The 517041-nt window shown below is 38.0% G+C and overlaps 1 protein-coding gene, 2 long non-coding RNA genes and 1 pseudogene across 22 annotated transcripts; 3 read left to right on the plus strand and 1 right to left on the minus strand.

The window, feature by feature from the left end:
* The first annotated feature begins 4219 nt into the window (after positions 1-4219).
* Positions 4220-5546, plus strand: LOC307155886. Its single transcript, XR_013820602.1, has 3 exons — positions 4220-4307; positions 4999-5129; positions 5360-5546. It is a non-coding gene; the product is annotated as an uncharacterized lncRNA (long non-coding RNA).
* A 12146-nt stretch (positions 5547-17692) lies between these two features.
* On the plus strand, positions 17693-19075 carry LOC307156115 (annotated as a pseudogene). Its single transcript has one exon. The product of its transcript is annotated as an uncharacterized misc_RNA (transcript).
* A 117863-nt stretch (positions 19076-136938) lies between these two features.
* Positions 136939-461475, minus strand: LOC307155720 (adhesion G protein-coupled receptor L3). 19 transcript variants are annotated; one of them, XM_079866604.1, is made up of 26 exons: positions 460988-461475; positions 412127-412163; positions 376251-376434; positions 342004-342217; positions 297607-297716; positions 281847-281861; positions 267578-268378; positions 245763-246101; positions 240748-240851; positions 239715-239900; positions 231540-231578; positions 215319-215502; positions 208535-208657; positions 204290-204495; positions 201634-201807; positions 188112-188321; positions 186830-187050; positions 186514-186580; positions 186305-186396; positions 160299-160467; positions 158116-158241; positions 157894-157944; positions 152997-153093; positions 144362-144490; positions 140128-140145; positions 136945-139190 (listed from the first exon to the last, which is right to left on the minus strand). In XM_079866604.1, the coding sequence occupies exons 3-26, from the start codon at positions 376318-376320 to the stop codon at positions 138352-138354; spliced, it is 4584 nt and encodes a 1527-aa protein (XP_079722730.1). In that variant the 5' UTR covers positions 376321-376434; positions 412127-412163; positions 460988-461475; the 3' UTR covers positions 136945-138351. The 19 variants fall into 19 exon arrangements, with proteins under 19 accessions (XP_079722719.1, XP_079722730.1, XP_079722718.1 ...); XM_079866592.1 differs by having other exon boundaries at positions 201634-201810; XM_079866596.1 differs by having other exon boundaries at positions 136971-139190; positions 140094-140145; positions 201634-201810.
* Positions 274979-278715, plus strand: LOC307155723. The gene is made up of 3 exons (XR_013820558.1): positions 274979-275240; positions 276168-276260; positions 277813-278715. It is a non-coding gene; the product is annotated as an uncharacterized lncRNA (long non-coding RNA).
* Positions 461476-517041: the final 55566 nt, after the last annotated feature.

Raw genomic sequence — 517041 nt, forward strand, 5'->3', positions numbered from 1 at the left:
ATCGATTGATGTATGAAACGTGTTTGTAATATCAAAGTCAACAGAGCAAAATTAATTTCTTTTGAACTGATAAGAAAAAAAGCGAGCTGGTATCGCCAGCGATACCGCCGACCTCAGGGGGTTAAAATGGGTTCCCATAGCGTTGCAACGCAGTACGAGAGAACCGTTCTCGTAAGGGAACGTACTTGGTTACTCACGTAACCTCGGTTCCCTTAGAGATAAGAGTACTGCGTTGCCATCCGTGCTATTTCGCTCATATCAGGTGCTTCGCTTCAGTCGATTTAACCTATCCTATGGCGAATTTTCTCTGAATTTATACCCTTCAGCCACGCCCATATTGGCGCGCTCGAGGCTAGAAAGGCGGCAAGCGCTCTGATTGGATCGCGCGTCTTTGCTGATTCGCCATAGGTTCGTGCAGTTGCCGCAGCACAGCCAATCAGCATGCTTCAGCCAGCTATGATGTGCTCGCTGTGCAGCTGCACTGCGTTTTAAAATAAAGGCTTCAATATTCTCGAGAAAAGGAGTTTTCCTATAGCGTTTGCAACGCAGTACTCGTTCCCTTATCTCTAAAGGAACCGAGGTTATGTGAGTAACCAAGTACGTTTAACGTTGTAGTGTGGACTGTAAAACCAGTGGTATTTAAAAACGATGACGTAAATTTAGTCATGTGACGCATATTGTACCAATAGATATTCATGTTTATACCAGTATTGTGCCTGTTATGTGCTATTCACACTGTTGCTAAAAATATTCTACATTGCACACTCATCACAGTCCTGCAAAGATGACAGAATTTACTCACATTTGCTGTCCTGCGGCGATACATGAGAGCAGTTGCGTTTTAAACCAAACATATGGTGACTGCGTGCGACCTGGACCGCATCAGTGAATGGTGAGATATTTTACTAAATAAAATTATCCTGTCAGAAGAATAATTGCGCGATAACTTCATTATTTATTTTTCCATCTGAATCATATCAGTGATCTTTTGTGGGGTTTTACGCATGCGCAGTAAGGTGAATTTAGCGTTTTCAGACGTTTTTCAAAAGTTTCTCATCCACACTGAAACGTTCGAAAACGCATGAAAACGCTAGTGTGGACGGAGAGCGTTTATAAACGAAAACTGTATATTTGGTGTGGTTAGTGCCACAATAGTGCTATCCGAGCCTGCTAACTGTGGACTGAAGGGCCCGAGTCATCACAGGTGCACTGCTGCATTTTTCCAGTCGCCAAAAATATAATTATTACTTTCATTCCATTTCATTGCTATAAAAGTTCTTAAAGGTAAGTTACAAAAAGAATTCCTTGATGATTAAACTTTTTTATTGTTTGTTCAACTCCGTCATCATTTAACTCCAATACATCATATTTTCGTTGAAAAGTGTGTGGCCGTGTCCTCTCTGCTGCCATCTTGTTACTCCTAACTATAGTGGAGCGGCTAAGTGATATAATCGTTCAGTTTATGATACAAGCGTGAAAATTGGCATGAACAGTCTCCATGGGTCACTTGACAAGAAAATTGTCCGAGCCACTTGAAATTTCAAGATTTTTCATTTTTTAAGATGGCCGACACCTTAGTGGAGCAGTTAAGTGATATAGTGGTTTATTTGGTGATACAAGCATGAAAATTGGCATGAGCAGTCTCTGATGGTCACTAGACAATAAGCCACCCACAGCTACTTGAAATTTCAAGATGGTGGCCATTTTTCAAGATGGCTGACACCTTAGTGGAGCAGTTAAGTGATATAGTGGTTTATTTGGTGATACAAACATGAAAATTGGCATGAGCAGTCTCTGATGGTCACTAGACAATAAGCCACCCACAGCTACTTGAAATTTCAAGATGGCGGCCATTTTTCAAGATGGCCACCACCTTAGTGGAGCAATTAGGTTCATGGCAATTTTCATGCTTGTATCACCAACTAAATGATTTCTTAAGCCTAATTGCTCCACTAAGGTGAAATTTCAAGTAGCTGTAGGTGGCTTATTGTCAAGTGACCCACAGAGACTGCTCATGCCAATTTTCATGCTTGTATCACCAAAAAAACCACTATATCACTTAACTGCTCCACTAAGGTGTCGGCCATCTTGAAAAATTGCCGCCATCTTGAAATTTCAAGTGGCTCGGACAATTTTCTTGTCAAGTGACCCATGGAGACTGCTCATGCCAATTTTCACGCTTGTATCATAAACTGAACGATTCTGCCAAACATAAGCACTTGGCCGCTCCACTACTAGGTTAGACAGCTCTTTTAAATAATTTACGAGCTGAGACAAAGTCTTAACACTTAGGAACCTTTATGAATCACACTTATTCTTAAGTTTAGGAAAAAGAGTAAAATTACATTCTTAGAATTTTGACAGACTTGAGACTAAAATTTTACTCTTAGTGGCTTTATAGATACGGCCCCAGATCTTCTTCCTTCGCATGAACGCGGTCGTTGTCCTGACAACGAGTCTCGAGAGCAGCTGATACTCGTTATGGACGGTCAGTCAGCGTCTTTTCCGTAGTGTCTACTCCATAAAATACGTTTAGATTTATTTCTAAACTGACAACATCGTTCATATACGTTGTGAACAATCACAATTAAAACACAAAGACATGACAGCATTACAACCCGTGGTCATTCACAAGTGGGATGGAAGAGCGTTTTCTAGAAGAAAAGTTCAACTAGGTGAGGTGTATGGAGTTTCCTTTGTGTCTTTTTTATTCAATCAAACATATTGTGTTTGAGAATAAAACAAATTATTTTGTAATAAAAAAAAAATAATATTGCAAAAAAGTCTTCTTAAGGCTTAAAAATAAAGAAGTTGATAACAGAATTATGTGCAGTGCGTGTAAATCTTTGAAAACCTTTATTTTTCTTTGTGCATTCAAAAACTTTTAATCACAAACCCATACATTTTGCTCTCTTTTCTGCTGTCTTTTTTGCGGGTCTAAATATTTTGCTTGTGAGTTGAAAAGTTTTGCAGTTGAAAAGTTTTGCTTGGCATGAAGCTGTACCTCAGTGGGCGGTCTCTACCAACCAGGATGAAAGGCCTTTTTCTATTGGTCACCCTCGATTGAAGTGACAGGTTGGCCACGCCCACTACGTTTTCCCACCGCTGCTTCTGTCACCGCCAGTCTGTCTGAGAGAAGAGAAGCGAAGTGAACTTGTAGAATGGCGAGCAACAGGTCGTTTACTGGGTAAGATAACTAATTTAATATCATAAACTCAGTGACAAGTGAACTGAATGATTCTCTCTTCTTATGCTGTCCCATTTAAATACTTAACTTTGGCTAGACCAGTCTGTAGTTAGTGTTACCGCTGACTAGATTTTATTAGCCAACACTAGCAGCCAGAGCCACTAATAGTAACGTTTGCTGTGTGATCGATGTCCAATGTTGCTAGCTGAGCAGACATTCATAATCACATTGGATTTTCTCAGCGTAAGGGTTAAGAGGCACTATTTTCGATGTAGAGTTAGGCCTAGTTTCTGGAGTAAAAATATAGGCTATATTCTGTATTTACACAACTTTTTTAACACAACTACTGCTGGTAGTTCCTATAGTGCTGGTTTAGACCCTACTCTTCTGCCATTAGTTCAAGGAACAATGAAAAGATTCCTCTGGTGCACCAGCCCCTTAAAGTCATAGGCACGTTAGTATTTTCACCCCCCCAAAAAAATATAGTTTTAAGCCAGTTATTTATATATTTTGCTGTAGTGTGTCAGAAGGAAATATCAGTTTACTTTTCCAAACGTTAATTTTGCCATTAATTGTAATAATCCATTGAGATCGGGGGTTTAAAAGTAAAAAAAATATCACTTTAACCAGTAGATTACTGCAGAGCTTCACTATTTGCTATTTGACTAACTGAAGTTTTTGCAGTTGGATTCACATCTACATATTATGAAATCATAATTATAACAATAAAAATTACTTTTTGTCAAAGTTTAGCATTTTTTGTACTGAAATCCTCAAAATCAGAAAAAAATGCAGAACACACGGAGACAGAAATGAAGTGGCACACTTTAAATTTGTAGAATTATATGAAAAACAGATGTTTGAAATAAATGATAAACTCGAAAGCAGGGGTGCCAAACCCTGCTCCTGCCGATCGACTGTCCTGTACAGTTCAACTCCAACCCTAATCAAACACACCTGCCTTTAATTTTAAGTGATCCTGAAGACCTTAATTGGTTGCTTCAGGTGTGTTTGATTAGGGTTGGAGATGAACTGTGCAGGACAGTCGATCGGCAGGATCAGGATTGGGCACCCCTGCTCGAAAGACTCCCAACTTTTATCTTTGTAACATCTTGTTCAGGTTTGATTCTAATCATAATGTAACATTATTGAAAAACTTTTTTTTTTTTTTCAGTACAAAAAACGCCAAACTGACAAAGTCATTTTTATTGTTGTAATTGTGATTTCATAATATGTAGATTCTTAATATGTAGAGTCCAACTGGAAAAACTTGTGAAAAGATGTCTTTCAGTTAGTCAAATAGCAAATAGTTGAACCTCTGCAGCAATCTACTGGTTAAAGTGATACTTTTTTATTATTATTAAAGCAAACGTCATTTGGGGTCAAAAAGACCCCGAACAGCGTTAAGGACAGTTTAACTTAACTTTTTATCCAAGCTTTAATAGCTAGGTGTGTATTACACAGTTTTAATGCACTTCACAGTGCTAACCCGCTTCATGTCCGGTGGTTCTTTGCTTCCACTTTGTTCATTAAAATCATGTTGCACACCTAGCCATCGATTTGCCCTTACTTATGTGAAAGGGTTATAGGTTACACAGAGTATTAAATGAACGGGGACAATAACTATAGAACACATAGGCCTATATTTCATATACTGTATTTCAATAATATTTAATTTTTTCATAATTCCAATTTTTTTTTTTTTAAGGTTAGAATTTTGAAGGAAAGACCGAGAGGATAAAGAGGGCCAATATTTGTGGAGGGCACTGTACAGCATTTAAAAATGATCGTGTCTTTCTGCTTTTTCCCAGAAATGCATGTTATTGGGCAAATTGTATTAACTGTCGATGGAGTGACAGAAAGTTCTCAGATTTCATCAAAAAGATCTTCAATTGTGTTCCGAAGATGAACGAAAGTCTTGCAGGTTTGGAACGACATGAGGGTGAGTAATTTAACTTCTTTTATCTGGAGTGTTCAAAGCCATTATTAATGCTGAAAAATAAACCATAAATTAACTGGAAATTGTATAAATACTTTCCACAAACACTTGCTGACACCAAGTTAAATTAAGAGATTAATTTGCAGATTCATTTTAAGCATAATATATGCCTGTAGTGAAGAGTGTAACTGAAAAGAGTTTCTCTGATTCTTTTTGTTTGTGTGTTTTTTCAGACTACATCTAACATAGTATTTCCACATCTGAGATGAAGGCAGCTAAAAGAACCAAGTGGAATAATGAGGATAAGCTGTTCAAAAAACACAACCTCTCTGAATAATGTGGGGGGGGAAGATATATGCATGATTTGTAAATGAACACTTTAAATACATTGTCTAACTCTCAGCCTGTTATTTGAAGTTATAAAAAAAGAAAAGGAAAATCAAATTATTTGTTGCATTACAGTTGTTTTGTACTTTAATTCATTATATTGCAGTTATTTTCACTTGATGTGTGAAAATAAAACTTAATCTGGATATTCTGGTTGTATTTCAATGGTATTGTACAGCATTTTATTAGTATTGCATTTTGGTAGTATTGTAATTGTACTTTAGTTGTATTATGTATTGCAGTACTACCACAGTTATATTGCAGTATTATTGTAGTATTCTTCATTGCAGTAATTCGCTCCGTGCACAATATGGCGACCGTTGACGTTCGAACTTGAGTGTTTGGGCCAGTACTTCCGGTGAAGACTTCCGGTGATCTGACAGCGAGAGCGGGAGACAACGAGACAACAGCGACCGAGTCCATTACCACAGAGATTTTTCAGAATGAGTGTTTTTAGTATTCAAAAGAGGTGACTTGCCTTTCAGAGGGTGACAGCCTCAACACTACATTGTTGTGTACCATTATGTACCGTTTTGTCGAGTTACAACAAAGAAGTCAGCTTTCATGCATTCCCCGTTGACGCTGCAGTACTGGCTGAGTGGATGCAGAAGATCCGGAGGGATGACTTCAGCCCGACCAAAAACACCCAGGTATGTAGTCGGCATTTTAAGCAGACTGATTTTAATGTGACTACCGGGGGGTTGAGGAGGCTGAAGAAGGGAGCCGTACCGGTTTACTTTTCATTGAATGGGTACAAACTACCTGTGCCTAGACCAAGCATCTGGGAACGGCGTCCACGGGCCGAGAGCTCACCTGCCACCTGAGTTTGCAGCTTTTTCTGATACACAGGTGGTCCTTGATTGTACAGAGATATTCTGTCAGACGCCATCCTCTCTGCTCCTTCAGAGTGAGGTTTTCTCAACCTACAAATCACACACTACATTCAAGGCCATGTTTGGCATGGCACCCCATGGTGCTGTCACCTTTGTGTCCAGACTGTATGCAGGCTTTATGAGTGATCGCGAGATCTTCAAGCAGTCCGGGATTGTAAAGCTTTTGAAGCCAGGTATGGCGATCATGGTGGACAAAGGGTTTGTTGTGGACAACCTTGCTCCTTGTAAGGTGTACCGGCCAGCCTTTCTCAGCAACAAACGACAGATGAGTCGAGAGGATGTCAGACAGACACAGTCAATTGCACGTCTGAGAGTGCATGTGGAGAGGTGCATAAGGAGAGTGAAAGAGAACAAACTGTTCGACAAGGACATACCACTGTCTATATGCGGGAACATTGATGAATTGTTCAGTGTGGCCTGCTTCCTGGTCAATTATCAGAATGGGCCATTAGTGAAGGCATGGGCAACTCAGCAATGAATTAAAGATCCATCTTGCTTCTTAAAAACATTTGTTGTGTCAATGTCATCATTACATTAGCTTTGTGTTTTTACTGACTTGCAATGAAAATAAAAACGCACCAGAGATGACATTAGAACATGTAGAATTTAATAAGGAAATATTGAACAACAGTTATTCAATGATCCAATATCAACAATCCACATAGCTTTTTACACTCGGGCTCTCATTTCAGTCAGTACAAAAGGTATGGTCTCAGGTCAATTGTAGGCCTGCATTATTGACATTATATCTAGTTTTATAGAGATTTGTTAAACTGAACAATGATATCTCAACACTGATTGAACAATTATCACTTCAGGTTTTGTATAGATTTGTAAAGAACAATAAAACCTAATATTTAGTTCAGGCTTTGTATAGATTTGTAAAGATGAACAATAAAACCTAATATTAGTTCAGGCTTTGTATAGATTTGTAAAGATGAACAATAAAACCTAATATTAGTTCAGGCTTTGTATAGATATGTAAAGATGAACAATAAAACCTAATATTAGTTCAGGCTTTGTATAGATTTGTAAAGATGAACAATAAAACCAGAACAAGAACATTTATCAACTGATTGAAACAGAACTGATTGAATGAACCATTGATTTTTAAAAGATCAGATCAAGTAATGATAGAAAAAGAAATAATCCCCCCTCTCCCTTATAACCCTAGTGACCTCCGCATACTAGTAAATTCTTTGTACAAGAAGGTCCTCCTCTGCAAAAAACACAAAATCGCACCACTGCATTCCGGTGATAAGCAGCTGGTCTTGCACCTGCCAATAGTAGCTGTGGCCTGGCTTCAGGCGCAAGGCGCCACTCTGCATGTGCAGGTACCTGCAGTCCACATAGCTCTTCACGTTGGGGCACTTCACCCCCACCAACCCGAATGGTGGTGCCTCCGTCGGATCAAAAACGACACCATCTGGAGAGGATCCGAGCCAGGGAGCATCTGGATGGATGACAAATCCTGATGGCCAGTAGTTGACATTTTTAATGTGGGAATATTCCTGAATAGCTACTGGCTCCAATGCCCAGCCCCCTCTTCATCAAGGCTGTCTGAACCCCACCTTTGCGGATGCGTTCTGCAAGGTTCTCTGCAGAGCTGTGACCTCGGACATGGCACACCTCCCGGAACCTGGAGGAGGAGAGCCTCATCTTCCTCAGGCTGTGCCACTCTGTTCCCTCGTGGACATCTCGATGGATCTTGCCATGTCGAAGGTGATGTTAAGCGACATTTCATTTAGGTGTTGTTGGTGAGTGCACACAAAGGAACATGTGGTTGGGTCCAGCCTGTGACCATCTAACGGCAGGGGTGGTGGAGGGGGTGCGTCAGGGTGGTGGATGATTATCCTACTCTACTCACTGGCACTGGGTGCTGGTATGAAATAGGGCTGCCATCTTGAATGGTCCCAAAGGCTGAATCGACGAGGGGGACATCACTACTTATGGAGAGTGTGGTAATTAGCGGAGCAAGGTCTGCCGTGAAGTCCTGGTATGCCTCGTCGACCTTCAGGACATCTGGGTCTGGCAAGTCCCCCCGCACTGCTTTGTAGCGCTTGCTCCTTTGAAAACAGTTAAGTCATAATTAGAAAAAAAAGAAACAATAACTCTCAAAACAAAAAGAATCTGACAATGACTGCAGTGCACATTATTACTTGACAGTAGGGCTTGGCGATATGTAAAAAAATATTTTATCGATAATCGCATTAAATAATTAATCCGATTATATCGTCTACCCAAGCCCCGCCCCAACACGCCCCGCCGGACACATCACTGCCGACATACACCGTTAACACAAGTTATGTTGAGTTTGGCTGCACTTTATCTAATGATAGCCTGTGATTTAGTTATTACTGCTATTATTATATTTGGGTATTTTGTGTTTTGTTTTGTTTATTTATTTATTTTTTATCTAAAGCAAAGTATAACGCTCCCAATATAGCCTACCTTAACGGAGCTGCCAACATTGTAAACTCCGAACGCGTGCATGAGATATTCAAAGCAACACAATTTCTTCATCCGATTTTCTTTGCCCACTTTGTGAGTGCAAAGACAATAGCGTGCATGCAGACGTGTCCTCTTGCGCTTAAAGAATGCTATCAAGAAGAATCGATTTTCTTTTCCTAATCCTACTAACTAGCCTATAAAAAATATTTCATTCATGTTATTGCATGTGAATGAAATGTCTATAACTATAGGGCTATGTGAGAAATATGTCATTTTAATATTGACGATTATCATCTGGAAACAGACTGTTATAATCGACATTGCGATATTGGTGAGACAACATCGATATACGATATATCGCCCAGCCCTACTTGACAGTGAATATTACCTTACACCATCAGCAGCTGTGTACTGTCTTGACTTGGGTTTTGTTGAGATGAATACCATGTTACCCACTCTGCCTGGTTTCACACCCTATCAAGTAAACAAATAAACAAACAAACAAACAAAACTTAAGGACAGAAGTTGGTTAGCCTCCATAACATACCATCACAAACTAACCACACTAATACACCAGACAGGCTTCACAAGTTTCTCCAATCCCCTCTTAATGCGATTGGCAGAGCTACCATAGCTAACTGTAATAGATGTGGTAATGATCAGTGGTGTAGTGGTAAAAAAAGAGGTGGGTAAACTATAAATTCTGGTGGACCACGACGTGGTCACCCGGTAAGGTGGACCACTGCCTACCGGTGTATGTGTGTCCTGATGACATCGCTATAGGCTATCATTTGATGGTACTACCAAGGGTATCACTGGTTGTTTCCTCATCATAGGTCACACAATCACTTTTTCAATTCATACATTAATCTAAGTTCTTGTTAAAGAGACTCAAAAAGGAATAATATGGTTGAAATCTATAAAGTTTACTAAATGAAAAAACAGAGAAAACAAAAATATTTAAGAGAGATCGAGAGGGAGGCTTATATCCAGGGCTTCCAATGCAATGCACTTGTGCATAATGATTAGGGACTTGGGATTATTTTCATAGTCGATTAATCTGTTGAATATTTCCTCAATTAATTGATTAGTTGTTTGGTCTATCAGAAAAATGTGGATCAGTGTTTCCCTGTAGAGGGAAAAGTCTTTAAAGGGATAGTTCACCCAAAAATGAAAATTCTGTCATCATTTACTCTCCCTCAAGTTGTTCCAAACCTGTATGATTTCCTTTCTTCTGCTAAACACAAAAGAAGATATTTTAAAGAAGGTTGGTAATTAAACAGTTGCTGGTCCCCATTGACATCCATAGTATTTTTTTTTTTTCCTACTATGGAAGTCAATGGAGTCCATCAGTCGTTTGGTTACTGACTTTCTTCAAAATATCTTCTTTTGTGTTCAGCAGAAGAAAGAAACTCATACAGGTTTGGAACAACTTGAGGGAGAGTAAATGATGACAGAATTTTCATTTTTGGGTGAACTATCCCTTTAACCTGGTGTAGGCTTGATTCCCTCTGAATATCTTGTACAGTTGGGTTTCGACATGCTCCCTACATTAAACCAGCTGCCTGTAATGAATAAAAAAAAATTAAAAAAATTTTTTGCATCGTTTTAATGATTTCCTGTTGCGGCTGCGATCAAGTTTCATTCTCGCGCAGCTTGTTTAGTAACTTCACGAGCGTGTGTTTTCTGCTACGTGTGTGCGCCGTTCTCTTTGTTCCGCGCGCGCGCGCGTGTGTGTGTGTGTCGGCGCGCTGCGCTCTCTGCTCAATGTTCTGCTCCGTGTTTGCGCTGCACGTTCTGCTCTGTCGTTAACGGCCCAAATGCTCGAATCATGTACCGATCGGCGATCACGCACTGGAAAAGCAAAGTCCGCTCAAATAACATGCAATTTAGAGGTGGATAAACGCAATGTAGAGGTGGATAAACGCACTTTGGAGGTGGGCAAACGCTATTTCCGAATTTTGGGAGGTGCGTAAACGGCGTTTACGTGCGTTTAGCCTCCACTACATCCCTGGTAATGATGCGCTTGTTTTGTCTTCATTGTGCTTTTTAAACAAGGTGGGTAGAGTTTATATCCAATTTCAAAAATAAATGAAACATCAACAATTTGTGATTAGCCTAAGTTCTTAATACTTACTAGTCTTCGTGGTTTATGCCATCGCTGCTCAGTTTCTCTGCAGCTGAGGACTGGCGGTACTGCTTTCAGTTGCACCGTAGAGTATTTCGTAGTCAAGTCAAGTCACCTTTATTTATATAGCGCTTTTTCCAATACAGATTGTATCAAAGCAGCTTCACAGTGATAACATGAAAATAATACAACAAAGTTTGTTTCTAGAAGAAAATTGTGTCATCGTCCAGCCTAAGTGAGGCAGATCAATAATATTGATGAATATTAAATGTCCCCAACTAAGCAAGCCAAAAGCGAAGGCAACAGTTGCAAGGAACCAAAACTCCATTAGGTGACAGAATGGAGAAAAAAACCTTGGGAGAACCCAGGCTCAGTCGGGGGGCCAGTTCTCCTCTGGCCAATGAGCGAATAGTGTATGATTATGATCCAGGCAGCATTACAGGTCAGAAGTCAGATTGGTCGTGTCGATGAGGCCTTCACAGGGCTGATGAGGCTGGCACTTCAGGGATGCGTCATGGATGGGTCCAGGTGCAGGTCCACCATCTGATCTGGATATGGCCAGGGTCCAGCTGACTTCAGTAAACAGGGAGGGACTGGTTGACACTTCAGGACTGCATTGTCATCATGTCCAGGCGCAGGTCCTTCATCGGATCTGGATACGGCCTGGATCCGGCGGACTGCGGTAAACCTTGGATAAACAGAGAGACTAATATTAGCACAGACACCATCCTTCTTATGATGTAACAAGTACATCAGGATTTATGGAGAGTGTTCCCGGTTCCGGCTGACCTAAACTATGCAGCCTAACATTGAATTATAAAAGTCTATAATGTGTTATGTGTATGCTAGGTCAAAGAATGTGTTTTTAGTCTAGATTTGAACTGACAGAGTGTGTCTGCTTCTCGGACAATGTTAGGAAGACTGTTCCAAAGTTTGGGTGCTAAATAGGAAAAGGATCTACCGCCTGCAGTCGATTTTGATATTCTAGGTATTATCAACTGGCCGGAATTTTGAGATCCCAATAGACGTGAAGGACTATAATGTGTTAAGAGCTCGCTCAAGTACTGTGGAGATAAACCATTTAGTGCTTTGTAAGTGATCAGCAATATTTTTAAATGTATACAATGTTTAATAGGGAGCCAATGCAGTGTTGACAGAACCGGGCTAATATGGTCATACTTCCTGGTTCTAGTAAGAACTCGAGCTGCTGCATTTTGGACCAGCTGTAGTTTGTTTATTAAGCGTGCAATGCAACCACCCATAATAGCATTACAATAATCTAGCCTTCATGAACGCATGGACTAATTGTTCTGCATTTTTCATTGAGGGCATATGACATAATTTAGATATATTTTTAAGATGGAAGAATGCGGTTTTACAGATGGTAGACATGTGACTTTCAAATGAAAGATTGGTATCAAAGAGCACACCCAGGTTCCTAACCGACGACGAAGGTTTGACAGAGCAGCCATCAAGTGTTAGACAGTATTCTAGATTATTACGTGAGGAAGTTTTTTGTCCAATAATTAGAATCTCTGTTTTTTTTCAGAATTAAGTAGTAGGAAGTTGCTAGTCATCCAGTTTTTTATATCAGCTATGCATTCCGTTAATTTTGTGAATTGGTAAGTTTTGTCAGGGTGTGAAGAAATATAGAGCTGCGTATCATCAGCATAACAGTGAAAACTAATGCCATGCTTCCTAATGATATCTCCCAAGGGTAGCATGTACAGAGTGAACAGCAATGGTCCTAGTACTGAGCCTTGTGGTACACCATTCTGAACTTGTGATCGATAAGACATCTCTTCATTTACTGCTACAAACTGATAACGGTCAGATAAGTATGATTTTAACCATGCTAATGCAATTCCACTAATGCCAACATCATTTTCGAGTCTATTTAAAAGAATGTTGTGGTCGATAGTGTCAAATGCAGCACTAAGATCGAGTAACACTAATAGCGAGATACAACCACGATCAGATGATAAGAGCAAATCATTTGTGACTCTAATGAGAGCTGTCTCAGTACTATGGTATGGTCTAAATCCTGATTGAAAATCCTTGCAGTTATCATTTCTTTCTAAAAAGGAAAATAGTTGTGAGGATACTGCCTTTTCTAGTATCTTTGACAGAAAAGGTAGATTCGAGATCGGCCTGTAATTGACTAATTCTGTAGGATCAAGTTGTGTTTTTTTAAAAAGCGGTTTATTCATAGCCAGCTTAAAAGTTTTTGGTACGTTTCCTAATGACAAAGATGAATTAATGATATTAAGAAGAGGATCTATGACCTCTGGAAGCATCTCTTTCAGTAGCTTAGTCGGTATAGGGTCTAACATACATGTTGTCGATTTAGATGATTTAACGAGTTTAGAAAATTCTTCCTCTCCTATAGCAATGACTGAATCGAATTTTTCCTTAGGGAGACTACAATGCACTCCCTGATGCGACACTGTAGTAGATGGTTGCATAGTTATAATTTTCTCCCTGATATTATCAATCTTATAAGTGAAGAAGTTCATAAAGTCATTACTGCTGTGCTGTTTGGAAACTTCTGGGCTTTATTTTTCGTTAGTTTAGCCACTGTTTCAAATAAATACCTTGGGTTTTGTTTATTTTCTTCTAATAGGGTTGAAAAATAAGCAGATCTATCAGCTTTTAAGGCCTCTCTATATGCAATCAAGCTCTCCTTACATTAAATGCGAAATACCTCTAGTTTTGTTTTCTTCCAGTTGCGCTCCATTTTTCTGGCTACTCTTTAAGGGCCTGAGTGTGCTCGTTGTACCACAGCGTTGGACTATATTCTTTAATCTTCTTTAAGCGCAACGGAACAACTGTGTCTAAAGTGCTGGAAAAGAGAGAGTTAAAAGTTTCTGTCGCAATATCGAGTTCTTCTAAGCTATCTGGGATGCTGAGATGATGAAACTGATCAGGAAGATTATTAATTAAGTAATCTTTACTGGCAGAAGTGATAGGTCTAACATATTTGTTACACGGAGTCGGCTTTGCAGCCTTGGCTAAATGAAGTTTACACAAGACTAGATAATGATCTGAGATGTCATCGCTCTGCTGCAGAATTTCAACGGCATCAACATTTATTCCGTGTGATAATATTAGATCTAGAGTATGATTACAACAATGAGTAGGTCCTGACACGTGTTGTCTGACTCCAATAGAATTAAGAATGTCTTTACTGCCAATCCCAATGCATATTTTTCGTTATCTACATGCATATTAAAATCACCAACAATTAGGACTTTATCTGCAGCCAGTACTAACTATGATAGAAAATCAGCAAATTCTTTGATAAAGTTTGTATGGTGCCCTGGTGGCCTGTTTACAGTAGCCAGTACAAATCTCAAACGTGATTTATCATTTACAATATATATTGTTACATTAAGCACCAACACTTCAAAATAATTATATTTGAAACTAGACTTCTTAGTAATTCTGAAAATATTACTATAAATTACAGCAACACCTGTTTATAACCGTAATCTTGCGCGGTGAACTCATTTAAAGTAATGTAATCGTTTGGTTTTAGCCAGGTTTCTGTCAAACACAGCACATCTAGGTTATAGTCTGTAATCATATCATTAACAATAAGTGCTTTTGAAGTAAGGGATCAAATATTCAGCAACTCAAGCTTTATCATTTGCTCATTTGTATTATATCTGGGTTTTTGTTTTTGTTATACATCAATTACATTTTTACCCTTAGATGGGTTTGGAAGTTTTTTGTATGTCCTAATTCGGGGAACAGACACAGTCTCTATATGATGAGACAGTATCTAGAGCCGCTTTCCGACCAAGTAGTTACAGGAACTTAGTTCTAGGAACTGTCCACTTCTAAACAGTTCTAAGAACTACTCTCCCCCAAACTCAGTTTTGCTGTTTGCGTTCGCACTGGCCAAGTGGCCATAGGAACTGGTAGGAGGGGTAAGGGAGTGACGCAAGCACGGTGACTTTTATTTTGACGGCGCAACGGACCTTTATTTTGGCGGCGCTGAGAACGCCAGAGCAAACAATGCTCGCATTCTCTGTGTTTATTAGTTAGCGATCTGTCAAACAGTACTGTTTAATATGTGTAGGATTGAGTGTGAATCAAACACAAATGAATCTTCCAGGTGAATTGTGCAAACATAATTTCTCACAGAACTGAACATTCCAGACACCAAATCACCAACCCCAGAGCCATAAAAGAAGGCTCCAGCCAGCCAGTCTCCACTGACCAACGAAAACCCCCAGCTAAGAACTTTATGGCCATGCAAGCTTCAAAGAAGATGAGCCCAACTAAAGGAAGAACTGGTCAATGTGAGATAGCTTGGAAAAGAATGATTGGCTCAGAGATGGAACAATTCAGCCCGATCAAGATAACAGCGGAAGCTGCTCGAGCCCACAACATTCCAGACCCCCTCCTCCTTAAGGACCTCTGATAGACCTCAGGGTGTAAAATCGTTTCAAACCACAGAACTGAGATTTTACCTATAACATACATAAAATCATTCAAGAACAATTTTCAATGGACTTATAGATCAAGCATCATGCAACGACATGATTCTATATTGTTCCTACAATAGATGGGTGCATCTGATATGCTTAGATGCCATACAATTCATGTAATTGTTATAACTGTTAGCCTAGATGTTTGAATGAAAGTGTGTTGTGTTTCATATCAATATGATCGTATGCTCATGATTCAAAAGATGACTTGATTGAAATCTGTGTAAAATGTTCGTATTCTTATTATAGTAATAATGTCTTACTGTAGCCTCTGTTCTCTCTGCTAGTAAGGAGAGCACAGATAAGCTTGACTTATGATAAGAAGTGAAGAGAACGCCACCTCCTAAATAAAGACAGTTTCTAATTGGTCCAATCTCTTCAGGAGGTAGGACAAACTTTGAGTTTAAAAATCTTAGACAGAAACAAAGCTCTCTCTGCTCTCGCTCTCTCAGACTAGGAACCATGTAAACGCGCAGACGAAATAACCCAAATCAAGATCTGAAGAACATGGGTTAAACAGCTTCATTCAAGCCACCATCTACTCCTCTCAATTTCCTTTCTTTTCTTAGTTTCCTTTCTTTTCCGTTGTGAGTCTCGGTTCTAAGTTAAGTTTTGCGACAAGATTTCGAGCCACGTTTCTTCTGCAAAGCCAGCTTCAAACAAAGACTTTCATTCCGCCAGCACGCCACGTGACTGACCACGTGACCCAGACATCAGGCACGAGGAGACCAGCCAAGAACGACCGGGAAAACCCCTTTCACGCAACAAAAGGGAATCCCCAAAAGCAAAGACAAGCAAGTACTGCCTCCAGACTCTTAAGCTGAACTGGTGTATTTGATACAGATTTAATAACCTAGGAAACGATAGGTTAAACTAATGATTGATGGTTCATTCAGGTTGTGTCTTATAAGTGCATAGAAACTTGGGATTACATCATCTCACTCTTAAACTCACTCTTAAAACTTAATCTTTCCTTACTCTTTTCTTTCTGCAACGCGTATGAATGTGTATGTGTGTGTTTGTGTTAGATATTAGTTTTATGTGTTAGAATAATCAATAAAGTCTTGTTTGTATTCTAAAGAGAAATATTACTTGTGTTATTTTGCTTACAAATTTAATGTCTTAAACTTCTGATCTAAGTTACCTTGCTAACTATATAGTGTTTCACTATAGTTCGGATATTTATATCCGTTGCAGAGTTGATAGTTACAGCCAGTTCAAATGAACCGCGAACGAGTCATTTGCTCGGTTGTAATAAGTGACTCTTTTGAATTCCCTATAAATTAATTAATAATTCCTTTGAGCTAAATTGTAATCACTACAAATTACAAATATCCTACATATGTTATTAGATAGAACTGTTATAGAAAGTAGACAGTATATGAAAAAAAAAGGTTATTAGCCTATGCCGTGTGGTTGATGTCCAGTGTTGCTAGCTGGGCAGATAAACATAATCATGTTTGGCTTGGTCCCCTCAAAGTTGCGTTGGATTTTCTCTTTGGCATAAAGGTTTAGAGACCTATCTATCACTGTTTTCCATGTTTGTATAGTTAGTTTATGGAGTAAATATATAGGCTATAATCTGTGTGTTTACATTCTAGCTGTTTTAAAAATTCATTCGGTCAATCAGCGTACACTAACGTCACGGGTAGTTCCTATAGTGCTGGTTTAGACCCTACTCTGAAGTAGGACCTAAATTAGTTCCTCCAAATGGAGTTCCTAGAACTAAAATCGTTCCTAGTTCCTGCGGTGCGAACACGCCAACATCCGGGTACTTTAGCCAATAGTTCTAGGAACTGTGAAAAGGTCGGAAAGCGGCTTAGGTGAAAGAGTCTCTATGTGATGGGATTTATCTGACCTTGGTGACGTGAGACAGCTGGCAGACGGTCGGTTTAGCCAGTCTGTCTGCTTCCTGACCTGAGCCCCAATTCATGTTTGAGCTCTAAGACTATGTGCCATATTACTAGAGAGAAGAGCAGCACCATCTCAGGAGGGATGAATACCATCTCTTTTCAACAGGTCAGGTCTGCCCCAAAAACTTTTCCAATTGTCTAGGAATTCTACATTATTTTGCGGACACCACTTAGACAACCAGCCATTGAGTGAGGACAATCTATCTCATCACTCCTGCGAACAGGAAGGGGGCCAGAGCAGATCGCATGTAACAAAAAATGCAGTATTACTTCTAAAAAACTGCAGTAATTTTACAACATTTCCAACATACTTTCTGCTTATACAAAACATTGTGATGTTAATGATGAATCATATGCATGGCTGCAGTCACGAATCGATGATTTAATTTCTGATTACAAAGACAGACTTGCTGTCCAAATTCCACCTGCTCGCTCAAATGAGACCTGCTCAGTAGAATGCCAGGCTTATTCGGATAAATTATTTCAGCAGCTAACACCTACAAAATAGCCAAACAATCTCAATTCTTCACATGGTTGACAGATCAGATGGCCACTGGTTTCCAACACATCACCAATAGCAATAATAACATTATCCAAGCGGTTAGATCCGAAGCGCAGGCGCTTCTAACCAATCACACATTGTTCAATCAGACCTGTACCATCGAATGTGACTTAGCCTGCAGATCACAAGATTTATTCACTGCAACAAGACAGGAAATTGTAGACCTTCGTCTTCACAAGACCCCGAGACATGTTTTGAATGATTTAATTGAGATCTTAGACCTGCATAGATGGTTCTCTTCAGAGAAAATGAAAAATTTGAAATATTCAGAACTGTTATCCACAATCATGATGTATACTTGAAACAAATGTACTGGTTGCATTGCGTTTTTTTTTTGCCACCTTTCCTTTAATCCAACCAGGCCAAGTTTATCCAAAGTCCTCTACTATTCGCTCCTTTGGCAAGGTAGTTAAAGATTAGGTAATTAAATGTGATCACCTCACTGGATATATGACTTTGAAGGGTACTGAGACCTTGTTTACCAGTCACACTTGTTGTCATGAAACTCACAATTATGTTGTCTGTACATGTAACACATTGCAGCCTTTCTCTCCCAATGATAGCAAACTAATAAATGTTTAATCATTGCATGGCCATTCAATTGCTGTTAAAGTGTCTGCATCATCAGTGAGATTAATTCTTTCACATATGGTGGACTGACCTGCCCCGCCAATCACTCCTTTTACTTGGAAGTGACAGAGGACTTTTCCATGGGCCAGATCGACATACTCGGAAGGATTCCAAAGGACGCCAAGGTCTCTCCATGATGGAACGACACCTATGAACATGGAACACAAGCTTTGGTCGACACGATGGACTTGGTACAGAAAGTCCTCCTCCAAACAGAATACTACCTCACGCAAGTGCAAATGGAGGCAAACTTAGAGCGAAAGACTGCACAGATTGTCTAGCTCATCTACTCGATCGGCACAGACTGCATACACTTGGTGGGACTGTATATTTCGAGGTTGTGCTGTTCATCTTCTTCACTCATCTTCTCCTTCACGCTATTCCAATGTTGCAACTTCAGACTCCTCATCGGATCAGTAAAATCATCCACCAACACTATCATAACTCTCAGCCCCCTAACAGCTACCCACCTTACAAAGACTGAAGTGACACCACAGGAATCCTTGTGAATGGCCCACGTTGCCAAAGAGGAAAAAACTGTAAGGTGGATGTCAGAAAGTCTGGACTACTCCTCGATAAATCAAAAGAATCTCCTGAGAATTAATATTTGAACTCTCTCTTGCATATGTAACAGCAACATCTGAGACGCACCACACAGAGCAGCTCACACCTCACCTTTACAGCCTCCTCATCTCCCTCTGCTCCCCCCCTGCAACTTGGCTAAATCGGTTTGCTGCACAGTTGAGAGGTGATTTCACCCAGGGACCAGAGCGAGCGGATTGGTTTTGGCAGCTGCTTCTGACCTGAGATCTTCCTCTGCCGAAACGGCCGCTGCTAACTCAACCAATGACACCTCATTCCAGCATTTTAAAAGATTGAGATGATAAATTTGACATGAATCACCCCTGTACGTTCTCACCCGATGTAAATTGCCGCTCTTGCGTACCCCTGTTGTACAGCTGACTTCGTCTGTCCTGTGTCTGGAGCAAATTCTCCATAGAGAGCCACCCCAATGTGTGGAGTTTTGCTCTGAGGTCCAAGACATACTGAATTTCACTACCGCTGTTTGAAGGCCCCTCCTCCCAAGCCTCTCTAATGACATCAAGCACCCAACAGGGCTAAAGACCATAGAGAAGCTTGAATGGGGAAAACCCAGTGGAAGCTTGGAACCTCCCACACTGCGAACAACAGGGGCTCGAGCCATTTATCCCAATTTTTGGCATCTTCTTTTACGAATTTACGAACCATGGCCGTTGGGCGCACGCCCAGCAACACGCCTCCGCTGTTTTTTCAAAGAGGTCCACAAACACCTCCAGGTCATCCTGCGGACCCATCTTGACCAGCGGAATGTGGGCAACGGTGGGGCTGCGTCCAGGGCGACCTCCCGGCTGAGCAAGCTCCGGATGACCCGTCGGTCTTCTTCCTACACCTGGACCAACAGGCGGAAGCGATCCTCCTGCTCCAACCTGAGGTCCATCAGCACCTGATGCTGTGTCTGATGAAGACCAGTGAGCAACATGACAAGCTCTGCAAGTGGCGTTGGCTGTGCTATCTGCATGGCGGTGTGCTGACTTCTTCGCCCCAATTTTCAGTATCAGTGTAAAATGTTCAAAGATATCAATGACGATGAAGTCGTGGTGGTAAGCAGTCCAAGTCTTTATTGATAATAAACAAAAATAGAAAATAAACTCCCTCGTAAAACAAAAACAACAGTCCAAAAGGTAGCACATAGGTCTCTCTCTCTCCAGTCCCAGGTGTGCGGGCCGCTTAAATCCGTCTCTCCGCCAATCACTAGAATTAGAGTCAGGTGTTAGTCATCATTAACTTGACCTCCTTATCTCCGCACTCATTCCCCCGCTGTAGACTTCATTTCACCATGCCCCCCCCCCCCCCCCCCCCCCGCCACAAAAACATTTCTTGGTTTTATGTTGGTTTTTTATTACCTTGTGAATTGAAAAATTAGCTTTTCCACACTATTTTCAGTACTGAAAAATACTTTCTCCGACACGAATGGTAAAAATGTGCTATCGTTTTTATTTTCACGCTATCTGAAATAATATTTAACCTATGATTTTTTTCTTGACATTTTGTCATTTTTTTCTAATTTAGGGTCATGAACATGCATGCAAAGTGAGGATGATGTGTTTTGAATTGGACCCACATAATTTTTTATATGATTTTGATGTTTGTGGCTCAATTTGACCCGCATAGGCCACAGTTCAAGGGCAGCTGCTCAGACTCAAAATAAAACTATTTATTTGATGCATATCAGGGCTCTTCAACTCCAGTCCTCAAGGGCTAGTGTCTTGCTGAGTTTAGCTCTAACCCTCACCAAACACCCCCACATTTTCAGTAATGAAAAAAACTTTGTCATACACAGATTGCAAAAATAACAATTGTTAATAATAAGATTTTTTAAGGTTTTTTGACAACCATGAAGATATCAAATTGTTAACTGGCAGATTATTGTAGAAGAAAAAAAGAAAGAAAGAAAGAAAGAAAGAAAGAAAGAAAGAAAGAAAAGTGAAAGAAAAAGGGGTAACACTTTTCAATAAGGTTTAATTTGTTAACATTAGTTAATGTATTTACTAACATGAATTAACTGTGATCAATACATGTGTTACAGTATTTATTAATCTTTGTTAACGATAGTTAATAAAATACAGCTGTTCATTGTTTATTCATGTTAGTTCACACTTCACAGTGCATTAACTAATGTTAACAAATACAACTTTTGATTTTAATAATGTATTAGTAAATGTAAAAATTACACTAACAAAGATGAATGAAGTACAGTTCATTATTAGTTCATGTAGTTTACTAATGTTTGCTAATGAAACCTTATTCTAAAGTGTTACCGAAAAAGATATTTTTTTTAGGTTCATGAAAATGTAATATATAGGGTCATGATGTATATATATATATATATATATATAACAACACAAAATTTTCATTACGATTTTGTTTGGGTGCAGTACCAAACTAATAACTTTTATGAAAAAACTTTTCAAACTAAATTTTCATTTTCACGGAAATTGAACCAGATCACCTTTAGACCATGGCAAAAATTTATGGAATTCAAGTTAATTTTCCAACAGTTCTCGAATAAAAAAACTACTGTCGGGATTTACTAAAGACACCCAATGAGAGAGTTGCGCTGAAAAGGCGTGGACACAGATATTTTTGGGGCTGACCTTATTGCATTTGTAGGAGTTTCCCTTTCAGACACAAAATTTATTGGAGGAGAGTATTTAAATGAATCATGCAAGGTCATTTAATAAGGTTTGCACTCGTCTATTTAATAGTATTTGCACCATTATTTACCAGAAAAAAAACATAACCAGATCAGTCTTAAACCAGATGTTAATTTGTGCAGCTCTTGGCAGACTGCGTTGGTCATTATGGAAATGATCCGGCTGCATCTGTGTTCTTTAATTTGCGTGACGTCAGTAGATCACGCGCAGAACTTTCCACTCCAATCTGAGTTTTTTATGGAATTGTGCTCTAACGCTAATTTGTCCTGTCCAGTAAATCTGGCCCTATATCTCCCCAAGGTATTAACATATTCTCACCAAACTTTTTTGTGTTATGACACCCATGACCTGAGGGTACCTGCACACAAACGGTGCACTGCCACCTAGTGTTCAGGATATTTGAAAAATGGCTATTTTTGCTTATTAACTTATAAATGGTTTGGACAAAAATAACAAAACTGCTCTCTTTAGATTTGGTGCAGCATGTCGAGTTGGACGATACTCAATGTTCCCATAGCAGCCATTTTGGGTGTCAGCCATTGTGGTAAAATGCTATATTTCATAGACGCATTGGCGTATCATTACGAAACTCGGTAAGTGTCACTGGCACAATGCCTTGAAGGTACACAAAAGACTGAGACAGGGTCACCTTCTGGTCTAAAATAAAAATTGAATTTCAAAATAATACAAATAGCTTTTGATACATTTTGCCTAATGTAATGAAACTGTACTTAATAGATTATTTGGGTCATGCCGAGAACATAGATACCGATTTTGCCATAGTTGGCTGAACTTCCTGACTGTCATTTTGATTTTCTATATAAAAAAAATATATACTTTTTCCAACTCGGAAAGCTCAGACCAGGGGTGTCCAAATTCGGTCCTGGTAGGCCACTGTCCTGCAGAGTTTAGCTCCAACTTGCCTCAACAGACCTGCCTGGAAGTTTCTAGTATGCTGTTCAGGTGAGTTTAATTGGGGTTGGAAAAGAACTCAGCAGGATAGTGACCCTCCAGGAGCAGGATTGGACACCCTGTCCTTGACCGTTTGTCTGATTTTCAACAAATTTGAGTCAGATCATCTTCAGACCATACCAGCAAAAATTTTGGATTTTGAATATGAGCTTTCAACCATTTTGCTTAAAATCATCTTTACTTATTTTTGCAGTTGGTCTAATGTTTGCTGCCTTGATTTTTAGCTCATCATTCTGCCACTGTGGTGCTTGGCCCCTTAATTGCGGCTTGAAGCTATATTTTTCATAATATTTATGATCATAATCAGAAGTAGTTTGGGTAGTATGGTCAAATTTTACTTGAATGCAACCTATAACAAACGGTGTACAACAAACACACAAAAGACATGCAGAAAGAAACTGCGCATGTGTTATAGTTCAGCACTGCATCACATATTGAGATCCTAGGGAGTTTTAAAAATAGTGAGTAAAAACACTTTTATAAATCATAAATTCTGATATTTATTTTTTGTGACGTGTTAAACATATTGATATTAAAACTGTAATATCGCTGTACTGAACGTCCTACATTGTTGAATTACCACTGTGTATGAATTGTGCTATAAATAAACTTGCCTTGCCTTATAAGTATTTTTTTAAAGTATACTAAAGAGTGCTTATTTTTTTACAAAGGGTTTGGGAATTGCACAGTGCAAAACAGGTGCTACAGCTTACTTTACATAATCATTTCACTAACAATTCACTCCCTGACCCAACACTGACTAAACAAACTGCTGTTCTCTATACACTGACCCAAAGCAACACTTTTATGACTGCACAGACCAGATTCATGTCTACACACAGTATAAAATCACCCGAACACCATTTTTATACCCCACTTTTTAACTCTTAACCATTTACAGCCATAAAGAGACCATTATTGGACTGTGAAAGACAGACATGCCCTAATACGGTGAACTCTAATATAGTAGATGTGAGGTTGATTGAATGTTCTCTCAGATGTGCCACTAACAGGGTTTAGTTCAGCTGAACCAATACCATGACAACCGGCTTAATGAAGAATGATGGGAATGTATTGTTTGACGACGACACACTCTGTGTCACTGAATCAGAACTCTTTATGAATGCTTATACATGGATGAGACACACTAGCATAACAATAACCAAAAAGAACAAATTGAATATTGGAGGGACAGGGGTATGTCTGCTGTTTGATTTATGGCTTTCCAAATATAATCCTGAGTCTGAACTCAGTGTGTGTGTGTGTGTGTGTGTGTGTGTGTGTGTGTGTGTGTGTGTGTGTGTGTGTGCGTGTGCGCGCGTGTGTGTGTGTGTCACTGTACTGAGAAATCTGTCAGGCCGGTCAGTGAGCTGTAGGTGCAGCAAGATGATTGCGGCATTATTCCTTTTTCTAATGCCCACACACCTCAGCGTTCATTCATTACCCTCAGAACGCACATTGATGGGTCGAGGACTGTTCTTTCTCTAGTTCTTTGTTAGTGTCGTCTGTTACCACATCACACTGTCAGGTACGTCGCAGAACCGGGTGTAAAACACATATGCACACACTCTCTCGGCTCTGATAATGAGGTGGTTTCACATACTGCTGACTATGCTGCTTAAACACAAGGTTACTAAAATAACAAAATCTATCAAAACCATACATACTATCTTAAAAATAAAGGGTCTTTATTGGCATATATAGTTCCATGAAAAACCTTTAACATCCAAAGAACCTTTCCATTGCAAAAAAAAAAAGAAAAAAAAAAAAGATCTTTATTTTATTAAAATGTTCTTTACATTACGAAAAAAAATATATATTATGAACTGTTCACTGAAAGTATCTTTGGGGAAAGCAAAAATGGTTCTTCTATGGCATCACTGTGAAAGCCCCCTTTTGGGACCTTTATTTTTATGAGTGACCTAGTGACATCAACGAATAATGTTATATTTTTAAAATATAAACATGAAGAATGTCACATAACCTATAGATTATGAACCCAATTGAACCTTTGGTGACACTTTATGTCCGTCTACAAGGCCTATGCGCTCAGCACACACCTCAATAACAGTGAGGCATGGACCACTCACGCGAGGCATAAGAAGAAACTCAACTGCTTTCACTTGAGGTGCCTGCAGTGTATTTTGCGCATCCAGTGGCAGGACAAAGTACCTAACACAGAGGTTCTGGAATGCGCCGGCATGAGAAGTATATCTGCCATACTTAGCGAGAAGCGCCTTCGTTGACTTGGCCACGTCAGGAGAATGGGCCCAGGTTGCATTCCCAAGGACCTACTGACTAGACGTCCACTGCTGCGCAACAAATATATCTGCAAGAAAGACATGAAGCTGTCCGAAACCTTGCTGCAAAGAGAGTCAAGAGGAAGGAAAAGGAACTGCAGCCTCAGCAGGCATCATCTTTTACCTGCAGAAAATGCAGTAGAGTTTGCCATTCTAGAGTCGGGCTCTACAGCCACTCGCAAAGGTGCAGATATAAAATCACTAAATAAAGAAAAAAAGGAGAAAGGAAAAATGGAAGCTACACCATAGTCTCCTGTAGACAGAAGGATGCCGGAGATGGACATGTCAGCTAACTCTCATTATAGTATTAGTAGACAGTTGTCTAGATATCACAAGCACAGTCTACTAATACTTTAATGAGAGTTAGATGACTTGTAGTTGCAAAGATACTTTTAGTTAAAAGAATGTCTTTAATGGACCTTCAAAATAAAGTGTTATCAAACTTTTTTTCTAAGTGTAAGACATGAATTTCTTTTACACTTACGCTATGTTCTTGCTCCATCCATACAATAAATTTATTTTCTTGAATGAGCAGGATTTGACTGTGTATTTACTTCAACTGCTCAGGGAATGTCCATGGTGCACTCTTAAAAACTATCTATGGTTCCATGAAGAACTTTTAATGTCCAAGGAACATTTTCATTGAACAAAAGTTTCTTTATAGTGAATAAAAAGGTTCTTTAGATGTTTTTAATGTTCTTCAAGAAATTATAGGGTTATAGGGTCTTTAACAATCTAGAGTGAATGGGAGCATCTCACTTATAATACATTTTATACATATCTAATTTTTTTACATGAAGCGCCACAACTATTTGAGGCTGTTCACACAGGACACATTAAATGAAACTTTATAAACTGGAACATTGGTCTTTCTGAATGAGTGCATGATGATGCTGTACTGAAGCCTTCATTGTAGCGCATTGCAATGCAATGTCCCATTTGCTCTGACGTTCATCACCTATTTAATCTTTATCTTACATACTTCACCTTTAAGTCATGGGCGTTTATAGTGCCGCGCAGGGACCAGTCCGTCAATTTTTTTTTCTTCCAAATTAAGCCGGTTGAAAAACATGGGGTGATGCAAATTATTCCGGCACAACCATACTTTTGGAGGCCCCACCCATCATCCACTTTCTTTTGTATTTTAACAAAAAAATATTCTTTAATTTTGACAATATTTTGTCAAATAATTATATCATTATAATTTAGTCCTTTTTCGTCTAGATGAAATTTAAAATTTAAATTGAAAAGTTTACGTCAATTGGAATGGGGCATGTGTGGACATAAATGTCAAGTTAGATAAATAGGTAAATACTTACAGAGAGAAATAGAGAGATAGAGTGAGAGATGGAAATGTTATTATTTATAATTTTTTAATGTGTTATTTGATGTTATCTTCATCAACAGCTGCAGAGGTGTCATAAACACACCTGACTCCTGCTCCCTCATTAAACTATCCTATTTATACAGTAATGCAACTGAACTGCAACAACTTAATCTGAGGGTGGAGGGAGTTATTTACAGTAGTACTTCATAAACAAATGAATCCTTAGAACTCAGATAAATACCCTTTAGAAATATATGAAGATCTGAGGATGTACTCAGTTGAAACAATATATATTGGTAACTTTATTTTACAGTGTCCTTGTTAAATGTTACATGATATTTTTGTAAAGTAATAATAACTATACATTCTGCATAATTAAGAGCAACTAACCTTAAACCAAACCCAGTCCTAACCCTAACACTATAGTAAATACATAGTTAATTATTATTACCCAGTACTTAAATGTATAATTACACAGTAACACAGACATCTTAAAATAAGGTGTTCCCTGTGTATAACATACACAAACCCAAGATCTGATTTGATGACTTATGCATCTTCCATGAGTAAGAACGCACAAATAAGTTATTGAATAAAATATGTTTAAAAATAGTTGGTAGTGCTTTTACAGATTGAAATAATCAATAGGCTTAAAATGTTTGTCAGATCATAGTCAAGTCAAATCAAGTCTTTGAAAGATAATATTTTTTTGAGGTACTTTTTTTGTAAACTAGATATCTATGTGCAGCTAGCTTTCTGAACTGATTTTTAAAATATGATTTTTTAATTTTATTTGCACATTTTGCATCATTTTCTTTACAATCATGCAATGAGGCTGAAAGGTGAAAAATACATTACTAATATTTTTAGTTCACGTTAGTTAATGCATTAAGTTGTGTTAATAAATTAGACCTTTTTTTTAAAGTGTGTTTTTCGACAGCAGTCTACTATAGCATTCTTTTTTTCTTCAACAAACATGCATGTTTGACAGCATGAAGGCTTCCTGTCCAAGTGGGCACTTATTGGGTAGGATAAGCTGCCAAGTGTGGTTACATGAGACTGGTGTGTTAGAGGCCATAAATGTGCAATCATACAGCAAAAGCAACATGCTTGAGGATAGAGAGATGATACTTAAATGAAAAAAAAGAGGAAGAGAAATCCAGAGGGATTAGAAAGAGAATGAGAGAGAGAGAGAGAGAGAGAGAGAGAGAGAGAGAGAGAGAGAGAGAGAGAGAGAGAGAGAGAGAGAGAGAGAGCTGGATGAAGGTATACTGTCTCTTTTAGAATTGAGGGCAAAAGCAACAGGAGACCATCAATTGATTACAAATGAGTTACGCACACACACAGAGAGAGAGAGAGAGAGAGAGAGAGAGAGAGAGAGAGAGAGAGAGAGAGAGAGAGAGAGAGTTCAGGTTATGGAGAGGTCAGGTATTGCTCCACAAGCGAACCCAGCGAAGCTGAACAAAGTTGTAGCCCTCAGAGTCCGCAGACTGTCTCCCACGATTACAGGCTTGCTAAAACTTTGAGCAAAATAACTACTGCTGCTTTTCTGCAAACATAACAGCTCTGTACCTAAGATGTTATTGAAGCCACTTTTTTAAAACTCTTCAGAATACAGTCTGCATTACCAACATGAATCTTGGCCAAACAGTTAATCAAAATTAATTTAGATCAGCAAAACACTTCATATATGTCTCAAAATAAGCTTGTTCCACCATAACACTGGCAATCATTCTCGTTCAGAAAACATGCATTGTCATCCTAAAACACTGACCAAAAAAAACCACAAACAACAGACAGGGAGCATAAATGATGAACTTGTAGATTGAATGATTTTTCACATAAATCAGTAGGCCTATTTCATTATATGATAAGGAATAATATATTTTTTTACATTGACAAGATTACAGCATAAAGAATGAATGAGAAATGCAGCAATTTGTTTTGTTTTTTTCCCAATATTTTTACACATAGTACAGATTTTCTCATTTGCACACATCAACACACATGAAAATGGGATCCACTTGATCTTCATCGTCACCTTCTTAGCACAGCAGAAGTCTTCTATTGCAAATGTCTTAACACTTTTTCATTTATTTCACACATTTTTCACACCCTTTGTCAAAACAGTTACCACACAGATCTCATCCAGGCCAGGCATCTCTCGATCTTCACTGTCGTCGCTCCTCCTTTATGGTTCCGCTCCTTAGCCAGCCTTAATCAGCCTAATGGTGTACAGCTTATTAAGCAATCATGATTTATTTTTTTATTTTTTTATTTAAAGCTGGGGTAGGTAGGAATGGTCTAAAAAACTTATTTTTCAAATTTGTTTAAACTTTATGTATATATCAATACATAATTAAAATGTAAGTATTCTGAAAAAGAAAGTATAAAAATCGAGTGTATGTAGACCTCTAACGACTGTTTTAAAGACAGCTCATTATTTCCATTCAGTCCACCCTCTCCCTTCTGGGCTCCTTCCAAAGCCACGCCCCCAAAACGCATGAACGCGCGACTCCGATAGCTGAGCTGGAAGACTATTATATTATATTATTTAGGCTACCTGAGACGAGCGGAGAGGAAGGAGCGCAGTGCATGTAGCATCATGTCAGAATCACATGTAATAAAAAAATCTAACTTTATCATTATGAATATAAACAAATAAGATGTATTTTAGTAGCCTACTCACTATCAAGCTAGCATATCGATATTGGTCAAGTTTAAAATATATATTTTTTGATTCGCTAACGAGCTAGTTATAGGCTAACTATAAGGCAAAGCTAAAAACAGGTTGCATTGATACACGTTTTTCCATTTCCATTAGTTGCACTGTGATGAAGATGAATTTCGTGTAAGATTCATAACATATAACGTTAGGCCTACTAGCTGTTAAACATGTATGAGTTATAAATAGCTAGTAAGATAATATAACGGTAACTAACGTTGCAGTAGGCTATGTAAATAATTATTCTAGCGATATGTAATGCTAAATAAGGTTTGCTAGTACATTATTTTCAGCAACATGACAAGCCAGTGAATTAGCAGGTTTCAATTGTTGCTTTGCACAGTGCGTGACATTTTATCTGTATGTTATGCGGCTAGAGTTTTGACACTGAGTCAATGGGCTCCGACGGGCTTGTTTATCGTCATCGGTCTTTTTCCGTTTACCTGTCTTTGTTGTATGAGCAGGTTCCACTCGAGAAATTGGCAGTTTTGGTTGTTTGTCCGCCATTAGCACAGCTGCTCGGCACACCGGCAATCTTGATTTTGAATGACGTATGCGCTGTGCAAGAGAGGGGTGATCAGCGCGTAAGCAAACTTGATTGACACTGCTAAGACACTCCTCCTGGCTCTGATTGGTTGTTTCTGACCGGGAGCGGTGTATTTCTGCAAATGGCAATAGGACCACAGGGAAGAGCCAGATGAGCTTGATTTTATCACAGATTATCTGTCTCATATTCTACTGTCAGGACATAATGACAGTTTTAACAAATATGTAAAAAATAAATTTTTACAAAAGTTACCTACCCCAGCTTTAACTCGTATGTGTGCATTAAAAGTACCATTTCGACAACGAGAACTTTCTGAGCCAAATGTAGACTAAGATGTGTTCTGGTGACTGGCGTGTTTGTTGAACCAATCAGATAAGAGTAAATTGAGAGCCAGCGAGAAGCTCATTTGATTGGCTACATGAAGGTGGACCCGCCCTCCTCTTCACGCTTGCAAAACTCAATGAGTGAGAGAATCGTGCCAAAACTGGAAGTGCAGGTAAAAGAAAGACGCAACTGTACAAATCGGGTTATTTCGGGAACCTTTTTGCCCCATGCACACAACAAGTCATTTAGACATTTGCAACAGTTTATTTTTTTACACAAAGTTTGATTTTACGCAATTAATCTGTTTTGCAGTTCCTGATTCTGTTGTTTTCGGTTGCAAATTGCTGTTCACAGGCCTGCAGTGCTTTTTGCCGTATTTGCGCAAAAAACGCGGAAAAATGGAAGTCAGAAGAATACAGATCCTATTTATTTTGCGTTAGCATGAAGCTGCAGTTTCACAATACATGCATTACACTTACGAATAACAGTAAAATGCTACAAATATTTTTTTCTTACACTTGAAAGTCGATTTACACCTTTACAAATCTTCTTTTGCACATGCAAATTTAATTTACGCTTGCAATCTTATGTAAACTTTCACAAATCTTACCCTGTGCATGCCATTCTTTATGACATCATGTACCTTCATAGGAAACGACTTGCTGACGACACAGCTTAATGTTCATTGGTTTAAACAACCGTGTTATATTGTTCTCTTTTAAACTGTTTGATTTTAAAACTCTGATCTCATGTTTTTATGTGTATAAATTATGTGTTAGTAACTCTCTGACAGTGTGATCTATGGGTTATTTGATTGTTGTCATATTTATAAAAATATAAATATAAAACATGGTCTGTAATTAAAGTAAAAATGATTGATAAACACGTCTTTGGTATGTAATTAAATGGGTGTCTTGTTCATTATAATTATTTTCAAATAAAAGCAACAGAACTTAAATTACACCCAGTTTATTAGCAACACTGTGCACGAGCGTGAATCGCGTGAATCCCGTGAATCCCGCAATATCCATCTTTGATCTCACAGGTGTCAGATCCACTGCGATAAGAAAGAACTGTCACTGCAGCCGCCTACTTTCGCATACATTTCAGGCGAGGCTAGGCGCATCTCAAACAAGCCTATAGACACAGGACTCAACATGATTCACTCTCCATTCATCTCTGAAAGTCTTCATGAAGCTAAGCTACGTTCCTTTATAATGTTCATTGGTAAAATCTATCAGGGTCAATACAATTGCCAATGCAACATGCTTGTTGCTAATGCTATCCGTGTGCTTGGGCTTATCTAGTCCTTTTCATTAAAATGCTCTTGCTAGGCTTATGTGATCATATTGGCAATGTGCATTACTTATCTGTTGTCATTGGCAACTGCTCGCGTTGCACATGTTGTGCTTTATCACTGTTCATCACAGATTCAAGCAGCTTGCAGTGATAGTTAGGAAATAACAATTCATTGTGCAAACGGAATCATTTCTGCTGTAAAAGCAAACAGTCACTTTTCAGACTTAGGTAAAGTTGGTTTTATATTCGCACATTCGTGGACTTCCGCGTTCAATAACTCGTGAACTAAACGTTGTTACTACACAAATAACACATAACTACACATATAAAACCAGCAGCTACACCCTAATTTTCCTCAAAACGAGCTTTCCTTGGCAGTGGACAAAATACATTGATCTCTATATGCTGAGAAGGGACCGTCTGCAAAGTGCAAAACCCGCAAAGTGTTCCTACAAAATATTCAAAAACACTGTAATTCTCTGTATTGTTGCCAAAAGACACATCACTGCTGTCCTGCTGGTTATATAACAAAACTTTGTTTTGGATAAATGCAATACAATTGTAGAATTGTATAACAGTGTGTGATCTGAATTTGGCAAAAATACAGATAATTACAGATAATTAAAAAATAATTAGAAGTTTTTGAATATTTTTCATAATAACAAATCATGAAAATAATGCAAAAAGACATTTTTTCCCAAAATAAGTGTTGTAGTGTAACCATCAGGACAGCAGTTATGTGTGAACTGAATTTAGTGACAATATAGTGTGTGTTTTTGGCTGTTACTGACTGGTCCCTTCGGACCTGTCTCTCAGCTGCCTGTGCATATACAGATCAATGTATTTTGTCCACTGTGAAGGAAAGCTCGTTTTGAGAAAAAATATTAAACATTATTAAAAAATGTTATTTGTGTAGTAACAATGATTAGCTCACGAGTTATTGGCCTGTGAAGTTCGAATCTGTCAATTTATTGCCAACTTTACTCAACTAGCACAGCGGGGTAAAGTTAGTTTTAGGTTTGATATTTGCTGCATAGCTGCTTTAGGGACCGTCTGTACATACAGTACACAAATATTTTTATGTAAAACTTACAGTAATTTACCAAAGGGATGTTCCACAGGTTGTAGAATGTTCCTAGTGATCAGACTGACTTTGACTGAGATTTTGACAATACCACCCTTACTGTATTTACAGTAAAAAAATTTTTTTTTCAATGAAAATTTAAAGGAATTTACCAAAAGGGGGTTTCCTTCTTCCAAATGTTTTTAATATGTTCATAGTGACCAGACTGACTTATTACAGGTGAAATTTTGCCAATACCTGGCTTACTGTACGTTAGTACACAAATATTCATGTGAAAAAATGACTGTAATTCACCTAAAGTATCTTTTCAAGTTCCAAATGGTGTAGTACTTTCCTAGTGACCAGACCGACTCACTACACGTGAGATTTTGACAATACCTCCCTTACTGTACGTACAATAATCAAATATGTTTATGAAAAAAAAATACTGTAATCCCCCTATAGTATTTTTTCATGTTCCAAAGGCTGTAGTACTTTCCTAGTGACCTGACTGACTTACTACATGTGAAAATTTGACAATACCTCCCTTACTGTACATACAGTACACAAAAAAATCATATGGAAAAATTACAGTAATTCACCTAAAGTGTTTTTTCATGTTCCAAAGGTTGTAGTACTCTCACAGTGACCAGACTGACTTACTACCATAGCTTACTACAGGTGAAATTTTTACAATACCTAATAATACTGTATTACATAATAATATAATACTGTAATTCACTAAAAGGGGTTTTGTTTAAGGTTGTAGTACATTAATAGGGGCTACATTATTAATAACAGTAGTGAGTGAACCTGTTCGCATTGGTGCAGCAAATCTGACGGATAATGAACAGCAAGATCATGAAGGCATTCAATATACTGTACAGTGCAGAATTTTATGACCAACATGTAATTTTTGCGTCTTGTACAGCAGGAATGATGGGTCTGATTGGAGAAGACAATACATAGGTCCGGTACAACTTTGTATGCAAGGTTATCCAAAATAATGATTTGTTGAGAGGATGCTGCAAGTTGGCTGTTGGCATCATCTTTTCTGACACTGACTCTCCTATCAATCTGTATGTAGTGTAGTTGTCCTTCATGGTCAATATTTTCACATATTTTAAGTCACATGCTGATATAGCCACCAGGCAACATAGTATGTCTCCACCACTTTTATGGTCTTTCTCCCCCCCTCCAAATTCAACTTCAAATCTAAACAATTATCTTTCTAATTATGACCGCCGCTAGCGTAGCTAGTGAAAGCGGTCATATAGGGATTGTCAAAGTTTTTTTTTTTTTTTTTTTTTCGTCATCTACTGAATTTTTCGTCAACGATACCAGGGACACCGAAACACCGGGGAACGTGAAATTTAGTGGGCATGTAGCCCCACTAGACTTTTACGGAAAAATTTCGTTTGGTCCCCGGGGGCCACTCCCCCCCCCCCCCCCGCGCTGGGCCCCCCCAAACCCAAAAAATGCAGTTTTTCCTAAATAACTACCTGAACCGAGGCACCGAGGATGAAGAAATTTTTATGGTATGTTGGTCTTAAGGGCCCACATCAACCTAGCCCATAATCGATTGTCAAAGTTTTGTTTTTTTTTGTCATCTACTGAAATTTTTCGTCAACGATACCAGGGACACCGAAACACCGGGGAACATGCAATTTGGTGGGCATGTAGCCCCACTAGACTTTTACGGAAAAATTTCGTTTGGTCCCCGGGGGCCACTCCCTCCCCCGCGCTGGGCCCCCCCAAACCCAAAAAATGCAGTTTTTCCTAAATAACTACCTGAACCGTGGCACCGAGGATGAAGAAATTTTTATGGTATGTTGCTCTTAAGGGCCCACATCAACCTAGCCCATAATCACTCATTTGTGATTTGCGCCCCTCCCATAAAAAATGAAAATGCAATATTATTCTGCTTTAATCGCCCCTATCTTCAGTTGAGATGTTCAGAACTGCACCATATTTCATGTGTATGATTAACTTGACATCCTCTGGGGGTATGCTAAGTTTCGTAGAATTTCATCCATGGGGGGGTATAAAATAAATTCATTTATGTGCACATTTAGTGACTGTACACTCATCGGCCTGTAGATGGTGCTGTTGAGTGAAGGGTTGCTGGTTTAGGATGATACTGTCACACACACACATGCAGGAATACAAACAAACGCAAGCATGCACACACACTGACATCCACACGCACAGACACACACACACAAACACACACGCGCACACACATGTACGCACGCACACATACACACACAGACACACACACACACAGACACACACATACAAAAACACACACACATACACACACACACACACACAGACAGACATGCACATACTACTAATTTTTTTAGGTATCAGCCATATACCCGATTTACCAATACCCAATGTGTTATGCTTGGGCAGTATACTAATGACGTGGGTGGGACATGTTTCATGCCATGTTAGATCACATCCTGAGAGTCTACGCTTTCAGAAAATATATAGTTTATATAGTTGAATCAGTTTTCTCTTCATGGTACAGACCAAAATGTATTATGTGTACACTTTCTTCACCTAAATCCATAAAATCCCATAAATTTCAATGGGACATTTACTTAAGTGTTCTACTAGGTACAGTGGGAATGAGTTTAATTTTGTTAACATTGTTTTTTTACAACTCTGGGACCAGGGCTACAAGATAAAACCACTTTTTTGGGGAAAAAAATGTTTTTTATTTCAGTAAAACACAACAAACCCATGCCAAAGTCAGATAACTGACTTTTACCATCAACAGGTACCTCAACTGTTTGGTAGAGGTTTGTAGAAATTGAATGGGAGGGTCCTTTGAAAAAAAAATCACAGATTTTTCATACTTAGTATGTATAAGTATATTTTTTGTGGAAAGCCAGTGCAGGCCTGAGCGGCGGTCATATTTTGTACCGCCATGCGGTACATCTAGTTGTTCATGGAATACCACTGGGATTATACATAAAAGTTGTAATTAATTCCTTGTGGTTAGAGTAATATTTCAATATCACCTCTTCATAATTTTGCTGTTGTTGATCCTCTCTTGGTTTAAGTTGTTCTTAGGCTATATTATCATAAACCCTTTAACTGATTGTTTAGTCAAGTACTTTTTACTTTACTATATAGTGAAGTGACGGAAAAGTTGAAGTAAAACAAATGTGTGTGTTTGAATAAAAATATTTTTTTCAGCACAGTTTTTTCAAATGTTTTCAGTCAGGACTACTTTGGGTAAACAAAAATATGTAAGCAATTGAGCATGTTAAAATGATTTAATATTTATTCATTGCATAATGGTTAACACACATAACTGTTAGTGGTTTGTTACATAATTAATCCTTGTCATGTTTACCAATGTGAACAGTGCCAAAGATGTAGACACGCTGCCTTGGACTATCACCAGACAAGCTACTTGGAAAAGATGCCCAATAGTTGTGCTCACTGTGTATTAAACAGTGGAACCAAACACCACTTTTAAAATTGTAATGTCTTATTTTAGGAATCCTTGATAAGTTGGCTAAACTTTGTGTCATTAAAGAATATCTGCAGAAATTTCTGCTTTATTGTCCTTGTTGCAATATGGATTACCACTGTATATTTGTATTATGGGACTACCCAAGGATCAGATACGATAAATTAAGACCAGGAGTTAGTCAGTCAATTTAAGACAAGAGTCAGAATTATAATAAATTAAAGAAAGTTTTACTGAAGACAGTTTGTAGTTTCATCATGCAGAAGTCAGCTTCAAGACTCACAAGGAGTTTGTAGGCCACTCTGTTACAGTTACAAAGATCACAGCAATTATACCCTTCACCAAGTCTAAGCTACGTCCTTGCTTCAGGTTGAATGACTCTGATTGGCTAATAAATAGATAAACAAACATTTTCTACACATAGATAGACTGAAGCATATCTCCATCGATTATGCAGCTGACACTCGGACCCTGAATTTAGGCACGTCGTGACCTTCCAGATCACAGATCTGGGTTGCTGGGCGCCAACATGTCGAAGAAAACTAGTCAGTCGATCTCCAATAATTCCACTTGTTCCTTAACCTGCAACCAAAATACTAACACACACACACACACACACACACACACACACACACACACACACACACACACAGACACACAGCTTCTTCAAGATTGGATTTGGCCAGGCTCTAACAATAAACATGAGAGTCTTCTCAAAACATCAAGTTAGCATGCATTCTCTCAAGGAGTGGACACTTTTATCTACCTGTAAAGTAAAGACTTTAACTAAGAAATGTTCTCTCAACTATAGACTTCAATGACCCCTGAGACCATTATCAAGGTACCCTAGAAAATCAGATTGATGTAGTGACACCTGTTAAAGACTTCATTTCTGGAAGCCGGGCTAAATGAGCAAGCACTGTTACTGCATTCCTGGCATGGGCCAGAACCTTCAGTCACACTGTAAAACCTAACAGTTATATGTACTAAATAAAATTGAGTTCACTGCACTTAAATATTACTGAAAGTTATGTGGACACATTGACTGAAACATAACTGAAACTGAATGAGTTATAGAACATTTCTAGATCCCAGAATGATAACTGGATAATAATTGGATAATTAAGTGATGACTGAGCATTATTGATGAACACCTGCTGTTAACAAGCAGAATCACTGAATAAAAGAGAAACACAAGAACTACAATTGACTTCCAGCCACAGCCTTAGATGAAAATAACTGAAGATAAAAGAAGTTATTAAATCTCTGAATATCTCAGCAGAGGAGGATTAAACAACTCAAACAGTATTACCAGCTTCACTTATTACTAACCAAATTGACTGGTTAACTATTTCTGTCAGACTTCTACAGAAGTTCTTAAGATAATTAACAGAGGTTTAGAATTTGATGATTTATTGAGTTTCGTTTTAAGGTCACCATGATGGAGCTTAATGTTTGCTTTAGCTAGGCACTTGACTTTTGCACATAAGCTATTCTCTGGTTGCTATAACCCATGTGTTTACAAAGCACATTTGTTATGGCATGAAAGTCAAGAGAAAATATAATCAGATGTTTATGGTTAAGTATGGATGATATGACAGTCATCATGTAGTGACCTGATTTACTGATCTCATTCAGAGTCTAATATCTGATTAAATGGGCGACATACTATTAGTTTTATTCAAAACTGTGATTTTACAGCAAAAGTGCCAGCAGTGTTCTGACATCAGATAAAATGAAGGATTCTACAAACGGTGTGTGCACAAAATGTTCCCTTTCGTCAGCAGGGAACTCCGACGCCTCGTCGGGGGAGTTCCCCTGACGAATTGGGATCACGCTACGGAGAATTAAAACGAGGGAATTAAAACGAGCCAATGAAAATTGGCATGCAGGATTTGCATTCCGCAGCCCGCCCACCAGCGCGGGTATAAAACAGCACAAACAAACGCATGCATAGTGCTTTTAGCTTCGGAGCCGACCGGTTGTGTCCTCTCTGAGTGAATGAGCTTTAAGATTGTATCTTTCCTACGCTCTACGAGTCTGCTGTTTCGGGAGGGGATCTCTCTGTGTTGGTGAGACGGCGTTTCAGCGACCGCACGATTTCCTGTCTGCCGGCTACACTCTGTTAATTCAAAAGCTGTTTTCACAGCTGGTAAACGGTTGAGTGCGCACAGCGGGCTTGCAGTTTCCCAGCTGTGTTGCCACGTTGGGTCCCTGTGTGCTTCAGCATAATAAAGAGAGTACTTTCTTCCTGAAAGAGCAACACGAGTGAAGATCGCGTCCTTTTCAGGATGACGTTTCACTCGTGTGTTTCTGGATGCGATCGTTTCCTGTCCTCATTTGACGGCCACGATCGCTGTTTCACATGCCTAATCAGTGTGTTGAAGCTTCGTTCGTGGGTGGTTCATGTTCTCTCATGAGTGCATGACCACGTCGGCACGTTGTTCGTCTCTCCTTTTTCGTAAGGGCTTGAGCCGCTCAGCGTGCCGTGTGACGTCGAGCTGCCGATTGACAGCGCGGGTTGTCACAGCAACCCAGCGCGCGTCATTCGGCGCTCAAAATGCGCGGTCAAGATCAAGACTCGCGTGCCTCTATGAGGTGAGTCCCTTTGCTTATTTCCCGATCTAGTTTCTCTTCTGGTGCACCAAAGGAGGGCTACTTTGGCGAATAACATTGGTGATCTGAGGGTTACAGTGAGCACGAACCACTCACTCCTCTAGCGCATCGCAAACATGCTGAGACGGTGTTCGTGGGTGGTTTGTGCTGTCTACATGAGAGCATGACCACGTCGCCACGTTGTTCCTCCTGCCTGAGGGCTTGAACGCTCAGCATGCCGTGTCATCGAGGCGATGGCCACGTTCACTGTCTTGCATGCCTGGTTGATGGCCATGATCGCTGTTTCACATGCCTAATCAGTGTGTTGAGACTGCGTTCGTGGGTGGTTCATGTTCTCTCATGAGTGCATGACCACATCTGCGCGTTGTTCGTCTCCCCTTTCTCGTAAAGGCTTGAGCCGCTCAGCGTGCCGTGTGCCGTCAATGCTTTGAATGGGATTCTGGTCCTTCTCATGAGGGACCTAGCATTTCATTCGGGGCTCCGGGGGAGGACAGATGTCGATTGCTACATCGGAGAGAGGGCTGTTATACTCTGAAAATGTAGATGATGCTGAGTTCCCACTATAATGGTGTGTTCTCATGCTGATTCAGGTTCAGACTTGACAGCCACACTTCCTGGGCTATTCAAAAATGCCTGGATGCGTGTGAAAAATTTTGGTAGTATGGAAGCATTTTGGTGCCAAAATGGCAAGCCAAACATGCCTAAATCTGCAGAAGTTTTTCCTCTCTCACTACCCCTGCACATTCAGTGCACGTGGGTAGTTCTGATTTGGGGTGGAGCTGCGCTTAGTGACTGACCGTGATTAGTCACAGCACTGGCCCTCGGTCAGACGATGTCCACACTGGTGGCCCAGAAGTGCCTCAAAACCAGCCCGCTCGGAGTTCGTTTCCCCCCAGCAAAGGGAAGGGAAACGACCCTGAGAGGAGCGACCCAGAGTATGTGATGTCTGCTCTTCAGAGTGCGTGTCATCACCACTCCTTCCCCCGGGGGAGGGCCGGGTGGAGAATTTCATTTTTGTTCTGCCGCTGGTCATCCAGTCAGCGGTACCCAAAGTTTGAGCAGTCCACTTCCTCTGAGTCACTCACGGGCCCCAGCGCTCAGATGACAGTGAAGGGTACGGCCTTGTCACTCTCGTCTCTCGCTGGGCGAGGAGGCGGAAACCAGGACTCGATGCCCCCGGGCCTCGCTCGTTTCCCCTCACGGTCGAGGCTGGCAGACCAGTAAGACCAGTCTCCTCCGTCCGAGAGGGTCAGAATGGCAGTGTGCGCCGCCCCCAAACGGCGCCACTCCCGTTCCCCTCTCCCCAGCTCGCAGATAGCAGTGACGCAGCACTCTGGTCTGCAGCTGGACCCGGAGGCGCAGAGACCAGGACACGAGGAGTCAGGGCCTCGTTCCTCGTCTCTCCCCCTCCCCTCGCCACCGGGCAGCCCGCAGCAGAATGCCCAAGGGCCTTCTCTGCCGTCTGCCCCCCGGTGGAAGCAGGTTGGTGTCAAGTTAAAACGCCCAGACCCCGCTCTCAGTCGCTACAAAGCCACCAGAGCCAGGTCCCTGTCTTCCACCTCGCTGCCCCTCCACGGGTACGCCGGTGGTTCGGGTAGGCTCGGTGGGACGGTCTCTAGAAGCCTGGCTAGCGCTTCCGAGTCAGTCCCGATGGCTCATCCGCGCCATCCGGTTCGGCTATGCAATTCAGTTTGCACGCCGGCCTCCCAAGTTCAGAGGCATCCACTTCACCCGTGTGCGGTCAGTGGATGCCCCTGTCTTGCGGAAAGAGATCGATGTCCTGCTGGCGAAGGACGCGATCGAGCCGGTCCCTCCTGCCGAGATGAGGTCCGGGTTTTACAGCCCCTACTTCATTGTACCCAAGAAAGGCGGTGGGTTACGGCCAATCCTGGACCTGCGAGTTTTGAATCGGGCCCTGCACAAACTCCCGTTCAAAATGCTCACGCAGAAGCGCATTTTCGAATGCATCCGTCCCCAGGATTGGGTTGCAGTGATCGACCTGAAGGACGCGTACTTTCACGTCTCGATTCTTCCTCGACACAGACCGTTTCTAAGGTTTGCGTTCGAGGGTCGAGCGTATCAGTACAAAGTCCTTCCCTTCGGGCTGGCCCTGTTGCCCCGCGTCTTCACAAAAGTCGCGGAGGCGGCCATTGTTCCCATGAGAGAACAAGGCGGTCGCATCCTCAACTATCTCGACGACTGGCTCGTTCTAGCTCACTCGCGAGATGTGTTGTGCGATCACAGGGACTTGGTGATTCGGCACCTCAGCCGGTTGGGGCTTCAGGTCAACTGGGACAAGAGCAAACTCTGCCCCATGCAGAGGATCTCTTATCTCGGTATGGAACTGGACTCGGTCGCCCGGACTGCGCGCCTCACGGAGGTACGTGTCCAGTCAGTGCTCACCTGCCTCAGGTCCTCTCGAGGCAGGACAGCGGTTCCACTGAAACAGTTTCAGAGGCTCCTGGGGCATATGGCAGCCGCAGCCGCAGTAACACTGCTCGGCCTGTTACATATGAGACCGCTTCAGCGCTGGCTTCACGATCGAGTCCCGAGGTGGGCGTGGCAGAGCGGCACGTTCCGGGTCAAAGTAACCCGCACTGTCGCCAAACCTTCTCCCCATGGTTGGATCCTGCATTTCTTCGGGCCGGAGTGCCCTTAGTCCAGGTTTCCAGGCATGCTGTGGTTTTCACAGATGCCTCTGCCATGGGGTGGGGGGCCACGTACAAAGGGCATGCAGTCTCGGGTCTGTGGACGGGGCCCAGCTGCATTGGCACATCAACTGCCTAGAGTTGCAAGCAGTACGCCTAGCCTTTTGTCGCCTCAAGGGGTTTCTCAGACACAAGCACGTACTGGTCCATACGGACAGCACTGCGACCGTTGCGTACATCAACCATCAAGGTGGTCTACGCTCCCGTCGTATGTTGCGACTCGCCTCCCACCTCCTCCTATGGAGTCAGAAGCATCTGAGGTCGCTTCGTGCCGTTCATGTTCCAGGGGAGCTCAACCGTGTGGCAGACGAGCTCTCACGGCTGCCTCCCCTGCCAGGAGAATGGCGACTCCATCCCCAGGCGGTACAGCTGATTTGGAGTGTCTTCGGAGTCGCACAGGTAGACCTGTTTGCCTCTCCAGACACGACCCATTGCCAGTTGTTTTACTCCCTGACCGAGGGGACCCTCGGCACGGATGCCCTGGCTCACAGCTGGCCCCGGGACCTACGCAAGTATGCGTTTCCCCCAGTGAGCCTTCTTGCATCTTGAGGATGAGGAGCAGGTCCTTCTAGTGGCGCCATATTGGCCCACCAGGACTTGGTTCACGGAACTCATGCTCCTCGCGACAGCCCCTCCTTGGCCGATTCCTCTGAGGAAGGACCTACTTTCTCAGAGAAGGGGCACCCTAGTGCACTCGCGTCCAGATCTCTGGAAACTCCATGTCTGGTCCCTGGATGGGACGCGGAGGTTCTAGATGGCCTGCCACAGGCAGTGGTAGATCTCATCTCTTCAGCTAGAGCCCCCCCCCCCCAGCCAACATGTCCATGTGGGCCCCATGTGGGCTTTTGATGGGCTGTAACTTGGGCCCTGCATGGGCCACCCAAACGGGGCCCAGATAAATTTGTCCATCGGCTCCACATGGGCCCCATGTGTGTTAACCCATATGGGTTAATGATGGGTACACAGTGGGCTCCAAGTTGGGCCCATGTTGGAGTTCATTTTATGGGCCCACTTGGGTCCCAAATTATATAATATTAATGGGCTGAAAGTGGGTCCCATACATCACCCTTATGGGGCCCTTATGGGTGATCTCACTGGACCACAGTGGGCCCCATTTATTAAGTAAACCTGATTCCCGTGGTTCAAGTAAATGTGCTATACTACAAAATTAACTTTCAAATCACTCCAACTTTGTTACTGTTTTGTTAACCAGTACCTGCCCAAACCAAAAATGCATCAATTTGTGTTACTTTAACATTTTAATATCTAAGAAATTACAAAATATTTGAATTGCAGCGAAAAAAAATGACTTAAATTCAGAATGTGTAAATCAAGGTTTCTTTTATTGAAGTTAATGTCTTCAAGATAAAACCTCAAATAAATGTTATCAGTCCTGTGCCTGTACAGAATCCTCAGCTTCAAACCTAAAGAGTAAAGAAAGAAAAGACAAATAAATACTTTAAAAATCCTAGCCTAACTTCAAAAAATCAGTTTTACATGAACATTTATTAAATAAATGCATGAGTATAATCTAAATTATAATCATGCTTCACGCTCATACCCCCCAAAATAATCTGAGCAAATACAATAGATATTCTAGATTTTGGTGCTTGAACCCCTAATAAGAAAATTGTAATATAATAAAGATCACTAATAACAATAAGAACACTACCAAAATTAATAGGTGCCTATGCACCCTCAATGATTGGCCCCTAACAAATACAATAAGGGTCTTCCTTTGCAGTTTGACCCCTAAAAATCAGTGCAATTTATTATACTTTAAATCAGGGTTCACCAATCTCGGTCCTGGAGGGCCGCTGTCCTGCAGAGTTTAGCTCCAACCAGCTCTAACACACCTGTTTGAAAGTTTCTAGTATGCCTAGTGAGACCTTGATTAGCTGGTTCAGGTGTGTTTAATTGGGGTTGGAGCTAAACTCTGCAGGACAGCGGCCCTCCAGGACCGAGATTGGTGAACACTGCTTTAAATTATCATTTATTTCTGTGATGCAAAGCTGAATTTTCAGGATCATTACTCCAGTCTATCACATGATCCTTTAGAAATCATTCTAATATGATGATTCATTATCAAAGTTGGAAACAGATCTGCTGCTTAATATTTTTTCATAACCTGTGATACTTTTTTAGGATACTTTCATGAATAAAAAGTATAAAATAAAGAAAAAAGAAGCAAAGGTTTTAAAAATAGAAATCTTTTGTAACAATATACACTACTGGTCAGTAATTTGGGGTCAGTAATTTTTTTTCTTTCTTTTTTGAAATATATCAATACTTTTATTCAGCAAGGATGTGTTAAATTGATAAAAAGTGATAGTAAAGAAGATTTATATTATTAGAAAATATGTATTTGTATCTTATTTGAATAAATGCAGTTCATTTGAACCTTTTATTCATCAAATATATTAGGCAGCAGAACTGTTTCCAACACTCATAATAAATCAGAATATTAGAATGATTTCTAAAGGATCATGTGATAGACTGGATGTCACATGTGACACTGAAGACTGGAGTAATGATGGTGAAAATTCAGCTTTGCATCACAGGAATAAATGATTTTTTAAAGAATATCCAAATAAAAAATAGAAAACTATTACTTTAAGTTGTAATAATATTTCACAATATTACTGTTATTTTTTACTGTATTTTTGATCAAATAAACGCAGCCTTGATAAGCATTAGAGACTTATCAAAAATATATTTATTCAAAAATATAAAAAAATCATAATGTTTCAAAACTTTTGACCTGTACTGTACATCAGTGTAATGTTTCTTCATGCATGACCATTGTTAATAATGTACAAAAATGAAAAGATTAAAATAAATTACTTATCTCTTTTTACCTGATTAACCTAAAGGCACAACTATGACATTAGTTTAGGATAATTTTAAAACGATCAATACTGACATAGGCGGCAGGCCTACTGATTAATTGAGATAACATAATTAAGATAACTTACATCTATCAATCCATTCTGTATGTGGAGACATCGCATTAGGAACTGCTTGACCGGATCACTTAATCAGCGAGTCAATTGATTGACTTCAAATGAGTCATTCTGACAGTTTTGTGATTTTATTCAACAGGTTCACTAAAAATAATCGATTCAAAAAACGAATCATTCATAAATGGGCACAAATTATTAATGTTTCTTGAACTACGACGAACAATTTCGATCTGTCCCTCAAATAAAACTTTCCTGAATACTTAAACTGAGTGTGCGGGTAGTATGCATTATTTTATGGGACTTTAAGCCGGGTTTTCACCGGCTGCGAAGCACAGAAAGGCCTAACGTTAACGTTAGAAGCGCAATGACGCATTCTTGCGTACTGCCTCTGTCATTTATGAGACCGAACGATTATGAAAAATACGGTAAGCGTGTAAAAGGGTGAAAAGTCGGTGTGAACACTTTATTATATAAAATTTGCTGGATAACCAACTTCATTTTAGTTATGTAGTTGTTTGAGCTCGGCTGGCTAACTTAAATGGCCACAGATCTATGTCTCAGGGCCACTAAGGAAACCACCAGAGCAATAGGACGGTCTATGGCAGCCTTGGTGGCCACTGAGCGACATTTATGGCTCAGTCTAGCAGAAATAAAGGACAAAGAAAGAGCTTTTTAGTTGAATGCCCCACTAACGCCTCCTGGTCTCTTCTGCAACTCCATAAATACAGTCATTGAGAGGTTCCAGGAGGCCAAGAGATAAACAGAGACGTTCAAAAAATATCTCCCTCGCCGCTCCCAAACCCATGGGGCTGTCTAGCTCCTCATCCCGGGTGCAACAGAAGGAGAGTATCGCGTCTCGTGCTCCTCCACAAAAATCATGGGGGCCGGGCCGACACTCTCAGCCGAAGCCTTCGAAGCAGAAGCCGAATCTGAGGACCGTTCTTCAGGCTGAGAAGGCTTCGGCTCAGAAAAGGTCCTGACGCCATTTGGGTCAGACCTCTGAGGGCAGCCTCAACCGGGTTGGAGTGGTGTACACCTCAGTATATGGTGCCCACTCCCCCACGGTGCCCTCAGGAGGCCGTTCTGGCAACCCCGCCACCCTCAGTGCTTCGGGGTGCAGCGGTCTCCAGCGAGCACACAGCGCAGTGTCAACTTGACGCTGTGTCAAACTCATACCCTGTGACGGGGGTTCAAAATCAGTCACTTCGGGTTGTTTCCTGCCAGTATGCTTCAGGTCACCGAAGTAGCTGTTCCAGTTACACCAGAGGCCAGTCTCGAGAGGCTGGTACCCTTAGCAGATTATCTGACAGAATGGAAGAATCTACAGAATATATCTCAGTGGGTCCTGCAGATGATAGAAAAAGGCTACAGAATCCAGTTGGGTTCTCGTCCGCCACGCTACAATGGGGTGTTGTTCATGTTAGTGCATCCCGAGCAGGAGCAAGAAGTAAAAACTCTGTTATCGAAGGAGGCTATAGAACAGGTGTATTCACCCGACAAAGAATCGTGTTTTGACAGCCGTTACTTCATTGTTCCGAAAAAAGATGAGGGGTTGCGTCTTATACTAGATCTTCGTCAGTTGAATCGTACAGTCAAGAAACTCAAGTTCAAAATGCTGACACTCAAACAGATCGTGACTCAAATCAGATCCGAGGACTGGTTTGTCACGATAGATCTAAAAGACGCATACTTCCATGTCTCCATCCTCCCTCAGCACAGGAAGTTCCTCAGGTTTTCTTTTGGGGGAAAATAATACCAATATCGGGTGCTTCCATTTGGTCTAGCTCTATCACCTCGCATGTTCACGAAGTGCATAGATGCAGCTCTGGCCCCACTCAGGCTGCAGGGCATACAGATTCTGAACTATATTGACGACTGGCTGATTCTAGCGGAGTCAGAGTAGTTGGCGGTCTCAGCATCGAGATGTCGTCCTCGCCACATACAAAAATTGGGGTTGAGACTCAATGTCAAAAAGAGTGTGCTTACTCCAGTGCAGAGAATCACTTTCCTTGGTGTGGTTTGGGATTCAGTCATGATGCGAGCCGTCCTGTCGCCTGCTCGTGTAGATGCTATCCTCACAGCCATGAAGGAGTTAAAGCTAGGCCAGTCACGCACTGTGAAACCGTTTCAGAGACTGTTGGGCCTCATGGAAGTGGTGTCCAATGTGATACCCTTTGACCTGCTCTATATGAGACCCTTGCAGTGGTGGCTCAGGACCAAAGGGTTCTCCCCGAGGGGAAACCCACTTCGTATGATCAAGATCACGCAGCGGTGTCTCCGCGCCTTGGTTATATGGAGGAAGCCTTGGTTCATATCCCAGGGTCCAGTGTTAGGATCTCTTTGCCATCGAGTTGCACTCTCGACAGATGCTTCCCTCACTGCCTGGGGAGCGGTAATGGAAGGCCGCTCAGCTCAGGGTCTGTGGAGGAGTCATCATCTCTCTTGGCACATCAACTGCCTGGAGATGATGGCGGTCTTCAATGCGTTGAGACACTTCCTTCCAGATCTGAGGGGCCATCATGTGCTTGTCTGGTCAGACAACACATCGGTGGTCTCTTACATAAATCACCAGGGGGGTCTGCGCTCGGGTCTACTATGCAAACTGGCGCACCAGATCCTCCTGTGGTCCCTAGAGAAGATACTCTCGCTGAGGGCAGTGTATATTCCGGGGTACCAAAATATAGGAGCAGACATTCTGTCGAGGCAGGGGCTGAGGCCAGGGGATTGGAGACACCACCCCGAGGAGTATATATGGGAAGTTTACGGCCAAGTGGAAGTGGATCTGTTTGCGTCTCAGGACACGACGCACTGTCCACTTTGGTTTTCCCTCCCGATGGCCAGCCATCACCTTTGGTGGTCAGAGCTAATTCTACTAAGAATATGGCGGCCTCCAAAGCCTTAATATCAGGGGTTTCCCTACAGAAGGTGTGTGATGTGGTGGGCTGGTTTTCCCCGCTCACATTTGTGAGGTTTTATAGCCTGGACCTGGACGCTGCCTCAGGGTCTTAGGTGCTTATGACTTAGTTGCCACAGTTTCACATATAGGCAATTGTAAGTACAGCGTTTGGGTATTGTCGTTCCCAAAGCGTCGTTGACGCAGCACGAGTTCCCTCAAAAGGGAACGTCTCAGTTTTCGACTGTAACCCTAGATCCCTGAGAAGGGAACGAGACAATGCGTCGCCCTGCCATACTTCCTGCATCCCTCTGATCAACTTGCTTCGGCTAAATTGATGCTAATCGATGCTTTTATCCTTTCCTGGTCGTGACATCACCTGTCCGTGACTCTCGCCATTGGACTAGTTGACATACGTTCTTCAGACGCAATCACTCGGGGGCGTTCCCAAAGTGTCATTGACTCACTCCATTCTCAGGGATCTAGGGTTACAGTCGAAGTATATCGGGAGCCTTCTGTGTTGCTATTTGCAAGCACGGATCAAAGAGGGCAAAGGCACAAAAGGAGAGTAAAAAGCCATGGCAGAGGGGCCAGAGGATGGTGGAGGAGCCACTGCAAGAGGAGAAAATAGAGCTCAAGTTTCAAATGAAATGCGGGCAACAATAATTGACCATGTCATCAGTCATGGCTTGTCCTTAAGAGAGGCTGGACAAAGGGCCAATTCTGAGTCAGAGCACTGTGGCATCTATTTTCCAGGGTTTTTTTGGAATGAGAAGAGGTAAGTCACAATGATACTGTATACCACTTTGTATTTCAGCTTTACTATATTGCCCTGTTCGCAGAACAAACTATGTCTATAGTATATGCTTTTTGCTTTTACTTTATAGAATTCACACACTACCACACACTGGTTGCAGAGGAAAGATATTTAGTGTTGAACAGGAGCCTGCCATTGTATAAATGGTCATGGCAAACAATGTGATCAGACTACGTTAAATCCAGACAGCAGCAGATCAGGGAGCATTTAGAAAATCAACAGTGTGAATTTGGCTACTATTGATAAAGTCCTTAAATGAAATCATGTCAGAATGAACCAACTGTACAGAGTTCCATTCCAAAGAAACTCTGACATTGTGAAGGAGGCAAGATTCCAGTATGCGCAGGTACGGATTTGCTATTGTAATGCCTTGTTATACCATACAGTTATATGCAACTGGAATAATTTGCTTTATGAATTTGCTTTTTTTTCTTAGAGAATAATGGAGCAGGATGATGGTTGCCTGGCAATAGGTGCAGAGGACTGCCAGGGATGGATACTGCATGCAAGGAGATATTTCCCTCGATGCATTGCAAGGGAAAACATTCAATGCGATGCTGATGAGAACTTGGACTAAATGTGAAATTCTGAGTATTTCAACTCTTTATTTATTTTTTTATATATAAAAAAATTATATTTCCATTCATACAGTATTCAGAAGTCAGAAAAGTATCATATATTTCAAATTGATAGCTGTATTTTGTATTTTGTTGTTCATTGTGAAAGGATTAATATATTAATTTGACCAATAATTGTGTTGTTTGATATATATATATATATATATATATATATATATATATATATATATATATACTTGTATTGTAATTATGTACAATACAAGTATGTAAAATCAAAATAATGTAAAATTAAAAATAATTATATATATAATTATTTTTAATGTTAATGTTTATTATGTTTTTTAACCCCCTGAGGTCGACAATCACGCCGGCGTGATCTGCTCGTTTTTTTTTTATATCAGTGCAAAATACTCTGTTGATTTTGATTTTACATACTTGTATTGTACATAATTCAAAACTGTTAAATGTCTTCTTTTATTTGTGTACACTCATAATAAAAACAAAATGTTGTGTTTTTCGTAAAACAAAGAAAATAAACATGATGCGCGTTCTGCCGTCTCTCTCAATGTGAAACTCATTCTGAAACGCGACAGAAAATGACCTGTAACTCAGCGAATGTTTGTCACACAGACTTGAAACGCATGTCTATACAACGCTTGTGTGATGATGCAGGGTTGAATCAATGGAGGAAGCAGGATCCAAAAGCAACAGATTTATTAATTAAACTAGAAACAAGACAGACTCAGATAAAGGAACAAAACTAGGGAACAGAACAACCAGACTAAAACAACATCACAAATAACAAGAACCCACAAACACTGAACCAAGACACAGGGTATAAATACAGTGACTAACCAGCTAAACAAGATAACAAGGGGGGCGTGACTAAGAGAAAACACCTGGGGATACTAATAAACTAGAAAAACTACAAAGGACTACAAAACATGACACAGAACAGGAAATAACTAAAGTCCACACAAGACGAGGGAAACACAAGACAGGAATCATTACATAGCCCCCCACTTAAGGAGTGGATTCCAGACACTCCTCAAAAAACAATAGTCCAGGAGGGTGGTGGATCGGAGGCGGAACTGGGGGCGGGATGGAGGGCCAGGCCCATGGAACGGAAGGGGGCCTGGAGACTGCGACAGGACGAGAGACCAGGGTGGAGCAGGCGGTGCAGGCGACCCGGGCGGAGACGACCCTTCTGGCGGCCACGGCGGAGACGACCCTTCAGGCGGCCACGGCGGAGACGACCCTTCAGGCGGCCAGGGCGGAGACGACCCTTCAGGCGGCCAGGGCAGAGACGACCCTTCAGGCGGCCACGGCGGAGACGACCCTTCTGGCGGCCACGGCGGAGACGACCCTTCTGGCGGCCACGGCGGAGACGACCCTTCTGGCGGCCACGGCGGAGACGACCCTTCTGGCGGCCACGGCGGAGACGACCCTTCTGGCTGCCACGGCGGAGACGACCCTTCTGGCGGCCACGGCGGAGACGACCCTTCAGGCGGCCACGGCGGAGACGACCCTTCAGGCGGCCAGGGCGGAGACGACCCTTCAGGCGGCCACGGCGGAGACGACCCTTCAGGCGGCCAGGGCGGAACAGGAGACCACCCCTCTGGCCGTCCTGGCGGATCGGGCTGGTCCAGAGGTGTATTGCCCCCCCCAAAAAATTTCTTGGGGAAGCTCCTCGGTAAAGAGTCCTGGACCAGCGATGAAGAGGGCTTTGAGCTGGGCAGGACCAGCGGCGAAGAGGGCTCTGAGCTGGGCAGGACCAGCGGCGAAGAGGGCTCTGAGCTGGGCAGGAGCATTGGCGAAGAGGGCTCTGAGCTGGGCAGGACCAGCGGCGAAGAGGGCTCTGAGCTGGGCAGGACCAGCGGCGAAGAGGGCTCTGAGCTGGGCAGGACCAGCGGCGAAGAGGGCTCTGAGCTGGGCAGGACCAGCGGCGAAGAGGGCTCTGAGCTGGGCAGGACCAGCGGCGAAGAGGGCTCTGAGCTGGGCAGGACCAGCGGCGAAGAGGGCTCTGAGCTGGGCAGGACCAGCAGCGAAGAAGACTCTGGGCTGGCGTGAAGTGCAGGCTCGGCTGGACTGGCGTGAAGCTCTGGATCGGCGGAAGTGATGTGAACAGTCTCTGGATCAGCAGAAGCGACGTGAACAGTCTCTGGATCAGCAGAAGCGACGTGAACAGTCTCTGGATCAGCAAAAGTGACGTGAACAGTCTCTGGATCAGCAAAAGCGACATGAACAGTCTCTGGATCAGCAGAAGTGACATGAACAGTCTCTGGCTCGGCAGAAGTGACGTGAACAGTCTCTGGATCAGCAGAAGCGACGTGAACAGTCTCTGGATCAGCGGAAGCGACGTGAACAGTCTCTGGAATGAGAGCTAATGTGGGAGTACCACGTTTCTCTTCCGTGATCCCCACAGCATATCCCGAATCACTCAGCTGCAGGGCCAAGTTAATATAAAGTTCTAAAGTGCCGTGGGGAGAATGCAGTGGCATGGTTGACCCAAGTGGCTCTGATAGCCCTCCTCTAAAAAATATCATGAGGCACATAGGGTCAATAGGGGTAACATTTGCCAGATTGATAAACTCCTGTACGTACTCCTCAATTTTCCGGTCTCCTTGACGGAGACACATAATCCGTGCTACAGGATTCCTGGGAATCATTGTTGCTGGATCCTTGTTGTTTGGTGGGTTCTTCTGTGATGATGCAGGGTTGAATCAATGGAGGAAGCAGGATCCAAAAGCAACAGATTTATTAATTAAACTAGAAACAAGACAGACTCAGATAAAGGAACAAAACTAGGGAACAGAACAACCAGACTAAAACAACATCACAAATAACAAGAACCCACAAACACTGAACCAAGACACAGGGTATAAATACAGTGACTAACCAGCTAAACAAGATAACAAGGGGGGCGTGACTAAGAGAAAACACCTGGGGATACTAATAAACTAGAAAAACTACAAAGGACTACAAAACATGACACAGAACAGGAAATAACTAAAATCCACACAAGACGAGGGAAACACAAGACAGGAATCATTACAGCTTGGAATCTCTATTTTTAAAGTATGTAAATTATATAAAAAACAAATATTCTATTTTTAAGTAATCCATACGAAAGCAGCGGCATGTACAGTTTCTCAAACGCGTCCTCATTAAATTTAATTTGAACACGCCCACGCGCGCACGAGCGATTGACATGCAAATGATCCATGCGGAGAAACGCAGACCTGTAAACGCCCTCATCACCTCAAAACAAAGAAGCAGAGACTTCGTAACTTACTCCTCTCTGCTTTTCATCGAGTTTGGACGACTGTAAGCTGTGCTGTGCTGTTTACCTTGAATTTACCTCGGATTTACCTCAGAAGAACGCGATTTGAAGATGAGAAGATTTTTAAGGTAAGACATGTTAAATTGGTCGTGCCAGATTAAAATGTATGTTATGAAATGAGTTTGGAGTAAAAACATGAACTAAGGCTAATGTCATATATGTACATGTATATATAGACAGAAACATGAAATGTGAAATGTGAACTAGAATGGTAGGCAACCTTTCAGTGCTTGTATAGGCCTACATGTTCAACACGAGGATGTTTTTTATATTCTATAATAAAACACAGCATGGTAAAAGTAGGCTAGTATATATATATATATATATATATATATATATATATATATATATATATATATATATATACGTGTGTGTGTGTGTGTGTGTGTGTATGTATTCTGTACATTTTAAAAAGCTATTTTAACCTGAAAAATCTAAAATGTATTCCCCAAATTGTGCAGCATAGTTTCTCTTGATATCAGCATGTTCACAGCTGTTTTGTTTTTGTTGTTGTTTTTAGAGGAACAAGATGCCACTGATAAGTCCTGCTGACTTCAACATTCACATAAGTCTCCATACATGAACATGCTAAAGTGAAAAATCAAACACCATGGAAATGAAAGGTATGTACTATGTTTCAGGAATGGCACGAAGGTGTGTGACAGTTCAAGTCTCTGTCTTTAGTTCAGTGTGTTAAATAATGTGTTTTTTTGTCATTATGTTGTGTTGTAAATAAATCCAAACAATCAAAAAGCCATTCTGTTTTAAATCTCCTCATTCTTTGTGCAAGGTTGCTCAGAATGATAGGGCCTGATAGCTCCTAATAGGGCCATTAGGGAGTGTCTTTGTCTTTCTCAGGTGTGAAAAGCTTACATATTAATGAGATGTCTACGCCTCTTGCATAAAGCTTTATCACACAAAACACGTCGTAAAAATTTTAAATCAATATATTGTCTTCTCTGAATGAGCAGTCAGGATGATTTTCAACACGCAGTTATGTTTTCTCACTAAGGAGCCGAGACTGAACTCCGGTGGTCCAATGGTACAGGGGAAGTGGCAGGGAGACGTAACGTCTCTGTTCCCTACTCAATGAACGAGGGTTACATACGTAACCGAGACGTTCCCTTTCGTGGTCACTACGAGTTACGTTGTGATGATGAATGGGGTTCCCAGTCTAATCACAGCTGTCTTCCAGTGCCCTGCGTAAGTCTGAGATCCCTGTCGTGAGACTAGCACGGACGAAGGACTCCTACTTAACACAGGAATACCAATGTACACTGGGAAGCCATATCTCAGTGGAACTATGCAATCAGTGCCTGCCCGAAGGTGGGGGGACTTACAAAATACACATATGACCCGGGAAGGGGCTGCATATGGAAAAGCACTGGGGTGTCCAGCCTGCAGGGTGGAATGTTTCAACCGCAGGGGTGGCAAGGTGACTTGCCAAGGGAAAGACACATGCTCAGAGAGGATTACAGTGGAAATACACATGTGGGGGTCGCCCAGAGGGGGAACCATGCACATGGAGGCATCTAGCCAACGTGAAAGCTGCCGGTGGCATAACTCTGGCGTTGACGTCAACAGTGCTGGAGGAACTCAAGGCTTCTCGGGGAGGCTCATCTGAGGAGAATATCGCACCTATACAGTCCGCAGAGTGGAATGGCGAGCAAGCGAAGACACCTGAGCAGATCCTAGTACCGGCTGGTTGAAGCGAGTACATGAGGGGACACTGGCTCCACTCTGAGATTGTAGAATCTCGTGAATGTGTTAGGTTTTGCCCAGCCTCCAGCTCTGCAGATGTCTGTTAGCGAGGCGCCATGCACTAGAGCCCAAGAGGAAGCCACACTCCAGGTGGAGTGAGCCTTCACACCAAGGGGGCACGGTCGTCATTGATGCTGGTATGCCAAAGCAATGGCGTCCACTATCCAGTGAGACAACCTTTGCTTGGAGAGAGCCTTTCCCTTCAGCTTCCCACCTTAACAGACAAAGAGCTGGTCTGAGGTCCTGAAACACTGCGTTCCGTCTACATAAGCACAGAGGGCGCGTACTGAACAGAGCAGTGCCCAGGCTGGGTCTGCCTCGTCCAAGGGCAGCGCTTGCAGGTTCACCACCTGGTCTCGAAAGGGAGTGGTGGGAACCTTGGCACGTATCCAGGCCGGGGTCTCAGGATCATGTGAGAGTGGGCCGGCCCGAATTCCAGGCATGTTTCGTCAACCGAAAATGCCTGCAGGTCCCTTACCCTCTTGATGGAGGCCAATGCAACCAGGAGCACTGTCTTCATTGACAGGAACTTAAGCTCCACTGGTTGCAGAGGCTCGAAGGAAGCACTCTGCAGGGCAGTTAAAACCACTGAGAGGACCCAAGAGGGTACGAGAGGAGGGCAAGGAGGATTCAGTCTCCTTGCTCCTCTCAAGAACCTGATGACCAGGTCATGCTTTCCCATGGACTTACCTTCGACTGCGTCGTGATGTGCGGCGATAGCGGCAACATACACTTTCAGGGTGGAGGGAGACAGCCTTCGCTCCAACCCTTCTTGCAGGGAGGAAAGTATGACACTGATCGGGCATTTTCTGGAGTCTTCTCGGCAAGAAGAGCACCAGGTGACGAAGAGGTTCCACTTCAACGCGTAGGTTCCAAAGATCGGGACGAGGGTGTGCATAAAGGCGGCGCACACTGTCATCCGGGACCTCTTGGGGCTCGGAGGAAGGGGCATCAGTTCTTAAAAACAAAAGATTCTCCCCCGGCCCTCCACCGGGGGAAGGAGTGGCCCTGCTACTAGCTCCTGAGAAGAACTGAGCCCTAACTCCAAGCTGCCCGTCTCAGGAGTGCTGCTTAGCCTGGCGTTTTAGCTGGCTAAGGGGTGGAGACGGGCGGTGCCGCCCTCCTGCGACTTCCTCCTGCCCGGGGCCTGTGAAGGCTGCGGAGCAGGAGGGGAGGAGCTGCAAGGAGGCGGCCTCAGCGGGAAGCAGACTAAGGAGACCACACGGATGGATGGCCGTTGGTGCAGAAGGGCCTCAGTCTACTTCTGGGCGGTTGAAAACTGTTGGGCTCAGTTCTCAACCACACCGCCGAAGAGCCCAGCCTGGGATATGGGGGAGCTGAGAAAACGAGTTCCCAGACACCCTCACATCAACCTTGCTGAGCCCATTCCTTGACCACACTTGTGGACATCACCTGGCCCAGAGATCACGTAGGTACCGATGTCGCCCATAGAGCGAGGTCAGTAGTGTGCATGGCGGATCGACCAGCCCGGACATGGGAGGCATAGCGTCCCTGTGTGGGGGCGTGGTCGAGTTTCCACGCTCTGTCAGTGTTGGCCAGGGAAGGACCAGCGCTCCACAGCGGCCAGGTTTGACAGAACTCCCGGGTCAGTACTGCCTCGAAGACGACACACAGCACTGCATGCCTGTGCCACAATAGTGGCAGAGAACATACAGACCATGATCGCCGCGACAATGAGTGCAGTGAAGGTGGAGGACGCCCGTGAGCTGCGATAAGTCACAGGAACTCTCGAAACCCAGAGGCGTCCTGATGCACGGCCGGGAAGAAAGGCAGTGCAGTGCACTGGTAGTGCAGCAGGTGCCGCGCCAAGGAAACCAGTTGTCCAGCCTACAGCGCTCAGATCACTGCACAGATCAGCAGCAGGCAATGCAATCTTGCTGAAACGCACCAACACACTGAAGAGCCGCTCGTCTCGTAGAGTGAAGATGATTCAGAATGGCTTGTGGGAGTGAAGAGAACTCTTGGCTCCGAAGCGAAAACATATCTGCATGTTGCCAGAGTACTTCCTTATATACCCACGAGGTAAGGCGGAGTTACACAATGCAAATTCCGCAGACCCATGGCATTTCTTTGCCATTGGCTCGTTTTATTTCTCGAAGATGAGAGGCTTTCTAAGCGAAGCCCCATTCGTCGTCACGACATAACTCGTAGTGACCACGAAAGGGAACTGTAATTTACTAGCGAAGGAATACTTACAAAACATAAAATAAAATAAAAAAATAAAATAAAACATCAAAAAACATATAGTATAATTCTGTATGTGCAGTATTGGAGTCCCAGCTGTGCCAGTAGTCCTTTCCGTGTTTGTATATTCTCTCCGTGTTAACATTGGTTTCTTCTGGGTTTAACACACAATCAAAGACATGCAGGACAGGTGAATTGGAGATCATTGTCTGCATGTGTGAGTGTGAATATGAATGTGTGTGAGTGTGTCATCCCTGTGATGGACTGGCCATCTGTTCAGGGTGTTTTCTACAATCCGAGGTGCTGGGCAAGGCTCCCCACGACCCTACATAGGACAAGTGCTATGGATGGATGGATGGATGGATATTGTGAGCGTTCTAGTCCTTTCTCTCTCTACCGTTTCTTCTTTCCCCACGTGTATTCCTTGATCCCTGTTTCCAAACATCATTCTGAATCCATGCTGAATTACCAAAAAATGACTGAAAAAAAAAGTTACCACTGTAATACAGAATAATATAATAAAATATAGGACACAAGGTAGGCTTTCAGCTGAAATTGCAATTAGTAGTGTTTGTAATACATATTTAATTTCACTGTTAATATTCTGCTAAGAATTTATATTTCAATATGAAATGCACAGAGTTTGCCATCATTCTGATTTGAATGTGCTTTAATCAGTTTTGAAAGCAGTGTGTCAGCATTTGAAAAATGTGCTGCATATATATATATATATATATATATATATATATGCAGCACATTTGGTGAATTATGAGTGACAAAGGTGTTTTGGATTTTGTGTGAAAGCAATGAAAAATCATTCACAGTTTGGTCTGCATAGACTTTTGTTTCACTGAATGTGTGAAGAGTTTTGAATATGTGGCTTCATGACCGATGCGTGTTAGCAATTGAAAAAAAAAAAACTGTAATATGAAATATGCACTGCGTCCGAAATCTATATTATTAAACTATATTGCATGCATAGTTTAGACTACCATACTATATACATAGTTAAAATATACTAAATTTGAAAATGATAAATGTTGCCTTGGCAACAAGCTGCTGTTGTTGTTGTTTTTTTTTTTGTTTTTTTTTGTTTTTTTTCTTAGTTGTGTTTATCATGTTGCTATGGAGATGCTATGTGGTTGCCAAGTGATATTTCGGATGTGAAAGCCAGGTGACGAAGAGGTTCCACTTCAACGCGTAGGTTCCAAAGATCGGGACGAGGGTGTGCATAAGGGCGGAAGCATCAGTTCTACCAGAAAGACTCGGGAGATAAAATGATGTAACGAAGCATACATTTTTTGACAGCTCAGCAAGCATTATTATAAAGTTCTTTGGCGTAGGCCCCGTCCATAGTTCGTAATCCGAGGGTAGCGGATCTGCATCTCCTGCCTGAAGACGAAGGCAGGGGCGCAGCCGACCCCCCCTGGGAGGTAAGGACAGGACCATCCTGGTGGTGGTGGGGAGGGTGGAGGTTGTTGTCGCATCGGCATCTGCGAACTCAAACATGTGTAAGTACCGATCTTTTATACGAAAAGTATAAAGACGTGATTGGATAGTAATGAAGGTAATAAGTGATGGAGTAATTAAGTCTTCCTGGCAGAACTTAAGCTAAAGCTTTCATTTTTGGCGGGACTTCAGCTGACGGATGGTCTACTTTTGATGTGCTGTAAATCAAAACAGCTGCATTATTTTCTCTGTTTAAAATAAAAATTATTTTACTTATTAATCTTAAACAAGATGTGTTAATTTATTTAGTTAAAAGTTTGATTTGCTATATATTTAAATATAGCTGTTGAAAAAATGCCAGCTTGTGTTATTTCTGGTTATTTCTTAAAAGTAATAATAATATATATTATTATACATTATTATTAAACAATAATAATAATCTTTTACTTCTAAATATGCATGCAAAATGGTACAAATACTAACGTTGATTATGATGATAATAATGATAATTATTATTAGGGCCCAAGCCCTGAAAGGGCATTATAACTTCTGCATACATTAACTGATCTTGATGAAACTTCAGCTGTGTGTTCGTTGTAAGTGGCCGATCACATGGATGTGACTATTGTGAGTCAAAGTTATAGCGCCACCAACTGGCAGCAGGAAGTGTGTCACTTTCAAAATGCTTTGAAATCACCCTATTATTTTTACCCGATTTGCTTCAGACTTTCTCAGAACAATGGCAAGACATGACAGATTTAGACATGCATAAAGAAAAATTGATATCTTAAATAATGTTGCCATGGCAACGTATCAAACTTTAATATTCTTTTTGGATGCTTTTGACACTCTTAGCATGCTTTGAATTGCATGAAACTCAACATGCACATTATAGATGTCAGCTAGTAGACGTGTGCTCAGAAACGGGCATGGTGGAAGGGCTCAGTTGCGCCACCTTTTGACAAAGTTTTACCTACAGTCACAAAACTCGGTACGTATATTTTTCTCATCGAGCCAGATAATCTTTCTAATTTACAGTTGCTCTGACCAACAGGAAGTCAGATATTTTGGTTTGAATGTGGATTTTTTGCAAAATGTTTGCAAAATAAGTGATTTATTTTATTCACACTGAAACTTTTCAACATGATGAAAATACATTGAAGATGCTAAATTGTGAACGCATATTAAATATCTCAAACGGTTTTTCTATGGCGAGGGATTAAAGTAATGTAAAAAAAGGAAACAGGAAAAGACTCATATCTTCTAAAAATTTAATTATACTCAATTTATTTATATATACAATTATTATAAATATATATTTCTTTTCAATTCAAGAAGTATTTAGCAGTATGTATAAGATCCCTGCTGATGATGCGGAAGGGTTCCAACAATGTGGATGCTCCAAGGAATACCATCTTGGAGGAAGATCTGCATCACCATAGTTAGTGTAGTTCCTACAGTGGCAGAAGCAGCTTGTGGCAAAGCATCTTTGATGTTTATTTCACCTTTATTGTCGAGACCATGGGGAGAGGCCCATTGGCGGTGGAGGAAGACCCACGGACATCCGTGAAAGAACGGATGACAGCTCGGAAAGACAGCACGCAATAGTGTTAGGGCTAGCACCCCGAAACACTGCACAAAAAGCTACGAGTTCTGAACAAAGAGAATACCCCCAGGCAGACCGAGGAGGGGGGGAGGATAATCTGTCATCGGACGGATCAATGGTTAAAGACCCGGACAATGGAAAAAGGACTACGAGATTGGATGCGGAAAGACAGAAGGCTGAAGTAAAAAGAAGATGCAACATCTGTGGAGGGCTGTTCAAGAACGAGCGTGGTGTAAAAATCCACCAAGGCAAGTCCAAGTGCAAAGAGCAGAGTCAGCAACGCAGAGCACCTAAGCTTACGCAGAGTAACATCTCCAAGTTTGTTAAGGGTGTTCATCAGTCGGTGGAAGAGGACAAGGGCCAGGAGGCAAACCACAGTGCCCCAGACCTCCCTGCTCAACCTACTCAGAGCACAGGAAGAGTCGGTGAACCCGAAAGTCCAAAAGACTTCGAGAGGAAACCACGGTTGAACTTACCACCAGCAGCAGACTGCAGATGGGCCCAACTGGATGATGATCTAAATACCATCCTGGAAAACACTCTGAAAGGAGATGCAGCCAAGAAGATCAAGATCATGGTTGACATTGTGTACCAGGCGTGCCATGACACATTTGGCGAAAAAGAAGGCAAGACTCCCAGGCCACCAGCAGGGCCTAGCAGGAGACAACGGCAGATCAAAGAACTGCGAGAAGAGTTAAAGACACTAAAAAGAAGGTGGCGGGAAGCAAGTGATGAGGAAAGAGCGGCCATGAATGAGATTAGCAGAGAGATGCAAAAAAGGCTAATCCAGCTTCGGAGTGCTGAGACCACACGGGAGAAGCAGAGGGAGAAGCGCCGAAAAAGGAAAGCCTTTTTTAACAACCCTTTCCAATTCACAGCGGACCTACTAGGAAAGCCGAAGGGCGGGACCCTGTCATGTGCAAAGGAGGAAATAGAAGACAGTGTGGCGGCTGCACATGGAGACTCCTCTAGAAGTATTCCTTTGGATGAATGCCCATTCCAACTGCCGATTCTTACACCACACACCTCTTTTAACATGGCAGACTTCACCATGGATGAAGTGAGAGCAGTGGTTAAAAAAGCACGGGCGGGATCAGTCCCAGGACCATCAGGAACCACCTACAAAATCTATAAATGCTGCCCACTGCTGCTGAAAAGGCTCTCAAAGCTCCTACGGACACTGTGGAAGAAGAAGCTGGAACCCGGGCTTTGGACTCTCGCTGAGGGCTGCTTTGTGCCAAAAGAGCTAAATTCCACCAGACTCGATCAGTTCCGGGAGATTTCCCTGCTGGACGTAGAGGGGAAAATATTCTGGTCTATCATCGCCAAAAGGCTAACAACATACCTGCTCGCCAACGAATTCATTGACCCCAGTGTCCAAAAAGGAGGAGTACCGGGATATTCAGGCTGCTTGGAGCACACGGCAGTGATTAGCCAGCTGATCAACGAAGCCAGGAGTAGCAACAACACCCTCTCCGTTGTGTGGCTGGACCTCGCCAAAGCCTACCCAAGCGTCCCACATCAGCTGATCCGAAAGGCATTGGATCACTACCGAGTTCCTTCAGAGGTAATTGAGCTTGTAATGGCACATATGGATGCGCTGCAGATGAGGTTCACCGTAGGAAGCGTCACCACCAAATGGCAAAGGCTCGAGAAGGGCATCATGGCAGGATGCACGATTTCCGTGGCCCTGTTCATAGCGGCTATGAATCTGTTACTAAAGGCAGGAGAAATGCAGTGCAGAGGCCCGCAAGCAGTCGACGGCACGAGACATCCCGCTTGCCGAGCTTTCATGGACGATGTGACTGTGATGACTCCATCTGTTCAGGGGACACAGTGGATCCTGAGCGCACTGGAAAAAATGGCAACATGGTCACGCCTGCAGTTCAAACCAGAAAAGTCAAGGAGCCTCAGTATCTTGAAGGGGAAGCTAACAGGAAATATCTTCAACATCCAAGGCTCTGAGATCCCAACAATCCAAGATCAAAGGATCCGATGCCTTGGCAAGCAGTACGACAGCTCTCTAAAGGACAGCGGCAATCTCACTAATACCAAGGCCCAGCTGAACACCTGGCTCAAGGCAGTCGAGCACAGCCAGCTGCTCGGGAGGTTTAAAGTCTGGTGCTTCCAGTATGGCATCATACCCCGGCTAAAATGGCCCTTCCTACTCTACGACTTTCCCATGTCCCAGGTGGAAGGAATGGAAAGACTGTGCAGCAAGTACTTGCGGAAATGGTTGGGAGTCCCCCCATCATTCAGCGCAGTCAACCTGTACAGCAAGACCTCCAAGCTTCCCTTGCCAGTCTCATCGGTGGTTGAGGAGTTTAAAGCCACCAAAGCAAGGGCAGTCAGTACGCTGCTCTCGTCTAAAGATGGGAAAGTAAGACATGCAAGCAAGACCATCAAATGCGGCAGAAAGTGGAAACCCCAGCAAGCTGTAATAGAAGCAGAATCCTACTGGAAACACCAAGAAATTGTAGGCGTGGTATGCCAGGGACGCCTGGGCCTTGGACACTATAGTGATAAGAGGTGGAGCAGGGCTGATACCAGAGCTAGAAGAGGCCTAGTGGTGCAAAGAGTCCGCGAGGCAGCAGAGGAGGAACGTCAGGTGAAAGCGATTGGACTTGCTTCTCAGGGTCGATGGACGCAGTGGGACCAGGCACAGGAGCGACCATTGTCTTGGAAGGAACTGTGGCAGACTGACCAGGGGAAGCTAAGCTTTCTCTTGCGCTCAGTGACTGACCTGCTGCCAACACCAAGAAATATAAAGATCTGGGGCGGAGAGGAAGACCCATCTTGCAACCAATGTGGAGCAGCATTCTGTACACTAAACCACATTCTGGCCGGTTGTCCAAGGGCATTGGCAGAAGGCCGCTACAGATGGAGGCACGACAAGGTCCTCACGGAAATTGCCAAATGGGTGGAACAGCAGCGAGTCAAAGCCAACAACAAGCAGGCCTACCCGCCCCAGTCCACAACCTTTGTGAGGGAAGGAGACAAGGCTCATAAGACCGGCATGGGGGCCAAGAACCCACCCTCTACCTTGCAGCGAGCCTCTGATTGGGAGTTGAGAGTGGACCTGAAGAAGAAGCTTGTCTTCCCTCAGGACGTGGCAGCGACATCCCTCCGACCAGACATGGTCCTGCTATCCAGGAGCACGAAATCCATCATAATTGCTGAACTTACGGTGCCCTGGGAAGAGAGGCTAGCCACATCACACCAATTGAAAAAAGCCAAGTACCAAGACCTGGTCGACGAAGCCACTTTAAAGGGGTGGCATGCAATTAGCTACCCCATTGAAGTCGGGTGCTGCGGGTTCCCAGCAAAATCGGTGCGCTACTTCCTCCAGAAGTTGGGCCTGGAGCCGAAACAGCTGAAGAAAGCCACCAGGGACATAGCTGCAGCAGCCGAGTCCAGCTCAAGATGGCTGTGGCTGAAGAGAGCCCACAGTTGGAATCCTTCTGCAGGTGAAGGCTAGGCAGTCTTCATGGCCCCACTCAGGCGAGGTGTTCAGGTTAAGGGGCGAAACACCTGAGACCCTGAGATCCCTGCTGATGATGCGGAAGGGTTCCAACAATGTGGATGCTCCAAGGAATACCATCTTGGAGGAAGATCTGCATCACCATAGTTAGTGTAGTTCCTACAGTGGCAGAAGCAGCTTGTGGCAAAGCATCTTTGATGTTTATTTCACCTTTCAAAAACAGTCAGAATAGTGCTATTTGGTTAAATAAAAAATGCTCTCTAGTGATGTATGACTGAGAAAACTTACAAATGATATCAAAATAGTACATAAAACTTTTATCAGGTAGGCCTATTGTGTTTATATATAAATGTATTATTAGGGATGTGACTGTAAGGATATTTTCCCACCGGTTAATCGACGTGTGACACCGGCAGGGGCTTTTAAATCGCTAAATTAAAAGCGAAAGTAAATATGCTCGTCCGCACGGACATTGATAATGGTGTGGAGCAGAGTGAGTGTTTTCAATTAATTCCTATGGAAGAAGGAATGAACTAAAAAACGTTCACTCTGTTTTGTTCGCTCCTCACCGTGGACTTGAACCGTTATCAATGCCCATGCAGCTGTTCACTTTCAAAGTTTCACTTTCAGTTCGGTGGTGGATTGTTTGAATTGTTAGTTCAGTAGCTTATTATTCTTAATGGAAAACACAAAAACAAAACAGCAATGACAAATTTGCTTAAAAAAGCGCTTTTACACAAAATATTCCGTCATCATCTTTTCAGTCAGTGCACGTGAAATCTGACTCCTGTTGCTGATCTTTGCTGCGACTCTCGTTCAACTCACGATCTATTAAGCAGATACGTTCAGGTTTTAATTGTAGAGTCTGTTTTCTTACTGAACTAAATGATTGTATTACACACAAACACAAATCAAATCAATGGTGGGGAGCGGTGATGTATTTAAATCTGCATATTGAAATATCTGCACCTTTAAAGGGCACCCCCTTATTAAATGTATGCTTCATCTATACTTTTTAATTTCTAAAATTGATCAATAAATTCAATTATTTAGAATAATAAGACACTATAGGGCTGTTACCCTAAGAAGGGCTGATCAAATTAAATCGTTTACACTGAAAAATAACAATTGCATTAAATAATGTTATGAGATTGTTTTAAAATTAAGTTAATTAATAATTGTAATATACTTTTAAACATGACCCTAATCCGCCAGTAGATGGTGCCAGGCGACTGTCTTAATGAGCGAGTCATTGATTCATTCATTCAAACGATTCGTTCAAATGACTAATTCATTCATGAATGAGACAGATGTTTTTGAATTGATAATTGAATCTTTGACTCAACCGATTCGTTCAATATGCTGAATCATTCAGTAATGAGAAAACACGGTTAAGTGTTGCTGTGAGATGCGTGATGGTTCTGCTGTGATCTTTGTTTGAAATTTCGTTGCTGAAACAGAGCAAAAACAGTCAATATTGCATATAAAATGTAACTGACAGTTCACCAAATCGAACTGAATCATTCAAAACAGAGTCAGTGCTGATCCAGTTTTCTAAAGTTACTCGCTTTCGGACATGCCTGACAGTCACTCCGACTCGAAATAAACAATATCCCGGAGTATATGTTACTCCAGTTATTTCGACTGTTAACTGATGGAACTGATGAGCATGAGCAGCTGACACTGAGCATGCGTTTACTGCCAAACATACAGTCAGGTACAGCAACGGTCACTTTGGCCAGGTGGTATTTATAGCATAGGTGGCGGGATGCTTCAGATTCTAGAGAGCATTTGATTGGACAGAAGATGTGATGAGAAGCTGAAGTTCGTGGTGATGTCATAAAAATCCATGATCCATTTTAGCGGAAGAGACTAAGTTTTGAATGCTTATATCTCCTAAATGAGAATTTTGTCATTGTTTTGGAACACACCAGCTTATTTATAACATTAAGGCTAACATATTCATCCTAAGAGCTAAAATTATTTATCTTCAAATGCTAGAAGTTAGAAACGTGTGTACCAATGTCATATATGTAACTTTAGAGACGGTCCCTAAATGTGTGAATATCGAATATCCAGTGTCAAGCCAACTTTATGCCAGTATTTCACTGGGAATCGCTCAGCGTGAAACTATACTATATAGCCTACATCCCCAATAAGGTGTGAGTTTTGGTGTTTTTTATTACTGTATTAGTCCATTAAGCGTTAAGTGTCCTGACCGCAGGGGAATCCTGGAGAATGATGTATTGAGGGAATCCCCAGTTCTGCAGAACATCACTGCAATATAAAGTTAATAAAACTAAACAACCGAGAGAAATATATGTCTTCTACTACCTCAGATGTAACGTTTTATCTGTACATCAGCATTGGGGAATAACTTTATAATCTCGTTCACGGTAGAGAAAGCTGCTTACATGTGCAAAAATAACTGTGAAAACTTAAATGTTAACAGCTTTTGTGTCTTTATCAGCTTTTCCATATATATACTGGCCCTGATAATCATCACAAAAACTTACCGCTTGCTCCATTTCTGTAAATCCGTTTTTATGAATGAATGACTCTCTCACCCGATGCTCTATAGTTTTCTTCGTCAACAGCCGCTTGCACCCCCTGCTGGTGAGGTCGACTAACAGCTATGGAGATTATCAATCGGCGATCTACTGAAATTCCTGCCATTCCAGGAAGTCAAATGTTGAATTTTCTGTTCACTGAATTTGTTGAAGCGAATTTGTAAAGCGAAATATAATGGACCGAAAATTGCCTGTCGAATATTATAGGTTGTACTTTTAAACAGAATGAATATTTTGGAAGTGAAATCTGAAAGGTGAATATGGATTATTGAATTTGTATTAATGAAAACGTGTGTGAAATGTTTTGAATTGAATAGTCACAGCTTAAATATACAACCATGTTGAATTTCAGCCCATAAAAATGCAAGCCATAAAAATACAATGCATTAAAATGCAAGCAGGGTTAATGCAATGCATATTTTTTCAAGTATTGCAATTCAACAAGCTTTTTTGTTTCACAAACATTTGTCTTTATTTTAATTCCATAAAAGTGGAATTCATTGAGGGAGCTGTAGAAGCCTTTCTGTGTTGTTTGGCCCCAAGACAGCGTTGTGTGCCACAACACCAGTCGATTGCAGTAGCCTACTTGTTGTCCAGGGAAATTGACTGTGTCACAATGTTTATATTGGACTGAACTCTCCAGCTTATTAAGGAAAAAACATAATTTATGACATGGTCAATTATGGTGGCTCTGGTTACATTTGAAACCTGTCTGTACCATAGACTGTAAAAAATATGGACAAAGCGTCTGTGACATCACCCATAGACTTTCTGAAGAACGGGTTTGAAGCCGTTTATGGGGGGTATGGGCGGCGCCATCTTGGAAAATCTTGGGAAATCCTAACCCCGCCCACCTTCTGATGCAGCGTGCGTCACTCAGCTCGCTCTGCTACTTCGGTTATCTCTGTGTATATTTTAGGCAACGAAATATGTTATAAAACACCACACTAACTCTTTTCGTTTTCATTTAAAGAAATCTTAAACATTATAGCCACACAAATGTGGTTCAGGCAACGCGTATTGATTATATTTGTCACAGGTCGGGGGGATCAAGCCAGACTGCAACCACCCCTAGAACCCAGGACCACCTCGAGGAGCGTACCAAAGACCAGACAGACAAGTGGATAAAAGTTTAACAGGTTTTATTGAATAAAATTAATTTGAAAGTCCTAATGAAGCTTCTGGGTCCCCCAACAGGTGCGGAGACCGAACCTCTGACCCCAAGAAAGGCGTGGACTTCAAGGCAACCTGTGCCGGGACGTAATGACTAGGGGAGGAGGAGGTCGGCCACCGGCCCGACGAACAGGTGAGTATCCAGGTAAGTGGACCTTCTCGAACCGTCGAACAATCAGGGCGTAGCCGGTACGGGAGCTGATGGCCAGAAGGAGAATCTTCTACCAGACAGGTGAATATCCAGGTACGTATACCTTCTCAAGGCGCGGAGCGGGGCGAGGGTGGGGGGAACGAGCCTCTGCCAAGCAAATAACGTGAATGCTTCCAATGTGAGTCTCTACTTCAAGCAGACATCCACCAGAAGGGCTGTGGTGGAGGGATTCTTCTGCTAAACAGACAAATAAGTAAGTGCGTGCGTGCGTGCTTTTCTTCAATACAGAGACAAAGCTTACGGCTGGGGTGTGCTTCCGTCAGACAGATGAGGGAGTATTTCCAATATGAGTCTCTCCTTCAGGCAGACATCCACCGGAGGGGCTGTGGTGGAGGGATTCTTCTGCTAAACAGACAAATAAGTAACTCAAGTGCGTGTGTGCTTTTCTTCAATACAGAGACAAAGCTTACGGCTGAGGTGTGCTTCCGTCAGACAGATGAGGGGGTATTTCCAATGTGAGTCTCTCCTTCAAGCAGGCATCACGTACGGAACATCAGCGGGGGAATGCTTCTGCTAAACAGACAGAGTGAGTAATTCAGCTACGTGTGTGTTTCTCTTCAGTGCAGAGACAAGAGCTTACAGCTGGAGTGTGCTTCTGTAAAGCAGACGGAGGTATGTCCAACGTGTGTCTCTCCTTCAGGCAGGCATCACATAAAGGAGCATTGGCAGAGGAATTCTCTATTGAACAGACAGAGTAAGTGATACAAATACATGCATACTTTCCTCAGTGCAGAGACAAGAGCTTACAACTGGAGTGTACTTCTGTAAAGCAGACGGAGGTATGTCCAACGTGTGTCTCTCCTTCAGGCAGGCATCACATAAAGGGACATTGGCAGAGGAATTCTCTATTTAAGCAGACAGAGTAAGTGATACAAATACGCACATTCTTCCCACACATGCAAAGATGACGTATTCACATTCAACACCTGAAGTCCCTCTTCAGTGACAGCGAATGAAAATAGAAATGGGGAGTACACGGCAGTCAATATATATATAATCCCCACACACTGCAACCTCACTTCAAGCCATTACTGTGTGACACATCAATTCAGGCACTGCATATCCTCTCTCTCTCTCAGTGCAATAAGGCCAGCACTCACCCGTTGATCGATCCTTTCACTGTCGTACTGAATCAGTTCTCATCGAATAGCGAGGGGATTTGGGTGCCTCCTCACTGGCACGGTGGACAAAGCTTCCTCAACACTCGCTCACACTCAGAAGAAGAGAAACAGGAGTTCAATGATAACTCAGTCCAACCACTCTCAAATGACAATTACGCTCGTGATCAATACACTTCACAACTTCATATCCAACTCGGTGCAGATGCATGCATTCAATAAGATCCAATATCATACTACTTATCTCCCTTCTAATGATGATGGCGTTCTCCAGTCTCCATAACTCACTCGCATTCCAGCCTTTGACGTCTTCAGATCGTGTTCACACAATCGCCGCTTCACCCTCAATACAGCCGAGCCCTCACAACACTCTCCAGATGCCTCCGCAAATCAGCAACACCACCAAAGAAACGACTTCTCTCGGGGGAGAACCACACCAACTGTCTCCTCACTTTCCTTTTATGCACTCCATTTGTCTACGCGGCCCCACCGCAGATCCCAGCGTAAATCCCCCACACCTGATGGTTATCTGTCATTAGCCGCCGTTGTTATGGTGACAGGTACACAGCCGGAACTGGCCCGGTGTTACAATGGCACCGTCCCGGGGGGAACATAACTTCAGCGGGACTTAGTTCCGCCTCAACTTTGTCACCTCGTGACAAACCCCCCGCTAAAACGTTCTAGTCCCTAGAACGGGATCCGGTAACCCAGTCTCCATACCTCGCTGGGGGCTGGCCTCGGTTATCCCGCTGGGACCGTCTCGGCGGAGAGATAGGGTCTGCTTGACGGGGCTCCATGTCCAGTCCCCTTGGGACCACTGCCCATCCTACCAACGAGGGCATCAACGTCGTTTCAACCGGGGGATTTCCTGCTGCTGGTTTAGGGTGGTTAGGACAAGGGCGAATCAGATTTCGGTGTAACACCCGCTCTGGACCAGCTCTCCCTTCAGGACGAATAGCATATACAGGTTGATCTGGGTGTGGCTGCCGTTGAATCACATATGGCTGAGGCTCCCACCGATCGCTCAGTTTTCCCTTCCCCTGGCGACGGTTATCCCTTACCAGAACCCTCTCTCCTGGCAGTAGCGGTGCCTCCCGAGCCGTCCGGTCATACAACCTCTTACTCTTCACAGCCGCTTGGTTTATCCGGTCCGAGACCCGTTCATAAGCGACATGAAGACGCTGATGGTGCCCTGTCACCCACTCCGTTAAACTGCCCCCCTCCTCTGCTATAGTAGCCCCCAATAGCAGATCGATAGGTAGTCTCACATGTCTCCCGAACATCAGATAGGTCGGGGCATACCCGGTGGTGCTATGCACACTGTTGTTGTACGCCTGGACCAACACCGGAAGTTTATCTACCCAATGGCCCTGCTGCTCCCCCTCCAGGGTCCCCAATAAGCTCAACAACGTCTGATTAAACCTCTCACACCCTCCATTCCCTTGGGGGTGATATGGGTCGTACAGCTGACACAGCTTGTGGATCACCCGGGACTCGAAATTAGGTCCTTGATCCGAATGGAATATTTCGGGACACCCGAATGGCTGAATTACGGACTTCCACAAGGCATTAGCAGTGGTGGTAGCGGTTTGATCCAAAGTTGGGATGGCCCAAGCGTACTTCGTGAATAGGTCGGTTACCACAACGATATTCTGTATACGATCTACCGGCCGACCCAGCGTCAGATAGTCCATGGCTATAATATGCAGTGGTGCCTTGGCTCGGATCGGAACCAACGGGGCCCGCACCTCCTTCCTTGCCTTGAAAAGCATGCAACGTGGGCACCCCTGGAGGTAAGCCCTCGTGGTTCCCTCCATCCCAGGCCAGTAAAAGTGTCGCCGTAACAGAGATATCGTCCTCTCTTGCCCTTGATGCCCCAGTTTGGTGTGATAAGCCTGCAACAGGGGATGACATTTCCCCTCGGGTACCACCACTTGGCAGGTCTTATCGCCCAGAGTTGGGTCCTGGAGGGACCTACAAATCACCCCCTCTTTCAGGAAGAGCCTCTCTCTCTGTCCCAGCAGCCCTCGCACCGTCCGTGGCTGGGCCCGGCGTTCCCCGCCCTCGGGCCAAGTTCCTTGCCTCAGCCAAGTTCGCACCAACATCAAATCCTCGTCCTCCCCCTGCCACATCCTCCAACGCTGCGGGTCCCATCCCCAATTTGCGGGGGGCTCGACCGGCGGTTGACCCGGTGCCTCCACAACACCCACCATCAGTCCCTCCTCGCACCCCTCACTCAGTGTTGGTGTTCGACCCACTGGTCTCACTTCAGGGAGTCTAGACAGTACATCGGCGTTAGTGTGTTCTTTCCCTGGCCGATACTGAAGCTGGTAATCAAAGTTAGCCAGTTGTGCCACCCACCTCTGCTCAACCGCCCCCAGCTTGGCGGTCTGTAGATGTACCAACGGATTGTTATCAGTCACGACGAGTACCTTCGCTCCCCACAAGTAGTCCTTGAACTTCTCACTCAATGCCCATTTCATAGCCAGCAACTCAAGCTTGAAGGAACTGTAATTGGCATCATTTTTCTCAGTCGGATGTAAACTTCGGCTGGCATATGCGATGACTCTCTCCCTCCCCTGCTGCTTCTGAGCCAGTACAGCTCCCAGATCCAGATTGCTGGCGTCGGTGTAAAGAATAAATGGCTGAGTGAAGTCGGCGTAGGCTAAAATCGGGGCTTGTAGAAACTCCTGTTTGAGTTGCTGGAAGGCAATCTCGCATGCTGAATCCCACTGGATTGGAGGAGACCCCCGGCCCCGGAACCGTCCAGTGCCTCCCAGCAGCTGGTTTATGGGCTTGGCGATTTTGGAAAAATCTTTTATGAACCGCCTGTAGTACCCTACAAAGCCCAGAAAGGATCTGACCTGGCGTACGGTCTTAGGCGCGGTCCACTCCTGGACGACTAATACCTTTTCCGGGTCGACAGAGATCCCCGCAGCACTTACGATGTGGCCCAAGATCTTTACCTCCTTCCGGAAGAGTTGGCATTTGTCCGGCTGGAGCTTCAATCCATATTTCTCCAAGGAGCGGAAGACTTGCTCTAGGTGTTGAAGGTGGGACCCGAAATCAGGGGAGTAGACAATTACGTCATCCAAGTAGACTAGAGTGGTCTCCATCAGCTGGCCGCCCAAGCAACGCTGCATCAGCCGTTGGAAAGTGGTGGGAGCGTTGCAAAGGCCGAACGGCATCCGGTCCCACTCATAGAGCCCGAAGGGGGTGGTAAACGCAGTCTTCTCCCTGTCTTGCTCCTCCACCTGCACCTGCCAATACCCACTGGCCAGATCAAGAGTAGAATACCAGGCCGCCTGTGTAAGGCTAGTGAGGGAGTCCTCCACTCGGGGTAATGGGAAAGCATCCCTCTTAGTCACTTGATTTAACTTCCGATAATCCACACAAAATCTCCACGAGCCGGTCTTCTTCCGCACCAGAACAATTGGTGCGGCCCAGGGGCTACTGCTCTCGTGGATAATCCCCTTATCCAGCATCCCCCGCAAGAGGGTGCGGACCTCGGAATATAAGGTCGGGGGTACTGGCCGGTAACGTTCTCTACTGGGTGCGGCATCTCCGGTCGGGATCTGATGTTTGACTACATCCGTGCGACCGTAGTCTTCATCATGAGTGGAGAACAAGTGCTGCCATCTCGACAAGAAAACCCGGAGCTGTTTAGTCTGTTCATCTTCTAGTCCCTCTCCCCATAGAGACTCTCCCCCAAGATGGGCCGGCATTTCCTCCCCGGTTTCCTCCACGTACTGATCCGTCTGTACCAGGGCCACCTCTACCACTGTCGAGCTCGCCAGACTAAATTTGACTTCTCCTTGCTCTCGAACTTGCTGTGAATTCACCGAGGTAACTCGGGCTAGACGCTGGTGACGGTATAGGTGGACAGGGAAGGGATTCATGTTCCTTACTTTTACGGAGACCCAGCCTCTCCGGGCAGACGCCAACCCCCGAGCGACTTCCACCTTCGAACAATCCGAATGGGGTTCCACCAAAACCCACTCCTCCGGGCTATAGAGTCGAGGAGGCAGCCTGGCCCGGACCACAGCCTCACTCCGAGCTGGAATAGACAAGGCATAGTGACAAGCCACCCTCCCGGTGATTTCGCGGTTCCCCTGTGACTCAGCCAGGCATACCCGACGACAATCGGCTTCAACACGATCCCACTCCCGGCCTTCCGATGTCAAGGCTGCTCGAACTGGCCTGTTCCGGAATAGCTCCTCCCAACACTCCGAGATGACATTCATGCCCAGCAGGGCACGATGAGACCCCAGGCACACGTCCCGTACAATCACCACTCCTTTCTGGGGTACGACGATCCCATGTATCTCCAGGTCGGTTACCAGGTATCCCACATACGGGATGTCGAGTCCGTTGGCCCCACGCAAGGTCAGCCAGGGGGCTTCTGTCGTCGGCCGACCCTGGGCGCCAATCAACTCCTGAGACAAACTTTCCGAAAATAGAGTGACTTGCGACCCCGTGTCTAGGAGGCATTGTACTTTCAGGCCGTTTACCTGGACCATCACCACGGGGCAACGCCCCACCAGACACTCTTTGGAAGTCCTAGATGATGAAGGGTCTAACAAGGGGGTCCCGACCACTTGACCCACAGTGGCCGGAAGCTCTAAAAAACCCCTTGCGAGGCACGGCGGGAGTTACACTGACGAAGATAATGTCCTGGCTCTCCACAACCGTTACAGATAGGACGCCCCTGCTCATCCCACTGGAATCGGGGCCCAGCTGTTCGGAGTGGATGGCGCTCTGGAGGTCGACTCCCATCCGAATAGGCCCGCTCCCGCGGTAAAGACAACGAATGGAGGCGTTCTCGGCGAAGCTCTTCCATAAAAGACTTAGACAACTCGGACATTTGTTCACGTACATCCCTCTTCAATTCTTCACGGAAGGCATGCTTCCAATCAGACGCAACAGGGGGCGGAGGACCACTGACAACATTCGTGGCCATGCAGTGGGGAGGGTCCATACCCTCCATATGGTCTCGCTCAAGTGCTAGGGCTTCTCTCCGCAGGTCCTCAAAAGTGAGGTCCGGCTCTCGTCTGAGCTGTACCCGCAGACTCTGACACACGGGACCCTCCCGTAATCCTAGTAGAAACTGATCTCGCAGCAAGACTTCCTCACCTCCCAGGCCGTGATCCTGTCTCCCTTTTAATCTGGAAAACTGCTCCCTCAGTTGTAACGCAAATGCCCGGATGGTTTGTCGAGGTCCCTGCTTACAATTGAAGAACTGCGTTCGGAGGACAGCTACCGGGGTGGTGTCACCATATTGTCCCGTAAGAAAGTCGAAGATGGTTTGAACCGTAGTTTGGGTTGCTTCCGGTGTGCCTGTACCTCTCTTCTCGCTTCTCCCTCCAATGAATTCAGAACAAACTGCACCCTCTGAGGGGCACTTAACCCTTGGAGTCCTGCCAGGTATTCAACCTGGGTTTTCCACATTGACAGGCTCACTTCCGACCCCGGACCTCCATACTTCTGGGCCCACAGGGCCCCCATAAAAATCGGCATGACTGGTTGTCGCACCACTGGTGCCTCTTCCTCTGCCATCTAGGCCTCTGGTCGCTCAACTCAAGGTGGTACCCTGCCAACTTACGCCAAATCTGTCACAGGTCAGGGGGGTCAAGCCAGACTGCACCCACCCCTAGAACCCAGGACCACCTCAAGGAGCGTACCAAAGACCAGACAGACAAGTGGATAAAAGTTTAACAGGTTTTATTGAATACAATTAATTTGAAAGTCCTAATGAAGCTTCTGGGTCCCCCAACAGGTGCGGAGACCGAACCTCTGACCCCAAGAAAGGCGTGGACTTCTTCAAGGCAACCTGTGCCGGGACGTAATGACTAGGGGAGGAGGAGGTCGGCCACCGGCCCGACGAACAGGTGAGTATCCAGGTCAGTAGACCTTCTTGAGGCGTAGAGCGGGACAGGGTCTCGTGATCGAGGAGGATCTTTCCTTGGGCAGACAGGTGAGTATCCAGGTAAGTAAACCTTCTCGAACCGTCAAACAATCAGGGCGTAGCCGGTACGGGAGCTGATGGCCAGAAGGAGAATCTTTCTACCAGACAGGTGAATATCCAGGTACGTATACCTTCTTAAGACGCAGAGCGGGACAAAGTCTCGTGATCGAGGAGGATCCTTCCTTGGGCCGACAGGTGGGTATCCAGGTAAATAGAACTTCTCGAACTGAACAATCAGGGCGTGGCCGGTGCAGGAGCTGGTAACCAGAAGAAGAATCTTCTACCAGGCAGGTGAATATCCAGGTACGTATACCTTCTCAAGACGCGAAGCGGGACAGGGTCTCGTGATCGAGGAGGATCCTTCTTTGGGCAGACAGGTGAGTATCCAGGTAAGTGGACCTTCTCGAACCGTCGAACAATCAGGGCGTAGCCGGTACGGGAGCTGATGGCCAGAAAGAGAATCTTCTACCAGACAGGTGAATATCCAGGTACGTATACCTTCTCAAGGCGCGGAGCGGGGCGAGGGTGGGGGGAACGAGCCTCTGCCAAGCAAATAACGTGAATGCTTCCAATGTGAGTCTCTTCTTCAAGCAGACATCCACCAGAAGGGCTGTGGTGGAGGGATTCTTCTGCTAAACAGACAAATAAGTAACTCAAGTGCGTGCGTGCTTTTCTTCAATACAGAGACAAAGCTTACGGCTGGGGTGTGCTTCCGTCAGACAGGTGAGGGAGTATTTCCAATATGAGTCTCTCCTTCAGGCAGACATCCTCCGGAGGGGCTGTGGTGGAGGGATTATTCTGCTAAACAGACAAATAAGTAACTCAAGTGCGTGCGTGCTTTTCTTCAATACAGAGACAAAGCTTACGGCTGAGGTGTGCTTCCGTCAGACAGATGAGGGGGTATTTCCAATGTGAGTCTCTCCTTCAAGCAGGCATCACGTACGGAACATCAGCGGGGGAATGCTTCTGCTAAACAGACAGAGTGAGTAATTCAGCTACGTGTGTGTTTCTCTTCAGTGCAGAGACAAGAGCTTACAGCTGGAGTGTGCTTCTGTAAAGCAGACGGAGGTATGTCCAACGTGTGTCTCTCCTTCAGGCAGGCATCACATAAAGGAGCATTGGCAGAGGAATTCTCTATTGAACAGACAGAGTAAGTGATACAAATACATGCATACTTTCCTCAGTGCAGAGACAAGAGCTTACAACTGGAGTGGACTTCTGTAAAGCAGACGGAGGTATGTCCAACGTGTGTCTCTCCTTCAGGCAGGCATCACATAAAGGGACATTGGCAGAGGAATTCTCTATTGAACAGACAGAGTAAGTGATACAAATACATGCATACTTTCCTCAGTGCAGAGACAAGAGCTTACAGCTGGAGTGTATTTCAGTAAAGCAGACGGAGGTATGTCCAACGTGTGTCTCTCCTTCAGGCAGGCATCACATAAGGGGACATTGGCAGAGGAATTCTCTATTTAAGCAGACAGAGTAAGTGATACAAATACGCACATTCTTCCCACACATGCAAAGATGAAGTATTCACATTCAACACCTGAAGTCCCTCTTCAGTGACAGCGAATGAAAATAGAAATGGGGAGTACACGGCAGTCAATATATATAATCCCCACACACTGCAACCTCACTTCAAGCCATTACTGTGTGACACATCAATTCAGGCACTGCATATCCTCTCTCTCTCTCAGTGCAATAAGGCCAGCACTCACCCGTTGATCGATCCTTTCACTGTCGTACTGAATCAGTTCTCATCGAATAGCGAGGGGATTTGGGTGCCTCCTCACTGGCACGGTGGACAAAGCTTCCTCAACACTCGCTCACACTCAGAAGAAGAGAAACAGGAGTTCAATGATAACTCAGTCCAACCACTCTCAAATGACAATTACGCTCGTGATCAATACACTTCACAACTTCATATCCAACTCGGTGCAGATGCATGCATTCAATAAGATCCGATATCATACTACTTATCTCCCTTCTAATGATGATGGCGTTCTCCAGTCTTCACTCAATCTCCATAACTCACTCGCATTCCAGCCTTTGACGTCTTCAGATCGTGTTCACACAATCGCCGCTTCACCCTCAATACAGCCGAGCCCTCACAACACTCTCCAGATGCCTCTGCAAATCAGCAACACCACCAAAGAAACGACTTATCTCGGGGGAGAACCACACCAACTGTCTCCTCACTTTCCTTTTATGCACTCCATTTGTCTACGCGGCCCCACCGCAGATCCCAGCGTAAATCCCCCACACCTGATGGTTATCTGTCATTAGCCGCCGTTGTTATGGTGACAGGTACACAGCCGGAACCGGCCCGGTGTTACAATGGCACCGTCCTGGGGGGAACATAACTTCAGCGGGACTTAGTTCCGCCTCAACTTTGTCACCTCGTGACATATTCACTGCACATAACGTTTGCCTATTTATAAAAATATATATATATATATAAAACACAAACCTGCCTCTTTTCGTTTTAAATATAATATAAAAATATTAAACATTTTAATATGGTCCAGGCAATATGTGCATTTGTACTAAACAACAGATGTTGCAGTAAACAACATTACAGATCATATTCGTTGTATTAAAATTTAAAATGACAAAACTCAACCCAGTCTCTTTTTGTTAAAGTTCAGTTTTATCAATATTAGCTATCATAAAAGTATAAGTAAAAGGTAAAGTTACAAGAAGCTATACAAATAAAGCAAACAATTCAGTCAAACATACAAAGTCAGCGCTCGATCTAGTCTAACCATACAATGGTAAAGTTAAATAGCTTATAAAGTTATGAAACTTCCCCTCAGCCAAACCGATTGCCCAGGAAACAAATTATAGATTTACGAGACCAAAAATCGCCCGTTAGATATAAGTTACACAAGACGAATTATATCTCATGTTTAACCACTACAGAGACACCAGAATCAGCGGCAAACCTCAGAACGACCAGCCGAGGAAAGGCTGTTCCAGGCGGGGTACATGAGCGCCGTGCGCCCGGTCATCACTGGATCTCACAACTGGATACAATTTTCATAAATCTTTATAAATAAACACAGATTTGAGCTTTAAACAACTACATTCTCGCCTGAAAAACTCTTAAAACTACATTTCATGATACAGAAACAGTAGTATTATATTTCAACTGTGTAAAAAAATGGCGCTTCTTATGTTGTTATTCTCCGTGGCGCTGCCTTGTCAGCTGTCAATCAAGCTGTCAATCAAAGTTAACCACGCCCTTATTGTCATACCTTTTATATCTAAATACGATCTAAACTAACGAGTTAGAAAAAAATTCACAGCCCTCATGGTTGTCAGGCACTCGGAACCTATAGAAAAATACAATAAAAGTCCATGGGACCAACCTGTAAAAACATGAATTTATGCTGTGAAAACGGACATTTTAACATGGGGGCTATGGACATTTGCTCCCTTTTGGGACCTCGCCCTAGCGGATTTTCGATGTATTGCAGTTTTTCGCACTTCCGGGTAGGCTTCATTTTTCAGATCAGAATGTTGCCGCTTGGTCTGTACTTTATCTTTCTACCTCTCCTCCCTCCTCTAACACCTTGCTCTTCCCTTCTCCTCAGTCCATAGCTGTGTCCCAATGTGAAGGCTGCATCCTCCGAAGGCCGTATTTGAAGGCCGATTGGCCATATTTGAAGACAGATTGCGTCACAGCGGCGCAACGACGAATGTCCCAATTCAAAGGCTGCACACTTCGGAGATCGCATTTGAAGGCCGATTGCGTCACCGTGGCGCGATGAAGGCTGTCCCAATTCAATTCTGCATCTTCCGAAGGCCGTATTCGAAGGCCGGTTGCGTCATCGCGGCGCGACAAAGGCTAAAGCGACGCCAAATGCACCCTTCGTTTCCCCGTGAAAGGAAGGATACATAAATGGACACTTAGCGGACTATCTTACCCTATTCTACCACATAAGTCATCGCGACAGCATTTTTATTTAAAAAAAAATGACGGCCGAGAGTTCGGTGGTGGCAAATTCAGATTTAAATGTAAGCTATGTGTTTTTAACCAAATTTGAGTATACAGAAATATGATTTCTGAATATGAATATGATTTTAAAAATACAAAGTAAGAAAGTTGAGATCACATCTTTGCTGAAATGTATTGTGCTGTTGTTGTTAACAAGCCATGGTTAATTTGCTCTGCCTTAGGATTGCACGTGTCCTGGGACAGGTGAGGGTGTGAGTGGGAACCCACTGCTGAAACTTGGCCCTGGTTTGTCCTCATGGATGAGGTGTTGGGACAGAGGCATTGCACCACCCCCCATCCTCATTGCCTCAATCCCTGAGGACACACCAGGGCCGAGTTCAGCAGTGGGTGCCCACGGTGAGGAGGAGCCAGGGGCAGCAGCAGCACCAGCAACAGCACCAGCACCCACACCACGAAGAAGGCGAGACAGAGAGGACGAGTTTTTGGACTTGATTAGAGAAGACATGTGACTGCAGAGGCGAGGAGAGCACTGGAGAGTAGGGAGAGGATGGACAGGCTATTTTCTCTTCTTGAAAGAATGATTGAGAAATATGTATATCCCTCTGATGGTCTTCGTTTAGCAGTCACACTGGGGGCCTTCCCGGTCATAAATGACTGGACACCTAAAAATGAAACTTCCTCCATCCCAGTAAAAACCAATGCAATTTATTTTTGTTCTATAATATTTATTCTTTTTAATTTAGAATTTTGAGACAATTTTATTGAACTTATTAATATTTATGCAATATTTATAGTCCATTTTTTGCCATTGAAAATAATGATTTTTTTTTTTTTTTTTTTTTTTATTTAAAAAAAAAAAAATTCTATGCAGTATTTTCGGGTAAAATAGAGACTAGGCTTTCAGAAAAAAAAAAATTCATCAATTTATTAATCATAAAATTAAATAAAACATGATATTGCATGGGTTTATCACTAGATGCCTGTATAGCTCTAAATGGAGATGTTTGTGAATTCTAGTTGTTTTTGGACCAAATTACTTACTTTTAAGATGTGGATTGAATGTATTTTTTTAGAAATTCTCAAATAATACTTTTTGCCAAGGTTTATAACATTTTATTTATTTATTATTTATTTATAAATATGACTTTTTGGGTTTTATATTCAAATAGGATTGAAAACCTGTGTAAATATATTTACCATGGTCCATTTATGTGCATAATAAAAAGAATACACTAGCCTACAAAAATCGCATCAAGGTAAGATATAAATGAACATTTGAATCTTCGGCTAAGCCGAAAGTACATGACCTGAAACATCCTTGCCATGTCCTCCAGTAAAATATAAAACATAAAAATGACAATAGCCAATTCTGGCTCCATAGCTGTTTACTCAATTATATCAATTGAATTATCAGGATGGCAGCATACTCTCGCACCGTTGCATGGCGCCTGGAGCGGTAATCGGAAACACCTGGCTGCACAATTAGGAAATCCTACGGAGGCTACACGGTGCGTCCTTCGGAGGACGCAGGCTGCATCGTTTGAAGTCCGCGGCCTTTGGAGGATGCAGCCTTCACATTGGGACACAGCTCAAGTCTTCTTATATTCTCTTCTCTTGCTCTTTCCACTAATACTGATGCCTTCCCATCTTTTCTCCCTCTACTCCTCCCTCTTCTCCTCTTCTTACATTCTCAACTCTTCTTCCTCCATTTCATCTTCCTTTACCATCTGTTAATTTCCCCTCATATCTTTATACCTCTTCCACTGTTCATCTCCTTCTCAATGTTGCCTTTCCTCTATCCTCTCCCAAACCTCTCATTCTTACACATTCCTTTCATCTTTTTTTTTCTTTCCCTTTTATAGTTTTTGTAATTGAGATAGCTGAAACAATTAGGAAAGTTGCATTTCCTGTGTTGAGTGTATTATTAACTCAGCTGATATATTTGGAGCTAATTGAGAAAATTCCAAGTGCAACTGAGAATTTAACAAATAACAGACTTTTGTTTGTTGTGTTTGGAAAGAGTTTACAAATAGTTTTTTCCCCTAATATATTAAAGTTTTGGTTGGCTGTACAAACTACTGTAATAGCCCTGTATATTTGAGAATTTTGTGCACAGTGTTTTGAGAAAATGATGCATGTGATTTGTAATTTGCATGAAATAAAGGTAAATTTACAACCTGTTTAGGACATTTACAAAGTGTTCAGATCACTGTGTTAACTGGTTTGAGAACAGTGACCCGAGTGTGGAGAAATGTGTCAAATCGATTTAGAGAAACTGTAAATGTGAAAAAACAAAACAAAATAATAATACTTTTCCTGTATCACACTCCAATAATACTTTTTCTTTTACTTTTTTTATTTACATCTTTGAAAAATCTTTTTTTACAGTGAGTTCAGATCAGATCTAATTTATGCAGAAATCCATATTTTGTTTCACTAAATCCATATAAGTTAGTTGCGTGTTGATAGCATTTGTCTCTGATAATTACTGCCAGTAATTAGTGACTAATATTCATGATCTCACTGAGGTTCTGTTCTCCTGGATTTGACCTCCTCAGATCTGTGAACTCTCTTTATTCCCCGAGCCACATTACGTCCCAAACGCATACTCACATGACAGCGAAGTAGTGAATTATGGGAAGTTACAAACTCAGGGGAGCATAAGAGATTGCTAACTGACTCAGCCTGAACACCAGAACACCAGTTGTCGTGGTTGTCACACCAAGAAATACATAAGCAAGCATGTTGTTATGCAGTCAAATCAAGTTATGGCAGCTTTACATCATTCATTCACACAAACACACACACACGCGCACACACACACACACACACACACACACACACACACACACACACACACACAGTCTACATATCCAGACTGTGTTTATGGGACTGTACATAAGGCTTGTCCTCACTGCACTGGATTCAATTTATTTTTGAAGCGCTTAACTGAATCTTGTATTGTTTCCCACTCTGTTTGTAGTCCTAAAACTTTGTATTGCTGCACTTCTCATGTTATGCCTCCTGAAAATTATTCCTCAGAAATGTCACTTGCTTTGGATAAAAGCATCTGCTATGTATAAACGTAAAAGGATTCTATAAGGCTGACTGTCTGCATTGTCATTTTGTAAGTAATGAAATCAGACTAGTATGTTCAGAGAGAGTGTACCTCATTTTCAGTATATACATTTATCTGCAAGGGTACACAATTAATGTCAGGATGACATGTGAATGTGAAACTTGAAGTTTCACAGTGAAGACAAAAAACGTCTCAGGTTACGACTGTAACCTATGTTCCCTGAGAACAGGGAACTCGACACTACGTCATTGACGCTTTGGGGAATGCCTCAGGCGTGACAGGTGTCTGAAATCAAATATCAACTCACAGCAATCATGTTGACCGGCGACAGCACGTGAATCATCAGCTTGATTGATTAACGCGTGACCTGGATGTATAAAATGGAGCCTTGCACACATGACAACATCCTATCGTCTGAAGGGACTGTTGCAGGCAGGCCCCGAGGCATGGCAGGGAGACGTAGTGTCTCGTTCCCTGTTCTCAGGGAACATAGGTTACAGTCGTAACCTGAGACGTTCCCTTTCGAAGGGAACTCGACACTACGTCATTGACGCTTTGGGGAACGAAATACCCACTCCGCCATGCTGAGGGGAGTGCATGCCCAAAGACAGTGACAACTGTCAGAACCAGTAATTCAGAAAACACTGGAACCACTCACCCTTAGGTCACATCGGGCTGTCAGTGACAGCACTCCCTACCGGTCATAGCCCAAGCTAATGAACCAAGAAACCGCCAGAACATAGTTAATGGGGGGTATATCTGGGCCAGCTCAAAGGCTTAGGACCACAACTTCCAAAAGAAGGGGTCCCTTCTAGGGAATGTGGCTAGGGAACCCGAGGGACCCCCAGCCAGTCACTATTCAGGGGAGCATGCCTCCTGAAATACCACCAGGCTGGCCTGGTGATCTATACTAAGACACACAGTCTGGCCATTGCCTGTCTGTCCGAGACAGAGCCTCTGGAAGTTGCCTTGGATAAGGCATCCAGAAACCGAAGGCCAGAAACCGAAGGCCTGAAACCTGGCGACCACAGTAAGTGGGAGCTTGTTTTCAGGAAGGCCGGAGAGGCCTGTAACCTGACAGCCACACAATGTGGGGCTACCTTCAGAAAGGCCTAACGAGGCCTGTAACCACAGAATGTGGGAGATAGCTTAAAAGGGAGGCGTCTGTTGTAAAACATTGTGACAACAAGACGCCTCTAGAGTGGAACTCGAGGTGAAGAACCGGAGTCTGAGCCACATAAAAAAGGGAACGAAGCGTACAGCGCATAACCCTTACCATAAATATGGATTTTAGAAAGTACACGAAACGAAAGTGCGCGTACTTAGCCATTCCGAATCCAGAAAGGCCTGGAAAGGGCTATAACCTGGCGACCACAATATGTGGGAGCTCATACTCAGGAAGGCCTGTGAGGCCTGAAACCTGGCGACCACAGTAAGTGGGAGCTCATTTTCAGGAAGGCCGGGGAGGCCTGTAACCTGACAGCCACACAATGTGGGGCTACCTTCAGAAAGGCCTTAACGAGGCCTGTAACCACAGAATGTGGGAGATAGCTTAACCCCCTGAGGTCGACAATCGCGCCGGCGCGATAGGCTCGCTTTTTTTCAGTTCAGTTCAAAAAAAATTTATTTTGCTCTGTTGACTTTGATATTACAAGCAAGTTTCATACATCAATCGATTCTGTTAAATGTGTATTATTTTTGTGTATACTCACAATAAAAACGAAGTGTTGTGCTTTTTGCCAAATAAAGAAAAATAAACGTGATGCGAGTTCTGCCTTCTCTCTGTCAGTGAAGACCATTGTGAAACGCGTCCGAAAATGAACTGTAACTCAGCGAATACTCAGTCAAACAGGCATACAGACACACAGGCATGAAGCTTGAATTATCTTCTTTTAAATGAGGTAATTAATATAAAAAACAAATATTCTCATCTTGTGAAATCTTTATTAAAAGAGAGCAATTCCAGTCGAGCTAATTAGAGCTCATTCAAATGTAATGTGAACACGCCCACGGAGAGCGCGGCTATTCAAACGCAAATTACTGAGGCAATCCAAGCAAACCTGTGAACGCCCCCATATCAGCTCGAGAAAACACAAGTTTAATCATTGTAGCCTACGTGTTTACACCATCTGGCAGCGCTGTGAGGAATAATAATTATGGAAAATCTACCTCAGAGTGCGGGTATTGCAGGAGAGAGGATCCGAATATGTAGTAAGTTTTTTTTTCCTTCTCAAGTTAATCGCGTTTCTGTGAATGAATGAACGGCAGCCGCAGAGATGCGCGCTGTTTACCACAGCTCGCAAAAAGACAGTTTAAATTTAAATTGCGTCTCTGTGTGAATGAATGATGATGTTTTAGCAAACTGTATTGCTATACTGAGTTGAGTAAAAATCGACTGAAATATGTTGAAATAAAATGTAGGCTATTTGTAAGCAACGTATTAAACTGAAAATTAACATTTATATGCCCTAATATTTCATAAAAACAACGTTACAGTCAGGCGTTTCTGTTTGTGAATGAATGTTTCGGTTTTTGCAAACTGTATTGCTATACTGAGTAAAAATCGACTGAAATATGTTGAAATAAAATGTATTTGTATAAGCAACGTATTAAACTGCAAATTAACATTTATATTTCTTATAATAAAAATGAAAGACCTATGTTACAGACATATGAAAGACAACATTTCGTTGATTAGTTTTGGATAGATTATACATTTTTACTGTAAAATATCTGCCACCTCAAATAAGCTTTTGTTTGCCAATATTTGCTCATTTTAAATATAGTATGTTTTGTCAAAAATAAAGTAATCAAATAATCAATCAAATCCTTAACTTTGAAATATGTATGATAAAATGTATACTTTAGTTTTTACAAAGAAAGATTACACTTGAATTGTTGTTGTAATTGTAACCTTTTTAATAAAAAAATATATTTACAAGGTAGATGTAAACAAACTATTAAAAGGTAAATATAAGCCTTTTATTTAAATAATTTTTATTGTGTTTTATTAGTGACAAATTTGGGGAGAGGATAAATATTCCAAAACTGAAAATACAGTATGAGAATTAACTGCACAATTACTAGACATGTTTTCCTTGGATATTATAGGCCAAATTGCAAGCACAATATGTGGAAAAATAAAAAAGAATTGAGATGCTTCCAACTGTTGCTCTTGCATTCTTGTGGCTCAGTGACTCACCTGAATGAATGGCTAATTAAGTATGCAGGCCCCATTGTCTCCTCAGGTGTGAACCACTAAATATGCATGATCGTTGACGCCCACTCCGCATATTGCCTTTCCAAACAGAAAGTGCTTTGCAAAATTCAAATCAATGTATTGTGTTATGTGAATGATAAGGCAGGGTGATTTTCACATCATTTTGAAGAAAAAACACTAGGTGATGACATCCATTAGACAAAAGTCTTATTGGCACATATTTAGAATGTGTTTTATGGCCTTATTTCAGAAACTTTAGTTTTTAGTTTTTTCAATAACCACGCATAAACATTATTCTCTCAAAAATGCAGACATGTACATTATTGTTGCTCACATATTCTGGTAGCCCTGTTTGTGCTAAATAGTGTGTAATTTTTTTTTTTGCCAATAATATGTTTATAAGCAACTGAAAAAAGCACAAATGTCAGGGCATGTCAGAACATCTCAAGGACCCCAAAAACACCTTAGACCCCAGAGGGTTAAAAGGGAGGCGCCTGTCGTAATACATTTTGACAGAAACGCATCTAGAGTGGGACTCGAGGTGAAGAACCGGAGTCTGAGCCACGTAAAAAAGGGAACGAAGCGTACAGCGCATAACCCTTGCCATAAATATGGATTTTAGAAAGTACACGAAACGAAAGTGCATGTACTTAGCCATTCCGAATCCAGAAAGGCCTGGTGAGGCCTGTAACCTGGCGAACACAATATGTGGGAGCTCATACTCAGGAAGACCTGTGAGGCCTGAAACCTGGTGACCACAGTATGTGGGAACTCACATTCAGGAAGGCCGGAAGAGGCCTGTAACCTGACATGTGGAAGCTCATAACCAGGAAGGCCTGGCGACCACGGTGTGTGGGAACTCATACTCAGGAAGGCCAGGGGAGGCCTGTAACCTGGCGACCACAGTATGTGGGAGCTCATACTCAGGAAGGCCGGTGAGGCCTATAACCTGGCATCCACAGTATGTGGGAGCTCATATTCAACCACAGAGTATGTGGGAGCTCATACTCAACCACCGTATGTGGGAGCTCATACTCAGGAAGGCCTAGTGAGGCCTATGACCTGATAACCACAGTATGTGGGAGCTCATATTCCACCACTGTATGTGGGAGCTCATATTCAGGAAGGCCTAGTGAGGCCTATGACCTGATAACCACAGTATGTGGGAGCTCATATTCAGGAAGGCCTGGTAAGGCCTATCACCTGGTAATAAGCCACAATATGTGGGAGCTCACCTTCAGGAAGGTCTAGTGAGGCCTCTGACCTGATAACCACAGTATGTGGGAGCTCATATTCAGGAAGGCCTGGTGAGGCCTATAACCTGATAACCACAGTAAGTGGGAGCTCATACTCGACCACAATATGTGTGAGCTCATACTCAGGAAGGCCTAGTGAGGCCTCTGACCTGATAACCACAGTATGTGGGAGCTCATATTCAGGAAGGCCTAGTGAGGCCTATGACCTGATAACCACAGTATGTGGGAGCTCATAATCAGGAAGGCCTGGTGAGGCCTATAACCCGATAACCACTGTATATGGGAGCTCATACTCAGGAAGGTCTAGTGAAGCCACTGACCTGATAAGCCACAGTATATGGGAGCTCATACTCAGGAAGGCCTAGTGAAGCCTCTGACCTGATAAGCCACAGTATATGGGAGCTCATATTCAGGAAGGCCTGGTGAAGCCTATTACCTGAACACCACATATGTTTTTTTTGTTGTTGTTTTTTAATTCCTCAGAATTAAATGCAGTCTTTTTTTTTCTATTTTTTAAACACTGGATAAGTGAAACACGGTCTGGATGGTAGGCTGAATTAAAATATCTAACTTATTAAAGTCAGATAATATTCCATCATTTTAATTCCATAGAATTAAATGCAGCCATAATCACCAGACAATACTGTTTTGATATTTATCTATACGTTCTCGTAATCTACACACTGCCTCGGCAAACGCGAGATTCGAGTCGTTTAAAATATATTTGGCTTTCATCCCTCGAGAAGAAAGTCAACAGGTGCGAGGTTGAAACATCCGACAGCGCACAGATGCACGCGCACCGAGATATTTCTCAATGAACAGTGCCAGCACCCTCAGGAGCTGACTGTGAATGCCTCGCACCCAAACAGTATTATTTCACAGATCGCGTGCACCACGGGGCTCAGATGCTGAACCCTCCTCCCTCAAGAAAAGGGTCAGACGAGAGCGGAGCGTCTTCAAATGAAAAAACGCTCACAGTTTGCACAAGAGGCTCTCTCGAGAGCCTCTCGTGCGTGCTCTTCTCCCAAGCAAAAAACGCACAGATCGTGTGTGTTTCACCCGATGTCAAATATCTTGGGCATGGGTCTGCACACTTGCGAAAATTCTCCTTCTTCTCTGCGCGTTTCAGCGATATTCTCCAAACAGACAAACAGTCCCTAAAGACGAAAAGAATGTTGTCATGTGTGCAAGGCTCCCTTTTATACATCCAGGTCGCGCGTTAATCGGCTGTCGCCGGTCAACATGATTGCTGTGAGTTGATATTTGATTTCAGACACCTGTCACGCCTGAGGCGTTCCCCAAAGCGTCAATGACGTAGTGTCGAGTTCCCTTCGAAAGGGAACTCATTTCAAAATATTGACTATTGAGTATAACTAGTCAGTAATAATAGTTTGTAGCCTGAACAGCCCAAGAAAGTCAATCAAATACAAATAAAAATGGTAAAACTTTACAATAAGGTACATTAGTTAACATGAACTAATAATGAACTGCACTTATACAGCATTTATTAATCTTTTTTAATGTTAATTTCAACATTTACTAATACTTTATTAAAATCTTGTTAATATTAGTTAATGCACCGTGAACTAACATGAACAAACATTGAACAGCTGTATTTTTATTAATTAACGTTAACAAAGATGAACAAATAGAGTAACAAATGTATTGCTCATGGTTAGTTCATGTTAGTTAATACATTAACTATTGTTAATTAATGAACCTTATTGTAAAGTGTTACCATAAAAAATGTGGTAAAGCATTTCAACATGAACGTGAGATCAGATTTCAAGTAGTTCTTTCACCATGAATTCTCTGAAAACTTTCTCAATTTTGAAATTTATCCTCAGGTAAATGTATTTGGTTCTGCCAATATTAAGAAACATTTACTGGAAATCAAGAAAAATACTGAATAAAAGATGATATTTTGCTGTGAAATTTTAGACACCATGTAGATTTCTTCTTTCCACAAGAAGCATACAGTCAAATGTGCGTTGATGTGCACTGAATTCTGTGCTCAGTAGTTATAAGAGTCTTTAACCTGTTGTCATGCTCATGACTCAGTTAATTATGAGCCTGTGAGGTGGCTTCATTTGTTCTCCGGTGATTGGAAACTGAGAGGACGTCTCACCTGTGACACCCGCAGGGGAAATTCATGAATAATAGATTGAGGTGATCTCAGCTTCCATTTAGAGCAACGCGGCCGCTCACCTGCTGAGAAGGCAACGACTCGAATTTAAAGGCCGAAAAACAAGGCCATCAATACACGACAGGACATCGGCCGAGTGCACGGTTAACTTCCATTTCTTCTGTGTTATATAAAACAAACTTTAGACTGTGTCTCAAATGAGTTTTATTACAAAGGAAATTTCATTTCAGGGCTCTCAGCTGACTCATTGCATATTTATACAATGCAGCCAACATCATTTGCTAAATACAGGTATTAAACACATCATCATGCACATATGAGATCATCAACTGAAGTTAGATGCAGAGGGAAATGGCTCATATTGATCTGGAACACCCACAGACCAACTCAGATAATCAGTGTGAAGATTTACTGCATTTCAAGTCGATCTGCTGAAACATCCACTTTAGGCTGTTTGTGCGACTGAGTGATGAAATTAACACAAACTCACACATATACACTCTTCTGTCTGTATGTAAACAACAACAACAACAACAACAAAAACGTATGAAAGCCAAAATACTAAAATGCTATTTAAACTTAAAGTCCCCCTGTGGTGAAAATCAAGCTTTTAATGTTGTTTATATGTCTATCTATATGGTGTTTTTAATATGCTTTAAAACAAACCATGTGCAAATCCATAAGTCAACACCATTGTATTGAGTATGTTCTCTTTAAAAGTGCATGCAGTGAACCAAAGACAGTCTCAAAAATGTGGTTTGAAATCGCTGGTGTTTCTGACGTCACGAACGATTCATTGATTTTGACTCGGGACTACCGAATCGTCTCAGAGAGTGATTCGTTCATTTTGTGTTGACCGCGCATGCGCACAACATCCCATAGGTTCAATACATGAAACAGAAATAATTAGTGCGAGTCTTCGGGAGTTCGGGTTCGGCTCGGCCGGGTCCTCCGAGTCTTTCGTTCTTCCTGTCAGTCCCATAGAGATGCTGTCAGTACCGGAAAGAGAAATGATTAGTTCATCTAGTCTTCGTGTTCGGCCGCGTCTGAGTCTTTCGTTCTTCCCTGTCAGTCCCATAGAGACTATGATTAATTCATCGAGTCTGTCGGGTCTGAGTCCTTCGTTCTTTTGTCACGTGACCGCTGGTATTCGCTACAAATACAACATTAGAGTTGTATTATTGACTGTGTCTGAATGTATATTGTTTTAGATTTAGGAATTAACATACAATTATCAAAATATATGTGCAATAAACTTTATATAATCTCATAATAACAATAATTATATATATATATATATATATATATATATATATATATATATATATACAGTCAGTGGTTAAATTGGGCTGGGGCTCTCCAGGGCTCAGCCCCGGCACATAAGCCTGCTTGTTTGTGTCCTAATGTGCCTGTTTGCAGTCAGTTGCCTACTGGAAATTATGTGATGTCACATAAAATTTGATGAAAGTGATGCTTTTGAAAACATATTTCTGATTATAAATGAAAGATTTTTGAAATGACATGTCTATTTTGTCTCGGCGGAGCTGAGATGAGAACAATCGGAACACGGCCGTATTCTTGTTCAGCTGCTTAATCTCGTTGTCAGTCGACAATGATCGCGCACCGCTCGCGCATGCCATGCGCATCTAGGTAGGCTACTACTCAGAACTCCGACACGGATAAATGTACGCAGCAATATATAATGAATGTTCCTGGGAGATCCGTTGTTGCGCGGGATGTGGAAGCGCCGCAAAAGTTCCAGAACCTTCTACTGCCTTGAAAAAAAAAAAAAAAAAAAACCTCACGAGCTGCTGATCAATTTTGTCAAGTTCAGCACAACGTTGGTTGTACAAAAAGTGCCCTGGCCTTGAATGACAAAGGTAAGGAAAATATGTTTGGCACATTGTATGGGTCACTAGCCTATATCATAACAAGGTAATACAATGTGTAATCAAGTGATGTCAATTACAGCGTTATGGACGTGACATTTGATTTGCAGTAAAAACTTGAAATATAAATTCTCAGAAAATGCATTTAATACCAATATATTGAAACTGTTTATATATACTCCCTTAATAAAGGAGTCCAGACATTAGAAAAATATCAGTCTACACATGCGTTTTATATTTAATATGAGGGAAATAGGCTACACATGCCGAGGACGTGACACAAAAAATCTTTAACTTTTAGGTGGCTTTATTGGCAGCGCCACCCTTACATGAACGTGTCACCACCACATCAGCACCAAAAACATGAGATTTTTTTCAATCCCTGTTTTGGCAGGGGGAAAAACTGATCAGAAAATGTAACGAAAATGTAACGAAACGTTGTAGAAATGTAGTGGAGTAGAAAGTATAACAATTGCTGCTAAATGTAACGAAGTAAAAGTCAAAAGTAGGCTATGCACTATTGATTCTACTTAAGTAAAGTACAGATACATGAAAAATGTACTTAAGTAAAGTAACGTATTTGTATTTGTACTTCGTTACATTCCACCACTGCTGATTAACAGTAATGTAAATGCTAAATGTCTTAATACCTGTTGATACTACAACAATGCAAAGTATATTCTCTTAACCTTGCAGTTTTTCACATATCATGTAAGACTCAATTTCTCCATTTCTTTGCACAAAACTCTACAGAAAATGCCATTTAATGGTTTATTTAAAAAAAAAAATTCCCGGGGGGGCATACCCCCGGACCCCCATAGGGAGAGCACCCCCACATAATAAATCCAATTTAACCTCTGTATATATATATATATATATATATATATATATATATATATATATATATATATATATATATATATATTAGGGAATCGATTAAAAAAAATAGATTAAAAAGAATAAAAAAAAATAACTAATTAATTGCACAATTTGCTGTAATTAATTGTAATTAATTGCATTTCCTCCAAGCTTGTAATCATCAATATTTAAACTTAGAATAACCTAATTAAACAACACAGGAAAAAAAAAAAGAAAACGAACAGAAAATAGCCCTATATTAAAATAATATTAAACATCAATATATCAATATATTATTCTTGTTCAATAATCAATCAACATAATCAATTTAACAGATTATTATTATTTTATTTTTTTGACTAATTATCAAAATAAAATATAGTCCTACAAGGACTTTTATTACAGCTATTATTACAAGAGCATGTGATCAGAGGCAGAGCAGGTCATTTTACCATTGTTGCCCAGCATGACTATACCAGATACCAGCTCAGTATAGGGCTATTGCAAACAGAAGTCGACTACTGAGAAATTTCACGTTATTTGAGCGGACTTTGCTTTTCCAGTGTGTGATCGGTACATGATTGTAGCGTTTGGGCCGTTAACGACAGAGCAGAACGCGCAGCGCAAACACAGCGGAACATTGAGCAGAGAGCACAGTAGCGCGCCCACACACACACACACACACACACACACACATACGGAACGAAGAGCGCGGCGCGGAAAAGACGCGCTCATGAAAGCTGCGTGAGAATGAAACCTGATCGCCGAACACGGAGGGGCGGGACGGTATCTTTTAGGCCTTTTCAATAGCAGCCGCAACAGGAAGTCATTAAAACGAGGCAAAAAAAAAGTGTGTTAATTGCGTTATTATTTTTTTAACGCGTTAAGCATCTCAAATTAATCGCGTAGATTAACGCGTTAATTCCCCCAGCCCTAATATATATATCAGTGATGCGCGGGTCAATGTACCCGCACCCGACCGACGTTTTCAACTAACCCGCCCACAACTCGGACCGCAAAAAAAAAGTAGAAAATATTGTACCCGACCCGCTTCCTGACCCGGACGGAGTGTTAAAAGGACGGAGCGTCGACCTATTTCCTGCTCCAATTTCGCTCCGCGCACACCACGATTCTAAAGCATGCTCAGTCAAGCCTGACTCAGTCTACTGTTGATGACTGCAATATGGATTCTATTTTCAGTCAAAACTCGGCTCAATAATGGAGTTCAAAATGTAGGCTACTTCAAAAAGGGAAATAAGAAGTCACAGGTGTAGGCTATAATGTGGTAGAAGAAAACGAATGTGGAGACATCATTCCAGTCAGTAAAGATTCATTTTGGAATCTAAAAAGACACATCTCTCTAAACATGCAGTGTGATGTGAACACGCTGGGAAGAAAGCAAAAGGTTAGCAAATTGAATACGGTAACCTGTAACAAAGTGTAAATTAAATATAGCATAATATTCAAACAATTGATACAAGCCCATTTAAATTTTAATCCTGCGCGCTGCGCAAAAGTTCAGTTATAAGAATGTTGGCCTAATAGTTAGGCTAATTTAGCCTACTTTTTATGTTTATGTATATATTTTTTTATATTTTTGTTTATATAAATTTTATTTAGCCTATATTATTAGGCCCATTTATTCATTTTATTTTACAGCAGTTTGTGTGTACAATGGATATACGCCCATTTAAATTGTAATCCTGCGCGTTGTGCAAAAGTTCACTTATCAAAATTCTGGCCTAATAAATTTACTTTTAAAATTTTTATGTAGGCTATATTTTTGTTTATATAATTGTTATTTATATTATTAGGCCCATTTATTCGTTTAATTTTACAGGACTTTGTGTACGTAGGCTATATTCCTTCTTACATAGGTCTAATTTGTAATTTGAAATAAAACATTTCTATTTGAAAAATGTTGTTGTTGCTCATTAATTCTTTAGGAGGTAAGGCTGTGGTCTAAGCTAAAAGTGATATACATGTAGATTTTTTTTTTCCTTTTTTGGAGCGAGCGGGGGGCGATTTGAGTGGAGCGCGGAGCAAACTACGTTGAGCGCTGAGCGATGATGAGCGGAGCGGCCTGATCTAGCTTTGAGCGGGGGAGCGAACATTTATATATATGTATTAGGGCTGTCAAAAGATTAATCGCGATTAATCACATCCAAAATAAAAGTTTGTGTTTACATAATATATGTGTACTGTGTATAATTATTTTGTATATATAAATACACACACATGCATGTATATATTTAAGAAATATTTGCATACATATACTGTATATATATTTATATAGTTTATATTATATATAAATATAATTTTTTTTATATATAAATAACACATTTTTCTTAAATATATACATGCATGTGTGTGTATTTATATATACAAATTTAATTATACACAGTACACACACATATATTATTAAAACAAACTTTTATTTTGGATGCGATTAATCGCGATTAATCTTTTGACAGCCCTAATATATATATATATATATATCAAGATGGAACTTTTTTTCAGATACAGTTTATTGCACATATATTTTGATAATTGTATGTCTTCTGTTTTTTTATACTTTTTTTTATAAAACTGTGTAAATTATTTTAAAAAAGTGTTTTATACTATAATATTTGGATTTTAAACACTTTTTCTCAATTTTTGCACAGAATATAGCATGCATATATTTCTGTTTGCTTTTGAAATTTTGTAATTAATTTTTATTCATTAAAGCTACCCTTTGTTTACATGTTCAATAATACTTTTTTACAGAGTTCACTTCAGTATAAAATTTTACTGTGTAAAACATTCAAAAAAACGTTTTGCCCACGGATAAATTATTTTGCCATATACAAAACAATGAAACACAACAGTCGCATGGCATAGTTCTATGGACAGTAGTTCAATGTAACTGATAAATGGAATGATTACATTTAAAGTTCTAAATTGCAACTTTGTCATTTCAAATGTGTAATTACAAATATATTTAAATATGACATAATATAAATGGCATTATGACATTAAGTGACATTGAGTGTAATTTAGTTTACCATAAATGCTTGTCAGTGCATTCACTTTAACCAAATTTCGACAATAAAGTGTGACAAAAAAACACTATAAAGTTCAGCTAATTCCATTTAATATAAATTTAAACTATAATAAATTTCAATCACATGTAAATGTGCAATTAAGTGCCAAAAAAACATTACATTCACACTAGTATATTCTTTTGAAGCATATTAATTTGTAATAAATACTAAAGTGCACTTGTTTGGGGTATGCTGATGTGTAATGATGCTTAATAAAGTGAATATATTCACACACCAGCACAGCCTCTAGTTCTTTAATGCTTTTTATTAAATGCTCAATAATTATAATAAACTATTACAAACATAAATTCTCATGAAAACATATTACTTATTTCAAATTCATTAAGTGGCATCCTTCTGCAAAAAAGGTTCATCTGTGATTTATACACACTGGTCAAGTGTGTCATGTCATAGCCATATCCTGCATAGGCCAATCAGCATCCACAACTGTATAACAGCATTTGAAGCATGTTTTAGCTTTAAAACCTTTCACAGATCCAGAACAGCATCACCCTGCATGCGTCATCCGGAAGGTCTTATTGACAATGTTATTTGTGTCTGGCTTTTTATTAATCTCAGTATTGACTGTGTGTGTTCATTTAAATGGAGTTTGTCCATTTTAACATGTTGTCATATTTATCAGTGTGGTTGTGTTGGTGGGACTGACCGCATATCAATATTACTGTTCAGGCATAACTGCTCCTGGCTCATTTGCAGAGGAGAATGAATTCCCCCCAACCAATGGGATGTTGGGTGAACCTGCAAGAACTTGTCCAGCTCATATCTCACCCTAGAATAAAAAGAAAGAAATAAGGAATCATATTTTGCACATAGAATACAAAGCCTACACTGTAGAAAATAACCCTGGACAATATCTATTTCTGATTCACCCATTAATCCAGTTAAGCATGTCAAGTTTCCATGATCTGTGTTTGTGTGTGTGCATGTGTGTGTGTGTGTGTGTGTGTGGTTCACGTATACTCTACGTTATGTAAAAATACAGGAAAAAACTGAAAAACACAACGTGTGTGTGTGTGTCAAGTTAAGTCACCTTTATTTATAGAGCGCTTTTTACAATACAGATTGCATCAAAGCAGCTTCACAGTGACAACATGAAAATAATACAACAAAGTTTGTTTCTAGAAGAAAATTGCGTCACTGTCTACCTTAAGTAAGGCAGATCAATAATATTGTTGAATATTAAATGTCCCCAACTAAGCAAGCCAAAAGCCAAGGCAACAGTGGCAAGGAACCAAAACTCCATCAGGTGACCGAATGGAGAAAAAAACCTTGGGAGAACTCTGGCCAGTTCATCTCTGGCCAACGAGAGAACAGTGTATGATTATGATCCAGGCAGCATTACAGGTCAGAAGTCAGATTGGATTAGAACATTCAGAATATTTATCCAGTTATTGGAAGTCGGAGTCATCACGCCGGTATGGAGACTAGTTTGTTGAAGATCAGTGCCGATGGCTGTCATGTCGATGAGGCCTTCACAGGGCTGATGAGGCTGGCACCTCATAGTGCAGCAGATTAGTAAAAAAATCGTTCACTTTGGTATAAAAGCATGAAATTTGGCACAGATACTCTCTAAGGGCCACTATTTTGGAAAAAGGTGTTGACCACTCAAAAATTCAATATGGCGGCCATTTTTCAAGATGGCCACCATTGCTATTCAATGCTTATTATATCAATTATTCAAACAGTGATCCAAGCATAAAATTTGATACAAATACTCTCTAAAGGACATGTTAATGGAAAAAGATGCTTGTCCCTCAAAAATTCAAGATGGCCGCCATTTTTCAAGATGGCCGCCATTGCTAATCAATGCTTATTATATCAATTATTCAAACAGTGATCCAAGCATAAAATTTGATACAAATACTCTCTAAAGGACATGTTAATGGAAAAAGATGCTTGTCCCTAAAAAATTCAAGATGGTCGCCATTTTCAAGATGGCCGCCATTGCTATTCAATGCTTATTATATCAATTATTCAAACAGTGATCCAAGCATAAAATTTGATACAAATTCTCTCTAAAGGTCATGTTAATGGAAAAAGATGCTTGTCCCTCAAAAATTCAAGATGGTCGCCATTTTTCAAGATGGCCGCCATTGCTATTCAATGCTTATTATATCAATTATTCAAACAGTGATCCAAGCATAACATTTGATACAAATACTCTCTAAAGGACATGTTAACCCCCTGAGGTCGGCAATCACGCCGGCGTGATCTGCTCGCTTTTTTCCTTATCAGTGCAAAAGAGAGTCAAAATACTATTTTGATTTTGACATACTTGTGTTCTACATCAATCGATCCTGTTAAGTGTGTATTTTTTTGTGTATACTCACAATAAAAACAAAGTGTTGTGCTTTTTGCCAAATAAAGAAAAATAAACATGAAGCGAGTTCTGCCTTCTCTCTGTCAGTGAAGTCAATTCTGAAACGCGTCCGAAAATTAACTGTAACTCAGCGAATTCTCAGTCAAACAGTCACACAGGCACGAAGCTTGAATTCTCTTCTTTTAAATGAAGTAATTTTTATAAAAAACAAATATTCTCAGTTTATGTAATTTGTATGAAAAGAGAGAGATGTCAGTCGTTCTCATCTCAGCTCATTATGTTTTAATGTGTCCCCGCCCACGGAGAGCGCGCGCTATTCAAACGCAAATGTGAGGCGATCCATGCAAACCTTTGAGCCCACTTCAGCTGGATAACACACACCGCGAGTTCACTTTCAGACTCATGTACTTTAAGACGCTGTGAGGAATAATACTATCTTGATAATAATCCTGGAAAATTTACCTCAGAAGTGCTGGAAGTTTCATTTCGAGGAGTAACAGATCCAGCTGAGGAAGAGGTCAGTTATTTGCTTTGTTCTAATCGCAAGTGTCTGTACACGCAAAAATACTGTTTAAATATGAATCGCATTTCTGTGTGTGAATGAATGAACAGCTTTTAGCAAACTCTATTGCTATACTGAGATGAGTAAAAATCGACTACAAAAATTGGATAGATTATAAAGTTTTTACTGTAAAATACTGCCACATCAAATAAGCTTATAATGTTGCCAATTTCTGCTCATGTGTTAAATATATATGTTTTGTCAAAAATAATCAACTAAGATTGTATAACCTTTTTAATAAAATAGCAAAAATATATACAAGGATAGATGTAAACAAAATCTTAAAAGGTCAATATAAACCTTCTCTTTAAATAATTTTTATTGTGTTTTAATAGTGACACATTTGGGTAGAGAATATATTCCAAAACTTTCTGAAAATACAGTATGAGAATTAACTGCACAATTAGTAGAAATGTTTATCTTGGATATACAATTTGCAAGCACAATTTGTGAAAAAAACCAACAACAACTGTGTTTCCAACTGTGAACCAATTTATATATATAGTCCTTGCATCCTTTCCTGTGGCTCAGTGACACACCTGAATGAAAGGCTCATTATGTATGCGGGCCCCATTGTCTCCTCAGGTGTGAACTACTCTATATTCATGATGGTGTAGGATCATTGACGCCCCTGCGCATATTGCCTTTCCAAACAAAAAGTGTTTTACAAAATGTAAATCAATATATTGTTTTATGTGAATGATTAGGCAGGATGATTTTCACATCATTTTGAAGAAAAAACTCTAGGCGACGACATCCATTAGTCTTGTTGACACATGTTTAGTATGTGTTTTGTGGCCTTATTTCAGAAACTTTCATTGTTAGTTTTTTCAATAACCATGCATAAACATTATTCTCTCAAAAATACAAACATGTACATACATTTTGCTCACATATTATGGTAGCCCTGTTTGTGCTAAATAGAGTGTAATTATACCTTTGCCATTAATATGTTTATAAGCAACTGAAAAAAGCACAAATGTCAGGGCATGTCAGAACATCTCAAGGACCCCAAAAACACCTTAGACCCCAGAGAGTTAATGGAAAAAGATGCTTGTCCCTCAAAAATTCAAAATGGTCGCCATTTTTAAAGATGGCCACCGTTCCTTTCGAATATGAATTATTTCAATTGTTCAAATGGTGATCCAAGCATAAAATTAGGGAGAAATACTCTTCAAGGAACACTCTTTTGGAAAAAGGTATGTGCCACTCAAAAATTCAGGATGGCGACCATTTTCAAGATGGCCACAATTTTTTATTCACATTTGCAATTGCACAGTTCTGTGCAAGTGAAACCCAATCTAAAACATTTGCATCTTCCACGGCAATCTGATTTGCAGCCACACTTGGCTAGTTGTTCACAACTTTGTGCAACTGGTGCATTTGCTGTCCAGAAGATCCCCCATTGTTCACCAAGCTTTTTCCATCCCCAGTCAGCAGGACTCTCTGCTTCTGGCTGACACTGGGTTGCTTGACCCCATATGCAGCTTGCCTGGTATGCAGCACGTTTAGTGTGTTGAAGCAGAGCTGCTCTTGTTGGAGGAATGGCTTCATATGGCCTCTGCTTTCGGGCAAACATGTCAAGTCTAGCCTCATCTACACTAACAGCTGTGCTTGATCAATCATACAGCAGGACCACAAACTTCTAAAGGATCTCCAGGTCACTACAGGAGGGTATTGACTTAGTTTGCTGAAGATGAGAGAGGCCTCAGGGAAAATGTCCCAGGTTTGCCAGGCAGTCTTTTTGCCTTTGTTGCGAAATGCTGATACAGTATCACAACCTGTAAAGGCGTGAAAGAATAGAATGCCTTTGGTCTTAACCGGCCCAATAACATGGTACAGGTCATGAACACCAATCCAACGTAGGCTCACACCATGCCCAAATGCAACACACAGCTGCTGGAGACCAAGATCCTGGAGGGATGGGAAGATGCTCAGTGCTATAACAAGAATATCAGTGTCATTGGCTTTGATCATTATGCATTTGCTGCCCTCCTCTGTGGCATGTTTGGCATGTACAAAGATGCGGCTATCAGCTTCCTCATGGAAACATTTGTCTAGACCAGGGGGTTTCAACCGGTGGTCCGCGGCCCCCTGGTGGTCCGCGGCGGCATTGCATGTGGTCCGTGACATGCATTCCACCCTACGTAATTTCACTATAAAAAAAAGTTTGTCTTAAAAAAAAAGGCAAGTCAGTCAGTAATAAATACATAGGCATTCAGTAAAGTGTCGAACCCATAAAAAGTAGAACCATTGTCCGCTTACATAAAACAAATCACAACATGACCTTGTGTGATTGAGTGAGTGGCGTTCACACCAAACACGAATAGAGCGTCTTGCGCAAGTGATTGTCATGTCAAGTCAACGTAAAGACGTGTTTACGCGCGTCTGGAGGTCCTGCGAATGAGGCGTTTAGCGCGGCGCGGAAGCGTGAATGAGGCGAATTGAGCATCTGGCGCGATATGCGCGAGTGATTTGAGGTTGAGAGAGCGAGAGAGAGAGAGAGAGAGAGAGAATTCTGATTAGTCGAGAGGATATATCGCGTTTAGGCTAAAAATAGGTTTGGCGCTTATCGCGGTTTGGAAAGAAACTGCATCTTGCTTTACATTTTAAACAAGGAAATATAGCGATTTGGCATGAAACGCTGATGGAGCAGTGAATAGGTTCAGTACACAGCAAAATGACATGACAAACTCTTTTTTTTTTTTTTTTAAATGCCATTTCCTCAATTCGACGTCCGACTGTGCTATCTGACAAAGGAATCCACACACTACACACACACACAATAGTGGTCCGCCGATTTTGTTAGTCAGAATGGTGGTCCCTGGCACAGAACCAGTTGAAAACCCCTGGTCTAGATGATCGAGACAGGTTTCAGATGTACTCAAGACATCAGGTCCCTTGGTTACAACAACTATGTTTGGCACAGTCATTTGAGCAATCTTGTCAGCCAGAAAGTGGAAGAGGTCTGTTTTGTTATCATTATGTCTCAGGAAATTGCGCCAATTTGATGGAACTTTATTCTTGTTTGTCACTTGCCGTCGACCTCCCTGGCCTCGTTTAGATCTTGTTTCCATTTTGAGGCTTGATGGATTGTACACATCAAACACAATATGTGTGCTCTTGTACTTCATGGCATAAGCATATATACTGGGTAGAACATCCAGTGCTGCATAGTCCTCAAATGTCTTCGATGTTTTTGGTGGTAGTGTATGGACCAAAGCTGAACCATCTATGATGATGACTTCAGTGTCTGGTTCTTTTTCTGGGGATGCGATGTAGGTTTCAAGGATGGAGACCAGCTGCGATTTCTGGCAAGCATAAAGTTTTCCACCATCACTCAGTGCAGTGGGGTAGGGCTGATTCTCATGTTGGAAGAACTCCTGCAGGTCACATTCTCTGCTCTGACAGGAGATAAAGAGTTTGGAGAATAGTTGGCAATCCTCCTTCACAGACTTTTGCTTTGATTGCTCAACAGTAGTGGTTTCTTGGCTGAAGAAGTCGAATCTATTTCTCTTTATTGGATCATAGAAAGTGGTTGGGTTCTCTTGCAGACCTTGTGCAAAGTCCTGGGCTTTTGTCTGTCCCTTCTTAAGGTGTGTCTGTAGGAGTTCAGCAGAGCTGGGATTCGCAATATCTCTTGTGTCTATAGAATACAGATCACGACTCTCTTCTTCAAATGGGTTGCCTAGGTGTTGCAGACGGTTAGACAGTTTCTTGACCCTCTCCAGGAATGCCTCTCTTGGCAGTAATCAGTGTATGCTGCCTTCAAGAGCTTGTAGAGACTACATGCTGTTACCTGATGCATTTGACGTGTTCTGGTGACACTGGCAACTGACAGAAATGAATCTGCAGTGCCAGAAGAAGCCACTCCAGCTTCAACTAAGGCACCTGTCCATCCACTACCCCGAAGAAGAGTGCCAATGGACTTGAGTGCTGCCATTTCAATATGTAGACCCCCAAACATGACAAGATACTTGTCTTCTCCATATTGCTCTGGCCAGTGCCACTGCACTTGCTTTGCAAGAGCATATATTGGCTGGTCAGCTGTGATGACGGGTACTTGACCTGGGTTAAGATATGCCACTATATCCTGCACTTTCTCCATCATGTGCTTGACGGTAACAACAGAGTGGGCTTGGTCTCTGAGGAGTGGCAACAGTGATGTGATGCTTACATTAAATTATGGGCTCCTCTTTAATGAAGCATGATGTGCTGACCATGTAAGGTTCACTGCATCATCGATTTCTTCCACAACTGTTACTTTCTCTAGCCACTCATACTCAAGGGCAAGTTGTGGCCTGAAAACATTGGTGTCAGGGTTTGGCATTGGGGTATTTGGTGGTAAAGGATTATTTTTCTTGAAAAAAGCAGGGTGGATTTTGGTGAAAGAGTCAGGAAGTTCTGGAACAGACTTGACTTTTTCTGGACCAAACCTAAGCTGCTGACGCTCCTCACCACTGCTGTCCTTTGTCGGATGCTGAAATACAGAGACACTGGTGCCATGGAATGATGTTGTAGCAGTTGTTGCAGAAGGATTGTGGTCAATGTTGTCCATGACAGCAGTGGTGAACAGCCCTTTCCGGAGCACCGGTGGACAGACCACACCCTCCTCAACATACTTGCTTACTGTGGCATCTCCCAGTTGAGCTGATATCTCCAGCACCCGGTCATATGAGATACTCATACCATGTTCATGCAGCATTGCAGCGTTTTGATTGATTCGCTTCCGTCGCAACAATCATTTGTTATTAAATTAGCGTGGCGTAGCGTGCCTGGAATTTCGAGATCAGGTGGTGAACCTGCAAGCGCTGCCCTTGGAGGGGGCAGACCCAGCCTTGGCACTGCTCTGTCCAGTACGCGCCCTCCGTGTTTACATAGACAGAATGCAGAGTTCAGGACCTCAGACCAGCCCTTTGTCTGTTATGGTGGGAAGCTGAAGGGAAAGGCTCTCTCCAAGCAAAGATTGTCTCACTGGATAGTGGACGCCATTGCTTTGGCATACCAGCAGCAAGGTCAACCGTGCCCCCCTTGGAGTGACAGCACACTCCACCCAGAGTGTGGCTTCCTCTTGGGCTCTAGCGCATGGTGCCTTGCTAACAAACATCTGCAGAGCTGCAGGCTGGGCGACACCCAACACATTCGCGAGATTCTACAATCTCCGAGTGGAACCAGTGTCCTCTCATGTACTCGCTTCAACCAGCCGTTGAAGGATCTGCTCAGGTGTCTTCACTTGCTCGCCATTCCACTCCACGGACTGGATACATGTGATATTCTCCTCAGGTGAGCCTCCCCGAAAAGCCCTGAGTTCCTCCAGCACTGTTGACGTCAACGCCAGAGTTATGCCACCGGCAGCTTTCGCTATTGGCTAGGTGCCACCATGTGCATGGTTCCCCCTCTGGGCGACCCCCACATGTTTATTTCCACTGTAAGCCTCTCCGAGCATGTGTCTTTCCCTTGGCAAGCCACCTTGCCCCCCTGGGGTTAAAACATTCCACCCTGCGGGCTGGCACCCCAGTATTTCTCCATATGCAGTCCCCTCTCAGGTCATATGTGTATTCTTAAGTCCCCCCCCCCCCCCCCCTTCGGGCAGGCAATAATTGCATATTTCCACTGAGATATGCTTCCCAGTGTACCTTGGTATTCCTGTGTTAAGTAGGAGTCCCCTGCCAGTGCCAGTATCACGACAGGGAGCTCAGACTTACGCAGGACACTGGAAGACAGCCGAGGTGGCGTGATTAGACTGGGAACCCCATTTGTCGTCACAACGTAACTCGTAGTGACTATGAAAGGGAACGTCTCAATTACATATGTAACCCTTGTTCCCTGAGTAGGGAACGGAAACGTTACGTCTCCCTGCCAATTGGCCCAAGCGCCAGGGAGGAGGGAAATTTCTGTACCCTAGAAAAGCGGTTACACTCTGCGTTCTGGCCAGTTCTGTTCTGTATTTCTTTCGTTCTGTTTTGTTCCTGCTTTTTCGTTATTTTCCTTTCTCGTACGAGTCTCTTTATTTTATTTTACTTAAACTTTGTTTTGTTTTAGTCGTAACTCCGACTTCTTGTTTTAATAGTCTAGTGTTCATTCACTTACACCTCAAAGTGAAACGAACTTAAATCAAGTCTTAGCAGCTCACACGTGAACCGTTTTGGAACTCCCGCTACGACGCGCACTCAGGAAGAGCCAAAGAACGTTTCAAACGGACACGCAGGCATCGGCTACTCGCCGTCCCCCTTCAACCACAAGGTTTTCAATGCAAGTATTTTTGATCTCTTACCAAGATTTAAATGCGTATTACATTTCCCTGTTTAAGGTGATTTTGATACTTTGCTGGTTCTCAAAGGCACACTGTGATTTGTTTACTATTCTGTAATCTGTTGTTTTTCCTTTCTGTTTATTTTACTTTCATTTTACTGTCCCATATATATATATTCTTTGTTAGATGTAGTTGTAACGTTACTTTCATAATCGCATTTTATTAAAAACTATTATACTCTTGATCGTCTCTGTCTGCTGCTCACAGAACAAAGCCTCTTAAATGTGTTCGATCTTATAGCTACAAGCTCGATAAATTCGTGAGTGACCTACCAGTTAATAATCTTGTAAACAAGACAATTATTCTCTGTGGCCAAGGGAATACATTTTCCTGAGAATTTATAAGAATATCTCTCATTGAGAGTTGATAATAACATCGCATGATTCGTCTGGTGGACAGACGGATTATCTGATACAATTTGATTTGGTAGGCATTCACAAGATTTGATATAGGCCCTCTGTGCATTTATAATTAATTGTAATTCGTTGTGATTGATTGTTTATATACAGAGATTCAACTATATGGGCTGTGTATTACCTTTTGGGTAATTTTAAATTGTGTAAGTGATAGCCAGTGAGATTAGTTGTTGATTTATTAATAATTCATAAATGAAAATTAGTAAATCAATAACTGTACATTCCCCTCACTTGGGCTAGTGTCCTTACAGGGTCTAACATACATCTTGTCGATTTAGATGATTTAACGAGTTTAGAAAATTCTTTCTCTCCTATAGTAATGAATGAATCGATTTTTTCCTTATGGAGACTACAATGCACTCCCTGATGCGATACTGTGGTAGACGGTTGCATAGTTATAATTTTCTCCCTGATAATATCAATCTTATAAGTGAAGAAGTTCATAAAGTCATTACTGTTGTGCTGCTTGTGTGCGTGTGTGCATTCATTTAGGGAAGAAGAGAGTGATATCTGATGTGTGTGTCCGTCTTTATTTTTAGACAGTTCATGTAGTGTACAATGTGTGAGTCTCTAAGAAGTCGAATAGCATCATCAAAACTTATAAAGTCAAGACAGACATTTAAGAACTGCTGTCACTCTGAAACCTTTTTTTCTAGGCATTTTTAGACCCACAGAAAAGCCATCACAGGTGTAAAAAAAAGACTTACCTGTACAACTTTTTTTCTCTGATGCTCTGACAAAGCAAAACTGACAACCTGAGACATTTTCAGAAATTTTCAGAAATAAGTTGCCATAAAACCTGCTGCTAAATATGCATCAAAACTTTCTGTGGTCTCTTGGGAAGATTGAAATCCTGCTGGAGTCTTTGAGTCGTGACAGACAAACGTCTGAGAGAAGTGCTGCTTCATCAAGAGAAACTTTCTGTTCTTCTACAAACGTCATCAGGTGCGAAGTACATTAGTAGACATGAAACTGAAAAGAAAAAAAAAAAAAAAGAAAAAATGCTGGATACAAAAACAAATAAGTCCAAAAATATAAAATGGGAGGATTTTAAGATAATTTGATCTCAGATAAAATATTAATGCCATTTAATTTAATGTAATCATCAGAAGCAAGTGTCCCACTGCAAACCTCAGTGCGTGATTATTTTGAGACAACTGCAGTGTTCTGAAGACAGTGTTGTCAATAAATGGGTTCTCACTTGGGAACCCCAATCACCTCTGAGTTTTAGAAAAACGGCCAATGGAATTGGCTAGTGGAATTTGCATGCCAAGCCACTATCCCGTACAACAGGTATATAAGATGTCGGCACACATCAACTCATTCAGGTTTACACTGAGGAGGTGAGATGAGGGCCCAGGCCATTCAGTGTTGGTTCATGGTGGTGGCAGGTGGGACATAACGTCTCCTCTCCCTCCATCAGGGAACGAGGGTTACATCAGTAACCAAGACCATCCCTATCTATCAGTCACTACAACGTTATGTTGACTGACAGTTTTGGTTCCTATGTAAAGTGCCACAACCACTGAACTTTGTTACGAGTGATGGAGATGCAGATGCTGGCAAGATGTAGCCTACCCTTTTGGCAACTGCTCCCGTTGAGTCGTAACCTACCCAGTGCCCCACGTAAGCCCAGCATGTTAGTCCTCCATGCCAACAGGATGGAAGTGACAGGGCTCACCATAGAGACAGTCGTAGTTGCTGTTTCTTTTACATTTATTTCATGGGAAGACTGCTTCGATTCTCAAGTTTTCAGCCATGACTAGTGTTATTAATGCTGGGGAAGCATACCTAGTCCAACGGAGATGGACGCTAAGGATGCCACATCCTACCTGTAGGCAGTGCTACATTTGGAAAGGCCTCTATGGTAGGTTCTACCTAGACAGGGATGGAACTGCTACAGACACAGCACTTGACAGTAGCAGTTCACAGCAGTTCACATGGGACAGAGCAAATTTGTTTAAGTTTAAGTTTATTGTCATATACATATCGTACAGAGTACCACAGCAATGAAATACAATGTGCCTTTGCACTCTCTCAACACCAGTCAATAATAAGATAACATAGAAAAAATAAGTTAAATTAAAACATACGCTCAAACCTCAACCCTCCTTCCTCTTGCACTATCGTTGCCCAGGGAAAGACAAAGGTTTACCGATAGGGAAACTGTACTGTGGAAGAATACACATATAGAATTACCAAGGGGGAATCACAACACATGGGGCATCTGGCATGCACTTGAGTACTGGGCCTGGATTCAGATGCCTCCATTGCATCTGACTGCCAAAGGATGCACAACATTTTGAACTGGAGCTTGTAATGGGCTCTGTTCAAAACTCGCAGATCCAAGATCAGCCATAACCCACAGCCTTTCTTGGGCATGATGAAGTAAGGACTGTGGTGAATGTGGAAGCAGGGCTGGGAATGAGGAAGCATTGCGTCACTTACTGCCAGACCTGTATGGCCCAGAGATTGAGAAAAATGTTGTTTTATAAACAAAGTTCGGGAGGAGCACGTTCAAATAATCAGTCCAATCTACTTGTCATCAAACAATTACTATGTCTACCCTATCAGCATGAGAAGAAGCATATACAGTGAGGAAAATAAGTATTTGAACACCCTGCTATTTTGCAAGTTCTCCCACTTGGAAATCATGGAGGGGTCTGAAATTGTCATCGTAAGTGTATGTCCACTGTGAGAGACATAATCTAAATAAAAAATATCCAGAAATCACAATATATGATTTTTTAACTATTTATTTGTATGATACAGCTGCAAATAAGTATTTGAACACCTGTCTATCAGCTAGAATTCTGACCCTCAAAGACCTGTTAGTCTGCCTTTAAAATGTCCACCTCCACTCCATTTATTATCCTAAATTAGATGCACCTGTTTGAGGTCGTTAGCTGCATAAAGAACCCTGTCCACCCCATACAATCAGTAAGAATCCAACTACTAACATGGCCAAGACCAAAGAGCTGTCCAAAGACACTAGAGACAAAATTGTACACCTCCACAAGGCTGGAAAGGGCTACGGGGAAATTGCCAAGCAGCTTGGTGAAAAAAGGTCCACTGTTGGAGCAATCATTAGAAAATGGAAGAAGCTAAACATGACTGTCAATCTCTCTCGGACTGGGGCTCCATGCAAGATCTCACCTCGTGGGGTCTCAATGATCCTAAGAAAGGTGAGAAATCAGCCCAGAACTACACGGGAGAAGCTGGTCAATGACCTGAAAAGAGCTGAGACCACCGTTTCCAAGGTTACTGTTGGTAATACACTAAGACGTCATGGTTTGAAATCATGCATGGCACGGAAGGTTCCTCTGCTTAAACCAGCACATATCAAGGCCCGTCTTAAGTTTGCCAATGACCATTTGGATGATCCAGAGGAGTCATGGGAGAAAGTCATGTGGTCAGATAGACCAAAATAGAACTTTTTGGTCATAATTCCACTAAACGTGTTTGGAGGAAGAAGAATGATGAGTACCATCCCAAGAACACCATCCCTACTGTGAAGCATGGGGGTGGTAGCATCATGCTTTGGGGGTGTTTTTCTGCACATGGGACAGGGCGACTGCACTGTATTAAGGAGAGGATGACCGGGGCCATGTATTGCGAGATTTTGGGGAACAACCTCCTTCCCTCAGTTAGAGCATTGAAGATGGGTCGAGGATGGGTCTTCCAACATGACAATGACCCGAAGCACACAGCCAGGATAACCAAGGAGTGGCTCTGTAAGAAGCATATCAAGGTTCTGGCGTGGCCTAGCCAGTCTCCAGGCCTAAACCCAATAGAGAATCTTTGGAGGGAGCTCAAACTCTGTGTTTCTCAGCGACAGCCCAGAAACCTGACTGATCTAGAGAAGATCTGTGTGGAGGAGTGGGCCAAAATCCCTCCTGCAGTGTGTGCAAACCTGGTGAAAAACTACAGGAAACGTTTGACCTCTGTAATTGCAAAAAAAGGCTACTGTACCAAATATTAACATTGATTTTCTCAGGTGTTCAAATACTTATTTGCAGCTGTATCATACAAATAAATAGTTAAAAAATCATACATTGTGATTTCTGGATTTTTTTTTTTTAGATTATGTCTCTCACAGTGGACATGCACCTACGATGACAATTTCAGACCCCTCCATGATTTCTAAGTGGGACAACTTGCAAAATAGCAGGGTGTTCAAATACTTATTTTCCTCACTGTATATATTCACTCTGTCAACTCACCTAACATTCCTTGACAGTCTTTCAGCATCCCTCCACCACCCTGACTCCTCACTCTTGGCTCATTCTTTTACAGCCAGGAATACGGGGGGAGTACTCTGGGTTCGGGCTGAATACCGAGCCCGGAGCCCTCTCCTCAGACAGCATGCCTAATACGCTTTTATTCTATCTGACTTATTTGTAATTGTGAACTCGTGAACTGCTCTTTTATTGAAAATGTGCACCATCCTTTTTTTCCCCCATCATCCTTTAGCTAGTGTTACACTATTACCACCCTCTTATTCATGCAAATGATTTTAAACTATTCAAGTGCAATAATACACAAAAGAGAAAGCAGTGCAGTACTGGCGTGCGTCTGTATCTCCTGTCTGTGTGACACACACACTCGTACACTGTAGACTTGGAATTAAGACTTTCCCCCGTTATTATTTGATTCACGGGACTGGACACCAATTATCTTACCAAGAAAAATCTTTATTCTTATATGTCAGGAGAGAAACTTGAGAACATGTTGTATTCATGACAAGTCTATGCGTTTCTTTGTCATAGTACAGTAAGATCGAACTTATATACATAACTGAGGGACTTTAAAACTTCCTTGTAAGGTAGAAAAGCATGTTGCTTGAGCTTGTATGGAAAATAGAACATATATGTCATGCTTACACATGGCACATTCCTTCCTCCCAGTCCCCCTGCCTGTCTGACATGTGATTCTCACACATGGATCCTTGTTATCTATAGTCTAATTCATGCATTCAAACACATGCATTTAAACGCCATAAGATAATACAACTGTTTATGAATATTAATAATACAGATACATAATATTAAATAATGAAATTATATTAAAAGATGAAATTTTAGTCTTCATACACACAGAAAGCCACTTCAGACAGTGCTTGAACAGACAAAAACACTCACAATTATGCCAAAATGAGGCATACTCTGCAAATCTTAAATGAGTTAAATGAAGACTTAAATGAACATAAAGTGTTGTGAGAAAATGGGATGTTTGTCAGATACGAGTGATGTGCAGCATTATATATATTATTATGTATTAAAATCAATCAATTATTAAATAAATAATTAAATTATTAACAATATGACTAAACTTTCGTCGTGGCAATGTAAATAGTTATGATGTGAACTGGAAAAATGAAATTCTTGTATTTGTTGCCACAGTAATTGTGACCATGTCAGTCTGCATGCAAAAATCACGGGCTAGATCTGATACACTCTTAAAAAATAAAAATAAATAAAGGACGTACCGACTGATTGGGATCACGCTTAGGGAGCCTGTCATGTTCCCATATACTGAAAGAGCAACACGGGTGCGTTTGCGTCTTTTTCAAGATGCCATTCCATCCATGCGTTTCTGGGTGCGGTAGGGCTCTGGCGGTCACGATAGGTGCATCACGTGTTTGGGCTTACAGCACACTGAGGCAGCTCTCGTGTAAAGCCTTGCACCCCTCAGCCACCTCTTGTATCACCAGCCGGCAGTTGGGTGCGGTTCGAGGACTCGGTCTCGCCTTCTCACGCACTCTCTGCCATTATGTAGAGACAGGTAAGTGTTGCACCACACACTCAGACCCCGCTTCGGGCCGCCTCCGGGCCTTCCGAGCCGGGTCCCTGTCCTCTACCTCGCTGCCTCACCCCGAGTATGTCTAGTCAAGTCATCTTCATTTATATAGCGCTTTTAACAATGTAGATTGTTCCAAAGCGACTTTACAGTGATAATAGGAAATTAAAGTAACAGAGATTGTTTTGGCTTTATAGCAGCTCTAGAATAGAGTTATTGTCCAGCTAAAGTTAGTTTTGATTGATTCACTTCCGTCACAACGATCATTAGTTATTAACTTAGGGGCCGCTAACACGACACTGTTTTAACAGAAAACTCTTAAGTTCTCTCTGCGCAAACTTTAAAAATGCGAACCTGTGAGAACGCTGATGGTGTGCACATGCATATTACGAGTTCAGTCTATGGGTATATGCGTTTGAATAAATGTGCGCAGGCATGTAGTGCGTAGGCCAGTAGTCCTTCCCTACAAACCAACCTGGTATATTCCTAGTAAGAAGGATTGAAAAGCATTCTTGAATATGGAATTCTTTAATGAACAATAGTAGTAGCCAAAAACAGAACAGCGCAGATAGCAGCTGATGCAACACTTCAGACTCTCTTATTCTTCTGTCCTCAATATCACATATTACAAACCTCTACCTCCACCTACTGGCCAATATGCACAGAAGAACACAACATATTCCCCCATCACAAACTGTCTACCCAGATATTTAAGAACAAAAGGAAACACAATAACAAAGTTACAAAATTACCAAAGCATTCACTTGGTTATGTAACATAATTACTTATCTCAATCAGACTAAAGAACAAAATAAGTTTCACGATAATCACAAGAATGTAGTATTCATATTAAAATCAACAACAAGGTGACTTAATGAATTACTCATCCTTTATATTCTCGCAATGCAAGTGACTAAGTAACACAATCTTCCAGCCAACGAGGAGGTCGTCTCACACGGGTAGAACATCTTTGAAAAGCTTCAGGAGCTTGAGGAGCTTGAGGCGCTTGAGGCGCCGGAGGAGGAGGAGGCCGAAACTGAAATGACAAGTCCACAGCATCCATATCGGTAGTCTCCGAAACAGGTGCAACAGAACGAGCCAGGTGAGAAGCATGCCAGTTTTTCCCGTCTGATAACAGGTAAGTACACGCACCCAGTTTACGCACAATTTGACGTGGATTGGTAAATCTTGGATGCGCTTTCGGAACGTGAGTTGGAATGCGCACACGCACCCAATCTCCCACTTTGAAATCAGGAGTGCGAGCCACACGTCTGGAGTCAGTGTATGCTTTCATTTTCTGTTGTTTCAAAGAAACTCGCTGAAGAAGCGCAGGAGCATCCTGACGTGTGGTGAGAAGAGGAAGAACATTAAGACGCGTTCGCATCCTTCTGCCATGAAGCAACTCAAGCGGGGATAGTCCTGTGGCAGAATGCAGTGTAGCACGATACACTTGGAGAAATTCCATGACTGTAGGTTTCCACGGCTTTGTTTCCAGAACAGCAGACTGAATGCAGCTTTTCAGCACGCGATGAAAACGTTCCACAGCTCCATTCGCGGCTGGATGGTAGACAGAAGTACGTATGTGTTGAATGTTTCTCTCTTTTAGGAATGTAGCAAATTCTGCTGACGTGAATTGGGTTCCATTATCAGACACGATAGAACATGGATTGCCGTATCTACTAAACACAGATGACAAGAAGGCGATAACATTTTGAGTAGTGATGGAAGCGGTGAAAGCGACTTCAGGCCACTTACTGTGATAATCAACTAATGTCAGCGCATAACGACAGTCCCACACAGCGGTTTCAAATGGACCCACCACATCTATAGCTACCTTGTCCCACGGTACAGACGGAAAAGGCACTGGCTGCAGCGGCGCAGCAGAGGTGTTGGCAGTTTTGTCAGAGGACAGACACATTTGACAGGTCAGTATGTGCTCTTTAACCAGACAATCTATGCCTGGCCACCAGTACAGTTCACGAAGGCGTTGTTTTGTGCGCACAATTCCCTGGTGGCCTTCATGAGCTAACTTCACCAACGTGTGCCTTAGCGCGACAGGCACAACCAGACGTGATCCTCTGAACACATAATCGTGCTGCACACTCAATTCGTCACGTAGTTTGAAGTATGGACGTAGAATATTATTCACAGAAGTTGAAGAGGAAGGCCAACCACGAGCTATTTGTGTGCGTAATGCACTCAGTTCAGAGCACGTCGCAGAGGCAGAAGCAAACTCAGCAGGTGACAGAGCTGACATTGCAGGAGACATAAACGCCACAAACTCAGGTTCAGCGTCCATGCAGTCTTCATCCGAAGCAGGCAACGGCAGACGAGAAAGACAGTCGGCAGTGCAATTTTGAACCCCAGGCCGGTAAATCACATCATAGTTAAAGCACAGTAACCGTGCTGCCCAGCGCGCAATGCGCATTCCGGCGCGATCAGTACCTTTGGATGAGAGGAGCACAGTTAATGCCTGGTGGTCCGTCCGCAGGAGGAATTTACGACCCCACAAGTAGGTTCGCCACTTTTCAACTGCCCAGACACACGCAAGTGCTTCCTTTTCAATGGTTGAGTACTTGCGCTCAGCAGGCGACAATGTCCGGGATGCAAAAGCGACGACGCGCTCAGTCTTATTCTCATGAACTTGAGAAAGAACAGCGCCCAGACCATAATCAGAGGCATCTGTAGATACCACCGTAGGCAAATCGGGGTCGAACAATGAAAGTGCAGGACTGTCAATGAGCAACTTTTTTACAGCATCAAAGCATTGGTGAGCTTCCTCCGACCAGACGAAATCTGAGCCCTGCCTGATGCACGCACGCAGAGGTTCAACTACCGTGGCAAAGTTGGGAATAAACTTATTGTACCACGATAGTAGCCCGATGAAAGAGCGGAGTTGAGGTGCATCTTTTGGAGCGGGTGCATGAAGAATGGCAGAAAGGTGATCCTCATCAGGTTGAATTCCTTGCGCATTCACCAGATGGCCCAGGAAGCGCAGACTGGTTTTGTTGAACTGACATTTCGATTGATTCAGCTTCAGTCCAGCATCCTGTAAGCGCTGAACAACGACTTTGAGCGTGTGATCATGTTCAGTTTGCGTACGTCCCCAGAGAATGATATCATCAAGGTAATTGGCAACATTCGGAAGTCCCTGCAAAACTGTTACCAACATTCTCTGAAAAGCAGAAGGTGCTGAAGCAAGTCCGTACGGTACGCGGCAAAATCTGAAAAGTCCTTCGTGAGTAATGAAGGCGGTCAGATCGCGGCTCTCCTCATGTAAGGGCAACTGAAAATAAGCACTCTCCAAATCGATAGTGGAAAATACAGTCGCTCCCCTTAACAAAGACAAAAGTTCCTCAATATGTGGTAGTGGGTAGCTATCCGTAACTACAGCCTTGTTGGGTTCTCGCAGATCCACGCACATTCGAATGGCACCCGACTTTTTCTGTACTACTACTATCGGGGAGACCCACGGCGAAGCGTCCACTCTCTCTATAATGTCAGACTCGAGAAGGCGATGAATTTCCTCACTGACTGCGGCTCTAACAGACAACGGTAAGTGGCGGAGTTTCCTTTTAGAGAATAATCGCACAACCTATTCGATATTCTATAATTAAATAAACTAATTGAATATTCAAAAATCGTGACTCATCCTTGTATGGAATCTCTTGTTTCTTTTCCCAAATCGTCACTCACGTCTCACCCATTTTCTAAGGGGATTCTAAACGTTTCCTCCTTGGTTCGCTTTTAATTAGACCTATTATATTCATATTCTTTTCTGTGGTAAAGTAGAAAAACGCTATAGGACAGATAGACTACATTTTTACTTGCACGTCAAATTCTTTTTAACACCGTTTGTGCTTGTTATTAGACATCGTAAGGCGCATCAAGTTTATTTATAAACCGCGTTTCACACACGCAGGTGATTTTAGTTTCACTTTATTTGGCAGCGCAAAATCAAACAAAGCCTAAATGTCTTGCCCTTGTGGAGGATAAAATTCGCTCTTCAGACCATTTACAACAAGGAGAAAACATGAAGATATCAGAAAAAAGATCTATTGTCTCTTTCCTGGTAGGCTATAGCTATGACGCGTCTTTGTGTGGAAATATAAAACGAAAGTTTTTATATTTTAAATAGTTTTTACGTTTTTTAAATAGATTTAACTATATTATATTATTATAGAAACAGACTATCTGGTGACAAAGCAAAAGCGAAGAAAAACTTGCCATTGATGTACAAGAGATTGCAATAGGCCTGTGTGTGTGTTTTGAGAAATATCTTTATACTGCAAGGCTATATTTATTTTATATTTATTTGTTATTTATATATTATTTTATTGCCATTACCTGTTTTCCCTGTTTTCATAGAGAAATTCATACATATCACATTTTGTTAGTTGGATATTGGATGTGAAAAAAAGGAAATGGTTCTTCCATAACACTGCACTTTAGATGTGTGTGAATTTCCCACACCAGGAGTAATTTATATAGTTCTATTTTATAGCGATTATCTGGTTAGAAAAAATGAAATCGGAAATCGGCTAAAATTGGTATCGTCAGGTCAAACTCAATGAAAAATCGGAAATCGGAATCGGCCTAGAAAATTGTAATCGGTGCATCTCTACTTGTAACCAATCAGGTTAACATGTAATCGTCAACGAGTGGTTTTATGGGATACAATTATTGACTACAGGGGGACTTTTAAAGCTTTTTGTGTCCACACAAATATGCATACATAATAAGACATTTGTTGGGGAAAAGCAGTTTTGTTTGTTTTTTTGTTTGTTTTTTTTGCAAATATTAATATTATTAGAAACTTAATAACTAAGTGGCCCTACAACACATCTCACCCTTTTCAGAGAACTAAAATGCATTATAGCTTGATGTGGGACACATTCTGTGCAATACGGGAGCCCTAAATGTATTTTAAGAATTGTACACTTTGTGTTACTTAAAGGAGAAGTTCACTTTTAAAATGAAAATTCTGTCATCATATACTCACCCTCATGTTGTTTCAAAGCTGTATGAATTTCTTTCTTCTGCTGAACAGAAAGGAAGATATTTAGAAGAATATCAGTAACCAGACAGTTTTTGGGTCCCATTGACTTCCATAGTATATTTTTTTCCTACTATGGAAGTCAATGGGACCCAAAAACTGTCTGGTTACTGACATTCTTCTAAATATCTTCCTTTCTGTTCAGCAGAAGAAAGAAATTCATACAGCTTTGAAACAACATGAGGGTGAGTATATGATGACAGAATTTTCATTTTAAAAGTGAACTTCTCCTTTAAAGATCTTGCTGCACAGGTGAGAGAAAGAGAGATTGTGCAGAATGCCCTAATATTGAGATGGATTGGGCGTGTTTAATGCAAATCACTCTAGCTGCAGGCACGCGCTCACTCATTTCGAATCATCTGTTTTCATCAACATTAGAACAAGGGAAAGAACAAATTGATGTGTGTTACGTAGCCTACCTGCTGTGAATCCGGCGGGCTTGTACTTTAACATGCGAAGTTCTTCTGCACACATGAATGTTTTAATTTGTACATAATTTAAAAAATTGTACATAGTTATTAGTGAATGAGAGCAATGACTTATTCATCAGCCTTTCTCGGGTGTCTGGAAACTTCTTTAGGTTTTCCTCTTAGTTAATAAATGATGAGCTGAAGTTTTGTGAAGCGCCCCGCAGGGTCTGTGTGATGTTGTGGCCTCAGGATCTCTAACTATTGCACTAGCAAGACAGAATGTTCCTAAAGGTATATGTTGTGCTGCATTGTAAGATGCCTCATGCTACATGTTTCTATTTGTTGTGCTTATCACACTGTTTGCTCTGCAAATTTGCTAGTTCTAAATTGTGAATCAGGTCTCCCATAGTTCACACATTTTTTTATGCAGACTTTTAATTTAATAAAAATAAAAATTCATGCACAACAAAAAGCAATTTATAAGCTTAAAGTCAGTATGAAACAGAAACTGAGATTGAGAAACAAGATGTACACTGATTGCCGTGACAACAACACAGAACCATATATATATATATATATATATATATATATATATATATATATATATATATATATATATTTTTTTTTTTTTTTTTTTTTTTTTTTTTTTAATGCACATTTAACTTAGTCACAATCTGTCACTAAATGATAGGCACATACATGTATTCAACAAAATTTAACTTGCATGCATACATCGATGTTTTTAAGTCAGGCTCTGTAACCTGACTCATTACTGTGCTATTTATGCTGATTAAATTCCTGCATGTATCATTCCCGAGCTGACATAAACACTCTTATTAATACACATATTTCCACACAGTAGACCAGCGATCTGGGAAATCAGAGGGAAATGAAGAGAAAGCTGAAGCTGAAATTAAGGGTCTTGATAGTGTAAAAAATCATGAAATTAGACCGTTATGACTATGAGCACTTAAAGCATATCTTAATTGGTAGTGTGACACTTAGAGTGGGGAGATTTGGACATTTAATTAATGGTGTTTTATGATTATGATTATTGTTAGGCATATTATATTATTATTATTATTATTATTATTATTATTATTATTATCTTCATCATTATTATTATGTTTTACAATGGATTTTCCCCATTTGGTTAAATGTTAGCCCTACAGTTTTATATAGTTAAATGAATATTTAAGTAAACAATGTTTGTAACATTTTTAGTTATTTATTTTCTTTAAAAGAGTATGCATTATGTATGCATTACAACTTGATGTACTAATATTAACAACAGTAAAAATTCAGCACTTAAAAAAAAAAAAAAAACTTCTATACCGTAAGTTCCTATGAAAGTTGTTGGGATCAAGGCACCAGACTTCTCATTAACCAGACATTGTGTGTGTTTATTTAGAGTTTTTTTTTTATTGAAACTCTCTAATTAGCATTTGTAGATGCACCTTTACATCGCATTATGCATTTGTAGGTTCACTTATTTTTGTGAATGATTACTTAGTCTTTTTGAACATCTTAAGAGTAATCATTGCAGAAATACAGGTAATGACCTGTACTATAACTGTACTCTTGAATGGCTCCATTATCCAGTAACTTCCTCTTGCAAAGCTGCATTGCATTATGACAGATTCATAAAGAAATCAGAGCTAAAATGTGCTCCTCAAACTAGTCAGACTGAAATGATCAGGGAATTTTGCAAAAAATAAACGTAGCAGCTTGGTTCAACAGATGTGCAGAGCGGCAGCACAAGCTTTCACAGATCTTCCCTAACTCTCTTTTTTATTATTAATTATATAGAATATATACAAATATATACAACTCACAACAAAAACATTTCCTAACTCTACTGTTATAGTTTAGAGAGTTGCAGAATTTTGTACATGCATTACTCGCCCATGTGTCTCGCCATGTCCGTAAATAGAAAAAAAAGTTTTTACTTTTACACATGTATGGTGTAGGAGTGGCAGAGGTTAGTTGTCACAATGAGCGAGAAAGGTTAACACGGTGCATGCTAAATCTTGAATCTCCGGGATCACCTGAGACAAAAAAAAAAGGAGTCTGCTGGCAAAAAGAGAACGTGACAGGGCTTGTCATAAAAAAATAAAAAATAATAATAATTGGGAATCAACATGGCTTTTTGGAGATGACGAGAACTGAGGTTTTTGAAATGTTGTAAAAGTGATGCGGAGATGGTGTTTTTATTATTAAACAGGTGAGTAATGTATTTTATTGAACAGATAAATTGCCATATAGCTCTCTAACAGAGTTCATTGTAGAGCATAATCTATTGCGAAGAGTCGTTTAATTATGGATGTTGTAGCGCTGTGTTGGAATTTAAGTTCAAGGAAGTACAGTGTCTACTAATGGGTATAGCTACTGTCTTCAGCTAGTCAGTTTGAGATCATTTCCATCTAAACTAGTCATAACTCTTAAGCCTAATAGTGAATTTTTTAAAAGCAGTAGGATGACCATATTTATCAGTACCGTCACACAGAGCCGAAGCACAACCAAAACAATGTTCTTCCACAAAATGCATGCAATTTTGTTTGTTTTTTAACCACTAGATGGCCAAAATGTACATAGTGTGCCTTTAAAGGCATTACTATAACAATGAATACACATTTTATAATAAAAAAAAATCTCTTTCTTTTTCACATTACAGCAATGATATTTCTTTTTAGAATTTGGCTGTTAAATGTTCTTAATCATTATGAATAAAAAAATGTCATAAAATGTCTGACAACCAAAACAAATAAGTATGTGTACTATCATTGTTAACAATGGTAAATTACACCACAGATACACTACCATTAAAATGTTTGGGGTCAGTAAGATAAAAAAAAAAAAAAAAAAAAAATATATATATATATATATATATATATATATATATATATATATATATATATATATATATATATATTAATTATGAAACAATGTATTAAATTAATCAAAAGTGACAAAAACATTAATAATGTTACAATGTAAATGCTGTTCTTTTGAAATTTCTATTAATTGAAGAAAATTTAAAAAAAAAAAAAAATGTATGAGTCACCCTTCAAATAAATAATGCAAATAATTATAATTCTGGGTTTCTGCTTTCTTCTGATTTTTGAGTGAAATACTCACACGTTCACCTGAGATTCATCTTTTGACATGTTAATGAATAACATTCCGGTTATGTGTGCTTTTAAAGATTAAATAATTATTTTTAAAATATTTAAAAATATCTGCAAAAACCAACAGTACAATCTCCGCTTCTATGTACAACATGTGCTGAACTAGACCGACACCGACAATGAGTGTGAGTGTGTGAGAGTGTGTGTGTGATGAGGGTCTGTCCTTCAGGTCTGTAGAGCTTCTGTGATGATTAGATGATGTTATCAGTGTTTGGTCTTCAACTGCAGTTCAGGGCATGTTCATATATTTAATTAAAATGCCATCGGCCAGTAGAAAGGGCAGTTATCTAACACAGACGCCTCTCTGCCCTCTAATTTAAAGATTATCTGCTGTGATTGGCATCTGAATGTTGAGATGGAGCGAGTGGAGAAAAGGAACATGTGGTGAAATGACCCGTCTGCTCCGAGCGCTGTCACCTGACCGCTCCATTTCCATGGCAACTATCAGGCATACAGCATCACTGATGTGGCGGCGAACAGCTGTGAGTTTCTGTGCTGATCACTGGAATGTGCAATGTAAATGTCTGAAGATACATGCATGCAACGCTTACTACTAATACTGTAGTGTGCATTATCCATACTGTGTGCAAATTCCCAGATGACTTGCAGTATTTTCCAAAATGTGCAGACATGTGCAACATATCCCACAATGAAAATGGACTCGACGTGACCTTGAATGTTTATTCCAATGTCTAATGCTGCTTTAAAGTGGAAGATTGTCATATGCACATGAATGAAAGTACGTTGCTGAGGTGAGTATCATGACATGATTGATTTTATATAAAGATAATGCAGTTTATCATATGTAACTTTATGGATGCAAAGCAAATCTAACAGCACTTGGAGTGCACAGAGATGGCACAGATCAGATGCTTTAAATATAGTCCAAAAGTAAACTAAAAATGGTCATAAATGTGAATGTACATGTAGAATGTGGTTTCGTAAGGGATTAACAGCATAAAATATCAGAATATGTCTGACATCATAAAACAAACTAAATACAGTGCCTTGCTAGGGATTTGTAACCTTAACTCAGTAGTTGAAGCACCTTTAGAGCCTCAAGTCTTTTGGGCATGATTCGACAAGCTTTGCACATCTGCATTTGGCGATTTTCTGCTATTCTTCTCTGTAGATTCTCTCAGGCTCTATCAGGTTGGATGGGGACCATTAGTGGACAGCCATTTTCAGGTTTCTGAAAACCTGCTGATCACGTGATGCACTGAACGTTCTAATCACACCAGGACCAGCCAAGACTGTGAAATTGTACACGTCAAAAGGTTAAGAATATCTCTATATGTTGCTGCAGTGAGCTTTCCTTCTACTCTGAAGAGACCCCCAGTCCATGCCACTGAAAAACATGCCCACAGCATGATGCTGCCACCACCATGCTTTATTGCTGGGATGGTATTGTGGTGGTGGTGATGTGCCTGGTTTCCTCCAGGCATGATGCTTGGAATTGGGTCATGTTTACACCTGGTATTAAAATGCGTTTTAGTCAATCGGATGACAAGTATTAGAGGGAGACACATTCCCTTTTACACCTGGTGTTTTAATCCGTCTCTTTTGTCCACTTTCGACCACTTCTGTCCTAATTCCTAAAAAAATAAGCTCACGCAGTTTATATATGAATGCGACTAGAGACGACGGAAAAACATACGGAGAGCGTCAGCTTTCATTTCTGCTCTGATAGCCGCAAGACCACACCGAACACGAAATGGCCCATGCTTCTCATAATGTTTCCACAATAGGCCAGTATTCAAACGCATTTGACCACATGACCATCTACTACACTAGACTTTTTGATTATCTCTGGAAGTGGTCGATCACAAGTGGACAAAGCTAAATACAGGTGTAAACAGGGTCAAAAACGCTTTGAGCTTGTCCAGTTTCGACCAGCTGAGAGTTTGCTTTTTTCCCAGTTGACCCAAAGTGTCTCCCAAAGTGTTGAGTAGACGCGGTTGTGCTTTTACACACAAGCAGCGGCTGGACAACAGCAGAGGGTCTACTCAACACTTTGGGAGACACTTTGGGTCAACTGGGAAAAGAGCAAACTCTCAGCTGGCCCTGAGGCCTATGCAAATATGTGTTTTCCCCAGTGAGCCTGCTCGCACAGAAATTGTGCAGGCGGTGTATAGACCCCCGTAAATGCCCGATCAGAGTCATCCTTTCCTTACTGCAAGAAAGGCTGGAGCAAAAGCCATCTCCGTTCACCCTGAAAGTGTATATTGCCGCTATTGCACGCACATCATGATGCAGTAGAAGGTAAGTATTTGGGAAAGCACAACCTGATCATCAGGTTCCTGACGGGCGAGAGGAGGTTGAATCCTCCTCGACCTCACCTCATCACCTCTTGGGACCTCTCCCTGGTCTTCAGAGTGCTCCCTTTGAGTCTTTGCAGTCAGTTGAGATAAGGATCCTGTCTCTTAAGACAGCGCTCCTGACCACTCACTTCCATTAAGAGGGTTGATCACTCCACTTGGAGTGTTGCCTCCTCCTGGGTGTTGGTGCACAGCGCCTTGCTAGCAGACATCTATAGTGCTGCGGGCTGGGCAACACCTAACACATTTGCAAGATTTTACAATCTCAGAGTAGAGCCTGTTTCTTCCTGTATTTTGGCTACAAACAGGTAAAATATGGGGACTCTATTTCGCTTACCAGGTGAGATTTCCGGCTGGCGAACCCTAGTTAGTGTTCCTTCAGCACCTTTCGGCAATTAGATGAGACGGAGGCGTCTGATGCCAGATCTAGCACTCATGTGCATTCCCTGTTGGTCAGCCCCTGTGCTAGACTAGGTACCCATATGTTGTGATTCCCCTCTGGGTGATCCCATATGTGTATTCTTACCCTGTGTCTTTCCCTTGGCAGAGCCTGCTCTACCGTCTCTGATTGGTATTGAGTCCACCTATTTGGCAGGATTTACCACAGAGAACTTCCGTTTATAGCACTGCCCATATGGTAAGTCCATATGTTTAACTCCACGTTACCTCCCTATGGGCAGGATGTGGCCTCCATAGTGCCCCTTTTCGTTATAGGCACGCTTTCCCGACATTCTATGTGTAAGCCCTGTCCTTTTTTCGCCCCAACAGGTGTGGGGGGATTAGGCAGCTTACACAGGATTGTGACATTTTCTTTGGGATCCCAATACGTCAGTCACTGACGTAACGTCAGACATGACTGACTTATAGGGAACATCTAGGTTACTAATGTAACCCCCATTCCTTAAGGAGGGAACGGAGATGTTACATCCCCCCGCAACAATACCTGTGCCCACTGCTGAGTGACCGGGCACTGGCTCAGCTCCTCAGCGAAAACTTAATGATTGAGTCCTGCACGCCTCCTTAGATACCAGCAGCGTAGGGAGTGGTTTGCAATGCAAATCTCACTCGCCAATGTTCATTGGCTTGTTCTGTACCACTTGAAGGTGATTGAGCTCTCAGGTGAGATCCCAATACGTTAGTCACTGATGTAATGTTACATTAGTAGCCTAGACTTTGTGTGTCATACTGTAAGTTTATTCCATCTCCATATATGATCATGGAGCTCAACCAGAGTGACCATCAGCTTCTTGGTCACCACTCTAACTCAGGCCCTTTTCCAGTGATAGCTCAGTTTGGCCATAAAGCCAACTCTAGGAAGATTCCAGGTTGTTCCAAACTTCATCCATTAAGGATTATGGAGGTCACATGCTTCTGTGAACCTTCAATGCAGAATAATTTATTTTTAGTCTTCCCCAGATCTGTCTCTGGACACAATCCTGTCTCTAAGCTCTACAGGCAATTATTTTGACCATGGCTTTGTTTTCTGATATGCATTTTCAGCTGTTAGATCTTTTATTGAGAGGTGTATGACTTTCCAAATCTTGTCCATTCAATTCCAATTGAAGTGTAGAAATATCTCAAAGGTGTCCCAGCAAAATTGGAATGCTCCTAAGCTAAATTGTGTGTAAAAAAAAAATTGCAAAGTTATCACAAATTTTTTTTTTTTTTTTTTTTTTTTTTTTTTGCTGCATAATTATGGTGTATGGAGTGAAGATTGATGTGAAAAAGTAATTTAAAGCAGTTTTCTATAAGGCTGCAACATAAAATATGAAAACAAAAAAAATGAATGGGTAAAAATACTTTCTCAAGGCACTGTATGCATACTATCATTGACTGTAATCAAACGGTTAATTATTGAAGTAATCAAATTACTTTTATTCAGGAAAGATTAATTAAAAATGAAGACATTTACAATGTTGCAAAAGATTTGTTTCAAATAAATGCTGTTCTTTTGATTGTTATTCATATAGAACCCTGAAATAAATCTATCATGGTTTCCACAAAAATATGAAGCAGCACAATGGTTTTTAACATTGATAAGAACAAGAAATGCTTATATAGCAAACCAGCGAATGAATTCAGAGGCATCATGTGATACTGGAGACTGGAGTAATGATGCTGAAAATTCAGCTTTGTATCACAGGAATAAATTATGTAATATTATATAATTATGTAATGTTTCACAATATTACTGTTTTTACTGTATTTTTGATCAAACAATGGCAGCCTTGGGGAGCAGAAGTCATCTTTCAAAAACATGAAACAGTCTTACCTCACCTTTGAACAGTAGGCTAGTTCCATTCACTTTAGAAAGTCAGAATTTTCAACTTCCTACTTGTAAAAGTGTAACAGAACACCATTTGAAGTCAGACAAAGACACATATTTATGATGATGCATGAATATGAGCAAATAAAATACATCAAGTTTACATTACTACATAAAAATTGGTTGGCATACGTTTGCTCTCACACAAATGCTAGCACTGTATAGCATAATGTATTGTTCATCTTGGTTGTTATGAGCCTTTCCTTGTTGACAGTAGTGTTGCCAATGTGTTACTTCATATGCCATCTTACAAGAATCAATCATCAACAAGGCGAGACAAATGTGATGTGGAAGGTGACTGCTTTTATAGGGAGGTGCTGATCGTAACCGCAGACAGGTGTGGTGATTGTGTGAACTGGTGTGAGCCAAGAGGAATTATGGGAAACGTAGTGCTGAGTTAGTATTCCGGTGATTGAGAACGGATTGGTGGAGCTGAGTGATCTGTGGCCCTATCAGACATTTGGCACAATGCGGCGCCAGGCGTGACACGAGTGTCTTTTGCCCGTTTCAGCCCGACGCAGTTATCATTTTCATATCCTACACCACATTGTTTAAATAGCAAATGTATATAGCACCTATCTGTTCGCCTATGGTCTGAAAACGAGGTGTGTTCAGGCGCATTATTGGCGCGTTGCTATTTTGAGGCAACTGAAATAGACTGTCATTGGCAGCCATTAACCAACTGAAACCTGGTCTAAAGTGGCGCAGTATTTTTATTTTTTTGTTATTTAAAGGGTACATTAGTAATATGCACCTATAGGCAGGTGCACAACACACATTCTCTGCTTATTACACACACACGGCAGCACACAACCCTGCCAAATATTAAAAATAAAAGGATTATAATGTAAAATATTATTATTGTGTACATAAAGATATGGGGGAATCCGGCTAGTCCTGTAGATGGTCTGCTTGGGCGCTTTAACCTCACACACGAGCTTATCCGTGTCCTCGCTAGAGAAGCATTCAGTCTTTCCGCTTACAAATTCCGCCATGTAAATAGCAATCCGCCATGGCGCGAGCGCAGCTGGCTTTTAAAAGGAATGGAAGATGAGACTTTAGTTGGTTTATTGCACGTTATGCCCAAAACACACCCATTACTCATTAAGAGAATAGGGACAACCCTTTTAGACCATGTGCCGGGCACGCCAACAATTTTTCCTGTCGTTAAACTAGCAAAAGTGGATTCGGACACAACCTAAGTGTACTTGCGCCGTGCGATTTAGACCATGCGCTTAGATCGTTAAAATAGAGCCCCTGGTGTTGAGGGTGTGATGGATGGTGTTGTTGATCCTGTGACAGTATCAGGTAATGGATCGCCTCAATGGTTGAAGTCTGAGGGTTGTTGTTTTGTTAATTACAACTAAAACTGGAATAATGCTGAAATAATATAAATATAAATACTAGATAAAAAAATGTAACTTATTTTATTGCCAAGGCAGAATTTCAGAATATATATCTTATATTTTTAAGACATAACACTGATTTCAAAAAGGAATATCCTCATTTACAGACTCTCTGCTATTGTCATTTGATTTCTTTGGATGACTGCCTGCGGCGGCCCTTGAGGGTCCTAACGAGTGTGAGTCTGGAGCTATTGAGTCTGTCAGAGCAGAGCTGTCATTACCAGCACACACTGATGACCATTACTGCAGCCTTGTCAGCATGTGCACACTGATACAGCAGTGCAGAGAACAGAGACAGAGTAACGTATTCTGAATACTTGGATTACTTCCACATTGAATTGCATTTTATAAGTGTCGGACATCAAATCCTGCTTAATAAACAGGCCTATTCTTGTGGGGTGCGGTGAATGCAGTGGTGACGCGTATGCCAATAAAGCACCTAAAAGCTGTCACAAAGAACTGGCAAAAGTAATAATTATAAATATGTCAAATATAGAAAGGAGATATTTTAATTGTTTATTAATAAACAAGTGTTTTCTTTGTCAGTGTCGGCTACAAAGATGAAGTTGACGATACTGACTCGCGATCTTCGCAGTAGCCTAGTGAACGCGCCTGAGAGAAATGCACATTTCATACGGATGCGCTGCGTGTTGCGGTGCGTATGTGGTACAGGAGAGCAGCACGCGCTATAGTGCTTTCACATATGAAGCATTTGGAGTGCGTAACTGATCCACTGATACCACAAACGCATACACAATATTTGTATTTCAAATCCAGAAGTTTTCAGCAACTTTTATTTAAAATAAGTTTTGTCACCGGTGCAATTTTCTTTGTAGCCTACACATATACACTCTTTAATAGACATATTCAAGTTTAAACAATTTAAACAACGTATTAATCAATGCATTACTTCTATATAGATTAAGTTGTGCAAGCAAGTGGTAACATATTTAACATGTAGGCTATTAAAATCGCAAACATTTTTAATTAAAACTTAAAATTGACAAAAACAACCGACTGTCATGCCTTTTCTTTTGCATTTAAATTTTAATACAATAGGCTAAATCTTGCATGCCACAAATAACTTGTTTTTCAACCTCCACGAATCAGACGAGTGTTGTTCATTATTTCGCCTTGTTAAAGTAAACTGTAGGCCTAGTTTTCATTGTTTTACCCCGGTCTTAAAGTAAAAAGATGACTGTGAAAAAAAAGCAGTAGGCCTATTTAATTAAATACATTTATGATGGTATTACTACATTTTATTTAATTAAATGCATTTATGGTGAAATTACTACATTTTCAGCTCAATCTGTGTTTATTTTGACCACGAACCATGCGCTGTCACTTTAATTCAGCGTTTGCGGCACAGCAGAAATACACTCGGTGCGGAAACGATCTCTGCACTGCTGTATACACACCGCTCCTGGGACGGATAAACGGACCGCAGTGTGAAAGCTCTAACCTGTTAACATGGGTACGAAAAAAAATACGCACTGCAAACAGAGTATGTGTGAAACGGGTGTTCATTTATGAGACCAGCTCCAGTTTACGCGCTGGCGCCTCCGTGTCCTGATTATTGTCTGCTATATTTACTTAAATCCAGGCAATTGGTTGATGAAACATTGATTAAAATTAAGATACAGTTAATACAAAACGAAATTCACTTTAAAGAAAGGCTTTGTGCTTTCTGTTTGAGGTCTCTGTGAAAGTTTTAAAGCAATCTTTTAGTGCCGCTTTCAGAGCGCTCACGTCCGTAACGGAGAACTGTCACGACCGTAACATTGTTTTTGTTTTTTTCTCATAAATGCGAATACGAAAAATAAAATAAAATAAATATTTTATGTTCTGTGGAGAGCCAACCCTTCTTCATCCGGTGAGTAGTATTACTTTTGGTTTGTGCAGTGTAATTCACAGATTGGCACCTAAAAGTTAAAGATTGTTTGTGTCATGCATGTTTTATTTCCCTCATATTAAATATAAAACACATGTAGACCGATATTTTTCTAATGACTGAACTCCTTTATTAAAGGGGGGGTACAATGGTGTTTCATGTATTCAGAGTTGTTTACAGTGTTAAAGAGATAGATTCTCATGCTAAACATGGGCAAAGTTTTAAAAAAATATTTTGGACGAATAACGGAGAATTTCTATGCTGAAAATCTTACTTCCGGGTTGGTACAAGTTTCGGCTGTTTTTTTTTAGATTGTGGATCTAATGACGTAGATCAGAGTGCAACTCCTTATATGAGCATTTCTCTCGGAAAAGCTCGCCCGCGAGCACGTCGACTAGAGGAGAGCGAGACCGCGCACATCAACGCGCTTCAACAGGAAATCATCGGCAGCGCTGCATAGGATTTGTTCAAGAATGTCTCCAAAAAAGTGTGTATTTGGATGTGAGGGAAAGCTTACCGTGTTCAGTTTTCCAAAGAACCCAGTGTTACAGGAACAGTGGATGCAGTTTGTTTTTCCGGGGCAGCAACGGAGTGTAGGAAGTGCGGTTGTGTGTTCTGGTCGTTTCAGTGACGAATGTTTTATTAACAAGGCTCAGGTCGACGCTGGATTTGCAAATCGTTTGCTATTAAAACGTGGAGCGGTCCCAGTGATAAAAGACCCCATTCATGTAAGTACAACTGGATCAGATTTCTGTCTTCTGCTGGAAATCAAGCACTACCGCTTGACTCTATAGCTCCGCCTCCAGGACTTCGGCTTTTTCCGGAGAGAATCGGAAAGCTGTATTTTTCTATTATAAATATAATAAAACTAAACACTTTTTTGAGATATTAAGGATGCACTACTACTCTATAGGTACTCAAGATTAACATGAGATTAGGTGAAACTGTGCATGTTATGTACCCTTTAAGGGAGTATGGATATATACAGACGTTTCACTATTGGTATTAATGCATTATCTGAGAATTTATATTTCAAGTTTTGACTGCACGTATTTGAAAAAAAAACAAAAAAAAACCCGTAGGCCTACTTTAAGATGCTTCTTCAGGTTGAAGGTGGAGTTGGACGCTGAAAGGAGGTTGGTTGCTGGCAAGCAGAGGTTGCACTGCACAGTTATATTTCGTGCTCCCTTCTCTTTCTTTAATGTGAAATGCTGTTTGAATTTCCAAGATAGAAACGCATTCTTGCCCTGGCTCTGTTGTTCCGGCTCCATCTCTACCTCTAGCTCCAGCTGCTCCTCTTCCGACTCCATTGTGACTGATCATGCAAACCGCGCATTTTTTTGTTTTCATATTGGGGCTTCTGGGAAATGCATGGAGTTGCCTTAATTTATTTAGAGAGTGAATAAACTTGTGAAACAGAGAAGTATCGTCATGTAATCCATTGATTTCAACAATGTAACTGTATTCTAAATACCAACTATTTAAATGGTAACTGTAACGGAATACAGTTACTCATAATTTGTATTCTGAATACGTAACGCCGGTACATGTATTCTGTTACTCCCCAACACTGTATATATATATATATATATATATATATATTTTTTTTTTTTTTTTTTTTTTTTTACATTACATTTACATGCATGCATTTGGAAGACACTTTTATCCAAAGCAACTTACATTGTATTTAAGTTTAATTTAAGTTATCCATTCCCTAGAAATCTAAGCTACAGGAATGTATTGAAAAATAATGAAGCTTTAATGATTTTAATGTAATGGATTATGAGGTAATACCATCCCTGTAGGTTAGGGGTGGAAATTGGCAAAAATTTTATGATTCGACAGTATTGCGATATTTGGGCCACAAATCAATATTATTCTGATTATTAACATATTGCGATACAGCAAGTATTGCGATTCGATTCTGCGATATATTGCGATTCATGTCCCCCATATTATTCAAAGACATTACAAAAAATGAGGAAAATAAGACTGCTCAACTCACTTCAAATGTCACATTAAATCTGTGAACATCTTCTACACATTTACTGAAGTGCAACTTTGGAGGGTAGTGCAAAAACGTTGTCCTTGAACATTCAGGACACAGGACCTTATTACAGAACGTAATTATATGAACGCGTCACCACCGCATTAGCACCAAAAACATGGAGATTTTATTTTAGAGAATAATTACACAACCTATTCGATATTCTATAATTCTATAATTAAATAAACTAATAGAATATTCAAAAATCGTGACTCATCCCTGCATGTAATCTCTTGTTTTTCCCCAAAAATCTTCACTCACGTCTCGATTTTCGTTTCACACGCGCGGGTGATTTTTAGTTTCGCTCTCACTGGCAGCGCAATTTCAAATATAGCTTAAATGTCTTGCCCTTGTGGAAGATTAAATTCGCTCTTCATACCTTTTACAACAAGTAGAAAACATGAACATATCAGAAAATAGATCGATGGTCTCTTTCCTCCTCGTGTCCCACATCCCTCTCAAAGCGCAGAGCGGTATGGCTTCACGTGGAATCACGCGTCTTTGTGTGGAAGTATTAAACAAAAGTTTTTTATTTTTTAATTTTTTTTTTATAGATTTAACTTTTCTATTATTTAAGTTTCTAATATTTACTGATATTTATTTCAATGCTTTACAGGCTTTGTGTTTTGCTCAAATAAAGGATTTTTTGCTCGAATAAACACTACATTTTTTTATTTAAATTTTCAAAACAACCCCCCAACTACCGCAGGTAGTTGGTCCATTACCACCGCAGTGGTAAAAAAACTGCCACCGTCACAGCCCTATAACCTGAAAGTAAAACAGATCATTTTATAATTAAATATTGCAATACTTTGCGCTACTGTATCAATATAATTGCATACGCAAAATATCGCGATACTGAACAGAATCGATTTTTTTCCCGCACCACTACTGTAGGTGGATTCAGAATCAGATGTAGTGCTTTTATTAACATCAAAGTACATGCAGAATCAAGTTTGAGAGTTAGGGAAAATTCTGCCAACACCGGTCTGAAAAAATTATATATTTTTCCCTGCTTGTGCTTGCAGGTTCATTCTGAGAATCAACCTTGATGGCACCAAACACCAAAGGCACAGATCAGATGGAAATATGGAAAGGTCCAAAGAAAAGCATCAGCTTGAAACCCTCAGTGTTTCTCATCAGAGAGCTTGTCAACTTTGACTGGCAAAATTACTGAAATGTAACAACACAAACTGACTTTGACTGTATTTTATTGTTTTAAGGCCTGTTTTGCTTTTCAGTGTGTGTACGTTTTTGCCATGCTACAGATACAAATGGTCACCAGGAGATTAATTCTATGGACTTTGGAGATGTTGCTTTTTTTTTCTTCAGCTAGTGGCTCCTAAAGGTCAAGATTTGTAATTTGTACTTCTAAAACAAAATGTTCAACGATTAAAAAGAATATTATAAGGACAAATGTTTGTGAGTTATTGTGATTTTTTTGGGGGTGGGGTAAACATACATTTAAAAAAAAAAATTAAAATGACAAAAAAACAAAAAACAAAACAAAACAATACTGTAAATGAAAATACGGTAATAATACTGTAAATGCAAGTACAGTAAATGATACAGTATACTGTAAGTGAAAATACAGTAACAATACTGTAAATATTTTATTGTAAATTACTGGCATCCAGCTGCCAGTAAGTTACTGTAAAATTTACAGCAACCTCTTTTCAGTGTATATATAAATATACACACATATACATACATTTTAGCCTGGCACCAGTTTAACTAGTAGCAACAATGTAAAGTTTATGCAACAATAACATGCTTACTATTATGAGTGGAAATTTCTTACCTTCTTAAAAATCTTTCTCATCTTCAAATCGCATTCTTCTAATTCTTCTGAGGTAAATCCAAGGTAAACAGCACAGCACAAACACAACGTGTCTTTCAAACTTGATGAAAAGAAGAGGAGTACTGAAGTCTCTGATTCTTTGTTTTTGAGGTAATGAGGGTGCACATGGATGATTTGCATGTGAACAGCTCGTGCGCATGTGGGTGTGGTCACATTAGAGCTAATGAGCACGCGCTTGAGAAACTACCTCTCGTTGCTTTCATATGGATTACTTAAACAGAATATTTGTTTTTGATATGATTTACATCATTTAAAAATAGAGACTTCAAGCTTTGTAAAGACATATGTCTCATATGTCAGCGTGGCAAGCATTCGCTGAGTTACAGATACAGTTGGCAAGATTTTTTTTTTATCATATTCACTGAAACCGACACTATGCTCCGACAGAACAACATAAATCAGCCGGTTTTAGAAAAAAAACCCCTGCTCTTCTACCTCCACCTGGAGCCTGTTATTTGTTTTGCAAAAATCCCGCTCCCGGTTCTTCTGCTCCAATCAGGGTTGTGTGAGATCTGACTGTCAATCACAGGTCGTGCACACACCACAGATCCCCCCTCCCCCCTCCCCCCTCGCGCACGTTACAATATCACATGCACACGCCTGAAGTTCGCAGGTGTGTTGGATTGTACGAAGCGTGATGGCGGAGAGAAAATCTACTAACAAGCTTCCAATTCCTTGGTTAACAACCAGAGCTAGGAGGTCCAAAACAATCAAGGAAAAGAAAACACCTGTAAAAAAGAAGGAAACAAAGAAAGAAAGTGACTGCGACCGTAATAAAACCAGAATCAACATCAGACCGGCATTTGAAAGGTGGAGGGATCTAAGTTACGGGATTTCAAATGGTTCAAGCAGGATGCAGAACTTGCCACATTTCTTCTCGACAGGTAATTGTGCTTTATCAACCATTGACTTTATTTCTGAGTGTTATGTAAGTAATCTAAGTATGCTTGGAGTTGATCGATGCTGAAGAGATGGGCACGTTCACAGAAAATCTGGTGCACACGCATTGACGAGCACAAACTCGATGGAAGAGTGCTCGGTGGTAGTGGGGGAGGGGCACGAGAGTTGTAAACATTAACATTTTTGGCTTAGTCCCCTCAATCTGCCAGACTTGCCGACAGCAGCTTTAACAGTTTTGAATGATGTATAACACTTATATGTAAGATCAAAATCAACCAAGTATTTTGAGTCCCTTTTGCACTGATAAGAAAAAAAGCGAGCTGGTCTAGCCAGCACGACCGACGACCCCAGAGGGTTTAAAGCTGTTGTAAAATTAGCCAATGTGACATGTTCTATACCGTATCCTTGAGTGTGTGATGGTAAAATCAAATTGTAAGACCAATTCTCTCTTTTGTCCTCACGCTCTCTACACCAAGTGGAAACACATTCCACTTTAGGCCATACAATCTCCTCGTGGAAAGAGCTCTGGAACTGAGTATGGTCTTAAACACTCCAGCTGACAGGTCAGCCTCTAGGGTACTGAGCCCCCTCAGGGGCCATGATCCACAGAGGGATCTGCCAAGGCTGGCCTGCCAGGAGTGTTATGATGTCTAAAAACCATACCCGGGCCGGCCAGTACAGAGCCACTAGAAGTAGGCTGATCCCGTCTCGACGGATCTTCTCCAGAAAAAAAGCATACAGACGTAGCCTCGGCCACGTCTGTACCATGGCATCCAACACAAATGGGGCTGGATGAGTGAGAGAAAACCACAGTGGACAATGGGATGTCCCTCGAGACACGAACAAATCCACTTCCACTGGGCCGAACCTCTCACATTTCGACTTCACCACCTCGGTGGGAAGTCTCCATAGCCCGAGCCTCAGTCCCTGCCACAACAGGATGTCTGCCCTCTGATTTTGGTCCCCTGGGACGTGCATTGCTCTGAGAGATAACAGTTTCCCCTGGGACCACAGGAGGATCTGATGCATCAATCTGCATAGAGGGCACAATCTCAGAACCCCCTGATGAATCAAGTAGGAGACCACCGACACATTGTCTATGTGGTGACCCCTGAGGTCTGGGAGGAAGCTCCTCAGAGCCCTGCCATCCATGACCGCGCCCCAGCCCGTGAGGGAGGTGTCTGTTGAAGCGGCCTTCCGGCGACATGACGCTCCCAGCATGGGGCCTTTGGACAGAAACCAAGCTTTTTTCCACAGTTATAGGGAACGAAGGCATCTGCGCGTAACCCTGATCATGCAGAACGGGTTCCCTTCGGGGAGAACCCCTTGTTTTTCAACCACTACTGCAGGGCCCTCATGTGCAGCAGGCCGAATGGAATGATGTTGGACGCTGCTGCCATGAGCCCTAACACTACTGAAAATGTTTTACAGTGATGGCTTGGCCTAGCTTTACACTGGTCACCATGGCCAGGATGGACTCGATCCATGCAGGAGACAATTGTGCCTGCATGGTGACCGAGTCCCACACCACTCCCAGGAACGTGGTTCTCTAGGCTGGTGCCAACACGCTTTTTTCATGTTGAGTCTTAACCCCAGGCTCTGGATGTGGGCAAGGACAACATCTCGATGCCGAACCGCCAGCTCTTGTGACTTGGCCATAATAAGTCAGTCGTCGATATAATTTAGCACCCTGATACGCTGAAGCCTCAGCGGAGCTAGAGCTGCATCCATGCATTTGGTAAACGTAGTGAGCATCTTGAACCTGAATCTCCTCAGAGACTGATTCAAATGCCTTTGATCTAAAATTAGCGCAACCCTACATCCTTTTTGGGAACTCTGGGTCGACTGCAGTCCACACCAACCTGTTGAATTTCGGTGGGTGGAATCGAACTGCAGCCTGTAACCCTTCTCTATTGTGCGCAGGACCCAAGGAGAAATATTTGGCAGGTCTTGCCATGCTTTGAAATATTCTACTAAGGGAACCAGCCCCTCGAGACTGATTTCGGGTATTATTCGAGATTCGATCTCGATCCCCTGAAGTGGCTCTCCGGCAGGGTGTGGTCGAAACGATTCTTGATGTGCGGACATGAGCGCTGCCTGACCATAAGTCTGTGGGGCAGACAGAGCAGCGTGCGTTCGCTGAAAACCGATGTGTCCCAAAGCGCACTTAACGGCGGGATACAGACATCGATTTCCTGAGGGCTCCCCAGAGGGGAGGCTCTTTTGGTTTCGTTCTCAACACTCTGAAGTGGAGGACCGGCAGTGATTAATTGAAAACAGTTTCTGATATGCGGACACTAACACTGCCTGGCCGCAAGCCTTTGGGACGGACACTGCACCGTGTATTCGCTGTAAACCGATGTGTCCCGAAGCATACTTGATGCTGGATACAAACATCGATTTCCTGAGGGGGGGCAGCCCTGCTATTTTCGTCTCGTTTTCGATTCCCTGAAGCGGAGGACCAGCAGGGAAAAAATATATAATTTTTTGCATATATTGCAATCATTTTTTTTCTTTTTTAAATGTTTTTGAAAGAAGTCTCCTCGGCTCACCAAGGCTTCATTTATTTGATCAAAAATACCCCCAAAACAGTAATGTTGTGAAATTGTATTACAATTTAAAACAACTGTTTTCTATGTGAACATATTGTGAAATGTAATTTATTCCTGTGATGCAAAGCTGAATTTTCATTACTCTAATCTCACATGACCCTTCAGAAATCATTATAATATGCTGATTTGCTACTCAAGAAACATTAGTATTATCATCAATAATTGCAACTGTTCAATAGTTGGTCATTCCTGCCAAAATCAAAAGATTACCAAGGAAACAGAAGCATCAGTTAAGAGCTTGAGATGAAATATGATGTATGTGATGGGTGAAATATATATATATATATATATAGTGCCCTCCACAATTAATGGCACCCCTGGTAAATATGATCAAAACTGGCTGTAAAAAATGAATCTGCATCGTTTATCCTTTTGATCTTTCATTCAAAAAATGTGCAAAAATCTAACCTTTCATTGAAGTAAAAGAATTGAAAGTGGGGGGAAATCACATTATGAAATAAATGTTTTTCTCCAAAACACGTTGGCCACAATTATTGGCACCCCTAGAATTTTTTACGAGTAAAATATCTCTGAAGTATATTCCCATTAATATTTACCTTTTTTAGCACACCAGGGTGACTAGGAACATTAAACTGTTCAGCTATGACTTTGTGTTTCACAGGAGTTTAAATATGAGGAAACACAAAGGCCAAATCCCCTTAATCATCCATCACAATGAGTAAAACCAAAGAATATAGTTCTGATGCGCAGCAAAAGATTGTTGACCATCACAAAATAGAAAGTGGCTGTAAGACAATAGCTAAAGAATTGAAAATCCCCATTTTGACCATTAGGGCAATAATTAAGAAGTTCCAATCAACTAAAGATGTTACGAATCTGCCAGGAAGAGGACGTGTGTCTATACTGTCTTAATGCATAGCGAGGATGAAAGTTTGAGTGGCCAAAGACTCTTCAAGGATCACAGATGGAGAATTGCATAGATTAGTTGAGTCTTGGGGTCAGAAAGCCAAAAAAAAAAAACCTAAAAAAAACCTACATCCCCACATGTTGTTTGGGAGGGTTTCAAGAAAAATCCTCCTCGCTCCTCCAAAAACAAACTCCAGCAAATTTAATTGTCAGACATGACTGGAACTTCAAACGGCACAGGGTTCTGTGGTCAGATGAGACTAAAAAAAGAGCTTTTTGCCAGCAAACACGCTAGATGGGTTTGGTGCACACAAGGATAAAAAGTACCCCATGTGTACAATTTAATATACCGTTGGATCTTTAATGTTGTGGGCATATTTTTCTGCTGGAGGTCCTGGACTTCTTGTTCAGATACATGGCATCGTGGATTCTATCAAATATCAACAGATAAAAAATCAAAACATGACGCCTTCTGCTAGACATCTTATAATGGGCCGAGGTTGGATCTTCCATCAGGACAACGATCCAAAACAAACATCAAAATCAACACAAAAATTTGTTGCGGAGCACAAAATGAAGCTTCTGTCATGACCGTCCCAGTTCCCTGACCTGATTAGTGGGCTGAACTGAAGAGAAGCAGCACAAACATGGATCTGGGAATCTGAAGGATCTGGAGAGATTCTGTATGGAGGAATGGTCTCTGATCTCTTGTCAGGTGTTCTCCAAACTCATCAGGCATTATAGGAGGAGACTCAGAGCTGGTATCTTGTCAAAAGGAGATTGCAAAAAGTATTTAATAAAAGGGTGCCAATAATTGTGGCCAACGTGTTTTGGAGAAAAACATTTATTTCATAATGTGATTTCCCCCCCACATTCAATTCTTTTACTTAAATGAAAGGTTAGAATTTTGCAATTTTTTTGAATGAAAGATCAAAAGGATAAACAATGCAGATTTATTTTTTACAGCCAGTTTTGATCATATTTACCAGGGGTGCCATTAATTGTGGAGGGCACTGTATATATATATATATATATATATATACACACAAGGACAAGGACAAACATTTAGTACTGATATTTTGTAAGAAGTGCTCAGTAAATACGAGCTCCTCCAGACTTCCAAATCCGATTTCCATAAATTGTGCAGTGTGTCTGTGTCTGTTTGCGTGACCTGGACTGCTGTGTAGGCATGTTGGCATTTCGCCTGTTATGAGCTGCTGTTATGACTCATTAATAATATGGAGTGTGTGAGAGAGTAAGCGAGAGTGTGTGTAGTGTGTAGCGTGTTACAGTGCAAAATTTCAAACACTTCAAAAGCACCAGCCAAACATACATGATTGTCATAACTGAAACTTTTTAAAATTAAATGAGCATACATTCAAAAACATCCTTATGAAAAATTATTATTATTATTATTATTATTATTTGCAAGCAACAATTATGTGTTACACATAACATAAGGGTGAGTAAATGACAAATTTATATTACAGTATTTCATTTTCGATGTATTGTTCCTGACAATTTTTATGCAGTGGTTGGGCTTATTTTTCTCAAGTAATCCATCAAATATTACGATTTCAGAGTGGATGTACCGACTCTATGGCCACAAGAACGAATGAATCAAATGTTCCTGAAAGATGTTTTAATGTTCATTGTACCTCAAGTATTTCAAGGACTCATCTATAACTCAATAAAAAAATTGTTCTGTCTAGAGCTGAGAAAGAATTCTGTATCCATGGCAACTTGCCATCCTAGTTTCTAGCATCTTATATTTTCCTTAAAGAGCAACAAATTTCAAAACGTGTTTTCTCTTTTTGCTTATCCAACATATCCGATTTATATTTAAAGCTACACTGTGTGACTTTTACCCCCATCTAGCGGTGAAATTGTATATGACTACCCAGTGAAAATTAGTTTCTGTTCCTCTCAATTCCGAGAGCGTTTTAACTCCTACGGTGGCCGTATTATTCCAAGATTAACATGGCTTCCAGTTATCGACTTCGTCCATGACAATAATAAACAATATGTCTAAAATGAATAAAACTACAGGACAGATGTCAGGAGGTAAACGTCACCCTTGGAATCGGCTATCCCAGCATAATCAGATTAGGCTAATGTTACAATGTGTGCAAAGTAAAAGCAATTAAAAATAACTAAAATTTACAGTGTCCTTTTTTTATATAGCTTAAAAAATTGCACCTTTAAAACTATTCATTACCTGTGATCTGTCGCAGCACAGATTTATGTTACAAGGTAAACAATACTTTTTCACCATTGACGCAAGGATGAAGTTATACTAGAGGTCGTTCTGGCGTTATGCACAACCATGCTATGGTTAGACAAGCAACTATAAAACTTCGAATTTACACAAATGAATTACAACAGGCTGAATTACCTGTCGAGAAGAAAGCAGGCAACCTCGGCGTCCGTTTTAAAATCTTTTCTCCTCATGAGCTCTTTCCATCTGGGAAAAGTTACTCCAATATTGACTATGGTCTTGCTGATTTGTCTGTCGCGTTGACGTTTTAATTCTCTCTTTCAAATGTGAGTACGCACGCACGCACACACACACACCACACTATCTTTCAAATCTGCCGGAGCTCGCGAGTAATCTCCCCCTCGCATTCGTCAGGTGTCACTGAGTGAAAAACGCAAAAGGCGAAGCTTGAATTTACAGGCATGTCCCTCTTTGGCTAATGTAGTTTCAAGATGGAGGGGCAACATGGCGACCGGCATACGAACCCCTCACCCGTATGTACTTTCAATGGCAGATTATAAACTTAAGAGAATACTTTATTACTTGAAAGAAGTAAATATACATTAATGAGCACATATATTTTTGAAAGAACTAAGTGTTTTTTGCTAAGAATCAACTAAAAAAGTTACACAGTGTAGCTTTAAATACCATCATCATGAAGGAGAATGAATCTTATTTAGCAGCTTGGCAGACTGGCGTGCATTAAAAGTTGACTAGCTTAAAGGCACACGGTTTATAGACTCCATACACACTTTAATGGCAGGAAGGTTGTCATGGATTGGGACATGAGCTCATTGTCATTGTTGGTTTGCTTAACATACAGTTGCATGGATGAGAAACTCATTCTAGTTTTAAAGCATAGTCTGTAAAGATAATTTAAAACTTTAAAATGTTTTTCTTTACTCATTCTTAAGAGTGTAGATGTTGAATTTACAAGACTTTCTGTATTTTTGGGTTGTCCCCTACCCAGACTTTTTAACTTTCCCTCTTTAAAAATGATATACAAATGGTTAGAATAAGGGAACTTCTACTCTCCCCTTGGAAATCGTATTTTCATTAGATTTTTTTTAAAGTTTGTATTTTTTGCGCCCCCAATACTGCTGTCATTACCATCACACCAAGTGTTTTGGTGAGTTTTTCCATAAAATTTGTTTGGTTATGACTGAAATGGAGACGAGACCACAGCAGTCATTAATCTGACTCATTTACATGACTGATTTACATGACACAACGCTTCTGGGAGCATTTGACTAACCAACTGCTCTAACATTAATTTAGTACAGTATTTATGGAAATTCAGGTTGGTAATACGACTCCCTTATATTAATTGCTTCTGCTAGTAATATTATGAATTGTCCTTGAATAAATGTAAATGCAAATGTAAATCATGACCTCAAAGTGCCTTTATAAGGAACTATTACCAAATGAGTTACTATTGGAGAATTTAATTATAAAGCAATATTATTTTTCAAGGTTTTATGTCAAAAGAGCCCCTAACTGAAGAAAGCCATCAGAGACGTGTTGTTGCAGAAAACGTACACAGCCAGCAACTCTCGGCTTCACTCTGTCAGTCATTTATTTGTTGGCAAACAAGTTTCACTGTTACAACAAATATTAGTGAGAGGTCATTCAACCACAGGAGAAACAAAAAATGGATAAACAAAAGAATAAATAAAATGAATAATCATATTTGTGATAAAACATTTAATGTGCCGCAATCATTTCACCTCTAGCAGTTTTGCAGAATAGTTTGTACTCCCCCCCCCCCCCCCTCAGTTTAATAAATAAACATTCATTCTACACCAGAAAAAAAAAGCCAAAAGAAGATTTTTTTGAAGTTTCTCTCATTCTAAATGTGGATCTCTGAAATCAAAAAAAGTGTCTTGTGTGAATCTCTGTCAAAGTCTCACTCTCTCTGAATGAAAAAGGCTTCTGTTGATCATATACTGTGATTTTCATTTCTATACCACAAAATGCCAACATATTTTCAATGTTGGGCACCTTTCTTCATCTACAAACTGGTGTCTATAAATCAAACAGAATGAGGAAAAATGTAATTTTTTTTGTCTATTCTGTGTTTTTTATTTCTACTTGCCATTATTCATACTGAAATGAAGACATGAATGTAAAAGATATAATTAAAAAAAGAGTGAGGGATCAAAACCTGTCGTGTTGAGGACAAGACCATCAAGAGAGAAAGGAAATGGTCTGAAATCACCATGGTTACGGAAGCGGAAGGCGTAGGAACAGAATAAGCACTATCCTGTGTAACACTAGTGTCTGTACATTTACATAGAAATATTGTAGAATTCTCCAGTATTAGTTCTTCCCACGCTTTTCAATATTTGTTATTAATACAGCAAAGAACAGAAATGGTGGAGTCGTCCTTCTTCGGCATTGTTCTCTGTTGCAGCAAAATGTGCTGCTTTTTTACCACATGAGAAGAAGAAACATATTTAAAAAGCAAATATGGATACAGAAGGTATTAAAATAGTTTCCGAGTCACATTGTTTCAGACTTGATTGGTGTTGACTGGATGCACTGAGCTACTAACAATGTTTTTGGCAGTTATTTGTATTCCTTCGGGGCCGCTGAGAGTGAAAAACCCTTCAAAGTCTCGTACTCCCTGCAAGGTTATACATCAAATCCAGTTTTGGGTCCGTTTTCCCTTCAAGTAGATGTGCACGACCAATAGAATCGAAACAATGCCAACTTTCGTTCCTCAACAAGCAAGAGTACCCATAATCCTTTCCTGAACAGAATACAAAATCGCCTCCCAAGGTTTGTTGGTGCAGTTCATTTTTCTGCAGACACGTAGAAGCAAAAGTGAACAACTGTGGACGACAGAACGGTACGGAAACGTAGAAGAGCACGTAGAGCTCGAGATGTTATTGGGCAATGAGGATGAGCACAGCAGAATGCATGATGTTCGGCACCCTCTATAGGCTGGTGACCATGTGTGCGGGCTCCTGCGGCATTTCTTCGGGCGAAAGCTCATCTTTGGGCGGGATGATAAAGCCGTCGCTGCTGCCGCGGCCCAGCTGGTAGTAGCTATGAAGCTGGTGCAGATGGTTGCGTGAGCCCAAGTTGGGCATGCTCTTATAGTACACTTCGTCTGGCTCCCCGGTCCTGGGAAGCGTGTGTGTGTCGCCACCGTGGGGCAGCGAATGCGTGTCGGTGCGCTCTGGGTCAGGCAGCGTGGGCATGCTGGTGTAGAGTGAGTCTCTCTGCGGGGAAGGAGTCTCTTCCGTTTGCTCCTCTGTCAGCAGAGGGAAGAAACTCTCGCTGTTTTCTTGCGGAAGGCGCCGTCGTAATGAAGAGGCTGAGCTGAACGTGGTGGGGAGAGGCTGGACGTGGCGTGGCGGCGGAAGCAAAGGTGCATTGGACTCCTCCCTGATCAGCTCTAGCCCTAGACTGTCCTCGGGTGGGAAAGATGGCGAGTCGCCCAAGCCCAACGCAAGGTTAACGGGCAGCATGGGCGAGTCTTTCACCCCGCCTCCATTGCTGACTTCGTTCACCAACTTGTTCATGAGGTTGCGTCCGTGCTCGGCCGTGCGGTCATGGTTGTTCAGGTAGGTGGGCAGGTAGTTGGAGGTGAGCTCTTTCAGGATCCGTTTCTCCAGCGTGGTCTCTTTGTGTACATTGTACGTGCGGTCGATGATTTGCACGCAGTCGCTCATGTAATCGGCGCTGGCCAAGCTGTAGCTGTTGCCATGGTTACCATTCAGTGGTAGAGTATCCATGGCACTTGTATCCCGGGCATTGTTCAGGATTCCCTCTGCAAGACGGAGAGTCAAGGAGAAGAGTAATTAAAAACACTTGCGCCTGGCGCACATAATAAGACCAACATGCAGAACCGCTCGCAGAAACAAACTGAAAAACCTTGAAACTCTTCGTCCCTGGGGCGAATATTAATTGAGCTTCCAAATGAATGGTATCTTGATTGGATTCGTCATGGGTTCAAGGCTGATGTGAGGTTTAAAACTCTAAAACTTGCCAGCTAATCCTGTGAAAATGGACTTACCAGTCAAACACGTCTTTGGCTATAAATTAACATTCCTCAATTTTCCCACATATCAAAGAACACTCAAACCAATTGCAAAGCCAGCAAACACAACAAAAACACAATGCACAAACACACAACAATACACAACAGCTAAAGCAGACGCTTGGCATGTAAAAGCTTTTGACAAACCAAATCATGCTGGCCTTTATATAACACTCATATATCATCAGGTACAGAGAGAGAGCAGCTTCTCCGCCTATAGATTTCTACATTAATTAAATTTAGCATATTATCAGCATCTTGACGTTAAATTTAACACTCTCCCACACTCTAAAAAACAAAATGTGGGAGCACTTTCTTGTTTGCCAATTTTTAGATTTTTAGATTAGACCATTTGAACATAAAATAACATTTGTTTTACTTATCAGTGGCTTCGACAAATATGCAACTTTTAATTGGGGGAAAAAGACCTGGGTTGCAAAACACCAAATTGTCCACTCAGCTTCTATTTTAACAAAAGCATCACTTTACGTTGATGAAGGGACGAGAAAATTAGGTTTTCATTTTAATGAGGTTGAGAGTGCTCTCTGATTAGAATATTGACTTAAACATCTCTTAGCAGAATGTCGCTTACTATAGTTTTAAGAAAAGAGTAATAACGTTAAGGGAAATTACATTTGGTAAGCAATGTTTAGTTTGACTCCCATACTTGTCTCTCTGTAGGGCTCTTAAAGGACAGCATGGAAAAAAGAAAGAGAAAAAGGTACAGGTAAGCATTCACAGTGACCGCTCAAATAGAACATGCACACAGATTAATGAAGCGCAGGTAAATGGTTACGCTCAACCCCATCGTTTCACCTCTCAAATACAGACACACACCCCCTCGTCTCCTCGCAATCCCAGGATGCACATGTAAATGCCATAAAATTGTGCTTTAAAGACCCTGAATGTCTGGAGGGCGCCGAAATGGGCTTCTGTCTCCATTAGCGGTGCGCTTCGCTCCGAACGTGGTTCCACAGTCAGACTTGTATTCGGTAAGAGAGTTATTGATCGGGCTAAAGAGGAACATTAAAAGTGGCCTGGGATCTATTCGTAATTTCAGGGCTTTTATTGATATTAGATTTCAAGGTCGCTACAATGTTGTCAACGTAGATGAAGAGGTTGTTATCCTGCGCTCGCCCCTCCCCACTGACGTTGCCCAGAAACGCGTCTGTCTCTCTGTCTCTAGAGCCTTTTGAATTCTTTCTGATCTCTGCATTAGTGAAGGTGGCACTAACAGGTGGTGACGGGGGGAAAACAGATCACCAGTGCAACAGAGGGACAGGAAGAGACAAGAGTGAGACAGCTGCGTGCAGGGATGCGTTATTGCTAACAGGAGAAGCCAGGCCTCCTGTGAGCATCTCAGCATGAGAGTGCAGTAAATTCCTCTACTAAAAGAACGTGCTGGACGTATGAAGTCTTGCTATGAAAACTGACGTTTTTGCATGCAGCCCTACAGAAGCATATTCTTATGTGCTGTGAAATGCCACAAAAAAATCTAGTGTCACAGTCCAGACCCTTCTGAATGAGACGCATTATACTGCCTTTGCTGATTTCATCTTGTGATTTGGCATTAATGCATGTGTAAAGTTGCATTCGTATTTCTTCTACATGAAAGGGCCTGTTTACACCTGGACACTTCATGCGTTTTTAATGATTGGATAAATATCCGATTTGTTAAATCTGTTCCATTCACACTTGGCCATATACATTTGTCTCTGCAAAACTAATATGAATTCCTGCACTATTTTCAAATTTAATGGAGTTCACATCAACGAAAGCAACAGAAATGAGCTGTATTTTATTTATCATCAGCTAATTTCAAGATTAAAGGACGCAATAGGAGAGAAATCGGTATCAGCACTGGTAAGACCATTAGTCTCACTATTTTTAATGAAGATTATTATGTGTTGAGCTTCAGGAAGCGACGCCCAGCTTAGTTTGTAATATCTGGCTACTGAAGCTGGTATATATGGAAGCTTGTTTCCGCCACAGAATAAAAAATAAAAAAGGTAATTGCGACTTCTTATCTCACAATTCTGACTTTTTTTCTCACAATTGCGAGAGCAGCTTACCTGATATAAAGTCAGAATTGCGTGATATATTTTCCTCTTTATAAATGAAGACAAGACTGAGGTCATTGTTTTCGGCCCAAATGAAAATTCTCAGTGTATAAGCCTTGATTAAGAGTCATTCAGCTTTTACCCAGGGGTGCGGAACTTAGGTGTTCTTTTTGACCAGCCAAACACATTTAATCCGTTATCAGTTCCAGTTTCTACCATCTTCATCTACTGTCTAAAATCAAAGGCTTTCTCACTCCGAAAACTCTGGAAATGGCTGTTCATGCATCACGTCTCAGCTAGATTACTGCAATTCCTTATATTGCGGTATATAAAGTTCTCAAATTGCTCGTCTTCAGTTAGTCCAAAATGCTGCGGCCAGACTTGTTCATAAGTGTCGCAAATATGACCACATCTCTCCAATTCTCAAATCTCTACACTGGCTGCCAGTTCGACAGAGAACAGATTTTAAAATTCTACTTTTTGTTTTTAAATCTCTATATAACTTAGCTCCTGCCTATCTATCTGAACTTGTTCATCCTTACACTCCGTCCAGAAGCCTAAGATCCTACGACCAGGCTCTGCTGGTAGTCCCTCTCAAGTAGTTAGACTCAAGCGTAGAGGGGAGCGTGCATTTGCGGTGACAGGGCCGCGACTCTGGAACACCCTGCCCCTTGAGATTAGAACGGCCCCTACTATGTCTGGTTTCAAGTCTCTGTTAAAAACCTACCTGTTTTCTTTAGTATATTGATCTCTTCTCTAATGGTTCGTTCTACTATTTTATATTTGAGTCTGATACTGTTTTGCCACTGCTGTTATTCCATTCTATATTTGAGTCTGATACTGCTTTGCCACTTCTGTTTGACTATTTTATATTTGAGTCTGACACTGCTTTGCCACTTCTGTTTCACTATTTTATATTTGAGTCTGATACTGTTTTGCTGGTTCTTCTGTAAAGCACTTTGGTCATCCTAAGGCTGTTGTAAATGTGCTATATAAATAAAGTGAACTTGAACTTGAACTTAAAGTTGGAATTGCGAGTTATAAAGTCAGAATTGCGTGATATAAAGTCAGAATTGCATGATATAAAGTAGAAATTGTGTGTTATAAAGACAGAATTGCATGATATAAAGTCGCAATTGTGTTATAAAGTCAGAATTGCGTGATATAAAGTCGCGATTTGGACTTTTTTTCTCGCAATTCTGACTATATGACTCGCATTTGTGAGTATGTATCTCGCAATTCTGACTTTATATCACGCAATTCTGACTTTTATATCTCGCAATTCTGAGAAATAAAGTCAGAATTGCGAAATGTAAACTTGCAATTGTGAGCTAAAAAGTCGCAATTATCTTTTAAAATGTTTTGCACAAACAAGCTTCCATAGGTATAACACGCTCTCACACTTTAATTTTTTTTTTTATCATTTTGGGAGGAGTACATTTTACATGTGGCTTCAGCAACCAGATGCATTTACAGTTGCCCAGTTCCATCTTGAATGCTTCTCAGACCAACTCCTGAAGTGGTTTGAGTGATCAGATTTCAATTTGTCAGAGTTTCCGAGGGCATTTACACCTGGTCTTTTTACGATCGGGTAGCTATCCAATCGGAGAAAAGGCATTAAAGGTTGTATTGGCGATTTCAGGCCCAAACATAAATGATCACATTCATCTAATCTTTCCTAACGATCCGCTAGCTGCCCGCCCCATAAGCATGCCGTCAAAAAAACGCGTCTCTGTAGGCAGCCTAGGCTCTGAGATCTACACACAAAAACAGTTGGTTTCACCAACACTCAAAACCAAAATAAATAGTGTTCCAACCAATCACCGACAGGGGTGGGTGTTGTGAGGTTTTCGCGTGCAGCCGTCATAGGCAGCCGTGCACGAGCGACACCCACCCCTGTGGGTGATCTCAGAGCCTAGGCTGCCTACAGAGACGCGTTTTTTTGACGGCATGCTTATGGGGCGGGCAGCTAGCGGATCGTTGGGAAAGATTAGATGAATGTGATCATTTATGTTTGGGCCTGAAATCGCTGATACAACCTTTAAGTGACCAGGTGTAAACAGGCCCAAAAAGTCATTATCCCATACTCGTCCTGAACTAGGCCTCCTGAGAGCATTGCAGCATGAGTGCATGGTAGATTTCTAGTCTTTAGGTGTATGAATTCTTACTGAGTGTTTTGTATGCAAGGAGCGCATTTTTTGTTTTCAGTTGCATCAGTGCTGTGACAGGTAATAGAAACGTCATGCATTACTGTCCAAACCCTTTTTCCTGAGAAACATTAGACTGAAATGTTTTTAAAAGAGTGGATGGTTTTGTCTTGTGATTCAGCACTCATGCATGATTAAAGTTTGGATTCGCATTTCTGTCTAGAAGAAGTCGTTATCCCATGCTTGTTCTGAAATGCCCGCCCTCTTGCGAGCGTTGCAGGATGAAGGCATGGTAGATTTCTGGACTGTGGATGAGTGAAGTCTTACTGACTGTGCATTCATTGTTTTTAGTTGCATCAAGTCTAGTGTAGCTGTCAAAACCAATCTGCATGAGACACATTAGTGCGATATGTCTTCAAGAGTGGGCGATTTGATTTTATTCTACGATTAGGCACTAATGAGTCGCATTTCGTAGTGCCGCAAAATGTAGCCATTAGTTACTATGATTATTTCAGCTTTATGAACTCATTTTTCATTGGGAACCTTGTTACTACAGACCATACAAGACAGAAGACAAAGATGATCGCAGACACGTTCAGCTTGAAGCCACATAGCGGAGCCCTTTCCTCCCAAACACACACACCCACAAAGTTAGTGCACAGGAAGATAAAAGCAACGGAAGAATGCAGCACACCTTGAGCGTTGTACATGCTGAGAGTGGGGTTGTTATAGACTGATGATTCGCCCAGTAAGGTGTTATAGGGGTTGTTAGAGGCGTGTGAGCGCAGCAGAGAGTTTGGGATGAGGTGATTGGCCATGGCACCTGATGCAGCCACACAGATGGAGAGAAGAACACACAGAGAAGATCAAACGAATGCAGCAACAATGTTAGCATTGTTATTATACAGGCGTCTCATCAGCAGCCACATAAAAAAGCAAGAACATTCAACCAATGTTAGCATTCTTATCTCATCAGAGCCAATGCAAATCTGGGGAAGAGACCTGTTCCTGGATAAAATGGACCATATCTTAGTGGGGTTAAATATAGTCGGCCACTGAGTTTATCACTTTTATTTTTCCTCCTTTTTGCTGTTAAATTAAAAGTTGTCAAAACAGTACTTTAGCAGAGATACATATTTACTATTTTACTGCTACAACGACCAAAACATGTTGAAGACTCATCTTGTACTTTGGGTGTATAGATTTTATTTCAAATGTATGAAGCCCATTTCCACCACATAGCATAGCAAGAAAGAAAAATCATGATTTGGTATGTATGACCCAAGTCATAATAACTATGACATAGAAAGACACAATTATGAGATAACAAGTAGAAATTAAGACACAAGTCAATGCTATGAGATTAAAAGTCAATCAAGACAAAAACATAGTTTTTATTTAATAATTATCTCACAATTTTGATTTTATCTCATAATTATAACTTAAAATACATACACTTACGATTTTGAATTAGCATGTCATAATTTTGACTAAGTATCTAAATTTTTACTTTTCACGTTATAAATCTCATAATGACTATTGATCTCATAATGACACATCTCATAATGTGGTGAGCAGGACGAGGCGGAGGGCCCTCCGTCTCGTCCTGCTCGCCACAACTATATCTCATATTTGTGATTTTACCAAAGCATGATTTTTTTTCTTATGTGGCAGAAATAGACTTCCATAAGACTGAGATTGTCCCTCATCCTAATATAACCAACTGAACACCTGACTAGCAAAAAAGGTTATGATGAAAATAAAAGGATAGTGGCTATTTAAAAAAGGGACACCTCCTTTGTTATATCCCACCCAAACTTCCTGTAACACATAAAATAAAACTGTGCTCATCAAAACATTTCATAGGGTGTTTATAATTTGTAGCATGAATGAATTTTGGGAATGAATTTAGAGACAGACCCAATCTGAAAGGCTGTTAACACACATTAGGATGCTGACAAGTTGTATCTCTCCAAGAAGTTCGTTCTCAAAATTCATCCCCTTTAAAGAACAGCTTTTGTAACAAATTCTCCTCCATCTTCTTCACTTTCAAGACAATTACTGTTGGATTGAAATTGCCTGCGGTGAGCGGTGTTCCTATTATTATGCATAATCTCTCGGCAGGCTAACACAGAACCTGTGCGCACCGATTTCCACAAAATTGGATTACCCGATTTTCACCTGAGTTCTACATCTTCCGCCTCTTGAATGTTTGTTTAATAAATATTTAGCTAATTTGATGATGCTTTTATTTAACAATAAGAGTCTAAGAGTCCAGCTCTCAGTTTTTAACCCACTCAGTAAGACTTTCTGTTTGATTCTCCATTTAAAATCATGTACAATATGAGCTCATTTATTAAACAGAGGCTTGGTTGCGATTATCAGTGTAGGCACGTTTATTATACTGCCGGCTAATTATACACCTCTGAAAATCATATGCTGAACATTGAGATAAGCACCTTCAGATATATGAGAGAGAGAGAGAGAGAGAGAGAGAGAGAGAGAGAGAGAGAGAGAGAGAGAGAGAGAGAGAGAGAGAGAGAGAGAGAGAGGGAGGTTGAGGTTTAAAGGTTTAAATGCATCTTTTGTTTTGCAGTGGAAATGGTTACACAAGTTGACAATTGACCTGCACAGTGTTTGTGCAAAAGGTCCTGACCTTTTATTGAAAATATGTAATGATATTCATTTTTAAATGCAGTTAAAAATTTGTTAAATAATATTACACAGAAACGTGAAAAATCAGCGGAAGATATCTTGTATGATTACAATCAAAGTATTATGGTAGCACTTCACGGTTTTGCATATACATTTAATGAACTATTATAATTTTAATTTTAATACTGGGCAATAACTAATAATATCCCTATTGCTACCTTATATTACTTCCTTAACCCATGTTGTTACTTTATATTACTCTGTTCTTTCTGCTGTAAGTCTAAGTTCTGTAAATGCACATACTGTAAATGGAAGTGCAACCAGAATTTACATTTTCATCAAGTGTTTCTTTAAAGGTGCCGTAGAATGGATTATTTTATTATTTTATAATGTTTCCTGGGGTGCCCTTATAATGTTAGTATGTTTTTTAGATCAAAATTTGTTATAATTTAGAAATAAAAGGCATATTTCCTAGCCTGATTTCATTCCCTGGTTTGAACACTCTGTTTGAAGGGGCGTGTCTGCTGTGAGACTTCAGTGTTGTTGCCCTCTGCTGTGATTGGCTGACATGCTTGCATATGAAATATCTGGCATTACATGTAGAGCTATCTGGAAAACTTTTACTATTACAGCTTTTATACGTTTTTACTATTACAGCTATCGGGATTAACGAATCATGAGAAGTTTTTTAAGTATTTAGATCTATTCCCATCACATAAAAGGTTGCAGTGATGAGCATTGAGCAGATGACAGCCTGTTGATCGCGTGAATGAAGATCTTATCACTGCAACGCGATTTACTGATGCATAAACAGTGTTGAACGACTTTGAGAGAAAGATTATCTGTCTGAACTTGAACAATTACACATCAGAAATTCACATAACCCACTGGTTCTTCAGAGGCTCGGATGAAGGAGCTAAAAAAATACTTTTGTGTTCATTTGTACATCCAAACACTGAGCAACTGCCTTGCTTCGTTCGCTCGTTTGCAAGCCACGATGTCTCTCGAGGAAAAAACAATATCGCGCTGGATCTAGATAACACAGTGTAAATTATCGTTAATAAAATCACTACTTACCGCTTGCGGGAATATAACGTTAGTTGAAATTGCCCCCTTCGTCAGTATGAGACGCCGAGAGATGCCTGGCTGCTTGATATTGTTCCAGGTTAGAAAAACAGTCCGTGGTGAAATGGACAGAGCAACTAACAACTTCGAATTAAACTGTAGCGGTATCCGATTATAGATAGATTATAGATAGATCTGCCATTTTCCCTATGATCCTCCTCCTGCTTGTTTCTTCACCTGCAGAACTTCTAATGATTCGGCTGTGCAGTTTCGCCTGGCACTGAGCATGGGCTGGCATATGCACATTTTTGGAGGCGTACATATTAATGATCCCGACTGTTGCGTCACAGTCGGTGTTATGTGGAGATTCGCCTGTTTTTCAGGGGTGTTTTTCAAAAACGAGATTTAAATAAGAAAGAGAAAACTATGGTGTTTGAGACTCACTGTATGTCATGTCCATGTACTGAACTCTTGTTATTTAACTATGCCAAGATAAATTCAATTTCACATTCTAGGGCACCTTTAAGCATTTGGATGCATTTTAAAGAATAGAAAATGTAGTAAAGATCAGCAACTTAAAAAGTGTCCTACAAGCATATATTCTGTGAGTGGCTTTCACACAAATTACCAAACACAACTGTTGCATTTATTTCTTGTTTTTCTTTTCCTTTAAAAAAGTAGATTATATAACTTAATTATTTATTTCTATGAGATATTTAAATAGGCAGTCCTAAAACACCTAAGGTTTTAAAAAGTGTTGGGTGTACTTAATTGCTAAGTAATCCAACTGTAATTTAATTATGTTTCCCTTAAAAAAGTAAAGTAAGGGATTACACTTAATTTTTTCTATAATTTTATTACAGTTACTTCTGATGTAATTAAATTAAATACTATATAGACTATAGAACAAGTCTGTATAAAACAATAGTGGATTTGAAATCAACATGTATAAAAAAAACATTAAAATGTATATTTTTAATGTAACCTTCTCCCTTTAAACACTTTTGTCAGTTTAAGAATAATTTATGCAACTGTACATTGTTTATCTGAAAAAATCAAAAGTGCAGTTTCATGTCTATTCTTGTATTTTTCAACTGGTCGAAGTTGATATCGGATTTAGAAAGAAATAAGTAATACTGTAAGTTATCCAGTACTTTTTTAGAGAGAGTAATTAGTATAGTACTCTAATCACACTGTTGAAGCTGTAGATAGTAATTAATAACTTTTTTTTTTTAGAGTAACTTGCCCAACACTGGTTTTAAAATGTTAACTTTTAACTCCTGCCATTGACAAGTTTTTTCAGCAATACATGTTTTCACTGTTATATAGGGGGCGCTGTTACACATCTTCTCAAATACTACAGAATCTCTGGATCCAAAAACAAGCGAAGAAAACGACATGCATAAACCAGAAGGAGTGGATAGAATGCACAAGTAAGCTAACATGATCATGAAACAATCAACAGCATGTAAATCAAAACTGCCTAACATTACTGAATGAAATGAAAAGAGGTATACGACTGTGCAAGCTTTGGGGTGTTGATGGACTCAATCTACTCCATCTACCTTTTAACTTGCCCACATTCAAGTGTTGATAAAAAAAAATAAAAAAAAATTAAACTAGATTTTTTTTCTTCTTCTTTTTTTTTTTAAAGCAGAGGCTCTGTTATTTTTTTTTGCTTACATATTCACACATCAAAATATTCTGAATATGATAAAAATGCTGGCAATGGCTTACAAAATGCTGGTGTGGAAAGAGTTAAAGGTAGAGTTAGTCTGTGGTTATTATAATTAGCTTCATGTATTTAATTGAATAGTCTAGTGTCTCTCAGACTGTAATCTGTCCTATGACAGGCGGGTGACCCAAACGCTTGTGTATCTTGATGAGTGTTGTGGTTTCTCTGTATGTCCCTCACACACTCTTCCTCGTCTTTGTTTAATACATCTGTCAGCTCTGAGCAGCATGAGTGATGGGGTGTCACACACACACACACACACACACACACACACACACACACACACACACACACACACACACACACACACACACACACACACACACACACACATCTGGGTTAAGTGCCTAATTATTTCCATTGTGACACTTCCTCTCTCTAGAGAGGGTCAATCCATCATCATAACAGAACATTAGCGTCTCACAGGAACAGGGACTGAGACAGACAGAGGGAAATCAACTTTATAGAGGCATCTGAAATTCAAAACGACTCAGAGCAGATCTTCATTCTAGTTCTCACAGGTGTGTGTGAGTTTAAGAACAAAATTGCTCTCATAAGTGAGCTAAATCTGACAAATTATCATTCGACTGGAAAACCAGGTCATGCATTGTCATTTTTCAAAAATAAAACTTAAGTCTGTGAGCATCTATTGACATTTTTCAAATGGTTTGAAGACACTTTCCAGAAATTCAGGTGTTATTTAAACATCAAATACAGCTTCTTGAGTTTATCCTACAATAAATTTATAGAACATAATTTATAGAATTTGTTTAACGTAATTAATTGTAGAAAAGTTGCCAAAGCTTGTTGCCAAAAGCAACATTTATCATTTTCATTTAGTTTATTTGTACTAAATAAAAAAACGACTACAACTAAAACTGAAATAAAAAAATGTGTGCAATAAAAACTATAGACATATTGAAAAACCAACTAATAAAAATGACACAACAAAATGACTAAAATTAATAATAATAATAATAATAATAATTAAACTATAATAGTATCTCAATAATACTAAAATGACACTGACATTGACAACCTCATTCCGGTTACCTATTTTTGACTTGAGTGCATTTGTCAAGCTCAACAATTCACTGACCCTTTGTTGAGAAAAAAAAAAAAAAAAAGGGACATTTTATGTCCCTATTCTTTATGCTATTTGTGGAAAGTGCCTCATTTCCTTCCACTAAAAGCAGCGTGGTTCTGCAGTTTCCTGCTCTCCAGTGTCTTTTATGTCTCTTGACTGGATGGTGTGAATTAGCCTGAGATGTTTGAAAGCATCTGCTGTTCTGTCCTCTCCAATCGCAGTGCTTTCACTGAGGGAATGAACTGTCTGAGCTCTGACAGCTCGACGCTCTGCATTATTGAGGCCTGCAGCTTATTGCTGTCATTTCACTCAAATGGAAATGTTTCGTTTTAAGATACGCCGTACTCCACACTAATTAAATCCTCATCCACCTGTTTACCTCTCATTTACACAATATACAAAGACTTTAAAGGAACATAAATGTAATCTAAATGTAAATGAAAAGAGATTCATTACATTATGCTAACAATTATTAAAACAGTTTTAAGTTTAACTTGAAGGACTTGTTTTTCCTTTCTATTCTCTCATTATCTCAACACACAGTCATTTACTTAAAAAAGTTGGTAAAGTTTAATTACCTCATTTCTTTTTAACCTTTTACTTTACTGGCCATAAACATAGACTTATTTTCATTTTCTGTTTTTTTTTTTTTTTTCTGAACTATTCTCGCTGAATTAAATTAGCATTGCAGATTTATGGAATGAGAAACTCAGAGACTAAATTTACTTTTAAATGTTTAATGTATTGAATGTCAGGATTAGAAAGATCTGCATTAAAGAAACATAACCGCAGTTTTAAGTTTCATCTGTAGACACGAAATCTTTTGAAATATTTTCTGCGCTGATTTCAAACATGCAATTATATTATATATATATATATATATATTAATATATAATTCTGCAGGCGCTGGTTAAATTCTGCTTGATGCCAGAAGGTTCAGACCTTCGTTCAGATTTTATGACCTGATTTTGAGTTCTGGAATTCTGTGGAATGAATACAAATATGCTGAAACAGAGCTGAGAGCACTAAACTTAGTTGGTGGCTGAAAGCACAATCAAATTAGCCAAAATGTGTGAAAATTTTGTACATGACAGAACTTCAGAGGAAATCTATGGAAATGTCTGCAGAATTCTCCAATGCAGATTTAAAGTGTGCATGGTTTAATGCTCTTAAGAAAAAGAAGTACACTTAAGCATACTTTTAAAAAAATAGTACTTATTGCTTAATATACTTAATACAATTAAGTGTGAACTGGATGTAATGTTTTTTGACCCACTTCAGTAGGACTTTAGTGCATCTTTATGTGTAAATTTATAATTACTTCTATTGTCTTTAAAATATGGTTAAAGTTAAAGCTTTGACAAACATTTATAGTAAACTAAAATACACTTTAATTTAATTTCTATTGAAAATTCTGTCATGTACTTAAATATATTTGTAATTACATATTGTGATGTAACGATTAATGTGCAATTTAGAACATTTAAAATACATTAACTGTAAATGTAATATTGAATAACACACTACAGTTATTATAATCAAGTACTTTACTTTACTTGTGCTTTAGTATGTTAGTCACCACATCAAAACAAGTGTACTTCTTTAAAGCACTACAAAATATTAAAATAGTGATTCAAAGTTTACTTTAAAGTAAAACTTTAAATTTGCACTTATTTAAAAGTTATTATTTAAAAATTAAAAGTATTTTAAGATCATAGTAACTGAAGTATTTTCTCTTTAAGCACATTTAAATTCAATTTTATTTCAGTAACATTATATTATCTGTTTTAAAAATATACTTTTAAGGTCCCCCTCTGGTGAAAATCAAGTTTTTAATGTTGTTTATATGTCTATGTGGTGTTTTTAATATGCTTTAAAACAAACCATGTGCAAATTCATGTCAACACCATTGCTGAGTATTTTCTCCTTAAAACTGCTGTGAAACAAAGACACTCTCAAAAACATGGTTTGAAATCGCTGGTGTTTCTGACGTCACAAACTACCTTGTAACCAATCACGTCAACATGTGATCATCAACGAGTGGATCACTGAGCTGGTGTGAGTGAGTGGAGGCGGGGCTAATTTGCATATTCATAGAACTGCGTATACTAAATGAGGCAAGGGTGTAGAGTTGCATTCAAGCTATTTTAAGGCATGAAGAATATTTTTTAAGGAAAAAACTTTGAAATATGTCATTTTGGTGATCAAATATGAGCTTTAGGGGATACAATTATTGACTAGAGGGGGACTACAGGGCACATTCAAAACAATTATATACACTTTTTTATATACAAGGGTGGCAATACCCTGCAATCGTATAATATCCATGCATGCGTGTGTGTGTGTGTGTGTGTGTGTGTGTGTGTGTGTGTGTGTGTGTGTGTGTGTGTGTGTGTGTGTGTGTGTGTGTGTGTGTGTGTGTGTGTGTGTGAGTGTGTGTGTGAATTAGGTTATCGGAGCCGACTACTTGTGTTCATATTTGGTAGCTTATATAGGACACACACACAGGCTGGTTGTAAGAGGGCTTCAAAAACTAGGGATGCCCAAAAAGAGGGCTAAACGGCTAGCAAAGTACTGTGCTCTGTCTGCTATTATAGGCAGCCATCATATCTGGCGGAGACGGTGCTACTTGTATCCATAACAACTGAGTGACGCTAAATATTGTAAAGATCTGCTGTATGCCACTGGTCCATGATTATGTGCATGCATTTGACTGCATCTATAGTATTTATGTCCCTGTAAATCATTTATTTTAAGTGGACTTAAATACATAGTTAAAATGTGTACCTCTGTTGAGTGTTGCTGAACTGTTGATGTCTCCAGCCATGAATGAAGACTCTGACTGCTTCCTCACCGTATCATTCCACATCCGGCGGATTCGGCTCTGTGAAGAACAACAGAGTTTCACACACGATATGATCAAGTCAAGTCAAGTCACCTTTATTTATATAGCACTTTTTACAATACAGATTGTTTCAAAGCAGCTTTACAGTGATAACAGGAAAATAATGCAACAGTTTGTTTCTACTTTACAGCTGATCTATAAGAAAATAGTGTCATTGCCCAGCTTAGTGTTGATTCATTTCTGTTATAAAAAAGTTATTAATTTAGTTAATTTATCTATACAGCCGCTCTGGAGAAAACCGTGATGTCATCGTCCAGCTCAGTTCAGTTCTCATATAATGGTGTCAAATAATGCAGGCAGATCAATATTATTGTTGAATATTAAGTGTCCCCAACCAGAGCCATAGAGAGAAAGAGTTGCGACACTCCCATAGGCTGCCATAGGAACTTTGGAATGCGGAAGTAACGCGTGTCGTGGAGCAGCCGATAGTTCCAAACACTGATAGTTCCAGCGCTGAACCCCATTCATTTTCAGTGTTTCCGAAGTACGCTCGCTGGTAAGTTGAAGAAATTACTGTATTTTTGACATTTGAACGCATTAGCCGTCCTCTCACGAATTTAGTTGCAATTTATGCAGCCAACTTTAGTTAATGTTTATTGGAAGATAATAGTTAATTGCAGCTAGCTTACATGACCAACACTTCATTAACGTTAGCTACCAGTCAGAAATGTGTAAATTCAATACTGAGGTCATAGTTAAATGTGATGTTGCACTATATTGTATTCAGAGTTTTTTTGTCAACCCTATTTACATATTATGGTCAGAATATTAGAAATACATCTGGATATAAAGCAAATAAGTACAGCAGCTGCACCCCCACAAATAAGACATCATTGCTAAAACGTGTAAATGACTATGACAGTATAAAAAAATCTGAACATTATAGAAAAGCAGAATTTATGGCTGAGCTTTGTATATACGGTATCATAATGCAATAAAAATATAAAATGATATTTTCCCTAATTTGCAGAATTTGTTGGATGAGCAAAATAATCTTCCATAATGTTAATGTGTAAGAATAACAATTTGGATAACAATAGTGGTTTGTATATATATATATTTGTTCTCATTTAATTTCAAATTATGTAACGTTACAGGAGTACGGAGTCAAAATAACAGAAATCATGACAAATGTCCAGATGTATAGACCTAACTCACTTCTGTAATCTCAACCTCATGAAAATGTTTAGGAAACATAGGCTTTCAATGTGTATTTACTCTGTCCTTCAGTGTATTAACTTTAACACCGTTTCCTCTTTCTTTACCACTACCAGTTCTCTCCAACAGCAACAGGCTTGTTTCAGGACCCGGTCTCCTCTGGGGCCTATGACACGCTCTGCTGGCAGGGCAATGCTCTCACCCAAAAATCCAAGTAACTATAGCATTACTTATAGTGTGGAGTTTGAATGCATGCAGACTCCACACAGAACAGCTATATTACCATATCAAACTCTCATGAACTGTTTATACACAGTATACAATGAGCCAACCATTTAAATCTGCATGATTAATCTTTAATAGATTACAATTTTTGTTATCAATCTTTTGTTATCAATATATGGCTAAGCATTTGACTGATTCTCGATTCATCAGCAGGTCTCCAGATTATCCTACAGCGTCGGTGGCAGAATGTAATGGCTACTGTGAACACTTGTATTCCTTTTCTGGCCTGCTTTCTGCCATCTTTCTCTCCCTGTAGGAAGTCGAACGAGTTTCTTTGAAGACAGAACATTCAAGGAAAACTTACCTACCCTCTTCCCTAGATATAATATATAATTGGGGCAATGAAGTGTATTTCTTTCATTCATTCATTCATTCATTCAATTAAATGTTTTGTTGAATGCAATTGGTTGCCTTGTATATTTTTTTTACTGTTGAACAAACTTCTTTCTGAAACTGAGCAGCTTTAATTGATATTCACTTGTTGTGCAGGTTTATGTGAATGTATTTTAACATAGCATTAGGATGTTAGTAATTATGACCATAGAAGCACGAGAAAAATATATACAGTAAATACTGTAAATGTATTATACCTTATGGGAGCAGTCCCCCTTCCCTCCAAAATTAAACACAAAAAAATGTATTCAATTCAAAGAGCTTTATTGACATAAATGTTTCAAGAACAATGTGTGTGTGTGTGTATGTGTATATACACTACCAGTCAAATAAATGCAACCTTCGTGAGCAGAAGAGACTTCTTTTAAAAACATTAAAAATCTTACTGATCCAAAACTTTTGACTGGTAGAGTATGCATGTATGTATATATGTATGTGTATATATATATATATATATATATATATATATATATATATATATGTATACTTACTCTTAGCCTACTCTGTACACTAACAGAGTTAGTGAAAAATCTTCGCTCTGCACTTATCTATAGACCCAAACATAAAAGCGTAAATTCGTTTTTATTCTGTAATAGTTTTGATAATATGTGTATGGCTTAATCTTAAAATTATATTCTTAGTCTTAACATGATCATGTTTCACGTTGTGGTCCTATCAGAAGAAGTGAGCTAGGTTCTAGGCAAATACTGAACGGACCGCCACGGCAGACCTCTTTGCGTGATCACGAAGGTAGGCTAATGGCTGAATCGGAATTTATAAGCAAAATCACGGGAATCAATAGCCTAATACAGCCCAGTTGTGCTAAAATAAATATCATAAGACGTCCATCATCAGATGAATAATATGGAAAAGTTAAGTTAGAGCCGCTAAAGCCAGTGCTACTACCCATGCGAACATGAATACTAAGCTTTTCCCTCCAAAAATATAGCCTAAAACTTATCTAAGTAATATACAGTTTTTCGTTGTCACCCTGCCTCTCCAAATGCAAAACTGATATTAACAAAATGCAATAAAGCAATAACAGCTGAACCAATACTCCATCAGGTGACAAAATGGAGAAAATGAGGCTCAGCCAGGGGGCCAGTTCTCCTCTGGTCATAAAAATTGACACTTGTCTGATCACAGACACATATCTCATATGATCAGAACCAGTGTTACACTGAGGCTTCAAAGAATCGTTCACCCAAAAATGAAATTCCATCATTAAATCGCACAAACCTAAATGATTTACTCTCGAGTTTGTGAGAGAGTAACTGTGTCCAATTTGTCAACGAACTGTTTGTTTGAGTTGGATCTTTGCAATGATTTAGTTAATCTGCTACACAAAACTTATCTGAATGATTCATTCATAAATCAAACTGAATAGGTTTTCAAACTCTTAAAAATAAAGGTTCAAAAGAGTGGTGCCATAGAAGAACCATTTTTTTGCTACCCCAAAGAATCTTTCAGTCAACAGTTCTTAAAGTAACCTTTTTTTTTCTTCTTAGTGTAAAGAACATTTTAATAATCTAAAGAACCTTTTTTCCCCACAATAAAGTACCCTTTAAGGAGTGGAAAGGTTCCATGGATGTTAAAGTTCTTCATGGAACTATCAATGCCAATAAATATCCTTTGTTTTAGAGAGTGTACATTCTTCAAAATATCATTCAGGTTTGGTATGGCATGAGTGTGAGTAAATGACGACATAATTTTCATTTTTGCATGAACTATCCATTTCAGGTTATCCGTTATGAACTGTTTATTCTGCCTAAAATGCTTACAATGTATTGCAGCACATAAAAAAAAAATAAAAAAAAAAAATAGCTTAAATAAGTATAAAACAAAAATCCTCTGGACGTGAAATGTTGAGCTGTTTAAAGCACATTACTCATCTGGCTGACATTTACACGCACACACACACGGGTCACGGGTCGGCGAAGTGTGTTTCTGGTGCATGTCAGATTCTTGTTACATGTTTGCTGATATCAGAGCCGATGACCTCTAAAAGGCTAAAGGTCGAATTGGAAACCTTGTCTCCATGGAGATAATATAACCAGACAAATCGTTACCATGGAAATGAGATATTAAAGCACAGATATGTAAAGCCAAAGATTTGTATGAGACAAGGACAGCATACAATGGAAATCCTCCCTTCACTGCTCTCTTCAAAGCAAACTATGTTAAGGTAAAGGACAGAATTGGAAATGTGAAATTGTGAATTTTTCTCTTTATATTATCAAATTATTTGAGTTGGGTTTAAGTTCATTTTAAAAACCTTTTTTTCAGGATGCAATATATACTGTGCATAAATATATCAATATAGAATCTGCCAAAATGTGTAGCGAAATACTGTATTGGAACAGACTGTATTGTAAAAAGTATATACGAATAAACGAATGGTGCTTCTTATTATGCTATGTGCTTGACGACTTGGAAGTAATATCTGTTACAAAATTTTACTTGATCTATTTTCATAAGACATTTTAGACCAAATTGGATTAAAATGGCAAAATATCCATATTCTGAATGAAACATATAAAACATGCTTAATTGTATTTTGCAATTAAATGAAAATGTTTATAGTTTAAATTCATATTAAATGCAATTAGTTTTGAGTTGTTGTTTTTTTTACCCACTTAAGTAGGTCATATTTATAAGTAATTTCATAATTACTAGAATATGCTGAATGAAATAAAATAAGGAGGTAATATGACAACGATATACAGTAGAATATTCCTGTTAGAAAATATTATTATTGCATACTGCATACTGTTTTACATGTTTTTTTTTTTTAATAATAATAAGTAGTATAGTGTATTCCATTCCTAACAATCACTCATTCACACTGCTAAACATGCAAAAATATCTACAAAATGTTGCTTCTAACACAGCATATCACTAAGATGAGTGTGTAGTGTGAAAAATTATAGGGCTGATAGTTACTTGTTCATACTGTAACTGTGAGGAGTTTGTCATACAAGGCGGGTGGTGAACCTTGTGATGAAAGAAGAAGGAAAACAAGAAACAAGAAAAAGAGACAAAGAGAGAGAGTGAGAGAATACACACACATGGACACTCACAAAATTGCATTTTGGCTTTGTGTTGCTGTACGTGTGTGTGTGTGTGTGTGTGTGTGTGTGTGTATACTGTATGTTACTCGTCTACCTGTGATGCTGAGGAATATCGTCCAGGTCCGCGCGACGAGGAGCTTTTCACCGAACCCATAGACGACTCCACACTCTTCCCAGTGTAGCAGTGAGTCCGAAGGCACTTCCCGTACTCTTTGCGTACCTTAACACACACACACACACACGTTGTATTTTCATGTTTTATGGAGACATTCCATAGAAATAATGATTTTTATATTGTACAAACTGTATATTCTATCCTCTAAACTTACATATCACAGTAAATTTTCTGCATGTTTACATTTTCAAAAAGCATAACTTATTATTATGATTTACAAGCTGTTTTCCTAATGGGGACCAAAAAATGACCCCACAAGAACAAGGATTTTGGAAATTGCCATCTATGTTGGGACATTTTGTCCCCATAACGTAGGGTTTATCAGGACCACACACACACACACTATGGCCATTAAACTATGCAACTGCTGCCATTTATTGTGTTTTCATTGTTTCATCGTTTGTATCAGGACCGTCACCAGTGCCGCCCCAAGTGATATAAGGTGTAAAAGTTGTGTAATTTTTGGATGAAGTATGTATTACATGGCAGCATTTGAAAAGAGTTCTGAAAAGTTACATCCAATTCTGAATCAATATATGAGCTAAAAAAAACTGATCTGCACTGCACTGATCTCAAATTTATCAATATGTAGTGCACAGGCCTCTATGTAATTATAAAACATTATAGCTAATCCATTTTAGGGTTGGAATGACAAAACTCTAGAGCAGATGCTAATGACTAGTATTCAGTGCTGGACTCACAACCGCATTCAGTGACAGTATCGAAAATGGTGATGTCCATAACATTGGGAAGATTTATCATAATTGAGCGAGTTATGAAATAAACAAGTCTAATCGAGGCGTGAGTTCATCCATCAGATATTTAAAAAAATCAACAAGGACTTTAAATGCTTAGTAACCGAGTGCAGAGAGTACGTTTGAGAGTACGCCTCACAGCTCGCACCCACTACAGCTCCGGTGGATCTGAGGATGAACGCAAATCATTTCTCCGTCTCCGTGAGTAAACTAAACCCATCATGATTATCCAGTTCACCGTGGCTCTCACATTATATGACGAGGCAGACAACTAGTTGTCCATTGCAGTTCCATTAATTCTGCGCGGGTTTGTCGAGAATGCGGTTGTGAGTCCTGAAAATGTGCAGGTGCCAGTTCGCATATAGAATGGGGTTGTCACGCTAAAAAAACCCCGCAAAAAACGCCGCTCTCGTACTAGCCATTAGCATCTGCTCTAGAGTTTTGTTTTGTGAGAAACGTAACGGGATTAGGGATGAACATAAACGTTTGAAGTGTTGTTTTAAATAGGCTTTTTAAAAATTGTTTATTTACTATTACACTGTTTATTATTATTTCAAATTAGATTTTATTTTTATATTTTGAGTTTTCATTATAATGTTAGTTTAAGTTTTAGTAGTTTGTTTAGTGTGTTTTGGTCATTTTTATTAGTTTTTTAATATTTCTATTCAGCTTTAATTTATATCCAGACTCCAAACACATCTGTTTAGCGGTGCATTTACTGAAATGAGCACTGTTAAATACGATTGTTATTTTTATTTCTTATGCATGCTATTTTTATTTCTTATGCATATATAGTGGTTATTTTATAATTACAGTATTTTAATACCTTTTCTATGTAAAGCAATTTGAATTACCTTTGTGTATGAAATGTGCTATATAAATAAACTTGCCTTGCCTTGTCTATATTTCAATTATAGTACTTTTTACTTTAGTTAGTTGCCAAGGCAGCTTGTTAGGGGTCAAGATCAGGAAATCTCTTTTTTGTAACGTGCTTAAAATAAAATAAAATAAAATAAAATAAAATAAAATAAAATAAAATAAAATAAAATAAAATAAAATAAAATAAAATAAAATAAAATAAAATAAAATAAAATAAAATAAAATAAAATAAAATAGTAAAGACATTATTTACTAAATAACAGTGTTTGTATGCTTGGCATATTTTGGGATGATTACTGCTTTGTAAAGTATCCATAGCCATAGTGTTTCAGATTATATATCTGAAATAAACAAACAAACAAAACAAAACAAAACAAAACAGAACCGCCCTACTTTCCACGTTCAGGCGACGGCCCTGGTTTGTATCATATGTGTATCATATGTGTATGTGAATATGTTTTTCCAAACCTTCTTCTGCAAGACGCAGTGAAATATGAAGATGAACATGCCCTGCAGGGAGTTAAAGATGGTGAAGAGGTACGCCATGATCACTGTACTCTCGTTAACATACATCAACCCGAATGCCCAGGTCAGGCCCAGTAAACAGAGCAGTGCTATGGCTCCGATTACCCACGATCTGAAACACACACACACACACAAGCAAACAGCAAATTAGCCTTGAAATTAAATGAGAAAAATGCGGTCAGAAATCATTACTCGCAATATAAGACATAAGTGCTAGATCAGTGCCTAAATTGGTAAATTTCTATCCAGCTCTCCACATAAATTAAATACGACTTCAGTTAAAGTGAACTCCATTTTCTCAATTTTCTTCCCCACGTATGCTGTTTTATATATCTGTGACTTCAGAAGACTTCAAATAAAACGCACAAATCACTTTTATACCACTTTAACGGTTATTATTAGGTCCTTTTTGGAGTTTAATTGGTCATATTGTGTTTTGAAAACCAGAAAAGAGCTCAGACATTTATTTACAGAAGAAAGTCATACAGGTTTGGAGTGACATGAGGGGAGTAAATGATGACAGAACTGCCATTTGTAGGTGAACTGTCCCTTTAAATACCCTCCTGCATCTCTTCCTGACATTCAGCACACGTCGCCTCATTTCGTGAGAGCTGAACAGATCACGTGTTGTGTCTGTAATGTGTTGTTTTACCCGCGGGGCTGCAGATCCACCCCACTGACTCCAGCTCAATTTAACATAAAATTACATGCATTTACATATGGATAACATCCAATATACCACTAATGGGACAAACAAACTTCACACTGTTGTCATTAACTATAATTTCAAAAAATAAATAAATACAGTGAGATTGTATTTCAGAACAAATATTTCCACTAATAAAAGGAACATCAAATTATCCGTTCACCAAGATTACGATTAAATTTCATATTTGAAATCACCAATGAAACCTGACAACAACAGTGAGTCCCATGAATATTGTTTCTTAAAAAGAAAGCATATTTTTTCAGACTAGATCTGCCAATGCACATGTGCAGTCAAAAGCATGTGTCTCAGAACACTGACTGTTTCTACAGACCTTCACTGCATCAGAAATCGAATACTTCCATACAATACAGTATGCAAAAAACAGTACGCCAACAGAGTAGGATGTCCAAATACATAGTATTCGAAAAACAGTAGGCGAGATTCTGAAGTGCGCATTCGATGGACACTTTACAATCCCATGATGCCACAGGAGAGGATTTATGAGTGGAGGTGAAACGCTGTTAGGTCACGTGATAAGGGCAACATGGCGGATGTAGTACATCCAGATTACATTCATACACACATTCCTTCTATATAGAAATTTTTTTTTTAATGGTCACAAAGTAAGTTCAGATTCAAATGTACTGTAGTACCTATATTAGTGATTCCAGACGCACTGCTTAGGTAGCCCCGCCCCTTTTCTGTGCTGTGAGGTCTGTCTTCCGGTTTGTATTTCCACAGCCTCAAGGAAAGATCTTACGGATTTATCAATGAACCACTCATTTTAAAATCTTCCCTGTCTGATGAAATCTGTTTTGGCATCCGCTTCAAAAATGAATGCTCATGATAACTTTTGTAAACTCTACAATAAGTAAATCCACTTCACCAGTCAATTACTCTTTGACAGTGATGCCATAGAAATATATAGAGCTACCCCAAAAACAGAAGAATTCTAAAGATTGCTCCATGCTTGTTTCTCTGGCGCAAGGTCTATAGCAACTGGTTCTTCTAAAAGCAGCTGCAGTGATGCGATGACTTTAGCAATCAGCGATTGGCTCTGCTATTTAGAAGGCGGGACTATTCTGCCATATTGAGTGTTGCGTCTTTGTATATCTAAAGTCTTTGGTGGTTTTCAGTGTGTTACTACACTACTGTTCAAAAGTTTGGGGTCAGTGAAATTTGTTTTTGAAACAAATGAATACTTTTATTTAGCAAGTAAGCATTCAAATAATAAAACAAAATGACAGTTATAATTTTACACAAGATTTCCTATTTAAATAAATGATGTTCTTTAGAATGTTCTATTCATCAAAGAATCCTGAAAAAAAAGTATCAAGGTGGTTTCCACAAAAATATGAAGCAGCACAACTGTTTTTTTTCAACATTGATAATAATAAGATTATTATTATTTTATTTTTTTGCAGAAAATCAGCATATTATAATTATTTCTGAAGAATCATGTGACTCTAAAGAATGGAGTAATGATGCTGAAAATTCAGTTTTGTTATTTTAATTGTAACAATATTCCACAATATTACTGTTTTTACTGTTTTTTTTGTTGTTGTTTTTTTGGAACAAATAAATGCAGCCTCAACTTTTCAAAAACATTTAAAAAAAATCTTACCGACTCCAAACTTTTGAACATTATGGTGTATGGTAGCCAAGGTGTTTGAAGAGGATGTCTTTATGATATTCTTGTTTCCAGATAAGACAGAGTAGTCTATATATTTTTAACCATTTTACTGTCTAATATTAAGTCTGATTGCTCAGAAACCAATCAATCTAAAATCAGCACACCTCTACTTAACAAGACTCATGAATTGAGGAATTGTTCATTTAATAATGACTCAAAGGCATTATGAAAGATGTTTGTTTTCTCCATCACACTGAGACGCTGACATTTTCAGATGAATGTTAAAATGACCATGTCCTGAATTCCAATGCCTCCGCTTAAGTCATAAAACGGACCTTAGGATGAGCTGCACAATACAGAAGGGAAACTTTAAGGGCACTGAGAAGGTGACGAGCAGAGAATGAGAAACACACACACACACACGCACACGCTGTTTGAATGATTGACAGCACTTCATATTGTGCCGCGAACGAGAACGTAAAAACAGGAAGTGAGTGAAGAGGGTTTATTTGCAGTTATGAAGCCAAGCCGAGAGAGAAATATGAGCTGGAGGGAAGGAAAGACGGATCTGCTTACTTAATCTCTGGATCATAATCCTCATAACTGAAGAATGAAATGCGGAAAAAAGAAAAGCAACAGAAAATTAGAATAAATAAATTGACACTTGAGAGCAAAATAGAAGGGAATTGAACCAGATGGGCTTTGATGAGTCCATATGCGTCATACAACTCATCAGAACAGCAACTAGGGCTGTGTGATATTAAATCATTTCATTTATATTTCACTAATAAAACAGTACAGTAAGAAATATACTACATATTTTTACTAAAACAAATGTAATATATGAAATGTTGAGATTGAACAACTGGAAATGAGTTATGAAATCATACTGACTTTAACAACATTTAAAATCATATACATTTCTGTCTTTACGCTCTCATACTTGTATGAACAGAAGGATTGTGGAAATAGGTGCTCTTTAGGACCAAACTCTTTATGAACAAATAAAAAGGGCATTAAAATCATTGAGATATTCAAGATGTTAGACAATTATATATCACAAGCACAATCATTTATCAGAAATATTCCATATTAGGGCTGCACAATGTGGGGAGAAAATCGATTTTTTTTTTACATTACATATTATGTAAGATTCCAATACTAATATTTATGGAGGGCATAATTTCATTTTCAAACATTAAACTATCAAATTTTTATTTTGGTGTAAAAAAAAGTGCATCTCATGTTTGGGAAGATGGTTGGTGCATGTTTCATTCTTAAATACACATTAAAGCAACTCAAACTGTAGATAGATACAGATGGAGTTCAAGTGGAACAGCATTTACTGTGAATTGAGCTGCTCTGAGACACTGAAAAAACACCAGTGGTTAATAAGCTGTTCGCGTGTAAATGAACACAGTGCCGCGCTTCACTCTAAAACACACAACGGATATATTAACTGAATTAAATGACAGACTTTTTTAATTTGATAATCACATTAAGCAATATTGCTATTTCGGTTTTATTACTATTAATTGTGCAGCCCTATTCTATATATCACCCAGCTCTAACAGTGACAAGAACATAATTTCTGCAAAAAACAATGACAAAACCAACCACAAGTCTTAAACAAGATCAACCAATAGCAAACAAACACACACAGGCTGTTACAGAGATGCACAGGTGTCGGGGGTAATTACCACACACACACAGAGACACTGAGTTTGGGTCTAATAACCACACCAGGTGCACAGCAAAATAAATGATTGATGGAATTAAAGTGGAGACTATTAAACATCATTTTGCAATGTCCATCTTAATGACAGGGGCATTAATGGACATGATAAACACTCATAAACACTCGACTTGATGCCTGAATGAAGAGTGTTCATATATAGTCAAGTTAAATAATTATTATAATCCAGTATATCCTTTTTACTGTGTTGTTACTTTTTCATTCAAACTATTGCAAATGTTAACATTTTAAGTTTTTGTTAATTGAAATAATGCTGAAATAAAGGTAACCCTTTACAATAAGGTCTCATACATTAATATTAACAACAGGTAATATATGTGTTAGCATTTATTAATCTTTGTTAATGTTAGATAATAAAAATGCAACTGTTCAATGTTAGTTCACGGTAACTTAGGTCCATTTAATAATATTAACAGGTGCAACTTTAAATTGTAATAATTAATTATATTAATAAATGCTTTAAAAGTAGTTTTCATTGTTTGTTCATGCTATGTAGTTAACTAATGTTGTTAATAAATGGAGCCTTATTGAAAAGTGTTACCAAATTAAACTTAAATTAGAAGTGTTGAAGTCCACAAATGACTAAAACTGAAAAATAAATTAAAGCTAAATAGAAATGAAAAGCTAATTGAAATGACAAAGCAAATGACTAAAATTACTAAAACTTAAAAGATTAGAAATCAAAAATGAAACTAAAAATAAAAGGTAATTCAAAATAGTAATAAATGCTGTAATAGCAGCTAAAGACGATAAACACAAATTTAAATTTGAATCCATATAACGCAAGTGAGTGGCTGTTGCTCGGTTGACGCTTGAAAAATCACACAGATAAATCGTGACGTAATGGTTTATAGTTAAAAATATTCATATTTTTCTTACACACACATATCGGTTGGCTTTAGAAGACATCGTGCATCATACACGGGGGTCGTGTATGAATTACCAGCACAATTGCTATGTGGTTTTTCAAGCGTCAGCCATTCACTTACATTATATGGACTCACAGAGATTGATTATTTTCCCAAAAATCGTTGTTTTTGTTTATCTGAAGAAAGAAAGTCATATGCATCGGGTATGACATGAGGGTGAGTACATGATGAGATAATTCTTATTTTGTTGTGATCTTTTAACAGACTATGGTTAAATACATTTACAGAAATGTAACTTTACAAGAACATGCAACTGATAAAGTACATTATATCACTTTTCACAAATAGGATATAAAAATAAATAATTATGTTCTTTTTCAACAAACGAGTCAGTGCAAGACAGTGTTTAACCTTAAGAATGTACAGTAGGCTATGCACATACAGAAATGTTACCAACTCAGTCAATAATTGAGAGTGACTGGAAAACATGATTGTGACATTTCTGTGTGATATTTATGTGAAGATCAAGAGCAAATTTCAAAATGTATTTTAAAGGGCACTGCAGAAACTTGTTGCATAGGGAAATTCATTGAATTTACAGAACGACTAACTGGACGCAAGAAGGCAATATTGGATGTACAGTCAAACCAAAAATTATTCAGACACCAGATATAATTTTTGATATTTTTTTACTAGTGGGTGCAGGACACTATAGCTCATTTATGTAAGAGAGGATAGCAAAATAAAGTAAACTGTGACATATTATACCCAAAAATTCTTCATAGAGTGGACTACCAGTAAAATCTATAAATATTTGGTACCAAAAATTATTCAGACACTTTGACCTGACCATGTTTTGCTTAAGTGTTTTTTCTTTAATTGCTAATACGACCTTTTTAAACCACAGACTGAACAAAATTAAGCATTGCTTGGTAATCGGTTGACCTAAATTGGTATTATCTGATTATTACCTGATTCATTTGTGAGACTCACAGAGTGAAATATCAACTGAATTGATAACTCTGAGTTCTTGTCATATTGCATGACCATTTTCTAAACCATAACGAATCAACTGTGATAATGTGAAAAATGTTGAAGTTGTCTGAATACATTTTGGTTTGACTATAGTTTTATTTGTATCAACAATAACAAAAAAGGAAACAACAAATTTTTTTTTTAAATGTATTGCTGATTATAGGGTGTATTAAACACACCCAAATGAGTTTAGGCCAAACTAAACAATGTAATTCTCTGCACATTATGCAGGAATTTGTTGAATTTGCATTAATGCTTAAAAAAAAAAAAAAAAAAGTCATGGGGAGGCGTAATAAATTTGTGGAAAGTGCTAACTAAATGGATATTAAAAAACCCTTAATAGCTCACGCTCATGTCCAAGTCTCTTCACTAGTGTCACCGTTTTTCACTCTTGTCTTGCGGGAATAATAACCCGTATTTCTTACACTCATATGAGAATACAGCTCTCTTTTCCAGAAACCTCATCCTTATGCTTGTGCTTTAACTTTTATTTTCCTGAAGCTACACTATGCAGATTCTCGTGCACCTTCGTTCACCCTCTCTAAAACACACTCGTGCTGAAAACCCCAGGCGCATTAGAAGTTTAATTGAAGCAGATAGCGGCGACTGGTTGCGTTAAAGACGTCCTGCTGGTAGTTTAACAAACACAAGACTGCGATTGAACATCTCTCCTCCCTCAGGTAGCCTGCTGCTGATCGCCCGGGTTAAACATGAAAAATTAACGTGAATTATGATAAAGAGACTGCTTTTAAAACCGTTTAAGAGAATTAGCAGCAATTTGTCATATCGTCTCACTCTATCTCCAACAGCGAATCTGCATCCCAATGGCAGCTGTAATTGAGTTAGTTGGAGGCAGAAAGTCTTGACGGAAATGTGAATAATGTCCTCAAGGTGCTGAGTGATAACTTCACCGAGAGACACGTCTGTCTTGAGTGGGTTTAATTGAGTCATAGATTAATGAATAAAAGGAATTGCTCATGACACAAGGATCAAACTCAGACCGCCCACGTCAATCCAGAGCTGTTCCTGTATCGCACATTAAATGAGGATTATGACATATTGGTGCGAGACAAGTCGACCAAAACGACTGCTGCAAATCGACACTGGAAATACTAGTCGTTAATTATTATTTATTTTTTTTCACATTTATGTTTGGCTTTATATTTCTGCAAAGGCTATGTTTCAAATTACTGTCATGTTAATGTTACATTTTAAAAATGAGACATTATTTTGAAAAGTGTATATCTGGAGCAGAAAACAAAATTGTTTATTATAACCCAGACCTTGCCTGCGTTCGTTTTCTCCATTGAATAGAAACATCAGTAGCAGTTAGTGGTAATGGTATCAGTCATACTGGCCTTCATTCATACACTCTTAAGCCGGCCGCACACCGGACGCGCAGCTCAGCGCCGCGCAGCGCCACGTCTAGGACAACTGTCACCTGAAAATCCGTTAGCATCAGCAATTTTCTGATTTCTGTAAATAAATATAAAACTAAATGTATATTGCAGCACGGGGTTAAGTCCGTATATACATTAACTACGATTTGAGACACATAAATGTAAATTTAATATAAAACTATGTAAATGGCGCTGTGTGGCGCGGCAGGGTTTTGAACACGGTCCTGAGCCGTTGCTGGGCGCCGCGGACAGACGCCGCCGGTGTGTGTACTCTCATAGAGAATAATGTGTTCGAATTTAAAAGACGTGGCGCTGCGCTGCGCGGCGCTGAGCTGCGCGTCCGGTGTGCGGCCGGCTTTAGGGTGTATTCACACCTGCCTTGTTTGGTTCGATTGAATCAAACTCTAGTTCGTTTCCCCCCTTGGTGCGGACCTTTTGGGTAGGTGTGAATACAGCAATCGAACTCGGGTGCGGACCAAACAATCGAACCGAGACCCAGCTGAAGAGGTGGTCTCGGTACGGTTCCAAACGAACTCTGGTACGGTTCGTTTACGGTGTGAACATGAACCGACCCAATTGCAGAAAACTGCACCTTTTTTATTTGACTGCTCTTATGAGGATACTTAACAAAACGGACATTTTGGCATCATTGTTTGTTCAAGCGTGAAAGAGAAAGAGAATTACGGCGCGCTGTCTGTGCACACGATACTGTTGCGCGTCTTTCTGTGCGTCGTGTGTGCATCAGGACATTCACAGACAGAGCGTTCTCTTTTGTCTTATCGCGCTTAAATGGTTTAAAAGCTTGTTCTCTCCGCCGGAACCGTCTTGCAGCACATAGTCGTCTTCTCTAAATCCTAATTACAACATCGTATAGATGACATTGTATCATATGATGCTCATTAGTTTCTTCATATTGCGTTTGTAGAGAATAACACCAAATCAGTAAAATAACAAATATTACATAACGAAATATCTCCATGCTGAGCCTGTTTTTGCACTTCCTGCTTTTCCCTGCTTGAGAATTCCTGTCCAATGAATGGACGACCTTAACACACGTGTGGTTTTGTTTACACATTTTGGTTCACTTGCAAAGAGAGCAGTGTGAAAGCATACCGTACCAAACAAAAAAAAAATCAACATTCTATTTGGTCCGGACCAAAGCAAGTGAACTATCGGACTTTCCTGGTGTGAATACACCCTTAGAAAAAAAGGTATAGTATATAGAACCTTTCAGATGTTCCCTTTAAAGCAGGGTTCACCAATCTCGGTCCTGGAGGGCCGCTGTCCTGCAGAGTTTAGCTCCAACCAGCTCCAACACACCTGTTTGAAAGTTTCTAGTATGCCTAGTGAGACCTTGATTAGCTGGTTCAGGTGTGTTTAATTGGGGTTGGAGCTAAACTCTGCAGGACAGTGGCCCTCCAGGACCGAGATTGGTGAATCCTGCTTTAAAGGATCATTTTTTGGAGTTTTACTTAATTATTTTTTTAAATACATTTTTTACTTGGAATAAATTTTATAAATGACACATCTCTTAAACATAAAATTGAAGTAACCCGTTAAACATGAATGTATTATGCAATCATTTATGACATTTCTCTTTATATAGAACTTTTTTTTAGCATAAAGGGTTCTTCAAAATTGAGTCAAGAACCCTTGGGTTCTATATGAAACCATTGTGAACTTAGTAAAAAGATGCAATTAAACAAATATTTAAAATATACCATCTCTATGTTGTTTCTACATGAATTTGGAGATTCAATGTGACATCATGTACTACAACATAAAAATATACTACAAATTTTAACGTTTAATGGGTTTTCCAATTTCTTTTTTTTAAAAGTGCGATTAATCTCTTTTTAATCAACTGACAACTCTACAATGAATTCATGAAACTGATCCAAAACCAGGTAAAAGCCATATAGACACTGGTTAATAAGTTCACAGATAATCGCCCCTATAGCAGTGAACCAGTGAAATTTTCGCAACAGCTATGACATAACGAAACTTTGTTTACGGAAATCACGTGACTGGCAGTTTGAAACATGACCTGAATCACTAGCACCAAACAATGATTCAAAAGGATTTTTAAAGCTTCATGAAGCAGTCTTTCAAAAGCACCCATCACTAATTTTACTTTAGTTTCTTAAGTGTTTTTTTTTTACTGAACTCAAGCAAAAAGCAAAAATTGCAAAAATTGAGCTAAAATTAAAAAAAAAAAAAGGCAAAAATTGGTCCCATGCACATAATATTAAAGCAGGTTAGGCAATTTGTTCCAGAATTTAATTTTTTTATGCCAGTTGAAAGTCTCTTCGCATCCTGATAGCAATCACTAAGTTAAGTGGTCTAAATGTATGTATATATACACTGCTCAAAAAAATAAAGGGAACACTTTTTAATCAGAGAATAGCATCAAGTCAGATAAACTCCTGGGATATTGATCTGGTCAGTTAAGTAACAGAGGGGGTTGGTAATCAGTTTCAGCAGCTTTAGTGTTAATGAAATTAACAGCAGGTGCACTAGATGGGCAACAGTGAGACAACCCCCAAAACAGGAATGGTTTTACAGGTGGAGGCCACTGACATTTTTTCCCTACTCATCTTTTTGGACTGTTTTTCACCAGTTTTGCATTTGGCTAGGGTCAGTGTCACTACTGGTAGCATGAGGCGATACCTGGACCCTACAGAGGTTGCGCAGGCAGTCCAGCTCCTTCAGGATGGCTCATCAATACGTGCCATTGCCAGAAGGTTTGCTGTGTCTCCCAGCACAGTCTCAAGAGCATGGAGGAGATTCCAGGAAGACAGACAGCTACTCTAGGAGAGCTGGACAGGGCCGTAGAAGATCCTTAACCCATCAGCAGGACCGGTATCTGCTCCTTTGTGCGAGGAGGAACATGATGAGCACTGCCAGAGCCCTACAAAATGACCTCCAGCAGGCCACTGGTGTGAATGTCTCTGACCAAACAATCAGAAACAGACTTCATGAGGGTGGCCTGAGGGCCCGACGTCCTCTAGTGGGCCCTGTGCTCACTGCCCAGCACCAGGGAGCTCGATTGGCATTTCCCATTGAACACCAGAATTGGCAGGTCCGCCACTGGTGCCCTGTGGTTTTCACAAATGAGAGCAGGTTCACCCTGAGCACGTGACAGACAGGAAAGGGTCTGGAGAAGCCGTGGAGAATGTTATGCTGCCTGTAACATCGTTCAGCATGACCGGTTTGGTGGTGGGTCAGTGATGGTCTGGGGAGGCATATCCATGGAGGGACGCACAGACCTCTGCAGGCTAGACAATGGCACCCTGACTGCCATTAGGTATCGGGATGAAATCCTTGGATCCATTGTCAGACCCTATGCTGGTGCAGTGGGTCCTGGGTTCCTCCTGGTGCACAACAATGCCCGGCCTCATGTGGCGAGAGCATGCAGGCAGTTCCTGGAGGATGAAGGAATGATACCATTGAAGGGCCACCACGCTCACCTGACCTACGTCCAATAGAACACCTATGGGACATTGTGTTTCGGTCCATCTGACATCACCTGGTTGCACCTCAGACAGTCCAGGAGCTCAGTGATGCGCTGGTCCAGATCTGGGAGGAAATACCGCAGGACACCATCCGTCGTCTCATTAGGAGCATGCCCTGACGTTGTCAGGCATGCATACAAGCACGTGGGGGCCATACAAACTACTGAGTACCATTTTGAGTTGCTGCAATGAAATTTCAGCAAAATTGACAAGCCTGCTGCATCATTTTTTCACTTAGATTTCCGGGGTGTTTTTGAATTCAGTCCTCTGTAGGTTGATAATTTTCATTTCCATCAAACGATGTGGCATCCTTTCGTTCATAACACATTACCCAGTCCATATTAGTATAGATATCCAGCATGATATTTTTCCCCATTGAGATCTGATGTGTTTTCAAAGTGTTCCTTTAATTTTTTTGAGCAGTATATATATAAATATATATTAGAGGTGGGCATAGATTAGTTTTTTTAATCTAGATTAATCTAGATTAATTTGGAAATTAATCTAGATTAATCTAGATTAAAATGGCTCATTTGAATTCTGCCGAAGGCATTCAGAATATGTGTGCTACCCAAATAATGACTATAAAAGTAAGTCTTTGAGAACGGGTTTCTCAAGCCAGGTGGCGCATTAGACCAGGGGCTCATCTCCTGTTTCCAAAATGCATCACAAACTGCTTGAGAAAGCTGTTCTACTCATAGACTGTAAAAGGTTACTACTGTACTGTTACCGTACGTAGGCAACATTAGGTAGGCCTATGTTATTATCAACTACTATAGGCTATCAATTAGGGATGGGCGATATGGCCTAAAATCCATATTGTGATATACATTGCAGCCTCTTGCGATAACGATATATATTATAATAAAACCATTTCAGAACAGGTTACACAGACCCTGCTAAACAACTGCTAAATGTTTTTTTTTTTTTTTTTTTTGAAAGGGTGTATGTAGTTTTGAGAACATATTGTGCAAAACTGTAAGTATACAACATCATTTTGCAGATAAATACAATTTAAGTACACTAGCTGCAGAGACTTAAGTAGGTCTAATGTTTATTATGGCTTGGAGCTTATGAAACCCCAAATTTAAAATTAGAATATTGTCTAACTGATGTCTTTTCAGTTAAATAGAAACACAACAACGATTCTTAAAATCGGGCGCTTTTAATAAAAAGAGATTATGTGCTACACCACTAAGATATATTGGGAATAATACGCGCGCGCTGGTATTCAGTGATATCATGTTTCGTTTTGAATTTGAGGTGGTAGAACGGATTAGTCGTGTGTTAACTTACCGAACTGTTACACCACACAGTCTACGTCGGACGGCTTAAATCCGAACCAAGTCCAAATAATGGATGTTGCACCGATCTTTTACACCAGCTTTCACTTTCAGCCGTGTTTACTTAAGATGACGATGAATAGGATGCGTTGCAGCCGGGTGTTCCTCGCGGCCGCGGGTAGATTGCGTCATCATAGCTTGTGTAGCTTGAGCCAGCTCCCAACCCAACTTGGAGAATAGATTAACGGCGATATTTTTTTTATCGCGCGATAAGAGTCTCGCGTTAACGCAGCGCGTTAACGCCGATAACGGCCCACCACTAATATATATATATATATATATATATATATATATATATATATACACATTTACATTGTATATATATATATATATATATATATATATATATATACAATCCTGCAAAAATAAAATAAAAATCCTGCGAAACCTTCCTGCAAAGCTACCTGAAAAACTATGCACAAGTGTACCTGGACAAAAGCCGTTTTAAACGCAAAGGGTTGTTACACCATATATTGATTTGAATTAGTTAATAGAAGTTAAATCATAAATAAATTCAATTTATGATTTTATTTTTGAAAGAACACAAGTGCCAGTACTTTTCACAGTACTGTAGCTTTGCTGATAGGTTTCTTCAAACATCTTGGAGACGTTCCCGCAGTTCTTCTGGATTTAGTTTGTCTCAGTTTTTTCTGTTTCTTCATGTAATCACAGACGGACTCGATGATGGTGACATCAGATCATACCGGCTGTTGTCAGATTCCTTGTGAATACACAAATCTCACTGGATTATTACAATTAATGGCAAAAAGAATGTTTGGAAATGTAAACTGATATTTCCTACTGACACACTACGTAACAGCAAAAGATATAAATAACTGACTTAAAACCATTTTTCAGCAGAAGAAAGAAATTCATACAGGTTTGAAACAATTTGAGGGTGAGTAAATGATGACAGAATTTAAATTTTTAGGTGGACTATTCCTTTAAATCTTAACCCAACCTTAAACCTAACCATACCACTAAACCTGTCTCTAACCTTACCCGTTTCCCACCTCAATAGCAGCACAAGTGTTTTGCAACACAACATGAACACAATAAGTACATTGTACCTAACCATTATTATTTTATTGTAGTTAAAGACACCTAATATAAAGTGTGACTCAAAAATTTGCAAACCAAAAATTCCGATTTATTTTTTTTTACAATGTAGATCATCGGTAAAACAATCTGTAAAAGGAGAGAGATGAGTGTGGAACTATGGACGCACACATGTATGCACAAACACACACAAAAAACGTCAAACACAGGAGGAAGTGGGCAGGAGCAGATGACCTCCAGAGGGACACATGACCGGTGGAGAAACAGGTTGATCTTACCAGTGCCACTCCACTATGACACAGCCGTCATGAAAGCGATAGCTGTGCGAACGTCAGCAGACACGCACACAACAAAAAACAAGAACAAATAAATGAATAAGACAGAGAGACAGAAAATAATTCCTTCGAAAAGTGCAACAGCAACTAAACAAATGACAAGCAACTTAAAAAGAAGCAGCAACAACCCCCTTCACAGCTGTTATACAACACTCGCACAATTTAGGTCTTAAGAATTTAATTTAATTTAGGATGCAAGAAATAGTATGACGAGTATGACCTACAGACGCATGACATTGAGGCAGGACATATTAAAAGGATTTAACTTTTATAGCCAAGAGCCTTTAGTTAGAAATTATACAAATATTTTGCAACATTATAAATGCTGTTCTGTCATTTTTGGTCAATTTAATTAATCCCTGCTGAATAAAAGTATTAATTTCTTTAAAAAAAGAAAAACCTCACTGATCAGGTAAGTTCAGGCTTTTGATAATGATGGAAATGTAGTCTTAACCTTGAGAATGAAATAATAATAAATGTATTATTAAGTACATTTATTACTGGCCCACATGTAACTACATTAAATCACACCAATAATTTCATGCTAATACACATTCTTAAAAGTCTTTCAAATTTGGGGTCAATAAGATTTTTTAATGCTTTTGAAAGTAGACTCTTCAGCTCAACAAGGCTGCATTTATTTAATCAAAAATACAGTAAAAACAGTAATATTGTGAAATATTATTACAGTGCTATGCATAAGTTTAGACACCCATGCTAAAGTTGAATAAAAAGAGGAATAAATAATCATCTTTTGGAAATTGAACTTAATGCCTTAATTAAAAAAATTAGGAAAAATCCAACCTTTAACGACACCAATTTTCTTTGTGAATGAATAATGTATCGTAAATAAATAAATGTTCTTCCTTAAAATACAGGGTGCATAAGTTTGGACACCCCTATGTTAAATTCCCATAGAGGCAGGCAGATTTTTATTTTTAAAGGCCAGTTACTTCATGGATCCAGGATACTATGCATCCTGATAAAGTTCCCTTGGCCTTTGGAATTAAAATAGCCCCACATCATCACATAGCCTTCACCATACCTAGAGATTGGCATGGTTTTATTTCAGTTAGCCTAATAGCTGGTTTGATTTGCATTGAGAGATGATCTTATGGAAAGTACTCCATGCCAATCTCTAGGTATGGTGAAGGCTATGTGATGATGTGGGGCTATTTTAATTCCAAAGGCCAAGGGAACTTTATCAGGATGCATAGTATCCTGGATCCATGAAGTAACTGGCCTTTAAAAATAAAAATCTGCCTGCCTCTATGGGAATTTAACATAGGGGTGTCCAGACTTATGCACCCTGTATTTTAAGGAAGAACATTTATTTATTTATGATACATTATTCATTCACAAAGAAAATTGGTGTCCTTAAAGGTTGGATTTGTCCTCATTTTTTAAATTAAGGCATTAAGTTCAATTTCCAAAAGATGATTTTTTATTCCTCCTTTTAGTCAACTTTAGCATGGGTGTCTAAACTTATGCATAGCACTGTATAATGTAAAACAACTGTTTTCTATGTGACTATATTTTCAAATGTAATTTAATCTGTGATGCAAAGCTGAATTTTCAGCATCATTAATGCAGTCTTCAGTGTCACATGATCCTTCAGAAATCATTTGGATATGCTAATTTGCTGCTCAAGAAACATTTCTTATTATTATCAACGTTTAAATCAGTTGTACTGCTTTATATTTTTGTTGAAACTGTGATTTTTTTTTTCAGGATTCTTTAATGAATAGAAAATTCTAAAGAACATTATTTATTTAAAACAAAATATTTTGCAACAACCTACATGGCTTTACTTTTGATCATTTTAATGCATCCTTGCCGAATAAAGGGGGAAAAAATGTACTGTCTTTTGAAACTTTTGAACGGTATTGTACAAGTATGTTTGTTTTTATAGCTTTAAATCAAGTGGTCTAATAGGATTTGATGTGCCAAATGAATGTTGCAGTTGGTATTTATAATTAAGGGGGTGAAAAATGTCCTTCTATGGACATTTTATTGGTCAAACATTTAAAAACAGCCCTTTGAATCAGATGACGCCATACATTTATTCGTCTACTTTCCAAGATGAGATCATAAATGTAAATCATAAATGCAAATATGTGCTGTTTCTTCACCATTTGGAGTGCAATAGCAGAATGAACGCACAAAACTGTTGAGTGTTGTGGCCGGTGGTCTCACACATAAATGAAGGCATATATCTGGATTTGTTGTGTGACAGAACTGAGGCGTTGAAGTTGTGACCTCTGTGAGCGGAGCAGGGTGGACGTAGGTTGGTTTGCGGTTAATAACTCGACCTTCCAAATAGCCTTATAAATCACATCACACGCTTTTAAATCTTTTTTTATTTCTTAGAGCCCACTGTTATAAATCAGACAATGAACAACAGCAGCAGCACTGATGTTCACACAAACCTAAACAAACCGAAATAAAGTGGATACCATGTGATGAATAGTTGACAAAAATAAAAATTCAGACTTTCTTTCATCTGTAACTACAAAATAAGATATTCTGAAAAATTGTTTCAACTATTTTTGTCCATGCAGTAAAAGTCGGGTGTCCAAAACAACCCTGGACTCCACTAACTTTTACTGTATGGACAAAAAACACCAAGACATTTTTCAAAGTATTTTCTTTTGGGTTCCACAATAGAAAGAACGTCATACAAGTTTGGGATGACATGAAGGTGAGTAAATGGAGACCTAAAGCTATGAAGCGCAAACTCAGTCTTAATTTTGGAGTAACTTTGAAACATTTATCTATTTTACAATAGATTTGAAAGTCACTCATCTGATCAGAACTGTTTAATAATATTAGGTTTACGTTTATAAGTATTACAAAATGTGAAGCCTCGTCTGCAGCATTTTTGATGTCAGATTTATCCTTCATTTGTATTTTTCATCTCTAACAAAATAGACATTATAACATGGTTATCTAAGTCAGTAAGTTAAAAACTAAATTAATACTTATTGAGCAAGGATGCATTAAATTGATCAAAAGTGACAGTAAAGACATTTATGATGTTACAAAAGATCTCAATTTCAAATTAATGCTTTTCTTTCTATTGATCAAAGCATCCTGAAAAAAAAAATGCATCACAGTTTCCACAAAACTATGAAGCAGCACAACGGTATTCAACATTGATAATAATAAGCAATGTTTCTTGAGTAGCAAATCAGCATATTAGAATGATTTCTGAAGGATCATGTGACACTGAAGACTGGAGTAATGATGCTGAAAATTCATTTTTGTATCACAGGAATAAATCACATTTTACAATATATTCAAATAGAAAACAGTTAAATAGTACAAATACTGTATTTCACAATATTTACTGTATTTTGGATCAAATACATGCAGCCTTGGTAAGAGTTTCAAAAACTTTAGAAATCTTACCGATCCCAAACATTTGAAAAGCAGTGTATATTGTGATACCGTTACTGTTATATATGTGTTGCTAACACACCCCAAAAAATAAATGAACTCACAGTTTTTTAAGTGTTTCTGTTCAGTCTCTCATTAGAGCAAGTAATCAACCATCTACAGATCAAACTAATACACCCCAGTATGAAAACTGCTAACAAGAGACTGTCATTATCTCATTATTAGCGTGAATAGAACGTCTGATTACAAGAATTATCCCATTTAATCTGAGACCCCATGGAGGGAGGAGATGTGTGGCTGTAATAAGACCCTCGCTCATGAATTAATCAAACCCATCACCTCTGCTGTTGTGATTCTGTTTTATGTGGTCCCCTTCAAAATGAATATGACGAAGCATTCCTAACAAACCCTTCAGAATAAGGCGCACCAGCAGGGTTCTGGCAGTAAAAATCCTATTTGTTTCTTCCACAGTAAAATTGAGCGTCATAAACCTCTCGAAACAGAGATCAGATGAGGTCCTAAACTTGAGAACTACATAATCCTGAATTGACTATTCATACCCTGTTTTTGGACACTTAAATACACATTAATTGCAATTAAATTTAAATGTATTATGTGTTACATTTATATTAAATGCAATTAATTGAACTTAAGAGACACTTTTGACCCACTACATCTTTATATGTAATTTCACAATCAGTTCTATTGTTATTGAAGTGTAATGCCAAATGTACTTGCAAGCATTTGTGGTAAACTAAAATATACTTTTTTTTTTTCTTTTTTTTTTTTATTGAAACATGTATGTAATGTGTGACAATTTTGTGACGAACCCGCACCTTTTAATTATATTTAAATATATTTGTAATCACACATTTGTAATGATGAAGTTGCAATTAGAAAAAATTAAATATATCAACAAACTACAGTTTATAATCAGTATTTTACATGTGCTTTAGTACTGTATGTGAGTCAACATCAAAATAAGTGTACTTCTTTAAATCACAACAAAAGATAATTAAAACAAGGATTTAACATGTAAAAGTAAAAGCTTTTAATTTGGCATTATTACAAAGAGCACTTCTTAAAAGTGTACTCATGTACTACAAGTACACTTTAAGTGGCCTTTCTTTATTCAACATATTATCTGCAAGTACACTGCACTACAACTGCCCATTTAAGTGCATATTCCATTAAGCACACTTTTATGCATTTTAATATCTTGTAATCAGTGTCAAATATATTGTATTTTATACTTTAATGAGATGCAATCAATCGTTTTATGGTGTATGGTTATTCTTGCTTTGATTGATATTCCATTTCTCCTAAAGTCGGTCTACATCGAGTTTACAGTCTTGTTCCTTTGTCTCTCTTTGCCAGTTTTCTTAAAATCAATGTTTGTAATACTGTGATTCATCTCCGAGCAGGTTGATTTGGTTCAAGGCTTTGAACTCTATAGAGAACATGTTTCTGAAAAGCCTGTAGTGAAAATGAATGTGAAAAATACTTCAGGAATGAATCCCAAGGCCACTGCAAATGTGGGTGATCACTGTTGAGCTCTACACATGAATGCATATGTACATGTGTCATAGTCAGGATTTATGCACTTCAATCAGGTGTTCATCAGAATTCTCTAGCTGTGATAGACAAAGGAACATATTAGTCCAGTTTGGCCCTTTAACACACACAAATGCGGTGAACCACTGTGAAATATCATCCCATCTATAGAAATGATACTGCAAGATCACTGACTCAAACGGTCTGATTAGTATGCATCACATCGACATAAGCACACACATGAACAACTGAGCACACACACATCATTTCACTGTCCTGCTCACTATGCTGGATCTAAGGGGACAGCCATAAATTAGCATATTTATAGTCCTTTCAGCGCTCTGCTCTCCTGAGTGGCTGTGTGGCTCCGGTGATGAATATTCATGTGCGTGCGGAGGTTAATTTGGGCAGAATGTCTGCTGCTCTTTCCTGTGAAACAACACAGATCTTCAGGTAACGACAACCTCCCCACAGAATACACAGACACACACACGCACGCTGTGGGATACCTGTGCCAGTTTCACTTTTACCTCAACCTACGACAATAATATGATAAATGAGCCATACGAGTTCCTCAGTAGATGGTCAATGGGCCAATGTTTCTTCCGTCCATAAACTTGAAGAGTGTCATTTCTGCACAATTAGTGCCATGAAACAAGACGTAATGGTTGTTTCCAAACAGGTTTCTCAAACACAACACTCCTATTATCTTTCTGTCCTTTACCTGACAACTGCTGTTTGGACTAACAGTGATGCAAAATTCACAACATTGCTCGAGTCTGAATTTGACATGCTGTTGTCAAGCTGCTCAAACAAACTGAGCAATATTTTGACATCTGCTGAGACCTGGTATTAAAATTCATCTCAAGTGATCTGAGCAAATATAAGGGGCTTTCACACCGGGTAGTTCTAGGAACTTAGTTCTAGAAACTAGCCACCAGGGTGGTTCCCCGAGAACTAATGGTTCCCTTAGGAACATTTTCCTGGTTGCATTGCCAGTAGGAACTCTGAAGTGATGTAAGCCGCGCTTGTTGTTGTGACTTTTATTTTAATGGTATGGCAAACCTTTATTTTGCTCACATTCTCTGGGTTATACAGGCTATATTCATTTGGTGCGTCCCAATTCGCATACTATCCGTCCTAAATAGTATTCGAAAATAGAATTAGTACATCCCAAATCATAGTATGTTCAAATGAGTGTTCCAAAGATACCCGGATGGTCTACTATTTCCGGTAAGAATCTGAAGTGCAGATCGATGCGCACTCTAACGGCTAATATTGCCCACAACCCATCGCGTGTTGGACGAGGATTCGGTTAGAACTACAAACACGAGTGAAAAGTGTTAAAAAACTACAGACATGGAGGACGCGCGAGTCTGGCGGTTATGTAGAGAGGTTTAGATAAAGGGGTTTGAGTGATTAATTATCAGTATCTAACCTGACGAAAATGTATTTATTCAATGTTGTCTACATTATATTGCATCTGCAGATGCATTGTGAACTTTTGTAAAGATACGTTTAGCCATTTTAAATGCATCATTATATTCAAATTGCAAACACATGAGGAGAGTCTCCGCATGAAAGACCCGTGACAAGATGATTGACAGGGCAGTTTGCGGTGACAGGATGCACGCGACAGATCTGTCTTTTAAGTAGCATGTCCCAAAGCTTGCCTACTCTTTTGCTACACACTCAAAAGTATGTACTTTTTCTTCACAAAGAGAATGAGTGGCAAACTTTTAGGGCGTAGTATAAGTAGGCGAATTGGGACGCAGCATGTGTGTTTACACAGCTTTTTTTTAAATGGCGAGTGCTGGTGTTTCGCGTGCGTTAGGCCAATCAGCATACACTAACGTCACGGATAGTTGCAATAGTGCAGTATAGTGCTGGTTTAGACTAGGGATGTCCCGATCCGATCACGTGATCGGAAATCGGGCCCGATCACGTGTTTTCAGACTCGATCGGAATCGGACGTTACCTCCCGATCAGGACTCGGATATATATGTATATATATTCTCATTATTTTTTAACACATCTATAGTTATGCGGTGGCACAGAGTTACGCCGGTTTCACACTGCACGCGTTAGCAGAGCGTAAGCAGCGCAGGAGCAGTGCGTATGGTGAGCAGGGCAGGGGCAGAACACGCGCGTTTTGCTTTCACACTGGCAGTGTTTGTCACGCGCGGCTGAACCGCGTGTTGTGTAGGGCAGGTTACAGACAGAGTAGGCTACTCTATAATGGATAAGTTGGCATTGCTTTTTTCGTTTTCAAATACATTTAAGAATAAAGACTTGTCAAGAAGCTTATTTTATTAATAATTTCATATAACTTTTTGTTCATCTTTGTTTTTATTGTTATGGCAACAAGTTTGTTTTTGGACATTTGTTTTCTTTTTAAATTGCTGTTGGTCATTTGATTGACTGTTTAAAACACAATAGATATCATCAATGCACTTTTTGGATAAAACTGCGGTGTATTTTGGCCATGATCAATGTATTGTCACTTTAATTCAGCAAAAGCGGCGCAGCAAAAATAGACTCGGCGCCGAAACGATCGCGGCACTCCTGCTCTGCTCTGTCCTGCCCTGCCGCGCCGCCTCTGCGTGCGGTGTGAATGCTCTAAAGCCTGGTTTAATCTGGTAACATGGGCGGCGAAAAAAATACGCACTGCACGCTCTGCTAACAGTGCAGTGTGAAACCGGTGTAAGAGTTAGGAGTGCAGTTCCTAAAAGCACATTACTGGCTTTGCAAACACTGTGACACTTTTATTTTTTATTTGTTTACATGCCTGCCGGGTATTTTAAGTTGAGGCGCTATTTGTTTATATATTAGACTTTTTTATATTTACTGTTGCACTAAAGTCCAAAAGTGAAGAATTTATTTATTACTTGATTGTTCAAGCTACCTCACAGAAGTGCTCTGTTTGTTAACAGAGTTGTTGAATGTTAAAATAAGGTGAATTAAATAAAAAATAAGGAACATCCTGGATCTGTTTTTTCGCTCTTCTTTATTCTTTTTTTATGTATTAAGTATCGGATCGGGACTCGGTATCGGCAGATACTCAAAATCAAATGACTCGGACTCGGACTCGAGGGCAAAAAAACCTGATCGGGACATCCCTAGTTTAGACCCTACTCTGAAGTAGGAGCTAAATTAGTTCCTCCAAAAGGAGTTCCTATAACTAAAATCATTCCTAGTTCCTACGGTGCGAACACGCCAAAATCCGGGTACTTCCGCCAATAGTTCTAGGAACTATGAAAAGGTTCATCCGGTGCGAAAGCCCCTACAGGTTAATATTAACGTTAATAATAACGCCAATGCCTAGGCCCATAGCCCTGCTTTTCAGGCTCCTTTTCAAACAGTCCTACTGCTGGCTCCATCCCTCATCAAGTCCACCCACAAACTCGACCTCTCTTATAATTTCAACTCTCTAGAGGTCCGAAATTTGTGAATGCGCTTTTTTGTATTCGTCATTCGGTGGCTCTGAATTGTCAAAACACCTCTCAATCTAACCCGGGGCCTGTACCATGAAGGTAGTTGAACAAACTCGGGGTTACAGGATAAGTTTTGAGTTGACAAAACCAAACCGATGCAATCAGGCTTTATTGGTACCATGATGCAGCTCATCAACTTTCTCTGTCAACTCAGGCTTTGATCCTCAAGCTATGATTACTCCACGCGCGCGTGCACATAAAAGAGTGACGTCGACACTGAACAACCAATCGCGGGTCGCGATTTTTCCGCGGAGGAGTAAGAGATAATCATTCATAATTACGATGAATTTAAATATGTATTTCAAGCTCGAAACAATACGGTCTCTGCGGCCAAAGCAAGAGAAGACTGTTGGAGAAAGATTGCTTATTGTTAATGTGTAAGTTAAACAAACGTTCTATATTTATGTAAAATTATGTATGTATGTGTAGCCTATACGTGTAATATAGCCTATAGCCTATTTTTATAATATATAAAAATGTGCATGTACCGGTACTAAGAAAAATTAATATTCATTGATTTTTAGATGCAACCCCAACTCCAAATGTTCTTGGCAGCAGATAAAGACAAAATATAAAAATATAATTCAAAGTGGTGAGTATTTACCACAACCTTTTATTACTTTTGTGAACATTTTATCACAAACACTTGTTTGCAGAAAACAGAAATAAAGAATTAAATTCAGAAAACCAGAATACACTGGCGGAGGAGTTGGCTCTGAGTAGCAATAAGGGACGGACGATTATGGATGGGATTACAGGTGCTGTACAATCTGACCCTGGTGCTGGCTCCTCTAAGCAAGTAACACTGGGTACGTGTGCAATACATTACTACTTTTTTAAGTTGTAAATATGGCTGACTGTATGTTCTGCAGTAGAGGGAAATACAGTGTCCCTGTTGAAGCCAGCACACATACACACAGTCTCCCACACAGAGGTCAGTATGCAGCAGACAGAATTACCAAACATAACCTGCTTTTCAACAGTTATGCTTTACATTGGCCTATTTTTATTTATTAGGGTGGAGGAAATGAAGACACTGTGTCTGTGTGTTCTCAGACAGTTGCTGAGGTGAATGCACTGGGCTTTTTATTGTGGCAAACATTTGAATGTGTGGCATAAAAAAGGGACTGGCCCTTACACATCTCTTTTATTGTAGGATTTTTCACAACCTGCCCCAGAAACTGAGGCCTCTACCTCAATGGGCTCCAGAAAAAATGTGTAAGGATTTAAAATCCTTGACATAAATTACAGTCAGTCCTGTGTTTGTAGGAAGTCAAGGAACTTTTTGTGATTTTGATGAGCCTCCAGAAAACTTGTAATGATCATGTTTGTGGTGGAATTATGTTTCAGGAAACAGACTCAGTCAGGGCCCTGTACAAAAGGAGACTCGAACTAGACTGCACACTAAAGGAGTCTTGAACTAGACTGTCCACTAAAGGAGTCTCGAACTAGACTGCACACTAAAGGAGTCTCGAACTAGACTGCACACTAAAGGAGACTTGAACTAGACTGCACACTAAAGGAGCTGACTGTGAGCTGAGGAGGCTCCAAACAAAATCAAACAGCTAGATAAAACTGATCTCAGTATGTATATAGTTTTATATATATATATATATATATATATATATATATATATATATATATATATATATATATATAGTATAACTTATTTAACCAAGTAACACTTTAGTATGAATATTTATTAATGCAACTTTCTCTTGCTCTCTTTCTCCCTCCCATCCCACAAAACCAATAAAACAGTTTGAGACCTATCTGCAGTTTCAATGTGCTTTTATTAAGTGTAATATTGTATGGTGATTGCATCTACATCTGCACCAGCTGGGTGGTAAAGTGTGATCGGGTCAGTTTCATCGGGGAGAAGCTGGTTTTGTGGTGTTTCTCGCTCCTTTCTACTGGTGGCTATATTGTGCAGAATGGCACATGCAGCCACTATCTGTGATGCCCGCTCTGGTGACTCTTAAGGGCCGAACACCATTGAAACGTGCATTTAGGATGCCAAAGGTCATCTCTATCTTCACTCTGGTTTTACTGAGGGCCACATTGAAGCGGTGCTGTGGCCCTGTCTGAGGGTCATGATAGGGGGTTATTGTGTAGGTTTTTCTATCTCAGTTCAAATTAACAGTGTTTTTTACTGTACCAAATTTAACTTGCTTTCCTCAAAGTGCTGACACAACACAGACTCACGGAAAATTTGAGACAAGCACTGCATGGAGCCAGGCCATTTGGCATCCAAACTTGATCATATATGTTCATGACCACAAGTCGTCTGCAGATGAAATGTTTATTAAATCATTGTTATATTTGTTAATGTTACTATTAATTTAAAGATTCATCTCACAGAAAATAATCATCTCACATATTCACATCATCTCTACCTGAACATTATGGTTGTGATAGGACTTCCTATTAACATAATCTGCCTCATGTTCCCCTAGAGCAGTGGAGATTGGAGCAATAGACTGCATACATGTTGCAATGACTTGGGAATCCTATCATAAGATTAACAGAAGAATAATAAAAAAAAAAGATTCAAAATAATTCTTAACATGTATTATATTGTATAGTACACTTGTGAAATTTGCTTAAAAAAAGTGTTCATGTGATGTCACCCTATCAATATATCTTACTGGCAATTTTATAAAAGCCCTCTTTTATGGACATGGTCGATAAATGTCCGGGGAACACTATTAATGAAACTTTTCACTCCTGCAGAGCGAGGACCACCTTGCGAATGGTTTGACAAACCGTGTTTCCCCCTAGCTTCTGTGCGTCACCCACCGTGCAAGAATGTAGCACTACCACTTGCAAAAAAAAAAAAAAAAAAAAAAACCGCAACGCAATACAATTTGCGGTACAGTAAGTGCATGAATTCGACGTGTTAAATTCTTTATGTGCGGCTCAAGAAGTTCGCAAAGATAAGAATTTCCTTCCGCGGAAAATCTGTATCTTCCATACAAGTAACTATCAGTTAAGGCAAGGGGATTTTGTCAGGCTATAAACTCTTTCTCTACGAAGTGCTCGTCAAACAATTTGCGCTGAAATGTCCACCGGATTTGGAAGAAAAGGTGAAGCCATTGCAACAGACACTTGGAATAAGTTACGTCACCTATATGTTTCTTTGCTCACAGCTGATTGGTCGAACTTCAGTCTGAAATCTTGAATCCAGAACATAACCTGCCCCGGAGCAGGTTAGCCGTGCAGCGTAAGATACCATGGCAACGAACACCGATTAAAGCCGAGCTACTTTCATAGTACCTAAAACCCAGGGTTGGCGGAAACTAAGCTGAAACATAGCTGGCTAGCCACCTAATCCGGCTTCATGGTACAGGCCCCCGATCCGATTTTTTTTATGACAGACGAAAGTTTGTAAACGTAATTGACACAACATGAGGTCGTATTTTTTTTTAACGTGCATGAACTTCGGACTCAGTGTGCAAGGACTTCACGCACAACAGGCCCCACCTTTAAAAGACTCCTCCCTTCAAAGAGCCCGTCCCTCAGGCTCCACCCCTCACCTCTCAAAGATTTCACCCACCGCAGGCCTTACCTTTTAAAGGTCCCTTCCCAAAGACCACACCTACCACAAGCTCCACCCTTCATATACTGTACATTCATCTCACAGACTCCACCAACCACAGGCCTACCCTTTCAAAGGCTCATCCCCAAAGAACCAGATGCCACTCCCCTCATAGACCAAATCTACGACTAGCTCCACCCCTCTGCAAGATCGACCTTTCAGACTCCACGCACCACAGGCCCCACCCATCAAAGGCTCCTCCCTCCAAAGAGCCAATCCCACAGGCTCAACGCCTCACTGTCAGGCTTACTTGATGTTGTCAAGACAACCAGAATCTGGCTTCAGGATGGCAGTGTGGTGGAACATCTTGTACAGAGCGATTCCCAGGAAGATTACATTCAGCTAGGAAGAACAGAAGCACAGGATTGGTTGAGGGTTTACACGTGAGAGCACTAGAGTGTGCAACATTGAACATGAATGTTTTGAATGTAGTTTTTAGAGAGCATAAGAGCTGGTTACCATGATGATGAGTGTGGCGGGGCCTATAAAACTCCAGATGAAATAAGTATCCAACCGCAACCAGCACCTGAAAATGCGAGAAAGAGACGTCACTCAAGTTTCAAAGTTACACACACACACACACACACACACACAAAAAGTAGTCCCGCAGATTGTCTCAGAGGTTCTTGTGTCTTTTGGCTGATACATGAGAGTTCTTTCAATTATTCAGACTTTAATTTCCGCATCATTAGACTAAACTTAAACCCTCCTGTGACCACCCACACACTCATTCAGACTCATTCAGATCATTTGAGTGTGTGTGTGTGAGACTCACACTCTGTCTGTCCCGTAACTGCGGTAATCCACTGCAGCAGAAACGGCCACAATGAGGGCAGGAATGCCATATCCGGCCAGGTAAAAATATCTCCTGCGTGAATGCTCGCTCTCAAACACCTCCACCAGCATGATGTAGAGCTGAACGCCTTCCAGAAACATCCACGTGAACGCAGACAGGAAGAAGAAATGCAGTAGTGCCGCAAAGACAGCACAGACAATCTGAAATGCACACAAAAGGTCTTGTGAGGGTGTGTGTCGTGGATATTGATGGATACTGTTCAATGACCTCGCAAACCTGCTCAGATATTTGAAAAATGTTAAATAATAGGGTTTAAAGATTATGAATCATGTATGATGTTACTGCATTCGAGTCACACACACTGAACACTCTCACATTAAATCTTTATGACACACACGCTTGTGCTATTTCACCATCTCATGAACTAATAAAAACATGGAGTCAGCCAATTTAAACATCCCGGGCCCTATCATACACCCGGCACAAAAGTGCTTTTTGCTAGTTTCAGCCCGACGCAGTTATCATTTTCACGTCTTGCGCCACGTTGTTTAAATAGCAAATGGATTTGGGCCCATCTGTTCGCCCATGGGCGTGCTGGTCTGAAAACGAGGTGTGTTCAGGCGCATTGTTAGCGCGTTGCTACTTTGAGGAAACTTAAATAGACTGCGCCATTGACCAACGGAAACCTGGTCTAAAGTCAATGGCGCAATATTTTTTTGGTTATTTAAAGAGCGCATTAGTAATATGCGTCTATAGGCGGGTCTACAACGCACGTACAGTTTGTCTCGTAGATGGTCTGCTTGCACGCTTTAACCTTGTGCACAAGCAGATCCGTTTCCTCGCCAGAGAAGCGTTCAGTTTTTTCGCTTGCAAATTCCGCCATGTAAATAGCGAATCCATTTTTAAAGCAAATGGAAGATGAGACTCTGATTGGTTTATTGCACGTTACGCCCAAAACACACCCATTACTCATTAAGAGTATAGAGACAACCCTTTAGACCATGTGCTGGGTGCGCCGACCATTTTTCCCGACGTTAAACTAGCAAAAGTGGATTCGGACTAGGTGCACTTGCACTGTGCGCTATAGACCATGCGCTTAGATCATTAAAATAGGGCCTCCCATGTCCAAATATGCGATCTTCCCAGTTACACGGTACAGAGAGAACAGTACTTAAAAAAGTAGGATTTTTACGTGATTAAAATAAATAAATAATACAAATACAATGAAAAGATGATTTATGTGTTTGTATGTTTGTCATACAGGCTGGTCTGCGCGGTTGATGCCGGTGAGGAAGAGCGTTTCAGCGATGAAGAGCGAGATGCAGAGGTTCTTGTGAATGGTGTTCCTGTCGCTCTGGAGGCCACGGAAGAAGCAGAAGGTGAAGATGCAGACGAGCAGACAGACCAGAGACAGCAGGATGCCCACCCACGTGATGACGTCCAGCAACAGATCATGCACAGGGTCTGTCGTCTACAGGGAGAGACAGAGATTAGAATGTTTTCACATTCCTTTGAACATGAACATTACAACTGAATATAAAAATATCGCTGCAAGCAGCAATTACAGGACTCAAGCACAGCAGCAGATACACAGTGACACCATCAAAGTGTCTGATACAAAGTATGAGAGCACATCAGAGCAATGATTTCAGACATTTACACCAGGATGGGCAGTTCATAATTTTGCACAAAAAAAAAAAAAAAGTATATTATCTGCAGAACATTTACTAAAACTAACTAAAACTGTAACTTAAACTATTACAAATTATGGTAACACCTTACAATAAGCTTAACATTAGTTAACTATTTTAGTTAACATGAACTAAGAATTAACATCATTTATTAATCTTAATTCATGTTAATTTCAACATTTACTAATACATTATTAACATCAAATGTACTAATTTGAATCAATGAACAGCTGGATTTTTATTAACCTGTTAGCCAGGTGAAAAATGCCCAGAAATGGCATACCCTAACTAAAACAGATACAGTTCATCAACCCTTTGCACTAAAAGCACAACTATGGTCTCATTTGAAAGCTGACACTTGGCATTTTATTGTAAATTTAGAATTAATTATTGTCATAATGAACAAAATTGTTATAAATAGCTTCAAAATTTTGTAAAGTTATTAGACATTTATTTTTATGAAATATCTTCATGAAAATAATTTTGAAGTTGGCACTGTATCAATCTAGAAATGCACTGCAGCTAAAGCCACATGACCATGTTATGTTTAAAATCTGAAGATGATAAGTCTAAAACTCTGTATTTAATTAAATGTTTCTAAAGATCGTGTCATATGACTTTATTTTGATTAGACTCTAAAATGCAACTGATGTTTGTCATCATCTTCTAAGCATCTATTCAGTCTATTGTCTCTATTGTTTTGTGGTGCAAACTAGCCCCATTCAGTCTCAGTCTCTCCTACACACATTCACACCTCTCCAGCCTGGTTATGGCTCTAAATATGCTTTTCTTTTGTCTGCATTATAATTACTAACGACTGGCTATTCACACTGTTTCAATCCCTAATTTCTTTTATCAAAGTTCTCACTTCACATCTGAAACTGTATCAAATGCCCTTCTTGAAAAAAGAAACATTTCAGTAAGCATTCCTATTTAAAAATTTTCATAAAAATAACAGCTAGGTGGCAGGTGCATCTTTGAGCAAGGTAGCATGTTAGCTTAGCATTGTCTCCAAAACATCTTTATCTGCAATTTACAGCAATCTCTGTTTATGTCAGGGAGTTCCTGGAATGTTACATGACTTGGCTCTTCTTCATGTGTTCCATATATGTGACCCTGGATCACAAAACCAGTCTTATGTTGCACGGGTATATTTGTGGCAATAGCCAACAAAACATTGTATGGGTCAAAATTATAGATTTTTCTTTTATGCTAAAAATCATTAGGATATTAAGTAAAGATCATGTTCCATGAAGATATTTAGTAAATTTCCCACCTTAAATATATAAAACATTTATTTTTGTGAATGGATGCAGCACTATCGCCAATAGAAATGGACAACTTTAAAGGCGGTTTTCTCAATATTTCGATTTTTCTGTACCCTCAGATTCCAGATTTTCAAATAGTTGTATCTTGACCAAATATTGTCCTATCCTAACAAACCATACGTCAATGGAAAGATTATGTATTCAGCTTTCAGATGGTGTATAAATCTCAATTTAAAAAAATTTACACATAAGACTGGTTTTGTGGTCCAGGGTCACATATGGACTAAATGTGCATAGGGCGCCCTCAGGCTGCCAGTGTGTATTGAAAACACAGGCATAACTGTCACTATAAGTTTCTCAGAATAAAATAGTGGTCAAATACTGAAACATGAATCTTATATCTTTTTAATGATGTCTAGTTTGTCAAGGTAGTAACATTAAATCTAATAGTAACTTTGAACTATTTAAACACAGAACAATTCAGTGCGTCGGCGCGCTGGTGAAGCTTAACAGAAACAAAGATTAATAAATACTGTAACAAATGTATTGCTCATTGATAGTTACTTTTTGTGTGTGTGTATGTTAGGGGTGTGAACCTACACTGGTCTCACGGTTCGGTTCGATTACGATTATCATGTCATCGATTCAGTTCAATTCGATATCACAATGCATCGCGATGCACCGCATCCTCAATTTTAAATTTCTCTTCAAAAGTGATGTGTGCGCGCGTGTGTGTGTGCTTGGGAAGTCGCAGTGACAGAAACAGTGACATTCCAGTTAAAGTTTCAAGGGAGTAAAGCTTGTTTATGCCATTAAGAAAAGGAAAACCTGTCAAATAAATTTTGTTTAAAAAAAAAAATTCATTTAAAAGCAGCGCTCATTAATCAGAGTAGGCTATTCTGTTACCATTAAAGATGCGCGCATCAACCGTCGCCGAGTCCGCTGTTGAAGGTGACGATCATCCATTTATAATCACGCGTAACAACACAGAATAATTGTAATTTGACCATCGGGTGCGGATACTTAAATCAGAGAATATTATTGGGACTGTTTATTTTTGGCTGCGGATTCGGCGTTGGAGCTCATCCGCGCATCTCTCTGACTCTGCCAGGCGTTAACAGCTCGGGGTGAAAACGGCTAACGTGGTTTATGAAGTTAGTGGTATTAGGCTACCTCCTGCATATTCTATTTGTGTGTGACATGAGCGCACACAGCGCGTGTCTTCTGCAGGTCGTGCTTACCAGGTTGAAACGTGCCCAGATGTCGGCTTTTAAAGTAGTTGGAGCATTTTTAATATTCTCGCACTCGCGTCTCGCCTCCCTCTGCCATGCTTCCGCCACAATGCACGTACGCGACAAATGACGTCAGAAAAGTCCGTACATTATAATCTATTATGGTTATGGTCTATTACTGAACCGATACCGAATCGTCCTCGTCTGCAACGCGATGCATCGTAGAAACGATCAATTTTGACACCCCTAGTGTATGTATGTGTGTGTGTGGGGGGGGGGGATTACTTGTTTGCTCATAATTTTCATAATAAGTTTATTTTATCATAAGATACTGTTTAGATGTTATTAATGGAAAACAAGACAAAATTCTAAACGCATTTAGACTCCTAAACGCGAGCGTGTAGTTTTGCCGCCTGCAACGCGTTTGACGCTTGCCTTGTGCAGAGAGAGAAGACGCAGTACCGCTGAACACTCACGCTATTTGTAAAATTGCGTCTCGCAGATAGTTTTAAAAAAAACTCATTTGATTTTATAATCTGTGTGGATTAATTTACTAATACAACCTACATGCTAAAGTGAATCAATGTTTGCGGGAATTGCCCGCATTATAAGTGGGAGACCTGCGGGAATGATTAAAATTATGCGCAATACCCGCAATCATGCACCAAAATTCAAACCCTGGTATGTTCTAGGAACCCATCTATTCATTCAGCCATCGATCCATCCACACGCATCCATCCATCCATCCATACATATAGGGCCATCTAGCTCATTACACTGACCGTGAACCTTTTCCAACAGACAAATGTAATTAGCTACTTTATCTTAATAACTAACTACCTTTAAAAACAAACAACAACAACAACAAAACATAAGTATCTCCACACAGTTGCAAAGTAGCTTCTAACACTGTTAATAACCCTGCACAAACCACATCTATTGTGTATTTTTATCTGTTGTTCTTTAAGGCAGTAACCGTGTGACAGTAAGTTTGATTTATTAGCGTGCCACAGTTAAAGCTCTCAGATCCTGCAGACGGCCGTCATTGATTCCCCACTGTACTCCCTCTGTAGGGTCCCTACGGAGGCCGCACAGGCAGGGGAAAAGAGCACAGCTGATATGGGACGCATCCCAGAAGACTTTGAGTCTGGAAGACCGGATGTCAGCACTTCTGAAGAACACAGCACATTAATATTTATGAGCGCTGCATAGGTAACAGTACATAGCTTAAATGTGCCTGTGTGTGTGTGTGTCTCTGTGTGTGCCCCAGAGGACCGTTGAGCACATAACACATCACTCTTCCTGAGGCCCACTCACCCTTGAGCGCTATATCTCCTCTACATTCAACACACAGTATGTGTGTGTGTGTGTGTGTGTGTCAGTGTTGTAAGTAAATCAACAGCTCAAGCCTGCTCAGCAGAATCCACAGTGAGGCCTCAGACTTTATAGAGTCAACGCTGAGCTAAAGTAAATCTATGTGTCTATAAACACACACATACACACTCACACACATGCACATGTAAAGAGTAAGACTTCATATGTATAATGAATCATTATGAAAACTGAAAATTTTAAAATGAGGAAGACAAATGTAGTTCGCTATTTTTTGAGGTATAAAAAAAGTATAAAAATAATACTAAAATAACATTGCAGCAGAAAGTCGTTTATATTAAAGGTGCTCTAAGCGATGCCACGCGTTTTTTAGGCCAAAACATTTTTTGTCAAATACAGCAGACATCTCCTCACTATCCGCTAGCTGCCTGTCCCCTGAACACACTGTAAAAAAACGCGGCCTCTCTAGACACCACAGGCTCCACAAACGGCAACAAAAACAAACTGGGCTCACCCGCACCACGAAACATAATAAACAGTGTTACAGCCAATAACCAATAAGAAGAATTTGAGGGTGGGGTTTGGGGGGTTAGTGCGCGTACACATGAAGGGGGTGTGGAGGAGAGAGAAGCATGAAGAGGGAAGTTTGAATTATGGCCGACACACGACCAAAGAGACGACGTTCCGATGAACAAATTGCAAAGAAGAGGGACAAGGATAAAGAACGCGCGAAGTACCGAATTTACATCGGAAAAACCTTTGAAAGGTGGCGAGAACTCCGCCGGCAGAAGGGATCCCAATCCAACATTCAGTTGCTCTGTTTTTGCAGAACAGGTGGGTAAATCCATTTTTATTTCTAAAGAGACGTTCATGTTCACCAAACCAACACAAGAATGTAATTAGCTAGAACTATGCAGTCAGCGTTAACTTTGGTGAATACAACATAGCGTTATGTTTCTAGCAGCTAGCGATCAATCTCTATTGTACATGGTCAAGCAAATTCACAGTAGGGCGACAATGTGTGTGAACGATTGTTTTCACCCACTGTTTGTTATGAATTTGAATGTTCATTTATAGGCTATTGACAACTTTGACTAAATTTGTTTACGACGCCGCCGTTGTTTATGCTCACTGGGAAACGCGAAGCTAACATTATCATGCTATTATTGCGTCCTTGTATGGAAGCTATAGTTATAACCTCAGGTGGCGAAACGATTTTAAGATAATGTTTCTCTTTTTCTGCATTCTGTTCTGCAATATATAAAAGCATATCTAACTTGGCGACATTACACATTGAATGAAGTATCAGTAAAACTTAACTTTTGGAGACGGGATGAGGAGGAGGGAGGGTCTAGCTAGCCTCCGTTTTGTTTGACAACAATTCGAATGTCAACAAGAAGTTACGTCTCCCGGCATCGCTTAGAGCACCTTTAAGATTATTTTTTCTCACTATTTTAGCCATTTTTATCTGTTTGGGATAAGCCTAAACAGAACATTTTGTTTATAAATCTCAATTTCTATGTTTTTGCTCTGAAATGGCTTAAAAACTTACAATGAAAGTATTAAAATGAAACCTATATCAAAATATTAATAAATAATATAAAAGTATACAAATAATACTAAAGTAATATTGCTGTAGATTATTGTACACTAAGTTTATTTTTCCTACTTCTTTAGCATTTTTTGTTTGAGGCCAAGACTAAACCTTACAAATATTTGTTATATACATCTAAATGTCTTAATTTTTCTGCTCTGAAATGCCTTAAAATGTTGTTGTTGTTGTTGTTGTTTTCAAAAAAGAAACCATTGTCAAGTACATACTGAATATAGTTACAAATATTCAAGCAAAGCTTTCTGTTCTGTTTTTCAATAAACAAAGGACTCACAATATGCACAACATTAACAATATATTTAGTAGTAATCAAGTTTTTACTTAAACCATTTATATATCAGAAAATGCCACATGGAGAGTTCCATGAACATTTCGGAGAGATTATTCTGATCAGAGTTTTGAATTGATTCAAATAAATGGGCAGTATGCATTAAACTGACTTGTGAACAACAACAAAAATTTTTTTTTCAAATTTCAATCATCAGAAATGATAATAAAAGAAGGAGCAAGAAGAGGTATACTGTTGCGATCTTCACCAAGCTTAAAAGCAATTAAAAAGCACATTTTTCATCACAATATTGATTAAGTTTATTGTCAACAAAATAATAACAGATATATCACCCAGCTCTAGCACAGAGACACAGATGAACAATCATGAAATACACACACACATACACACACACACACACACACAGAGAGAGAGAGAGAGGTGATGGAGCAGGTGTGTGATTAATTGCGCTCTGGTCTCCATCAAACACACCAGTACAAAATGGAAAAGAGATCAGTGAATGTGTGTGTGTGTGTGTGTACTTCCAGATTCAAGATCTGGTAGATTTATATCCCGTCAGCATCAGTTCACGTCGGTCAGAAAACACACCAGTTCAACAACAGAGCTGTTATGTCTAGTGCTGAGAAGTTTCCACAAATCGGTGAATCAATTAACCAGTTAAAACATTATTAACAACCCCCAGCAATTCACTGGTTCCATCACACAATCACGTGTCCCTATGTATTGACATGTTAAACAGTTTAAACATGTTCCGATGGTGTACTCATTTGCCAATTTAAAAAAAAAAATATATATACACAGAGAAATAATGATAAAATAATAATAAAACACTTATATAAATTTAATTAAAATTAGATAACTTCAGTCATCTAGAAAAACATGTTAGGTTATACTTTATTTGGCAACACTTTATTTTACAGTGTCCTTGTTACATAATGTTGGATGTACTTACCATAATAATAACAGTAAATTAACTAATCCTCAACCAAATCCTAATCCTACCCTAACCCTATAGTAAGTACATGTTATTAATTCATATTACTCAGTACTTAAATATATAATTATACTGTAACAATGACACCCTTTTTTTTAAGGTGTCCTTGTTACAGTGTAATTATACATTTAAGTACTGAGCAATATCAATTAACAACATATACTTTCCATAGGGTTAGGATTGGGGTTTGTTTTAGGGTTAGTTGCACGTAATTAGGCATGATATAGTTATTGTTGTGATGGATTTTTTAATTAATCATAACTAACATTTGTTTTTCTTGCAGGAACAACATTCATATAATTTTAAATGTTTCCCCTTTTTGGCGAAAACTTGTGACTTTGGATGTGTGAGTGTAAAAATAACAAATATGGGAAATGAAACTAGACAGATGTCTAAACTTGAAACTTGTCTTTGAAGAACCAATCAAACTGTGGGGAAATTAGGTAATGTTTCATGTCATTTTTGCCATACCCCTTATTCTATAAAAACTGTTGTATTTGTGTTCGCTGGTGGGATTCTCAATGGGATTTGTCTGAGATCCTCCGGCCGTGCTTCTTCTTGGGGGAGATCCCCCAGGTGTGATTAAAGCATCAATAAAGGACATTTGCTGAAGTCTGTTTGTTTAGTATTGCTGCGCAGCAAGTAGTTTAGGAAAGAAAGCTAGTTAGGGGAACAAGTTAGGGTAAGGAACTCGGCCAGTTGTCGACTGTAGACGCAAGAGCTAGAGTTTAAAGATTATTGGGTGTCGATTGTAGACGCCCCAGATATATTTATTAAGTGTCGACTGTAGACGCAGGTAATAAGGTTCCAGGTACATAGTTAGGTTTAGGGAGAAATCTACCACATGCTATAGTAACTATTTGTAACGTGAAACAAGAACACTGTAAAAGTGTTGCCACATTTTATTGTACATGAAGAAAGTCGTCCATGTTGAGATCACATGACCTGCTGTGTCGTTAGTGTAAAGATTACTAATACGAACTAATATTAACAAATTGACTCGATATAATGTTTTAGCCAGTGTTCAAAGTGCGATAAAGTACGAATTTTTCTTAAAGAAATTAATGTATTTATTCAGCAAGGATGCATTAAATTGATCCAAAGTGTCAGTAAAGGCATTTATAATGTTACAAAATAGTTTTATTATCAAAGAATCCTGAAAAAAAGCACGCAAATATGAAGCGGCACAACTGTTAGAAATGTTTCTTGAGCAGCAAATCATCATATTAGAATGATTTCTGAAGGATCATGTGACACTGAAGACTGGTGTAATGATGCTGAAAATTCAGCTTTGCATCACAGGAATAAATTACATTTTACAATATATTCAAATAAAAACAGTTATTATAGAATGCAATAATATTTCCCAATATTACTGATTTTACTGTACTTTTGATCAAATACATAATGCCTTGGTGAACATATAAGAGACTTCTTTCAAAAACATTAACATATCTTACCGCCCCCATACTTCTCAAACTCTGGAGCTATAGTCATGTAAAAAGTAGTAGGAGGAAGAATTTCATCTGTCGACAGCTGTACATCTGGAGGAATGTTACTTTTGCTTTAGATTCGGAGCAGAATGAATGAGTTGAATGCATCAGTGACACGCGGCCTTTCATAAAAGGCCTTCAGAACAGTAAACACGAGCACACATCTGTGCAAAGCCTCATTAAGAACACATTCACGCACGCATTTCAGCTATGCAGCAGTCAGTGTCAGAATTCGAACAGTTCTCGTTTTCTCAATCCAATGAGTCATAATTCTGTCATATTCCACACACACCTCTGTGATGAGAGCATGAGATATCCATGACGACCAGCGGCCCTCCTTTAAGATTGAAGGTTGGATGACAATTGCCTGACATTGTCCCCAGACTCAGCATCACTGCATCACTATGCCACTCCAGTGGTCTCAATGTGTCCATTACTACACCACTCGCTATCACTGGCACTGCTGCAGCCATGGCAACAACAAAACACTCACCTGTGAGGATTTACACACAAAATCTCTCTCTCGTTCACCAACAATAAGAGGGTGAAACGGAGGGGACAGATGGATAAATGCATGACTGAATGAAACCCATTTATAAGGTTATACTGAATACGATTTTGTGAGTGTGTCTACGCCTGCTGTGGCTTAAAAGTTATGCTGTAGAATAAAGTCTTTTTGAAAATTTTGGTGCTTGATCTGGACAACAGTCCTGTGCAATGCCGTTTGGCAGTTCAGGCGGTGAGACAAAAAGTACAACATTTTTATAAAATATGTTTAGTATTTTTTTGTTGTAAGTTTTTGTTTATTTGAAATACAATTTCTATTTAGCTTTAATTTATTTTCATTTCAGACTTAGTTTTAGTAATTTTTGTACTTCAACCTAAATTAATTTGAATTCAGTTAACAGTCAACGCAACATTAATGTATTTGTTTATTTATTATTTTTTCTCTGAAAAAATGCAGTATGGCAGTTTAGGCAGTGTGACAAATTGCAGATTTATTTTTACAAGATTAGTTAATTTTAATATTTAATTATGCGTTTTTGTCATTTTTTAGGTTTTGTTTATTTTAATTATTTCTATTGAGTTTATTTTCATTTTAGCTTTAGTGATTTTAGTACTTCAACTTAAATTAATTTCAGTTAGTTGCTGAGGCAACATTTTTAATTATTATTATTTTATTTTTTTTTTTGTTTTTTCCTGACAGTTCAGGCAGTGTGACATTTTTATCTGTCAATACAAAAGCACTGGAGGGTTATTTACCCTAGTTAATTATGTATTTATAAATAAATCCATAAATCTATCCACTACACAGAACAGGCTCTGAACTAAAAGAAGACACGCCCACAAAACAAATATGTACAGTGGGTGTGGCTAAGCAAAATATAGGTGTGTTCAAGACTGTAGTGAATGTAACTAACCCCTGATGTGACCATGGCTACATTTACTTTATTAATGTTTTAAGTTTTTCATTTAACATTCATATTTTATTTCAGCTTTATTCATTATTCCATGATCAAAAAAGATATTATTAGGTGTGTTCAACTTCATGCGCCGCTGCGCAGACCAATCGTCGAGAGTCGCCGCTTGCAGTCGGGGGCGAAATTGAAAATGGACACTTTCTGCTTTCTATAGTGATGCTCACACAGTGTTTGCGTACTTTATCACAGATGAAGTGGATTAGATGGAATATTTGTTAAATACACAGACGTTTCAGACGTTTTCATGAAGCAACAGAAACACTTTTCATGTACAGCTAAATACAGTGCCATCTGTACAGTAATAAAGTTTAATAGAAGCCTATACTATTTAAATACCAATAGAGTGGGTTTTATTTTGATAAACATGACACAATATAATATTATGGTTACATGAAAAGAGCTTTTACTGTTATAAATACACAGATTTGTGAGCATTAGGGTAACTGAAGATTTTAGAATAAACACGAAACACACGTCATCATTGTCATTATTGAATCCGGCCAATCGCAGAACAACTGTATCGTCATCAGAACTTGTGCAACCGTGCGCCGGCTGGGGTCAGTCGTATACTCTCGAATCACTCTCACAGTACTTTGAATCCATACGTCACAGTGACAGGTTGTCGGCGTTGTCTCACGTTGGACAAAATTTCTAACCGGCATGCACTGCTTCAAGTTAGACGCCGATCGGTCTGCACAGCACTGCATGAAGTTGAACACACCTAATAGTTTTATTTATCATGTCCAATATGACTGCTCATGCACAAGTGTGGGTGTGTTTAAGCCAGGAGGGGGTGTGTCCATTTCTGCTGTGGGCGTGTCACTGCCCTAAATGGGTGTCTCGAATTGCACCATTCATTGACGGCTACTTCCTGATGTGACTCACACAATGTAAATGAGTCGGTAGACTTTATTCTAAACAGCAGGACCTGAAGTAGGCCTGCAGTTTTCCCTTCTCACATTCTAATCAAAACGTCTGTCAGCGATCTACTCCCCTCTCGAGAGAGTCGTTACTGACGACGGTGCCCCACAGGGCCACTGAGCGAGGCCATTGTTTCATCTGTCAAAATGTATTTTTTTCCCCTCATTTTCACTCTTTTTTTCAATCCTGTCAATTGTTCTTCTCTTGCTTTTCGGTTTCACTCCAGGTAAAGCCGAACTTCGGCTGTGAATGGAAAATGTAAATGAAGCTTTTAGACTAAATGCACCTGGCTGAGGCTCCGTCCCATGCGACCCCACGCCTGGCAGACGGAGGAAAAAAACCCTGCAGCCAAATTGTGTTCTCGACAACACAGAGAACAAGACTTCAATGGAGAAACAACAAAATGAAAACAGTCAAATGTGTACACTAATATGTAATCATTTTGAAAATAATGCATGGCAGCAACTTACAAAAACTCAGAAGGCGTCAAGCTGTATGTCAGACGTATCATGTTGGCCTTTTAAAAAATGCTCAAAACGAACAAAAAGCAACAATAACAATGCATTCCTAAAAAAAACACCAGTGTATGTGTGTGTTTGTTCAGCGAGTATTGAGTCGCTCAGCTGGGAATCGTCGTTGATCATGGATCATATGGAGAGATAAAGACCGCCCACCCGCTGATCTCCCACAATGCACCTCACAGCCTAAAGTCATCAACAAACAATAAACAGTCTCCACAGAGATCTGCTCCACATCCACCAGCTTCAAACAAACACACCTCACGTCTTTCTTCTGAATTTTCAGAGCAAAATCCATTCAGCACCTCTAAACATCCCAGGAAGTTGAATGTCTTCAGACTGCCAGCAAAAATCGGACTTTTTGCATATTCAGATTTTATCCAGATGGGTTTTTGAAAGTCTGGAAAGCAAAAAATCTGGTCTCCAGATGCGTCTCAGTCTGAACGCTCTGGCTGTTCAAGTCGGATTTCAAATTGTCTTTTGGGTCACTCTTAAGGCGACACAGCGACAACGTCAAAATAGGTAACGGAAATGCGTGAAGTATTCATACATCTACCAGTTTCCTCCATTGCTGAGTTTTTCTTGTGCAATGGAGGAGCTCTGCACCACGATTCGACAGGCCACTTATTTAGAGAGCGAGATGATGCAACTTTTCCCTGCATCTGTTTTGAAAGCCTCATCGCATACTTGGGTATGCCTAAGTCATTACCAAAACAACCCATGCAGATATGTAGGGTATGTCTGGACACACACATCTTATTTGATCACTTGCATAGTACAGATAGTCTGCCTGAAAAGATCTGTTCTGAGAAAAAATCAGATTTGCCTGCAGTCTAAAAATAGCCTTAGATCATACCGTTTTCATTTTCTTAGAGAGGATCGCTGTTTCCACTACACGAAAATGACTATTATTTCCCTTTCCCCCCATCACATATTTTAGCAGTCATCTTAAATTAGGTATCATTCAAAAGCTTTAACACTTATCCTGTGAAAACCGTTTGTAAATTGGACATTGCCTTACCATGGAAACGGTACTTAAATACCTTTTATAGGGCTCAATTTTTGTTTTATCAACTTCAAATTTGGAACGCAAAAAAACATTTTGTATAAAATAGAAAATGTTTAGTACATTTGCTTTACAGAAGGAACTTAAACTTCTATAACTGTTTTACACTTTCACTTCTCTAATAATCTGCTGAGTGTCTTCTTTAAAAGAGACCAAGGTGGGGGGTGAGAACCTTAAAGCACCTTTTTTGAATTTACATGTGCTTACTATGAGCCTATGATTGAATCTGGACATAAAGCAAAATAACTGAGAAAAAAAGGGAATTAGTCCTCAGATGCCATGTCCTTAATTTATGGCAAAAATCTAGTTTTAATTTGATCTCAAATGGATTCATTATAAGAAGTTATTACTCCACCACCTGTGTGACATAATTAACCAACGTGGTTGAACTACAAATTTGCAACAATAAGGATTCAGGAAACAGTCGTGAGTGGTAGTTAAGCAGCGAGTTATGTTGTTGTATGGGAAACACACCCCTGATCATCTGTGCTGCATCACTGCTTCAAACAAACACACTTCACATATTTCTTCTGATTTCTTCCGAGCAAAATCCACTCAGCACCTCTGTAAACATCTCGGGATGATTTAGATCATATCATTTACAGTTTCTTAGACTGGATTGCTAGCTTCCTCCACGTAAAATGGCAAGAAAAAACACTTGAACAATATATATTTACATATTTTGGGGGTGTTCATAATAGTGTTATTCATTTGTAAAACCTCATTGTTGCAATGTGTAAATTGTTGCTTTGAAAACAATCTGATGGGCTGTGCTACATCATGCAATGTTTTCATGTGTGGACAGATAAATTGTTGCTGGAAACGTCTTAGCTTAGAACAAGTCTGATGTTTATATATCAGACAGATGTGTTTAAAGTGCCACTACCTTCACGTCCACATGAGCCATGAGCACAGCAAAGTTGGTCAGGTGTGTGCAGGAGCAGGTGGTGTGTGTTCGGTTAGTTCCGAGCAGCCGGCAGTCCTGCGTGGACCAGAAGCCCATCATACTGCGCTTTGAGTAGCTCCAGAATGAACAGTTGGGGTTGAAATTCTCCTCGGACTGCTGAAGAAGGAAGAACAGCAAACTGCATTAGAGAGCAGAACACACAACATGGGCAATAACAAGAGTTACACTCAGGAGCCAAAATGAACCTTTTTTGCAACAAAGAATTTCATCAACAGAACTACTGCTTTACTGATCATGAAACTGCAGGATGGATGATGATGAAATTAATAGGAGAAATTAATGCAAGGATGCATAAAATTGACCAAAAACATCAGTAAAGGGATTTATAATGTTACAACAGAATTATATTTCAAATAAATGTTGAACTTTTGAACTTTATATTTATCAAAGAAAAAGTATCAAGGTTGCCACAAAAATATGAAGCAGCACAACTGTTGATAATAATGGTTTCTGAAAGATCATGTGACACTGAAGATTGTGAATAATGATGCTGAAAATTCAGCTATGTATATATATATATATATATATATATATATATATATATATATATATATATATATATATATATATATATATATACTGTATTTACAGTTTTACTTTATTTTTATCAAACAAATTCAACATTCTGTTGAATCAATTATAATGCATTTAATTTGACTATGTACATTTTCAAATTGCAAAACATACAAATTCTAATTTTACACTGAGATAAGTTAAAGGACATCCGGCAGATGTTAATTTGATCTGGGCAATTAGCACATGTTAAATGATTATTGTGTTTTATGCAATTCATGAAAAAATGACCAGGTAGAATGCTATTTATTTGCAGATTCTAGTTGCATTTGGTGCATGACGGGCATTGAATTTGGACACTGGAAATGACTATCTCATAGATCTGGTCAGATACGTTCAAACACTTCATTTGCTTCTTTTGTGCAATTTTGATGCCAGTTCCAGACATCCTTCAGACCAGAGGCTCTGGGTAAAATGGATGTTTCTTCATTGAGGATATGAGCTCGCTGTTCTTCACCCACGCTGAAATTATACTAATCTAGATGTGGGCCATCAGGCGCTCAGTGGAAGGAAGACTTTAATATCACAAAGCCATTCACACACACACACATACACACACACACACACACACACACACACACACACACACACACACACACACACACACACCAGGAGAACCTTGATTAAACAGATCAAAACCATAGGCAGACTGATGTGAGTTTGCAGTCGATTGTGTAGAGAACTAATGGTTAACAAGGGTTTGGTCATTTGTTTTAGAGGTGGGGCAAGACATTATATTTTGATAAGACTATAGTGACGATTGTTGTTTTTATCTTTCTTTTGGAATAACATGAATCAATGTGTGCTTAATTGTACTGAATGTGCACTTGTAGTGTTGTTCAAATCTTAAATGTATATTTAAAAAAATAAAGATTGCACTTGCAGATAATATCCTATTAATGAAATTAAAGGATGCTTAAGTGTACTTAAAGAGAATACACTTTCATGACTGTTTCTTAACACACTTAAGCCTTAAACACATACCTCAGGCCATTAGTGACCCGGGACGTCATTCACTACCCTCCCCCTCATTAATTTTTTTTTAAAGTTAGACATCAACCTTCTTAGTATTCCTCAATGAGTTAATTATAAACAACAATGAAACAACAAGAAAAAATTATATAAAAAACAATGCCTGTTTTCCCATAAATTTTTTGTAAAAATTGTATAGGGTCGCTAACATCCTGAAGTGCGTAACAGTGTAGCTTTTTTTTTTTTTTTTTCTGCACAACAATAAGTTAATCTTTGATGATTGAATAAGTGCAATTCACATTTATACCACAAGGTGGTAAAGGCTGATGAACAATGATCAAAAAGCCCTCTAAAGTTCAGCTAATTCCATATAATATAAATTTAAATTTCAGCATTTTGGGGAAAAATCTATGCAATGGATTTAAACTTTGTAAAATGTATTAAAAGGAGCAAAAAGTGAATCGCTCTTAATGGAAGCTGAAAGCATGATCAAATATGCCAAAATCTATAATAAACAGAGATACAGGCCGTTGGGACATGCAGAGATCCAGACGTTTTGATTCTGTGGAAATCTGCAGAGTTCTGCGGATATCGCTCTCCCGTGAACGTCCTCCCACACACACAAACAGGAAACCAAGTTCCCTGGTCTCTCAACCTGTTTAATCATAGCTGGAGGCAGAGTATCTGTGTGTGTAATTTTTTGGGTACGTTTCAATAAAGTGGTTGGATGAAAAATTATTCAGGCATAAATGCTGGTGGTGTGACTGAGGGACCTGCTGTTAAAGCAACCATTCATTCATCACCTCTTCATCTGAGTTACCCAACCAGTCACACACACACACACACACACACACACACACACAGTCCAGCACTCTTGGAATTTCTTGGATGTTTCTTTTCTGACACACACACACATACACACACACACACACACACAGTCCAGCACTCTTGTAATTTCTTGGATGTTTCTATTCTGACAACAAATCTCACAGTGAACACAACACAAACCGCATGTCTTACAGCCTTGTACCTGAATATGTCGGACTGTGAATATGACAGGGTCGGACAGGTAAACTTTGTTACTGTCTTTGTTGATGGCCGCTGTTATAATGGGAGAGTTGACGATGACAGAGTAGTTGGTGTTTAATGTCTCGCTGCTGAACTTCATGCTGGCGTTTTCTGTGGAAAGGTATGAACCCAGATGCTTATACAGGACAAACGCCATCCGGATTTCACCTGAGAGAGACAGACAGAAAGAGAGTGGCTGTTCATTTTAGTACAAATTTTTTCATTACAATGACAAAGTTCACATGAGTCGTTTCAGTGATTCAGTGAAATCAGAAGTATTATTTCGCTACTCAAAATAATTGGTAAAAAGACTCACATTTGAGGGACTCAAATAAATTGGTCAATCACACACACACACACACATATATATATAGGGGTGTAACGATACACATATTTGTATTCAACTGTTCGGTACTAGGCTTTCGGTTTGGAACGCATTACAAATTGAATGATTCGTTGGACCATTTTTCCTGCCGACCAAAATTTTGTTAGCTGGCGCACTGGCACGACCACCACAGCGTTGCCCAACATCAAATGGCAAACATAATGAAAGCGTAACGAAACTGTGCTAGTCATTTTGTGCTTAACGGACCATTTATCAGTTTGGACCATACACTGTAAAAAAAATGGTGTTCAGCACAAGCCGATCTTGATCATGAGACACTGTTACTACACAGCGCTAAGAGATCCAGTAAAGAAAGCATTTGAATACACCACATAAGTAATAACATCGCTGTGAGTTTCAAGATGTAGGAAAACTTATACATATTTAAAAATTTAAAAAAAGACATTAAATTACCATTGTAACCAGTAAGTGGCTGCCTTTTCCAGTCCCAAATATTTATTTTTTAATCGTTTTGCTTTTGATTCATTATTTTGACATTATGAATAAAATTGCTGCCCTCAGATGTTAATCTGGAGCCTTGCAAACTTAAAATAAAACTGAAATAAACCTTTGTTTATAACTACAACAATATTAAATATTTTTTTTTATAAGCAGCTGTTTTTGTTTTATATGCTGCTAAGAAGAGTCAAGTATAGCTCCATCATTGTTCAAAGTAAAAAAAGATCATACTTTATGATGCTAGTTTTAATAAATATATATATTTTTTTTAAATCAAGGAAATTTCTCTGGCATTTCTTTCTTTTTTGCTGTTGAAAACGTATCGAACCGTGTCACCACTGTAGCGTATCGAACAGAACCGAACCATGAATTTTGTAAACCGTTACACCCCTAATATTTATATATACTTCATTTAAAATGTATAACATATCATACAAGCAAGAGTGCTGTTTTTCTATTGGCACAATTGTTCAGTATTCACTTTAATAAACAAGACATGAAAATGAAGTATCTTAATATTTTAGACACAACACTGTCTTTGAATATTTGGAAAACAAAAACAGTTCCAAGCCACAGCAGAACCGTTGCGCATCTCCGAGCAACATGAAGTGTTTTCATTACTGAATGAATCTGCATTTTTGAACAAACTGGCTGAGTCAATGATGCATTGACCCATTCATAAAGAAAGCTTTGTTTCTGAACAGTCAGCTGTTTTAAATGAATCGGTTGAATGAATGACTCAATAAAGCACTCATTAAGTCACTTGTTTCATATTTAAAAGTACAATTTCATATTTCTGTTATTCTTAAAACATGAATCTCATTACATTATGTAATTGTAATTACAGTGTAATAGTCAAAATTTTCAACCTTCAAAATTTTGGGGTCTGTAAAAATTGTATAATGTTTTTGAAAGAAGTCTTTTATGTTCGACAAGTCTGCATTTATCTGTTCATAAATTCTGTAAAAAATGTGGGAAAATATATTCTATTGTATTAATTCTATTGTAATACATTTTAAAATGTAATTTATTCCTGTGATACAATGCTGAACTTTCAGCATCATTACACCAGTTTCCAGTGTCACATGATCCTTCAGAAATCAAGATCTAAAAAAAAGATCAAGAAACACGTCGAAAAAAGTTGTGCTGCTTCATATTTTTGTGGAAACCGAAATAGAAATCTTTTGAAACAATGTAAATGTCTTAACTTTCACTTTTGATCAATTTAAACTGATTTCATTTAATTGGTAGAAATGCCCTTGGAAATCAATTCAAGTGGGCAAATATGAGCCCTTATTGGAAAAGTTCATTTCTTTCACTGCGTGAGAGATTCGAGGGGAGCTCGTTTAGAAGATAAAGCTTTAAAAAGCCAAAGCTGCGGCATAACAAAGCAAAACTTGCTAAATCTGCTGTTGAACACGTCCTGATGGGGCGTTGGGGTTCTGCAGCACGTTTCTTTAGAGGTCAAAAAACGTCTTCATTACCACATCATGGAGAGCAAGAAGACACTGTCTCAAGTTGATCGAAATACTGTTTTAGTCGTTATAAGCAATGAAGTGAAATAATTTGAGTTTTGATTAGATGGGTTTCAGTTGATCATGTAATGAATACATAACAACCATAATGCTTTTTTTCTTTCGGCAGCCTTTACTGAAAGCCACAAAGGTTTCGAGTGAGCGAGAAAAAAAAAGTGAGGAAAAAAAATCTAACCACAGAGTCGATTTGATTCTGCTTTATTGAAATGTTATTAGCGCTTTACTGCCTCCTTTGACAGAGCTACAGTTCTGCTCGTTATTTTCGTGTCACTCACTTGCTTTTTCATGAAAAGAAATGAAAAAAAAAATGAAAAAAATGAAAAAACCCACCGCCTCCCCGCAGAGTCTGGGATCACTGACTCACAATAACAGACAACAATTTTTCCCCATTCCTGTTGATGGGCCGTTCAGTAACAAGCGTTTGGTGATGAAAGGAAAACCTCTGATGAAGGAAACCAGTTTTATGGCAACTTGTTCATAAAAAGGGAATGAGCACTGAGGATCTAAACTTATTAGCCCCCTATTGTATTTTGGCAAGAAGGATATTGTAAATTCAGAGTTTCAGAGAATGGAAGTGGCACTAGTGTTCAGTTCAGTTTTAGAATCATTTAAATACTATTATGGTTTTTTTTTTTTTTTTTTTCATTTTCTCTCTTTTCATTTTAGTTAAAGTTTTGTTGTGTCTTTTTGTCATTTTCAAATGTCTATATAGTTTTTATTAAGTTTTGCTCATTCACTTTTAGTTATTTTAGAACTTCAACTTAAACTAAACGAAAATGAGATTTTTTTTTTATGGTCACAATTTAATTTAGGGTCCAGTGAACTTTTGCCCCAATAAACTCAAATAATAGTTAGTAGGTAGTTTTTAAATTTAGGTATGGGGTAGGATTAAGGGATGTAGAATATGATCATGCAGAATAAGGCATTAATAAGTGCTTTATAAGTACTAATAAACAGCCATTATCCTAGTAATATCATGCTAATAAGCAACTAGTTAATAGTGAGAATTGGACCCCTAAACTAAAGTGTTACCATTTTGACTTAGCCACTAGTTAAAATAAAATATATATATTTTTTAACTTTATTTTATTTCAGTTAATTCTAATGGGTTTTTTTTTTTTACAGTAACAAAAATGTATTATTAGCCACCCATCCAAATTTGAATGATAAAAAAGCCGCCAAGTAAATAAAATAAGCTATCAAAATCTTGAAAAATTAGCAGTATTCTCTGCTCTCAAACGCTGGGGGCGTGTCCGCTGGCTGCGCTGAAACCACGCCCACTCGTGGGAAATCTGCCGCCGCCTCTCAACTGTCACCGCTACAGCCGGTATGGATGCTCGAGGATGGATGAAGGCCGAGGTGGGAGATAGTCGGTTCGGCCCCATTCACCAGTAATAGCGGATTATCAGTTTATAAAAACTGAAAGTTTATAAAACTATGTGTAAAATGATCACTACAGAGGCGGGTGTTGGTGGTGATCCTCAGCTCTCCATCAAGGTGGCTCTTCACTAATGAATCCACCTCTTCTTGATATGTTCGCTTTTCAGAAATATAAATAAGGACACCGATCTGTTTTGTAAGTGATCGCATCCAGGTAATACGCATTTCCGTGACGAAGGCATAGCTAGCTAGCAAACTGTAGGCTGTAGTAACTAATAGTACTGACAGTAACTCGCGATTGAGCGGTGAACTGATGCGAATGTGCTCTAGTTATATCGTTAGGGGAGGGGCCAGCCTCAGTGGCTCCAGTGCATCATCGACAGTAGGGGTTAAATATAATAACCCTGTTAGCGTTACATATGACCACCCCATAATGTTGTGAGCGTACCGTTTCTGCCGTGTTGTTTGAGAGTGTTGGCTGACAGGTGGATGGCGTTCCCTTGGCCTCCAGTCTGTGGAAACTTCAGATCGGGCAGATTTCCATCTGTGCTCATCCTCGCCACCTCCAGCTCTGAACAAAAACACACACATGACAGAAAGTGAATGAGGACTGGGGAAAGAAACATCAACGTGTTTAATATACTTGGTCCATCCCACTTGTGTGCTATTTTCGAAGTCTTTTGATGTCATACACTCACTGATGAATAGGTTGAAATTAAAAATCACTGATAATCTTGACATCCGCTCAAGATCTCTATTGGGAGTTTATAAGAACTGTAGCAATTTCAAATAAATGAATTAAATGTAGTCACTTTAAAGGGCACCTATCATGCAAAATTCACTTTTACATGGTGTTCGAACATAAATGTGTGTTGGCAGTGTGTGAGCAAAACCACCCTAGAATGATAAAAATCCACCCAGTGTTTTTTTTACAATCTCAATAAATCATAAGCACTGTCTCAGAATGAGCTGTTCTAAGATTCGGTGCAATGTGACGTAGAATTGCGCAAGCCCCACCGACGTGGTTTGATTGACACTGTGGTTACCCCGCCCTCGGTGATCTGTACACCATCGCCATTGTTTCAACGACAGCCGGTAATGTCTCCTAAGAAATGTACGTGTTCTGTTGTGGGATGTAAGAATGGATATAGTAGTCTTCACTGACATCAGAGTCACTGAAAACGCAGCGGATGGATTTTATTTATGAAGAAAAGGCGCCACTTAAACTTCCTAAATACGTTTATGTTTGCGAGAATCATTTTCTGACTGACTGTTTAGTGAACGAGGGTCAAAGTTAATCCTCAAGTGTGGATCGTTGCCTACTGTTCGCGATCCAACGTCACCTCCAGAAGAAGTAAGTGTATTTTATGATTTTTGAGCAAATAGTCATTTCAATCGATGTCAGCCAGTTCAACAACAAATGCGTCTAAAGCTATTTATTGTCGTCGTCATAGGATGTCTCAACAAACAACGTCAGACAGTTTTATGTCACGTATAATTTTTTGCAGCAATTACAAATGTAAATAAATTAATACATGCTCTATCTCCATAGACAGTATATAAACGTCTATCTCCCTGCAGCATATGTTTTCTGGTTCTGTAGCCATCTTCTCACATTTGCCACATAAGCACCTGGCTGTACGACAAGTAATGCCAACATGACACAACAGCACCCCTCGCATAAATATAATTTCGTTTGTACTTAAAAAAAAATATAAAAAAAATTGTTTGTACTTAGCAAACGTTATCACAGTATTTGTGTGTATGTAGTTTCAAAAAATTGCACGAACGTTATCACAATTTGTGTGTGTGTGTGTGTGTGTGTGTGTGTGTGTGTTGCACATCCATAATTGCAAAGGGGACGCGATTAAAACTTTGTAAGTACATAAATGTATCAAATAACCATTCCGAGACGTCTTGGTCCATTCTCATTCGCGTTTCTTCTGCCGGAGTCTCTTCATCATCTGGGTCCGGCAGGGCGGGGATATGCAGCTCATTTACATTTAAGGTGGTACACACCAAAACAGCTCTTTTTAAAACAGGCCCCAAAAATGACATTTTCAAATGGTTATAATAAATTAACAGTGGGGTATTTTTTGTGCTAAAACTTAAATACATTCTGGGGACACCCAAGACCAATATTACATTTTGTAAAAAGGGGCATAATAGGTGCCCTTTAAATAAATAAATGAACATGATAACACCCAAATTCTTTTAAAATATGCCCAATTTAAATGTGCCATTATTTGTTTTGGGCGATTAAAAATATTTAAAACAAATGCATCTCTCTATCTATAAATTTGTTTATATGATGTTCTTTTTTAATTATATGATTTTCTTGATGCCAGCCAATTGCTGCACTGCAATTTTGAGTATCAATATATCCGCCTTTTCCAAAAAACACAAGAACGTGTCTCACTGCGAGCCTTGGTAATCAATTTCGATTTATTGATCAGATCCGATTTTGTGTATAGCTGTTCACAAATTGTTGTTTTAAATGTGGCCAATATCAGATTCCAGTGTGAACAGATCAAGGTCCTGAACTGACTCGCATGTGCAAAAGAACGATAAAAAGACGTCATGCGGAAGTAAACATGGAGAACACTAAAGTAAGTGATTCCACGTTTATTTATTGTGTGATCTGCCATGGAAGCCAGTAAATTGATGCCCAGGCAATATAAAATACAAAGATGAGGATGTGAAAAAAGAGCAGAGTTTTTAAATATTTATGTTTTGCTTGTATATAGAGCTGTCACTGTAATACTTATGAGTTCTGACACATTACTGTCCTTCCACTGACTAACTTTCACAACTGTATTGATAACTTCGGGTGTGTAAAATCTTTCAAGTGACTGCTATGAGTGCAACATTGGGACGAATGTTGATCTTGAGTGATATAAAAGTCGCACAAATTCTGTTTGACTGTTCAGACTGAGGTCGCATTGCAAAACTGTATTAGATTTAGTACCACATATGGAAGTGGCCCAAATCTGAATCAAAAAGATCGGTTTGGTGTTCACACTGTCATGACAAAAACAGATCTAAGTCACATGTGAGCAAAAAAACAAACACAAGAAAATTCGGATTTGGGCCACATTTACCTGCAGTCTGAGCGTAGCCCAAGACAACTAAATCCAGATATTTGAATCAAATCTGTAAATGCCTTTAAAGAACCACTTTAACTAGACATGAATGATCACTGTTATCACCTCGCTTACATTTTGATCAGTATCAACTCACTTTTATACTTTTACTTTTATACAGCAGTAGTTGACAATGAATGCAGTGTTATGAATTGTGTTCTTACACATTTTAAAAGGCAACGCATATGACATCGAGCTTGCGTAGAAGCAATCGGCGTCACAAACTTGCGTAGAGTCGGCACTTATAAAACAAGTTCAAATGGAGAACTCATGCTGTGCTGTTTGAACAAATTAAAGCATCATGTGCTGTTTGAGATTCCAACTCTGATCCAGCACAGCTCTCTAATTAAAGTATGAATACACTGACTCGCTGCCTGATTTTTGCAGCTGCCTTTTTGGGCATTCGTAAACATCCTTTCACAGAACCTGAAAAGAAGTCAGCCACAAAATCCCAGAGCATTTACACAAACACTTATCGCACCAAAATTAACATTAAAAATCCCAACGGAGACGTGGATTCGGTGGCGGGGTGGTGCTTACCACCGCTTCAGGTATTTGCCGCCAACAGGACAAAAGAGATAAAGAGCTGTGGGCAGAAAGAGATGACTATTGCAGGCCGGAAACACTTTTTCATTCCTCCACCGTCGCTGTGAAAAGCTTAAGACAGCAAACAGCGGGCTGAGACGCTGTTGTGCCTCAAGAGAAATCAAAAGCCGGTTTAAATAACGTTAATCACACAAAATCTGCTCGCCAGATTATGAGCATGAGGACAGACACTCCAACAAACAAACAAACAAACACACTCTCCATCAAAAAGGAAAATCTAAATAGAATGGTGCACTGTTTTTTAAAGCGCATTATATTAAACCGAAAGAGGAGGATAACAACCACTTCAGGGTAAGTTGGCAAAAGATGAGCATCCATTCTCACTCACAAACAGGCTTTTATTTCCCTGAACAACTGTGTCATCAACACTAACATCAGATGGCAACGCCGCTAATCTTCTCCCGATTCTCCACATGGCACGACGCTGGCGCTCTGTGTTGCCTTAAAGGGATAGTTCGCTCAATGAAAATGTTGTCATCGTTCTCACTATCATGTTATTTGTGAGATGCAAACAATAAAATCCATTAGTTTACAAATCATGCACTATGGTAAAAGTGTTTTGAGGTCATAACAGAGTATTGAACAAGAAACCACACAAAAATAAACCTTTATTTATCTATATCTTCACATTTAGACTAATCATAATTTGTGTGAAAAGTGATGCAAGTTGTTTTACTGACACTTGTGTTCATTTCAACTGCAGTCAAATGTATATACAGTATATATAGGTAGATTTTTTTGTTAAGTAGAGGCACGTTTTTCCAGTAAGCCTGGGTTGCAAACATAACACATTTAGACACATTGTGCCAGGTTTAATGTCAAACATTATTGGTTTTTGCACGTTTCGGATGAATAAATCTTACATTTGAGTATATTCCTCACACAACATACTACTAAATGTCTTCAGAAGGCTTGGAAAAGAGTGCAAAACTTGCATGGACAACACATTGGAGAATATACGACTGCTTTTTGGAGCTTGACTGCACACTTGTGTAAATATCTAATAAAACAAAGATTACTGGATTACGTTTTACAAGAGAATACTATTTCAGTTTTTCTACTTTCAAATTCAATGTGTTAGGCCTGCTTGTAGGGGTGTAACGATACCCTCATGTCACGATACAATATTATTGCGATACTCCAAGACATATGATAAAAGTTTAACAAATAAATTTACTGTTGATTAAAATGCAAAATTTGGTATTACATTGGGGGTTGGGTGCTGAGAACCCAATGCACAGCACAATGGTGACACCAGAATAAAAATATGCATGATTCTGAAGCTGAAAATATAGAATTATTTTAGACGAATGTGCTTGCACTCTGTCACTGACTAGATATATTTAAAATAATGTAGGCCACTTTTTACACAAATAAGCCCCCATTGCATTATTATACATTATATTCAACATTATAGTAGTTTAATGTAGTACTGACACTAAAACTGAAAACTTCTCACACAGTATTTTTTATTTTGGGTGAACTATCCACGATACACATTTTCACTATCCACAACAGCCTACATATTGTTGCAGTTTTGTATTGTGATATATTGTGACATGATATATTGTTACACCCCTTGTTACTTGCTGTTTCTTTGTAATTAATTGTGAAAATAGCTTTTTCTGAGTGAAAACTGATTCTACACCAAATTTAGTTTTTTTTTTCAATGTATGGAAAACAGCATCTCCTTGTGTGTTCCACCAAATGAAGTGACATGAGAGTGCGTAAAAGACTGAATTTTCAATTCCGGGTGATCAATTCCTTTAACTTAAGGCTGCTATTCAGCCCTGCAGAGCCAGTGACGGACTCAACGGCCCCGTGGGCCAAACAAACCTTATAACGCCGCAAACTAACCCCATCAAACAGGGCCTGAAGGTCTGCTAAAGGTGTCACAGCCCGCAGATTAATCTCCGTGCAGCTCGAAGGATATAAAATAACCCTCATAAAAAGTTTGTCGGGAGAGACTCTCTCGCCCCACAGAGCCAAGCTCCGGATCCCTTAATATCAGGATAAATCACATGCCAGACACGATAAATTCTGTTTTATTAATTCCCAAAATGCGACCATCTCCACAGAGAGGCGGCAGACCTAAATTCTGGAGTTTCCATGGCAGCCAGATTGTCTTAAATCCCCGTCTTTAGGAACGGAAGATACATCCGCTTTTATCCCGGAGGAATATACGCACGCACACAACACCATGATCTGGGGAATGCTGACATTCACACTGTGATATTCACAAACAGATGCAAGCGGCACAGGAAAACGTGGGCGTCCTCAAAACGTCTCGTCCGATTCCTCCCCGGGCTGAGAAACGCATCGTAAACGACACTAAATTATCACTCGTGGCATATGCTCACTCAGCCTTTCATTTAAAAATGCTTAATTATGCCTCCCAGTAAAGAAAATGAAACGATTTACAAACGTAAAGTAGTCAAATCCATCTGTTAATGGTGCATTCAGAGAGTGGTATGAGATTATCTCTGAGGAAAACAGGTTTATCGGTGTGTATCAGGGCTGACGGGGTCCATGGACACAGCTGATAGCTGGGCTGTGATGATTTCTGGTACTGGCAACCTCGATCACAATCAAAAACAGACGCTCTGACATGTTCCATGGATAATGCCTGCTTTGGTGTCACGTTGCTTCTTTTTTTTTTTTTTTTACACATTAGAGGTACAAATCCTATGTTTTTTTTGTTGCAACAGCCTGCAAGTGACCATTTCAAAGCTCAACCATTTAAACCTGTTACAAGGTTGACAATAATGATAAAATGATTAGGACGTTTTTTTTTAAATAGTTTGAGACATATAAATGACAAAATCATCAAGGAAATGCATTTCCTCATAATGTATGAGAAATATAAATGACAAAAACCAAGCAAATATAATTTCTGTAATGTATAAGGAATATAATTGACAAAATGATCAATATTTCCCTTCTCTGTAATTTATGAGAAACAAATGACAAAATGATCAAGCAAATATTTTTTTCTGTAATTTATGAGAGATATAAATGACAAAATGTTCAGGCAAATATTTTTTTTCTGTAATTTATGTGAAATATAAATGACAAAATGACTTCTGTAATTTATGGGAAATGTATAAAAGAGCGCTTATAATCTTTAGTTTGACCTACTGATGTTGACAATTAACATGTTCTAAAGGTTAAAATAAAAACAAAACCAGTCTCAGACCTTTCTTTGTACCCTTCTCTTGCAAAGCGCCACCTACACACCACAAAACATCCTCGCTCCAACAGAATAATAAAAGAGATAAGTCTGTCATTTTTATGTATGATTATGGTATTCTAGAGATACTGAATCCTGACTTACATTCCTGTAGCTCAAACAGCAAAGCATGACATTAGCAATGGCAAGGTCATATGTTGGATTTCCAGTGAATGCATGAACCGATAAAATGCAAACCCTGAATGCACTATAAGTAGAATCATCTGCCAAATGCATAAACGTAAATGACTTACGGATGTTTTCTGTGTTTTCCTGCACAACGTCAGTTTTGAGCAGGTTGTCAGCGAGCACAAAAGCGCCCTGCTCTACGGTGTCCAGGAGCATGGTGGCGGCCCGGAGCTGTTCGCCGGTCGAGAGACCCATCCATGCCACCCGCGCCTGCGGCTGCAGAAGGTTGTTCACTGTTTCCACCATTGCCTGCAGTGGCAAAACAACATTAGCAGTCAGATGCAGCTAGCACATTGTTAAACCTGTCAACATCCTAAAAACTACTCACAAAATTAACATTTAGAAAGGTCTTTTGCTGGCTATTCAGCATTATTCAGCTAGCCAATTCAATATGAGGTCTGTCAGGACCAGTGTTGGGGGTAACACATTACAAGTAACATGAGTTATGCAATCAGATTACTTAGGGAAGTAATGCATTACTTTTAAATTTACAATAAAATATCTGAGTTACTTTTTCAAACAAGTAACACAAGTTACTTTGTTTTCACATTTATTGACTGCTTGGTCTCCTGTCCACATGTTGAGAGAAATCAGGAGAAAGTTCAGAGGTGATGTGTGTGGTGTGTGAACATGATGTTGTAGTTCTAGACTAAATGTGAACATGCATTTACTCATCTCACATGCACAAAACAGATTCACTATTCTTCAAAAGGAATAAAAACAGTAAAATGCGAACTCTGAATATAACACAACCTACAACACATTAATGATAAATTGCACAAATATACGTTATGCATTTAATCTCACTTTATTAACCAATGTCTTTGCTGCTGACCTTCGATGGTCCAATTCAACCATACTAATAAGCAAAATTACTTTAGATAAACATCCCATTTGTCTTTTATTTATTTATTTATTTATTTATTTTTGTTTGTTTTGTTTTAATTGCTGAAGATTGTTGTACTTTTTTCTCCTGCGTCCAATTCTTCTGCAATCCAGAATGGCAGAACAGCTAAAAAGCTTTGTTTGAGCTGCGCCTTCTACTGTAGAGAAGTGAATTTGCATTTCCTTCAGCCTGAGGCTTATTAATTTCACTTTGGTATGAAAGTGAAGATGCAGACTGTCACCAGATTACAGTAAGTTACTTCTCAGACATTCCAAGACCCAACATGTTCAGAAGGTAAAAACAAGAGATGACCTATGCCGACAGATGCCAACAAGGGGAACATAGGCCTACTGCTCCAACAAAACCCAACAAAGTGTCTGTTGTCGTATGTGGGTGCAGTGTGCATTGGCCTTTAAATATGCACTCAATTAACAGAAAAAAACATGCACTCAACTGTCACAGCTTTAATTACATCAGAGTGGGAGGGGCTATCAGGCTTCAATGTTGAATGACAAAATAACCTTACACCACATAGTGCATAGTATAAGTTCACAGTGTATAGGATGGTATTGGGACACAACTAATATACTTTTTGTCATCTGACACATAACAATGTTAATGAGATAAATCTTCCTGAACAATAAATGTACAGCAAAAAAAAAAAAAAAAACACTTCGGTAATGATTGGTCATGTCATTGAGATAAATGAGAATGTTAACAGACAACTTTCTCCAGGTATTATGTAGTAGATTTCCTTGGTTTTTGGAAAACCATTTGGTATTGCTTACAGTGGGTTTCATTCACTAATAATTACATGGATTATAAGCATTTCTCATGAAAAATGTCCGCCTAATTCACAACACAGGCATACACTCATGAATTTGTTCTTAACCTTGTTGTAATGTTAATGAATTTGGAGCATTCAAAACGAACAACCACATGGCCGAGGTTAGTAATTTGCATAAACATACCCCATCATCTCCATATAAGGGCTTTCCGCACAAACTTTTACAGACCCAACAGATTACAGACCAGCTGTACATATGCTTATCTGCATTTTTACGCAGAGGAACCTCACAGCTTGATCTATAATGCAGATTGTGTTACTATTTTCCTGTATATGATGGCATACAGTACAATATAAAGATGAAATATCTCAGTATAAAATTTCATCTTAACACGTTTATAACGCCACCCTGAGTATGTGGTTTTGTGAATGTCTGGTTTCTGTAGTTCCTAAATCTTTCCATAAATTCAGAACTAAATTTAATATGAAATGTATAGATGAATCATGTAGTGCATATGCACAATTAGTGAATGACTTGAAAAAATTAATTGATCAAAAGATGTGAACCTTCATTCCCATTGTACCATGTCCAAAACACTGGTAATAACATGACAGATGGTACAAAACACACACACACACACACACAGTCATTTAACACCTGCCTCTGGCTTTCTGCAATGCCGGATATCAAGTTGTTGAAAACACTAACCAATCCGACACTTCAACAACTGCTGCCTGTGAGTTTCGCAAGAAGTGGACGCTCTACAGAGAAAGAGCTCTTCACTAAAAGCTACAAATTCGGATGAGAAGACGGCACTACAGCTGTGGTCGATCATTCAGCCCTTTAATAATATTTAACCTCCATCATCAAAACCTCATCACTCGGCTTAACACCACTACCGCCAATTAAACATTTAAAATGCTACGGGCGAAAACTGCAACTGGAATGCTAATAAGGCAAAGCCTAAACATGTGCAGCGAATGACAGCTGGGAAACTTCAGTTTTGTCAGAATGACTGAAATCTATTGAAGGGGAAGGACAGAAAAGATGAAACAGAAGTTGAGGTTCAGGGAACCACTCGCAAACTTTCAAGAGATGCTGATTTGTGCTCACTTCAAAGAAGCTCCACGGCCAAGGCTAAAAGTCGACATCTGTGGAATTTTCAAGACATTTCATTTTCAATGCACTCGACTCGAGTGAACAGATAAGACAAAGCTCTTTATGGGAGGAGAGGTCCGGTATAATGCAGTTTACCGCACAAGGACCGAGTGAACCCTTCGGCTCTCAGGGCTTTTGATCAATAAAGTATGAAAGAGAATATTCCGATGCAGAGAAGGTAAACTTACAGGCAGAGCAGAAGGTGAATCGAGGCTTTTGTACGGGAATTGAGTGTGCATACTGTATGTGTGTTTATGTAATCAAGACATCAATGTCACACTCCGGAGAGTCAACACTCACACATAATAGTGCTAATGCTGAGAGAATGTCACCCAAACAACATGACACTTGTTGTTTTCTCACTCCAAACCTGAATCATCTTTCTCCCCTCACACAAAAGATGTTTTGAAGAATGTTTATGCTTAAATTGAATGCATTATTCACTGAAAATGTTGTGCTATGCTGCAGCTCTCAAATTGTTGTCACAATAGAGTGGTGCAGGTATTACATCAGTTTGTAGGCCAAAATGCAGAAGCGAGTTAGCATTTTAGCACTTCCGGTTCCATCGTCCTGATGTCAATGGGTTTTTTGAATGGAGTTTTGGTTAAATGGATGAAATAAGGTCTGTGGTGAACACAAGCTCAAGACACTTTCACGTTTCTTTCTACGACTTAAAACACATCATTATTACCCCACTTGTGATTTTTTGAAGCTGTTACGTGTCTTGAAAAAGGTGGTTGCTAACAAGTGGCTAAATGGGACTACAGAGGCTGTCGGGGAGATTAAACGTCATCACGGCGAAAAGGTAAACTCAGTCCACTTTTACAGCTTTGTTATGGTTATAATTGTGCTCTTATAAACTATTCTAACTCAAATGTTCTGGGAAAATGTTTTTAGATAAATAGTGAGGTAGTGGTCGGAATTCTAGTGGCGGTGACGTTGATGCCGAGCGACCGTGGTGTTTCGTTTATAGTCTACCTTTAGCTTTTTGCTTCTGGCGACTGTATTTAGGCTTCAAAATTTATTAAATATCTTGATGGACAAAAAGAGCAAGTATCATAAACTTTTGTTGATCAAAGAGCTTGTTTTTAGCAATGATCTAAAAGCCTATGGGAAAATCCTATTGGGTTTTTGTCGAGGGAACCAGCGTGATGCTAACTGCCGGTTGGCCTACAAAGTGTCGTCATACCTGCACCGCTCTATACCAAAATTTCAGTAGTCGGTACCAATTCAAACCCACCCCCTTTAACTATTTCAGTATTTTATCGACTTTTGACAACACTATAAACATTGGTGTTTGGTGTCATTAATGTACTGGTGCAAACGTCTCATTACGTTCTTCAAGCTTTTGCGTTGCTCGGAAGAAAAAAGTTCTGGGTCTTTTATTTTTTTCTTCTGAAAGTTGGCATTATGTGATGGAAATGACAAAATTCTTATTTTAGTATCATTTATATACTATTGTAGTTTTATTAATATTTTGAATTAGCATTTTTTAATTTTAGTTAATTCTTTTGTAATTTTGTCATTATTTGTCATTATTATTTTTTATATTACTATTTAGCTTTCTGTCATGTTTATGGACTTTCAGTTTGTCGTCATCGGTATTCTTTGTTCTCAGTTTGTCTGTCTTGACCTAATTTCTCAGTTCTTTTGATTAGTCATTTCGTTCACCTGTTGTCATAGCTTAGCTAATTGTTTGGTTCAGTTCAATGTCGATCATCGTAAATGTTAGTTGTGTTTATGTTACCTGCTACCTTCGAGTATTCGGGTGTCCTATTAAATTACTATTTTGTGAGATTTCTTGTTTCAAGACTCTTTGGATTCTAACCCGTGACAGTTTCATTTATTTTTATTTCATTTTAAGTTTTTATTTATTTTTATTTCCAGTTAGTAATTTAACTTGAACTAAAACGAAAATTTGAAATTTAATAATTATTATTTTTGTAATTTTTTTTTTTTTTCATCCAATTAATCTGAGAAATAATCGACAGATTAATCGATTATTTAAATAATCACTAGTTGCAGCCCTACAAAAATGTTTGGTAACAATTTGTTTTACAGTGTCCTTGTTACACATTGTTACGCACTTAATTACTGTTGTAATTATTAAAAATGTTCATAATTACAAGCAACTAATCCCAAACCAAATCCTATTCATAACCCTATAGTAAGTACATAGTTAATTTATATTACTCAGCACTTAAATGTACACTGTAACACGGACACCTTAAAATAAAGTGTAACCAAATGTTTTAATAGTTCTAGTTAACAACAATGACCTTGCGACAGAAATAACATCTTAAAGATTTCTGGGGGGAAATGGACAATGGTTAATTGCTAGCATTATATGTATCATAAAGACACGATTAAATCAGAATTTTCACACTTTTTATGACAAAGTCACAGCTTCATTGAGTAAAAGAAGACAGAATGTTCATTGGCTGAACTAATCCCGCAGAGTCACATGTTTCGGTGGCATGGAGAAGTTTGAGCCTTAAACGCATCTTTGTCATTACCGCACTAATCTACTGTTGCTCTCTGGGTATAAAGTAAAAAAAATGTCCTGTCAGTGCACCAGTGCTGATCTCTGTAATCCGTCGCAGCGCTGAACCGGCTCAGGCTATGAGTTTGGGCCGAACTGAACCACTCTATCTCATGGCTTACACAGGTTGGACCAGCCAATGTGAGCAGCTTACCACCTGACCCCAGATCATCAACAAACCCCCGGCGAGAACACAAGCAGATTACTCAATGATCCCAGGTCAGGCTGTCTGAGCTCAGGGGGAACGTAATCGCGCCAAGACACAAACTGCCAAATGCTCTCTAATTCCAATTTATGAATCATCATGAATCACATTGTGCACAACACAATAAATATTCATATAGCAAACATTTGGTGCTGATTGCAGGCTCACAATTAACTTAAACGTCTCAACTTCGAGAGCTCTATGCTAATGAGATGAATACATACGGATTGAGAGGAGTGAGAGAGATGCATTTGTGATGCAGATTAGCCTTTTAAAGGATTCTGGGAGGTAAATGTGTTAGCAGAACATTAGAAACAACTGTTAAACTGAGAACTTGATCTAACACAACAGATCGTTTGAATGAAAACGTCTTTTCTATGAGCTGCCAACATAATCTTTTTTTTTTTTAAAGCAGATTAACACAGAGAAAACAAAAACCATACCTATTAAAAAAAAAAAAAAAATGAATCACATTACAGTAACTATGTTTTTCACATTCTGAGAACTTAAAGGGGAAATATGCTTAAGTGTCATGAAAATAATGTGACAATATAAGAAATCTAAATGGTCCTAAAAATAAGCTGGATATAGGATCTTTAGTTCATTTTGACATTTCTTGACAGTTTTCCTGACAGGTTCACCCTTTTTCAGCAGCACACGTGTTTCTAAGGTCAGACATACTGAATCATCTCAGCAGCAGAGCAGAAGAAACCCTGCAAACTCCAACAACTCCTGTGTGTGTGTGTGTGTGTGTGTGTGTGTGTGTGTGTGTGTGTGTGTGTGTGTGTGTGTGTGTGTGTGTGTGTGTGTGTGTGTGTGTGTGTGTTTCAAAATCTGCTTGTGCTAATCTGGTGATTCTTCTCATACATACGAATGACTTCCAGACTGCATTATAACTGCATGTGTGTGTGGCTGATCACTCTGATAGTCATTAAAGGAAGAAAACTCATATTGTGTAATACAAGTTCTAATTTTAAAACAAATATTGCATGCTGCTTTGTGCATATAGATACCAGCTAGACTCATACTGCATTGTTTAAAAAAAAAAGAAAAAAAGAAGGAAATTGTGTGTGTGCGTAGCCTTTACAAGAAAATTCATATAGTGTTTTTTAATACATGTTCTTTATTTTATGCAGCTTTTATGTTGTGCATATAGACACTAGACCGACCCATAATGCCCCTTTTAAATGCCTTAGGAAATAAACTCCTTTAGTTTATGCAGTGTGTGTCTGTATGCATTTGCAATTGATCCTGGCAGACAGACAACACCGATCTTAGTAGCCTATAAAACAAGTGTGTCTGTCTCTCATACAGCATCACATTGGGATCAAGTAAGGTCACATTCATCTTTAAAACATCACATGCTGTTAAACACTGATTCTCCATTAAAGTCCATTTAATAACGACCGTGTGTCAAACCACAGCAGTAGGTTAAGTTGGATTTTCCAAGACACTGCAAAAAAAAGTGACTTTCCTTCTTAGTGTTTTTTGTCTTGTCTTCAAGCACAAAAACGTAAACATTACTAAATCATGGTACATTTACATGAGAAGCAAAATTACTTAAGATATTAAGGGCCCTATCTTACACCCGGCGCAATGCAGTGCCAAGCACGATGCAAGTGTTTTTTGCTAGTTTCAGCCTGACACAGTTATCATTTTCACGTCCTGCGCCACATTGTTTAAATAGCAAATGCATTTGCACCCACCTGTGCGGCCATGGGCGTGCTGGTCTGAAAAGAGGTGTGTTCTGGCACATTGTTGGCACATTGCTATTTTGAGGCAACAGAAATAGACTGTGCCATTGACCAACTGAAACCTGGTCTAAAGTCAATGGCGCAATGTTTTTTTTTGTTATTTAAAGAGTGTGTTAGTAATGTGCGCCTATAGGCGGGTCCACAACGGGCGTACACTCTGCTTATTACACACACAGGGATGCGCAGCAGCACACAAACATGCCAAATATTAAAAAATAAAAGGATTACAATGTAAAAGATTATTTTTGTGTACATAAATATATGGTGGAATCCGTAGATGGTCTGCTCGCTCGATTTAACCTTGCGCACGAGCAAATCCGTTTCTGCTCTGGAGACGCGTTCGGTCTTTCCACTATCTAATTCCTCCATGTAAATAGCGAATCCGCCATGGCGTCAGCGCAACTGGCATTTAAAGGGAATGGGAGATGAGACTCTTTATTGCACGTAAAGCCCAAAGCACACCCATTACTCATTAAGAGAATAGAGACAACCCTTTAGACTATGCACCGGGCGCGCCAGCCATTTTTCCCGTCGTTAAACTAGCAAACTTTTCGGACACGACCTAAGTGAACTTGTGCCATGCGCTTTAGACCATGCGTTTAGATCGTTAAAATAGGGCCAGAATTGAATTTGACTTAAAAAATCTGAATTGCGAGATGTAAACTCGCAATTGTGAGAAAAAAAAGTCCGAATTGTGAGATAAAAAGTCCCACCTACCTTTTTAATTTTATTTTTCTGTGGCGGAACTCAGATTCAGAGTCAGATTGTTGAGCGAGTGAAAATATATCTATGCTAAACTTATACCAAAGACTACTGGCTAATTAAATCTAAGAATTTACTAGCCAATGGCTAATGATGATAGACATTATTTAGTCGCCCAAAGTGAAGATTTAGTCGCATATATGCGAGTGATTTACTCGCATTGTAGAGGGTTGCCTTTTTTTAACCTTTTAATTATTGATGGAAATTGAATTCAAGTTTTGTTCAAGCATGCAAACCAAGTATGAAAACATCACACAAGCATGAATTCTGCACAATACATAGTACATGTTATTTATGTCAGAAAACATTGTACATACAAATCAGAAAGGCTTTTGTCTAAGTACTATAACAGATTCTAAGAATTTAATGAGTAAATCAAGAAGAATAGAGACAACCCTTTGCCTGATGATTCGGACACGACCTAAGCGTACTTGTGTCATGCGCTTTAGACCATGCGCTTAGATCGTTAAAATAGGGCCCTAAGTCTTGTTTTCTGAAAAAAAAATTATCAAAATTATGCAATGTTTATGTTTAAAACAAGAAATAAATTTAACAATTAAAAGTGAAAAGATAATTTTTCTGACCCCATTGGCAGATATTTTTCTTGTTTAACTTAAGCATAAATTTGCTTAATTGTGCGAATTTTGTGAATCAATGAATTAGCCGAGCACTTTTTTTTTTTCATATGCCCTCATAATCTTTAAATAAAACACTAAATGCCCTTCCTCCTTCAAACGACATCTGTTCTATTCGGAGGGTGGGACTAAATACCCTCCACATTTGAGTGCAAACTCCATTTAGCTAACAATGCCCAACTTTCTACGATCCAATCAATTCCCTAGGACGAAATCAAGTCCTGCCCTACATTTTTTCTCATTCCTGGAGCCGTTTCACTCAGATTTACGATGCAATAGAGGAAAAAAGCCTATCGCGACTTCCATTTCATGCCGATTTTAACACCTAACAGCAAGCTGTTGGGGCTCATGAATATTAATCACGTTATCGCATTCATCCACGATGATTTGCTGAAACGCAAACAATGAAAGGCGGACACTAGCAATAGGATTAGAGCTTGTGCATTAGTATCAGTCTAAGGTTTTAATGATATAAGCGCATAGTCTAAAGCGCACGGCGCAAGTGCACTTAGGTCGTGTCTGAATCCACTTTTGCTAGTTTAAAGACAGGAAAAATTATCAGCGCACCAAGCATATGGTCTAAAATGGTTGTCCCTATTTTCTTAATGAGTAATGGGTGTGTTTTGGGTGCAAAGTGCACAAAACCAATCCGAGTCTCATCTCCCATTCCCTTTAAAAGCCAGTTGCGCTCGAGCCACGGCGGATTCGCTATTTACATGGCGGAATTTGCAAGCGAAAAAGCTGAATGCTTCTCTAGCGAGGAAACGGATCTGTTCGTGCGCGAGGTTAAAGCGAGCATGCATACCATCTACGGGATAAACCGGATTCCACCATATCTTCAAGTACACAATAATAATCTCTTACATTGTAATCCTTTTATTTATTTTTTTATATTTGGCATGTTTGTGTGCTGCTGCGCATCCCTGTGTGTGTAATAAGCAGTGTGCGCGCGTTGTGTACCCGCCTATAGGCGCATATAACTAATGCGCTTTTTAAATAACAAAAAAATATTTATAAAAATGGCGCAGTCGATTTCAGTATCCTCAAAATAGCAACGCGCGAACAATGCGCCTGAACACACCCATGGGCGCACAGATTGGCGCAAATACATTTGCAATTTAAACAACGTGGCGCAGGACGTGAAAAATATAACTATGACGGGCTGAAACTAGCAGAAAACACTAACGTTGCGCATGTGTATGATAGGGGCCCAAAATCTTCTGCATGCATATGTGACCTGAATCACACATGTGAATGGATGCATACATTTATTGAAGTTTTGGATGCTGCTTTAATTATTTTCATTTTGATGAGAGCTTTAATCATGTTGTGCATGAGATCTGAAAAAAAAAAAAAAAAAAAAAAAAAAAAAATTATATATATATATATATATATATATATATATATATATATATATTTTTTTTTTTTTTTTTTTTTTTTTTTTTTTCTGACCATTGCAACAGAGGTGGCCAACAGGCTGGTCAGGGTTCAGTCCATCAATGTCAGGCATACATGAGAGCCTACAGACACTTCACATGTTCACATCATGGTTAAATCCCTCTCTGCACTGACGGTTACGTGTCTAAAATATAAGAGCTGTGTTAGGATGTATTTTTGATAATGTTTTTTCAGCACAGTCTAACACAGACATTCACTCATTCCAACAGGGTAAGGAATGACTTTATTAATGGCAGCAGAGAAAAGCACCTGCTTTGATACAGGTATGGCCAATTTCTTATTATAGCACATATACACAATGGCAATTCAAAGTGCTTTACTGGCAAATTGAAAAGTCGTGAAGAAAAAAGTCATCTCACACAATAATGCCAACATGATACATTGTCACTGATAAAAAAAAACAAAAAAAAACAAACAAAAAAAAACATTAAGAATCTGTGTGCATCTCTTTTTTTTCTCCCTACAATGACTACTCCAAAATTTTGATTACTTTACATTTTAATTGCAAAAGGAGAAATTGGTCTCCTTATAATTGCTTGGGAAAACATTATTCAACATTTCTCCTTTTGCAATCCTTATCATATGTGTATCATAATATGAGTATCATATCATAAAATCATATGGGTTTAGAACACAGTTTCTATATGATGGAACTTTCCATTTGAGTAGCTATTTAAGTGCAACAGAAAATAGTTGCTATGTACATATAAAATATATTTAGCAGATGCTTTTATCCAAAGCATAAGCAATTCATCAAATGGTCAACAATATTCACAGCATACAATTCCACATTTATTAGAAAGCTAAATAATGGTGAAAAAATTGAGAAATCTGTTCAGAACTACATTTTTATATTATAATAATAATCCCATATTCTAAATAGTAATTGAAATTGAAAAAGAAGGCTGTTGTTTGTGAACATACACACTGAGAAATATATAGAATAACCTTTAATACAATTTTCATCTTGACAGGCGGCAGTGCCTGCAAGAGCTTTCCAAGTGTATAAACATCTCTTTCCATCAGAACAACATCTGATGCAGCTCAGTTTGTTGTGGGTCGTTTATTGATCGTGAAAGGGCATCAATAGTTTAAACATCAAACTCATTTCCCCTTAGAAAAACACACTCTGTACTCGTGATATACACCGAGCTCGGTGAAGGGCTTTGGTTTCTGAACACCGCGCAAGAAATCTATTCTTAACTTCGGATCAGGTCGGTTATTGATCCATCACTGTTATTAATAAGTCAAACATTGCGCTGGTGCACGAAACAAATATAATAAAGAAAAAATAAATCTCTGCACTTCTCAGCTCTCAGTGGAAATACACTGGTCTTCTTGTCCAGAATTACTGTACTTTCTCTTCTACTGAGCAGTGAAAGCAAATCCATTGATTTACTCATTAAATTCTTAGAATCTGTTATAGTACTTAGACAAAAGCCTTTCTGATTTGTATGTACGATGTTTTCTGACATAAATAACATGTACTATGTATTGTGCAGAATTCATGCTTGTGTGATGTTTTCATACTTGGTTTGCTTGCTTGAACAAAACTTGAATTCAATTTCCATCAATAATTAAAAGGTTAAAAAAAGGCAACCCTCTACAATGCGAGTAAATCACTCGCATATATGCGACTAAATCTTCACTTTGGGCGACTAAATAATGTCTATCATCATTAGCCATTGGCTAGTAAATTCTTAGATTTAACTAGCCAGTAGTCTTTGGTATAAGTTTAGCATAGATATATTTTCACTCGCTCAACAATCTGACTCTGAATCTGAGTTCCGCCACAGAAAAATAAAATTAAAAAGGTAGGTGGGACTTTTTATCTCACAATTCAGACTTTTTTTTCTCACAATTGCGAGTTTACATCTCGCAATTCAGATTTTTTAAGTCAAATTCAATTCTGGCCCTATTTTAACGATCTAAGCACATGGTCTAAAGCGCATGGCACAAGTTCACTTAGGTCGTGTCCGAAAAGTTTGCTAGTTTAACGACGGGAAAAATGGCTGGCGCGCCCGGTGCATAGTCTAAAGGGTTGTCTCTATTCTCTTAATGAGTAATGGGTGTGCTTTGGGCTTTACGTGCAATAAAGAGTCTCATCTCCCATTCCCTTTAAATGCCAGTTGCGCTGACGCCATGGCGGATTCGCTATTTACATGGAGGAATTAGATAGTGGAAAGACCGAACGCGTCTCCAGAGCAGAAACGGATTTGCTCGTGCGCAAGGTTAAATCGAGCGAGGAGACCATCTACGGATTCCACCATATATTTATGTACACAAAAATAATCTTTTACATTGTAATCCTTTTATTTTTTAATATTTGGCATGTTTGTGTGCTGCTGCGCATCCCTGTGTGTGTAATAAGCAGAGTGTACGCCCGTTGTGGACCCGCCTATAGGCGCACATTACTAACACACTCTTTAAATAACAAAAAAAAAACATTGCGCCATTGACTTTAGACCAGGTTTCAGTTGGTCAATGGCACAGTCTATTTCTGTTGCCTCAAAATAGCAATGTGCCAACAATGTGCCAGAACACACCTCTTTTCAGACCAGCACGCCCATGGCCGCACAGATGGGCGCAAATGCATTTGCTATTTAAACAATGTGGCGCAGGACGTGAAAATGATAACTGTGTCAGGCTGAAACTAGCAAAAAACATGTGTGTCACGCCTTGCACTGCATTGCACCTGGTGTATGATAGGGCCCAAAATCTTCTGCATGCATATGTGACCTGAATCACACATGTGAATGGATGCATACATTTATTGAAGTTTTGGATGCAGCTTTAATTATTTTCATTATGATGAGAGCTTTAATCATGTTGTGCATGAGATCTGAAAAAAAAATAATAATAAAAAAAAATATATATATATATATATATATATATATATATATATATATATATTCTGACCACTGCAATTACGAGAAAAAACACACAATTAAGTTAAACAGAAATTTCAAAAGTTTTGTTTATTTGAAATAGAAATATTTTGTAACATAATAAATGACTTTGATCAATTTAATGTGTCCATGCTGAATAAAAGTATTAATTTCTTCTTATTACTCTCCACAAACTTTTGGACAGCATATGTGCAACTAAACATTGCAGTAGATGTGGCTTTTTGTCACTTTTTTTGCCAATTACTTTACAAAACAAACTGAATTCAAGATAAATAATCCTCACAGAGTGCCATGGCATACTGACTTTGCTAAAAACATTGTATATTTCGAGGTCACGCTTGCACACACATTGGCAAATGAGATTGGAGTGGTCTTACCTGCACATCATTGGCTTGAAAATGCTTGAAAATAACTACATTCTACAATCCCCCCAGTTATCAGTGAATTATATATGGGACACCACTAAATTTTACACCATCACTTCCACAAGTAATACTTAGAGTCCACCATACAGATTCGGATTTAAAATACAAGCTCTAATGTGAACGCAGCATTACTAAGTCATAAAGAAGAAGTAAGCAAGCAGCATCTTCAATAGCATCATGATCTTTGACATCTGAACTAACACGCAAAAAAACATCGCCTGCACTCGCCTCACACGTCACATTCAGGGTAAACTTCATCAATGTCATATGCTGAAGGCAGAAACCGCCACCTCTGATGGGTCAAGATAGTGGCTCAACAATCGTCAAGTGCATGCTGAGAAAGTTGACAATCACATGACCTGACGGGGGTGCAGGCAGCCCAAGCAAAAAGCTGCAGGCGACTTGATCTGAGACCAGCTGTGCTTTCTGAAACCTTCATGTCAATACAATATAAAATAACTTTTTTTTCTATATTGTAATATATTTACAAATTTAATTTATTCCTGTGATGTTAAAGCTGAATTTTCAGCATCATTACTCCAGTCTTCAGCGTCACATGATCCTTCAGAAATCATTATAATAGATGATTAGCTGCTCTAAAAACATTTATAATTATTATTATTATTATTATTATTAATGTTAAAAACAGTTCATTCTAACCTATAGCTTAAAAAAGTGACCTAGAGCTAAAACTAATTTACTTTAAAAGACAGTAAGTACAGCTGCTCTCGTTGATGCAAAAAAATAAATAAAAATGAAACCCACAAAACTATGGGTAATAATGAGGCCGTGAACAAAAGTACATTTTACTACAGCATTAGGTTAGTAATTGACTGATAACTGTTGATTAAGTTTGCTTAATTGTATTGAATGTGCACTTGTAGTGTACTTCAAATCTTAAAAGTACATTAAAAACTGTACTTGCAGATAATATAATATTAATTAAATAAAAGGCCACTTAAGTGTACTTGAAGAGACTGTTTTTAACACTTAAAGGGATAGTCCACCCAAAAATGAAAGATTGAAGTGTACTATTTTATAAACAACTAATTTTGTACTATGTATATTTTAGTTGTAATTCAATTGTAGTAAAGCATAACTTTAAGTGTACTAAATTGGACCAACTTCAAGTATACTTAGTATACTTTAAGTAAATGCCTGTGTAGGGACTCATTACATGCTTGATTAGAGATATTAAAGTGTACTTTATTTGTGTTACAAGTATACGAGTGTCTTCGAAACATACAAGCAATACACCATAAGTGTATTTATATATATATTTTCATTTTTTTCCAACTTTTATTAGGATAGGACAGTAACTAGACAGGAAGTGAGGTGGGAGAGCGAGAGGAGGGACATGATCAGGAAAGGTCCACAAGGCACATGTCGGCGCACATGCCCACGAGGCTATCATAGAGCGATATATCTGGGTAATAAGTATAGGCTCATTAATACATTTGGCTTATTCCAAATACTGCAAATTACATACTTTGTCTTCAATAACAAATGTACATTATTAGATAAATAAAACTTAGCTATACTTTGAACAAAATACTATTGTATACTATAATGTACTTTGAAAGTATACTTTCAATGCATTGTTACAATGATCATTTCCAGCACACAGTTAAAATATACCTAAAATATATTTTTTTATAAAGTGCAAATAAATACACTTTTAAAAAATAAACTGAATTTCCATTTCAAGTATATTTTTCTAAAATATATTTTTAGAAAATATACTAAAGTATTATTTTTAAATTATTTTATTATTAAATACAATTATTTTAAAGTGTTAAAAGTTTGGTATATTTAAAAGTATTGTGAAAATAGGTGGAATCATAATGCTAATATACTTTTAATATAATTAAAGATAGTACATTTTTTGCTAGTATATTTGCAATGTACTACTGAAAAAGGGAATATATTTCAAATACAATAAAGTATATTTTTTTCTCAATAGGGTACACTTTTAAAAAGTGCACTTTGCACTTAAAAAGTGCACTTTTACTTTAAAGTACATTTTAAATCATTATGTTTTAATCTTTTGTGGTGCTTTAAACAAGTACACTTATTTTGATGTGTTGATTAACATACTAAAGCACATTTAAAGTACTGATTATAATCATTTTAACTGTAGTGTGCATATTTTAAATGCACTGAACTGTAACTTCATCTTCAAAATTGTGTACTTAAAATATAGGCTATATTTAAATACATGACATACATGTTTCAGTAGAAAGTACATTAAAATATATTTTAGGTTACCATCAATGCTGTATATTCTACTGTACACTAATCATATTTCAAAGAAAATAGAATTATAAATTTACATATATAGATGTAATTTAAGTCCTAATTAAATGGGTCACAAAATCACTCTAAATGTCAATAACTGCATTTAATATAAATTTAAACTAAAATACATTTTCATTTATTTGCAATTAACATGCAATTATGTGTCAGAGTGTTAAGTATATTCATTTAAAGTATACGATTACCATAATAATTAATTGCATGCTACAGTGTACTTCTTTTTTTCAAATAGAAGTGTTTAAGAGTGTGTGGATTATTATGGGTAATTTGCAGAGGTGAAGTTGAAAATATGTCAAGGCCTCATTTGACAACAATATGACCTTACAAAAACATGGGGAACATGGCTTAAGTGCAAATGAAGAGAAATGCATGAGCTCAAACACACACAGTGGGATGGAAGCCACAGCAGATGTGATGAAAGTGGTATAAATATAAAGAGGAAAAATACCTGGACAAAATAGCGACATGAACGCTCCCTTTTCTGCAGCTGAAAACCCAAAGAAGACGAGTTGCTTTAGTATCAAGCAGAAAATTTGACACTCTCAAGGACTTTCACACCAAACACAACAAAGCATCTTCAAGCAAATAATCACTGGGTTGAACAAAAGCAAATTCTGTCCCATACTTGATGCAATCGAATGCACCTTTCTGTATTATTGAATGTGTTAAATGAATACAGAATCTGTGTTGATGTGCAAGTGAATTGTACAAAGTGAATGTTCACCCCCATTATGAATGGCTCCATGGGAATCTATAGTTTCTATCCTGTTCTATTTAAAGTGTCATTTGCGTTTGGTGTGAGAGAGGCTTTGAAAGCGCATCATTTACATAAATCACATCCTACTGAACCCAGAGGAAAAGATTAATCCACTTTTGCATGTATGAGACAGATCCAAAAACTTCAACATGTCAGAAATGGCCTGCTCAAAAGAGTGTCGTACACTGTAAGAAAAAAAATTAGTAGAAACATCTGTAGAGAAATTTACAGGAAAAACACTGTGAAAAATCAATACGGAAACCGCCTTCATAGTAATACTGAACACTGAACCCTATTTTTACAGACTTTTGGGCTGGTTACTGCTGTTTTGTTGGAGTATGTGACATTTTCGTTTTGATCAATTCTATATACATTATGCATTATAAATACGGTGCAACCGGACGTTTACAGTTCTCAACTATATTTTTATCAACTATATCTATTTATGCAACATAGCGGCTGACAGATCAAACACATCTTCCTTACATCTTCAGAACGTTCACATTTTTAACAAATAAGCGTATTGCATGACAAAGATTGCATCAGTCACCCCATTTGATTATGTACTTGTCCATACGAGTCAGTTGTGCGCTTTCAGAAAGAGCCCGCCCACACTCTCTTCTGATTGGCTGAGATTTGTGATTGATTTGTGATTTTGACACGTCTTGTTGTCATGTTGCGTCTGCCGCGGACAAACAAATCGCTTGTCATTAAAATCGTAACGCAACGTTTTTTTTTGCCCTGGTTGTCATTGATTTATTATAAATAATTCTATCTTCAGCAAGTTCTAAAAGAAAGAAAGAAAAAATAAATGATCTCCAATTGAATTACCTTTTATAACATTTCATTACATTTATAAATATTTATTTCAATAGATTATCAAAAATACATATTACTCTAAGGTTATGTAACATTTCCGTTCAAAAGTCTGGAGTCCTTTTTATTCATGCATTAAATTGATCAAAAGTGACAGTAAAGAAACTTATTAATAATTATTTTAATAAAATTACTTATTAATAAAATAATCCTTATAAAAAAGTATTACAGTTTACACAGAACTATGAAGCAGTACAACTGCTGAACAACATTGATAATAATCCATTTCTTGAGCAGCCAATCAGTATATTAGAATGATTTCTGACACTGAAGACTGTAGAGAGTAATGATGCAAAAAAATCACAGGAATAAATTACATTTTAAAATATATTCATATAGAAAACAGTTAATTTAAATTACCCCAAACTTTTGAACGGAAGTGAATAAAAAAAATTGGGACGAATTTCCAGCAAAATAATAATAATTATTATTATTTTTATCATTATTATTATGAAATACTGACATAATATATTTCACTCATGCCATGACACCCCTTCTGTCACCAATGAGAGCAAGACTCAAGGAAACCAAGCTCATTCCCAATCCCAGCATTCCATGTTTTTACATTTAGACAGGGTAAAAGGTTTTTAATCTGGTTTAGGCCGTCTTGAAGAACCGGGCCTTCAGTTTGACAGCTTCTGATTGTAGTTGTGATTGCGCACAAACTCTTCTCGTCCCCACATGAGTAAAGAGCAGCGAGGCCTGTGTGTGTGTGTGTTTGTAGTCCATTAATTATTGAGTCTCACAGAGGAAGAGCGAGGGATGGGAACAGATAAAAATAAATAGCAGGCAGGTTTGTCGTCCCATCTCTGCTGGTGCCCGAATGTTAATGCGGGATGATTCTGTGTGACGGCAGCCATCTTTAGCAGCACCTGTCTGAGATCACAAGTCTCCTGCAGATCAGCACATTACTTTCAGTCTTTAGCAGCTCCTGTTAGCGCATCCTCAGGTTCCCTACTCTGTAAAAGTATCTTGATCTTGCCTTTAGTGTTTCAAAGCTCTTTGGCTCGGCCCAATGTCGCAAAATCAAGGGATTTTCGACTGACAGTGTTTTAAAACATTTCGGCGCAGAGTTGCTGACTGTACGTCTGTAGCCTATCTTTACAATCTGAAAAGCACATGAAAGTAATGGATACCTGCCTGCCATGTTCTCATATGATAATTACAGTCATCCAGAGTGACATCCAGTTAGCATTTTGGAAATAACTATGTTTATATTTGGCAGGACAAACAAATAACGAGTCAAGAAGGAGATGCGTGTCGCATGAAAAGGTCAAGTCAAAAGCATTGCATTGTGCAATAATATTTTCAGCACAGTTTCTTTCGCTAATTTAGTAGTTAAACAAAGATTTGGCATAATTTGAATCGCTTACATATACTGCAGAAATAGCAAGAGTAGTATGTTAGTATGCCATTTTGAACATGGAGAATGATTATAAATACATGTCATTTGAATCCGTGTTGTTATTGTTAACTCAAACTATGAAAAATCATTTTGAAATAAATCTGAAATAAATATTAGATGAAAAAAATACAATTGCCTTGGTAACTAACTTAAATTAAATAAACTGAAATACTACAATTACTAAAACTGAAACTGAAATAAAAATAAGTTAACTAAATAAAAATAATAATACAACTGACAAAATCATGTAACAAAATTACTAAAAACAAACTAAAATTAAAATGAAAACTTAAAATACAAAAATATAATTCAAAATTTTAATAAACACCATATTAGTATATAAATAATACTAAAATATCACTAATTTCAACATTGAATAGTCAAAAAAAAAAAAAAAAACATTTTAATGAAATTCCATGCAATTAAAACTTAAAGTTTAAGTAAAATTACTAAAACTGAAATAAAATAAATAAATGCTAAATGACAATATATATATAAAAAAAATGACAATCATACAACAAAAATGATCAAAACAAAAATTAAAATTGAAAATATTAAAATAAAAGCTAATTAAAAATATGAATAAACACTATAATAGTATATGAAAAATACAAATTTAACACTGAATTCAACACTGAAAAGGATCAATAAGAATAGATGCATGTCATTAAAATGGCACAATTTAATATTTGTTTGTATCATATTGTTAGCTAAGTCTCAGAGTCTCTAATGTGCTTTTGTTCAATATTTTTGCACAAACCGCTGCTAGTGTTGTTAAGACGTAGTGGCAATAGATGGCTCACTAGATTCTGAACAGAGCTGATATTTAAATCAGTGATCTATGTATTGAAGCAGATGTTGGTTGAGTCTGAAGCTCTACCTCTGCGTTCACAGCAGCTTAAATCAACCAGCTGTGAAATTCAAAGGCAGATTGGGTTTAAAATTACCGCTTAGATTAATTAGCATGAAGGCGAGGGGAGTGTAACGGCCTCCGTCAAAAGGTGTGAGTGTGACGCACACTGATCACTGCTGCTGTGGAAAGTGAAGTTTGCAGAAATGTGGGTGGAAAGAAAGTGTGAATTTCACAGAAGATGCGTTAAAACAGGTGTCTGTGTTCCATGGTTGGGCTTCCCAATCTGAAAATTACAGCCAAGTTAATTAATTTTGAGCGTTCCTTTAGCGCAGACACTAGAGCCTGCCGCTAGAAGCACCAAGGTCTTGGGTTTGATTCCCAGGAAATGCATGAACTGATCAATGCATTTAGTGCATTGTAGTCACTTTGGATAAAAGTGTTTGCAAAACGCAAACAATTTAATTATAATTGTGTTATTTTACAGAAAACAATGGCAGTTCTGAGGATAGGGGCCTGGTCACTTCATGTGTTTTAAGACCAGGGGCCCTATCATACACTCGGCACAATGCGGGGCAACGCAAGTGTTTTTTGCTAGTTTTAGCCCGACGCAGTTATCATTTTCACGTCCTGCACCACGTTGTTTAAGGGGAGACACGGCAGGCAAAAGCATCGTTTTTTTTTTCACTGGTCAATTTTGAGATTTAGGACTATTTGTCTTCAATAACATGTCTTCTTTCAGACTTGTGGTGAAAAAAAGTCCAAAATACACATTTAGGTCTTTATTTTACTACACTTTGTCTATTTGCGCCTGTAGATTTCTCCTAAATTCAACAAAAGTTGGCGTTCTAAATCATCCCGCTGCTCCGCGATCGCTGTCTGCACCCTGTCATCACATATACCGTTGGAAAGCTCTCTCTCTCTCCTGTACAATGTTGTCGGATCCAAATATGGTAATTTCCTTTTTATCACCAACCAATCGTGAAAGTACAATGGGGCATTTAACTCTAAAAGCGAAATCTCATTGGCTGATGTCAATTTCTGACAACGTGATTGGTTCAGATGCATCACGTGATGTGCTCTGGCATTTCCAGAGTGTGTTTTTGACTGTTTTTTACTGGGGTTCAGTTCAGTTGAAGGCCATAAATGTTGTGTTATAAGTTTTTATGTGTTTTAGTTTGTATTGTTGATTGCTAATGATTTGATAAGATATTTTGTCTGTAAATAGTTGTTTCCACTAAAAAAGTATGAATTTTTACAATACAAATCTTTAAAGGCCGTTTTCACAAAATGGGTTTTTTCTCATACTCTGAGCCAGAAATCTCCACTTCAGCAGCACTTACATACACCAAACTTTCCAGTTGTATTCCTGTGCACTTGCGCAGTGCGCTTTATACCATGCGCTTAGATCGTTAAAATAGGGTCCCAGGTGTAAATGCCATCTGAAACGCTTTCAAGACGGATTTAAATCCGATCACTCAAACCACTTCAGGAGTTGGTCTGAGAAACATTCCAGATGAAACTGGACAAATGTAAATGCATCTGGTTGTTGAAACCACATGTAAACATACTCCTCCCAAAATTGAACTTTTTTGTAACTTGAGCACTTGCTTGCATAAAGGGTCTTTAAAGTTTGTCTTAATATAATATGTATAGGGTTGGAACATTTTAATTTATTGCATGGTTTGTGAATGTTGCAATTCCTAAAGTTATCGCCTTATATTTCATTTTCTCACTGAAGCCAAATTTTATTGGCAATTGGCAATTAGGACCCTGTGTAATATTAGTACACACCTACACTCGCACACAATGTCTAAATAAATCGTCTTTGTTCGCTGAGTGTCTGATCAAGACGTCAGCGTGTGACGACAAACAACACGCAGGTCTGGAGAAAATAACGTCAAAGCGAACCTCTTTAACTCCACAGAAACTTTAATAACGGCGGTGATTATTCATGCCGCATACTGTCCTCAGAGCGATAGGAGGCTCAGGATGGTGAGAGTTTTTCTTCGCCCGAGTGAAACCTATTTTTAAACGGACGGCTGACTGTGAGGAGAAACACAGGGGATCATTCATCCTGACAAACATGGACATCATTAAAAAAACACCCACTGCTCTCCTCCTCCTGCTCTCCATACTGACTGCATCAAAGAGGAAGTTTCTCATTCACGCTTTATCTTGCTCACTCTTTTTGTTTTTTTCTCTTTTGTCTTTGTCTTCTGGTAAAGTAAAAAATGATAACAATAAGTTATGATTAGCTTTTCCAAACCATTGTCACGTATCACGTCTAAACTGGTCTAGACTATGTGTCATGACGTCCAATGGAGTCCGGATACATCAAACTAGTTTGATTTTCAGCCTCAGGCGGCACGTCTATTTTGCATGTAAAATTCACAAACTCCACCAGCTCTAATCTGATTGGCTGGCCTTTACCCATTTTATTTAAGGTTAAATTTTTTATGTCCACCTGGACGCAATATACAAGTTGCCATGTTGAATTCAATGTACATTTCTGAGGAAGAGAAATGTACTGCATTTGGCAATGCTTGTGAGATTCATGGCATTGAGTCTTTGAAAGACATTCAAATGCACTTAATGGCAAGTTTTCAAGGATATTTTGCTAAATTAGCAGCACTTTGGCAGGATATGCTAGAGAACACCTGGATTTTTATTAATAGTTCAGAATTGTATAAACTCGCAATTGCAAGTTATAAAGTCCAAGTCAGAACTGTGACATAAAAATGTTATTAAATGTTGGGGCTTATACATTATGTCCCATATGAACTGCATCTGTGAATTATGTAGACCTATTGTTTACATCAAATTAATGCTTTAATAGTAGACTAATCGTCACAGGTTCCATCATGCTGTGGCTTGCAACCATACACGTCTGTTTAGCTTCACAGAGCGTCTTCCATGACGCTTATGAGATTCATAAGCTAGTTATTTTAGCTTATAAAGTTTTAAATATGGATATGTTCCTTATACAAACGTATTACTTCAATTCAGAAGGCCTTTATTAACCTACTGGAGTCGTGTGGAGTACTTTTATGATGGATGGGTATGCTTTTGCGGGCTTCAAAATCTCATCCTCCATTCACTGCCATTATAAAGCTTGGAAGAGCCAAGACATTTTTTTTAATATATCTCCGATTGTATTCTTCTGAAAGAAGAAAGTCACCATATACATCATACACAGATCGGATATGACCCACAAACGTGTAAGCAGGAAAAAAACACATGGATTCCGATATTCTCAGATCAGTTTCAGGCCTCATTCATATGTGGAAATAAATCTGATATGAACCAGACACATGCATTTGCGTCTGCTATGTAAGAGGACAGATCGGATTGCCCTGTTAATGCGAGTTTATACGTCATTGAAAAAGCGACGTCATTGAAATGACGTCAACTCAGGTGGACACTAACAGCCATCACATGACTCTTTTCAATGGCGCAATGAAGGACGAAGGCTCAACCAAGTGGATTTATGCTTAAGTTTTATCTTTTGAGCCTTTGGGGCGAAGAGACAGTGACCTTTAAAGATGGTGAGGAAAGGAAAAACTTTTCATCCTTATTATCATTTCATCCGCGTCCATTGTAGATCACGCCGTTTTACTTCCTTTTCGGCCTAAGCTTATCTGGGTCAGACGACTACCTTCGTTTTTTTCGACAAGTGTAAAGTGTAAATGCAGATAACGGATATGGATCACTTTGAAAAGAAGATGTAAGCAGGTCTTCAAAAAAATCGGATATAGTCAAAACAAATCGGAATTGGGCATCTGCAGTGTAAATACAGCCTTAGAGTTTTGCATGTTTTCACTGTTTTACAAATAAGAGAACCAAAGTTGCTTCCTTCACTAATGAGAAAAAAATGTCTGAGTGCACCTTTAAGTAGCCGTGTAATAAGCAGGATAATACTAGTCAGACGGTCATTATCACAAGATAAATACTGACAGATTGATCAGGACTCCAACATGAAGCAGAGATTTTATTCATTGCTACTGTACACTCTGTGCTCTCTTTCGTCTCACATAACAAAATAATTTCAACTCAGATCAATATTTCATGTCCCTTTATTTATGCATCTGGTAAGTAGATGTGTAATGAGCCTTGCACCAGGGTCTCGATCACCCAGTCGGGGTTTATATTTGTAATAATGACCGGCTAACTGTACATCCATTACTATTCTGCTTTGTTTGCTTCTGATTGCTTTTAGAGGGAAAAGCTGCCCATAACTGCTGGTCTAGGATCGGTTTTCTCCGTAATAATATCTTATTGGCTAAACAAATTTGCCAAACAATGTAGTGCATATCGTGTTTGCGCTTTGGAGAGCGTCACAGGTTTCTATTTACAGCATGTTTTGCAGTGTTAAGAAATGTAGCCAATCACAAGCATATCTGTTGATTTCTTGAATGCAATGGCCAATCAGAGGTGTTTAAGTTAGTACTGAAGGGGGTTCTGCATGATAGCAAATCCTCTCATTATAACAAAGTTTATATTTGTTATATATAACGACGCTTCGCGCCGGTGTCCTCATCACCCTGTCGGGGGTTTATTCTGAGATAACAACCGTCTGGATGTACATTATCCCTTACATCAACATCACCAAGATTTTCTGTAAAGCTGCTTTGGAACAATGTGTATTGTGAAAAGCGTAATAGAAATAAATTTGACAGATAAATGTTGAATTTATTTGATATTTTATTGTTGTACTGTATGATACACACAGTACCTTGTTGAGGCTCCGGGCGGCGCTGTCTTTTCCCCCAGGGGTGAGATTCCGGAGCTGGATGTCCAGCAGGTCGATGAGGTGACCCATAGCCCGTACAGTGTAGGTGATGTCCCCCGCATGCATGTGGCCCTTGGTCTGTTCCGAAAGCTCACGGGAGATTATGGCAGCAGGTTCACCAGCTCTGATCTACAACACACACACAGTGAACACTGAGTCAAAACTCATCACACAAACTGGAGTGAATGTGAGTTCACAAGTGTGTGAGTGTGTGTGTGTGTGTGTGTGTGTGTGTGTGTGTGTGTGTTACACTGTAATACTTTTCAGGGGGTTCAACCAACAATTTGCTTAGTCACCGCTGTCTTTGCGTATTAAGCTGGCATAAGAGAATGTGTTTAACATAGCACAAACTGCACACATCACCTTTAACAAAACATTTCACTTAAAAAAAAAAATATTTTGAATGTTTGTTTTTTATCAGAATGAACTGATCTACTAAAAATGATTATGCTGCATGAAAATGTAGCTTTCTGGCAGTCAGCAAAACTGAAGGTGTTAGAATAGGTGTTAGTGTTCCTGTAGCTCAAACAGTAGAGCGTGACGATAAACAATACCAAGGTCATGGGTCACTTGATTCCCAGTAAATCCATGAGTGTTTGATTAGGGTTGGAGATGAACTGTGCAGGACAGTCGATCGGCAGGAGCAGGATTGGGCACCCCTGATGTACAGTATACCATGAAAGTCATTTTAGATAAAAGCTTCTCAGGGATGTAACCATCAAGGCTATAAGCTTAAAAAGTGTATTTACAGTCAATTTAACCATAAGGATATTGGGATGCAGTTTTAGGGATACAAAATCACTAAGATAAAAACTCTAGCCCCGATATAGCTTAAAAAAATATAAATAATACTAACAGTTATCTATAATAATATTACTAATAATTGTTATTATTATATTGTTTGTGTGTGTGTGTGTGTGTGTGTGTGTGTGTGTGTGTGTGTGTGTGTGTGTGTGTGCTTGTGTGCTTCTTAAACCTTCTGGTTGACGATGTTGACCCATGTGGAGGTGCAGTTGCTGAGGTCGGGCCCCTGCTGGTCCCACAGTCCCTCGGGCCCCTGGCAGGCAAACATGGCCGTCCCTGCACAGAGAAATGAGTCATTTCTGCCTTTCACTGTTGTGTGTTCATATCATGCTTTGTTATAGGAACATAAACACATAAATATTAACATTAAAAGAGTCCCGTCCTTCACTGCTTTATCCAGAGATGACAAGAAACACTGTGATCAAACGTCTGTGATCATAAAAGAATGTGTAATTACTTCCTCTGATGGAGATAAAATCACTGCAGTGTGTGTTTGTGTGTGTGTGTGTGTGTGTGTGTGTGTGTGTGTGTGTGTGTGTGTGTGTGTGTGTGTGTGTGTGTTCCCTGAAGTGCAGTGGTAAAGGTCAATTAATGCTCGTGGAGGGAGACATCTCATTCTCAGCTCTAATTAGAAGGACAGAACGGGGGGGAAAAAATGTCATATTCTTCCACTCGGGTGACTCTATCAGCACTCAGGTGTGATCACTCACAGACACACACATTCACACACTCCAGATGTCCTACTGCTGCCAGACCCAACAAAAACACTGACAACAGAAATTTGATTAAAGACACCAATGTTCAATAAAGAAATACATGCATAAAGCTGCAAGCAGCATTTAGCAGGTTTCAAGCATTTAAGGCCTTTAAGGCCTACACACATGCGTAAAAAGACATTAAGTTTTATTTAGCAAGCATTTAACCACAGACATCATAGATGGAAAAGTCCATTTACAGCCAATACAGGCAATTTAACATAGTAAATATATGGTTTTCATAGCTTTTTGAAAGTTATAGCACCACCTATGATCCGATCTCCATTAAATTTTGCATGCTTCTTTAGAATTTTCGTTTAGGATTTATAGGCTTTTGAGTGTATTTTGCCACGCCCATTTTCTAAATGACCCTTTTATAGCCAACCAAATGCAAAATTTCTAATTATTATTGATCTAGAGAGTCCAGAAAATTGTAGTGCACTGGTTTGGTTCCGATTGGGCGAAAAACCTAGGACTAGTTCGCAAAAGTAGGTTTTTAATATATTCGCAAATATTTAATGAACTGTTTGATTGACAGCAGTGGTTCTTGAGACAAAGTTGTTCAGTATGAGGAGATCTATCAAATGATATGAATATTGTGTGGATGTGTAACACCACGTGATTATAGAGCCGTAAAACTCGTTAGCTCCAACTAGTGGCCGATTTCTTTCAAAATTCTTACAGACCTCTAGGGCCATTAGTCGAACATGTCCATCGAGTTTCGTTCCGATCGGCCTCCGAAAACCTTGTCTAATAGGTGCTCAAAATTCATTGGCTGATGGCGGCCATGTTTTTCGAGATACGCCAATGTCCTCAAATACATACATGGCACCTTGGACCAAGACACTGCATACCAATTTTCAAGTCAATCGGACTAACGTGGTTAGTCAAGTGGTCATAGCCCTTTTTATGTTTTTTTCATGTTATAGCGCCACCTAGTGATTTTTTTTTACTGTGACCTCAGACTGAACTCATACATATGTGTACCGTGTTTGGTGAAGATATCTCATTTACTTCTCCAGTTATAGCCATTTTAGTAAAATAGGCTCCTCCCACAACGTTCGTTTTGCCGCCCCTTAGCGACCGTGAATCGAAATTTCAACTTTATTTCGATAATTATTGATATTCAGACTCCATAGAACCTTTCTGCACTGGTTTGGTTTCGATCGGGCAAAAAACCTAGGACTAGTTCGCAAAAGTAGGTTTTTGACAAAATTCAAAATGGCGGAAACATTTGCGGAGATGTACGTTTTGTTCATCAGGAGTCCAGCTTTCCAATGATACAAGACACTTGAGTCTACGACATACGGCCTAGGAGTTATGAGCAGTTTTGCGCTTTCGATCGCTGTAGCGCCACCTATTGGCCAATCTGGGTCATACTCTCTGAACATCTCCTCGATTTTTGGGCTCCATTTGGCCAAGTTTCAAGTCTCTAGCACTTACGGTTTGGTCAGCACGATTCGTTTTACAGAAGAAGAAAAATAAAAATCAGGACAATTACAATAGGGTTTCAGCACTTCGTGCTTGAACCCCCAAAAATAGCTCTGCCAAATCATGAAGCCCATTAGTCTACATATAGGGGAATGTTTATAATAAAAGTAACATTGCATCAATGTATTAATCCTTGTAAAAATAGCTAATTATTTTACATAACTTTTTTGCTTTTAATTTTATTATAATCGTAATGAATTAATTTACATTTATGCATTAAACATCAATTTAAGCGAATTGTTTTACATTACTTTTTAATTTATTTTACTATTTATTTATTTATTTTAGAATGTTTTTTTTTTACATTTACATTTATTGATTTTTTTACATAACATTTTTGCTTTTGATTTTATTACAATATATGAATGTATTTATTTATTTATTTACATTTATGCATATACTTTTAGATTTATGCAATATACAGTAATTTATGCAAATTGTGTTACATAATTTTTGTTTTTGCTTTTATTTATTTTATTTATTTATTTGTAAAAAAAAAAAAAAAAAAAATTTTCACATTTACATTTATGGATTTGCTTTTACAATTACAATAATTTAGTAGAAGCTTTTATCCAAAGAGACTTACAAGAGAGGAACAAAAGCAAATTAAATGTTTAAAGGACAAGTTCGGTATTTTACACTTAAAGCCCTGTTTACAGATCGTTTCTGATGAAATAGAATGGTTGAGATAAAAATGTGGACACATGCGGCTGTCCCGAGAATTTTAGGTTTATTTCCCTTCTCCCCCCCCCACCTACAGAATGGCAGCCTATGGGCACTGGAACAATCCTTCCTAAAACGCATTAAACTTTCGATTACAAAGACGTGAAACTCACCGAGTGGTCAGGGGTGTTCACTGATATGCTCACACAAAAATCGCTGCAAAAGATGCTTTCCAACAGGTTTTATCGTAGTTTTTGTCCAACTCCATTGACTTGAATTGGATGGGCTGTGTGCAGTACGGTATTACTCCGCCGCTTCTTCTTCTGCTTCTGTGTATTCAATTAAATGCCAGTGGTTTGCTTGCAATTGGCAAAGGTGCATTATCGCCACCAACTGGGCTGGAGTGTTTATTATTCAAGCTCTCAACGGAAGAATCTACGGGTGTGAGACGTTTGGAAAAATAGGTCCACAGTTTTACAACGAATGGTAAAACACCTGTTGGAAAGCATCTTTTGCAGCGATTTTTGTGTGAGCATATCAGTGGACACCCCTGACCACTCGGTGAGTTTCATGTCTTTGTAAACGAAAGTTTCATGCGTTTTATGAAGGATTGTTCCAGTGCCCATAGACTGCCATTCTGTAGGTGGGGGGGAAAGCGAAATAAACCTAAAATTCTCGGGACAGCAGCATGTGACCAAATTTTAATCTTAACCGTTCTATTTCATCAGAAACGATCTGTAAACAGGGCTTTAAGTGTAAAATACCGAACTTGTCCTTTAAAATAAAAGTTTTTACTCTCACTTTTGATCAATTTAAATCATCCTTGCTGAATAAAAGTATTAATTTCACAAACTTTTGAATGGTAGTGTATATATTGGGTATTTAAAAAAAAATATATATATATATTTTTTTGCTGCAGTTGTTTTGACTAATGAGTTTAGGAATACGTGAATGTGACACGTGTTACTCTGAGAAATGTCCAGAGGACAAATCCTCCAACTGCAGCTCCAGTCTGGCGCTTTGAAAACTTCAAGAACAAACAACTAAACATGAAGAAACTGCCAATCACCCGAAACCATGGAAACCAGCCAGTCTGCAGTCGGGAGGACGGGAAATGTTTTGATGTGAGCAGAATGCAGCAAGAGCAATGAGGGGAAATATAATTTAGGGAAAGAAAACCAGAGGAAACAGAGTGACAGACAGAGGTGAAAGAAGATGACAAAAAGAAAGAGAACGAGAGAGAGTGAAGGGAGGATGTTTCTCAGCGAGCTGTGGCGTGTTTGATGCATGTGCTGCGTTTGTGTTATTTGTGCTCACGCTGTGCGTCTGCTGCACATCCAGAGATAGACTAATAACCATGGAGAGAAAAAAATACAATCCAAACAACACACCCGGGTTACCAAAACAAGGTGTTAAACATGTAGTAACATGGGTTTATTTGCTTTGTAAAAACTGGTCAAGGAGTCACTATATGATTGCTAGCATGTTCTAGGTTAAGGTGACGAGATTTCTGAAATCGAAACCTAGTTCAGAGGTCAAAATATTATTGAAATCTCATGTGTTATTATCTATGATGGTGCAGGGCCGGTCCTAGTTGAGGGAGGACGGGTTGGCGGGGGGATTGAGTCAAATATTTAGTGATGGTGTGGCGTGGCGAGAGATTTGTTTTTTGTAGCTTTGATTCTGATCAGGAACAAGTGTAACAAGAAAAAAAATCCCAAAAATGTATACAAATTACCCTAAAAGTAGGGTAAAAGCTGTTTTAGAAGTCAATAAGTCTTAGTCCATTGCAATAATATTAACTAACATTTTCGGGGAAAAGAAAATCCTCTCCAGATCAAAATGACCTGAACACAACATAAGGGTTAAAAATAAATACATACATAAATAAAAATCTTGCAAAATGTACTGTGCTACTGTTGTTCCCCTATTGTTGGTTTGATTGCCTCTGTTGTTCTCATCATTAGTAATTCGCTTTGGATAAAAGCATCTGCTAAATGATTAAATGTAAATGCATATCTATGAATAAAAAAAAAAACAGGGACAATATAGAGTGTTTTGTGAAATAATAATAACAACAATTATCATTAATTATTACAAATGCACTATCATTATAAATAATAATCATGATGATGTTTGCAGGTCAAACACCCCCTGACGGTTTTAAATGCAATTCACCAAACCTAACACTAAATATAATGTAGAAAACAGCAACCATTACAAAAAGTAAACAGATCAAAGCAGTTGTTGACAGGTGATTCCTTGAAAAGCAACTTACCGATGGTTCCAGGCGGGCACGGCTGCTTGGCAACCTGACCCTGTCGTGTTTTGGGCCAGGTGAGGGTGGAGTCGGTGATGGGACTGCAGAACTCCACAGCGATATTGGGCAGGACAGAGGAAGGGACGGAGCGCATAGAGGCCTCGGGAAGAGGCTGGCGGTCTGTCGTTGTGCTCCGCGTGACCGGTGTCGTCGTCGTCGTTGTGCCCGGTGATTTGGTTGTGGTGGTGGTTGTGGTGGTGGTGGAGGTGGAAGTGGTCGTCATGGTGACGGTAGCAGGGCGAGTTGTGGTGCGTGTTGTTGTTGTGTCCATTAAGACGTTTCCCGAGGAGGAAGATTCTGGAATCAGGAAAAATTTGAGTGAGAACACAACAAATGAGATTTAAATCAGAAAACGTAGTTACATTTATCAAGCAGCAAACTGTTTAAATGAAAATCAAGCAAGCAGTGTCCCACAGATACAAAATCACAGTTATATTCTGCTGCAGACATTTATTTGTATCAGATGGTGACACACGTTTTAGTATAACCTTAGAGACTGCAAAGAAACCTTCTCCAGAAGCATTATTAGAAATTCAAACATGAAGCCTTAATGTTTTTGTCAGTATTATTAGGGCTTCGATGAATATTTTTGTTATTCTTATTATTAGCAGTCTAAGAAGTGCAAGAAACCCTATTGTTTTGTCAGTTATTATTATTATTGTCAGGGTTTATCTGTGTTTTTTTGTATGTTTGGGTGGGTTTGCACTACTTTAGTTCAGTTTCTTGTGTTTTCACTGAGGGTACGTTTACACAAAAAACGATATGCTTAAAACTGAGAAGTTTTTCCTTTGAGTTTTCCGCGTACAGATGACACCATTGTCAAAACGATCCCCATTCACAAGGATCCGCGAAAACGACTAAAAACGCTGTATTCTGCTGCTTGGCCATTAGATGCCGATGAAACACTATAGACTGAACACGTAATACGCATGTGCATGACATCATCGTCTTCAGAGATTCGTGTTTTTGTTGTTTACACAGAGACCGTTTTCAAATACTTACACTTACAGGGGTGGGAGATATTGACAAAAATGAATATCTCGATATTTGTTTTCAATATCTCGATATCGATATTCAGACGATATTTTTGCCATCCTTCAAAGAAATGTGTGCAAACTGGCAAAGAAGGTCCAGTTGGTCTTTTGACTTGCTGCATTTGACCTATTATTGTAGGCTATAGAAAAAACAAAGGAGATAACTAAACAGAATCTGAGGTAGCCCCTACTTTTCCACTTACAAAAAAAAAAAAAAACGAACTAGGCACCTCTTGCAACAGTGATTATTAAATCAAACAACAATATTGTTGATGATAAATTCAAAGTAAAACATTTTCTTTTCAAAACGCTATAAATCCATCCATTTTTTCCCCAAAACGCAATAAATCCATCCATTTTTCCCCCAAAAAATTGATGGTTTGTCTTTTTAAAAAAGTATTTTGTCTTTTAATTTTTCGTGTTTGCATTTATGAGGAAAAAACAATATTACGTGACAGTTCTCCAGACGCGAGTGCTCTGAAAGCGGCAAAGACTTTCAAACTTTCACAGAGACCTCAAAACAGAAAGCACAAAGCCTTTCTATAAAACGAATTTCGTTTTGTATTAATTGTATCTTAATTTTAATACATTTTTCTTTAACCAATTTCCTGGATTTAATACATAAAAAGTAAATAGTCTAGCAATCACAACATAGCCTAAGGTGCTTGAACTGGAGATTATTTCATCATGAACCGAACCGTAGCCTACTCGCCTCACAGGCCTAAAAAATGTGAAATATATTTACAGAAAGCTGGTTCTAAACAAAACCATCCAAAACAAAATAAAACTATGTAGCCTAATAAATGTGCATTTCTCCGGTGCGTTCACTAGCCTACTGAGAAGATCGCGAGTCAATAGCCTATCGTCAACTTCATCTTTGCAGCCGACACAGAAATTAATAAACAATTAAAATGTCTTATTGCAATATTTTACATATTCATAATCATTACTTTTTCTGGTTCTTTGAGGCAGCTTTTTAGGTTTATGGCGTTTTGAAAAGAGCTCTTCACGTACAAACACCGTTTCACCAAGGCACAGCGGCCCTTCAGCACATAAGAAAAAAAAAAGAGAAAAAGCACGGACTTACTAATTACGAAACTTTGATGTGGTTGAACAGGTGAAACAGTCACAAATTCCTCTGCAACTCAAACCTTCTCAGTACGAGTTATGAAGGAAGAGAACAGCATTACAGTTTTCAGCGCGTCCTCCTCTGATTGCTGTGTTGTGACTGAAAAAGTGCGTGCAGGAGCACATGCGCAAAATGTAGGCTAGGTTTGTAAAATGGCATATGATAAAATAAAAATAATTCATATATCATTTTACAAAACGGTTTTGCGCATGTGCTTCTGCGCGCACTATTTCGAATTTACGTATGAATGTGCGTTTTCGACGACACGGGACCATGGGCTGAGCCACTCGGAGGTTGCCTCCGGGAATAGTACTGCCCTACAGTATTAAAAATCGCTACATATAATTGTTTAGAAGGTTATAGTGTGCGTTATTTGTTTTCTCTTTAACTTCTTTCAGCTCTTTTCATGTTTGGGGGGTCGGATTGTACAAATTATGAAATATTCGATATCCCAATTTTGCATATCGTCCAGACAACAATTTGGATATTATCGTCTAAACGATATATCGCCCACCTCTACTTTGAACCCCATTTTCAAAACTTTGCATTTTCAGGCACCCAAATTACACGTTGTCGTGTAAACGAACGGCCAAAACGCACAAAAAGTTTTTAGTTGAATACTGTGTCGTGTAAACAGCCCCTTAGTTATCTTGGTTATTCATTGTTTGATTGTCTAACCGGATGTATGACGTAGGATGTTGCTCCTCGTCTCTTATATCAAAATCCTCCACAATTTTCTTGATAATGTCTAGTTTTAGACTTCTAATTTGTCTTAACCCAATGGAGTCGTATGGATTACTTTTATGATGGATGGATGCGCTTTTCAGAGCTTCAAAAACTCAGGCACTATTCAATGTTATTACAAAGATGGGAAGAGCCAGATTATTATTCAGTATAACTCTGATTGTGTTCATCTGAAAGAAGAAAGTCATATACACCTAGCATGGCTTGAGGGTGAGTAAATTATGGGAAAATTTCATTTTTGGGTGAACTATTCCTTTAAACTTTGTGTTTTATTCAGTTCATGGTCAGTTCTCATTGCGTTATACCCGGTTGTTTTGTTCTTGTTTGATAGTGAAGAGTGTTTTGTTTCTAGTTCTTTCTAAATAATCCCTTAAACGGCTGCAAATAGATCCTTTTTTCACCTACTGTAGATTGCTATGGGTTGTGACAATTATTATTAGAGGTTCAAGTGCAAAAAAATATGATCTCACTGCCTACTGCTATTATATCAGACATGTTTCTATGGTAACCACACCTTCCAATCTACATCAGTGAAAGAAATAAACAACCACAAATGTCTATAGTAACAACAACCTACACTTTGCTTACATACAATATGCAGAAACATCCACACTAGAGTTATTTTAGAATCACTGAGTTAATATTATATTTTGTATTAATATTTAGAATTATTTTGTTGTGTGCTTTAAAATATTTAAATTAATTTTTGTTTAGCCTAAGTTTTAGTTTGTTATTAAAAAAATTGAATTTAGTAACTAAATTAGTTACTAAATTCAATTTTTTTCCTTTTTTTTCTTTCTTTTTTTCTGACGTATATTCTTTTTAAGTAACGGAAGTGTTTTTTTTGTATTAGTTTACCAGAGTTTACCATGAAAAATAGAAACATCTGACAAATATGCATATTAAATATATATATTTCCATTTAGTCTCTATGAAGCCCCTCCCTCCTTGCTCTGATTGGCCGGTGGATCAGTGTGTTGTGTTAGCAGAACGTTTTCATCGTCATACAGCAACATTAAACACTAAAGAAAGTTGAAAATGTAAAAAAAAACAACAAAAAAAACAGCATAATAGATCCTCTTTAAAATGCGGAAATGGAAGGTTTGCTTTATAAAGTACAGATCCACATCATCCCGAGGAAAACAAGAAACATCACTACACCAAACTGTTTTCATTCCAGTAATTGCGCATCCATAAATCCAGAAACAGAATTGGTTTACATAGTGCAATTATCAAAGATGAAAGCAAGCAAATAAATAAATAAATAAATAAATACATTTTGATTTTACGAAGTAGAGCTGCCGCACAATCAATAAAATCAAAAACTGTATTCAACTGCAAAAAGTTGCAATTAAATTACATACATATACCACCTGCATGCATGATAGGCTCCTAAGTGCATGCATACTCAATATAGCTGTATACGCATGAAGTCAGTAAACAGACAGAATGATCTGCCGATGCAACTGCTGTCAGTCCTCCAAACACAAATAAAGGGCTAAAATGATCTGACTGGGCTGTGGGACTCTGTGATACACAGAGCCTCCAAGGGAGATTATGTGCTAATAAACACAGAAACGAGAGGGGGACTAAGCAATAAGCAAACAGAAGAGACACTGGAGAAATTATGGGTAAGGCCCACGACCCAGGAAATAACACACACACACACACACACACACACGCACGCGCACATGCTCTTGTTCTGCAGGGTGATGTGATCCTAATGGCTCTGTGTTTGGGTGGGCAGAACATCTACAACAATCTATAATTGTTTACATTACAGATAATTACATTTCCTGCCGTTTTCAAGAACTGACCGCGTAAAGTGACAATTCTGGCAAAGAACTGCCCAATTAGTTAATTAATGAACTAATTAAAGAAAGTATATACTATGCACGCATATAATCATGCATAAAAAGTATATATATATATATATATATATATATATATATATATATATATATATATATATAGGGCTGTCAAACGATTAATCGCGATCAATCGCATCCAAAATAAAAGTTTGTGTTTACATAATATATATGTGTGTGTATGGAGTATAATTATTTTCTATATATAAATACACACACATGCATATATATTTAAGAAAAATGTGTTATTTATATATAAAATATTTATATATAATATAAATTATATATAATATAAATATATATAGACAGTATATACATGCAAATATTTCTTAAATATATACATGCATGTGTGTGTATTTATATATAGAAAATAATTATATACCGTACACACATATATTATGTAAAAACAAACTTTTATTTTGGATGTGATTAAACGCAATTAATCGTTTGACAGCCCTAATATATATATATATATATATATATATATATATATATATATATATATATATATATATATATATATATATATATATACTTTTTATGCATGATTATATGCGTGCATAGTATATACTTTCTTTAATTAGTTCATTAATTAACTAATTGGGCAGTTCTTTGCCAGAATTGTCACTTTACGCGGTCAGTTTTTATTTATCGTTTTTTTTTATTGACCATCACTTTCTATTCAGTAGATATGACTGAATCCAGATTGATATTTCAGCAGTTAATACCTACACTTTTGAGTTAATATTGAAACATTACATTCATGTTGATAATTGTTTGAGTGTCTGGTAGCATGAACATCAGATCTACATGTAAAAATTCAGTCCAGAGTTTTATAACGTGCTCCAATATCAATGAATTATTTCAGTAACTAATATTGTTTATTAATTTAAAAAACCCTGCACTTGCCCACTGTTATGAGCAATTAAAAGTTCAGCATTACCTGCTGCATGAGTTAATTCGGTTTTAAAACTTTAATAAGTCATGCCCAGAGGGCTGCTATACTTCAAAAAGAGCAAATTAACCTGATTATTAATTTTTCTTTCTATGTTTGGCCTTTGCTAGTTTATATATAAGGATAGCGATGACAGTGAGAAGAGAGGCTAATGGGATCAGCTAACGTCACACACTGTCCGTCAGCCCACATCACTGATTTTTTAAACTAAATCCACACACATTATGCATGACATCTCATACCTGTTTTTATCTGACAATTTGTATTTTCTGAGGAGAATCTATTAGTTAACACACTTCTGCATTGCCAATATTTTTATTAATAATAATAAATAAAATATTATAAGGATATATTAATACATAAGAAATGATAATAAAAAAACAAACATTAAATGCCTTTGTTATGACCTACCATATGGCAACAACCACACATGCAAACACACTGATCTTGTGACTCCATAATAAACATCCGCAGCTTGTGAATCAATGACAGCCATGAGCGCAGCTTCCAGCATCTCTGCATCATTAAACACGAACGCATAGAGACGCATCATCAGGCACTGTGGGTGGAAAACGCTTACTCCAGCATCTCAACATAAACTCTCCCTCCACACACACACACACTCAGCAGCTCTGGATGACAGAGAGACTAGATGCCGCCCGATTCCTCCCAAAACCGCCTGACCATGACTAGATAAAACCTCCAAAACACTTCAGCACATCAACACGTTTGATCTGATATCTGTGATGTCTAAAGATGATTACATACATTGCAAGTTAATGGCTTTTGTTAAATTTCAATCATATTAATTTGTCACATTTCAAATGATTATCATTTTAACAAGCAGCTTAAAATGAATATATTATAATGGTACAAACTGCTGTTAGGCTAAAAGTCTTCTTTTAATTTAAATCATTTCAAATTTACTGCACTGGAGTGACATTCCATTATGGCTCCAGCACTACTCATTAAGTCTTTCACAAAAATATGTTTTCCCCTAGACAATTAAATGTCTGTCTGTCTATCTATCTATCTATCTATCTATCTGCAAAATCATGCAACTGCCAAGAACACTCCGGCAACTTGAAACTTTAAACTTTGAATTTTTCTGGTTAGGCTTTTTTCCAGCCAACTTTATTATATATTTTTTATTTGAAGTGTGTAACTCTTCTAGTATATGTTTTTTTGTGATGTCAAATGCAGTCAAGCAGAGCATTTCTGGAAGCTTGCTTCCGCCACAGAATGAAAAATGTAATTGCTACTTTTTATCTCACAACTCGCAATTGCGACTTTATATCTTGCAATTCTGAGAAATAAAGTCAGAATTGCAAGATGTAAACTCGCAATTGTGAGATAAAAAGTCACAATTATTAATATACAACTTTTTAAATGTTTTATTCTCTGGCTGAAACAAGCTTCCATACATTTCCACTCTGTTATGGGCAGATTTATAGATTTCGATTTTTAAATTAGGAAATTATGCTTATACAGTAAGTGGTGGATCCAGAGGGGTGGCCCAAAATTTTGTTCGCTACTTCCATTTCACCTCCTGATAAGAGAAGCATTTATTTTGACGTGCGGTGCCGCGGCACATTGTTGATGTATTAACATTGAATATTAAGAGAATTTGAGTATTACAGAAAACAAAAGTTTGGTGTCAGTAAGATTTTGTTTTAAAAAATAAATAATACATTTATTCAGCAAGGATGCATTGAATTGATCAAAACCGACAGTAGAGACATTTCTAATGTTACAAAAGATTGTGTTGAACTTTCAATTCATCAAAGAATCCTGAAAAAAAGAAAATAATAATGGTTACACTTTAATCGATGGTCCATTCTACAAACTAAGGACCTCTTTTAACTACATGTCAACTAAACCTCATTAGAGTATTAGTAGACGGTTAGGTTAGGGTTAGGGTTAGGGTTCGGGCTAGTAGAATAAGTTGACATGTAGTTGACATTAATGAGAGCTAGTTGACATGTAGTTGCAAAATTTCTTATAATTAGTTGAATGTCTAAAGTGGACCATCGAAATAGAAGTGTTTACAAATGAATCATAATTTCCACAAAACTATTAAGCAGCTGTTTTCAACATTGATAATAATAAGAAATTCGGTAACACTTTATAATAACGTTCAGTTGTAAGTCATTAATAAGTGGTTAGTTAATGATGAACTAATCATTTACAAAACATTCATAAATTATTAGCAAGTGATATACTAACATTTTATGTATGTTTAGTCAATTTCGTTACAAGTCATTTACAAGTGATTAGTAAATGATTAACTAATCATTTATGAAACATGACTATGCATTCATAAATGATTAATAAGTGATGTGTTCATTATTTTATGTATGTTTTGTATATTCAGTTATGTCATTTACAATTGATTAGTTAATGATTAACTAATCATTTACAAAACATGACCATGCGTTTCATAAATGTTTAATAAATAATGTTACATATTTTTGTATGTTTTGCTCACATCAGGTGCACAGTGGTTAGACTCCATGTGTTTCAGAGAAGACAGCTGTCTATACCCTCACCAGTCAGCACTTACACTGCAGTACACACTACAGTGTTCAACACCTGTTATAGATGTGTAAACACATTAATACATCATTTACAACACTTTCTGCATCCCCTAATCTAAAGTGTAACCTATTAATCACTTGTAAATGTCTTACACTTCATTCATAGATTACCACTTCAAGAATCAAAAAGGCATAAGATCTACGAATGTATATGTAACACATTTACAAGTGGTGAATAGTTTACACTTTAGATTAGGGGATGCAGAAAGTGTTATAAATCATTTACAACACTTTCTGCAACCCCTAATTGCTACATACACAAAAAAAAACATTATTTATTTAACATTTATGAAACGCATATTCATGTTTTGTATATGATTAGTTAATCATTTACTAATCAATTGTAAAGGACTTGTAACAGAATTTACAAAACATCCATAAAATATTAGTACATCACTTGCTAATCATTTATGAATGTTCTGTAAATCATTAGTTCATCATTAACTAACCACTTATAAATGACTTACAACTGAACGTTATTATAGTGTTACCAGAAATGCCCTAACTTCTCATTTTACAAAAATTTGCTAATGGGTCATGATTAATTGCAATTTTATTACTTTATTATTTTTTATCGCATTTTTATGAAATAAATGCGTTAAATTTGGTAACCTATTTGCTAGTGATTATTTGTTTTTCAGAAGTGTTCATTGTATCTTGTGGAGCAGTTAAACAGAGAGGCTGCACACTGCAGAGCCAATGGGGTGGAGCTTGACACAATGGTGAAGCTAGATTGTCCAATCACACCCATAACCCTACCATTAACACTATAAAGGGTATGCGCGTGACATCACCGTCGGCCGGAGTGACTGTGGTTACGCCCACTGAGTGGCAGAAAAACTGAGCATTGGTTTTCAGCGTGAATGCCGCGTAAAACACACAAAACACAACTAAAACGGGAATGGGCAAACGGGCAAATGGATCGCTGCAATAGAAACAACTGGACTCCAGGCAGCGAAAGGTGGATTTGTGTCAATACACTGATTTTAGGGGTAAAATCATACCCTATATATTGTTTTGTTATATATTGTATTGACAACTCATCAATTAAATATTTACCATCGTATATTCTGCATAATTGGATGTTTTTAAATAAACACTGACAAGTTTACAATATGAATAAATATGACATTGATATAAGTGATCACCCGGATTTAGACCTACCTATATTGTATTTATATACAGCGTTCACAGGCAAATTTGCTTTATGTAGGCTATTTCCCCGGCGTCGAAATCAGGCACATATAAATGTCAGGAAAAATTATTCCTGACTGCATATCAATATCCATGGATCACTGGATCTTTGGTAAGTTGGAGTCCAACCTTTAGTTTAAATGCGTTTTCACAGTTTCCCCTATTAAATCCAGTCACAGAGCAGGCTCTTTTGCCATTCAGTTCTGGCGGGAAAGTGACGTCAATGCATACCCTCTATTCCTAAACATAACTCCACCCATTAGGTCCACAGAGTTGGAGCTGGACTACATCAAGCTCCACCCATTACGTCCAGAGAAGGGGAGCTGGACGTCATTTGACTCTGCAGTGAGCACCACTTGGATGAACACCTGACTGCCCAAAACTGCGTCTTAATCAGGAAATCTAATCAGAGCTTGTGATTTTCACAAGTTTTTTTTATTTATTTTTTTAGCTGAGTGTGCAATATGCTTTAGACGGTCAGTGGGCTCGAGACTAGACAAGAATGAATCATTTTATACCTCACAGGAAACTCAATTAAATGGTCAATCTGTAAATCTGTCTCGTTCCGCCTCTCAGTAATTTCCTATCCATGCAAGAAACATTTTTAAAACATTCGGTCCATTATCTGGATTGACGGCAGATGCAACGCGTTCCGCGGCAACGATTCGCGTTTTAGCCGATGTGCTATTACACTTAATTTGAAGTGCTCTTCTTGTCATAATTATCTCTCGTTCCTCTTCTCAGCACCAAAGAAAATGAAGAGAAGTTTCTCTCCCTGTCAGAAATAGCTCATTACTTTGAATTGTCTCTCTATTCTGGTGTCTTATCAGTGTGAGTGAGAACTGGCTCGGCTCATTCACGTCTGGCAGAAAGATGAAGCATCTCTATCATTGCTCAGTCACAGCCATTTTTTTAATTAACATTTGGACCGTTTTCACAGTTCCCATCATGGTTGGTTATGGTATTGCAGGGTAAGGTGCAGACACACACACAGACACACACACTTTGCTTTGTTTTATACTCTCTGATTCCCAACACATGGGACAAAAACTCTCACTTTTTACCTGCTGTTTCCAACATTTACACTTTGGTATTAAAATAATAATACATTTAATATTAAATGAAAATGTCTCTGATCTATTAAAACTGTTACTAGAACATCATAGGTCAAAGAACATCCAGTCAGTGCCAAAACCTTCAGCAAACGCTGAAGAACACACTTCATTAACAATCAAAATACATTTATTGAATACAGAATACACTCTGAAAGCATGCGCAAGGTTCGACATTTGTTTGGGATATTTAGATAGTCTGCCTCATTTTTAGATCATAAAATTTAAGTAGATCATATTAGTAGCTAGCAACACCAGAAGAAGAAAAAAAGACTATTGCATTCAATGCAATTCTCATTAAAGTCAACGTTAAATCAAAATTAATGATATTTTTTTCTTAATGCATGTTACTGGTCTTATTGTGAAAGATTCATCCTTGCATGTATTTATTTTATTCTTTATCTTTCTTTCTGTCTGTCTGTCTGTCTGTCTATCAGCAAAATCCTAGCAATCACCCAGAACAGCCTTGCAACCACCTAGCAACACACTCACGACCACATATAACACCCTAGCAACCAAATAACAACCACTCAGAACACCCTAGCAACCTCCTCAGAAAGAGTTGCATCTTCTGTGTCATGCCAACTTTAAACAGAACAGGAGATTGGTCAACACATATTATGTTTAGTAGATTAAAGGCCCACTGAAGTGCCTTGGAATGTGCAGCTTTGTATGATGCGTTGACGTAATTTCCCCTGAAACCAGAAGTTAAGGTGGGACATATTGAATGGCCCCTCCCCCTCTTAAAATAGCCTTTAGTTTAGTTTACCTCTTCATCTTTTAAAATAGCGTTTAGTTTACCTCTCAGACAGCAAGTCGTACTTGACAGCACAATGGAAGCGAATCGGAGGGCTGATGATACGTTGGATTCAATAGTAGGGGTGTAAATAAATTCTAGCCATTTCATTCTTAACCAACATACAGTTGGAATACGGAATAAAACTCAAGAGTTTGAACAACCGAACACACATCTCCAACCCATATTGCTCCGTTACGTGTCAACGGTCGCTTTGGCCAGGTGGTATTTATAGCATAGGGGGCGGGACGCTTTAGATTCTAGAGAGAATTTGATTGGACAGAAGATGTGATGAGAAGCTGAAGTCCGTGGTGACGTCATAAAAATCCATTATCCATTTTAGTGGAAGTGAGGGACTGTAAGTTTTGAATGCTTATATCTCCTAATTGTGAATTTTGTCATTGTTTTGGAACACACCAGCTTATTCATAACCTTAAGCCTAACATATTCATACTAAAAGCTAAAAAAACAAAGATTTCAGGGGGCCTTTAAATACAAAGTACTCTGTATGTATACTTTTATTTTTCCACTTCTGAGGCCTGTTTTATGAGTGAGCTATAGTTCAACTCATCTGCCGAGGAGTCTGCAGGTCTTGACTCCGCATCGAACAATGTATTATATTATACCGAATGCCGGTTCGAGTCAAAATATTTTGAGTAGTCATGGCACAATGCAGCACTCCTCTGAGGTCACGGCTTAACATATTCCACTCTGCATATGGGCCAGATTAGGTCAATTACCGTCTGCCTGAAGGGCCCTGCAGAGCAGAGCATTTCGGTGAGGCTAGGCAACACTTCAGCTCCCATACCAGCTCCAAACATCACTGCGTTTGACGTTCCCTCACATGGTCTGAATATCATCAGATGGGGCATGCGAAAGCTATAAGGAAGAGAGCTGCTTTTCCACACAGCGGGTCAAAACGGGAGATCGGTATCTCACACGGCACTGTCCATCACAACAGTTCAAGAAGGACGCCTCAGACATGTCAGGTTTCAAAGAAAAACAAGGTCATGTTCAATGGCATTCACTATTTTGAGACTGGATAACTAAAGCGTAATGCGCTTTAGTAAAAAGGAGCGTGCCACAAAAATAAACAGTTATTTTGAGGGAAATTTCATTTCACGTTCATATTGGTATGAAACTGTCATCTGGAACAAATAAAGACCAAAGAAAATGTTCTGCACCTCGTGGGGTTCTCTGTATGTTTTTGTGTTATGAATTGTGTTATCTAATGCGGATTCGAGATTATGGTGATTCTGAAATGTGGTGCTTATTTTGGATTTTATCATCTGAATTTGTTGTCCTCTGATTCTCATTTAGTAGATTATATTCCAGTTTTGTGTTCTGAATCCCAAACGCAGATCTGATGATGATTTCATGATTAGACACCGATTTAATGACCCTGTGCTGATTCTTTGCTGATTTTGGAAAAATCAGTGTGATTTTGGAAATTTTTATTGTTCATGTTATCTGATACAGATTTTGGAGTGGTCATGCTAATTATTTTATCCTATGTTTTATTTATTTTTTTGTAAAAAAAAAAAAAAAAAGATTCCATGCTGATTCTGCAATATGAAGTTGAGTTCAGAGATTTAATCCAGACTGTTAACTGATGCTTATATTGAATATTAATAGAGAAGCTATATAATAGAGAAGTTGTTGTTGTCTGATGGTATTGGAAGATTCCTGATTATATTCCAATTTTGTCATTTGAGGTGTCAAATGACATTTGTCAGTTTTGGCAAATGATTTTGCATTCTAAAGCCGAGTTCCGGATCTGAAGATGATTTCATAATTAGACACTGATTTCATGACTCTGTGCTTACTTTGGTCTCTGATGCTGATTTTGCAGATTCCAAATTAATTATGATATCATGCTAAATTCAGTGTGATTCTGTCTGATGCTCATTTTGAATATGCATAATATTCATGTTATCTGATGCAGATTTTGATGCGCTCATGTGAAGTCTTCTATCTGATGCTGATTCTTCGAGATTCCATGGTGAATCTGTTAATTGATGCTGAATTTGAAAACTATTTGTACGAGTGAGTAAGAGGTGGCTAACTGGTACGAATTCGTACGACCTCACTCGTTATACAGATTTTTGAAGATTACACAGAAACATATGAGACAGGAATAAACACACATACACAAACAAAGACATACACAAGGCCACAGGAGCAGGGCAATGAGGACAGATGTTGTAAGCACAGTGTTCATCTCTCTCTTGACTGCCTCTATAGAGGAACTAAAGCTGGAGAGGGAACGCGGGGAGGAGGGGGGTGATAAAGTGCGACACACTTGTGCCCGTGAGCCAGGGGATTTTCAACAGTGAGTAATGGAGCTGTGTGCAGTGATAAAACCAGCCTCCAGCCAAATGCTCCCTGAAACCTAAAACATATAGAGGAGCTAAAGATAAACGTACAATACTGTATGAATTAAATAGGCGAGGCGAGATCTTGTCCAAGTCATATTTCACCCGAAAATCAACAGAATGTCACGGTTCAGGAGCCTCATTTATAACCTTGCGTACGCACAAAACAAGCCCTGAAAGAGGTGTGCGCCACTTCCGAAGCATAAATTGTGATTTATAAAAACAAACTTGATGGGAAAATTTGCGCACCTGCATGCAAACTCTGACCCATGCGTACAAACGTTTTGGAGACGGAGCAGTTTGGCGACACCGATTGTGAGCTGAGGGACTGACGGCAAATGAAGGAAAACCACTTTAAAGATGCTGTAGGACATCTGGGAAAATGCTAACTTTAGCCTGATAGCACTAAAAGTGTACATCCCACCCTCCCTGCAAATCGCCATCCAAAGCCACGCCTCCTGAAAGCATGAACGCACGACAAAAGCATGAACCGGCTCTCGACAAAACTCGGACAGACAGTCACATGGTCAGATACACGTTTTCCACCGTGACGGTTCTGTTGCAGTTACCGCTTGTGTCCATTCTCAAACCGTATGGTGCTGCGCGGATTGCGGATAATCCGCGGGTCGGGCGGGCCAAGTAATAAAAACATTCCATTCCAATTAATCGAGGGTGGATGACAGATAAATCATTATAATGTGTTGAGTTTAATAAAGACACGGAACTCTCATCACGGTAAAACGCAATGAATGTGCGTCACTCTTTTACTTTCGTTTTCAACAACGTAATTCTCTTCAGGGAAAACCAATCAAGGAAAACATATCAGGGCTCGACAATAACGTTTGTCCGGGACCATAGACTGTCCGAGACGTGTGTGTATTTTTCTTTTTTTGAAGGGAAAAGTGAGAGAGAATTGTACTACTTGCCCAAATGGACAAATGGAAAAGATTAAGAAAAACTTTCTCAGAAATGTATTTTATACTATTTGATTTATTTAGTCAAAAACAAGGCAAGGATAGGCTACTAAATTATTTTTAGCAATGTAATGTGACGGCACATCCGAATCTCATATTTTCCTAATGTCTTGTACCGTTAAACATGGTATTACGTGGATGAATATGCATATGCAAATGATATGCAGATGATGATATGCATAGTAAAACTAGGAGTTGTAAGCTCTATATATGGTTATTTCGGGGAGGAGAAGGGGTGGAGATGCATGTGCGCACAATCTTTCGCTGACTGGGATTTATGAAGGGAATTTAGCTCAGGTTCTGGCTAAGCACGGTTTTATAAGTCTAAATATTTTTTGGCCTACACCATTTTTGGCTTTCAGGCGCACGAACACTTTTAGTAGGGATCAGTTTTATAAATGAGACCCCAGGTCTGTATTTTCACTTCTGTTGTCTTCCTATCGTGTCTTTCAGATTTGGGAGTGACTTACTCATTCGGCAGCCAAAGCAACTGATCAGATGATGAGGTTAATCAAGCCTGTTCTCACCTGTTGATGATTTGGTTCCCCTATATATACCTCAGTGTTTGCGTCATTCCCTGTCAGATCGTTTTTCTTGTCTGACCGTGTTGTTTTTCTCATCTAGAATTTATATTTGTTCTTCCCTTCTCTTTGTGATTCGATTCACTCCACGTTGGATGTCCAGTCATTCACTACCTGCATGAATACAGATTGGACTGTTTGACTGATTCTCCCTGCTCAAGTTCATCTGTCATTTGGAAATGTCTTCATCCTCCAGGCCTTTGTGAATTATTTCTCAGTGGACTAAATAACTATTTTATTGCGCACTGCGTTTGGGTTCTGTCAGTTTACGGGTATGACACAGAAGCTTTTTCAGGACCATTAAGATTTTCTGCATTGTGGCATTATTTTCTAAACATTTAAGCACATTTCCCCCAAAATTTCATCATTTTTTTTTTTTTTTTTTTTTTTCTCAATGATGATACCCATTTGATTCTCATGACTTTGATTCAGTTTTTAACAATAGCTTTCAATGTTTCATAAAAAAATAGACATTTATTTATAGGCCTTTTACTAAATGGCACACTTGCTATGTACTTGTGGTCCTGTGATGATTCTAAAGGTGACTTACGGGCAACCTCTTTCTGGCTGCTATGTGCCAGCATTGAGACTTTTCATTGTTTGTGAGATCTGTTTGTCAGTCTGTGCATTGCTGGTGAATTGTTTACTCAACCAGTTCCATTTAAAGTTGGTATTAAAAGGAAGCTGTGATAGACTTTTCTTCCTATTGTGACGTATATTCGAGTGAAATGGCTTCTTGAACAAGACAAAATATAGGATAGGATTTGATTTTTTCCATGGGGAAGTGATTGGATGGTTGGGTGGTAGTGGTTTGCTATTGGTTAATCCCATGTCAGTAACTGTGAGGGGAAGTTATTTTCCTTAAATATTACGAGGCACATGAATAAAAAAAAATTTAAAAAAATGTTCACAGATAAATCATTTATAATAAATACTTCAATATTCCATACATTTTTTTTTTTTGAAAATACAGGAATGTTGCTCAGAGATACAATGTTTGATCTTTGTTTGCAACTATTTTCACTGCAGCACTTTGTCAATTTTTTTTACTTTTTGTTTAATGTTGTTCTACAGCAATATTATAATTGCAAGTGTGTTGTTTTGAATATCAGCATTGCTGTGCTGATATTTAGAACAGTAACACTGTTGCTTGTATTTTGATTAATTATGTCACTAAGGCTAAAACCTTAAATATCTTATACCTAAAAACATTATAAAGAAATGCATCTTATAATTCAGTTTCTGGAACATCTTTGCATTTGGGGAGCATCTATGCATACAGTATGTTCACTAGGTCTTGAAACAGTAATAGTGAACAGAAGTACATCAAAAGAGTCACCTTCAGATGAAGGTTTCAATGTTAATCATGCCACAGAGGTTTTGTGTGTTCATAGGAGAGAGCGCACACATACGTGCACACACACACACACACACTGCACACACTGCTGCTCTCTCTGCATGTGTAATTGAGAATGTTCTGCGTGTCTGACTGCTTGTAAGAGCGTCTCATATCACACAATCATTTAATAAGATCAACACAAGCCTTCCACAGCAAAACACACACCACAGCCACGCACACAACAAAATCTATGCAAGGGTTCGAACGAATGCACTGCAAGCATGTCTGTGCCATTAAACTGAATGTGTTATTATTCAAAAGTAAACAGTTTCTAAACTTGGTCAGCAAGAATCTCTTCAAGCTATGAAAGCTTATTTCCACCATGGAATAAAAAATAAAAAAGGTAATTGCAACTTTTGTACAATTATGTACAATATAAACTATATTCTGTCTAGTGTCTAATATTATAAAAAAACAAGTAGCACATGTACCGGTGTGAAAGTGAAGACAATCTCTTTCTGAAAGCAGTCAGTAAAGAGCAGAAGCTTGAGTGATGACGGTTCATGACAGGCTGAGAGTGTAAATGTGATGTGGCCGCAACAGCTTCCTCACTGTCAAAAACACTTTCATTCAACTGTGTCTGATATTTTGGCATACAGATCAAATGCAACAAGGACATAAAATTCAATGCATGCCCTCCAAACCTCTGCTGTCGTCAGGGAAACATAATTGTGACTTTGGACATGGATTTGTCTGTCACTGAAAATGAAGGCTTTCATTAAGAAAATAATCTTCTTGTTAGAGCTTAGTGGCTAAGAGAATATCACTACTACTATTTCTCACAATAAATGCTGTTCTTTTGATATATATATACATATATCTTACTGACCCCAAACTTCATTTAAAAACTTCATTTGATTTTACAAAACAGTAAAATATTTGTAAAATAAATAAATAAAAAATGTGCGACCTAATGCATCTTCTGCATATTACTGTGCAGAAGTCAATGTGTTTCCCACGGTCTTAGTGAAGATGTTTATGAAAGTTTTCTTTCTTTAAAAAGCTTTTAATTAAATGGCGAAAGGAATCTCACACATTGAGTACCATTCGCTCTATAATTACCACCAGCCCAGGCGACTACATTCTGACATTCAGTAAGAAGCCACGAACTTCCCCTCTCCACTAACTTCGCTAGATGCTTTCCAATTAAAGAGTACATTCCAAACTTTCTGGTCTAACCAATAACTCAAGCAAACACCATTGAAGCTCATTCTATCTGTGTGCCGTCCGCAGACACTAAACAACTCATTTAACTAAATCAAAGGCAATGTTTCCAACTGCAGCACTAAAATGTCATTAGTAACTGTGCTAGTTTAAAGAAGGAGGGGTGAATCTCATGAAAACATGTCCTATATTTCACCCTAAGAAATAAAGTATCATATTTAGCATTACAGAAATAAATACATTTATTGTTTTGCATTGTGACATTATGCTACATTTAAACTGTATACAGTACATTCCCAAACATGTTGATTCTCATTTTTGTTCCTATAATTTGTATAGTTAGGCTACATTTTAATTGAAATAAAGTATATATTAAAGGGGTCATATAATGCCATTTTTGTACAAGCTAATATGATTCTTTAGGGTCTAAATTAAAAGTTTGTAATATACTTTAATAAAAAATTCTCATTAGTATTGTAAGAAAACACTCATTTTACCTGGTCAAAAACAGCTCTGTTTTCAGCATGCCGTTTCAGTGCATGTGTCTTTAAATGATAATGAGCTTTGCTCACCCCGCCCCTCTGTTCTGTGGGTACACCGTTTGAAATAAAAACACAATATCCATAACGCCTTAAAGGGGTCATATAATGCCATTTTTGTACAAGCTAATATGATTCTTTAGGGTCTAAATTAAAAGTTTGTAATATACTTTAATAAAAAATTCTCATTAGTATTGTAAGAAAACACTCATTTTACCTGGTCAAAAACAGCTCTGTTTTCAGCACGCCGTTTCAGTGCATGTGTCTTTAAATGATAATGAGCTTTGCTCACCCCGCCCCTCTGTTCTGTGCGTACATCGTTTGAAATAATAATGCAATAACCATAACGCGTTGTTCATTATAAACGTGGGATTATGAATTATATTGAGAACGTCATACATAGAAAACATGCTGTAATGTACCCTGAGTGTAAACCTTAGATGCATTCATCGTGAAGCGTGCAGCAAGGTTTGCAAATTTGCAAAGATTAATACAAATATTAATATAAAGGTTAATAAAACATTACACTCACTTCTTCTGGAGGTTCAGCAGGAACACGTTGGTACCGATCCGTTTTTATTCGTTTGTAAAGCTGTCTGGTGTGAAATGATTTGTGCAAACATGAATGCATGTTGATCGTGGGGAATCCCCGCGTCAATCCTTTGGGCATAGCCCTTCAAAAACAAAACTCAGCCACTGCGTCAACGGTTCGGATTTTGGAACATCAAAATGACTGCTGTGTTCCTTATTACGCCGAAGAACAGAACACCACAATCGCAGACGCCATTCTGCTCATAGACAGTGCTCCAGTGAGGGTATCAACAATGACGTGCGGACTATGATGACAGACAGCTCGCTCATGAGCGAGGGCGGGTCTGTGTTGAAACGCTGCTGTCAATCACCAATCGTGGGAGGGGCGTCGATTTTGTGACGTCACAAAATCGAACGGCTTGATTTCAGAGGGGGTCAAACATAAGGAGATTTTAAAAAAAACACTGGATGGATTTTTATCATTTTATGATGGTTGTGTACTAGGGCTGTCACTTTTGAGAAAAATAAAATTCGAACGGATATCGAATATCAAGAAATGTATTCGAATATATTCGAATATCTACGAGTAAAATGTAAAATTAAGTTAACGAACAACCTCGATCCATCAGGAAACGCCACATGGTCGCTGAATTTCACTGCGCTTCATGGAGAGTTTTTCTTTTGCGTGAAAAAGCTGTTCGCCGGAGATGTGTTAAAAGATAGCGGAGTGCATTCATGATTAGGCTACTGGTATAATAATCCTCCTGGCGCCGGGTCTGAGTGAGTAATGTACTCTCTTACCTTTGTTATTTGATTAACATTAATGACACTTTTAAGACCAGCCGCTGCAGACAGAGACGCGATCTGACACGCATCGCATTTTCTCACATCTCTACGTTCATTTAAGACTTTATTTAAATAATTTAAGACTGCTCTTATGAGGACACTCGACAAAACGGACATTTGGCATAATTTGTGTGTTGTGGTTTGTTCAAGCCCAAAAGAGAACTCGATACTGACACGCGTCTTTTCTGTGGGTCGTGTGTGTGTGTGTGTGTGTGTGTGTAATAGGCAGGAATTACAGCGCGGTCTCTTTAGTTTTGTCGTTATCTTCCATTTTCAAAACAAGCGGGCTATTGGCTGCTATTATTTGCTTGATTTGGTCATGGGCCTACGCTACAATACGTTTAGAGCGGCCGCTACTGGATGAGATGGCAAACAATAAAATAAAAAGCAAACGATCTAATCATAGACTGTAAAAAAATGCGCAAAACATGGCACTTTAAAAACCGGATAGTTTATTTATAGTTCGGTTTCGGATATTTCACGTCATGTTCGAATGCATATTCGAATATCGAATAAAAAGTGACAGCCCTATTGTGTACAGGCACTGCCAACACACATTTCAGTACAATCAACTTGTAAAAGTGCATGTACCATTATATGACCCCTTTAAAGCTACAGTCCATCGTTTTTCCTCTTTGTCGCCATCTCTGTTCGAAATCTGCAATTGCAGTTATTCGCGAATTATCAACTTTTTCGTGGATTGTGCCTCGGCACGGCACAGCGCGGATGAATCCAATGTTTTGAGGAGAATGTGCGGCTGTCAGTCACCGTGCCGGTGTGGATACTATCATTCGGAATCAAAGATTCTACTTTTTGGAAGTATGACCAACATAAGAATTTTCACCGGAAAATGTCATGTGAACAAGTAAGTAACATCCACTTTTGTTCTGAGCAACTAAGGGGAAAAAAGCATTGCAGTAAATCGCGCTGATTAAATCTAACGATCACTTATCATATCACGTCAAACCGGGCAAATTATACTTTGTTCTCAAATTGTTAATGTTAACAACATTAGCATTGCGTGACTACATTTAATGCCCTTCCGATATTTATCCTTTCTGGGCCCACCATCAAATTGATAAGTTTAATTATATCAAGTCCTGTGAGAATAGGCTATAAATCTCCACCTCCAACATCCTCACACGCAATATAGCCTACTAGCCGAGACTCCTTCTTTATGGGTACAGATGTGACGTAATGACGCAAAGACATGCTCGAATTTCCCACGGAAATCCACCAGTACCACTGGACATTAAAAACATTATGATGTACAAAATAAATACTTTACAATTGACTTGATATCTACTCTAGAATTGAGCAAATATGTAAAAATGTTATTCCTTAACATAATATAGTAATGACAGTTTTTACATTATGGAAATGAAATGTCACAATGCAAAACAATCTTTGTCCTAAAAATAGGCTTAATTTCCTTTAAAGGCCTCATTAATACAGTGATGAGTTCATCACTGCTCTGGCACATTTCCTGTAGAAACTGGAAGTTGGGGCAGAACATATACATGTATGAAAGGGTTTTATTCCTTTATATACTGTACATGGAAGGGTTTCATAACATTTTGTTAACGTTAAAGCTGTGATGACCATGAATTTGTCAACTTCTAGGAGTACGTTAGCAAGTTGAACATAATAATTGAACTACAAGCCACAGCACGTAAACAACCCCAGACAGCAACATAGTGTCGGCCCAGATCCGGCCCACATCTGGGCCGTGTGGAATCCATGTGTACCAGATGTGGGCCGGATCTCAGCCGACACCATGTTGCTGTCTGGGACATTGATTCCATAGGGTCTTTCTGGTTATTTTCTTTTCATGTTGCTCTGCAATAAAACATTTTTGCAATTCATTCAGAGAAAAAGAAAATAAAATGTTTCAAAATAAATAACAAAAATTCATGCAAACATTCCAGCTCTTACCTAGCCTGTTGTCCAGTACTCCAAAATCCAGGGAATATTTGACCACGTGGTAGTTATTCCACACATAAAGCAGATTATCTCTGGGATTATAATCCACGGCGGCGATGTACTGGTACGAGTTTGGGAAAAAGATGTCCAGATAGCCATCTTTGCTCAGCTCCGTGTTGTAGATGTAGTCGATTTTATTCCCAGTGGATTCGCTATCGTCGTCTTCATAGACGCTCTTGACCACGTACAAGATTCCACAGATCATGAAAGCGTTGGAAGCGGAGCGTTTGTCGTAGGCCGTATCCCATGTTCCCTCCACCCTAAGCGTGTACGGGTTCAGCTGGCTGATCACAATCCGTCCGTTGTTTTGTTCCGTGGCATAAATCACCCAAAGTCCGTTCTCGTCCACTGCCAAATCGATATCCGACTTGCCGCCCCAACGGTATGGAGACGTATCGTGGTAGTTCGCGCTGGCAATGATGGCCTCACCGCTCTTGATGCGAGTGCGCAGATCGAACTTGACGATATTCCGCGTGCGCTCCTTGTTGAAGAACAGCGCGCCGTCGTAGACGACAAACCCGGTGCCGTCCACCCGATGGGGAAGTTTGTAGGTGGTCGTGGGTCGGCCTGCAACAAAGTCCTCTTTGCTTGAGTATTCGGTGAGGGTGTCTGTGCGATACGGCGTCCAGGGCATGTAATAGATCTTATCTGAGGCCTGAAGGGGGTCTTTACACCAAGCTCCCGACTGGTGGTCCGATTCAAACAGATGCTCGCTCTGATAAACGCCACGCAAGAGCCCTGGGCACAAGAAAACTACAAACAAACAGAGAGAGAAAGACAAGTGAGCGTGGGTTTGAAAGCATCAAGCCTCTTCACTTCATGACCATTTTCATTTATCTGTATGGAAAAGATGGATAACATCTCACTGCCGTGTACACAATGACATGATAAGTTAGAAATGTGTTGTTAAGGAGACACATTTGGGCTGCTTTCAATGATCCATTACATTATATAAAAGGAACCCGATAAACAGATTATGCCAAGTTACGAGAATGACAATCCTTCACAGTTCTTAAACATAAACGCAGCTCTCATAAACCGCTGATACTCTCTTGTATTTCTGCTCGACTAGATTGTGCCATATCACTTTCACTAGGCAATGAATGGTACTCTCACAATGTGACACATTACATCTGCTGCATATTGTATTATTGTATCTTATTCTAGCCAAGAAGGGTTCGTTTAGATATGATGTTGGATGACTGCCTGACTGATGTTAAAATAACAGTTATGGGTTATAGACTTTGAAGAGAGCAGTATCATATTTGTTGCTATTTGAATTTGAATTTGTAACATGATTAGTAACATGCTTTTTAGTTAAATTTAGATTCTGCTAATATATCCCAGGGGTTGATTTTTAGTAAAACAATAAAAATCACACTAAATCGGTCTCGTTATGATTTACCGTTACAAATGTCTTTTATGTAGATTTTATTGCTTTGCCCTTTATTTTTTGAATGCTAAACTATATAAAAAAAAATATGTAAAAAAAAAAAACACCATAAAGATACAATAAATGTGTCAATAAATGTGTGAATAAACAGAGAAAAATATTCAATTTTAATAGTTATTGGTTGGAGATAATTCCTAATTTATTCCCTAATAAAGCTTTATCTTTTTTCTTTTTTTTTAACCAAATTATGCAAGAAGGGTGAGAATATATTTTAAATATAAAGTATAACATATGAACTAAATTGTGTAAAATTAACTATTGCAATATGTAAAATGTTCTATGAGATGATAATGTATTATAATTATAATGAAATATATATCTAACAATTATTTAAAATTGTAATAATATCTCACAATATTTCTGGTTTTACTGTATTTCTGATCAAGTAAAGGGATCCTTGGTGATCGGATATGACTTATTTCTATATATATAATGTAAACTTTAAGAAATTCAAGTAATGGATGAAAAGCTGCTATATGAAGACTTGGAATACAGCCTCATATTGACGATATTTTGTTATATATTATTTTATTTTATTTTTCTGTTATTTTTGAAGCTTGCTACCTTTAGTGACAATACACTGTAAAAAAAAAAAAAAAGGTTGTTTCAACTCAAATAAATAAGTGTTTGTGCTGCCTTAAAACTTTAAAATAATATCAAATATCCAAGTTGTCACTTAGTACAGATTTAAATTTGACTAAACTTAATATTTTAAGGGAGCACTTTTTTTTTTTTAAGTTGAAACAATTTTTTTTTTTTTTTTTTTTTACAGTGTATTAGAGCTGTGTGATCATTCTTCAGAATTTCTTCTTTTTGTTCCACAGGAAGCAAGAATTTCACAAGGGTTTGAAAATGATTTTCCTTTATTGGTGAACTAGTAAACTTGGGGTACGTTTACATGACAACGATGTACTAAAAAAGGAAACATTTTTACCATTTATTTCTTTTAACGTTGTCTAACAAAAACGATCCCCATTCACACAGATCCACGAAAACTATTAAAAGTGATGTATTCTGCATGCCAAACCATAGTATGAGCCTATAGACTAAACACGTAATACGCATGTGCATGACATCAAAGGTTTTACAAATTCGCGTTTTTGTAGTTTACACGACAACAATAACGGTATCGTTTTCAAAAACATACACTTTGAAACCTGTTTTCAAAAGTTTGCATTTTCAGGCCCCCAAAACACCATTGTCATGTAAATAAACGGCCAAAATGCATAAGACGTTTTCCGTTTTTAGTTGAAAACTGTGTCGTGTAAACGGCCCCTTGCTCTTGGAGGTCCACTATCCCGGAGAGTTTAGCTCTAGATCTAATTAAACACACCTGAAGCAGCTAATCAAGGTCTTCAGGGTTACTAGAATCTTCCAGACAGGTTGGCTCTAAACTCTCTCCCTCGTGCAGCAGGATTGTGCACATGCAGAAAGATTGCATTTAAACTTGAAGTTGGCATTTCAAATTTTGATAAATAAGAGCGAGCTCATTAATGACAGCTGGTCAAAGGGGCCAGAGGCCACTGAGACATAATAATGAGCTTATTCTTATTACAATCTGAACGGATTCCATCCCGATGCTAAGATATTATCAATTTGTGTCATCTTGATTTATTGCGTCTGTGCGCACAAAACTAATAATAAGAGTATTTTCTTCCATTTGGGTCCGCTCTAACCAGCCATGCAGCATCAGAACAGAAAGATTGTGTTTCTTTCCAGGGCTTTAGCCCCGGAGAAATTGATTAAACCCAAGGCCTGACTGCGGCAATCCATACACTTAACCAGATTAGGTTAGAAATATATAAACTCATTCCAATTAATTTCCTGTGAGGGGTCAAATCTGTTGATACCAAAGACAGTGTAATCTACAGAGACAGCGGTAACTGAGCAGCAGGTTCGGGCCGTGTGCGTCTGTGATTGCATTACTAAATCTATGATATTTACGATAGCAGAAAAGCTCAGAACGGTCAATAAATTAAAGCTAAACTGCGCTCTGTCCACAGATTGAAGCTCTCGCCATGTGTGGGTGTTTCTATGGGCACTTTCATGTCCCAGGGGTTGATTTTTATGAAAACAATAAAAATGACTTGTTAAATGTTTTACCTTTAGTTTTCATTGTTTTACTTCAAATGCCTTTCATGCTGATTTTATTGCTTCACCTTTACTTTCAAAGCTAAACTACGAAAATTTATCATGAAAAAATAATACATGTGTGAGAAAAAAAAGACATAGTAAAGTAAACCATTTCGATATTTATAGCATGAAGATAATTAGTATTTTATTATAATTAAAAACATAATTTCCCTTTATAAAGTTTATATAAAGTTACTTTTTACATTTTTTTTATACCAAATCATGCAAGACGAGTGAAAATGTATTTAAAATATATAAGATTTAAACAAAACATAGAACCAGAGTAATATTTATTGAATGAAAATGATTTGTGAAGATAATTAATTTCTTGTAATAATTTATTCCTTAATAAAGCTTTCCAAGTTACTTCTTACTGTTTGTTTAAAAAATATATATATACTAAATTGAGTCAAATAAACCTTTTCTTTTCATCATTTATGGTGTGAAAATTATTTGTGTGCAGATAAGTCATAATTAATTAATTAAATTAAGTCATAATTTTTAATTATTATTATTATTAACATTAATTCCCAAATAAAGCTATATCTAAAGTAAGATCTTACCCTTTTTAAACCAAATTATGCAAGAAAAGTGCATATATTCTTAAGTACATTAAAGAAACTAGTGAGTTTGGAAAAAGTTTTGTTAAGAAATGTATTTACCAAACGTCCAAAGGGCCAAAATTGGCCATAGTTGAGGAAACCTCATTTTGTTCCTTGTTAGTGTGAAAAATAAACCTTCTTTTGCCTCTGCGATTGAGTCCATCAGCTCCACTAGGAAGTCTGAGCATCTCTGAGCGAGAAAATGATACAGCGCTGAACGCTTACACAGGTATTATAAAAGTTAATGAAGTGGGTCGTTCAACTCTAGCGTCAGCCCCATTATAAGTCTGCTAAAACCTGTATCGTATCTGAAACCTACCACACACACAAACCATGCGGCACTGAAAAACACATACACAACTCTCTGATTGTCCATCTAGAGGATTACAGTGATATACAGTGAACGGCTATATCAGAAAACAAGTGCGCTAGTCTGTTTCTTAAACCTGCATTTAAAGTCAAGCCCCACTGTTATCATTATCAACATCACATCACTCTATTGATGCTGACCAGAGCACAGCTACACACAGATTTAAGTTTTTCTAGAAAGTGTTAAAGCGACAGACGCTGCACCAGATGGGCTGCAGGAGCAGGAGACCAAGGATTCTGAATGGGTGAAAAAAGGTTTTCAAGGAATAGTTATATATTATAATAATTCCAAAAATAAACAGCCCATTTGAATTTACTCACTGAAAATAACATTTTAAAACCGCAGTGTCTTTTTTAATCAGTGGAACACTAAATGAGATTTTTCAACAGAATGTTTTTTTTCTTTCCCCATTGTAATTGTTTTTAGATTGATGTAAAAAAAAAAAAAAAAAAAAAAAAAAAAAAAGACAGTGAGGTAAGATAAATAAAGGAATTTAAAAGTTTAAATTTAAAAGGAACATAAGTTTACCTTGTTTTAATGATGTTTAGATACATTTGTCTGAATTTTTTTTTTTTTTTTTATGATTTCTACTTATTAGTCTTTTAGGTCTGCCACTACTGCAAAAAAAAAAAAAAAAAAAAAAAGGTATATAATATATTTTCATAAATATTTTGGTCATATTTTTCCGGCAAAATATTCCATATCAACTTTTCTTCCCCCACTGCATTTATTGTTTCAGATTTATGAAAACGAGCTTTAGTATATTGTGAAAATGTGCTTAAATAAATGTATCTTTAAATTTATGTATCTATTTAAATTTGTACTTTTTCTAAACAATTTTTTTGTTTTGTTGTTGTTGTTGTGTTTTTTCTTTTCTTTTTTTTTTTCAGCTTTGGACTTCCCAGAAACAACAGAGATTGTTGGAACTGCATGGCATATTGAAGCCTTTCTGGATGACTAGTCAAGTAACAGCAAGTAGACATACAAGCTCCAATTCACAGTGGCCTTATCAGTAAAGCTTAAAAATGACAAAGAATGACGGCTATACATGTCTTCTGAAGTCATACGACAGCTTTGAGTGACAAAAATTGAAGTCGGCAGTAACTGGTGAGACTCTTAAATATCAGTCTGTTACTTATGCAAAGCTTCCGTTTGGCTTGTGTACAATAATGTGTATAATTCATATGGACCCCTTGTATGAAGTTTTGTTGTTTTTGGAGCTTGACAACCCTTGCATTTTAGGGGAAAGCACAATATGCATATTCTGCAAAATGTGTTTCACGGAAGAAAAGTCATTTGGGGAGTAAAAGAGGCTTTATTATTTGGTGAACTATTGCTTTTAATACGAATACAGGCTGAGTAGGCTAGAGGAAAACATCAGAGAGAGATGAGGAGGAAGAGAAAAAGAAAGGAGGTGTAGGACAAGAGGAACATACACCATCAACCGAGTTGCTCAGTGTTTTAATGCTCATCTCTGCTGCTCATCTCTCGTCTCCACGTCATGTCAATCTATCCTGAACCTCTGATCTCAGACCAGCTTCCCATTACAGTCCCTGATCTGATGAACTATACAGCATCGTTAGCCAACTATGGTCACAAGTTCTGTCGTTATCAACAGTTCAACGAGTTGGTGTTTTCATAGTTCCAACGAACATTCGCAAACCATTGCAAAGTTGTGTGGTTGGAAAGACAGCTCTCGACTTGTGGTTACAAGCATAGTTTCTTGTTTGCATGACATGGACTTAATAAATATTTATCTTGAGCAAAATAAGCAAGCTGACATTCAGTATAATATATTTCTTTTATTTAGAATATATATATTATGTCATGTACTGTACGTCTTTTAGTTTGTCAAGAGATTTAAAGTGTCGTTTTTGAACAGTGTGCATGTGCGTACGTGTTCTACTACGTAAAAAAAGAATCTATGAATAAAGCAAAATATTTGAGAAAAAAAATGAGAATTAGTCCTCAGATGCCATGTCCGTAATTTATAGCAAAACAATTTGGCATTAATTCGGTTTCAAACGGATTAGTTCAAATAAGTTATTACTCCACCACCTGTGTGACATCACACTGTAAATAATTATATGATCAATAAGTTATGACAACATATGTTTTTAGATTGCTTGAACTCATCAAAATAAGTTCAGCAATTTTCAACTTTTTTATGTTGTACAAGATTCAACTCATTTATTAAAAGTTAGTTTAATGTCATTTTAGTTGAAATGACTTAAACATCCAAGTTGATTGTACTTAAAAGCTAAAGACAGCAACTTGCATCAATACGGTCGTGACCAGCTAGTTGATTTATTGAACGTTGCATCGTACTATGGTAGTTAAGCAGCGAGTTACGTGGCTGTACGGGAAACGCCGCACACCTTGATTGATCGACCTCCAGTAGTGGATCATGTTTCTGATAGCAGGGAAAACAAAATCAAAAGCTAAATCAAAATAATATGCAACTAATCACATAATCATGCAGTTACGATAATAAATAGTCAAATAACAACTTTTAAAAGGGAGGAGAAAACACTTCCCATTTATTGTGGTGTCAATTTCAAATGTCTTTACTCAAATTTTTTATCAATTTAAAGGTACACTATGTAATTGTTCTCCACTAGAGGTCGTTTATTCAAAACAAAGGCGTAGCTTGATGACGCCTTAATTTCGCAGAATCATGGGAGTTGTTGTCTTCACCTCTACAGCCGGTGGAGAATACGATGGGCAGAAATCCTATTCATGGATGACCAGTACTGTATCAAAGATGTATTAACGCTACGAAAGCCATTGCACTGTAAAAAAGGATTTGAGGCTTTTGCTACCTCAACTCATTTTCATAAGTCAGTTCAACTAAAATGTTGAGTGTACTTAAGATATCAAGTTTCCCTGTGCCCAACTACTCCGTTTAATCAGAGTAGTTCAGGCAACATATATTTCTTAGTTGTATGAGCGGCCCCTGCATAAATATGTGGGAAACCCCACAGAGCGCCCCCCTACAACGCGTGCGACGGCGACCTACGAGAAACTTCCATTTTGGATGGATCAAGAGTTCCTGAGGTAAGCTTGAACTTCTATCTTACTTGTGTTAATAAAAATACTTGTTAAATTAAGTGTAAACTAGATACATGTTACACAGGGTTGTCAGTGGCCATGATAAAAATATTTTTGTCCGCATTCCATGTGCGGGTGTTCATAAAACACTGCTGCTGCACCTGCACATGACATGCGGTCAAAAATATATTTATCGTGGCCACTGACAACAACCCTGTGTAATATGTATATTGTAATGTCATTTATCGTGGCCACAAATTTGTTCCTTGTTTTACGAATTCGTTCCCTCTTTATAGTTAAGTCTTGACGACGAATTATAAGGATTCATTAACTTCGCGCGCGGCGGACTGGGTTTTTGCTCTGGCACTTTTTAAACTGCGTCTGACGAAGGAATTCATATTTCTGAAGCGAGTCTTACACTTCACAACGAATAAATAGCTTTTATAAAAATGTATAAAACAAAGTATTTAAGTTACTTGAACTCTGGAAAGAGGCTAAAACCTTTTTTTTTTATTATGTAGGCTATAATGCTGGTGGCTGACCGTTGAGTTGCCATGGTAACGTTAACCGGGAACATATTCAAGCTGCTGAAGAGGACGTCGTAACGTTATTTTACAATAAATCATGGATATTTTGAGAATTATGTATGGTATAATTATTCTTAATAGACATTTGGATAACAATTTAGATAATTTAATATTGAACTATACAGTAAATAAGTTAGACAGCACAAATCCCTAATTAGAACTCATCCTGCCCTATTGTAAGTGGGAACAAAAACATTTAATTAATAAAACCATCACAAAGTTTTGTGATTGTAACGTTAAGTGACATATCAGCAGCCCCAGTGTTATCAGAAATAAGTATTATAAGCATGCTTGGTCCTACAGTTGTCACAGTTTCTCTAAAGTTCCTGTTTTTTTGTGTGTTGAGACTTCAAACCAGAAGAGAAGAGCAGCTGCTTTGCTCGGACTTCCATATTACCTAAAGGAGCAGGATCCAAACAGTTCCATCCGTGTCTGTGAGGTGAGTTGATTTCAATATGTCATGGGTAACTGTTGTCACAGTAAAAAACATTTATTAAAGGTATAGTTCATCCAAAAATAAAAATTTGCTGTTAATTTACTCACCCTCAGGCCATCCAATATGTAGTTTTTTTTTTAACAGTGGTCAATATATTATTTGTTGTAAATATACTGACAAATATATGAAATAATATATTGCGTTAACATATTGTAAGTACACTCAACTAATTACATTTTACAGTGTAGCCTAAATATATTGTAAATACAATTTTCAATATATGAAAAGCGGCAATTCCTTATGTACATTGTAATATATAACACAATATATTAATGCAATATATTATTTCATATATTTTTCAGTGCATTTACACCATATATTGGTCATAAATATATGGAAATATATATATGGAAATATATTTCGTTCCGTAAGGGTTATCACGCCCCCGTCGCCACACTGTTCTACTGAAGGATAAGTCACCTACATCTTAGATGGCCTGAGGGTGTGTAAAATAACAGCAAATTTTAATTTTGGGGTGAACTATCCCTTTAATGTAAGACAAAGCTAAATGACTGTCTTTGTTTTAAACATGTTTTTTGTATGTCAGTGTAAGTGCACTATAAATACTGCCCACTAAATTCACATAGTCACTGCAATAATTTATGGCCATAATTACAGTTTTATCCTTTATAGCTTAGTACAAAACCAGGCACGTTTTTCATTGCATATTCTGGTTTTGGGAAAATGGATACATTCTAGTGCTAGACAAACTAAAAACTACATTGAAATATCTATTGTGTAATTACTACGTAGTTTTTTTTTTATTTTTTTTTTACATAGGGTAGTACATTAAAGGGTTAGTTCACCCATAAATGAAAATTCTTTCATTAATTACTCACCTTAATGTCGTTCCTAACCCGTAAGACCGTTATTCATCTTTGGAACACAAATGAAGATATTTTTTATGAAATCTGAGAGCTTTCTGACCCCTCCATAGACAGCAACGTTATTACCACTTTTCAAGGCCCAGAATGGCAGTAAAAGACATCGTTAAAATAATCCATGTGACTCATGTGGTTCAACCTTAATGTTATGAAGCCACGAGAATACTTTTGTGTGTAAAAAAAAATAAAAATAACGAACTTATTCAACAATGTCTTCTCAGCGTCGGAGAGTGACACGGAAGAGAAGAAATTGTTGAATAAAATCGTTATTTTGGGGGTTTTTTTGTGCATAAAGTATTCTCATGATGCTTCATAACATTAAGGTTGAACCACATGAGTCACATGGACTATTTTAACAATGTCTTTACTGCCTTTCTGGGCCTTGAAAAGTGGTAATAACGTTGCTGTCTATGGAGGGGTCAGAAAGCTCTCGGATTTCATCAAAAATATCTTCATTTGTGTTCCAAAGATGAACGAAGGTCTTACGGGTTTGTAACGAAACGAGTGAGAAATTAATGACTGAATTTTCATTTTTGGGTGAACTAACCCTTTCAAGTTTGGTATTGTAACAGTACATGCTTAATTACTAAATACTTCATTATGTTCTTTAGACTACCAGTTCCAAACAAGAGGCTACAAAAGAAGTTGACGTTGGCCTTGGCTTCTCATTGTAATACTGAAGACGGCGGAAGGAGCCAAGCACTTCTAGCAAAGGAGATAGTCGTTATTGCAGTTGTGCTGGAAGAGAACATCATCATACGTGAGCTAGGAGATGTTGGAAATGCCTTTTCCTCACTCATGGGTCTTCTTTACTGTCTTGACATAGACTATCCCAAGTGACTGAACTTGTACACATTCGCGATGATACAAAAAGTTTTCATGGACATCGGCAGTGGTATCGGCATCGATTTTATTTCTATATTTACAGTTTTATGTACCAGAGTTTACATTTTTTTAGATAAATGTTTATGTTTACAGAAACATTAATATGAAATGTCAATGTTTAGCTATGTGTTTTAATGGTAAGGTGTTTTAACATTAAGTACATTAAAAGATGTTGTCTGTTTTGAAATCAAATAAAATAGCATTCTGTATGTTCTTCTTTGCAAATGAATCATTTTTATGTAGTACTATTAGAAAACAGAAACTTAAGTTGTGTGGGCAAATTACGCAGTTCAGTTTGTTGAATGAACTTAACATTCCAACTAAAATGAACTATTCTTGAAAAAGTAACCTGGCTGCCTTAAAAAAATACGTTAATTCAACAAAATTAATAGTTGAGACAATTTTTATTTTGTTTGCACAACTAATAATTATAAATTGACTCAACAAGATGCTTAGTGTAAACAACTCAAGATAGCAGAAAAGTTTGTTGGTGTCACTCATTTTATGTTGTCTCAACTGGGATTCAGGTTTACACAACTTTTAATGTCTTGTTGGTGTAACTAAAAAACTAGTTCATTAAACTTAAATTAAAGTTGATCAGACTATTTTGTTGCCTTTACCTTTGTTACCCCAACGATTAATTCTAGGTTTAAGGAACTCCAATATATGTACAAACAACTGAATTTTCTTAGCTTACTTAACACAACATTTTAAGGCAGCCAGGTTACAAATTATTTTAAGTTGAATGAACTTGTTCGTTTTTACAGTGTGGAGCGGAACGATTTCTAATGAGAAACAAGCACGACACTCAGCTCGAGAGCAGTGGAGCTTTTATTACGCTGTAGATGCCGCTTCCGCTTCTTCCGGTCATGCGTATGTGGGGTAACGCAGCGCTGTTTTATCATATTATATACATTTGAGTGTGATGAAAGTTGTTATAATGCTACTCTGTGCGTTCGCTCGGCAGCTGCTACAGTATATGAGACTATGATGCTATATGATATGAGCTAGATCGATATTAGGCATGGTAAATATGGTACTTGCGGTAAATCAAGAAAACAAAAAGACTAATTGTGTTGAGCTGTATAACAACGATTAGTTTTCTGTCGATGAATGTATCAAAACAGTTGCTCACCTGTCTAATACACAATATATTAAATCGTCTTTGGTGTTTCCATGGTTTCTACAGAATAAAAACCGGAAATCGAGAGTAACACGAGTATGATGTCATTGATAGGCGACCTGGTGTCCTGGTTAAAACTGCTTATTTCTCTGGATTTAAACATTCGTAGAAACATCTGGGGATAATGTAAGTACACAAATCAACAAAATATAGAATATTGTTCTAGTGGTTTTTGGATATTTTGAACTAAAAATCTTACATAGTGTGCCTTTAATGTGAATGATATACCAATTTCTTTAAAAGTGTGTGGTTGTGTGTGTAAATAAAAATATTTTGGTTCATATTCATCTGCCACTTGGTATAAGCTGGTCAAATTAGACAGTTGCCAACATGGATGGGATGTGTGATGTGCTACAAAAATAATCATGACCCAGTGTGTTGTGTGTGATGATTCAACGGCTGCTGAGAACACGAAACGATCAAAATTCAAGAGGCCGTTGGAAACCAAAATGGTCTCATTTCCTATTCAGCCTGCCAAGTTAATGTTTTGGAATATTTCATGTGCAGTTCATGGTGATATTAATACGTTTGTTTTTAAGGGCTTTTTTTTTTTTTTTTTTTTTTTTGTATTGGCACTTGATTTTTGAGTCCTGAAGCAGAACCAGTTGTGAAACACTGAATCAGACCAAATGCAAAACTGCCTGAGATCTACACATCTGGAAATGTGTAACTCTGTGTGTGTGCGTGTGTGTGTGTGTGAGAGAGAGAGAGAGAGAGAGAGAGAGAGAGAGAGAGAGAGAGAGAGAGAGAGAGAGAGAGAGAGAGTGTGTGTGTGTGTGTTATAGCAGTTCTTATGTTCTGTTTCTCATCTGATGGTGTCACCCTGAAGGTTAGCAGCACTATCATCATAATGATGTCATTTAAAATGCTGTCAGCTCATTGGCTGGGTTATTGATTGGGCTTCACTGGATGTTTTAAATGGGAATTAGATTATGAATATCATTACTGTTAAAGTGCTAACGGGGGTTTGCGAGCACTTAGCCGATACACTGATGCTATAAGATCTAATTACCTGGCAGATGAAAAAGGATTCATAATATGTATAGGCCTGAACAGACAAACTCAATGTACGCGTGAAGCGTGTTTGAATGCCGAGGCAAATTCAACAACAAATGCTGCCGTTTGTCATAAATTCAGGATGAAACTAATAAATATTAATTAAATGTTTTTTAGACATTCTCTGTCTTGCATTATTGCATAATCAGCAAACCTGCATATCAGTGAGTGTGCTTTGATGCTCAATCTTAATGTGATTATGATTAAGGTTTACAAAATGGACATAAAGGTTGCAAGTTGTTTAAACAAAAATGTATTGATTGTTCTCTGCTTGTAAACAAAATGTTCATTTCAAACAACATTTTTTTTTTTCTTGTGTTTTCTCTTTTTTTTTACCAGATAGGACTTTTTAAAAAAAAATCTTAATCAGTATTTCTATACTGAGTATAAACATTAGTTTTGTTGTGCTTGACACCTCACTAATAATAATTTACTAATAATTGACTACATTTTCAATTGTGTGACAGTAACGAAGCACTTTTCAAAAAATTGATGCGTTCCCAGTAATAATACTTTTTTCAATGGATATTGCACATTATCGCAATCTGAAGCAATAATGAAACCTCTCTCTCTCTCAAGTCACATTGAGAAGTCTGATTCATTTTAATGAGTTCCCTTGGACTGTTCATTTAAATTGCTTTTAAATGGTTTCAAAAACGAGTCATCTCTAGTTTCCCAAGAGGTCCCTTCAAAACATTTTATGATTTTTTTTTTAGCTAAATACAATTTTAATGAAATAAACATGCTGATCATTTCTAATTTCCATTCAGTTATGTAAATTAGGGTGTTTGTTTGTTTTATTACTATTTACTATCATTTCAAGTGTTAGCTCATTTGCATGTGTTTGCAAGTTTGATGCTGTCTGCCTAATTGAGTTTTTGCGTGCCTGATAAATGCAGCTTTGAATTTTTTTATTATTTTATTGTATATACATGTAGATATAATGCTAGTGCAAGCAAACAAACAAACAAATAAAATAAATAAATTAATAAAAAAATAAATGAATAATGAAATAAAAATAAATAAAAATAAAAAAAAAGAATTAAAAAAGAATTAAAAAAATAATTAAAAAAATAAACCTCTCCTTTAAAAACACAAACATTAATTCATGGCATCCCGTTGCACTCATATTCATCCAATAAAATGATTTGTAAAATATAAATGTCACATGATGACACAAGGTTTTTTTTTCTTTTTTTTTTTTTTCTACATTTTCAGCAGCACCAGAAGAAGAGCATTATAACACACATGAACTGAAATGAGGGTGAACACTACGAGGAAACATGAGCCCACCACAGCACCATCTCCGCCACATACATAACATTTCCTCCAATAACATATAATACTACCAAACACACAGTGTGTTTGACTTTTAAATATCACTGTAACATAGAGCCAGTGTCAGAAATAATCTCTCTAGTAATGAATAAATGTATGATGGTTTACTTGAGAAAATGTTAAACATGTTGCGAGGGAACCAACATACAGATGCTATACGGGGTGAAAGAAACACGTCTTTACCTTTCTGTTCCACCTCTATTTTTAGGCATGGAGGAGAAAAAACAGAGACAAAGAGAGAATATCAGAGCAATAAAATAATGCTTGGACTTTTTCTTCTTTTCCAGAACAACCTGAGAATAAAAGAAACCAAAAGCATCCGTTCTTGTGTTACAATGAAGTCGGGTGCAAACTGTGTGATTTTTGCTTGTCCTTTATGATTGTTGCTTGTCAGATTGTGTGACATCAGACTGTCAGACTCTATGATACACATCTTTGTCATGATTGACAGTGTCAGACTCAAGCAAGATTCCCAAAATTTGCCTCAGATTTGTCTCAGAATTCACATTTTGTGCACCCGACTAAACACAAGAAATAAAACATATTTGCGTACCAGCAAACCATTCAGCAGAGTCCTGTGGAGAAACAGAAAAACTCAAATTATAGTGTGTGTGTGTGTGTGTGTGTGTGTGTGTGTGTGTGTGTGTGTGTGTGTGTGTGTGTGTGTGTGTGTGTGTGTGTGTGTGTGTGTGTGTGTGTGTGTGTCTAAGGAAGGAGTACTGTAAATGAATAAAACAGTGAGTTATGAAAGAGAATTCAGCATTGAAATCAAACAATGAGACACACACTGACATGTCACATCATTAATCACATAAATCTGTTTATGAAACAACATTCATACAGTCATTTGTTAATGTGTATGTGAGGTTTACTTAACTAAAGTTCAAGGACAAACAACAGCTTGGAAGTAAGAGAAATCTCACAAAACCTCTTGTTTTGAACCTCTGTTTCTATTTCAAATAAAAGCTTATCATTTAAACCTTCTGTTCATCAAAGAATCCTGAATGTATCAGTATCAGTTTCCACACAACGAAGCAGCACAACTGTTTTCAACATTAATAATAATAAGAGATGTTTATTGAGAAGCAATTAGGATGATATTAGGATGATTTCTGAAGGATCGTGTGAAAATTCCGTATGCATCACAGGGAAAAAAATACATTTTACAATATATTCAAATATAAAACAGTTATTTTACATTTTAATGATACAAATACAGTTAAAATACAAATAACATTATATTATAATTTTTTTTTAATAAAAACATCGTTCAGTATGTTTTGGTTTACGAGGACACATGAAGGACAGAGGAGGACAGGGGAAGGACAACCACCTTAACGTTGTAATCACATATGCCAGATCACACACACACACACACACACACGCACACACACAATGGCTAAACGTGTGTTTATGTGCATGCATGATCTGTTCTATAATCATTTATTTTGATAAAACAGGATTAACCAGATTACCACCCAAACAGTAAAAAAAATAAAAAAGCCAGCTAGAGAGAACTCTTTTATAAATCCTTATGAGCTGCCTTGTTGTTCACATTTGTAGACACCTTTTAATGGTTTCCATAAGAACCCTAGCATTCTTGACTCAATTTTAATGGAAATGATTGCATAATAGTTTCATGTTATTGGGTTATTTGATTTTTTTTTTCTGTTTAACGAGCTGTTTAATTCAGAAAATGTATTTTAAAGTCCCCCTGTGGTGAAAATCAAGTTTTTAATGTTGTTTATATGTATATGTGGTGTTTTTAATATGCTTTAAGACAAACCATGTGCAAATTCATAAATCAACACGATTGCTGAGTATTTTCTCCTTAAAACTGCAGTAAAAGAAAAACGGTGTGAAATCACCAGAATTCCTTCCGTCACAAACAACCTTGTAACCAATCACGTCACGAGGGGGGCGGGCTTTAGCATATAATTAACTACAGTATGACCTCTCTGAAGCAGTGGAGTCTCAAGAGAAGCCAGGATATCCTGGTATATTTTTCTGTTGATATGAAAAATTGGGTACTTTTAGCAATATAGCAGGTGAATTATGTATGTATATTATGATGTTATGATGAACTATATGCCTGACATTGTATGATGTTCAAAGCATTTCAAAGGATGCTGATGTTTAAATGGTAGACTGAGATGGCGAACGGGAACATGGTTTGTGTAACATTAGCAAAACATTATTAGCTGCTTGATAACGTAGTCAAGCAAAAGGCTAATCATATATATATATCCATAGATCCGCGTATACCTCAATGAAGCAAGGGTGTCAATCTGAATTAATCTGAAAGAAAAAAAAAACATTTAAATATGTCATTCTGGTGATCAAAGATGAGATTTAAGGGATACAATTATTGACTACAGGGGGACTTTAAATAAAAAAAAATGAAATAAAACAAATTTAGTTAATTAAAACTAAATCCATTAAATGATCCCATGGTGGAACCCCTAAAAGAGGGGTATCCAAAATTGGACCTGGAGTAAGATCTTGATCAGCTGATTCAGGTGTGTTTAGTTGGGGTTGGAGCTGAACTCTGCAGGACAGTGGCCCTCAATGAACTGAGTTGTGCACCCCTGTTCTATATAGACGCTTTATATGATGAACAGATTGAATTTAGGCTTTTATTCACATTTAAACTTTCAGCGAAAATAAACAGAAGCTCAACCGAACCTGCTTGACGCACAAGAAAAAACCTCATTGGTTCTTGCTGAAGCTCAAACGTGCTGCGTAACACACAAGAAAAAACCTCAATGGTTCTCGCACGTTTGAGCTTCAGTTTACCACAACTGATGTGTGAGTTGATGAATATTTATATGTGAATAAAAGCCTAAATTAAATCTGTTCATCATATAAAGCGATCAAGTCTCTTCAGAAAATTCAGATTAAACCCCTCAATTCATATGGATTAGTTTTACGATATCTTTATGAACTTTTTGAAGCATCAAAGTGTCAGCTGCGTAGCTGTCTATGGAGAGACAGAAAGCTCTCAGATTTCATAAAAAATATCTTCATTTATGTTCTGAAGATGAACAAAAGTCTTACGGGTTTGGGACGACACAAGGGTGAGTAAATGATGACAGAAACTTCATATTTGAGTGAACCAAAATGGTAAGTGGTTAAGTAAATTGATTCACAATCTAATTAGAAATTATAGAACAAACACGGATAAATGTAACCATTTAAAAGAAAAAAAAAAGATGTACTAAATAATGTTAACTTTACTGACTGCTTAATTTTCCACTAGACAGGCACCTTACCAGATTGTGGAACTGAGCTTCTATTTCTGATTCATTCATAAATGTGCTCATGTTGGCATGAGGCAATGTGGGCGGGGCTTATTGACATAAGGTGTCAGAAGACCCCTAAAATCAAGGTCACCATAGCGAGGACCAGCAAGTTGCCATGGACACCACTCTGCTGCCATGGGTACCAGCTGGGTTTCATTGTCCAAGAGAAATCATGTAATTGTGAGACAAGGTCATTTCTCTAACACGCACATGCGCACACACACACACACACACACCTCAAGCCAGAGGGAAGCAAAGTGATTAGAGATTCAAAGACTGAGATTATTTTTAGAGCTGTGTCTGTAGCACAACAGCTCAAAATCACACTACACAAATTCAACATGAAAAGGAACGTGAGACGAGGCCCCGCCCACAAGCTGTGATGTCATACACAAGCCTATTGCACCTTTAAGTGTGAACTGAAAGTAATGTTTTTGGAAACGTAATTGAATGTTAATTGCAATAACATGAACATGTATTATAGTTAATTTTTTTATTAAATGTATATTTAAATGCATCTTTAGTGTAATTTCATAATTGCACTGTTGTACCTGCAGTTCAGTGGTAATCACACTAAAATATGTCTATATAAATTTGAAAAAAGGTTGGAATTTAAAATATATTAACTTTAAAGAAAATAGTGCATGAAATATAAAATTAGAATAGTGTACTCAAAATTATAATTAAATTGTACTGTCGAGCTTATTAATAAGCATTTATAGTAAACTAAAAGACAGTATTGAAATATTTTTGTAATTACACATTTAAAGTTATAATATCATATTATTATGATAATATATAAAATTATAAAAATATAATCAAGTACTTGACGTGCTTTAGCATGTTAGTCAACACATCAAAAAAAAGTTCACTAAAATATGACGAAAGATTATTAGTTAAGAAACTGTTAAATACTCTCTTTAAATGGCCTTTTATTTCATTAATATTATTATCTGCAAGAAGTTTTTTTTTTTTTTTTCTTTTACTTTTAAAAGTGTACATTCAGTAAAGTTATGTGCACTAGTTTTTCACAAGGGACGAGACTGACAGCAAAGTTATTTTAGGTAATACTATTTTATTTAGCACATTCTGGGCTGAAATATTCTCGGCTCGCGAGTGACGCTCCTACTGTCATCCTTTCCCACCACCTGTCATAGAAACTTTTCATCATCCAATCAATTCCAGATGGATCCATCTCATATTTTATCTTTGAATATGCTGCTTCCCTCTGAAATTTATCACATTACGTAAGTAAAATGTGAATGGCATTTCACACTGACTTTAAAAGGGACATATCATGCTAAATCCACTTTTTTACCCCTTAAATGCATTTTGTTGTATATTTGGAGTGTTTAGAAGTACAGAAAAGTTTAAATTATTCTCTTCAGGCGCTTCGTTGATATCTTTATATTCTGTTTTGGTCATATTTGGCAACCTGTTCCGATTTTTCTATTCTCTATTACGTTTTTTGAACTATTACGTCACAGTATTTGCAGCGGAACTGCCAAATAAGGACATCGACTCCCGGCCCAACACTTCGAGCAATCCTCCATCTTTATTTCTCGCTGTGATTTTGTAGTCTAAGCTCAAGGATGCAGAAGTTACGAGAGAGTAAGTCAAAATGTTCGGTTGTTGGATGTAGTAACCCACACGCTTCATTACACCGTCTCCCAGCATCAGAACCTCTTCGAAGTGCCTGGTTGAGTTTTATTTTTAACGTAAATGTACCCATAAAGTCATTTTTGTGTGCGCGAACGCGAAGCACTTCAAGGATAACTAATGTTACTTCAGCAACAACAGGGTTTATCTAGCGGCACAGAAACTTTTGGACATCCAAGATTTGTGTCAACACAGAAAACATTTCATCATTGGATAGTTTTTTCGTTTTATTAAAGTGTTGTTTTATGTCAGCTTAATGCCCGGAACGCTTTTCAGAATTGATAAGGCAACTTATTTAGCACAATTCACACGGTAATTCAGGAAAAAAATATCTCCGAATGCTCCACATGAAAGTTTGGTCTTCTGACCTTTTACCACCGTGTCGATTTATTTTGATTAATATGTGCGGGGGAGAGAGAGCAAGACAGCGCCTCTTGTTTACACTTTCGCCTGGCTCCGAAGAGAGAGAGAGCGCGCGCGCGCGTGCGCGCGACCGGGTCTCTCTCTCTCTGCTCGTTCTTTCAGTTAAACATGCGCCCTGTCACAAGCGCGGCAGTTCATCTACATTACTCACCGATCAAATAAGACTTTGGCGGGGCAAAAAAATCGCTTTGGCGGGCGCTAAAACAAGTTCAATACAGGAAAATCGTATCTCTGCTATCAAACTACAAAAATGGCCGAACGGGGTGGAGTTGAACCGAGTGTCACCTCTGCAACCTGGAGAGGGAGCGGGGTATGAAGTGTCTAATTTGCATTTAAAGAGACCGCACCAAAACGACTTGCTCTCAGACGCACATCAGAAAAGGGGCCTGCGGAGCTATAATAATGAGGAATTCAGACCCAAGAATTGCAGTTCCGCTTTATATAGACCACAAATGTATGATTTATATGTAAAAAGGAACGATTTAAAAGCATGATATGTCTCCTTTAAGTCTTTGCTAAACGGCTGATTAGAAACGTGTTTTGTCTCCTGATTTCAGTGAAATGCTTCATTAAGAGCAAGAAAACAGGTGTATTAAGAGCCATTTTCAAGTTGTCAGATAAAGTCCAAACTAGCAACAGCCTTAAAGTCGGATTAAACCGTTTCCTATTTGACCTCTAAGGTGGCGGGGCAAGTGTTGCTGTGGCCTGTCTATGCAGTGAATTATGAATGAATCAAAATGTGTGTGTAGCTGATAAGAGTAAACATATTAGAGCATGTCAGCACAGATGATTTAGCGACTACAGGCTACAGGTTTTTCACTGGCTGAGCTGAGCACACACACACACACACACACACACACACACACACACACACACACACACACACACACACACACACACACACACACACGTCAGAGTGAATCCAGCACATTTCCTCAAGTGTCCAGGTGTCTTCCATCACTACAGGCAACTACATCACTTGAACCATGTCAATGCATCAATCACCAAGGCAACCGTGTTACAACTAGCATGTCAATACATGACAATCATTTTGACTCGCAGAGAGAGAGACAGAGTGGGGTCATGACAGCTGTCAACAGCATGTCCGGGATAAGAAATACAGTCAAATCAAAGAAATACGTTTTTATACCTTTGTTTAGAGTCAATAAAGTCTTTTTATTTATTTCACATTATTACTAATACGTACTACTACTGTTTGCATGCAGACATTGTCCTCATGACAATTAAGCAAATATCTCATCAAGTAAAAATGCATTTATTACATATTATTATTATTATTATTAATAATTACTAATGGTTACTAATTATTATCATTATTATTTATTTATATATAATTATTATATATTTAATAATGATGATAATAATAATATTGTTATTATTGTTGTTATTATTATTATTATTGTAATAATAATAATACTACTAATAATAATAATAATAATAGCTATTATTATTATTAATTTAAAGGGATATTTCACCCACCTCTAGAGTTGTTTCAAATGTGTATGTATTTCTTTCTTCTGCTGAACAAAAAATAAGATATTTTGAGGAATTGACGGGCCCCATTGTACGGAGCCCATAAGGGGACATGGGGGTGGAAAAAATATGCGATGCGAGGAAAAATAATAACTCAATGGTTTTGCGTTCACTCGCAAATGTTTAGTGTTCCCCATTTGCTTGCAAAACCTTTGTGTTCTTTGCGAGTGAACGCAAAGTTTCTCGGGGGAACCAGAACATATGTGAGAGAAAGCAAAACATTAAAAAATTATTCCTCCCATCTTTTTTTTTTTTTTCTTCACCATGTCCTTTTAGGGGCTTCATACCATTGACTTCCAGTATGAAAAAAAAAAGACTATGGAAGTCAATGAGGCCCTTCAAAATAGTCTTTTGTTTTCAGTAGAAGAAAGAAATTCATACAGGTTTGGAACAACTTGAGGGTGAGTAAATGAAGAGAATTAAAAATTTTGGGTGAACTATCCCTTTAAATTGTAAAGTCTTTATTTACAGTATGCTGATTTACAGTAAATAAAAATGCATTTTTGCACTTTAATTGTAATACATCTAAGGACAGTCATCACTGAAAAAAAAAAAAATGAAAAAAAGAACAAACTCATAAGCATTTGACCACATTATGTTATGTAGGGGTCTTTTTCATTCTTCTGTTCCTGAATTTTCATTCCTGAAGCTCAATGGAAAAACATGACGCTAGTGACACCAAGGTCAAGCTTTGTTTCCACAAACACAAACTGAAAAAGGACCTTGAATAACGGTATACATCGCTTCAGATAAAGCGTAAGCCTAATGCAAAATGCCATTTCTTTTTTATTTTGTGCTGAAATGCCACTCAGACATTTGGTCAGATTCACCCGTCTCAGACACAGGAGACCCTGACAGCACTTAAAAATCTAAAAATGAATGGATGTTGTGATGGTGGTGATTGTGCTTGATTGCTGTAGTGCGTCTGGAGGGTTTGTGAGTGTGAGAGTTAAAGGGAAATTAAGTGCTTTGGGACTGTGATTTCCACCGAACTGCAGGATCAACAATTAACGCTTGACACCAGCTCTTTACAAAGTCAAACACACAAACACGGACTATGGAGAACGACTACAATGACAAATGCAAATGCTAATATTGTTGCATCTTATTGGCAGGAACTTCCCGTTGGAACCGTTTGCAATTAAATGAAAATGCATTATAGTTTATGTTTATATTAAATGCAATTAGTTGAACTTGGGAGAGTTTTTTGACACTTTTAAGTACATCTGTATGTAATTTCATAATTACTTCAATTGTCTTTGAAATATGGTTAAAATGTACCGTGGAATGTCCTGACAAGCATTTACAGTAAACTAAAATATACCTATTGATTGATTAATTGACTGATTGGTTGATTGGTTGCAGTTACACATTTGTAATGAAGTTGCTGTTTAGTGCATTTAAAATATATTCACTTCAAATTCAATATCGAATAACACACTGCTGTTACAAATACTATCATATTAAAGTTATTTACATGTGCTTTAGTATGTTAGTCAAGACATTAAAATAAGCGTACTTTAAAGCACCATCTTAATGAGACTTGACTGGAATTTGTTTCAATATTTTCAATAACTTACAGACATAATGGTTCACTGGAAATCAAAATATGTTTGTAGTCCATATGTAAATCATATGGCTGACTGTGGATTAGGCTGATTGTGTTTCACAGTGAAAGACTGTCTGCCGTCTTTAAAATACTTTTTTTAGTTTTTAGTTAAGGTGGTTAAAACTAGGCTACTTATTTTGTGCACAGTTTAAATGCACAAATATATCTAGCTGCTCTCTGAACTGAAGAGAGAGAGTCCAGTTGTCACGAAACATAACCGGTCAATCTCACTCTTCACACTTGATCAAAACCACACAGAAATACCAGTCAGGTGTATGAAATCCCCTCACACACACACACACACAGGCAGAACATGTTCAACAGCAGGTGTGAGTGTTGAGGTGTTGATGCGTGAATAATCCTTCTGAATTAAAATCAAAAATGGCCAGCTAATAACGAAAACTAGATTAACAAGGTTAAAAGCGTTACCATGCTACAGCAGTGATTTGACTTAGACACATAACCATGCCTTTCCGTTAAAGTGAACAAAATAGGGTCTGAAACTTTTTCCCCTCTTCTTTTCCTACAAAAGATCAGTGCTTAATGTCAGTCATCAACCTCAGGATATCAAATGAAATACCATATGAGCAGTTTTATTTTATATTCACTCATTTTGTTATGAGGTCTGCAGTTTTTGCTATTAAAGTTCCTAAAATGTGGGATATGTCTAAAGATTGATATGACTTGACATGACATTATATGATATCCTATCCCATCCCATCCTATATCCAATATCCTATATCCTATATCCTATATCCTATCCTATCCTATCCTATCATGTCCTATATCCTATCCTATCCTATCATATCCTGTCCTGTCATATATCCTATCCTATTCAGACTAAGAATCACCATTTTAAAGGGGGGCAGGATAATTTGATGTGTTTAAAACTACTGACTTTTCATGCGCAGTTAATTTTATACTAGCTAATAATTTTAGAATGCATATCTAATAGTTCTCACAACAACAGCAGGATTGATGTCTCTACTGCTTTCAAGTAATTGGACCCAAATTGCACCATATTCCTGAAGAAAAAAAATTGTTGTGCGATCTGTGCCCGAGTTATTGTGTCGAAACGCAGACTCGACTTCTGTTCTGGCCACATGTCCTCTTCAGGGTCAAAATTCAGACAAGCAGATGAAACATGGGACTCATTATGGGTCTCGTTGATTCAATTACTGACCTAAAAACAACCTAAATTAATAAACCCACAAGGCTATCGTTTCAGTCTCTGTATATCCATAATCTGATACTGATTTTATCCGCATCCTCTGTGGACAGTTGGATCGAAAAGCTTCAAGAAGAGCCAAGCCGTTTGGAAAGGAGATTTAGATTATTTCCGCGAGCTGCTTGTGGGCGCAATCTGTTTTCCAGCGCGGCGGCGGTCTTCAGCGCTGTCCACATTGATTATATTCTGTGATTTTGGGGCGAAAGCCCAGCAGACGCTTATTTGGATGCTCTGATCTTTCCAAATCTCCTTTGAACCTCTCAGCGCAGCTTGCCGGGTCACAGGAGGGGCGCGTGAACACGTCCAGAAACAAGCCGATGTCTTGGCTCCGGTTTTAATCGGATTCAGACCCAACCGATACCTGTAATCACCTGCGTATGATAAACACCTGATGGCATCCAGATACTGCCAAGACCAATTAACTGGCGTTCAGAATCAGGGTAATTAACTGCTGATTGGTTGCACATCACACAGCTGCATTCGAGCAAAAGGTCGGCAGACGCCAATATGACCAGCCTACTGGTTTCCACGCTCGGATCGCATGCTCTGATTGGACGACACTCAACGAGGCGGTGTTGTGCAAACAGCGAGTCGTCCTGGTAACTCTGCGACAGGTAAAGGAGCATGTGCTCACAGATTGAGCACAGGTGTTGTTTGTTAAAAGGCCGATGATGGCGAATCGTCTGGCAAGACTACAGAACATTGAATGCGAACTGCACAGAGTGATATCAGCTTATGCACGGAAGATTGATTACAGCGAGAGAAAGACGCAGGTGCAAAAAAACCTGCCAAAACAATCAGCTCTCATTCTATTGCCCTCATAAAGGCCAGAATCCATAAAGCGATTCTCTCTATGCAGACACACAAAAGACAAAGGGCCGCATCTGAACACACACAGGCACAATGCATGCTGGGCCAGCCATTCTCTTCAGTCCTGCTGAAACGGCATTATTGGGAACTGGATTTAAGGCGAAAGTAATTAAGCGCTAATTAAATATCTGTGGTACACCTGGTAAAGAGTCTGAACAGACCATTGGCTAGATATCGGCAGTCAATATGAAGACAGCCGTTATTTGTCCCTCGCTCACTGTGGAACAGCTTCCATTTTTTAGATTTTAATTAGTTTGCAACTGCTTGGAAACACACTAAAACAGAAGCTGACGTCAGAATACACATTAAACTGGCAAACAAGTATTTTAAAATCAGAACGATTACACGGTTGAATTGATGATAGATGATGGTGAGAGTGTGCTTGTGTGTGTGTGTGTGCGCTTCAAAAACTCTTCAGGAGAATTGAAGGTCAAACTTGAAGTACATAATAATGCCCCAGACACCAACAGCAGTGTCCATCACTCAGGGTCAGCATGAACACAAAATCACCTTCACTGTCCCGGTGCGTTTTGTATTTGATGTGTAATGGGAGAGACGCTGGCTGTCAGTCAGACACTCACTGGTGGTCTTTCTCAATGAATACTAACACACATCAAACTCTCTTATCAAACGCCTTCCCTACAGCAAAAACATGATACCTACCACCATCTTCCACAGCAAAACACCAAAAGGGTTTCATATTTGTCCCCCTGACCAAATATCCTTCCCTGACTTCCCTATTTCTTTTCTCTTTCTTCGATCAAACCAAGACCTGATTACAGACATCACTTTCACCTGACCTCAGATGCCCCGCCCACTAGGTTTCAAGAGCCCCGCCCATCTGTTCTCTCTGTGGATTTCAAAAGCTCCACACACTTCTCTTATCTGTTTGGAGTTCAAAAGCTATTCGTCGCTTTCCCTTATCTCTGACTCAGAATGCAAGTTCAGAATGCATGTTCAGTATACAGCATACTACCTACTATATATTTTTTAAATATGCTAAAAGAGTAGGCTACAGATTATGAATCAATAAATATTTCCAACTTCAGCATGCTACATTGTTGTCACATGCCTAGCATGTTTAATTCTGAAAGTTTTGTCCACCTATTTTCTCAGAGATTGTTTTTTTTAAGTTATCTTACATTTTACTAAAATTGAGAAAAATGTATTGCAACAACAAATCAAATTTGGTATTGCTTATAAATGTTGATAAAAAACACTTAGATAGCTGTATATGGCACATTTTAGTAAATGTTATTCTCGTATGCACAGTGTTGTGCACACTGCATACTGAATACAACGATTCTCAGAATAGTGTGTGAAACAGTATGCATTATGCAGCACTGTTTGCACTGTTATGACGTGACCTCATTACATGTGTCACACATTACATGTTTAATTGAGTGAGTTTCATCTCACAAATAAAAATAGTTATTTTTGCAATTATTGTATTGCATGTACACTATCGTTGAAAAGTTCAGGATCAGTACTTTTATTTTTAACGAAATGCATTAAAGGGTTAGTTGGTTCACCCATAAATGAAAATTCTGTCATTAATTACTTGCCCTCATGTCGTTCCAAACCCGTAAGACTTTTGTTCATATTCGGAAAACAAATGTGACCCTGGACCACAAAACCAGTCACATGTCGCACGGGTATATTTGTGGCAATACCCAACAATACATCGTATGGGTCAACATTATCGATTTTTCTTTTATGGCAAAAATTATTAGGATATTAAGTAAAGATCATGTCCCATGAAGATATTTTGTAAATTTCCTACCGTAAATATATAAAACATTTATTTTTGTGAGTGAATGCAGAACAATCATGAACATAAATGGACAACTTTAAAGGTGATTTTCTCAATGTTGCGATTTTGTTGCACCCACAGATTCCAGATTTTCAAATAGTTGTATCTCGGGCAAATATTGTCCTATCCCAACAAACCACACATCAATGGAAAGCTTATTTATTCAGCTTTCAGATGATGTATAAATCTCAATTTTTTTAAAAAAATGGCTCATGTGACTGGTTTTGTGGTCTAGAGTCAAATATAAATATATTTTTAATGAAATCTGAGAGTTTTCTGTCCCTCCATTGACAGCTAGGCAACTACCATTTTGACACTTCAAAAAGTTCATAAAGAGATCATAAAACTAATCCATATAAATTGAGTGGTTCAGTCCAAATTTTCCTAAGAGACTCGATCGCTTTATATGATGAACAGGCCTTTATTCACATATAAACACTGATCAGCGGACATAAACAGAAGCTCAACCGTACATGCTTGACACGCTAGAACAAACCTCTTGCTGAAGCTCAAATGTGCTGCGTAACACCAGAAAAAAACTCATTGGTTCTCGCATGTCAAGCGAACATGCTTTACCTTCAGTTTACCACAACTGATGTGTGAGTTGATGAACAGATTGAATTTAGGGTTTTATTCACATTTAAACATTCATCATATAAAGTGACCGTATCTCTTACAAAAAAGTGGACTAAACCACTCAATTCATAAGGATTAGTTTTATGATATTTTTATGAACTTTTTAAAGCGCCAAAGGGTCAGTTGCGTAGCTGTCTATGGAGGGACAGAAAGTTCTCAGATTTCATCAAAAAGATCTTCTCAATGGCGTAATGAGCAGAAGAGACTTCTATTAAAACCATTATAATATCTCATCAACTCCAACATTTTGAGAGTATAATGCAGTAGATTTTCCCAGGTATTTTCCAGGTAAACTTGCTGTTTTCCGCCTTGCTCTGCAATTCCAAGCTCCGCCCTTTTCTACCTCTTCATTACTGAGTTCATTCATCTAGCCTTCCTCCACTATCTGATCCTCTCTTCATCAAGCCTTTCAAGCCTTCTTCACTCTCCTTTCATGCAGCAGCAGAATGACAGATTTAATATGCGCTGAGGTGCATTTGTCACTGATAATATTATTATAAACAGGCGACATGTCTCTGGCACAAACACACGTGAATGAGCTCTGACAGTGACAAATAAAAGCTATCTCAAACATCCTCTGGATAACTCAGATTAAATTACACATGCGAGACTTTGAGGATTCAAGCCATCAGACGAGTTGTTCCGTTTGTGTTGTGTTAATTGACAATTTGATATTCATATTCAAGGAATCATTCACCCAAAAGTGAACATTCTGCCATTTTGAATTACTGGCATGACATTTAAAATGTTTTAAATTAAAAAATCCAAAATTTGTTGAAGGGTTACAAATTTTAAGAATCTATTTCAGATATGCTTCCTTACATAACATCACGGTGAAGAATACTGATTTTAGAATTTGAGGTTTTAATTTAGATTCCAATATAGATTGAGAAAGTTTAGCAGCAGTTATGATGATTATATCAAGAGATTCCTGCCAGTCCTGTTCTCTAAATGAGTCAATTCCTGAGACTCTCACCCTCACCCTTTGTCTTTATGCATTTCCTGACCAGTAAGCTCAATGTACAGCTGTGCTTTTGTCTCTGTGATCATGTGAAGGTATGGGTGATACCGTCAGGCTGATTGGATCATTTGAATGATAGTGTTATGCTGATTGGTTCTGTCTCTCTTGAGCAAGCCGGATAACCTGCCAAACTGGTTTTGACTTGATTGAATCAAATCATGCCTATGCTTTGTCTTGATTTGTCTCCGCCTCTATGTAATCCCTCCCCCTTGGAATGTATATAACTACAAAGCATACTGTATTAGAGTTAGATTGTTGGACTGCAGCCACGCTCAATAAAGAAGAACTTCTGTTTGAACGTGATACCAACATCTCCTGGTTTTGCTTCGATGAAGGAATAAAAAGTTTACAACATTGTCTAATTTCCATGTAACAAAAGTTAAGAATAGCATCCATCAAACTCCAAAAAAGTTGTTAAATTTTATGCTTTCTGAAGTCATGGTTGTTTTATATAAGGAAAAAAATACTTGAAATATAGTGCATATATAGTGCATGAGTCATACAGAGTAGTGCTATTATGTTTTCTCTTCTTTTTTTTCTTTTTTTTTAAAGAGTTAAATGAAGATTCTTCAAGATTCTACTTTTGTGTTGAACAGAAACAGTTTTGTTGACAAAGTAAATTATTTACTGAACTGATTATTTAAAAATCTACATTTTTTACATGAGTGTAATATTTCACCCCAAATATTTTTGAGGTAATTATTTATTTATTTCAGAACATACACTATCATTCAAAAGTTTGGGGTCAGCACGATTATTTAATGTTTTTTGAAAGAAGTCTCTTATGCTCACCAAGGCTGCATTTGTTTGATACAAATACAGTAAAAACAGTGAAATAATATTACAATTTAAAATAACAATTTTCTATTTGAATATATTTTAAAATGCAATTTATTTCTGTGATGCAAAGCAGAATTTTCAGTATCATTACTCCTGTCTTCAGTGTCACATGATCCTTCAGAAATCATTCTGATATGCTGATTTTCTGCTCAAGAAGTGTTTCAGATTATTATCAATGTTGAAAAGAGTTGTGCTGCTTCATATTTTTGTGGAAACCGTGGTACATTTTTTCAGGATTATTTGATGAAGAGAAAAAGAAAACTTTTGCAACATTTTAATGTCTTTACTGTCACTTTTGATCAATTTAATGCACCCTTGCTGACTAAAAGTATTAATTAATAAAATAAAATAAAAAACATCTTACTGAATCCAAACGTGTGAATGGCTGTGTAAAGCCTCGCATTTGTGCAAATAGCTAGCATAAAACTTCCTTGTTTCCTCAAGTAGCTTTATCTGCAACAATTAAACTCAATTCACTGAACAGTGAAGCTAGTGCGGCTTTCATTTATCAGAAAAGACGAACACAGGCGTAAGGAAAAGCTAACAGAGTAAATACCACAGCTTGCGCACAGGTATTCCTGCAGGTAGATGGATGCGACACATCGGTCTCATAACTAAAGATACAGAAGAGCGAATCTATCATGGCCAAACGCTATCATTAGCTATCTGGCAACTTACTCATTTTGACAAAGTGCAGCGCTTACATAGTTTATCACAGAGCTCACAGTAACCAAAGTCATCACACAAACTTTCACACACACACACACACACACACACACACACACACAGCAGATAGGAATGGATGAGTTCAAATGAAGGAGAGACTTTTAACTGCGGGAAAAAGAAGGGAATAAATCAGTTATTACGTTGACGTTTCCCACTGAGCTGCAAGAAAAAGATTTTGTAATATTTAGGGTGACGTGATCTCTGAAAAAAAAAAGAAAAAAAAAGAGAGATGCAGAGACGTTAATGTTTTTCTGATACATACTGTATGGGACGCACTCATACTGGACTTCCAGGTATTTGTATGTTCCAGGGCAGGGATCCGGAAACGCATCTGGTCCAGCCACGACAGCGCACTGCGTCCGGTTATTACACCTGAAAACACACAAACAGATGGAACAATGATCATTAGTGGGATCATTACTATTGCTGACACTTGATGACATTTATAACCTTTAGTAATGCACTTGTGGACGTGCTGTAACTCATCCTGCACTGTTTGAGAAGAAAAACAAAAATCTGATTTCGGAGGGATTGAACCACAAAACCAGAATATAGACTTGAGGATGGACTCTTTTGACTTGGGCCAGTCACTGTCCAGAACCTTTCACAGTATCCATCAAACATCCAGAAGTATGCTAAAAACTTTAACGAGCATTTTTGCAAGAAGCAACACATGCATTTTCTTTCAAAATCTAGCTACATCTTCAATATGGCACTTACAGTTTTTGTCAATTGCTTACACACTAAAATGAAAACTTTCCCACAATTAGCAAAACCATACACTCATGGAGCAAAACACCGGCCTAGATTTGCACAACTGTAAGCACATTGTCAGCTTCACACTTTTTGCAAAACATTACACACAGTGATCTGCAAAACACTAAACACACTTGTATGCATTTGACACAGAAATTTATCATGGTGTCATTTCCTTGCAATTTCAAAGCAAATGCTTTCAAAGGAACACACCTATGAACCAATTGGTTTAACACAGCGACCAGGTGTGCACACACACTGGTGCTTAATTGTAGACACACCAATCAGTTTTAAGCACTATAAAAAGGCAACAGGTAAGTTCACCTGTCTTCAACAAAAATGAACGATGTCAGGGGAAGAGGGAGAGTGCGGATGAGAGGGGGAATCCAGAGAGTACCAGGTAGAGGAAGAGGTAGAGGAAGAGGAAGAGGGAGAGGAAGACCTGGAGGAGGGGTAGGACATGCACAAAGAAGAAGACAACCTAATCTGTGTAACAAAATTTGTGCTACAATTGTGGACCATGTAATAAACCACGGACTAACACTGAGGGAGGCTGGACTGAGAGTACAGCCTAACCTAAGCAGTTACACGATGGCATCAATAGTTCGGACATTTCGTCAAGAGCACAGGTGAGAAACTTATCTTCTGTCAACAGAAAATCCATAGCTTACTGCATGTATCAACAGTTTTAGTATCTATTCCTGTATCAATTTACAGTAAGCTAAATGTATTTTGTTTGGCCAACATAGGATTGAACGTCGAGAACACCAAGGAGGGAGGGGCCTCATGTTCACACAGGAGCAAGAAAGAGAGATCATAAACCTCGTTTTGGCCAATAATGCAATCAGACTTAGAGAAATTCAAGCCCTTATTGTCAATGATCACCCAATTTTCAATAATGACCAACAGGACTCTCTGTCAACAATAGCCCGTATCCTTAAAAAACATGAAACAACTGTATAAAGTGTCATTTGAAAGAAATTCAGACAGGGTGAAAGTCCTGCGGTGTGAATATGTGGTGGTACGTTTCGTTCACTGACTGTGACACATCACCTTTTTACTGTACATGTAATTTTACTGTATAGCAGACCTACAGTATATTGATCTACACAATGTGATCTTTTGCTGTATTTCAGAGAGTTTGCAAATGGATTTAATGGATGCGGAGGAAGTCCCACATGAGTTTATATAAATTGATGATGCTGGATTTAACCTGACAAGAGTGAGAAGAAGGGAAAGAAACATCATTGGCCACAGGGCTATTGTCAATGTACAAGGGCAACATGGGGGTAACAATACCCTTTGTGCTGCCATTACACAGAATGGGGTCCTCCACCACCATGCCAACTTGGGTCCTTACTACACTGACCTCATTCTTACATTTTTAGACAGATTTAGACACAATATTATCACAGCAGCAAACCAAAGGGACCAGATGCAATACATTGTCGTTTGGGACAATGTAGCTTTCCATCGTTCTGCTCTGGCCTAAAACTGGTTTCATCAACACCCACAATTTACAGTTCAATACCTTCCACCATACTGCCCCTTCCTAAAAACACCATCGAGGAGTTCTTCTCAACATGGCGGTGGAAGTTTTATGATCTCCGGCCCTATGTCCAGATGGCCCTCATTCAAGCTATGGAGGAAGCATGCGATAAAATTGAACCAGCATCCATACAAGGGTGGATTTGTCACTCCAAAAGATTCTTCCCACGTTGCCTTGCAAATGAAAATATAGCCTGTGATGCTGACGAGGCCCTGGGGGGTTGGAACTGAACTGGATATGTAATTTATGTTACAGTAGTTCAGTAATACTGTATGAAAACTGGAAAATGTTTTGTTATGAATGTTTTGTTGAAATGTTCAGTATTGACTGATTATTGACTGATATTTTCAGTGATCTGGTGTTGGTGAATTTATTTTTACACTTTCTCTGTAAAATGCTAAAAGTGTTTTAGGTTGAGCACAGGAGTGTTTAACTGATTCAAACAGAATCAGCCCATATGATGATTGTGTTTATGTTATGATAACAAAATAAGGTTTTTATAAGACATTGTATAGTTTTGACAAAAGTGTTCAATTTTGAAAATTATCTGAGCTGTTGTGCTGTAGTGTTGTGCTAATTGTGTGAAGGGGTTTGAAAAACCGGGCCCTGTTTTCAAAATTGTGCTTAAGCAGTTGAAAAAAACTGTAAAGGGACAGTTCACCCTAAAATGAAAATTCTGTCATCATTTACTTACCCTCAAGTTGTTCCAAACCTGTATGAATTTCTTTCTTCTGCTGAACACAAAAGAAGATATTTTGAAGATTGTCGGTAACCAAACAGTTGATGGGCCCCATTGACTTCAATAGTATACAGAAAAAAATACTACTAAGTCAATGGGGCCCAACAAATGTTTGGCTACCAACATTATCCAAAATATCTAATTTGAGTAAATGAAGACAAGAATTTTCATTTACTTTTTTATATTGTATTCATACAATTAAGACTTCATCAATTCAAATCAAAATTGACATTATTTACTTAATAAATGTCTCTGCTTTTAGTGTGGTTCATTAGTGCACACTATTCATAATTTTTCAGCAAAATATACTGTAATAACTTTATAACGCACAACACTGACATTTGACATCATGATGCTACAATTCTGTCTATTTAGAAGCTTTAATGTCTTTCATTTTCTTTCACACACATGTGCATGCACCTTCATGAAAGCACCACGGCATGTGTGTTGTGTGAACCTGCGTTGCAAATTAAAATTAATATTTTTTTGCACAAACAAAGCACTTGTGTCGCTTCATAAAATTCAGGTTAAACTACTGGTGACATGGATTACAAAAATGATGGCTTTACTACCTTTCTGGGGCTTGAAATCATTAAAAAAGACCTTCATTTGTGTTCCAAAGATAAATGAATGTCTTACGGGTTTGGAACGACATGAGGACGAGTAATTAATGACAGAATTTTCACTTTTGGGTGAACTAGTCCTTGAAATATATTCTTTTAAAGTATATTATTTCCATAATCTTTTTAAAAGTCTGCTAAAGTGTACTTCTTTTTCCACAAGGGTGAGTAAATTATGATTTTTTTTTGTTGATAAATTAATTTTGGCCAGTGTTAGTTTGGGATATACTCATCTTAGCATGTTTCTTTGTTTATGTTGTGTAAATAACTATGCCATAGCTATGTATATATTTCCGCAAAAGAGTGCAGCAAAATCTGTACTGGATGACACATTTGTACGGTTAAATTTAACCATATCATAGATTATTAGTTATGATCCGCCCCATACATTATTTTCTGCTGATTATTCAGTTTTCCGCGAAAATGTGCCACGCTAAAGATTCAAATCGAGTTTTGCAAGAATCATGGCGATCATTTAAAGATGAAATCTTCCATGAGGCTCAATGTCAGAATAATGTCAGCAGATCAGCGTGAGATGAAAGTCCAACACCTGAGACACTCGTGGCTGATTCATTGAACAGTTAGCATGTGGCTAATGAGGGGGAACAAATGGTTTTTGAGTGGCGGGGTGTATGTGTGTGTGGCAAAGAACTTGAGTGTGTATTTCTGTGCAAAGTGCATCAGAGTCTGTGGATCAGTGTGTATGTGAAACTGTGACTAATATTTAGAGGACAAAAGCACCCATGTGCAAAATCAGACTGAAGGTATTTACTGCCATTTCATTATGCAAATACACCTTTACTTTGCTATCTAAATGAGGAATCCCAACACACCTTTTAAAGCTCATTATAACTTAACAGGGATACCTTGCATTGTTAGAATGAAAATGTGTAACAATAGTAAATGTAAAAATGATATCACATTTTTATTAGTTAAAAGATAAAAGAAAATGTAAATATGTATGCATATCACATAAAATATACATACACCACCAGTTTGGAATAATTAAGATTTTAAATGTGTTTAAAATAAGTCTCTTATGCTCATCAAGGCTGTGTTTGTTTGATTAAAAAAAAAAAAAACAGTAAAAACAGTAATATTTTGAAATATTATTTTAAAAAAAAGGCTTTTATTTGAATAAATTGTAAAATAAAATGTATTCTTGTGATGAAAAAAAGCTGCATTTTCAGCATCATTACTCCAGTCTTCAGTGTCACATTATCCTTCAGAAATCATTCTAATATGCTGACTTGCTGCTCAAGAAGCATTTCTTAATATTATCAATGTTGAAAAGAGCTGTGCTGCTTCATATTTTTGTGGAAACTGTAATAATAATAAAAAAATAATAGTAATAAAAATTACTAAAACGCATAACAAAATTACTAAAACTTAAACTTAAATTAAAATGAGAACTGAAAAAAAAATTGTTTTTGTTGTAAAATCATTGTTTTTAAAAACAGTCAAAATATAGTGAGTTATGGTGGGTATTTTTATGATGCCAGTTGGAGCACGTTATGAGGAAGGATTGTGGCAAAAAACGATACATTTCTCAACTCAAATTTTTAAATTCAACATGGATAAATATTCATCAGAGTTTAAGAGGATCGAAGCAAATCCGCTCAGAATTCATCCATCCTCAGAGAATTTGCCAACATGACATGCGTCCGCTCTGTCCGACACAAACAAACACTACCTGTTTATGTGGCCGGGCCGGGTCAGGTGAGGTCGAGCTCAGAATTTAATCAGGTTTCAGCACGGGATCGAGAGGATTTGTTTTAGATTAGAGTAAATTATGCAGCACAATGAGGATTACACTGCAAATCCTGGATTCCAGACCTCTGATTGCGCACGGACAACTGCATTTCTCCGCCGCTGATGGGATATTTTCCAAACCGATGCTCTGGAGAACACACAGCCATGTGAAGGCCAAATGCAAACACCTCCGAGACAAAAACGTGCACCGTGAGGAAATCAGAATGACACAAATCAATGCAAAGACGCTTCAGTATCGATTAAAGCCACAAACGGTTCAACATCTAGCCATGTGTCGGCAAACATCCTAATTATCAAACCACCATAAAGCAGATCAAACTCTTTACCTTCCAACTAACTGCTTTCCACTCCTGAAAACACACAGTCTGTATGGCGGACTGGTTTTCAAAACACACCAATCGATAAACCAGTATAGATTTGGAAAGGGAATAGTAATGTTCTGCTTTAGCTTTGTCCACTAATGTCTTCACCTATCGACTGAATCACTAAGACAAATCTATAAATGGATATCCAATATACCTTTAAGAACACCTGGACACAGGGTCCAAAATGAACACCGCCAACTCAGGGTAAAATTGTCTTTGGTGATTCAATAAAATTTAGTTAAATGCCACTTGGCTGGTGACTATATTAGGAATGGCAACAATATGGTTTAAATCAAATTCTACGAATGATAATATACACTCACCTAAAGGATTATTAGGAACACCTGTTCAATTTCTCATTAATGCAATTATCTAATCAACCAATCACATGGCAGTTGCTTCAATGCATTTAGGGGTGTGGTCCTGGTCAAGACAATCTCCTGAACTCCAAACTGAATGTCAGAATGGGAAAGAAAGGTGATTTAAGCAATTTTGAGCGTGGCATGGTTGTTGGTGCCAGACGGGCCGGTCTGAGTATTTCACAATCTGCTCAGTTACTGGGATTTTCACGCACAACCATTTCTAGGGTTTACAAAGAATGGTGTGAAAAGGGAAAAACATCCAGTATGCGGCAGTCCTGTGGGCGAAAATGCCTTGTTGATGCTAGAGGTCAGAGGAGAATGGGCCGACTGATTCAAGCTGATAGAAGAGCAACTTTGACTGAAATAACCACTCGTTACAACCGAGGTATGCAGCAAAGTATTTGTGAAGCCACAACACGCACAACCTTGAGGCGGATGGGCTACAACAGCAGAAGACCCCACCGGGTACCACTCATCTCCACTACAAATAGGAAAAAGAGGCTACAATTTGCACGAGCTCACCAAAATTGGACAGTTGAAGAGTGGAAAAATGTTGCCTGGTCTGATGAGTCTCGATTTCTGTTGAGACATTCAGATGGTAGAGTCAGAATTTGGCGTAAACAGAATGAGAACATGGATCCATCATGCCTTGTTACCACTGTGCAGGCTGGTGGTGGTGGTGTAATGGTGTGGGGGATGTTTTCTTGGCACACTTTAGGCCCCTTAGTGCCAACAGGGCATCGTTTAAATGCCACGGCCTACCTGAGCATTGTTTCTGACCATGTCCATCCCTTTATGACCACCATGTACCCATCCTCTGATGGCTACTTCCAGCAGGATAATGCACCATGTCACAAAGCTCGAATCATTTCAAATTGGTTTCTTGAACATTACAATGAGTTCACTGTACTAAAATGGCCCCCACAGTCACCAGATCTCAACCCAATAGAGCATCTTTGGGATGTGGTGGAACGGGAGCTTCGTGCACTGGATGTGCATCCCACAAATCTCCATCAACTGCAAGATGCTATCCTATCAATATGGGCCAACATTTCTAAAGAATGCTTTCAGCACCTTGTTGAATCAATGCCACGTAGAATTAAGGCAGTTCTGAAGGCGAAAGGGGGTCAAACACAGTATTAGTATGGTGTTCCTAATAATCCTTTAGGTGAGTGTATGTGTGTCGTTAATTCAATGATGCAGTGATGTTGTTAAAATGAAACCAAAACTATACTAAAACTGTTGAAAAATAATTTTCATTAAATCAAATAAAGCTGAAATAAAAGAAAATATAAATATTCTATTTGCATTTATTCATTTAGTGGATGCTTTTATCCATCGTTCAGAACAAGATGAAAAATGTAAAGTTAAAGAAAATGGTTGTATTGTAGTGTTGTCAAAAATGTTGCTATGTATCGATACTGAAATATCTGAAACGGTTCCAATACTTAATTTCTGTAGTATCAATGTACAGATACCAGCTGCACGTTCTCGCTCTCCCTTCTCTCTGACAGTGAATTGGCACACACTCACTCATCTCATTCAATCCTTGTATTGTCATAATTTTAGTCATTCATGCAGTTTTGAACTCACACCCAAAGTGCGTGCTCTTTTTGCTGCCTGCTCTATATAAGTAGCACACATATAAAGCTGTCTCTCAAACAGCTTGCGAGTCCCAAATTGACTTATTTTTTGTGGCTTATTGTGCTTAAATGGTAAAATACATACAAAGTTATGTCAAAATGCATATTACAGTCAGTATATAAATACAGTCAGTTTTGGAACATAAATTTACAATTGCGCATTTGGCAGACGCTTTTATCTAAAGCGACTTACATTGCATTTCAAGGTACACATTTACATTCTTATCAGGTCTTGCTTTCCCTGAGAATCGAACCCATGACCTTGGCATTGCAAGCGCCAACACTCTACTGTTTGAGCTACAGGAAATAGTTGGGAGAAAACATGTGTTGTGTATCAGTATATTGGATCCCTGCATAAGCTCTTAAAGTGACAGCAGCCTAATAAACCCGCTGCTGTCTGTCATTAATGTTAATCAAAGAACAAATGACAAAGAGAAAATCACTTGCTGCTCTTAATTGAATAACTTTTGTAACTTTAATTTTTAAGCATTAATCTCTTTTTAATTTTTGCAATGAAAACAATCCAGTGTTATTTTTTATTTGATTACTTTCCTTTCTGTAGTGTTTCTTACCTGAATATACTGTTAGATCCACCTGAAAAAAAACTTAAAGACATTTAATTTGTCTCTTTATTCTATTGTATTTATTTGTGTTATCGTTTGCAATTTGTTTAGTTATTTTATTACTGACTATTTTTTTTTGTAGATCAACAATTCAAATAAATCCTCCCTTGTTCTGTGTGTAAGCTATTACAACAAAATTACTCAAATTATAGAAACATTTTGAGATATGGCGGTATATATGTGAAGAATTCTCCGTGGTATTGAATATCGATATTTTTCAAGGTACCATATCGAAGTTGGAAATTCCAGTATTGTGACAACACTATTGCATTGTCAACTAAACTAAATAAATAATGTTAAGTTGTACTAATACAATTACTAAAACTAAAACTGAAAAAGCTAAATAGAAAAAAAGAAAATGCATAACAAGATTACTAAAACTTGAACTAATATTAAGATTAACCTAAACATATAACCTAATTTTTAGCACACTTGAAAAAAAAAACTACAAGCAGCAAAAAAGATTTATGTTTGTAAGTATTTATTAATTTATTATTATTATTTGGTGATACGTGTGAAATATTCTCAAAAGCAAAAAATGACAAACAAAACAAAAAAATCCCTTTATAATTCCCATAAATTATAAAAATCTTATAAAATCCCTTTATAAGCTGCAGGGCTGGTACATTTGATCAGTTCACCAAATTCAATGCAATTTTCTGAATTGATTAAATAAAACTATGAATTTGTTTTTCTTTGGATATAGTATAGCATCCATGAAATTGTGTTGGTTTTATTTTTCTCCGCAGGCACACAAAAACAATCCGCTCAATAATCAACATTCAAAAAGCAAACGTTCAAGTCAAATAGCTGCTAGTGCTGCCATCACAGGTCCGTCACAGGCTGACATTTAAATAAGGGCCAGTTAGTGTTTCCATCTGCCGGCTCGCTCATAGCTGCTGGCTATAACAGCACACTTGATAATGTTTAGGAAAAATATGAGTGTTGATATGTCAGCTGCCAGGATTGTTGACGTTAAGAGCAGTTTATTCATGTCGGAGTGGAAATCCATTGCTTGTAATTTTTCAATTTGGGAAAGAGGACAGACGGAACAGACACATTACAAGACAAATATACGAGTGTGTTTGTGGGTGCGTGTGTGTGTGTGTGTGTGTGCTGGCCTTTTGCTACAAAACCACTATACTTACAGTTTCCAACGCTCTCATGAGACCGAGAGAAAAGAAAAAGTGAGGATATTGATGTTTGTGTTGGCTTGTGATCCAAATAACACCCTACTGTTGAACCACTGCTAAACCTAGAAGCCTAACCACTAAATAAACACAATAACCCCATGTCTTAACCCCTACGAGAATAAAAATAACAAACATTTTTCACCTAAATTTGATTGCAATATAATTTTTTTCTGAACTTGTACAAATCAACTAGCACTCCTCTATATTAATGCCTAACCCTAAACTTTACCCTTGTGAAAAAGAAGTATGCTTTAGCATACTTTTTAAAAATATTACTTTTTTATAAGAACATACTTAAGTGTGAAATTAATGTAACGTTTTTGGCCACTAATTTGCATGTTTATTGCAAATAAATGAAAATATATTAGTGTAAACAGCTTTTTTGGCCCACATAAGTAGAACTTTAGCACGTTTATGTGTAATTTCATTACTTGTCTTTGAAATATGGTTAATGTGTGATGCCAAATGAACTGACAAGCATTTATGGCAAACTAAAATAGGCTATACTTTAATGCATTTCTATTAAAACTTGCATGTCATGCATTTAAATACATTTGTATTTGCACATTTGTAATACAGTTGCAATTTAGCGCATTTAAAATATACTTTAACTTTATGTCGAACAACACACTAAAGTTAAAATAATTTTTGAAAAATACTGGCATGTGCCTAAGTATGTTAGTCAACAAATCAAAATTAGTGTACTTCTTAACAGCATGACAAAAGATTATGAAAACAATAATTGTAAAAATTGTGTTTAAGAAGCATAATCATGAAAGTATAATCTCTGTAAGTGCACTTAAGTGGTCTTTTATTTCATTAGTAATATTATCTACAAGTACAGTTTTTAAACTATACTTTTTTTCATAAGATTTGAAGTACACTATAAGTGCACATTGATACAATTAAGTTTGCTTCTTTTTAACAAGGGTATGCTTACACAATAATGCCAGCAACACCTTCAATCCAAAACTATAACCACAACACGGATCCAAAAATAAGCATAAAACCTACATAATAAACCCAATCCCAAGACAATGACCCTACAACATGAAGTTTAAATCTTAATCCTACACAATACACCCTAAAACACAGTGTTTGTTGACTTTATCTATTTTCATTCATCATATTTCCCTGCTGAGTGACTGATCACCATCTCCTGCCTTCCAACCGTCTGACTGCCAAACACCTCCAAACCTCAGCCAAAGACACACACACACACACACACACACACACACACACATCAGCGAGATCTTGTGTGTCTGCACATGCATATATGTGCACTTTTGTGTGTAATGCATCTCTGGCCATGGTAGACTAGACTCGTGCTGCGATATGCTCCAAAAATAATAAAGCAAGCTTCTGTTGTGCAAACACACACCTACACACACACACACACAAATAAATAGGCACAGTGTTGCATAAAATGAAAACATATTACAAGACCATTTCTCTAAAAATGGTAGTAATGCTCAAAAACACCACACCAACTATTTGCACAACATTACAGCAATTTGTGCCACATATTTTTTCCAGATATCATTTCGACAAGCCCAAACATTCCGAGAGCGCTAATTTGTGTTCTGCATTGGACAAGACAGAAATTCACCAGCTTCTCTATATTTTGAGACACACAGTGTTGAAATGATGCTGTGTTGTGAGGCAGCACGTGTGTGTGTGTGTGTGTGTGTGTGTGTGTGTGTGTGTGTGTGTGTGTGTGTGTGTGTGTGTGTGTGTGTGTGTGTGTGTGTGTGTGTGTGTGTGTGTGTGTGTGTGTGTGTGTGTGTGTGTGTTTGTGTTTGTTTTCTCTCTGGGAGCTTGGCAAAATGAACCTTGTGGGCTTTAGGGGTCCTTTAATTCATTCTCAATGTGGCGCTGGTCCAGTCCTGAGGGTCTGGATGATAAACATGCGCATTTATTGGTGCTGTCTGTGAGACACACACACAGATGGACAAATATAGAACGAGCTGAGCCCTCAACAATAAGACTGAACGTCCTTCGCTTCACTTTTTAGAGATTAGAAAATATTCTAGGCCTTGGCGACATTTTTTCTTTTGCAGGGCTGGTACACGTTTACAGTTCACCAAATTCAATATCAATTGATTGAATAAAAATATGAATGTGTTTTTCTTTGTATATAGTTGTTACTTCCAAGAAATTGCATTGGTTTTATTTTTTCTGCAGGCACAAATATAAACAATTTTAGTATCATTTATATACCATTATAGTCTTTGGTAATATTTTGAATTAGATTTTAATGTTAGTTAAAATTTTAGTAATTTTGTTAGGGTGTTTGTCATTTTCTTCTTTTACTTTTTTAAAGACATCGATATTGTTTTAGTTTTAGTTTATTTAGTTCGACTTTTTTCAGTACTTTGTGTAGTACTTCAGTACTATTTTAGTACACTTGTCTTTTGTGGTTTTACAGTAGTTCTAGTTAAATGAAGCTTGTGACCTGCTTTATTTCAGGACTGTAGGCAGGGCTAAAAAAACGAAATAGATTTTTTTAACTTAAATATTCCCAAAATTCGAATTATATTTGATTTCTAATAACTTTCCTTCAGTTAAAACATTACTACCAACATCATTTCAGTATTTCATGACTTAAGCACATTTGCCCTCAAATTTTCATTGAAATAATGTGCACAAAGGTTTCATTTTTAACAAAGGTTAAAGGCAAGTCCCATTACATTTGCAATGCTGTAATTTATGCAGTTTTTATACATACACATAAGCACAAATTATAAGCAGATTATAATTTGTGACTGCAAAAAGAGAGGGTTTGCAATTCAAACACACATTCTCATTAAACAAACATGGTGCTCTGTGCGGGAAGAGCAAGCTCAGGGAGATTTGATTTGAAAATAAAGAGATGTTCCTCTTTGTTTAGAAGAGTGGAGAGTGAATGGAATGGTAATGCACGAGAAAGAAATGTTTTACATTTAAATAAGACTCTCTATCAAACGCAGGTGTGGCTGCCTTCATTGGATAAAAATGTCTGCCATCTTTACTAAACCTCAGCATTTAGAGAAACACACTTACACAGCTTCTCAAAACTCTCGTTCACACACACCGCACAAATTCTAATTTGAACTTGGTTGTTTCTGAATCGAAAAATCTCAAATACTGATAATGACAAATCATCAAGCCATACTGACCTTATGCTGTCCAGGCAGAGATGTGCTCACCTCTCACGCCACATTTCCATGATACGTAATCTGTCAATTTCTTTTTTATTATTATTATTATTCAAATTTGATATAAAATGTGTGATGATGGCAGTATTGGGGAGATCAATTTTGTGTTAAATCATATACATAATAAAAGTATGCACAAAAATACTGCACAAAAATAGCATTCCACATACATACCAAATTAACTGGAAATATGATTTATTAAAGGTATAGCGGAGGATTTTCTTTTTCCGGGTGGATCATCAAGACTATTGGTCCTCCTAAGTGTCAATCATTCTGGTGATATGTTTACGTAAGGCCATCGTACGTGCTCGTGCACACGATTCACACGATGACGTGCGCTCAAAACACAGGTTGGGCTTCCCACTGATGCCTCAGTCGCGAAGTTTCTACTTGACAGGTAAAGTTTGGCATGCTATTTGGAGAAATCCATTTAAAATCACTGCTAGTAAAAGTTAATGTAAGCTACGTGCATACGTTTAATAGGCGTTCCCTCTCGGGAGCAGGTAGAGTGTTGCGCATGTACATTTTTTCAAAAAGTGGAGAGTGCGGTTCTTTTCTAAAATTCGGGAAAATCCTCCGCTATACCTTTAAAGTACTTATGAAAAAAGATCAATGCAGAATTTCCCTGATTTGACTGTTTTTAAATGGAATAGCTATAGTTATATTATAGTCTGGGTAGCAACAGGGAATAGGGAATTCTAACCAATTTAAAATAAGATTTTAAAATAAGAATGCACTTTATGCCGTGTAATATGCACGTACCCCACACCATAATCTTACCAAAGGGGTTTACAGTGCGTCTCATATGCACGTAAAAACTCGCTTTTGCTTATAAATTGCACGATACATACAATGCGTGCTATAGAGACGCATTTCATGAGATAGAGTTGGTTATTATAGATGCCTTGTCAGATTTGAGATGAACTGTCATGGAATAAATCTGTCATGGAAACAAGTTATTACAGTTGTCATATAAACATTTATATTTCACCAACAAACTGAAACAGAAACAATTATGTTATTAAAAAGTTCATATAAAACTGCCTGAAATTTAAATGTTTGTTTATATACAGTACCTCAGTTTTAGCTATTATAGCGTTTATTATTAAATAAATTTGATTATTAAAGTGATTATTAATTTATTATTTGGTTTGGGGTTTGGGTTTCCTGAATTTTTGGTTTCGACACAGTTTTTTTTTTCCATTTTGGTGCATCCCTAAAAATGAGTGTACATAACCAAATACTGCACACTTTGAGTGACGCCATGCTGTGCTGCAAATGGTGGGGAAAAAGTTCAGTTCAGACTGAGATACATTTTGAAAAATCTGATTGTAAACTGACAGATCTCCTCAGAATGTGAAGAAGAACCAGCATATTGTTTGGACTGGACTGGAAAGAAAAATTTAAACCGGACAAAAGGCCAGAGCAGGACGATTACAAAGGAGTAACAACAAAACGTTAATATCTCTCCAACACTGCTAACACACATATGTACATATTCCTCAAAACATGCACAGAAATAAGCCTTATTAAGTGACTTGAATCACAAAGTCACAGCGGCATAAATTACCATATGCGCTTGTCAAACCAAGTCCAATTAAAGGAGAGGCAGCAACAGACACAGAGAATGCAAATTCCCAGGGGTTGAGCCTGAAAAATCTGTGAATTTCTCCACAAGAGACTTACACACACACACACACACACACACACACACGCATGCCACCAGAGCTGATAATAACCTGTCAGTCAGCATTCAAAATTTTTGTTCAGAACAGCATACGAACATACTACTTTTTGCATTTTTGCAATTTACAGTGTGTAAATTTATGCATGTATGTATACTGCACAGTATGACTATTCTGAATGATCTACTACATCATGTACGTAAATGTGCAGTCAAGTCACATGTATTTACAGTATACAGCACTTTATACAATACAGATTGTTTCAAAGCAGCTCTAAAGTAAAAAACAAGAAAATAATTTTGTTAAATTCTTTATTGTTTATTAAAATTTTAGTTCAAATGTTGCAAAGTTCACTACAGAAAATTGAGCACATACACAACATACTGCATCCCATAATGCAAAACGTTCAAATCTACATTCTATTTTCACTGTGACAAATGAACCGGGAGTAATCATAGCCACATTTTTAATTAAAGTCCCCCAGTAGTCAATAATTGTATCTCTTAAACTCATCTTTGATCACCAAAATGACATATTTAAGTGTTTTTTCCTTGAAAAAAAATTGTTCATGCCTTAAAAATGCTACTTTATGGTTTCCCAAAACGTTCTTATCGCTAAGTAGTTCTTAACCTATTCCTTAACCTCTCTCTTAACGTTATGGCACGATTCCCGACACGTTCGTACGCTAAGTATATCTTCTGTAAGTCACACTTTCGTAAGGTTGGTCTGGACCACTCTTAGCTTTACCTTATCACTGTTGCAGGTCTATACGAATATAATTCTGAAGTTTTAATACACCAAGACAGTATTCAATTAGGCTAATTCAAGTGTTTTCATGCAAAGAATAAAATTGTCATTACACTGATTGTTGTTAGATTTTTAATTATATTATTATACAATATTATTAATTTAACTAAAAAGCGCTTTTAAAAGGCCAGTGAAAGCATAGGCTACTGTCAGTTAAGTCCTATTCAGACGCTAATATTGTTTCCCATGGGCTTGTATGGTATTTTAAACATTTATAGGGGTAAGTCGGTGATTTTAGTGCTGCCCAAATCCATAATATCAGTGTTTTTCTCACCCAACCCGCGTAAAAATCCCTGTCCAAATTAGTACCTACTGTTTTTTGACAAACAGGTCGTGTGGTAATTTAATTGCCGTCTGAATCCACATCTCTGAGTTTAGAAGAAGAGATTCAAAATTCACAGTTTAAATCCTTTTTGATCACTGCCGAGCACCGTACGTAAGATGTAAACTTTTATTACTGAAATGCTGGAAAGTATTTACAAGAACAATATTTCATCGCAGCTCCACCTCAGTGAACAAAACTGGGAAAGAGAAGAAAGCACGTAAAATTTTTGAAAAGGTTATTGTGGCAGCAATATATGTTACAATTTTTAAAATATGTAGGCTTGGCTAATATAGGCTATTATAGTTTGGATTATTTTTTATAATATCCAATAGTCCTAATAAATGTAATTTCAACTATTTCTGAAGTGCTTCTTTAATAAAGAACACCGCTTTCTCACATAAACAGCCCCTGCACGAGAGAATAATTGATTCTCGAGCAATCGATATCGACCAATTCAGCACCATCGCCACGGACAGCACCCGGTAACGTCGCACGTAAGAAGGTATATCTTAAGCAGCTTTCTAAGGTATAGTTCGGGGAACACAATTAGGAACATAAACAACTTTGGTAAGATATATCTTTCAAGTCTTCTTAGCGCGCTAAGAGTGAGAGTTATCGGGGAACCGGGCCCAGACCGTTAAAAGAACGCAAAAAATAACTATATTTATTTCCAAGTGATGCTACTCCCATGAATGGCATCGAGGGCATCTGACAACAATGCAACAAACTACAGTCTGAAATATTTATTGTTTGTTTAAATTATTATATTTAGCATATACTGTGCAGAATTCATTTAAAGGGTTAGTTCACCCAAAAATTTTAATTTTGTCAGTAATTACTCACCCTCATGTTGTTCCAACCCCGTAAGACCTTCGTTCATCTTCGGAACACAAATTAAGATATTTTTTATTAAATCTGAGAGCTGGATCACTCCTCCATAGGCTTCTAAGGCATTATAACTTGCTGGCCCAGAAAATGCCTTGAGTTTTTTCACGTAGTATAACTGCGTAGCGCTTCTGTGTTGTACATTACACGCATCACACACATGACCAGCGTCGGCCAATAGTGAGCCTACATGTGACGTACAACACAGATGCGCTGCGCAGTTATACTACGCGAAAAAACTCGAGGCCCAGAGAGAAAGAAATTAATAGTGGAATAAAGTCGTTATTTTTGGTGTTTTTTGCGCACAAAAAGTATTTTCGTCGCTTTATAAACTTAAGATTGAGCCACTGTAGTCACTTGGACTATATTAACGATCTCTTTAATACATTTTCTGGGCCAGCAAGTTATAATGCCTTAGAAGCCTATGGAGGAGTGATCCAGCTCTCAGATTTAATCAAAAATATTTTAATTTGTGTTCCGAAGATGAACGAAGGTCTTACAAGGTTGGAACAACATGAGGGTGAGTAATTACTGACAGAATTTTCAGCTCTTTTGTACTGGTTTAAGAGCACCATGTGCCAGAGGTCACGATCAGCTCTTACAACATGCTGAAGCTCAGTCGGTTTACCGGAGCGTGAGAGAAGCAGGAACGACTGTACGAGTCTGCCAGACGACTGCAATGAATTAAACCGGCACAGCAACCCACCAGGGACCCATTTAGCAGACGTACAGTACCTGACAGGATCGCTTAAAATTTAGAGTGAGAGCGTGATGGCCGAGGAATAAACCCCCATCAAATTCAATTACGCTGTAGCAATTTTCCCACTGCCCCTAAAATTGATATTTTTGAACACGCAATGAGACTAAACATCGAGGTTTGTGCTCCGCAGATATTACTGTGACACTAAGGTAAAACCATTTACGCTCATCATCTCTGGAGGATTGCTAGCAATTAAGATCCAAAAACATGCAATGCTGCTTAGTTACATTATATTAGGGTCAAACTGTGCGATATTTATTTATCAGATGTGTCATTTATCACTTATTAAGGTAAAATATGCACTAAAGATTAAGAACTATGTTGTGTGTTTTTACACTATTTTGTAAATGGCAATAACAAATACAAATATTTTTTGTAGCTTTCAGGGGGGACAAAAAATGTCCTATTGTCTAATTAATAAGACGCTTTGGTGGATCATAAACAGCAAATTAGTAACTTTTATTGGCAAAAATAGCTAATTTCACCAAGAGTGTAGAAACATGTAGTAACATGTAGAAAATAGCCAACAGATTATTTATCGATAGATAGATAGATAGATAGATAGATAGATAGATAGATAGATAGATAGATAGATAGATAGATAGATAGATAGATAGATAGATAGATAGACTGATAGACAGATAGATAGATAGATAGATAGATAGATAGATAGATAGATAGATAGATAGATAGATAGATAGATAGATAGATAGATAGATAGATAGATAGATAGATAGATAGATAGATATAGACATATTTGCACATTATTTGCTTTTAATGACATTTCAGGTAAACAATCAAAATATGAGGAGTATGTTATATTGGGAAGAAGAATACACTAAACTTGGTTGGGTTTTATTGTATTATACAAAAAAAAGGCATCTGAAAACAAAAAGCTCACAGGAAATAAAACATATATATTGACTACAATGTAAATTATTAATATTTTGTTGGTTCTCCCTTGTTTTTGATTACAGCAGCCATTCTGCAGGGCACTGACTCAATAAACTTCACAAGTGTCATTCTTAACTTCTTTCCAATCCTCCTTAAGCTCTTCCCAAAGTTGAGCTTCATTGGAAGACCTTATACAATTCAGTTTTATAATTTCCCAAAGGTTTTCAAGGGCTTTAAGGTCAGGGGGATTGAGGAGGCCACTTGAAAGCTTCAAAATGCTGAGCATGAAAACTTTCATTGCATTTTATTTGTATTAAAACACTCCATACGTCTCCTACGAACTTACCCGACACCATCCAATGCTAGGTTGTTAAATTTTGACTTGTCAGGCTGCAGAACACAGGTCCAATCTTCCTTATGTTCTTTGGCAAATGCAAGGTGTGTTTTTTTTTTTTTTTTTGCAGTAGATAAATCTAATAAATAGTTTCTTTACTGGCAAACAACCTCTCAATCCAGCCTCTTATAGCCAATGGCTTACAGTTCAAGATGAAATTGGAGGTTGGAGATCTCATCCAGGGTTGTGTTTCCCAAAAGCATCGTGAACATTTCAACAATACCTTCTTGGTTGCAGTGGACAGCTCTTTCCATCTTACCATTTTCAATAAAACCCACAAGATAACATCTAGTACTATAGCTTATACATACATAGTGATTTATTGAATTATAGGCTAGGAATAATGAGTCCAAGCTTGGTATGACCACCTGGCCAAAAAGGACACAATTTGGTGTGTTTCATTGCGTCATGACAAATGATGCAATTGAAACATGGAACACGTAAGTTTTACACTCCAGGCAAAACTTCACAACATGCATACAAAATGAAATAATAAATATTTAATGAAAAGTTTGAGCAAAGTGCGAAGAAGCTAATTTCCCTCCATGTAGGTCGGACATCACTTATGGCCACTCACGTACACACACACACAATACTATACACACTGCATAATAATTTGTGCTGTACGACTTGTCTTGATGGCTTTACTAATTGTATTGACAGAACTGGATTCAATTTACAAAAACATGTTTGATCCTATATTAAAAAATAGCTGTCAAAATCAATGATGTAATCACATTGGACTCATTAAATTGACTGTGTGTAATGTCTCTTAATTGCAATTGAGTAAGTTCTTCCTTCTCATTCAAAATTCTGTGGGATGTGGCTGATTCATATTCAAATTCCAAGTCATGAATTGAAAGGGAAACCATTCTTAATTTACACTCCAAAAAAGTGCTTTTTATATTACAATCTCATAAATGGAATCAATATTAAGACTGTTGTTTAAGTATGGCACAGTGCTCTGCTGTAGGGATCAGAATGCATTAGTATCAGCTACACCTGCGTTCATTTCCCTCCAGCGCCCTCCATTTAATGTCCTGCTGATCTTCCGTCCGTTTCCCGACAGAGTGAGATTTTACAGCACTGCATAGAGCGGCTGTTTGCTTTGACTGATATTTACAATTTCAATAACCTCTAAATAAATGTTTCACATCCAAATGTCAACTTCAATTGATATTTGTAGTTTCCATTTGCGTCAAGACTTACGGACCACCTGTGTGCTACCTGTCACATTTCAGGTTTGACACGCGGCTGCTGATCGATTGCTCCTGTCTGCCTTGCTGCTGGTTTGCGTCTGTAAGCTCAGCTTTCAGTTTTGAATCTCTATTTACTATCATTCCTTTTTGTTTATATTGTTAAATATAACTTACTCATCAACATATATTAGATAGTCTAATATTGCCTATCACATTAATCTGACATCGCTAGCTTTTATCTAAATCGTTATCGCTAGCACAACACGCTAGTATCTCGCTAGCCTGTTAACCTGCCATCCATGCTTGCCATCTTTTTTTTTTAACAATTAGTTCATTCGTTCATGACATCAAGGCTAGATTATTGTAATGATCTTATGGGTGGTTACCCTGCACGCTTAATTAACAAACTCCAGCTGGTACAAAACGCAGCAGCCAACGAGTTCTTACCAGATCCAGGAAGTATGACCATATTAGCCCGGTTCTGTCAACACTGCATTGGCTAAATTTTAAAATATTGCTGATTACTTACAAAGCACTAAATGGTTTAGCTCCGCAGTACTTGAGCGAGCTCTTAACGCATTATAGTCCTTCACGTCTATTTATTGCGATCTCAAAAAAATTCTGGTCAGGATACAATACCTAGAATATCAAAATCGACTGCTGGCGGTAGATCCTTTTCCTATTTAGCACCAAAACTCTGGAACAGCCTTCCTAACATTGTCCGGGAAGCAGACACAGTCTGTCAGTTTAAATCTAGACTAAGAATATCTTTGACCTAGCATACACATAACACATTAGAAACTTCTATAATTCAATGTTAGGATGCATAGATTAGGTCAGCCGGAACCGGAAACACTCCCCATAAATCCTGATGTACCCGTTACATCATAAGAAGGATGGCGTCTACGCTAATATTAGTCTTTTTATCCCAAGGTTTACCACAGTCTGCCCGGATCCAGGCCGTATCTAGATCTGATGAAGGACCTGCGCCTGGACACGACGACAACGCAGTCCTGAATTGTCAACTAGTCTCTCCCCTGTGAAGGCCTCCTTCTCCTTCCCTTTACCTCTGTACAGATAAAACGTTGTCAAAATAGTTCCGGTTCACATGGCTATGCGGAAGCAATAAATAATTTTATTTTATACATAAAATTAAAGACCAGACTTTTTTTTTTTTTTTTTTTCAAGGCTTGCACCTTGGAACCTATTTCATGGTTTGCGTTCTGGAGCCACCAGGCACTGTTGTTGTGCGAATGAGTGGCCGGAGCGCATTAAGGGTTTTCTGTTAGAACAGTGTCGTGTAAGCAGCCCCTAAGTTAATAACAAATGATTTTTGCAACGGAAATGAATCAATCAAAACTAACTTTAGCTGGACAATAACTTTATTCTAGAGCTGCTGTAAAGCCAAAACAATCTCTGTTATTTTAATTTCCTATCACGGTAAAGCTGCTTTGAAACAGTCCATATTGTTAAAAGCGCTATATAAATGAAGGTGACTTGACTTGACATTTCGAAAAAGTTTGATTCTCATTGGACCGCAGTTGCCATGGAAACACATTATGACATAATTCATGTATAACCCTGCGGGAGAGCAGCAAAAAAAAAAAAAAAAAAAAAAACCGATTGTGTGATGTCAGAGCTGAATGATTAGGTTCTGAAAGAGTTGCTGGGATGTTCTCTAACTGTCTACTCATCCAGCCTAATACCTTCTTAATATGTTTCTATGTAAAGGTTTCCAGCCACAGCCAGCCCCTTTGGATCATAAAAGAGTGGGCTGATTAAAAAGAACAAAACCAACAAAAAAAACACACACACACACACACAAAATATCCCTTAAATCGATTCATATAAACACATTGGGTCAGGGGGGCCTAGTTGAAAAATGATTTATGGAGATCAGGAGGAATTTCTTTGCTTCTTGCCAATAAACAATGTCTGCAGAGAAACACAATTCAAGACCCTTTGGGCAAATTGAACAGTAATGTTTAGATTTTCATGTGCATACTTTACCAGTGTGTGAATATGAATTTTATGGCTGAATGTGCAAAACAGGTCATAAAAGGTTCAGCGTTGCCTTGCTAAACTGCTGTATCTTGTGTATTTATTTGATATATACATCTGCTTACCTGCTGAGCTGAAGACAAACACACACGCGTTGATTCACACAATGTGGGCAGTATGACTTTATATACTGTGCAGTGGTAGAAATGTGTCAGGTTTTTAATTTGTGAGCCAGACTGGTTTATGTTGCTTAAACGGTCAACAAAGAAATGTGAGAATATAGAGCTGAATGTGTCTCAAACTTGTTATCAAGGTGAGCTGAGCTCTTTACAACTGCAATGCAACACTGCAATGAGTCGCATAGTGAAACCACTGTAATAAGTCTCTTTTGACTTATTATTTAATTTTACAAAGCCTTTGAATGTGGTTCATCCAATCTATTCATTTAGTCTAAACTATCTATTTTAGTATTTTATTATTTAACTCATGTGATTTAGCATTCATTTGCTATGAATAATGATCATTTTTGCATCTCTCAAGTTCCAAATGAAAAGAAAGAAATAATCCAATCAGAAAATATGTATATATTAGATAATAACATATTAATAATTTACACACACACACAAAAAAAAAGAAGCAGAAAAAAGTTTCAACATTGATAATAAAATAATAATAATAATAATAATAATAAATGTTTCTTGAACATATTAGAATGATTTCTGAAGGATCATGTGACACTGAAGACTGGAGTAATGATGCTGAAAATTCAGCTTTGCATCACAGGAATAAATTACATTTTACACTATATACTCATTGGGAAATCAATTAAATTGTAATAATATTTCACAATAATACATTTTTTTCTGTATTTTTGATTCAATAAATGCAGCCTTGGTGAGCATAAGAGACCCCAAACTTTTGAACAGTAGTGTATATCAAATAACTGTATACTATATAGTACATCATATAGTATATACATATTTACGTATTATCGTTTAAGTATTATCCCAAAATATTTATCCCACTATTTAATTTAAATCTTTTATTTTATTAACCTTCAACAAAAAATAACTATGCTGTAAATTATACCGTAATATAAAATCTCATACCATGACAACACATTTGCTAAGCTACACACACACACACCCACACACACACATGCTCAAGGCAGCTTTTTCATGTTGTTCTGTAATTGCTTGACTCTGTGTGCAAGTATGATCACCTCAGCAGGTGTGTTTGTGTGTGTGCATGTGCGTGTGTGTGTGGTCTGGTAAACCCTACAATTATGGGGACAAAACACAAATTTATGTCCAGACAAAGATGGCAATATCCGAAATCCTTGAGGGGACATTTTTTGGTACCCATGAGGATAATAACTTATAATTAAATCATACTAAGTGATGTTTTTTAAAAATGTAAAAATGCAGAAAGTGTTCTGTGACATGTCGGTTTAGGGGTAGGGTTAGTGTAAGGGGATAGAATATACAGTTTTTACAGTATAAAAATCATTACGTCTATATAAAGTCCTCATAAAACATGAAAAGACAACGTGTGTGTGTGTGTGTGTGTGTGTGTGTGTGTGTGTGTGTGTGTGTGTGTGTGTGTGTGTGTGTGTGTGTGTGGATACTGAAGGCCCTGTTTAGACTCAGAGCTCAGCTTTTGAGGAGGCCCTATGTCACGACGCCAAGCATAGCAACCACAAAGAGAGTTTAATCCCTTTCATACAAAGCCTCTCTCTTACCACAGCACACATACACACACATACACAACCATCCATGCAGAGGCGCACAGACACACACGGGTCTTAAAGCATTACATTTCCATTCTGAGTAACCATAGCAACCTTAATGTCCAACTCCAAAGAGGGCTTTTTTCTACGTCTGTCTGTCTCTCGCTCTTTCCAACAACATTCCTGTGCAATAGTAAGCAGCTCGGAGACTCTGTGCAGTTCTAAAGGCAGAACTGGCTTTGTCGGGGTTTCAAACATCAGGCAAAGAATAAAAGAGAGTGAGAATAAAGATTAACAACTTCATCCGACTCTGAAACTCATTTATGAACAGGACATTTATTGCAGATGAAGTATATGTTTGCTTAAAAGAAGACTGAAAAAACATCTTCTATTGTTCGTACAGACAGATTTCGCTCAAATCTCATGCCTCCGTTGAGCCAATGTTGATTCGTCCAGAAAAGCTGGGTTGTTCAAAACAAATGGTGAGAGTTTGGCTGCTTGGTTTGACCCAGATAGTATAACTACACCATCTGGGTACAAAATGCATCTTTGAACATTGACAGCAATTCATAGCCCTGTATTCACTCTTACAAAATGTAATTAGCCGCACATTTTGCTGTGATTAATCACAGTTAATCATGTTAGGTGCATTATTAATTTTGATATGATTAATACACTACCGTTATGTAGTTTTGGGTTGGTAAGATTTTTTTATGGTTTAGTCTTTTATGCTCACAAATGCTGCATTTATTTGATAAAAAATCCAATGCAATGAACATAATCAAATGCAATCTGATGAATACCACATAAGAGAGTAGTATATACTTTCATTTCCGTACAGCACACTTTACAATGTCTACTGTACATCTATTTAGCAGATTGTCCTCTAATACCTGAACAGAAAATGCAACAAAAAAAAGAGTCAGTAGTCACTATATGGACTAAAAATTCCCCTTTTGGGCCTGGTTATGAATAATGTTTCACAATATATAAAAGAGAAGATCCAAAGTAGCCACTGTACTGTATCTATGTATCTGAAATTGTACAGCCCTCAGGGCCAAACAGCGATTTAGTGCTTGAGTTCACAACAGCAGGAAAACGGCACTGACATGGTCATCAGGATGGACTCTTGAAATCCGCTCTCAGAGAAACCACATTCGCTCCCCTGGGAAAACAGGAGCGTTAAAGTAACACAGGCTCACTGTGCATTGTGGACAGAAGCAGGCCAGCTCTTGAAGTTCCCCGACTGACAGCCCCCGAGGTACCGTGTACACCGCAGCACACACACGTTATGAAGGTGACAAAGCTCTCCACAGTTTGGCCCTCCCGCAGCTCTGCTGTCCAGCACTATTTGTGAGTGTGACGGGGACGTTTGACTAGCTTTTAACTTCCACATTCCAAAGCTGCTCCCTCAAGACATACACTGCATGGTCTCATCCAATAAAGACCTTGAGCTTGAGCGCTCATATATTTATTACCTTGTCTGTATTGGAAACACAACAGACTTTCAAAAGAGTCCAGGGCTTCTGTGTATTGAAGACTGAATCCATTCCAAAATCTAGTGCGCTGTCAGAATAGACTGCATTTAAAGGCATTGTAAGCACAGTACTGATGCAAAGCTGTTCCAAATGTGGACAGAATTGCGGAATCCAGTCTGGAATTGACTGAAGTAGAGCTGTACACTTAATCAAAATGCAATACGGAGTGGTGTATGTAATTAATAAATGGCAAAAAGAAAATTCAAACATGAAGTCTGCATGTTCTGTGTCTCAGTGTCTCATTATATGAGGACATGAACACATGAACTTCTCCAGAGCTGCTCTGAGTCACTTCATTTCACCATTTCATTTGGGAAAACTGTTGTCAGATCAACCCGATCTCACGGCAATTCGTACGAATTTTACGAGGTGGCTAATTCGTATGAATTCATACGACCTCACTCATAAGAATTCGTAAGATTTTTGCTAAATCGTACATATTTTACGAGTTGTCCAATTCGTATGAATTTGGTACAAATGACCTACACCTGACCCCGCCCCTAAACCTACCCATCACGTGTTTTTAGACAAATCGTACAAATTCGTACGAGTAAGGTCGTACAAATTTGTACGAATTAGCCACCTTTTACTCACTCGTACGAATTGGTTGTGAGATAGCGTTGATCAGATACACACAGAAACTCAAAGCTCTTCACTACAACATGGCAAAATAAAAGTTTGGTTTAAATATATTACTATTGTACAGTAGAATGCACTTCTCAAAAGGTATGATAACAATAAGGGAGTTTATTGAAACATTATTTTTAAAGAGAGTACACTTTCATGACTATCTTTTCTAACATACTTAAGAACACATTTTAAAAAGTGAACTTTGTATTAAAGGGCACCTATTATGCCCCTTTTTAGAAGATGTAATATTGGTCTTGGGTGTCCCCAGAATGCATTTGTGAAGTTTCAGCTAAAAATACCCCACAGTTAATTTATTATAACCATTTGAAAATGTCATTTTTGGGGCCTGTTTTAAAAAGAGCTGTTCTGTGTGTACCACTTTAAATGTAAATGAGCTGCATATCCCCGCCCTGCTGCTGGACCTAGATGATGAAGAGAGTCTGGCACAGAATAAACGCGAATGAGAATAGACTAAACGTCTCGGAATGGTTATTTGATACATTTATGTAACGTTACTTACAAAGTTTTAATCGCGTCCCCTTTGCCATTATGGATGTGCAACACACACACACACACACACACACACACACACACACACGAACTGTGATAACGTTCGCGCAATTTTTTGAAACTACACACACACACACTACTGTGATAACGTTTGCTAAGTACAAACGATTTATTTATTTATTTCTTAAGGGGAGGGAGATAGACGTTTATATAGCCTACTGTCTATGGAGATAGAGCAGACCTTAATTTATTTACATTTGTAATTGCTGCAAAAAAAATGCCTACGTGACATAAAACTGTCTGACGTTGTTTGTTGAGACATCCTATGACGACGACAATAAATAGCTTTAGACGCATTTGTTGTTGAACTGGCTGACATCGATTGAAATGACTATTTGCTCAAAAATCATAAAATACACTTACTTCTTCTGGAGGTGACGTTGGATCGCGAACTGTAGGCAACGATCCACACTTGAGGATTAACTTTGACCCTCGTTCACTAAACAGTCAGTCAGAACATGATTCTTGTATTTAGGAAGTTTAAGTGGCGCCTTTTCTTCATAAATAAAATCCATCCGCTGCGTTTTCAGTGGCTCTGATGTCAGTGAAGACTAGTATGTCCATTCTTACATCCCACAACAGAACACCTACACTTCTTAGGAGACATTACCGGCTGTCGTTGAAACAATGGAGGATGCAGATCACCGAGGGCGGGGTCTATGCCAAAACCAGATGTCAATCAAATCACGTCGGCGGGGCTTAGCTCATTTCTACGTCACAATGAGGGAAATCTAGAACAGGGTGTTCTGAGAGAGTGCTTATGATTTATTGAGATAGTAAAAAAACTACTGGGTGGATTTTTATCATTCTAGGGTGGTTTTGCTCACACACTGCCAACACACATTTATGTTCAAACACCATGTAAAAGTGAATTTTGCATAATAGGTGCCCTTTAATGTTAAATTAAAACTTGAATTTTAAAGTACGTTTAAATAATTTTGTTCTAATAATATTATGCTTTAAAGAAGGTCTTATTTTGATGTTGACTAACATACTAAAGCACATGTAAAGTTCATGATTATAATTTTAACTAGTAAGTCAATTTAAATTTCATTACAAAATTATATTCAAAACATAACATCCACGTTTCAATATAAATATTTTAGTTTACCATAAATGCTTCTCAGTACATTCAGTAGTACACTTTAACCATATTTCAAAGACAATGGAAGTGATTATGAAATTACATGTATGTGTTTAAGTCCTACTTAAGTCAGATAAAAAACATGCTAAAATATTTGCAATTGATATCAATTTAAACTATAACAAATTTTCTTTTAAATGCAATTAATTGTTACATTAATTTCACACTCAAGAATATTCTTTTAAAGTATATTATTTAAGTATAGCATTACTCTTTTAAAAAGTATGCTAAAATGTACTTCCTTTTCTCAAGGGACAGCAATGCAGGATTTTCATACTAAAGAACAGATGGCATTAAACAATATTAAACAACATAAAACAAAGAGATATCTTCTGCATAAGCAGAATAATGCAGGTATAAACATGTTTGCCAATCTTTCGTTGAATGAAAACTCCTCTCTGGCCTCCATATTTATTTTCTAACTTGCCCTAAAAGGCGGTCACAGCGTTTCTGACGCCTTTTATTCGGAGAGCTCTTTGATTGAATTAGACTCATGAATACGAATGGCGCCGTCAAAGCTTCCAGCAGTGAGCTATTGACAGCCGTGGAGCACGAGGGAATCGTTCAAAGAGCGCAGCACACTTCCACACACGCATCTCGCTCAAAGAGCTAGTGTCACACCGGCATGACTTCAGAGACGGTCAGCACTGGACACCAGCGTCACACATCACTGGTATCACAACGCCTCACAGCTTGTGGAAGATCTGGGCATCAAACCAGCCAACAGCCTGAGGAAGAAAACGGCCATTTCATCCGAATAGTAGCGAACTTAACGGCCGTAGCAAAACGGCTTTTCGACAAAACTGCATGGAAGAATACCACAAGATCCTTCAGAACATTTGAATCATTTCAAAGAGCTTTTTGGAGCGTGAAAAGCTGAGCGGTGGCGTTTATTCTAAGTGTGTGATGACTAAATTGCCCGGTCAGACTGAAATATCAGAAACAGCGAAAGGCTGATTGCTCATCAGAACACGCATTTAGAGGTTGTGTAGAGGAATAAAAAGGGCAAATAAGAAAGTCGTAATTGTCTCATGAGTTCCAATATCACATTATCATTATGTTGTCTAGATGAGGACAACATGCTGTTATAGTTCGAACCTTGTGAGGGTTTTGTCAAAAGAGTTTAACTCCTACTAGAGCATGCAATTAAATCTGCATAGTCCTTCAGGCTATTCTGACTGTATCAGCCACCTAGAAAACCCTAAAGACAATGCAGCAACGCTTTAACAACCAGACAGGATAGGCAAAAAGTCAAAACACTCTAGCAATGCCCTATAGCAACTAGCCAGAGACTAAAAGATAGTTAACTTCACAACAGCTACATAAATTTGTCAACTAACCATTCAGAAATGTCCTGTTGCATTCTACATGTTGTCACTTCTTCATGTTGTCTCTCCATCTTTGTCCGACTCCGGTTTGAACATAAAAGGCTAAAAGTTTTTGGTGGGTTTTTGCTCACACTCAAAAAGTGACAATTTTAACATGCTTTAAAAAAATATCTGTGGGGTATTTTGAGCTAAAACTTCACATACACACTCTGGGGGCATCAGAGACTTATTTTACATCTTGTGAAAAGGGCATTATAGGACCCCTTTAAAGAGCCCTGAGCCAAGCCAACCAGCTACGAAATGAATCACAACATTAAAAAACTTTGAAGCAAAAAATATTTAAAACTGTATATATATTTTTTTTTCTTCATTGTTGTTTAATGTTAAGTGTTCTTATTGTAAAGAGTTACCAAAATAATAGATATGAGAAACGTGCAAACCAACAAATAACAAAACAAACATTATGACAGAAAAAGTGAACACACTAACTGCTTAACTTCACAGGACAACACAATCTCACAAGCCATCAATCCTCATCGACCAATGAAACGCTTCGACACCAGCCAGCTGTTTCCTGTTCCTGCAGGAGGTACAGCGTGGTACCAGCCGCATTCCATCCACACAAATGTGAAAACAGTTAAATAAATCATGTCAACTTCATTGGAGTTAAATTCCTCCTGTGCCCTCCTGACCAGAGCGATGATATAATCACAGTATCCCTAGAGAGACGGACGCAGGGAGATGAAGGACGCTATACTGAGGGCTTTGTGGGAGGAAGTGGTGCCCACTTGATTCTCCTGAAGGGAGACACAAGCAACGGAAGGGAAAATGTGGAGAACATCAAACACGTTTCTGTTTTTTTACTCCCACAGCCAATTAAAAACAAGGGTAGAAGGATAAAAGGCAGAGAGAATAAGATTGTGTTAGTGATGTGAAACATATGTCTTGATCAGAGAGATTGAAATAGATTTTGTGCTTCCACTTTATGAAATTGCTCATGGACTGTATATCATAAACAGAAAGTTTTCATACACAGTAGTAGCTATTATGACGAGTTGATTTGGAGTGAAAAGAGACCATCTGCTGAATGATTTACTGTTAGATCAGACTAGACCAATGGCCTGGCTGCAACATCCGACAGTGGCAGATGAAGAAGGAATGATGTCATTTGTTCATTTGAACTTTTAAATGACTCCCGGTGAAAAACACCATGGAAATGCTCCTGTTGATATGCAATAAATTACAATTAGGCCTACTTGATTTAAAATTAGCCAGCATATCATGTAATTAATTTTGTAATCGTTTGACAGATTTTGTTTGTATCATGCAAATGTAATAGAATATTATTGTGAAGTGTTACCACAATATTTTATAATCAATTATTTTATTTTTTTCATCAAAAATGTATATTAACTATTTCCCCGCCATTGACAAAAATTTCCGGCTTTCCATGTTTCCAATGTTATACACTAGGGGGCGCTATTAGGCATCTTCTGAAAGAGTACATAATCTCCTGATCAAAACACAGGCAAAGAAGCAGCAGAAACAAGCAATATCATAATCATATGCATATGTAAAATCATGCGATCTTCAACATTTAACAGCATATAAATTAAAACTGCCTAATGTTACTGAATAAAATTTCGACCGAGGACGAGCTACAGGACTGTGAAGCATTAGGGGAGCTGCTGGACTCGATCTACTTCATCTATGTTTTGATCATTGTCCTGAATCCCATCCAGATGTACTCTTTGACAAAAACAGGATTTTCTTTTTGTTCAAAATGTTGCTTTTTTTATGAAACTTACTCACATTCAAGTGTTGATAAAAAAGGAATGCATGAAGCTAGAATCAAACATTTTGTTGGTGTTGTTTAAAAGCAGAGGGTCTTTTCTTTCTTTTGATATATTGCATATTCAGATATTTATACAACAAAATATTCTGGTGGCCATGAAACTTTTATGAAAATGATTAAAAAAAAAATGATGGTGGTGGCTGGCAACTTTTTTCAAAAATGCTGACGGGGAAAAAGTTAATTGTGAGTATTTGATTAATTAATCAGTGTATCATGTAATTAACTTTTCAATCAATAAACAGATCAATTATACAGAACACCCATGCAAATATAGACACACAAGCATGCACTCAATAAGATAACTGCTAATGTATGTGTAGCACAATTTCTAAATGACTTGTACAGTTATTTAACGAGTAAATTAGACTTGAAATAAATGAAAAATAGATGAAGAGAGAGATCTAGTTTGTAATGAGGCCTGAAGTTTGGGTTTGAGCAGCACTACCATCAATGTTTAGAGTCTGGTGAAACATTGCTGTAATTGGAAGACTGAGCCTTGACTCATTTTGTGTGTGTGTGTGTGTGTGTGTGTGTGTGTGTGTGTGTGTGTGTGTGTGTGTGTGTGTGTGTGTGTGTGTGTGTGTGTGTGTGTGTGTGTGTGTGTGTGTGTGAGATAGAGAGAGCGAGCTCTGATTCTGTCCATCAGACTTCAGCTTTTTTTCATAATTCTTTAATGAATAGAAAGTTCAAAAGAACAGCATTTTTTTTAAATAGAAATGTTCTGTAACATTATAAATGTGTTCCTGTCATTTCCGATCAATTTAAAGGGTCATGAAACTATATTTTCTTGTTTATTCTAACAGTTACAGTATGCGTGTCACACGTCATAGAAGAATATGTTACCATCCGCTTCAAACAGTGAGATCGCATATACAGCAAGTGAGAGATGCATTAATGGATCAAAAATTAGTGTTTGTTTTCGCTTTGCAAGAGTTTCTGCATTGCATAAGTTGTCTTCCATAGATCCTGAGTCTTCGACACAAATGTGATTCATCCACACTGTAACCAGTCTTTACAGCCCATAACCATCAAAGAGCTTATAAAAAACAGAAAATAAGCCTCAAAAGTTTTTAAAGATGCAACAGTGTGTTTCAAACAGCTGTGCTTTTATTTGTGATTTAAATTGTAGCTGTCACAGGATATATATTTGAGTTCATTTATGGTGAGCTTACAAAACCATGCATAATGTTTGTTCATTTTGCTGCATGTAATGGTGAACTGCAGTGTGAATTTGAGGGAAGATTTGATGCTTCCACTCAATGAGAGTGAAATAAAATAGTCTTAATCAGAAGCCGTTGTTGTGTTGTCTCCCCTCTTCCCCCTCCACCTCTACTCCGCTACGCCCACTTTTGTAGAATTTATAAAAATATGGTGAGAAATAACTGGTGCTAAAATGGGTTTTCATGACCCTTAAATGCATCCTTGCTGAACAAAAGTTGGCTTAAATTTTCACCCTGTGGTGAAAATTAAGCTTTTAATGGTGTTTATATGTATATGTGGTGTTTTTAATATGCTTTAAGACAAACCATGTGCAAATTCATAAGTCAAAACAATTGCTGAGTATTTTCTCCTTAAAACTGCTGTGAACCAAAGACAGTCTCAAAAACACGGTTTGAAATCGCTGGTGTTTCTGACGTCACAAACTACCTTTTAACCAATCACGTCAACGTGTGATCATCAACGAGTGGATCTCTGAGCCGGTGTGAGTGAGTGGAGGCGGGGCTAATTCACATATTCATAGAACCACTAAATTAGGCAAGGCTGCAGAGTTACATTCAAGCTATTTTAAGGCATGAAGAATTTTTTTCAAGGAATAAACGAGGAATGAGGAAAAAATAATTTTGGTCATCAAAGATGAGTTTTAAGGGATACAATTATTGACTACAGGGGGACTTTAAATAATGGCTAATCATAAGTAGCTAGCCTATTGGTTGTCCAGTCATCTGTGCAGACTAAGTGACATCAGCAAAAAAAAAAAAAATTAAAAGAAGAAGGTTACAAAGATTACAATCTAGCTAGTGAGCTCCAAACCAATGACAACATTTGCGTTTAGAAGATATATGCATTCAAAACTTTCTCTGTACCACCAATTTTCAGTCCAATTAAATGCTCTCTAGAATCTGAAGTATTTTAAAGCACTATGGAGGAGATGAAACGTCGTACACATTTAGACAGACTCAACATCATAAACGGCACTGATGAGTAGAAGAGGCATCTGTAACATAAATTACAAGCTTTTCAAACTACACATCATAAGCATTGCAGCAAATCAAGCCAATTCACTGGGACTTTAGACAGTAAAAAAGGAGTCAATTTTGATTTTTGATGTTGACGGTACAACTTGCAGTTCAGTAAGAATGGATTAAATGGTGTTGCATGAACTACTGTGTTCTCCTGACTATTAAGAGTTCTTAATTGAGATCACTGTATATGCATATAATGCGTAAGAGCATGCGATTGAAAAGCATTTGGCTTTCAACTGCTCTCGCCGACTGACATCATAGTGAAACATACTTTTACACAGAGAGGAAGTCAATTTTGATGAGAAGCCTCTCCACTGGTATAAAGCAGTTTTACTGCTTTCGAGGGCATTTCATCTACTTTGATATTGTGTTTATACTGAGAGTTCTTGAGTGAGAGCACTTTGTGCTGCATATGATGAATGACAGCATGCGTTATATCCCACTGAATAATCTTTCACTCGGAAATATGTTACATTATAGAAATTAAATGCGCTGTGAATGTTGTTTTGTGTTGTCATTAACCTGCAGTAGGTGACAACATGTTTGGAACTGACTGTTAAAGACAAGCCAAATCTTCATGACAGACAGATATTTCTGCATAAATAAGGTCTTGGTTTAATGCTTCTTAAAGTTTCCCAAACTCACATTATTAATTGTGGTCGTGTCGAGATGCTCAAACAAATAAAGCATGAAGATTTTGCAGTGTTTCACTTTTCAGGAAAATACACATACACATTAATGTCTCGGCATCATATCAGTAATAATGAAAAAATTGGTTACACTTTACTTAAAGCCTTTGGGCCCTATTTTAATGATCTAAGCGCATAGTCTAAAGCTCACAGCACAAGTGCACTTAGGTCGTGTCCGAATCCACTTTTGCTAGTTTAACGATGGGAATAATGGTCTTAAAGTGTTGTCCCTATTCTCTTAATGAGTAATGGGTTTGTTTTGGGCATAACGTGCAATAAACCAATCAGAGTCTCATCTCCCATTCCCTTTAAAAGCCAGCTGCACTCGTGCCATGGCGGATTCGCTATTTACATGGCAGATTCGCTATTTACATGGCAGAATTTTCAAGCAGAAAGACTAAACGCGTCTCCAGAGAGGAAACGGATCTGACCATCTACGGGACAAGCCGGATTCCCCCATATCTTTATGTACACAATAATAATCTTTTACATTGTAATCCTTTTATTTTTAATATATGGCATGTTTGTGTGCTGCTGCGCATCCCTGTGTGTTTAATAAGCAGAGTGTACCCACGTTGTGGACCCGCATATAGGCTCACATTACTAACGCGCCCTTTATTATATTGCAAAAAATATTGCGGTCTATTTCAGTTGCCTCAAAATAGCAACGCGCCAACAATGCGCCTGAACACTACTCGTTTTCAGACCAGCACACCCATGGGCGAACAGATGGGTGCAAATGCCTTTGCTATTTAAACAACGTGGCGCAGGATGTGAAAATGAAAACTGTGTCGGGCTGAAACTAGCAATTAACACTTGCCTTGCGCGTGGCGCCGCATTGTGTCGGGTGATAGGGCCTTTTATGTGTAATGCATTATTAAGGTATTCATAATGTACATTATGATGCAATACATATTTTCATAAATTGGTGTAACCAAGTTAAAATGCATTATAATATTTGCCTTGTTTAAGTGTTACCAAAAGTTTTACTGCATATTGCACATTTATCGAGAATTGTCCACAGCCAAAAGTTTGGTTTCTGTAAGAATTTTTTATGTTTTAAAAAAAAGATTTAAAAAATCTTATCTTTAAGAAGGCTGCATTTATTTCATCATTAGTCCAGTCTTCAGTGTCACTTGATAATTCGGAAATCATTCTAGTATGCAAATATATGCAATATTTGGTGCTCAAAACATTTCTTTTTGGTTGAAAACTTCTTGTTCAGGATTTTTTGTAGAACAGAAATATTAAATGGGTCATGACATAAGAAATCAAATTGGCCTTGATCTTTCGACATATAAGAGATCTTTCTACTAAGGGTGTAACGATTCATCAACTACATCAATGTATCGATTTATATTCCTATGATCCAACTACATCGATCTGTGCTCGGCAAGTTGGCCTTCCGGACGACATATATCGATCTAACATCGTTTTAAAAGGTAATGAATCGATTGTATCGATACAGGGAAATAAAGCATTGGATTTAAGCACGTCAGACTTTATATGGATGTTTTTTCTTAGCACTTTTAATGATAAAGGCGTTGAACGTTACTCGATTCAGTCTGCCTATCTGTGACGTCGCCGCCATGCGTGACACGCCAGCAGCAGCGCTAAGACAACAAGCAGCGCAAAGTCTCTCACCTCAGAAAAACGGACTTTCCTGTCCTCTCAGCCGCTATACTGCAGTAGTGCGCACTCTTCAATTGCACGCGCAAATGCGCCGGCGCGCGCTGTATCAGTAGGCTATTTGACATATTCTTACAATTTTTTTTGTATGTTAAGTAAAGGGGGACAGAACTTGTGTGTCAACAATTTTTGTGTAAACAAATGTATTATAATAGGCCTATATCATTCCTAAAAAGGTGGGTCGCGGCTTGATGACCATGGGGAAATGTGGGTCCCATGGCCAAACTATTCAAAACATCATTCAATGTTGTGATAATCGTAATTAATAATCACAATTACAATTTCAAGGGAATAATCAACAATTATAATTTTTGTCATAATCGTGCAGTCCTACTTTATTCAAATAAAATGGGAATGCATTTGACATTAATTGTTGTTTACTTGTTTGTTTATATCCATAATTAATTGATACCTGATTCCCTTATAAGAATTTTTGGCTATAAGTCAGTGAATCGATTTCAAGTCACTGAATCGTTTCGGATCGTATCGTTCTAAATGAACCAATATCGTCCTTGAATCATATCGACAACCACGAATCGCGATATGAATCGAATCGTTGTTAAAACGAATCGTTACACCCCTACTTTCTACCAAAAACATCATGCAAGTTTCATAGCTTACAAAGCATTTATATATAATCAAGCTCTGAAAACAGCTTGTTTTGATATTGCAGGATCTGTGGCATCACACTGGCAAATACATTTGCATATGACTCATATGGCCCAGTGAACTGATCTGAACTCACTTGTCAGTGAAAAAAAAAAGCTCTGTGTATATATATGTATATATATGTATATATGTATATATGTATATACTGTATGTGTGTGTATATATATATATATATATATATATATATATATATATATATATATATATATATATATATATATATATATATCTATCCATTATCCAGGTCCCTTTTTTGTCACATGACGTGCTGTGCACTTGCGGCATTCTGAAAAGTTGATGTTTTGTTTTCAACCGACTTCTATTATGAGTGAGCTTGCCGCATGCCTACATTTGACATAATGAATTTGTACGCACATTAAACGCTATATGTGAACGGCCCCTGACTGGTTCGAGTCAGCACTCGGCACCACTGTGGAGTAGCACAGTACCTGCACAGTACCAAGACGCCTGCAATTTTGTTTATTTACCACTAGAGCGCCAAAGGTTACAGACTGCAGCTTTCATAATTAAAAAGCATGTCACTAAAAGCCAAATAACAGATTTGATTTGACTGAACAGTGGGAATATTATTATCATAGTTTCCCAGAGAGCAAAAATGTAATCTGAAGTAGATATTAGCCTATATATCAGTGTATATCAGTGTCAACAAAATTACAAATGTGACATTCAAAATGTAATTATGTGGCTTATTGCAAATAGCAGCCAATCAGCAAGGAGCAGCCAAAAAATGCAACGGTTACAAATTTGACACTAAAATTTTAATTAACAGCAGCTGTACCACGAATAGCCAGTCAGCAAACAAGAAGCATTCTTATAAATTATTTTATAATGAGCAAATGTAAAAATGTAAAAGTTTTACCTAATAAATAGAATTTAGTTTAATTCATTTTAAAATATGTCGCCGGAGGGAACATGATTTATTGAAAATATTTGAAAATATATAAGTGGTTCTTAAGTCAATACTTTATTAATGGCTTGTCAACTTTCCATTCCTCTGTTGCGTGTAGATTAAAAAGTTTGTCAAGACAAATTTTAAGTTGTCTTGAGAAAGCCGAACCACATCGTTTGTAGAAGTTTGAAGAAGTGATTCTAGTCAGCGCTGGATTGTTGTCAGCGCGAAAAACACATTTTTGAGCATGTGAATGCTGATTCTTGTCAGCGCTGGATTCTAGTCAGTGCTTGAGTGCTGGTCTATGACTGGAAAAATAATAGAGTCGTTGCAAAAGAAACGATACATAGCTTACATGTTGCATTAAACTGGCCGATTTTAGAATGTTGTAGGCAATTATTTTGCAAGTAATTACATGTTTAATCTTGTCTTGCCTGGATATTTGGTGTAAACTTGTGAACGCCCCCCATGAACATCCCCCATTAACATCTGAACACCCCCCTTTCAAAAATCTTGCTTCCAACGATTCCCCTGGGGGGCGGTACCGCCCCAGTTGAGAACCACTACTTTAGAGTGTGATTTTACATGCATTTATCAAATGTCATTCAAATTAATTATTCTATTCTCAAATTACATCTGTTTTATTAAAATAGGCCAAGTCCTACATTATTGGCCTCTGGCAGTTATGTTAAATTCAAACTTCAACATGTTTTTAATGATTATTGACAGGGACACTTCACACAGTGTGCATACCAAATGTTGTACAGATATAGCAAAATTCTAACAAACAAATAAATATTAGTTTGCAAAAGTAGGTAGGATTAAGCAGGATAAAACATTAATATGTGCTTTATAAGTTCTAGAAAACAGCCAATATCCTAGTAATAAGCAAGTTAATCGTGAGACTTGGACCCTAAAATTTTTACCCTTTGTTTTACGTATTTCAACATTCATTTTCACACTGTAGTGCACTGTGGAGAAAGTCCCCATGGAACGCAGCTTTTACAGCCACTACCTTGTCTCAAGAAAAATGGCGATCTCAGACCCATTCTCAATCTGAGATGTCTGAATCATGCCCTCATGAGACGCCATTCAGAATGTTAACTTTGAAACAAATCCTTGTGCAGATTTGCACCGGGTATTGGTTTATATCAGTAAAACACGCTTACTTTCACATCCAGATAGTCCCCCATTACAGACCGTTCTTGAGATTCGCATTCGAGGGGGTGGCTTACCAATCTACAGTCCTTCCATTCGGACTCTCTCAGGCTCCGCGTACCTTTACGAAGCGTGTAGACGATGCTATTTTCCACTCTGAGACAGATGGGAATCCTACCTCAACGATTGGCTAGTTTTAGCCCAGTCGAGACAGGAGCTATGTGCCCACAGATGCCTACTCCTCAGCCATCTGGAGAACTTGGGTTTCAGGGTCAATTTTGGCAAGAGCATGCTGCTCCCCAGCCAATGCATCTCATTCCTGGGGGCGTTATTTTACTAAGCTCTAATGCAGGCTTGGCTCTCTCAAGAGTGCGCCTTGAAAATCAGGAGCATGGCAGCCTCATTCAGGGAAGGGTCCCTTCTTCCCCTCAAGAGGTTTCAAAGCATACTGGGCCTCATTACCTCATTAGGCTCCACCCCCAGGTGGTCGATTACATAGCGCACCTTCAGTCAAGCAGATGTGGATCTCTTCGCGATGAAAGAGAATTCCCACTGCCAGACAGTCTTCTCGAAAGACCTTATTAATCAGGTCAGGGAGGAGAAATGTTCAGTTCTTCTGGTGGCACCACGCTGGCAGAACCAGCTTTAGTTCCCAGAACTGATCCAGCTGCTGTCAGCACCCCCATGGCCAATACTGCTGAGAAGGGACCTTCTCTCTCAGGCTCAGGGGATGTTTCGGTACCCCCAAACAGAGTTGTAAGAACTGCATGTTTGGCCACTCAACGGGAGCCGTCAGACGTTCCCCGTGGGGCCATGAGAACGATCTCAGAGGCAAGGGCCCCGTCCATGTGGCGCCTTTACACTCAGAAATGGTCCGTTATTCTCTAGCAGGTGCCCAAATGGTCTGTTATTCTCTAGCTGGTGCCTAGCTCGGAAATCAGCCCCTGCTAAATACGAGCAGTTTCTTCGGTCCCTCTTGTTGGCTCTAGCGTCAGTCAAGTGAGTTGGTGACTTGCAGGCTCTATCTGTGGAACCTTCCTGCATTGACTTCAGCCCAAACGACAGTAAGATGGTCCTTAGGCCAAAAAAAGGCCATACAACGTAGGTGAAATGAACCTCATCCACTCTGTCCCATAAGGGCCTTGAGAGTGTATATCGAGCACTCTGGCTAGTTTCGGCAATCAGAGCATCTGTTTGTTTGCTTCGGAGGCTGCAGAAAAGGACTTCCGGTCTCGAAGCAGGGACCATCCAGATGGATTGTGGACGCAATAGCGCTGGCTTATAAGGCAGTGGACTTGTCATATCCACTGGGAGTTAGGAATCTCTATCGGAGATATCTGTGTAGCGGTCCGGTGGTCCTCGCCGTCCACTTTTATCAGATTTTATAACCTGGACATCCCTGCTCTTCAAGCATGGGTGTTGTCAGTTTGAGACACTTATGTATCGTGTAGCAGGCTCCGTCCGTGTCCGAGCCTCTCCTTATACTGGCACTAGTTCCCCATAAGCTTCAACTAAAAGCAGACGCAATGCGAGTGAACTGTATTGAAAGAGAACGTTATGGTCACTCACATAACCCTGGTTCCCGGAGATAACGTGTACGAGTCATGCTACCCACTTCTCAGTCGAAAGATTTGAAATAGCGCCGTTGCTATGTGACTTTAAAGGCAGTCAACCCCACCCATTCTGGTGGGCTGAAACGCCATTTGTCTGTTCAACTGCACAGACGTGAACCAATCAGGCTTCAGAATTCTGAGAAAACAGGAGTTTTCCCCATAAGCGTCAGCTAAAAGCAGTCGCAATGCTTGTTCCCATTATCTCAGGGAACCAGGGTTACATGAGTAACCATAATGTTTTTTATACTGTACAAACTGTATATTCTATCCACCTACACTAACCCTACCCCTAAATCTACCCATCATAGCATACCCAGCTATTGTAGATTTTTTAAAAAGATCATTATGTGTGATTTATAAGCATGTTTCCTTATGGGGACCAAAACAATTTTCAAAAGTTCAAAATTTACTAGTATTACTATACTCGTGGGGACATTTGGTCCCCATAACATAGAGAATACCAGTACCCTACACACACACACACGCGCGCACACACACACACACACACAGCTTCTAAACTGTGAAAAATCACTCAATGATATATCTGTCACAAACTGCTCCGAGACAAGAAGGTTGAGGATCCAAATGCAGTATTTATTGAACAGGGTAATCCAAAGACGTAATCTAAAGTACAGGCAAGGTCAAACACAGGCAGGCAGTCCATTCAAACAAACACAACAAGGCAGGGAACAGGGGCAAAAGAGTAATCCACAGAACAGGCAAGAAATCCAAAACCAAGAGACATGAAACCAAGGAGAATGCTCGGAATTGCAGTGTAACACTAAACAAGACTTTGCAGATAATGAATGAGAGAACCAGGCTCATATGGGGTGAGCTAAACAAGATAATGAGACACAGGTGAATGTGATAATGGATGAAGAGTCCGGGCAGTGAGTTATGGGAGATGTAGTTTGTGAGGGAATGACAATAGTCTGATGTGGAGTACCCTCTGGTGGCTCTAAAGGGCACTCCAGCTGGTGACCGTTACAATATCAAACACATGACTAAATGTATGTATATATATATATATATATATATATATATATATATATATATATATATATATATATATATATATATAAACATAATAGAAACAATGAGTTTAAGCCACTTTAAATGGCTGTTGCCTCTGGATAGTAGCTGTGTGTGCATGTCTGTGTGAGATGACTGAAGCTGCACCAGCGAGCAGACAGGTGGCTTGCGGCCCGGAAAAGCAGATCTATTCCCACGAGGGCAAAATTCCACACAACGAAGAGTAGTGCTTCCGAATTGAGCTATCAGGTTACTCGCGCAAGAACCTTGTGCGTTCAGAACCCAAGGACCTCTGCCAGTCACAGAGCACACAACGACAGACAAAGGGAAAATTCAGCCCACAAGCAAGGATAATATGACACAGATGTGGGCAAAAGCAAATCTTATTTGCTATTTAAAAAAAATAAAAAAATCAGATGGATAACGCTGCCCTCAGAATGCGGTTTGTTACGTAAAATCTGATCTTAAGCGCTTGACAATAACCAGACAAACAGAAAGACAAAAGCACAAAAGCAGCACTATAGAGGATACCAGAACTGACTGCCATATGAGTATGTCTAGTCTGAGAAACATTTTCCAACAGTTAAAATCAGTTCAATTCTATTCCATTAAACTCAATTTTATTAAATTATATTCATTATACCTGCATGACAACATTCAGAATTGTGAAAGCAATAACAGAAAATATAGAAAACAATCAAATATATGACAAATTTTAGTATTGTGGATAGAAATTATAGAAATCAATAAAATGCATTGTTTATTTTTTGATAATACTTGTTTCTAATTGTTTGGCCATTAAAATCCCACTATTACTGAGCACAGTAAGCAAACAGTAAAATGTTCCTTATTTAAAAGAGATTTTGCCATTCAAACTCAGCCAAGATTTTCCGGGAACATTTGTGTCGTTGCCTGATCTGCATAATAGTATTTTCTTTAGTGAATCAGATACCTAATCATGCGCAAATAAAGCATGTGCAAATAAAGGCCACTGTCCATAGGTGTAGTTCATTCTTTGTAATTGACCCCTTGAATATTTTCTGTGCTGTTTTTGATTTTTCCCTGCTTACTGATTACACCATCTTAATTTTTAGGGTATTCTTGTATGTAACATGAAATAGTGAAAGATTTTATGTTCTATAGCAACCTAACCTTACTTACTCACTCACTCTAAAATCTCTCTCTCTCTCTCTCTCTCTCTCTCTCTCTCTCTCTCTCTCTCTCTCTCTCTCTCTCTCTCTCTCTCTCTCACTCTCTCTCTCTCTCTCTCTCTCTCTCTCTCTCTCTCACTCACTGGGTAAGTGGATCCAAGGGTTTGAGTTTGTTTCCTCTCTGGAGGTGAGCTTTACCTCCTCTCATCTCTTTGCATGTTAATGAGGCTGGAAGACACAGAAGAACAGCTCACGCTACAGGATTCCTCAAAACAATCCCTAACAACAACTCAACACACATACACTGTTCACTAGGGATAGGGATCACTAGTGATTCACAATATTGATTCCTCAGTATTAATTGATCTTCATTTTGATGAACCTATATTGATTCTTAAATCCCAAGACTGATCTTTTTAGTTTTTTTTCACCTGTTGATGCGTAAACGAAACTTCACTAAACGTTATTTGTAACATACCATCCAATAATCGTAACAAGCTTTGTGCTTTGGTACTTCTGATATGAAAAAAATTCCAGCTTTCAAATTATCAAACAATTAATGTCCTTTTCACGCTCTTTAATGTGGTGTGACAGGACAACACATTCTGCTGAAACTCTACATGACACACTCTACTGAAACTAGGTGAAATTCTACTCTACGTGACACATTTTGCTGAAACTCTGTGATATTCTGCTGAAACTGTGACATTCTATGTAAATACATGACATCCTATTGAAATTCTATGTGGAATTCTAATGAAACGCTATGTGACACATTCCGCTGAAACGCCACGTAACAGTATACTGAAATTTTACAACATACTCTAAAACTCTACATAACACATTCTGCTAAAACTCTATGTAAAAACACTGTAATACATTCCACTGAAACTCTATGTAACATACTATACAGAAACTATACAGAAACATATTCTTAAACTTTACATAACACATTCTGCTGAAACACTGCATGACACATTCCACTGAAACCCTATGTGATACATTTCACTAAAACTCTGATACTTTCCACTGAAATGGACATCTACAATATACTCTGAAACTCTACTCGATACATTCCACTGAAACTCTACATGATAAATTTCAATAAATGTGATAGGCTACATTCCACTGATACTGTTTGAATGAAACTACTCTAAAATTCTACAACACACATTCTCTAAAACCTTACATAACACATTATACTGAAACTCTATATGTCACCCTAATGAAACTCTGCTTGCCACATTCTAGTGAAATTCTACAACATACTCTACAAAAATTCTAAGTCACACACTGTACTAAAACACTGCAACATACTATACTAAAACTGTACATGACACCATCTAGTAAATCTCTACGTAACTCTATTAAATCTTTACGACTTTACTATAATTCTATGATACCTTAATCAAACTCTGTACAACATCCATTGTAACTCTATCAGACCCTCTACTTAAAAATTCTCTATTCAAATTCCCCACACTTAACATGATTATGTGCGCGAGGTCAGAGGTTCGGTGTGGAGAAGAATACCATTGTTCTGCACTAGATGGACAGTTACTGTTTGTTATCTTGCTGTGTTGCTGAGCAGCTGCTTTAATTTATTTCAGCAACAGAACTGAGGATACACAGAGGAACAATTACAGACACACCACGCTCTGATCTCGGTCTGTCTGACTCTTCCACTCTGCCGAGGTGTGATGAGCGTCAAGCCGCGTGAAATGTTGAGGAAAATGATAGGGAAGACCGGGAAAAAGAGAGAGCAGCACAGCAGGATTTAATAAGCCAAATCTGCATCAGTGTATCACACACACAGTGGTGCAGCAGAAGCTAATCCAAAGGTTTCAGGTTCAAACCCCTGAAGGCTTGATCATGGACCTGAGGATTTCTAAGGTATCCGATATCTAATTACCAACATCACTGCGTTCTTGAGTGGAGCGCTTAAACCCAGATTGCTCCAAGGGGATGTTCCCTGTTCTAATTGTACCATGATACATTACTGGGTAAGAAACTAAACAACTAGCACATAGAAACAAAAGAGCCTTAATGCACACACACTAGGCCCAAAAGATTTGACACAATATACAGAAGTGCAAAAGTGGTTTCAGCTCCGCAACCCCAATTTCACACATTTGCAAAATGTGTCAGTGGACAATTCATAACTTAAGGCAAAAACCTACACAACACACATCTAAAATTCAGCACAACCTATACTTTTAAAACTCTACATTGCAAAAACTCATCATAGCTGTGTTTGTGTACTTTGTTGATGTTTTTGAAAGAAGTTTCTTATGTTCACAAAGGCTGCATTTATTTGATCAAAAATACAGTAAAAAAAAACTTAAAAATGTGAAATATTACCATTAAAAAAACTATGTAATTTATTTATGTGGTAATGCAAAGCTGAATTTTCAACAGCAGTTTATTTGATGAAAAAAAAATACAGTAAATTCAGTAATATTATGAAATATTATTACAATTTAAAGGAACTGCTTTGTATGTGAATATACTGTAAAATGTCATTTATTCCTGTGATGCAAAGCTGAATTTTCAGCATCATTACTCCAGTCTTCAGTGTCATATGCTCCTTCAAAAATCATTATAATATGATGATTTGCTGCTCAATAAACATTTCTCATTATTGCCAATGTTTCTTGCTGCTTAATGTTTTTGTGGAAACTGTGATACACTACAATTTACAAGTTTGGGGTAAGATATAGATATATAATATAAATCATTAAAACTATATTCAGCAAAGACACATTCAATTGATCAAAAGTGACACATTTATAATGTAATGTATTGTATAATGTAAGCTCACAAATCCTTTGTGAGCTTAAGATACTTCTTTCAAAACCATTAAAACATCTTAATTATTATAAACTTCTGATCTGTAATATATAATGCATGATTCTGGCCTAATTGTGTTTGTGTGTCTCACCTCTGGCTCATGATCTTGTACGCATCAGGCAAATAACAGCGGGTGTTCTCCATCTGCGCAGGGTCGGCATCGCAGATTTTGTCATCAGTTCGACCATAATTTGCACTCTCAATCATGATGACGTCTGTGCCAGGACAGCGCAGCTCGATTGGGTAACTTTCACAAGACAACTCCCGCCGAACAACTGCCATGGGCACCGGAGCACGACTGAATGCTGCAAAAAGTGAGAAGAGACTTTCAGTCAAATAAGAATTACAAGGTTATATGACAATTAATGCTTATTAAACTCAGAGATGAAATAAATACAAAAAAAAAAAAAAAAACCCTGAGCAAAAATTAACTGAGAAATCATTGCTGCAAGAGATACAAACAAAAATAATAATTGGTGTTTCACAACAAGTCACGAGACATAAGAATCAGTGACATTTGTCATCGTTGACATCAAACCTTGAGATATGAGCTCTCAAATGAGATATGAAAGCTGTGTCAAAGAAGATCATTGGTCAAAAAGGACTTCTCATCACACAAAGCTACCGTATGACTTGCAAAGACTTGGAATATAGCGCAAGTCGTATAGACTACTTTTATGGAGTAATTTTAAAATCATGACAGTCCCGGGTCACCATTCACTTTCAGTGTATGAAAAAGAGACATTCTACTAAAATTATCATTTTGCATTACAAAAAAAAAAAAAAAAAAAAAAGTAAAACCATTACTATTCCTTAAACTGTTTGACAATAAAAAAGATTTTTGTGAGGCAAAAAATATTCAAACGGAATCCTTGATATGCATGCATTTATTTACACCCCTAAATATTGACATCACACAATGTTCAGATTAGTGGTAGATCGATATGGGTTTTAAAATAATTGATTTATAAATGATAGCATTTGCACCAGGCAAGTAACATTCATTTATGTGAATAAGTCACATTCTAAGGTAAACTGAATGTGGTTCAAATGGATTGCGGATAATTTAGTTGATAAGATGTAGGTGTTTGTGTGGAAATCCTATAGCGCACAAGAGTTTACTAGTTTAGTGAATTCGTCCTAGAGTCTTTTCTGATATTTCTGGATCGAGTGGCAGAACACATACAACAGGATCAGAGATCATTTCTCTGCCCTAAATCTTTCCAGATCAGAGTCTTTAGTCCCGGCTGATGGAGTAAAGCTGAGCTTGTCTTCAGCTCAACCCCATGGGTTTATCTTTGGGACAGTAAAACCTGGATTGTGTGGTCACTGAAGTATTTCGGTGTGGATTTGCTCTGGACGACTGTCACGATGGAAGAGCTGTGAGACTCCTGGCAGAGACAGCAACATTTTGATTTAAAGTCTTACGACATTTGATGGATTCCTCAAGTATGTCTGATATACCCTGAATCTAAGTGAGAGAACCAAAAAAATGATAAAAATACTAATAAATCACCACCTTATCTCATAGTGGTCACCATATACTGTAAATAAAAGTTTTTATATGTCTGTATTTTTACAATTCACCAACATGAATAAGAATAGACTGGATTCGAAAACTTTGTGAACAAGAAGCTTGTTAAAGAGGTTTCCTCACCTCTTCATCTCATTATTTGATAACATGAAAGAACTGTGGAAATGAGTCAGATTCTTGGTCCAGATGCAAACACCAGTTATAAACCAGGGTGGCATGAAAACCTGATCTCCACAATTAAGGCTCTGACACACACAGATCCACAATTCACTGCCCACCGTGCGTCATTGGGTTTGATTTTAATTGGCTTCCAGCTTCCGTACTGCACCTTTTGTGTGAATCTCTGCATTTAAGTGGAGTGTGATTGTTGTCACACTCATGTGAACAAACACTCGCCCGCTGATAACAGATCATTAACCATGAGACGGGACGCAGCGGAGCACACACACACACTCACGCTTCTCCTATCCTGTTTACTTTCACTTCATACGACATACCGCTGGAGAGACAGACAGACAGAGACAGTGTTCGATCTGATGATAAAACAGACAAAAGAAACCCAGACTTATACAGAAGGAGTAACCCAAGTAATAAACTGAATAGAGGTTAGAATATGTAGGTTAAACCACCCAGAACAAACTAGCAATTACCCTATAACCTTACTTTCGCTCTCTCCCTCTCTCTCTCACTATATATATATACAGTATATATACAGTCATGGTCAAAATTGATGGCACCCCTGATAAATATGATAAAAAATGGCTGTAAAAAATAAATCTGCATTGTTTATCCTTTTGATCTTTCCTTAAAAAAATTCGCACAAATCGAACCTTTCATTGAAGTAAAATAATTGAAATTTGGGGTAAATCACATTATGAAATAAATGTTTTTCTCCAAAACACGCTGGCCATAATTGTTGGCACCCCTAGAATTTTTTATGAGAAAAATATCTCTGAAGTATATTCCCATTAATATTTACCTTTTTTAGCACACCAGGGTGACTAGGAACATGAAATTGTCCAGCTATGACTTCTTGTTTCACAGGAGTTTATATATGAGGAAACACAAAGGCCAAATCCCCTTAATCATCCATCACAATGAGTAAAACCAAAGAATATAGTTCTGATGTGCAGCAAAAGATTGTTGATCACAAAATAGAAAGTGGCTGTAAGAAAATATCTAAAGAATTGAAAATCCCCATTTTGACCATCAGGGCAATAATTAAGAAGTTCCAATCAACTAAAGATGTTACGAATCTGCCAGGAAGAGGACGTGTGTCTATATTGTCTTAATGGATGGTGAGGAGGAAAGTTTGAGTGGCCAAAGACTCTCCAAGGATCATAGATGGAGAACTGCAGGGTTGTTTGGGAGGGTTTCAAGAAAAATCATCCTCACTCCTCCAAAAGTAAACTCTAGCATATTCAGTTGTCAGACACGACTGGATCTTCAAAAGGGACCGGATTCTGTTGTCAGATGAAACAAAAAAAGGGATTTTTGGCAGCAAACCCAGCTGATGTGTTTGGTGCAAACAGGGATGAAGAGTACCCCATGCCTACGGTTAAATATACTGCTGGATCTTATATGTTGTGGGCCTATTTATTTGCTGGAGGTCCTGGACATCTTGTTCAGATACATGGTATTATGGATTCTAGCAAATACAAACAGATAAAAAATCAAAACCTGACAGCCTCTGCTAGAAATCTTATAATGGGCCTGGTTGGATCTTCCATCAGGACATCGGTCCAAAACAAACATCAAAATCAACACAAAAATGGGTAACTGAGCACAAAATGAAGCTTCTGCCATGACCGTCCCAGTCCCCTAAACTGAACCATATAGAAAATGAGTGGAGTGAACTGAAGAGAAGAAGCACCAACATGAACTTGTGAATCTGAAGGATCTGGAGAGATTCTGTATGGAGGAATGGTCTCTGATCTCTTGTCAGTTATTCTCCAAACTCATCAGGCATTATATGAGAAGACTCAGAGCAGTTATCTTGGCAAAAGGAGGTTGCAGAAAGTGTTTAATAACAGGGTGCCAACAATGAAAGGTTAGATTTTTGTGAATTTTTTCAAGGAAAGATGAAAAGGATAAACAATGCAGATTTATTTTTTACAGCCATTTTTTATCATATTTATCAGGGGTGCCATCAATTTGGGCCATGACTAGGGCTGGGCAAAAAAATCGATTTTTCGATTAATCGTTTTTTAAAATGTGGTCGATTCAAAATCGATTCTCAAACGCCAAGAATCGATTTTTTTCCATCGTTATTTATCTGTTACCCAAGTATTAGTTTTCCTCCACTATTCAGGCTTGCAAACTCCATTTTATAGCTAATGCTGTGATTTTATGTTAGTTTGATCTAAATCATAAAATAACCTAAACTAGTACTGCACGTTTAATCATATCGCAATCGCGATGTCAGATACGCAATTAGGCTATATGACGCAAAATGCTGCGATTTTATATGAAATAAACAAATTTGGGCTTTTAACGCAATTAATGCAGCATCTGTTAATTTTTTGTCATCCTTTGGCTAGTGTTACACGATCCCGCTCTTATTCATGCTAATGTTTTTAAACCATTCATGCGAGACAAGACAAAAAAGAGCTCGCTGCTTTGAATGTTCTGACTGTGACACAGAAAAACTTGCGATGATATCGTGCGTGCGCACAAGACAGCCCAGAATAGTTATCTTTCGCGCTTGAACGAACAATAACACACACAATTATGCCAAAATGTATTTTTGTCGAGTATTTTCATAACATAAGAGCAGTCTTATGATGAACGTGAAGAGTTGTGACTCGTGAGAGAATGAAGCGCGTGTCAGATCCGCGTCTCTGTCAACAGCGGCTGGTCTTAAAGGGACAGTACACAGTAGCCACTAATTATCTCTGTCGTTAAAGTTAATCAAAGAACAAAGGGAACAGAGAAAAACACTCACTGCTCTTGACTAAAGAACTTTTGTAACTTTGATAAGTCTATATATAATTTATAATTAATGCTGCGCAGACTGTTTGATAACTTTATTCAATTTCTGTATATGGCGTTGCTGTTAAGGGCACAGATAAAAATGATATGCAATGTTTATATATGGGTTTATGTGAGGATTGTTAACCTGTTTGATCAAGACATGGGACTGTTCTGACTTGTCCAATTTTCAGCATAAATTTTTCATCTTGCATCAAAATCCTGTCTATTCATTGTATGCATTTGAAATATAGAGTTGGGTTCTGTTTTAATGTACCTAAAATAAAAAGAGTTTAATATACAGGTTTGTAGCTCTTAATTTCTTTTTATTAATTAAACGCTTGAAAACTTATGGTCACTTTTTTCTTTTCTTTTTCTTTTTTTAATAAATATAGGATTTGTATTAAATATTCATTGAGTCGAATCGAAATCTAATTTAGAATCGAAATCGAAAAATCGAATCGAGAATCGAAATCGAAAATCGAATCGAGAATCGAAATCGAATCGAATTGAGAGCTTGCGAATCGAAATCGAATCGAATTGTAACATCTGAATCGATACCCAGCCCTAGCCATGACTGTATATATATATATATATATGTGTGTGTGTGTGTGTGTGTGTGTGTGTGTGTGTGTGTGTGTGTGTGTGTGTGATACAGCAGTACAAAATGTATAGACAAGTAACAACAACACAGTAAACAAGTGAAAATGGACTAAAGTAATAGCAAATTAATTAAAATATTAAATAAAATACAATAACACACGTGTGTGTGTGTGTGTGTGTGTGTGTGTGTGTGTGTGTGTGTGTGTGTGTGTGTGTGTGTGTGTGTGTTATGAAAGGATTGTGTGTTTGTGGTACTTTTCTCTCCTCTTCCACACCCTGACACCTGGACTGCTCTGACATTTAAAAGTCATCATTAACATCAAAACACAAGCCCATGGGGCTCACACACACACACACACACACACACACACACACACACACACACACACTCCAAGGAGCCTGGTCAGTGTAATCTCACAAAAGAGAGAAAATCTGCCTAAACACACAGGTCAGAAACATCAGGGTGACTGATTAACCATGCTGAGCGTGTGTGTGTGTGCGTGCCTGTGTGTGTGTGTGTGTGTGTGTGTGTGTGTGTGTGTGTGTGTGTGTGTGTGTGTGTGTGTGTGTGTGTGTGTGTGTGTGTGTGTGTGTGTGTGTGTGTGTGTTGACAGATGGTCATCAGCAGTCTGATAACACTGTTTAAAGAGTTTCTCTTCATTGTCTTATGAGTGACAGACAAAGACAATTAAGTTCTTACCTTTTTTATACCTTTACACACAATAACAAATGAAGAACTCAACCTGACATTACACAACGCAACAAAACAAACCTTTCATCCTTTTACATTATGTTAAGTTTAGTGGGAAGGTCACATGGCTCCATATAAAAACAATACAGAATCATAGTATAATATTAAAACAATATCACACAAGCAAGAGTGTAACAGAATGTGACTGGGCCAAACAAGTGGAACTTCTGTATGAAACTACTTTCTAACGATTTTCTCACGAGTTCAAAAGATGCCTCCATTAAATATACAAAAATGCCATGTTAGAAATAGCAACGAGGGTTGTTTCAGTTTGATAAACATAAACGTAATATTGAGTAAATTACATTTCAGACATACTATTGTTTGTTTCTTGTGTTGCTATGCTAAAGAGAGTAGTTCCAAACAAAGTCATATCTGAGCCAGTGTGTTTTGATCTTGAATAGATTGAATAGATAGTTTATCAAAGTGTTTTTGAACAAATCGTGAATGATTCAATGACTCATTCGTAAAGAGAGTCACGTTTCATTCCAGAAAGAATCTGCATTTTCAAACAAATGGGTTGAATGAATGGTTCATTGACTCGTGGTTCAAAGACATTTGTTTGCCACCACGTCACCATAAAAACTGCAGAAAAGAGTATTATATTATATTATATTATCAATGTTCTATTTAATCTCTTTCATTCATAATATTTTTTGTATTGCAACATTCTGTTTATATTGGGGATGGTTATTTCTCCTAGTGGAAAGATGCCACTTAATGAATTAATCTTAATAAAATAATGATTTCACTAAAATAGTGTAAAACTTGCATTAAATTCCCATGAGATTTGTCATTGACTTTCAGTTGTTTATGATAACTGTATGCTTGTTTGTGTAAACGTCTCCGAAAAGACAAAGAACGGCCTTGAGATTTGAATGTGGCTCAATGGAGGATTCGGCTTTCTGAGCCTCCATGCAGTGCATAACCGGAGAAATGTATATTTACAATAGAAATTTCCATGACTTAACATTTTGTAGCATTACATAGTACTCCATGACTTTTTAGACCTTTAAAAATTTGAAAACATTCCTCTGTGTGTGTTCATGCTTTTCTCGATTGTTCTCAAAGTAGCTTATGTTGAGCAGTGAAGCCAGACACTAATTACCGTTGTTTGGATTTCTTTCTCTTTCTTGCAATTGATTCTTTTACTGAAGCACGAAATAAGCATTGACAGAAAGAGCAAATTAATGCCATAACTTGGACACAGCGCGTGTCTGTGTGTGAGTGTGCATGTGCGTGTGTGCGTGTGTGCAGAACATCTGAGGTTGTCAGTTTGTGTTTGCTTGTTTGCAGGTGGCAAACACACAGTCCTGTGAGTCTTGAGCGATGGCGTCGGATGGTTTGACCAGCTCAGTCAATTAGCATCAGTCTGCATGATGAACGTCTCCACCTGTGTGCATATGCACTGTTTCCCTTTTACTCTGCAGTTACACACTGTTTCCCACAAACACTCTGTAAATGTAACAGCTTTGATCTATCAAAGATGTGTGAGCACAATTCTGTTTTGCATTTTCAAAACTTCTGAATAAAAAATCACTATATATATATATATTACAGTAGAGATAGCCACGAGATTCAAATGAATAAACACCGAGATGATGCGCTTAGTAAAAGGAGAGATTTCTGTCTGATGAAATGGTGTGTAACCTGCTGAAAGGATCGCTTCACCGGCAGAAGATTCTCTTAAATATGATTCCACATAAATGAGCCGGGTACATGTGTAAGTGAAAATCAGGCTGTAAATCCATCAAGCAAGACTAGGTTCTTTGAAGATGTGAGTGTTTCTTGCCTGTGCAAAACTCCGCCATGATGATCCAGTGTGTTGAAAGGCTGCCAGGGTGTTGCTATGCATTCAGAGGGGGTTCTGGGTAGTTGCTAGGGCGTCTCTAAGGTGTTCTGGGCAGTAATGGCACACTTTGATATTCTTGTGCGGGGCAAATTACATTTAATTTTGCCAACCGCTTGACCACCCTTAAATCTCATTGGTCCAAAATCCCTCTCCTTGTAATTGTATTGTTTAGATGCCTTTCAATGAAGATTCTCATAATACAATGTGGTTCTTTTACCGAATCACTGTAAAACGATACTGTTATAAATAGAAAAGTTTGGGGTCAGTTTTTTAAACTAAATTAATACTTATATAAATGTAGTGTAAATTCAGCCTTAAATAGTTCAAAAGGGACAGTAAAGACATTTATAATGTTACAAAAAGTATATTTCAACTTGGAACTTATGAACTTTCTATTCAATAAAAAATCCTGAAAATGCTCCAGGTTTTGACAAAAATATGAAGCAGCACAACGATTTTCAAGATTGATAATAATAAGAAATGTTTCTTGAGCAGAAAAACATCACATTAGAATGATTTCTGAAGGATCATGTGACACTGAAGACGAGTAATAATGCTGAAAATTTAGCTTTGCATCACAGGAATAAATAGAATTGTATGATATAACAACAGAAAATAGTTATTTTAAATTGCAATAACATTTCACTGTTTTGCTGGTTTTTTTTATCAAATAAATGCAGCCTTGATGAGCAGAAGAGACTTTCAAAAACAGTGGTTAAACAGTGGTGTTTATTTCTGTGATTTTGGAGGAAAGACTAATCCTGAATTTTCCCAGTTTCACCCAATACTGATGCTCGGCACGCAGTAATAATCTCATATGTGCGGCACATAGCATTACAGCAACATTGTTCAACAGTGTGTGCGATCTCTGAACGCTCAGGGCTCATATCTGCCAATGCACTGTTTAGCAATTTCCCCTTCTTTCTTCCTGTGCAGTTGCCCTTACATCCTCCCTCTCTTTCTCCCTCTCCCTCTCCCTCTCCCTCTCTCTGCCCTTTGCAAATCCCTTTTGCCACCATATTACTGCAGGAATGCTGTCAACTAAAACACACAGACACACTCATGTAATGCTCTGAGGCTGTTGTGATTTTAACGGCTCTTGACAAAACATAGGGTTTAATTGAGGTCAAACAAACAACAGGAAAAGATATGGGTTTTTTTCTTCCTTTTTCCAAGAGCTGCCGGACAAAAAGAAAGAAAGTGAGAGTGAGCTTCATTCTGTACACGCAGACAACGGAAGCGCCATAAGTGAGTCAAATTAAGCCTCAGACACTAATTACGCCACACTGAAGCATATTGGCTAACCACAAAACCCACTAAAGCTTAGACACTTGCATATAATAGTGTTTAGCAGTAAGAGCACTGATTCCTCAGGCCGCACACACATATGATTGTTTTGTCTGAAAACGGCATGACTTATTAATAAATCACACACCCACACACACACACAGTCTATTGTGCCATGTTTGCTGTCTGAACAAAAACATATATTGCGATCAATGTTGTCCAATTCACAAACATGTCTCGGCTTACATACACATACATACATACATACATACATACATACATACATTTATTAATTAAAGTTGAGGTACTTACTTTTATAAAAGTAAACTGAAAGCTAAATAGATAACTAAAGGACAGAACACACACACACACACACACACACAAATTGCCCTTCCACAATTTCTTAATACATGTGGTCAGAAAAGTATCATATAAATCAAAAAATTGTTTACTGCAAGAAGTCAGTCCATTTTGCAGACTTTCAGCTAGAGTAGCTGCCAGCGTGATTGATCATGTGAGCTCAACTGCCTTCACTTCAGATTTGCATGAAGTCAAACTGTTCTCAAGTGTGTGTGTGGAGTCACTGGCCACGCCCACATCCTGATGTCAACAGTCGCTGTCACTAACATCACACGGATACATTCAGGTCAGTTTGTTGTTGCTGGTGATGTGACTGCAGCTTGACTTTGTGATATGCTCATGTCATGTTTACTTTAACCTCCACTTTGATGGATGATTAAGTTGTCACAAGAAAAAAAAATTAAGGCAAGTAATTTTTTTCAAGGCCACAGCTGTTATTTTAGCATCACTGGGATACTAATTATAGTTTTGTTAAGATTTTGAACCAGCCTTTATTTCTACATTTTCTGTTATTTCTAAATTAAAGTGTTTTTTATAAGCCATTTTATTTGTTTTAGGTTTTAGATTCGTTTTAGTTATTTTAGTACTTCAACTTAAATGGTAACTCTCGCCAAAATGCAACTTAGGGTCTTTTTGTTAATCTACCCGAGGCGAACTTTCGTTTAAAAGCATAATTAGAATTATGCTAATTACGCGCACTCGCTATCGTACTAGAGGTGACCGATCTTTTCAGGCTGTTGCTTCTAGGTTGTGGAATGACCTCCCACCTTCTATGCGCTCTATTGACTCTGTTGATGCCTTCAAATGCAGACTAAAGACTCATCTATTTGTTCAGGCTTTTAATTAGCTGCTTGTGGGTTGATATGATCATGTTCTGTCTATGCTTTTATTGTGTGTATTTTATGATATAAATGTTTTTGTTGTGAAGCACTTTGTGGCCTTATACCTGTGAAAGGTGCTATATAAATAAAACTTACTTACTTACTAGAATGGAAAAGCCACTTTTAAGTTTGACCGTATTTTCGTTTTCGGTCAAATTGCCTTTTGAATGGGAGTGCTTGGGGCACTTCTATGACAGCATCAAAAATCACTATTTTTAAAACACTAAGAAGGCTCGACACAACATGAAACTATGATGAAAGTATCACCAGGGGCTCTACACATGAACTCGAGCATTGAGAACATTGTTTGTGTACACAGAGTTTACTAAAAAGAAAGATTTTGAACAACTGTAGCTGTGTCCGCCAGCATTTTGACAGTCAAAAATAGTCGATCTCCGAATGCAACGTAACAGGGAAGAGAGTAAAGATGGAAAGCTCCTAAAGCTTAGTTCCATATAAATTCACGGATAATTTGTTGTTTTGTCGTTATTGAAAATCAATATTGACCTTGTATTTGAAAAAGGATGCTCATATAAGAAGCAATACTAAAATTCAGAGTCAGTTCATTCACATTCGGAGATCGACTATTTTTGACTGACAAAATGCCGGCGGACACAGCGACAGTGAGTTGTTCAAAATCTTTCTTTTTAGTAAACTCTGTGTACACAAACAATGTTCTCAAAGCTCGAGTTCATTTGTAGAGCCCCGGTGATACTTCCAGCAAAGTTTCATGTTGTGTCGAGCCTTCTTAGTGTTTTAAAAATAGCGATTTTTGATGCTATCATACGTGCCCCAAGCACTCCCATTCAAAAGGCAATTTGACCGAAACGAAAATACGGTCAAACTTAAAAGTGGCTTTTCCATTCTAATTATGCTTTTAAACGAAAGTTTGCCTCGGGTCGATTAACAAAAAGACCCTAGGTTGCATTTTGGCGAGAGTTACCCTTTAAATGACAATGAGCAATGCTACCTAACTAACTAAAATAAAATATATTATTATTATTTATTTATTTCAATTATTTTTCCTTTTATTCAAATAATGAAAATATATATTTTTAAGGTTTTAGTTTTAGTTAAAGGTAGGCAATGTTTTTTTCATACACACTTTTTGTTATACTCATTGAAACTCTCGTTATACTGATAGCAATCAATAATATAAGGGGTCTAAATATATATATTAAAAATGTACATACTGTATATCTTATGTGAAAGTCTCAACATTTTGAAGCATAAGGTGATTTAACGGCATTTCGTGACACTTTGCAGACTCAGCTGTGTGCGTTCATGTGTTTTGAAGGAGTGGCATTGGATACACTCTGAAGGGAGGGAGGGATCGTATGCTTTCAAAGCTAGCTTGCAATTGCTAGCCTCTCCGAAATTGCCCACCCTACCTTTAATGATAATAACCCTGGGCCACAGGTCTACAAATTCTCCATTGTACCAACATCAACATTTCGTTTTCTTTCATTTTAAACACACACACACACACACACACACACACAAACACACACAGAATAAAAGTAACTATAACCTGATGTAAACTTCAATAGTTGGGCAGAAGATAAAAATTATAATTGCATGTGTGATGTGGGATTTCTGAGAAACATCTTTGCCCTGTTTGTTCTGGCTGGCTGATCACGCCGCTGGTATTTTTACCCTTCCTCACATCCCTGCTGCTACAAAGACATGAATTAATACAAATTACATCTCAAAGCCCCTGTATTTACTTACATAATGAAGAGCAGAAATTATTCCGACACGTAAATTAAAAATGATTTCATGCGTACATGCATCTCTTTTCTCTCAACTCTTGAGCTGCTAACGGGCTGATTTAACGGCTGCTGTTTAAAATCTCCCCAGCACGTCAGAGTGCCACTGACAAGCCAATCTGACCCATTTAGAAAACAAAGACAGATAAATATAAATCGCTCTGTGTATTTCCTGTAGAGATGAGAGAAAGCGAATCCCCGGAGAAAGCGAAAGATGAAGGCTTGAGGAGAGAAATAGGGCTGGTTTGGTGGGGGTTGACTACTAGCTATATCCCACCTGATAAAAAAAAAAGACAAATGAAAGAAGAACAAAAAGCCAAGGCAAAAAAAAACAAAAAAAACACATGGTAGTCGTTTCCCTGTAGATTTCCAAATGAAAAGAAAAATGCATGCCGTCCAGAGACAAAACAAAAATAACACTCCACTGAGCCAATGAAACCGTAGAATGCTTGGGTGTTTTAGGCTGGGTGTCAGTTGTGGGTCACCTATTTTCAATCACTTAGTTGCAAGGGGTTTTAATTAGGGCTGTCAAAAGATTAATCGCGATTAATCGCATCCAAAATAAAAGTTTGTGTTTGCATAATATATGTGTGTGTACTGTGTATAATTATTTTGTATATATAAATACACAGAAATATTTGCATACATATACTGTATATATTTATATATAATTTATATTATATATAAATATACATTTTTTATATATAAATTATACAAAAATCAACATTTTTCTTAAATATATACAACATGCATGTGTGTGTATTTATATATACAAAATAATTATACACAGTACACACACATATATTATGTAAACAAACTTTTATTTTGGATGCGATTAATCGCGATTAATCTTTTGACAGCCCTAGTTTTAATCTGCCTTGCGTTCCCATCTTCACCTTAGGTGGATGGAAGTGCTGTTCTTTAAAGGAATAGCTTGGTACATGTGGCGACTATCAAATGTAATCACATGAAACTTTTAGTGTTCATTAGAAAATCATGTACCCACATTGTTTTCAAAAACGCACCAATGCATACAATTCACTGCAGTTTACATCTGAAATTAACACTAGTGGTAGAAATTATGATTACGGGTCAGATTATTGATTAATTAAGACTTAATTGCTTGTGGTATCTTAAACTATACTATGTAATGACCTCAAAACACATTTACCATAGTAAAAGTTTTGTAAACCGATACATTTTGATGTTTGCATCACATAACCAGCTCAATATGTTTGGTTTTTACTTAATTATGTAACTTGCTCGGCAGCTCACCTGGTACAGCATTTGCGATACATGAAACACAAGTCACGATAAAAGAGATCAAAGAAGCAGCTAAAATTGCAAGGTTACATCAGCAAATGAATTTTTATCTCATGTTTGCTTTTGTTAATGCTATCAGTTTGGTTTAATATAGATTCTACGTTATTTTCAAAAGCGATAAAGTACTAACCTTTTGGCACCGCTCGCCGGACATTTCGTTTCCAAACTGCGGCGATACGTAAAACAGCCAGCATAATAAAAAGTTTACAGATTCACCTTAATCTGCTTCAGGCTACATCTGCATTAATCCGGATACATTTGGGTTTTCGTTTAAAAGCACTCTCCGTCCACACTAGCGTTTTCAGGCGTTTTCCGACGTTTCAGTGTGGATGAAAAACTTTTGGAAAACGTCTGAAAACCTGACAAAAGCTCACTGAGAAGATACAGATGGAAAAAAATAAATAATAAAGTTATCACACAATTCTTCTGACAGGATCATTTTATTTAGCAAATTATCTCACCATTCACTGATGCGTCCAGGTCGCACCCAGTCACCATATGTTTGCTCTAAAACGCAACTCTGCTCTCGTATTGCCGCAGGATCAGCAAATGTGAGTAAATTTTCTGTCATCTTTGCAGAACTGTGATATGAAGAGTGTGCAGAGTAACATATTTTAGCAACAGTGTGATAGTAAATAGCACATAACAGGCACAATACCGGTTTAAACATAAATATCTATTGGTACAAAATGCGTCACATGACTAAACTTACGTGATAATTTTTAAATACCTCCATTTTGACAGTCCACACTACAACGCGGAAACGGCGTTGTCAAATTTATCAACTTTGGAGAGCGTTTTCAAAAAGCTTCGTTTTCATTCAGAAAAATGCCGTCTCAGTGTGGACGGAAGGCCAAAACGGAGAGAAAAAGATGCATTTTCAAATGAAACCGTATTAGTGTGGACAAGGCCTCAGGTAAAACCGAACATGTTTTTATCTTAACTCACTGGACAATTTATTTTGAAAGTGTTGCGGAATGTGCAAGAAGCAACGTTTTCCAAGAGCCTGGGTTGTTTAGTGTTCTGTGCAAGAAACACTAAAGTCATACGGGTTTGGAGTAAGTCTGGATAGAATTTTAATATCTGGCCGAACATACCTTCAAGTTAACTTCCCATGGTGCCATGTGACCGTGCCAGAGCATGAGGCGTTTCCTGTTGCATTATGAGACTGGAGCAGCATGACCAATAACTTTGACAACACTGTATGACTGAAACATCTGGATCTGTTCTCCATCGCCAGGCATGTATAATCAAATATAAGCATTGAGTAATCAAATATACCGCAACTAGTCACGGTCACGCAACACTGATAAATGACCAACTGACCCTTCCTAATGAAGCCTCACATCCCATACAAACATTCACCAAGGAAATACACAGTTTGTGAAAAAAAAAAAAAAAAAAAAAACGTGCCATTATTGTTGAGAATCATTTGATAAAAAATGACTGTAAAATTGTAATTTGTGTGATGTTAAAGCTTTTTCAGCATCATTATTCCAGTCTTCAGTGTCACATGATCCTTCATAAATCAACCTAATACACTGATTTGCTGCTCAAGAAACATTTCTAATGATTATTATTAATGTCGAAAACGGTTGTGCTGCATAAAAAAAACATGATATATTTTTCAGGATTTTTTGGTGAATACAAAGTTCATATGAAAACCAATTATTTGAAATAGAAATGGCAGTTTTACTGTGAAACCACCAGTTCTTAACACTGAAGTGTTTAAGGAGTAAAAACAAGTGTATTTACAGCTATTTTGATGGCACTTTGGCGTGTAGAGATGTCATATAATCTCCAAAATGCAGCCAACCATTAGCTTATGAATGTAAATTTATCACAGCACACTGGATATTAATCATACACTTGAAATATTTTGTCAGTCAATGTAAAATTTACTTTATGTTGTGCCATGTCTATATCAACGAGTATTGATCAAATCAAAGCAATTATTCCAAATGACTGAATAAACCTAACTGAGTTACACCAATGAAAAGAATTTAAGCCTCTGAGCATGTAGAACTTTATACATTTACTTTATTAACATGTTCCTGGTCTTTGAGCAAAATTTCTTTGTAATCTGTCATCATAATGCAGTAAACATTTCAGATCCGGGATGACGGAGTGAAGCTGCGTCTTCACATTCAGAAGCGATGATTGATTTTTTTCAGGGGCTTGAATTCACAAATACGAATGACTCACAATGGAAATGAAGCATTATCTAGCGAAACAAACAAAAGAGCAGCTCGACTCTCTCCGGTTTCGCTGGGAATGAGATGGCAGAACTAAGCAAATTGCCGCTGAAAGGAACTCTGGGAGGGGCGGCGGAGATGCACACCTGTGGTTTCTCCACACAGGAACGCTTTTGTAGCGAGTATCTCAAGGAAGATCTTGAGTGATCTTCAAACACACTGCCAACAGTGCTGGAGGTCCATTCTTCACATTTCAACACGTTACTAAAATACCCCAGCCTGTGAACTACACTTAATTTACCAACAATACAAAGAACAACACAAGAGAATCAAACTAGGTTCAGCCACGCAGTTACCCATACAAATTTGTCATGAATGAGTGATGGTGTGCATTTCTTCCCTAGACGTCCAAACATCTCTCTGTTGTTGTTTGGAATGCGGTAAGTGATGTTCTCTTCGGTCTGGTATGTAAAAGCGTTCGGGTGGCTTTGTGTGGATGTGTGCTTGTTTAGTACTGAAGACTCCTAATGGCTCTTTGCTTTGCCTGTGGCTCCAATGCAAGTCTTCAGAGCCTCATCTATCAACAGGTCAATTGACAAGCCCTTTCCTGTCTCTACGACTCAGAAGAACAAGTAAAAGAGGCAATGAAATACAAAGTTAGGTTTCCCTGTGACATGAGAGGAAGAAACAGAGGAAACAGAAGGAATGTGAATTGTAACATTACATGCCTTGTTCAAGATTCTAAATCTGTTCTGAAAACTGTTGTTATTGCAAAATAAAACGAAACCTAAAATGATTAAGAATCGTTTTTATAAACTGAAATAGATCTGAAATAAAATAAAATAGCATATACAATTTTTTTTTATTAAGTCTTGGCATCTGAATTTGTACGAGTGAGTAAAAGGTGGCTAATTCATACGAATTAGTACAACCTCACTCGCGCAAATTCGTACAATTTGTCTAAATCCCAGTGATGGGTAGGTTTAGGCGGGGTCAGGTGTAGGTCATTCAAACGAATTCGTACGAATTGGGCAACTCGTAAAATATGTACGATTTAGCAAAAATCTTACAAATTCATACGAGTGAGGTCGTATGAATTTGTAAGAATTAGCCACCTCATAAAATACGTACGAATTGCTGTGAGATCGTGTTGGACATTCTAAATATTGCACATCTAACCGCAACCATACATCTCATCTAACTCATAATTACAAAAAAATGCAATTAGCCACAAACCCTTAACAAAGGCAAAGTGTGGTGGGTTTCCACCATAGGGATAAAAAGTTATAGCTGTTCTATTGTGCAAATATGATAACAATAACAGTCCAGAGGGGCAACAGCAGTGCAGCTTCTGCATTACTAAAGGCTCACCTGCAGACTGCTGGGTAACAAGCCACTTTTGTTAGATGCCATATTGAATTCCAAGCAAAAGCAACAAGGCCGTGCTTCAGGAGCGGATCAAATAACTGCAACCCCTTCATACATTCTCTCTCTCTCTCTCTCTCTCTCTCTCTCTCTCTCTCTCTCTCTCTCTCTCTCTCTCTCGCTCTGGAAAGTGTCGGGAAGCTGATAAATTCTTGATCCTCTCTTCACTATATGCACCTATTGTTCTTTCTCATAAAGGGTTTCTGTTTGCAAGAGCACATGCAATCCTGTTTGTATTGTTCTGTAAAGTGTCAGATGGCCTGCGTGTGTGTGTGTGAGTGTATGGTTGTGCACAATGAGCTTAAGGAACACACTGATTATCAGAGGGTCACATGTTAGGGTCATATGGTACAAGAGGAAATGTTCATTTCCAAAGGGTGTTAAAGGATTGTTTGCTGGAGATGGGCTGTGCTTCTGTGCATATTTGTGGACATTTATGTATTATGTGGAACCTATAATGAGTTCCAGTGCATTTATGGTATACACTTTATCAGTATGTGTGTTCCTCTACAATCAAGTGCAACAAAAGTAAACTTAAGTAAGCATACTTTAAGTAGAGAACTTATTACAGAATTAATACTTTAAAAGAATAAACCTAAGTGAAAACTGAATGTAATGTTTTCAGACACTTAATTGCATGTTACTTGTTATTAAATTAAAATGTATTATAGTTTAAATTTATATTAAATGCAATTAGATGAACTCTAGAGTGCTTTATTGACTTATATATATACTCTTTTAATAAGCACATTCAGTACAATTATGTGCACTTCTTTTTTATCAAAACAGACCAGCTTAGTGGCAAGTTAAGACCAGCAAACCACCATAGGCTAGTTTAACACTTGTGCGTCAATTAAAAAAAGTTACACATAGGTCCATAGAGGACAAAAAAGTCTATGTAAAAAAAAAAAAAAAAAATTTAAATCATTAAAATTTGAAGCTTGGGGAAACAGACTTAAGTTTGGTCTCATTTTAAAGAAGACCTTTGGCAGATTATTATTGAAGTGAAAGTTTAAAACATGAAACCAAAAAAAAAATTATGAAAATGATTTATGAACATTATTTTATATAACAAATATATTTTTTGAAACATGTCAAACTCTAAAACTGCTAGAAAATCAAATCCATAAATCTAAACAAGTTGTGTTCGAAATTTGAGGTTGATGTCTCAAAAAATGAGCTTCCAGTGAGCTTTCAGCATAATTTATCTAATTGGCTCTATAATATGCATAAGCAGAAAACAGGAATAAAGCAAGTTTATAGCTTTATTTATAGCTTTATAGGCCAAACCAGAGAAAATGGCACCATCTGGTGGTAAAAAAAAAAAAAAAAAACGGTAAAAATGTAACTTTTGAAGCCTTGCCAACAGAATGAAAGCAAAAGATTTCATCATTTTAAAGTTAAATTGCCCTGGGATTAAAAATTGCAATGTTTCAATGGGGACACGTTTAACCTTAAGGTCCTGAATGGAACTATTTTGTGTACTTAGTGCAAAATTAAATGAAATGGGGGTGAAATAGTAAAATTCCAATAAAAATACATGTGTGCCAAAATGTATGCAGTTGGTATTAACACAGGCAAAATGATAAATAAATAAAAACATGGACATAAGGTCGCACAAGGGTTGAGCAAATCTGTCCTCAAAAATATCAATATTATACAGCATCTGGGCATTTTAGTGTTGTTTTTGTCAATTGCATTATTAGGTGATTTGTCATTATTGTAATACTGAACTATTGCAGATGTGCTTAAGCTCTTTTTTCTTTAGCAGGAGAGTCTCTTAAGACGTTCTGCTCCACTGCTTTCAGACTGAACTGAAAAAGTACCAATCTGTCAGGCAGGGCTAGCTAAACGCAAACGACAGCACGCTAGTCTACTGGTCCTCAGAGTGTGAGTTGTACTCACACACACACACGCAAACAAAACAAAACCAGGTTCGGTCTACCTGGATATGTATTGTATTGTATGTGTTGATTGTGGCAGCTGGGGATGATTTGTATTCTATGTAAATCTCACAGGTTGTGTCCTACTAGCATGAAAAGAGCAGGCATACAGAAATGGATGTAATCCTTATGATTATGAAAAGCTTATGGTTACAGTGTGTATTTGTGTGTAGACCACAGCCCCATTCAATTACGATGCTGTATATACTCCAGAAGAATGGTCTTAAGACAACCAGCGACACAAGGATATCGAAACAAGAGCGCCACAAGGCAAAAAGCTTAGCATCAATACACACAATCACACTGCATCCATGAATGTATATGACAGGAGCTTTGCATTGCTGCGTATCCTGTCACACATGTTTATACGCACGTCTTTGTGTTGCGGGATTTTACCGTGCGTGTGTCATCCGATAAGCAGTTGAATTGGGTCAGACTCTCTAACACAAAACATGCAGTTGTTTCTTCCCAGAATCTCCACTAAAGATTTTATAGTCTTTCATCTCTAATATTTTCCATCCGTTTATTTCTCTTTTAATCTACGTATCTTCTGTGCTAAAAACTACAGATAAAATTAGCTAAAGGTATCCAACTACGATAAGTAAACCACCAATTTTCTATTCAAGCTATAGTTCTTGCTGGTCTTAAATCTCCAAACTCGTTTTGGTAGTCAGACTGTGCTTGCTTATTTTACAGGGCATCAGCAAAACTGTGATTAGATATTGAGCCGCAGTCTTTTTTGTCATGATAATATGTATTAGGCATGGCAGATTATTAAAATATTGAGTGCATGGATGGTTGTAAATCTTACTAACATCATATGTCTCACTGATAAGCATCAGTTCACCAAACATCCTCTAGTTCGACAGATATGTGTGTTTATGTGTTTGTGAAATTGCTTAGGTTTTCTGTCCAGTTTTCCCTTCTGAAATAAAAAGTGAGCTTGATTGTAGTGATTGTGCACATGTAAGAACTGTACTGGCAGACAATATAATATAAACAGGAGTGGGGTTTTTTTAAGTGTGGTGTAAAAGTTTTTCTGACCGTTATATTTTCAATTATGATTTTGAAGTCCTACTAAGTGGCTCAAAAAAGCACTCTAAATTTCACATAATTGCATAACTTCATTTAGATTTAAACTATAATATTTTCATTTAATTGATGACATTACTTTTTTACATTCTTTTTTTGTATATATATATATATGAAATATATATATGGAAATGTATCTATATTATTTTAGCTGTATCTTCCAGTCTCAGTAAATATGTGCACTTTTTGGGTATGTGGGTAATGTGTGTATATGTGTTTGTGTGTGGGTAATATATATTTCCTTACACTCTTCTTCAGTAATGCCTCAGGCACCTAAACACAACTGTCAGTTTGACACTGTCACACACACTGAGTTTGTCCTTCTCCTTTATCTTCATGTGCTCAAATACACACATGCGCACACACACACGTGTATATATATATATATATATATATATATTATATTTTATATATATATTTATTATGAATATATATATATATATATATATATATATATATATATATATATATATATATATGAAATATAATATATTATGAAATATAGATAGATAGATAGATAGATAGATAGATAGATAGATAGATAGATAGATAGATAGATAGATAGATAGATAGATAGATAGATAGATAGATAGATAGATAGATAGATATTTCATAATAAGTACTCTAAAGTGTACTTCTTTTTTTACAAGGGTTGATTAATTTCCTATTGAAACCGGAAGTTTGGTGGGACACACTGAAGGGCTCTTAATTTTATTTTTTTTCTCTTTTATAAATAGCCAATAAGATGAAACAATGAGAGTCCATATTTTCAACAGCCTAGTATTTTTGCCCCTCATTTTCTCCATATGCATTTCAAAAATGTATTTGACGCAAACAAATTAGACAAAATGACTTTTTATGTCGTTTTATGAGGGACATAACTACTGTGAAAAGCAGTTTAAAGTACATGTTTAAATCTAGGGATACTTTTAACTAAGAACCTGAAATCTGTACCAAAGGTAAAATTCCTCATCGCAGCATTCATGATTGTAGGCCTGGTTTCACAAACAGGGTTTAGATTAAGCCAGGATTAGGCCTTAGTTCAATTAGGACATTAAAGTAGCTTTTATAAACATGCCTTAGAAAATAGATAAGATACAAAATAGATAAGATACAAAACAATGGCACTGACATATTTTAAGATATTTATAAAAGTTGCTTTCAGTTACAGTTTTTCTCGATTGCTTAAACACTATAACCAGGCTTTTGAACTAAAATTTCAAAACCATAACGCCATTTATCAAAAAGCACACCCATTTCACTAAACTATAAACACTATTCCCTGTTTTGACACATGAGTCAGATTTGTTGAACTGTCACTGCAAAACTCTACACACAATTCCCTTCATTTCTCATTGCTTAGACCATGTTGTCATTTAGAAAGCACTAGCATTCAAAATTGTTCACTCAAGTCAGCACAGCTTCAGCTCAGTTAGCACACAATTACCCAAGTGGAAACACTAAGAGTCAAAATTTAACACACATCAATCAGAACCTTCAATAGATACTGTATATAAAAGGGCCCAAATCAGTTTATTGCGTTTTGGAACAATGGATCCAGAAAGACATGAAGGAAGAGGGATAAGAATGAGGAGGAGGAAGGGAAAGGACAAGAAGACAAGCAGTCTCAGATGAAATTCAAGCCACTCTAGTTGCCCATGTCTTTATCAATGGTATGACTATGAGGGAGGCTGGGCTACGAGTAAGGCCATATTTGAGTCGCTTTACCGTCGCCTCGAGAACCTTCAGGGAGGAGTGGTGGCAAACAAAATTCTATCACTGAATAAGAGACAAACATTTCCAATAGTCTTTGATGAGGTTTATTTTCTTGCAAGAAAAGGCCAGCAGTCATACAGTCAGACAGTGTGGCTGCAGAGTGTGACAGTGAAGGGAGGGCATCCTTTCTCCTTTATAGTCTTGACTCCCAGAATGTTATCTTTCTAGGCAAATGATGGTATTTCAACCATATGTGGAACATTTTTAGACGTGTCCATCATATTGTATCCTTGAGTGGAGGCCCTCCTGTTACGACCAACACTCTTTACCATTCCAATACAATTCGAATTCCATATTAGAATATGGTTTGTGTGTGCTCTTTTACTGTCATATGTTGGTCACACACATCTTACTGTAAGTAAATATAAAAAAAAAAAAGAGTAAAACAGGAAAAAAAAAAAATGTGTGTGTGTGTTTTCTGTGTATGAATAAAAATGTGCCAATGTATCCACTGGTTGTGTCTTTTGTGTTCATCATGTGAAAAGGTTTGTGATGGGGGAACCACAAGCAACATAACTTACCAGTTTTGGAAATGTTGTTTTGAATTTATTGCACCAGTGTCTTAGACTATGTTGTAGTGTGTGTGATTTTGAGGGCTTGTGTGTCCTGTCTGAGGGCAAAGTTGGGTTTTTCAGCAAGAGTGAATGGTTTTGAGTGTAGAGCTTCATTTTGACCTGAAAATAGGATGTTTGGGGAATTGGGTGAGATGTTATGCATTTGTGTTTATAGTTTTGAGAATACGAGGCATAGTTTCAAGAAATGTGTTTAAGCAATCGAGAAAAACTGTAAGACAACTCAAACATGAATTTGAGTCTGACTGGAACTAAGCTTAAGCCTTGTCTGTGAAACCTAATGGGTCTCTTCAACTTTTAATGTCATTTTTTAATGGCTGTTTTGACTCAGAAGCTTTAAATCACAGACTAAGTTATAGGCGTGTAATGTTTTTCATGGTTTAATAAAATAATAAAAAGTAAAGCACAGCCGTTTTGGAGTTGATTTTATTAAATACAGAAACATGTGTGTGTGTGTGTGTGTGTGTGTGTGTGTGTGTGTGTGTGTGTGTGTGTGTGTGTGTGTGTGTGTGTGTGTGTGTGTGTGTGTGTGTGTGTGTGTGTGTGTGTAAGAGTGTAAGGAAATATACCTACACACAAACACATATACACACATTACCCACATGCAAACAAAAATCACACGCAAGTGCACATATTTACTGAGACTGGAAGATACAGCTAAAATAATATAGATACATTTCCATCTCCTTAAAAATCAACAAACTCTTACACAATAGAACACTTCTATGCAAACAGTTAGACATTATTTGAACACAAAGACACACGCGAACAAATATTATCCATTCTATACAGGTACATGCACATACATACATATACATATGCTAAATATGCTAACACAGCCAAGACTCTAGACACTATGTCTGTTTCACATGTTTTAGTGCTTTTCCAGGGGGGGGAAATATATTAGCCTTTCTCACATAAGTAACTAGGGTTGGGTATTTATTTATTTTTTTTACGATACCAGTGCTAAATCGATACTTTTAAAACTGTACCGGTGCGTAAATGTTGCCTGAACCGAAACTTTAAAAAAAAGAGCCACAAAACAATGGGGAATGACATTCAAAAATAAAATGAAAAATTCCTAAAATGTAACAATATATTCAATTTTTTAAGTATATTTAAATATATAAATAAGTAAATACAATTCACAATAAAACCTAAGCCACCAAACCCAACTACAATAATTTAACACCAAATAACACTGTTACAGTACTAATAACAGCAAAGTAATCTGTATTCTTGGTATGCTACAAACCAACTTTAAATTTCAGCAATTATTTTGCAAAAATATGACCACATTTGCCTTCTCTGGCAAAATACAACACCTCTCCTGACTTATTGCATGTCCTGCACAAGGTGAGCGTTATTTTAGAACGCATCACCTTAAATGGCGTGACGCGAAACCTCTCGTGGAAGAAGAACGCCGTCATGTTTACGACTGTGACAATGAGCGCTCATCAGGATCAACTGAAGGCTGGATTTTCAAAAGTTCGCGGCTCTGTTGTTGCAGTTAACGTGCACAACGCTCTTGAATGAATAATTTATTGTAGGCCGGTACTCAACCCTATATGTAACCCCCCAGGTCCTACTCGCCCCGCTCTCTGCAAGCCTCGAACCCGGGTCTCCGGCATGGGAGGTAGGTGCTCTAACAAGGAGGCTTAAGACTGCAGCCTCTCACATCAGTCCCTATCGCGTCTCTTGAGATCAGGGGAGTGAGGTTTTACCTGCACAGCTCTTTCTAGCTGGCCTCCGTTACACATATAATACACATATATACACTGTTTTTTTTTTTTTTTTTTAATGTGCTATATAAATAAATAAACATGGAATATAACAAAAGAGTCAAAATATGCTAAAGGGTCATTAAAAGTAACAAATCATGTAAAAAATTATCATCGCTGGAAAATGACACATTATATCAAACTTGTATAATTGCCTTAATGTTTTAAACAATTGAGAATATAATCAAACTACATTTTATGAAAATCACCTGTCAAGATTATAATTACATCAGCATATGAGAGTCAAATTGGACAGCTGCAGGGACTCATCTCAAGATCACTTTAACAGTTTATCTATTGCCAAAATTAGGGGAAAAAAAGATCAGTCAAGAATAGAAAATTCCCTTTCTGTCTATTACACTCAAATGGCCATTTCCATTCAGAACACTTGAATGTAAATAACGCACAAATAATGCACAGAGGACATAATTCACTGGAAAACTCAAAATGCATCTCTCCAGAGACTCTAATATCCGGATTTTTGGTGAACATTGATTAGCTCAATGATATAATCAAACATGACAGCGTGTTTGTAACCCATCCAGCATCTCAGAGACTAATAAAGTCGTTTAAAACACAAGCAGCCGCCGGCCTGCTAACACAATCACAGCTTCATTTAGCCACTGCAACTGAAAGAAATTTCCAGGGAAAACGACACCCAGATCCGTGCCAGTAAATGATAGACAGAAGTAGACAGAAAAACAAGGAAATTGTCTGTGTGTGAATGTGTGACAGCTGTCGCTTTTCTTTGCATAAGGAAAAACGTTCCTGCAATCACTTGACAAGTATGACAACCCTAAGTGTGTGTGTGTCCACGAGAAAGACGTGATGGAGATGTCACACAAACAAGCTGATATTTCCCACATCCGAAGTAGATTTAAAGTGCTAAAAAAAAGTTTTGAAATGCAAATAAAGATTCAAGTGTAATTTAATCGCGCACACTTCTCTACACAAAACGTGTCTGTTCGCACATATTCACGCAGGAAGCTGAATAAACGTCCTGCTTTCACAGTTTGTTCAGATGCATTGTGACTGGAGTTACTTAAGATTCAAAGATCCAAATGAGAGTCGCCGAGCAGGATGCACAAAACAAACAAAACACTCACATTCAAATGCATGAAAATATGTTACACGAGCAGAAAACTATCATGAGCTAGTTTCCTTTCTACTAACGCAAAAAAACGTGGTTCGTAGCTTGTAGTGTTCTTTTAAATGGGTCCCTTACGAAAAACAAGTATACTTCAAGTTCATTTTATGAAGTATACTTAAGTAATGTTCAAGTATATTTTTAAGTATACTTTAGTAGTAAGTATATTAATATCAATGTGTACTTGTAGTGAACTTGTAAGTGTACTATTTTAATACTGCTTGGGACTAAATTGGCCCACTTTCAGTATATAAAAGTATACATTTAAGTGTACTATAAGTGTAAGATTAGTAAACATTAAGTACACAACTAGGTTTCTCATTTGTAATGCATCTGTACTACAAGTAAACTTATAAGTATACTAGTAGTTTACTATTTTAATACAAGTAGCACATTTTTTTAGTTTATGAAAGTACACACTGAAGTGTACTCTCAGTAAACTACTAGTTTAGTAGTTTATACTGCAAGTATACTTGTAAGTTTTCTTTAAGTGAACATAACATTATACTTATAGTTGACTATTTATATATTATTTTTGCACTTGCACTATACTATGTTCAAATGTAGATATTATTTTTTATACTTGAAAAATACCTTGAACAGTCCTTTAAATTTAAAAACATTTTATTAGCTTCATGCATCCTTTTTTAGCAACACTTGAATGTATGTAAGTTTCATAAAGATTTAAAAAAAAATCACATATAAAATCACAAATGTGATTTTAAAGAAAATTGATTAGATTGAGAACGATGATCAAAACACAGATGGAGTAGATCGAGTCCAACACCCCCAAAGCTTCACAGTCGTTTTCTCTTCATGGGTTACGCTTCATTTCATTTGGTAATATTAAACAGTTTTGATTTATACGCTGTTTAATGTTTGATGATCACGTTATTTTACATTGAGTGAGCAATCTTCTATCACTTGTTTCAGCTTCTTCTTCTCCTGTGTTTTGTTCTGGAGATTCTGTACTAGTAGATGTGTCATATAGCGCCCCCTACCGTATAACAGTGAAAACATGGATAGCTGGAAAATTCAGTCACTGGTGGGGAAAGTAGAATTAGAGTAAATTCCTATGTACACTACCAGTGGACTAGCCAACACAAAAATTCAGATACGCAGAATTAGAAACATATCTGTTTTATATCAATATTCTAATCAATATTTTCAAACAATGTAAGTTTCATAAGACTGTATATGAAAAACTATGTAAAAAAAAAAGTATATTCAATAGGCTACTCGATCAAAAGAGTTAACACAATTACAAGCCAAATATACTTTGAATACTTAATTATACTTTTAAGTATATCTCAATCAAAAGATTGAGTACAAGTACAGGCCAATTATACTTGGACTTTTATCTCAGTATAAGTCAAGTACACTTAAGTGCAATTTTAAGTATATTTCTGAGAAGTACATAATAGGATATTTTTTAGAAGTATATAAAATGTAGACTGAAAGTATACTTTCTTATTTTTAGTTTAAAAGAAGCATACTAATAGAACACTTGAATAAACTTCTTTTTCATAAGGGGTGTAGCTTGATTGCATTTTTAACAACTTTAAATGACAAGCTTCCTCAACCCAGGAAAAGACTGATTTCAGCATGCATTGTTCAGATGTGCACAAACAAACAAAAAAAATTGACTGCGGAAACAATTTTCACAAGCAACAAATGTAATTTTTTTAAGAAGAAAGACTGAAATGGTATAAAAGCAAAATAAAATAAAGTGCTTTTACTGAGAAAAAAGGCAAACGTTTCTCAATGCCAAACTCTATATTATTATAGGAAATAAATATAAATAGGCCTGTCACGATCATGAATTTTATGCTGATGATCAATTGCCGTATATAATTGTGAATAACGATTTAATTATGTTTTGTTCATGACACTAGGAATCGTATATAATAGAATAAAATTATATATAATACAATTTATTTTAAAAATATGTATAATATTCATAATATAATGTAGCATAAAAGAATATAATATGTATATACTGTATATATATATATATATATATATATATATATATATATATATATATATATATATATATATACATATATATATAATTAATTAATATGATATAGTCTAATATAATATGATATAGCCTAATATAAACTAATATAATATAATATAACTCAGTCTGATTAAACAAACAGACCTTGTATGTGAATGTACTTTATAACTGTTTTTATTCTTTATCCCCGGCCAGATTGTAACGTCCCTGCTTTTACCAGAAAAGAAAACAAGATATTGTGCAGTTGATGGAATTTCTTTAAGCACATACATATTTTAAGGCAAAATGTGATTGAAATTTAAACTGCACAGTTATTGTGGTTATCTCAAATACATGAGATTAGATCGAATAACCACGATCAGATGATTAATCAATAAATCACGACAAGCCAAAATACATGCTCTGTCTGGTTTATTCAAAGCCCATTTATTTATGATGCTTGCTAGGAAACCTTTATTCCAATTACACGGCTGGGTCAAATCTAAACACCAGCGATCAAAGCAAGCAAACTGATCAAAAGCAAGAAGTTTCCCTTTTTCCTGAGGCTTTTCTAATGCTGAAACTGCTGCTCGTGCAGTTTACAAGAAAATGTGGCTAAATGAGCTCTTGACATCCTCAATATTCCCCACATGCGCGTGCAAGCTGGCGAGTGAGTCTCCAGGTTACATGCCGAACGAGTCTCCTGCGAGTTACAGATGAACAGAATGTTCTCGGTTTAAGTACCCGGCCAGTTAGACTCTGTTTCTAACAGTTAATCTTATTAAGCGAATGCTATTATAGCCACAAATCCCTGCAGTCAAAATAACTTTAAAATGCACTAATTAACAGAAGAAGTGGGAGAAAGCTTCAGTGAAATTAATTAGACACTTTTAGCGAGCTCATGCCCGAATGCTATTAGCAACTGTCCCTGAACAAAAAGAAATTAAGAACGTCCAAAATATCCTGACTGACACAAAACTATTCTTGATCATTTCTCTTGGTATATTCGTGCGAGATGGATCTTTCGTCTGGAGACCACTGCTAATGTGCATGTAGTAAACCACTGCGCTACATATGAGGGAGAATGTTGTTGCTCATATAATGAAAGTGAATGGGGTCCAAAACCTTCTACACTTCTTCTTCTTCTGTATTCTATGTAGAACCCTAGGGTTCTTGACTCAGATTTAAAGAGCCCTTTCTGTCAAAACGGTTCTATATAAGGAGAAATGCCTTAAATCATTACAAAATTACATTTAACAAGTTATTTCTTTTTTTAGTTTGGGGTCGACAAGATTCCTCATAAGAAGTTTCTTTTGCCCACTAAGGCTGCATTTATATGATCAAAAATACAGTAAAAACAGCAAAATTGTTAAATATTATTACAATTTAAAGTAACTGTTTTCTATTGCACTATATTTTGAAAATTTGTATTTATTCCTGTGATCAAAGCTGAATTTTCAGCATCATTACTCCAGTCTTCAGTGTCACATGATCCTTCAGAAATCATTCTAATATGCTGATTTGCTGCTCAAGAAACATTTATTATTACTATCAATGTTGAAAACAGTCGTACTGCTTCATATTTTTATGGAAACTGGGATTTTCTTGGGATTCTTTGATGAACAGAAAGTTCAAAAGAAAACAGAAATGTTTTGAAACAGAAATCTTTTGATCAATTTAATGCATCATTGCCCCCAATATTTTGAACCTTAGTGTATAACAATCTTTGAGACACACTATAATGCAATAAGTAAAGGATTATTTTACTCATTGTACATTAACTTGCTTATTACACACCTACTAGAAAATAAACAAATGTACCGAAATTATCTGATGAGAAAAGACGAGAAACTTGCACGGTACGGTAACTCAGTTGCCTGAAACAGCAGTCAATTACACAATCAGTCAAGTATTCCTGAGAGTTGTGTAGTGAAAATTACCAAAATTAAAATGCTATGAAATCATAGACACACAACGGAACATTTTCTGCTATGGCGGAACATCAGAATGCAACTGGAGTGAAGACGAGGAAACCGCAGACACACAAAAACACACTGCTTCAGACGGCACAGAGTTTCCTCAGGGTTGCATCATGGCGTAGATGAAGAAGCTCAGGTTATTTATTCAATGTGCATGTGAGAGGGAGTGTAGGTATGTGTCAAACATACAGATACACACAGACATAATAAGGTAGGGCATTTTAATCCTTTGTCTTCTTGAGTCCTCAACAGTCCACCTGACTTACACATACTGTTTAATTGTCGACCTGTGTATAAATGCGTCAGATGGATGTTTTTGCCAGTTAAACATGTCATCCTGTCCTGTGTTTGCCCCACTTTAAACCTTTTCAGTATGAATGCTGCTATTGCAGTGAATGTTGAGTGTTTAGTACTGACACTGATCTACAGTGAAAATGCTGTAAATACAAAACTAAAAAAAGTACCATTTGATCTCTTGATTTCGACTGTGTGAAATGTTTGGAAGTTCAAAACAAAATCATCCATATGATATCCTCCATCCAGATGTAATACACTCTAAATGTGTGTAGAGATATTTGATGAGTTTAAAACATACAGACCCTCTGTGTGTCTGGCCCAGTGATTACATTTTTTATATTCTATTTTAATTTCATTCGAGTAGAAGCACAAAAGTACTTGATTTTTAGTACTGTTTAAAGGGTTATTTTATTACCAAAACTTGTTACACAATATCAGAACATAAATTTTTTATATATATATATATATTTGAAAGATGCTCACACTTATGCTCACCAAGGTTTCATTTATTTGATCAAAAATACAGTAAAAAGTATTACACAGTAATATTGTAAAATATTATTATATTTTCAAATATAATTTATTCCTGTGATACAAAGCTGAATTTTCAGCATCTTTACTCCAGTCTTCAGGTCACATGATCCTTTAGAAAGCATTCTAATATGCTGATTTGGAGCATGAGAGACTTCTTTCAAAAATATTTTTGACCTAGTTTGCTAAAATATCAAAAACATAATTATCAATGAAAATGACAAAACACGATGAAAAAATAAATGTGTGCTGGCAAATAGTATAAACATAAAACATAAAAGAATTCTTTGTAAACAGTTTCTTTGCAAACTAGTTTAATATTATGGGCATTTCATTTGGTTATTTTTACGTTATTTATAGTTTATAGTTTTTACGTAAAGCAGCCTAGCTCGTACAGATGTGTTTAAAGCATTAAGTCACTTAATTCTGAGGAGGAAAAAAAAATCAGAAAACTTTGTCATGTAATTTGCTTCTCAAGTAAATGTATCTTGATTTAGGAATATTTTGACTTTAACGGAGTCCCTGAAGGGACATGGTGATGGAAAAAATATGAGATGGCAGGGGGAATTCAATGCTTTTGCATTCGCTCGCAAAACCTTTGCATTCCCTCGCAAAAACTTTGCGTTCGCTCGCAAAGAACTTATAAGGTTTGCGAGCAAACGCAAAGTTACTCAGGGAATGCAAACATTTTGCAAGCAAATGCAACGTTTCTTGTGGGAACGTAAAACATTTGAAAGAAAACGCAAAATAGACATATCATTTTTTCCCATCACCATGTCCCTTTAGGGAATCTGCAGACATTTGTACAGGAAAACAAGACAAAAAACGGAATTTTTTTTTTTTTTTTTTTTCAGTGAAACAGGATTTGCGATCCGCTTAAAGTAGGTTAGTAGGTGAAAGCCCGAGAGAGATGTTAGGTTGTTTGGGATTAGCCTTTGATATTAAGTGACGTCTTTATTTTCTTGTAAACTCAAACTTGACTTTAATCTGTTGTTAAATACATCGAAATTATGATTAAGATCCACATGTGGGAGGACTGTCACAGGCTAGAGACTCATCTAATGTATTCTGAGCTGCGATACGTGAGGATGAATGAATATGATTAATTTGCTAGTTTCTCTGCTGAAATTTTACTTCAGTGGAGGTTTTCTTGAAGTCAACTCAGTATCAAATATACCATCTGTAGAAACAGGTACAGTCACCATGTACTATAGGCCACATTTACTAAACAGGGCAACTTAGCATGAGAATACAATTCCAAATAAGCCCTGATGGGAGTGGAAAGTTCTGCGCGCAAATTAGCGTCTGGTGTAAAACATGCTTTTATTGGCGGCAAATAATGGCGCAAATACCAGTAGATTGACTTGCGCAAACCTCAGTAAATCACCTTGCATGATTCATTTAAATACACTCCTCCCATAAATTTTGCGTCTGTAAGTGAAACTCCTTCAGCCGCAATAATAGCTGTTTCCACACCTTTTCAGTGCTAATTTTTCGCGTGTCTTTTGTGAATTCTGACAGTAGTTTTTTTTTGTAACGCCAAAAGAGGGTTTGCGCAAGCTGTTGGTAAATCTGGTCCTATGTGTCCTATATCGTAAGGTAGATTACGGAAACTAAATTCCAAATTCAGAGTACGTTGAAAATCCCAACTGTGCATGTGAGGGTTTTTCAAAGTATGCATCTGTGAATGGACTTGAAGCCAAAGCTGTCTCAGAAGTAAACCTCATGACACACGATCAGAACAAATTTCTGCATAAACTGTCCATAAAACCATATGTTATATATTGTTGCTTTCATTTCAATGCAACAATTAAATTAATTTAGATGCTAATGTTTACATGTATACTACAGGTCAGAAGTTAGGAATACTTAGGATGTTGTATGTCTTTTTAAATAAGTCTCTTTTCAGCAACATGATGGACTGCACTGAAAAAAAAAAAAGTGTTTCAATTAAAAATACAGTAAAAACAGAAAAATTATGAAAGATTATTGCAATTTAAAAGAACTGTTTTCTATGTGAATATATCCTCAAATGTAATTTATTCCTGTGATGCAAAGCTGAATTTTCAGCATCATTACTCCAGTGTTCAGTGTCACATGATCCTTCAGAAATCATTTTAATATGCTGATTTGCTGCTCAAGAAACATTTCTTAATGTTGAAAACAGCTGTTCTGCTTCATACTTTTGTGGAAACGTCTTTCAAAAACAAATCGTAATTATTCCCATTTTGACCGGTATTATCCTACAGAATTTTTATTATGAACTGTGAACACTGGGATTTAGCGAGTTTGATTATCAGTATACAGACATTTGAACTTTTTTGGATGGATGACATTATACGAATAGAAGGCATTTTTCGTTGAAATAACATCTACTGACGACGCATTCACCCTATAAAACCAGGAACACGTGGTAAGACAATAAACAGGATTGATTTTAATTTTGTGTAAATTTTTTTGAAATTTTTACTTAATTGGAATGGTACGAAACTTGGCAAAGGTTTTTGGCACTTGCAATGTGAACATGAAAAAAACAACAACAACAACAACAAAAAAATTCATGGACATGATTAGAAAATAGTCACAAGTGTGTAATCACACTTTCCTCGTGTGATTACTGGGATGACGAATGATTACTGAGTGATGAATGGGAGACAAATTTTATATAGTGGAAGCTTTTGGTACTGCGGCCAAACAAAATCTTACTGAAAGCTCATTTTTTGAGATATCAAGCTCAAATTTGGATCACAGCTTGTTTAGATTTATGGCTTTGATTTTCTTGCAGTTTTATAGTAAAACGTGATTTTGAAAATATATATTTCATATAAAAATTTTAAATAGTTTTTTTTTATGCATTTTTCATTACAATACACGTAAAATTATGTTACTTTTTTCACTTTAGCAATATTCTGCCAAGTGTCGTCTATGAAAAGAGATCAAACTTAAGTCTGTGCTCTAAAGCATTCAAGATTGACAACAGTTTAAATTGGAAATTTAATTTTCAGGTCTATGCTCAAAAAGTGAATGAATGGATTATAAATACAGTGTACAGTAAATATAATTTAGTATAAAAAATCCCCTAAAAATATATTACAAAATATATACAAAATGTTACATAAAAAACATTAGCAAACTAAAATATAGCACATTAATTTTGTTGACAAAAAAAGAAAGAAAATGCTGTCATTTTTGACTGACATGCACCATCCACAATTTAGAATGTTATCAATGGAGACACAATGAGTAATCTAAATGTTAATACATCAGAGAGTACAAAAAAATTCACATGATATGTTATCCTTTGTGATCAGGCAACCTTCTAAAGAGAAACTTTCAGTCACGAAGCACACAGTGTCCTTAAAATTTCACATGAAAATATAAATTTTGTAGACAACAATATCTCAGCTTGAATAGTGATTTATTCTTTCCTCTATGAAGGACAAAAACAATCCTTCAGGTAATTTAATTACAGCAGAAAGATTCAGTATCTTCAGAGGAATGGCTGCCTTCAATGCATGAGTGCTGTTTCCTTTTTTCTTTATAGCAATTCAGAGTCAGAGACTATAAAATCAGTGTATAAGTGTGTGCTTTTAAAAGCTCCGAGGCTTTAGGCCTGTGCAAGTCTATTTGTCAAAGCATATTGGGGAATTTGTGTGCTTTTCTGTTGTTTGTGTACTTAGACTGTTGTGTATTGAGTGGAAAACAGAACAATGTAGAACATTAGCTTTTCTAATTAGACGAGCGAGCAGAAATGCATGGTTACCTACAAAGAAATGGTAAATAAATAATTACCGACCTCATGCTATTAGACATCTTTATGTCTAATTTTCTCCCACTGCCTGAATCCTACTTCTACTGTGCTCTTTTATTTTTCCCTAATCTATAATTACATTACTCTCTGTAAGACCTTCTGTGGCCAAATATCCTCTAAAATGATGGCAGCACCTCTAATCGCCCATTATGGTCATTTTCTGTTCAAGGAAGAGGTACACTGGTTTTGCTGAATCAAATTTTTCTCCATTCCAAAAACCTAGTGAGCTATATATATACAGTATATACAGTAATGGCCAAAAGTGATGTCCGGAAGGGATTTTTTTTAATGACCCTTCAAGTTTGATTGAACGATCCAAATATGAGAAAAATATTGTATGTTATTTAATGAAGCACAAATCTCTAAACTTGGTTTATATCTTTAAGAAAAATGCATAAAAAAAAAAAGAAATTGACTACATCAGTTATTAATATTTCAGTGGAAGTATAAGACTCACCTAGAGTTGCAGGCTCCAGCAGACTGGCCAATAACAGCACTTGTAAAACCCCCATGGCCCCACCCCTCATTCTGGATTGGCCGGTTTGTGTGTAGCTCCTCCCCTTCCAGCAGATTGGTTAGGTGACTATGTAGTTCACTCAAGATTCAGAGTAGTTCTTTTTGTTCAACAACTATAAAACCACCTATGAACACAAAAAGAAGACAACACTTTTATTAATGGTCAACCGGCATGGATTTCTCAATAGTACAGATACACTGAAAACTTTGTTTACATAATATTTTTGCAATTTAAGCATTGCCCTCAAAATTGAAAACAGAAATATTTTATAATAAAATGAAAGGCTGTCAGCAGATTTTGCAACTGGCACAAGGAACAAATAACACTTCATAGGCCAAAGCCAATCGTACAATCAAAATCATTTGTAAGTTTTCCATCTAATATGTATTTTTGGTTTTATTTAACAATTTGTAATCATTTTTGTTTTAGCTTTAGTTACCATTAACAACTGATTCAAATTAGCCAAGCATCAGCTGATTTATCACTTTAACATTACAGGTTATCAGTTATTTATTATGGTGAGCACATCAAGGCTTAAACATCTCAAATTAAACCACCATCAAGTAGCTGCTAAGTAAAAAGTACTGTACCATAATATATCATGGTACTGCCATTGTTTGATTTTGGACAAACACCAATACATTATGTTAATCATTAAAGCAATAAAGTGTCATAAAGAACATGGCAATAATTCAGTGTTACATCATAGTACCACAGTATTATTGTTTGATACCCTGATACCAGCACATAGTATGTTAATGTCTTAATGTGTTAGTGTGATCTGATCTACGACAACACAGTGTTTGACTGTTTTTCCCTGAAGAAGAGGGAGCAATTTCTCCGGATGGCTGATGACAGTGATGGAATGTCCAGGGTCAAAGGTCACCTGACAAGGAAATTTTCACTCATCAAAAAAAAAAAAAAAACTCTGCGCAATATTCTCCTGCAGGCAGTAAAAGAATAAATAACTCCACATGTCAATGTGGTAACTGATACTTGGGGTCCCATGATGCTTTGCAGCACTGCTTTAGTGTTAATTAGGAAATAACACCATAATGATCATAACAGGCATAACCCATATAAAGCACAAACATCAAGCCTTTTACAGATTCAAAGCCGTGAGAAGGTGGATTGCGAGCCACATAACGTTAGTTAAACCCCTGGTAACAAACAAGCTTCTCAACACCTCACTCTCCCTTTCTCACTCACTCCTTTCCTTCCTGTGGAATCCCGTTGTTTTGTGGCTCTTGGGATCTGGCCGATAAAGGATCCTGTGGAATGCCGGAGCGCTCGGCTCGCTGCACTGGATATGAATAGGTGCTGATGTTTACAGATTCTTCAGGCCTGAAATCTCCAAAGCACTTCAGACTGGGCAAAACCAAACACTGGAACACAGAGTTTCTACTGGACAACACACTACCATGGCAGATATGACCCACAGAAAGACTGCTCAGCTTACTTGCCAATACACACTGCCCAGCTAAAAAAAAGAAAGAAAAACAAAGGTTGCTTAAATAGGCAAATGCTTAAGAGTCTATACTGGATCATTATTTCAGTGATTATTATGTTTCTAGCATGTTATATGTTTAGTAACAGTTCTTCTAACCCTATCTGATGGAGTGTATAGCTTTTCATTTCTTAAACAACCATGTAGGAAGACACGATTATGGCCATATTCCAGGATGACAATGTCAAGATTCATCAGGCTCAAATTGTGAAAGAATGGTTTGGAGGGAGCATGAAGAATCATTTGAATTGAGTCCAGACCTTAAATTCAGTGAAAGTGTTTGGGATGTGCTGGAGGAGACTTTACAGAGTGCTGGACTCTTGCATTGACAATACAAGATCTTGACCAAAAATTGATGCACCTCTTGATGGAAATAAATGTGCTGCTTTAAGTCATTATGTGTCTTCTTCAAGCGATTATTATTATTTTTTTATTATTATTATTGGCCGGGTAGTGTATACCCATTTATATAATATTATACATTTATTTTTTATATATAATATACATATTTTATTTCAGTTTATTTAAATTACCAAAAAAATAATTGTAATAGTTATAGATTTAACAATATAGAGTTATAGTTATAAATAAAAGTTTAACAAAAAGTTTTAAATGTAATGTCATTTACTGTAACTATCAAGTAAAATATATTTTGAATACATGTAATTGTACAAATATTTGTTCTGCATGACTTGTTGCACTACATTACCTCCACAGTTTTTTTTTTATTATTAAATAAATAATAGATGAAGGTTTTTTTTTAATAAATAATATTTTAACAAAACCACTTCAGACTTTTTCAAATAAAAAAATGACTAAACCTTAAATTAAAAATTAAAATGAAAGCTGAAATTCGATGTAATAATAAATAATATAAAAGTATATAACACTACAATAACACTGGTTTAAAGTCACCATTAAAAATCAAAATGGATGGAATATTGCTGTATTTATTATAAATGAATTATCTATATATCTTATATATCTTATTAAATAAATTATTTTATTTTTTTAAATCTGTTATCTGTGCATTATCTTGTAGCGACATCTCTTCTCTTCTCTGATGAGGTGTATACTTGCGTGAGGGCGGAGCAACCCGTCACTCACATGAGATCCACCAATAGCAAACCACAACCATCCAATCAATTTCTCATTAACAAAATCAAGTACCGCCCAACATTTGTTCTTGTTCTAGAAGCCATTTCACTCTGATATACATCACAATAGCGAATAAAAGACGATCACAACCTCCATTTCAGAAAGAGTTCACAACAAAAAATAAAAAGTGAGTGATCATTTACTCACCCTCATAACACTGTCACCTTTATGGTTTACTCACGCTTTTGTTGTCAGGGAAACAGTAGCATGCCCCATTCAAAATGTTGTGTTCACTGTTTTCTAAGTCATATGTGTTTGGAACAACATGAGAATTTAAAATTTTTGTATGATTTCACTTTCACCCATGACGCTGAATAAACTTGTCTGGTTGTTTTATGTGTGTGTGTAAAAAAGTCGCTGTGTGTGCGCATCTTCTCAGTAATGTGTGCAGAATGTGAGGAATCAGCCAATCAGAGCAGAGAAGGGCATCCTGGGAGAAGCAGGGGAGCAGGCAAGCAGGCGAGGGCTGAATCCCCAGAGTCAGCGCAATCGCTGGGCTTTTTTGAACCATGATTCCCTGTCGTCAGCGAGTGCATTTGGCTTGTTGCTCACCGACTCAACCACAACTGTCATGCACTTCCAGAAAGAAACAGGTCTGAATAGAGACACACGCACACCATTATCATGTGCATATGTGACAGAGGGAGTTGTGAAGTCACATAGAGTATGTGAAAAACATGACACGTTTTAAACACCCATGCACACACAAACAAGTGGCAGCACATAGTCAGCTGTGGCTATGGGATCTGAAATGTGTTTCTCTACATCTATAAATGAGGGTGAGATTTTTCAGAAATTACCACGTGCTGTTACACCTTTCATGCAATTTTACCAAACTAAGTCGTTCTCACTCTCTCTCTCTCTTTCTCCAAAACAAAATCTCCACGTTTAACCAAATGGAATTTCCTTCCTTTGAGGATCAACGCAAATCTGGCGAAGGTATCAGGCCAGAAATTCACTCATTAGCTCAAACTAGTTTTGGATCTTTTTCAAATTAAAATTACCACAGGAAACATTTTAAGGTCACACACTCGCCAGTGTTAACATATGCTCTAACACTCACAGACGCAAACAAACTCTGGAGAGAGAACCGACTGCTGTGAATACGACCTCTTGGCACGCGCTACAGCTCCATTAGGCGCTAAACACACACTAAACTAAACTACTAATTCACTGTAAAGAAAAAAAAGGGAAAAAAAAGTTGACCTAACTTAATAAAAATAAGGCAATCTATCACATTTAACTTAAGTTAACTCAAATAATTTACTCCAATTAAAGTCAACTTAAATACGTTTGAACTTAAAAATGATTGTCAAGGCAACTAAAGATTGTTTAGCATTTAGCAATGCAAGGGGTTACAATCCTTGTTCTTTCCTCTTCTTACATGATGCGAACAGTATTTGCCTCTTAAAACAAGAGGCAAACATTTTCCCCTGCTAGGCAAATAAACTGCGTACAAAAGTTGCAGTGAGAAGCACATATACCTCAGCACAACACAACACAAATCTCAAAAATGGTGGTGATCAACAAATGTTAATTCAGTAAAAATATGAACTCTGAACCATATGACAGCTAAATAACAGTGACAACAACAGCTGCAGCATGAATTTAGCCAGTAAATGTATGATTTTATTCAAGCTGCAATGCATGCTGGGAACTGCCACAACATTGTTCAATGATAACTCAATTTGGAAAGTTGGGACAACATTTGGATAAGCTTTAGACAAATACTTGAGAATCTAAAAAAGGCCAACAAACAACATATTCTTGTTTAGTTCACTCAGGATAATAAACTGACTCAGTTCAAGCTACCTTGTTATATATTTTAAATATTTCTGATTAGCTTTAATTAATAGCTTTAATGAATTGTTTTATATTGTTTAATTATATATAATATATATTATATATATACTGTGAAACAGTAGCATGTCATGTCAGAAAAGTAAGCGGTTCTTGAACAGAAGCAGACTGTAAGCTGCTTGTTAAAAGCCTAAATGCAACCACTCAAAATAACACTCATTCTCAGAGCTCTCATAGTGTGGTTGGGAAATTATCAAATGTCCAATAAATGGCACAAATAGAAGTTTTTTCTCACCCACACATCTTTAAATGTGTGTTATCTGACCATCTATGTGTGTGTTTGTGTGTATGTAGGACAGAGTCCATATCATGATAATGATCAGGGTGTGTGTTGGTTTCCTCTTAGTGAGCCGTGTGGAGCGACAAGAGCTTTCATTAGGATGATCTTCACTCACACAAACACACACTGAGAAACACAATCCTGCGACACAAACGTTATCTGATGGGAGTTGAATGTAATGCTTCCACCGCAATGAATAACCTGAATACCTCTCAATCCTTACAGTGTTTCAAAGGCAGCACACTATTGATAGGCTACTCCTCAAGCAGGCTGGTTAGCACATATAGTGATTTGAACACCAGTAAGCCCTAAGCATTAAAGGGATTGTTCACACAAAAATGAAAGTTGTCATCATTTACTAATCCTTATGACTTTCTTACTCAACACACACACACGCATGCACGCACGCAAAATAATATTGAATATCGTTGGTAACCAAACACTTTTGGTTTGGTCTGAATTGTGTTGTGTTTTGCAAGTGCAAAAACATCTGCAGAAAAAGTAAAAAATACAAAAAAGTTAAAAAAGTTAAAAATTGCATTACTTAGTTACTTTTTATGGAAAGTAATTTGTTAGTATACTTTTGCGTTGCAGGTTTTTTTTTTTTGTAAAATTTTTGGCAAATATAGGCTAAAGGCCTTTTCACACCAAAAGTGAAATTAATAATCCTCAGACTGAAGGAAATGCAAATTCACTCCTGTACAGTAGAAGACGCAGCTCAAACAAAGCTTTTCCGCTGTGCTGCCATTCTGGATTGAAGTTCAACACTATAAATAATATAACCTAACCCTTACATACATTTTCTGCATTTTTACTATTACATTTTGTAAATGTTATAATTTATTTTCATTCCATTTTTACAAATGATGAGTTTTTGTCAGATTTATCTCACTTCTAGGTACAAATCTGTACACAAAGTATTAAGCCCCTCTTTCTTGATATGACTAACACAAGCAATGTATTAAAGCTTACTGTGATTGTGTGTGTGTGTGTGTGTGTGTGTGTGTGTATGTGTGTGTGTGTGTGTGTGTGTGTGTGTGTGTGTGTGTGTGTGTGTGTGTGTGTGTGTGTGTGTGTGTGTGTGTGTGTGTGTGTGTGTGTGTGTGTGTGTGTGTGTGTGTACCCTGATTTGAATGGCAGTGTGTGTCTAGAGGAATTGTTTTGACTTTTTATCCACAATGGAAAATCATGCAAAGTGAGGGAACACAATGCAAATCTGATGTGTGTGTGTTTGTGTGTGTGTGTGTGTGTGTGTGTGTGTGTGTGTGTGTGTGTGTGTGTGTGTGTGTGTGTGTGTGTGTGTGTGTGTGTGTGTGTGTGTGTGTGTATTTCCTGAATGAAACAGCAGTGCTTTATACAGAAGCTCTTTATATAAAGTTGGATTATATGAATTGGAATGGATTTATATAAAGTATGCCCAGTTTTATCCGCATAAATACAGTATACTCGTTTTTCATGTTTTTCATCTCACTTTATTAACCAATGTCTTTGCTTCTGACTTTCGATGGTTTTCAAATACTTTTTGTGCGCAAAAAAAAAAAAAAAAAAAAATGACTTTATTCAACTACACATTTTCTTCCATGTGGGCCTCTGACGTGAGTTCACGAGAGCCACGACACATGCGCGAGAACTATGGAAGAACGCAGATGAGTCTCGGTGTAGTGTTTAAAATGGTTCTAAAGTGTGCATTTCCTGGATGTCCGAATCGTGAGAAACCAACGAGAAAACGTAAAAGTGCCTTACCAATGCTGCAAAATGAATGGTGTACCTTTCACACTTTCCCATCAAATGATCGTGAGCGTCATCTTCTCAGTTCTCGTGCATGAGTCGTGGCGCTCTCGTGAACTCACGTCAGAGGCCCAAAAGGAAGCAAATGAATAGTTGAATAAAGTCGGTTTTTTTTTTTTTTTTTTGCACACAAAAAGTATTCTAGTTGCTTCATAAACTTAAGGTTGAGCCACAGTAGTCACTTGGACTATTTTAACAATGTCTTTATTAACTTTTCTGGGCCGGCAGATGCAATTCCCTTGCAGTGATTTGCAGAGAGTGAGACAGCTCTCAGATTTAATCAAAAATATCTTAATTTGTGTTCTGAAGATGAACGAAAGTCTTAAGGTGTTGGAACAACATGAGGGTGAGTAATTACTGACAGAATTTTCATTTTTGGGTGAACTAACCCTTTAAGTAGCTGTATATAAAACCATTTGAAGTCTGTGGAATGTGTGTTTGTGTGCAAGTGTATGTGCGTGTTAATATTTGTCTTGAGTGTCCAAAATGTCCATGACTGCCAGTGCATGTGTGTGTGTGTGTTAATTTTTGTCTTGAGTGTCCAAAATGTCCACTATCAACAAAATGTCCAGAGTCCCATTCCATAATTACACATTCTGAAAATATCAGTGCAGTGGCTAATTGGTGCGGCCAAAGTCATTCAGCCTGTGTGTGTGTACAAGCGTGTGTGTGTGTGTGTGTGAGTGTGTGTGTGTGTGGGTGGGTGTGTGTGTGTGTGTGTGTGTGTGTGTTCTGAGCAATCAGTGATGTTAATTTGTCTAGTTTTGGATGCGGTTCCCTTGCAGGCTGTGTCCGAAACGTGAAAAAACTGCCATACTTCTCAGGCAGTCTACAGGGATGTTAAGGCATCAGGGCTGAATCCAATGTTTGTGTAACATTCTGCCTTAGGAAATGGCTTCAAACTGGTCAGTTTTTGAAGGCAAATTTGCAGCTTCCATCTAGATGTGGTTGGATGAATTAAAAAAAAAAACGTATTTTACAGAATTACTTTGAAAAGTATACATATTGTATGCCTTGGTGAGCAGAAGAGACCTCAGAGACCCATTTATTGCTCTTGTAAACTATACTATGTATTAGATGACGTGATTTTTTATATACTCAAATATGTTAGCAGTTCTTTCTCAGTTTTCTTACTTTGTAGGAACATCCCTAAAATGATAAAATGATCATTATATTTTTATATTACAGTCAAGTTTTAAAACCCTGTATGTTATTTGGCATGACATGATGTTTGTGCTCTCCAGCCAGACCTTTTCTGGACCTTGCCAAACTTTAATAACCGTAATCACAGTATAAAGGGTGTTTATTTTTATTTTTCATGTTAGCATGTTACTTGCAATAAAAAGTGCTCAAATCGAATAATTACTCAAAAAAAAAAAAAAAAAAGCACCCCTGCATGATTGTTTTGGTTATCTGGGCCATTCGCGGTTGAATACTCCAGCCATAGAATGCATAAACAACTACTTAAGAAAATGTTTTGTAGTCTGACAGTAGTTCAGCTATTTTCATAAAGCCACCGCTTTTCCAGTAACAAGATACTTTCTTGACCAAACAGACCAAACATCGAGTCACGTTTTAACCTTGTAAAGCCTGACATATGAAATAGCAGTCAGAAAAATACATGCAGTAAAAATATAACATTTTATTGAACCTTAAAAATCCAAAAAAAGTTTTATTTCTGACATACTTCAAGCACTCGCACTACTTCTGACACGAAGAACATTGTTGCTTTGCCAAGTCCAGTGTAGACCTAGTGTCATACAGTAGGCTTTATAGGATTAATATTGCACAATATACAGATGTAATAAACATACTTTCCTAAATGTTCTCTCTCAAATGACAATGTAAATTCAGATTCATTTTAGTGAATTGGTTCATTTGGACAGTCACCAGGGGTTACATCCCATTGTGTAACCCACTGACCCTGACATTTAAACCTCGCAGTGGTGGACATTTGGTGTCCTTCGTCCCGACACACATCTTTCTAGGACCGGATTTGTCCTCGGGGGGGCCAAAGCAATATCACCTTGTCCTGATGGACAGATTGAGCAATAAACTCTCCACCCTATGATTCATACAAGCACCGAACAACAGAATGAGCTCTGGGATGCAGCCACCGAGACGAGATGAACAGATGGAGGAAGAGAGGTGTGTTGAATGAACAGCAGCTGATCCCGTATCACATGATCAGAGCTCGCACCATTGGATGCTGGCAGTGATTGAAGGACCCAGTGGCCAATCAGACGTCCCACATGGAGGACCATATTGTGCCCTCAGCGGGAGGAATGCAGCTAGATTAACTGTGCCCAGATCAACAGTGTGTGTGTGTAGAACTGTAAAACTCTGCATGGATTTGTCTTTCGGTCCCTCAGCACGCGTCTTTTGTCCGAATATATGCACAGAGATCAAACAACAACAAAATCCATTGTGTGTGCAGAGCGTGTGTGTATCAATCAGTTTTCCTTTCGATTTCAACTGAGGCAGATTCATTAGAGAAGATTCATTCAAATCAAATTATAGTGTATTGCTACCATTTATATGGTGTTCTGGACAAACCCATCATTCATACGAATTCATACGAATTGGGAAACTCGCAAAATATGTACGGTTTAACGAAAATCTTACGAATTCGTACGAGTGAGGTTGCCTCATAAAATTCGTACGAACTGCCGTGAGATCACTGGGATTTAGACAAATTGCACGAATTCGTACGAGTGAGTTGGTTGTGAGTTAGCGTTGTCTGGACAGTGCTATTATTGTTTAGTTATTATTATTAAATCTAAAACTCAACACAATTCAACTCAGCTCAACATTATTTATTTAGCACCATTAAAAACAAAAACAAAATGTAGGTGCTGTACATATCAAGTACCATCAAAATTAGCCCCATGTACAACATAATTTACAACACAGAACAAATCAGACACAGCACAAAAGTTGAGTTCAACTCAACTCAAGTTAAGTTGAAGCGGAAGTAAATAAAAGTGTAGAAATACAAAATCTTGATTGATCAAGAAATCAAGAATTTCAGTAACACTTGTCATTAATGACACTCTGTCATTAATGAATTAATGTCCACAACAATATTTTCAGTAATTACTAGGGAGTTATCATGCTTTTCACTTTAGAATACTGATACAAATATTTAGTTATTCCTCCAGAAGGATTTGGTAATACTTGAGTCATTACTAGTGGGTTACCATGACCTTCACTTTAGAATTAATTATACATTATGCATTATTCATGTTAATTATGAACCTGTAAATAGTTGTTCTTAGTAGTCCTCTGGGAGGTATAAAAAAAGTAGTTATTGATTAGCTAATAGTGAACATTCGACTAAGTGCTATCACTTACTAATTCATTAATCAGAGTTTCTTGTTAGTAAATGGTAGTTACTAGACTGTTAATAATGCGTTACTCATTTGTTCCCGTGTAGTTACAGTATTCATTAATGATGGAATAGTATTCTAAAGTGTTACCAGAATTTCTAATAATACAAAATTTCTAGAAAGAAAGAAAGAAAGAAAGAAAGAAAGAAAGAAAGAAAGAAAGAAAAAAAGGAAAAGATGAATGTATGAGTATAGTCGAATGTAGGATGCACAAAGTAAGAGGCAGAAAAAAAAAATTTCTCCAGTAAAGAAACTCGTTTAAAACCATTTGCAAACTCGCAGGGTGTGAGTGCCTCATATTTCGTCTTTGTTATAACATGTCGCTAGAGTATCAACAACAGATTATTTTGCTTGATTTTCTTTCTGTATGTGTGTGTGTGTGTGTGTGTGTGTGTGTGTGTGTGTGTGTGTGTGTGTGTGGGTGGGTGGGTGGGTGGGTGGGTGCGCTCAGGTCTGTGTGAGTGTTCACAGCATTTATACTAATTGGAAGTTGGATTGTTTTTGATAATGTTATTACAGGAATCTACATTTGTCGGAATTACCTTTCTTGTGGAGACCATTAAAACCTCACTTATTTTAAGATCATATTCACCCAAACACTCAGACACACACACACACAAACACACACACACATTGGGTTTTCATGTTTTGTGGGGACTTTACATGGACATAATGATTTTTATACTGTACAAACTGTATATTCAACCACCTAAACCTACCCATCACAGAAAATGTTCTGCATTTTTACATTTTCAAAAAAATGTCATTCTGTATGATTTATGAGCTTGTTTCCTCATGGGGATCAAAAATTGTCCACACAAGGAACAGGATTTTGCATATTGCCATCTTTGTGGGGACATTTTGTCCCCATAACAGGGTTTACCAGGACACACACACACACACACACACACACACACACACACACACACACACACACACAGAGAGAGATTGAGTTTCCATGTTTACGGGGAAATTCAATAGACATAATGGTTTTTATACTGTACAAACTGTATATTCTCTCCCCTTACACTAACCCTATCCCTAAACGTACACATTTTAGAAACTTTCTGCTATTTTAGATTTTCAAAAAGATCATTCTGTATGATTTATAAGATTGTTTCCTCATGCGGACCAAAAAAGCAACTGGAATGAACTAATTTAACGAATGCAATTAACTAAGCATAACTATTAATAGGCGCTTGTTTGTTTACTGAAGTCGACATGAAACGGCATTTGAAACTCATTTTTATTTCCAGATCATGATGCATTTCACACTTAAACAGGATGATTAACAAGAAGAAAATGTAGGGTGGGACTTGATTTCACAAATTTCATGCCAGACTGCGATTATGTCACGGCAAGTTTTCAGAAACACTGCATTGCACTTACAACAGTAGCCTAAAATAGTGCTTAAATTGATATTTGCCCACTGGTTAACCTTTCTCTACGTCCACAGAAAGGAAATTTGTTTCAGAGGGAGAGCAAGTGATTATATTTTGATGAAAGATTACCGAGACAACATCTTTTTATACCGTAACATGCAATGATGAATCATGTGCAATAAGACCAGCAAAATACTAATAATGTACATTTGGCAAATATTAGATTTAACATGGGCTTAGATTTATTTCTGTATTTATTGTTTTATCAATATGCAAATTAACACTTTACAATTTGGGTGCACTAATAATAACGCACAGACTAATGCACAGGTAATTATGGGTTAATGTATGACTCATGAAGAACTAAACAATTAATTAATGATTGCTGCATCAGCGACTAGTAAAGAGTCTATCTCATTACTAGATTAAGTACTATATGAATTGCTATTCATTAAATGTGCCATCATGTATTAATTCCTAACAACATACAGTATTCACTAATAGTGTAATTGAATGTGTTAATTACCACAATGGGTCTAAGCCGTGCATTTGAACTTAGTGGTCTGCTTTAATTATTCATTGTTATGACTTTACTTGTTGAGTCACATGACTATTAACTCATTATTAAGTAATATATTATCTTTGTTTATATATAAAATGATTAGTGAGTGTTGTGCATTTGGTTTGGGGTTTTAACATGAACAAACAGGCAACACAAATACTTCCCGGCTTTTTGTAAAATCGCAGAATTATGAGGCAACAATACAATCAATTCTTTGAATCACCAACTGATGAGATCATGAAGTTAGTTTGTCACTGTGCTGCCGTGCAACGGTTTTCAACCATTGTGATTCCATCTAAAGGGAAAAATATTCTGTGGACAATGACTGAAGAAAGTACAGCCATTAATCACAGCGACAGAGAGAGAGAATGGAGAGGGAGTGAAATTCATAACGAAGGAACACATTGTCTATTGTTCTGTATATTCAAGAGCCAATGAGATGCTTTCTAATTGCAAATGCATCAAATTAATAATGAAAATGAAACATTTTTAGTAAATAGTCTCAAAACTAACCAGCAACATTTACATTTCTGTTTAGTAAAGAAATCATGTGTTTCACATTTAAATCCAGGCAGCACGTATTAAACTGAGAAATACTCTACAATAATCTACAAATAACAACTGAAGTAATAGAATTACAGAAGCTCATTTCCGTCATGGAATAATAAATAATAAAAAAAATGGTAATTGCAACTCTCACAATTCTGACTTTTTACCTCGCAATTGACCGTTCGCAAAAGTCACGCCCCCTAGTTATTGTTACTACGCCCATCAAACAATTGAGAACCAGACACATGGCTGGGTTGAGCTCCATACCTATTGGTATAAGTGATTGGTTTTGGAGTAATGCAGCAGACATATCCTCCAGGGCACGACAGAATAAAGGGCTGCAATCTAGTTTAGGTTACAAAGATTCAGTTTCTACCTGTTCTATCAGAGGTATGGCAGGTTAGCTATGCTAGCTAAGCTAAAGATGACGACCAGCCTAAACATGTAACGTTAACGTTAGCCTACAGTTTCCCCACCTCTCAAGTTTAACCTTTCATCATCGCATATGTTCTACGTGTCTTTAAACATTTCATACTGCACTCGCTCGCTCGCGTCCTATTCGCTTTGGATGCGCGAATGGATTCAAAATGTTCAAGCGTCGAACTAAGTTAGACGCGATACACGCGAATGTGACGCTCTATTCGCGTTTGGTGTGAACGCAGCATAATGAACAGGCTCCGATGTCAAGATTGCAATGCTGGAATGTGTGTGTGTGTGTGTGTGTGTGTGTGTGTGTGTGTGTGTGTGTGTGTGTGTGTGTGTGTGTGTGTCAGAGAGAGAGAGAGGCACGGGCGCGATCGAACAGTGGAAACATAAAAATAAATACTCCGTCATTTTATTCATACAGGACATCATTAAAACTGCAAAGTGTTGTAAGAGTACTTAAACTACTTATTGATTATTGATATGCTAAGTTAGCTCACTAGCTGTACTTACCTTAGAGCAGACATATGTATGCTTATTAATCTTCGAGGCATTTAGCTGTGAGTGAGGTCTCCCACACTGCTTAATCCATTGTCGGCATCTTTCCGCTTGGGTCTTGGGTTTTGGAAAGGCAAAAAAAACGACCCCTCCCTCTAAATTTTTGGGGTACCTGGTGTCAGACTTGCAGGTGCCATAGGCGCATCGTTTCACCTTCTTGCTGAAATCGCAATGTTTGACGAAGGTCCTTCTCCTTAGTTACAGTTGCTGAGCTAGGATTGGACGAGGACCGTTCGAGGGCGGGGTTTTGCGAACGGTCAATTGCAAGTTTATATCTCACAATTCTGAGAAAAAAGTCACAATTGTGAGATAAAAAGTCACAATTGAAAGAATGTGAGAACTCGCAATTCAGACTTTTCCTTTTGTTAATATATATTGCGATTATTGCAAACTTTTTTTCTCAAAATTGTGAGATTTAAACTCGCAATTCTGAGAAGAATTGTCAAGTGATCCTTCAAAATTCATGCTGATTTGCTGCTCAAGAAACATTTCTTATTAATATCAATGTTGAAAACAGTTGTGCTGCTTCATATTTTTGTTGAAAACCAAAACATTTATAATTCGATAGAGCCACAGAGCCACTAGTTGACAGCATATTAAATTGGAATAAGAAAAGTACTTTTAATAAAAAAAGGACACTGATCGCTCCCATTTCAAATCAACAAAACTACATGGATTACAATGGGACTGCTCTGGATTTGTTGCATCATTGTATGCCATTTGCTTCCAGTCTAGACACGGTTTACAATATGAGAAGATCTGTGATTGGTCCGTGACAAATTACAGCCAATCAGAGTTATCGTGCCGTGAAAAATTCCGGAAGTCATGGAAACTGAAAGTTGGTCTTGAACGATGCAGGACTCGGAAAAGGCGATAGATAACAGTACAAGGAGGAGAGCCGTACTTCAGAAGGAGTTATTTTACCTGCATATATCCACAAACAAACACAAACACACACTAACAGAAAAGCACCATATCTCCTATTCGATTTCTTTCTCTCTTATCTCTCCTCTCTCTCTCTCGCTCTCTCCGTCTGTCCTTTGATGGTCTGTTGGGAATGCGGCCCTCTGCCTGAATAACTTCTCCTCCATTCAAATTCAAAGCGATCCGTGGCTGAATGCGGCTCCCTTTTCACAGGGGCTTTTTATTGAGTAATATTTTCATCTTTTCATCTATGGGAAGATTGTAAATCTCACGCCTTCAGAGTGAGAAGAGAGACGGGCAACAGCGTATAAACCCTCTATCCTGTTCACGCTCACGCACGGCAGATGCATAATAAGACATGCAGAAATGCTCATAAACTTATAAACAACTTTTCTCTCAGTCGGATCTCTAGAGAGATGTGTGTGTGTACATGTTTATGCTAAAATTTGAAATGGCCAGGGCCGTTTTTCAAAAATTGATGACAGTCATGCATAAATTATGCAAAACTTTGTCCTTGTGCCAAGTAACACATCTATGGAATAATGATCGAACTGATTTTGGTGGACCAGAAGAAACGGAAACAGTGGAAAAGATCCCAGCATCCTTTTCTCTCGCCGAACATTTTGGACAGGTGAACAAAATAGCGGATGTTGATTGAAACCATGAAGCGCCACCTTAAAAGTAGTGTATTGTCCTTTATTTTAGTATTTTTTTTTTACCTTGACAGTAGGGCTGCATGACTAATCAAAATAAAACTGAAATCGCAATATGGCTTAGTGCGATTTAGGATGCTCTGAGTTTGGGTCGCTATAACATGAATTTGTGAACGCAACATGCATCATCCATCTTCCCAAACTTGTAATAAGAAGCGCTTATCAACAAAAAGAGAAGCTATAAGCTTTATTCTCTCAAAATAAAAGTTCAATGGTTTAAAGTTTGAAAATGAAGAAATTAAGATAAATAATAGTATTGTAATCTTGCGGTTGTAATGTAAAATACAAATTATTAATATTATTATTATATATTATTAATATATTATATTATGATTATATATTTTTTATTCAAAAATATATATATATTTAATAGTAATATTTCTTATTTTGTTTATATTTAATATTGTTTATATATTATTATTAGTGTTGTAAAATCGATTAATAATGATTAATCACATCGGACATAAAAGTTTGTGTATATATATTCTTAGATGGAAAAACCAGCTAAGTCCATGTGTGCTTTTCTACAAAAACCTTCAAGTCCACCTCATAAGTGGAAGTGGCATTTAGAGGTTACTGCCAACGAACCGGTATTTCTGAATGGGCTGAGGCTGGGATTTAGCAGGTTTGAAGTGAAAGTATTTGATGAACGTATATTATGTGCGGAGAGCATTCGTTCAAAGTCGTTATCTCATTTTTGACTGAGGTTGCGTCTAAAGTCTTCATATACACACACACACACACACACACAGTATATGACATGTTTACACACTTTTATGTTAGATGTGATTAATCGCGATGAATCTATTTGACAGCACTCATTATTATTATTATTATTATTATTATTATTACTTATATAGTAATATATATATAGCCATTTTGATCAATAAAAATCTAAATTTTGGCCCCAAAAACAATCACAGCTAATTTTTGTTTGTTTGTAAGTCGCAATTTAAAAGTCGCAATAACAAATTTTTTATCAGAAATTCACAATAAGATTTTTACCCCTAATTCATGCAGCCCTCCAAGACAATATAAATCACCTTTGCTTTTATTGAATTAAAAATAACAGCTCAAAATGTCCTCCTTATGTGTTCCACAAATGAAAGTCATACATGTTTGTAGTGGCGTGAGAGTAACAATTTACATTTTTAGGTGAACTATTCCTTTAAAAGCTTTGAGGAACTCCAATAAGAAAGATTTTCTCATCTTTTCTGAACTGCTTGAGTAAAATCAGCCCAATTAAAACGTACCCACAGCGCCATTCTCAACCTCCATCCAGCAACCTAATCGAGACCATTCCTGCCTTGTTCCTGCTGATGTTGGCAGCTCATTAAACCCGTGGCCTGAACACATCACTGTGCACCAGATTGTTACAGATGTGTGTTTCCTAGCAGGGTAATATTATTCTACGAGACATGTTAACAACCAGACGGAGCCGTTCTACTGTATTTCCGCTTTATGCTAAACAGTGAAGGCTAAAGTTCAGAGAGCAAAGCGTCACTTAGTAGAGTTTGGTTAAACAGAGACTGTTCAACACCATAAAACCGCGCATATTTAACTCTCAGTCTCAGTTGACATTTTAAACAAAATCATGAGGTAACCTTTATGTGTCTTTCGAGGTGAATGCGTTTATCGTTTCTGAGAAGAACTGGTCAGTGATTCACTAACATTGAAGCAAATAGCTCAAATTACTCATTTTTCAGAGTCAACACTTCTGCCATGCATTTCAAAACATTTGCATCAAATATGACATTTCGAAAGATGCATTAAAGCTGCATAATTTATACTATGTTAAAACAACTTCTCCTATCCCTGCTTAATGTGCGAGGAAAGATATAAGTATAGCTGTGAGTTTGGTTGACTTTCTGAACTCAGAACATATCTTTTTGTGATAAGACGTACTTTAGCATACTTTTACAAAAACAAATAGTACATTTTAGCATTTAACAGAATATACTTGCGTGCAAACTGATTGTAATGTTGATGGACACTTAATTGCATGTTACTTACAAGTAAATGAAAATAGTTCAAATGTAATAAAATGCAATTAGCTAAACTTTTGAATGCTTTTTGACCCACTCAAGTAGGACTTAAAGGGGTCATGAACTGCATTTGATATTATTTTATAATGTTTCCTGAGGTATACTTATAACGTTATGATTTTAACATAAAAAGTTGTCATCATTTAGAAATAAAATACATTTTCTACCCTGATTTTAGCCCTCTGATTTGACTGCTGTTGGAAGGGGCGTGTCTGCTGTGAGACTTCAATGTAAACACCCATTGCTGTGATTAACTCACATCTTTGCATATGAAATAATTATTACATGTGAAACTCTCTTTTAAACTTTACAAGTTTTCACAATTGCAGCTGTCAAGATTAATTAGTCATAAAAAGTGTTGATTATAGCATTAGATTTAGATCTACTCCCGTTAGCCAATGACAGGCATGAATGCAGTGATCTCTTCATTGCAACTATATTTCTGCACTCTCATGAATGCTTTCATCATAACTAACAATGAAAACACCATGTAAATAAGAGATCCATTGTGCAGTGTAGACAGTGTTATTGATTATAACTCAGTCACTGATAAACTCGTGCTGTGTGATTGACAACTCCACCGATTGTAAAGGGAGCGTTCTTTAATCGCTTTCTATATATAATTTAATCACAGTTTAAATGACAGATTATTTTCATGCTAAAAAGAGAAGCAAAGTCAATGGCTTGATTTACAGATGCATGCAGTAATAAACGATTTTGAAACAAAGAACGTCTGACTGTACATGAATCATTACATATCAGAAATCACTGACCAGAGATTAGGCATTCAAATTAACATAGCCATCTTACAGTAAAAGTCTGTTTGCAAATCCTGCGCCGAAATTGCGACTGATTTACACAGAATATACAGTGAAATGTACCGAACAAATAACGCTCTACTGAGACATAAAAATTGTTGAAAATAAATAACCACTTTCCTAGCATAATAGGATCCTTTGAAAGGTAATGTTAATTTTAGTCTCTCCTCATCTCACTAATGCGCCAGAGGGCGGGGCCAAAGATGCGATGAGGTAGAAGTAGGCATTGGTTTTCTTCTGTAGAGATGAGAGTACTGCAGAATGTACTGTATTTATGCTAAACTAAAACATACTTTAATGTCATTTCTATTGAAACGTGTATGTCATGTATTTAAATATATTTGTTATTACACATTTGTAATAATGCAATTTAGTAAAATAGATTAACTGAAAATACAATATTGATTAACACACTATAGTTATAAATTATAAATCAAGTACTTTACATGTGCTTTAGAATGTTAGTAAACACATCAAAATAAGTACTTTTTAAAAGGTTGACGAAAAATGATTAAAACAGTACAAAGTACTTAATTACACTTAAGTGGCCTTTCATGTTATTAATATTATATGATCTGCTAGTACAGTTTTTATTATTATTATTTATTTAAGATTTGACATGCAAATTTAATAGAATTAAGCAGACTTCTTTTTTTACAAGAGACCCTAGCAACCACATGGCAACATGCCAAAATCTCAACATCCCAGAATTAAAATGTTGGTAATTAAACCCAATGCTGTAAGGAGAAATTGGGCAGGGAAGTCATTTTTCCATGCCGTTCATTTGAAGTTTATTATCTCACATGATCTGAGTCTAACTGCCCAAACACACACACACACACACACACACACACACCACCTGCCAAAGACAGTCAGTCTTCTCAGGTTGATTTGCCATGCAAATATAATCTCTTTAGTATTAAGAGCGCTTGAGGAGACACGGGCCAACCAACAGGCTGGTCTGATTGTGTCCTTATGAACATGTTATTTCTTCTTCAAGGCTCATGAGATCTCAGTCATGTTTGTATGATACCAGGATAAATAAAATATGTTTATTGTACATTTTACAAAAAAATAATATTAATAATAATAATAATAATAATAAAATAAAATATATAAATAATATTTCAGTCTTTCTACTTGAATATTTCACATTTAATGCAATTTGTTACTTGCTGTTTCTTGTAATTATTTGTGAAATTTACAAGCAATTTCTAAGTGTGATTTGTCTTTCTTATGTGTGTGTGAGGGGAAAGAGTGGGCGTTAATCTCGTTAAGGTGATCAGATCCTTGTTTAAAAGATCTAGGCTAATTGAATTGAAACAAAACTCATCACTATGGAAACTCCGTGGAGACTCCATTGAGGTGCTATGAGATCTGAGAGACAAGATCCACTTTCATGAGACGAGAACGAGAGAGACTCGTGGTCTCTAGTGTGAGCAGATGCTGCAGCTCAATTAAACTCTCTCAATCACTCACACCACTAACATCAACAAAACAATGAACAAGACAAGGCCACGTTCTGTTGCCCGTCTTTCTATCGGTCTCTCTCTCTCTCTCTCTCTCTCTCTCTCTCTCTCTCTCTCTCTCTCTCTCTCTCTCTCTCTCTCTCTCTCTCTCTCTCTCTCTCTCTCTCTCTCTCTCTCTCTCTCTCTCTCTCTCTCTCTCTCTCTCTCTCTCTCTAGCAGGTGTAAATGAGAGCCATGTGTGAAATCTGCAGGTGTAAAACATCTGAATCTTCCAGGAGATTGTTGACATTAATTAACCATTGGAAAACAATTAACATCACAGGTATACAGTCGCTCACTCCATCCATCTTTCAATGCTTTCTTCTCGCTCTCTCTTAAATGAAATGATGGGTTGAACTCAGCGGAACCCGATCTGGCTGTTGGTGCCCCGTAACAAAGGGCTGAAACTGATCTTACTCTCACACACGCACAGATTAAGCTCATCTGGTGTGTGTTACACAGGCGTGTCTCATTACAGCAAACAGTTAAATAAGGATAAAGTTAAGTCAGCTACTGACAGACATCTCTGCAACTGACATACAATCTCTGTACCAAAACCTAGTGAGCTTCCTTCAGCGAGTCTTCAGCAATACTCACCTTTCAATCAAAAAACGCCAAAGCCTGTCAAAAAAAACTCTACTTAAGTTCTTAAGGAAGAATTTTTCAAGAATTGCATTTAGGAACATTCTTACGAGTTTCTTAGAATTTATTTTTTAAATTTGCTTGGCTTCTTTCTTAAGAAGATTTTTGTGAATCCGGTCCTTGGTTACTTAGATCAATATAGAAAACTGAGAAATTATTATTATATTAGTGTTTTATCCCATTTTACTATGAAGTTTAAATGACATTCAAAAGTAGAAACCTTAAGTAGAAACCTATTCTTAACTTCATACATGTGGTTGACATTTCTTGCACTTTAAGATCGCTTAAAGAAAACTTACAGGTACACTTGCACTATAAAAGGTAGTGTACTTCAAAGAGTGTACTTCAAAGTTCACTTTAATAAACTAAAAAGTGGGCTAGAAGTATATAACAGTATACCTTTAAGACCATTTGTAGTATAGTGTACAGTGTAGTTGCAATACAAAAGAAAAAAAATTTAATGTTGCAAAATAGTGTAAACTAGTACTCAAAGTTTACTACTGTTACACTTAAAAGTATACATTTGTAAACTAATAATAATAATAATAATAATAATAATAATAATAATAATTCATCACATTTATTACGCTTTTTCTTTGGCACTCAAAGCGCTTTACATAGAAGGGGGGAATCTCCTCAACCACGCCAATGTACAGCATCCACCTGGACGATGCGACGGCAGTCATATTGCGCCAGAACGCCCAGCACACACCAGCTTATTGGTGGAGAGGAGACAGAGTGATGAAGCCATGATTAGGAGGCCAATTTGGCCAGAATGCCGAGGTTAAACTCCTACTCTTTCAAAGGACATGCTGGGATTTTTAATGACCACAGAGAGGCAAGACCTTGGTTTAACATCTCATCCGTAGTAACAAGTAGTAACTAGTAACAAGTAACAAAACTAGTAGCAAGTGGGCCAGTTTAGTGCCAATTTGTATTGAAATAGTACTACTGAAGTATATATTGAGATATATATATATATATATATATATATATACAGTGCTATGCATAAGTTTAGACACCCATACTAAAGTCTAAAAAGAGGAATAAAAAATCATCTTTTGGAAACTGAACTTAATGCCTTAATTTAAAAAATTAGGAAAAATCCAACCTTTAAGGACACCAATTTTCTTTGTGAATGAATAATGTATCATAAATAAATAAATGTTCTTCCTTAAAATACAGGGTGCATAAGTTTGGACACCCCTATGTTAAATTCCCATAGAGGCAGGCAGATTTTTATTTTTAAAGGCCAGTTACTTCATGGATCCAGGATATTATGCATCCTGATAAAGTTCCCTTGGCCTCTGGAATTAAAATAGCCCCACATCATCACATAGCCTTCACCATACCTAGAGATTGGCATGGAGTACTTTCCATAAGATCATGTCTCAATGCAAATCAAACTAGCTATTAGGCTAACTGAAATAAAACCATGCCAATCTCTAGGTATGGTGAAGGCTATGTGATGATGTGGGGCTATTTTAATTCCAGAGGCCAAGGGAACTTTATCAGGATGCATAGTATCCTGGATCCATGAAGTAACTGGCCTTTAAAAATAAAAATCTGCCTGCCTCTATGGGAATTTAACATACTGTAGGGGTGTCCAAACTTATGCACCCTGTATTTTAAGGAAGAACATTTATTTATTTATGATACATTATTCATTCACAAAGAAAATTGGTGTCCTTAAAGGTTGGATTTTTCCTAATTTTTTAAATTAAGGCATTAAGTTCAGTTTCCAAAAGATGATTTTTTATTCCTCTTTTTAGACTTTAGTATGGGTGTCTAAACTTATGCATAGCACTGTATATATATATATATATATATAAAGGCCCAATTTAGTACAAATAATTGAAATAGTACACATAAAAGTATACTTTTGTAAACTAAAACGTGGCCCAATTTAGTAACAATGATTATTTAAATAGTACACTTACAAGTAGAGTCGTCAAAAAGTACAGACTATCAGCGGACCGGTCCTACTTTCAAATGCTCCCTTCTGTATCTGTGTAAGCGCTCGGTGAAGAGCGTCATTGATATATATTTACAACATGTATTTGAAGCGCTTATCATCATTGTAGCCAATCACAGACATATTCGATGAGCACGTGAGTACAATGGGCAATCAGGTGTTTATGATTCCGCTCAACAGTGCTCAAAGCGTCACATTTTTTAAATTTCCGTACCGACTTGGTACCGAAGTTGGTACTTTTGGACAACTCTACTTACACGTAGCCTATACTTTTGTAAACTAAAAAGTGGGCCAATTTAGTCCCAAGTATTGAAATAGTACATTTACAAGTATACTTTTGTAAACTAAATAATGGCCCAATTTAGGCTCAATAAGTATTGAAATAATACACTGACAAGTATATTTTTGTAAAGCAAAAAGTGGGTCAATTTAGTCCCAATTAGTATTATTAGTATAATAGAATACCACTAGTAGGCTACATTTAAGTATACTTACTACATAAAGTATACTTGGAAAATATACAACACTGAACATTTTTAAGCTTATTTAAATAAAATTTTCTAAGGGATTAATACTAGAATTTTAAGGATAAAAAATTTGTCACATTTGTGAAAAAAAAATTAAAATGAGATGATTTTAAATGTCAAAACAAGTCATTGTGGACGTCAGTCGGGAAAGATTTGTGTACATCCATATGTAAGTGTGACAAACATAGCGGGGCTGTGATGTCCGATTTGCCAAAAGAACGACTGAACAAAATATATATAAACAAACTATGGTGATATACTGTATACCTCATCATCACATATCATCTGATTTGTCACATGACAATGTGCAATTAGATATACATATTCACAACAGAGTTTGAAGTGTGAATGAATAATGGCATTCTAAAAACATTGAAAAACATTATTAGTTATTGTTTAACATAGAATGCATAACTGTAGGGTTGAATCAATTAAGGGAACATTTGTTTGTAGGGAACCTAAGGAATTATGCTCTCAATAAACTAAGGTACTTCTGAACAGAATGGTTGTTCTACAATACTGAAATTTGTCAACTAAAAAATGTAATTTGGCTCCTCAAAGTTGAATTTTATGTGACTTTTTTTAATGTCTAGAGCCCTGATTCAGCCACAGACAGTTATTTTGGGAGAGAGCAACAATCTCTGCCTTCTCTGCTTCAAGACAGTATCAAAATGTTATCACACTGTTATTATAAAGCAGGAAGTCTGAGGATTGTGGGTTGTAAGTCTGTTTTTCTCAAGGTAACACACAGGCCTCACATCTAATCCTATCGAAAGCACTCATGGATTTTACAAACATGTTCAAGATTATCTGTGTGTGTGCTGAACAACACCCTTTGAGTACACTAAACAAATCTCCCATGTGACTACATCTGTGTGTGTGTGTGTGTGTGTGTGTGTGTGTGTGTGTGTGTGTGTGTGTGTGTGTGTGTGTGTGTGTGTGTGTGTGTGTGTGTGTTTAAACTATTGCAACACTCTCCACCTGCAAGACCAAATGCCCAGACATGACTAACATGGTGTAAATCTTCTGACCTCAGTCCAATCTCACACACCTCAAACAAGAGCAAACCCTTATCAGAGTTTGTCTGGCTATGTGTTTGAGAAACGATTCAGGGTGAGACAAGGACAAGAATAAGGCTTCAGGGTCGGGTTATGATCTATTACATCTGGATTACACTTATTCTGAGTTGAACCTTGAACCTTTGATCTGCCATTCAGACCTTTAACCATTAAACTAGCAGCAGAGAAACATTAACAGAGTTCAGAAAAGACTAACACACGATTTAAGCAATGAGTTCCTGTGTGGACGTGGAGTATTGTGAATGTAGTCATATCTAAAGGTCGTTGATGTGCAATAGAGCGACTATATAGCACAGACTCAAGTGCCTGAAAAAGAAGTGCACTTAATTGTATTGAATGTGAACTTCAAATCTTAAAAAATATATTTTTTAAGTAACTGTATAGATAATAATGATAAAATGAAGGCCACCTGAGTGTACATAAAGAGACTATAATTTCATTCCTGTGTTTCTTCACACTTTATTAAAGTCAAGTTAAACGTTTTACTTTAAAAGTACATTTTAAATATGTTTTAATAATCTTTTGATGTGCTTTAAAAGAAGTACACTTATTTTGATGTTGACTAACATACTAAATGTAACCTACATGTTAAGTACATCAAAATAAAAAGTGACTTTATTCCTTTCTAGTAATTACTTTTTTCCGTTCTGAAATGGGCTTCTGTACAATTTCATTAATTGCTATTCTTGCAAATCTAGTCCCTGACATATGTTGTCTTGTTGTGGTTCAACAAAAATAACGATTTGTTTCACATAGCTGTCACTATGGCGTACTTTGAGCATTTAGTTTCATACATGATTCTTCACACACACAGGCCTGCAATTCTGATACTACAATGGCCTTCATTCAACCACTGTGAGAAACAAATGTAGGAGTGACACAAGCGAATGAGTGTGTGTGTGGGGGGGTCGTGGTCAGGGTGTGTGATTATGTGACATTCAAGGGTCAGGAAACCATAAAACACATTTTTTAGATGGTAACAGATATGTTATCTGTTGCACATTATTAAAACAACATGACAGTATTTTAAATATTATGGGGAAATTGTTAAATAATTCTACTTTAAGTTATTCCGTTCTTACAGCAGAAAAGCTGAAGCAACATCACAAAAAGGCAAGTTTCTTTCCGTTAATAATCATTCATCTGGAAATTGAAAAAACAAACCAAGGTGTTCTTTTCTTGTGGCGTCGCCACTGACCATGAGTTTGAGTAACTACCCATAATATCATTATCACATGAAGAGACGGTATCCTTCAACAACATTATTCATAATCATGAATATTCATGAAAGTTCAACATGGTTGTTTCAGAGAAACGGATCGTTCACCTTCACAGTCTGACTGAAGTCATGTGACTACATGAAACACATGAACACACATCATCATTTATCACACATACAGTCATGGTTTTGTCAAAAGGGAACTGAAGGACAGAAATCATGAATGCACATGCTTGAACGAGAGGCCATGAAATGTTTCCTTTGTTGGCTGAAGTGCCACAATCCCCTGTTTCATGTGTGAATACATTAAACACAGAATTTAAAAGAATAGCTCAGTGCAACGCTGTTATCAGGGTTCAAAAATTAGTATGGCTTGAGAGATTTATGTATGATAGCATATAAAATTTCCATCCATTTGGATTACACAGTTTTAACACCCTAATAAACTTAATGTGATGCATATTTGTCAGTCATGCATATATGAAACAAATAAGAAACAGGTATGATTTCTGGCAAATCAATCTTTATTAATAAGTGTTATAAGTGCATGTATTTTATTTAAAAATCATTTTCAACTCAGAATCAAAATCAGCATAAATCAGTTAATTGTGAAAACAAAACAATTAAATGTATTTAGTTAAAAAGTACAAGCGGTTAAAATGTATGAGATTTTAAAAAAATTGGATTAATTGGTGATAAATATATAAACCTGGTTATTATGCATTTAAAACACATTGCATTTATTAGTATAATTACAGAAATCTTACCAATTTCATTAATACATAACTGACGAATATGCATCACATTAAGTTTATTAGTTTATGTTAAAACTGTGTAAACCAATGGATGTATTTTTAGACGCAATTCAAATACATAGAGTATATTAAATGTAGGCCTTAATAATTTTGGAGTATTGTGCTTCTTATTTTAAAATGGAATAAAATTGAATAAAATGTACTTGAACATCTATTTGACTGGTTTGTATAATCTGGTTTCCGATTCACCTGATCAGATTTGTTTCTAGGCACTGACAGAAGGTGTGTTTTTGTGTTCCACAACACAGGCCGCAATAAAATGAAACTTTAAATTTTTACAAAAAGAAAAAAAAAAAAAACAGCACAAGACATGACACAACGACCAAACCCATCTGTCTGAATGAGCACTGAAAAAAATAGTAAGATCTAAATTACTGTAACTGGTTTTATTCATGTTTATTCATGTTAATATGTTAATTTATACCAACAAATCATGTTTGATATGGTTTATATTTGGTAGAAATAGCACTTTAAGGTAACAATGTTTGTGTGTGGCCTGGTAAATCCTACATTATGGGGACAGAATGTCCCCACAAAGATGGCGATATCAGAAATCCCATTTTTTGGTCCCCATGAGGAAAACAGCTTATAATAAAATCAAACTAAGTGATGTTTTTTGAAAATGTAAACGTGCTGAAAGTTTTCAGTGACGGGTAGGTTTAGGGGTAGCATGTAAGGGGAAGGGGATAGAATATACAGTTTGTACAGTATAACAATCATGTCTATGGAAAATCCCCATAACACATGAATGACACAATGTGAATGTGTGTGTGTGTGTGTGTGTGTGTGTGTGTGTGTGTGTGTGTGTGTGTGTGTGTGTGTGTGTGTGTGTGTGTGTGTGTGTGTGTGTGTGTGTGTGTGTGTGTGTGTTTTAGTGTGTGTGGGGACAAAATGTTCCCACAACAAAGATAGCAATATCCAAAACCCTTGTCCTTATGGGGACATAAGGACAAAATGTTCCCACAAAGATGGCAATACCAGAAATTTTTGCCATTGTGGGGACATGTTTTGGTTGAAGAAGATTTGCCTGAAGAAGACCCAGTAGGGTCGAAACGTTGCCTTTTTTATTAAATATGGGAGAAATAAGCAGTGTTGCGGACATTACATTTTTTTCACTTTATTAGTTCCTTTTGTCCTGCACCTGCCAGAAGGTGGGATGCGCACACAATTACTTTTTTAATTATATTGACATGTTTTGGTCCCCATGAGGAAAACAACTCACAATTCATACTAAGTGACGTTAACTCCCTGAGACCCAATAATGCATTGTGTGTGTGTAAAAAGAATATTAATTTAGAAACAAATGTCTTATTTTGCTTCAAGTTCTTTAACCCTCTGTTTAATCACAGAATTTCCTTTTAAGCAATGTGACATATATAGTTCTTTTTTTCAGTTTGGGGTCCATTACACCCTGTCAAAAATACATTGTAAGAATACGGTAATAATTGAAAAAATACAACAAAAGAAACCTAATTAGACAGTTTACTACTAGTGTGTAGGCTACAGTAGAAAATATCAGATTTACATGGGATTTGAGAGACCATTAACCAGACTAATGAAATCATTTTCATGGAGGACATTTAAAGCGTTCTTCTAGTGCTTCATCTTTTTCTTCACAGCGCGCTGTCACTTCTCCCTAACGTTAAACCCAAACAGCACTGAGCACAATCAGTGATTGTTGTAATGCAGTGTCTGCTGATTCTAAATTGCGGGAGGTGTTTGATTGTAAAAAGAGCTATTATAAGCACAATGATCCGTGCAAAAGACGTACGTTGACCCTGTTCCCATGGCGGCGCGCGTTCGGAAACGGACTGAAACTAGACAAGCAAACTATACTTTAGGTTTCATGTGCGCGTCTAAACGATTAAATACAGACAAAAATATGGCTAAATGACCGGTTTGGAGATTCACTTTAACACAGTTTATGTCTTAAATGGGAGTTAGTTGTGGAATAGTTGAATAGTGAAAAATGTGTATTATTAGATCTGCATTCGGTCTTAAAGTGGCAGCGTCTACATTTTCTGAATGAAAATAGTAGTAGACACGTCGACGCTGCGCGTGACGTAGTGAGGTTTGCCGTACTAATTTGCATATAGTGGTGTCCCATTTCATAGGGAAAGATCTTCAACTCCACTTCCCTCGTTGAGGGGCCTTTACTTTCAAGGGCACTCAAAACCAAGTGGAAGTTTTAAGGGGGGAGAAATGGGACAGGGCCTTAACAATGACTATATTAACTAGTTCAGCCATAAGAGGTGGTTATATGTGAGGTGGATCATTAGATTATCTTGTATTCTTCAAGCTTTTGTTGTTTGTGGCCTGAGGATGTGTGCATAATCTGAGAGATTGTGTATGTGATTATATCATTGATTTATTGCTCAAACACTTCCTGTTTGAAGATCATGTGATGTTGTCTTATAGGAAGTACAAAGCTCAAATCACATCAGCAGTGTGTTAAGAAACATTGTCATGAAAGTTTAGTCGCTTTAAGTACACTTAAGTGGCCTTTTAATTTACGGTTAAGAGTGCACATTCAATACAATTAAGAGCACTTCTTGTTCTCAAGAGAATGTAGCACTAACTTTGTCTTATTGCAATATTTTATTTGTGTTAAATAGTAGGCATACTGTGCATACTTATGCAGTGTTCAGTAGTTAATACACTTGTATCTTAACACAACCCATGATCTGAAGGGTCAGTATCATTCTACAGAGATTTTTATTGGACAAAAATCAATATATGCCTCAGGATACACAAGAAATTATACCATCAATATTTATGTTTCCAAGAAGAGAAAGACTATAATATTTACATGTATTTTCTCTGCTAGAATATATTTTGTCTCCTTTTGGAGTACTAGAGAGAAAGAGAGAGAGAGAGAAGGTGTGTTATTTTTTGCACGGCTGCTCAAAGAAATCATTTGAACGCTGAAGTAGGATGTAAACGCTTGCACAGCCTGTAGATAACGTGCAAATACATCTTGTCACGTTTATGAAGCAAAATGAAGCGAGAAGTGTTTCATGAGGAGTGGAGACTGTAATCTCACAGGCAAATTCCCAACATTTGCATACGGTCATCAACACCTGTCACGTAAACGCATATAGCTGACAGGAACAAGTAAAAATCAAATCAATAACGGACTCATTTGCATACTGCATTGAAGGTGACAGCGTTACCTTAATTATATGCATGCATATTCATGAGGAAGATTAAACTTTAGATTACTTTAGCTCTGCTGTTTACTTTGTGTTTTTCAAAAGCTATGATGTCACATTCTTCACCTCTCTCACTGACATTTTTTTTTTTACTAATCTCAGCCTCATGATCTGGCAAGCTCTAATCTGATTGGCTGAAGTCAGGCGTACACAGTTTATCTGGAAACGGTCATGTTTACAAGGCTGCTACAGTGAGGAGGAACTAATTATGGATTTGTCAAGCGGTAGTGCCGTCAAATCTCAGATATATGAGAAGTTCAGCCATGAAACTCTATTCGCTGTAACTCTGATGTAGCCAATCAATTTCACGTATCCATTACTACTTCCCTATAACCACACTGCATCTAAACAAAACATTAACTCTAGCGCTATGCAACTTCTTTTTCTAGTCACCACCTCCCCAGCACCACCTGCCTAGATCTGCATCCCTCGCTCTAGCAGCAGCAGCGTGTTTACATTCATTCACAATATGTATACAATTTCATGTTCTGAGCATTTAGCAGAAGCAAGTCACACTTGTTCAGCAGTAGCAGCAGCGTATCAGATCTAGTCCGCCAAGACCAAACCTATGTACATTCCATTTACAAATGTTTTATAAACTATCCCGAGAGTTGACATGACTTAACTGGAATCATGTAGTAGGGACACCTTTTCCCGATTAATTTATTCAAACACATTCAAAATGCAGCTCGTACATACAGTGACTATGAATAATACTTTATTGAATGACTCTTTATTACAATTATTTAGAATATTTTTGGGTGCATAAAGTAAAACATGTCAAGGTGATACAACAGTCCTGATATATCCTCATTAAAAATAAAATTCTTGAAAAGAAATGCTAAAGTATTTTGGCATAATATTCTATTTTCATTTATCAGGGGGGAAAAATAAGTCTACAATTTCAGATAAACCTGCCTCTAAAAACAAAACGTACCAGTCTAAGGTGAGTCTTGGTTAGAATAACCAAGGTAGTTGTTAGACGTACAAAGAGATATTCAAAAGAAGTCTATTCGATTTTTAAAGTCATGGTACAGATAAAGTACATGGGTTGTTGTTGTTTGTTGCAGTGCTCGATCTTTCACTCTCTATCAGACTGAATGCTTCTCTATACATGATAAGGTTGACTTTAATTGCAGTTAGATTAATGAGACCTTTACCTTTACCGAGTGGACCATTTCTTTATAATTAATTCTTCTGAAGCAAAAATAATTAAAAACAATGATTGTACAGTATTTATGACAGAAACTCACAGAGGTTAATCTACACTGTCCATTCGCACAACTGGCCGTGTGACCATAACTGTGAAATTCATTTGCTAGTGATTATCTCAATGTAATATCAACCCTTTTAAACATGAACCACAAACCTTTCAGAAAGTAATAAATAAATAAATAAATAACAAGAAACTAAATGCATAGTATTTTATTCAAACATGATCCTCACAAATACAACCATTTTTATTCCAGACTGACCAGAAAAATGATTACGATAGTTTAGCGTTTTGAGATCTTCTTGTTTTGAAAACTGTACTTGAGGAAATCAGTTAGTGCTTGTGCAGGAAAGTTACTGGACATTAGAGACCACAGGGTGTCTAGATGATTTAGAGATGATTTTACCAGCCAAAAATTGTTCTAATGCACAGAATGACTCCAGAATGAGCACCATACCTGGTCGGTGGAAAAGTGGAGCGAGCGAGCGAGCTGGAGGCAGTTATCCTAGTTACGATTTATAAGGCAGATCTCAGCTGATGTAACATTACAGTAATATTCTTTCTCTCAAGAACGGATGGAAAAACACATATGACGACAAATGATATTCCATCTCTTCTTATGAAAAACTCAAGTTCTCATAGAAGCAAACAATTGAACACAAATTACTTCTTTCATATAAATTGTTCTTTTGTGCCATCTCATATCATGCACTGTGATGAAACATCAGGATGAGGATCTGTAGGAGCGCTTATGCCTAGTTGATCCAATTCGTTTGGAATTCATCAATAAAACGCTATCACATTACCCAGCATGCACTCCAAACCGCTCATTTGTAAAAGAAATCAACACACACACACACACACACACACACACACACACTCCTCATTGAGCACACATTCATCAATTAGGCTAATGTAGTGTTTGCGCCGTATGTGTTTGTCTGTGCACACATTCAGGTTGTTTACTAATCGAGACAGAAGGACCATGTTTAGGGTGTAAGTGGACACGCTCTGAGACCGCTGGTTCTGCAAAGCTCATTCTGTCCACCATGGGATGGGATGTGCGTTTGTTTTTGTTTTTTCAGTTTTATTTTCCCTCAAATCCTGTTTTCCGTTTTGATTTTTCTGGATTCCGTTTTAATGGTTAAGTTAAATTTTAGTATCAAAAAGCATGTCTTATTTAAAATCATGAAACGTATACAACCGAACAACAATATTACAACAATATTAGGCCTACAACATTTCAATTTTTAGGGCCCTATGAAATCAGTTTGTTTTTTTCATTTCCCATTTAAATTTTTCTGGAAATTGTATTAATCCATAAACATGCATAATCATAATAAAAAGTTACACTTAACAAAAAAAATATATATTAATAGTTTTCCACACAAAAAAAAAAAATGTAGGGCCCTATGAAATCCGTTTTTATTTTTCTCCACTCTGTTTTATTTTTTCCCACATTTCCCACTGTGTTTTCTGTTTTAATCCAAATTCCTTTCTAATAGTTACATTTAATTTTAATAATCAAAAAGCATGTTTAATCATTTGAAATAATGAAAATGTACCAAAATGTATTAAAACTTTAACAATAATTGTGCCCAATAATTTTTTTTTTTTTTTTTTCTCTAAAATTCTGCATCATCAGTTACAATTTTTCTGGATTCTATATTTTATGATTTATTATAAATGTATTATCAAAAATGATGGTAATCAAATGAATACATCGACAATACTAACAATTTAAATAATTTAGTAAAATGTAATTCCTTTCATTTTTTCCTTTCCTTTTTTCAATTCCTTTCATTTTTTTGGCAAACAAGGTGCGGCATAACAGATGTTTACTGTTTAAAGTGTGCAATATGTCTTAAATAATGTTTTAAATAATGTAAAGTCCTATTGTTTTTATTACTTTGAGAAAAACATTCTACTATATATTTCTGTCATAATTTCTTCAAGTCAGACCGAACTTTTATTTGGGTGTGTTATCGTGAAGACCTTTGAGTTCCAGTGTGTATCTGACAATATTTTTCTCAAATGAAAAGGTGAAATGCTGGTGAATTGACTCTCAGAGAAACTCTGGAGATGAAGTTCATGCGTTCATGTCCTCATACAGTATAGTGAGACGGAGGACAATGAAAAAACCACAATCATCACACGGTGCATGAGTATGTGAGCTAGACCAAACTGAGACACGCTCAACAAGCAGACTTAAGATTTTTAATAGCAGTCGTTTTGCCCTTTAATATTCACAGAGACAAGTCAATATCACCATTTGATTAAGTGTGCAGGCCTACTTTTGATTTATTTATCTAAAATTCTGCAACATTCCAAGTTATTCCGTGATTCTGTCCATATTCTGAAATAGGCCATATTCTGAAAACAGGTCAGGACCCCGGCACCACCCTGAGCACCAGCCCGAAAATAGGCAACGGTTCAATAATGCAGATGTGAGTCCATTTACCGTACAGCTAAGCCAAATCTCCATTTGAGAAAATCAAGTCCATCCAGTTTAGCTTCCAGCCAAATTGATTAAAGATCACTACCAGTCCAAAAGGGAACGCCAAGCTCCAAACTTTTGACTTTTACGGTAACAACTCCTTATTAGCCGTCTGGAGAGTGTGTTTTTTGTGCCTCCTTCTTGTTTTCATTTAACTTAATCAATTTTAGCCAATGAGACGACTGACTGAAAGCACTTGAAAGACTGCAGAATTGAGCCAAACTCAAAAGGCTGCCAAGCAGCAGATATATAATAGAGGAACAGGTCAGATTGAGTTGAAGACATATTAGCACACAATAGAGCCAAGATGGCAGAAATAGGAGAGGTTAATTACTATCTAGCTACAGTGTCACAAAAATTGAACTTTATGTGCCAAGAGACTGGCTCACATCTTCACATTAGCAACACTGCAGAAGCAGCGGGCAGAGAGAGACTGACCACATGACTCACAGGTCGATCTCCATTGACACCAGCTCACTGCAACCACTGTAGACAGATGAATTAATGATGACTACAGGGTGGTTTTTAAACTTAACTTCAGCTCCATTTTCATTTATCTGACAGAAAATCTGATGGTGTTGACTAAAACAACTATATTTAATTCAGAACAGCGTAGTGTTGGCAGCATGGTGATGTTTTCCCTCAAGACTATTTTTTTCAGACTTATTTTTAAGTCAATACACAGTCCTGCGAAGTGAATGCACTTGTAATGTACACTTCAAATCTTAAAAATGTATTAAAAAGACTGTACTTGCAGATAATGTAATATTAGTGAAATAAAAGGCCACTTAAGTGCACTTAAAGAGAGTACGCTTTCATGTTAACACTTAAGTACACTTTTAAGTGCATTATGTAATAATATCAAATTAATAAATCAAAAGTTTTAATTTAAAGTGCATTTTAAACTATTATGTTTTAATAATATTTTGTTGTGCTTTACTTTTGATGTGGTGACTATAGCACACATAAAGTAACTTTAAATGTAATATCAAATAACACTACCGTTAAACTTAAGATATTTTAAATGTACTAAATTGTAACTTTATCATTGCAAATGTGTAATTACAATTATGTTTAAATACATGACATACAAGTTTCAATTGAATGCAGTTCTTTTAGCAAAGAAAACCACTGATCACTAAAAATCCTCCAAATTCAACTGAGAGAGAAGAGTCTGTGAAGATATTAGGGGAGATAGACGTCTCAACTTAGAAAAAATAAGATAAAAGTAAACAGCATGGGCCCAAACAAGTTTTGTAGCTTGAATCAAACTGGACCAGATCCTGAAATTTATCTACTTTTTTCTGCACCTATTATGCAAAATTCACTTTAACATGGTGTTTGAACATAAATGTGTGTTGGCAGTGTGTGTACACAACCACCCTATAATGATAAAAATCCACCCAGTGCTTTTTTTATAATCTCCATAAATCATAAGCACTGTCTCAGAACAAGCTGGGGCAGCTCCGGGGCAATGTGACGTCACTTTGCACAGGCCCCTCCCACGACGTTTGATTGACACTACAGTTTGAGCATAGGCCCACCATGAGTGAGCTGAACACAGAGTCTGCCATTGTTCGACGCTTGAGCAGCTGTAGACAAGAATGTCACCTAAGCGATTGAGGTGTGTTTTTGTTGGATGTAAGAATGAACAAAGCAGTCTTCATTTGCTCTTGTTGTTACTCGAGGATGGATCAGTAGTGATCCAGTTTACGGTCTCCGGAGCGACAGGACTAACGTTACTGTTCACGGCAGAAATGAAAGTGAGAGCGCGCACTTTATGACAGCTCATCGAGTCATTTTACGGATATAAGGTTTACCAGTTTATTAAGCACCCACTGAAAAGGTGTGTATATATATTTGTTTACTGTTAGTTGTAACGAGTGTTTTGTGTACTTCGCTGTGTATGTTGTTGATAATGAAAGGGAGAGAGAGAGAGAGAGTTTATGGATAAGACTTTAATGCTCACTTCTTATACTATGTTTATTCAGCTCTTACTGTGATTCTCTGGAGTAAAACTAACACTTCATCTTTTGTGTGATGTACAATAAACTTCATTGAACTCATCAGTATATTTTGGTCATCATTCGGACGGGGTCTGCTACAGTAGGCTTGTATTAATAGTAGATAAAAGCAGATGACAAATAAGTTATAACCATAATTAAACTAAACTATACCTGTTCTATCTCCATACAGCATATATTCTCTGGCTCTGTAGGCATTATTGTCCGACTCCGAGTCGAAATGAACACCGCAACTGAGAGTTTCTATTCTGATATTATCAGATGAGATTGTCCTGGCTCTGAGCCGAGCTCGTGAGGCTCCGCCCCCTGTGTCGGCAGCAGCAGTTTGCTCATTTGCATTTAAAGGGATACACACTAAAACAGCGTGTTTTTCTGAGCCCCCAAAAATGACAATTTAAACATGCTGTAAAAAATTATCTGTTGGGTATTTTGAGCTAAAACTTCATATACACACTTCTGGGGACATCAGAGACTTATTTTACATCTTGTGATAAGAGTCATAATAGGTGCCCTTTAAGCCTTGATATGAACAAGCTAATTATTTAGGAAGTGGAATTAAAGTAAATCTCTTTTCATAATAAATTCATGACCCAAAACTTCCTTTCTTGCATCCCTCATGTGAAATATCTGTTTGTTTGTTTTTCTGGAGGCAAAGAAGCATGCTTGATACTGCTATAAGATTGATGCTAAGAAACTCAATTGAATCTGTAAGGCATATAGATCTCTACTAAGAGAGACAAACCGCAAATTACTAAAAGAATCCAATGCAAAACTCAGGATTACAATTTGGATAATTGAGTAATTTAACAAGTAGAGCACTATGGGCAGATTAAAAGAATCCAAGAAAGCACTTTTGATCAGCTATCAGAGATACACAAGTTGCTAAACTGTCCAAACATGAGTAGAATGGAGAAAATCATTTTGATCAACTTTGATCAACCAAACACCCCTTCCAACTGTTTTTAATTAACTGAACAGTTATCTATAGATACATAGAGAGAGAAAATGATTAAACTGTACTTGCATATAATTTTAATATAATAAAATCATATTAAGTGTACTTAAAGAGAGTAACATTCATAATAGTTTCTTAACACACTTAAAGGGATAGTTCACCCAAAAATGAAAATTCTGTCATTAATTACTCACCCTCATGTCGTTCCAACCCCGTAAGACTTTCGTTCATCTGTGAAACACAAATGAACATCTTTTAGATGAAATCTGAGAGCTTTATGTCCCTCCATTGACAGCTACACAACTGAAACTCTGACACTTCTAAAAGTTCATAAAGATATAGGCTATAGACTGAACAAAATAATATAATTTTGTTCAGCCTATAGCCTATATATATATATATATATATACATAGGGGATTTAAAGCTGTATTTTGAAATGAGAATACTATTTCTGGTTCCAATTCTCTATTAAATATAATGCATATATATTGTACAGTATGCATTAGGCTATATTTAATATTATATTTAATTGCATATATATTGCACAGTATTATATATATATATATATATATATATATATATATATATATATATATATATATATATATATAATACTGTACTATATATATGCATTATATTTAATAGAGAATTGGAACCAGAAATAGTATTCTCATTTCAAAATACAGCTTTAAATCCCCTTGTGGCCATGTAATATGAAGACTCAAATAGAGGTGACAGCTTGAAGTAGCTTGCAGCAGAGAGAATGAGTGAATGGAGAATTTAAAAAGACTGCTGTAATGTGTCTGAAATGTAATGGTAGACATCATAAATCAGCCGCGCCATCAGCTGATGCGTGACTGGCATTGTATTCCTGATTTTACATTATCACACAATTTTTAAGATAATTTTTAAGGAAACTTTTGTACAATTTCAGTTTGCACTTAAGTAATGGTTAAGTGTACTGATGAATGTACTGACAAGCATTTATGGTAAACTAAAAGAGATTTTAATGTAATTACATCTGCTTTAGTATGTTAGTCAACACTTAAAAAAAGTGTACTTATTTAAAGAACAACAAAACATTATTAAATCATAAAGATTTAAAATGTACTTTAAAGTAACACTTTATTTTACAGTGCCCTTGTTACACATACTACATGTAGTTACAATAGTAACTATAAATTATGTGAAATACATGCAACTAACCCTAAACCCAACCCTAATCTTAATCCTAACCCAATAGTAAGTACATGCAGTTAAATAATATTACTTAGTTCTTAAATGTAAAATTACACTGTAACAAGGGCACCTTAAATGTGTAACCAAAACGTTTAATATGACATTAATACAAGCTATAAGTACACTTTTTAACTGTTAAGAAACATAGTCATGAAAGTGAACTCTCTTCAAGTACGCTTAAGTGGGATTTTATTTCATTAGTATTCTATTATCTGCAAGTATCTGCAAGTTTTTGAAGATATGAAGTACATTACAAGTGCAGATTGTGTAGCTCATTCTTTCTTGTGTTCTTGTGTTTTTGAAGCACCCATGCGTTTTTGAGCTTAAATTTAATTTTACAGTAATTAATTCAGCTAGATGCTAATGCTAACATGCAAACAATATGTGACAATGGGGTATGTGGTATCAAAACACAATTTTAAGGTCAGACAATGTGGTTCATGACTTGAACGATTCCACGATCCCGATTCCAATTTTTGGCATAAGAATAAAACTATAATTAATTGAAAAAAAAATCCCTGTTATGATTTGCACTATGCTTTATAACAAAATAAATAAATAAAGGTTTCACTTTCCAATAAACAATAATAGCTGAACACAAACATGTGTCCATTTTCAGTTACTAGAAGCAAAATCGATTTTCCACTAATTGGAAAATGGAGCATTTGAAACTTATTTGGAGACTAAATCAAAGTGGAATGTGGCTCGACCCATTCGCCATGAACCACTAGCCAAGATATTACAAGCACAGCAAACATTAAATCTGTTTTCCAGTATGGAAAAGCAGGTATTTTCCCATCAACAGTGAAGTAGGCCATTCTAGTGCCCAGTAGAAGTACAGTAATCGGGATGCAGCCACTCATCTCGTCCATTTGACGCACACACACGCATTACTGCGCTTCTAATGTATGGAGATTGGCGTCTGGGTGACTCAAAGGGTGATGTATGAGAGACGTCTCTGCCGCGCTCACGGCTTAGAGCTCCAAATCGATGTGTTAGCGCCCATATCACACATACGTAGCATTTAACACCAAGTTTAACAATCTTTAGTGGCTGCCAAGAGCTCACCAGCCACTGACCTCGACTCACAGCGGGTGATGAATAACTCGCCGGCAGTCAGTCACATCCGAGATACACACAGATGCCTGCTGCTGTCCGATACAACTCAACGCACATGTGTCTATTAGTGGAAAAATCAGAAAAATATCACGCTTATGCAAAAGATTCACCATTAAATGGCTTGCTTTTGAACTCTGTAACTTGAGTTGAATATGTTTGAAAGTATTTCTATAAAAAGATATATTAGACTTACAGATATATGCTCTGGTCAAGTTGAGGGCTCATTATTAATTGTAACCTCATTTTCTTCCTATTATGTAAATGATCGACAGGATACCAGATAGGATGGAGATAAACCAAAACTAAAGTTAGCTATTTTAACTGAATTACATTTCTTATTAAAGCCATATGGGATGCAGTCAATCATGTATATATTAGTATACAACAGCTCAGAATGCTTAGATGTATCATTTTGTTTATAATAGATTAAATCACATATATTTTTAACATTATTTCTCCTTCAAAAGTTACACTCTTTTTTGTGTGTGTGTGTGTGTGTGTGTGTGTGTGTGTTATTCTCTAGTCTGATTTGGTCACAATATAAAAGTTCTTGTGTGTATGAATATACTGTAGAATAACTTTTAAAGCAGTGCAAATGAAGGCTGAGGCCGAACAAAATCACAGAGGAGAATCAAGCCGACATCCGCCATAAATGTTTATTTTAAAGAGTGGATCAAGGATAGATTTTAAACTAATCTTCTGTTTACCTACAGATGTTGTTATTCATTCAAAAGTGTCTCTTTGGGGTTAGCAGTTTATTATAATAGGCCTGTGTGTTTCCCATATCAACTTGTTTGTCTGGCTTGCTGTGTGTTTACATTTCAATTAGAGAAGGGGAAAAAAATATGAAGAAACACCTGGAATATTTCTCAGTAAAATTGCCAGTTTAGATGCAAATACAGCACCACGGGAAATGACAAAAGTGACAACATCAACTAAAAGTAGTGAAACGATTTTCAAATAAATTCACATTGTGTTCATTTAATTGTGAACATATGAACAAAGAAATGTAACTATTATGATGTTTTTTTTATAAATAAGAATATATATATATATTTATTACACACATACATAGGCCTACATATACACACACTGCCTGGCCAAAAAAAAGTCACTGTTTGGAATTAAATAGGCAAATGCTTATTGGAGCATTATTGCAGTGATTATTCTAGGATGTTATATGTATATATGTATATATATATATACATATATTATAGAGCCCAAAAAAAGTCACTGTTTGGATTGAAATAGTCAATTGATTAAGAGTCTATAACTATAATTGGATCATTATATATTGTAAAAATATATAGGCCTATTTATTAGGATTGTAAAAATTCTAAATAAACTAAAATGCGTTCTAAAAGGTGAATTTTCTGTGACTAAATAAAATACAGTGAGAACAAAAGCAAATAAAAGAACTTAATAAAAACGTTTTATTTAAAAATGGGTGAAATTTAATCATGAATCGTTGCCATTTGGCATAACAAGAAAAAAAGTTTAAATCAATTAATTAATAAACATTGATAATAATTTGATCAATATCAATGTTTTTTTAAATAAAACCTGTAATTAAAAGCCTGCTATAATCATAACACTGGCTAAACAGCAACATGAGTAAAATGCCAGTGATTTAATAAAAGAACACGGGAATTAATCAAAACGGAATGTGGCGTCGTTTTTTTTTCTTCTACGGAACAGTGACATAAACATTTGAAACATTCAGCATTAAAAAAGCTAGTGAATTTATTCCCAGCATAGCACACACTAAATCTGTAATGCCCTTCATCAATGAAGACCCACCAGATTTTTGGAGTTCTGACTATGTCTTATAGCATCTACCCATGAGCCCCAAACGCACCGACCCAGAGCGCTTCAGTGCCTCTTTCCAGTTGGACGGGGCAATTTAAAAGGTTCCCATGGGTTTTGGGCCTAAATAAAAACAGCAGGCTCAGGTTATTTGGGCTGAATGTTCCTTGTTTTCAGAGGAGCGTGACAGAAAATATTACCGGTCAGTGTTATGTCTATATGACAGGTTTGCCAGGTCAACTAACAAAAGCACATTTATAGGTGATAAATTACAGCGACCTGTTTTAAATATGAACCATTGGTAGTTTGTGTACTCAGATCCTCAAACCATGGGTTAAAACCAATCTGTTTGTTTGTTTGTATGTTTCTGTCGGCTGTGCACAAGAATCATAACACGACACTGTCTTTAAAGGTAAAGGTGACTATATATACTGTAGACATCAGAATGTAATCAGTGGGACTGATGTCACTGTAATAACTGCATATTAAATTTGTATCATGTACACAATGATTTTTACAGTATCTATATATTATGACATCCTTAACTGTTATTAAAAACAAAGTTTACAAAATATTCCACTTTATAAATATCAATATGGCTACCATACAAATACCATATTGATATTTATAAAATATATATATTTTTAAATTTAGTTTTCTTGTCATGCAAAAAGTTGTTTTATTCACAATCATTAATATACTGCAGGGTAAAATTTTACCCATTCTTAATTTTAAAGTGTTTTTTTTTTTAATTGCTTTAATTTCCTTTCATTTCCAACGAAATGTTACGAAATATTTAACGATTTTCAGTCACAGTATATTCAGCTCTCAGATCATATATTACCATTATTTTCAGTTGCAACGCAGCTATTACAGTAACTTTCTGATGGATGAACATTCTACCAAGTCAGTTTTTTTATGAATAATAACATTTTACATTTCTTCAGTATAAGGTTTAGAAATAAAAAAAAGATAGAGCACTAAAATGATCAATAAAAAGCTTGAAGTGATGAATGGAGTCAATATGTTAAGCAGTTCAAGGTGATTTAATTACAGAAATTTCTGTGGGGGAAATAAGTATGAGGAATTTTAATGAAGTGTTGCCTTGCAAACACAGTTATGACGGCAAGGAAGACAGACAGATCCAGTCCTGCATGCCGATTAGTCAAAGAATGTGTGAAGATAGGATGATAGAGATGTTCCGTTTATGCTTGAATACACTGATTAAGATAATAAGCCACAAAGCAGAATCTGTAGGGACCAGGACACACACACACACACAGAGAGAGAGACACAGCTGTAACGTTCTCTTTGCTTCGGCTGCTAGATCGATTCACTGGCACATTCAGTCCTCCATGAACATTGCATTGTCTGTTTATTCATTGTGTTTTTCATTGTCGATTTAGAACACAATTCCAAGCAAAATTATCGTGAGCCAAAAAATTCTTAGTGTCATTATAAGCCATACAATATTGAGGAAAAACTCCAGAATCAGCACATCCTCAATATTTCCATTGTATGCCTTTATTGTATTACTTATTCATTGAGTTGTATAGGATGAAGGTGTATTGAACCTTTAGACAAAACATCTAACAAATATACAAGAAAATTACATCCCCAAGTCAAAAATTTCTAGTGACTGATCACATCTAAATTTTTCAATTAGTCTGACGTATTATTTCTCATTGACAGGGACGGACTGACAATCTGTGCATTCTGGAAAAGTCCAGAACGGCCGTCCAACCGAGGGCCGTCAGCAAAAAAAAAAAAAAAAAAAAGTCTAATAAAGCAATATGAACAGCCAACAGCAGGGGCACTAATACGATCACTTATATGCTACGTGTAAAAAACAACAACTGAGGAAGAAGAGTCGGCCTACCAGCCACTGCACTTTTAAATTTGCTTACATTATATTTGAATAGTTAAGTTATAGTATATAGCAGTGGTCTCCAACGTGGTGCCTGTGAGTTGCCCGCTAAACACATTATATTAATAGCCCCAACTGGCCAATAGCGATCCACTGTAATTCAGGGCTCCAGACTTAGACTAAATGGTATCATTTTGCAAACTTTTTTCGTGCCGGTGCAACTGAACATTTGCACTTTTGCCTCTACAAAATAATCCAACTCTCTTTGATTATACGCTGTTATTTGCGTTGCGTTGAGAAACATCAAATGGCAAACGCTCAAAAAGCGGAAAAAAACTTGTTTGATCTGAGCAGCGCAGAGCATTATCAGCTCGGCCCAATAAACAGCGATCGCGGCCAAAACAGCTGTGCGGGCTGATCTCGATCACGCGAACATTTTTACACAGAGCTGCACGATCCACTGAGAAGCATTTCAATTCAGCGCAGAATTCTCTATCTCTATTATAAACACACAGTTGACTATGTGATTTAAGCTTGTTAAAAGCCAGATGAAACAGCGCTGATATAATATTCTCAACATATTGACGCAAAAAACAAACAAAACAAAAAACAGGCGAAACATTGTTCCAAGAACAAACCAGTTAGAAGACATTTCACTCCACAACTTATGAATTAACTGTAGTAAAACAAAAGGCAGAAATGTGCCTGTATATATTCATATGAAAAATGCTGTTATATAGTCATGTATAAATGTATTAAATGTAATGCAGTAGGTTTAGAAGTTATGGCAGTTTATTTATTTCTTTATTTTTGCATTTATAAATACTAAATGTTTGGTCTACTGTTTTTGATAACACATACAATTATAGAAAATTAAAAAAAAAAGATCAATAAATATTTTCATTATTTTTCAGGAATTGTTGATTTTTTTTTTTAAACGCTTGTAAGTCTGAACCAGAATATCAAGATATTTTATTATTTTGCATATGATGGTGAAATGTAAAAAAGCACCACCATGTTATATGTAATACATATTTTTGAGTATACACACGCACACAAAAAGGTTGGAGACCCCTGGTATATAGTAACTATATGTTTTATAATTACAAGTTTGTGTAATTTGGGGTTTCTGTAGCCTGCAGTGACACTTCGTTATTTGTATTTTATGGCATTGCACATTTTTTGTTTTTATTTGAAGGCTGAGGCTTCATTAATAAACACAACCCCAAAATTATCATCATTGGTTCTGAGATGTTACTTGCTGTGAATACCTTGTATGATAGGCTACAGTATGTGGAATATATCAGGACATCCTGGCTAGTGTCTGTCGCACACGGCTAGAGGCGAATGGCCGGATGATGGGCCTATTTGGGAGAAAGTCCAGGGCTGTTTTTTAGCCCCAGTCCGTCCCTGCTCATTGAGCCAATGTTAACAGACTATTGCAACAAGAATTGCACTTGGGCCAATTAAAAAATTTAGATGTGACCAGTCACTAGAAAATTTTGACTTGGAGAGGTTAGAATTTTTTTACAGTGTATATATTTAAAAAAAAGTTTGCATATGTGTTTTTGTTGAGCATCATATTTGATAAATCGGGTGTGTATGATATTGTGAGTATATGGTGCTCATACTTGAGGAGAAAAAGAAAAAAAAAAAAAACTTTTAGGTGCATATTTAAGCGGCCAAAAACTAAGATGCAATTCTAATAGCTTGCAATGTAAATCAAAAAGATGACATTATAATAGACTACTTACATAAAATGCATATACATATACATTTTCACTCTATAACTGCCAATAATGTCAGAGTAAGATGACATTTAAATGCTTAGTCAAATTTGATACTCATATTTTAATGTGATTAAAAAAAAAAAAAAAAAAAAGGATATATGGATAATCAGGTAAACCCAAGATGCTTCAGTAAGTGTTCATGTTGAAATACAACTAACAATATAAAATATCTTCTTATGTTTAAAATAAAAATCTGTGAAGATTTCACATCTAAAAGACATGGGGAAACTGGAAGTTTTTACAATTATTCTAAAAGGCCTTTTACTTGCTAAACAATAAAACTGTCAATCAGACGATAGGAGGCATGTAGTGGATTTTTCAACAAAGTTTTGATCATATTGGTCATTTAGAGGCCTTAGAATTTTGCATTTCAAATGATACAATAGGCTTTGTAGGATTAATATTATTTATAACTCCTGAAAGATTGCATCTGATTTGAGTGTTCAACTCCACATGATGAGATTAGATTTAGTCTAAATGTGGTGAATTATAAAATGATATGGAAACATTCAGTCAACTGGAGTCGCTAATTAGGTGTGCACACATTTATCTCATTTATTATTTTTTTTTTTTATGAAAACTAATTTGTGTAGTAAATGGTGTGCATGCTTTTCCAAACCTATTTTCTTTGTCTACAGAATGTTCATGCATCAGTCACCGAATCCTTCAGTATGTCAAACCAAACTCGTAATGCACCAATCATTCCCTCTGCGAATTGTAGGTGTGTTGAAATATGATTATGGTAATGACACTTTCCTGTGAAGCGTTCAATGATTACACACACATACACACTGCAGTTCCACATAAAAGCCAACAGAGGGGAAAATTGTATGGGCCGATGTCGCCAGATCCAATGAGGACAAAACGGCATTGGCATGTACAATCAGACTCCTCTTTTTTTACCCGTCATGCTCCAAACAGCCCACAAACACACACATCTGCAGTCAAGGAAGGTCGCGTTTCGTCCGAACAATAGGCAGAGAATTGAAATAAGACTGTGGCAGCACTGAAGGACCAAGACCCTACAAAGAAACCTTGAAGCCAAACCACGTCTGATTTTTCCCTTCCCTCCGGCTCTTTCAAACTCTTGTTATGATGAAAGAACATCACCGGCAAAGAGTCACTTAAAAACGTTCATCGAAAAGGCCTTGATGGGCAGGAGAGACTGAATAATACAAATGTGGAGAAAAGGAATGTCACGAGAAAAAAAAAAAACTCAAGAGCAGAAGTGAATTGGCCGATCGTGTTTCCACTGACGTTCCCTTCAATCTGCTCCTGATGTGGAATTCGACCCTCAGTCTCTGCCGTTCCCGTGTTTGTGTGTGTGTTTCCAATAAACTCCAGGGGGTTCTGGTGAATGTATGGACTGATGCTCGGGCAGACAGAGTTTGACAGGTGTGTGTGGACCCCTCAAGAGGGCCGAGGGGGTCAAAGGGGGGTGGACGGGGGACGTAACAATGCATGCATTCAGCGCTGCAAGGGAACGTGACTTACACATAGTTATCAAGCCCAGAAACACTGAAAGAATTAGAAGGTCAGTGTGTGAGAGAGTTGGAGTTTGAGCTCGTTTGGATGCTAATAGGTAATTTAAGATCTCCATTATGCCGATGACCGCAGGCAAACACTAACGCAAACAAATTAGCTGAAATTCTCTTCTTTTTTTTCAGCCTTTTTACAATATTTAATATGCACTAGTACTAGTTTGGAGTCGGTAAGATGTTTTAATGTTTTTGAAACATGTATCGCAATAGATTGTAAAATGTGATTTGTTCCCATGATGTAAAGCTAAATTTTCAGCATCAGTGTCACATGATCCTTCAGAATTCATTCTAATATGCTGATTTGCTGCTCTTATTATTATTATCAATGTCGGTCACTTTTGTTCAATTTAATGCATTCTTGCTGAATAAAATGTTTAATTCCTTTAAAAAAAAAATCTTACTCTAAACTTTTGAACAGTAGGATATTTGTATATGCTCATCTATGTATTCACGTAACCATCATTTTAAAAAACAGCCAAGTGATAGCACACGTACATCACGGAGACGTCTATTTGATGTGCATGTTTACATCTGAAAGACTATTTTTTAGAGTAGGCTATTTTTTAGAGTGTTTGCTCATCTGCAATACGTCTATGGGACATTTCCTGTCAGATGTCAAATAGACGTTTAGAAAATGTCTTTAAGATGTTTATGCTTTGAATGTATGTAAAACTGACATCTTGAAAACGTCTATCAGATGTTGGTAAACAGCAGATGCTTTAGACGAAGTGATCCTTAACAGATATCTTGCAGACGTACGTGTGCAATATGATCAAGTCATATTTTTCGCTAAATGAACATTATGATTATATAATGCATTAATATAACATTAAAGAAATATTTACCTATAAGTTTTTGTTTCATGAAAACATGTTTAATATGTTTAAAGTTCACATTTTGGGAGTGCCGCAGATTCAGAGTTTTGAAACAATTCAATAAATTGTACAGTTTGATCTGATTCACAGATAAGAACTGAACTTACTGTATCAACACTAAAAGGGGAATTTTGCTACTGAACACATCAATATTGGCTCAACTAATACTGTGAGTTTAAAGTAGGATTGTCTTTTTTAGTATTTTAGAAAGCAATCATTATTTGTGCATTTCTGTTTGGTGACCCTAGTCAATCAATTAACAAGGATTACAGAGATACAATGTTTTTAAAAAGTAGGGTAATAAAGATAAAACAGGTTTTATTTGGCTGCTGATATGATCTTATGTGAGTGCAAATTATGTAAAAAATGTTTAACAGTACTATTTATTATATGTGGGAAACTTTTTTAATGAGAAGGAAGTTATTGAGTGCACATTCATGGGCCACATTTAAAGTTGATTAAAATAGCAGAAATATATAGAGTGTTAAGTGACATTATATTTTCCGTTGAAATGTCACAAATATAATTTGATCTCACCCAGCTCTACGTCACACTAAGTGAGCAAGACTTATCAAGTGCTGGGCGATTCACACAAACAAGCTTAAAAACAAAGATCTCTCGCTCGTGTCTCATTTCCACTCAGGCGCCAAAAGCCCATCTGAAGAAGCTTTTAGAAAGCGCCGGACGCAACACGCAAACAGTAGAAGAGTAGCCAGCCGTAAAATTGGACAGCCATCCCACCCATCCAAGCGAAAGGCTCAAAGCGGTGAAGAGAGAGAAGGATGACAGACGAGTAGGGATGAAACAACCTGAGAGTAATGGAAGACGGCTGAATGTAGATTGACGCAGATCAGATGAGCCGCAGATCTGAGGAAGGTGAAATTGCTAACAAACTTTCTGTTGGAATACATCAGCCTGAGACAAAGCGATTCAATTATCAGCATAAAAGAAATGTTTGAAAAAAGTGGAAAGAGGAATAAATACTAATTAAATTATCGCTCTACCCACGCTTTTTGCCGACTGCCAAAAAACACTTGAAAAATAATACCAAGAAATATGGGGAAAATATGGAGCCACTCATTTGTGACTGAAACACATTCTATCAGATCTGCGAGAACTTTGATCTCCAGCAATAGAGCAAAAATTTTGAAAAGCAATGTGATTATTGATTTCAAAGGTTGAACTTTTCTGTACGGCCTCATTTTAATGGGAGGCACCGTTATTGGACATGACGAGCCCTTTCAACTAAGATTTGGGTCAAGCTGTGTTTTATCAACACTTCATCTCCCGTCAGAGCAGCGCTGAATATCAAGCACCGAGATCTGGACTTGGTTTCGGGAGTCATGCTTGGACGGATGAAGAACAGGCTCACCAAAGTCAGGGGTCTGATCGGATAAGAATGTGACTCAATCAGGTCCTGTTCTCCAAAATGACGGACGAGCAAACTTGTATTTGTTATGACCACAAACTAAACAGACATTTCCACAGCACATTAGAGTAGGGTAATTCATCATTGGCAAGATTTAATTTGGCTTTTAATAAAACATGGCTGTCTATGCAATGGAAAGGGGAATTCTTTATAAAACAGTTCTACGCGACTATAATAAATGAGGCAAAAGGTCTGTGGTGTTACCTTTTGCCTCGACACCCATAATGCATAATCCAACACAAACACGTGGCAATTCGTATCTATTGTACATTTTCACATCAAACAAATTCATACAAAATCACCACCTCATAAAATAGTTCAATTTTACTGTGAGATCAGGTTCTATCTGAAGTCAGTTACCAAAATAAGCATTCATGGCTTTTTATTGTACATTTTGGGTTTACTTTGTGTTTCTCATGTGTTTGTTGTTGTTATGTACTTTAACAACAACAAACACAAATATTGGGTGAAATAATTCTTTTTCTATCATATTTAAAGTTCAACTTTTCTGTCTGTTTCGCAATGCATTCTGGTATTGCCTTATCTGTGAAATATACATGCAATACTGCCTTAGAATGAGATAACAATGATCTTATGAGGCAGAATAACCATACTTGGTTTCTGCAAAATAAGATTGAGGGTAACACACTGATAGGCGATAGTAAGCTAGATCGATATTAGAATATCATATTAATAAATGCTGGATGGCTTCTGTTGCTAAATAGACATTCATTTTAAATTAACATTACTAATTTAGCATTGCTGTTACTGAAAATAAAGATGTGTCTGATTATGTTATGTAAGCCACTTGACAAAATAGTTTTTTTTTCTCTGAGGCATGGTAAAAACATGGTACTCGCGGAAAATCAAGAAAACAAGCGATTCAAACAATAAGACTAACAGATAGGCCTATATAACAACGAGTCGTTTTCGGTCTATAAATGTATCCAAACAGTTGTTTTTTTGTCTAATAAAACATAATATATTAAAGAGTCTTTGGTGTTTCCATGGTTTCTGCAAAATAAATCGAGGGTAGCGCAGGTATGGCGTCACTGATAGTCGACGCAATGACACGGTCCGTTGTCCTGATTAAAATTGCTCATTTCTCTGGATTTAAACATTCTTGGAAACATCTGGGATAATGTAAGTACACAAATCAACAAAATATATAACACTGTTCTAGTGGTTTTTGGATATTTTAATCCAAAAATCGTACATATTGTGCCTGTAACGTTTTGGTCAATCAACCTTCCTCAGGCACACAAAACATACAAAAGAGAGAAATGATAAGGAAAACAATTAAGAAAATCCCAATGTACACACGCACAGGTTACTACAGAAAACTTAAATTAGATCCTTAGATCCTTCATCGATGCATCTCAGTTAAACCTGCACCCTTTGGAATGCAGCAGGCTGAGCCTGCGCTGAAGATTTCAATAGACGTCCTCTGTCAGGATAAACAAGAGAAAGAGGAAAATGTCAAAAACAATAAAACTTTATCTACAACCTGCCATCCGGCATTGTGTTCGATAAGAATCGCCGTCTCTCGCCATCCACTGAGTGCTGTGTGCTTTCTCTGTTTGTGCTCTTGGACGAAACAGCAGCTGAATAACAATCATCCTGCTGTTTTCCGAGGCCGAATCAGCCTCCTGGCTCTTACAGCGTACAGCCTGTGAAATTAGGAGCAAACACAGACTCCTCTTCTCACTTCCATCCGCCCATCACTCTAACTCATTCTCGGCCAGTCGCTCCTCTAGTCGCTAAAAGGGTCAGAACTCTTTTGCTGTCAGACTGAAGGATGCCGCATTACATTTTTCCGCTGTGCAGATGTGTGGGGAAAGAGAAAAACGGTGATTGTGAGCGAATGTATGAAAGGTTATTTATCTCGGACGCAGGGCTACATTTTACGAGAGGGCGTTTAAATAACGCTTTTGCTTTCAGAGACTCTTGTTTTGTTGTTTGAATGTTGTATGAGCTGGTCTATTGTGATCTAAAGGGGTTTCGAGGCAGATGGTTGTCAGGAAATGGCACCGGGATCCGACACGTGTGCCAGGGGAACCGGCGGGCACCGGTGGGGGGGTCTTCATCCTCCTCCTCATCGTCACAGGAGACAGTGCGAAGGCGGACGTGTTTCCTTGACATCACTCATCGCTATGGAAACAGATACTTTTCTGCCTCGGGCTTGGCGACTCCCGTCAATCACGAACAAGTAACCACGGGAACACCCAGGTGCACCGACGTATCACCTGAAGAATGTGGTAGGAAAACTAGGGATATTTAAATCTTCCCCTTACTTAACCTTAGACTCCAGTCTTCAGTGTTACACGATACTTCAGAAATCATTCTAAGATGCTGATTTGATGCTCAAGGAACATTTCTTCTTATTCTCAATGTTGAAAACAGTTGTGCTGCTTCATATATTTGTGGAAACTGTGATACATTTTATTTTTCAGGATTTTTCAACGCTATCTAACGACCAATTCATACGAATTCGCACGAGTAAGTAAAAGGTGGTGAATTTGAAAGAATTTGTCTAAACCCCAGTGATGGATAGGTTTAGGGGTGGGGTCAGGGGTAGGTCATTCGTACAAATTCACACGAATTGGGCAACTCGTAAAATATGTACCATTTTGCAAAAATTTTACAAATTCGCACGAGTGAGGTCATATGAATTCGTACGAATTGCTGTGAGATTGGGCTGGGATTATTTGATGAAAAAATAGTTCAAAAAGAGCATTTTTTTTTTTTTTTTTTTTAACTTACTGACGCCAAAGTCTGAATGGTTTTATACATTTGGATGTATAATACATACTGTACATGCAATTTACAATGTCATGATACTGGAAATCTGTAAACTGCACAAATGAAGTGCTGTATGCGGTGAATGATATTGAAGGCATTACAAATGGACATCTTTGTGCATTGAAATGAAAACTGTGAAATGATAAATTCTCAGTCTCAAAATCAATCGCTCAAAAAAGAAAAAGCACACCTTTCCTCAAGCGGCAAGATTCCAGGTATCATTCAAGTCTGTAACACAAACAGGACTCTGGAAGAACTAGAGGTTTGTTCAAAAACTAATAAAGATGCTAATCTTAGCAAACACCACTAATTAACTGAGATCACAAAAAATAAACAGCCTGGACATTCTTCCTCATATAAAGAAGTCTTTGAAAAGGAGCAGTCATTTTGCAAAATGGGCTGCTTGACTAATAAAGGATTACTGATTTCGACCATTCGTTTTTGTCTTTGACGTTTTGTTTCTCTTTGAATAAGGCTTGTTGCACTAAAAGCATATTCTGCCATTACAGCTTGATAATAGCATTAAAGAAACGAGTGCTCGCTTTCCAGTAGGATACCATTTGGGCTTTCAGATTTCCGACAGCATGCTTCATTGCCGCGTGGCAGATTGATACAAACATGCAGGGCAATTGAGATCAATGCTTTGAAAGCACTCCTGCTCAGTTTGGTTCTTTAGTTTAGACGCAATTAAAAGTGCTTTTTTCCATCCAAAACTTCAGTCAGTGTGTCAGGCGGCTCAGAGATGCGACTAAACAAAAGCCAGGCGTCTGTCTGCTGACCTTCCTGCGCCCAGACTCTCTCTCTGATTAAACGGCTGGATGGGTTATTGACCATTACCGAATGCCGAATCGACGGCCTATTTGCCATGCTGCAAAGATCTTATACAGCGGCGTGTGTCCGTCGCAGGCCAGGAGGGAGTGAGCACTTACCGAGATAGACTTTTATTGAACATATTGATCTTCACCATCAACATCTTGAAGAAGAATATTTCTATATTTGAAAATGTAAAGAGTTCAAAGCTTTTACCCAGTGTTAACAGAGACCGTTCTCAGAACTTTGTCTAATGTTCTAGTAAGGTTCTCTCAAAGTTATGAACAAACGTTCTTCCGGTAACATTAATAGAACATTCATTCAAAGTTATGTGGTCTTTAATAACATTAGCACTGGAAATGGGAAGCCTCAGATGCTGCTTCACTTGCTGTCTGGAAAGGTGAGGTAGGCTTTTTTTCTTCTTCTTTCTAATTTTTCCGTGATTTCTTGAAAAAGCGTAATATTGAACTTTGGGCATCTGCCATTGTCACTGCATGTTAATGAACTCTCACATTAACCAAAACCAATCAAATTGAAAGCAGCCATTGTATTATTTTTTTTAAGCAATTAAACCCCAAAACCGAGCTATACATAGTACTGAACTGTGACTTCTGTGTACCGTTACACCCCAAATAAACACCATACATAAAACAAATACAAAAAAACTGAAAGGATGTAAATACTATATGACTTGACGTGACCAGCCAACGCTATCTCATGATCAATTCGTACGAATTTGTACGAGGTGGCTTATTCATACGAATTCGTACGACCTCACTCGTACGAATTAGTACGATTTGTCTAAACCCCAGTGATGGGTAGGTTTAGGGGCGGGGTCAGGGGTAAGTAATTCGTACAAATTCATACGAACTGGGCAACTCGTAAAATATGTACGATTTATCAAAAATCTTACGAATTCGTACACATGAGGTCATATGAATTTCGTGCGAATTAGCCACATAGTAAAATACATACGAAATGCCGTGAGATTGGGTTGGATCAGCAGGTGTCAGAAACAGAAAGTTGCACAGCCTGTTATGTTTCGAGGGTAAACGCATTGTGCTGCATTCACATCATGTCATAATTACCATAAATAATGCTCTGTATGCTTTCGAATTGCTCTCGCGGTACTTTGATGTCATACACAGATCGGTCTGCACAGAGGCCAAAACACGTAGCTTTCAGAAAATTACGAGTTAAACGTACAGTATGGAATTTTTCGCCGCTAGGGGTCGCTAACCTCATTACAATAACAAAGGCGTAGTTTGATGACGCAACATTTGCTAAGAATTATGGATCTTGTCGTCAACGTCAAGCCGACCGATCTAATAATGTTTATGGATGACTGAATACATCGATGTTTTTATCATGACTGTGATATGAAGCAGGTCAGGATTGCTAAGAGACAGCTATCAGCTCCACACGCGACGCGAGTCCCGCGGATATAAAAGGAACATGGACATTTCATTCTACCGAACTACACGCAAGTGCAGAATTACAACTCACAGGTCAGTTTATTAGACAAATTAAACTTGCGAGGTAACGCAGCGCTGTTTCACTTGGTCTAACATTACACTATCACACTAAACTGCATTTGAATGTGTTTAAATTAATGTGTTAGTTTGTCTGTATGAGACTAGCAGTAAGCTAGATCAACATTAGAATAACATACAGATCATATTCTAACATTTTATCATTGTTGAACTATATAACATTGATTAGTTTTATGTAAATGTGCTCACCTGTTTAATAAAGTACATGTAGGAGCGGTCGAAGTCTCGGACGGGACGTGGAGCTCTCATTTATATACTGTCTATGGGAGCCCTAGGCATCTCGAAAACACCGCGCTGATATTGATTCTCGTTTTAGTTCTCCTTTTTTATCCAAAGTCTGCTTGCCATGGTCCATAATGTTTGAACCAAACAACAACAGCGTGCAGACAGATATTTCGAACTACACAGTGGTCCACGTCTGTCGCCTTGGTTACTATCAGAGGGCTCTGGTTCATAGCTCTGGTTGCTATGGCAGTACGAGCGGAAACCAGGGACAATGCGGATATGACGCCATTGACGGCGACAAAATGGAAATAAAGAAACGGGACGTGTCTTCGAATTAAATTACAAATTTCTCCTGGTTTGAAAGTTGTTGGAAACAGTCAGGATAATGTAAGTACACAACTAAAAAAAATATATAACATAGATATAGTGATTTTTGCTATTTTTAAAGCAAAAAAGTTACATATTGTGCCTTTTTAAGTTCTACAAGCATATGAAGGCTTTTTAGGGTTCAGAATCGTTACGTTAATTACGACATAGCGTGAACGCACCTTTATTTCTGCCTTTCCCTAAAAGCGCCACCTACTGTCAGAGAGTGAATGTGCATTTCATTCAGCCTGTCTCTTAAACTCCAAAAATTTAAATGGTTGATGGAAAGGAAGCATCACTTTTTACATTCCACTGCCCTGTTTTTCCATTGTTTTTCTATGTAAACACGCTAGACGGGTGTGTTTGACAGTTGGACTAGCGACTCAAGTTTTCAAGTTCAACTTTTTAAAAAACTTGTCTCTAGTCTAGACCTTGTGTTTTTTTTTTTTCTTTCGTTCCATTGACGTGTTTAAACAGCAAAAATGAATTTTGTGTGTATCGGCCCCTAAAAATGCATTCCAAAAATCAAAATTTGTAATAGCAAATAATCGCATGAAAGTGCCAATGATAGCAATATCGTGCATGTTCATTAGTTCAATATATCATATTACTGAAAACCGGAACTCCTTCACATCTTATTTCTAATCATCAGCTTTCTACGTTGGCCTTTCTACTCTAAAAAAAAGTGTGCATGTAAGTTGTGCATGCTACCTGAATCCAAACAGCAGCACCAATTAATCGTCCTCAAAAGCAATCAGAGCTTGAAACAGCCAGCTGCGCGCCTCCAAACACACACTCAGATGCTCACAAGAACGAAACTCTTGAATGACCTTTCATCACAACAGCACTCACACACACAGTCTTCTGCCAGTAGTGCACAGGCAGCATTGTTCCATCAGCACATGGAAACAAAAGCACATTTGCGCAGGGAAGCATTTTAGCGTGGCTGAAGCTTTCCTGCGATCTCGGAGGGGGGCGGCTCAAAACCTTTCCTTTTATAAACCCCGACAAACACATGGAAATCACTCAGCACAATCTAGAGCCATTACTGGGGCTAATCGCTAATTAAATACGTATTACGGAGGCACAGATGAAAGGAAAGGTAACATTTCATAACTGCCAAACGACAGACGGGCTGAATGAACCCGAGTCTCAGTGGGGACCCCAACGAGGGCCCACATTCACATTCTATCAGACTCTTAATAAAGGGTGGGCCGATGGTAGTCATAGCGTAAAGCTGTCAGCACACTTTCCTGTTCCCGTGTACAGAATAGGGTGGGGAAGGTACTCAATTTTGGGGAGATTTATTTTAATATACAGTACTTGCAACGGAGCCCCTAAAGGGACTTCAAATGTAAACAATATACAGACTTTCACATACAATATTTATAAATTTCTCATCGCGTTATGAAATGGGCTGATGGCGCAATAAGGTCTGTATGGTTTTTATTTTAAAGAAGTACACTTATTTTGAAATGATGACTAACATATTAAAATACATGTAAAGTAAATTATTATAATCTAACTGTATTGTGTTCTTCAATATTACACTGAAAGTGAATAAAATAGACCTAAATTGCAGCTTCATCATTACACTATTAATTTAATTACAAATATATTTAAATACATGGCATACAAGTTTAAAGTATATTTTAGTTTACCATAAATGCTTAGTTTACCATGGTAGCTAATTTGTCTAAACCCCAGTGATGGGTAGGTTTAGGGGCGAGGTCAGGGGTAGGTAGAATTCATACGAATTAGGCAACTCGTAAAATATGTACAATTTAGCAAAAATTGTACGAATTCAAATGAGTGCGGTCATATGAATTCGTACGAATTAGCCACCTCTTAAAATACATATGAATTGCCATGAGATCGGGATGCAACAACCATATTTCAAAGACAATAGAAATAATTCTGAAGTTACATCACTGATTCTTGGGAATTTGGATAAAACATGTCCCACGAAGAAAAGTGCTAATTCTGTTGGAAATTAATAACATTTTCATGAATAAAAAGAATCAAGGTTATAATCAGGGGGTCCTTTGCACATATGTAAGGTTATTTTATAGGTTTATTTTTAATTTGTATTAATTTAATGATTATATGCTGGCCCATTGCCTACAAAATCAGTTGTCCTCGGATAGGAGATAATCATTTCAACTTGATTAAAAAAACAAAACGTAATAATTAAATTGAAAAATATCTTTACCACATGAAAGAGTGCATAGTAAATATTGTTCAAACCTCACTGTTTGTAGTTTTTAATACATATTACAATTATTTTGTGGTTGCTCAAAATGTGTCCCACATATTCGTCACCACCGTCAGATATTTATAAAAAGCAATAAAATCAGGCAACTACAAGGTCAACTTAATTCCTGGGGACCCCATTTTCAAACCTTCAACTCTTCTGCATGCTTCAAGATCACTCAAGCTCCTGTAAGTTTGCTAATTTCTCTTAGACTTGTTCATATTTTTGGACACTGCTACTGTCACAACCATAACATGTCAACACCGTCTCTTTTGTATAAAAAAATATTAGATTAGATTATGACATAAATGTATACTTTTTAAGAAGAGGTCTGAAGTAGATAGCAACAGAGGGAAAAAAAGATGGCTAATGTGAACAACTCATGCATATCATGTGAAAGAGTAGATTTTGTCACCACCGTCATACGTCACCACCGTCAGGTTTTCTGTCTGACGGTGGTGACGTACAGTCTGACGGTGGTGACAAAAACCTCCAAATGGTCCTCAACGAAGGCTAGAATATAATTGTTGATCACAATAAATACCAATATGGCCTGTAATGTTTCATTAACCTGTTTTATATTTGTATTTATGTAATTCTCCCTATATTTCTTACATACAGGCCTACACCGCATGCTACTATTAAGCAATATAGCACGAGTGAGAGTGAGGATGTTCGTGGATATCCATGAACATCCTCACAAACACAAGTTTCTCTAAAACGCCTTGGGAGATTGCTTATGGTAGAGAAATGAACATTAAATTCACGGGAAACAGCTCTGCTGGACATTCCTGCAGTTAGCATGCCAATTGCAGGCTCCCTCAAAACTTGCGACATCTGTGGCATTGTGCTGTGTGATGAAACTGCACATTTTAGAGTGGCCTTTTATTGTGGCCAGCCTAAGGCGCACCTGTGCAATAATCATGCTGTCTAATCAGCATCTTGATATGCCAAACCTGTGAGGTGGATGGATTATCTCGGCAAAGGAGAAGTGCTCACTAACACAGATTTAGACAGATTTGTGAACAGTATTTGAGAGAAATAGGCTTTTTGTGTACATAGAAAAAGTCTGAGATCTTTGAGTTCAGCTCATGAAAAATGGGGGCAAAAACAAAAGTGTTGCGTTTATAATTTTGTTCAGTGTAATTAGACCGGACCTAACTGCGGTATAACCATTGGTAACCTTCCCTCTCTCTCAATTCACTATTATGCCATGTACATTTGGCTTACGTCATTTGGGATGCACATAGTGCACCTACTACCTACCTATATAGCACATACAATATCCCTTGTAGGCTATGCATCTCCCATGACTAAAGCCAAATGAAAATGGCATGACAACATTTAACCAAATCTAACATTCACTGTAATTCCCCCCCAATTTCATAGTCATTACTCTAGGTCAACTTTGACTTTGTGTATTTTAGGAAGTTATGGCTAGGTAGCAGCTATCTGTGGAGGAGAAGAAACAGGGAATATCAAAAGAAGCGGAGAGATATAATACACAGTGAGGAAGAGTTAAAGCAGAACTCGGCAACTCTAGTAATTTCTTCGCTGATCTTCACTTTTGTTGTAGTGTGTTTTCTCAAAGAGCTCCCCCTACAGCTGTGGGCCGTATATTTCACAACACAGTCGTAAAAAAAACTCACTTGAGGCACCCTCCTCCCCCTTTCTACCACTGCTCACGTGCATATGTTATTATCGTAGCCGGCCAACCTTGTCGTGTGGAGCTATGTCTACCGAGGTGGGTAATACATCATACACAGTATCATATGGCATGTGTTTATGTCGAATTGCCGTAAAGCAGTTCGTGTTTCTCGCTTCTCGTTCTCGCTTCTCACGAGACTTCCAATTTGGGGGGAGCGGGGAAAGTCACCAATATCACCAGAACAGGTTGTTTAACCATCCAAATTATTTCTAGACAGTTTTATTAAGTTAAAAAAGTTGCCAAGTTCTCCTTTAAAGGAGGAATACCTCAGAACGGAAAGGCAAAGATGGAAGAAGAGGGTGGAGGAAGGGAAGCTAAAAAAATAGCAATGACTTGAATGAAAGGGAAAAGAGAAGTCAGAGAAAGGCTTGGAAACATAGACAAAAAGTATCAAGAGAACGTAAGAGAAAGGGCTCAGATCACCTAGAATCTCCCCCAAACAGTCCGTTGGATCAGGCCATACTCGATCCAGCTCGGAGTAGGCAGGCTAAATGTTTATCACAGTGCTCAGGATTGTTATTTTTTGGACCAAATAGTTAAATAAAGTTGTTAAGCAAGAAGCCATTGACTTGAGTTGTATAAATTTTGGAATTGTATGTTGTAATGAGGCCACTGTCACCACCGTCAGATTAGTGTCACCACCGTCAGTTCTAAAGTCACCACCGTCAGAGGGAGTTTTATTTGTTTTAAATGAATATGCTTACAATATGTTTCTTCAGTGCTGTTGAGTTATTAAAGTAATGTTATCTTTTAATACAAAAAATATGTTTGTTAAATAAAAAAACATAACTTTTTCTATTTAGGCTTAAAATAAACGTTGTATGATGATAGATCTTTTAAAGGGGTACACGTGAAACAGTATAAAACATGAAAAAAAGTGAATATTTAACACTTAACAGCAAATATGTGTACTAAGAATGCCAGATAATGATTTAAAAACTCTAAATACATATTAGACCAAATAAATAAAAAATGATTTGCTTTTTATTGTGTCTGACGGTGTTGACAAAAACAAAGTAATAACTGGAAAAACGCCTATTTTATGAAAAAAATACAAAATGAGGAGGTTGCACCGATATATTGCTGAACAGCCAAGACCTTGGTCAATAATAATATATCTTCAGATTTTGTAATTTTACTAACTTTTTATTTTCAAAATTAAAACCTGTTTTATCCAAATTCCCAAGAATCAGTGACATATAAAAATGCAAAAAAGTACAGCTATTGCCTTTAATATAAATTTAAAATATAATACATTTTAATTTAATTCAGAAAGTCAGAAAACATTCAGTTTGCACTTAAGTCTACTACTTCCATAACAAGTACTCTTTTTTTAAAAGTATGCTGATATTTCACAAGGTTTGGGTTCCTCCTTCAGTGTCAGGATACATGATGGTCTTAATCTTAATCATTTTAAAATTATTTGATCGATTTATGCCCTTTTATAGTTGGTGTGGCAAGATGAGCACTAAATATTATTTGTCGCACTCACATCCCACGACCCAACATAGGACATGTGGTTTGGAGAATGGATGGATATTATTTGTCGTGTGCCTCTCGTTCAGCAGATGTCTGTGTATCAGTGGCAGATTCATGCAGATCTGAACATCCAAGGAGGTCTATAATACCTGGAAAAAGCTTAAGAAACCAGATGGCATAAGTCTACCTGCAGGGAATAATGGGACATGCAAGGATGTACTTATACTCCCTCTTATATTTTTGATAGGCGTACTCAATTCTTCAGAGAAAATAATAAAACACTGTTCCTGGGGGCGTGGCGACAGAATAACGGTGTATGATGGGAAGGTGAGAATGTTTAAAAGACAGGCAGAGAAGTGCGTGGCATTTAGTCAAGAGGAGGCGGTGATGTGACTGCGCGTGTCCTACTGCGCTGCATCTGTCTGGTGCCAGATCAACCTGTGACATTTCTAATCTGCCTCTCGACTATTCCTACAATTCCCACTATCATTCACACAAGCTGCTCTTTACATGTCTTCATCACACACACACACAGTCACCATTCAGACAGACTGTAATATTTAAAGGTGAAGTGTGCACTTTCTTAAAATTTAAAATCGTATTATGCAGAGACAGCTATTAGTATTCCATTTGTAGGTCGAATGCCTCTGAAAAGACATTGTGGCTTATTTAAACAGTGCTATCTTTGTATACAACATGACCAGCCTAACACAGCAACACAGGCTCAACCAATCGGGTTAGTTGGAGGCGTGTCTATATGTTTGTCTGTCCAATGAATCAGAAGGGGTAGGCCTATTTGGGAAGCCTGTTTGGAAACAATCATTTTTCAATTCCATTCAATGATGTTAGTGGTGCAGAAATTACTGCAATTCAAGAAGGTTGTACTTGTTCAAGAAGTACTGCAATTAGGCCTAGGTGAGTTGATGGTGAGGCCATCCTTAAAAATATTCTTGTTTGCCGTAACCCGACCGACCCAGTCAATTTAGGTCCGACCCAATTATTTTATTTTTTTCCCTTTTAGTCCGACCGACTTGCCGATTGTAAACTTGCGTTAAGACCGACCGATTTTTTTTTACTCTTCAAACAACTAATACAAATGCAATAAAATGATATTAATTATATTTTATTGTGAATAAATAGGCCTACATATAGGCTACAAACGTAGGCTACGCTCTTTCTTTTAAATAAAAACCCGTGGCGTCATCTATGATTATAAGGGCTGTGTAGGCTGTAGGCCTATGCGAAATGAAAGCGAAATCGCGACACTCAGATATGTGTGAAAAATATGTTTTAGTAGGCTAATTCTATGAATTCTATGAGGCCTATAATATTACCGCTATAATATTATTCTTTGGTGTTCAGTTTATACAGGTTTTCTAATTGTTATTTAATATATATATATATATCGCACGAAGTTCTGGAAAACTGTCAGTGAAGTCCCGATATGCAAATTTGACCAAAATTGTACTTTTTTTTTTTACATCGACTCTCGAAAAAAAAAAAATAGACCGACCAACCGACCTTTTTTTTTTTTTTTTTTGCTGTTACGGCAAACCAAGATATTTTTAAGGATGGCCTGAAAGAAAGATCAAAATGTGTCAAGTTTTGTAATCTAGTATACATGTTGGTTTCAAATGGTTTTGAAAAAAACAACAACAACAAAACACTTATACTATGTTCAAGAAAAGTTGAAATATAATGACTCTAAAATGACGTGGTGTAACCAACAAGTAAAAATTTATCATAAAAAAGTTAACACCTTGAACATGAGGTACATCTGATTATTTTCATAAAGTTTATAAATATATTTAAATATTTTAACTTTTTTTATATTTATTTAAATATATCATTAAAATGGTATACAGAAATATTTTTAATTGCATGGTCTTTATATATATATTTTTTTTAAGAAACAATAATAAAAGCACATGCCAAATTACTTGGGCACGGAATTTAATTATTTTAATGAGGCTTTTTCTTAACTTGAAAAAAATTATTTTCTGGTAATCTATGTGGTGTTTTTTATATACTTTAAGACAAACCATGTGCAAATTCATAAGTCAACATTGCTGAGTATTTTCTCCTTAAAACTGCAGTAAACCAAAGACAGTCTCAAAAATGCAGTTTGAAATCGCTGGTATTTCGGATGTCACAAACTACCTTGTAACCAATCACGTCAATGTGCCGGTGGGCTTAAAGGAGAACTCCGGTCAATTTTAACATTGAGCTAATTTTTTTGTCAATTTGGAGTGCTGTCAATACAGAGAACAATGACAAAAATCGGTGTTGCCTACACCGTGTTATCCTCTTTTTAAAATTTGCACCCTGTTGACTTCAATGGGGCAAGTTTTAAACCTGCTTTTAGCCTCTTAACATCCTTGATGTGTCATTACAAGTGCCCAGCCATGTGAGTGATTCCTTCAGAGTGAACACGAGTGAATCTGACTGCAGTAGATGTGAAAGAAATGGATAAAAATGATGTTATTTAAGCCAGCGCAAATACCTGTATTTACATCCTGTATTTACATCCTGTTTTCGGTTGAAGGCCATAGTAATCGATTGTCGAGTTCACGCGCATAGGTTTAGTTACCTATGATCAAGCGCGTGAACTCGGCAATCGACTACTTTGGACTTCAACCGAAAACAGGATGTAAACACAGGTATTTGCGCTGGCTTAAATAACATCATTTTTATCCATTTCTTTCACATCTACTGCAGTCAGATTCACTCGTGTTCACTCTGAAGGAATCACTCACATGGCTGGGCACTTGTAATGACACATCAAGGATGTTAAGAGGCTAAAAGCAGGTTTAAATATTGCCCCATTGAAGTCAACAGGGTGCAAATTTTAAAAAGAGGATAACTCGGTGTAGGCAACACCGATTTTTGTCGTTGTTCTCTGTATTGACAGCACTCCAAATTGACAAAAAAATTTGCTCAATGTTAAAATTGACCGGAGTTCTCCTTTAAGCATATCATTAACAGTGAACTAGCATGGGGAGTCTCGAGAGAAGTTATATATTATAGTAAATCGGGTAGATTTAGCCATTTAGCGGGTGAAAATAAAAATATCAAAATAAAATCATTTAGAAATTAAAAGCATGCCCATCATAGATGATACATATTGAAATCATTGTACATACAAATGACATAAAAATATTTTGTATAAAAGTATTTTTGAATGAATTATTAAATCGAGACAAAAATATTCAGCACCATGTCATTGACCTGGGTATTACCAACTACTGCACAATACATGGCACAATTCAATACGCTACAAGGCACCGCAATATAATTTCAGTTTAGTATGTCTGTGGCGGAAGCATTTGTTTTCCCCGCATTGTCCTTAAAGTAAATGACATCTATAATTGGCTGACTGATCCAAAGACACAAGACAATCGTTAGACTTCTAGAATGATCTCAAACTTTTTCCAACTCATATATTGTAAAAGACAGCAGATATCTCCAAACGGGGCCATGTCACAGCACAGGGGCGGCAATTAAGCCATGTGTGAAGATAACATATGTGGGTGTTTATGCTGACTTGAGCTGAACTCCACAGCGATGCAGATGGAGACGTGTTGGCGATTAGTGAGTGATTGAAGGTGAAAGCAGCATCTGAAAACATAGCGGAGGAGAACAGACTCCCACATGAACTTGTGACCACAGCTTGAGTCTCGGCCCACCTGTTTCTGTGTCTGCGACATGATAAATGTTTGTAATATGATACTAGCAACCCCAGCAAGCCGCTCTGCCGTCTTAGAGGGTAATGTCTCGATGGCAGCCCTTGTGTTGCAATATGCTGCTATGAAGGAGTAGGTCGAGAGTGAGTTTTATAAAGGTTATACCATAAAGACAGCAGAACAGCTCGTTAGAACCATCTAGACACCTAAATGATAAATAACTTCAGAGGATCGGCTTTTTTAAAGAGGCAATTGGAGTCGGGATCTTCAGTTAATGAGATAAAAATTGTGAGTTTAGCCAGACTTGCCCTACTGGAAGAACAGAATTGCATTGGTCTCAATTAGGTCACAATGCACCCGTTTCAATTTGCACTGTGCATAAAACTTTTGCACTATTACAATCATCTTAATGGCCTGAAAAGGTTTAAAAAGACTTTTGGGTCCAGCAATCTGAAGCAGATTACCATAAACGATTAAAACAATTGAAATTCAACACCACTGTTACTCTACCTTGGAGTCGCCATCCAACAAAAAACACTCCAAGAACAAGACAAATATCATTTCAATAGGTCACAAATAGCCTAACTAAGAATGGGCAATGTGACAAAATTTTATATTGTGATAAGTAATTTTATTTCACGAGTTGTTTTTGCTGGAAATAAGGTTTTTGAAAAATTGTATGATTCTCAATTATTTCAATACCACAGCAAAAACTAATACTAGCCTAACTAATATAACCTTTTAAGATTACTGAAGACAAGTAAACCATCAGTAATAAAATAACAAAGAAATTAATTACAAGCAATAGGGCAAATTAATACAAGAGACAAAGATACAAATAAAATATAGAGTGCTTTTAGTTCTCGTTCTCATCTTATTGCACTTGAGCGATACATACGTTACGTGAATGTTTAAACTGGCAGGGCTTAAAAACGCATGCAAAATGGTGAACTTTCGAGACGAAGCAACACAGCAATTATCATGTGAACGTAACCGCAACAAAAATAATTTGTCAGATTTAGAATGGTTTTTTGTCCACACAAAGCAAAATATTTAAGGATCAATACATCTTACTTGCTTGACTAATATTAGTGTTCATGAGTCCAGTGTTAGGCAAACACAGAAGAAGAATGGAGTGCATGACAAGATAACAAAGCCACTGCAGATCTAAAACTCTCAAAGAAGAACTCAAGCTCTCAGAAAGTGGGTCCTATAATAAATCATCATTGAAGACAGCAGTTCATGCAAGGAAGCCCACCAGAATCACAAAGTTAAAGAGTGACGTAATGAGGACCGGGTCAAAATTCCTCCAAGCCGATGAGCAGGCCTAATCCACATTTGGTTGTAGTTACTGCTGCCCGAGGGTCACACCACATACTGAAGTCAATGGTTCACATACTCTACCAACTCAGATATTCACTATTGTGTCGTTTGGCTTAATAAATAAGTGAAAACGTCAGCAATGTCTGCAGTTATCTGTTTAATTAGGCTCTCTTGATCTCAGTAGGTTAAAATGCAAAAAATATACAGAACATATTTGATACACAAATTTCTAAGGCCTCTAAATTATCAACATCTTTGCTGAAAACCCTGTTGCACACCATCTACATGCCTTCTGTTCTGATTGGTAGTTTATACTTAAGCAAGTAAAATAATTTGGCAATACTAAAAACATCCACCTTCAGGTCGTGGTTCACGTGTCTTTTTTTACTGTGAAATCTTTACTGATTTTTAAAAAGTAAACTAAAGAATAGGCTAACCTTTATATTGTGAGTAATATTTCAAGATGAACACCCGTTGGCACAACGTACCCGACCTTCTAAACAACATTTTAACAACATGGTCAAAGGGTTGCTATAACTACGTTGTGTAGTGAAGGTTGTTACAGCGTTGTCACAAAATTAAACGCAATACTCACGTATCCTTGCTCCATGAAGAATGAGACAACACGATGAGCACAACGGGCGGTTGAAATTTGAAAGGCTGATTTTCGCGCGTCAGGGCAGTGACGAGTCGTCCAGTGGTTGTCAAGACACCACCTTAAGCAATAGAGAGCCTAAGTCCCTCCCCTTCCGGTCGACCACCATGGGACCTTATTTCGGAAAAATATTGTATGGGAGTCAATGGCGAGAGACAACAAATATTTTGATCTCGTTTGAATTGTGCCCTGATTTACACATATGATGTTTGTCAATTTAAAAGATACATTTTAAAGTCAAGAAAGTCGCAGCTTGATGTAAAACTGCTGAGGTATAAGACTGTGAAAATACGTAATTACAAAGACTACAAACCCAGAAGGCGCACGTGCGACGTCATACCTTTTCTCTCAATGAATGAAGCTAACTTTACTGAAGCTAACGTCTGTCATGTTTTCTATAGTCTTACATTATAATCGTAACGTAACGCCGTCATGCCTGAGTGTTTTGAGCCAGAATACACACATACGAGCAACGGATCTTGTGACGTACATAGTGCGAGACGAGAGATGTAGTTCATTGAGCGATTTTCACATAAAACTAAACGTTACTCTTCTGTTTTATGACAAACTGCGACTTTCTTGACTTTCATAATTACCTTTTAAATTGACAAACATCATATGTGTAGTTCAGGGCACAGTTCAGACGGAATAAAAAGATAAGTTATCTCTCGCCATTGACTTCCATACATATTTTTTCCGAAATAAGGTCCCATGAGCCGGAAGCGGAGGGGCGGGACTTAGGCTCTCTATGGCCCTGAAGGTGGTTTAATGTCAACATTGTGACAACCATAGTGGTGGCCATACGTCCGGATTTTGGACGGCGTCCGGCGCAGCCTCAAACCGGATTGGGACGCAGCAGCTTAGCGTCTAATGCCGTAAGATCTCTGGTCAAACAAATGATTGGCTGAAAGCGGTGTCAAATAATTATCTGATATATCATTGGTTAAAAACGTAAACAGCTCCACGTCGTGGAGTCCACGTGCTGGCTACGCCATATCATAACGTTAACATGCCGAAACGTCAGACCTCATTTAATCCGGGAATGGACAATAGAGCACGAATTTGGCCATTTTGACCCTAGAGGTGCTGCTGTCGCCTGAGCTGCTGCAGAGGGTGACTTCTTTGTTAAGAAATTAAATGTGTATTTATTTATTTTTCGCATTCATTATTTGTTTATTTGTGTATTTCTGTTATTTCCAGAAGTCCAGAAATGTTAGGCTATATTTTCTGGCACTGTGGACTTTTCAAGACAGGTTCATCTCAGTGGTCAGTTTTTGAAACAGACATCAAAATGTCTTGAATAAATACAAATACTGTGAACAAACACTTTTTTGCCTCTTCTGTTACACATAGTCTACATCAAAATATATCGTAGATCAAATTGTCTATCATGACACCATCGATATGATGGAGAAATTTGTATTGTAGTTGCGTGTAGCCTACAGAGTCCTATGCAATTTTACTTGCCTCACTAAATGCCGCAAAGTGTCCTCCTTTTTGGTGTTATGGAAATGGCCACCCTAACCTTCACCACACAACGTAGGCTAGTTATAACAACCTTTTGGCCATGTTGTTAAAACGTTGTTAGAAGGTTGGGTAGATTGTGCTACGTTCTGAACGTTCTGTGTTTGCTGGGTTTTGACCGTAGGGTTTTGACTCTTCAAAGTGTACACTTGCAGGTGTTGATTATAATTAGGCTAATTTACAGATAGCCCCATTAAATAATAAGGATAAACAATATTTAAAAAGTATATAATTTGACATCTGACATATAACATCTGACTAATTAAAAATGAACTTCAAAACATAAAATGCTAAATGGGGATAGACCTATCTAGCATAAAATAGTCGTCTCTCAGTTGCTGAATGTCACGCAACAACGTTGCTACAGTCCTGTCGCGTCTTACAATCCTACGTTGTTACAATGTTGCGAGCGAGCACGTAGACAGCGACGTTGCCATAGCAGAAATGCAACGTGCCACAGACTTTGCTACAATGTAAATGTGTTTGCTGGGTAGCATCTGCACCAAATATTGAGAGAATATGCAGAGAGCATATTTTTGCTCAGTTTTGGCCTCTGAATAAAATAAAGTATTTGAGACTATGATCTCCAAATTCTCACTATATTAAAATATAAGTAGGCTACTAAAAGCATGATGTAGCTGCTATCAAAAAATATACTGTTCAAAATGTAGGCTACAAAACTGTTCCATAAAAAATAAAAAATAAATCTGACTATTATTTCATATGTCGTATTGTTTCATCTTTACAGGATTAAAAGTGTTTTGTGAAACAGCTCAAAAGAGAATATACAACAGTTGAATGCGGTTGCCGAGAAATGAAGCAAATAAAGCCCTTTCTTTGTCCTCGAATGGTGAAAATGCAGCGCTTGCTGCAGCGTCTCCATGTTTAGCTCTCTGTCGGTAACGGGCCACACTTGGCAGAGCTGCCCACAGCGGTCATTTATTCGGCGGGGCTGTTCAGATCTGCCTGCTCATTATTAGCCTGACTTGAGTTGGGGGCTCGGCATTGACATCATGACTGATTACTTTCTGTTACCGCAGGCACCCCGTGAGGACGGCACCTCGCCGGGGAGCTCGGAGACTGCCACGCTCTGACCCCGTCGCCGCGGTACCCCGACACACATGCAGCCAGCTTCGCCACGGTAACCTGACAGCTCGAGTGATGTTTGGGGCGACCGAGCACTCAGGCTAGCTATGACAGCTTCTCTCCTGCGTGATTTCGCTGGGCCCCGGTGAGTGATGGGTTTATTTCGTGCCTCTCATCTAACACGTAGGGGAACGTGGCGAATTTACAACCGTTAAATCTTTGACAACTAAACTCCCGAAGACAAATGGAGCTCTGGACACTACGGACCTGTTATCAGAGTTCATCCGACTGTTACGCAAAGAGGAATGGATGTTCAGGCCACGGTTGATATTATAGTAGCCTAAACTAAAACAAAACTTAGGTATTAAAATAAAAATACAATTTAAGTGAAAAAAATAATAGGCCTAATACATTTTAAATTTATTAATTTTAGTGCTGTCAAATCGATTAATCGTGATTAACGTGTGTGTGTGTGTGTGTGTGTGTGTGTGTGTGTGTGTATTAGTGCTGAGAAGTGATTAATCGCATCCAAAATAAGTTTGTGTTTACATAATATATGTGTATAATTATTTTGTATAGCCTATATAAATACACATATGCCTGTATATATTTAAGAAATATTTGCATGTATGTAGGCCTACTGCATATACTTATACATATTTTATATATATGAATAACAGTTCTTAAATATATGCATGCATGTGTATTTATATATACAAAATAATTAAACACAGTACACACATATATTATGTAAACACAAACTTTTATTTTGGATGCGATTAATTGTTGCCCAGCACTAATATATATATATATATATATATATATATATATATATATATATATATATATATATATATATATATATATATATATACACATACATATATATATATATACATTCACACATATATATATATATATATACACACACATATATATATATATATATATATATATATATATATATATATATATATATATATATACACACACACATTTATTAATTGTGATTAATCAATTTGACAGCACTTGTTAAAATGAATTGAACTAACTGCCAAGGCAACAAGGCAATTATATAAATACAATTTTTAATTAATTATTCATTAATTTTACATCCAAAAAGGACATTTTTAAAAAAATAAAAAATAAAACATGGGGGGGGGGGGTTCACACAACAAAATTACTTAAACTTTTACTAAAAATAAAATGAAAACTATTTCAAAACATATAAATAAATAAATAAAAAATGTAATACATAATATCGATATATAATATCATAAGGTCACCCCTAACTCAACCCAGCCTTGACTGTCATTGTGTTCTTCATCTGTGTGACCTCTGCTTGTAATGCGACGGCTGGCTTCATCTGCGGAGTGCTCAAGGAGGCCCTGCGTCACTAACAACATCCACCCTTTGCTCTCTGACAGGCGCGATCCTCCCCGTCAGCATTTCCCAACTCGGGCTTTGAGACAGTCAATTAGATTCAAGGTGAGAGAGACGCATGTCATCGTTTAAAGCGCTCTGCTCCGCTGGGCCGCGCATCAATCTTAGCCTCATTGGCCAGATGACGGGAGCGGGATCAAACAGGAAGCGTTATTGGCCGGAGGGTGACAGGAGGGATTTTGTGCAGGAGATTATTGGCTGGCAGCACTGGCGTTGCGGAGATCATTGGCTGCATCAATCCGGTGATGGATCGTATTCAAATGCACCTTCGTTTCGCTCGGAGGGTTTTTATTCTGATACCCCAGCCCTCCTCAGAGACCGCGGTCGGATCGGCAGGACGTGACTCGTGCTTCCTTCCTTAATTCCAGCTTCAAGCTATCGATCGGATGGAAATCAATTGAGCCGAAAGCCACAAACCCGCAGGGGGAGGAGACCTGGGAGAAACGCAGCCAGGCAACCGAGGGCTCAGAATAAATCCCTCAACAAAAGAGGTGGAGACCGATACAACTCTTTACTGCATGAGGAGAGCGTTCTGCAAATTAAAAACCGAGCGGGAATAAATCCGGCTTCATTAAGTGCTCAGCTCACATAAGGGCCCTCCAGAACTTGAAGCAGTGAGTGTGGAGTCAGGTGATGCTTTATGGAACCGTGCTTTGTTAAAATGAGTAAATGTTAATAAGATCTTAAAAGGACTCAATGAGTCAGAGAGATAAAAGGAAATGACGCCGTTTCTCTTTCCTGCCGGGCTGCTCTTATCAAGAAGAGTTTCCACACTGTCTTTGGGAAAAACCTGGGGTGTTCATTGATATCCGTTCATTTAGAACGATATTCACTTTTTCCGTCTCTTGTAGCTTTATCAAATTGACACCAAAGACATGTTACAAAAGATTTCTGTTTCAAATAAATGCTGTTCTTTTGAACTTTCTATTCATCAAATAATCCTGAGAAAAAACATGTATCATGTGACACTGAAGACTGGAGTAATGATGCTGAAAATTCAGCTTTGACATCAAAGGAATAAGTTATATTTTACAATATATTACAATACAAAACGGTTCTTTAAATTATTATAATATTTCACAATAGTTACTGTACTTTTGATCAAATAAATGCAGCCTTGGTGAACATGAGACTTCTTTCAATAACTTAAATTTGACCGACCCCAAACTTGCGTACATTAGTAAGGAAAAGTAATTATAGTCACTTATGGCTCTGTTGACTAACTTTATTAAAACATTTTTTTACCATCTCACTAGTCAATAGTTTCATTTGTCTAGTGTGTGTGTGTGTGTGTGTGTCCTAGTAAACCCTACATTATGTGGACAAAATATCCCCACAAAGTTGGCAATATCCAAAATCCTTGTCCTTGTGGGGACATTTTTTGGTCCCCATGAGGAAAGCAGCTTATAAATCATACTACGTGATGTTTTTTGGAAAATGTAAAAGTGCAGAAAGTTTTCTGTGATAGGTAGGTTTAGGGGTATGGTTAGTGTAAGGGGATAGAATATACAGTAAGTCCCAATAAAACATGAAAACACAACATGTGTTTGTGTCTGTGTGTGTGTTTACTTGAATAAAAATCATCCTCAAACAAAAAAAAGTGCTTGTTGTTAAAACACCCATAATCTCACACCTTTGTATGAATGTGTTATTACAGTTCAACAACTCGACAGTTTGAGGCTGAGATTAATGACTGTAAAAAAAAATGCAATTAACAATAACAATTAAAATAGCCACTCGTCATGCTCTCTGCAAAAGATGTGTAAGCAATGTGTAATTTCCTGGGAGTGCGGTTTAGCTTTCTGGTTCAGAAAGACAAGTATGCCTAAAAGTAGTGTGGTTTGTTGCACTTATAAAAATCTGAATCATATTTTTTGGCTGTTAATTGACTAAAATAAGATGACTTACAGATTTTATTACAAGTAAAAGAAGTACATTCAGACTAATTGGATTGAGCAAAGGCCCAATATATGACCTGCTGCTGACTAACTATGAGACTGAATTGAAGGCAATATCAATATATTGAGTGAACTGCTCCCACAGCTGAAATATGATATATTACTGTATGTTGATCATTTAGAACTACACCTACCAATAAAAACTCAAAACGTCCAGTGTTCTACTGTGTTTACTCTAAGGCAAATAACATCTGAAAACATGCTGGGGAAAAGCTACAAAAAAAACAAAACAAAATTTAACTTTGCTTGTGCTTATTTTTAGGGCTTCTGTGCATGAATTTTACATGCAACATATTATAATTGTGTGGTATTTTAAACAGTGTGGCATTCATTTGTATGTTCTTTACATACTTAAATTGACATTTTAAGGTCACATCCCCTTAGAACGTAACACTTTAATATTAAAGCCATTGCTTTACAGGATCTGACCAGCAATTACAGTAAAGAGGACATGCACGCGTGTGTGTGTGTGTATGCGTGTATGCGTGTAAACACACGTGCATCAGTATTCCACTGAGGTTGTGCTCCTATATAACGTATTCAGGGCGGAACAAGCATTCCAAATGCACCATAAATTAAGTTCTCAGAGACCTGTGACCTACATGTGCCATCTCGTTACCAGCGCGAACCTCTCCAAACGCCAGAAAAGCAGCAATGCAGAATGCAAAGAAAAACGAAATAAAAACCCTGACAATAGCTGCATCTGTCCAGGCTAAAATTACAGAGACAGTAAACAAGAGTTTCTGAGGATAAGGATGGAGAACTTAGTCTTAGACGATTTAGCACTGCCGCAAGATGCATCTGTCGACTCACTGATAGATGCACTTTGATTTACTAAACACAATAATTTCTTGGAGGTCAATGTGCATTAGATACTCGACAGAAGAAGATCAGCAGTCACACAGCATCTCGCAGATGGAACAGTTCACCGAAAAATAACAATTTTGTCATTATTTATACAAACACATATGCTGTTTTGAATGAAAGCAAAAAAAAGGAAAAAAACTTGAGACTACAATCTTTTTCTTACTTTCACTGTATACGATGAAATATATTTAAGATTAAATATAAAATATCATCTCAACACATTTATAAGGAAACACAGAGTTTGCAAAAGTGGTTTTTAGTAGTCCCTACATTTTTTCATAAATTTGGAATACATTTTAATATGAAAGCTATTGGTGAATCATGATTTGTGATTTCATGCACAAATTAGTGAATGAGACTAGTGATGCACCGATATGGAAATTTTGGCCAATACTGATAACCGATAATTATTTATATTAGAAAACCGATAACCGATATATTGGCCGATAAATCTAAATCCAAATTTGTATACAATTTTTGAGAGCCTGATTACAAAAACAAAAGTCTCACCATTAAAAGCAATGTCCCAAGCACACAAGCCTATAGCCTAAATGACAGATTTGACCGTATTTTCCTTTTTTAAGTGATTCCAATCATATTTCAAGCAATTCAAAACCATCATGGCGAACAGTGCGCATCTGAAGTGTCTCAGCTGTGAACATGAACATTTAAATGACAAAAATGAGCATTTATCGGCCGATACTGATATGGTGGCAGATATATCATTCATCCCTAAATGAGACCCATTTTTGGAATATGCAAAGGTAGGAATTTCTCATGTGCACTTGAATGCAGCATTAATTACATGCAATAACAGGACTATCAAGACAAGAGTGTCAAGAAAGTCACACCAGTATAGCAGTTTTACAAAAAATGTATTTATTAAAACTTATTGTTTTAAAGAACCCAGTGAGCCAGAGGCGATGAAGACAGGGGAAAAAAAACCTTGCAGAACAATTTATAATGCATCTGTCATTAAGGATGTGCAAGTGCATGTTTGGTTCAGGTATACCCTACGTTACATGGGGACAAAAGGTCCCCAGAAAGGTTATAATCAATCACTAGTGACATGCTAGTCTTGTCATGATTTCACACACAAAAGCAGAAATACTCCCATGACAAAAAGTATTTTCTGCATCTCTTTCGGAAGTCCTTTAACACTAAGGATTATCAGTAAATCCTCCATATGGCCCAGCTGAAGGATCCCAGCGGGCAGAGGCCCTGCTTGATTTTTGATTTGATAATCCTCTTCATTATAGACAGAGGAGAGACGTCTTACCATCAGGAACAAAGAAGGGTTATAGAGGCCAAAAGACAGGAGAATTCATTCAAGGGTATCAGGAAGCACAACCCTGCATCCATTAATTATAATAACTTATTATCATCTAAAAAGTTGTAAAAAAAAAATTGATACCATTACTTATTATCATAAAATATAATAAATAAATTAAATATAATTAATTAAAAAGTTAATAATGTCAATATTTGTACTATTGTTGATGTTGATGTTGTTAATATTATTAAAAATAATTTTCCATTAAACCTTAGGTCCTGGTTTCACAGACAGGGCTTAGATTAAAGACCCACCAAAGTGCCTTGAAACGCGCAGCATTATTTAATGAGTTGATGTAATTTCCACCGAAACAGGAAGACAGAGTGGGACATATCGGACAGCTCCTCCCCTTTTTTGAAATAGCCAATAGCGATTTGTTTATATCACAGCTCGACTAGAGCCATTGAACTCGGTAAAGCTGCAGTTTCCTCCTGATCTCGAACCGTTTCTCCTCCTAATCTCCTCCATATCGCTTTAAAATATAGCCTTCTGTGCAGAATTCAAATGGGTTTCGAAAAGTTTTCTAGTCTGCGCCGACTTGAGCGTATGATCCGCTCTGTGTTATCTTGTCTCTGGAGCGGAGCAGACTTTGTGCACGCTGCTGTGATGCGCTTAATTCGCCCCAATGGAAAGCATATTTACACTGTCTGAATCGTTCCCTATCCCCTATATAGAGCATTATGTGCCATTCACCATGTAGAAAATAGTAAATGTGTGAACAAGTGCATCGATTTCACCAGCAGCTTCAGCATCTATTTATAATGTTGGGGGCGGGACGCTTCAGATTCTAGAGAGCTTTTGATTGGACAGAAAATCTGATGAAAAGCTGAAGTGCAGCGTGATGTCATCAGAGACTACGTTTTGAATGCTTATATATTCTAAATGCGAATTTTTTCATTGTTTTGTAGCACACTGGCTTATAGATAACAGTAAAGGCCTGTTCACACCGGGACGAATTTCGCGCGCGATATTCGCCGAAGTTTAACGCCTCGTTACTAAACAAAGGGCGCCAATGTGAGTGTGCACACCGACGCGAAAAACGCCACGCGTAAAAGCGTCATTTTTTTTTTAAAACGCCTCGGGTTCGTTATTTTGGTTTGACGCGCTGCATCAAAAACTATCCGACCAATGAGATTGGCGCTTTTGCTCACGTGTCTGGAGCTTCTGAAGTTACAGTAAAACACAACTTGGGGGCGCTCAAACACAAAACGGTCTTGCCGAGCACACATACGTAACGGCGAACAAGATATACGCCAAGTAGCGTCTACACTGCCGGGAAGAAATAAGACGAGGAAGATGCAAGGCAATATGAATGTAGAGCTGCTGGTCTCGTTGGTGTCGGAACATAAAGAACTATATGACAAACGCGACAGCGACTACAAAAATCTTGATAAAAGAGAACTGTTATGGAGTGGTATTGCACCTTGTGTACCGGAGTATTTCTGTTTTACATTAAGCGCCATCTAATGTCAGGGAATGAATTTGCATGTTCACTCGGCTCATTGTCAGCGAAAATCGCTTGGGTGTGAACACAAAAAACGCGTTGAAAAACGCTGGCGAATAACGCGCGCCGATATTCGTCCCGGTGTGTAGGGTGCTTAAAGCTAACATATTCATACTAAAATCCAAAAAACTTCAATTTTGATTTCATGGGGACTTTAAGCAAGGATTAGGCCTTAATTGAATTAGGACATTTAAGTAGCTTTTATATTCGTGCCTTAGAAAAAAAAAACTGCTGGTGTGCATCTTGAGACAAAACAACGGCACTGACATATTTTAAGATAAGTCAGTGCAAGTTGCTTTCAGTTGAAACAACATGCTTAAGCCTCTTCTGTGAAACCAGGCATAGACATTATATCTTGTTTTATTGAAGTTCCCTCCTCTGAATAGATGTTCCCACCTTTGACTTTGAAGATTGTTGGGATTTTTGGCACTTCAGGTGTCCAATCACATATCAGGGGTGTGTCTAGAAGCCCCCCACACCACATCTGGACACACCCCTGATTACACAGCCTATCCCTACATTCTGATGAAAATAGAAAGAAACGAATGACAAGGGTGTGACTCAAACAAGTTTTTGCAGCTTTCCTCTTTTCTTTAAGTTCTCTCGTTTTGTCTGAAGCTCTTAAAGGCTCAAACTGTCACTCTTTCTTTCTCTGGGTTTTATTCAGAGTTCAGCGTAGCGTGCTGAGAGAAACAGTTGATGTCTCAAACGCTTCACTTAAATCCCGAATAAAAGGCATCTGAAATCTTCTTCCTGATCTCATGTGACAGTGTGACTGCAGAATAATGCAACCCTGAAAACACTCACCCTTGACTCCATGATGACACACAGATCTTAACTCGACCCTAATTTCCGCAAGAGTTTAGAGCAGAATGGATCCATTCAAATCATAAAATACCATTTTTATTTTAAAGGAAATGTAAGTGGTTCCTCCAACCTTTCTGAAAAGCAAATGTGTCAATATTACATAAAAACTGACCCAGTTGCTTTCTTAATACACATTGCTTAAAACATTGCTTTTCGATTTCGTCCTAAAAGTGAATGCACACAAATGTTTTCAGATTTGCATATAATCTACATATGCTATCATTTATGCTATATGCTATACATGTGCTATAATTTATCAGTTAGTCTAAAGTTATGTGTAAGTGCACAAGCTTCACACCATGTCACCTCTTCAAAATAACCATTCATATGTGTTTACTGGTATTAGAAACTAGGAAAGAACAAAACTAAGTTATTTTCAATATAAACTGTTGATAACTACATTACAAAATACATTGAGAAGCTTCTTGCACACAAAAAGAATCCTCTGTTTATAATTATAGTCGATATATAATGTTTTTGTCAAGTGGGCTTACAGGGAACTACTCTATTGACCCCCATTGTTTCTAATAAGCTCATCTATCCAATGAACCCCATAAAAAAAGGCATTAACTGAATTCATTGTGCTCAAAACGCATCATTTTAATGCATAAACTTTACCCACTTACATTAGTTTCATTGTAGGGACAAATGGGCCGAACGGAAACAATTATAGAGGCTGTACTTGGAACACAAGTGGGCTAAAATGGTTTTATATGTAAGGAATAATTGATGACGGGGCATTGAATTATTAGAAAAATAATGCACCCCGAGGTGGTAATGCGGCCACGACACAAAGCAGATGGTGCACTCAATCCACTCCCTAGCTCCCTGGCTCCTGAATCACTATATAGTGTACACAAATTTGGGCACTAGTAATGAACCTGGCTCACTACACACTGATGACTGGCAACATAGTCCTCATTATACAACATCACTTCTGGTATTTCTAAACAATACCTGAACTGATATCTTTCAGACATTATTTTTTAAAGTACATTATGATAAATACTTTGAATGTTACATATACCTGCAACAATTCAGCTGTAAATAAATGATAAATGTTAGCTAGATTATGTTCACTACCTGTCTATCGATGTATTTTTATGCTGAAATATAATTAAATAATGTTTGATTTTTTCAAAACATCTACAGTGTGTCATTATGTGTGGTGAGTTGGCTTGTGTGATTTATGTTTCGATCTTTAGAAGTTCCAGTAAGGGAACATAGTGAGCATCGATGCTCCCTGGTTTTCATGTTGCATTGTAGGACTTTTTAGGGAGCGAACGTTTCAGTGCCCTGGGAGGATGTTGTGATTGAGACAGTCCGATCAGTGCCCTGACTACTGAACTAGGGAGCTGACTGAGACGCACTCAGAGTTTATGGGAAAATAATTGCACACCTTAGAATATTGGTCAGCCAATAATACACACACACACACACACCATTTTTTATAAAATTAAGTCCTTATTTTTTCTACAAATCTGTCTTTCAAGACACCAAAACGTTGTTGTCAGCTTCTCAATCTAGCCAATAAGACACGTCAGAAAAGATACATATTCTTCTGCTACATCTCTGTTTCCCAACATCTGTGTTTCTCTCTTCTCTGACTGTGAATGAAGCAGGACACAGATCTAATGGAGCAGCACTGCAGTGGCTTTACCCTCTCACACATACACTGGCCCCTACGGACTTACCAATGTCACCTAACAGACAATTCCGACGCACAAACCCCATAGGGCTCAAATATGACACTGCGGATAGAGAAACAAGGAGAGAGAGAGAGAGACAGAGACCGAGACAGAGACCGAGATGAATTGTTGTTCTGGAACAGCCAGGTGGTTTCTGTCAGCACTAGTTTAAGCGTGAATGGACATAACGACTCATCCTCAGTGAAGAGCTAGAACAGCTGTACGAAACACACATATTTACTTAACTTAAGTGAGGACACACACTACCAGTTAAAAGTTTGGAATAATTAATATTTGTTAATGTGTTTGGAAGTAGTCTCTTATGCTCACCAAGGCTGCATTATAATACAAATTACTGTAAAAACACAAAACTGTAAGCAGCAGAACTGTTTTCTATATTGATAATAGTAAGAAATGTTTCTTGATCATCAGATCAGCATATTAGAATGATTCCTGAAGGATCATGTGACACTGAAGACTGGAGTAATGATGCTGAAAATTCAGCTTTGACATCACAGGGATAAATTATATTTGAACTTGTATTACAATAGAAAACAGACATTTTAAATTCTTGTATTTTTTCACAATTTTTCTGTTTTTCTGTATTTTTGATCAAATAAAAAAAAAATCGGTAGTGTAGACTTCTATTGTTTTATATAAAATAAATTATAATGAGTACAGATTAACCTTTAAACTAAAAGAAAACATTTATTTTTATAAACAAAAAATCGGTTCAAAATTCATGTTCCAAAAAAAAAAAAACTCAGATGTGGAGCTAAACCAGTATATTGTATATTGTCGCTGTTGAGGGAAACCTCATGTTTTTTTTTTTTTGTTTTTTTTTTTGTCATAAATCATTGCTATTGGTCACCTATTACATCTGTCTGTGGGTTTTGTAAATATTTAACCAATGAAAAGTATTAAAAAGAGCTTGTAACTAAACATCATAACTCCACTGTCGGTAAAACCTCATAAACCTCATGACCTTCCTAACTCAACCTGAGCTGCTGAGTGTTTAGCCATTATCAAGAAATGGCTGAAGACGCATCTTTTTTGTCAACACTTTACCCATTAATACTAACACTTACTATTTTATACATCTATACAAAAAAGGATTTCAATGTTCACACCACCAAAACCATGAACACACACTGTTTGGTGACCTGTTCTCATTTAATGCAACACAATTTTGAGAACAAGTGCAATTTCAATAGACAAATGGAGAGTTGGAAGGGATAATGATACACACACACACACACACACACACAGAGGGCAGGTGTTTTGGCAACGCCCAGTGAAGTAATTGTATTTCTGGCTTGGGCAAGAGATTGATTTAGTTAATTAAACAGAATGTATGTGGAGACATTTAGCGGCTGTCCCTGCTAACAAATGGCTATGCTAAACACTGAGCAACTGACAATGTCCAAATACCTCACACTGGACACATGAAATACACAAAGTTAATCAAGCACATACACCTACTAGCTGCAGTCTTTACCACACTACATAATTCCTGTAACTTCAAGCTTTTTAACCCTGGGTTAAGCAAAATTTCACACTTGTCATTCGTAAATCCAACAAATTGTGGTTCCAATGGTATGAAGTGAAACAATGCGATGGAATAGCAAATATCTTAACAACAAACCAAATACAGAGCGTCAAATAAGAGTGTCCAAGATAAATAAAAGTTTTAGAAAAACTTTCATACAATTTTCAAGATAAATGTCATGAGGTATGACCATAAAGTATAAAATTAGCACAAAGGCTCACCGGATCTTAAAGAAATGTTTTCTTAAGATTTGTTATCCTTGTCCTTGTGTTTTTATCCTTAGGAAAAAAAATATTATAATAGAATTACAATAGAGAGAGAGCACATCTTGTCAGTGTACGTCAATGTATTTGTTTTTTTTTTAAATAATTATCTGGACAAAATCATTTCTGTCATCCATTATCTTGTGTCAGCATTTCAGCATTTGCTTCCTATTGGCTGTCATACTAAAATGCGTGTATAAGAAATATGGACTTTGGTCATTTAAAATTGCAAGGCTACATTTGTTTAACAATAATATTCTCTTATAAAGGCAATAACTTGACATTTTCAACTCTTCAAGTTAGTCTAGGCCAAAATGAAGGAAACAGTATAAGACAGCCAAAACTTCACACACTAAGTTCTCTTAGAAATCCATAGCCTAGAGAAACATAGGCCATATATAAATCTCAGAGATAAGTTGCTTTACCAGTCAGTGGAAAAGGGAGTCTCAGCTAGCGCAGTGACCTTGATCTGAATGCAAACTACATCTTATCACTCCTAAACCTGCCCAAACACCCTCACAAATAATTCCTGGCCGCAAGAAACACACAAAAAAGCGGCCCTGTGAAGCGAATTGCTCTGCAGTTCACATCACCGCTATGCAGAGCCATTATTTAAAAGAGATAAAGGCTTTCTCATTTAACTGTATCTGTCGTGAGGAATAATGAGTGGGATTCCCACCCTTCAGCTTGTTGGTTTGGTATATCAAGAGCAAGTCTTCATGAAGGGAAAATAAAATAATGTACTTCCTGCAGGCAACAGTTCAACAGTTATAAAGAGCCCCTGTTAGGCACATCACTTTAACTGGTAAAAGTGTTGCAGAGATAGCCTGACTTTTTTTTATATAGTCGATAATGTCAAACTCTGCAATATTTGTGAAAATCAAATCCATCTAATAAATGTAGTAAATCTTGGGCTAATGCAAGCCAGTTTCGGTTAAACTTGATTAAGATTGGCAGGAGTAGAGGCAATCCATCTAACCAAGACTGATTGGAAATAGGTGACTCTGCCTAGATTTCTGCAAATCCTGAAATAGGTTGCTCTGTGCACTTTTCACTCGTCCACAAGGTGCTTTAAGCACTATAGTTTTTTCTCCATTGCAAATGCAGATTTTTTAAACAGTGAAAAACAGGCCTGTGGGTACCATTTTAGCTTGCTTCTATGAGTTTTGAGATGTTTTATCATGACTCGTGTTTCACGGCACTCATACTCGAGCGCTTCACATCATAAGTGCAATGCTGTACCAGGTGAGCAACAGAGCAAGTTTACAACAATAATCTGCCCATGTAATCATAAATTGTGTGATAACGAATAACAGTTGTATAATATAATAAAACACTATAGTCTCTAGTGTTCATTTCAGCTGCAAAACTGCAGTAAATTGCATGTATACATGCAAAAAAAAATGCTGGTTTGTTTTTAATCTATGTACCATCCTTGTGTTGTGACAAAACAATTGACTGAGGAAGAATCTATGTAAAATAGTTATGTCTGTCCAACCAACTCAATTCAATCAATTCACTGTAACTTAATCTGGTTATGTTTTCTGAACATGTTTTGGTCTAGTAAAAACTCTCCAAATATTTTTCACTGAAGCAACATACGTTTTTAGAGTTTTGCAAAAATGGAGATATATCTATTGAGGCACGTATTTCCAGGTGAAAATATCAGAGAAAAATCAGCGGAAAAAAAGGCAGCCTGAAATAGAAGCAGCGGCAAATAAAATTGCTTCAAATGGAAACAGTCAACATTACTTTAACGAATAGCAGGCCTCTGTGTCACCCAGGCTGTGAATTAACCACCCGGTTATAAATTGCCTTCATTAGGGCACAAAGCACACGGTGGCCAATGAGAAGACGAAGCCCCTAAGGGGCCTGATGGAGATGCACAAATTCATTTCAGATGCTCAGAGAAATCTGGCAGAAAAATCACAGCACATAGAGAGAGAAAAAGTGAGATGCAGCAAGCATTTTCAGGGCACCAGTTCAGCTGACAGGAAGACAAAATGAGAAAAGCAATATCTCACCTGCTCTTCAGAGGAGTAAATAGCAGATAGCTCTTACAAAGGAAACCCTCAACTCCCATTGCATCTAAGGTGACAATCTAACAGAGCTATTGGATCACTATAATAAACCGCTTTCAACATCTCAACCCGCACCTGCACCAGCACAAATGTACACATAACCACAATGACACAAAAATGAAGACTGCATCATGTGTGGGATCTCTCAGTCTGTCTGGTTTTTGTCAAAGGATGACACATCCAAACTAGAGCTGGATGGCATTGCCTTTTGATAATATTTAATATATCATGATTTTTTGGAACTACCATTTTGACAAGAATATTCCAGGTTTTTAATTCAGTTTTGGTAAAATGTGCTCATGAAGTGGTAAAAATTGATTGGTTATTATTCTTACATGGGCTGAAATGAAGTCTGACATTGCAAAGCATTTTTATCTGCCGTTTCCCTCTCATTAATTTGTCAAATTAAGCAGCACTGCGATTAAAAACTGTGGAGACTGTGAATCAGAATCAGGTCAAACGCATCTCACAGTCAACTGAAAAGAGAAAAGCCTCATTTGAAAGTGATTACAGCTGATAACATTGAGGATGTGAACAGTTCATAATGTTTCTACATCACATTCACTATGGTACTTCAGATTCTTTAGTTACAATCACATTACATGTTACACATTACACATGGCCAGAATCAAACTGTTTAGTTATAAACATTCATAATTCAGAGCAGACTCTCTCATGTATTTACAATACCACTTTTTTCCCGCTTTGTGTCACTACCATAAAATTAAGGATGACACAATTGTTAATTGTTAAAATTGTAATAAACAGGCCTCTGGAAAGTTTAACCCTTTTAGTATTAATATGCATTCCTATCTTACAGTAAGTGCAAACTCTGGCAAACACACAGTATTTATGCAATCTCTCTCACACTTGTGGTGCATGTTAGGCTCATTTGGATGCACTGTTGCAATCATTTTCATATGTATTCAGTAACACTTTACAATAACATTTCATTAGTTAACATTAGTTAAAAGGGATGGTTCACTCAAAAAATCTGTCATCATTTACTCACCCATAAGTTGCTTCAAACGTGTATGAATTTCTTCCTTCTGCTGAACACAAAATAAGATATTTTGAAGAATATGAGTAACCAAACAGTTCATGGGCCCCATTGACTACCATAGTATGGAAAAGATACTATGGAAGTCAATGGGGCCCTTCAAAATATCTTATTTTGTGTTCAGCAGAAGAAAAATATGCATACAGGTTAGGAACTTGAGGGTGAGTAAATTATGACAGAATTTTCATTTTTGGGTGAACTATCCCTTTAACTACATTAGTTAACTTGAAAAGCATACTTCTAAAGCATTTATTAATCCTATGATTATTTCAACATTTCCTAATACATTATTAAAAACAACAGTTTATCCTAATTTAATATTATTTAATGGTCCTGAGCTAACATGAACTAACAATTAGCTGCTGTATTTTTATAACATTAACAAAGATGAACAAATACTGTAACAAATGTATTGCTCACTATTAATTAAAGTTAAGTGGGACCTTATTGTAAAGTTTTACCTTTAAGTCTTTATTTAAAAAAGCCTAATACTCTTTTTTTATATAGTATTTAAGTATTTTAGCACATTTGCAATGCTAATCATGCTGTTATTTTTCACTTTTTATTATGATTTTTTTTTAAATGTAGATTAATATTCGATTAATCGTCATAGTGATAGTCCATTTCATTGAAAGCATATCAAATCTAATGCAATTTTGCTACTAATGTTTATTGTTTTAATAAACGCCATCAAACCTGATACATGAATTGTGCTATTCATAATGTCATTTAATTCTACATCGTCAGCAAAATCATCATCGTGAATGCATCATGAATATTTGATATATCGCTCAGCCATAGGTCACACTAATGGCAGATCACACATTGCAATTCAACCCCGTGACCCAATAGTTATTGATTAATGTGTTTCGCTGATTTAATTTGAGACCAGTTGGGGTCAAAGGATCCTCTGTAATCAATCAACCCTCTGAGGAGCTGCCAGGAATGCAAGAAAAATGAAGTGGAAGGTTTCGCGCGGGGGTTCATCAGCGAGGTGAGGGAGACATGAACGGGGTGGCTGAACTAATCTTATTTAGACCATGTGAAGAGCATGCACACAGGAAGCCACTCAGGAGTGCGTTTCCAAAAGCCCTCGGCCCATATCGGGTGAATTCAGTCGGTATGTTGACCACCCGTGTTCCAATTCTCTGACTTAATGAGAAAACGTGTTTTCAGTTTAGTAAGTACTGCTGGCTTGTATTAAAATGACTAATGTGGTCAGTGTGAAGGCCGTAAACAGCAGATACTAGAGCAGACATCTATTCGCTGTAGAGATGAGGTCAAAGGCTGCTCAGCGCAGACACACTCACACACATGCACGCACTAAGAAACGACAAAGCGAAAAATCCATGAGGACAGGTTACGCTGTAAGCAAAGCTCAGGTTGACAAGCAGTGAGACCCAAAGCATTACATGTCTCCGCAACATTCAGGATGCCAGACAGAGAGACAGCTCTGTTAGTGCACACAAGCATGTTTAGCTACATGAGAACTAAAAAGATAACTAGTGCGTGTTTGTCTGCTGCTTTAAATGCTTGAGCTCATTACAGCAGGATGGATTCTGATTGGCTGTCAATGTTTTTATCGTTCATCAGCTGGATAAAATCGTTCGGAAAGTGATTCATTTATCTGTGCCATTATGTGCCGTTATAGCACTGGTGTGAACTCTGATATTCTTTAATATTGAGAACGATTTTAGGACTATATCTTTATCGCTATCGTTATAGTTATTGTTCTTGGTGTGAATGGGCCTTTACTCTGTGCTGTTATCATTAAAGCTGCGGTGTAGACTTTCCTATTCTCCTACAATTAGAAAGATCATAGTTAAAGTTCTTTAACTAACTATATTTGCGTCCACACCAACACATGATAACGTTTTTTTTGTTTGTTTTTTTATTGTCTGCCACTTTAAATGCTCGAGCGCTAGTAGGGTGGATTCTGGTTGGCTGTCATTTCTTTTTCCTTCATCAGCTGGAAAATCGTTCTGAAAGTGACTTCATCGATATTGTTCCTATGTCGTTATCATTAGTGGACTTCTATTCTCTATTCTATTCTCGTAGAATTATAACGTTAATTAAAAATGTATATTTCTCATAGTTATGCCCTATCGTCCTTTATGTGAACGAGCCTTTATAATTGACAAAATTAATAATAATAATAATAATAATAATAAAGATAAATATGATTACTTTTTATTACTTTAGAATTCAAACCGAGAGCATGTCATCTTCCCTGCCTGGCAACTCTGTTTCTGAGCCAGTATCTGATAACCCATACTGCTTTATTAACCATCTGAGGTCCGGTTTCCAAATCGGACACAGTTTGAAGGTTTGTTCACTCCGGTTCTCTGTGAAGAGCAAGAACGTTCCGCTGAGAGCAAAGTTACTACATGAATGCTGCAGGCATCAATGCAGAACACATTCGCCCATTCAATCTCCCTCGTCTTCCAGTAGAATGTCAAGCAGTAGCTCTCCAAGGAAAGCAAGCATTCAGGTGAGACTAACAGAGAGCTCCTAATGTCCCTTCAGAGGCTCCTGGAAAAGGCCAGCTCCATTATGCTTGAAGTATGGACATTTATGCAGTTTCCTTCCAACAACAGAAAATCTAATGAAACTAATATAGCGCAATGAACCCGAGAGGAACATAATCAGTTTTAAACGACATTTTCTCCAGACTGCGTCAATTTGCATGGTTCGCCTTTGAGCAGCTGAGCGCTTCAGAGAAAGCGTCTGTATTACAATTATCTTAATCCAATAAGTTATAAAAGAAGTTATTTTAAATCTTTATTACGTGCTGAATTTATAAACATAGTAATTCATCACGGATGCAATGTAAGCGCAGGAGGGTATAAAAGGTGAGAGCAACGGGGCCACATGCACATATAATGAAGCATTGCGGTAAAAGTACTTAAAACACTCCAAAGGTTTCCTCAATCTGACATGATGTTTAATAGGGAATTAAAAACACAAACTGATATGATGGATAACCAACATTTTGAGTAGCCTACAACCCATGAGCTAGGCTACTCAAAGATAGTATTAAAGAGTACTCGCCTATATGAGTAGCCTATTTTTTTATAAGAATGATAATAGGAATTGGGAAAGGATCAGGGACTTGGAAACACACACAGAGGTGAATCATCTTAATAACCAGCGGGCGCACGGTACGCGTGCATACATTCACCCGAAAACGACCATCCAAACAACACAATTTTATATAAAACAACAGGATAGCAGTATCTTCGTGAAATTCAATAGGTGATAAAGGATAGATTTCCTGGGCACACTGATATCAGGCTGAATAACTTACCCGCGTCTCCGCGAAGCTTCTTGGTGATGGAGGGTCTTTTTGCGCACCGGGCGCACAGTCCGCACACGCGTCTCCGGACACAATCAGTCTCTTTTATGCGATGAAAATCGTCCTTGCGCGCAGAAATAAATGGTGATACTCTGTTTCTCCAACGCAGAGACCCTTGATTTCTTTCTATCCTGTAAGGTTACTCCAAACTGACGCTCTAAGGATCATCAATGTCCTGATATCCAATTGTTTTACAGGAGCTTCTGAAAAGGAATAAAAAGGCTCCTTGTTTGGATCCCCATAATAAGTCTGAGTGCCACCTCGGCACACCGTGTCCCCATATCGCCCTTCTCCAAAAGAAAGCAAATGTCGGGCAGCGGTAAATACATCCAAAGTTCTCCAGCTATATGTTAAAGCAGTGTGCTGGTGAAGTCCAGGTGCAGCTCAGAAATAATATGCCGATCTGAGCGCGGTGACAGTCCGATCTCAAGCGCACACACCAAGAGAAATGCGGGTTGAAAGAGGGTTGCCAGATATTTCCGCGAAATGATACATATAGCGAACAAAGTTAATGTCTCTGATTACAGCGGACAAACTTGCTCTCTTTTCAATAGTTCATTCAAAGTGCGAAAATAACCAGATATATTAGGTAAGAAACAAAGTAAATTTATAGTTTAGTGTCTGGCGGTTAAATAATGATGTGTGAATTCTGAGTTTGGAATTGGTCCTTGTGGGATCAAACAAGAATCTTAGAATAAAAAAAGTTCTATACAAACTAAAATGAGTTATTAATGTGTTTCACACAGGAGTTCTGTTGGATTCCTTTGCAGTTTCATCCTTTAGCATCGCTTTGTGTTTTTAGATATTTTAGACTTGAATTGGAAGTATGATAATGGTAGACTTGAAGACCATTTAGCCTACTCAAGAAAATACTTTTTTTATCAGCATTATCAGCTTTTTTTTTTTTTTTTTTTTTTTTTTTGCTAAATGAACGAATTCAACCCTTGTTTATGTAAAAAATATAGCCATCATTATGTCCATTTTCTTTTCAACACTCGCACTTGTACGAATAGCAGTTTCTCTCCCAAGAAGAGTCAAATGACGATTATTTTCACTACGACAATCTGGCAACCCTGTGCCGAGAAGCAAGGTGGATAGACTCCAATGAAAAGTCTAGAGCTCCCCCTAGCAGTATACAAATGAAATACAATACTTCTCTCTCAGTTGCACTGAAAGGCTTTTCACACAACAGAACGTGTTATTAGCTTACAGCAGGGCCGTCGCTATTGGGGTGAAAGGTGGTGACAATTATAGCACAAAATCCAGCAGTAGGCCTACTATATAGCCCCCTGTTGTATGAATATTTCTAATATTTATATTAGTTGTATGCCTGAGATTTAAATGAAAACCACAAAAACATGCAATTTGGTTTATATTTTTTCCAAATATCTGCTTCTCTTATCTCCCTAAAAATGGTTTAGTCCGATCTAAAGTATTTATTAATCATTCAGTCAGTGACAAACATCAGATAAAATTGTAAGTTCCGCCCCAGCTCGTGAACAGAACCAATCAGAGTTGAGGCGGCAGTGCCTGAAGTGAAGAGCAGGAGACTGACAGACTGAAAAATTAAATCAGGGTACCAGAAACGCCATGAAAAGAAGGAGAGGGAGGCCAGGAGAGTTGTTAGTCGATCAAGACGTTCATGCATTGTTAATGTTATTTCGCTGGGAATAAGAAAACTACCGTCAACAACCTGCCGGGTACTGTCACTTTTCATTATCGGTGCGCACCACAATCCCTGTCCTTTTACACTTTTGTAAATAGAGTTAAAAAATTGACACGAGTCAAGATGCATTGCATTATGCACCTGACCTGCCGGCTGATGATGTATTTATTACATCAAGAAAACACGAATACACACTGCACTCGGATGAATAAATCGGTTAGCTATTTAGCTTTATTTATATTACCAGTTCCATATTATCTTTATTTTAAAAAATAAGACAATAAACGATTTTATTTATTTTTTAAATTTGACTGCATTCTTGTCCATTTCTAAATGTTTACTTTTTGATTTATGAATTATGACAGACTGATGGAAAAAAAAAAAAAAAAAAAAAAAAATATATATATATATTTATTTTTTTTATTTATTTATTTATTTATTTTTAATTGGTTTTTATTATTTTTAACAATTTCTTGTTTTTTTTGTCAGTTTTTATTAGTTGTAATTTTTATATAAACATTTAATTTTTAAAATAAAGGTTTTATAACAACATCACCATCTTCTGTTATATGTGGGCTCCATGCTCATCTGTTGTACAGTTTATGATATTGGTGGAGGGTGGTGGGGGCCCACATCAATATTTTTTCAGGGGGCCCCGAATCCTCTAGCTACGGCCCTGGCTTACAGTATTTTAAAGAGTGCATCATCTTACTGGCCTGCTGACTCTCAAATGAGCTTTTACACCAGCAAACATGCCTCAATCTTTAATCCTCATTATTACGGCTCGCATTCATAAAAGAGCCAGCTGAGATCTGAGATTACCTGCAGGGTACGTACATTCAATGTTTTGTTCAGACACAGAAGGGAAATGTACAACCTGTTTTTTACAACCTGGTTTTTTTCTTTCACAGTATGAGAATACATCCATTTATTATGGTCATAAACAAAAGATGGTGTTTTCGATAAAGCCAGAAATGAGAGCATTCATTGGCTATTTCCTCTTTCTTTTTTTTCTTTCTTTCTTTCTTTCTTTCTATCTTTCTTTTTGAAGAAGCCGGTATTCTGCTTGGCCTTGTCGACGTTTTACAGTAATTTAGGTTTACAGTTTATTATTTTGAAAGTGAGATTCAGTACCAAGCCAGCTTTACGCTTGCTCAGATATGTTCGCTAAAACCGTTTAATATTATTTCAAAATAAATAAAATTGAAGATCAAGTGTGTAGACCTCAGAGATGTTAAAAGTTAGATTTTAACCGTTTAACATCAAATGTCTCAACATAATTGTGAGGTATTTTTACTCAATTCGTTTTGACGTTTGCATCACATAACCAGCTCCATATGTTTGGCTTTTCATATGTAGGATATGCTAGCTCATCTGGTATGCCAGTTCACACCAAGAATGATAACTATAGGCCTATTTCCGAGAAAAATACAATTTCCGAAGCATGGTTGCTTCAGAAAATGCCTTTTTTTTATCTAATGTAACACGTTTGCTTTTTGTATCCTTGGCTGAGTGTAGGGTTTATAAACGCGATACAGCATTAACCTTTCCACTTACCTGACATTTCATTTCTGAACTGCCGCTATACATACAACAACAAACGTGATAAAATGCCGACAGACTCAGGTTCATCTGTTTTGAAGACCCGCTGGATATTCCACCTTTTTTTTAAAGCGTCTCAAAACGTGTAAGAAAGCAAAATAATGGATGAGTGAGAAAATCCTTCATGCATTTGCTGAATGTGAATGCATTTTGTATCAAAGCAACCGAAAACACTTGAGCTGTGTGAACAATTTAATACCTTCAGGTCTGAATTTTTTTCCACGGAGCAAAATATTTTTTACCTAGGCTACTTGATATTTGGTCTTCTTCAATGTAGAAATGATGCCTTTAAAAAAAAATTGTTTTAATGTTTTAATCTCAAAACTGGTTTCAAAGTGCAGGTTTTTGAAAACAATCCCGCTATCCTCTCGGTGGAAAAAAAAACGACAAAAATGCGAATCTGTGAAAACGGTGACGCCATGCACATGCATAGATGTATAGACATGTTTGGTCTATATGGCACACAACACATAGTCTTTCTTTACAAAGTGACATCGCCAACTACTTGTCTGGCATGCATAATACAGTGTTTTTAGTCGATTTCGCTGATGTGAAGTTGTGAACAGAAATCGTTTCAGTAACGTTGTGATCTTTACAAAGAAAAAAACCTTTCCGTTTTTACTACATCGCTGTCGTGTAAATATACTCTGAATCAAACATAAAAATCCTCATATTTTAACCATACGTATGAACTAGAGTTTGTGAACTAGTGAACACGTAGGAATGAGCAATTCGAAAAAATGTAGGAAAAAGGTAAGAGGAAATTTTAAAAAAGCTTTTTTGATTCTTTTTGATGGTTGAATTTGAGTATATATCTTTGTGCGTTTGTGGATGTTTTTATATGTTTTTGCTAGCTGTTTTGATGAATATATGATTGTGGTCATCATGGCATCAAGGCATGTGTGTGGAGTGTGTTAGTGTGTGTGTGTGTGTGTGTGTGTGTGTGTGTGTGTTCATTCATTTCACATCCACTGTGGCTGTCTCTCATTAAAACCAAAGAAAAATTTATTTTTTTCAATCAGTTTATGGTCACTTTGAAGACATAAATAAAATCATATTCATTATATTTAATTAACATTAAACATTAAATAAAAAAAAATGCCTGTGTTCTTCAACTCTGAAAGATCTTCAAAATAACTTATTATCACTTGATACTATTAAGTTTATAATGGGTGCAAGTTGATGAGGCTACCATGAACATAAATCTGCATATAAAGGGTAAAAAGAGGACTTTCTCTCTCTGTTAGCCATGCCTGTCTTTTGTGAGGCCACAGTTTGATGTGATGTCTAAAATAATAGCACCAGATAAGGTTTCACCCTTCAAACTTCAGTTATGACAGAGAGTCATCTTTCTCTGGTGCATGCTGGGAATGTTTTCATTGAGTGTGGTGTATGCTGAGTGATTGTACACAGTTCTTTATGCAGACAGACATGCTTCGCCTCGCACGGTTGTAAGAGCTTAGCATGCCATGTGTACACATTCACAAATGTGAATCAAAGATGTGCTTTCATAGTGGTGAAAATTTATAGTTGTAAATGTTAAACATCATGGATTATCAAAGTAAGGATTTTTTTAAGGAAATGCATGTTTTGATGTATTGAAATTGTTGCCCATTATATTATGAAAAGTGTAATGAATATTGTTCAAATACAAATCTTTTGTAGATTTATTCAGTTAATATGCTTTAAAGGGCTTCACAATATTTATTTATTTATTTTGCTGGCCTGATTGAGCTAGAACTATTTTAAAAAAAAAATCTTTCTATAGCTGACATTGGAATATTTAGGAATAAAATATTTTTCCCTTCTTTGAAACTGGTTGAACAACTATTGATTTAATAACTTTTTGTCTCAAATATATTGTCACCTTCTGTTGCCCTCTAAAGACTCTTATTTTGATATTCTTATACTCAATATATATATATAGTTTGCTTGCCCAATTTCCTTTTGGTTTATTTCCTGTTTACATTGGGTTACCTTGGTTTCTAAGTACGTTATCTATTCCCTTGGTTACTAATTTTTGTCCACCTGTGTCTAATTTAGAGCCTCATTTCTAGCCCTGTGTGTCTGTTCAGTCTTTGTCAGATGTTGTCTTTGCACCTTTAAGCTGTTTTGGTTTTTCCCTTTGGATTAGGCTATTGTTCTTCTAGTCTTCCTGCATTTTATTCTTATTTTGAAATGAAAGCTGCAATTAGATCCTCACCTCATCTCTCTTTCTTCATGACCACGTCACAGTAGTGCAATGGGTTTTTGTTGTTATTTAATGTTTTGGGATGGGAAAAATGCAAAAGCCCCATTGTACTGTTGTTAACCATGTGAAAGCTCATTCATGATTTATGCCTCTCTGTGTTTTGAATGCAAAGGTTAAGGACATAAACGATTCTCCACATAAACAAGGATAAGCACTATTCAGATTACTGACTGCAAGGTGAATACACAAAAGAAATAACAGTCAAAAATATGGAAAATAGAGAAAGGCCAAAGTGTCAGAAACTGAGCCGAGATGCAGGACCCGATATGAATGCAGATGGTGAACCAGCATGTGAGGTGAGTGAAAATAAAGACCCTGAATACATAAATTAAGTGAATGAATCGACTTAAGTGATGCGAGTGAGAAAAGGGATCACACACTGGGAGTGTTTCAAAGGCTAAAAACTGCAGGGAATTTTTTAAAGATCTGGAACAATAAAAAAGTGTGCATGAGGCATTATGACCCAGTAACTGGATATGCAAAATTAGTTTAGTTTGAGTACTTTTTTTATTTTTCTAGCATGCATTAGTGATACTAGTTGTTCAATCTGCATATGATGACATACACTTGAATTGATCAAAACTGCCAACAATACCATCAATGTTTAAACCTCTGGTGCTGTTCAGTTTTAAATATTTGTATTCAAAATTTTATATTTTGGTTTTTCACATTTTTTTACTTCATCGGAATGATAGGTTTTGACATTTGCTATGTGAACACAACACACACACACACACACACACACACACACACACACACACACACACACACACACACAAATATGCTGGGTTGTTTCAACCCAACTTTGGGTCAAAGATGGATAAACCCAGCCATTGGGTTACATTTTTTTAACCCAACGTTTGGGTTTGTCCATATTTGACCCAAAATTGGGTTAAGACAACCCAGCATTTTTTAGAGTGTGGACATGATTTAAACAGGTTAAATAGTCCCAATTAGAAACGGAATTGGAAATGGGCCGCTTTGGAAATGAATGGGAAGTGAGTTTCATCTAGTGAAAACGTTTGGTACTGCGGTCAAACATAATCTTACTGAAAGCTCATTTTTTTGAGGTATCAACCTCAAATTTGGAACACAACTTGTTTAGATTTATTTAACTTGCTTTGATTTTCTCAGTTTTAGAGTAACATTTTTAGCAAAATATAAATTTCATATCAAATTCGTAATAGTATTTTTATGCATTTTTTTCAAAATAATAAACTTAAACTTCTATAACTTTTTGTTCCACTTTCTTAAACTTTTTTTTCTTCAGTCTGCCAAGTGTATTTAAAAAATAATAAAACTCAAGTCTGTGCTCCAAAGCATTCAAGATTTCAAGCATTCACTATTAACTATTCCTTATATATAACTTAGCACCATAAAATCCCCTAAAAATATTAAATAAATAAAAAATGATCAAACTAAATTATAGAACATTCATTTAATTGAAAAAAAAAGTCGTTTTTGAACCCCATCATGCGAGCAGAACCAGAGTGTTAAGTTATCTAGCACATATGGCCTGAATATGATACATACTGCCATCACATGTTATCGGAAAATTACTACTTCCCACTTCTGAAATCACAATTGCGAGTTTGTCACATTCAAGTGCTTTGTTGTTGGAATGAACATTCACAACAAAGGCAAAATGTATACAAGATACAGTTGCCTATGGATCCTGACTTAAATATTAATATCTGTCAACCATACATTCTACTGTATAGTTTTGCATATATCTAAAAAAACATATATAAAATTTGTAAATATGCATTACTTTAATGACAAGGCGATATAGGTGTTGTGGAAAATATGAATAAAGAATAGCAGTCACAGCAGCAATCGTTCTCCACTCTGCATGTTTAAAGTTCATGGCACGCCCAACTAAGTTTCCCAGTAATAATGACTTGAGAGGGAGTTCATGTCCAATTTTCAACTAGGAAACTTGTATTTACGATAATTCTGGGAAGGCAGCATTAGTAGTGTTTCCCAAAAGCATTGTCAGCCCAAGTTGATCGTGAAGACCATTGCCACCAATGTTCTCTACGGTCAACTTAGCTCACAGTGCTTTTAGGAAATGCAGCCCAGGCTTTTTGTCTGATACTCTATCAAGGGTACACTAATCACTCTATTTGCCAAGGTTTGAGTTGTACCATAGATTCTTTGCATATATGCTTGCCCTCTCTAATGACCATTGATACTGAATGTAATAATCAGACACATGGTTTTATATTGAAGGGGTCATGACATACATTTCCTTGCTGTTCACTTGTAATGTCAAGAGTAGTTTTTTGCTCAAAAAGTATTTGTTATATATTATTTATTTGCTAAACTTGAGTGATTATTCATGTCATGAGCCCTTTAAATGTTTCATGAGCCCTTTAAAGTATGGTTTAAAAGTCCATCTGCTATTGTAACTTTTTGGAAAAACATATTTTTTTCAAACTCCTCCTAGACTGTTCCTTGGATTTTCACAAAATTTTGGCTCCGATTCATTGTTAATCATTAATAATAATAATAAAAGACCACCCTTGTGAGATAAAGAGAGAGAGAGAAAGAGTGAGAGAGAGAAGCACCCTTTATCACTGCAACACATTTGACGTATTGATACAAAACTCTACCATTGACCGTACTAAACCATATGAATTTTTTTACGGCACTATTTATTGCTCAAAAGCAATTTGATTACATTGTAAGTATTTCTGATTTTAGCTTCTATTCTAAAATATTCAGTTCGAGTCAGTTCATTACCTTAGCAGACATGCAAGGGTCAACTTATTTTGTCTTTGATTCAGAGCATTAACTTGGCAAGTGTACTGAAGAGTAATCATGGCCTTTAGGCATTCGGCCCATTAGAGCAAACTTGCTGGAGACTTCTGCTCCAATTTATGTGCTACTAAGAAGTCAGAAGTCAAATACTCTTTGGTATTCAGTCTTTAATTTGTCCTTTTGGAAGAGATGAGATCTGATGGATCTGTATAGACAGTGCAGGCAATGTCCAGTTTATCTACGTCATTTAGTAATAATGTTAATGTCAGCAGAATGCCAAAAGACTTTCTCTTACAGTAGCTTACAGAAGCTGCCAGTGTTACAAATGGCTCAGGGGAAATGATAGGGGGAAAAACAAATATGTTGTTAATTATAAAAACATTTTCAAAATCATTAGCAAAGAAATGCAGAAAACCACAGAACATGAACCAAACTCACCATTAGCCATGTGACAATCTCAAGTCAAGTCACATTTATTTACATAGCACTTTATACAATACTTATTGTTTCAAAGCAGCGCCACAGAAATCAACAGGAAAATTAGTGTTCAATTTTCAATTTCAGCTGTAAACCCAGCTAACAAGGAACATTGTCAGATCTTTTGCTAATGTTCATCTCTCAAAGTTATGAACAAAGGTTCTTCCAGTAACATTAATAGAGTGTGTGTTCAAAGTTATCTTGTTCTCAAAAAAACAATATCTAAACATCGTTCATGAAATTTTCTCCTGAAATATTTTAGATGGAAGTTCGTCTAAAGTTTTTTTTAAACTTTCTACTTGTTTCGGAATGTTCTGAGAACATTCAAATGTAAGATTCCCCTAATGTTTGCGAAATGATGACGTTTGACGTTACGTCGGAATGACTAAAGTAATGAGATCTCGCCTGAGAGCCCAATCACCTTCAAGTGTAAACTAAATGAGCCAATGCACAATTGGAGAGCGAGATTTTGCAACTCACGCTCCGCCCCGCAGCAGTGGTATAAATACGAAAAAAAGTATAAATATTTAATAATATAATAATATACACGTATAAATATTTATATAAATATAAACATATAAAAGATATTTCCGTATAAATACGAAAGCGGATGCATCGCACATTCAGCTTTTCGCTTCGGATCAGGGCAGTTCAATTGTTCCTGCTCTAACCAGTCACCTGAAAGAGAGTGAAGATTACGAGTGTCTGCAGTGCTCTTGGGGAAGAGGTCTTTGCTTCCGGTGTTGGTGTGACGGTGCTGCAGCGGTGGTTGCGACTTCAATGAGATTCTGCTGTTCTCATACAGCCTAAAAGAGCTTCTCTGCACACTATAATCCTGCAAGCTGTGCCGTGGCCATTTCCCCTGTGAGCTTTAGCACTGTGAAAGAGCTATTTCCCTAAAAGAGCAAGCACAGGTGTGACACTGCATCTTTTAAAGCGGGAGGATGACCATCTCAGTGTTGCGGTCAAGACTCGACTACCTCAAACGAGGTGGAGTCCCCTCACCTATACCCCGATCTAGTTCCTCTTCTGGCAATCAGAAGAGGGCTACTTCGGTGAATAGCCAGGGTGACCTGAGGGTTACAGTGGGGCTTACCTGCTGAGCCAATCTCCGTGGGCCCCCCACTCCTCTAAAACACCACAAACTGTGGAGCTTCCGGGTGAGATTGCTGGTCCTTCTCATGAGGGACCAAGTGTTTCATTCCAGGCTCCACCGAAAGATCGGATGTTGATTGCTGCATCGGATGGAGAGCTAGAGTCCTCCGGGGATGAAGACTTGGCTGCGTTGCCGTCTCTACACGTGCTGACTCCCCCCTAATTAGGCTGGAGCCACCTCAGAGACCTTCCATATGTAACACTGCCCTAATGGCCAATCCATATGTGTATTCTCCACGTTACCACCCTGCGGGCAGGATGTACCCTCCGTAGCGTCCCTTTCCGCTTGGAAAAGGCACGCTGTCCCAGTGTTATCCGAATAGTCTTACTGTACGGGTCAAGTGGAACAACAGTAATTTACCTTCTCCGCATAAGTCCTGTCCTATCTTCCGCCCCAGAAGGTGCGGGGGAAGTAGGTGGCTTACGTGGGGCGCTGGAAGGGGCGCAATAGTGGCATTTTGGCATAGAGATCCCATCACGTCAGTCATTTTGACGTACTGTCGAACATGACTGACTGAAAGGGAAAGGCTAGGTTACGTATGTAATGTTACGTCCTGTCGCCACAATTGCTGTATCACCGCTGAGTGGCCGGGTCACCGGCTCGGCTCCTCTGCGAATACCTTAAAGTGCAGTGCATCCATTTATACCCGCACTGGGGGGTGGAGCACGAAATGCAAATCTTGCACGCCACTGTGCATTGGCTTGTTTAGTTTACTCTCAAAGGTGATTGGGCTCTAAGGTGAGATCCCATTACGTCAGTCACTCCGACGTAATGTTTCTAAGTTCATATAACCAAGAAAAATATTTATATATATATATATATATATATGGGCCATTCTACAGAATTGGTGCAAAGTCAGAGTTGGAAACATCTTGAAATTTTTTTGTTTTTTCCCACAAATTTTGCATGTATGCAAATTATATAATATCCAAGGTACGCTTTTCTAGTAATTGTGCAGTTAATTCTCATATTGTATTTTCAGAAAATACTGGAATATTTTCCTTCTCCACAAATATGTCACTACCGAAACACAATATTAAATAATTTATTAAGAAGGCTTATAATGACCTATTAAGATTTTGTTTACATCTACCTTATAAATATATCTTTTTAAAAATATTTTTACAGGTTAAATCAATAAAAATTATAACTTTAATAATATTTTAAGTGTAATTTATGAGATTTGTTGTATTTTGAACCCAATCTTTCTTTGTAGAAGGCATAAAGTTTATCGTACTGATTTCAAAGTTAAGGATTCATTAGTTTGAATATGCATTGAACCAAACACTATCATAACATCTTAGTTAATAATTCATACTTTATTTTTGACAAAACATCCCATGTTACGGTAGTGACTGCACATTTTTGGTAGTGACAGTAATGTTTTGGTAGTGACCACAATACTTAGTTTGCCATGGCTGAATCAGACTGTCCACATTTTATGTTAATATAAATAAATAACTATGATGCACATATGCAGTCAGTACATATAGCAGACACACATCTGACAGTAAATATCTTATAAGAACACCTAGAGCTATTCTATACTTTGGGTCTTTAGGTGCAAGTGAGAAGAGGTATGCTCATAGATTTTTCTTCCTAAAAAAAACAACAACTTACAATGTAGACTGTTTCAGAACCACTTTGTTTTATTTTCACATTTTCAACAGTTTGTTTATGAGTCATTCAGATAAATCTCCAGAACCACTGAACTGTGTGTGTGTGTGTGTGTGCTTACATAAAACATTAATTTCAGAATAATTTTCCTTTGTTCTAAGGCAGGGTTCACCAATCTCGGTCCTGGAGGGCCGGTGTCCTGCAGAGTTTAGCTCCAACCCCAATTAAACACACCTGAACCAGCTAATCAAGGTCTCATAGGCATACTAGAAACTTTCAAACAGGTGTGTTGGAGCTGGTTGGAGCTAAACTCTGCAGGACAGCGGCCCTCCAGGACCGAGATTGGTGAACCCTGTTCTAAGGAGTGAGATAGAGAGAGAGAGAGAGAGAGTCTTTTCACCATCATCCTGTGTCTTTTCTGTCTTTTCCTCCATGCTTTTCTGACATGTCTTTGCTCCCTGTCAGATAATTCACTGATACTCTTCAACTTTCCTTCTTCCCTTCGTTTCTTATTTCTTTCTCTTTCTTTCCTTAAGTATTCCTCGTACTTCACTGGGTCTTCCCTCAACCTTTGTTTTTATTCTCTGTCTTTCTGTTGTAGTTTTTCTATTTTTTTTAGGCATGTTGGTGTTTTATGTCATTCTCCCTGTCAAGTTAATCATAGAAATTAACATTACTGACAACAACCTTACACCTAAGCTAGTATCATGGACTGCAACCTTAAGTAATTGTAACCTCATCACATTACAAAATTTTAACAGAATCTTGCATACTAAAACACTACTAAAACATACTACAGTAGTAATTATTTGCATAACTATACTAAAATGTAGTTTATTCCTCCAAATAAAGGATTATGTGTTCCCTTTTGTCACTACCAAAACAATAATGTCACAACCGAAACTTCAAGACATGTTTCGGTTGTGACTGTTTTGGTAGTAACAATTTTAATTACTTTTGAGCCTAGCTCGAAGATGCTAATCAGCACATGGTTAGCAATCACTGGTCAGAACAGTTGAACACATATAACAACTAAATTTTATGGAATAACATCCAAAAAAGTTTTCTCAATAGCAGAAAAAATTTGTTTGGTAGTGACATTCCTTAAAGCTGCAGTCGGCAAGTCTGGCAGATTGGGTCGACTTAGCCAAAATTTTGAATGTTTACAACTCCCATGCCCCTCCCCCACTACCAGCGAGCACCTCCCATCATGGTCGTGCTCGTCAGTGCGTGTGTACCTGATTTTCTGTGAATGCGTCTGTCTCTTCAGCATCGATCAACACCATGGACTCGGAGGTAGGCTGCCCTGGCTAATCTACCCATAGATAGCAATAACCGAGGAATTGGAAGCTTGTTAGTAGATTTTCTCTCCGCCATCACGCTTCGTACAATCTTCAGGCGAACTTCAGGCGTGTCGTGTGCATGTGATATTGTAACGTGCGCGAGCCGCGAGGGAGGGGGGATCTGTGGCGTGTGCACGACCTGTGATTGACAGTCAGATCTCACACCCCCCTGCGCTGATTGGACCCGATGATCCGGGAGCGGTGGATTTTTGCAAAACAAATAACACGCTCCAGGTGGAGTTAGAAGCTCGGGTTTTTTTCTAAAACCACCTTATTTATGTTGTTCTGTCGGATTATAGTGTCGATTTCACTGAATATGATCAAAAAAATGTTGCCAACGGCAGCTTTAAAGTTACACACAGATTTTTAGACTTTAGAACACATTTACCTCAAAATGATGGGATCAATCTACTCACCATATAGAGAGCCTAGTCCCGCCCCTCCGCTTCCGGCTCATGGGACCTTATTTCGGAAAAAATATGTATGGAAGTCAATGGCGAGAGATAACTTATCTTTTTATTCCGTCTGAACTGTGCCCTGAACTACACATGATGTTTGTCAATTTAAAAGGTAATTATGAAAGTCAAGAAAGTCGCAGTTTGTCATAAAACAGAAGAGTAACGTTTAGTTTTATGTGAAAATCGCTCAATGAACTACATCTCTCGTCTCGCACTATGTACGTAACAAGATCCGTTGCTCGTATGTGTGTATTCTGGCTCAAAACACTCAGGCATGACGGCGTAACGTTACGATTATAATGTAAGACTATAGAAAAAATGACAGACGTTAGCTTCAGTAAAGTTGCCTTCTGGGTTTGTAGTCTTTGTAATTACGTATTTTCACAGTCTTATACCTCAGCAGTTTTACATCAAGCTGCGACTTTCTTGACTTTAAAATGTATCTTTTAAATTGACAAACATCATATGTGTAAATCAGGGCACAATTCAAACGAGATCAAAATATTTGTTGTCTCTCGCCATTGACTCCCATACAATATTTTTCCGAAATAAGGTCCCATGGTGGTCGACCGGAAGGGGAGGGACTTAGGCTCTCTATAGCACATGAGAGAGAGGGACACAGGAATATTTCCTGATCAAAAATGTAGGGGTGTGGTTAAAATCAGTCTCAGCCAATGGACTACAACATTCACTGTTTTGGTAGTGACATGAAAATGCAGGACACGTTTTTTTTAGATAAAGTTTTATGATTTAAAAATAAAATATAAAAAAAATATTTATTTTAACTTCATTTAAAAAAAAAAAAAAAAAAAATATATATATATATATATATATATATATATATATATATATATATATATATATATATATATATATATATATATATATATATATATATAATTTTTTTTTTTTTTTTTTTTTTTTTTTAAACAAGAATGGAAAAATTTGCAAAAAAAAAATTCAATATTATTTTCACAAGTTGAAATTTAGGGGTTAGGGTTTGGGACAACCACCTCCTAATTGAAAGTAGCCCATAAATGATGATTTTATATATATAAAGCTTACTGATATCTTAAATATTATTGTGGGTTTCAATAGATAATTGAAGGATCTTAGTAAACATCTAAGATTTTAATAATTAAATGCTTTTCAAATGTGTTTTTTGGATGAGGGACAGCAGTTTGCACCAATTCTGTAGAATGGCCCATATATATATCTTAGGGAATCTTAGCAAAACCGTCTTAGCTCTTTTGTTAGCTGGGAAGCAGCTCGAAAGAATACAGTTGTCATTATTACATTATTCAGCTCAGCTTCAATACCACTTTCGATGTTGCAGTGTACATCAATTTTGAAACATATTCAGTTAAGCTACAAAGCAGCTCTACAGAAGGAAATAGTGTCATTATTTGACTCAAGTCAGACCGTACTAGACTCAAAGCAAACAATTTACAGAGTCCTGGCTGGATTGTCCTTCCTTCAAATGACAAAGGCTAATTCACCCCAGGACTCGCTACCGGAATCAGGGTGCCATTGATGTTGCCAATCACCCTAGGAATGTTGGCAGTGTAATGAAGTGTTGTTCGGCCAAGTGGATTTCTTGGAGGCATTTTGGGGAAAGCTTAAGATTCATAAGCCATAACAGGAAAGGTGATACTGCTGTCCCAGCCTTGTTGACTGAAGACTTGCTGAGCTCCAGAACATTACCAAACACCTTCATATAAAAACCTCACAGAATAATAATGCAGCACAACTCAGCTCAGTTCTGTAGCTTCCCTGTAGCCCAAGCAGTAGGCCTATAGAGCATGGCAAAACCAACGCCATGGGTTCAATTCCCAGGGAAAGCATGAACTGAAAGGATTGTAAAACTAAGATTTGTAAAACACTTCTGTTGTTGAGGTTCTCGTTGCATGTGGTTTCGTGTTCTGTAGCATTTGTAGGATCTTTGTCTATTTGGATTTTGTCACAATGAATTGAATACAATTGAACAGAGCAGGGATTCCCAAACTTTTTGTTAGCAGACTCCTTTGACATTGAATTTTTTTTTTTAAATAACCCCCTGATTTAAGTTTGTGTTGTAATAATTTATAAACACATTAACATGTTCAAAAAATAATAATATTTGATAATTCTAAAAACTAAAATGCAGACAAAATTTTATATTTTACATTATTATGATTTAAATGATTATTAGCTTTATCACCCCACGAACCACCAGGCATCCGCAAACCCCCTTTTGGAAACCCTGGGAGAGTGAAGCGGTCATTGATGTACACAACCTGACTTCTGGGTCTTCTTCTGTGCTCAAGCTGTAGGTGTCTGTGTAAAGCTGCCATTGCTGAGCACTTTGAAACACACAGATAGTGTTTTTTATAGGTAAGTCATTAGTAAACCTGCTACGGATGCAACTGAGTGATGAATGGAAACACTTTGCTGTCTAATAATCAGGAATCGAAATGAACTAGAGTGATTCATCATTTTTATGTGGCAGTAATAAAGCAGTTTAACTGGATTGTTTCTCATATTGTAATTGGATTCTTAACAGGTTTTTAATTGTAATATAGCCTTTTGTCATGCTTTAGTTTAGTTTAATACTTTGCCTTGAGACAAGAGAATGGCCAAAGCTTTCTCTTCATCTGCAGTCAAGGAGGAACAGCATTTGCACCACCAGCTGTCTTAGTTGCCTCTCTTTAACAGGCTGGAGCCTTCTGTTTTGTGACACTAGCAAAGTCCCTGCACCTCCTCAGTGCTTTATATGTATCCATGGCCAGCTGTTGTTTATGATTTTTTTACCTCCTCCAAAAACACTTTAAGTTCAGTCTTTTAAAATTGTGGTTTCTGTGTTATTTTTTACACAACGTTACGTTTTGTTTCTTTAGTACAACTTGTATGGTAAAGTTGTAATAAAGAAACCCTGCTGAAAAATCCAGCATAAACCAGCATGGATTCCATGCTGGTCCAGGCTGGTTAGTGTTGGTATAGTGCTGGTCCAGGCTGGTTTATGCTGGTTAGTGTTGGTATAGTGCTGGTCCAGGCTGGTTTATGCTGGTTAGTGTTGGTATAGTGCTGGTCCAGGCTGGTTTATGCTGGTATAGTACTGGTCTAGCTAGTGAAACAGCATATTTATGCTGTTCTCAAGCAAAACGGAGCTGGTGAAGCTGGTTTACCAGGTCTGGCAGGGTTGAATGTGAGTAGTCCTGGGGCTCGTTCTTCGTACGTTGCTTAAAACATCCGAGATCAAATGAGACATCCAAGATGATATCATCGTGCTAATCATGATCCGGCTAATTAGGTTATTCGAACACACTTGCCGGATATGATTAGTATAGCTGGATTGAGTTATCTGAGATAATTGCGCGTTCATGCGCTGGTTAAAAGGGGATATGTATCGATAGTAGAAACATTGATCAGCAACGCTGCTATTGGCTGCTCAGCGTGGCCAAAGGGCAGGCTCAGTTTTTCTCCTCAGCAGAGCAAGAACTAATATAGTCGAAGTTTATTCGGAATTTTAATGTTTAATCAAAACGCCAGGGAACACCTCAAAGTCTGCAAAAGCCAGGAGAGAGGGCTGGCAAAAAGTAGCAGACAATTTAAATCCGTTAGAAGTGGCCATGTTAGATGTTTTTAACACTTATTAGCCTATATATTTGTATTTTAATAATTGCATAATTACTTCGTTCATTGTAATGTCAGAGTCACCACACTAGAACATGGGAACTAATAAAAGTGAAGTACAAAAATATTCTACATAATGGTAATTTTTAGTTATATTATAGTCTCTTTTATAAAAGGCACTGTTAAATAATTGGTTGTCTGTTTATAAAAGCAACCAAGAAAAAGGCTGAGAAAAAAAAAAGAAAAGAAAAGATCTTAGTAGCCTACACTATAAAATAATTTTTGCTGCATTAAATTAAGGCCGTATAGTCATTTCAATGTTAAATCTTGAGTAATGATGAATTGCTTTGACTTGTGAAAGTGAAAACTGATAAACTTATGTTAATGTAAAAATATTTTGCCATGAGTTATTGATCTCATTTTTCCCGAGTGTAGTTCATTGTAATGACATTGTGTTTTCCTCTTTTGTGCACTTTTACATAATACACCAACACTTGTATCTGTTCCCAAGAAAGTGGTGGCTGAAATATGTGCAGTAAGTGGACATTTTCTAACTTTCCAAAGGAAAGAAAGTATAAGACTTTGTAATGTCCATTTGTTTCCATTGCACTGGACAGTGAATAAACCCTCTCAGATAACTGTCATATGGAGGAACTAGCCTACCTGCAAGTGCATAAATAACTTTACTTAATTTATACTTGTATGCTTTATGGCTGCAATATAAGTTGCAGGATTCCACATCTACAGAAAGGCCTACAGAAGAGTCTGCACAGACAGAGGAGACATATAGGCCTACAGGTGGGCAGTGTATAGCCAACTTTTCCTTTTTATTTGTTGCATGAGGCATGTGTCTAATATCTCTTGTTGCAGGCACTTGACCACTGGCTTTTCTTTACAAAGAACAACTGAAATAAAACTCAAGGAACTAAGCATATTTGTCTTTTATTAAACATTTAATGAAAAGTGTTTTTTTTGGGGGGGGCAATGTTGTGTAATATGGCACATGCAACAATGTCACAGGCCCTGTCAGGTGTGCAACCCTCAGACTTTTCAGACACTGAAATCTTCCCTTTAGTTAGCCAAAGTTCATTTCATTGTGTGCCCTTGTTCTGGCAAGAGCTGCATTGAAACTGGTTTGGGTCAGGGAATGGGGTCATAAAACACCTGTCTGCAGGAACATGTCATAATCACCTATGAAAAAATGCAGTTCTGTTAGGATCAGCATAAGTGTATGTAATACAGTGAGCTTGATATTTAATTGTGGAACTTTCCTTACCACTTTCAAATAATGTGCATAAATGTGAATCTCTGAAAATGCTTAAGTCATGCACAGATCCTGGCCATTTTGCTTTCACTTTTGTGATATGGAAGATTTTAGTCAGCTGCCTTTTTTTATTTGATATAATATTACTAATCTGGAATATTAAGAATCAAGAATAACTGGGCAGCACATTTACATTGTGAACCCCCTTTCTGTTCACATAATCCCCTTCATTGAGTGTAACTTCATTGAGCGCTGGACTTCCCGCATCAGCTCTGCTTATGAAGCCGCAATCTAATCCTGTTTACATGAAATAAGCCTGCTCCCGGGCAGGTTTAAGCTTGCGCACCTGTTGCTATGACAACAAGTCTAGGATGAGCTTCGAAGAACCAAACAATCCAAGATCATGCCAAATCTTCAACAATCAAATCCAGCTAACTGAGTTAGTGACGTACGAAGAACGGGCCCCAGCTCTCTGTATGCAAGCAGTGTTTTGGGGACAAGCAATGTTTTTGCTTGCATATTTCTATATTCAACACATTGATGAAGTAAAGAACAATGAAAAAAACAATATAATGTTAAAATATATGATTATAACTTTGTAATTTATCTTGCTTCCTCTGTTGAAAGAGCTAAAACTTTTCATTGTTTTAGTTATGATTACATTATTAATCAATGTCAGTGGTAAACCGTTAAAGTGTTTCAAAGCATCAATGGTCTCCTGTTTCAAAAGATATGTACACAAATCAGTTAAAAAGAGCTTGTGTACATTGCATAACAAAAACATTTAGAGATATGAAAACCAAGAAAATGCCTAATAAAAGCATAAGCATAAGTTTGTTTAATATCAGGGATTATGAGAAGAGCTCTTTCAATGGGACAGTTAATAACAACTTGATAATGAAAGTTCAAAACTGAAAGTTACTGTTTTTAAAGACTTTCATACTTATTTGGGAGCTTACATGTGTCAAAATCCAGCCGTCAGTCACTGATTTACAAAAAGTGCACATATAGTAAAAGGTATATCAGTGCAGTCAGGAGCATGACATATTGTTAAAAATAGTGATAGCATGCACTTTCAGCAATTGCTGAAAGAGAATTAATTCAACCAAAATCAATGGCCAAGGGCCCAACTAAAGGGAACACTAACAAACAGACTTCAACAACCTTTGTACATGTACCATATGAAACAAATAAAGCCAAACTGGCCCCCAATTAAATTCTAAATTCCCCTTTCAAAATTCCCTTTTCAAAGTTCTAAACGCCCCTTTCGAAATTCCAAATGCCTCCTTCAAAAATGCCAGATTCCCCCTTCAAATTCTAAATGCCCCTTTCAAAATGTCAAGGCTTTGACAACAGCCTTGAAAGAGGCTCGTTTTAGTGCCTTACCTAAAAATGGAAGTGCATTAGCCCTGAAATTCAGAATGAGCTGCTGGAAGTTGCAGTGGGGTTCAGGCAGACAGAGGATGTGACCGCAGCAGGGTTCTCACAAAAGACTTTGGATGTCTTGCAAGCACTCAGGCTTGACCCTGAGATGTGCTGTGGATTCAGTTTTGACAGTGCATCAGTTGTGTGGCCAGAGAGGGAGGAGTTTATGCAATCCTGATTCCTGATAGAAACTTTTCAGGAAGCATGCTCATTGCATTTCGCATCAGCTCAGTCTGGTGCTTTGAACAGCATCTAGAGAATGACCTGCTGTTATGTAGGTTTTTGATTTTTTTTTAAAATAGATGTAGAGTGTTTTGATCATTTTAACAACTTCTACAGTTTTATAGTGAGGTCTCACAGGCATTACAGCTTTCTGGAAATCCAAAAGCAAGTGAGATCAGATAAACTACCGCTTGACAATGGTCTGCAATTTACAATGGAGCTTTCAGTAAGAGTAAAATATTGAATAAATGTTAGCTGAGTTTGTGGATAGCTCTAGGCTAAACTTAGCAAACTTGTAATACTAAACTTGAGGCAATAATTTTTTTTTTTTTTTTTTTATTTTTTTTTTATGCAAACAAAAGCCCTATTCGCACTGGATTATTACCTGGTGACCTCTAGTCATTTGTAATAATTGCGGTGGTTGTCTGTGATCTTAAAGTCCCTGTAAAGTCAAAATTAAGTATGTGTTCTGAGTCTGTCAGACCACAGAAAAAAAAATGTATTAGCCCCCCAGCCAAATTTAAAATAAGCTATCAAAATCTCAAACGCTGGGGGCGTGTCCGCTGGATGTGCTGAAACCATGGCCACAGGATTATCAGTGAATCCCAGTTGTCTCAGATGAAAGTTTATAAAACTATCTTGTGTAAAATGATCACTACAGAGGCGGGTGTTGATCCTCAGCTCTCCATCAAGGTGGCTCTTCACAAAATTAATCCACCTCTTCTTGATATGATCGTTTTTCAGAAATTTAAATAAGGACACCGATCTGTTTTGTAAGTGATCGCATCCAGGTAATACACATTTCCGTGACGAAGGCATAGCTAGCTAGCAAACTGTAGGCTGCACATAGACTGTAAAAGAATTGGACACAGCGACACCATAGACTTCAACGGAGAAACGTGAAGCCATAGAAGCCCTCACTTCCTGATGGCTGAGCGTACTGCGCAGACTCAAACTGAGCTTGACGACGTAGATGTGACGTGAGCAACCTGTCTGACAGTTGTAAGTCTTCTAGTAGCTGTGCAAAGGAAAATCTGAATCATTCCCTTCCGAATCTTGCAGAGACGGAAAGCGTGAGTAGGAGCTATCCATGAGCTGGGGGCAGGAGCAACTTTTGCTAAGTATTCTGATTAATTATTTTGTCATTTTGCCTCCACATCCCCCCGATTGCCCGTGAGCTTCTCCTCCTGTCCATACGGTAATTTCTCTACTGTGCGACAGAGAGTCGCGTGGTTATGACGCAATCGTTAGCCTATTTTTACAAAAACGGCTTCTACGGGGCCATAGTGTAAGATAAAAGGTAATGGAGCCTTTTATATATTGTCGTGTTTCTTTAGAAATAAACAAAGGACAAATGGAGTCTTTAAACGCCTCAGATGTAAAGGTATTCGCTCGCAAAGTGACGCCAAAATGAATGGGAGTCAATGGAATGCTAACAACAGGTGATGGCTTGCTAACCAATGGCGGTCCCCAGGGAAGGTATGCTTTCCGGGTGCTGGATTACCCCCTTGAGGCTGCAGCCTTGGCGGCTCCAGTGCGTCATCGACAGTAGGGGCGGGGCCAGGAGTTCAGTGGCTCCAGTGCATCATCGAGCCACCGTTTTAGCCCCGCCCAAAAAATCCTGAACACAGCAATGGTGAAAAATTGTTTATGGTCTAACTCCACAATTCAGTACTTTATAGTTCACAGTCTTTGTAATGTGTTTTAGCAATACATTTCTAACATTTATAATGTGTTTAGATTTTTTTTTAAGAATTGCCTTTACAGGGACTTTAATCCTGTGCGAATGTCTGTAATTGTAAAGTAAAAATTCCCCCGCAAATTACCTACCATATTTCGCCGAACACTGAGGTCCTGTGATAATATTAGTCCCCGGCGAATCGGCACCTCTGTGATTTGGCGGGGTCAGATATATTTTTTTTCAAGGTTTTTGTTTCCTGTGTGCTTTTGTATCCATCTTTCGTGAAGAATGGAGGCTGCGTTGGAGTGTTTTAATAGTATTTTGGGTGCTGGGTCATATTGCTATAGGCTACACCATACAACTATACAATTTGCAGAAAGAGAAAGCTGAAAACCATCAGAAGAGCAAAAACAAAAAGACTGATTAGATGGAGATGAATGACTAGCAGCATGCGGTAAGGAACATTCTTCTGTTTATGATATATCTTACAGCTAGACCTATAACGACAAGACATTTCCAAGCAATAGCCTATTGACATCATATCCGAGAGATAAGTCAGTAAATTCGAGTAAAATCATAGGCTTCACTTATCCCGTGCGAATGTTCCACACGAAATTCAGATGTGGGTGGGTAACGAGGTCCCCAGATAATACTAATCCAGTGCGAATAGGGCTAAAGACAAGTGATTTTTCCACAAAGGAGCTACAATCCCTCAACCTCTTCATCATGAGCAGTCTTCATTTGATCGAGGGCCTCGAGGAGATTTTTAGTGCATGCAGGGATGATTCAAACAAGACTTTGATCAAACTGACAAAAGATCTTATGATGAAACTGGGGATGTAAACTGTAAAAGAAAGTTGCTCTCTTGAGCCACTAAGTTTCTGTCTGTACTACTTATGAGTTATTATCCCTAAGTACAAGTAATGGTAATGCTGATGCAAGAAACACTAATTTATGTGATAGATACTTTATTTGCATCTCTGTTAAAAAAAAAAAAAAAAAAAAGAAATTAAGAAAAAAATATATATATATTGTGGATCCAATTCTTTACAACACTTTGTGGTACAATCTGTTCCATGATAACCACGATTTCAGCTTTTGGTTACCTGTGTTTTCATAGTTATGTTTGCCAAGGCCAGGCCACCTGGGCTGCTGAATTTGCTGATCAGCTTTCTAAAACATTTTGTTCTTTAGATAATGTTTTTCTCTACTGCAACCTGCTAAAAAAAACTTTATATCCTGGTACACATTTTTGACGAAGAAAGTCAAAAAACATAACATGATTTAGTTTTTACAACCATAAAGAGTTTATTACATTTTGTAGAAATTCCTGGTGACCCATCTGTTATAACTATAATTTTCCATTTACTTCTACTGAGAAATGATCAAACAGGTGCACCATTACCTAACTAACACAACATTAGTCCAATGCCTTTGACTGTAATGGACACAGTTTGGCTGGTTTGTACAGCACCATTAGCAATTACACCATCGGGGCCTAAAAAGCATTTTTCTACATCAATGGACATGCTGAGATTTTATTATTATTATTATTATTATTATTATTGCAAGCATAAACAAAACATATAGTGGCCCTAAACATTATTTGGAAATGTAAGCCACTATATATAAAATATAGATATACAGCACATTTCTCTGCAATATATATATATATCACAATATAAAAACGGGTGGCATTTATTTTAAGGAAATGTAGCATAAGAACACTTTTCAATTAAAACTTTTCACAAAATTAAGTTAATTAGGTTTAAAAATATGAAGAAATAGATTACTGTATATTCTTCGAATTGAAGCCTTGGACACTTTGTGGTTGTTGATATTTAATGTGATGAATGTGTTTTTTTCTGATGTAACACCGTTTCATAGTTATTTTAGTATCATATATGTATTTATATTATTATTTTAACATTTTTAATAAGTTTTAATTTTCTATTTTCAGTTTTAATTTTAAGTTTAAAGTTTTAGTAATTTTGTTGTGTGTCATTTTTATTAGGTTTTTTAACTGTTTATATAGTTTTTGTAAATTTTGAATAAAATTTCAGTTTTTGTTGTTTTAGTACATCAATTTAAGATAAATGAAATGGAGAAATTATGCTTTGACAACTAGCTGAAATAATAAGCTTAGTCCCCCTGTAGTCAATCATTTTATCCCTTAAAACTCATCTTTGATCACCAAAATTATATATTTAAAAGTTGTTTGCTTGAAAAAAATTATTCATGCCTCAAAATAGCTTGAATGTAACTCTACACCCTTGCCTCATTTAGAGGTTCTATGAATATGCAGATTAGCCCCACCTCCACTCACTCACACCAGCTCAGAGATCAACTCCTTGATGATCACACGTTGACGTGATTGGTTAAAAGGTAGTTTGTGATGATTTAAGCGATTTCAAACCGTGTTTTTGAGTTTTTTTGGTTCACTGCAGTTTTAAAGGTACACTGTGTAGTTTTTAAAGTATTTTATTAGCTAAAATCAATGTCTTTATTCATAAATATGTCATTGATCTGACTTATACTCGTAAGCAAATAATTTCTTATCTCTATTTACATTGGATGGGTAAGTCCAAGGAGGCTTCCATGTTGTTCCGTCATTTTGAAAAACTATAATAGCAGAGAGGGACAAAAAGCACTAGCCTACCTCAATGCATTTCCACAACACGTTTTCGTTCAGAGCCAGCGTCACGTGACTGAAACCAGCTGAAACGGACAAGGAGATCAGTGAGAGGCGCTTGTCACTGCCCCGGCAAATTTGAAAGGCTGCACTGCATGATACTTCATAATGCAGGATCATACTTATGCCAAGCCACAGGAGAAGGAATCCTCGTCGCCAAAAAAGTGAAAAATTGCTAAAAAAATTTGACTTAAAAGGAAACGTATCCGGCGAATTCAAAAAACGAGGGTAAATATCGGGATAGCTTTTCCCAGGTGGAAAGAGCTAATGAAGGAGAAAGACTTTGAAAGGGACTCTGAAGTTGCCTGCTTTCTTCTCAACAGTAAGTCAATGTTACGGTCTAAATTACAAGCTTTTTTTCATTGCTTGGTTGTGTAATTCATTATATAGGCAGCATAACAGTAGAACATGTATAGTTAAACTCAAGGAAAGTGCTATTGGAAGACGTTGTCATAGCTTCTTGGAACATAACGGCTACCGTAGTTTCAACACGCATTTGAAAAAGCGAGGCACTAGAGCACTGTTCATTTGAATGCTAAATACAATCTCATCGCTAGATGGGAGAAATTCCTTCACAGTGTACCTTTAGGGAGAAAATACTCAGCAATGGTGTTGACTTATGAATTGTCACATGGTTTGTCTTAAAGCATATTAAAAACACCTCATAGACATTTAAACAACATTAAAAGCTTGATTTTCACCACAGCGGGACTTTAATATTTAGTTGATTTTGAAAGGACAGTTCACCCAAAAATGAAAATCTGGCATCATTTACTCACCCTCAAGTTGTTCCAAACCTGTATGAATATTTTTCTTCAGCTTAACAAAAAAGAAGATATTTTGAAGAATGTTGATAACCAAACAGTGACTTCCATAGTATGAAAAAAAAAAAAAAAAACTACAATGGAAGTCAATGGGGCCCATCAACTGTTTGGTTACCGACATTCTTCAAAACATCTGCTTTTGTGTTAAGCAGATTACACTTCTTATTATTTTTTTGCAGTTAACGTATCTTTTCTTCTTGGCCTGTTTTTGTATGATCCTGCTGAACCAATTAACGTTTGTCCATTGGTCATGTCTTAATTTTGCAATTTCTAGTATTGCATTAGTATTGCATCCTTCTCATGAGCATTTAATAATTTTTGACTTTTCAGTGTGAGTTAAATCTCTTTTTTTGCCCATTTTACCTTTTAAAGAAAACCTGCTTAATAATTATGCACACCTGAATATAAGGCATTTTTCATTTCCAGCCTTCCTTAACAATTATATATAACTTATAAATGATTAAATACACAATTAATAGTAGTTATTAAGATTGATGTGGCTTGGAATTGGGAAAATGTGTTTGGAAAAAAAATATGATCAGAATATCAACTTGCATAACTTGCAAGCACTGTATATTCAGCTCGCATCTATCCTTTCCAGTATTCAAATTATGTGTTATCTGCGTGCGTGAGGATATTTGGGGATGCCTCCTTTTGAAGATATGTCTGCGGGCTATCTTTCACAGAGTGAATCAACCACTTATTGAAGGCTCCGAGCCTGCCGTCTAGCGTTTAGATGTTGGAGTATGCGACTGTGCATACAATGACATGTTGCAGGCATACCAGCTGGATCCGTAGCCAATCAGGCTCCTCCAAGAACACAGGCAGGACACTAGGAGAAAAAGACTAGATCTGAAGGAAGTAATTGATAGGAAACAATTTGGTAAACTGGATTGAATCGCTGTGGAGAAGTAACATCCCTCCTCTTTCCACCCGGGTTGTGTGTGGGGCACAATAGGTTGTAACAAGCGCTTATATCAGGCCCTGAGGATGTAAATTGACATTTCTTGTTCTGTTAGAATACCTTTTAGAATTGGTCCCTTAGCAGTTACTGTGGTAAGCTGGAATTGCTCTCCTTGGGTGGGACACATTTAACTTAGGGTTGAGCTAGGTGAGCTAAAAAAGCAAACGCCCACTCTAACAATAGTTGGATTATAAAGAAGGGTCCTTCTCCCCTTAAGGTACTTCCTCAAGGTAGAGGCAGCTGTGAACTTGGATTATTATTGGATTAACCACAGTTGGGTTTTAAATAGACCCGTCTAGTTGACCCTGGTAGTAAACAATTCTAACGAGTTGAGGATGTTCGCCTGGGGGCGTCCCTCCTTGTTTTCTGTCACTGACTATGGCTAGTGCTAATTTAATCAGGTATGGGCTATAACAGGTCCTAGAAGAGTGTGTTGAGAATGTTGAGCTGCCTCAACATCTTTAAGTAGGATAGCTACTTATTAAGTAACTACTTAATTTTAAAAGCGCGGCAGTATCAAAGGCTACAGCTAGCACTTAGTAGGCTTCCTTTGGCTGTTTTTCAGGGTTGAATTTAGAGTAGAACCCTCCCGCACTGTCAGGGGTTTTAAACTAGGGTCCTCTACTCCCCGTTACAGCCTTTACCAATGCATGTAGAACCTAACAAGCAGAGGTAATTTGCTTCATAGCATCCGTTTGTTTATTGGGCACCTTTGGGAGTGCTGGGAGTCTTTAGATCCAGGCAGGGTGTGAGCACTTTCCCCTGATTGTTCGGGTATAGTAGAGCTGAATCTCCCCTGCGGCTCCCTGGAGGTTTGAGTTTTTAGGAATAGGATAATGGGTACATGTTCACGCAGTTCCCCTATTTTTCTCCCCCTAGAGGTAGTGGTAGGCCAAGGTAACAGTCTAAAATGATCTCCCTGCGCCAGTATTCACTATGGGCTGTGTCAAACAAAAGAGAAAGATATAGCTACACCTTAGATGAGTCTTAGGACGCGGCCTGTATGATTGACGAATCTGACCTCGGGTAAATAAGACCTTAGAGTCAATTTATGCTATGCCCATTATGGTTGTGCATAGGTACAACTAATGAGGCAGGCATTCTTTTCGGCAGGCATTCGGGTATTTACCCCCCATAGCATCAATTCAGGACGCAGTGTTGAGTTCCACTTCGAACTTCCCCTGAGAAGGGGAAAAAGACACTGTGACTCGTTGCTCACTACTTCAAAAACATGACACCAGTTACAAATAAATGAATTTAAAAAATAATCCAAATACATGTTAGGGCCATATTGTATCTCACTAATATTTTTTATTGTATGTTCTGTGAGTGACTGATTCTTTTTAGAGGCTCTTAATTGTCAAATGGACTTTAGACTCCCATGGAATGCAAAAAATGAATGCAGTCTAATTTGCTGTGGATAGAAACTTTTTTAGAAGCAAAATACATGAATGTAAATGTAAATGGGGTGACAGTGGAAGGTTGGTGGTTCAATCCCTGGTTCCACCTGACCAAGTGTCGAGGTGTCCATGAACAAGACACCTAACCCCAGCTGCTCCCGACGAGCTGGCTGACACCGCCATTGGTGTATGAATGAGTGAGTGAATGGGTGAATGTGAGGCAATATGTAAAGCGCTTTGGTGGCCATAGGTCTGTGAAAGCGCTATATAATGCAGTCCATTTACCATTTAAACTTTATTTGTTTCACTGGCTGCCGCTGCTCATGTCATATATGAGGATAATTGCTAGTAAAGGTTTGGGGACTGCATGTGTGTGTTCTTGTTGTAACATCATTCTTGTTATCCTGCAGTTCCAGAGTGATTAATCACATGGCTTTTACAGCTCAGGTTATTGGATCAAACAGTCATGAGAAAGGATGCTATTGTGATGAATGGGAATGTTGATACATAGCTTTCCCCTGGTAATGAGTAATGACCTCCTTGTTCCTTTCTTCTTCTCCTCCATACATCCTTTCTTCTCACCTACCACACTTTTTTTTTTTTACTTCCTCCATTTCATCTCTTCTCAGTCCTACAATTCTTCTTGCTCTTTCTCTAGATGCCTCATTTTCATTGCTCTGGGTTTTCAGAGGTGATCCCTTTATGCATAGTGAAGTCATGACAGTGTTGTAAAAAATGTAGTAAATTTTGTTGTGTATGTTTTGGATTTCACATTAGTTGGTGTGAATGGTTTTGAAAGGGTGAATCTAGGATTGTAGAAATTTGTGTATTGTTTTGGCTGTATTCATTATTTTCAGAGGACTAACCTTAAAGAGGCCATATTATTCCCTTTTTTGATTTTGTTGTCTTTTCTTGACATTATTGCAGCACCCTTCTTCCCAGTCTGTCTGTAACACTCTGTTTAGTTCCTGTCTTTGTGGAGCCCCTCCTTCCAAAAGCGCAATGTGCTCTGATTGGTTGGATGGTCCAGTGTGTTGTGATTGGTTAACCTCTTCGAGTGTGTTTGGGAATTGTCATGACCCTTACCATAACCGCAAGTTTTAACACACTACTAACACAACACAAACACACTAGCATGGTTTAAATCATACTTATCTGACCGTTATCAGTTTGTAGCAGTAAATGAAGAGATGTCTCATCGATCACAAGTTCAGTATGGCGTACCATAAGGCTCAGTACTAGGACCGTTGCTGTTCAATCTGTACATGCTACCATTAGGAGATATCATTAGGAAACATGGAATTAGCTTTCACTGTTATGCCGATGATACTCAGCTGTATATTTCTTCAAAACCTAATGAAACTTACCAATTCACAAAATTAATGGAATGCATAGCTGATATAAAATATTGGATGACTCGTAATTTCCTACTTCTAAATTCTGAAAAAACAAAGATTCTAATTATTGGACAAAAACTTCCTCATGTAATAACCTAGAATACTGTCTAACACTTGATGGCTGCTATTTTAAGTCTTCGTCGTCGGTTAGGAACCAGGGTGTGCTCTTTGATACCAATCTTTCATTTGAAAGTCACGTGTCTAGTATCTGTAAAACCGCATTTTTCCATCTTAAAAATATATCTAAATTACGCCATATGCTCTCATTGACAAATGCGGAACAATTAGTTCATGCGTTTATGACCTCAAGGCTAGATTATTGTAATGCTCTACTGGGTGGTTGCCCCGCACGCTTAATAAACAAACTACAGCTGGTTCAAAACGCAGCAGCTCGAGTTCTTACCAAAACCAGGAAGTATGACCATATTAGCCCAGTTCTGTCAACACTACATTGGCTGCCTATTAAACATCGTATAAATTTTAAAATATTGCTGATTACTTACAAAGCACTAAATGGCTTAGCTCTGCAGTACTTGAGCGAGCTCTTAACGCATTATAGTCCTTCACGTCTATTGCGCTCTCAAACTTCCGGCCAGTTGATAATACCTAGAATATCAAAATCGACTGCTGGCGGTTGATCCTTTTTCTATTTAGCACCAAAACTTTGGAACAGTCTTCCTAACATTGTCTGGGAAGCAGAAACACTCTGTCAGTTCAAAGCTAGATTCAAGACACATCTCTTTGACCTAGCATTCACATAATACATTATAGACTTCTATAATTCAATGTTAGGCTGCATAGATTAGGTCAGCCGGAACCGGGAACACTTCCCATAAATCCTGATGTACTCGTTACATCATAAGAAGAATGGCATCTACGCTAATTTTAGTGTCTTTGTTTATCCCAAGGTTTTCCCGCAGCCTGCCGGATCCAGGCCGTATCCAGATCTGACGAAGGACCTTTGCCTGGACCCGATGACAACGCAGTGCTGAAGTGCCAACTAGTCTCTCCCTATGGAGGATCCCTTTACCACTCTACAGATAAAGCATTTTTGGGAAATTCATTTCGCCTACCTACCTCGAAGTGATAAAATAAAATAAAATTCTGTATCAAAATTTATAAGGAAAGACCAGTACTTTGTTTAGGCTTGGTTTGTAGAGAATTCCAAACCTGCGCACATATATTCAAACGCACATAACTATAGAACCAATTCTTAATGTGCATGAGAACGCCATCAGCGTTTATCACAGGTTTGCGTTTAAAGTTTGTGTAGAGAGAATGGTGTCGTCTTGGCGGCCCTAATTTAATAACAAATGATCGTTGCGACGGAAGCGAATCAATCAAAACTAACTTTAGCTGGAAAATAACTTTATTAAAGAACCGCTATAAAGCCAAAACAATCTATGTTACCTTAAATTATACGTTTATCTCTGTAAAGCTGCTTTGAAACAATCTACATTGTTAAAAGCGCTATATAAATGAAGATGACTTGACTTGACTTGACAACCAGGCCTCACCACTTTTTTTTTGCATTTGTCTTGGGCAGGAATTATTTAAATGAGGAATGCTGTGACGTGTATGTTCCTGAAAGAAAACTCAAGACTACAATGAAGGCATTTTAGGGAGTTCAGAAACAGTGTTTACTGATATAAAGAATAACTCCCTTTGGAGTGACTTTGTAACTTTGCAGAACTTTTTCATGCTCAAACAGCAACATCACACACTAAAGAATGTTGAAAATGTAAAAAAGCAAAAATAGGTCCTCTTTAATGTTTAATTACAGTTGTTGTTGTTGTTTTTTTTGGTGACTAGTCCCCATAGGGCTTGTACACATTTAAGTATGTGATGCAAGTATTTAAACAAAAATGCAAAAATGACAGTTACTGTATGTCTCAACATTTTTCAGATTCAAGGATCCATTTCACAATACTTAGGTCACTTTTTCAAAACTCCTCACACAGTTCTAACATTCATGCTTGGCACAGTGTTAAATTTCGCATGTGAAATGCACTAACATTCCCAAAACACTTTATAAATATCTCAAATCAAGTCATTCTTCCATAACACTATAAGCTTGTCAACAAGTGGCATCAGCAGCCATAGACTTCATTGTGTTGCTTTTTAACACTGCTCATTAGGTTTATTTAAATTTGCCCTACACAAGTTAGCCTGTTTCATTCAGTTGTGTTCAGTCTTGATCCTGCATTGCATGGACTATCAAGTTCAGAAAATTATGTTCTCTGGTGTTTTTGCCAGATTGAATCCAGCTTTATCCACAAAGATTGTGCTTCATTGCATTCTAGCTTAAAGCAACAATATGTAATTTTTTCGCTGCCAGAGGTTGCATTTTCAAAACAATAACAAAGACGAAGCTTGATGACGCTATGAAGGAGAGTGGAACTATGGGAGATGTCGTTTTCACCATCCAGAGATGTATAGAATTCCAGAATCATATAAATTATACATCAGCTAATGAATTAGTTTTTGTATTTCTTGTACGTTTGATCACACTATTTTATGTCATTATAATGAATTAGCTACCAGGAACGTGAAATGTAATGCTATATTAGCCTGTTACTAATATGTGAATATTTGTCAAATGATTTGGTGGGTTAATGCTGCGCAGTTTTACACATTTAAAACAATCGTACTAAAAGTACATTTAAACAAACTTTTTTAATTTTTATGCAACACATACTTAATTTCACTGCCATAGACTTGGTCAGCAGACTCACTAAAAAGCGTTACTTTAGTACAAACAAAGTGCAATATAACTGTAGTGTACAATAAATCATATATATTTGCTTACCTGTCGTCAAAAAAACATTTTAATTTCACACCAAGTTTGTTGCAAAGCTCTCTCCATCCTGAAAATGCCACGCCGATATTGATCCTTGTTTTATTTCTCAGTTTTTTCAAAAGCCTGCTTGCCTAAGTTGATCTATGTTTAAGTTTTTTGCGATTTTCTGTACTTGCCAATCTATAATCGTGAACCATGATGACTGAAAGACATAACAGCGGTGTGCGAGATATTGTATCATAGATATGCATACATAGATTCCTCATTAGCGGCTTACTTATAGTGAACCATTGAAACAGCCTCTTATGAGGAATCTATGTATTGTACCCTATGGTTTCTACAAGCAGAAACTGAGGATAGTGTGGATATTACGTCATTGATAGGCGACAATGACCAGGGGTGAGCCATTATTAAAAACTGGAAGTTCTCTGGATTTACAAATCCTTTGGAACTTTTGGGATAATGTAAGTACACAACTGCATGAAATATATCACACTGTGAAAGTGGTTTTTGAATATTTTATTACAAATTAATTAATTATTAATAAATTACATATTGTACCTTTGAAGGGGTGGTATAATGCCCCTTTTTACAATATGTAAAATAAGTCTCTGTTGTCCCCAGAGTGTGTATGTGAAGTTTTAGTTCAAAATTCCCCGCAGATATTTTTTTACAGCATGTTAAAATTGTCCCTTTTTGAGGGTCAGTAAAAATGTCCCTTTAAATGCAAATGAGATACTTCTCCCGGCACAGAGGGCGGAGCTTCAAGAGCTTGTGTTTGTGTGTTAGCAATTCCGATTACCTCGCAGACAAGCATTGAAATTTCAGAAACTGTTCTGCCATTTATGTTCAAACCGGAGTCGGACAATGATGGAGAGATTCAAGAAGGAGTGACAACATGTAGAATGCAACAGGGCGTTTCTGAATGGTTAGTTGATATTTATGTTGCTGATGTGGAGTTAACTATCTTCAAGTCTTTGATTTTGCCATGATAATCTATAAATTAATTGATAAATCGAATAGCATTATGCATAGCTATATGCACCCTGTTTGGTAATTGAACAGACATCTCGACATGATACCAGAGTTTTTTTGTTTGTTTGTTTTACGCACATTCACTGTTTCTCTCAAAGGGTACAGTGTACATCAGCTTCATCCTTATTTAATGTTTCTCTGGGACTCAGTTATTGTTGTTGATCTGACTGTATTCACATTCTCAAAAGTGATATTGTCCACCAGCACTCTGTCTCTGTTCCCACAGTTTTATTGAATTATTAGAAATTTCCAGCACATTTGAAAAGAATAATTAAATAATTGCTGTAATTTGTCAGTAGATGTAAAAATGTAAAACATACTGAATTGTATTACTTTATGACTTCAAATGAGTACAATTATCATTGAAGAATGCACTTCTCAATGTTGCTGTTCTGGAAAATTTGTCTTCCTGAAATACCTGTCTTCCTTGATGCATATTTCCAAACAAAATAATTTAGAAATCGTCCCCTTTCACTAAAACTTATTATTGAGACTAATGCTGCCTTCACATGCTGTCAGGTAACTCAGAGAAATGGAGGACTCAATTGCGGTGACAAATGTGATAAAAGTTTTTTAATAATCTTTGGGAACAAAAGAAAGTTCATGTAACACAAAAAAATAAATGATTCTCTGTATGGTGGTTCCCATGCGCTCCGCACACACACACAGAGGAGACCACCGAGAGGAAATTAGTCCAAACGAGTCCAGTAATCGAGACAGTGCTGCTACAGAGTCCTCGTCTTAGGTTCCTGGGCACAAATAACAAGCAGGTAAGTAACACATGAAAGAGGGCACGGAACGTGAGACAACATGCGACAAGGATAGTGATCAACTAACAACAAGAGGTAGACACAGCTGGAAATATAAAGGGTAAGAGAAACGAGCAACAGGTGGAGGAGATCAGCTCATGACTGTGCACACAAAGCTACCAGGCAGCACTGATTGTTCAAATGCAAGCTGCAGAAAATGACAGGACCATGACAACAGAGAAGAACCAGTGACACCCTGACCTGTGACTCATGCTTATCAGAATTATTGTATATAACTTCAGGGGGCATTCATGTGTAACTGTTGAGTAGAAAACTCATAATTATAACTGGGAAACTGAGATAATTTTGATACCTGAGTTTCCCTCCATGTCTCTTGGTACAGAGAAAAATATGAGCATAGTGTGTTATGTTGTTGAGATCTCTTCTGAAACTTTAGAGGAGACTATTAAGAGACCACCAGAGTCTCTAGGTAAGGAGAAAAATATGAGCACAGTGTGATGTGGAGGTCTCTTATAAAACTTTAGAGGAGACAGATGTGAGCGGTCTAGTTTCTCTATGAGAAAAATAGGAGCACAGTGTGTGATGTTGTTGAGACCTATGGAGTTGCACGGGTTGGCGTGTTTCTATTTCCGCTTTATTGAGTGTACGCTCATACACTTCCGGTCCCGAGATACAAGAGACGATATGAAGGATGGCGCTGTTTTACTCAGGATGCCTCCAAGACCTACCAAAGATTACCATCAGCGATGTACACCGGCTAGTACAAGCGGCAAGCTCAGCGCCGAGGAGCAAAAGGGAAAAAGGGTTCAAGATGTATATATCTAGTTACATCGACAACTATGAAGTTAAGTTATACAACAGCTAGCTGACTGGCAAGCTAGCTAGCTCTAGTTAACGTTACTGTCTAACTTTGACAACTTGACAGGCTGTTTGATCCAGTGTAGTGTTTTGATGATGTACGATTAAGTGTATGCATAACATGAATGATGTCCAATTCCCCACAGTTTCAAACCAAGACTCATCAGGGAGAATGAGCGTCAGGGCTGCCTGTTACAGGTCTATGAGAAGAGTGAAAAGCCTCACAACCTCACAACCTCAGAGTAGGGAGTAGAAATAAGAAGTGTTCATCAGTTCAAATCCTCAATCAGGTTAATGTTCTGTGGTTTTGATGTGGCTAGTGAAGGTAACCTGTGATTTAGGATTCAAATAAGCCTAGGTAGCTGACGTGAAAGGGCTAAGTTATATCTTTCTTTTCGTTTTGCAACCCTGTGTTGAAAATGACAAATTAATGACCTAAACCTACACCTAGCTTAAAGGGGACATATCATGCTAAATGCACTTTTTTAGCCCTTAAATGCATTTTGTTGTATATTTGGAGTGTTTAGAAGTACAGAAAAGATGAAATTATTCTCTTCAGGTGCTTCGTTGATATCTTTATATTCTGTTTTGGTCATATTTTTCAACCTGTTCCGATTTTTCTGTTATCTATGACGTTTTGTGAACTATCACGTCACAGTATTTGCAGCGGAACTGCCAAATAAGGACATTGACTTCCGGCCCACCACTTCGAGCAATCCGCCATTATTATTTCTCGCTGCAATTTTGTAGTCCAAGCTAAAGGATGCAGAAGTTACGAGAGGGTAAGTTAAAATGTTCGGTTGTTGGATGTAGTAACCCACACGCTTCATTACACCGTCTAATGTAGATGAACTGCTGCGCTTGTGGCGCATGTTTAACTGAAAGAACGAGCAGAGAGAGAGAGACCCGGTCTCGCGCGCGCTCGCACTCTCTCTCGGAGCCCGGCGAAAGTGTAAACAAGACATCACCGTCTCCAAACTAGACGCTGTCTTGCTCTCTCTCCCTCGCACATATTAATCAAAATAAATCGACACGGTGGTAAAAGGTCGGAAGACCAAAGTTTCATGTATAAATACAGTAACACACCATTGCGATACATCCATATGAAGACATTGTCCTGCAGGTTCGTCGTCTTCATTTTCATTTCGCTCCGGCTCCAACTCTGGCTCGAACATCTAAGGCTGGCTGGACAAGTCTTCCGTTGTTGACATTTTGTTAATAACGTGTGAATAAAAAGTTTCTGTGCCGCTAGATAATCCTATCTCTGCTATCAGACTACAAAAATTGCCGAACGGGGTGGAGTTGAACCTCTGCAAACTGGAGAGGAGGCGGGGTATGAAGTGTCTCAATTGTATTTAAAGAGACCGCACCAAAACGACTTGATCTCAGAAGCACCTCAGAAAAGGGGTAAAAAAGGGGCCTGTGGAGCTATAATAATGAGGAATTCAGACCCAAGCATTGCAGTTCCGCTTTATATAGACCACAAATGTATGATTTATATGTAAAAAGGAACAATTTAAAAGCATGATATGTCTCCTTTAAATGTGAAATGACAGACATTTTGTTTTAATGTCTTTGAGGACTGCTCACCAGTGGACATTTCAGTGGCAGAGTGTTCCTGTGTAGCTAACCACAATGTTGCACTGCTGTTCCAGACCACGCACTACTCCACACTGAACCTGGCTGCCCCCGTCCTTAGCTGCACTGAAACAGAGCAGCGCTGGCACAAGCCAAGAGCCATGGTAAGTATGTGTTCACAACCACATGAAAAAAATACTATAGTATTTACTATAGTAAATTGTTTTATACTGTCTGTATATATTTGAGTTTTTACAACACTTTAATGAATGCTACAGCATACTGTAGTGTTAACTATAGTGAATGGATTAAACTAATAAATACTGTAGTATACTTTAGTTTTTACTACAGTAAACTGTAGTGTATTGTAGTATAATATACCCTATAGTTGTAGATAACTTAGTACTTAGTACTAAGTAACTTAGTAGGTTTGAAGGTCCTGCTGGAGTTGACTGTTCCCTGGGAAGACCGGATGGAGGAGGCATTTGAGAGGAAGAGGGCCAAGTACGAGGAGCTGGCAGGCGATTGCCGAAGCAGGGGGTGGAGGACCCGATGTAATCCTATCGAGGTCGGGTACAGAGGATTCGTCGGCCAGTCACTCATCAGGGCCCTCAAGATGCTTGGAGTGAAGGGACTGCACATCAGGAAAGCCGCCAAGAACATCATGGATGCTGCTGAAAAGGCGTCAAGATGGCTGTGGATCAACGGGGTGATCCGTGGAGCATACAAGCTACTCAGACACAAGCCAGGGTCTGATCAACCCTGGCTGGGTCACCTAGGCGAGGGTGTATGATGTTGTGAGACTCGAAACACCCAATGAACCCAGGATACATCACTGATGATGTGTCTGAGTTGCACCAGAGGTGTATTTCAAGAACTATACCGTCTGGCTAAGCCAGTGACTTCCGGGAACAGTCTGGATGACAACCATGAAGAGTATGGAGACTGCTGGAGAGACAGCTGGCAACTGGGAAGACAGTATCTGGGGCAGCGAGGGCCAGCAACCCAAACTGCAGCTTCCGTGAGGATGCACCCATAAACAAGCTACGAAAACCCCTAATGAACCATACCCCCAGGGGTGCCCGAGAGGGGGGGATAATGAGCACCCTAACAGGATGGACATACAGGTAATGACCATTGCTAATGGAGAAACGACAATGAGTGCAGTTTGCGTATGTGGCAAAGTGTGCAAGAACCGGCATGGCCTGAAGATCCACCAGGCCAAAATGAAATGTTTGACGGGGAAGCAGGTGGTGCAACGCACAGGTCCAGTACCTGGTGAGACGCAGGAGGAGCCCAGCCCGGAGTCACCCCACAGTGCCCAGAACCTCCACGCCCCACAAGTTCCACCCCATGTCAGACATTCCGAACACCGCCGGGTCAAGTGGCCTGCTGCCAACAAGGAGAGAGAGTGGCTCCAGTTTGATGAAGACCTGGACCAAGTCCTTGAAGCTACCGCGAGGGGGGATGCAGACCAGAAGTTGCAGACTCTGTCAACAATGATCATCAGCATCGGAGCTGAAAGGTTCGGCATTAAGGAATGACAGCTGACCAGAGGGGTGGCAGAGCCAAACCGACGGGAAGTGAAGATCAGCCAGCTAAGGAGTGATATTAGACTGCTCGGACGGCAGTTTAGGAAGGCAAGGGAGGAGGAAAAGGCTGGTCTGGCAGAACTCCGCCACACCCTGAGGAAAAAACTAACCACCCTCCGGCGGGCTGAGTGGCATAGGATGAGGGGCAAGGAGAGAGCCAGGAAACGTGTCGCCTTCATTTCTAATCCGCTTGGATTTACGAAGAAGATCCTCGGGCAGAAAAGAAGTGGCCATCTTGCGTGTACTGAAGAAGATGTTAACAAATACCTCAGCACCACCTACAGTGACAGCGCAAGAGACAAAGATCTCGGACCATGCAAATTGCTGATAACCCCGCCGGAACCCACCTTGGCATTTAACACCAGGGAGCCAGCCTTGAAGGAAGTTGAATAAGTCGTCAAAGCTGCTAGAACCAGCTCAGAACCAGGCCCGAGTGGAGTGCCGTACGTAATCTATAAGAGGTGCCCCAGACTCTTAAAGAGGTTATGGAAGCTAATCAAGGTCATCTGGAGGAGGGGGAAGGTGGCGCAGCAGTGGCGACATGCAGAGGGCGTCTGGATCCCGAAGGAGGAGAGCTCGAGCACCATCGAGCAGTTCAGAGTTATCTCGCTCCTCAGTGTTGAGGGAAAAATTTTCTTTAGTATTCTTGCCTGACGCCTGACGCAGTTCCTTCTGAGCAACACATACATCGACACCTCTGTGCAGAAGGGCGGAGTCCCAAAGATGCCAGGATGCGTTGAGCATACAGGAGTTGTCACTCAACTGTTACGTGAGGCACGTGAAGGTAAAGGGGATCTGGCAGTCCTCTGGCTCGATCTCGCCAATGCCTACGGGTCAATCCCACATAGGCTGATAGAAAGCTCACTTGACTGACATCACGTTCCAGACAAGATCAAGAACCTCATACTGGATTATTACAATTCCTTCAGTTTGAGAGTCACCTCTGGAGCGGAAACATCTGCATTTCATCGGCTTGAGAAGGGCATTATCACTGGAAGCACTATTTCCGTGATACTGTTTGCCTTGACGATGAATATGCTGGTTAAGTCAGCAGAGGTGGAGTGCAGAGGCCCGCTCACAAAGTCAGGTATACGGCAGCCCACCATCAGAGCTTTTATGGACGATTTGACGTTGACAACAACATCGGTTCCGGGGTGCAGATGGATCCTCCAAGGGCTCGAGCATCTCATCAACTGGGCCCGGATGGAATTTAAGCCAGCCAAGTCCAGGTCCTTGGTGGTGAAGAAAGGGAAGGTTACAGACCAGTTCCGCTTCTCACTAGGAGACATCCAGATACCATCTGTCGGAGAAAAGCCAGTCAAGAGTCTGGGCAAGATCTACGACTGCACCCTGAAGGACACCGCATCACTCCAGACAACCACCAACCAGTTGGGAATCTGGTTGACGGCTGTGGACAAGTCAGGTCTGCCAGGTAAATATAAAGCCTGGATCTACCAGCACGGTATCCTGCCCCGACTGCTCTGGCCACTGCTGGTCTATGACGTGCCAATAACCACTGTTGAATGCTTCGAGAGGAAAGTCAGCTGTTCCCTGCGGAAGTGGTTAGGCCTACCACGAAACCTCAGTGATATCGCCTTGTACGGGAGGAAGAACAGGCTAAAACTGCCCTTCAGCAGCGTGAAGGAAGAGTTTATGGTAACCCGATCAAGAGAGGTGCTACTGTACAGAGACTCCAGTGACATCAAGGTCTCTTCGGCAGGCATAGAGGTCAGAACCGGCAGGAAGTGGAAGGCCCAAGAGGCAGTAGACCAGGCTGAGTCACGGCTGCGACACAGTGAGCTGGTGGGGGCAGTGGCATCTGGACGGGCAGGACTCGGGTGTAATCCAAGACCTCGCTTTAACAAGGCCCAGGGAAAGGAAAGGCGACAGCTGATCCAAGATGAGGTCCGAGCTGGGGTGGAAGAAGCCCGCTGCAGTAGGACAGTAGGGATGCGGCAGCAGGGGGCATGGACCCGATGGGAGCAGGTGGAAGACCGAAAGATATCGTGGACAGAATTGTGGAAGTCTGAGCCACACCGGATCAAATTCCTGGTTCAGTCTGTCTATGATGTCCTCCCCAGTCCATCCAATCTCTTCCGCTGGGGCCTGGCAGACACACCACTGTGCCCACTCTGCCAGAGAGGAGGTTCATTGGAGCACATCTTGAGCAGCTGCCCAAAAGCACTGGGAGATGGGCGCTACCGTTGGCGCCACGACCAAGTACTGAGGGTCGTTGCAGATGTCATCAGTACTGGGATCGCCTGCAGTAGACACCAGCAACCAGCAAGACAAAATATCGCCTTTGTTAAAGCCGGGGAGAAGCCACATCAGCGCCTAAAGGAATCAGGGGGGCTGATCGCAACAGCAAAGGACTGGCAGCTGAAGGTCGACCTTGGGAGACAGCTCAAATTCCCAGGAAACATCGCAGTGACCACGCTCAGGCCAGACATTGTCCTGGTGTCAGAAATAACAAGGCAAGTGGTCCTGCTGGAGTTGACTGTTCCCTGGGAAGACCGGATGGAGGAGGCATTTGAGAGGAAGAGGGCCAAGTACGAGGAGCTGGCAGGCGATTGCCGAAGCAGGGGGTGGAGGAGCCGATGTAATCCTATCGAGGTCGGGTGCAGAGGATTCGTCGGCCAGTCACTCATCAGGGCCCTCAAGCTGTGGATCAAGCGGGGTGATCCGTGGAGCATACAAGCTGCTCAGACACAAGCCAGGGTCTGATCAACCCTGGCTGGGTCGCCTGGGCGAGGGTGTATGATGTTGTGAGACCCGAAACACCCAATGAACCCAGGATACATCACTGTACAAACCTCGACAGGATTTCAGTTTTGGGACAAGCTGCAGGAGAGTCTGACTCCATGCACCCAGAACAAATTATGAAAGTGACCCACACTGGGAGACAATATGAAGGTGTGAGAGTCTGTGTCATCATATGGGGTTAGAGGAGAAGGTTTTTTCACTAACACTTTCTTTTCTTTCTTCTGTTGAAGAGTTTATTTCTTCTGTTGAACACAAAATAAGATATTTTAAAGAATGCTGGTAATCAAAAAGTTGACGATAGTCAATGACTTCCATAGTAGGAAAAAATATCTGGTTATCAACATTCTTTAAAATGTCTTTTTTGTGTGTGTGTTCAACAGAAGAAAGAAACTCTTACTGGTTTGGAACAACATGAGGATTAGGGCTGTCACTTTATGTTCGAAAATCGATTGCACAATCAACAAGTTTTGAAAACAAAAATAGGGAATCGATTTTAACCAAATATGTACACTATTAATTTTAAACGAATTAAACAAATGAAAAAGATAGATGTAACAAAACTCACAAACAAGCAGAAAAAGAAAATAAAGAATTCCGAAAGTGCAGTAGGCGTTGCGAAAGCTAAAAAGAAAATTCCCTCCAATTTTACACGCCTATAGTTTCAGTCGGTTTCAATCGGCTGCTGCTGGTGTTTTGCCAAAAAAATGGAGGACAACGGCGATCAACCTGTGCGTCATGAGAGACGAGTGATAAACCCCTAATAACTTGAGGAGTTCGATATGAAAGCACTTAGGGGTTTGGACTGTAGATCAAACTATGAAGAAGGACAAAGTGTTATGCAAACTGTGCGATCGTGAGTTCCCATATCACAGCCTAAGTGTTACGTTCAATTAAAAAAAAACACATGGCCTGTTCTCAAGTAAGTCCATTTAAAGTTTCATTTTTTAACAGTTGTCTATAATGGTTTGAATCATTACATAACATAATTTTGGAGATTTTTGAATAGCCTAAATCATAAATGCTGCCCTGTTACTGCGACAGATGTTTCTAGTCAACTGTCTGATTTGGAGAATCGTACCATACACGAACTTCACGTTCAATGTAGGCAAATCCTTCAGTGAATTTTAAGTTTTATTTTCAACCTCTTTTCATGGGCTACAATCGCCTACGTAGGCGAAATTTGTTTGACATTTCTGATCGTAAACAGCCATGTTGAAGCCTGCAATGTTTTTCATTGATGTTAAGGCATTCCACTCTGCGTATTGTTTTTCAAGAATGTTGCAGTTTGTCATTGTGCACGAAACTTCACGCCAGTAACATCAGAAATATTGCTGACTCAGAAATATCGTCTCATGCGCCCTCTTTACGTTCGTCCTAATGCCTGTTAGTTGTCCGTGGATTGGTCTATATTTGACGTTGAAAATGGAAACGTCTTTAGACATGGAAAATCAATTTTACAATTGATTCAATGAACACCTATGTCTCAAATCTTTGTTGATGACACAATTTTCATTTTGGTTGAACTATCCCTTTAAGTGGTGCTTTAAGAGAATGCACTTTCATATAAAACACTTAAAGGGTCATGAAACCCTAAACCAAATTTTCTGAGATTTTAACACAGGTATGTGTGTTGAACACCATTGAAGACAATGTTAGCATCAGTTAGATTTAATAGTAGGGGGAAAATGGTTACATTTTAGTTTTTTTCCGCTATTTTCGTCTTCCGGTTTTAAAATCTTCATCGTGTCCACGTCACAGGCTGTGACGTGGCAGAGCACTATAGTACTTTGATGACTCATCGGTGTCTCATAATTATTCATGTGCTGAGTTTTCTTATCCAATGAGAAGACACTTTCTCTTAATTATTCATGACACCACGGGGAACTTTACAATGACAGACAAGACATATCAAACTGTGATAGACATTCTCTGATATCGCGTAGCTCATGAGAGAGGCAATGATGGGACGCGCGTTTGTTTTCGTGGTGCAAAAGTTCCAGCATCTTTCCCCGCGATGCTGCCTGAACTGGACTCCGGCCATCACCCACGGACACATCTAAATATGTGTGTGTAGCAACCATTCAACGGGAGAATGGTGGACTTCGGCCTTGTACACCAATGCAGGTTTCGTCTTGCGAGTGATGCGGTTCCGAGGACTTTTCTATCGTTTCAGTTGTGTGTCGTGTGTGTGTGTGTGTGTGCGTCTAAAATGTAACCCTGACCGTTTTACATGCCTTTTGTTAAATAATCACTCGTTATTAAAATTTAGATATTTCGATAATACCTCAATTGTATGGAACGTATGCGTGCAAATTTCTATGTCACTGTCCATCTTTACTGTGTGGGTTTAGGGGGTGCGTAGATCTAGGCTATGTAGCCCACGGAACGTTTTTTTTTTTTAAGCGGAAAATGTATTATTTTCAAATATATGCATTTATAGTGTGTATATAAACAAATATATATTTTATAATGACATAATTATACATAAACGTTATGTTTTAAATACAATTATACTTAATGTAGGCAAATATATGTAGCAGGGCATTCAGTTACTTTTGAAAGGACAAAAATAAGGCATCAGTGTATTTCATTAGACTTTAACTTTTTAGCATTTCCTCACGTTTTACCACTGATTTTTAGTGACAGTCGATATGCATGGGCCATTGCGATGACAGTTTCCCCTCTCCCCTCTCCCCTGCCGTACCACACCCACTCCCCTCCCTTCTTCTCACAGCCACCACGCCCATTTAAGTTGCATTTTTCAAAAAGATTGTGAGCTAGACTTGAGCTGAAAGAGGGGGGTTTCATGACCCTTTAAAGGGATAGTTCACCCTAAAATAAAAAAATTAAGTCATCATTTACTCAGCCTGATGTTGGTCTAATGTAATATGCCATTCGTTCTTTATCAGACCACAAAAGCAGAAATGTAAAAAAAACCTACTCTTTAGTTCACATTCATGGTTCGGTATTGTTTGTGTGTTTGTGCTTGCATGCAGTATCGCATCTGTGGATTATCTGAGTTGACTTTGTTTAAAGCTACACTGTGTAACTTTTTTAGTTGATTCTTAGCAAAAAACACTTAGTTCTTTCAAAAACATATGTGCTCATTAATGTATATTTACTTCTTTCAAGTAATAAAGTATTCTCTTAAGTTTATAATCTGCCATTGAAAGTACATACGGGTGAGGGGTTCGAATGCCGGTCGCCATGTTGCCCCTCCATCTTGAATATACATTAGCCAAAGAGGGACATACCAGTAAATTCAAGCTTCGCCTTTTGCGTTTTTCACTCAGTGACACCGTGACGAATGCGAGGGGGAGATTACTCGCGAGCTCGCAAGTGCCGGCAGATTTGACAGATAGTGTGGTGTGTGTGTGTGTGTGTGTGTGTGTGTGTGCGTACTCACATTTGAAAGAGAGAATTAAAACGTCAACGCGACAGACAAATCAGCAAGACCATAGTCAATATTGGAGTAACTTTTCCCAGATGGAAAGAGCTCATGAAGAGCAAAGATTTTAAAACGGACGCCGAGGTTGCCTGCTTTCTTCTCGACAGGTAATTCAGCCTGTTGTAATTCATTTGGGTAAATTCGAAGTTTTATAGTTGCTTGTCTAACCATAGCATGGTTGTGCATAACGCCAGAACGACCTCTAGTATAACTTCATCCTCGCGTCAATGGTGAAAAAGTATTGTTTACCTTGTAACATAAATCTGTGCTGCGACGGATCACAGGTGATGAATAGTTTTAAAGGCGCAATTTTTTAAGCTATATAAAAAAAAGGACACTGTAAATTTTAGTTATTTTTAATTGCTTTTACTTTGTACACATTGTAAGGTTAGCCTAATCTGATTATGCTGGGATAGCCGATTCCAAGGGTGACGTTTACCTCCTGACATCTGTCCTGTATAGTTTTATTCATTTTAGACGTATTGTTTATTATTGTCATGGACGAAGTCGATAACTGGAAGCCATGTTAATCTTGGAATAATACGGCCACCGTAGGAGTGAAAACGCCCTCGGAATTGAGAGGAACAGAAACTAATATTCACTGGGTAGTCATATACAATTTCACCGCTAGATGGGGGTAAAAATCACACAGTGTAGCTTTAAATAAAGACTTCTTTTTTTGAATCTTCATCTTCTTTGGACTGAAACGTGACCAGAGGTGGAAAGTAACAAATTACATTTACTTGCATTACTGTAATTAAGTAGCTTAAGTATGTATTGTTTGAAGTATCACACTTCGCTACATTTTAAATCATATCTGTTACTGAGTAAAAATAATACAATAAAACATTTTATATATATATATATATATATAACACTCTGGAAAGTACTGCAGTGTACTGATTGATGAAAGTACTGATTGATGGACAGGAGAACAAATGCACTAAAATACATTTCATAGAACTCTATTCTTAAACATTTTAAAGGTCCCGTTCTTCGTGATCCCATGTTTCAAACTTTAGTTAGTGTGTAATGTTGTTGTTAGAGTATAAATAATATCTGTAAAATTATAAAGCTCAAAGTTCAATGCCAAGCGAGATATTTTATTTAACAGAAGTTGACTACAAAAAACGGCTGGATTGGACTACACCCCTCTACTTCCTTCTTTAGTGATGTCACTAGAACCGTAACCTCCGCCCACAGGAACACAGGCGTTTTGATGGCGAAATGTCAACAGACGTGGTTGATGTTTATCTATAATATATCGGATACCGCAAAAGTTTAATTCGAAGTTGTTAGTTTGCTCTGTCCATTTCACCACGGACTGTTTTTCTAACCTGGAATAATATCAAGCAGACTTCTCTCAGCGTTTCATACTGACGAAGGGGGCAATTTCAACTATATTCCAGCAAGCGGTAAGTAGTGATTTAATATGGAAGTAGCGATCAACTTCACATCGTTTCTCTTAGTAGGATGAAAATAATCTTACTTAAACTGTGATTAATATACAGAAAGCGATCAAAGAACAATCCCTTTCCAATCGCCCAAGCTGTCAATCACACAGCGCGAGTTTATCTGGACACTTGCAAAAACTCGTTATGAAATCAATGACGCTGTTACACTGCACAACGAAGCTCTTACTGTATTTATATGCCTCATGTTTGCATTGGTGAAATCATTAGTGAGTGCAGAAACTGCGTTGCAATGATAAGATCTTTCACGCGATCAACAGACTGTCATCTGCTTAATGCTCATCATCACTGCAACCTTTTATGTGATGGTAATAGATCTAAATACTTAAACTTCTCACGATTCGTTAATCCAGATAGCTGTAATAGTAAAAACGTATAATAGCTGTAATAGTAAAAGTTTTCCAGATAGCTCTACATGTAATGCCAGATATTTTATATGCAAGCATGTCAGCCAATCACAGCAGAGGGCGTTTACACTGAAGTCTCACAGCAGACACGCCCCTTCAAACAGAGTGTTCAAACCAGGGAATGAAATCAGGCTAGGAAATATGCCTTTTATTTCTAAATACAAATTTTTGATCTAAAAAACATACTAACATTATAAGGGCACCCCTGGAAACATTATAAAATAATAAAAATAATCCATGGAATGGGACCTTTAATAAAATATTTAATGGTAAAAATAAGTTGTTTATCTAATTCACAATGAATTTGAGGATTGAGTATAGTTGATTAGACATTTATTGAAATTAATAAAACAAACGGTTTGTTATAATAAAGCATTTGTTCAACCAAAAACAATTTACATTCATTTAACTGACTCTGTATTCTCAAAAAAGTAAACAATTCCATAACGTCTCACCCAATTTCCCAAACATCCTATTTGCAGGTCAAAATGAAGCTCTACACTCAAAACCATTCACTCTTGCTGAAAAAACAAACTTTGCCCTCAGACATCACACACAAGCCCTCACAAACACACTACAACATAGTCTTACACACTAGTGCAATAAATTCAAAACAACATTACCAAAACTGGTAAGTTATGTTGCTTGTGGCAGGCTTCTTCCATTTCACCGTCTCTGTGTCCGAGAAAAATAGAAGTACTGATTACTGTAACTGTAACATACTTTTTACAAAATGGAAGCATTCAGAAAACTCTACCTGTATGTGAGGCAATTTGATGGATTTCTTTTATTACAGTAGTATAGGGCAACAGCTACAGTACATGTATGTGTTGTAACAGCACCGTGAACTGCACTCAAAAGTTACAGTAGAGAGCAGTCTAAAGTACATCTACTATACCTGTTTTTCTCCCCAAAAGGTTCTTATGATCGAGGCGACGGTGAAGCGACTCAAGTTTGGCTTTACTCGTTGCCCAGCCTCCCTCATAGTCATACCATGGGCAAAGACATGGGCAACTAGAGTGGCACTGCTTGTCTCTTTGGCCTTCCTCTTACGGCCCACGGTGGAGATGAGGGAGGTAGGAGCCAAGGTTGAGCTGATGGATCGACGGGCCGAGGTGGAGTCCTGGGGTCTCATTTATAAAACTGTGCGTAGGAACCTTACTAAAAGTGTACGTGCGCCCGAAAGCCAAAAATGGCGTACGCAAAAAAATATTCAGATTTATAAAACCGTTCGTACGCCAGAACCTGCGCAGAATTCACTTTATAAATCCCAGTCAGCGGAAGATTGTGCGCACATGTGTCTCCTCCCCGAATTAACCATATATGGAGCTTACAACGCCTAGTTTTACTATGCAGATCATCATTTGCATATGATTATTCATCCACGCGATAACGTTTAACGGTACAAGACACATTCCATTAATAAAAATCAAGTAGTTGCCTATCCTTGCCTTGTTTTTGAATACATAAATCAAATAGTGTAAAATACATTTCAGAGAAAGTTTTTCTCAATCTTTTCCACTGGCCGAATTGTATTTTTAATTGATTTATATTTTTAATGGAAACAGATAGGCCTTGGGCATTATTTGCACGAAACTATTTTCTCAGACAATCTGGTATTATCATGATAAGCAATTATCTCTGTGGTTAAAACATTAAAACACAGCATGCCAGAGGAAAAATGTTCAAAAACATCGCATCCACAACAAATATTTCTATTGACTGAATTTGAATATAAAAATGTTGTAACTTCTCAGTAATGATTTCATGTTTAAGTGCTTAACTCCATTAATTTGAATGGCATATTTAATCTAAATGTTTATATCAGAAGTAAAACATAGTTTAAATCATTATTTTATTTATTTAAACTGTTATTTGCGTCAGTTTCACTAAACGGCCCAACGCGCTCGCTGGCGCGGACATTTAAGAAGGGATGGATATTTGCTTCAAGTGACAGGCTTGGTGAGTGAAATTATATTTGTATTATATATTTGTATTATCTTTCTGTATATGTTTAATTTTCTTTAGATTTTCTGTCTAAAAGTGACCAAAAAGACACTTAACTCCAGCTCACCATCGGTGTCGCCAATTCCCTTTGTCTCCAGAATGTGCGTACGCACGGCTCAAAGTTTGCTTAAAGGTGCGCACAGTCTCCCGTCAAGTTTGTTTTTTATAGATCACAACCTTTGCGTGGGAACTGGCGTACGTACGTTTCCAGCCCCGTTTTGTGCGTACGCACGCTTTATAAATGAGACCCCTGGTCATCGTGTGGCCATCATGGCTGAGGGCTCAGGCGGTGAGGCGGCAGCCATCTTTGCCGAGGGCTCAGGCGGTGAGGCGGCGGCCATCTTTGCCGAGGGCACAGGCGGTGGGGCGGTTGTCATCTTTTTCGAGGGCTCAGGCGGTGAGGCGGTGGCCATCTTTGCCGAGGGCTCGACATGATGACATTCGGGCTTGATAGGCAAGCTCTTGAGCAATTGCAACAAATATAGCCATGTCATCCATATGAGCTGGTCCGATCTTCTGTCACGGGTGGCTGCAGGAAGGCAGACAGAGACGAGGATATATTTTCCAAAACGAAGGTTTAATATAATTAAACACAAGACAGCAGAACAGGTAGCAACACACACTAAATGTAACACAGATCGGACCATGACTGACTGAACAGACGGAACTTAAATACAAACACAGATGACACTGATTAACAGAACACAGGTGATACAGAAAACGATGATTGACTAAACAGGTGATACAACTGAACTGATAATGACAGTAACCATAGAAACAACAGGGTGGCGGGAAAAGAACAAAGGAAAACAGGAACCAATCAAAACACAAACTGAAAGTCCAAACATACACTGACATGTGACAAAATGACAATTCTGTCATTTCACCCTCATGTCCTAACAAAAACCGTAAGACTTTCGTTCAACTTCAGAAATGAAGATATTTTTAATGAAATCTGAGCGATTTCTGTCCCACCATAGACAGCTACACAACTACCACTTTGACGCTTCAAAAAGTTCATGAAGAGATCGTAAAACTAATCCTTATGAATCGAGCGGTTTAGTCCGAATTTTCTAAAGAGACACGATCCCTTTATATGATGAACAGATTTAATTTAGGCTTTTATTCACATATAAACATTAATCAGTGCACACATCAGTTGTGGTAAACGGAAGCACAAGCATGTTCACTTGACTTGTGAGAACCAATGAGGTTCATTCTCATGTGTTACGCAGCATGTTTGAGCTTCTGCAAGAACCAACAAGGTTTGTTCTCCCACGTCAAGTGGGTACGGTTGAGCTTCAGTTTATGTTTGCTGATCAATGTTTATATGTGAATAAAAACCTAAATTAATAAATCCGTTCATCATATAAAGGGATTGTCTCTTCATAAAATTTTAACTAACTGCTCAATTCATATGGATTAGTTTTATGATCTCTTATGAAATTTTTAAGCGTCAAAGTGGTAGTTGAGTGGACTGTCAATGGAATGACGGAAACCTCTCAGATATCATTAAAATATCTTCATTTGTGTCCCGAAGATGAACGAAAGAGTTACGGATTTTAAATGAAATGAGGGTAAGTAAATGATGACAGAAGTTTCATTTTTGGGTGCACAAGCTCTTTAAAATAAATTTAAACTATAAGTAACATGTAATTAAATGTCCATTCAGTTCTGACTTAAGTATGTTCTTTTAAAGTATATGTGTGTAATAAGTACTCTTTTTTTAAAGCATGCTAAAGTGTACTTCTTTTTCACAAGTGATGGCTGGAAAGATTTTATCTATTTCCACAGAGGCAACTGATCATCCTGTTTTAAAGCTGAAATAATGAGTGGGAATGTGAATGTCTCTGATGGAAATGAATGGCCATCATGCAGTAATAACACCTCAGAATTTTCCATTGTGTGGTCCAACTCCCGCTATCCCAATACAGCTCCAGTTAAAGACAAAGCTTTTCCGTTTAATCTCAAACATCCTGATTATATGACAACCAGCACTGCTTGGGTGTTGTAGTCAAATAAAATCCTAATTACATTGCTTGCAAGGCCAAGAATGTACAGTTAGCATCAGGGATTCATATAAGTCATTGGCAGGGGCTTAATGAGGGATGTTTGCTGCCACGTATCGCATTTTTGGCAGAAAGTAGTCACATCACTCTCCAAGCCAAGGCAGTGGAAATGGCCACTAAAACAATCTCCAGTCGCTTTTATCCTCAGATGACCTGAAATGGGAGGCAAATGAGCCAGTCTTAATACAGTTTCTGTTTTAGTGTTCGGTACCACCAACAGTTCCTGGATACAGAGCTGACCTATTCCTTCCAGTGTAGATGCTTGTCTAGAAGCTGTTTATTCCCTGGCAAATAGAGTGCTGCAGGAATTATGTATTTTTGTAGGCTAAAACCTGGAAATTAGTTAGCAATTTAGCACAGATTCCGTCTTGAAGCTAATTTTTTTTTTTTTTGGTTAAATGCATGAGGTCTGTGGTTCACACAAGCTCAAGGTATTTTCATGTTTTATTCTGCAACATAACATACATCAGTAAAACCCCCTTGTGATTTTTTTTTTAAGTTTGTCTTGAAAAAGTCAGTTGCTAACATGTGTCTAAATGGGACTTTGCAGAGGTTGTTGGGAACATTAAAGGGTAACTCTCGCCAAAATGCAACCTAGGGTCTTTTTGTTAATCTACCTGAGGCAACTTTTGCTTAAAAACATAATTAGAATGGAAACACCACTTTTAAGTTTTCGTTTTCGGTCAAATTGCCTTTTGAAGTCGATCTCTGAATGCAACGTAACAGGGAGGAGAGTAAAGATTCTAAAGCTAATAAATTCACAGATAATTTGTTGTTTTGTCGTTAGTGAAAATCAATATTGACCTTGTATTTGAAAAAGGTTCCTCATATAAAAAACAATACTAAAATTCATAGTCCATTCATTCACATTCGGAGATCGACCATTTTTGACTGACAAAATGCCGGTGGACACAGCTACAGTAAGTTGTTCAAAATCTTTATTTTTAGTAAACTCAATGTACACAAACAATATTCTCAATGCTCGAGTTCATGTGTAGAGCCCCTGGTGATACTTCGAGCAAAGTTTCATGTTGTGTCGAGCCTTCTTAGTGTTTTAAAAATAGCGATTTTTGATGCTATCATAGAAGTGCCCCAAGCACTCGCATTCAAAAGGCAATTTGACCGAAAATGAAAATACGGTCAAACTTAAAAGTGGCTTTTCCATTCTAATTATGCTTTTAAATGAAAGTTTGCATTAGGTAGATTAACAAAAAGACCCTAGGTTGGATTTTAGCGAGAGTTACCCTTTAAACGTCATATCAACGAACAAGTAAACTTATCTACTCACTAGTTCGCTTTTACAGCCTTATGTCATATTTATGATTTACAAAAGCATGATTTTTTTTTTTCTTAAAAAGTGGAAATCGGCTTCTATATCAATCTACATCTTGTGGTCTTGTGGATGAGTCACCTGAAAAATGCATTGAAACGTATTGGAGCAATGTAAGTTGTAGCCAAAGTCATGTGTTTCCCATGAGTCTGGGTGTCAGAGACACGTAGCTTGTTTCATTTACAGTCTGTGTGTGTGGCTTTCAGAAGCACCGCAGAGGTCCTAAAAGAAGCCCTAAAGGAGACTTTAGTCACCCTGTGATACATTTAACTTTGAGTTCCATCAGCAGCATTGTTACTTAATTTGATTTGATCAAAATGTCACAACTGGTACAGAGAGGAGACACTAATCCTGTTAAACAATGAGTGCAGAGGACATTTCCATCTCTCACAGTCTTCTCGAGGTGTCCCATGAGATAAATCCAACAAAACCTCATTTTGGGGACATCCACATTTGCACAAATGATATAAAAATTAAATAGAGCTTTTTGACAATTTTACAAATGCAGAAAGTTTTTTGGGGGGTTAGGGTGTTGGTTAGGGTTATTTATAACTGTATAAACAAACAAAAGAAGTCAATGGCATGTCTTTACTTGTGATAGTGAGTCAATGTGTTTCTGTGATACAAAATGTATTGTAAGGCCTGCCCAATTGTCCCAACGATGGTTTCTAATATAGTGGGCGAAGGAGTACTGCGCGTTCTGTCTTTTCAGTGTGGCAAAGTAATTGAATTCCAATTAAACTTTTATCTGTCTCCATTTTATCGTGACCTCAAATTTAGGTTGGAATGCCGATTGGTTATTGACTATTTGTATAATAGTTTATCTAGACACTTGATTATTCTATTGAACTCTTTTCACTCACGGATCCCACAATCACAAATTCGCCAGTCTTGGTCACTGGACAGAGGTACCTTAGATGCCTTATGGCCGTTTTCATTCTTGGTCTATCTAAAGGTATTTTATTTAGTCCCCATTGATCTGTATAAACTTGAATTAAAGTAACACTATCTCTAGGCAGAGGTCATGGCCACTACTACAGGTATAAGCCGACCAATATTAATTCTCTGATAGTAGCTTTGGTTTGGTCATGCCATGGTTTCCCACGTACACTTAGCTAGAGTAATATTACAATAAACAGAGGTAAGGCTATTTAGGTTGGTGAAGCAACACTCTGTTGTCCTAATGCCGAGTGTCGGAGGACATTATGTGCGGATCTTACTACAAATTGCGCCCTGAACCCATTGCAACATTTCCTTAAATACACAGACCAAGATAGTGAGACATGAACTTGCAATAAGAATTTGCATTAATCAAGTCTCCAGAGCTGGGTAGTTTACACCTTTTGAGGACAAAAAGTAACTTGCATGAGACCTTAGCAGAGGATCCACCCTCCTCTGTAAGCAAGATATCTCTAAACTCTTAAATACTTTATTACCTTTTGGTTTACTTCTGTGGTAATGAGACCTTTGTACCAGTTGTATTAAGAAATTTCAAATGCTACAAAAATAGTGTTGTATAATAATTGTTTTCATTAAACCATATAGATTTTTGGGTGAATTTCAGATGGTTTCAGCATATGGAGAGAAGAGATGGGGGAAGAGGGAGTGAATGGAAAGAAATGTAAATCAAGACAATACTGAGGTGATTGGCTCAGTGTGATTTTGTCTCAGGTGTGGATGCTAAATTAGCAAGAGAGAGTTCAAAAATGTTAATTTCCAGAAAAGTCCTTTGTTTTCTCAGTGAGTAGCGAGTCTAGACAGTTTGACTCCAGTCTTACAATATAAACGTTCAAAACAGTCCAAGATTTTTATGGGCACATACAGTATAGCTTGATTTTTGAAGATATGTGTGGCAGAAATAATTTAATCACATTTTATCTCATAATTTTTCATAGTTGCATTCACTATGATGCATTCAGTTCCTATTAAAAAACCCTGGTCAAAAAATACATTTGTATCATGTAATATACAGACATATTTTTTTTATTTTACTCTTGATTAATTTTACTGTTAAAGATAAAAGTAGACATTAGAATACATTTTTAAGCCTTTTGGTAGCCTACAGTAAAGGAAAAAAGAGATTTTGGTGCCATAAAATAATCCCCAAACAGCTGTAAATATCAAACAAAAATATTATGTTTAATTTAAAGGTTTTTTGTTTTATTTATTTTTTTATCACTGTTTGTAAACTACATTGGCACAATCATAAGAAATGAACCAGTCCTTTGTGAGCAAACGCAACGTTTCTCGGGTGAACGCTACGCAAAACTTTTCTGACAGAACGCAAAACAATTGAAATACCCTTTAAATGTAAGTAGCTGAACTTCGAGTGCTTTTATTGAAATGGTAGCCCTATCGGTGACGGCAAGACACTTATGGCTCAACCTATTGGGCATTAAGGAGGACAGAGCGTTCCTCCTTGATGCCCAGCTGTGGCCACGGTCATCGAGAGATTCCAGGAGGCAAAGAAACAGGCTGCAGCCTTTCAGAAATTTAATTTATAAATAAATGTTTCATTAGGCTATTTATGTAGCAAACTACACCCACTCCTCTGCGGAGCCCTCAGGAAATCGATTTGTCAACCCCGTCACCTATGGTGCTTCAGGGCACAACAATTTCTAACAAACCCAAACCTCGAAATCCGCCCATCAATACAGTGGTCGTGGGGGGTTTGCTCTCCATAGAGAGGCCTGTAGAAACAATGATTTGGTTAAACCCTGCCGTGAATTCGCTTCAGGACACCAAATCTGCTCTTCTAAATACATTGAGTGGTAGCCTTGAGAGGCTGGTTCCTCTAGTAAATTTTCTGCACGCCTGGGAAGCACTACCGAATATATCTCAGTGGGTGGTGCGCACTGTCCACAAAGGGTATAGACTCCAACTTGGGTCTTGCCCACCGAATTTCAAGGGTATCTTGGAAACAGTGGTGGGCCCCTAACAGGTTATGGAGCAAGAAGTTCAGTCTCTTCTGAAGGCCATAGATCTCAATCCTCTCCAGAGAGAAACACCGGGTTCTACAGCCGGTATTTTATAGTTCCAAAAAAGGATGGAGGGTTACATGCCATTATATAGATCTTCGTCATCTGAAACAGTCTCTGAGGAGATTCAAGTTCAAGATGCTGATGATCCCTCTTATCGCAAGAGAAAATCAGAAAATTATACTCCGAAGACTTACAGGTTCAAGACGTTAACACTCAATACTATCATGTCTCAAATTCAATCTGAGGATTGATTTGTCACAATAGATCTAAAGGATGCCTATTTTCATGTTGAGATTCTGCCACAACACATAAAGTCCCTTCACTTTCAGGAGCAAAGTGTACCAATATCGAATACTTTCCTTCAGCCTAGCCTTATCAACCCAAACATTCACTAAGAGCATGGATGCTGCTATGGCTTCTCTGCGACTCCAGGGCATTTGTATACTTAAAGGATAACTGTTGCCAAAATGCAACCTAGGGTCTTTTTGTTAATCTACCCGAGGCAAACTTTCATTTAAAAGCATAATTAGAATGGAAACGCCAGTTTTAAGTTTGACCGTATTGAACAACTTACTGTAGCTGTTGTTGTTTCTGTCCGCCGGCATTTTGTCAGTCAAAAATAGTCAATCTTCGAATGCAACGTAACAGGGATGAGAGTAAAGATGGAAAGCTCCTCCTAAAGCTTAGTTCCATATACATTCACGAATAATTTGTTGTTTTGTCATTAGTGTAAATTAATATTGACCTTGTATTTGAAAAAGGATCCTCATATAAGAAACAATACTAAAATTCAGAGTCAGTTCATTCACATTCGGAGATCGACTATTTTTGACTGACAAAATGCCGGCGGACGGAAACAACAACAGCTACAGTGAGTTGTTCAAAATCTTTCTTTTTAGTAAACTCTGTGTACACAAACAATGTTCTCAATGATTGAGTTCATGTGTAGAGCCCCTGGTTATACTTCGAGCAAAGTTTCATGTTGTGTCGAGCCTTCTTAGTGTTTTAAAAATAGCGATTTTGATGCTATCATAGTCGTGGCCCAAGCACTCGCATTCAAAAGGCAATTTGACCAAAAACGAAAATATGTTCAAACTTAAAAGTGGCGTTTCCATTCTAATTATGCTTTTAAACGAAAGTTTGCCTTGGATAGATTAACAAAAAGACCTTTAGGTTGCATTTTGGCGAGAGTTACGCTTAAAGTTTAAGCAGAAGCGCGAGCAGAGCGAACGCAATCATCTCTTTCAAATAAACACGAATAAACATCTCAAGGTTTGTTGAACGATAAAGTACTGAGCTTACTGAAAGATATTGTGTAATCGCTCAATCAGTGTTTTAACAGCAGAAAAACATCAGTAAAACAGCTTGTTAACAATATCCCACATATAGTAGCATTACATTTACCTCAGGTAAGTCATACAGTGTCCACAGCTTGTTAGCCAGAATTAACTCTTTCACTAAATGCACTATATTAGCCTATATATTCATTATATTTTACTTAACCTGTTAGTGATGTCTTGATTATGTAATGTATGTTTAAACTATGTCATGAAAATGACAGCCAGTGTGTAATTTAAATGATTATATTTCAACAACAATTTGGAGTAAAAACATCTAATTAAATTTAGAAGTTAATACAAAAACTGCCTTGTGCAATTTACGTGTTTGCATACAATTAGTTATTTGAACATTGATTATTATATATAAAAATAAATAGCAACTGAATTTAGGCTAATAGTTTAGGCTCTGTTGTTAACCTTTAATATCATAGTAATGTGCTCCCTATATAGTTTACAGCATTAGCAGAGATAAAAAATGATCCTTAAGAAAATTTTAATTATAACTGAATTCATTTAAAGACAGATACACAATTTGTTCAGTAAACCACTGTTTTTAAAAATAAAAAAAAAAGTAAATAAATGTATGTTTAGTTTTCTCCCCCCTGATGTACTGTACCAATCTGTGACTTCAAAACCGAGGTACATACCGAACCGCCAGTTTTGTGTACCGTTTACACCCCTAATGTTTCCACACTTCAGACACCGGCTCATGCAGAAGTTTTCCAATAGTGTCAATGTCGTA

The sequence above is a fragment of the Squalius cephalus genome (genome assembly GCF_949319135.1).
Source record: "Squalius cephalus genome assembly, chromosome: 3".
In the NCBI taxonomy this organism is placed as follows: Eukaryota; Metazoa; Chordata; class Actinopteri; order Cypriniformes; family Leuciscidae; genus Squalius; species Squalius cephalus.

Excerpts from the sequence above, each read along its gene's own strand:
- LOC307155720 (XM_079866603.1), bottom strand. The coding sequence starts at position 376,320 with ATGAGGGGTGGGGCCATGGGGGTTTTACAAGTGCTGTTATTGGCCAGT. Across the intron at positions 342,218-376,250 it reads GCTGGAGCCTGCAACTCTAG|CATTCAGTCGTGCTCCGGTG; the intron begins GTGAGTCTTATA and ends CACTTTTTGCAG. Across the intron at positions 215,503-231,539 it reads CATGTCGCTATTTTGTCCAG|GCAATGGTGGAAACAGTGAA; the intron begins GTATTTTTCCTC and ends TTGCCACTGCAG.